General features: G+C 44.6%; 5 protein-coding genes, 2 long non-coding RNA genes and 1 pseudogene across 32 annotated transcripts; 3 read left to right on the forward strand and 5 right to left on the reverse strand.

The window, feature by feature from the left end:
* The first annotated feature begins 47851 nt into the window (after window positions 1–47851).
* On the forward strand, window positions 47852–263714 carry Dnah14 (dynein axonemal heavy chain 14). The gene is made up of 86 exons (NM_001447370.1): window positions 47852–48059; window positions 50690–50800; window positions 54110–54231; window positions 56430–56573; window positions 59089–59216; window positions 61345–61497; window positions 64214–64329; window positions 65548–65610; window positions 68292–68430; window positions 71830–71961; window positions 72663–72913; window positions 81898–82003; window positions 82335–82599; window positions 83125–83170; window positions 83257–83354; window positions 86237–86403; window positions 87134–87478; window positions 91394–91735; window positions 92535–92904; window positions 93032–93222; window positions 96306–96551; window positions 98170–98291; window positions 101171–101342; window positions 103089–103193; window positions 103289–103407; window positions 104017–104091; window positions 105672–105759; window positions 110170–110423; window positions 117435–117666; window positions 118098–118151; window positions 120610–120755; window positions 122437–122505; window positions 126638–126824; window positions 127871–127947; window positions 128237–128408; window positions 135004–135093; window positions 138116–138250; window positions 141777–141989; window positions 143274–143367; window positions 145607–145815; window positions 147599–147851; window positions 151773–151845; window positions 153983–154221; window positions 161394–161516; window positions 164298–164456; window positions 166570–166702; window positions 168617–168678; window positions 169422–169606; window positions 170887–171015; window positions 173607–173744; window positions 176328–176495; window positions 177805–177975; window positions 183164–183331; window positions 190818–190910; window positions 194207–194404; window positions 195415–195576; window positions 196576–196764; window positions 199021–199202; window positions 201756–201864; window positions 203173–203298; window positions 204545–204639; window positions 207475–207634; window positions 208687–208818; window positions 209171–209266; window positions 211975–212115; window positions 214296–214511; window positions 219627–219857; window positions 220382–220503; window positions 222660–222904; window positions 225938–226359; window positions 226446–226644; window positions 230314–230550; window positions 232496–232581; window positions 234927–235083; window positions 236530–236740; window positions 240238–240340; window positions 243802–244029; window positions 247077–247274; window positions 248706–248905; window positions 251741–251907; window positions 253171–253367; window positions 255431–255543; window positions 256279–256406; window positions 258694–258857; window positions 263022–263171; window positions 263499–263714. The coding sequence occupies exons 2-86, from the start codon at window positions 50724–50726 to the stop codon at window positions 263694–263696; spliced, it is 13770 nt and encodes a 4589-aa protein (NP_001434299.1). The 5' UTR covers window positions 47852–48059; window positions 50690–50723; the 3' UTR covers window positions 263697–263714.
* On the reverse strand, window positions 133091–134472 carry Mrps11-ps1 (mitochondrial ribosomal protein S11, pseudogene 1; annotated as a pseudogene).
* A 730-nt stretch (window positions 263715–264444) lies between the features above and the next one.
* Window positions 264445–289098, reverse strand: Lbr (lamin B receptor). 8 transcript variants are annotated; one of them, XM_087581812.1, is made up of 14 exons: window positions 288991–289066; window positions 285235–285413; window positions 283066–283281; window positions 280264–280347; window positions 279728–279874; window positions 277085–277195; window positions 273786–273840; window positions 270912–271103; window positions 270164–270267; window positions 268968–269093; window positions 267888–268056; window positions 266636–266716; window positions 266411–266533; window positions 264445–266191 (listed from the first exon to the last, which is right to left on the reverse strand). In XM_087581812.1, exons 2-14 carry the CDS (start codon window positions 285397–285399, stop codon window positions 266031–266033), a joined length of 1734 nt encoding a protein of 577 aa, XP_087437938.1. In that variant the 5' UTR covers window positions 285400–285413; window positions 288991–289066; the 3' UTR covers window positions 264445–266030. The 8 variants fall into 8 exon arrangements, with proteins under 8 accessions (XP_087437938.1, XP_087437940.1, XP_087437935.1 ...); XM_087581814.1 differs by having other exon boundaries at window positions 288720–289066; XM_087581809.1 differs by having other exon boundaries at window positions 277085–277281; window positions 279682–279874; window positions 288720–289066.
* Window positions 289099–291921: 2823 nt separating this feature from the next.
* Window positions 291922–298971, reverse strand: LOC103693700 (60S ribosomal protein L36a-like). The gene is made up of 2 exons (XM_087581931.1): window positions 298841–298971; window positions 291922–292258 (listed from the first exon to the last, which is right to left on the reverse strand). The coding sequence occupies exons 1-2, from the start codon at window positions 298969–298971 to the stop codon at window positions 291934–291936; spliced, it is 456 nt and encodes a 151-aa protein (XP_087438057.1). The 3' UTR covers window positions 291922–291933.
* Window positions 298972–325361: 26390 nt separating this feature from the next.
* On the reverse strand, window positions 325362–336354 carry LOC148001847 (uncharacterized). Its single transcript, XR_015636230.1, has 2 exons — window positions 336178–336354; window positions 325362–325906 (listed from the first exon to the last, which is right to left on the reverse strand). It is a non-coding gene; the product is annotated as an uncharacterized LOC148001847 (long non-coding RNA).
* A 6334-nt stretch (window positions 336355–342688) lies between these two features.
* Enah (ENAH, actin regulator) lies at window positions 342689–463084 on the reverse strand. Of its 19 annotated transcripts, XM_087581286.1 has the most exons (16): window positions 457154–457319; window positions 404715–404880; window positions 399246–399423; window positions 380849–380905; window positions 376294–376378; window positions 369578–369864; window positions 367697–368530; window positions 365796–366100; window positions 364941–365086; window positions 364738–364795; window positions 363838–363886; window positions 359966–360032; window positions 358180–358242; window positions 354682–354760; window positions 352729–352786; window positions 349270–352267 (listed from the first exon to the last, which is right to left on the reverse strand). In XM_087581286.1, exons 1-16 carry the CDS (start codon window positions 457216–457218, stop codon window positions 352230–352232), a joined length of 2535 nt encoding a protein of 844 aa, XP_087437412.1. In that variant the 5' UTR covers window positions 457219–457319; the 3' UTR covers window positions 349270–352229.
* A 36645-nt stretch (window positions 463085–499729) lies between these two features.
* LOC148001848 (uncharacterized) lies at window positions 499730–507849 on the forward strand. The gene is made up of 4 exons (XR_015636231.1): window positions 499730–499801; window positions 501404–501684; window positions 506161–506216; window positions 506929–507849. It is a non-coding gene; the product is annotated as an uncharacterized LOC148001848 (long non-coding RNA).
* Window positions 507850–557488: 49639 nt separating this feature from the next.
* On the forward strand, window positions 557489–565629 carry Srp9 (signal recognition particle 9). Its single transcript, NM_001126095.1, has 3 exons — window positions 557489–557713; window positions 562028–562096; window positions 564596–565629. Exons 1-3 carry the CDS (start codon window positions 557642–557644, stop codon window positions 564713–564715), a joined length of 261 nt encoding a protein of 86 aa, NP_001119567.1. The 5' UTR covers window positions 557489–557641; the 3' UTR covers window positions 564716–565629.
* The last annotated feature ends 11087 nt before the right edge of the window (window positions 565630–576716 follow it).

Here is a 576716-nt window from a genome sequence, read left to right on the forward strand (position 1 = left end):
ATGTAGACAAATAATATTAATACTGGGAACGTTGTGATTTCTAAGTAGTTAATATTTATCCAGTGCTATCTGTGTGTGAGATGCTTTTTAATGGGGTAGGATTTTCAACCTGTTTGTCTAAAGGTTTTATTTTAATTTTTTAACTAAATTGAATGTACGGGTCTGGGCATGGGTTTGTTCATGTGAGCGCAGGTGTGTGTGGAGGCCAAGAGCATTGTATCACCCCGGAGCTGAACTGACAGGGGTTTGTGAGCTGCCCGACATGGGTGCTGGGAACTGAATTCTGGTCCTCTTCGAGAGCAGTGAGCACACATTCTTAACCACTGAGCCTTCTCTCTAGCCCTCAACCCACTTTTAACCCTCTGGAAAACCTTCTGAGTTGGGTTTTTGTATGGGTCGTTTCAGGAGGGGAAAGTGGGCGCAGAGCCTAAGTCATTTGCCTGTGGTTAGATAGCTACTAAATGCTGGAGCTGATATTTGAACTCTGGCCAGCTCCAGATTCGTGCACAGTTTGGGTGTGGGTGCAGGTGTGAAACTGGGAGTAGAATCCAGTCTAGGACATGCTTGCTGCAGTAAGCCATTTTCCATCTGGTACCTCCAGAATAGTGAAGCTTTATACTTCCTCTGGTGGGCGTGGCCTTTCCCTGATAGGCGTGGCATTTCCCTTGATGGACTTGGCCATTCCCCGATGGGCGTGGCCTTTCATCAGAGGTAGCAAAATGTTAAGAAACTCGAGGAACTCGGTCTGGCTGGCTGCAACAGATCTGCATTTGTGGGAGAAAAGCCCCATCTCTAACCCACAGGGCTAGCAGATGGCTTCTTCCAGCTCCAGTTCAAAGGCCTCAAACAGGGTGTTTGCCTTCTCTGGGATAAAGTATGTGGGGGAACGTCCTTCAAACTGGAACGGGCAGGGTAGAGGGGTGGAGGAGAGAAAGCCGCCTTGTCCCCACAGACAGAAGGGCAGGGAGGGAGACCTTTTTCGGAGCCTGACCTGCATCCCACAGGTACAGCAGGGGCTTGCGGTTGAGGGACCAAGGTTGAAGCTTTGTAAAAATTCATCTTTAGGGCTGGAGAAATGGCTCAGCGGTTAAGAGCACTGACTGCTCTTCCAGAGGTCCTGAGTTCAATTCCCAGCAACCACATGGTGGCTCACAACCATCTATAATCAGGTCTGGTGCCCTCTTCTGGCCTGCAGGCACATATAGGCAGGCAGAAAGCTGTATGATATATATATATATATATATATATATATATATATATATATATATAATAAAAAATAAATGTTTAAAAAAAACAAGTTTAAAAAAATTCATCTTTAGGGGAGAGACACTCTAGGCAGGAAGCTGGAATAGAGAGCCAGTCTAGGTTATGCGCCAAATGTGAAAGACGAAGAAGGTGGGATGTCCAGTAGAATTCCCCCATGGGAGAGTGCCAAGGAAAAGAGAGTGGCTGTTCGTCAAAGAGACTCCTCAGCAGGTTGGCCAGTGTAGCAAATGTACCGTGGCGAGCGAAAATAAGGTTTATGAGAAAGGACCAAATACATATCTAGAAATGGTTTATTAAAATCTTATATTTTAATAACCTTATTCATAAAAGTTGAACTTGTTAGTCACCGACTATAATAAAAAATAATAAAGACTGCCTTCCTACAAACTCATTTTGAAATCCTGAACACAGGAAAGAGTGGGCCCGAGAACACTTAGAACGGATTGCACCGGCCCATCCAGAGGTGAGCTCTGGTGAGTGGACCCAAGGCCTACTTGGGATACAGAATGTGGCCCAGGACTAAAGAGGGTTGAGACCCCTTAGGGCAAAGGTGGAAGTTGGGAGGCAACGTGGTTGACATGGCAGGAATGAAACCAAGATGGAAGGCTTGGGACTTGGAAGGCTCTCCAGTGTCCAGTCAGGCTGTGCAGGCAAGGAGAGGACCACCACGGGAGGACCACCACGGAAGGATCACCACGGGAGGACCACCATGGGAGGATCACCACCGGAGGACCAATATGAGAGGACCACCACGGGAGGACCACCACGGGAGGATCACCACAGGAGGATCACCACGGGAGGACCACCACAGGAGGATCACCACGGGAGGATCACCACGGGAGGACCAATATGGGAGGATCACCATGGAAGGATCACCACAGGAGGATCACCATGGGAGGACCACCACGGAAGGATCACCACGGGAGGACCACCACAGGAGGATCACCACGGGAGGACCAATATGAGAGGACCACCACGGGAGGATCACCATGAGAGGATCACCAGAGTATCACCAGAGTCATCCACAGCTCCTGAGAAGGGAGGGAGCTCACATGGGGGTTCTGCTGTGACTCTGAGCTGCTGCTTTTTTGGTTAGGTGAATTTGATGGGGGTGGGGGAGAAGAGAGAGGTTGAAGTGCCTCACAAAAGCTCAGGTCATAATAAGATGAAGCCAGGAAGTGGCTCTGGGGTGGGGAATGGATGTAACTTTAAGTAGGTACAGAGATCTGCTCAAGAAAAGTGAACAGGAAGGAGTCTGGGTTTGGGGGAGCAGGAGGGAGGTGGTACTCTGACCTGGTTTCATGAATAGAATGCAGAAGTCAAATGGACCGAGCTGGAGGGATGCAGATAAATATGCATGGGAAATATCTTGAATTTGAGCCCCAGATGTCAAATGCTTGCTAGATACTTTGTCAATTTCAAAGACAAATCAGCCAAGCCTGGTGACGCACACCTTTGATCCCATCACTCAAGGGGCAGGGGCGGGGACAGGGGCAGGCCCATTTCTGTGAGTTGAAAGCCATCCTGGTCTACATAGTGACTTCTAGGATAGCCAGAGCTATATAGTGAGACCATGGGGAGGGTAGGGGAGAGAGAGAGAAGGAGAAGGAGAGAGAACATGCCCATATCCTGTGTACTGGCTGGTTTTGTGTGTCAACTTGACACAAGCTGGAGTTATCACTGAGAAAAGAACCTCCCTTGAGGAAATGCCTTCATGAGATCCAGCTGTAAGGCATTTTCTCAACTAGTGATCAAGGGGGGAGGACCCAGCCCATTGTGAGTGGTGCTGTCCCTGGGCTGGTGGTCTTGGGTTCTAATAAGAAAGCAAGCTGAGCAAGCCAGGGGAAGCAAGCCAGTAAGTAACATCCCTCCATGGCCTCTGCATCAGCTCCTGCTTCCTGACCTGCTTGAGTTCCAGTCCTGACTTCCTTTGGTGATGAACAGCAATGTGGAAGTGTAAGCTGAATAAACCCTTTCCTCCCCAACTTGCTTCTGGTCATGATGTTTGTGCAAGAATAGAAACCCTGGCTAAGACACCCTATATCCTTGGGAAACTCCTGGTCTGAGGAGAAAGTTAGGGCAGTCTTAAGTAACCGTGATCCAAGGCAGAAAGGGAAGCTGGAGTAACAAGCCGGGTGGCGGTAACGTGTTCTGAGAGTGCAGAGCACAGATAAATCTCCATCAGGCACAGGGATTAGAGGAGGCTGCATGGAGCAATTGAGTTAGATCCTGAGAAATAGGTAGGATTTAGACAGGCTGGCAGAGGGCACTCGGGGACTCTGTCAGAAGATCTCATTGGCTCATCCTGAAGGGACGTTCTCATGAAGGAATTTAACAGGATGAGGATGTTGAGCCAGGCCGGGGTGGGATGGAAAAATATAAAGTTAACCCACAGTCACTGAAGGCTCTTGAACTAGACACCATTATTGGCGCAGGCAGGTCGGGAGGAGGGGACAGAGAGCCCAATCCTTGACTTCCTGGTGGAGGAGGAGCTGAAGTAGGAGTGATCGGTCGCTAAGATGAGTTAGTGAGCCGAGGACATCCTCCGTGTGAGCCGGATGGCCCTCTTCCAATTTCACACTGAACCTTCGAGGCAGAGAAAAGTCTTCGATTTATTTTTTAAGGCGAATTCTTCGGTCCTGGCTGATGGTTAATCTGTTGCTTGCGTTAATTAGCTTGGGTTCCCTTGCTGTCCAAAGTGTTCCTTCTGTACTGGGGCTGGAGCTCATGGCCACTGGGTTCTGAGGTCACTGAGTCCTGAGCTCTCCTTTCCCCCAGGGCAGCTATGAGCCGTGACAGAGTGCTGCTCCTTTACCAGATGAAGAACACGAGAACCTTCCATCTGGTTACTCTGCCTACAGACTGCAATTTAAGCATGAAATCTTATCTGTTCCCATTCTCGCTCCCAATTAATTGACACAAAGACCTGTTAAGTTTATTGGCAAGCTGCGAGCATAGGCTGAGCATAGGCTGCGAGCATAGGTTCTGAGCTACTCTAAGGCTCTGGTTCTGAGCTACTCTAAGCCTCTAAAGTTGCTGATACCCAGACGAATGTTCCGTGATAGGCCAGTCTGGCCTTGCCCTAGCTCGCTCTGAGCCCTCTTGTCTGCTCTCTCATCGGGACCTCATGGCAAATCATCCCGATCTCCCCATGTGGTGGGCCTACCTTGCTTCCTCCTAGTCCTTTTCTCTCTCTTGGGACCCCTGGCTGGGATTGGAAGTTCAGCCTTCTCATCTCCTAGGCCCAGTCATAGGCTGATCAGCTCTCTATAACCAATCAGAGATAATTGGGGTACATTCCTTACACAACATTGATCCAGGAGACGGTTCAACAACCATAGCAGTGTTAGCGTCTGAACTGAAACCAGATCCCTCAACACAGAAGTCAGCAACTGAATATACAGTGCACAAGAGGAACCCCCAACATCCGCCATTTTATCCAGTGAGAGCCTTTACCATGGTACAACAAACTCTACCTTCCAGTGACCTACAAACGGATGTGTGTACAGGTGGCGTGAGAAGGATTTATTTTCAAGGGTTTGAAAACCCTTGAAAGAATATCCTACCAGCCTAAGATTCTGTTCACCTGTGTACAAATAAGAAGCTAATTTTATCCCCATCAAATAATAATTTTGTGGAACTATAAAATTTTCTCTCTTTTCTGCATACATTGCGAGCTTCTGTTTTGATTTTCAACATATAGGTCAAAGAGCAAGAAAAGTGAGGTTTGGGACTAGAGCTTCTCTTGTGTATTATCCTGACAGTGAGAGAGAAAAAGAAGAAAATCTCCATTGAGAGAGGTCACAACATTGCAAGTATCCCTGTGGCTGGATATATTGTTCCCTGGTCCCAGAAAAATACATACACACACACACACACACACACACACACACACACACACACACACACAAACGTGCGCGCGCATGAATGCACACACACGTGCACATAAACGAACACCTATTGAAGCACATGCACATGCACACATGCACACACATGCATACACACGCACACACAGGTACACATACACACATACACAAACACATGTATATGCACACACACACACACACACACACACACACACGTTTCTAGCCACGACCACGCCCTAATTACCTAACCAAGAGATGGCCGGAGTTTCCTCCCGTTGCCGCTGGAGATTGGGTCGCAGTACGGCTGCCCGGTTATCGATCATTGTAGGCAGACGAAGGAACTTCCAAGGCTGAGGAGGTTTGCACTCAGCCCTGTCGTGATGTTGGCAGGTGGAGAGTGCATGAAACAGACAGGAGACACCTCTGCAGGACTGGTCTCCAGAGCCTCTGGGGAGGGACTCAGGCTGCACTGTCCCTTGAGAGATGGCAGCATATGCTAAGAGCGCATGAGAGAGAGAGAGGGAGAGAGACAGGAAGAGAATGGGGAGAAGGAGAGAGGGGGGAGAGAGAGGGGAGAGAGGGAGGGAGAAGGGGGGAGAGGGAGGGAGAAAGAGACAGAGAGATGGGGAGAGGGAGACAGAGAATGAGATGGAGAGAGACAGAGAGACAGAGACAGAAATGGAAAGAGACAGAGAGGGAGAGACAGAGAGGGAGAGACAGAGAGAGAGAGAGAGACAAAGAGATGGAGAGAGACAGAGACAGAGATAGAGACACAGAGGGAGACCACAAGGTAAGAAAGAAAACCAGAGATCATGAGGCAAAGAAGCCAGACTTACCTCGTAATAGCCATAAGTAACCAATTCAGCCTTAGAGACCTAACCTACCCATTCAGGACTCACACTAGTCTCTTTCAAGGGTGACACTCCTAATAACCTCATTTCCTCTCACTAGGACCCACTTCTCTAAAGGTTCCATCACCTCTTTTTTTTTTTTTTTCCGGAGCTGGGGACCGAACCCAGGGCCTTGCGCTTCCTAGGTAAGCACTCTACCACTGAGCTAAATCCCCAGCCCCTGCATCACCTCTTAATACCCATAAACAGGGGACCAAGCTTCTAGTACATAAACCTCAAGGTCACAAACCTATCCAAGCTGTAAGCAGGATTAAAAGCAGAACACCTGCTTAGACTCGAAACACGCACGCATGCACGCACACATACACCCACGCACCCACGCACCCACAAGCCACTGTATCAGTAACAGCCCTTCTGGGAAAGAACACTTGGGAAGGAGTTGATGAAAAAAGAAACTGAGTCTGAGGTGGGGGCCAGGTAACCTCCGTCAAGCAATTTCTCCTCTCTCTGGGCCTCAGCTTCCTCATGGGTGGATGGAGAATGCTGGGCTTGCAGTTCGCTGAGCTCCACATCTCATGCGGTCCTCATTATCATTAGCTGGTCATCACTAGACTGGCTCGCCTGAAGGCAGACTGAGTCTTTATCCCTAACACTGAGTGTCGGTTGGCTTGCTGCAAATGTATACGTTCTCTCTTCTTCCTGTTTGCATACCTACCGCATGACCTAAGGTCCATTATGCCATCCAACGTCGGCCCTGGCACTGGCAACCAAACTTCATGTTTGCCCGCTTGTCACCTCACCTCCACAGGATCCCATTTGACTAAAAAGCTGTGAAGCCTGAACTTTGGGGACTTGGTAGCTACTGGGTCTTTTACAGCTAAAAGGCTTCCCAGCCTCTCCCAATGCCCTCAGAAGAGGCCTTCCCTCTGTATGGATGAGGATGGTGTGCCTCTGAGAGTCATTCCAACTTATATCTTAATTTAAAAAGCATTGATCATTGATCCTGAAGCCCGGGCCTCCTTCCCTTTGCTTGCCAACAACCCCACTTACACACTCAAGGTTTGAAGTAATAAAACCAAGGCCATCATGGGGCTGAACCGAAGATCATTTGCAGTGTCTAGACGGTTCGCCTGTTCGTATACATGGCCCTTCCTCACAGAAGTAGAATCCACAGACAGAATATGTAAGAACAGAAGAGTAAAGGACATGTTCTTGTATTGTGGACAGCCATGATTTCAGTGAGGCTGGTTTACCTAGGAGAGAACTTGTGTTGTCCTTTGGCAAGAATCAGGGCCCCACATCCTGGTCTTTGGGCTCTTGATGTTTTCCTCTTTCCTGGATCAAAACGCAATACTACTTCAAACTGAAAGTCGTTGAAGCTAACGTTTATTTCCCAGATGGAGAACTGACTGATGATGGAGGAGAACAACTTAGGACTACTGACAACTTTCTTCCCCAGTTCTTATCCAAAACAGTATTGATACGCACTGAGTCAACTGGCAGGGTTAGCAGTATTTCCTGCTCCCACGTGCTTCTTACCCGTGACTGCTACAGGATGTGACTGCTACAAGATGCCATCACATGGATCTAGTACTCGTCACTGCAATGTCTCCTCTCGTGTATCCCCTCTCCCTGCTTCCCCACCCCACCCTCGTCTTTCATTTCACATAGGAAACAGGAAGTCTGATCATTAGGCAAAGCCGTGAGTGGGGACATAACATTCGCTACTACATAATTCATGCAGATGGCAAGGTCAACGGGGCTTTGAGAGTTTATTTTGGGAGAGTGGTTTTTCTGCAAGGCAAGTGCAGGAGTAAATGTCAACTCTAATAAAATAAAAATTCTTACAGCAGAGACTGTTTCTAACTACAAACCAGGTGGAGGGGTGGGCTGGCTTCTCCGTGCTCACCGCGTCCTACTTCCTGCCTAATGAATGGCTCAGTTCCTTCTGAAAAGCAAACACACACGGAGATAAGAAGAGCAAACCGGTGAGCCAGCGGGAAAAGTAATTTAAACCAGATCGGCGTCTCTCTCGGTAAAATGAGTAGGTTTCTGATATGTCTCATAACAAAAACTAGCCATACTGAGGGTCACATAACCACAGCATGTTGATCAGGGATTACACAATGCATCCCACTGTTCTGATGTCACCATGAGGCTGGCACAGAGTATGGAGGGAGTTTCAGGAAGGCCACAGCGTTCTGCAGTTTAGTGATGATGTCTGAATTATATCCAGCACGGGGCAATATATATATATATATGTATATATATATATGTATATATATATATATATATATATGTGTGTGTGTGTATGTGAGTGTATATATGTGTGTATATATACATATACATATGTGTATATATCCAGTCTCCCCTGTCTTTCTTGCCATATGGCTTCATAATTCATTGTTCCATGATTGGCCTGGCTAAACTCAGGCCTGCTAAGTTTGCTCTGTGGCCTGATGCCAAACAACTGGACGGTTCAGGGAATAAGGAACTTATCATGAGTTTTCACATTAACTGTCAGCCGAGTATGTCAAGTCCCGGCTGGAAACGCCACAACGCCCATGGCCAGAGATCAGTTGTGGTGCGCTCATCCAGGAGACTTCTGCACTGGTGAGAATGAGTCCTCGCTCCATAGTCGGTGTGAGGAGTGCTCCATGGATGCTGCTGAGCCGAGGCGGCTGGACCCCAAGAGAAGATAGCACATGGGTCTATTTATACACGCAGAACAGGAAGCCACACAACTGTGTCTTAGCATTTCACTGCTGAGAACACACACCAGGACCAAGGACAACATTTAATGGGGCTGGCTCACAAGTTCAGAGGTTCAGTCCATTATCATCAAAGCCGGATCGTGGCAATGCCCAGGCAGGCATGGTGCAGGAGGAGCTCAGAGTTCTACATCTTGTTATAAGGCAAACAGGAGAAGACTGGTTAGGAGGAGGGTCTTAAAGCCCACACCCACAGTGCCACACCTCCTCTAACAAGGCCACACCTCCTCTAACAAGGCCACACCTCCTCTAACAAGGCCACACCTCCTCTAACAAGGCCACACCTCCTCTAACAAGGCCACACCTCCTCTAACAAGGCCACACCTCCTCTAACAAGGCCACACCTCCTCTAACAAGGCCACACCTCCTCTAACAAGGCCACACCTCCTCTAACAAGGCCACACCTCCTCTAACAAGGCCACACCTCCAAGTAGTGCCATTCCCTGGGCCACTCCCTGGACCAGTATATTCAGACTACTGTGAGTTGATTCCCCTTGTTAGAAACGAGGCCATTGTGAAGGGAGCATCCTGGGTGCTCTGAACATTTCATTCCTGGATTTGGGTGCTAATTACCCAGCTTGTAAAAGTCCACTGCACATGTATATATGTATGCAATATGCATATGTATACATGTATGTTTGCTTGTGCATGTGTGTGTGCGTGTAAATAGGCATGTGTTTGACAAAGTCCACATCTGTGTCTTCCTTAATTGCTCATCACTTAATCTATTGAGGCAGGATCACTCAGCTGAACTGAGCTTGTCGATTCTGGCTAGGGTAGCCAGTCAACTTGTCCAAGGGATCCCCAGTGTCTGTTTCTTCAGGGTTGGGATTACAGGTGAACACTGACTGCATCTGACAACCTTTCATTTGCGGGGAGCTCAAACTCGATCTTCCTGACTCTGTTGCAAGTGCTTTAGCCACGGAGCCATCTCTCCAGCCTATAATATTATCACTATCATTAATTACTATTATTGATGATACTCTATCTCATGTAGAACAAGCTGGCCTCAAACTATGTAGCTGAAGCTGGCCTTGAGCTCCTGATCTTCCTGCCTCTACCTACAAACACTGGGATTACAAGCATGTGATCAGAAGCCTGGCTCTGAAAATTACTTAATATTCTTTGGCGTTGTGTGTGTGTGTATACATATATATGTGTGTATGTCTGTGTATATCTATGTATGTGCATGTGTATATGTGTCATATGTGTATATGTATGTATATATGTGTGTGTTGTATGTATATATGTGTGTCTATGTGTGTGTCTATGTATGTGCATGTGTATATGTGTTTTATGTATATATGTATATATACACATGTGTGTTATATATATGTGTGTATGGTGTATGTGTTGTGCATGTATGTGTATGTGTATATGTCTGTGTGTTGTGTGTATGTATGTATATGTATGTGTGTATGTGTGTATGGTGTGTGTTTGTGTGTGTATGTGCATGGATTCCACTTTAGTCACTTTGATACTCATTTCTTTATATTATAAGCAAAAATCCAAAGTTCCCCTGAGTGGTTCTTTTTAAACAGTAACTTCTGTCATCGGACTTAGCAAACTATAACCTACGTACATCTGGAGCCCCACGAGATCAGTCAGGGGCAAATACAATCCAACAGCAAACAACCAAGAGAAACAAAGACACCCTCGTCCTAGAGCCCCTTCTCTTTCCCGCTCTTCTCCAGAGCCTCTCCCTGTCTGTCTTGGCCTCCTCTTCCCTCCACTTAACCCTGGGCCCTGGAGCCACTCCTGCCTCTCTCCAGTCCTACTCCAATCCTTTCCACTCTTGCAGTTTGACACTCCTGCCACTGTGAAAAGCTGCTTCTTTATTAAAGCAGTAAGATGTGCTAACGGCAGTGCGCTGAGCTGCTAGAAGCAAACATCTTGAAGGTTGGAGTCGGGAAGCAAAGGCAGCAGTGAGACCCCACGTCGCTAAGGGAGGTGGCACCAAGGGTTTAAAGGCCTCTTGTGAATGTGAACATGGAGATTGTGTCGTGTAGCCTTGGGTGGAGGACACTTACCAGTAGTACACTGAGCATTTGCAAAGTAACCAGGGAAGGAAAGGGAATAAAGGGACAGGATGGAGTCCGTCACTAGAAAGGTAGGGAAGCCAGTTCAGCACTCTGAGAATGGGGTTAAGATGAGATGAATTCCCCTGTGGCTGGATGGGAGCAAATACCTGCCAATCATTGCTGTTGAACCAAGGATGCTTGTTACATCTGTGCTCGGCCCCAATAACAGAGCCACAGCACCCACAACAGAGATGTGATCTTGGCATCCTCCCCAGTGGGCCCCCGGGCTGAGTTATCCACTGGGCCCAGCTCACACCACCCACCTGCCATCTTCTCCAGGTTGACACCTATTGCCTTTCTGCCCGGGACTTTGTTTCCTCTGGGAAGGTCATCCTTTTCCCTGACATACCAGTGTCAACTATAAGCTTTAGTATTCAGGATGGTTACTTGACAAATGAAGGTATAGTAGTCCATTTTCTGAATCACACCTCCCACCATGGGGCTGGCCCATCATACCTCCCACCATGGGGCTGACCCATCACACCACCCACCATGGGGCTGGCCCATTAAATCTCCCACTGTGGGGCTGGCCCATTAAATCTCCCACTATGGGGCTGGCCCATCCAGAAAGGAGCACTAGGCCAGGGGGAGAGAATGGTAGTCCTCCAGGACTAGAAAAGGGAAGTGAGTTTTCAGGAGTTAGAGCTGCCCTAAAATGGGAGGGGTTAGCAGCAATGTTTCCAGATGACTGTCACAGAGATGCTGTTGACAGAGAAAGAGGAGATGGGGGGAAGAGGACAAAACAAAAGAAAACACAAACAAAAAAATTGATGTAGAGCCAGAGCCTGAGGTCAGAAGAAAGCAGAACTGGAAACCTGCAGTCATCTGGATGGTGTCCAAGTCCATGGCTGCGTCCCTTCCTGAAGGCCTGATCCATTCACCGGGAGAGCCTAGCCACCTCAGCACAAAGTCCTGGGACTTGTGACCAAGGGCCCATTTCCTCTGGAATCAACAAGCTGATTTTGCTGTGCAAGTCAACTGGTCCTCCATTAAGTTCAAAACCCCAGTGTGTAACATTAGCCAGTTCCTGGCATAAATCATAACTGGAATACATACTCCTAAATAGCCCAGTCTCAAGTGATCAAAGATTTAAGAGCTAGAAATTTCCAAGAACTTGGCAATCACCATAGCAAAGAGCCAGCAGGAGCAAACCACTGCCCTGCCCCCACCCCGGCTTCTCAGACCCTGGCCCTGTCTTAGCCCATTCTTCTCCTAGTGCCTAGTGTAATTTACATTGCAAATGTCCCCCAAAAGGCCATGACCAGACGTTTGGTCACTAGCTTTGTCGCTATTAAGTCTAAGTTCCTGTCATGATGATGAAACAGGCCACTGAAGGAAACCAAGGCAGGAACTCAGACAGGGCAGGAACCTGGAGGCAGGAGCTGATGCAGAGGCCACAGAGGGGAGCTGCTTACTGGCTTGGTCATCATGGCTTGTTTGGCCTGCTTTCTTACAGAACCCAGGACCACCAGCCCGGGGTGGCCCACCCTCTCACATCAACCACTAAGAACATGCACAACAGATGTGTCGATAGCCAGATCTTATGGAAGCCTCTTCTCAATTAAGGCTTCTTGCCGTCTGATGATTAGAGCTTGTCTTGAGTTCATACAGAAACCAGTCATCACAGTAACCCTCGCGATTACCGCTGGGAGGGGGGATCTAGTGGGAAGAAGGAGACGGGAGATGTGTCCATGAAGGGAATATTGGGACACCTGCCCCTTCCTACCTTCTTTTGCTTCTGACCATGAGATGATCAGGTCTGTGCCACATGTGCTGTGCCCCCATGGACCCACAGACACAGGACCAAGGATCTTGGTCTGAATCTTCCAAAACTGAGCCAGAGAGAAACGTTTCTTTTTTTTCAATGGAAGACCCCAACTAGCTGTCACAGTGATGGGAAACTGAGTAGAATTCCTGTGCATTTCCCCCTTCGTCTGCTTCTCAAGGCCTACTTCCACCACTACCTCATCCTAGAAGCCATCCCCACCCCTCCTCATCCTCCCTGGTTCCTTCTGTCCGCTCCTATTCTCATACTCACTACACAGAGCTGGACTTAGGTGACATCTGGGCGCCCCTCCAGGACACTGAGTTCTATCTTAGTCACCTCAAAGACAATCGACACACTTCTGCCCAGGGCTGAATGAGAAGTTTGGTAATGGAGTCTGAATGGCCTTAGGAGATGGCCAGGTAGATTAGAGGCTCAGGTAACCATAGCCCTGTACCACCCTTCGGGTCCAGGCAGCTCTACTGAAGGTGATACGGCAGGGAAGATTCCAGAAAATGTTGTCAGAGTGAGCATGGTTCCTGATGATAATTCTGGCCAGGATCACACTTGAAGCAGCAGAGAACTGTCGAGCAGTCAGCTTCCAGGTACCAAGGCAGCCTTTAGGAGTAAGCAGAAGAAGCAGCAGTGCCTGTCAGGCCGGCCAACAGAGGTGCCCATCACTCATCTCTGGTCTGTGAGCCAAGCCAGCTCCTTCCACGGCTCTACTTCTTAAAGTCTTCAGGCTCCTATCTGCAGCATCTCGTTGCTAATCAATCATTCGCTGATTATTACTATTTAGGAAACTTGTTTGTGCATATTTAATAATTGTTTTTACAAACATAATTTCATCTCAGGAACTCCTTTTAAGTGGGGCGTCCCACCTTGCTGCAGATCCTTTTCAAAGATGGGAACGAATGTTGGGCACACTTCTTGAGGTCCTATCTGAGGTGACATAGAAGGGCTTGCTGTCCATGTGGGGTGGACAGCTGGGGTTCTGGCTGCCACAGCTAAAAGCCACTCAGGTTCATTTGTACTTCAGTGTGACTGAAGTCTTTGAAATCTGAGTTTGTTCTTTACCAGTACCTGAGCCGAATGTTATAGGGGAGTTCTAAGCTGTGCACTCTGTTGGACGACGGATCATTAATTCTCTGTGGGAGTGCAATTCCCTTTTGGCTCTGTACCAAGACCACATTATGAGGAAGTAGTTTAACCTCTGGCTTCCGGGACTGCAGTGTGTCTCAGGAGGAAAGGCATGAGGCTCTCCAGTCATGTGGAGGTTGAAAGGCATCTGTGTTAGGTGAGGGCACCTGGCACAGCTGGGCTTCTGGGAGAACCTGCTTAGTTGGCCTGGGAGATGGACATGGAACGGGGAAAGAAGAGGCAGGAGAATGTAGTCACCATGTGGGGCACTACTGAGGCTCTCCACAGATCTAAAGTGGAACTACAGGGTGAGCCAGCAACCCCATTGCTGAGTACAGATTAAAGAACAGACATCAGTACACCGGAGACACCTCGCACTCATTGCAGCCAAGCTCCAGAGTCAACCTCAGGGTGCACCTACAGGAGAATGGGCCAGTGGAAGTGCGCTTCGTATGTACGAGGGCATGCTAGTCACTCTTAAGGTAGAGACTCTGGTTTTCATGACAACATGGATGAATCTGAAAGACAAGCTCAGAGAATCTAGCTAGACACACAGACGATAAAGTCTTACTTCACAGAATCGTAAATGCCTTAGTTGGAAATGGCAGTTTGCTGATGGCTTTGGGACCTGGTGACTGAAGAGACAAACTTTCAATCAGTGTGAGTAAGGATAGGGCACCTGTTGTACACCATGGTGACAACAGACACCAAAGGGTTTAATACCTGAAAAAATTTTAAGAGCAGATTTTTTTTTAAGTGTTACTACCCCCAACACACATGAAAGTACATAGGGGTATTTAACACACAGGCCTGGTTTTAGGTATCCCACGATGTATGCACATGGCAAGGCATCATGCTGCACACAACCTTTTTGAATTAAAAAATAAATCAGGATTAATGGTCACTGTCTGAAGAAATTTTCTGTGCGTGTTTTCTGCAGCGAGTGACAGTGAGGGCTGCACAGGCCAGCCCAACAAAGCTACACCTTGTCAGTGTGTGTGAGGCGAGAGGTCAGTCCTGAAGCATTTATCTGGCTTTTCTGTCATCTTTCTGTCTTCCCTCCCCCCCCTTTTATTCTCTTTTATTTGGGGGAGGGGCAGCAATGACAAATTCACCTAACATTGTTTTGCATGACACAAGTCTTCATACTTAAAGCCCAGAGATCTATAAACTAATTTTTATCATTGGTTTTGGTGAAGATACACGACTGAAGAAAAAGAATGTAATCTAACAGTAATCGGCTGAGGTGGGGTAGCCCAGGGTGGTTATCTATCCGGGCCGTCCATGACCTCTCTGGACCATGCTCCTTCCTTTGGAGTGGGACACAAGACTATTCTAGAATGGGAGGTCTCGGAACCTACAGTCAAGCACGGTATGTCAGAGAGTTATATTACAGTATTACAGATGACTCAAAGCCAGAGAAAATGAGGGTAGTATCCTCTTGGTTTAATTTTTCACAGTATATATATATATATATATATATATATATATATATATATATATGTGTGTGTGTGTGTGTGTGTGTGTGTGTGTGTGTGTGTGTGTGTGTAGTATGTGCATGTGTGTGCATGTTCACGCATGTACATGTGTGCACTTGAATGAGTCATGTCTCTCCTTTAACCCTGTAGGTCCCAGAGACTGAACTCAAGTGATCAGACCAGGCAACAGTTTTCACCTTCTAGGACTTCCCACTCAATAGTCTTAGTTTTATAATTGGTGTTGGAAGAAAAAAAAGTTTTCTTTCTATGCCCTGAGTTGGGATCTGTGGGCCTTTCTGACCATGGCCTTCCCAGAGCTTGTGTGTGGTAGCTGGGGAAGGGCCACTGCATTATTCTGTCTGCACGCAACTGAGGGGGCTGTGCTCCTGAAGGTCACACCTGTGGAGTTTCTGACTTATATGTGAGCCACTTTGAGCCGCAGTGTGAATATAAGGGGTGAGGGCTTCCTCTTTTGTCTGCATGCACCTTTCTTCGCTTGGGCAATGTTTATTGTGAGGCTTGCTGGGTAGGTGTCTCAGGGAGCCAACGTGAGTTCAACACAAAGCAGATGGGAAACAGGGCAGTGTCCCTGGCTGTAAGTGACACTGTCACAGAGACACTGCTCACTGTCTGTTACCCCTTCCACCTTGGATTGATCTCCAGGGGAACCTTATCATGCACTCCAGAGGCTGATGTGTGCTATAATGACAACCAAGAAGTTCATGAAGCAAACTGACAGTTCTGCAATCTAATGTCAGGGTCTATAAGAAGCCTCCTGCCCCACACAAGGCTTGGCGTCACTGCAGCTATCCACCAGGTTCAGCTCTTGGAAATGGCTGCTACAGATGCTTACTAAGACGTTAAGATCAGCATTAGCTGCCCCCCCCCCCCCCCGAGTGACATCCCCTTCCTCCTGGCTACCGAGGAGGGGACACTGGGTGGTAGTGGTTACTTAAGTGACCCACAGTACCAGGCAGGCAGCCTGTCCTTGTGCTGGAGGTTGTTGCAAAGTGGTATCTGTCAGAGCATTTGCTCCCGGGCTGGCTGAGGGGGTTAGAAAGGCTGACACAGAGAGTTCTGAGCGCCGATGTGCAGGTCGGCCACAAGCAGGTTACACGCAAGGGGTCAGTGACCCGGAAGATGCCAGCCTACAGCTTAATTGAATTTGAATGTTCCAGAGCAAGTCACTGACAAAAGTCTTAAGTCCAGAATTTTCCAAAGGGCGTGAGGATACGTGTAAACTTTAAGAGTTTCCTGGCAAAGTGGATGCCTAGTGAGCTCCAGCCTCAGCAGCGCCGCCTGCTGCTGGGGGGAAGAAAAGCCTGTTAAGATTGTTTCCGTTCCTTCTCAGGCCACTGCAGGGTATTTAATTATTTTGGTTTTTAAAACAAGAAGAATGATCTTTGGCCATCACTTGGGATCCCAGTAAAGAAGGGGAACTGGGAGACATCGTGGTGCTGGAATTGTCTCCTGGGCACCTGCCTCATGGGCTTTCTCTGCTTAGTCACAGGAGCTCAGAGGACAGCACAATAGTTACTCCTCTCTGCATTTGGGGTGTAAACATTTGAGGAATAGCTCATGAGCTGGTGCAAATGCCACTGTCTCCATGATCTGGTGCTCAGAGGACAGTCCTGAAGATGAGGTATTGGGCTGAGTGTAGGAGTCCCTCTTGTTCTGGGCTGGACACAGAGGATCAGGGGGTAGAGATCTGTGGATTCAGCTAGGGTGCCTGCAAGAGGGAAGCTGAGTACCCTTGGGGTCCCAGGACCTCCCAGGTCAGCTTTCATGAGCAGTCCTGGTACAGCATGGTGGGGATGACAGGGAACAGCCAACTTCCTGAGTCCCTCAGATGCCCTGTCTCGGACTCTGTACATCTGAGGGTAGAATGTGAGAAAACGGGGCTTTCCTAAGGATTGCAGGAGTTTTGGGTCCAAAGCATTACTTACACATAGTAGGCACTTAAAACTGTTTGCTGATGTTGGCCATACGGCCACACCTACGCCCTTCCTAGAAATGTGGGCAATTCAGTCAACTCAGAAACACGCGTTCCGGCATAGCACCGCCTGTAGTCTTTTTGTTTTTAGTTCTTTAAGTTTTACTCTCCTGTTTTATTATTTTTTTAACTCACAAATAATTATGGATATTGATTGTGTGCAACACAATGTTTTGGTGTATGTCTACATTACAAAATGACCAGATCAAGCCAGTTAAATATATGTACCCCGTAGTCATTTTTCTGATGAGAATACCTGAGGCCTATTTTCCCAGAAGTTTACAAGAGACAGCGTGCCAGCATTAATCCTGGTCACAGAGCTGGATAGGCCTATTGTCTTAGAGTTAATATCTTCAACATGTCACTTCTCATCCTTGTATTTGGTCTCTCCCTGGGAAAACTGATGGTGACAGGATTGCTCTATGAAGGGAGATAACATAACGATCAAATACAGGCAGCTACCCCCTAATATGCACCTCATGCGCTCACTCACTTCAGCATCAGCATGCATTCCAGCCGCTGGGCTTGTTATCCTGGTGTCTGACCCAATCTCTTCATTAGTGTTGGTTTCTCATAGGAACGCAGCAATGTTTCATCTTCTCATTGCAATATCGCCACCTAGTGTTCGTAAGCACCAACTGCAAGACCATGACCCCCCTTTTTTACACTTTTGGGACCCTGTGGATGACTTCTGAGGTAATGGATGGAGTTCAAAGTTTGGGGTGTAAGTTGGGTCTTGACCAGAGGTAGAAAACACTGAAGGGGAGTGATTGGGTGAGGGTTGTCCCTCCTTCCACGAACTGCCCTGAGGAGACAAGGTTGGCGCATGGGCCAAGAAAGCTGTTGTTTGGGGGAGCGGCAGGTCCCTACTCAGAAGTTTGTGGGTGATTCAACTCCTCGTAGGGCCCTAGGATGGGAACAGAAGAGTATAGAGTTTAGTATTAGCAGGACGTTTTCTAGGACACCGAGTAGGGGTGGGGTAAAGCACTCTGAAGAGGTTCGCAATTACATTCCTAAATGCACCATGGACCCCACTTTGTCTGTGGGCCTCCTGGGTGATCTTTCTCTCTCATCTTTGTCTCTGTATTATGGGTCCCTCTACAGCCTGGCAACCCCACAAGCCACTTTGTGTTCTCATAGATGATTAAAATCATTTTTCTGGTGTGTAAGAAGACCAGGGTGCCCAGTGTTAGCAGGGGGGGCACACTTCTGCACAGGGCCCGTGGGAGCCTCTGATGGCCCACCTGATGGACAGCAGCGCTGTCAGCACCTGCCCTCCCAGGGGTCACTTACTTTCCCTCTCTTGTGGATCTGTGAATTGCTTGATCTAACAAGAGTCTCCTTTGGGTCACGTAGGTGACTCAGATGCTGAATTTGCCTCATCCCATGTCCTCAGACTTTCACGGAAGCTCTAGGGTTCAAGAGCAGTGCACTCAGTTCTAAGCGTCAAAGTCAGGAAGCAGATGTGACTTGGGCACACCAAACGCTTACCAGTTTCTAAGGAAAGGCCAGTCAGGGCAGGGGGGTTAAGGCTCAGCACAGGGATACAGATGTGTGCTTGGGTACGTGCAGGGCCCTGGGTTTGAGCCCCAATACTGCTGCACAAAGAAGGAAGTGGAGAGCTACCAGGATGCTGAGTTTCACCTCTGCCCAACCCAGAGAGTGGTGGGAGGGGTTTTCCTATAGTGGAGGAGGGAGAAGGAGGGGGGAGAGAGAGAGAGAGAGAGAGAGAGAGAGAGAGAGAGAGACAGAGAGAGAGACAGAGAGAGAGACAGAGAGAGACAGAGAGAGACAGAGAGAGACAGAGAGAGACAGAGAGAGACAGAGAGAGACAGAGAGGCAGAGACAGAGAGATAGACAGACAGACTGATTGAGATTGAAAGTGCCAAGCCTGTGTGGTGAGCTTGATGCTGGCCCAAGGAGGTCCCTCGTGGCAGGAACAAGCTGAGACATCGAGCTGGAGGCAGTCGAGTGGAGTGAGAGGCAAGTCACCAATATATGATTAGTTAGCTGGGGACTCACAGCATCCAGAAAACAAAATAGTGAAAAGCTCATAAAAGCAGACACACCTGGAGGATGCCCTTTGCCTCTGCTCCAGATCCTGTAAGTGCCCCCAAAACGGCCCTGCTGGGGTAAAGAATGAACAAACGGAAGTCTGCTGCTGAGGGGGAGGCTCAGGCTGGAGAAATGGGAATGGGAGTCTGGTTTGTCGATGCTAGATTGAACATCTCAGTCCCAGAAAGTAAGGATGCAGTCCTCAACAGAGGTCCCATTGTATGAGGAAAGACTGGAGAAGCCATGATTCCAGCTCAAGTGATGGGGTGGGGTGACCCTTAGAGAGGGCGTTTAAAGGGAGCCCAGCTTGTTTAGTGAACCAGTGCTACAATGTTGCTCTGAATTTTCCCAAAGCTCTTTAAGAGAGAAGAACGAGGAGGAGGAAGCTGGGCATTATGTCACAGCTATAGCTGGACTTTCTCCGACCCATCAGCACTATAAACAATGGCATGGAGTCCTCTATACATCGAAGCTTGGGCCTTTCACTGGGCTGTTTCCCAGCTATTCTACACCTAACTGGACGACCTAGCTGCTGGCCGGCCACGTGGCTGGCTATGTCCCTTTCTTTGCTCATCTGCGGTCCTTGTCTGTTGCCTCAGTGTCTGCTCTCCCTTGCAACAATCTCCTTGCCCCAAACTTCCACCCTTCATTTCCTGCTCCAACTATTGGCCACCACATCTTTATTTACAACCAATCAGCAGTGAGACAATCTCTGAGACAATTCTAGAGTGCCTCTGGGTAGAGAGGGATGTCTGACCTTCATGTATCTGAGCAGGTGTGGAGGGACAAGTATTTACAAACATAAGGCTGGCCACGGGCCATAGATATGACAATACCACTATCCCGCCAGCATTTAGCTCTCTGTCTGTGGAGAATCGACAATTGAAAATACAGAGACATACCTTTACACAAAGTTATCCCAACACGGTGTGATGGTTTGCATATGCTTGGCCCAGGGAGTGGCATTATTAAAGGGTGTGGCCCTGTTGGAGTAGGTGTGTCAGTGTGGGTGTGGGCTTTAAGACCCTCATCCTAGCTGCCTAGAAGCCAGTATTCTGCTAGCAGCCTTCAGATGTTCCTCCAGAAATAAAAGTCAACTGCTAACCTCAGCAGAACTCTCAGCTCCTCCTGCACCATGCCTGCCTGGATGCTGCCATGTTCCCGCCTTCATGATAATGGGCTGAACCTCGGAACCTGTAAGTCAGCCCCAATTAAATATTGTCCTTTATAAGACTTGCCTTGGTCATGGTGTCTGTTCACAGCAGTAAAACCCTAACTAAGACACGGGAAGGCATGGTTGAGTTAGAAAGCAGCCCTCTTCTCCTCTTCCCTTGCTTCCAGTACTGTGAGGTGAGCATGTTCTTCTACCAGGTGCTCCCACCATGATGTGATTGCTGCCTTTTCACAGCCCAAAAGGCAGCACATGAGCTAGCCAAAACTGTGAACCCCTCCCTCTCCCCCTCCTCCCTCCCCCTCTCCCTCCCTCTCCACCTTTCCCTCCCTCTCCCTCTCACCAGTTGACTGTTTCCGACAGTTTATGACAGTAGCAGAAAGCTGACTGGCAGAGCCAGTGACAGCCGTAGAAGCCCATTGCTGTGAGCTTCGCCCCGAGGTTAGCAGTTGACTTTTATTTCTGGAGGAACATGTTAGTATGACTCTATTATAAAATAAGTCTTCGTGTATCAAGGCTATGCACACACGATCCTGGCAGCAAACGCTAGGATTAAGTAGACATTTATTCATTGACATTTACTGTGAACTTGCACTGTGATAAGACTGTTACTGTAACAGAAGGGTTTGGGGTAAGAAAGAGAAGTCAGCTCAAACTAGCTTGTCATTCCCGCTGTGTCCTTGTGCGCTCGATGCTTAGCTTCCCTGACTTTGGCTCTTACCCATGCGGAGGCTGTTATCAATGGGCTACCCTTGAAGAGTTGACAGAGTTCAGGGAAAAGCCAGACAAACAACAGCACCACAGTGAGTTACTTGCACCGTTCAACAGCTGCTCCTGTAAGGGCAGAGGTCAACTGAGAGGGCAGTGGTACCATCCCTGGGTTAGAAGGGCTTATGTTCTGGGATGATGGAGGATAAGATGTAGACATGGGTTTTGATAAGGGTTATATATTTTGATAGATGATCATTAGGTAGATCATTAGGGTTATTCTTTTTTATTTTGTTTTTTTAGGCAGGGTGTCTCATTGAGACCAGGATGGACTCAAAACCACAGAGACCTCCCTCTGCCTCTGCCTCTGCCTCTGCCTCTGCCTCTGCCCTCTGCCCTCTGCCCTCTGGCCTCTGGCCTCTGGCCTCTGCCTCTGCCTCTGCCTCTGCCTCTGCCTCTGCCTCTGCCTCTGCCTCTGCCTCTGCCTCTGCCTCTGCCTCTCAAATGCTGGGCTTAAAGACATGCTCTACCTGGATGTCAGTGCTCTTAAGTGGACTTTTAAATGGATCATTAGTAACCCCAAGGAATTCTTATGTAGATGTGATATAAGGGGCAGATCAGATGGTCAGCTTTAATTTTCAGCTTGATATAGTTTAAAACAACTCAATGGGAGTTGTCTACTTCAGTTTGGCCCATAAGCAAGTCTGTGGAGATTGTCTTAGATAATTAATGTGGGAAGACCCAGCCCATTGTTGGTGGCACTATTCCTTAGGCAGGAGGTTCGGAATTGTCTAAGAGGAGGAGAAATTGAGCTGAACACAAACGCACGTGCATGTGCACGCACGCATGCACACGCACATGAGTGCGCATGTAAGAGGTAACCGTGTGTACCATCATTTCTCTATGCTCTTGACTGTGAATGTGAGGTGAGGAGCCCTTTGAAGTCCCGGCCTTGACTCCCCCACAATAGTGGACTATAACCTAGAATTGTAAGCTGAAACAAAAACTCCTTTCTCCCCTAAGTTCCCCTCCAAGTTATCTGGACAGCACTGTAGTTGAGTTTGGAAGATCTCTTTGCTTGGCAGTTAGCATGTGTCCATGACATCCTCTCTGGAGCAAAAGTATGACCTAGAGGGTAAAGCCAGGCTGTGCAAAAAGGATCAGGAGGATGCAAAGAACGTATATGTGTGACAGTGGAGCTGCTGGTTGGTGTGCACCTTGGCTGCTTCCTGTGGGTAGTGTTAAGCAGCCTCTCACCTCATCGACTTTATGACAGTGAGGGCATGAACGAGGACTGCTGAACTGAAGGGATTCTGTGGTAGGCGGTATTCATCAGTATGAAATGACATCCCCTGATGTTGTATGAGGAGTGGCCCTAGTGGAAGGTGGTTTCCCTTGTACTACTCCAGTGGCTGTTTGGACAGGAACATTGATTTTTAAGGATGGCATGATACTTCCCAGCATTCCTCAAAGACTCAGATCAAGCGTGTTTTACCAAGTCTGCTTTCCTAAGCATCTCCTCACCATGTCTGGGGCTGGGGGTGTTAGGAGAGAGACAGGAGGAGAACCAGAGGAAAGAAGATGCTAGAAAATAGGCATGAGGGAAATGATGTAGCAGGAGAAAAAGGAAGACGTCCGTCCTTCCGGGGGGAGCCGAGGACTAGCAAGCAAGAAGCCGTGCACAGTGACCATCAGTGACCTTCAAGGTGTAAGCGCAGAGCCTCTCGGCTAAGAGCCTCTTAAACATGTGCCCTTTCCTTCCTTCCTTTCCTCCCGGGTTTACAAAACTCCTTCATTTTCATATGTATATCATGGAGATTTATGTTAAAAATAGATTCCGGCAGCTGTTGAGTGGTATAATTATCCCCATGACATCAGTAGTACCGACTTCTTTTGTTGCCACTCACCAAATGCCACCAAGAATCACACACTGCTCTGCGATGACAGCCGCTTTGTGGGCATTCAGGTAGAGAACTGTGGTCTTCACAGGCCGATTCTTCAGTCCCGCCCTGTGAAGCTGACGGGTGACACTGTCAGGGACACCCAGAGACATGCACAGTCACATTTATTTTGTGAGAGGTAGATTTTTTTTGTTCCTAAAAAAAGAATGTTTTTCCTCAAATTTGTTATTAAAACTTGGAGGAAAAACTATTCTTCTGATTATCAAGGCTCTGTGGCAACTGATCAACAGTCCGTGAGACCCATGTTTTGAGGGGTAGTTGTTTTTAAACGGATAGAGTTTGGGAGCTGAAACAGAAGGAGGAACATCCCAGAGAATTCCCGATGGCATTTCTTTTCCATTGTCTCTGTCCATTTTCTGTGTTGGGAGAGATTACCTGAGACTGACAGGTTTATAGAGAACAGGGCTTCATTTTGATTCGTGATTCTAGAGGTCAGGAAGTCTTAAGAACCCATCTCTGGCAAGGGCCTAGCGGTGTTTCAACATGGCTGACAGTAGAAAGACAAGTTGGCGTGTGTGTGGCGTGCAAGGCAAGCCGGGCAGGAAGTGTGATCTCAGGTTGCAATAGTCCATGCTCGAAAGAGCAAACCCACTCCCAAGAGGAAACATTTCTATCGCTTATATTTTAAATATAAATATAACAGGGGTGACTCGTGTGCTAAGCCCTGGTTATCAGCTGTGTGGCTATTGGAGGCAGTTGAACCTTCAGGAGAAGAAGCCTAGTGAGAAGAAGTTAGGTCACCAGGGCCATGTCCCTGAAAGGAATATGGAGACCACCGTCCTGCTGTTTCAGTCCACTTCCTCCTGCCGTAGGGTGAACAGTTTAACATGCCCGTGTTCCCAGCATGATGTGTTATCCCACCCCAGACCCCAAACTAATGGAAACAAGTGATCCCAGAGTAAGAGCCCAAACTTTGCTGCTCAAGAATAAGTTGTTTACACTGTGGGGAAGCTGACCACCACCGGCATTCGTCCCTCCTACTTCTCTCAGCCTGGCTGGAGCTGGGCCTCCAGAGAGCTACCAAGATGGTAAACAAATCCCAGCCGGGGATTTAGAGAAAACAAACCACACTGAACCTTGCCTTCCTCTATCCCCGCTCCCCACCTCACCCCTGCATGGCCACTCTGTCCAGCAACTTTGCTTCCTTTTGCCCTTGGGAAGCGGAGCTTCGAGACAGGAGGAGTAAACCCTCATGGTTCTTCTTAGAAGACAAACCCAAAGGAGCTGTGGGTTTGATGGACAGGGAGCAGGGGAGCGTCAACACTGGAAGATTGTACATGGGTAACTGTAGAGGCCTCTTGCGTTCTCCCTGCAAGGCTGGTGAAAGAGCTCGGTCTATCCGTGGCCGGAGGGAGGATGGATCTGGTTTCTGGCTGCAAGTTTCACAGCAACGCTGAGGCGGTGGTGGCTGCTCTGACCTGGAGCCACAAGGAGTCAAAAGCACTTTTGGATTTTGAGATGAAGTGTTTCCTCCCTCCCTTACTTCCTTATTTGCTTGCTTGCTTTTAAAAGTTTATTTTCTTTTTTCCACTTAAGCCGGCAGGTTTCTCTCTTATGCTAGCACGGACGAAATGAGCTAGCGAAGCCCTTGCTGGCTGATGCCCCACTTGCTGTGCAGGGCAATGGAGACCTTCACCAGGGAGGCAGCTTTAGGGAAAGGAAGACAAGGGATTGTCCTGTGGCCTCTGCAGCTTGACTTTAGTACCTGACCTGCTGTTGCCACCTCTCTGAAGTAAGTAGAATGGGGCCTGGGAGTCAGGCGTAGGATGTCCTGCCGAGTCACTGCTACTGGGGGTGAGCCACAAGGTAAGTAAGTGTAGCTTGCTTTTCCCCCTGGTGTTTGACATGTTCTTTTGTGGGACCAGTTCTTGTACTGCCATGGTAGAAGGGAGGCAAGTAATGGGGGAGGCCTTCCAGGTGACACGCAAAGCCAGAAATCTGAGTAACTTTATCTGTGCATTAGAAACCTCCAACCCCCGTGGAAACCCTGTGTAGCCACAATCTGGCATTCTATCTAGCAGGGCACTGATGGAATCGAGGGACCAGAACAGAGACAGCAGGACGAAGCCTAGGAGCTGTGTAAGGAGAGGCGGGAAGAGTCACAGCCTAGTTAGCTGCGGAGCAGCAAGGAGGAGACAGCCAGAGAACTGGGCTGACAAATGAGGACACTCCAGACTTTGGCAGATGGCAGAAAAGCCACCCCAGCTGCTTTTTCCTGGAGCTGCCCGGTCCATTTGGCAGCCATGTCGCGTTTACCCTTAGGACATAAAAGGGAGGTTCATTGGAAGAGGGTGACTTCAAGGCTTCTCACTCCTCCTTGGAGAACTCTGTCCAGTTGAGCAGCCCTGACACATGTGCGGCTGCTGTGCTGCCCCTGGCGGAGCAGTCCCCTGACAGTCGTCAACATCCCCACTTAAGCAAGTCAACCCTGGCTTTGATATAACTTCTTATGCACTGTGGCCCAGGGTTGAGGGACTCCTTGGTAATGTCTCTCAGTTCAGTGATTCCTTAATCATTCCATCCTTTTAAGCCCTTAGTCATCCTGGGAGATCTGGCTGATGAATCCTGAGTTTTTCACTCCTTGCTCCCCGGTGAGCACTTAGTTATATCTGTGGGGGACACCGGCTCTCAAAGCCCTTGAAGAAAATGGGCTTTCAGCCACCCCCACCCCCACCGGAAAGAAAAGCAGAGGGCGTGGTTTGAGGATGCCTGACACCCGAGCCTCTATGTTCTTGCATAAATGACAACTTACACTGCTGGTTGGAGAACTGGGAAAGTCCAGAACGGCCTTCACCAATGTGAAGGTCAAGTCTAAGAAAAGGAGGGTGCAGCTAGAGACAGGGTTTCTCTGACCTAGCATGGCCATCTTTCTTGGCTAAATCTCTAATATCTGCTCCCCTGTGAGGGACTTTGGGACACACACACACACACACACATACACACACACATACACTCATTTATTTCTGCATTAGGGGTGGAGGAGTTTGCATGTTGGCTGAATTGTGTCTTTGAAATGACACTGCAAGCCAGGCATGGGAGCACGTACCTATTTGCAGTTCCCAGCACTCAGAAAGCTGAGGCAGGAGGACAGACAACTGAGTCAAGATAGGCAACTCAGGGAGACTGTCTCAAAACAAAACAAAAATACCTTGAGAAATTGCTTTAATTCCCCCCTCTCTTTCCCTCCCTCCTCTTTTTCCTTCCTCTCCCCTCCTCCCCTCCCCATCTGTAGGTTACTGAAATGTTACAGTAACCAATAAGAGCGATTTGATTTCTCCTCTCAACAGTATAGTTGCAAGTTTCCAGTTGAGGGGGCAGCAGCCCAGTCAGTTGAGTGTGGATGAAGTCCATCCCCTTTCTAGCAATTGATCACACATAGTTCCCTGTATGAATACAGTATTTTTTTTTAACGCACTTCACCCGCTGAACATTTAGATTTGTTTCTAGATTTTTCTGCCCATACCATATGGTAATCCATCTCCCTGCATGGATTCTTGAGGATGTTTGCATCATGAGGTGGCCATTACGCCCTGATTTATTGCTGAACTACATCCTGAATGATGCTGTGCATGGCCATGTGGCCTTCTGTGGCCAGTGGATTGTTTGCTGCACCAGAGCGAATGGTTCCTGTGTGTTGTAGAAACATTTAATCCTAATCCAGGGTTCTACCCTGCCTCTGACCCTTTAGTCTCCAGATAAAAGACACGCACACACACATACACACACACACACTCACACATACACATATACTCACACACTCACACACACACGTACACTCACACATACTCACACACACACATATACTCATACACTCACACACACACATACACTCACACACACACATACCACACATACGCTCACACATAACACACACCACACACACACTACACACACACCCCACACACACAGATACACATATAGACACATATACACATGCATCACACACACCACACACACACATACACACCACACACACACATACACACACAACACACACCATACACACACACATATACACCCATACACACCCATATACACACACATACACACAGACACCACACACACATACATACACACACCACACACACACATATGCACACACCACACACACACACACACACACACACACACACAACCTTTATATTTATAATAAGCCTTAACACAAGAGCTGGGCAGATATCTATCTTCTATGCTACCATATCTATTTCCCAGTCAATAATCCCATTATATAACTTGCCATGTTTCATCTGAGCTGCTCTTAACTCCAGTTAGCCACCCCACATGGGCATTATTTTAAGATTCTTACTCCATGACGACTTCCTCTTCTATTCACCTTTGTCTCCCTCTCCCTCGTGATCTCCTCAGACTCCAAGCCCAGGACCCTAAGCCCCACCTATGTCTCTTCTGCTCAGCTATTGGCTCACGCCATCTATAATCAGAAATAACTCGGGGGCAGGTCACTTAGTGTCACTTGGGTCTACTGTGGACTCTCTCATCTCTGGGACAACCAGGTCTTGGCTGCCTGCACTTACAAGGCATAGCAAAAGGGCAAACCTCAACTCTGTGTTTCTGGGTGTTTTGGTTTCTGTTGAGGTTTTTTGTACTTGGACATTAGGGCTATACTATGTCTCAGACATGGCGGCTCCTTTGCCCTAGGAGATGAATGAGAAAATACAGGGAGCCAAGCCAGTTCTAGATGAGCCCACCAATCAGCTGAGCCATAGGCAAGGGCAGCAGAAGGGCAGCAGAGGCCCATCGAGGGCAGCCCCAGCCAGACTACTGCCCTGGGCTTATGTAGAAAGAGAAATGTCTGAGTGGGGAGGCTCCAACTCTGAGGCATCTCAGCGGCCTCTTCATCAGTTTCCTTTGGTTTGTTTGGCTTTGAGTCTGTGTGGGAAGATAGCCTCTAGGTCCTGACATGCTAGGAAAGCACTCTCTCATCTCTGAGCCACATCTCAGCAGAACACCTTTGAGACCAGGCAGGCACCTTGGAGTGACTGATGCTTCTCCTCTGAGCACGTGGTTCAACTTCAGCCTCTTGGCTTCCACATGGGGATGAGGCTCGCGTGAAAATGCCAAGTAATAGTGACAGGGAAGTACTTAGGTATCCACGCCCATCAAAGAGAGGGAGAAGGAAAGGCATACGGGTGAGCTGAGACACTGGAGGGGAAAAACACTTAGTTTCTGTGAAACAAGTTACCCTGATACAGTTTAAAACACCCAGCATTCCCCAGCTTCCGTAGCCTGTGACCCCCTCAGCTGGGCTGCAGTCAGCAGTGTTTCACGGGACTCAGGAACCACTTCAAGCTCTAAGTGTGACTAGCACAGGGCTTGGAAGACTGGCCTCTAAGCTCTAAGTGAGGCTGTTGTGGGCCTCATGGCTTCCAAGGCTGTTCTTTCCTTGCTTCCTCTTTTTATTGAGAATATATTTTTTTCAAACAATATGTTCTTATGATTTCGCCTCCCCTAACTCCTTCCAGACCCTTCCTACCCACAAAAAATTCACACTCTTTCTCTCTTGTTAGAAGACAAAAAGACAACTAAAAAAAATAAAGTAAGATTGAAAACAAACAGAAAAGCAAAATAGGATAAAACAAACAGAAGATACAGCCAAAAAAAAAGCACAAGAAATATAGACACAGAGGCACACACATTTGCGCACACAGAAATCCCACAAAAATATAAAATAGGAAACCATAATCTAGCAAGAGACCTGTAAAGGTTAAAAAAAAATGTCCAAAGCATCATGAAATAAAACATATAAAACCAACCAAACAAAAACCCAAAATCACTTCCAAAATTAGCACAGAGTTTATTTTGTATTAGCCATCTACTGCTGCACGTGGGCTGCCCTTCAGAGTGGCGTGTATACCAGTGAGACTCTAGTGGAAAAAAACTAATTTTTCCCTTTTTGAGCAGTTTTCACTGGAGATAGTTTCTGGGTTAGAGATCGGGGACCGTGTCCCCTTTCCTTCTCAGTGCGAGGGCCTCATTTAGCTTGAGACCTTGCAGGCCTTATGCCTGCTCTACTGCGCGTGCGCCACTGCACTGCTCTACTGCGCATGCTCCACTGCTGCTGTGACTTCGCCTACATGTCAGTTCTGCTCTATCTAGGAGGCCATTGTCCTTGGTGTCTTCCAACCCCACTGGCTCTTAACAATCTTTTTACCCCCTCTTCGGAGTGGTTTCCTAAGTTGTGCTGGAAGAGATTTGATGGAGAAAACCCACTCAGAATTGAGTGTTTTGGTTTTCGTAATGGCCGAATAATCCATTGTATAAATATGTCGTATTTTCATTATTCATTTTCGGCTGATGAACATCAAGGCTGTTTCCACGTCCTATCTGTTAGGAGCAGAGCAGCTATGGGTATATGAGTAAGTGTCTGTACAGCAGGAACAGTCTTTTGAGTATATGCTCAGAGAAGCATAGCTGGATCGTATGACAGATCTGCCTCTTCTGGCTTGCACAACTGCCACACTGGTTTCCATAGTGGTAGAGCGCGGGGCTTGGGTTCCATCCCGAATACTAAATACATCGTATACATGTGTAAAATTCGCAGTGAGCAAATTAAAACTATCACTATGAAATGACACCTATGCCTAGCATTTGGAGGATTTGAGGATTTTAACATGACAACATTTAGCAAAATTTAAAGTACGAATTGAGTAACTAGGAGCGACTCCCACTGTTTAGTTCACATTAGAAATGATACAGATGAGCCCAGTGAGTAAGGTACCTGCAGCCCCAGCTACTTAGCAGACAGACAGGAGAATAGCTTGCTCCAAAGAGTTCAACACCAGCAATACAGAGAGACCCTCATCAGAACACAACTACAACCAAACAAAATGTTCTAAGGGACCAGCGAATGATGCCAAATGATGCCGCTGCATGTGCACAGCGATCTGTTTACTAATGTTAAAAATACAAAGTGACTCAAGCCATGGTGAGTGGTTATCTTACCCTTTGCAACAGTTTTTCTTTCTGTTGGAGCGAGTAGCAAATGGCCCCTCCCCCAGGCTGACTAACTGGGAGTAAGGTGGATGAACGGTGGTTCCCTCCTGCTGCCTTGGCTGGGCTGCTGCATTAACAGCCCAACTGTAACCCCCAGAAAGGCAGACACTGGCTCTGGTCCAGGCCTGTTAAACTGGTTAATCTGCCTGTTCACGGCAGAGACAGGTTTTTGTTTGTTTTGTTTTCGGAGCTGGGGACCGAACCCAGGGCCTTGTGCTTGCTAGGCAAGCGCTCTACCACTGAGCTAAATCCCCAGCCCGAGACAGGTTTTGTTGTTAAAGATTCCCTACCTGCTACAGGAAGACATCGACTTTCTGGGTGGGTCAGTCTGGCTTCTCTCGTGGACTAGAAAGACAGACCTGAACGGGGTCCACAGCAAGCATAGACTTGGGCAGGTAGGACAGGACACTGGAACCCCATCCACTGGTCATTCACAAAGGCACAAGCTGGAAGCGTTTGTTCTAGGTTTATGAAAATGGTGCTTACTTTTGTAAGTGATTCATTTTTTGACCCCATAAAGGCAGCTGCGAATGGACTGGGGACAAATGATGGCTCATAACTCATTAAGAACGAGGATATGGGAACATTTTTAAGGAAAACCTTCAGAATTCTAGATGTGTCGTAGAGGAACAGATATCTTAATTTCCTCAACCTTCCCGGAATTGACTTTTTTAAAAAATTTACTGTCAGCCTAGGAGCCACGTATGCAAGGTTTCAATAATTCCTTAAAACTATCCATTAAAAAAATTCCACCAGGCATTTGGAAGGCAGAGTCAGGAGACTGGAAAGTGTGAGGCCCCTCAGGCTATGTGACAAGAGCCTGTCTCAACAGACAAATAAATACATTTCGTTAGAAGCCTCGCTTATATACCCAGCATTTGTATCATGTCCTGTTATAGAGAACATGTTTTATTGACGATATGCAAATAATTATATTGCCATATTTTAAAAAATACCTGTCTATGATAATCAGAGGCTGCCTGGAGAAGGATGCCAGGGAACTGAGAAGGCCATACCGTGGTCAGACACAGGGTGGACAGGCAGCCACAGGGTGTGGAGGTCAGACACAGGGTGCACAGGCAGCCATGCAGCAGAAGGAGCACTTTGAAGAAAGAGCAAAACTCAAGATATTAGGGAAAGGATGCTTAGAAACGGGAACAAAGAAGACAGCTAGATCCACTTATGCTTTCGGTGGTTTGAAATTTTAGGTCTTTAACCTGGGCCTCCACAGAGCTCCCATCAAGGCTATTTGGATACCATGTGATCAATTCCTCGATGCTTCCTCCTGGTTAGTGTTAGAATCCAGAGCAAACTGGGGCTCGCAATGCCCACAGCAGCCCCTCCCCTTTCACGGAGGCCGACAGGCACCCCATGAACACTGACCGAATGTCTGGCTACCAGACTTCCAGGTGCCCCGATTTCTTACGAGGGAGGTTGTTCTTACAGGCTTGGTTTGTGGTGGCTTGTCAACTTGATAGTTGTCAACTTGACTGTGTCTGGAATCAACTAAAACCCAAGCAGCTGGGATTAGAACCCAGTTCTGGATTCCGATGTAGACTAAAGACGAGCAACTCTCCAGAATCCTCCCAGCCCCGGCCCCAGCCCCAGCCCCAGCCCCAGCCCCAGCCCCAGCCTCAGACTGGACTTCCGGGGTATCCAGCATCACAAACTGAGCATCACTAGATTCTCAATCTTTCCGTTGTGACAGCAATTGTTGGCCACCGTATGATTTATATATAAGCTCTGTTCCTTATAGACCCTGACTAATATAGGCATATCAAAGGGCTATTGGTGGCCACCCCCACCCCTATTCCCTTTCCCTGCTGCCTGCCAGGGAATCAAAGAGCCCAGTATAGACACTGAAACTTTCTCCCTTCCTCAAAGGGACCTTGTCTCTGCCACGTTGACCTGGTTCTTCAGATGCCCCACCAGGCAACCTCTGGTACTGAGGTCTGAATTTTCCTCAGAGACCCTGTCATGATGTTGTCTGTCAAGAAGGCTCAGTTTGCTGTAGTAATCAAATGACCTATAAGAGACAGTATAAAACACAGGGAATTGTCTTACTAAAACACAAAATCAAAACAAGATGCCTTTTGGTTATTTTCTTCTTTTTTCGTTTTTGGTCTCTCTAGCAAGTCCCTTAAAGGGCAACAGAAGCCTGGCGCTATGTGCTGTCAGCGCTTCTGGGGAAATCTGGGCTTTACTTTTCATCTTCTGAAACAGGTACTTGAGATGTACCCCGGGCTGGCTTTGATCTTTCTCTTCCTCAAAGTGCTGGGATCAAAGGTGGGCAATGCTATGTCTGTCTGGCTCAAGATTTCTTTCTAATGTATCGGGAGCCCTAGGAGCTGGGGGTCCCTGCAAGAAATGCCAGCATGACACAGGAGAGAGACTGTCTCCCAGTTGGGGAACAAGGATACGGCTAAACCCACACACGCAGGCTTCCTGCCTTTCCAGCAGCTTTTAATAGGTTGCTAACACTGCTATAGGCAAGGCAGAGGCAGGCTGAGAATGTCTCTCTCCCTAGTTTTTGATCAAATCTGTAAATAAATTAATTTTTTTCATTTATATAGCTTGTTACTGGTTTTTGTTTGTTTTTCGCTTAGGTGGCAAGCATTTGGTGACCCAGAAATAGGCTTTTATGACCTGGGGTTTAGTTACAATACATGTTTTCTGTTTTATTTTCCCTCTTTACAGTAATTGGTATAAGCAGCTAGATTTAATTCAAGTAATTAAATCTATGTGCTTCTTGGGAATCACTTCAGATTTCGAAAGTGCTATTCGGTTTTCAGAAACCACGCAGATGAGATTTACAGCTGTCTCTAGGTTTCTAGTCTTCTCGGTTTAGAGCTCTGCTGCTGGCATGTTTTACTGAGCCGGCACTCTCTCCAGAGGACCTCATTTTATCTTCTACAAACAAAGGCAATCATAACCGTTACTATTGTAACTTCTTGACACAATGGGCCCCTGAACATAGATGCTGGGTGTACAGGGGAGGGGGCAGGATTCCAGCTGCCTTGTCTACACTGAGCCTCACCTCTGGGAAGTCCGCCTCAGAGGAGCCCTGTGCGTGGCCAGAGCCCTGACAGCGGATCTCCCACTAGAAACCCATACAAGGTCGTTTTCTCTGAGATTCCCAACTCTGTGGCTGTGTTTGAACCCTGCCGTGTGTTAAAATCGCCCAGAGAGTTCTGAAATTTTCCGGTGCCCAAGCTGTACCAGAGAGAGTAGTTCCGCACATGGCTCTCAAAGCCGATGTTAGAGGGAGACTTATTTAATGACCCTTGGTAAGCACAGTGCTAAAAATCTCAAGCCGGATCGCCAGATACATATAGGGGCCATGGCAATGGGGTTTTGCAGTAAAACTGGGTTCGACTCTGATCAGAACAGTGACGCAGAGCACGTCAGAGTCCTCTCTTAGGGTTCTTGGACTCATTAATAAAATAATTGAAGAATGGACTCAAATGTAGTTTAAAAGGGAAAAAATTAAAAAGACCACAGGGAGGGAAAGCTGTAAATCTCAGCAGCCACCCAAAAGAAGAGAACAGGGGAGAGTAGAGGAAAAACCATGCCATGTAAACCAGCAAGATAGGTAGGTAGGTAGCAGACACACAGTGGGCAAGCATCTGCCTGGGACCGGGATGGGGGTGTGGGGGGAGGGAGGTATGGGGTGAAGGCGCTCGGGTGCGTGGGGTGGGGGGGGGTGCTTGAGAGAAAGATATGGAAGCCCCAGGGTATCAGAAATTACATACTTAGGTTCTGGCTAGCATCTGAAGAAAAAACATAGAAGAAAGAAAACAAAGAAAAAAGAAAGGAAGGAAGGGAGGGAGGGAGGGAGGGAGGGAGGGAGGGAGGGAGGGAGGGAGGGAGGGAAAGCTATACCTTTCTAACTCTGACCTCAGAAAAGTCAGCAGATCCTTCAGACCCCCACAAGGTGTCTCGTGGAGATTGTTCTGGGTGCTGGGAGATCTGGGAAGGAAAAGCACAGTATCTCATTAAAGGAACAATTATTCTGCCCATCTCTTTGGTGTGGCTTAAGGTGAACCTCTCTTACCAGATGATTGACAGGCCCAACTGTAACAGTACATCTCCACCCAGCCAGACATTCTACTCTCTTGACCACAAGGAGGTTTTCTTTTCTTTTTTCTTTCTCCAGTAATTTATTCTTTCACTTCACATACCTATCACTGCCCCCCTCCTTCTGGTCTCTCCCCCCCCCCCGCCACATAGACACAGTTCCTTTCCCCCATCTCCCCTCCCCTTCTCCTCAAAGAGTGGAGACTCCTCCCTGGTATTCCCCAACCCTGGCACATCAAGACTCTGCAGGGCTAATGGGACTTTACTGCTACTCTAACAGCAGGGCTGGTGGGGACCGTGTATCCAGAGAGTGGGGCAGGGTTGCTACTGAAGCCCCAAATCAGATCCGGCTGCCATATTTGCAGCATTCATCAGTTACTGGATACCAGTGCTTAGAGTTGTGAGAGTTAAATCAAGAAGGTTCCAACCCAGAAGACGGGGTGTGTCTTACTTATACCCCTCACCCAGCAAGAGTGGTTAGGAGTTTTGTCAAAGATACAAAAGGTCTGAGTGAAACTGGTATTTTCCCGAAGTTTAATAAAAACCACAGTTTTCAGACTTCTTGGGACTAGGCAGATCTGACAGGCCACTGGGAAAGCCACACCCTGCCCAGCCAGTGCACCAAAGTCTGCCAGGTCAGTAGCTGGTGGTCACAAAAATGGCAACCGGTACTCCGAAGAGGCAGGGAACCTGTGCTCCAGCAACCGTCCTGGGTGTGACTAGATAGCCTGGAATGACTATGTTCTAAGAGGTGTTGTGCCTCTCTCTTTGGCTCCTAGACTGTTGCGCAATGGTCCCCAAGGAACTAGAATTTCCCCAGAAGTCTCATGCTGGGAGAAGGAACAGGCTGAAGCCTTGTGCCAGCCAGAGGCTTGCAGCTTCCCAGACAGCCTTGCGGGAGGGACTGCAGTGAGGCCTGATGGATGGAGCCACACCTCTGCGGGCACTTGTTCTCAAAGCGACCTTGGTTTTCTTGTTGCTAAGTTATCTTTTTCTTAAGTAGTGAAAAATAGTGAGTTTCAGGCTGATATTTCACACACAGACACACACACACACAGAGGGCAGGGGAGGGAAAGAGGGAGAAGAGGGAGGTAAGGAGGGAAAGGGAGAGGTGGAAAGAGAGACAGAGATAGAGACAGAAATAGAGAGAGTGACAGAGGGGGATGGAGAGGGAGAGTGGGAAGGAGATTTGAGGGGGAGAGAGAGTTGAGGGGGAGAGGAAGGGGGAGAGAGACAGAGACAAAGAGAGAGATAGAGACAGGGGAGGGAGAGAAGGAGAGAGGGAGGGAGAGGGAAAGGGAGAGAAGGGAGGGGGAGAGAGAGAGAGAGAGAGAGAGAGAGAGAGAAGAGCGCAAGAGAGCTCATGAGAGCGAGTGCTAAATCTAAAACCTGAATGTCTGGCTCCCTTTCCTCCTCTCCTGCCTCACTCTTCCTGTCACGTCTACGTTTAAATCTAGATCCACAGATGAAGACATGTATGTTACCTTTATATTTCTGAGTTTGGCTTTTTTCAGTTAACACGATAATCTCCAGTTCCATCCATTTTTTTAATGACACAATTTCATTGTTTCCTTTTTTTTTTCTTTTTTTTTCAGAAAATTTCACTGTTTCTTAATTAAATGTCCTTTATTAGTGGTGCCTTGTTGCAGATCCTCCTTACCTGTTTCTCTGGAGTCTTAGCAATGGGTCGCAGGGTGAATTGAGACATTCTTAGAGGTGCTTCAGAAGGACCTGCTATGGGATTTCCTATCTGCTCTGCTCCAATCTCAGTGTCAAATTTTTCTAGCAAGCCAGTACCATACACAGGGACCAGCATAATAGATTCTTTCTCCTTTTCCTCTCCCTCTTCCCTCCTCCCTCTTCCCTTTCTGAGATGATTTGTATATGCTTGGCCCAGGGAGTGGCACTATTTGGAGGTGTGGCCTTGTTGGAGTGGGTGTGTCACTGTGGGTGTAGGCTTTGAGACCCTCCTCCTAGCTGCCTGGAAGCCAGGATTCTGTTAGCAGCCGCAGATGAGGATGTAGACCTCTCAGCTCCTCCTACACCATGCCTGCCTAGAGGCTGCCATGTTCCCACATTGATGATAATGGACTGAACTTCTGAACCTGTAAGCCAGCCTCAATCAAATGTTGTCCTTATAAGACTTGCCTTGGTCATGGCATCTGCTCACAGCAGTAAAACCCTAACTAAGACACTCTCTGTCACATGTGATCCAACAAGAAGGCCCATGCTGAACATATGCCCAAGTCCACGTACATGCCAGCTCTTGGACACCTAGAACCATGATTTAAATTCTTTAACATAGCTGTTTTATGTGTATGAATGTTTTATCTGTATGTATGTCTGTGTACCAGGTATGTGCCTGGTACCCATGGAGACTAAAAGAGGGTACCAGATTCCCCAGAACTGGGGTTACAAATGAGTGTAAGCTGAAATGTAGGTGCTGGGAATTAAACCTGGGTCCTCTGGATTAGATCCCAGTACTCTTAATCACCAAGCCATCCCTTTAGCCTAATTATTTTCAAAAGAAAAAAAAAGAGAAAAGTATACATATTTGGAAGTTTGGGGTATTCCTCAAAGTGTGACGCAAGTGCACAAAATCCTATTTACCAATTTCATGAAATCTTTTCATTTTGTTGAGCCAGTGTGGTGAAGGCTATCTCAAATTTGCTACGTAGTTAAGGCTAGCCTTAAAACTCCTGATCTTCCTGCCTTCACCTCCCAGGTGCCAAGACTGCAGGTGCATGTCACCGTGACCATCAAGAAAAGATGTCTCTGTCATCTGTTTTGTAGACACACTGCTTCTGAGGATGTCTTTGGTCGGTTTGGTGTCTGCTGCTTGATGTGTAAAAAATGCCTCAGGAGAGCCCTCCTTGAACTTGAAGAGGAATTGCAGGAGCCTCCCTATTTCTTGGCTCCAGTATCAAGTTAGGACAACCTCAGCCTTGTAATTATGTGCTGCCTGGCTCCAGGGCCATCAATTCCTTAAATCCATTAATCATCCTGTCTTTCTCTTCTCTCACCTCAAGGTTGCATTTACATAACAGGTATCCAAGGGCAGGGCAGCGTTTTATGGTCAAAATGGCCTCTGCCCTTCCTATTACAATCATGAGCTGTGCTGAAAGGGGATGAATCTGCGGGCTCTCGGTGGCTGGATGTGAACTTATGGGAGATCCTGACAGCTTTGCCCATGAAGTGCTTGCTATGCAAGCATTAGGGCCTGAGTTGAGTCCGCAGAACCTACATAGTAAGAGTTGGGCACAGTGGCATACTTGTAACCCCGATGCAGGGAGGAGACAGGTGGACCCCTGCGGTTTGCTGAGCTAAAATAGCCCAATTGGTGAGCCTCAGACGGCCCTGAGAGGCCATTTTGGAAAAAAAAAAAAAGGCAGATGGTGCTTAAGATACCCCAGGTTGTCCCTTTGCCCCCACATCTGCATTCACATGAACACACAAAGACCCCAATTTCACAATCCCCATGCACCGACAGCTTTCAGACTTCCTGTGGACACAAACTTTTGTGTCATTACCAGACTGAAATGTGACCAGAATCACCTAAGGGCTCTCTCTCTGCCTTCTCCTTTCTTCCCTCTTCCCCTCTCCTTCCTTCTCCTCCAGCGCAAATCATTCTACAGACCTTACTTTGATCCTAAGAATTTGTATTCGTGTGTGTGTGTGTGTGTGTGTGTGTGTGTGTGTGTGTGTGTGTGTGTGTGTGTTCTAAGTGATCCAGCCTAAGGCTTTCCACATTCTAGACACTACTGCGGAGCCAACATTTTTATTTTAGAAAGTGTCCAAGGTACTTTGTTTTCTCTCCTTTGCTTTCTTCCCACCCCCTTCTTTCCTCTCTTCCTCCCTCCTTCCCTCTGTTTCTCCCTCCTTTCTTCCCTCTCCCCCTCCCTCCCCTCCCTCTCTTCCTTTCTCTTCTCTCTCCCCCCCTTTCCCCCCTCCTTCCCCCCTCTCATATTTCCTTTTTTGGCAAGGGTATTGCTATATATTTCAAGCTGACCCCAAGTTGCTATGAAGTTCAGGTTGGTCTGGAATCCCATCTGTCTCTCCACCTTAACCTTGAGTGTTGGGATTCATGTGTGTACCGCCATATTAGCTTTCCCCAGTGATTTTTTTCCCACCCAGCCGTGGTGTGCAGACTCTGCTGGATCTTTATCAATGGAAGGGACTCATGATGATGTGCTCACAGATAGGACAAGGACTTCCAAACATAAGCAGCCCCTCCTCCCTTCTTCCCTTCCTCCCCTCCTCCCTCTTCTTCCTTCTCTCCCTCCTCCTCTTCTATCTTCCCATCTTCCTTCTCTCTGCCTCCTTCTCTTGTTTTTATTTTTTACCCTCAGTTAGATTCCAACACTTCAGCAATTTTTTTGTGTGAGTTTTTATTTCCCTTAGTCTCCAGAAACTTGGGTCTTAAGACAAAGGATTGGTAGAGAGCGACAGAAGACAGGGTTAGATGTGTCACTGAGCACGTCATCTATGCGGGCAGCTGGGATCGGTCTCCCCAAGCCTTTAAAGAGCAATGCATACACACAAGTTCCTACTGTTGGACTGGGAGGTAAGAGCGTTGCCTCACCAGCAGCAGCGGAATACTACCAAAGGAGCATCCGGGGCCTGCTGGAAGGATGCAGATATTACGAGAGCCAGTCTCCAGGTAGAAGGCTTTATGTGAGTTCCAGCTCAACCCCTCCAAGTCCTGTGTGTGAAGTGTATGGAGTCTTCAGCAGTACGGTCTTACCTTCAAGTTCTGGGAGGTAACCAAGGGCAACGGAGGAAGCCTATATGGTCTGGGGAGTCTCTTCGACACCCCTGACCACCAACCCATAGGAAGGTTTTCCTTACCCAGCATTGGAGCTTTGTTGATAGTCTATGGCTCTCGAGGAGGAGGAGGAGCATACTGTCCTCTTCTCTCCTCACTTAAAGGCCCCTCCATTTTCCCCTTGTGTCCTTTGTAGGATCCCTGTCCATGTATCCTCCTCAATAGTTTCTTCTCTTGCTCCTCTCAAGTCTCTCTGCGCCCCTGGCTTCTGAGTTTACTTCCGGTTACAAACTCACATCTAAAGATTGGGAACTAGGATCCACAGAGGGAGAACAAGTGGAGTTTGGTTTTCTGGTCTGGGTTAAACTCATTCAGTATAATTCTTTCTAGTTCCAGCCATTCACCTGCAGATTTTCTTTACAGCCTAACAGAGCTTCCCTATATAGCTTTTCACTGTGGGACTTCAATTCAATTCAATTCAAGCATAGAAACTGCTTCTCAATACATCCAGATCTGGGGCCGTTCTTTTGTGACCCTGCCCACAGTACTTCTGAGATAAAACATCGCTGTACATTTTAATCTATCCCAGAGTGGGTGTGCAGGGACATGCAAAGAGGTCATCAACTTGTCTGAAGCAGAAAATTATTCTGGCCCAGGATTTGAATAATTGCATGACTTCCTAGACAAGCTGCCCTGCAGAACAAGCCTCTCTCTGACTTTGGGCGTTGTATTTCCTCTTTGGTTTTAGAGGGTGGAATGGTTTTAGAGGTGTGGTGCTGGGGGGGTGGGGAATGTATTTCAGCCCCAACTCACATTCCATTGTCAGTAAAAGAGTGCAAGAGATGCTGGTTTCTATAGTTGTAGCCAGCATTTTCTGATTATATATATATATATGCATATGTATATGTATATATATGTATGTGTATATGTACATATTTATATGTGTATATTTGTATTATTATATGTATACGGTGTATTGTATATATGTATGTGTGTATATGTATATATATGTATATGTATATATATGTGTATATGTGTATATGTGTATGTATATGTATATATATGTATATATGTATATATATGTATATGTGTGTATATATGTATATGTGTGTATATGTACATATTTATATGTGTATATTTGTATTATTATATGTATACTGTGTATTGTATATATGTATGTGTGTATATGTATATATATATGTATATGTATATATATGTATATATGTGTATATGTGTATGTGTATATATGTGTATGTGTATATGTATATATATATGTATATGTGGAGATATGTGTATATGTGTATTGTATATATGTATATTATGTATTGTATATGTGTATGTGTGTATATGTGTATATGTATGTATATGTATATGTGTAATGTATATATGTATATGTGTATATATGTATTGTGTATATGTATAATGTGTATATGTGCATTGTGAATATATGTATATGTGTATTATGTATATTATGTATTGTATATATGTATATGTGTATTGTGTATATGTATATGTATATATATGTATTGTATATATGTGTATATATAGTATAATATTGAATATGTTAAATATAATATTAAATATAATATTGAAAAATTGAGAAATAATTTTTTTAACAAAAGGCACTGGTCCTTATATTCTTTGAGACCAAAGACAGAGCCAGGATGACCAAGAGCAAATATGGAGGACCCCCCGACAAAGCACCAAGCAAGAGCAGGTAAATCCACGGTTTAAGTAGAGTACTTACAAAGTGGTGTGGCAGCAGCTTCTTCTCAGCTAAAGTGCACCTGGCTTATGTTAGGGTTGCACTAAAGGCCTCAAGCATGTTCCCCATGTGGGTTTGTTTGTCTACAGAACGCTGGAAAACCATGTGGAGGAAACCGACTGAGTGGAGGGTCACTCAGGGACAATCTGTGCTCAAGATGGCTGTAACAAAACTGCGTCTTCAAACCCTAACAGTTAGAGAGCCCTCAATGTGTTTGAGTTCTCATGAGACAGAGGCAGAGAAACTTGACAGGAAGGGAGGGTGTGGTGTGACCACAGAGACAGAGACTGGAGTGATGTAGCCACAAGCTGCGAGAGATGTGAGGGAGGGATGTGAGCAGACACCAGAAGCTGGGAGAGACAAAGGAGGGCCCCAGCTCTGCAGGAGCTTTGATTGCAGCTCAGGGACATTCAGCCCCCTAAGCCTGGCATTCGCCATTTTATGCACAGAATAGAATGAGAGCCTTTATCCAACCTCTCCTTCAAAACTCAGGCAATGCTGTGCCTATGCTACTCTTTCTGTGCGTTTACACCCAAACGTGCTATCAGCTAGACTTCTTAGATATCAGACTGCCGTTCAATTTTTTTTGAGTTTCTGCAGCTACTTCTTCAAGATATTCAGTATGAGCGAGCCTGTCAGAAGAAAGCAAAGAGGAAAGGAAGGAAACAAACAAATGCCCGGTGCTCGCTTTTGGTCACAGGATTCAAAACCATGAAGTAGTTTTCTGGAAGTTGCTGAAGTTTCTCTTTGGGTGATACTTTTCAGTCGGGTGATGGTACTGACTGAGGAGGACTGTGCTCAGGGTGCTTGAAGTTCATCCCCATCAGCCTGAAGCACAGGCTAGAAAGGCAGCCGGCCCTGGAGCACAGCCTCCTGTTAACTTGAGATGCCAGACTTCAGGTCTGAGTGGGCAGGACAGCCTGAAGTCTGTCTGGCATCTCAAGAATGCTGTCAGTGGACTCATTCTGAATTTGCATTTAAGCAATTAAGATTAAAAAACATATTCCAGGTTCAGACATCACTCACATTTTTGAAATTCAAATTAGAATTAACCACGAATAGATTAGTCAATTAAAAATAGACTTCTGGGCACCTGTCAGGGTTTAGGCAATGTGTGCTTTGTGATAACCTAAAATACCTGAATTGTACTTCATAACGCCTTTTTAAGGTGGCAAGGAGCCAGCAGCGAAAGTGCAAAGGTGCAGATCAATAATTTCTAAGCTCATGTTTTGAAGATTATTTCCTTTGGAAAAATAATTTTTTATATATTTATGTATCTATTCCTCTCTCTCTCTCTCTCTCTCTCTCTCTCTCTCTCTCTCTCTCTCTGTGTATGTGTGTGTGTGTGTGTGCGTATGCTAGGCACATGCTAAGTGAGTCCCATCCCATTGAGCTCTATACCCCAAGCTCCAAAGAAATAATTTTTAACAGTGATTAATTTTATTTTAGGATAATTTCATTATTTTGTTGGAGGGTAGGAATTATGCTTGCAACAATGTAAATATTCTATCAGGCTGAAAATGGAAGGGACCCCTGGATTTTTCAGATTTTGTTCAACTAAAAAAACAGTGAAAGTATTAGAACAGATGGCTAGGGTTGCAGAGTGTGATCTGGGCTTTTGTACTGAGCATTTAAGAGCACTTCTCTTTTGTGGGTTAACTAGAATGCTGACTGGGAGAGAGGTACTCACCTTAAAAGAGCTAACACACACACACACACACACACACACACATACACACAGAGACAGAGACAGACAGACAGACAGACAGACAGACAGACAGACAGACAGACGGAGGGGGAGAGAGAGAGAGAGAGAGAGAGAGAGAGAGAGAGAGAGAGAGAGAGAGAGAGAGAGATTAATTGATTTTGATTGATTTAGTTCCCAGCACCACACTGGGTGCTCACAACTGACCATAACTCCATCTCCCATCTCCAGGGAGGATGTCTCCCTCTTCTTCTTGTCCCCATGGGCACCTGTATGTTCACATGCGTGTATGCGCACAGTGCATATGCACACATACAAGCACATCATTCAGCTAAAGACAAATAAAAATCCAGACTGAACATGGTGGCCCATGCCTCAGAGCTTAGGATAGGATGATCATGAGTTCAAGACTACCCTAGACTGCAAATTAAGTCCTGACAGACTGGACTGGAACCGAAACTCTGCCTTTAAAACCCAAGCACACCACTCCCCCAAACGCAAACAGACAAACAAAAGATATGGTAATATCTGCAGGGAAGGAGATGAGTGGAAGACACCATGACAGGCAGAACAAGCGGACTCAGAAAGACAGTTGTTACACATCTTCCCCTCGTGTGAACAAAAAGGTGGCTGAAAGTAGACTTATTAGAGGAGGGGAACATGATTGTGCAAGAGGGTAACGGAAGGTTTGCATGAACCACGCCCCTCCTTCCATTTGTGGCACCCAACCCGGGATGCTTGCTTTACCTGAAATGTCCGTAAGGTTGTGTGCCTCCTTTGTTCCCAGACCTGTGACATGCTTATATGAAAACACCACACAAAACACGTTCAGTTACTAAGTACTAGTGAGAATAATAATAAAATGATACTGTTTCTGTTTCACACGGGAGGAGAAGGGGGAAGATTCACCACAAAAATATGCGAAAGAGTTAGCAGACTGATAAACCAGTTCAGTGAGGGCCGCAAAGGCTAAATCGATGGGATCGTTGGGCTCAGGCGTTCAAGACCAGCCTGAATAGCACAGGGATCCCACCTTCCTTTAAAAAAAAAGTCATGTGCTGAAACCCTGCCCCCCAACACCATGGTATTAGGAATTGAGGACCTTGGGGAACCTTAGGCTTGAATGATACTAAAGGTTGAGCTCCCATGATGAGATCAGTAGCCTGTAAGAAGAGAAAGGTGCAGATATATCTTAGCTTGGGGAGTTCTTGCCTAGTCTGTGTGAAGCCGTGTGTTGAATCCCAAGTACTGTTTAAATAGCAGATACCCAGCACCACGCTGGGAGAGAGGTGGGAGCAGGAGCGGCTCAAGGTCAAGGTTGTCTTTGGCTAGATGAGCCGAAGAGGTCAAGGTCAGCTTTTTCTATCAAAACTTCAGCAGCAGACAAAACAGAGAGGAGAGATTAGAGCTTTATTTTGATGCTCAGGGAAGAAAGGCCATCTAAGTCCAGCCACAAAGGTGACCATCTGTACGCAGTGAAGTGACCCTTACCAGACACAAAAGTCGCTAGCACCTTGATCTAGGACTTCCAAGCCTAAAGAGCTGTGAGAAATAAATGCCTGTTGTTTAACACCCCCCATTGCTTGTCACAGTAGCCCAAGCAGACCGAGACTCTGTGTTAGAAGTGTGTAGTGTTCACAGGTGCGTGTGTGTTTGTGTGTGTGTGTGTGTTTGTGCGCATGCGTGTGTGTGCGCACGCACGCGTGTATGGTGTGCTTGGCTGAAATGACTGAAGGGACCACAAGCCATTCCTAAGACCACGGGTCTCTACTTCCGTTAGATACACGTATGATACGCTATTGGCATTTCCTGTAGAGTAAGCCTCCTAGGGTCATGGGTGGCACAAACAGAAGGGAGGCCAAGCTGGCTGCACAAGAACAAGTCACGATTGCTTGATGCCATTGCTAAAGCCTGAGAAATAAAGGAACCAACAATTTTTCAGCTTTAAGCATTTATAAATAGTCAGAAAACTTTTTTACCCCTTAATACATTTTTAAACATTATTTATTTATTTAATTAATTTATTTTATATCTGGTTTTTCAAGACAGGGTATCTCTATGTAACCCTGGCTGTCCTGAAACTCACCCTGCAGACCAGGCTGTCCTCGAACTCCCAGAGGTCTGCCTGCCTCTACCTCCTGAGTGCTGGGTTTAAAGGTGTGTGCCACCATGGCCTAACTTACTTATCATTTTAAATATTTATTCAACATATTTTTTTCTGCACATAAGCACTAATGCCTGTAGAAGCCAGGAGGGGGCATCTGGAGTTAAAGATGGTCGCCAGCTGCCAATGTGGTTGCTGGGACCTGAACCCAGGTCCTCTGCAAGAGCAGTGTGTGCTCTTAACCACTGAGCCATCTTTTCTACACTGTGCAGCTTCTAGTTAACGCTTGTCACTTCTGCACTCTACAGTTAATGAGTTCAGACACTGAGTTGGGGACTCCCGCGTTTTAAATGAGTTTAATAGGAATCTGAGCACCATATATTGTAATACGGCCACCATACTATTGATTTTAAAATGTTGAGGACAAGCCTTTCTTCAACTATGGGGAGTTTATATCATTTCTTTCTCTTCCATGCCAGAGTCTCTAAGAGTTTCATCTTAATCTATTGTCTTATCATGCATTTATTGGTTGACCTAATATCTCTCTTATCAAAGAAAGCATGCACAAATTACCCAAGAGATCGGAATCCAACACGACTAGAGTTGGTTGCCATCACACTTATTATTAGTATATAGCGGATCAAAATGACACAAATCTAATAGAGCATTTTTAATATTAGTAAAATAAAACAATATTGATTTACGATGTCAGCTTTGCTAAGTAAATAGTGTGCTTTGTCAAGTGATCTCTGTCTCTGGAACCACTAACAGATTTTTCACTTTATAAGTGATTTTCTGGATCACTTATAGGCCTTATAGACTGAGGAAGGGTTCATCAGTGATTTTCCTAGTTCTCATTTTATAGATAAAAAGGATGAAAACTACGTTCGCATAGACACAACAGGAAAAAACAAAAAGGGTTGTTGTACTGATTGTTTAAGCCTCTGAGCCGTATGAAAAACCCAAGTCATGTTTTATCATAAAATATTTTGTCAGCCGGCCACCTGATAATTCTGCTAGGTCTCCCTGCAATGTTTTAAGAGTGAAGAACTGGGAAAGGCTGACTTATGACCCTTCAGGTCCTAATATTCGCAGAGAACAGAGGAAACTCCATCCCACAGGTTTGACTCTGTAGATAGTTGGTTCTTGCTATTTTTGGACAGGAAGTTATCAAGTCAGAGCACACACTGGATCAGGGATGGTGAATACATGTGATTAGGTTCCCACGGGCTTTGGCTTTACACATTTGAATGACCTGATCAATACATACTTGCTTTATGCATGTTTCTGCTTAAATACACTTTTCCTATCTGTTTGACTTATTATCCTTGAACTCACTGCCACTAGTGCTGGAACGCATGCTTGGACAAAGCGTGCCCAACACCACATTTCCCCCTAAGCACATCATCGCGTTCTTGAACTTCGGAATCCTCTTAAGTACTTTAGCACTAGGATCCCAGGCCACTCAAGACCAAGAAACTGCCCCCTTCCAAGGCTATAAATTTAAGGAAAATTGTTCTACCTATACCACAAGCAGGTTACTTATTGGTCACTATCTAAGAGCCGAAATGAGAGGCCCCAGCTCTGTCTCGTTTGACCTTAACTGGAACCATGTGCGGTGAGCAACTGAACATTTTTACCAGGCTGTGTCCTGGTTAGTTTTCGCTGGCCTGCTTGCCTAGGGATAGTGCCACCCACAGTGGGCTGGGCCCTCCCACATCAATTATCAATCAGAACAATGTCTCACAGACATTGTCACAGGTCAGTCTGATGGAGACCATTCTTCTTGAGCTTCTGTCTTTCCAGATGACTTTTGGTTTTATCAAGTTGACAGTCACTAAGGCAGCATCTGTATAGATTTTAGCCCTTGTGTACAACTCTAGACTGGAGGTTTAGAAAACTGAGGGCGTGTCTTTCCCCCGTAAAGTGGATACAGAGATATTTAGTAGTGAGGCTTAGTAACAGTAAATCTTCACGCCATTAGTAAGGGCGTATAGGAAGATACAAATCCATGATAGGAACCTTCAAAAGCTTCAGTACTCATACGGGCTGAGGCTACACCTCACACTCAGAAGTTCTGTGTCTAAGTTCAAAACCCACCGCTCTGCCGACCACCGCAGAGATTGAAGACAGAGAGAAGTGGCAGACTAAACACAGACTGTGCACAGATCCGCAGAGTTGTACCAGTTGGAACTGGGACAGGAAGTGAGGGAGAGGGGAGGGTGGAGATTGAATTCCATGACTGTGGCAAACAAAAGTATGATTTGCTCAGGCAATGATGGCTGGAAGGAAACCTGGCCTCAGGAACTCTTCTTAAGCCATCTTTGTTGTTGTTGTTGCTGTTGTTGTGCTGTCTATCTTTCCTCTTCTGCTAAAACATAATCTGTTATTTTATTAAACCAGATTTCTTTCAGCTTCCTGGCTAGCTCTATTAAACTCAATATGATTATTTACGCATAACATTTTAATTTTTTTCCCTTTGAAAGTAATGTTCTCTTACCTCCCACTTCGAAACCCTCTTACCAAATAGCTTTTCAAAAAACAAGTCAAATTTTATTGTGACATATTGGAATGATCATGTCCTCAGCCCTATGAATATTAAAAATTGAAAGCTTATTATCTACACACACATACACACACACACACACACACACACACACACACACACACACACACACACAATTAGTCCCAACACACATCTCTGTTGTTTCTCTGCCTTTGTCCTGACCAACAAACAAGAGAGGTCCCCAGCTCCGAAAAAAAGAACCAAAAAAAAAAAAAAAAAAAGGAACCCATGCATTTCGAGTGACCAGAGCCACCTCTGGCATGCATCGTAAGTCCTCAGTAGTTGAATGGGTAAAATATAGGACATCAATAAAATTGTGTAAGACTTGAAGATGAGTATTCCCGTGTATGTGTAATTTCTTTGGAATTTCCATACCTCTTGGATCCACTTAATCTTTTAATGTCGTTCTGTTTTCTTTGAGATAGGGTCTCACTAATGTAGCCCAGGCTGACGTTCACATATGTAACCCTCTTAGCCAATCGGGATTTATACATGTGGACACGAGGCTTGACAATAACACTGCATCATATGCTCAGTCTGTGGAAACCATAAATGAAACGAGCCCTCTTTCAAACTCTCAGATCCCACTCTACACACCCATAGGTATTTCTCCCTTGGGCCCTGCCCTGGCAGGTTGCAGGCGGGGCTGCTGGGGGGCGGTCTGATCTGCGCCGAGCAGTACAGTGGAGTAGACTTGGGAACTTCCGGTACCCACTCCGTCCCACGTTTGCCCCCAGCTCCTGCCCTTAGCAACCGCTGCATGAGCAGCCTCCAGGCCTACGGCTGCTTAAACCCAGGCTCCCTGAGGCACGAGGCGCTTGACCGTTACTAAGATGGGGCTGGAGCTGTAGTCTCTAAACCCTGTGCCTGTGGATGCTCCTGGAGTATGCAGTGCTGAGGCAGGAAGAGGAAGAGGGGGAGGAGGAGACCTTGACCGCCACAGCATACCAGATAAACGAGGTAAACAGCATCTGACCTGGGCCTCTGCTGTGCCCGGGTCCTTGGGACCTCTCTCGCAGGTGTCCCAGAGCCCTGTCTTCCTCAGTGCAGAAGTTTCCTAGATGCTTCTGATCAACCAGGCCGCGGCGAACCATTCCCAGACGATGAGACTTTAAAGCTTGCTTTTTTTTCCCCAGTCATAAGTAAGTGATGTTTGTCGCCCTTAGCAAAACCTTGCTGCTGTTTGATGTGATCACGCCTCTGCTTCTTTGTTTTAGTTGGCCTCTCTGTTGCTGTAATTCAACACCTACCGAAAGTAACTTGGGGAAGGAAAGCGTTTGTTGGGCTTACACAATATAGTCCCTAATGGAGAGACACCAAGGCAGGAACTTCAGGCAGGAACGGAACAGGGACCATGGAGAAACCCTGCCTTGCCCCTCGGGACTTGTTCATCTTCCTGTCTTATACAGCGCTGGTCCATCTGCCCAGCAATGGCTCTGCTAACAGTGGTCACTGTTCTCCTACATCCCCTTGGAGCCCGATTGCATCAATTAGCCGTCAAGAAAACATCCAACATGTAGGTCTACAGGACATTCCAATAGGACCATACACACATAGTCATATTTTTTACAAGAAAGACTCATGGGTGAAAAACCTTTCTTGAGCTTTACTTGTTTGAAAATGTTATAATATTGCTTAAATGAAAATTTGGCTTTGTATAAAATTCTTAAGCTGTTTTTCCCAGAGGAAATGTTCTGACATTTAAATGATGTAAATGTTGCCATGGAGATGTGTGAGGTTTCCTTGATAAGGTTTATACTTGTCTGATCAAAAGGCAAGGGAAAATATCGCTTTACACTTTAATTAATGCTAAGACTAAGTAACACTTAGTCCTTTGCTTATTAAATATTTAGTAATTCTAATTAGAGCATAAATAGATGTCACTCCAAAGTCAAAGCCGTTGGGAGGGGCACACTAGTCTCTTAAAGGGGTTGGCAAATGATAGCCCACAGGGGTTTGGCCGGTGATAGCTCACAGGCAGGCTCTCCCTTACACCTGTGTTTGTATGGCACTCTACAGAGTGACAGTGAATATTTTGCAGCTCATCTGGTGACTGATGTCACTAGTTTGAATCCCAGTGAAGTGAAATGCTACCCCCTTTAGATTAGCAGAGTAGTGTAAAACATACTGTAAAATAATAAAAGAAGTTAGGAATGTTGTTGCATGCTATTAACCCGGCAGAGGCAAGCAGATTTCTGTGAGTTCGAGGCCAGCCAGGACTATATAGTGAAGCCCCATCTCAAACAAACAAACAAAACAAAACAAAAACAAAACCAAAAACACCAACAATAAAAACCAAACAAGTCCCCAGCTCCGAAAAAAAAGAAAAAGAAGAAAAAACAAAGCCCTCAATCCTTATCACTTATTATATTTTTATCAGTAAGACATTTACAGAAATGTCTTCTTATTTGAGTATCTAAACAACTTACTCACTTTTGTCTTTTTGCCCACAAAATGGAACATGTTTCCTTTGGCTTGTTTCTGGAAAGCATAGTGACTTCTGCTCTGTCGCAGACGAAGAGGGCTTAGGTTCGGGGTGATTTTGACCCAGTCTCTTTGTCATTTTGGTTTTCTTTGTCTGTTTCTCTATCTGTTTTGTCTCTTTGCCTGTTTCCAGGTATGGCCCCAACATTGCCTCCTTCAGCTCTTGGCTGCAGAGAATGGCCCTTCGGTGGTGAATTCTGATACTTACTTCTTAGGTCTCAACTGAACGTTTTGTGTGTCACCACACCGACTGTGGGGTCTTGCCACCATCGATGTCAGCCTCATGCTCGGCGTTGGCATCTCCAGAATTTCCATTCCGGCTTGGACTTCCCTTGGGTTTTCTTGACTCATCAGAAGCATAGCTTCATGTTAACTAAGGCCTCTTCTACCTTACAGTGATTTCTAGGCTTAAATTCCTGACTTTAGCTACTAGATGTTTTCTATGCATCATCCCTTTCTGTGATGTATCAGGCTTCCCTCTCTGGTCCTTCCCTTCATCGTGTGTGTGTGTACATGTACATGTGTGTACATGTGTGTATGTATGTGTGTGCACTTGTGTGTGTGCACGTGTGTGTGTGCATGACACAAGCTAAGCACATGGGTTTTTTTTTTTCTGAACTCTGCACACTGAGCACAAGATTCATATTCCCCACACAGCCTTTTTGTTTTTGTGCTATCTTTGGGTGGATGGTAGTATCTGGAAGTGGCCTTTTGGTCTTTCATATATTCTGAAGTTGTTTCTATAGTCACCGTTGTGTTGATTTTCCTAAGTTCTCTTCGATGGTCTTCAGAAAGGAAGCAAGTGTTACAGTACATAACATGCTATATATTGTATAGCACAAATGCGTTCAAAACTAAAGCTTGGGTGTAAATAAACCCATCAGTGTAAGAAAGGAGGTGTGGCCTCAGATGTATGCACTGAATCTGGAGATTTTTCACCGAGGGTCGCCGTTTAGTGTGCGTCTGGACACGGGGCTGTATTGGAGAAATGTTGCTATTATGTTACGCTTCCTGGAAGTGGGCAACTATATCACAGCCTTGAGTGTAAACACTAACAGTTATCAATGTGTCTTCCATCAGTAACACAGCCTAATTCTGTGTTTTAGAGTCCGTCACTTCAGAGTCTCACACGGAAACTAGATGGAGTCGTTTATACCCGTTGACCTGCCAGTTCAGAAGCCAGATGTGAACGAGAAGGAACGCAACTCAAGAAGAAGGTAAAAAATCAATAACATTGAGGGGTTTTCCCGCCTAATAAAATTTCAATAATATATAATAATATATAGCTTCAATAATATAAATTTCAATAATATAAATCCATGGTGGGGTTGTAGCTCAGGTCATCGAGCGCTTGCATACTGTGCATGAAACCCTGGGCCCGGCATCCAGCACTGCGTTAACTTCACATGGTGGCACGTGATGCCCATTCGTTCGAATGCTCTGGAAATAGAGGCAGAAGGATCAGAACTTCAAGACTCTTTTAGGTTGTTTGTTGAGCTCAAGTCCAGTCTCAGCTACATGAATCTCCACCTTAAACAAACAAAGAAACAAACAAACAACCTTAAAGGTCATGAGTGGGGTGGACAGTGGGGAAGCGAGACCAAGGTATGATGATGTATGTATGTATGTATGTATGTATGTATGTATGTATGATACACAAATGTATGAAAACAGCACAATGAAATCCATTAGCTCGTACCCTAACCTCAAAGCTAACTGTGAAATGTCGTGAAGACTTATGGAGGGATCTGGACTTGGTAACCTTGGTCTCTCAGGGCGTGGTTCTGGAGTGAGCCATCTTGTGCTGACCTTGCCCTCATCCCGTCTGCTCAGTCCACTCCCAAGTCATTACGTCACTAAAGATAAGCAGCATGTGGCTTCATAACACGAGGGAAATGGAAACAAATCCAAGAAGCACAGGAGAAACAGACACCGTGAACATCAAAGACCAGCAACAACCTCAGAGCTCTCGTGAGACAGCCAGAGAAGTGGAAAAGAGGAATTTAGAAATTAACAATTCAGAGCAGTTACAGAAGAAGAAGCGGCTCTTGGGAATTAAAAGCATGACATCAAACTGGGCACGGCGTTGCATAGCTTTAACCTCAGCCCTCAGGAGGCAGAGCCATGGGGATCTAAATAACCAAATAAAATAAAAACACACTATCAGAAGGACAGCCAAGATAGATGGAAAATGAGAGGGAATGGGGCAGTGCATAGTTAACAAAATAAAATGACATACATACGCCTGAAGTATGTTTCTAATAACTAAAGAAAAAATAACTAAATTCTTAGTAAAAGGCAAAGATGTGTGAAATCTGAAGGGAAAATAGTTTAAAATAACTTTTGAAAATGTCTAACTGGATACCGGTGAAATGCATCCTAAGAAGTGTCAGGGAAAACCAATAGATGAGGAAGAGAAGGATGGAAAAATGTAAGGCAAAGGCATTATTGTATTCTCAAAGGAAAATACAATCTGCCCAGACAAGTTCTTAAAGGAAAAGCATGCAGATGAAGACGCTGTAACTTTACAGTTAAAATGTTCACTTGGAAGCTAGGCACAGTGGTGCATGTTGGGAAATGGTTCTATTGCTTTATCTTAATCTTTCAGATGCTGAGAGTCCCTAACCACTGCTGGCTTTGACTGTTAATAAAGAATTGCCATATAGCCAATGGCTGGGCAGGGAGACGAGGCGAGACTTTTAGATTGCAAGGGTTAGGGACGGAAGGGGAAGAACAGACAGTATTGCTGTGAAGGGGAAGCAAAGAGAACAGACTGAGAGGCCCACCAACATGTAAGAATCCAGGAAAGTGCCCTAGGGCAGCAGGGAGCCAGCCTGGCTTGTATAGCAATACTCTATATCAACCCCCCAGTCCCAGCCTCAGTCTCATTGTGGGCAAGAACAGTTCCAAGTTTAAATAGGTCAATTTGAAGCAAAAATGACAAAGTAAGGGGACAATCAACCATTTTAATAAGTCACTCTCATTACTTGACAGATCAGGCATCAAAGTTAATGATAATGCCAAATTATCACCCTGATTTTTTTTTTTTTTTTGGTTCTTTTTTTCGTAGCTGGGGACCGAACCCAGGGCCTTGCGCTTCCTAGGCAAGCGCTCTACCACTGAGCTAAATCCCCAACCCCTATCACCCTGATTTTAAAGCAGACACAGAAACAGTCAGCTGTTGCCCCCAGCAACTGCAGGATACAAATTCTCTACCACATTATGGGGAACAATTAACAGATGAGCGTAGAAAGTCATGGAATCATTTTAACACAGCTTTAAAACGTTAATACACATGCTATTTACATGCTGTTTCCATTGTAAGTCAGTAACAAGTTAACTAGGAAGACCCTCAATTAGAAAGTAACCATTTCAAGACACTCCTCTGAAAGTAAAACCCAAAAATCATCTCAGGAGGGAAGGGTGGAGGTGTTAGCTACCTGTGTTGTGACAGTTGTAGTTTCCTGTGGCAGGGGGTAGGTGGGTAGGATTTGGGTCTGCCCCTTAAACTACCCTTTCAAACTAAAGATTTAAGAACTAAGGCATGAATTAAAAGCCCGAAAGGCAACACTTTGTGTTAGGAAAACATATAAGAATTCAGATAAAGACAGATTTCTTAAAAATTTGTAACACAAACCATAAAGGCCAAGATAGGTCAATACTATTAAAGCTAAGAACTTTTATTAAAACATTTAAAATGTGAAAGGTCAAGTTAACATATAAAGTGACTAAGGATTACTGTCTAAAGTTCAGAAGTCACAAGAACAAAGGTTACAGATAGACACTCCCACAAACAGGAAACATTTAAAGATGCTTGTAACAAAATGACACCCACAAAGTGCTCTGAGGGAAGAGCTGTAAAAACGCCTAATGATGTCTCCAGAAAGAAGTCCATAGAGGTGAGCTTGTGGTTTGTTTTTCTTTCTTATGATATTGTTTTTGGTTAATGTAGCAGTATCCTCCCCTCCCCTGACTCGAGAAATACATTTAAAGCTTTACAAAACTTCTGCCTTATGAGTTCGTGTCTATGGAATCACATCAGTTGTAGTCACTGGGTTTTGATTCTGTGTGGCTATGAAGTCTTTCCCAACATTTATAACCAATACAGAGGGACTGTTTGCTGTTCTCTTCATGAAGGAAGGCTAGATAGGAGTCTAGAATTTCAGGTAACTTCTTCTGCCTGTTACTAACGTGATGGCAGGAGTTGACAAACTTAATTCCTTCATCTTGAGAAATGAAGTCAGGCTTTAAACTTTCAAAATGTTTACTGTTTTAGGCTAAAACCTGTCAGGTTCATTTCGCATACTATTATTATTATTTCTATGTAAGTGTTTCCGTTTTGCTTTACAGAGAGCAAGCAAAACTCTGTGTGTGCAAGGATTACTGGGAGGAAGAGGAGAGACTAACTTTTATAGTGTTAGCCACGCCCTGCAGTAAGCAAGTCTGCATTAGTTATAGCCGTGAAGCTTGAGGTCCTGAGTGTAGCTGTTGGTTTTCTTACAATTACTTTTCTCTTGTCACCTTAGACATTTACTATATAAAGACCGTTGGAAAGATTGCGGCTCATCTCAGAACAGACTAGCTAAGGCGAAGACATCCTCCGAGTCCCTGATATCAGAAGGAGCAGATGACCAAGATTACTACCCAGGCATGGTGTTTCTGTTGTTTAGCTGTAGTGCTTTCTTTCAAAATGGCAGCTTTGATGTCCAACCAATTCCACAAGTTGCAGCAGGTGGAAATGCCTCCAACCAATGCTTCTTTAAGGCGGGCATGATCTAATACTGATACAGATCATGATAAAATTACAGGCATGCCACCGGTACCACCAAGATGCTTGATGCCTCTACCGTCTTTATAGTGCAATTACCACGAGCTTACAGTGCATCCATGGTTTCTTAAGTCTTCACTGCTTTCTGGCTGTCTTATCACACAAATGCACACGCACACGCTACACACTACACACACACACACACACACACACACACACAGACAAACACACAGACATAACACACACACACAGAGACACACACAGACAAACACACAGACATAACACACACACACAGAGACACACACAGACATAACACACACAGACATAACACACACAGACAAACACACACAGACAAACACACACAGACAAACACACACAGACAAACACACACAGACACACACAAACACACAGAGAAACACACAGACATAACACACAAACACACACAGACAAACACACAGACATAACACACACACACAAACACACACAAACACACAGACATAACACACACACACACACAAACACACAGACATAACACACACACACACACAGACAAACACACACAGACACACACACACACACATAACACACACACACACACACACATCCATAACTACTGGTGTCCTAATTGCTCCTCCACACACCTCCCTTTCTAAGTTTTCCTTTGTCTTCGTTCAAATGCCACCCTATCCACTACATCAGGTTTTAACCACCAGGTTCTCTCTGTGTAGCCCTTTTATGTCCCCACTTTATAATCTCAGGTGTCTGCAGCATTGACTCCAGATCGGGACAGTGTAGAGCTCCTCCTTGCTGTGTCCCCAGAACTAGGCAGTCCATCAGGCCCCTTCTCCCACGCCTCTTCCCCCCTCGCAGTCCTCTAAGTACATGGATGTGCTACGTGCCTTCTTTAAAAACCGAAACAGCAGCACCCGGAGGCCCGGGCGCCCTTCCAGCAGTCACCACTACAGGGTCATTACCCTTGGCAGAGTAAGCTGGATTTTCTGCCTCTCCTTGCCTGTGATACACTCCTCACCTGCTCCGTCCTCCTCCACTCTACTGGCAAGAATCTTCCAAGGTCACAGGGTGCTTCCTTCTGGCTAAATCCTCAGAAATTATTGAAAAATAGAACTATCCGTTTCACTCCACCATTCTACAGAATTTTTTTCTTCTGATAGCTTCATTGTGTGTGTGTGTGTGTGTGTGTGTGTGTGTGTTTGTGTGTGTGTGCGCCCTTGTCCCCATTCCCACGTGTGGGGTCTATGTGCAATGAGAACACATACATAAAAGACCAAAAGGCCACATTCGGCGTCATCCCTCAGATGCTACTTACCTTGATGTGTGAGACAGGGTCTCTTTGACCTGGCTCTGGCTAAGTAGGCGTGGCCGAGTGGGCAGTCCCCAGGGATCCTCCTGTCTCCTCTTCCTCAAAGGATTACAAGTGTTAACACACACACCACTCTTCTCTCAGGGGTCCTGGAGAATGAGCTCAGCTCCTCACATTTCAACAGCAAGCGCCCCGCCAGCTGATCTGTTTCCCTAGCCCTCCCCAGCCCTCTTTAGTTTCTTAGATGATATTTTTCTCTGCTTTCTACATCATTTCTCGGGTGTTTTCAGTCTCAGAATTTGTGGTCCCTTCCTGTCTGACCTAGACCAGACTCTGAACATTGCTATTCTTGTCTGTCACTTCAACAAGCCAATCAATACTTAGGCCATTCTTCTAACGGATGCTGCCTCTGCTCGAGGATCCGTAGGTGATCCCCTGAAGGGATCTGAGTGCCAGAGTTCCGGCCATTCTCTGGGCAGACTGTCTGGATTTGATCTTTTTTGCTCTTCTCCTCAAGAGAAAGAAGGCAGGAAAGCGAGCTGTGTAGGAACGTAAGGGTTGGAAAACTGAAGGCATGTAACTTGCGAAGGAAAGCAGCCAGAAGACTAGCACTCATTTCTGTGAGCCCGGACCGTTGGCTCAGCACGAGCTCCTAGCACCTGGTCTGATGGCTGACACTATTGTTTGGTGTGTGAAGTCGCTATGGTGTTACCACAACTCACAGTAGATACTCAGTTCATAATGCTTTCCCTCGCAGATTACCTTGAACAAAAGTTCAGTCGGCAATGCGTAGTGGGTTCAAAACCGTTTCTCCCTGATATAAAGAAGGCAAAAGAAAAGCCGGAGAAGACCGCCCGTGTAAGAAGGAAATGGCCCCAAGTCACGCTGTACGACAGCACAGGTATGCTGCAGTCCTGATTCAGCTTGTAGGAGACAGCGCACAGTGCCACGGTTTCCATGGTTTTGCTGCTTGCGTTGGACAGACTTTATGTAAAAGAAAAAGTCTTACTGAGTTTTGCAGGTTTCGTGCCATAAAAAAAATTGCTACATTTTCAATTATTTTTGAAACTTACAATATCGCTAAAATTGACAAAGTATTTAGGGATTATGTTCTTACTAAAGATATTCTCTGACTATAATTTTAAAACTCCATGTAAGACAAATTATAGCTTTGTTTTATGCTTCTAGTAAAACATGTGTGGGGTGTGTATGTGTGGCGGGAGTCTGTGCGGGGTGGGGGGCAGGGTTGGGGAGAGGTGGAGTTTCATGGCGGTATGGGGATGGGGATATAGGTGTATGTGTTTATGTGTGGTGTATGTGTGGTTGTGTGTATGTGTGGTTGTGTGTGTGTGTGTATGTGTGTGTGTGTGTATGTGTGTGTGTGTGTGTGTGTATGGTGTATGTGTTCTTGTATGTGTGTATCTCAGGGCCATGCACATGCTAGGCAAGTGCTCTACCACCTAGCCATATTGTCAGCCTCTAGTTGTCTTAAACAGAGACTCACTGTGTCACTCAGGCTGGCTTTGAAATTGAGATTCCCTTGCCTCAGTCTCTGGAATTCTAGGTCTTCACTCCCACACCTGGCCCAAAGATTAAATACAAAGATTAAATGTCCAAATAGTTAAGCACGTTTTTTTTTTCCCGCTAGCATTTTTGATACTTTCTTTTTATTTGAAATCATTATTTTAATATCATAAACTTTATAAAGGAAACTTTCCTGTTTCTTACTAGAATGCCAGAGTCCAGAGATGGATTTGTCATCTAATTGTTATCAGAACCCCTTATCCACACAGGGACATTCAGGTTTTCCATATCTCAGCAGAACACCCTCATCTGTGGAGTATTCAGCCTCCCTTGAGTGCCCTGGGGACCCTGTGACTTCTGCTGTTCAGTAGAATGTGTTACAGCTCATAGCATCAGAGGCCATCTTGCGAGCAGACTTGTTCTAGCCACCCCCCCCCCTTTGCTGGTTTTGAGGAAACAGAGAAGATTTCTGGGGCTCTTTTATAAAATAGCACAGATTTCACTTCTCCACAACGAGATGGGTTTGTTCAGCTGACATGCATGACTTCTGGAGGACCTGGGATGCAGAATGATATATTAGGATCACTGTTGCCATTGGCATGCCTCGTGTGCTTCTCAAAAGCTCCAGTGACCTGTTCTATTGCTTAGTAAGAAACGTCTGCATGGCAGTCACTGGAGAGAAGAGACAGTTCACAGCATGGGAGAAACAAGTTTCAAACCATTGACCAGACAGAGGACCAATTTCCAGAATGCATCAGAAACAAAACCCCTCAAGTTAACCCCGAGGTGGTAAACGGGAAGGGTGTCTGAAAGTCACAAGATAAGGTCTAAAATGCAAACATGTGTGTGGAAACTCTTCCACGTGTGTGGGAATTATCAGGGAAATTTAAATAAGAAACACAGTGAGAGACATCACACCAGTGAAAACTGTGGGAAACGTTACAAAACTGGTAAGGATGGACGGGAAGGCCCTGTTCTGCTGATGAGCGTGTAAACCCCCACAGCCGTGGTGAAGAAACACAGAGGAGTGACCACTGATGGAGCGTGGTCTGGCCATGGTAATGACATACCTGATACACCACACACATGTACTGAATAATCACATTTGCCCCTCTGGATACATAACATACACTTTGAAACTTAATTTTAAAATGGGGGGGCGGTAATAAAATGAGGCTTAAGGTACTGTCTGCATAGCAGGGAAATAGAAGCATGAAATCAAGATCAAGAAATATGGCTTTTGCAAGAATACACAGAGCAAGCGGCCGTCCTTGCGAAGGGTGTCTCCAACCCATGATACTTCCTCTTTTCATACGATGCTATTGTTTCCAGTCCTGTTAGGCCTTAAAAAAGAAAAGGCTTTTGACTGGGTCCTGATCCAATGCTTCCGATGGCTTATGATCCGTGATTATGTAACTAAACCTTTTGTGCTGCCTTGTCTGTCCGCCTGCCTGCCTGCCTGCCTGCCTTTCTTGATATTACCCATATCTTACAATTATTATCCACAAATTTCAGTTTTGGAATACATTTCAAACAAAATAAGTGATAAGTACGTGCAGATATTCGTATACATTGTTCCTAAAGATCCAGGATATCTGCCACTAGCAAGAATTTCATGTTTACATACGGTTATTTACCACCGTCCTTGTTGTCTGTGTTTGTGGTGTATGCATGTATGTGCTTGTGTGGGTGTGTGCGTGTGTGTGCGTGTGTGTAAACAGGTGCATGTGCACATGTGTGTGCAAGTTGTGATGTCTTAAGTAAAATAATTGTTTCCTCTTTTATTGCTGCGTTGACTTTTATTACTATTTAATTTTTCTATATATGGAAATATTTGTAAATGATGGCTATACTTGCACTTACACTGAACTCTAAAACCTTTTTCCTACCAGAACCAAAAGAGACTGATGCTGTAAAACACATTATTAGGCTGAGAGAAAAGCTGGAGTGGGAAAACCCCTCATTTCCACGTTCTTTGAAGTACAGCCCTAAGATCACGGCTCCAAAGCACACCCTAAAGGTACAATTCTATTCTGTGCCATTTCAACTATTCAAAATTAAATTTGAAACGATATTAACCTTTATGCAACTCATGCAGATATCACACCCAAGCTCATTAACCACATGTTACGATAAACACTGGCAAATATAAAAGAACCCCAATATAGTTCATTTCACATAAGTGATTATCATAATTATTTCATGACAGTTTTAAGTCTCCAATACGTCCTTCATCTGTCCCTCTCATCTTTCCCTCTTATTCATTGGGGTCACAGGAAAATGCACCATGTGCTTTAAATTAGAATCTACTTCTAGTCATCTGTGTATATCACTTTGTTATTTAAAAACAAATAAAAGGGGCTTGGTTAAGAAACTTACTAGAAACTCATGTTCTCAGCTGCACTCTAGACCAACTGAACCAATAACTGAAAGTGTGACTAGTGATCTGTTTACTCAGGAGACTGCTACGTAATTAAGAAGCATTGCTCCAAACCCTGAGTCTTCACACATCAAATACTCTCCGTTGCAAGGAAGCCCTCACCCTGTTCCTCTAACACAAGATTATCGGTACACAGTATACAACAAACAGACAGGACTGTATGCCAATAAAACTTTATTTATAAAAACAGACACCTGGTCCAGGTTTGGTTTGTCGATCCCTGCTCCAGATGGTTATTCTAATGACAAAAGGTCTTTTGATTGTTGTTCATAGCCAGAGAAGGTGACAGGAAGTACATTCATAAATCAGATTTATGTGGGTTTGCATCTCTGTACACTCACTGTGCTGTCTTGACCAAGTGTCTCTCCTCTCTGAGCTTCATAGTCTCTTGGACCTTGGACTTGAGATAACAGGAATCTCACTAGAGAGTCGTGAAAATTAAATGGAAAAAGAAGGTGATACAGTATCAGGCAGAGGGTGGACATAGTATCTGAAAGTACAAAACGAAGTTCTAACTCTCCATGGCTGCTTTGGGTCCTTAAGTAAATTATACTTAATCTGTATGCAAAAAAGACTGTGGATTCTATGTACACCAAGTTCCTAGTAACCTTCGGAAAGAGAATCCGAACAAAACTGACGTAGTCGGGCAGACAAGTAGATTAAGGCTCATCACTCTGCCCACGTGGGCATTAGTTATCTCATCGCCCGTTGCCACCTACTCTCGGGATTGAAATTTATTTTTGAAGGTTTCTTAGTACAGGTTATAATTGGACCCAAAATAAGAAAACAAACAGCTACAACAATGGAAATACTCTTCAAGACAGAAAAACAACGTGAAGACCATAAAACCGAGCCCAAAGTTAAATGCCACAGTAACTGGAAACAGTTCAGTGCCCTTGTTCCAGCAGTTTCTAAGAGTATCAGCAACTATTAAATCGTGCTTTCCACAAAACTGCTCAGATGATTAAGTTCAATTTTATAGGATTTAAAAAAAATTGTTGATAAAAGTGCATGTTTCAGGACTAAAAAAAAAAGCCTTAGAATTTACACTTTACCTTTTCTCAATGAGCAATTGACAATTTCTCAATAGAACGGAGTGAATGAAACTGACACTGTATCACTTGTTAGAGAAGCTTTGAGGATAAATTTAAAGTCACTCTTGGCTTCTCGTTCCTACTTTGTTACTTCATGAGTCTACGACCTTTCTTAGGTTAGGTGATCTACAGAAACATTAACTCCTGCCCCTGCTTAATTATATTGAAAAGCATCAAGGCTCAGTCTCTAAGTTTAAAGTTGCCAGACGCATCATTGTTCAGACAATAGAGGTAAGGCACTCACCTCTTCCTGCGTGTTACCTGCTTAGCAATGTGCCGACAGCCGTTAGAGTACCTACCCCCTCAGGATGAGTGCAAATGACAAGCCAGATATATGCAGAGTGGGAGAGGGCGCCTCTTCAAGGTCTAACATCAAGTTCGTAGCAAGAATGTGGATAAATATTTCTAAATGTCTTATCACTGTGTATGTCTAGGATAGAAACGAACTGCTTTAACCCTTTCATAAGATTGGCCCTCGCGAATTGAATTAGACATGATCTGAGGTTAATTTTCCCCACTGATACTACTGCTATTTTTAATTCTTTGCTTTCACTGGGTCTGTTTAGTCATTTAATTAGTCAATTGTGTCAGAGTAAGCTTCTTCTCATTCCAAGGCATGCTTGAAAGATGACGGCGAGTTCATATACTGCCTTCCTCTGGAGAACACCAGAGGCATGTTCAATGAGTATGATCTTCAAGCGGTCTCTGCCCACAAAGCGAAAAACTGCAAAGTGTTTTGGATGGTTAGTGCTTCATTTGTCTCAAAGGTAATGTGAAATCCGTGGGCTCTGCTTTAGGAGTTACACCTGGAAGTGTTACCAGGCCCAGCCATGTGTGAGGCTGCACACCTCTGAGCCCAACAGTGGGGAGACAAGTGGGAGGGTAGTGAGTGTGAGGCCAACCGGGGGTACACATGGAGACCCTGACAACAAAAGGAGAGGAACGGAACAGAAAAGTAACCAATTAAGAGACATTTTAATAATGTAGCATTTTTTAAACTTCTTTAAAATTAAAACGTAGTTTTATAATTTCCTCCTTCTGCCCCTCCACCCCCTTCCATGGTCCTTCCCTCCAGCTCTCCAATGTTTCCTCTTACTTCCCTCTCAAATTCATGACCTCTTTTTCTTTGTTATTCCACAACTCTCCCTCACTCCGTGGTTGTTAGGTGTCTGGAGGTGGCTAGGGGGAAGGCCTGATGAGAAGTCCCCTTCCATGGTCATTTGTCTGTCGGTGATGTCCTTGTTCAGGTCCTGCTTAGCAGCCATATTTTTGCACTGTCGTGCCTGTAGCTTCCCTGTCCTTCCCAGGACTCACGTTCTCTCAGCAGACTCCTGTCTTCTGTCTCTCATAGTCTTCCCAGCCCCTCTTCTGCCCTGTTCCCTGAGCCTTAGGTTAGGTGCAGGCATTGTGTTGTAGATGTATTTTATCCACTGGGGCTGGATACCCTACGGTCTGTCAGTCTCTGCATCTTATTCAGTTGTGGTTTTCTGTAACCCTCTCTATCTGCTGCACAGAGAAACATCTTAGATGTGGTGTGAGAGCTATGCTTGCCTATGGATATAAGGAGAAGTATTTAGAATGCAGCTGGGGACTGTGCTGACCTAACCAAGTGGCTATAGCAGCTTCTCTTGTACGATTCGTGCCCTCACTAGCCCTAGACAGTTGGCTAGACAGTACCCGGCATGTAGCCTCTCCTCTTGAACAGGCCCTGTGTGGTATTGGAGAGCTGTTGGATGATGTCACCAAGATATGAATGCCACTAGTTCAGCCTTAGGGATATTGTGCCATGCTGGTCATGGCTGTGGTTCCTAGGCACCGCAGCCGAGCAAGACTGGTCAATGGTTTTCTCCTTTTACAGCTTGTATAGCACCTTCCAGCACTGTGAGCCAGTCCTCAGGGTTCCAAGTCAGACCCAGCTCCAGCCGTCTGAGTCCTGCGTCCTCAGCAAGGGGGACACATCTCCCACTTTTGGGAGGCAACCAGGGGCAACAGCCAATTTATTCTGAGAGTCTTTTGACCAACAGCTGGAAAGGAGGTGGTTTCTTGTGTCTAAGCTGGAGGATTTCTTAGATGCTCTAGGTCTCATGGAGAGAGCATTGCCAGTCCAAGTGGCGTAAAGTTCTGTATGTATGTATGTATGTATGTATGTATGTATGTATGTATGTATACACATACAGTTGTATGTAATTTATCTAATTTTATGTAAATGAAACAATATGATTTCTCTCCTTGTGGTTTAGATAAACTCAGTCTACTTAGGAAATCAATGTTTAAGAAACAGCTTGGGAGAAAATTACTTAATAATAATGTTTTCTTCTTCTTCTTCTTCTTCTTCTTCTTCTTGTTCTTCTTGTTCTTCTTGTTCTTGTTCTTGTTCTTCTTCTTCTTCTTCTTCTTCTTCTTCTTCTTCTTCTTCTTCTTCTTCTTCTTCTTCTTCTTCTTCGGTACAGATTAAAGTTTAAGAATTCAATTGAAAGTTTTTACTTATTAAATACTTTATTATTTTACATGGTTTTCTTTAAAGTGAAAACTAGAAAGCAGGCATTTGTTAGCATAATAGAAATAATGAATATTTATTTTACATGTAGGTGTGTATGTATGAGAGAGTGTATGTGTGTATGCATGTGTGTGTATGCCTGTATGTATGTGTACATGCGTGTGTGTGTGTGTGTGTGTGTGTGTGTGTGCATGTGTATAGAGGAGAGGACAACCTTGTGTGTTCTTCAGGAGTCATCCAGCTTGTTTTTGTGATGGAGAGCTAGGGTTTTTCCCTGCCCTGGAGCTCACCAACTAAGTAGTCTGGCTAGCCAGCAAGCCCCAGGGATCCTCCCATCTCCAGCTCCCCAGGGGTTCCACTGCGTCCAGCTTGTTTAGGTGGGTTCTAGGGATTGAACTCAGGTCCTCATGATTGTGTGCCAAGCACTTTACCAGTGAGTTGATCTTTCCAGTTCCACGAGGAATACTTCCACTGGTGTATTGGTCAGAAGCTTCCCCAGATGTAGAAACCCTCCCATTATGTACTTAACACTGTGACCATAGATTGTAGTTAGCCAAATGTGAGCCTTTGTTGACTAGCCACCTGTTTCCTTCTGCCCTCCCACTGTCAAACTAAAGTCAACTCAACAGTATATCGGAACAGGGCACAAACCTGGGACTTGATGTGTGCTAGACAGGCAATCTGGCTTCGAGCTACATCTGCAACCATGTCTGAATTTATACAAAACATGACAATTGGGAGGCAGATAACGTATCAGGTTTTTTGTAAAAATATCTCTGGCTAGAGAGGAAGTTTTGCCCATTCTTTCTGTAGAAGCACAAGAAAACAAGGTGGCGAAAATGCCACGGCTAGCAGCTGTGTGGAAGGAAGACAGATTCGGGTACAGATGAAGTGGCTGAGCAGTCGGGCTTTACAGGGCGAATACAGACCTTTTCAGCCATCTGGAAACTAGAAGTCAAGTCACCTTTTGTGCTTTGTAATTATAGATCACTAAAACAGGAGTCAACACGGAGGAAGTGGAACTTATACCCACTGTGGAGTGGCTCTCAGAACGACACTACTTCTATTTACTACTGCAGTTTAAGATCTTTTACAACTTCCGGTGAGAGGAACACAAAGGAAACTCGCTCTTGGTAGTTTGTGTAGTAAGAGCAATTGCACCACAGCTTCTGATCCCTCCAGAATGGCGCGCACGCGCACGTGTGCATGCGTGCGTGCGTGCGTGCATGCAGCATTACAGAGGGCTGGGGTGTTCCGTAAATGTATTTTAAAGTAAGGAACTTTATTCACTTAAGGTCAATTTTTTTAACTTTTAGTCTTTTCTGGATAAATGTTACAAAAAAAATGATCCTGTGTTGTCAAACATTAGTGAATAACCACTAATGATTTTACCTTTTCTTCACGTCCTTCTTATTGAAATCCTAAAATCCCGCCACTGTCTGTCCTTTCCAGCTATTGGCTGCTGGCATCTTTATTTACCAATCAGAACCAACTGGGGGCAGGGTCCCAGAAGCTAGTCGCAGACCCTCTCCTGCAAACAGCTGTTTTGGCAACATAATTAGCATTTGTAATACAAGCAGCCACGTCTATCAATCTACTATCTGTGTATATCTATAGATAATATATGTAATCTAATATGGATAGATCTATAATCCAACCCCTTCCTAGTTGGATCCCTCTCTCCATTGTTTCCCTTCCTGCCTCAGGTCACAAGCTAATTAATGTATAAGATGCACTTCATAGTTTATGATTATATACACACATAAATGTATTGTGTAGAATTTTAGATAAGCGCAAAACAGTAAGACTCCTTGAGGCTTTGTCCAGCAGTGTGATGTTATTTCTCCTCCTCCCTCTTCCTCCTGTATTGACCCCTCCCCTCCCTAGCTGGATTCCCCTCCCCGTGTTTCCACATCACAACGTATAAATTGTGTGTATGTAGACTTGTATATACATTTATAACATGTAGTATATGTGTGTATATATATTATTATAGTATGTAATATATGTATGATATATACAGATACATAATATATGTATAATTAATGTATAAAGACACATTTCATTTTAAAAATATCTACTGGGATGTTGCAGCCAGGCAAGCTCTGCATCTGTAGGAAGTGTAATGAACTTACATTGCCTTTTGCTTTATGCTTTGTTGTTGGTTTTGGAGAAAAATTGGATGGCTTAGCATTTGTTTTTGGTGATGCAAGACAAAACATAGTCTAAGGGATTTCCTAACATTACTTAGCTGTTAACGAATGTGTTCCATGTAATTATATGACTTGGAAGACTTCAAGAAGTATCTTTCTCTTTTCAGGATAAATAAAGCCTTTGTTACTTGGAAACTAAATGTTAAAAGACAGAAGACAGAGTCCAGCAGGTAAATCATAATATACAATGCACTCAAGGTAAATCTTAATATACAATGCATACAAATTCCAAAAGCAAAGCAATGTCAAGTATAGCATGAATTGGAGACACTTGAATTTTAATTAAGATTGGGAAGTCACATTATACCAATATTCTAAATACATTTAATCTCTCTCTCTCTCTCTCTCTCTCTCTCTCTCTCGCTCACTCTGTTCTGTCTCTCTTTCTGTGACTGTCTCTCTGTCTCGGTCTGTCTGTCTGTGTCTGTCTGTCTGTCTGTCTGTCTGTCTCTCTGTGTGTGTGTGTGTGTGTGTGTGTGTGTGTGTGTGTTATACAGGAAGAATGTTGAGCCCTGTACATGCTAGGCAATCAAGTGCTCTGCCACTCAGGTCTATCCCTAGGTCTGCAGTTTTAGCTATCTGTCTTCTTTGAAGACAGTTAAATGCTTCTGACATGTCACAGGCTGCCATTCTGTGACCATACTTCTGTGAGTTCCTGCTGAGTTTCTGTGGCCCCTTCTTTTTTGTTTATATGTTTGTTTTTTGTTTTTCTTACATTGATCCTCTTTGGTGCAATTTCAAGCATCTGAGCATTTTTCTTGACTTTGGTAAACATTTTGTTTTGCCCTAATTATGACTTGAAATGCAGTTGTAAGAAACAATACAGGGAAATCCTCTGTGCCCTTTACCCAGCCCCTCCCTCCCCCGGGTTCCACAGCTCACAAGATTGTGGAACATCATGACTGCCAGAATGTTAATGAGTATATGGAATATTACAGCATCTGTCATGGTTGTCCTAATGGCTGCCATCACTTCTCTGCCCAGTGCCTCTCTTACTCTGTGGTAACTACTGATCCATGCTCCAGTTCTATAGTCTTGTCTTTGAAGGAGTGTTTTTATCAGAAATAGTAATAAAAATGTAAGGCAAGTTCAGAGACTCAAAACATGTATTGTGATGGTGGTTCTCAGGTGTACACGCCACTCCAAATGGGTCAGATTATTTTTATATCATCTCCCTATCTATCTATCTATCTATCTATCTATCTATCTATCTATCTATCTATATCTATATCTATATCTATATCTATATCTATCTGTCTACCCATCCATCAATCCATCAATCTATCAATCCACTTATATCTATCTATCTATCTATCTATCTATCTATCTATCTATATCTATATCTATATCTATATCTATCTGTCTACCCATCCATCAATCCATCAATCTATCAATCCACTTATATCTATCTATCTATCTATCTATCTATCTATCTATCTATCTATCTCTGTCTACCCATCCATCCATCAATCCACTTTATATCTATCTATCTATCTATCTATCTATCTATCTATCTATCTATCTATCAATCAACTATCTAATCAGTTTTTACCCTGTTCATCACACTTCAGTAAAGAGGTTTCCAAAACCCCAAATATTATGTAGAGAGAATCCTATATCAATAGTGGATTGGCGAGCGCTCTGTGGCGTTCTTAGATTCGGGTGAGCAGGACTTTGTTCAACGTGTTTCTCTATTGATGCACACTTGCATATTCTCTAGAGTTTTGTCTGCCGTAGAAAGCTCCCATAAATAATTGTGTATGTTTCCATTTCTTCGGGGTAAACACCAAGGTTAAAAGTCTGAATCATATGGTCACTGGATGTGAGTGGTTTTATGGTTTGTTGATTCGTTCGTTTGAGACGGGGACTTACTGTATATCCGGGCTGACCTGGCACCTTCCTGCCTCAGCCCCTGGGGCACTGGGATTATAAGCGTGGGCAATTCTGCCAGCCTGTGTTTAGTTTTTGAAATAGCTGACAAATTAATTTCCAGAGCGGCTGTGCTATCTGTCATTCTCACCATCAGTTCAGTTTCTTTGCATCCCCAATACTATCTGTGTTGTTGCTAGTTTTTATTTCAGACATCTGATGGGTGTTGTAGCATCTCAGCATGTTCTAATTAGTATTTTTTTAGTGCTGTGACTCTATCTTTCACTCCTCTCATGGCGACTGTCTCTTCAGGTACATATTTGTCATCTGTCTATCCTTGTTAGGGAAGTGTGTCTTTGTGTCACCACACGAGGACTGTGGACGGCAGAAGGGCCCACTCTCCACAGAAGCAAGCTTTGCTCTGACTGGTTCAGTTTTTACAGAACCTTCTCTAGTCCATTCTGCCTTTCCTCCTGCTCCCACTCTGCACTTGCTATTTCTAAGGTTGTTGACTGTGGTTTGTCCTGCCTTTGCGATCAAGATACATAAAAAAAGAGGATCCAGAAGAAGGAAAAAGCCCTTCCTTACTGTAGGATACAGATCGGAGTTTTCAAGAATTATTATCCAAGTTGTACCTTATCCAGTCAACATTCCTCTTGTTTCTTGGAGAAAATTATTTAGATTTGACCCAGATTAAGTGCCCAGTAGCCTCATGGTGGCTCACAATTTTTCTGTAACTCCAGTTCCAGGGGATCCAACACCCTCACGAAGACATACATGCAGGCAAAACACCAAATGCACATAAAATAAAAGAAAACAAATAAAAACACATCTTAAGATTTTACCAAGTTAGTGGTACATATAATTAATCTTCCACATCACCGCTCGATACATCAAACTTCCCGGGACCCGGTGGCGTGATGCCACCTGCCCTAATCGTTTGGAATGAGACCTAAGTCTGGACACCTTCGCACACTTTCAGATCATACCTGTACAGCCACCTGTTCTCTGCTGATGAGTTATTCCAAACTTCTTTGCTTTATGTGAGAGGACTCTGTGAAGATGCCCTGACTCTCAAAAAGAACAAGAAAGACAACCCATCCGCCATCTGCCTCATCAAGGTGAGTAGACACAGTCCCTGTCTGTTCAGGGATACAGAGTCTGGAAAGGCCATGCCCACACGCGTCGCTGCCTGCTCTGACACGCACGCAATTTTGGATAAACAACTGTAGATCCATAAGTGAGTCACTGTGGATGGCGTGATAAGTGGCAGTGAAGAAGATGGTGAACGATGGCGGTCGGTTGTAGGAGTTAACATTTCTTAGAAATTCTGGCTGATCTTTTAACAGAAGTGACTGAAGCCACTGTCACATGTTTCTCTGAAACATCACTTGTAATTAATAGTGGCTAACACATGGTGGTTAGTATCTCCCATCCCTTGGTATTCCATGCCGAGGATCCGTCACAAGATGCAGTTTACTGGTCTTGGCTTAATAAATGAACTTTCCTGTTTCAGGATTGTAGGGAAAATGAGCTTACCAGTGATGCAACTTAATTAGCTCATTGTCAGCTTTTTTGAAAAAGGTTAAACACATAGAACTATGAGTCTTAAGTGCTTCATATAAAGTTAAACAGGATTCTAGCAGATTTTACTCCACTGTCCCCTATGTAGGGAGATGCTGTCAGGTAACATAGTCCTCTACATCAAGGAGAAATGTAAAGGGATTGGACAAGTTATGAATTTAGTAATCTCAAAAATGTTTTTGTATTGAATGTACACATGTAATAATATCAACACCTAACATAATACTTAGGTTGATGTAAGTTTAGAATCAAGGTTGTATAGTAATTATTCAATATTCTTTGAGCAAAATGAAAATTCAGGAGGGTGAATTAATCCCTATATATAGAACATACTTTGTTTTTGTTTGGTTTAGTTTACTTTTTGGTTTTTTTGATACAGGGTTTCTCAGTGTAGCCCTGGCTGTCTTGGAATATAGCCTGTAGATCAGACTGACCTAGAACTCAAGAGATCCGCCCCCGCCTCCGCCCCCGCACCCGCACCCGCACCCGCACCCGCCCCCGCACCCGCCCCCACCCCCGCTCCCGCCTCCGCCCCCACTCCCCGCCCTTCGCCTCCGCCCCGCCTCCGCCTCACCACCACTGGGCTACATTTTATATATCTACATCGAGGATATTATTAGTATCAAGTTTCCCTCTTCTTTTTTTCTCCTAGTTTTATGAGACAGGATCTTTCTATGTACATCAGCTGGCCTAAAACTTGCAGTGCAGTCCAGACTGGCCTCCGATTTATAATCTTGCCTTAGCTTTTCCAATGCTAAGATTATGAGACTGTTCTACCACAGCTGGCTGAGTATATTTCAAAAGTATGAAGTTCAGTTCACCTTAGAGACAGAAGAGGGAGAAACGTCTTTACATGGTTTTCGTGTAGGAGGAAATGCCCGTTTTAGGTTGTCGTATGAATAATCTGAATAACAAAATTTTTAAATGATGAATAGGGGGCCAGGTATGGTAGCCCATCTCTTTAATCCCAGTACCTGGGAGGCAGAAGCAGATAGGTCTCTGAGTTCAAGACCAGCCAGAGCTACATAGTGAGACCTGTCTCAAAAACAAACAAAAAAAGAAGGAGGAGGAGGAGGAGGAGGAGGAGGAGGAGGAGGAGGAGGAGGAGGAGGAGGAGGAGGAGGAAAAAGGAGGAAAATAAGAGAAAACGAAGGGAGGAAGAACAGAAAGAAAGAAGAAAGGGTAAATTAATGAGCGGAACAGCTAAGCAGTCTGGGAAACCCATATGTCTGTGCCAAGATGCCAGTGGGTATCAGTGCTCTCAGTGACCAAGAAAGGACGTTAGGGTTTCCTGGAGACTTTGGGTCCTATGAGCTTTCCTCAGCGCATCAAGAACCTTCCAAAATTTTACTTTCAAGTGGCAGAACTGAAAGAGATCATGGTTTGTCCATGTTCACAGATTTCAGATGATGTTTCGAATTTAGGAGTAGACCTCTTAGTCAGGGTCTCTATTCCTGCACAAACATCAGGACCAAGAAGCAAGTTGGGGAGGAAAGGGTTGATTCAGCTTACACCTCCACATTGTTGTTCATCACCAAAGGAAGTCAGGACTGGAACTCACACAGGGCAGGAACTTGGAGGCAGGAGCTGATGCAGAGGCCATGGAGGGATGCTGCTTCCTGGCTTGCTTCCCCTGGCTTGCTCAGCTTGCTCTCTTCTAGAACCCAGGACCACCAGCCCAGGGATGGCACCACCTATCACTAATTGAGAAAATGCCTTACAGCTGGATCTCATGGAGGCATTTCCTCAAGGGAGGCTCCTCTCTCTGTGATAACTCTAGCTTGTGTCAAGTTGACACACAAAACCAGTACGTAGACCTTTGAAAAAACTAACATTACGGTCTTACCTATCTATTGATGAAACATGTTATGGCAAGGGAATTAACACACTGTAGAAAAATAAAAAAATATTGAAAGAAGGGTGGTTTATACTATGTCCTTGAATGGAGTACCAACAAAATTAGTTGTGTAGTTACTGGAGATTTCTCCCTGGGAGAGCCTCAGTAATGTATTACAGCTGTTTAATTTTTAGCTTGTGTGTGTTTGTGCTATTCTGTGACATCCGAGAGCAGGGCGGGAATGTGTGCATGTGTGTGTGGATCAAAGACAGATGTCAGATGTCCTCTTTTGATCCCCTTAGTTTTTGAGGCAACGTCTTTCACTGAAGTTGACATACACTAATTGGCTAGACTGGCTGGCAAGTTCTAGGGCCTGACTTTCTCATGCTTCTCCAACACTAGAGTTACTGATATGCAGCACCACACTGGCTTTGTGTGTGTGTCTGTGTGTGTGTGTGTGCTGGGACCCCTACCCTGGTTCCTCATGCTTTGTTGAAGCAAACTGTCTTCCAAACCCAGGTTTATCCTGTATAACATGTTCGCGTTTTAAGTTAACAAGTAACTGAGATCTGAAAAGCAAAGGTAATTTTTGGAATTAGTGTGATCCCAGGTTTCATAGATGATACATTAACTTTCTTAATTTTAAGAAAATATAATTTAACAATCTGCTCCACATTAATTTTAGTTGTTTTAGCTTAAGCTGTAGCTTTAAATAATATGTATTTGTTTCCTTTTACTAAGATTTAGTTATGGTGTGGTGCATGGCTTTCCTCCTGGCCCTTGGGAGGCAGAAGCAGGCAGATGTCTATGAGTCTGAGGCCAGCCTGGTCACCAGAGTGAGTCCTAGGCCAGCTAAGAAGGGATAGTTGAGATCCTGACTCAAAAAACATAAAGATTCAGTTGCATTTATCTATGAGGATTTAAACTTGAGTCCATTAAAACCATAGTATGGAAAACATAAACAATATAAAGAATATAAAGAAGAATTTATGAGCTGTGTTCTTCGGCTTGCCGTGAGAAGCGATCATGGCCTCATCTCTTGCTCTTTGTAACTGAGTTTTCATTTTCAAACACGTGACATCTGTTGCCATCTAACTAGGTGGACACTTCCCGAACGTACAGTCTGGAAAAGTTTTGTGAGGAGCAGTTACAGCAGGCCACCCAGGCAGTGGTGCAGCTTGAGGAGATGAGGAGTAAAGCAATTGTGGAGATAAAGAGCACAGCCTTGAAGGTAATTCTGCACTTGTATCTGTCCCGTTACTGAGCACTGAGTGAGCATTCCAGGTCGCATTCCTGAGAAACGGGAAGGATTGGAAATCGGCAGCTGGGTCAAAGGTGTTTAAGTGACCGACCAACTGGTATTACATTTACTATAAACTTTTCCAGGCATGATGCAAAATGCAAAAAAAAAAATCTGTATGTACGTATTTGTAGATGCGTATCTGTGAGGGCATAGGTTATAAATCTCTGTAACTTCAAGGTGCTTCCTCTGTAACCTGAGCTGACATATAAAAGGTAACCTGATTAGTTACAAACGTCTGCATGTTTATGAGATTAAGAGCTCGGGAGAAACAGCTAGATGAAGTGCAGCTTCACACGGATCTTAGAAAGGGAATTCGAGAATACAGTGAGCCATGTCTGCAGGAACAGTGTGCCACCTCTGTGAGTACATGGAGCCACATGCTTGCCCGCGCATTCCTGTCTGACTTCTAAACTGATCTGCTTCTGAGATTCCGAACCCCAAATTGGCTTCAGGACATGGAACGGGCTCTTTTTGTCAGATGTCCAAACACAGGGGTAGATATCGATGAGAGCCAATGATAAAACGTAGTTTCTAATGTACCGCCCAGGCTAACTGTGATACCTTAGACCGCAGATCGTCTGCATGAACGTAGGGCCACGCCATGCTTCCCAACTGCTTGTGAATCACAGGTCGCAGAAAAGAAAGACGTTAAGGAATACTTTGAGTCAAAACCGGCTGAAATCGACACAACTCACTTCAAGCTGCCCCAGTATCGATGTTTATTAGAAACAAACATGAAGTTTTTAAAGCTGATTGACTACCTGTTTCAAGAACTCATTCGCCAGCTCATGAACTCTGCACTCAACCAGCTCCTGGACCTTTTCACCCACTCTGCCAGGACACCATTTTCCAAGGAAAGAAGGAATGAAAGTCTCATGAGGTAAGTGACAGTTTGTGACAAACGACGGGAAGTTGTATTCTTGTAATATATCACTGTTTATGGAGAAAACACCCAAGAATTAAAGTCAGGCTTTGAAAATCTTCCACTTAGCCAATAACGTGTACTTGTTTTTGCAATTCTTATTATCAATAATGTCTTTAAAATGTCATGAATTGAAGAAAGGCTTCTATTTCCTTCTCATTAAATTCTGAGCAGATTGTCTTCCTGTATAAAACGCAAACTGCTCAATGAAATTTGAATTTCAGAGAAATAAATAATAATCTTTGCATATAAGTATGTCCTAAGTACCTATACTAAATTTTATTCGGTGCTGATCTGAGATTCAAATTTTCATTTGTTAATCTGACAGGGCAGGTTTACTGCGTCTTTCAAGAGGTGTGAGAACAGTTCTGGAAGAGGCCACAGTTTCTGTTTGAATTTGAATCAATTCCAAGAAGTATCTACTGGATGTTTTCTCCACCTGAAAAAAACACTTGGAAAATATCCAATATGTTATTAAAAACAATTAAGTTGTGAAACAAGGAATATAAATTGGAATTGTGTCTAAACAATCAACATTTAGCAAAGTTTCATTGAGTATAACTAGAAACCTGAAAATACCAATTCATAAAATTTTGAAGACTATGAAGGAAAGGATGGACTATTTTACTTCTCTACATTACTGAATCCAAAATTTAAAAAAAAATCTCATAGCTGGGTTTAGTCAGTGTTAGGACTTAAGGACAAGCTACTTGGTGATCATTTTATAATTTTATATTTTTTTCTAAATCTTTCTGTGTCTCTGTTTGACCCTTCTTTCCTCTCTCTTTTCTTCTTCTTCCTCCCTCCTTTTCCCTCCCTCCATCCCTGTCTCTCTCTTTCCCCCTCTCTATATATGCAAAAGCATAGTTTTTAATTAGAGAAATTGCTAAAGCTAATTCATCTTATAAAAATTAAAAACCACCCTTTTATTTCTTAAATGAATGCCTTATTATTCTGTTATTTCTATATAGGCATTTTTTCATCATTGTAATTTTACCATATTGTTTTATAGTGCATTTTAAAACACATGGATCTTGTGTGCACTTTCATGGTCTGAGAGGAATGCATAGGTAGCAGTTCAGGTGAATCTACCTTCTGTGGATCCGACCAATAGGGGCTAATATGTTTGTCTCCAGATAGTTGTGTGACTTAGCCTTACAAAGTTAGTGGATAAAGTGCCTCTGACATCATGTTAAGAAGAAACACAGAATGGGGCTGGAGAGATGGCTTAGTGGTTAAGAGCACTGACTGCTCTTCCAAAGGTCCTGAGTTCAAATCCCAGCAACCACATGGTGGCTCACAACCATCTGTAATGAGATCTGATGCCCTCTTCTGGTGTGTCTGAACAGCTACAGTGTACTCATATATAATAAATAAATAAATCTTAAAAAAAAAAAGAAGAAACACAGAATAAATGCTAACACATGGTAGCCACATGGTAGCTACCATCATTGAATCTATATCCATCTGTATTCACACAGTATTGGTTTCTATTTCTGTAATAATTAGTGACGTTGTGTGTGTGTGTGTGTGTGTGTGTGTGTGTGTGTGTATGTGTGTGTGTACGTGGGTGTGTGCTTGTTGGCCAATTGTTTCCCATGGGGAAATGTCTGTTCAAACTTACCTTTCACTTTTAAAACCAGGTCATCTGCCTTCTCACACTGGGCTGTACGCGTGTGAAAGCTTCTTACGTGAGGATTCTGGCTTCCAGGCCTCCTCCTCTCACTTTGTTCACACCGCTCTTCACAGGGCAAGCGCTTTACATCTTAACCTGGCTGTGGTGGTGCACCCTGTGTTCTCAGCACTCCAAAGGCTAATGCAGGAGGCAGGTCACAAAGCCATAGCGGACCAAGGCTGCAGAGTGAGTTCTTTTCTGCAAGGGAGTGAGAGCCTAGGAGAAAGAGAAAGGAGAGAAGGGAGGAAGGAAGGGAAGAGAAAGAAGGAAGGTGGAAGAACTTTAAATGTTATGAAATCTACTGTCTTCCCCTTCAATTGTGCTTTAGGTATAACTCAGAAATGACTGCCTAATCCAAGGTCAACTACTTAATAATGTAGCTTTAGAGCCAAGTCCTTGATATATTGTGAATTAGTTTTATAGAGAGTATGACAGGGCTCCAAGGTCATTTGCATATACTATCATTCAATTGTCCCAGCATTATCGTTGAAAAGAAAAACGTTTGTTTCTTTATTGAATTCTTTTGACAATCCAGCCCGCTGTAAGTGTGTGGATTTATTTCTCCGCTTCATTCGTTTCGTTAATTATGTGCCTACCTTTATGTAGGTACCATACTGTCTTAATGACTCTGCCTCGTATGGGGAAATTGTCAGTCTTCCAACACTGCTCTTTTTTTCCCCAACGTGGTTTTGACCATTCCATATTGTAACCATTGGCTTTTCCACCCATGCCCCAGTTGCTGAATAATGACTCGGAGGTCACTATTTATTATTAAACAACCCTTAAGCTAGGGTTGTTCTCCAACTAGTTTGTAATCCAATTAAACTGTTTATACCGTTCTATGTCTGCTGCGTGGCTGGTTACCTCTCCTCAGTATCATGCATCCAACCTCCTCCAAGTCCAGGTAGAGAATCCTCCCACCTGACTAGTTCCCAGAGCGCGCCTCCCCCGCCCCCTCTTTCTGCAGGGCTTTCCACTTTCTAATCCTACCCTAGCTTATTGGCTATCAGATCTTTATTGACAGGTGACACTTTACACAGTACACAAGGGATTCTTCCCTATGCTGTATGAACTTGCCAGTTTCTGAAAAGAAAAATAAACTGGGATTTTACAGGTATTGCATTGAATCCATTAGAAATATTTTTGCAATTTTTTTTACTTTTAAAAATCATAATTCCATCATTTCCTCCTCCTCTTCCCTCCCTTCAGCCTCTCTGATGTGTCCACTTTCTCTCTCCCAAACTCCTGACCTCCTTTCCCTTACTTGTTGTGTGTGGGGGGTATGTGTGTGTAACAAAATACATAAAAACCTGCTCAGTTCATAGAATTATTACTTGTGTATATTGGCTGGACACTTGGTATTGGACAACTAACTGGGAAAGACCTGGGAAAGAGAAGGCTATTTCTCTAACTCAGTGTTCCCCAGAGCCCTTCGTTCTTTGTCGAGGGTTGAGACCCTAAGAGCTTCCCTCCTTCCCATGCTAACACATCCGTTGATGTTTTCACTCTGGTTGTTTACGAAGCCACGCAGCTGAGACTTCACGCCCTGAGCCTTAGGTGCCAGAATTGTGTTGGCGATGTATCGGCTGGGACCGGGCGCTACATATTCTCTTATTCTCTGAGTTTGAATGGACTGTGGTTTTTGGTAATGGTCTCTTTCTGTTGCAAGAGAATTTTCTTTGATGATGGATGAAAATTACACTTCTGTGAGTATAAGGATAAATATTTAGACTGCAGTAAGGGATTGAATTAGCAAAGAAAAGTAGTAGATGTCCGTCTACCTCCAAGATCCATGACTTAACTAACCCCAGGCAGTTGGCTAGATGTCCTGTACGGAGCATGGTTTCCTGGTGAGCAGGACTTAGGTCCAGTTAATGAGCTGTTGGTCACCACCAACATGTGTATGCTACTGCGGCACTTGAAGGGTTAGTGTGCCATGCTGGTTACTGTGCTTCCTAGGCGTCACAGGTGGTTGCTTCCCTCTCTTGAAAGCTTGCCTGGTACCCTCTGGTACCATGAAAGAAAGTCCTGAGAGAGGAGGCTTGAAAATCAGTTCCAACTCAGGTCCTCTGGGTTCTGTGTCCAAAGTGTGTTTATCTTCCTCAACAGGGACTTACCTTTAGTTTCTGTCTGTGGGAAGCAACTGAGGGCAACAGTCTGTTGTTTTAAAAGTCTCTTGGACAACCATGACCCACAACTCAAAAGGGAGCCTCTTGTGCCTGATGGTGGAGTTTTTGTCACATGCTCAGTGACTCTTAGAGGGAGGTCTGTCAGAAAAGATGGGAAATCTTCATGTGAACTATGTGTATACATGTATGCAGACATATGTACTCTCGGTAGAGAGATGATGCTATGATGCCTTATGACTCTCCCAGATGTCCTTACTGTCTTTTACCCTCCTCCTTACATGTTTATCTTCCACACTCTAATTAGTCACCACATCTTCCCCATTCCACCTTTCCCATCAGTTCTGCCCTGTGGTTGTCCTCTCTGTCGCTCTCCCACACCTTGACTCCCCTTGGCTGTCCTGGTGTCTGCACTTACTCTGAGCTATGTACTCCCGTCTAGAGACTCGGAGATAGAAGCAACACTTGTTTTTGTTTCTGGATCTAAGTTACCTCATTCAATATATTTTCTAGTCCATCTAGTTGCCTGAAAATTTCCTGATTTTATTTTTCCTTACAGCTAAATAATATTCCACAGTGGGTATGAACTTACATTGTGCTGAAGGACATTTCGGTTGTTTCCATGCCTCGGCTGGAGCAACCGTGAATGCGGTGGAGCAAACATCTGGGGAGTAGAATGTTGAACCCCTGGGGCGTATGTGGAAGAATGGTATAGCTGGGCCACATATCTGGTAGATTTATTTTTAGCTTTCTGAGAAATTTCCACACTGCTTTTCAGAGCGGCTGGACCGTTTTACCATCCCATCAAGAGGTAATGAAGGGTTCCCTTCCCCCACATCACCTCCAGCATCTGTTGCCAGTCGTTTTGTTGATCTTTGCCAGTCTGACTGGGGTAAGATGAAATCTCAGAGTTGTTTTGACTTATTTTCCTAGCTGCTAGGGGTGATAAACATTTTTAAAAAATGTTTCTCGGCTGTTTTTCTGTCTTCTGAGAATTCTCTCTTCAGATCCCAAGGTCATTTTGTAAATGGGTCATTTTATTTGTCCTTGTATGTTTTGCTTTTGAGATTAAAAAAAAATAATCCAGACGGATGTAAAAGAGCAGTCATGAAAGATACAGGTGCCAGGCGTGGGTGAGCCAGAGGCTAGCTTTAAAGTGTGTCTTTGGCTCATGAGGGTCTTACCACTCTCCCACTTCACTTTAGGCTATGGCCAACACAGCTGATGACCACTGGCCTCACTTCTGCATCCACAAAGCAGATGGCTTAGTCTTGCAAGGACCAACCCATGTACACATAGATCATTCTTTGTAGCAGTTACCATTGGCCAACAAGGAGCAACATGTGACCTCCATTCAAGGTCCATGGCAAACTTCCTTCCCTGTGTGTGCAATGAGTTTCACACCTTGGAAACATGGCTACTGCAATACAAACCAGTTGTCCTTTGACAATGATTGGTACACAGACGCATCCCACCCCTTTACATGAGCTGAGAATATCAGGCTGGTGACAGAGGAGTGGAGATCTGCCACTACGGGTTTATGGTCCCTCAAATGAGGTAGCTAATTTTCCCTGTGTTTACATACTAAGGAAATTATGTATAGACTACTGCAAGAACACAGCAAAAAGAGTGAGGCTGGCCCTTTTCTGTTTCAGTCTCTCTGTTATGAGTCTCTTCAGTTTGCTGGCTTCCTTTTCATCTAATTTTGGCGGCTTGGCTAAACTTAGAAATTCATCCATTGCCTTTAGGTTTTGTTGGTTTAATGGAGCACAGGGTTTTGGTGTGTTTGGTTTTTTTTTAATAAAATTTCTCTTATAATATTTTAGATTTTATTTGTGTCTGTTGTTGTATTTCCATGTTTATTTCTGATTCTGTTCTTTTGCCTTGTCCCCTCTTTGTTTTGGCTAGTTGGGCTAAGAGTCTGTCGATCTCGTTTTTCTTCTCAAAGAATTCGCTCTTAGATTGGTTGACTCTGTGCTGTTTTCTTCGTTTCTATTCCTTTTGGCTCTACTTCTTATCATTTATTACTATCTAGTCGGTTTGGGCTTGGTTTGTTCTTGTTTTTCCAAAGCTTTGAGTTACATCATTAAGCAACTCATTCCGTGTGCTTTCTGATTGTTTTTAAGGTAGGCACTTAAAGCTATAAATTTCCCCTAATGGGGGATATTTTCACTTAATACAGAGTCTAGATAATTAAATGTGGAACTCCAGTGTTGTATTTTTCCAATATCGTTGTTCCGAGGGGCCACACTAGTTATTATTTTAGGATTCGATAATATTCTTTTTCTGTTTAGTCATTCTTTTTTAAAAAATACTTTGAGAAAAAGTCCCACTATGTGCTACAGGTTTACTTTGAACTCATGGTATAACCTAACCTGACCTCAAATTTGTTGTCCCCCTGCATCATTGCCCTGAATCCCTGCTGCAGTTGTTGGCATGAGCTATCAGGGCCACTCCTTTTCTCTTTGAGCAGCAAGGCTTCCTGGAGCTTCTCTCTGTGCTTTCTGCATTCCCTCAGGCCTGCAATATTGAATAGTTTCTGGGGTCTGCCTCCTCCTTCCTTCCTCCCATCCATCCTCAGTATCTGAGTCAATCAGTCAATCAATCTCTCTCTCTCTCTCTCTCTCTCTCTCTCTCTCTCTCTCGCCCTCTCTCCCTTCTTCCCTCCCTCCCTCCTCTTTCTCCCTCTCCTCCTCCTCGTCTTCCTCATCTTCCTCCTCCTCCTCTTCTTCCTCCTCCTCTCTTTTATGTAGATACTTGGAGCTACAAAATTCCCTCATAGGGCTGGTTTTAATGTGTCTCAGATTCTATTTGTGTGTGGGTGTATGTGTGTGTGCTGTACATGTGTGTGTGTGGTGTGGGTGCATGTATATGTGGTGTGTGTAGTGTGTGTGGTGTGGGTGCATGCATATGTGTGTGTAGTATGTGTGATATGTGTAGTGTGTGTGGTATGTGTGGTGTGTGTGGTATGTATAGTGTGTGTGGTGTGTATGTGTATGTGTCATGTGTGTGGTGTGTGCATGTATGTGTGGTGTGTGCATGTATATGTGGTGTGTGCATGTATGTGTGGTGGTCTCAATTTCATTTACTTTTATCCCTACCTGTTGATTCTCAGACTTCACAACACAGATCTCCTCACCTGTGATATTTCTGTGGTTGATGTTATTGTCCAGTCACAGATAATTTGTTGGAAATATTTGAGATCTCTTAACAGGTCCTGAATTCTCCTGTTTTCCAATTCCTTGTTCTTTCTCTACACCAAAAATTGTGAGTGCGAGGGCCTGGGCCAGTCTCTAAGATCCCACAGCTCCTCTGGGCTTCCACTAACTCATGCCTTTTCAAGGGAGAGCATCTGTTGGCCTCGTCTAATCTCCTGCAGGTCCTGTGACTGTTGGATGATTTGAATCTTCCAATTGGCTCTTCTGTTAGTTTTGTTCTGAGGGAATTTAAAATCATGATTTGATTTTGATTTTTAAGCCAACCAGGGTTTCTGTCTCTTGAGACAGCAATAAAGGTGGTTTATATACTTGGTTTCATGCCTTAAATTATGTTTATACTTATGTTAATTTTATTTTGTCCGGTTCTCTAACGTGTTGCCTCTTTGGAGTGTATCAAACATGTCTGGACGTTCTCATCTGTTTCCCATCAACCTCCACAGGCTGGAATTACCTTTTGGGTTTGTTTATGTTCAAGTCATTTGGTCCAGAGGCAGAGAGTGTAGTTTGTCATGGGCAGAGGTGAGGGTGAATGAGCTCTGGATTCAGTCCTCAGCCCCGTGTTGACAGGCGTTCCCTGTAACATACTCAGTGTTGCTCTGGGTCAGACGTAATGCCCCGAGGTTACCGGTTCTCTTCCTGCTGAAGAAGAGATTTCATGAGGTTGAAATCTGTGTAACAAGAGAGATGACACCCGCAGTGTGCCATTCAGTGGCATCACCTACATCCACAGTGGTGTGCAGCCACCCTATCCACTTCCAGAACCTTCCCCCAGACGATGAGGCTTCGTGCTTCATATCCACTGACCAGACCTCCACATTACCCTCGCCTTCCAGCCATGGCAACCTTTCTAAGAATTTATCCATTCCAGGTACCATGCATACCTGGAATCATAAATAGTGCTCTTTCCTTTTTGGTCTGGCGTATTTAACTTATGATATATTTAAGGACCATCTATGTTGAAGCATGTATCCAAATTTCATTTTCTCTCAAGGCTAAATAATGCTCTGTTGTCTGTTGGCAACCACAGAGTATATTGTACCTCTGTGGGGTTTCTCCCCGGCGGATTATAATTAAAGCCCAGCTGTGCTCACCAGATTGGAGCTTCTGCTTTGCTACCTCCTTTCGGATCTTCCAGGTGTATACTCGGAATTTCTGGATCATAAAATTCAATATTTAACATTTTAAGGAACTTCTCTACAGTTTCCCACAACAATGGCTATATTCGTTTAGTCTGTAGCAAGGACGTACCAGGTTCTAATATTGTCACCAAGACAAATCCAGTGAAGTGAGCACAAGGTAACCCCTTGTGATTTTGATTGGGTTTCCTAATTGTCAGTGATTTTAAGCATCTTTTCGTATACTTAACATCCATTTGTATGTCTTTGGAGAAAGGGCCAGTCAAATTGTTTTCTTTCCCTATTTGTATGTGTGTGTTTGGGTGTGGCTGTGGATGTGAGTCAGAGTACATGGCACCTACTTGTGGAGGTTAGAGGTCAGAGGTCAGAGGACAACCTTGTCCTGATTGTCCTCAGGTACCTTGCACCTTTTTATGTGGGACAAAGTCTTTTATCGGCCAGAAATCTGAGCATGTAGGCCAAGTTAGCTGGCCTGCGAGCGTCCAGGGGTCTGTTTCTCCTTCCCATTTTGTCATCGTTGAAAGTACAGATGTGCTGCAGCCATGTCTGGCTGCTTGTATGCATCCTGGTGGCACAAACTCAGGTCTTTACACTTACAAGACAAACACTGACTCACTGAGCCTCATGCCAGCCCTCTCCCCACTTTTACCTTCCTTGTTCTTCCCTCCTTTCTTTCCTTTCTTTCATCTCTTTCTTACTAAGTTATATGAACTCTTTATATATTTTCATGTTAAATAGTAAAATAAGTGATTCCAAAAATAAATTTCCCTCCCATTTCTTATTCTAGAGACAGGAAGATCTTTTCTAGGAAGATATCAGATGATGGTGAATTCGTTCATTCAAGGTTAACTGCTCAAGACTCAGAACTAAAACAAGACACTAATGTTAATGAGGTAAGATGTACCTTAAAACCATTAACATAAATTTTGATAAAAGATGAATAGCAGGTTTCAGGATTAAACATTCAGTTAACAATTGCTTGTCACCCCCCCCCACACACACACACATGCACACACGTGCACACATACGTGTCACCTTCTCCTGTTGTAAAAAGCGGTGATAATGCCTTCCAAATTGCCCATTAATACTAATTTTATACTTCGTTTATTTGCTTTTTGCATGTAAATATGGTTACAGTTTATAATACTATCTAAACTTTATCACTACCAGTTAATTGTTCTATTATATTTTGTTCTTGTCTTGCGGGCACATTTGCTCCATTAGACTTCAAACAGACATACTGCAAAGACAGATTTGAAGAAAGCATATGCAGCGATATTTGAGATCAGCTTCTGTCTGAGAACTCCCACTGTTAGCGACTCTCCAGAGGACCTTGAAGAGAATACTCAGAAGACGAAGCAGAGCCGTGAAGAGTCTCTGATGTATGAGGAAGAACAGGAGAACCGAGTGAGAACAGTGAGCGAAGACCTGCTCAGCCAGTACTACCAGCCGAGCAAGTTTGGCGTCCTCCTCAAACGCATCCTTTCAGGTGAGGCAAAAGGCAACGGGTGGCAGCCAGCAGTGAAGAAAGAAATCGAGGTTTCCACCGTGTTAGTTATGTCACATTAGCATACATGCTAAGGGGAGCAAAGACAGACCACAAACCACCTTGTGGTACATGCAAGTGATATCGTTCACTCTGAACCACCTACAATGCCACTCTCCACTTCCCGGCCCTCTTTTTTCAGGATGAGCGGCACCTGGAACAGCTGCTAAAAGCACAGGAGCGCCACTCGGTGTAGAACATTTGCCTAGCATATCCGAGGCACTGAGCCCAGACCCACAGGAAAGGAACAGAACACAGTCTGGGACTCTCCTCCAGATCTCTTTCTTGATATCAGAGTCTGGGATATGCTGCTGAAATACCCCTTTCAGCCAGACCCTGCAACTGATTCTCAGGGCATTTAGAACATACTGATATATCTATATATATATATATATATAAAGTTGCTGTCTAGCATTTTAAACCGTTAATAAATTTTTACTTTGTCTTTGTTTCAATACATTCGAATAGACACAGGACTCCTGCTTGAGTCTGAGCAAGAGCGCTTCTATAATAAGTACGTATGGGCCACTTTACAGGCATCTGTATTCTGGTGGGTCCTGCAGTCCCTTGAATATGCTCTTACATACTGTTTTCTCCCAGATTGTCTGAATTCCCAACAAACCTCTTCATGGAACCCAACAGACTGGACTTTTCAACACAATTCCAAAATATGATAGCAGCAATAGAAAAGTATATAAGTGAGTATCTGAAAGGCTCGGTGCCTTCTTTGGCAATCTTTTTTAAATCGGTGTATTTAAATCTTGGACAGTGATGCCTATGGCAGACATAAATAAGAGATCACAAGCCCCAGGGTTTGATCAAGCAATTTTTATTTAGAATCATTTGAAAATGATGTGTGTTAGATTTTTCTCAAGGAACAGAACTGATAGAATAAGTTGCATGTATGTACATATAACATCTATGAATAAACCCCCTATATATGTGTATATATATATATATGGGGATTCACATATGCATATATATATATATATATATATATATATACACGCACACACACGCACACCCTCATGCACACAGGCATTTATCCAAGTGGCTTACAGTCTGTTGTTTGACCAGTCCAACACTGACTGGCTCCTGGTGGAAAGGCCTGAAATCCAGTAGTAGTTCAGTCCAAGAGATTGGATGTCCTAGCAGTCTCAGCAGGTCGCTAGAGTCCCAGGAGAGTCCTAGAGAGTTGCCGGTCTTCAGTCTATGTTGGGATCCCAAAGGAGAAGTTCTAATACCAGTGAAGGAGTATCTTAGCAACAGGATGGCTGAACTCGCTAGCCAGAGTGAGGGCAAGCAGGCAGGAAGTGAAAGCCTCCTCCTTCCTTGTCCTTTGCTGTGCACTGCCACCAGGAGATGCGGCCCAGACTTAGGGTGCGTCTTGCCAGCTCAAGTGATCTAATCAAGCCAACCCCTCACAGGATTGTCTAGCTGCTTGTCTTTCCATGACTTATCAATGTAGTTAAGTTGGCATCCAAAACTAGCCTTTGTGCACATGAAGAGAACGCACAAAACGTTAGCACTGGGAGAGCAGCTCAGGTGGCCTGACTGGTTTGAATTTTATGTCATAGCATTCATTACAAAGACCTTGTTTCCGCCCTGAATAAATTTCAAATGATTATTTTCAGCTATATGAATATAATCTACGATTATGTGACAAGTGACTATCTTGGCCAAAGGATTTATTCACCCCTCACAATACGTTTTAGACAAAAAGTTCAGGCTAGGAGGACCCTTAGCAGCTCAGCTGTCATGTGCCAGTGCTAAATTCGTTCGCTGTGCTTTATCGTGGTGCACTTGCCTCTGCCCGGGAACGTATCCCCTGGAATTAACCCCTTCCTATAGATGTAAATAATGGACAGGCCTCATCCTCCACATGTTTGGGGTACAGATGGATTTTGAAGTAGGCCCCCTGCACTCTTCCCATAGAGATTCTTTCTGCCACTTAGATTTTCTCCTTTTATGTTTAGGTTTAAGTTTCTTGAGTTAAAACATCTGATTGCTCCTACGTCTCCCCTCAACCTCCCAGTCTAAAATAGTGACTTTTGAAATTTTCATAATAAAATAACGAGAGGCTTCTGCTCAAGTCACAGGCACAGCAGCTCGCCTGTGCTCGTCACATGTTCTAGCTACCCATGCTGTGGTCCTCAAAACCACGCTTTATATATTCCAGGGTCTGGAGTCCAGTCTCACACATCACACGCAGTTCACTGGACCCTCAAGCCTTCCCATCCATCTGTGACAGCTCCTTTTCTCATCTTTTATGACCTCAAGGGATTAAAAAAAATACTAGTCATCCCATAGTGAGCACATTGGTTTAGCTCCTCTGCTGTGGTCACATGATGAGCGTGAGGTGCTCTGCTTGGGGCATGGATGCTGTAGCACTCAGGCATCCTCTCATGGCCTTTGGTCAGGGGCAGGTGAAGCTGCACATCTTGTTACTCACAATGCTAACCACATGACTTGGCTGAGGCAGTCCTGCAGAAAGCTTAAAAGAAATGCAAATATTATGTTTCTGCTGGAAAAAAAAACAAACCCAGCCCTCACCTGTAAATTTCAGCATCCGTCAGTGGAAAATCCCGCACTATGGACTGTGGGGGGTGGGAGTTTCTGTTCCTCTAACTCCCTACACATTTGTCACCTGGGATTCATCTGCTTTTACGTTATTATTTATATGAATACATGTACACAGATGTACATGTCTGTGCTATTTGTTTAATGTATTGAATTCTTAGACTATATTTTCAATATAGCAGGATTACTGTTTAGTCTTACCTGCAGTGTGTGACTGTCTGGGTTTTCCCCGAGTCTGTGGGAAATGCTGTATTGTCAACTTTTAAAAGTTCCTTTACCCATTGCAAGGGGGAAGCACATTCTGGAAGTCTCTGTCCCACTAGGAATTGATAGACGGTTCGTATTTCCTTACTTGGGTTCTCCATCTGTAAGTCAGATGTTTAAAGTGCTTTGACGAGGGTCCACTTGCTGCTGAGAGCGGTCTTTCGAGTGCAAGCCTCCTCCTCCTTCACCTTAGCTTCTCATTCTCTTCATCAGCAGTAAGTCACCTGAATGTAAAAACACAATTGACTTCTACCACACCTTATGCTTTTGGCTTTGGATCTAGGACTTTCCTAGGTAATAGGATTTCATGCATTTGTATTCTGTGCTTGGATGCGTTCTCCATCTTGAGTTTATTTGTGTAAGCTACAAAGTATATGTCGGTTCCTTCTCTTGATTGGGGGCGAAGGGATGCGACCACAGAGTTCTGACCTGCACCTCCTTCCCAGTAGCAGCCCACGATGGAACAATGCTGTCCACCCAAAAGACAGGACTCCCTGGCTCTATCTTTCAGCATGGCTTCTACCACAACTATTATCTGCGATGGTTCTTTCTGTTTACAATGTTAAATGCAAGCCTTTGTACATGCCTATAAATGCTCACATCGATTGAGACTCGTGTCTGCTCATTAAGTCACTCGGCCTCAGTGGTCAACAGGCCTAGATGCTATGGCTGATTTTAAAGTGTTGCTTCTGAGAGGCATCTGGAAATCCTACCTGTTCAATGTCCTGTGTTCCAGCCACACTCGTCCCTCTTCAACGAGATCCTCGCCTGTCCACCCTTGTTGATTTGGTTTCAGTTCCGGATTTATCTAATCAGACAAAAGGTAGAGTCAAATATAAGAAGCATGCGCAATGGCCAGATTACTATATCCTGTTTGACACGGATGCTGATTACCAGAACAAAGTAAGTTTCAATAGGACTTCTTGGAGGTGATGGGAGTAAGGGAGCAGAACCCCACTGAAATTATTACATGAACATGGTGTGTAGAAAACTTCAGAGCAACCTCGTTCACGGCCATGGGAGAATCATCCCAGTGTGTCTTCCCTTACCACAGTTCTTCAAATTTCCACTGCAGAAATGAGTCTTCTTCCCTGTGGTTCTCTTGTGACATTGGTTTGCCAATACTTGGGTTTGCCATTTGCCAGCCTGTCCCTAACCACTTACATGCATACTTCTGTCCACATTCACGGCAGAATAGAATTATCTCAGCTTGTGTCTGAGTTCTGTCCTAGCCAGATAAACTGCGTCTTAAGAATTAAGTGAAATCAGAAATACGCAGGAGTGGCTCTGGGACTGTGAGAGGCTCAGATGCTTTAAAGTTGGGTGACAGACCGTGAACTAGCTGCTTGGTCTCCTTAGGACATATTCAAAATAATACCTTGATTACAAATTAAGTATCTGAGCAACCTCTGCATGAAAGTCGTGTCAGTTATCTCTATGTCTTAGTCTTGCTCCCAGCAAATGGCAATATTTAATTCCAACTCTAGTCAGAGTGAATTGCTCAGACTGTTGTCTCACAGAAACAGTTGGCCAGACAATGCGGCCCTGCCCTTCTGATGTTCTGATGGAAGTTTGAGTAAGGCCTCCATTTCCAAATGGACTGTGCTAGCCTTCGTGACGTTTCCATCCACAGATTGTGAGTCTGCTGGCCCTCATTGGTAATTCAGTGGGCCTGGTTAGCGGCTACAGCTACAGGTTTCTGAAATACTGTTACATGGTAGAAAAGGCCAAAGTCATGTGTACGAAACTGCCACTCATGATGAACTTAACGTCCATCGAGTTTAAAAATATAATACATAAGTTCAGAAGCTACCTAAAGCAGATCGTCACCATGGCTGTCGAGATGCGCCTTGGAATCTTCTGTGTGAAGACTCTGGATTATCAACTAGCATGTTTGCCGTATGTTGATAGCATCATACAAATGAGCTACAACCTGTTACGATGCACCATCGAGGACAGAAGTGCAAATCTATTAGAAGTAAGTCTTGTAGAATTATCAATTAATACCAGTGTGGGGTTGCTTCCCAACTCAATGGCTTATGCTCCCAAACGGAAGACACACACCACACACATACACCACACATATACCACACATACATACACACACACCACACATACACCACACACATACACACATATACACACACACCACAACATACACACACACATATACACACACCACACATACATACATATACACACACCACACACATATATATACACACACACCACACACACATACACACCACACATACACCACACACATACACACACATATACACACACATCACAACATACACACACACCACAACATACACACACACATATACACACACCACACATACATACATATACACACACCACACACATATATATATACACACACACCACACACACATACACACACACCACACATACACCACACACATACACACACATATACACACACATCACAACATACACACACACATATACACACACCACACACACATACACCACACATACATACATATATACACACCACACACATATATATACACACACACACCACACACACATACACACACACCACACACACCTACACCACACACACCTACACCACACACACACACACCACACACACACACCACACATACACCACACACACACATACACATATACCACACATACACACATATACACACCACACACACATACACCACACACACCTACACCACACACACACACACCACACACACACACACACACACACACACACACACACACGGCCTTTATATTTTAACATGCCTTAAGCAACAGCATAACCTACCCTCCATGCTGTTAGAATCTACCTCTGCCGATAATTCCTAGCTACTACTTATTAATCCATCTTGGCTGCTCTCACTCCAGTTGGTCAGCTGTCTGAGCCATGTTTTCTTGGCCCAGAGCCCTAGGTGCACTCCTTGCTTCTCTACCCCATAGTAGACTCTGTCTCTCCTCCCTCCACACTCTCCTAAACCAAGCCAGATCTCCCCTTCCTCTCTTCCCATCGCAAGCCCAGGAAATCCCCAAACCCCCTCCATCTGTCCTCCCCAGCTATTGACTTCTGCCTTCTTTATTTACCAATCAAAACCAACTGTGGGCAGGGTCCCAGAAGCTACAGTCAGATCTGTGGGGGGGGGGGGGCATAGTTAGCAGTCGCAGTACAAGCAGCTCCAGTTTTTAATGAGAAAATTTTACATTAGCTCATAACCTGAAGGAGCACAATCAAAACTACACACAAGTACTATCCTTAGAAACCCCAAATCCCTATGATGACTTTGCTTTTGTTCTTACTCTTTATCTGTATATATATGCAGTCCTGTATGTGAATGTGACACATACATGTGCCATGACATGTATGTGTCCTGTGCCACATGTGTGGAGGGCAAAAGACAACTTCAGGAGTTGTTTGGCATAGTCTCTCGTTTGTGTCACATAAACCAGGCTAGAGGAGGTCCTTGATCTGGCCCTAGACCCCTGGGCTTACAGACATGCATGCTCCTTTGCCTGGGTTTTGTGTCATTTATGGAGAACCACACTTTGGTCCTCAGACTTGTATGACAAGTACGTTTTCCCAACTCCGCCCCCTCCTCAGCCCTCAAGGTGTTTTATTAAATATCACTTTCTTTAGAACTTTCTGTGACCACATGAAAGACTGTGCCCCGTGTCACCAGCCCATCTTTATGACGTGCTTCACTGCCTGACATCATTGTTCGCCAACCCCCAGCTAGAACATAAGACTCACCATACTGTGGAGTGTCTGCTTTCTAGGACAAATAAGGATCCTAGTGTCCTCCCACAGTGCCCTAGACGGGCTTCAAGACTGGAATTTGTGATAACAGCTATCTTTTTTTTTTTATTCAGCCAGACTACCAATACTTTTTAAACCAAAATTTCAAGGTAGCCATGGTGCCTCTGCAGTACAACCATGAGAGGATAGCATCACTCTTGCACACACGGAGTCTAATGTAGCGTAAAACCTTATCAGAAGTAGCGAACAGAGCTTGGGTGGGCCAGAACTAATTTTCAAGAAAGATGTTAATTACTATAGGAGACGTGCCAATGGTGTGGAAGCACTGAGTTGACAGGCTGGTTATTGCAAGTGTTAATGTAGTTAGATTCAGTTACATATGACTGCCACCACCACCACCACCACCACCACCACCACCACCACCACCACCACCACCACCACCACAACAACAACAGCAGCAGCAACAGCAGCAGAACTGTAGCCTACACAGGTTAGAACTAATTTCTCTGGTGGGCAGTAGTAGCGTCCACATAGTCACTTGTAGCAGGAACAGCAGGGCCACCTCTATGCAAAGGCCAGGGACCACACAGCTGAAAAAGCATCTCCTGCAGGAGGACCTAGTTGAGGACTGCCTGAGAGACAAGGACTGCTGGTGCAGACAATGCCAGCCAATGGAGAACTACTGTTTAGAAGGGACGCTTTCTTGGGACCAATGGGGCGCTGGTGGAGGGTATTAAAGGAGCTTGCAGCCCTGTTCAGATGAGCTTATTGCTAAGTTTCTCACCTGCTCCCAGAGTCTGTGTTCTTGACTCTGTGCCACCTCACCTCTAACCTCCAAGGACAGGTAGGGTCGGGCATCAGGTAGTCCTGGGCACAGACAGCAGTCACTGGTAATGCCAGCTGCTTTGAGCTCACTGTGTGCCTTCCCCTAAGCATTTCTGATATCACAGCTTTTAGGCATCGGGGCAGAAGAAGGCAGCATGCCCATTATGGTCTAGGAAGCAGGCAATACAATGTATCAATAGAGTTCTCTTTCTAAGAGTTTCCTCATACCATCTCTTAAGTTATATATACATTCAGTCATCACAATGTTTTTATTATTTCCTTTAGAATTTCATATAATGTGTTTGATCCTTTTCACCTCCTTCCCCAATTCCTCCCAGATACACCCTACATCCCTACTCCACAAATTTATGTCCTCTTCCCTCCCACCCCACTCTCTCAAATCCATCAAGTCCAGTCTGCTTTGCCCAACTACTCCTGGGGGTAGGGCCTACTCTGGAGTGTAGTTACCAGGGGTCAAACCATTAAAAAAATCTGACTCTCTCTCTTCCAGAAGTTGTCGAATGCTAGTAGCTCCCTAGCTAGGGTTTGGGACTTCCTGCTTGCCCACCTCCCCCCTCCATTCTGGTGTGTCCTTAGGCTTGGCCTTGCACAGGTCCATGTATTCTGTTACAACCCCTGAGTGATTTTAAGTGTACCGGCCCTGTTGCATCCAGAAAATACTCTTCCTCTGAAGTTACCCACCAACCCTGCCCCCTCTTCTCTAAAAATCCAAGCTTTAAAGGAAATAATTGTGATGGGTGTCCCACGTAGGGGTCAGCATACCATGGTGCCTTATTCTTTTCACCGTGACCACTTGTGGATCTCGGTGTTAACTGCCATCTATTGCAAGAAGAGGTTTCTCTGATGCTCGTTGAATCGTAATTCTCTATTACACATACCTGATCTTGGACTAACTTGAGACTGGGTTCCCTGTCTAAAAAGTAGGATTATAAAATGGAACCCTGGCCTGGAGAATCCAGTATATAAATGTCAGGATGACCAGTCCAGCCTTACTCTTGTGCTCCATCACACGTGTTTCATAAGTATTGTGGCATGCCTTATAACATGTATGCTACATATGAAATCTACTCAAGCACTTCCTGCTCATGGGAGAGGGACTGGATCACGCCAGTCCTCTAGCATTTAACAAATACTTAGAATTAGGCCCAGTTATGGCATTACACACACGAGTGGATGAAATTACACTTGCAGAAGTCAGAATTCCAAAATAAAGACAGTGGTTCCCTAAAATGGTGAGATTGTTGCACAAAATCATCAATGTGTTAATCCCTGCAGATTTTAGAATCCTCGCTGCGCCAGCTGGACGCAGAGCCCATAGAGGTAGAGCAGTTTGTGGAACACTTCAATTTCTTGGATGAAATTTCCTCGAGCGTAACTCAAATAGAAAAGGACTTCTGCACGATTACTGAGCTGTATTCCGTTGTGAGGCATTACCACGTCGACATTTCAGAGGAGCAGATTGCCATATACAAAATCATCTTCATGAAGTTTAACTATCTGAAAACGTCCGTGAAGCTGGTAGCCACCAGTAAAGAAGCCAACCTGACCAAATTCAGGGACAGTTTGGAGGCATATATTGTCAGCCTGCGAGTGGACGTCAGTAATTTAAAAGATAAAGTAAGTGCTTTTTAAATTTTCCACTATTTTTATAGTCTTACATTTTATGTTTTTAAATTGTTATCTTAGTCCCGTGTAATACTGTGTGTTTATATGTTCATTTTCTATGGACTCATAGCTAAATAATGTAATCCAAACAAACTTACCCAGTGCCATGCTTTGAATGAAAAATGTCCTCCGTTAGAACACTTGGTCCCCAGTTGGTGGCACTGTTCGGTTACTAAGGTGTGGCCTTACTGGAGGAGGTGCATTACTGGGGGTGGGCTGTTGGAGTAAAATGCCTTGCAGACATCGTTTTGCCCTCTCTGCCTCCTGCTTGAGCTTGAGGGAGGGAGTGGACTGCCTTCTCGAACTCTGATGGCCCAGCCTGACACTTCCTCAGCTGTCACTCCCTGCTGTAGCAGGTTCTTATCACCCTGGAACCATAGAACAAAATAAACTCTTCCTTCTGTAAGCTGCCCTGGCCACAGCACCAGAAAAGTAGCCCAGATACCATGAGATTCACACATAGAATTTTTATGGTTTGTGAAGTCGAACGGGACGTAAGATCACGTATGTCCTTTTGAGTAGTTCTCCCAGGAATATAGTGTTTTCTTCGTCTGAGTGTGATGAACAAGGCAGCAGAGGCCATCAACAACGCCATAAAGGGCAGATGTGCACACATACACTTTCCCTAAAATAGTTCTAGGCGTTTGAGTCAAATAGTAATATTCTAATTTCATTCGCTTTGCCGTGTGAAAAGGTGGGTCTTCACTAAAGATGTGGCCAGAAAGACATGTTTGTGTTCTGCTGGTTTTAGATAAGAAGCCCCATCCTGCTGTCCACCAGTACTCCAGTACAACAAGCCAAGGACATCATACAGTCCCTCTCAGCGGAAACTGAAAGCTTGACTCTAAAGGTGAAAACATACTCAACCTACCAAGACTATTATGATTACGCCCATTTCCACATGAACGCTCTCAATGTGGACGAGTTCACCCAGCTAGTGATGACGGAAATCTCCGACATCGAGTGTGACCTGATGCTGAGGAAATTATTATGGGAAGCGCAAGAGGAATGGGGGACATATTTCTGGGAGTGGAGGAACTGCACTCTCCAAGGCATTGACATTGATGTAGTGAAGAACAACGTCTCCAAGTGGCTGCACATAATCATTGTACTGGAAAAAGGTAATGTGTGCTTCTCCAAGATTCCCACCCCCCCCCCCAAGGCAAAACCTTCTCGCTCTCCCGGATTGTTTGGTTAAAAAAAAAAAACACGAATATATTATAAGTCTACACATCCTGGTGTTTACAGGCTTGCCTAAGAATGATATGGTAGCGCTGCTGAAGCAGTCGGTGTTAGACTTCAAACAAGAGCTGCCGATCATCACAGCACTGGGAAACCCCTATCTCAAGGCCCGGCACTGGGAGGCTCTGCAAGAGATCACTGGAAAGTCGATCTCTCTTGATAAAAGCCTCTCAGTAGAGAAACTTCTGGCTCTCAAGGTAAATATAAATAGTTGACAAGAACACCCTGAATCATGGGTGTTTAGTTTTCATCATAGGCAAGGAAACTACAAAGAGCATGAACTAGAAAGCAGGGAGGTTGGCCGCGTGCCTGGGCCAGTGGGGAGACTGGGTGTCACCGGGAGTGGGAGAGGGGGCAAGCTCTCACTTTTACCTTCATCCCTGAAGTGGTTGGAGAACAAGGGCACCTTCTTACGTGACACACATCATTCTTCAGCACGCTAGTTCTTCTTATAGAAATTATATTTTATAGGAATTGAAATATCCGACTCCTGTAGTTCATTTTACACACAGTGAAAATGTATTCTGAACATATTAGGATATCCTCACCAATAATGATATTTTGCCTGAAACACCAAATTAGTTACCATTTGATTCCCCACAAAACTCTATTATCTAGAGCTGGTCTAGCATTCTGGATCCCTGAGTTCTAGAACTGCGTAAGCCAACCTGGCATATGGTTCCTGACTGTAATCTCACTCTGGAGGTAGAGGCAGGAGGATCAGAAGTTTGAGTTTGTAGTCCTTGACTACATAGCCTACTTGAGGACAGCCTAGTTCATATGAAGTCCTGTCTCAAAAAGATTACAGAGCAAATGGGAAGCTATACTACACTAAAAAAATGTCAGTTTTCATAGTTTAAAAAGTTTCTATTTTCTTTGCTAGCCTAGAAGAACTTCCATCTATGTTAAATTTTTGGGTATAGCTAATGTAATCAAAGCCAGTGTATTGTAACCATAATTCTGTGTAAGGAGGAATATGGGGAAAACTTGGAATCTTAGAAGAGCGAGTTTTTAAAGCCAGACTGTTTAAAGTCTCTAGACCTCACCTCAGTCCCTCTCCTGAACTCCGGATGCATATACAGCCATATTCCTGTTCATGTTTCCATCCATGTGCTCGAGCTTGGTTCAGAAGATTAGCCTGCCTTTTATTATCCATGTCTAAAATTCTTCTCTTCTTCTGCCTGCCCTCCCTTGGCTCAGTAATTGTTAGCTCCATTCTTCCAGCTCCTTATGTGAAATGACGTTTGCATTCTCCCGGTCACCCAGTCTGCATACGATTTAATCTCTCATCATTTTCTGGCTTACTCCAGCACCTCCTAAGCGATCTCTGTACCACAGAGCACTTCAGCAAGACAAGGGTCGGTGATAAGAGCTGAGCTCACGCGAACTAGCATGCTGAGAACCTAGGACACCTCCAGTGTTTGAATTGCGGTGTCTTGGATAATTTTAACTGTTCAAGCATGAGTCAGGTTAAAGCATTGCAGGCAGTCAGCTGGTGGCCTGCATGAAACCGTGTCCTGTGGTACCCCAATATATTTCCTCAGAGCCATCCTTGACTTAGTAATATGATGGGTGGTTTAAAAAGAAAGTCTGGGGGTTGGGGATTTAGCTCAGTGGTAGAGCACTTGCCTAGCAAGCGCAAGGCCCTGGGTTTGGTCCCCAGCTCAGAAAAAAAAAAAAATTAAAAAGAAAGTCTGGTACAGAATTTAGAGGGTCCAAGTGAACATGAAGAGAAGTGAGTAGAGTTTACACATGATGCAGGGGACAATATCCCAGGGCCAGAGCATCCCATTTCTCCCCAAGTTGCAGTGGCAGAGCCAAGGAGAAGACAACCTTGTGGTAGACCCCAGTGAACTTCTGAGAGGTTCTAGTAAGGGAGGAATGGTCAACCTATATAAGTTTACAAAAACCTACATTTCTTAGGCTTGACCAGGAGACGAGAGTCATGCCGAAAGATTTTGTGGAATGTCTTTGCCCTAATGACTGCCATCCTTCCGTCTGTAAGGTTATTACTAATGTTGAACATTTATAGGGTAAGGTTCTGTCGAAGGAGTTCAGGCTCTTGGGAACCTATCCTGTGCAAAGCATACCATAGAGTAACTTAGGAGAGAAAAAGGACCCTCCTGCCATCGCTGGTCATTCGCACTTGAGGCTTTGTGCTCTACGATAGCGAGAGAGATAAGTCATTAAAGGCATTTACATCCTTCCCCAAACCGCCACAGTAGCCCTGAAGACCCACCTCTTTGTCCATTAAGCTTCAATCATAAAGACTTGAAGGACTAGATTCACGTGGCTCAAGTCTTGTCTTACACATGTCTATGTCTGGATTTTATTTTCAACCATCTTGAGTATATTGGGCAAGAAAGTCTGTTTTTAGCATAAAGCTTTTAGATAGCTCCGTGGCTTTTTCATCTATTTATCTGAATAATAGATGTTGAAAGCAAGCCTCTTTCTCGGTGCTGTTGCTGAACCAATCCATACACACACCAAGTCAGCCCCTGCCCTTAGTGCCATCTTTGGTAACTTAGATGGTGAACGTTAGACATTTTCTGGTTCGTGGTCCCCACCAGGACACATTAGCAAAACACAGAGATTAAACCTCATTCTCAGCCCTGTAGAGATTATGTATAGGAGTAGGGGTAGAGTCAGCTTTCTCTAAGACATAAAAACCGTAATCCCAGACAGTTCATTCAAAGGCAGAGACTGAGAAGTCGTCTGAGTCCCTGCTAGTCCAGTGAGTGAATCTAAAGATGTTCTGTCAAGAGCTTCAGGGAACTTGAAGTCACTATGCATGGAAGGCCTGTCTATGTCACTAATGCATTGAAAAACACAGCAAAAACGAACCACCCTTAATCCTAGGGCAGGCAAAAGAAGCTGTGGGACTCTGAGCCCTTCAGGTTGCTCTCTTGGGTCAATACTCTAATGCTATAAGATACATTGTAGAAAGAAAAGGCTCTCTTCAAAGTAGCAAAGACCGGGGATTAGTGCAGAGGAACAGAAATCAAAGGAAACGGCACTTTCTGCACATACACGAGGCACACACGAACTCTTCACCCTGCCTAGGACAAGAGGAAGAGAACACTCTGGTTGAGCACAAAGCACCTGAAGTGGCTGGAGTGGCTCAACAGAACTCTGTCACCACCTGGACCCTGGCGTTAACCTCGCCAGCACCAAATCTTCAGTTCCTCGCGCCTTTCAACAAACGTGTTTAAGTGTTCCACTTTTAGATGCCCAGGGATTTAGTCGCTCCTTTGGATAGGAAGTCATTTCTTCATTTCAGATGTTTCCGTATGAAAAGAAAATCATTGAAATATCAGTATCAGCAACTAACGAAGCCTCTCTGGAGAGGATGCTGTTCAAGGTCATCGAGCTCTGGAACACGTCTCCCTTGCACCTGGTCCCACACATCACCGACGGCCGCTCCATTCTCATCATCTCATCCACTGACGACCTGATAGCTCAGCTGGAGGACTCCCAGGCCATCCTTTCAACCATCAAAGGATCTTCGTATCTCAGGCCAATTAAGGTAACCGCTGTGGGCAGTGCACCGGGAATGTTTTCCTTTCCTTCAGCCCGTCAGTTCAGCTTGGCTTTCTGCAAACTCAGATCTGACCCTCAATTATATGACTCTTTCATATGTTTACAGAGAAGATAGAATATTTAATAGTGTGAGCACTAAAAATCATTTTATAGAAGTACTTATTATTTATGAGGAAATATCAAACTTTAATTTGGATGAGCAAGATAAATTTAGATGAGATTAAAAAATGCTCCCACAAGATATCTTGTAACCCATAACCAGGAGCCCTGTACCTAATAACTTACATAAAATTCATTTTTAAACTTAATGAACTTAGTCAGGTGTGCACTGATACACTATTCAATGACAAAATTAATATAGTTGGAATACAGATATGTACCGCTCTAGGAATAGATTAGAGAGAGTCATCGAAAGGTATGTGTTCAACAAATGGAATTCAAATTATTTGTACATAGGTAAGCATTTAAGGAAAAGTGTCATTTATGTTGGCCTCAAAGAGAAAACAATGTACTACAAGAAGGGAATGGGTTATATTGTCAAACAACACAAAATACAAACCATAGTCAACGGAAGAAAAACAAGATTCACCTAAAGTGAGATACAGAAATATAGTTTAATTTTTTTTTAATTTAGAAATTAGCAGCAAGAACGCAGTTACTCATTTGACCTGGTTGCAGTTAGATAGAGCCTTGTGAGAATGCATGGTGCACTAAAATGCCTTTATTAAAATAAAGTTAATTGGAAGTTGTAAATTAGGCCTTTAATTCTGGCACTTGGGGAAATAGAAGCAGTTGGATCTCTGTGAGTTCGAAGCCAGCCCTGCCTACCAAGGGCTGCACAGTAAGACCCTGTCTTTAAAAACAGCCAGCCAATCAGTCAATCGATGGCATTTATATTTTATCAGTTATACCTTCATGCAATATGGAAGCAAGTACAGAACAATAAAGGAGGCCGGGGAATTCCAAAAGGCAAGATGAGTGAGTTAAAAGTGGGTCTTTCTGAGGGATCAGTAGGGAGGGGCTAACCCACAGGTTTGTAGATAAGCAATGTGTTTATTGTCGCTTTTAGCTGCTTTCTGACTATTTTTAAAAATGTAATAGTTAGAAAAAAGATCTAGACTCTGGAATTTTCCAAATAAAGCCTACTAGGCAGGATGGTGGTACACTCCTTCGATCCCAGTCTTCTGAAGCAGAGGTAGGCAGACTCAGAGAGAGATTATCTTCATCCATACACACGTACAGACAGACTCAATGTAGAGATTGGAATAGCACGTCACCAAACACCCGCTCATCGTCCCATGACAGAAATTGTTCAATGGATCGTCCATGTTAATTTTATAATCAGTGCATGTTACATACATTAATTTAAGGTATGTGTGCAAGTCTTGCCTAAAGACTTGTCTGTCGTGTGACCTAGGGGAAAACTGGATGAACGGGACATCTGAAAACTTTGCAAAGCCAGCTTTGTCCTCATTCCATTGATTCCTTACCAGGAGTTTTGTGTCAATGGTTACTGATTGCCTCACCTCAATTTCTATTATGTGATTGTCATGGAGTAATTGCTTGTGTTTTAATTGTTATTGTGGATTTCCCCTCTTTTGTAGCATCTTGTGAATGAATGGAATCAAAACTTGACCCTCTTCTCTCAGACCATTGACGAATGGATGACCTGTCAAAGAAATTGGCTTTCTCTTGAACCAGTCTTTCAGTCTTTAGAAATACAGAAGTAAGAAAAATAAACCATGTACATATGGGTAAAAAAAATACATGGGGAATTAACTCCTATAATCATCTAGAAATGATATCTTCAACGAATGAGCGTGAGCTGTGGTTTGAATGTGAAATGTCCCCTATGGGTCATGGTTTTGAATATTTGACCTTAAGCTATTTGTGTTACATAGGAAGACTGGGGAACCTAGGGAGATATAAAGCCTCACAGGAGGAAACGGATCATTGAGTGTGAGCCTTGGGGTTTCATAGCCTGTGGAACATTCTCTTTTCTGCTTCCTGACTGTGGATGCAATCTGCCATGCCTTCCTATCCTGGTGCAATACAGCACACCAACACACACACACACACACACACACACACACACACACACATACACACACACACACACATACAGACACACACACACACACACACACACACACACACACACACACACACACACACAGACTCTAGGTCAAAGAAACCCTTTCTTCCTTACTTGCTTTTAGTCACACATTTTGTCCCAGCAATAGGAAAGTGGCCAGAGCACTATAGACACCCACAAGGATGGCTCTGTTAGACCTCCATTGCCAGGGCAATGACTTCCTTGTCAGTACTTCTTAAGGTGCTTAGTCTTGAGAGGACTCAGTGGAGACAAATGAGCTATCCAGGCAGAATGTAATAGACTGAGAGTAAATCCTAGACGCCATTCTGACATGAGTTGGGACGGCATATGCAGTTGTAAGGCCTGGTGAGTTGTAGGAAACCACGGCCATCAGGTTAATTACTCTGAACCTTATGTTAGGGACAAAGGTGAGCTGCCGGAAGTTACGGGTGAGAACTGTTTATGTGGATATATTGCTTTATAGGGACCGAGACTTACTTTTGTTACACATGCACAGTTCTTATTGGGTGAATGCTTGGTACTTGTCTGTTAACTCACAGTTACACTTCTGAACTGTACAGTCCAGTTGTTCTGAAACCCCTCCAGGGTAAACCCACACACCTAAAGAACGTACCCTTTATGGTTACCACAACTTTAACCTTTAAATTCAGACTATAAAACTACTTTTTACTAAAGTTTTTTATTAGTAAAGAGACCAGATAGTTATTCTTTTACCAAATTTGCTAACTTAGGAAAGGAGTCTTTAGTTAGGAGATGTTGAGGAGTCTTTACAGTATGTAGAAAGAAAGAAAGAAATGGACTCAGTAACAAACCTGTAACAAATGAAGGGTGAGATCCAATACCATTGGAAGAGAAGCAGAGGTTCATCAAAGAGGGGGAGTTCCAAAGGGAATCAGTGAGAGTCCCGAATCCTGGGTGGGCTGCTTTAGAACCTTCCAGAGAGACAGGAAGGGTACTTATCATAACATAGGTATAGGGATTCAAGTGTCTTCCATGATATTTCCACTGAGTAACAGGAACACTTAACGCCGTCACCCAAAGTGAAGAGCAGGAAAATGGCGGAAGGTTGTCTGGAGAGTTTGACGTATCACCTTGAAGTAGGGGGATAGGAAAAAATGAAGTTCTCCTCCCCGGAGACGTCTGAAGACAAAAATACCAAGTCAGACAATGGCGACAGGTGTTTCCAAACTGGGGCAATCTGCAAATATCCTTAACCCATATATCAGTTAGCAAAACCAAACAAACAAACAAAAAAACCCTAGAGAGTGCCACTTTTAATTGCAGATTGAAAATTGGTTGTGTGAGGTCAGCTGGAAAGAGCCAGGTAGAGTACGCTCCTGCTGAGGGGACGCCCTGACTTTTGTCCATAGACACCTCCCATTCCAGAGGGCAACAAGAGACAAAAGGACTCCAGGTGATAGTAGCTGAGTGGAAGGAAGACTTGGACTTCCTCTGACTTCTCCACCTCAATTTCCAAGCCAGGGAAAGATGGGAAGTCCAAGTGAGCAGAAAGTAAATACAATACAACTCTTGAAAATATCCCCTCATCCAACTCCAACAGCAATGGGAATAGACTCAGATATTAGTGGTTCGTGCCTTTGTCTGGGTTTGGATTCTTTTATCCAATGGGTAAAATAGTTATTCCATAAAGAAAAAACTCTATAAGGTGGGTGGCATTTGCCTTCATTTCCTTAGCATCTAAGCTTGGGTAGCCATCTTCAGAGCTTGGATTTTACTGTATGCACTGGGATATATGGATAATCCTGCTTTTAAGCTGAATGTCTCCTGCCTTCACATCAAAGCGTGTCCCCTAAAAACCCAAATGCTAGAGTGACCCCAGAGTTTTCCCCGACTTCCATTGCAGCTCCTTTTATAGGCTAGCTTTCAATTGTGACTTAATACCCGATTTAATCAATATGTAAACTAGAAAAGTTTGTTTGGGCTGCAGTTTGGATGGTTTCAACTCATGTTTGCTTGACTGGTTGCCTTGGACACGTGGCAGGGCCAGAATATCACAGTAAGAGCAGATGACAGCCCTTTTTCCTCATGGTACTATGGCTAGGAGCAGAGATGTGGGAGGAAAGGGCTAGAGTTTCCATATCTCCTCCAGGTCACACCCCAGTGCCCTAAGTTCATCCTAGTAAGGCCCATCTCCGAAATGTTCTACCTCCTCCCTAGTCTCAGGGGCTGGGGACACACAGGCTTTTAGGAGATGTTCACGATCCAGACTGTAACATCTTTAAGGTGCAGACAGCTTTTATTTAATTTATACCAAATTTTTATCCATGTATTTTCTGTTCAGTTAGATCTTTATAAATGATAATTATATGTTTAATCCACCCTTGTTTTCTTAGAATATATGCTGCCTATACATAATAGAGATAAATGCCCAGCCAAGTCAAGTAAAGCATACAAGAATTGTCTTTTAAACTCAACAATATTGTAGATATTAATCGTAACCTTTACTCACATTAATTTTATTTTTAAAGACAGCTGGCGGCAGAGACAAAAATTTTCTCCCAGGTGCTTCTCACATGGAGAGAAATAATGTCTCGCGTACTGAACAAACTAAATGCCCTGCATATAACCATCACCACGGGAATCCTGGACAGTCTGAAAAGTTGCAACGGACATCTTGAGAGCATCAAGAAAAGTCTCGAGGTGAACAATGGCACTCGAGGACAGCAGGACTCTGATAACAGCAGCAACTTCCAGGAGGGTAGACGTCCCTCGCTGCTGTCCCAGTCGGCAGTTGTTCTAACTGTCACGGCCATTTATTTATTTATTTATTTATTTATTTATTTATTTATTTATTTGGTTTGATGGAAGTGCTACCAAATGGGGGAAAAATGGTCTGCTTAATCCAATAGCTTTCAAGCAAAGGACCGAGCCCTCACGTAGACCCACATAAGTCCTTTGAGTTTAAGCAAGTGTCACGCTGAATGAGGTGGTGGGTTTGCTGTGCTAGAACTGGCACAGAGGGAGCACTTCATACCTAACGAAGAGCGAGGACGCTATCATCCCTGTTAAGTTGCTAAGTGCAGCTGGAGTGGATGCCTCGAGATTTGTGAGTCAGAGGGCATCTGACCTGGGGTACAATCCCGTATCCGTGGTTTTCCCTCTCGGGTTTTCCATCACTCGTGGTCAATTCTGATTTAAAGACATTAAATAGAGAATTCTAGAAATGATTGACAAGTCTTAGACTTAGGACCTATCTAGGAAGTGACAGACGCTCACCCCATCCTGTCCAGGACGTGACTCATCCTCTGGGCAGGTGGGCCTGCCTCATGCATGCATCCCGCATAGTAAACAGTTCGTCGCTCCTCACCACATCAGCACCACAGTCCCACAGTGCCGGTCTCCCAGAAAGATAAAAGTCCCCAGGCTCGCAGAAGAGCCTTTTCTAGAGATGACTGCCGCTTCTGTATGTGGGTCTTGGTGGAGAGTTGTCCCCACTAAAGAGCAAGTGGTTGTATATCAAACAGCCCCAAAGCATGGTGGGTAAAGAGGAGCGCCGAGCTGGAACTTCAGAGGTTTCGATATTAAGGACAGGATGCGGACTGAAAGGGGAAAATACAAGGCCGCTTAGGAATGGAAGAAAAGTGAAATCACCAAAGGCTTTGGAAGTGCCCTGTAACATAAAAACCGACTGCCCCCAAAAGATTCAGTGGGGATCAAATGGCAGCATGAGAGGAGACTGAGAGATACGTAGAAACCTTGTCTAGGAGCTAGGAGCTAGCAAAAGATGAAGAGGGTGTCCCGGGCTCTTATACTGAGAGAAATTTCACCGAAAGAGGAGACCTGCCCTAACAGAGACTGAGGAAGGATGGGGAAGGATGAAGAAAAGGATACCTTAGGCCGGCCTACAATGACAGCCCTGCCCGTCACTAACAAAGGATGAGACTGAAAAGACAAGCTTGGTCCATCCTGGATAAGAGATGCGAGGAACCGGGTAGAGCTGAGTATAGTCCAGAATGATGTGCTCTCCGTGGGGTGACTTCTCAGACAGGGAACAGAGAGGAAAGAAAGCGGCAAGCATGGGAGGGAGTCCTGGTAGGCAGTGTCTGTGCCCTGTCAGGGTGCCGGAGGCCCGGTGGGTGATGCCTGTGCCCCTCCAGGGTGCCAGAGGCCCTGTCAGGGTGCTGGCACACGTGTGACAGGACATGTGGCACACGTGTAGCTAAGCAGAACTCTGGCTAGGTTATTCCTTTGTTGTTAGGTCACTTCTGTGTTCAGTTCCCTTTATTTCACCTTTGCCTTACCTAGAAGTACTTTGGCTTTTGTGGAGCATGGATTGTAATTTTGGCCGGATTGCGTGTGCACTTTAGTACTGTAGGTCAGGTAAGGATGTGGTCCTAAGGTGGTTGGGCATGTGTTCTCAGCTGTCTGTCTTTTGGCTTTGGACAGGAATACCTTGAACTTAAAAGAATGAATTTCCCGAGATTTTACTTCCTCAGCAACGATGAACTTCTTGATATTCTAGCTAACAGCAGAGATCCTGAATCCGTACAGGTAACAACAGCCCTTGTCCTCTCGAGCGGCATTGTCCCCATACTCTGTCAGGGCGTACTGTTCTGTTCAACCAACACGAGCCTTCTGCTTTGCAGCCTCACCTTGTGAAATGTTTTGAAAATGTAAGACACGTGCTACTGTGGAAACAGGGCATCGGCCCTCCCTCTGTGAAGATGCTCATCTCTGCTGAAGGGGAAGGCCTGGTGCTGCCCAAGTAGGAGGAACGCTCTGCGACCAAACGCTTACCCTGGGCACTAATTCACACTGGCTTTTGTCCCACATGAATCTAACTTTTCAGAGAGAATGGACGTTCCCTGTCTTGGGGATATTGGCATTGTTCTGGCCTGGGTTTCACTATGGTGGCTTCTTAGGCAAATGCAACAAGCACAGGCCTTCTGTCACAGGGATCCTGTTTAGTGGCCTCAGAAGGGGTCCTCCAGTACTTGGCTCCTGATACAAGTTTTGTTGAGAAAAAGCACCCTGTGCCCAAGCCTTCTACCCAACAAAGTCCCAGCCCAATTTAGGTATTTAAAACAATCATGAAAAAAAAAACAAAAATACCTTATAATTCAATTCATCTCTCATGCATTCAGCTTTATGTAGAAGATTTTATGCTGATTTTTGACAGAATTCCCTAAAGCTATGTGGTTATTTTCCTATGGTTTTTCCAAGTTAAAAATCAGTAAAAACCAGAAGATGCGTTCTGTATGTACCCATAAGTACATATGTGTGTTGAGAACTTAATTTACAAGTTTCACAAATAAATGAAATGTTACTATCTGTAATATTACAGTAATTTTTATAACTTTCTAACAAATTACAGGAAAATCCGTGTAAGAGCCGCTATAGAACAGTGGATGGTAAATGTAGAAAAAAGCATGTTCGATGTGCTAAAGAAGTAAGTCCAGGGTTTACACCCAAGTGTACATGTGTGTGCAAGCATGTGTGTATGTGAGACAGAGAGGGGGGGTGTATATCCCGAGTGTGTGCATGTGTGTGTGTGTGCGAGCATGTGTGTGTGAGAGACACAGGGGGGGATATGCATCCCAAGTGTGTGCGTGTGTGTGTGTGTGTGTGTATACATGTGTATGTGTGTGTGTGTGTGTGTGTGTGTGTGTACGGGGGGGCAAATGAAGTATTCAGAGAAGCATGCAGAGTGGACTTTAATAGAGCATAACATATGACGTGAGTGATAGAGAATCTCACTGTTTCTGAAGTGCAAATACCCACAAACACTGCTCTGGTCAGGTGTGGGGGAGGGGCACAATGCCAGCCAATACCGGAACTCAGGAAGACCTCAGGCTCACTCCTCTGTCTTTCTGTACCACACTTACTCAGGTTGCTGACTCAGTTTAGACCTGGAGGTGAGAGGTATCCTGAAGACAGACCGGCCTTGTACATGTTAGGCAGCTGTGGGCAGAGTGACAGTCCTCACTTAGTGTATGCAATATTTTCCTTTTTGTACTTAGTCTGTTACTGCCATCCACTTACAGGGAGGAAAGTAGCCCAGAATATAAACTTTTAGAAGGAACTCGACTGGAAAAATTCAGCCACATTTCTAATTTTTATTAAAAGCTTCTTTGACACAATATATTTTATCAGCTCTTTCCCTCCCGGCCCCTCCCAGCTCTCCTCCACCTCCCTCCCTCCCTCCCAGCTTCCCTCCACCTCCCTCCCTCCATCCCTCCCTCCCAGCTCCCCTCCACCTCCCTCCCTCCCAGCTCCCCTCCACCTCCCTCCACCTCCCTCCCTCCATCCCTCCCTCCCAGCTTCCCTCCACCTCCCTCCCTCCATCCCTCCCTCCCAGCTTCCCTCCACCTCCCTCTCTCCATCCCTCCCTCCCAGCTTCCCTCCACCTCCCTCCCTCCCAGCTTCCCTCCACCTCCCTCCCTCCATCCCTCCCTCCCAGCTCCCCTCCACCTCCCTCCCTCCCAGCTCCCCTCCACCTCCCTCCCTCCCAGCTTCCCTCCACCTCCCTCCTTACCTCCCTCCCTCCCAGCTCTCCCTCCTTACCTCCCTCCCTTCCAGCTCCCCTCCACCTCCCTCCCTCCCAATGCCATCTTCCTTCCCAGCCCAAGCTTTCTAGAACACAGCTGATTGTTAGCATTTTCATGACACGATTATGAAGGTATGACTCTCCCTTGCCTCTGCTTCTGTCTTGGGGTGACAGATGAGCCAGAAAGATGCCCCCTGTAAACTTATGTGGACTAAGCATTTTTAGTGATAACATTGTATTCAAATCTAATAGACATCTCCTCTTAATGTAATATATATTATATTATATTATATTATATTATATTATATTATATTTCTACTAAGCCAGGTGGAAGGTTTGCTGACAGGAAAAGAGCAGCTTAAAACCATGTATTATTCATAACCCATGTTCAGATTAAAATACGAATGGTATTATTGCTTCATCATTAAATGGCATCATCACTGAGCCTGTATGGATAATATAAATGTATTTTTGGTTTATAGATTTATAACTCAAGGTATTGAAGACTGGAAATTTCATACTTTTTCTGACTGGGTCATGTCACATCCAGGGCAAGTGGTCCTCACTGTGGTGAGTTCATGTCACCTTGAGTCACAAAGAGAAGATTTAGTGTGTGGTTGCAGTGCTCAGGAAAAAAATAAGGAAAATGAATTACTATGATGGGTACTGATATAACCTGGTTATTTTGAAGTATATTAAGATGGATATATTTATAGATACACAAATGATATCATAAATACAGTAAAATTATTACAGAAATATGCTGGTATTCCAGAATTCCTTCACTTTTTTAGAGTTTAAAAATCTTCAGATTATAATATGAAATTAAGATAACCTATAAATCATTTTTCTTAAAGGTATCAACTATATTACATTATAACACTTTTTTTTATTGTTACCGTTAAAAAGTTACTCCAGACTTGGTGGCTTAAAACTATTAAATTTGCCATTCTAAAGACATGTGTGTTGGGCGCCCTGCCGAGATCAAGGTGTCAGCAGGATCCAGTGGAGGCCTGCAGCAGCCCCTAGAGAGCAGGTCACCAGCTTACCTCAGCCTGCTGGCTCCTCCTTAAGGACCTCCTTAAGGCTGGTCATGGTGCATCTTCCCGACTTCCTTCTCCAGTCCTCACTCCTGCTCAGAGGCAGAAGCAAGTCTGCAGTTGTAAGGATTCACGTGACAGATAACCCAGAGTAACCCCTCCATCTCAAGACTCCTAGTCACATCCCCCATCTTTCCAGGCGCCGGGGTTAGGACAGGAATGGATAAGTGGGAAGCCATTATTCTGTAAACCTGTTAGTGTGACTATGATTGCTTTTCTTGAGGATAAAAGAGAGGAAGGCTGCAGCGGAGGGCTCAGTGGCTAAGAGCACTCCCTGCCTTGCAGAGGACCCAGGTTCAGTTCCCAAGCACCCACGTAATGGCTCACCACCTCCTATAACTGCGGTTCCATAAGAAACCTCTCATAATGGCTCCTGCACACATGTGGTGTGCCTGTGCTCACACAGGCACATGTCATATGCGCAAAGAAAACCAAAATTGTCAGTTGGTCTGAGAAATTGTTGAACTCTCCCTTAGCAAAATGTATGAAATAAGGCAAAAAAGGGGTACCAAGGGGGGCGGCATTGAGTGGGGAGGGTGCTGGAGGGGGAGGCAGGACAGGAAGCAAGAGAGTAGCCACCGAAACTGAGGAGGTCTTTCCATGTGTGTCTCTGATCTTTCAAATGCTCACAAGAAAAGTGGGTGATCTTAGTTTCTCAGGCGCCTAGAGATCTGTGTCATGCTTTGTGACATGAAATGTACCCCATATCTGTGTTTGAACACTTGGACCCAGCTAGAAGTGCTGGGCACCTGCCTAGAGGAAGCTGGTCTCCAGGGGTTCAGGGTGAGGCAGACCTTAAGGTTTTGTAGCCCTGGCTGGCTCTGGTTCTTTGTTCTTTGTGTGAGAGCAAACAGCTTCATGTTCCTGATCCCAAAGCTGAGAGCTGCTACCCTTCCCACACCTGACACAGCAAACCACGAGCCAAGATAAATCCTTAGGAAGTTACTTCTTGATAGGTATTTTATCCCAACAGTGAGCAGTGTCACTAATGCAGTCTGAAACTGGATTGCTTGTCAAGTCATTTGGGTCAGTGTGAACACCGGAGGCTGCTTAACTGGGGAGATCTAGGTAGCAAGCCTGTGCCATAAGCAACTGTTATTAAATATTGTAGAAACTATGTTTGACTTACAGCTCTCTTAGTTAAAAAGAAGTCCCCAGTTTTAAGTTGTCTAACCCATCCAATTCTCAAGTCTTCATTAAGGTCACCTAGGGCGGTAGACAGAAAGTTTGCTCTCCACGTAACTAAGTAAATGCCAGGTCTTAAAAGCTGGTATAGAGTGAGTCTATGAAGGAGACAGAATTACAGGAGGCTCTGTACACTTCTGTGGTTTGACAAATTCAAATAGTCCAGTGTGATGCAAGAGTAGCCCTTTGCCAGCTTAGTGGTCCAAGGGGGCTTAACCATAAGTAGCAGCTGCCTTCTGCTCTCACAGTCCACTCTAGAGTTTTACTCACTGAACGCACTCCTGCCCGAGCTTCCCGACCTCCATCACCCGTTGCCTGTTTCCCACCCCAGGATGTAATTTATAGAATTGACCTCCGCATAGAGTTGTCTCTGAATAAAAAGATATTTTTGAAAGATGGGATAATGAGACACCACCAGGTACTGTCCACAAAGAGATTTTTTTCTGTGTAGATTTGTCCATGCTATAACAATTAGTAATGTGTGTTAAATATATAGTAAATACAGCTAATTCCTCTATCAGTAAATGTATCATCATCCTAGAGTTGGTGGGGCCGTGGGAAATGGAGCCGACTGAAGGGGTGGGCTACAGTCTCTCACAACAGCCAGCTTTAGTCAGAGTTCCTCCTGTCCGCTATCCAGGAGGAGCATGAAAACACATTCCAAGGACAATCCAGTGATTTTGAAGAAACAGGTTTCAAGACTCCTGTCCTGTTTTCTTGGAGTGTTCTCACAAGCACTTAGAGTTCTCACACAACTGTATTCCTGGACCATGTTCCAAACTAAGTGTATCATTAGAACTTTTTAAAACTACGATTCACAGAGTTCCCTTCCTCAACACAGATCTTCTCACTTGAGGCTGTAACTCATGCACCACCGTCATCTCACGCTGCGCACAGTGGAATTCCTCGCCGCGTAGTCATTTTGCCTACAAGCTTCCCAAGCCTCAGTCTCTAGTCACTCACTGATCCCTGGATTATGAGCCTAGAACATCTTATTAGAGTTGGTTGTCAAGTAGCGTTCCCCAGGGAAGAGAAAAGCATTTGGTTGTCCAACATCAAATGGTCAGCCCTGAAAACATACAAGTACTAGTATAGAGATTGAGCAGATCTGACTTGTGTGTGTGTGTGTGTGTGTGTGTGTGTGTGTGTTCCTAATGTGTATGTATATTCCTAGTGTGTGTATATATAGATATATTCTTAATGTTTATATATATTCTTAATTGTATATATTACTAATATGTGTATGTATGTATATGTTCCTAATGTGTGTGTGTATATATATATATATATATATATATATACATATATATATATATATTCCTAATGTGTACAGATGTCCCTGGGTTGTGTGTGTGTGTGTGTGTGTGTGTGTGTGTGTGTGTGTGTATTTAAGTATTAACAATTAATGAAAATAGAAGAGACCATGAATTTGAAACAGAGCAAGGAGAAGTCTCTGGGAGGGTTTTGAGGGGGATAAGGAGGGTAATTACGTGATTGTATTATAAGCTCACAGAATTAAACAAATGTACTTTTAAAAGTTCACTTCTGCTACCTGCAGAAGAAGAATGTTGATTAATGCCCCAGATTTCTACCATCTATCTCCTTAACCTTTCCCTGGAAAAAATATCACCACACTATGTATTTCCTCTGTGCAAATGATCCCCATTTACATAACTGTACAGCTCTATTTCTGCTTTTGAAATAAGTGCTTCAAATTCAGCACAGCTCAAAGTAAATCCATGAGGACCCTTTATCCAAACATGACCTTCTTCCAGAAGATGCTATCTAGACAAGGGGCTGATTTACAAACTTGGAGCTTTGCTGATGATTTCCTTCCTTTAATGTCTACAGTCAGCCTGATTTTAACCTAGCTGGTCCACACAGCTCTCATCTGCCTGGGAAGAATGAATCTGACAGATGAATCAGATGTTAGAAGTTACATAATTTTATTAACCATTTTGTGCTAGGAGTATTACACTAGTGTCTCACCGAGAAGACAACACTGATTTAATATGGTTTTTTTCCTACCATTGTGAATGTGCTCAGGTTTTCATTTAATGACCATGTGTTAAGAATGTAAGATTAACTGTGAGGACTCCCTTGAAAAAGGATGAGCCCTCAGTTGCCCTTCCCCTCATATGATGGAATGTTTCTGAGCATTCTTGGGGCGTGGGGGCGTGGCCTTGGGGCGTGGGGCGTGGCCTTGGGGCGTGGTCTTATACAGATAAGCATGGCTGGGCGCGAGGGCCATGTCATATTCAGAGGACGTTTTACGCGCAGCACGCCTCCCCGTCCTCTGGTTCTTGCATCATCCCCAACCCTTGGAGGGGGTGAGCACTCCACCATTTCTCCTGCACACGACCCTGATTGAATCCACTGGAACACACAGGCACACAAGGAAGAGGAGGGGCTTCAATAGGAAAGGAGTGGGTGCCGGGAAGTCAAATGACTTTAACTCATTCTGCATGCATATGAAGCCATCAAAACTAAAACAGATTTTAAAAACCTAAGATTTAGAAAACGTAAGTAGTAAGCATCAATCGAAACGCAGCCTTCGGCTTTTGAATGTACATGTGCCTTGTTTCCCACACTGGTCACCCTCCACACCTACAACACTTAATTCATGGAGAAGAATACTAACTAAAATAAAATTATATGCCTCTATTGACGTGCACCTCCCTCCCCTTTCTTTCAGAGCCAGATTATGTTTTATAATGACTGTTTGAAAGGCTTCATGAGTTATAATCCAAGAGAAAAACTAGAGGCAGTCCACGCCCGTGTGCTGCATCAACTGGATGACATTGCGATGCTGGTCACGCAGAATACCAGCAACCTGCGCACAAAAACCATGCTGGCAGCAACGCTGATCATCTACGTCCACTGCAGAGACATCCTGACCGATCTGCTAGTTAAGAACATCTTCAACATGCAGGACTTTGAGTGGTGCAGGTAAGTGGCCAATTATGACTATCTTACACATTCTTTTTTTTTTTTTCTATTCTTTTTTTTTCGGAGCTGGGGACCGAACCCAGGGCCTTACGCTTGCTAGGCAAGCGCTCTACCACTGAGCCAAATCCCCAACCCCTACTTTACACATTCTTATATAGAGACCATTACGTTCTCTGCTTCAAACATCATCTTGCAATCTGGTTTGCACTTCAAGAATTCATTGTTCCTCTAAACATGTGGTCATCTGCCTGCTTCCTTGGCCCTTCCTCTCCTCAGTTCTGCTTCTCTGTGCCCTGTCTTTCTGCACTTATGACGCTATGTGTGTCCTGTCTGCTGTCACTGACCATGGAAACAGGTTTCAGCAGTAGTAATGAGAGGTCTCCCGGGTGCCTCTTTTTCTACCAATGAGCTACCAATGTGGAACAGACAAGGTAGAAGAAACTCACAGAAGAACATTTCTAGACAACTTGCCAACTCAGAACGGAGTGATGAGGAAGGATTACATACAGAAAGCTGCTATCTCTGCTGGGTGAGACCGAGCACAGGTCTCATGCACGAAATGAAGGTTTCCTGTGTCTGCCCATGGTTGTGTCCTCTCATGTAAGAGGTTGCAAGATGGAAATGTACACATAGTTTTACGTTGCTTTTATCTTAAATTTTATTTTGACAACTGACTCGGGTTTTTTAATTTCTTCATAATCTTTTCAGCTATTCCAGAAGGGAATTAGAGGTGCAAATAAACATGTATAAGCAGACAATTACATCACACTATCAACTGCAAGTGTAGGGAGGGAAGAAACCACTCAAAGGTAGGGCCGAGAGGCTGTGCAAGGATGCTAGGAATTCTGGGATGTTTGGCCTTCCGTCTGGGGTTCAAAAGCAAAACAGCTCCAAACTGTTAAAGATGTGCACGGATTATTAGATTATTATAAGTTTGTACCTTATGGTTTCTAATATCAAATACAGTCCAGAGTAAATGTTACATTCCCTTTAATTTAATACTTTGATTTGTTTGCTTTACTATTTTCATACAATATCTATTTTAATTATATTCTTTCCCTTCCCCCAGATCCTCCCCAACTTCCCTACCCACCTAACTTTATGTTCTTTCCCTCACAAAAAAAGCAAACGGCAAAACAAAAACAATAAGACAATAATAAGCAAAACAAAAAGCACAGAAAAGTACAGATTTCACTTCGTGTTGACCCCTCCTCCTGTGCACATGGGCGCCCTGGGGTGTGGTTGATAAATACCCAGTGTGATTCCATTGGAGAAAGCTGGCTTTTCCCTTTCTAAGAGGTATCAGTCACAATCAGTTTCTTGGTTAGGGCTGGGACTTTGTGTCCACCTCCCCTTCTCGGTGCTGGGGTTTGGTCTGGTTTGAACCTGTGCAGGTCTCGTGCATGCTGTCCCAGCCTCTGTGAGTTCATGTGTGCATCAGTCCTGCAGTGTCTGGAAGGCACTGTTTCTCTAGAGTCATCCACCACCTCTGGTTCTTACTATCTTTCTACTTCCTCTCGTGCCTAGACCCCGAGCCTTGATGGGTGGGGGTGGGATAAAGAGATCCCACGTAGGGCTGAGTGATACCTAGTCTCTCGCTCTTCCGGTATACACTGTCCAGTTGCAAGCCTCTCTGTGAATCACCGTATACCCCAAGTAGAAACTTCTCCGGTGTGGTGAGCAGTATCTCTGTAGTTAGATGTAGCACCGGGGCTATGCCCAAGTGTGGTGTAGCTGGATCCTGTTGTAGATCACTTTTCTGCCTTTTGATGAAACTTCACCCTGATTTCCATATTGGCTGTACCAGTTCAAACTCCCATCAGCCATGAATGTGTGTCCGCTTTCCCACAGCCTGACCAGCATGTGCTGTCATTTATCGTCCATTCTGGTAGAGGTAAGATGAAGTCTCAGAGTAGTTTGAATTTTATCCCCTCCCCCCGCCCTTGGCTAGGGGTTTTGAACATCTTTAGGTGTCTCTCAGCTATTTGGACATCGTCTTTTCACAACTCACTATTGGCTCTATATCTCATTTTTAAATGAGCTGTTTGGTCCCTTGATGTTAGGTTTTGTTCTTTGCACATTCTAGATACCCACTCTCAGTCAGAGAGATAATTAGTAAAGTTCTTCCCATCCTGTTGGCTACCGCTTTGCTCAGATAACAGCATCCTCTGCCGCATAGAAGCTGTGTAGCTTCGTGAGGTCTTATTTATTAACCATTGGCCTCATGTCTGTGTTGCCGGGGTCCTGTTCAGAAAGTCCTGTGCCCACGAGCTCAGGTGAGGAGTGCCTGGCAGCCAGCTCCATCAGATTCCGAGTATCTGGCCCTGGTCCGCTGTGCAGGGTGACAGATAAGGATCCGTGTGGTTGTAATTCCACATCCAGCCGCACAGTGTGACCAGCGCCATTTATTCAGAATGCTATCTTTTTCTCCAGTCGTAATTTTGGCTTCTTTGTCTGTAGGTATGGGGGCTTACGCTGGGTCTTCCAATTCTATTGTATTGATTAGTGTCTCTATGCCAGTATCTCCCTATTTTATTATGATAGCTCTGAAGCACAACGTGAAATCTGGAATGGTGATGCTCTAGGAGGTCTGTAATTTCTCAGGATGGCTTCAGCCATGCTGGATTTTGGATTTCCAGATGAAGTCGAAGCTTATCTTGTTGTTGTCGTTGTAGTCGTCATCGTCGTCGTCGTCACCGTCGTTGTTGTCATCATCGTTGTTGTTGACAATGTTTGTTTTAAGTTTCTTTTAAGAATTGTGTTGGGATTTTTATGATGATTGCAGTGAGCCTATAGATTTCTTTTATGATTCTATGCATAAAAATCTCTAAAGACTGCACTGGGAAACCTCTACAGCCAATAAAGCACTTTCGGCAGAGTAGCAGGATACAAAACTAACTCACAAAATCAGGATAATAGTAGCTTCAAAAGGAGGGATTTGGAAATGTCCCTTCAGTTTTTATTTTGCAGAATAATTTGAGGGGTATCTGAGGGCTGCCTTTGGTAGGATAGCCATTTCACAATATTAATCCTGCTGATCGAGCTACGAGTACGGAAGGTCTAACTGATAACTGCTTCCATGTCTTAAGGTTCTTATTATACAAGTCTTTCACTTGCTTGGTGCAGTTATCTGGAGATATTGAGACTGTCATGAACAGTGTTGTCCTCGTTGTTGTAGTTGAGACTGTTGTGAACGGCGTTGTCCTCGTTGTTGTAGTTGAGACTGTTGTGAACGGCGTTGTCCTCGTTGTTGTAGTTGAGACTGTTGTGAACGGCGTTGTCCTCGTTGTTGTAGTTGAGACTGTTGTGAACGCATTGTGTTTGTTTTTGTAGTTGTTCAGTGTTCTTTGCATCGTGTATTTATTACCTGTGCTCTCTCATTTATTTCATAGTAAGAACTTACTTTCAGCGATTTTGAAATGGAATGATATTTATCATGTTCTTCAATGAAACTAAAAAAGAATTTTAAACCCTCTTATTTCTATTTAGATTTTGCATTCTTTCCTCATCGTTTCTCTATTTCTACACTCTTCTATTTTTTTCATTAATTTATTTACTTTACATACTGATTGGAGCTTGCCCTTCCTTCTCTCCTCCCAGTCCCTCCCTCTCACCTACTGTCTCCCTAATGTGCCCTCCCTTTCTCCTCAGAGAAGGAAGACCTCCCATGGATAACAACCTGCTATGGCATATTAAGTTGAAGTGGGACTGGTTGCATCTCCTTCTATTGAGGTTTGACAAAGCCGTCCAGTTAAGGAAAGGGGGTCCAAAGGCAGGCAACAGAGTCAGACACAGTCCCTGCTCATACTGTTAGAGGTCCCACATGAAGACCAAGCTATACATCTGTTACATATGTGTAGGGGGACTAGGTCCATCCCTTAGGTCTCTGGTTGGTGGTTTACTCTCTGAGGCCCTGTATGCCCAGGTTGGTTGATTCTGTAGGTTTTCTTGTGGTGTCCTTGACCACTCTCACTCTTTCAATCCCCACCACAAACACTACCACAAGATTACCCAAGCTCAGCCTATGGTTTTGCTGTGGGTCTCTGTATCTGTTCTCATCAGCTGCCAAGTGAAGCCACTCAGAGGACTGTTATGCTAGCCTGTCTACAAATATAGGAGCAGGGGTTGGGGATTTAGCTCAGTGGTAGAGCGCTTGCCTAGAAAGCACAAGGCCCTGGGTTCGGTCCCCAGCTCCGAAAAAAAGAACCAAAAAAAAAAAACAAAAACAAAAACAAAAACAAATATAGGAGCATACTATTGACAGTGATGGGGTGGGCTCTCTCCCTTTCTCTCTCCATCTCCCTCTCCCTCTCCCCTCTCCGTCTCCCTTTCCATCTCTCTCTCCCTCTTCCTTTCCCTCCCTCCCTCTCTCTCTCTCTCTCTCTCTCTCTCTCTCTCTCTCTCTCTCTCTCTCTCTCCCTCTCCTTCTCTCTGTCTGTCTGTCTGTCTGTCTGTCTGTCTGTCTGTCATTGCATGGGACTTAAGTTGGGCCAATCATCTGTAAATATATTCTTTAAAGTGGCAGTTTCTCTTTATCCCTAGCTAGCTCCCAAATGAATGAGACAAAGACTATAAGATTTATTTGATAAACTTAACAACACAATAACTGGGCAGTTAATAGTCTATTCTAAACTAATCTGGCTACCTCCTAGCCAAAATCTCTGAGACACTTGGAATTTAATATTGGTCTGGCTCTCTTGGCCTCAGGTATTCTTCCATACTGTCTCTCCCAGATTCCCTTCCTTGTGGAGAATCCTCTCTTCCTCCCTCCCTCCCTCTCTCTCTCTCTCTCTCTCTCTCTCTCTCTCTCTCTCTCTCTCTCTCTCTCCCTCTCTCCCCTCTCACTTTCTCTGGCTGGTGGAAGTCCAGTCCTATTATTTTCTTCTGCCCAGACATTGGCTGGGCCTTTTTTATTGACAAGTCAGAGAATAGGTGGGAAGAAATGTTTACACAAATTTAAGACAGGAGATCCTTGGAATAAGCATTACGATGCCACATCGTCCTGCAACAAGACTTGGGGGCAAAGAAATCGGCATTTGAATGATAAAAGAATAATCTTTACACAGTGCATGATAGCATTGTGCCTACAGTGGTTGGTTGGCCATTTCCTCACTGCTCTGCCCCTCAGTAACCCTACACTTCTTACTGGCAGGAAAAATTGTGGGTCGAAGGTTTTGTGGCTGGGTTGGTGTCCCCATCGCTCCATCAGAAGTCTTGCCTGGTTGCAGGAGTTGATTGTTACATGTTCCATATCCCCTACTCCAAGGGTCACCCTCATAGATTCCTGGGAGTCTCACCATTGTCTAGATTTCTAGCTTGACCCAGAGATTACTGCCCCCCCCCACACACACCAGCACTCTCTCCCAGTTCCCTCCTTCCATACACCCCAGATGTCGATTTTACTTACTTCTCAGTTAGACTCAAGCATCCTCCCTTGGGCCCTACTTGTTAGCTTCTTTGGGTCAGTAGGTTGTAGCATGGGTAGCCTGTACTTTACAGCTAATATCCACTTATAAGTGAGTGCATACCATGAATGTCCTGTTGGGTCTGGGTTATATTTTCTAGTTCTATCCATATGCCTGCAAATTTAATGGTATCTTGGTTTTTATTAGCCGAATAGTGTTCCATTGTATAGATGTACCACATTCTCTTTCTCCATTCTTCAGTTGAGGGACATCTAGGTTGTTTCCAGTCTCTGGCTATTACAGATAAAGCTGCTATGAACATAGCTGGGCAAGTGTCTTTGTGGGATGGTGGAGCATCTTTTGGGTATTTGCCCAGGAGTGGATAGCTGTGCCTTGAGGTAGAACTATTTCCAATTTTCTGAGAAACTGCCAAATTGATTTCCAAAGTGGTTGTACAAATGTGAAAGGGATTGTTTTCCTGATTTCTTTCTTAGTCCACTTGTCATTTATAGATAGGAAACTACTGGTTTTCACGTGTTATTTTTGTATCCTGATACTTTGCTGAAGGTATGTATCAGGTGTAGACGTTTCCTGGTGGGATCTTTAGGATCTTTGATGTACACAATCATTTGTAAATAAGGACTTCTTTTTTATGTCTTCCTTTCCTGTTTGCAACCCTGTGATCTCCTTCCAGGTCTTATCGCTCTAGCTAAGACCTCAAGCTCTGAGCTGAAAAGGTGAGGAAAGATTGGACAACCTTCCCTTGTTCCTGATTTTGGTGGAAATGCTTTGAATTTTTCTCCCTTTAGGACAGTGGTGGCTGTGGGCTTGATATAAATTTGCCTCATTAAGTTTAAGTGTGCTCTTTGTATTCTTAGCCTTTCTAGGACTTTTATCATGAAGAAGTGTTGGATTTTCACAAAGACTCTTCTGTAGCTAATGAGATGATGGTGATAGTGATGATGATGGTGATGATGATGGTGGTGGTGGTGATGATGGTGGTGATGATGATGGTGGTGGTGATGATGATGGTGGTGGTGGTTATGGTGGTGGTGGTGATGATGGTGGTGGTGGTGGTGATGGTGATGATGATGATGATGATGATGATGATGATGGTGATGGTGGTGATGTAGTCCCCTTATTTGATGGACTACATTTACTGATTTAGACATGCCACACTGTCCCTGTGTCTTCAGAACGAAGCCAACTTGATCATAGAGATGACACGTTCTGATGTGTTCTTGACTTTGGCTTGCAAGCATTTTTTTTTGAGAATTTTTGCATCTATGTTTATATAAGGGGTTATCAGTCTACAGTTTTCTTTATTGTTTAATCCAGGTATGGTTTTGCTATCAGAGTAATGGCAGCTTCATAAAAAGAATTTAGAAAAATGTCCCTTCAGTTTATCTTGTGTAATAACTTGAAAAGTATTGACATTAGTTCTTTGAATGTCTGGTAGTATTCTGCACCGAATCTTTCTGGGCCTGAGCTTTCTTTTTGGTTGGGAGATTTTTAATTACTGCTTCTTAGTATGAGGGTGTTAAAATGATGGTTTCCCTGTGGGAAAAACACTTTTGCTCAAATACTGCACGGGCATTGCTTCCAGGCATCTGCAGTACAAATGGAACGAAAAGCAGAAGCTGTGTTACGTCCTCCAGGCAAACACCAGTTTTGTTTATGGCTATGAGTACTTGGGCTGTGCCCCGAGACTGGTCATCACCCCCCTCACAGAACGGTGCTGGCTTTCCCTCTCTGAGGCGCTGTACTTCAACCTGGGAGGCTGCACCGCTGGGCGCGCAGGTACCGGAAAAACTGAGACTGTGAAGGACCTGGCGAAAGTAAGTAGCTACTGTACCCAGAATTTCCGTCATACAGACTTTAAATCGTATCTGAAGTTTACACTATTCCTGCTGTTAAGATGTTCTTTCCTAATCCAGTTGATTAATGTTCATTAAGTGATACACCCCAACAACTAAACTTCAAATGCCTAATGTGGGAGAGGACTTGGGATCTCACTAAGCCAATTGTCTTTGAATTTACCCAGAATACTACTGTACGAGCTAACTGATTGGTAGTGTGGGAGGAGGGGAGAAACAGTTTCTCACGATGGTCCGTTTTCCTTCCTAGACCTGGTATATAAATCACTTTTATACTATATTTTTTTCTCAAAAGATACTAATAGAAACACTGTCTTACCCTGGCAGTCTAACTTTTCATGGAGTCTTTATTTTGTGGAGAACTATGCTAAAACAGTATTTTTGCTTCCCAGAGCTTTGGTAAACACTGCGTGGTCTTCAACTGTTTTGAAGATTTGGATTATAAGGTAATGTTTAAGCATATATACAAACAATGTGCATGTAAAGTAATTCATCGAGAAATGAAAAAACTAAGAAAAATATAAAATATGCATTGATAAGAGTATACATACTATTAGTTCTTTTAATGAGTAGAAAATAGAAGCCTAGAACCTAGTTGAAAATTAAAACATGTTAATTTGGGGTTGGGGATTTAGCTCAGTGGTAGAGCACTTGCCTACCAAGCGCAAGGCCCTGGGTTCGGTCCCCAGCTCTGAAAAAAAAGAAAAAGAAAAAAAAAGTGTTAATTTTCTTTAAATGGCTCAACTGAATTCCTTAAGTAATAATTCTTCATTTTTATGACAATGGGATTCTTTTTAAACAAAATCTTACATACCAAAGCATGAATGTGTGTGTGTGTGTGTGTGTGTGTGTGTGTGTGTGTGTGTGTGTAAAATTGAGGATATGTCTTTCTTACAAATTTAAGTTCTTACCCTGAACATTTATTTATTGAGAAGATAATTATTAAAGTCAAAGACGTTACAATGATTAATACCAAAACAATTATAAAAATAATAATGATAATTGTCTAAGACAGGTCTAATAAATCTTGAAAGATTTTTATTGCTTGATGTCCCCTATGCACCTGTTATAAATTTAACTCAAAGTTTCCAAGGGATATAGTCTGGGGCTTTTGTTTCCTGGAGCTGAACTAAGCCCCCTCATGGTAAGCAAGTGCTGTAAAATGGGGCCACATCCCTGCATCCCCAACTCTGTGGCCTTTTTTTTTGTTGTTGTTGGAAAAGACATTTTTCTTTTTTTATTTTTTTATTTTATTCATTTATTTATTTATTTATTTTATTAACTTGAGTATTTCTTATTTACATTTCGAGTGTTATTCCCTTTCCCAGTTTCCGGGCAAACATCCCCCTAATCCCTCCCCCTCCCCTTCCTTATGGGTGTTCCCCTCCCAACCCTCCCCCCATTGCCGCCCTCCCCCCAACAGTCTAGTTCACTGGGGGTTCAGTCTTAGCAGGACCCAGGGCTTCCCCTTCCACTGGTGCTCTTACTAGGATATTCATTGCTACCTATGAGGTCAGAGTCCAGGGTCAGTCCATGTATAGTCTTTAGGTAGTGGCTTAGTCCCTGGAAGCTCTGGTTGCTTGGCATTGTTGTACATATGGGGTCTCGAGCCCCTTCAAGCTCTTCCAGTTCTTTCTCTGATTCCTTCAACGGGGGTCCTATTCTCAGTTCAGTGGTTTGCTGCTGGCATTCGCCTCTGTATTTGCTGTATTCTGGCTGTGTCTCTCAGGAGCAATCTACATCCGGCTCCTGTCGGCCTGCACTTCTTTGCTTCATCCATCTTGTCTAATTGGGTGGCTGTCTATGTATGGGCCACATGTGGGGCAGGCTCTGAATGGGTGTTCCTTCTGTCTCTGTTTTAATCTTTGCTCTGTGGCCTCTTTTACGTGTTGATTAGAGCTCCGAACTTCCTGAGATGAAATCTGATTTTCTGTGTGCGCGCACACATACACACACACACACACACACACACACACACAGCCCCCTGGAGGGGTTGTGGTCCTTTAGCATCAGTCACAGCCATAGAGATTTCTGTGTGGACCAATCACAAAGTCACCTTTTCAGTATCAGTCAGAGCAGTTCCTCTGCCAGTCTGTCAGGGTAAGCGCTCCCCTCTGGCCTCAGTGGACATTGTTACAGATAGGGGTCACAATGACTTGTGATGATAGAAAAAATCTGGCCCAAACTTCTAAACGTGGCCCCGTGCAATCAGGAGCTGGGGCAATCAGCTGCGGCTGTGTTGTAGTTTTCTCAAAGGTCCCATGCAGTCCTCAAGACATCTGGGGTGGGGCGAACTGAAGAGTCCTTTTACTGCAGGCAGAGCTGGGATAGCAAAAGAGAGCTCAACAGGTGCCAACAGAGTCAAAGTGTCCAGGAAAATGAATATCAGAGGAGTGCTTACAATAAGATCTTTAAAATGTTATCTTTCACACCAATAGGGTTTTTAACAGACTGCAACTGTTTCAGTAACCCCGCTAACAAGCTCCTGGGAACCACGGGTTACCCCTTCTTCCCCCACCTCCCTATCCCTTAAAACCCCGCCACTGGCCTCACCTGTAGCCCAAGGTAAGCCACAAGGAACCTGCCTGGTCCTGCTTCTGACACTTGACTCCCATCTGCTGCAAAAGTGGTCATAAAGACCTCAGCCCGGTGCCGCTCTAAGTCCTAAACAACTTTGCGAAGTTAGCAGTCAGCTGCACCTGCTGTGATCCTGGAAAACAGGAGTTCGCTATTCAGTGTAAGCTTTCAAAAGAAACCGCTGTGAACTGAGTCTGAGCAACTACGAAACTGTATGGAGCAAGAAATGCAAGGGACGTCTCCTTGGTTTGGGTAAGATGAGAAGAACAGGCAGTTTAGTATGCAGTTCCCCTGTAGTTTCTCTAATCAGCCCTTCTTCTTTTTAAGATAATTGGGAAATTATTCTTCGGGTTGGTGCAGTCAGGAGCTTGGTGCTGTTTTGATGAATTCAACCGAATCGATATAGAAGTCCTCTCCGTCATTGCCTCCCAGATCCTGATGATCAAGGATGCCAAAGACAGCTATTCTGTCAGGTATTCATTTACTGGTTTAATTTTCAGGCTTACTTAGTGTTCCGTGCTTTTCTTAAGTAAGTGCTGGGCTCTGGTGGTGGTTTTGTTTAGCACATAGCGAAATGAATGACACCTGCCTTCTCTGTATGTTCCTCCTGAAAGGGGGAAAATATATGTTTCCAGGATGAAAAATATATTTCCTCTGGCAAACTGTGTGTGTGTGTGTGTGTGTGTGTGTGTGTGTGTGTGTGTGTGTGTGTGATCTCAATGCCTATAAAAGAATCCGCCCTGCGTTCACACTTTGGAGCTGTCAGGAGCCACCAGAAGTGGATGCAGATAAATTCTAGTTAGCATTTTTTCTATCTTAGAATCTTTTGTCATAGGATATTACACTTAAATAGAATAAAAGTTAAGGATATATATTTTTTCTTTAATTCTTCATGGATTTTTTTAAAATTCCAAACCCATTTAAAAACAAAAGTACTGTCTACATTCCCGGAGCCTCCTGTCTCACCATTCTAGATTGAGGTGCTTTTTGAAAAACCACAATAGGGGTTGGGGATTTAGCTCAGTGGTAGAGCGCTTGCCTAGCAAGCACAAGGCCCTAGGTTCGGTCCCCAGCTCTGAGAAAAAAAAAAGAAAAACCACAATAAAATATATGTTATGGTTACTGGTGTTTTTTATTAACAATAATCAAGTTTTCTCTTCAGATGCATTCATTCAGGAGCTTGCACGCCTTGATTGGGGGGTACATATGGATCTTTAGTAATGTAGTATGTCTGACCCCTACTGACGGTGCTAACTTGTAGCTTTACTTGGATGGATTTCGTCGATAGGTTCCAGGGCTTATGGATCTGTGGTTAGAGATGGAGCACAGAAAGGCACGTTTTACCGCCCTTACCTCTGCAAAGTGTTAGGCCCAGGGACTGTCCTGGTTTTATCCTGGTCCCTCTGCCTCACATGCCTTAACTACCCTCTTCAGTAGGAAATGACTCCAGAGAGTCTTGCCACTGTCTTTGCGAGTATTGCCAATGACGGGAGACTGGTGTCTTTGGCAGAGCATCTGCCTCTCGGTTGCCCAAATATTATTTTTTTAATTTTTGAGATTGTATCCACTATTGCTTTCTGTCTGTTTTGCCTATTTATGTGTCTGTGCGCCACAGTCATTGACTACCCTCAAACTGAAGTTCCAGACTATTGTGAGCCACCATGTGGGGGCTGGGAACCAACCCGGGTCTTCAGGAAGCAGCCTGTGCTGAGCCATCTCCCCAGTGTTAGGCCCAGGGACCTAACATCTCCCCAGTGTGTTTTAACTGGAGAAAGGGAGGCTGAAGGTGGGCAGTGTTCCCAGCAGGAACTCCATGCTATGCTCGAAGTTCTGGTGAGTCTCCGAGGCCCAGCTCAGTGAGTGAGGTCTTCCCAGGGTCTCTTCCCTGTGTGAATCCATTCATCTGCAGATGCCTTCCAGCACCAGTTCCAAAACCTTCTCAGACATCTTTAGACACAATCCACTATACCTGCAGAGCTCAACTGTGGCTCCAATAAGCAGCCGCCTCCTCCTGTCTGGGCGTTGTTGTTTTAAGTATGTTTTGTTTGGATTTAAATGCAATGCAGCCCTAAGAACATCCCCTGATTCGTTAGAGTTTGGATGTCCTTGGGCCTAGAGGAGTGACCTTAGTGATGGATGCCTCACTGCCTTTAGGTTCCTGCTGGATGGTAGAGAAGTACGGATCAATATGTCATGCGCGGTGCTGATCACCTTAAATCCTGGGTAAGTATTGGATGCCTCATGGGGGAGACATAGATCAAATCCCTTTCTCAAGTCCTACCTGTGGGTGTGGCTGTTTTATTCACCCTCCAGAATCTTCTTTTTAAATGTGAGTATAGAATGAGGAGAGGATCTGGGAGAGGTTAGGGTAAAGGGAGGGAGTGTGATCAGAAACAATGTATGGAATTCTCAAAGAATGAGAGTTTTAAAACTTCAGTTCAGACTGCCACTCATTCCATGGCCATCTCTCCTGTCCCTCCCCAAACCTGACCCTGACTCCCCTTTCCCTCCCCATATACTCTTCCCGCCCGGCTCCCTCCCTCCATCTGCCTCCTGTAACTATTTTATTCCCCCTTCTAACTGCTATCCAAGCATCCTTGTTTGGGCCTCCCTTCTTGCTTAGCTTCTTTGGGTGTGTGGCTTGTACCATGAATATCTTGAACTTCACGGCTAATATCCACTTACAAGTGAATCCATACCATGCGTATCCTTTTTGATGACCTCATTCCTTTGGGTTACCTCACTCAGGATGATGTTCTCAAGTTCCATCCATTTCCCTGCAAAATTTATGATGCCTTCGTCTTTAATAGACGAATAGTGGGTACTTCATGGTATAGGTGTGTGCCCCATTTTCTTTATCCATTCTTCAGCTGACGGACATCTAGGTTGTTTCCAGTTTCTGGCTATTATGAATAAAGCTGCTGTGAACATAGTTGAGCAGGTGTCCCTGTGGTATGGTGGGGCATCTTTGGGGAACATCCCCAGAGTGGTATAATACCCAGTCGATGGTTTTAGAGCAAGTTTATGCCCAGCCATCTTGGGATACCTCACCCAGCGAGTGCTGTCTCCAGCAGCCGACTTTGGACATTTCTTTAAGTGCTTCTCAATGTTTAGCTCTGTGCCCTGTTTTTAAATTAGGTCATTTGGATTGCTGGCTTCTAATTTCTTGAGTTCTTTATATATTTTGAATATTAGCCCTCTGTTGGATGTAGGGTCGGTGACAATCCTTTCCCAATCTGTAGGCTGCCCTTTTGTCCCATTGACAGTCTCCTGTACCTTACAGAAGCTTTTTGATTTCATGAGGACCTATTTATCAATTGTTGACCTTAGAGCCTGAGCCATTGGTGTTCTGTTCTGAAAGCTGTCTCCTGTACCAGTGAGTTCAAGGCTATTCCCCACTTTCTGTTCTATTAGGATTAATGTATCCAGTTTTATGTTGAAGTCTTCAATCCACTTGGACTTCAGTACAGGGTGAGAGACGTGAATCTCTTTGCATTCTTCTACATGCAGACATCCAGTTAGACCAGCACCATTTGTTGAAGATGCTTTCTTTTTTCCGTTGTATATTTTGATTATTTCCTGCCTTCCATTCCTCTTTGGTTTGCTTGCCTGCTTCTTTTTTTTTCTAGAGCTTTCAGGTATACTTTTAAATTGCTGGTGTGAGAACTTTCTAATCTCTTTATGGAGGCACATATTGCTGTGAACTTTCCTCTTAGCACTGCTTTCATTGTGTATGTTGTGCCTTTTGGGTATGTTGTGCCTTCATTTTCACTGAATTCTAGAACATCTTTCATTTCTTTATTTCCTCTCTGGTCCAGAAATCATTGAGGAAAGAGTTGTTCAATTTCCAAGAGTGCATAGGCTTTCTGGTGTTTTTGTTGTCATGAAGTCAGCTTTTTAAAAATCTATTAGTGGTCTAAGACACAAGGCATTATTTCAATTTTTTTGTATCTGTTGAGGCTTGCTTTGTGACTGATTATATCATCAATTTTGGACAAGGATCCATGAAGTGCTGAGAAGAAGGTGCAATCTTTTGAGTTTGGGTGAAATATTCTACAGATGTCTGTTAGGTCCATTTGGCTCATAGTGTCTGTTAGTTTCATTATTTCTCTGTTCAGTGTTTGTCAATTGGTGAGCGTGGGGTGTTCAAGTCTCCTATTCTTAATGTGTGAGGTTTGATGTGTAATTTAAGTGTTAGCAATGTTTGTTTTACAAATGTGGGTGCTCTTATGTCTGAGGCATAAATGTTCAGAACTGAGATATCATCTTGGTAGATTTTTCCTTTGAGTATAAAGTGTCCTTCCCTTCTCTCTTGATTAATTTTGGTTGAAAATCTATTTTATTGGGTATTAAAATGACTACTCCAGCTTGCTTCTTGGAGTCCGTTTACTTGGAAAACTTTTTTCCAGCCCTTTACTCTGAGGTAATGTCTATCTTTATTGCTGAGGTGTGTTTCTTGTATGCAGCAGCAGGATGGATCCTGATTTCACATCCACTCTATTAGCCTGTGTTTTTTTTACTGGGGAATCAAGTCCATTTGTTTTGAGAGAGATTGTTAACTCCTGTTATTTGGATGTTGATGATGTTTGTGTGTGTGTGTGTGTGTGTGTGTGTGTGTGTGTCCGTCCCTTGATTTTACTAGCATTATTTATTTCTTGTGTTTTCTTGGATATACTTGCCTTCCTTGGGTTGGAGTTTTCCTTCTTGTATTTTTCAGTAGGGCTGGATGTTTGGATAGACATTGTTTAAATTTGGGTTTGTCTTGAAATATCTTGTTTTCTCCATCTATGGTGATTGAGAGTTTTGTTGGGTATAGTAGTCTAGGTTGGCATCTGTTGTTTTTTCAGAGGTTGCAAGACAACTGTCAGGCCCCTCTAGAGAGTCTCTGTTGGCAAGTCAGGTATAACTCGTGCATTCTTTAGGAAAGTTTTCTTCTATGATTTTCTTGACAATATCTTCTGGGCCTTGGAGCTGGGACTCTTCACCTTCTTCTATTCTTATTACTCTCAGGTGAGGTCTTTTCATGGTATCCCAGATTTCCTGGATGTTTTGTGTCAGGGATTTCTTTTTAGATTTAACATTTCCTTGGATGTATCCATTTCTCCTATTGTATCTTCTATGCCTGAGATTCTCTCTGCCATCTCCTGGGTTCTGTTGCTGATGCTTGCATCTGTTGTTCCTGTTCTTCCCCGGGTTTTCCATCTCAGGATTCCCTTAGTTTGTGTTTCCTTTCTGGCTTCTGATTTCATTTTTGTGTTGTAAATAGTTTTATTTATTTCTTTCACCTGGTTTTCCTGTACTTCTTTAAGGGATTTTAAAGCCTCTATCATCGTTATAAGATTGAATTTAAGGTCATTTTCCTGTACTCTGATTGTGACAAGTCAGTTGCTGCAGTGGGGTAGGTAGCTTCGCTCTGAAGGTGTCATGTTGCTATGGCTCTTGTCTGTTGTGCTCTTTCGAGGGCCTTTAGCCATCTGCATGGTTTTGGACCCTGGATGTTTCTATTGTAGTAGGTATTGAGAGGGGGCCTAACCTTGATGGTCCTGGTGTGGCAGGCCTCTGGTGGGTATTCTTTGGCTGTATGATTCCAGATCAGCAGGTCTGAGGTAGGGAGAGAGGTGGTGGGAGAATGGAGAGCCCCCGGGCACAGCAGACTGCTCAGGGGACCTGGGGGTACCCCAGAGTTGTTCTACCAATCTTGTCATCTGCTCTTCCATTGTAATCCCTAAGCCTCCAGGTATGGAATGTGGTACTCATGTCTACTTACAACTGAGTGCTCTTCAGTCTCTCACTCTGTGCAGCTAGACCAGCTGTGAGTCTCTGTGTCCATCACCATGTTCTCTTAAGACGTTTCTCTGATGAGGGTGGAAATGTACTGTGTACAAGGCTAAGTCACGAGGAGTCAGTTTAACAGTGTGCAGAGTAATTCCGAGAGGCTGTCCCGGATCTGTCCTCTATCCCGCCACAGGTTCTTGGCTCTCACAGTGGTGCCAAGCATGAGTTCCATCTCATGGAGCTGCACAGACTCCGCCTCTTGTGAAGAGATACAACGTCTCTGCCCTGTGCACATGGCTCATGGCTCATGGCACCTGACTGAAGGCCAGGTTCATCAGACGCATGAATAAGTGCCACGGAGACCAAGGAATCAGCAAGCTGAGAGGAGGGAGCCATATAATGAGATGCCGGAAGTATTTTAGACCAGCATGCTCATGGGATGAAAGGTTAAAAACCACCCTGTGAGGGTCTCACAAAGAGCCAATAGAATTCTTTGGAGGCAACACAGTTTCAAATTTGAAAACCTGCCGAGCAAGGGAGGGTTTTTATTGTTTGTTGTTGTTTCCCTTTTCCTCTTTAGGTATAGAGGTCGGGTTGAGCTCCCAAGCAACTTAAAATCCCTGTTTCGCTCAGTGGCCATGATGGTGCCCCACTACAAAATGATCACTGAAGTAACTCTGTTTTCATTTGGCTTCAAATCTTCAAAATCTCTGTCTGGAAAGATAGTTAGCCTTTATGATTTAGCTGACAAGCAGCTCTCAAAACAGGTGAGGAACTGCCTCTCTCCAAAGACTTACATGAGACTCAAAGACATTTCTGCTATTGGCCAGGAATGAGCAAGACCAGGCCCACCATGAAATGGGAATTACTGTGTTCAAAGTAGCCAGGTGTCCATGGTCCCAGGCCTTTCCTCCAAGGTCTAGAGAAAGTGATGACATTCGTGTTATTTCAGACCACATGTGCTCCCCCTGCTCGTGGATGTCAGCCCCTATCTACACCAGTGTTCCCCAGCTCTCCTTACGTCTCAGTCATTTGTAGGACTTGTGAAAACACAGTACCTTATCTTGGATGGCAGTCTGTCTGTCAGTGCACCACCGAGCTCTGTTTCTGGTACTGCTGGCTTGAGTCCCGCACCTTTTTGAGAATGGTTCTAGGATTTGAGTATTTGTTTCTAACCCGCAATGGTTTGGACAGCTAAGCGCATTTTCTCCAAGGTCATCCTCCCCTAGTACTCTTCTCACAATTCCTCTTCCCAGTTCTCAGTCTAACGTAGATGCTGTAACTTTAACCCTTAACACCCTTCCTCTTAAAAGAGACGTCTCCTGAGTGCAGGGATGCAGCTTGTAGTCCTCAGAACTGCAGAGAGAGGCTGAGACAATGGGAAGGTCTGAGCCCAAGAGTTCAAGGCCAGGCTGGGTCACATAGCAGAATTCTGGGGAGAGAGGGAGGGATGGAGGGAAGACAAGAACATAGGGCAAAGTTGGTTTCTTGGCACCAACTTAGAAGAGAAATAAGAGCACTAGAGGCAGAATTGAGGTCTCTGGATTTGTGTGGATATCTCCTTTTCTAGGATAGATGGCTGTAAGCCCAGCAGTGGGGGTGCACACCTTTAATCCCTCAGGCTCTCTGTCAGTGTGAGGCCAGCCTGGGCTACAGAGTGAGTTCCAGGACATCCAGGGCCCCATACAGAAACACTGTCTCAAAAAAGCAGGAAAAAAAGAATATATGAGTATTAATTATGCGTGTAGTTGTTGCGTGTTCTATTTTCCCTTGAAAACTGTTAGTAACTCAAATATTGACTACGGCATTTTAGGAGCACTATGATTTTGGCATGAGGACCTTGAAGACAGTTTTAATAATGACAGAAAAGAAGAAACTGGAGCATAAATGGTCAGTTGAATTTTGAATTTAGTGTTGGGTTCAGAGAGCTACATACCAGTCAGTGGGTTGGTAATCTGTGGGATTTTAATTAAAGGAGACAAGCTAAATCAGGAAGCTGCCGGAGCACCTCAGGAAGGTGGACTGATGGGCTCTTGTGGTCTCAAAAGGACAAAACTGAGCCAAGAGCAGCGTTTTAGAAAGCATAATAAACAGGAAGGGGAAATGCCTAAAACTGGGTGTTAGCGCTTGAGGAACAGCCTTCTGACCCGGCCATGCTTGCTCTCTTCAACCGCAACAGTACTGTCGGGGAGCATCTCTCCGAGCTAGAGGAGTCGCTGATCATCATCGAGGCCATCCAGGAAGCCAGTATGTCAAAGTTCCTTCCTGAAGATGTCCTACCTTTCGAAAGGATCATAGAAGATGTTTTCCCTGGAATAACAGTTTCAAAAACGCAACACCTTGCCTTGGAGGTAATGAGGCCCCGTAAGCAGTACCAGGTCCCTTGGAGGTGGAATCTGTGTGGGTTTAAATACAATGGCTCTGTCTGAAATACGCTACTCATGGGGAGTAGATCACAAGACTTGGGGACAAAAGCACTTTGCAGGCATGTTGTGTCCCCCCCCCCCCCCGGGAGTAGAAGGAGCTTTAAGCACTCGGTGACTGATAGAAAGAACAAATGATAGGAGGGTGCTGTGTGCTGAGTTCTCCTTCATAAGTGATGATGCTGGGTTTCCCTGTAATAGCACAGAGATGACTCCCCATTCTTAGAGTTTAACCGTTTTGCCCGTGCGTGTTTACTGCATTCTGTGTGTTTCCACAAGGCTTCTCAAGTTGCTCACCTAAGACGTGTGCGATTGCCCAAGCAAAGCCAGTGTTCAACTGGCATTGCCTTAAGAACAAAATCGAAATTATTTTGACAAAAGCTGGCTCCTCCATCTGGTAGCCGGGACACCCTCCGCCACACCCTGCCCTTCCTGCTTCCCCCTGCTCCCGTTGTCCCCACGGGCTCTTTCTGCCTCTGCTGCTTCCCCCCCCCCCCAGCTTTATAATGGCTGCTTTTAATCCATCAATTGGAGATGTAATTAACTTGACAAGACAGCCACAGGTCACATACCGTCTCCTAGGACACATGAAGCATGTGGCCAACGTGCCCACAGACAGTGCAGGAAGGAACACAAGAAGGTCTCTGGAAAACCATCAAAGTAGATAGATGGTTAGAACTGTTCCGTTATGGATGGGCAGTAAGCTTGTGTCTGTCACCGTGAGTCTCCTTGGAGCAGCCTTGTTCAACGCAGCAAACGCCTGCGTCTCACTCCTGTTTTAGAATGGATTAGTACAAAGTTGATTCTTTCGAGTTCATGCTTCTGAGACTGTTTCCGTTACATGTTTTCCTAAGGTAGGCTTTTTTTTTTTCCTCAGACCACCTAGCTGTCCAATCTAAGCACTATTCTTTTTCAACGAACCAGCCTTTGATTTAATGCAACTTCTGCTTGATTTAACGCCTTGCTTCTCTTTTAATGTTTGAAATACGTTTCTGTCTTTTTCCTGTGGCTTCCATCTTTTGTAGTAAGTCTCTCCCTTTTTAGTTCATTGGGTTTTCTTTTGTACAGATGAAAGTTTGTAAGACTAGAATTCCCTCCACACAGATGCTTTCCCTGTGTTTGTAGGGGTGACACATGGCTCTGGCCCCTCGTTGTATTCATGTGAGGACACTCACTGCACGGGAAGCATCCTACTTGCCCAGAGTGAATCACAACAGGTCCCAGTGGGACATCTTTTGAATGTGCTGTCGGGGTCTCATTTGCTAGTATTTTATTCAGGGTTTGTCTCAAGTGTAGCGATCTCTATCTTTTCCCTTATTGAAATGGTTTAAATATCAATATATTGCTGGCCCCAAACAAGGAATTTGGAAGAGTTCTTCTTCTTCACAATTTTAAAAGAAGCATTTGAAAAGGATTAGTGTTGATTCTTTAAATGCTTGATAGACTTCAGCAGTGGACCATCTGGTCCCAGACTTTTCTTTAATAAAGAACATTTTAGTATTGATTCATTCTCATCCTTTATTTTTATGGGTTTCCTTGGGCATCTAATTTTTCCTTACTCAGTCTTGCTAAGTTGTATATGTTTAGAAATTTGTTGACTTCTTCTGTTTTTCTCATTTGTTGTCATGCAGTCACTTATAACTCTATCTAACGATCTTTTTTATGGGAGTATCTATCCTAATGTCTCCATTTTGGTCTCTAGTTTTATTTATATGCGTTTTCTCCTTTCTCAGTCGAGCCAAAGCAGTGGCGGCTGCTGTTTTACTCGATAGCTCAATTGATAGAGTGCTTCCCTCGCAAGTCTGAAGACCCGGGTTGTTCCTTCGCAGTCACACAGAAATCTGGGCACACACTCAATGCCCATTGCCAGAAAGTTAGAAACAGGAGGCCTCGAGACTCCCTGGCCAGGCAGCAGAGCCTACTTAGTGAGCCCCAGCCAATGACAGATCTCTTCTGCCTTCCATAGGAGTGTGCACACGTGAGAACAGGCACCACGATCACACACGTACTCATGTACGTGTACTCACCTAAAACTCGTGTCATCCGTCATTTGTATTTGTAGCCTTCATTTTTACTTATTTCCACATCTCCTTAATACCTTTTCATACTGCTAACTTGGAATTTCAGTTACTCTTGGTTTTTTTTTTGTTTTTCTTTAATTCCTGAAGGAAGAATATTAAGTTATTTATTTAAAATCCTCTCTTTAAAATATTTTTTTTATTTTAATGTGCTTGGGTATTTTGCCTACGAATATTTCTATGAACCAGAAGAGTGTGTAAAGTCCCCTGGAACTGGAGTTACACACCATTGTGAGCCACCATGTAGGTGCTAGGAATCGAACCCAGGTCCTCTGCAAGAGCAGTGCTCTTAACCACTGAGCCACTCCTCCAGCTCCCGAGGTCTCCGTTTTCTGGTGGTGCGTGATTATCCCTACAAACCTCTCTACATTGTACTTTTGCTCTAATTGTATAGAATTGGGCGTACTGTGTTGCTGTCTTCATTTGTCTAAATAAATTTTATAATTTCCGGGCTAGCGAGATGCATCAGCAGATGAGGTGATTGCAGTCGAGCCTAACCGCTTGAGTTTAGTCCCCTGATCCTACCTGTGAGAGGAGAGCGCTGACTCCTGAAAGTTACTGTCTGACTTACACACGTGCACATACATGTGCACATGCATGTACATGTTGATGCTTGCCTTGTGGCCAGCTATCAGACATGTATGGATAGTTTTCTGTGTGCCGTGAGGCAGGACATGCACCCACAGCTGTTGGTGTGGCCTTTGAACATGTGCTGGCATTTTTGGTCCACGGTGTGGTTTAGCTCTGACATTTCTTTTGTATCTGGGTGTTTCTGCTGATTTCTGAGAGTGGCATGTGTTTAGAGTGCCCTGCTGCTGCTGTTGGAGTGGAGCTCTCTCTTGAAACCAATCAATATTTACCCTACAGCTTGACTGGGTACAAATATCTCTATGCCCATTGTACAACCTTGCAGAATTGGCCTTTTATCATACATGGCTACTCTTGGATGGCTCTTCTAGCTTTTGATTTAAAGTCTGTTTTATCCGGTGCAAATCAAACTATTCCTCTTAACTTTTGAACTCCACTTTTAAAATTTCTTCTGTCTCTCTTCCCCTCTTCCCCTATTTCTTTCTTAAAAAAAAAAAAAAAAAAAAAGATTTATTTCATGTTCATGAGCACTCTATCTGCAGGCCAGAAGAGGGCACCAGATCCCATTACAGATGGTTGTGAGCCACCCTGTGGGTGCTGGGAATTGAACTCAGGACCTCTGGAAGAGTAATCGGGTGCTCTTAACTGCTGAGCCATCTCTCCAGCCCCCACCCCCTATTTCTTTTTAACTCCCTGCTAGGAATATCACATAATAGTCCTAAATAACTTAAAGCAAGATTATAGATTTATTCCAAAGCAATCTAAAGTAAGAACTCTGTTAAGATACTGTCTTCTTGTACCCAGAAGAGATGAGTTATCGAGACTTCTCTCGACAGTTGTGATTGGGTGACTCGTGCACCCATTGAGTCTGATTCTTTCCGGGACCCACATCACCGTCATAAAGACTGAACTGCTCGAGGTGGGGGTCTTAGCTGAGCCTTCTCGTCCAGCCCTGTTTGTGAGGTTCTTTCAAGCACGCCATGGTTGCCTGTCTTGGTCTTGCCTAGAAGCTGCCTTTACCTGCTGTGCAGTGTCTCCCTTGTCTGCTTTGTTCATTCTAGAGATGCAAGAAGTGTGAGGAGAGTCTGGGGACAAAATTACCGATTGTCTCCGCCTGCAGGTAACCGGCCTTCGGAAGAAGCATGGTTTCCTCCCATTTTTTGCTTTGGTGGTGTGGTCGTTGTGGTTGTCATTGTTGTTTGGTTTGGGTTGGTTTTTTTTTTTTCAGTTTTGGATATTTTAAAGCAGTACATCATACTTAGAATCTTATCAGTTTTATTTATTATCTTAGAGCATTCTCATTGAAACATTAAACTAATCATTACAAAATCAAAAACTGTTTTAGTGGTGATTGGAACCACAAAGAGATACAAAGCCCTTTTATGTTTTATTTTAATGTAGGGTAAATGAATATTTGTAGCTACTTTTTAAGATATCTTTTAATTAAAATATAGCTATGTCAGCACTTTCCACATCCCTCCTCCCTCCTCAGCACCTCCTCTGTCCCACCCACTCCTCTTAGGCTGACGGCCTCTGTGATTATTCTTGTTTCAGATATACACACCGACATGTAGACACAACATGCCGGGCCCGGTTTTGTTTTGTGCATAAGATTTTGTATATTAATAAATATGAATTGAGGATTCTTAGTTTGAGGGGAGAGTTTATGAATTTGCTATCAAAGGTAACTGTGAAGATAAAATTTTCTTTGTGTTGCACATTTCTGGTAAGAAAAATGGTGGTTTTCTTTTTTTCTTTTTCTTTTTCTTTTTTTCTTTTTTCTTTTTTTATACAGAGAACAGTCCTTTATTTTCAGAGCAGAGTCTGGAGCTGGCCACAGTGCCTGGCACTTCCCACTCCCTCATGCCTCGGCACCTCCAGCTTCTGTGCAAGGAGAGGAATGTTCTCCCAGGGAAGGCTCGAGAACAGCCCGCTCCAGCAGCCTCCACAGTGGGCTCTCTGTAGGATCCACCTGAGTCAAGACTTTAGGTCAGGTTCAGGTCCTGGTTTCCTTCCTATCACAGTCTTCGAGCCTTCCGGGGTCGGCAGCCATTGTGAGGGACGGGGGGGGGGGGGGGGTTGTCTGTGATCGAGATCACTTCCAGACCACCCATGGTCAGTCCTTTGATGGCAGACCAGCGTCCTGGTCCCATGCCTTTCACTAGGACTCTGATGTGGGTCACTCCTTTTCCTGTGGCTTTTGCGGCTGCAGCTATGCCTGCTGTCTGTGCTGCGATGCCAGTGCCCTTCTTGGCATTGCGAAAGCCTTCCGTGCCCCACAGGAGGCACAGGCCAGGGACGTGCTAGTGGCAGAGACTACCTGGATCTGTGTGTTGTTGTAGGTTGCTTTAATGTGTGCAATTAGGACTTCCTCAAATTTCATCCCTGCCCACTGCAGAGAGCTTTCCTGGCCTGGAACCGGAGGTAAATGCTTTGCCTGCAATGATCACACTGATCTTGTCCAGCCGAGTTCCCAGTCACTATCACACTCTACGGTACTTTAAGTCTTGTGTGACTTCCTCAAGGTTGCCTTGCTCTCTTAAATGTCCAGCCAGTTCTCACCTCTATTATCCAGCTGATCAGATTATGCTTAACACATTCGCATGTGTCTTCCTTGCAAGTTTCTATACTACTTCTGGGGAGAAATAGCTTCCAATTCCAGGACTTCTCATGGTACCCAACAGGTAGTTGGTTTTTGTAACCGTTAAACAGATGTGAAGGCACGTGAACGTATACACAGCCTGCATAGGAAGGATTAATACTAGTGGGACATTGCAAGATGCCGGTTCCCAGGGTTAGGCACAAAATTAAGGTCCAATCTAAGATGTGCAGTTAGTGTAGTCCTTCAAGACACTTGGGTTGGAGGCAGAGAAAGTTGCTAGTCAGACCTAAAGTCTATCTCACAAGGTGTATTTATATACACCGGACTCTTCGCTAGCTAACAGTCGTTAATTGAACACCTACTTTATGCCACAGCTCTATCTTCACCAACAACCCCTCTAAGCATTATCTCCACTTTTAGAATGCTGATTTGCACAGGCATAGATGGCATATTGACAGCCAGGAATCCACTGCTTTCTATGATTCTGGAGGGTAACGGGCAGAAGTCACAGGTTGCGAGTTTCCAGAGGACTGGATCCACTTAACCCTCACCTGAAGCGACTCGGAGCCGCTTCCTTTTCAGTGTTCTGCCGGGCATCTGAGTCTTCTAACCTCAGGGCTCCGGTGTGGATATTCTTAGCTGGGGCAACGGCCACAAGCCTGGTCATCCCAGATCCAGTCCAGGACCGCAGGAGCCATGACCCGGAGTTTCTTACAACCTGCATGACTGAAATTGACCCTCGTCAGCTCCCGTCCACAGTAGCTTGGTTTAGCTGGAACCAGCACCATGAGCATCTGTGGGGGCACTCACATAAGGGAAATCACCTGATTGCTCTTAAATAGTCATGTATTTCTGTTCAAATTAAAATGCTCTTTAAAGCCATTTATATGGGAATCTTTCCCCTTTCTGGTGATCTAACAGTAGAATTTCACCTACCTTTCCCAAAGGCAGTGGCTCATTCTGCTGGGTAAACCTGCCCCTCCAAAATGGTGGTTTTCAAGACAGAAGTTGATGAACTTAAAAAAAAAATACTCTTGTAAACTACAATAATTAACAAGTAGCTAAGAGGTTCTAAAGAATTACAACTTAAAGGGTTGGGCTAGGTGACTGGCCCAGTGGTAGACCATTAGGCTCATTTGTGCAAGGCTGGGGTTCTATCCCCAAGACTTTGGTAAGTAAATAAGTGGATGGCTATGTAGATGACAGCCACTAGGATTGTAATGCCCTTTAAATTAATATATTTATATCCTTTCAGAAAGCAATACACAGTGCGACAGAACAACTAGGCCTTCAGCAGTGGCCGCCTCAGAAAGCAAAGATCATACAATTTTATAAGCAGCTTCAGGTGAGTGCAGGCTGGCAAGGCAGCAGGTCCTCTGTGTGGGTTTCAGTCTCTGAGAGCAAATTCGAGAACACGGGAAGAACAGGAGAGAGCAGCTCTGATACGGCGACATAGCAAGTGTTTTCCCAGACTCCGAGTCTCACCTTAATTAGACATTGAATTGATATTTTTACATTTATTTGATAGTTTATACTTGTCAAAGCCCTACAAGTGTAGTCTGAAAGAGCCTGTAACCCATTGCTACCCCATCTTGAAACTTCCCGCATTGCCTGGCTATCAGTGCCTGCTGTGTATTTGCTGTGCAAACCCTTGTTCCTTGCAAGATGCTGTGTCTCTTTAAATTCTCTTAGCCATGTGAGTTTTATGTGAATTGTCAGATCATAGAATGTACTCATTTTTTATGTGGTTGTTTATCTTTCTCTTAGAAAATGTGTTTCTTACTATGTATTTTACATCATAATGATTTAGCAGCTGTGTGTGCATTATGGGTAAAGTCTCTAAGCCTCAGAGTTTTGGAAATGTGGCACTGTTGAAGCTGTATTAAAGATAATTTTAATTCCGTAAGCTCTATTCCTTTACAGTTTGAGTGCTTTGTACCCTAGCTTTAAAAACACCGTCTCAGCTATCTTTATAAAGACATTTTCTAAGACTCTTTCTCAAAAAAATTTAAATATTTTAGATAGTGCATTTTTCATTTTTTGGTTGTCTGGAGTTTCTATTTTAAGATACCATCCATATATATATATTTTTTCCCCAAAAGGAAAGTCCGTTTTCCCATGGCTTTCCTTCACCGGCCTCCCACCTACACTGCACATCAAGTCTGCACATCAGTTGACAAGATCGACTTAGCAGTTTGTCGGAGCCTCATTCTCCTTCTCTACGTCTGTACCATGCAGTTTTAAACATGAAGTTAACCTGTGCCAAGTTGATACTGGCAGAGGAACTATATTCCTAGGTCAGAGACCAAGAACCATTTGTTGGAACAGTGTTGGAAGCCAAACTAATGTCCTTCCTTCCTCCCTAAGACAAAATCCCAGAGCTACATGAGGACTAAGTAACCGCATGACATGGGTGATGTGTGTGTGACAAGCGCCTTGAGTTTGGTGCAGCCAGCCCCTGGTCTTAGAATACTGGCATCAAAAATAGCCAGCCTTTGTTTCTGAAGGAGACTTTTTAAATACACATTCCGGGTACCAAAGTTGTACTAAACTGGGGTGCAGCTCAATGGCAGTGAGTGAGTGTTTAGCATACATGAGACCCTACAGTCAATTCCCAGAATTTTTACCCCCCAAGTCTGTCTTAGAATCCTTGAAAACATAAGCTAGCATTGGCTCTGCTCTATCAGCATGCAGGAATATCAATAACCCATAAAGAACTTTGCACAAGAGCACCCACCCCTCATTTACACACTGTCTTAGCTTCTGGTGAATGTCCCCAAGAGTACAACACTATATTGACCAGTAATTAATCTTGCTGGCAGGACCCATAACCCAAATAGACTCACTTTACCTTGTATGGGACTTAAGAGTTCCATCATGAGAACACTGAACAGCAGGCCAAGGCTGACCTGAGCATCAGCCCCAGCCATGAACCTGATGTTCTAGGTCCAAACAGCTACACAAATCCCATAGCCCACCCAAGTCCACCTTAGAGCAGCAGGTGGGATCCCTCCAAGTGTCTGAATTGACCCCTTTACTTGATCTTTGAAGCGTCCATCCAGGTGTGCACAGGTTTTTACACCACCCCATAAGGAGGGGCTGAGACAGGTCAGTGAGCCACTCTGAAAGGTAGGTGTTTTTAGGGGTCAGACCATTCCTGGGCCTGGTTTCTATTTACAAGAAATATAGACCTAAAGGGGCACAAGGTTTGCTTACTCAGAAAATGAGGTCTTTTGCTGTTGTTGTTTGTTTATTTGTTTTAGGGCGAGGGTTGCTTGTTTGATTGATTTTTGTAGTTGTAATCTTTCTTAAATGTGAACTGTGTCAAGTTCACGGTGAGGACTGGGGAAGGTGGCAGCGCTCTAGTGTTGGTCCCAGTCAGCTCTAACTCTCTCACTTCTGCTCTTTGGGACAACCAGTATGGATGGTTGGTCCAGCTTCAGCTTTTCACTGTGAATCGGAAGATGTCAGTCGATTGGTCATGAAAATGGAGAATGAGTGCTAAAGTTCATGGACACATGAGCAACCTTGTCCTGTGTTCTTCCTCATCCCCATTCTCCTCCTCCTCCTCCTCCTCCTCCTCCTCCTCCTCCTCCTCCTCCTCCTCCTCTTCCTGCCCTTCCTTCACTTCTCTCTCCTTGTCCTTCTCTTCCTTCTCCTCTTCTGTTTTTTTTCTGTGTTTGTGTGGTACTGAGGATTGAGCTGAGGATTCTAGGCAAGCATTTTACCACAGACTACCCGTCCCAGGTCATTTCCTCTGCTTGTAAGACCATTAAGTACATCATATGAGCCCCTCCCCCACATATCAGAGCTAAAACCAAGAAAATGTCTTGTAAGCTATGAATGAAAAAGGATCAGTATTCTGCTTTGAGCAATTGGTGCATACAAAAGCATTAAGTTTGGACAGAAAGAAAGTTAAGGTTATTCTGAGTTGAGCAGCTTATGAGCCATTGGGTTGGGAGCAGTCAGTGAAGGCAGAGACAGAATGCAGGCATTCGAGAGCCGTGAGAAGCTGGGTCACACAACCAAATTGACAAACAAAGGAGAGGTAGCAACAATAATGACCGAGGGAAGTCGTGCATGGAAAGAAAAAGAAAAATAGGAAGAGGAAAAGCATTGTTATACGGACCAGTCATTCAGAAAGCCGTTAGGGGGGCGGTGGGACAGCTACAGGAAGTGCTCAGCACCAAGAATTAGAAGGGTTCCTTTGGTAAGATTTCCTCGGTTCAGCCTTAGGCTAACAGCAAAGGCAGAGACTGGACCACAGTGGCTTGAACAGTCATGAAGAGTGGGTGGGCACAAGCACAGGTGTCTGTGTAGAGAGCGTAACAGTTGCTCAGTACGCTAATCCTTGCATTTTGTTGAAGGCATGTGTTGGCGTGATTCTAGTGGGCCCAACAGGCGGAGGGAAGACAACAGTCAGGAAAATCTTAGAGAAAGCATTGATAACATTGCCCGTTACTTCTGCCTTACCCATTAAAGAAAGGCAATCTGACTCTAAGGTAAGTGTCTACTAAGTAAGACATTTTCCGTCTATGCAGATTCAATACTTCAGCATACACCTACACACACACATGCACACACACACATGCACACTCACACACATACTCACACACACACATACACACACACATAGACACACACATGCACACTCACACACATACTCACACACACACATAGACACACACATACTCACACACATAGACACACACATACACACACATACACACACATGCACACTCACACACATACACACACATACACACACATACACATACACATAGACACACACATAGACACACACATACACATACACACACACACATACACACACATACACACACACATACACACACACATACAAACACACATACACACACACATACAAACACACATACATACACATACAAACACACATACACACATACACACACATACACACACATACACACACATACACACACATACACACACACATACACACACACATACACACACACATACACACACATACACACACATACTCACACACACATAGACACACACATAGACACACACATACACACACACATACACACACATACACACACACATACACACACACATACACACACACATACACACACACATACACACACACATACACACACACATACACACACACATACACACACACATACACACACACATACACCTACACAATACACCTACACACACATGCACACACATACACACACACATACACACACACATACACACACACATACACACACATACACACACATACACACACACATACACACACACATACACACACATACACATACACACACACATACACACACACATACACACACACATACACACACATACAAACACACATACAAACACACATACATACACATACAAACACACATACACATACACACACATACACATACACACACACATACACACACACATACACACACACATACACACACATACAAACACACATACAAACACACATACATACACATACAAACACACATACACATACACACACACATAATCTTATGTATGTATTTTAACTACTTATCTAAGTTATTGCTAAAAGTTTTATAGTAAGTCTTTGTAGTAAGTGAGAATTTTGAAATTTAGATATCAAACCATTATAAAATACAATAGTTGACTTGTATATTTTAATTTTGGCTACTTTATTGACTTGATTTACTAAGTTCCAATTTGCTTCCCAAGTATTAATTCAATCACTTCAAGTGAAAATAATTATATTTCTCTTCCAATATTTATATGATTTTTATTCTGTTTATTAAATTAATTTAAACCCTCCAAGACCATGTCAACTATAGTTCTTGTTCCTTATTTTATCTGAGATGCATTTCATATTTCAATGTGTTATCTTTATCCCTGATAATTTTTCTTTCTGTAAAAATTTTTTTATTAAAATTTTTATCACTTTTTTAAGTTTCTATTCCCCAAAACTGCATTTTTTTTTTTTGATGATTGGAACTTATATAATGATTGTTAGAGATCGGAAAGGGATTGGAGAGATGGCTCAGCAGGTAAGAGTACTGGCTGTTCTTCCAAAGGACCTGTGCTCCATTCCCAGCACCCACCTGGCAACTCACAACCGTCTGAAACTACTGTTCCACAGGATCTGATGCCCCCTTCTGGCTTCTATAGCACAAGCATGCATACACACCCATGCACATAAAACAAAATTAAAATTTAAAACTAAAAATTGTCAGTCTTTGTCTTTTAGCTGGTTGGTATAATATGCTGTGTTTTGACAAATTTATTACTATTAAGTAAATATTAACTGTCTATGGATTCCCAGGAAGTCCCCATGCACATATTTTAATGCAGTAAAAAATAAAATACTCTACTAAATCATGTGAGCTTCAGCTATTTGAAGATACCATTGTTGGTAGTGTACTCTGACATCTTAGAAAGTTAGCTTCATAGTTACATGAATTTTATTTCTGTGGGTATAAAATTTCATCTTCAGAATGTTCATGTTGTACTTTCTAATTCTTATCATTGTCTATAAATTCCTTTTCTAAACAGACCCCAATGAGTTCTTAAGCAGTAACTGTCATTGATAAGAAGTAAACTATTATATACAGTAAGACCAGGTGGGAGTCACGCCAGGAACCACATCCCACATTACATGAGTGTAATACATACCACCATAGAACAAGAGAAAGAAGCCACACGATCATATCGGTTACACAAAAGGGATGTGATAGTGTTTCATTCTCCTTTGTGATTAAAAAAAGTCAGAAAACCAGGATAGCAGAGTTTTTGGGAAAGCCACAACTTACTCGAACTCACATGGGGACAGAGAAGCTTCCCTACAACCAGGACTGGGATAAGTCTGTCTGCAACACTGTTAAACATGGTGCTAGATGTGTTTGAAGTCCTATACAGAAGTAAAATGCAAATTGTGTGTGCAGGGTGGCTCTGAGAGTGAAGGTGCTGCCACCAGCCTGATGATCTTAGTTCAGTCCCAGGATCCTCGGGGTGAAAAGAGGAGTGGTTCACACAAGCTTCTCTGACCTTGTTTGTGTAAACGCATACATGCATGCACACGCACATGCACACACACAGATAAACACGCAAAATAAGTGTAGTAAAAAGACACTAAACATATACCATATTAGGGTTATTAGACTGGTATTTCTGAACGTTTTAAAGGTATGGGATTAATTTGGGGTACACAATTCTAGGTGAAAATGTAAGCATAAAAGTTATTTTTACAGCACTATAACAAGTATTTGAAAATGTGTGTGGTCTATCACTGAAAGTGAATTGCTATCTCAAGTTCTAGTATAAAACTGTCCTGCCGTTGTCCACATATTCTGAATCTCTGATAATCAGCTTGTATATTTAAGTTAAAGAAGCCCTAACAAGTCAACACAGCATACTAAGTCCCAGACCTATGGATTGAGACTGTCTTAGCTCCAATGGCATGTTAGTTCTGGTCTTAGCCACTGAACCACACCCAGCTGTGTACATGTGTCTTATATGTGATTCCCACAGTCTCTCTGAATACACAGCTGGGTTTTTGTTATCTTAACTTCCCAAAGAGTCCCGCCACTTGTTCCCATAACTTCTTACGTCGTTTATGTGAAATCTGTGAAATTATGTGAATTATGTGAAATCTGTGTGTTTCTGGCAATATGTCTGCCCCTTGCCCTACTTAAAACTGAATGAGATGATGTAGAGAATAGCTCAGGTGGATCCCAAGCCTTACCATTTTGTGGATAGGATCTAAATGGACTAAAAGTCCACCACCTCTCTACAGCCCAACCCCGGCTCCCAGGATGCCATATCCCAGTCAGAGCCATGTTCTGTAGTGGAGCTCAGGGAGACGTCTTGTTAATTACTACCTTTTCAGAGATGTCTGTGTTTGATGAGAAAGATTTTCCCCAAAACTCATTGGCAACAACGGTGTAAAACATTAAGTAATCACGCTATAACTAATTCCTTTTACAACAACATTGGATTTCTCATCCCTTCCCCCAGTCTACAGGGAAGAAAGGAAAAGTTGATGTTTGTGTTTTGAATCCAAAATGTATCACTCTTGGTGAACTGTACGGACAGCTGAACATCAATACCATGGAGTGGAATGACGGGCTATTGTCAGCAGCAATTCGAAACTATGTCCATATTAACACTACAGATTACTCCAAGAAAGGCAGTGATCTTGGAATGTCGGGAGTCACAGATTTGTCTAACGTAAGTTTAGTATGGGCTTCAGTATTTTCCTTTGACTAAGAGAGGCACTTGCATGGCTCAAACTATTTATTAAGACATAATTAGCCACCTATTGATATAAAAGAAAGAAGCATTGCAATCAGTTTTGAAGTATAAGTTATATTTTAGGAATTTCACTATTGAGTTTTTAAGTGGTCAGTAAACCATAGGATGAAGTCGAAGATGATTGGATCGAAAGGACTGCAGAGAGAATTAGGCCTATGGTAAGAGAACAAGCCGATAATTAAGTATCACTAATGGACCTTACAAATGAAAGAAATGAGGATGGTTTTGTAAAAATAAATAAATTAAATTAAGTAAATAAATAAATTGATACAAAAATGTGTTAAACAGTGAATACAAGTGCCAAAAAAGAAACTTGGTGTTCTCATAACTAGTAGGTAAGCTATAAGCAAAAGGTGATATTTGAAACCAAAGGGTTAGCAAAGATAGAAAGTATCAGTCTACATTTGCTAGCTCATAAACTAATATACAAACTGATTTTGAGAATATAATCATATCTCAGTATTCATGAGTTTCAGCTCTGTAGATTCACCCCCAAAATATATCCAAGCCATCTGAAAATGAAGTCACGTCTGTACTGTGTACAGACTTTTTCTTATCACTGTTTCCCAAGTCTAACAGCACCATATCTAGCCTTTAAGCTGTGTTATGTTGAGTGATGCAGATATGAAGTTATGTAGGTTGTATATAATGTACTCTTTTACCTAGGGTACGGAAGCATTCTTATGATTGGCATTTTCTGGGGCTTCTTAGAAACAGTTTTCCCTAGATAACAAGGAATGACTGAACGTGTTGAGATTTCTACAGGATACAATGTATTCCTTTGCTTTAAAAATCAATCGCTGTGTTCTTCTTGCCAGTGTGAGTGTGAGCTCTGGTAGCCGTGGGGCAGGCAGGCTGTAGCATGTGTTGTAGGCCAACTGGTGCAGTCCCTCTGTGCTGTTTCTTTGCTCACTTTGATCAGATACTGGTGAAAACAGGGTGCTAACGTCCGCTGCTATTAGTGTTCAAAACTCCTCAGCCTTTAAGTCTATTAGTATTTGTTCTGTTTACCTGATGCTCTAATACTGGGTTTTTATAATGTTTAGATTGTTTACCTTTTTGCTTTGCCTTTACTCATGGTAAAGGCAATAGTTTTAAATTATAAAAGCCTATGTTAAAATGATAGTTACTTAATAATGACAATAAAGACAGAAAATGCTAGCACAATGCTACATCTCGATTCTTCATTATATAACCTAGATTTTCCAAGTTAGTTTCTCTACAATAGCAGATATGGATAACAACATTTTTATGAACAAACTAGAGAAAAGTTTCAAGACTCCAGAAACTTATGGTGAGTATTATCATCAAATTTAGTATACTGAATTTTTGTATTTGAACTTGAAGAAAATTTTGAGCCAGCATGAACTGTATTTGTCCATATATTTTGACTAGTAATAGTTTCATTCTTGCACGATTTACTTCTTCCTCTGTGTTTGCTTAAAATTTCGAGTCTTAACACAACTTTCTTACAGTGCATATATATCTTAGTATGATGTATAGCCACTGGAGCTTAAGTAGCCTTTCTGTTTATAAATAACTGGGACTAAAATGGTATTAATGGTAGAAATAATAATCCGAGGGTCAGCAGGGGCAGCCTCCTGCCTCCGGGTGGCAATGCCAAACCATCTGTGCATTGCCAGCTAAATCACGCAATCACAGCAGATTCCTCTCTAATGCACAGAGTGGGTGTATGACATAGGTTCTGCTCCATGGGAACTGCCACGCTACTGAAAGCGCCTCAGCCTCCCTCTCCAACCCCAGACTGAGCTCAACAGCAGTACATTTGTGACCCACACTCTAAAAAGGGACTTTGACTGTTCTATCTACTTTCCCGGAGTTCAGGGTAACATTTTAAGGGAAAGTACAATGGTTGGGTATAGTATACTTAGTTACAATTTATAGTATAGCTAGATATATGAGGTTGTAGCATAATGGGTAGGTTAGATATTTCAAGCCCATCTTCTCAGCAGAGGCTTCCTGGATCCTACCTCTGCTCTCTGGTTCATCGGGAACACTTGAAATGTCTTGTGGGTGTTTAGCTGTTTGTAGTGGCCCCCCTGCTCCTGCTTCTGGCTGGAAGGCAGGTCTAAAATTGTCGAGCGTGATAGAAGTCTGTAGCATGCACTGCTGTGTTCTCAGCATTTACATCCTGTTCCGCAAGGCATGGATATTAAAATCCTAGCCCTCATTGGGGAAGCCAGACAGCCAGGAGGGATGTGCTCTAGTGAGTAGATCAATACCCTACTTGAGATGCACTCTGCCCCGACTGATGGAATTAGATTCCTCGTAAAAGAAGTTCAAGGCAAAATCTTCCATCATGTGACCACACAGCAAGAGGAAGGCTCCCTCTTTGAACCAAGAAGCTGTCTCTAACCAAACAATCCGCCAGCACCTAACCTTCAGAGCTGTGAAGAATCCATGTTTATAAGCGACCTGGACAAACACCTTGTGTTACAGTAGCATGAAGACTGCAGTGATGTGGGCATGAATGGATTCTGAGTATGATAGACCTTAAACTGTCTACTTAGTTCTTTGATTTTCCTTTGATATTTTCTAGGAACAGCATGCCTAAAAACTATTCCCCAGCAGAAGATGCAAATTCACAAACTGTATCATTGAAAAAATATGAAACTGTCTCTCTCCTATCCAGATTTTAACAATTATGCATTTTACATCTAAGAATGTCCATCTAGAAAGTGCTTAAAGTGATTTCAAGTATATAGTGTATTGATTGACAGCTAATGAATACTGGAGAATACACACACACACACACACACATATATATATATATATGTAACATATGTGTGTAACGTGTGTGTGACGTGTGTGTGACGTGTGTGTGTGACGTGTGTGTGTGACGTGTGTGTGACGTGTGTGTGTGACGTGTGTGTAACATGTGTATAACATGTGTAATATATGTTATATATGTAATATATGTGTAATATATATATACTATATATATAGCCTCTTTTATATGGGTGTTAATCCATATAAGTAAAGTTGAGCACGTCCAGCATAGGCTCCAGTGTAACATGAGCACTCACTGTAATGTTTCCTGAGACAGTGTTCTCATCTTAGACAATACTTTCCAGAGGCCGAGGGATGGATCAGTAGGTTAAGTACTTGCCTCACACGTATGGGACTGGAATCTAGACCCCTAGAATCTAATCAAGAAGCCAGGTGTGTATGAATCTATAATCTCAATCCCCCGGGGGCAGAGATAGACCTGCGGGGCAATCTGGCTAACTAGAGCAGCCAGACTTACCAAGTGAGAGACCCTGACTCTGTGAAAAAAGGGAGAGAGGATTATCAAGGGAGGCACCTGACACCAACTTAGACCCTCCGTGCACACAGACCCTCACACGTGTATGTACAGGTAAATGTGTATACATACATGTGCATATGTGTATCACACATACAAATATACACGAAAAGTAACTATTTTCTAACAAAAATAGAAAGTTTTCACGATTGTCATAAGAGAAGTCTGAGCTCAGTCTGAGCTGCATTAAACCTCTTCATCTTCCTAGATTTTGACTGGCAGTGGATCGTTTTGGACGGCCCAGTCGACATCTTATGGATAGAGAATCTAAACACTGTGCTTGATGAAACAAGAACGCTGTGCCTGGCAAACAGTGAGAGGATTAGCCTGACTAACAAGATCAGACTGGTGTTTGAGGTGGACACTCTCTTTAACGCCACCCCCTCTATTGTCACCCGGTGCGCGGTGGTGTACATGGTAAGTTTGCAAACCTGGTCCTTGACAGGAATGTGGAGGATGGCGGCTACTCCTGCCAATTGTGTTTTAGTTTCACTCTAGTCCTTTTAACTGCATGGCTCTCTTTTACTTCCCCAGATGAGGAGATGTGATGAGCACCATAGCCAAGCTGTAGGAATGCACGGCTTGGGCTGAGCTCAGAATTCCTATCTTTGTACTGACTATCCCTAGGCCTAGGCCTGGAAGCTCCTACCCTCTGTACAGCGTAATCCAGGCCTAGAATGTTGCAGCTTCTGAGACCGGCTGCTGAATAAGCTCACCCTTTCTGGTTCTTTCTGAACTCTGGCTAGCTGGTTCAACTCAGCTGTTGTGGCTCAAACTCCTCTCCAAGCTGACCGATTCCATCTGGCTTCTCTCGGCTTCTCACTAAATTGCTCTGCTTGGCCTCAAACTAACTCTGGCAATCTGTTCTAATCTCCTGGCTCCTTCTTATTCAATCTGGCTCCTCTGCTAACCTACACTGCAAAAACTGTACAAACTGAACGAAACTCACAACTGAGCTCAACCGCACTGCGTGAACTACATTGATGGAACTGATTTGTAACCATGGGCTTTTCTCCCCATACCCCAGTTCTCAAAATAATGACTCTGAGATGTAATTATATTTGAATAAATGCCTAAGCTATAAGCTAGGTCTTGTTCTCTGACTGCTTAACTTAAATAACCCATTTATTCTATTCTATTCTATTCTATTCTATTCTATTCTATTCTATTCTATTCTATTCTATTCTATTCTATTCGTGTCACATGACTGGTTACCACTCCTCAGTTTCATGCATCTGTTTCCTCAGAGTTTGGGATAAATCTTGCCCATGCCTGACCCTATCCCAGAGTTCCTCTCTCCCTATTGGAACTCCCACCTCTCATTTCCTGCCTCGGCATATTGGTCAAATCTGCTTTGTATTAACAGGTGATGACCCTACAGTACACAAAAGATTCTGTCCATACTGATTCCACTCAAGTCCAGTGCATTCCCTGAACTCAACTTCATTCCCTGAACTTCCCTCCTTTCCTGACTCGATTTGAGCTGATTTTAAGTCGCCTCTCTTTCCTATCCGTTCTCCTGAGAGTTGGGCATATCCTAGTTCCAAATCATTCTGTCAGATCTTTCTCTGATTCATCACTTCGTCTGCCCCTCAATTAGATGTCACTTTCAAACATGACTTTATCCTTTCACAAACCAACTCTGCCTTCATTGCTTGGGATTAAAGGATATGCCCTATTGAGAGCATATCTGTATTCCAGCCAGATCATACTGTAATCCAGAGTATGTCCGCATTCCAGATTGCATAGACCTAGAAGATCCTTGGATGTGATCCCTTGCCAGAGCAGCCATGTTGCTAGATTTATATTCCACTACACCAAGACAGTGGTATGGAGGTAGAAAACATAACCCCAAAAATTCTATACATGAAATTCCTTAGCAGGTATAATTGGCTCACTGATCCACCTAATTTGGGGTGTGTCAATTAGGGCGAGAGCTGGGGCTGCCTCAGATGACCTTTCCCTTACTGCTAAGACACCACTCAACACACCTCCTTGCTCAGATTTCCAGTGCTGTTTTCTTTTCAAACCATGGTTAAAACGCCCAAATCATTGCAAAAATTGTGGTTTCTTTAGCTTGTTGTTGTTTTAGCTTTAAACTAAATCTAACCACAGGTAGGTGATGAAGTAAAAAAAAAAAATTAATGCTGGGGTTTTTTTTTTTGTTTACGTAAGATTTTCTTGTGCTTTTTCTTACTAGGACCCTGTTGATCTGGGATGGGAGCCTTACATTAAGTCATGGCTTCTGAGAACTTCGAAAAGCCTAAATCAGCAGGGAATGCAGTGTCTCGAAATTATGATTAATAAAAGTGTTGATGAAGGGATGAAATTCCTGAAAAAGCATAAAAAGTTCCTACCCTGCCCCATACAAGAAGTGACGGTCGTTATGACTCTATGCAGGATTCTAGATGCTTTTTTTGAATTCATGCATATAAAAAGAGAAACTCCAAAAAGTGAGTTTTCCCTGGGTCTCATTGATGAAGTATGTCTTCAGTCTTCTGTGGCAGCTTGTCTCCTCCTAGTAGGGTCTGTGAAAGAAAAGGGGAAGCAGGAATTGTATCATCTCTCTGTCTGCTTGAGGGGACAGCCAGCCTGAACACAGAAGAAGCTAAAACTCTTTAAGAGAGGTGTACTTCAACAGGGGTAAATTAATTTGCTGAGATTCACATAAATGAGTAGAAAGAGGTTTAGAAGACCCTGATGAAGCAAGAATGCTTTGTTGTATTTTAAGGATTAGCAAGTGTCTAACTCTATACTATGATCATGCAGGGGCAAAAGCCAGAAAAAGTGGCAAAGCAGAAAGAGATGTCATGTGTCCTTTTCTTTTCAGACTGAGTAATTTCTATTGACTTAGGTTTTAGCTCATTATGCCTTTATTCCATAAAGTTCACTGTGAGACCATAAAGACAATCTCTGCTGCTATCACTGCTTATATTTCTGTCTACTAGATTTACATATATATTATATATATAATATATGTATATATTATATATATGTATATATATTATATATGCTGAAATTTAGCATTTTTGAGACTATAATGTACTGTGCTCTGTTTGTGAAGGGTTGCATTCAGATAAATCCACCATGACTTAAGAATATTTTAAGTTAAATATTTAACATGCTCAGCTATTATTATGGCTCACATGTGTGGGGTTTTGTTCCAAGTTAGCTGGACAGAGTAAGTCACTAGGTGCCGGAACTTGTGGCACTTTGCTCTTAGCTCCGTCCTCTCTCGTTCTCTCTCCTTCCTGTTCACAGTGAGGTGAGCCTTCCCCACATTCCTACCTCCATGATGATCTAGCTCACCAATGTCCAGAAGCAGTTGAATCACCTACCTTGGGCTGAAATGTCTGAAGCTACAAGCCAAAAATGAGTCCTTCCTCACAATGTTATCCATGCTAGGAATTTTGTCACAGAGACAGGAAAAGTGACTAACAGAAAATTGGTACCAGAAGTGGGAACTCATTACTGTCACGAAACCTGACTGTGTGGTTCCAAAGCCTTATAGAACTGTTTTGGCAGAACGTGAAAATATTTGGAGACATTAGACTACAGAAACCCTAAAATGTAAACAGAGCCTAATGAATAGTTCATGTGAGAGCTAAGACCAGAATGCCTACAGGATGTGAACAGTGAAGGCCAACCTCATACAGTTTCAAGTTTAAATGAGGCCTCAACTGAGAATTGAACGAGAGTCCATTCATGTTACATTCAAGCAAAATATCTGTCTTCAAACATTTACCATTTAATTCAGCTTGGAAAGGCCTGAGGTAGCCTAGCATTTGCTCTCTGGCACTGTTACCACTAGCTGCTTCTAGCCAGGTTTACAGTAAGAATCTGGAATGAAAGCAGAGTGTAAAAGCTTGGGGCTTGGGGGTTATGCAGGTTTATCAAAAAGCCAGTTTAAAGCTGGGACTCCCACAGGCCTGGTTTCTGAAGGAATTCGTTCGATTAAAAGGAAGCCAGCCACTTTGCGTTTGGACAATAGAGAAGGTGCTTTGAGGACATCAAAGTGTTGGCTGAGCCCTGACAAATTTTAGGGTCAGGAGTCTGAAAGAGTTTATTCATTTTAAAGACTCCCTTGAGACGACAATACCTCCAGGGTACCATACTTATGCAGGCCTGCCTAGAAAGTCATTTCCCTTGGATTTTTTTCACTGTGCTCAACTACACAGGTACTCAGAAGCAACTGCAACTAAGTCCAAAAGACCTAGTAGCAGATCCTATTGTTGCATATGTGATTCTGGTTTTGCAGGAATATAGAATGCAAAATTATGAGATCAAGGACAATTCCACACAGATTTTTTTAAAGGAATGCCTGGGAGGCCAGGTGGTCTGTGTCAGGCCAGGATTTGTGTAGGCAGCTCCTGAGAGGGTCTGTGCATAGAGCTATGAAGTAAAACCTAATTCTGAGTGGAAGCCCCAAGAATGGAGGAATTCCAGGAGTAGGAAATCTACTGGGGGAGCTGCAAACTATGAGTATAAGAGGTCTGAGAGAGAGGCCATGTAGGCTTCAAGATAACAAGAGGACAGGGATAAGCCTGCCCAAGACCACCGAAGCCCACATTAAAACAGCAGTGTCCTGAACACTGACATGGTTCCACAGAGTTTATGATGCATGCCACTGGATTCTGGTCTTGCGTGTATATGTGGGCTTTCTGTTGTTTTTGTTGTTATTGAAGACCAGCCTTAGTCCGTGATGATCTGATTAGGTGTTATTTCAATCTTTTATCTATTGAGGCCTGTTTTGTGACCAATTATATGGTCAGTTATTGAGAAGGGACCATGAGGTGCTGAGAAGAAGGTATATTCTTCTGTTTTAGGATGAAATGTTCTATAGATATCTGTTAAATCCATTTGGTTCATAATTTTTTAGTTTCACTGTGTCTCTGTTTCTTTTTCCATGATCTGTCATTGATGAGAGTAGGGTGTTGAAGTCTCCCACTATTATTGTGTGAGATACAATGTGAGCTTTGAACTTTAGCCAAGTTTCTTTTATGAATTTGCGTGCCCTTGCATTTGGAGCATAGATTTTTTAGGATTGAGAGTTCATCTTGGTGGATTTTTCCTTTGATGAATATGAAGTATCCTTCCTTATCTTTTTTTTTATAACTTTTGGTTGAAAGATGATTTTATTCAATATTAGAATGGCAGGCTACTCCAGCTTGTTTCTTCAGACCGTTTGCTTAGAATGTTTTTTTCCAGCATTTTACTCTGAGTTAGTGTCTGTCTTTGTCACTGAGGTGTGTTTCCTGTATGCAGCAAAATACTGGGTCTTCTTTACGAATCCAGTCAGTTAGTCTATGTCTTTTTATTGGGGCATTGAGTCCATCGATGTTAAGAGATATTAAGGAAAAGTGATTGTTGCTTCCTGTTATTTTTGTTGTTGAAGGTGGAATTATGTTTCTGTGACTCTCTTCTTTTAGGTTAGTTGCAAGAAGATTACTTTCTTGCTTTTTCTACGGTGTAGTTTCCCTCCTTGTGTTGGAGATTTTTTTTATCTATTATCCTTTGTTGGGCTGGATTTGTTTGAAGATACCCTTAACATCTGGTAGTTCCTCAGAAAAAGGTGGGGTCTGTGGGCAGTTTCTCAGCCTTGATAGACACTGATGGCCAGCGCATGTACCAGACTATAAGCCTTAAAAGAAGGTCATTGAAGTAATAATGAAGTAAGTCTTTTTAAAGCTATTTGGCATATGTGCTGAAAATACTGGTAAATTTTCCTTGGTGGTGTTAGTCTCGGAACTTCCATAGCATTTGAATTGGAGAAGTATGCAAAGGTTTATGCACAAAGAGTTTTATATACAGCTGAACTATTTACAGTCATAAAGACAATCTGAATTCCTGACTGGTAATAAATTATGCTGCAGTAAAATCATATTTCACATGATATGGAGTAACATAAAAACAGCCTTAGAAATCAAAATGCAGGATAAGTACACAATCCTTCTCACTTTTATCTAAGTTTAAATGAACTGTGTGCTTTGTTATTCTGCAAGTAATACAACAATATTTTTTAATGGCTGTGGAGGAGAGTGAAACTCTGCATGATCATTTTTTCCTGTATATTTTTCTGCGTTTTAAGATAGTCCAAAAGGGGTACATTTTATCTTAATGTTAAGACCACAAATATTAGAAAATGTTCTGTAAATAATGAGTCATGCTTGATTGTGCATTTCTCTGTCACACGAATGCCTTGTACAAGGGAGTGAGGAGGAGAGACAAGGACAGTCTCCCCAGGGGCTGCAGTGTGTGGCTCCTTGTGGCAGTTCACACACAGCTACACAGTGTTACAAGTTGAATGTTGTAAATTAGCCTATGGAATGTTAGGTCAGTTGTCAATTGCAACAAAAAATCCTGTTGTTTCTAAGGTCATGAAGCAACGGACAACGGGTCCCCTACCGAGACAAAGGCTTTAAGAGTCAAGTTCAAGGAGGAAAAGAGGTCAGTGTCACCCTAACAGTGAATGTGTGAAAGACCTACTAAGTGTGAGACACCCAAGGGCACATGGGCTCACTGTCAGGAAACCATATTTTGTGGTCTTATAAGTGTACATTATTTTAACCCAACTGAATAACTAATACAAGATAAGCATGATTTTATGATATTTTAAAACAAGACTGTTATAAAAAAGCATCCATCTTTCCTTTACACATTTGGAAAGGAATAAGATTCATGTGACTTTATCTCCCATATCAGCCATTTATAAGCTATGAAACCCTGAACCAGTTACAGTTTTAAAGCTTCATCTCACTGAGGAAACTAGAATGGCAACACACCATGCTGGCTGTCTAGATTAGAACTTGATACATAATTAGGTGCGTGACACATCAGAGCTGTGAAACTCTTCCTCCTGTGCTTTTGCTAGAGGCCCTTGCTGAGCCCACAGTCTAAATCTGTTAACTTGCCAGGACCTCTGCAACCTCTGGGGCCAGCAAGGAGGCAAAGACACAGTTCAGTTCACCACGACCACAGAGCCAGTGTCAGCTCAAACCCGAGGAGTCTGAAGCCAAGTGATTTATTTTAGACATATTTGAGCACAGCACAGTTTGGCGAAAGCTTTCGTGGTAATAACCCAGCCTTGTGTGCACAAGAGAGCAACCACAAATCCCTTTAAGGAACAAAATAAGGTAAACAAAGATCAGACAGACATGATGACTGTATCGGAACTCTCCGTAAAGTACATGTGACACCTTCCACAAAGATAGGTTCTGGAGCTTGACGACATGTGACATCTCCCATAAAGATGGGTTTTATAAACTGAGAAAAACAAGCTTTGGTAGGTCTTAGGAAAAGTCTGGTGTGTTCTCTACCACACGCTGAGCACAAAGGCTGAAGTACATGCCCGCTCCTAGCTTTCTGGGTGACGTGTATTGCAGTCCCTTCCTTGAAAAGCACAACCCTGTGTGTTATCCCAGGTTCCCCTGGTGCTTATCCATGAGGCTCCCACATTATTAGTCCAGGGTTCCTCCTCAAGTTGTACTCAATGCCTCATGCTTTTGGAATTCTTTCCTGTCCTGGGAAAAAAGTATCACGTCTGCTTCATTCGGAGTGACTGGCAAAGAGTAAGCACTTGATAAACATTTGCTAAATGAAACGTAGCAGGATGCTCCAGGTAGAATCATGCAAATGCTCTTTATGCTGAGAGTTGCTAATGAATTTCCATCTGATATATTTCAGTTCTTTATATAATTTTAGGATAATTCTAAAACAATACAAGACATTAGAAATTGGGCCCAAACCTCCTGTTTAACCCTATCATCACCAACCCTGTCTCCACAAAACTCATGGTTCTTTAACCGGGAGGAGTCTAACAGTCGTCTCAGATTCTGACTGACATTAGCCATGCTGAACTAAGCCAACCCTTCAGACCTGCTAAGAGAAATACAAAGTGAATTACATTTACTGATGCCCTTCGTCAAATGCAGAACTGTCACATCCCCTCCCCCTCAACAGGTAAACTTTCAACTAGAATCTGACCTAAAATTAAAAAGGGTTACACATAGACACCAAATAAAACAATGTGCATTTGTAAAGCATGTATACTTACCAAATAAAATACTAACCACGTACCAGGAATGTATCACGATAAAAAATATGTGTACATATGTCAAATGCAATTATGTGTTAAAGTTATATTTCAAATTTGTCAGCATGTTACCAGAAACAGATAATGAAGCAAGGGTAGGTAGGAATGTCTTGTACATAAGCTACTTTAAAAATAAACACAGACTAGAGAGATGGCTCGGTGGTTAAGAGCACTGACTGCTCTTCCAGAGGTCCTGAGTTCAAATCCCAGCAACCACATGGTGGCTCACAACCATCTGTAATGGGATCTGATGCCCTCTTCTGGTGTGCATGAAGACAGTGACAGTGTACTCATATGTAATAAATAAATCTTTAAAAAATAAAAATAAACACAGAAACTATGTGACTGTTACCAGAGGGAATACTATATATATTATATCAAAAATTTTATATCAATACTGCATTTCAATCTTGAATAATAAAATTCTGGTATGATGCTGAGATCAACTATCCAACTGCTTTAAAGCTTTTGATGGCTGCCTCTCTATCACAGCTACAACAAGGATGAGAGGACGTGGTTCCTGGAGAGAAACCCCGAGAAGCTCCCACTGATGATTCAGAAGATATTCGTGTTCGCATTCACGTGGGCATTTGGAGGGATTTTAAAGCGTGAAGACCAGCATGAAGAAGACCTGCTGTTCCGTTCAGACTTTGAGCATGACTCCCCAGCAGAAGTAACCTATAATTTTGACAACTTTGCCCGTGAAGTATTTGAAGACGACTCTGATAAAGGTCAGTGAGTTGATTGGCTTATCTACCAACTCTGAACCAATTTTTGCTAAAAGCCTAAAATCTAAATTATATGCAGAATCTCAAAATGATGGGAGGTGTGTTCAGTGGGTGAAGAATGTTGAATTCTTTGTGGCTAGGAGTATCAAAGGGCTTCAGGTTAACCAGGGAAACATATAAATCAGATGATTTGAAACAAGGCAGAGGAGAGCAGCAAAGTACCTGAGTTCGAATCCCCAGCACCCAGTAAAAAGCCAGGCAAGGCAGCACCTGTCCATGACCCCAGTATTGGGGGTGACCCCAGTATTGGGGTATGGAGATGAACCACCCTGAGACCAACGGGCCTAACCGAATGGTGAGTGAATGGTGGAGGGAGAGCCACACTGTCTCAAGGAGTATGATGGGATGTGACAGAAGACGCTTGACATCCTGCTGTGGCCTCCCACATGTGTGCCCAAGGTGCATGTGTGCATGCACATGTATGTACCACACACACAAGGACTCACAAACCAATTTTATGAAATTAACATCATAGTTTTATCAGCAAAACCTATAATGATTCTGATACAAAACTAACAACACTAAAATCAGCAAGGTGTGAGGTGTTGTGACTTGTGTCTATAACCCTGTGCTTGGAAGGTGGAAGCAGGAAGCTCAGGAGTTCAACGTCATCCTCCTTTGGAGATAGCCAGTTTGACCCAAGCCTGGGCTACATAAGACCTTGTCTCAAACAAAAAAGAAAGCAAGAAAGAAAAGAAAAGGAAACTTCTGGATATTGGTTTGACCACAGCCAGTATGTTACTGGAATTTACTAGTATCCAAACACACAACACTGTGGGATTGTAGCCAGCACTTTGGAATAAGATCTTCTTAGGACGTTTTATCACAGGCTGTCGTCTTCTGCATGTAAAAAGTGATTAAAAATTAACGAACATCAGAGCGGAAGAGACTACCAACACCGCCCACCCCTGCTCACATCCCTGGCCCAAGAGGAAACTGTATACGGCCTCTGGGTTCCCGTAGAGGAGGGCCCAGGAGCAGCAGATCCGCTGCGTCTGAGACATCGCCAGAACCTGAAGGGACCTACCGGATAAACAGTTCTCTGCACCCAAATCCCGTGGGAGGGAGAGCTGAACCTTCAGAGAGGCAGACACGCCTGGGAAACCGGAAGAGACTGTACTCTGCACACACATCTCTGACGCCAGAGGAAAACACCAAACGCCATCTGGAACCCTGGTGCACGGAGGCTCCTGGAAAGGGCGGCGCAGATCTTCCTGGTTGCTGCCGCCACGGAGAGCTCATAAGCAACACCCCACGAGCAAACTTGAGCCTCAGAACCACAGGTAAGACCAACTTTTCTGCTGCAAGAAAGCTGCCTGGTGAACTCAAGACACAGGCCCACAGGAACAGCTGAAGACCTGTCGAGAGGAAAAACTACACGCCCGAAAGCAGAACACTCTGTCCGCATAACTGGCTGAAAGAAAACAGGAAAACAGGTCTACAGCACTCCTGACACACAGGCTTATAGGACAGTCTAGCCATAGTCAGAAATAGCAGAACAAAGTAACACTAGAGATAATCTGATGGCGAGAGGTAAGCTCAGGAACCCAAGCAACAGAAACCAAGACTACATGGCATCATCGGAGCCCAATTCTCCCACCAAAGCAAACACTGAATATCCAAACACACCAGAAAAGCAAGATCTAGTTTTAAAATCACATTTGATCATGATGATGCTAGAGGACTTCAAGAAACACATGAAGAAATCCCTTAGAAAAGCACAGGAAAACATAAATAAACAAGTAGAAGCCTATAGAGAGGAATCACAAAAATCCCTGAAAGAATTCCAGGAAAACACAATCAAACAGTTGAAGGAATTAAAAATGGAAATAGAAGCAATCAAGAAAGAACACATGGAAACAACCCTGGATATAGAAAACTAAAAGAAGAGACAAGGAGCTGTAGATACGAGCTTCAACAACAGAATACAAGAGATGGAAGAGAGAATCTCAGGAGCAGAAGATTCCATAGAAATCATCGACTCAACTGTCAAAGATAATGTAAAGCAGAAAAAGCTACTGGTCCAAAACATACAGGAAATCCAGGACTCAATGAGAAGATCAAACCTAAGAATAATAGGTATAGAAGAGAATGAAGACTCCCAGCTCAAAGGACCAGTAAATATCTTCAACAAAATCATAGAAGAAAACTTCCCTAACCTAAAAAAAGAGATACCCATAGGCATACAAGAAGCCTACAGAACTCCAAATAGATTGGACCAGAAAAGAAACACCTCCCATCACATAATAGTCAAAACACCAAATGCACAAAATAAAGAAAGAATATTAAAAGCAGTAAGGGAAAATGTCAAGTAACATATAAAGGCAGACCTATCAGAATCACACCAGACTTTTCGCCAGAGACTATGAAAGCCAGAAGATCCTGGACAGATGTCATACAGACCCTAAGAGAACACAAATGCCAGCCCAGGTTACTGTATCCTGCAAAACTCTCAATTAACATAGATGGAGAAACCAAGATATTCCATGCCAAAACCAAATTTACACAATATCTTTCTACAAATCCAGCACTACAAAGGATAATAAATGGTAAAGCCCAACATAAGGAGGCAAGCTATAACCTAGAAGAAGCAAGAAACTAATGGTCTTGGCAACAAAACAAAGAGAAGAAAAGCACACAAACAACATCACCTCCAAATATGAATATAACAGGAAGCAATAATCACTATTCCTTAATATCTCTCAACATCAATGGCCTCAACTCCCCAATAAAAAGACATAGATTAACAAACTGGATGTGCAACGAGGACCCTGCATTATGCTGCCTACAGGAAACACACCTCAAAGACAAAGACAAGACACTACCTCAGAGTGAAAGGCTGGAAAACACCTTGCCAAGCAAATGGTCTGAAGAAGCAAGCTGGAGTAGCCATTCTGATATCGAATAAAATCGATTTTCAACCAAAAGTCATCAAAAAAGATAAGGAACGACACTTCATATTCATCAAAGGAAAAATCCACCAAGATGAACTCTCAATCCTAAATATCTATGCTCCACATACAAGGGCACCTACATACATAAAAGAAACCTTACTAAAGCTCAAAACACACATTGCACCTCACACAATAGTAGTAGGTGATTTCAACACCCCACTCTCATCAATGGACAGATCATGGAAACAGAAATTAAACAGAGACGTACACAGACTAAGAGAAGTCATGAACCAAATGGACTTAACAGATATTTATAGAACATTCTAACCTAAAGCAAAAGGATATACCTTCTTCTCAGTTCCTCATGGTACTTTCTCCAAAACTGACCATATAATTGGTCAAAAAACGGGCCTCAACAAGTACAGAAAGATAGAAATAATCCCATGCGTGCTATCAGACCACCACGGCCTAAAACTGGTCTTCAATAACAATAAGGGAAGAATGCCCACATATATGTGGAAATTGAACAATGCTCTACTCAACGATAACCTGGTCAAGGACGAAATAAAGAAAGAAATTAAAGACTTTTTAGAATTTAATGAAAATGAAGGTACAACATACCCAAACTGATGGGACACAATGAAAGCTGTGCTAAGAGGAAAACTCATAGCTCTGAGTGCCTGCAGAAAGAAACAGGAGAGAGCATATGTCAGCAGCTTGACAGCACACCTAAAAGCTCTAGAACAAAAAGAAGCAAATATACCCAGGAGGAGTAGAAGGCAGGAAATAATCAAACTCAGAGCTGAAATCAACCAGGTAGAAACAAAAAGGACCATAAAAAGAATCAACAGAACCAAAAGTTGGTTCTTTGAGAAAATCAACAAGATAGATAAACCCTTAGCCAGACTAACGAGAGGACACAGAGAGTGTGTCCAAATTAACAAAATCAGAAATGAAAAGGGAGATATAACTACAGAATCAGAGGAAATTCAAAAAATCATCAAATCTTACTATAAAAGCCTATATTCAATAAAACTTGAAAATCTGCAGGAAATGGACAATTTCCTAGACAGATACCAGGTACTGACGTTAAATCAGGAACAGATAAACCAGTTAAACAACCCCATAACTCCTAAGGAAATAGAAGCAGTCATTAAAGGTCTCCCAACCAAAAAGAGCCCAGGTCCAGACAGGTTTAGTGCAGAATTCTATCAGACCTTCATAGAAGACCTCATACCAATATTATCCAAACTATTCCACAAAATTGAAACAGATGGAGCACTACCGAATTCCTTCTATGAAGCTACAATTACTCTTATACCTAAACCACACAAAGACCCAACAAAGAAAGAGAACTTCAGACCAATTTCCCTTATGAATATCGACGCAAATATACTCAATAAAATTCTGGCAAACCGAATCCAAGAGCACATCAAAACAATCATCCACCATGATCAAGTAGGCTTCATCCCAGGCATGCAGGGATGGTTTAATATACGGAAAACCATCAACGTGATCCATTATATAAACAAACTGAAAGAACAAAACCACATGATCATTTCATTAGATGCTGAGAAAGCATTTGACAAAATTCAACACCCCTTCATGATAAAAGTCCTGGAAAGAATAGGAATTCAAGGCCCATACCTAAACATAGTAAAAGCCATATACAGCAAACCAGTTGCTAACATTAAACTAAATGGAGAGAAACTTGAAGCAATCCCACTAAAATCAGGGACTAGACAAGGCTGCCCACTCTCTCCCTACTTATTCAATATAGTTCTTGAAGTTCTAGCCAGAGCAATCAGACAACAAAAGGAGGTCAAGGGGATACAGATCAGAAAAGAAGAAGTCAAAATATCACTATTTGCAGATGATATGATAGTATATTTAAGTGATCCCAAAAGTTCCACCAGAGAACTACTAAAGCTGATAAACAACTTCAGCAAAGTGGCTGGGTATAAAATTAACTCAAATAAATCAGTAGCCTTCCTCTACACAAAAGAGAAACAAGCCGAGAAAGAAATTAGGGAAACGACACCCTTCATAATAGACCCAAATAATATAAAGTACCTCCGTGTGACTTTAACCAAGCAAGTAAAAAGATTTGTACAATAAGAACTTCAAGCCTCTGAAGAAAGAAATTGAAGAAGACCTCAAAAGATGGAAAGATCTCCCATGCTCATGGATTGGCAGGATTAATATAGTAAAAATGGCCATTTTACCAAAAGCGATCTACAGATTCAATGCAATCCCCATCAAAATACCAATCCAATTCTTCAAAGAGTTAGACAGAACAATTTGCAAATTCATCTGGAATAACAAAAAGCCCAGGACAGCAACCAACAGATTGAGAAAAGATCTTTACCAATCCTACAACAGATAGAGGCCTTATATCCAAAATATACAAAGAACTCAAGAAGTTAGACCGCAGGGAGACAAATAACCCTATTTAAAAAATGGGGTTCAGGGGCTGGGGATTTAGCTCAGTGGTAGAGCGCTTACCTAGGAAGCACAAGGCCCTGGGTTCGGTCCCCAGCTCTGAAAAAAAGAACCAAAAAAAAAAAAAATGGGTTTCAGAGCTAAACAAAGAATTCACAGCTGAGGAATGCCGAATGGCTGAGAAACACCTAAAGAAAATGTTCAACATCTTTAGTCATAAGGGAAATGCAAATCAAAACAACCCTGAGATTTCACCTCACACCAGTGAGAATGGCTAAGATCAAAAACTCAGGGGACAGCAGATGCTGGCGAGGATGTGGAGAAAGAGGAACACTCCTCCATTGTTGGTGGGATTGCAGACTGGTACAACCGTTCTGGAAATCAGTCTGGAGGTTCCTCAGAAAATTGGACATTGAACTGCCTGAGGACCCAGCTATACCTCTCTTGGGCATATACCCAAAAGATGCCCCAACATATAAAAAAGACACGTGCTCCACTATGTTCATCGCATCCTTATTTATAATAGCCAGAAGCTGGAAAGAACCCAGATGCCCTTCAACAGAGGAATGGATACAGAAAATGTGGTACATCTACACAATGGAATATTACTCAGCTATCAAAAACAATGACTTTATGAAATTCGTAGGCAAATGGATGGAACTGGAAAATATCATCCTGAGTGAGGTAACCCAATCACAGAAAAACACACATGGTATGCACTCATTGATAAGTGGCTATTAGCCCAAATGCTTGAATTACCCTAGATGCCTAGAACAAATGAAACTCAAGATGGATGATCAAAATGTGAATGCTTCACTCCTTCTTTAAAATTGGAACAAGAATACCCTTGGCAGGGAAGAGAGAGGCAAAGATTAAAACAGACACAGAAGGAACACCCATTCAGAGCCTGCCCCACATGTGGCCCATACACCCAATTAGACAAGATGGATGAAGGAAAGAAGTGCAAGCCGACAGGAGCCGGATGTAGATCTCTCCCGAGAGACACAGCCAGAATACAGCAAACACAGAGGCGTATGCCAGCAGCAAACCACTGAATTGAGAACAGGACCCCCGTTGAAGGAATCAGAGAAATAACTGGAAGAGCTTGAAGGGGCTCGAGACCCCATATGTTCAACAATGCCAAGCAACCAGAGCTTCCAGGGACTAAGCCACTACCTAAAGACTATACATGGACTGACCCTGGACTCTGACCTCATAGGTAGCAATGAATATCCTAGTAAGAGCACCAGTGGAAGGGGAAGCCCTGGGTCCTGTTAAGGCTGAACCCCCAGTGAACTAGATTGTTGCGGGGAGGGAGGCAATGGGGGGAGGGTTGGGAGGGGAACACCCATAAAGAAGGGGAGGGGGAGGGATTAGGGGGATGTTTGCCCGGAAACCGGGAAAGGGAACAACACTTGAAATGTATATAAGAAATACTCAAGTTAATAAAAATAAATAAATAAATAAATAAATAAATAAATAAATAAATAAATAAATAAATAAATAAATTTAACGAACTTTTGCTTTTGTAGAAGCTGGTACTAGGAGGAAGCGGCCTGCCTGTTTTCATAGTTGTGTGAGCTTCCACAGACAGCTGTGTTATAAAACCTTACCTCCCAGGCAGCGCTCATGCCGCTGTGCCAGTTTCTTTTTTTCTTGGTTCTTTTTTTCGGAGCTGGGGACCGAACCTAGGGCCTAGGTAAGCGCTCTTCCACTGAGCTAAATCCCCAGCCCCACTGTGCCAGTTTCTTACTAGATTCTTGGGTTTGTTGTTTGCAGGCATTGGTATTCGCTTACCAGGAAGTGAGCAGTCTATATTTGGGTATTTTGTGGACTTACAGCAATGTGAGTTTATGCCTTGGTCAGATTTAGTTCCTAACGCTCAGACCCTAATTCAAAAAGGTAAGTGAAATTACTTTTTTTAAGAAAGGTTTTTAACTTCTCTAAAATCCTGGAAGTATATTAATCATAAAAATAGATATGTCCGTGACATTGAGAATTTTCTAATAAATATCTGTGTAGACGCAGTTTTATTCATGTCTATAGAACATGCCTTTAAGTCATCAATGAACATTACTTTAAAGTAAATGTGTAGTCGGGGCTGGAGAGATGCCTCTGAGATTAAGAGCACTGGCTGCTCTTCCAGAGGACCCCGCTTCTTTTCCCAGCACCCACATGGCAGCTCACAACTATCTGTAGATCAGGATTCAGGGGCTATGAAGCCTCCTGCCCTGAGCACCAGGCATGCACCATGCAGGCAAAACACCCATAGGTATGAAATCAAATTTATAAAAGGAAAACGTGTGACGCGTATTTAGATACATTGTAAAACTACAGTGTATGGAGTCTTGGTAACCGTGGTGTCTACCAGTTTAACTAGCTGTGGTCACTAAACAATAACAGGAAATACCTCTTCAAAAGTAAGAAATGCACACACACACACACACACACACACACACACACACACGAGTGTGTACTTTGTTGTAAATGAAAACATTTGATTTAAAAAAATAAGGTGGACACGGCAGTTCAGCATCTGAAATCCAAGCCCCAGAGGCTGAAGCTGGGTAGCCATCTGAGTCTAGTCCGGGACACACAGTGAGTACCAGCCCGGCCAATAGCCCCTGTCTCAAAAGAGCAACAACAACAACAAAATCGAAAATGGTGGTTTAGTTTTTATGTCCTAAGTATCTGTCTACTCTAAGTTGTTATGGTTTGTGACCTGCTTCTGTGTGTCACAAAAGACCCTTAAACTTGTTGGACTGTGAGAGCCTAGTAGAAGATGAATAAAGGCCTTAATGACAAAAGTCAAAGTTCTTTCAGCTTCCAGCATTTCAACTCTCTAGTGGTGCGAACTCAGCACATGCTGAACAGAAATCATGTCTTGCTCTCTTTTTCCAATGGGGGTCTTCTCCCAAGCTGGTCAGGAGCCATATGGTTCTTGCATCACTAGACGGTGGAGAGTGGCTGCAGCTCTCAGCCAGCCCCGTGACCTCGAGATCAAGAGCCCATGTGCCCAATCCCAGTGTTCTGTGTTGCTAAACCAGGATATGCTAGGGGTCAGCCGCGTAAATGCATCTCAGATAGCAATATTTTCAACTTACTTAGGTCTGTTGGGTGTAACCCCATCAAAAGTTGAATTAATGATTGGGGTACAGGAGAAGAACAGAGGCAATGGAAGCCAGGCTGACAAGGCAGCTCCCTCCAGCAGTCTATAGCAGAAGTGGCCTGCCAGCCAGAAGTCCTTGCAGAGGCACGGCCTCAGTCACCACTGCTGCCACAGCCCTGGCATCTCCAAGCACAGCCTCCTTAGCTGTGGCTGACAGTAAAGATAAGGAAAAGAAATTCTCCACCACCAGAGTCATATGCACCATCAAAAGGTCCAGCATCAAAAAACGGGACACAGGGGTTGGGGATTTAGCTCAGCAAGCGCAAGGCCCTGGGTTCAGTCCCCAGCTCCAAAAAATAGAAAAAAAAAAAAGAAAAAGAAAAAAAATGGGACACAGACTTGCGAATCAAAATGATATCAAACAGATTGTATTTGTAGTGCCGTTAAGAAGAATCATGTAGACCTGTGAGGTAATGGATAAAGGCCACCAAACCTGGTGACCCGAGTTTGATCCCTGGATCCACAAGGTAGAGAGAACCCACTCCCACTCTCTACATGCTCACTGTGACATGTATATGACCACACACTAATGCATAGTTTTTAATGTTTTTAAACATTAGACCATGGTGATCTCTGTCCAACACAGAAGACCAGAAAAACTGTAGAGTTTAATGTGGTTGTAGGAGAAAAGGACTTGGGAGTGACCTTCGAGGAGTTCTGATAGAAGTTTAGCACCACCAGGCTCAGTTATAGCTGAGGCTACTGTGGGGGATACCACAGGCCTCCAGGTAACACTGCCGAGACAGAAAGATGAGGGCGTTCACTGAAATCCACCTTACCGCCCAAGGCGATCTGTGCTTAGTCTTCAAACAAAAAGTCAGGTTGAAAATACTTGGAAAGAGATACAAAGTGTAAACCATGGCAATATCAGAGCTAGAGAGGTGGTTGGAGATTAAGAACACCAGCTGCTCTTGCAGAAGACCCAGCTTCATTTCCCAGAATTTACATGACAACTGACAGCTATCTGTAACTCCAGTCCAGGGTATCCAGTTCCTCCTCCTGTCCTCTGTGTGCACAGTGCAGACAAACCTTCAGGCAAAACACTTGATATGCAGGAAATAAAAATGGTTACATGACACAGTCAATTTAAGAAAGAATAGAATAGATCTTTTAAAGGTTTTGGGGTGTGTGTGGGGGGGGGGTCAGTTTCCTGTGGCTCAGATAAGAAGGTTGAAGGTTCATAAACACTTGTATGATCACAACTCCCAGCACAAAGGTGTCTGGAAGACAAGGAGGGCAGCCAGAGAGGTGGGTTCTTAGGAAGGTGTCAGGCAGCTTGGGACTAGCAGCAGGGCTGAGGCAGGAGAGTCAAGGAGTTTTCTTCTAGGAATACCAGCAGTGCCTTGGCCAGCTGAGGGTGCCGGAGAGAGCAATCTGATCAACAAAGACCTAGGCACATACAACAATGTCATGTACCATGCTGCAGCAATGCCTGTCATTTCCAGTGCTGACTTGTCCAGAGAGGATTCTGTAACAGTCTCATCTGAAACCTCAGGACTGTCTTCTGACCACAGGGACATCGGTACTTACCGACTTCCAGCGATCTGGTGAGAACGTGCTGAGGATGAAGGAGTACGGAGAGTACGTGAACTACACTGCTACCAGAGACACCGTCTGCCTCTCTTTCCTCATGAGCCTTCTCCTGAGGAACTCCTGCCCTGTACTTCTCACAGGTATGAAAAATAAGTAACAGAAAGGGGATTTCCAGGTTAGGAACAAGTTTAACAACTACTGAGTCTAAACATTGTTAAGTGCACTTAATTAACAGGCCCTGAAAATTCAGAGAGAATAATTTTCACAGGCCCTCAAACAGCCTATCAATGTCCATTGTGATAAAGGATGTTATAAACCTGTCTATGTATCTTCCTTCTTTCTCTCCCACAGTGGCTTTATTTGTTTGATTGACTGATTGATTGATTGTTTTGATGGACCCTTGCTGAACATCCCAGCCTCCATTGAACATGTGATCCTCCTGCCTCAACCTCTTAAGTATGGGTTCTCCTACAACTCCAGACTTGGACATTATACTTGTTATCTTTTCACTACATTAAAGACAAAGTCTAGAGATAAACATTTGGATGAGTGTGTGATTGACCTTCATAACTCATAGGTCCTGGTCTTCAGAGGGAGACCACCTGATCTAAGGGCCACCTCTGGACACCAATTGTCTGATTAAACTTAAATGTGCAATTTGTAAATATGATGTAAAAGTTTTCAAATCTTTTTCTATTACCAAAGAAGTGACTCAAGACACTTGTTGTTTATTCTAGATATCCAAACCATTAGTTACCATTTTCTTGTCCCTGACCTGTGTCGTAGATTACCACAGGCAAATAGAGCACCCTAGAAACGTACTCAAAGAACTTGAGCTGCACGACACCCAGATGACACATAGTTGCCTCTAATTTCCTCTAAGAAAACTCTTCAATTTTTCTGTTTTATAAATTTGGAGTCATGGACATGTTCTGCTTCAGTAAGTTTATTATTAAATGCATTAGTAAAAAAAAAAATGTAAGGGAACTAGGTGTTGTGGCGTGTGGCTGCAATTCCAGCACTCAGGAGGCTAAGGCTGGAAGACTGTTTAGCTCGGGGTCACCCTAGGCTACATAGACGTTCCCTCAAAATAAAAAAGCCCTCTCTGCTCTCGAAAAGGGCTCAGGTTTTTCCTAACACCCACATCATAGTTCATAACCACCTGTAACTCCAATTCCAGGAGAGTCTACAACCTTCCTGTGTAAGAGTCATGTAGATGTTGCACACACATGCAGATGTTGCACTCGTGCACATAAAATGTCTTCTTTTACAATGGGTTTCGTTTTGTTTTTCAAAGAGTCTTATTTAATGTAGCTCTAGTGTGCTATAAGCAAGAAAGAGTTGGATGCACTTAAAAGAACATTAAATAAAAACTATATCTCCTATCTTTTGTAAGAAACAAACAATTCAAACTAATTGAAAGTCCACATTACATTCCCAATTGACTTTTCTCAATTTTAAAACAGAAAAGCAGAAAGCATGCTTTCCAAGCAAACTTCAAAGGGATAACGGTGATGCCGGTTTGTCTTCACACACATACACACACACACACACACAAACACACCTCACACATACCACACACACACACCTCACACATACCACACACACACACACACCTCACACATACCACACACACACACACACACACCTCACACATACCACACACACACACACCTCACACATACCACGCACACACCTCACACACACCACACACACACACACACCTCACACATACCACACACACACACACCTCACACATACCACACACACACCTCACACACACCACACACATACACCTCACACATACCACACACACACACACACCTCACACACACACACCACATACACAAACCATACACACATGTCATTTCCACATACACGACACACACACCACACACACCACACATCAACATCACACACACACACACCTCACACATACCACACACACACACACACCTCACACATACCACACACACACCTCACACATACCACACACACACACCTCACACACACCACACACACACCTCACACACACACACACCACACACACATCACACACCACACACACACACACACACACACACCACATACACAAACCACACACACATGTCATTTCCACATACACGACACACACACCACACACACCACACACCACACACCACACATCACACACACACACACACACACACACACACACACACACACACACGTCATTTTCTGGTGTGTGGTCCTAAGATAATGTTCTCTCCTTAGGAGACTGTGGTGTTGGGAAGACTACTGCCATCAACAGGATGCTTGAGAAGCTAGAGGGCCAAGGAACATTCGATATCAAATACGGGTCAATCTTAGGAAAAGTCCTGTTGCATAATGAAATTAAAAGATCAAGGTTGTATATATTAAACTTTAACTTGGGCTTATCTAGTCAAACTGTGACTTTGACACATGCTTGCTGAGTTTGTTCTTGTTTTACATAATGATGGGGATTATTCAGATGAGGCAATAAGAGAAAAATATTCTCTCAATTTCTCCTTAATTTTATGTCCATGTTTAGTTGGCACTCGATAATTGTGTATATGTGAGACACAATGGGTTGTTTAACAGTATGCATGCGCCGTAAAGTTCAGCTAGCTGGTTAGCGTGCCCACCACTTGATGTCACGTACTTACATCTTGTGGTGAGAACACTTAAAATCTGTGCTTCCGGCAGGTTTGCTGCACCCTCCACACCCATGTGATAGACCTTGAAATCCGACTCCTCAATTTTCATCCTTGGGCAGACACCCCATTCACTCACCCTCCGCCCCGACACCTCCCCCTTCTGCTTCAGATCCTTAGTACTGCGGCACCTGCAGAATGTAACCTCCTCACCTGATTCAGTTCACACTCTTTACAGCACCGTCCTGCTGTGTTGATGATTATGCACCTGTCTTATGTACTTTTTTATTTTAATTTTTGTGAATTGTGTTATCTGTGGGGGCTATGTGCATATGACTGTGTGTGGATGCCTGCAGGGGGCAGAAGAGGGCATCAGATACCCTGAAGCTGGACTTAGGGGTTTCTGAGCTCCCGGACATGAACACTAGGAGCCAAATTCCAGTCCTCTGCAGGAGTGGTAGGGCTTTTAACCTTTGCAACATCTCTCTAGCCCTTTGATGACTTCCACTGCCTCCCTTTCTGTTCAGGATTGCTGTATCGGTCTTGAGTAACATTTTAACAGAATTACTTTTCCTAAGCCATGAAGTCAGGCCATAGCTCCAGATATTTGTGTGACCTTTTGACTTCCTTATAGTGTTCAGTATAGAGATTCCTTATTGAGGTGATTGTTCTGCTGTCGTCCTTTATTCTATTACTGTGATGGATCACTTTAATTCATTTCTGCGCGTTGGATCATCTTTGCACGCCAAGGACAGATCGCACTCGATCATGAAGAGTGGTCTCTTTAATGCACTGTTGTTGAGTTTGTTAGCTTTCTGTTGAAGTTTTTGTTTTTATCTCTGTTCCTAACGATACTGTCCTGAAATTTTCTTTACCTGTAGCTTTTTTCTGGCTTTCTTACCAGAGCCAGGTGAAATGAGTTTGGAAATGTTCCACCTACCTCCATGTTTGTTAGTGGATGAGCCTTAGAATTTAGTGTGAAACTGTAGGGCTCTGAGATGTTTGTCTTTGATGAAGGACTTTTTTTGTTACTGATTTCATCTCCATCCTTATTAGTATACATTAATTTTTTAGAAGAAAATCTTTACTTTTTCCAAGGTGTTAACGTCTAGATTCATTCCTCTAAATCAGAGAAACTGCATTTATTGTAAATTTAAGTTTAGAACCACATATTTTCACATAACATAAAATATAACTATAAACTATTTTCCTCCCAGAAAAAAAAAAGATGCGCCTTGAATATACTCACAAGGTTTTGTTTAGTGTCCGTGTGTTGTACTAGAGATAAATCATCTATTTAGAAAGCATAGACTTCACAAGGGGCTCTTGCCTGTCATTGTGTATTCTGTCTGTCTCTTCCTAAAAGAAAAAAATATAAACCTAAATTTTTCACATAAAATTTTCTAAAGTACAGCTTTCTAAAATTAAGTCTCACATTGAAACATTAGAAAAGCCCTTTTTTTTTTCAGCTGAATTACAAAATGGAATGCAGAGAAGCCTAAGATTATAAACATGTGAATAGAAAAGTAAATGTTTTCTTGTGGGATATCTAAGCACCAATCAATAGTTTGCTCTTACGTTGGTTAGACTTTAATACTACAGCTAAAATGATAAACTAACTTTATCAAAACTTTTGATTCCAACAGCCTCAGACAGAATATCAACGTCTTGATTGGTGAAACCGGCAAAGTAGTTGGCGTAGGTCTTGGTAAGTTTGAAGTCTTGGGATCAAGTCTCTTCTGTTGTAACCGCAGGCCAGCCATTCTTCGCTGTGTGAGGTCACAGGGTGAAGTCTGAAATTGTTTGTTTCAAATGCAGTCTGTGGGAAGTTGCCAGGACTCAGTCGAACCACTGAACGGTATGAGTGGCTCTGGTGGAGGGGCTGCACGTGGCCCAGTCCGCTGTGAGTCATGCGGTCCTGGGGGAAATGCATGAAATCCAGAGGTGTCCTCTGTCTGTAGTTGTCCCTGCTTCTCAGCACTGCACAGGAAAAGCTGTGGTTCGATAGCTCTCCTGTCAGGGCACACAACAGAAACGAAGGTGTCAGTGGTGGCTTGGGGTCTTACACCACCACAGCATTGCCCACACATCCCCCTGGATGGTTCTTACCCGGGGAATGAGCACTAACAGTAAAACATGCTGCTTGCTGCTTTCCCGTCATGCGTTTAGAAATATGTAACATCCACAATGGAGGGCTCACACCATCACATGTGCTATGGTTTCCCACATGCAGATCACAGTGGGAAAATATAGAGCCATTCAAAGCTTCAGCTTCCCTCTCAGAGCACTGTCCTTTAAAAGTCAACAGCAAAATAAAATCCCTTAATTTTACACTTCCAGATACCCTAAAACAAAGCAAACATCGCTTAAACTGTTCTAAATTTATTTATTTATTTATTCATTTATTTATTCATTTATTTATTTATTTATTTATTTATTTTGGCACCATAGATCAGGGTGCAAAGACAGAAGAGGATAAAGGTGATGATGACAGCACCGTTAAAAATGATAAAGGGATTATAGTCTCCACAGTAAACTTCACCACCACCATGACGGCCGCCAAAACCAAGGAGCTGATTCTGCAGAAGTTAGTGAGAAAAACCAAAGACATTCTGGGAGCACCAAAGAACAACCGGGTAACATGGCCCTCTAAGCAGCCAGTGGATGAGCGAGTTGGTTGGTTTTAGTTAATGAGAAGGGGAATGTGCATTCCCGGGCATTGCCCAAAGATTCACTTACAATAGGGGCTTTGACCTTCAAACCATCGCTCTTCCAGTCTGATGCATTGTCCGGGACGGGACTTACAAGAACAGAAGAATAAGCCAAAATCTGGATAAAGATTGGCTGGAAACTGAATCAGCCACTAGGGTTGTGTTGCTGTAGCTTCTAGCTCATTTTCTTCCACTACATGAAGCTCTGAGAGAGAGAGAGACTTCTAGAACCCACATAACTCAGAGACTTGGAGCACTGAATGTTCTTATCCTCACCCTCAGTCTGCTTGGCATGGAATCAGCTGTCCATTTATTGTCTGGATCACAATTGGAATTTATGATCACTGACTCCCATTCAAGACGATGAAGTTAGCCCAGGTTCAAGAGGTTCCCACGATTCATAAAAAAGCCTGCACGAGACCCCTAGGAGTCCCTGTCCACAGTGCTGCCCCACCGTTAGCAGACCTTAACGGGTTGCTTCAGAGTCCCCTGTCTTCAACTGAAGATTCGGGTAGAACTGACAGATGTTTGTTTACATAAAGGGGTTTTGAAAGGGTTTCAGCAACCTATAATCACACCATTAGAAAATACAGGCAGGACACATGGCTGCTAGTCTGTATTAGAGGAGGGGAAACAGTGTTCTCAAATAGTAACAAACAGCAGCAGCAAAGACAACAGTTAACAATTCAGAAATTAAAGCAGCTATCTGTATTTTTTTTGTTTCAAACACTCAGAGTTCATTACACAGAGCTTATAGTCATTACACCGGGCTGGGTAATATTCTCGGCAAAAAGTAATATAGATTTAAAACCTGGATTGTGTTTCTAAACTTCCTGTCCAACCCAGAGTGCATATGAAATAGAAAAAGCCAAAAGCAAGCCCATGATGAGAAAACGCTTAGTAAGTTGGCACACCCAGAGGTAAGCGCCACAGTTGAGCCGCATTGTCAGCATCAAGCCTTTCCTGAGAGCACTGTGCAGTCGTTCAAGGGACCAAGTGTGGACAGAGTTCCTGCTATGTTGAATGCTCATTGTCCTGCACGACCACATTTCCAAAATAGATTTGATCTTCTGTTTTTGGTCTTTAAAAATAGGTTATTGCCTACAGTTAGGGTCTTGAGCAGTATCATAATATCCATAAATCATAATTTTCTAAATAATTTTCTGATGCCAATTAATATACTTAAACCTTGTGTCTCCCTTAAGATTGTAGTATTTATTGATGACTTGAATATGCCACTACCAGACGAATGCGGAGCGCAGCCACCCCTGGAATTGATCAGACAGTTATTAGACATGGGAGGCATTTATGACACGGAAAGAAACGTGTGGAAGGTACAGTATGCGCTAAGATTTTTCTCCTCACTAAATGTCGTTCCTGAACACTTACTGCACACTGAAGAAGAAAAAAAAAAACATAGGAAGTCTTCTTATGTGAACTTGCTAATGGTGAGGCCCCTTTTTGATTCCTTCTCTGGAAATCAAAAGCCCTTTTTTTCCAAACTGAGTTGGCCAGCGTCAGCTGTCTGGTCCTCAGATCTCTTCCCTGATGAGATGACCATCCTGCAAATAGTTTCGTGTCTCAGGCACACTTAAGTCAGGATCCCAGATGAAGTACGCTCACTAGGGCGTTGGCTCAGACACCAGCCAAACTGTCTGAATTACAGTCCACCTAGTCAGAGAGAAGGCACCCCAGTGCAGTCCTCCAGAGACAACTTGAGAATGGTGAAAAACAGAGAGAGAAGAAAAAAACCAGGAAGTGGGTCCTGGGTCAAACAGCCTGAGCAAAATCTCTGAAGTGACCAGAAAATCGTCAAAAGTGGGTCTTCAGTGAGATTTCTGCAGGCCTGTCATGGACATGAGAAGGAGCAGGGGTGTCAGCAATGCCCCATCAAGAGAGATTGGGTCCTTTTCTGGCTCTACGGAGCCCAGCACTGTGGTTTTGTGGTGTATCAGGGTCGTAACAATGTTATCTCCAGTATCTGCTAACCCAGGCCGTCACAGAGTCACAGATACATTGCTAGGATCGCTCAACTCACCAACAGTATCCTCTCTGCCAGCCTCAGTTACATAGTATTTATTTTCCAAGGATCCTCGTTTAAAATTCTTTTTTAATTTACATAGAACAATTGGATACACCTATGGGTACAGGGTGGCATTTTGCTATATTTCTACAAGATGTAACCACGAAATTTGAGCATTTAGCTCATGAATCACCTCAAACATTTGTCATTCCCTTTAAAGAACGACATCCAGAAATCCTCTCAACTAGTGGTTTGTTACTCTACTGCAAAGTAGGAACCTATAATTTTTCCTGCTGTCTGCTTTTCTGCTTGATGTCTGTTGTCAAGCCTGTCCCTGTGTCCGTCCCTACTACCCTTCACAGTCCTCTGTCTTTAGTGGGGTATACAGGATCCTGCTCTGTCTTTGTTTTTTAATTGATGTTTTATTAGCTTATAACACAATGGGCCTCATTTGGATATTTTCATGCATGCATATCATTGTACTGCTCCGACTTGTCTCCCTCCCTCCTCACTCTCCCTCATCCTCCACCTTGATCCCCCTCCCTCCCTGCTCTCTTCTCTCCACCCCCCAAATAGCTCTCTTCTGATAGCTCTCAGCTGAACTATACTTCACTCACTCGATAGCAAAACGGTTATGCCAGAATGGTCTTGGCTTTCATTTGTTGGTGGATTAATTTCTGTCCTTTCTCTCAGCATTTCTTTTTGAGTCATCTGTATTTTTACAGGACAATATCCAACTGACAAGTCTACATTACTTAATTAGGGAAATAAAACATTTATAGTTGGAATTATTAGTGGGAAATGTCTGGTATTACATATTTTAGATCCCCCAAATTATTGAGACCATGCAGTGCTTGTCTCTCTGTGTCTGGCTTATTTTGCTTAACATAAGTCTTCTGGGATCATTTAAGTTGATATAAATGACAGGACTTCATTTTCTTAAGATTTAGTGGAATTTTGTCACATACATACACCATGTTTCTTTATCCATTAGTGGGCCCTTAAATTGATTCTGATGCTTTTTTTTTTCTGTTGTTAAAGTGCAGCAGATGTAGATATATTTTATATGCTGACTTGATCTCTGTTGATTATGTGTGTGAATGTATATTCAATAGTAGGATAATTGGAACGTGTGGTAATTCTATTTTATAAGGAGCCTATGCCCTATTTCTCCTAACACCTGTGCTAATTACAGTCCCTCTAGTAGTTTGAGAATTCCTTTCTCCTCAGAGACCTCAGCCTTGCCAGAATTCCCCATTTCTTGTCTTTTGCTAATAGCTTTTCTAACTGGAGTAAAATGATATCTCATAATTGTTTTTATTTTAATTTCCCTGGTGGTCAATGATGAGCATGACATTTATTTTCATTTGCCTGCTGTTTATTTAATTTTTCTTTTGTTAAAATGTTCGCCAAACTCTAGTTGGATTGTTCATGGCAGGTGAGCTGTTGCGCTGTTTGAGTTCCTTGTGTACCCTAGATGGTAGCCTCTTGTCAGCATCTCTTTACTGTCAACCACTGTGCTGTGCTGGAACTTCCTGCTTGGGATAATCCCACCTGACTATGTTAGCTTTGTCACTTGTGCTTGTGAGCATCTTTGCCCGGGCCAGTGTCATGATGTATTTCCCTGTATTTTCTTCTAATGGTTTCACATTTGGAAGTGATTGTCATTTTTTAAAATGGGCTAATTCCTGATGACATGTAGAAAGGCTCCTAGAAGTAGCTTAAAGTTACATTTTATGACAGGTTATCAGTAAGAGTACAGGTTTCTATTACCATTGTAATTTTCGTTTCATAGTAAATAGTAATCTAGGTGTCTGCCTGCATCTGTCCACTTGGGGCTGGGATATGGGTATATATTTCACTTCTTACAGATGCATTCCCCTTTTAAAACTCTTCCCACAGAGTATTCAAGATCTTTCTCTAATTGCTGCTTGTACACCTTCTGCCGGTGGGAAGGACATCAGCCCCCGTCTCCTCAAGCACTTCTCCGTGCTGGTGTTGCCTCACCCTCCACAGAGTGTCTTGTGCACTGTTTTTCAGGTAATGTATGTAGCTCCCTCGCTCCCTCCACTGGGCTAGAACCAGGTTCTCAAAAGTGCTGTATACTCTACTGGTTGGTTTTTGTCAACAGAACACAAGCCTTGACATACCTGGGAATAGAGGATCTTCTTTTTTTTATGTGTATGGGTTGAAAAAGAGTTTTACTACATGGCCCCAGCTGTCCTGGAACTCACTCTGTAGAGCAGACTTGCCTGGAACTCAGAGATCCACCTGCCTCTGGCTCCCAAATGCTGGGATTAAAAAGTAGGGTATGATCTAGAATGGTATTGGTGTGGGTAATGCCACTGTGGGTAATGCCACCCCTGAACAAATGGCCCTAGGGTGAATAAGCCAGGAGGAGTAAATCAATAAGCAGAACCCCCTCCATGGCCTCTGTATCAGTTCTGTTTCCAGATACCTGTGCTGAGTCCGTGCCCTAGCCTTCCTTAGATGATGGACTATGAACTATACGATGAAGTAAACCCCATCTTCCTGAAGCCCGTCTAGGAGAGGCTATGCCAAGTCAGTGGACTTTCGGGACATGGCACACTGTTTTGCAGGGCTTTGTTGAGCTCTGAGAAGCAAAGACAGCAGAGACTTTGTTCCAGAATTGCTTCTCACTGCTGATGTGCCTTTCTGGACACTATTGCAGAGCTTAATGACTTCCTAGGTGTTTATCCACCCTATTGGGCAAATTTCCTACAGAATCAATATGAAGATATTCTTTCATGCAGTTGGTAATGCTGTTTAGACAAACGGATGATTTCATAATTACTAATAATGACTTTAGAGAACTCCTAAATTGATACAAGTATTCTCAAGCCCCTTATAGAATATAAGCTGCAAATAGAGTGCTGTAAACCTTCATGTGTCATAGACTAATTACACTAGGAAAAGAAAACAGGATTGGGACACACATTAATGATCAAGAAAAACATTCATTCTAAATCAGGTCTAAGGATGAAGCCACAGGTGTGTACTATGATAAAGCAAGGCCGTATAAAACTATTGCTTTGAACTTCTAATGAGCTTATAGGATGAAACGCTGCTTTTAATTTATAATCTACATTCTGCTGTAACTCCTGTTTGTGTAACATTTTATCTATGAGGTAATTTTTTCTTGCATATAAGACTTTTGCGTAAAAAGAAAAAAAAACTATAAAAAGCCGAAAGCAAAAATAAAGGCTTAGTGTAGCCCTTTCTCTGCCTCCTCCAGAGTATGTATGTCTGTGTGTGCCTTTCTTTCTTTTTCTTTGTCTCTGTCTTTGTCTTTGATTCTTTGTTACTGAACTCAGAGCCTCTTGCCTGGCCAGTGAGAGGCTTTATGTCTTGTCTGAGTCAAGACATAAAGAGCCCAAGAAACTAAGTTTCAATCCCCTGCTGCTATTGGCAGAAGTCAACTGGCTTGGCCCCAGAAGAGTAAGAGAGGGTTAAATCACCAGAACAGGAAGAGAGCATTAATAACAAGAGAGCATCAGCCTCTGGCCCTCCTGCTTGCCTCCCACCTCAGTACCTGACTGTCAGGGCAGGACCCTGACACATCTTCACATTGCTGTTGGTCATGTTGTTTTTTCACAGCAATAAAGAAACCTAACTATGGTAACTACCACTGAGATACATGGGTTTCCACCCAGCTCATCTACTGGGGGTGGGGAGTGGGAGAAGTATGTGACTCAAGGCCACTAGCACGGAGAAATTATCCTTATCTTATAAGTATTATTTCTCCTGTATTTTCTGGACTATTATGACTTGTCTCAATATTGAAGTCGCATTTAATGTTCATAAGAAATGTATGTGGTATTTATCTAATGCAGTCCCAAGAGGTGACGTTCCTGACAGAGGTGACAGAGGTGAGAGAGATCTCACACACCTGGCATGGAACTCTGTAACTCCCTTTAAAGCATGAGCACTGTGCTCCCATCTTTGCCTCTTCTCATCAGGGGCAGAATCCCCTCGGCCAGCCTAGCTTGGCACACACACTTACTTTCTTCTAAAGCAGTTTTTCCTTTTAGGTGTAGCCTGTGGTCACCTGTATCAGAATCATAAGGGGTTTGAGGGAAATTGGTTTTATCTACCTTTAAAACTTCTAAAGAAAGGAGGTGCGAGATTGATTTTGAAGACAGTTACTACTTCTATGCAACCTCACACGTCAGATGTATAACGTGCTCTGTGCTTCAGTTTAAGCCATTTTTCCAATAAGGACTTTCTGGCTTCTGTAAAGACAGGCCTTGTGTACAGCCATCCAGATGAGGTAACATTCTATCACTTGCCTCTCTGGCAAGGAAGGTGATGTTGGAGTACCACAGCTGATGTGCCCAGAGGTGGGCCACCAAATTGTCCCCAAAGAACACAAGTCACATCTTTCTAGGCCATGTGACAAACTATGATCTCTGGTATGGCCTCTGTTTCCCACACCCAGGGCACCTTTGCACTTTTGCCACCATCCTGATCTAAGAAATTTTAACTAACAATAATTCTTAGTGAAATTAACACTGTGTGCACAGTCCACAAGTCCGCTTCGCGGTAAGTGTTTGCCGTAGCCTACATTTACATGTTTAATTAAACAAAGTTTTCTCTTTAAAGGCTCACTTGGGGTTGTATTTCTCCCTCCATAACTTCGTAACTGAGGTGCAGAAATGCAGAGATCAGATTGTCTTCTGCTCCCTGGCGATATATTATGAAGTCTGTAAGAAAATGTTGCCAACACCAACCAAATGCCACTATATATTCAATCCCCGAGACATGTTTAAGGTTTGTTATGACGTTAGTTCTCTGGCTTGTTTATTTTTTTTTTTAAGATTTATTTATTTTATGTACGTGAGTATACTGTTGCTGTCTTCAGACACACCAGAAGAGGGCATTAGATCCATTACAGATGGTTGTGAGCCACCATGTGGTTGCTGGGACTTGAACTCAGGACCTCTGGAAGAGCAGTCTGTGCTATTAACCATCGAGCCATCTCTCCAGCCCAGCTCTAGCTTGATTTTAACCTTTAAATCGGGGTATAATTTTTCTGTCTCCCTCCCTTCCTCCCGCTCTGTTGGTTCTGCCCACATCAAATTGTCAGAAGGTACAACAGAAGGGAAAGCCACAGTGGCAGTTTGTACCACGTGTCCACCGAAGAGAACTGTTCAAATAATGTGAAGTAGACGGTCCAGTGACAAGACCAGTAAGGCCGTTAGTACAAGCTGGGGTTCTGGGCAAAAGAAATGACAAGGTCACAGTGTGGGTTTGGGCTTGTCTGGGGGACTCCTCTGTTGCTGCAAGGGAGTGGACCTATTTAAGTACTTGATGCACATTCGTGAATTAACTGCTTACCCAGGAGCACTGGCTTAGTCAGCAGTGCAATTAAATAATGTGCAGAATTCAATGTTAAGGAAAAAGTTAGCAATGCACAGTGGGACATGCCTTTAATCCCAGCTCTCGGGAAGGAGAGGGAGGGAAATCATCTGAGTTCCAGAACAGCGAAGACTACACAGAGAAATCTTGTCTTAAAGAGACAAAAGAGGAGGAGGAGGAAGAAGAAGAAGAGAAGGAGGAAGAAGAAGAGGGAGGGAGGGAAGGAGAGAGAGAATATTGAATACATTATCTTTCTTCCCTTGCTGTAGAAGGTCAGCCCTGATTTAAACGTAAAATGTCAAATACATCAATATTAGAAAGCACCTCACAGCCAGGTGTGGTGATGCTGTTAATTCAGTAGTCAGGAGGCAGAGGCAGGAAGATCTCTGAGTTCGAGGTCAGCCTGGTCTACAGGGACACCAAGGCCACAGAGCGAGATCCTGTCTCAAAGAAAACACAAAAGCTTTTAATAAAAACTGCTTCCCTGTCACCTGTGCTGGCAACATCTGCCCAGCTACGGTTTCTGCTCCTCGGAGTCTCCTCAGATCCTGAGACACTTTCAAGTCATCCCATAGGCATCTTCTGTGGCTTTAGCTCACCCATCCCATGAAAACATTCAGATTGTCACTTTCAGAAATTGATGAATCTTACCTTGGAAAGTTTGTGTTTATGTAACATACACCTGTGAATGTTGGTCATGTGTTGCCTTTTGATCTGTCAGCTTCTGCTAGGATTGATGCAGGCAGACAAGAGCGTAATTAACTCCAAAGAGACGGTTGCTCTGCTCCTAGTTCACGAAGCCAGCCGTGTGTTTCATGATCGTTTGATTGAACCCAAAGAAAAAAGCCTTTTCTATCAGATCCTGTCAACAGAACTCCAGAATCATATGCAGGTATGTTGGAAAATGTATCCCAAGTGGAATCGCACGCATGTGCACATGTACACACACACACACACACACACAGTGTTGTTTTATGAAAGTCCTCAAGTATATCTCTAATGCTAATGAAAGCAACTTGGTTTTAAGAATTCCATTCCTTACTTAAAGATGTCTGAGATCGAAGCTTGAGCTGTGAGGGAAACGATCAAGTCTTGCTTCTTCCGTCCACGACTCTGGCCTCTCAGAGCCTCAGCACCGTTCTGGTCTCTCCAGGGCCTGCAGAATTGCCCACTGAAGATGCCCAGATGCCTCTCTGTCCACCCCTTTGACCTTTAGCTTCCTTGGTGTCTCTTTTAATGACGTCACAGAGAACAACACAACCAATGGCTTGAACTGAGTCTTGTAGCTCAACAGGCATTGAGTCGCTCTTTACTACTTAATCTTGAGCCCCCTGAAGAGGACAGTAAGGGCAGAGCTAAACACTATTGAAACAGAATTGTACAATACAGGCTTTATCCACAGAGCTCTGCTTATATAAACATGCACGTAAACAGACATTTAAATGTACGTCTGCATGTGAATATTTTACCAGTGTGTGTGCATATTCACGGTTCTGAGACTATAACAAACGCATGGATTTTTAAAATTTTTTTGTTTTATTTATTTTTTTATTCATTATTTTACTTATTTACTTTATGTCCCGCTCACTGCTCCCTCCTGGTCACCTCCTCTCACAATCCTTCCCCCCAGCCTCCCTCCCCTCCTCCTGTCCCCTAACCCAGTATCCCCCCACCCCCCACCCCACCTTTGCACTTCAAGTCTCTGTAAGACTAGGTGCGTCCTCTCCCACTGATGCCAGACAAGGCAGCCCAGCTGATAGAACACATTCCCACATGCAGACAACAGCTTTTGGGATAGCCCCTGTTCCAGTTATTTAGGACCCACATGAAAGCCAAGCTGCCACATCTTCTACACATGTGTGGGGAAACCTAGATCCTGCCTGTGCATGTTCTTTGGTTGGTGCTTCAGTCTCTGAGAGAGCCCCGAGGGTCCAGATTAGTTGACTCTGTTGGTCTTCCTGTAGAATCCTTATCCCCTTAGAGGCTGAAATCCTCCTTCCTGTTCTTCCACAAGAGTCCCTAAGCTCCATCCACTGTCGAGCTGTGGGCATCTATATCTAAGTCAGATGCTGGGTGGAGACTCTCGGAGAACAATGTGCTCCTGTCTGCAAGCATAACAGAGCATCATTAACAGTGTTAGGGATTAGTACTTGCCCATGGGATGGGTCTCAAGTTGGGCCTGTTATTGGCTGGCCATTCCCTCAGTCTCTGCTCCGTCTCCCATCACTGCATTTCTTATAGACGGGATATATTTGAGATTGAAAGTTTTGAGTGTGGGTTGGTGTCCCTACTGCTCCACTGGAATTCCTGACTACAGGAGGTGACTAAAGTCTGTGACTATCTCCAGTGCTGTGAGTCACAGCTAAATACACCCCCATTGATTCTTGGGTGCCTCCCTCACCCCAGGCCTCTTGTCTCATTCTGGAGATGCCCCTCCCCACCTCACTACCCCTGTCAGTTACAGATTCCCATTCATTCTCATGGTCATCTGGTCATCCCTCCTGCCTCTCCCCACACCTGATCCTGAAACCTCCCATTCCCCTCCCCCATCCTCTCCCCTACCCAGTTCCCTTCCTCCATCTTCCTCTTATGGCTAATTTATTCCCCCTTCTAAGTGAGATTCAGGCATCCTCGCTGGGGCCTTCTAGTTTAGCTTCTTTGGGTCTGCGGAGTGTAGCATGGGTATCCTGTATTTTATGGCTAATATCCACTTATAAGTGAGTTCGTACCATGGGTGTCCTTCTGGGACTGAGTTTCCTCAGTAGGAAAGAAATTCTCAAAATCCATCCATTTGCCTGCAAAATTCGTGATGTCTTTATTTTTAATAGCTAAGCAATATTCCATTGTGTAGATGTACCACATTTTCAGCATGTGCTGTCGCTTGAGTTTTTGATTATAGCCATTCTGACCAATGTAAGAAGGAATCTCAGAGTTGTTTTGATTTGCATTTCCCTGATGACTAAGGACACTGAATATTTCTTTAAGTGCTTCTCAGTCATTTGAGATTCCTCTGTTGAAAATTCTCTGTTTAGCTCTGTGCCCCCATTTTTTAATTGGGTTATTTGGGTTAAGTTCTTGAGGTTTTTATAAATGTTGGCTATCAGCCCTCTGTCGGATGTGGGGTTGATGAAGATCATTTAGAATTGTTGCTAATACACAGTGATGTAGCTAAGCTACTGTGATTCTGAAAAACACTCTTACACCTACATTTTAAAGATTTATTATTTATTTGATATATATGGGTGTCTGTATGTATGTCTGCACACCAGAAGAGGGCATCAGATCCTATAAAACTATAGTTATAGGCGGATTTGAGCCCCCATGTAAGTGCTGGGATTGAACCCAGGATCTCAGAAGAGCTGCCAGTGTTCTTAACCGCTGAGCCGTCTTACATTTTAAATACAGGTAAGGAATTCAGTGAAAATAATGTGAACCTTAAGAGTACGATCTGAATCTATAGGTTTAGACTTCTAACCCTGCATCGTGCTGCTCTGGGACTGTGAAATATTGAACATGCTGGAAACCATTCCTCCTTGGCCTTCACCACACCCTCTCTACCCCCACGAGGCCCGAGTGCTGGCCTTGGTGTCCATGCCTGCGTGTGCACACACCCCTGCATTTCACCACAGCCTCCGCCTCCACGGCCGCAGGTCCCCTCCCGTGGCTCACCCTGGTCATGGCCATTGTTCAAGACTCAGCTCGTGGACATGACGATAAGTGAGAAACCGCAGGCTCAGCCCATTCCCACCATGTGCAAAGTCTAAAGAGTCCACCGCTCAGAAGCAGGGACGAGGGTAGAGCAGGACGATGGTGCCTCTTACGCAGGATGAAGAAGTCCGTGAGAACTGTTGGGCACAATGGTGCTATTTGAGGTGGCAAATAGGGTTTTTTATGCTGTAAAAACACATTATAAAGACATGTAGTCCCTACACATATGACACTATAATTTGTCAATATACAGTGTGGATCATTTTTCAAATTCAGTGCATACTTTTGACATTTTGGTAACCTTTTCTGGCCAGTGCCAGCCTCCTTCTAGATTTTTTTTTGTATGTTTTAATACTGTTGGACTTTCATATCACAGACCTGTCCTATCTCTTTCCAATTTACATGCTTCATGAAGACAGAATCATTGATTTTTTTCTTGATAAATCTTTGGAATTCAGCTTAATATAACCATTCAACAACTAAATCTAGGTTGAATGAGTAGAGAAGGAATGAAGGTACTGGGCTGACCAGCCATATTAGCAGGGCCATGGAGTTGACCAGCCGGCTCAGGAGGGGCATGGGGTTGACCAGCCAGCTCAGGAGGGGCATGGGGCTGACCAGCCAGCTCAGCAGGGGCATGGGGCTGACCAGCCAGCTCAGCAGGGGCATGGGGCTGACCAGCCAGCTCAGCAGGGGCATGGGGCTGACCAGCCAGCTCAGCAGGGGCATGGGGCTGACCAGCCAGCTCAGCAGGGGCATGGGGCTGACCAGCCAGCTCAGCAGGGCATGGGGCTGACCAGCCAGCTCAGCAGGGGCATGGGGCTGACCAGCCAGCTCAGCAGGGCCATGGGGCTGACCAGCCAGCTCAGCAGGGGCGTGGGACTGACCAGACAGCTCAGGAGGGGCATGGGGCTGACCAGACAGCTCAGGAGGGGCATGGGGCTTGCCAGCTGGCTTAGCGGGTGAGGTTTTTGTCCTGTAAACCTGACAACCAGAGTTCTAACCCCCAGACCCACATAAAGGTAGAAGGAAAGAAACCCACCTGGACAAACCGTGCTCTGAGGTCCACATGTGCCCACGCACACATATAATGAGTTTTGTTTTTAAAAGAATGAGTGAAGGGATAGACTAAGAAAATGAAAATCAGAAGAGAGCTCATTACACCTCCCCCAGGAAGACTCCTGGGAGAACTCCCGGCCGTCCTCTAAGCATCCTATAAGATCGAAAGCACACAAGTCTGCCTTCACATCTCACCACAGAGAGGAGCAGATACAAAGGCAGTGCACGGTGAGGGAGCAAGTTCATGGGAACCAGGTTTCCCTTAGCAGCCGTCAACCCTATGAGTGGCAGAGGCAGCTACAATTCCCCAAATTAAAGACCACATCAACCAAACTGTCCTTATAAGCACAAGGACATGAATTATTAACAGGAGGGTTACTCAGTTGTCTTTCTGAGAGAGTGAAATACGACTAAACAGGGAGCTCAATGCATGAGGCGCTGACTCAGACCTTGATACGTCTTCATTTATGACACCTCTGTGATGGAGGCCCTGTCATTGTCCTCACTTGACCAATGGTGTGCAGCATAGTAAGGTTATACACAGTTAACCCAGCTGGTCAAGTGACACAAGACGTCTGATGTCATATAGTCTCTAAGCAAATGACCTCTGAATGTCCATCAGGAACTTCCGGGTCTAGACAGCAAGTGAGGTGTATGCCAAGGACTACCAGAACGGGTGGAGACTGCCCACGGCCACCTTAAACCAGAAGCTGCAGGAGAGCATGCTGGTGTTCTGCCAGCCAGTGCACAGTCCTGCAGTGAGTGAGACAGGAAAGAGCCTTCCATCCTGACTGGTTTTAGAGGAAACAAGGCTCAAGCAGGAGAGAGTCTGTGGCCATGGCATGACAGAGAACCAAAAGCATGCAAAGAAGAAGGCAACTAACTATGCAAAGCTACAACCTGGGGTGGTAACTGACAGCTGACGAGGGACAGTCCTTCTCCCGGATTGTCCGTAGACCTGCAGGGCACCCGGCTCTAACCAGAGAGCTCTCAGCCCAAGTCCAGAACCCTGAGGCGAGGTCATGGGCACAACTGTATTTCAGTATCCTTGGCTTTCTCTGTAACAGGGTATTTGGTTAGAAGCATTTTTTTAAAATGCTATTTTGAAGAGGGGACTACAAGTATCACTGCTCAAAGGAACACACACAAGCACACACACACGCACATATGTGTGTACACACACGGGAACCTGAGTCTAAGGTTCCTCTGTCAGAAGCTTCTATGACAGGCAGATTGCGGTCTTAGGAAAAGATAGGATTTCAATGTAAAGACAATGGAATCTGAATAGCGATTGAATTCTTATTTTACAATAGGTTTCCTGGAGCCAGGAGAGCCTGATGAACAACCCAGTTTTATTTGTGGACTTCATGGATGTAAATAAGCCTCACCGAAAAAGGATCTACCAGAACACTGATAACTATGACAAACTTCTCAACATCCTCACCGAATTCCAACAGAAGTTGGGGTCCACATCCCTGGAGGTAAAGACACATTACAGGAAAGCCTGAAGAGCATTAAACATGACTATGTCCACGTGTGTGCATATGGATATGTATCTGTACATATATAGATCAAGCATTTTAAAGTGTGGGAGGTGGGAAGGGGAAGCATTTCCTCTGGTTCCAAGGGCGGGGGACATTAGATGTTCAGTTCTTTGCACTTCTGTCTATGCTTTGTCTCTGTGGCATCTAACCCCAAGGGCAGGGTGTACAGTTGAGGATAATAGTTAAGAATGCCAAGGTGGTAGAGTGAGGGAACATCCTCATAGAAGCAAGGGGAAGGGGATGGGCAAGGGGAAACTGGGAAAGGGGATAACATTTGAAATGTAAATACTTAAACTATCCAATAAAAAAGAAAAGAATACAAGAGTTTAACAACACAGGAGAGCTCAAAAGCAACACCCCACGAGCAAACTTGAGCCAAGGGACCACAGGTAAGACCAACTTTTCTGCTCCAAGCGACTTGACTGCTAGTCTCAGGACACACAGAGGCAAAAATTCCTCTGAGACCGGACACTTCTGGTTTTTAGCTGGATTCCCAACCTCGCTGATCCCCACCCGCAGCTCACTGCTCCCAAATCCCGTGGGAGGGAGAGCTCACCGCCCAGACAGGTGGGCACTCCTGAGACTGCAGAGCAGAAGAGACCACCAACACTGCCTACATCCCTGGTCCAAGAGGAAACTGTATACGGCCTCTGGGAACCAGAAGATAGGGGCGCTGGAGCTGCAGGTCCCCTGCGCTCCAGACACCGCCGGGACCTGAAGGGACCGACTGGATAAACAGTTCTCTGCACTCAAATCCCTTGGGAGGGAGAGCTAAACCTTCAGAGAGGCAGACACGCCTGGGAAGCCAGAAGAGACTACACTCTGCCCACATTTCTGACTCCAGAGGAAAACACCTAACGCCATCTGGGATCCCAGTGCATGGAGGCTCCCGAAAAGGCAGAGCAGGCCCTCCTGGTTACTTCCCTCACAGAGAGCTCAAAAGCAACACCCCATGAGCAAACTTGAGCTGCAAGACCACAGGTAAGACCAACTTTTCTGCTCCAAGCGACCTGCCTGGTGAACTCAGGACACAGGCCCACAGGAACAGCTGAAGACCAGTAGACAGGAAAAACTACACGCCCGAAAGCAGAACACTCTGTTCCCATAACTGGCTGAAAGAAAACAGCAAAACAGGTCTAGTCTACAGCACTCCTGACACACAGGCCTATAGGACAGTCTAGCCACTGTCAGAAATAGCAGAAAAAAGTAACACCAGAGATAATCTGATGGCGAGAGGCAAGCTCAGGAACCCAAGAACAGAAACCAAGACTACATGGCATCATCGGAGCCCAATTCTCCCACCAAAGCAAACACTGAATATCCAAACACACCAGAAAAGCAAGATCTAGATTTAAAATCACATTTGATCATGATGATGCTAGAGGACTTCAAGAAACACATGAAGAACTCCCTTAGGGAAACACAGGAAAACATAAATAAACAAGTAGAAGCCTACAGAGAGGAATCACAAAAATCCCTGAAAGAATTCCAGGAAAACACAATCAAACAGTTGAAGGAATTAAAAATGGAATAGAAGCAGTGAAGAAAGAACACAGGGAAATAACCCAGAATATATAGAAAACCCAAGGAAGAGACAAGGAGCTGTAGATACACACATCACCAACAGAATACAAGAGATGGAAGAGAGAATCTCGGGAGCAGAAGATTCCATAGAAATCATTGACACGACTGTCAAAGATAATGTAAAATGGAAAATCTACTGGTCCAAAACATACAGGAAATCCAGGACTCAATGAGAAGATCAAACCTAAGGATAATAGGTATAGAAGAGAGTGAAGACTCCCAGCTCAAAGGACCAGTAAATATCTTCAACAAAATCATAGAAGAAAACTTCCCTAACCTAAAGAAAGAGATGCCCATAAACATACAAGAACCCTACAGATTGGATCAGAAAAGAAAATCTTCCCGTCACATAATAGTCAAAACACCAAATGCACAAAATAAAGAATATTAAAAGCAGTAAGGGAAAAAGGTCAAGTAACATATAAAGGCAGACCTATCAGAATCACACCAGACTTTTCGCCAGAGACTATGAAAGCCAGAAGATCCTGGACAGATGTCATACAGACCCTAAGAGAACACAAATGCCAGCCCAGGTTACTGTATCCTGCAAAACTCTCAATTAACATAGATGGAGAAACCAAGATATTCCATGCCAAAACCAAATTTACACAATATCTTTCTACAAATCCAGCACTACAAAGGATAATAAAGGGTAAAGCCCAACATAAGGAAACAAGCTACACCCTAGAACAAGCAAGAAACTAATGGTCTTGGCAAAAAAACAAAGAGAAGAAAAGCACACAAACATAATCTCACATCCAAATATGAATATAACAGGAAGCAATAATCACTATTCCTTAATATCTCTCAATATCAATGGTCTCAACTCCCCAATAAAAAGACATAGATTAACAAACTGGATATGCAAGGAGGACCCTGCATTCTGGTGCCTACAGGAAACACACCTCAGAGACAAAGACAGACACTAACTCAGAGTGAAAGGCTGGAAAACAACTTGCCAAGCAAATGGTCTGAAGAAGCAAAACTGGAGTAGCTATTCTAATATCGAATAAAATTGACTTTCAACTAAAAGTCATCAAAAAAGATAAGGAACGACACTTCATATTCATCAAAGGAAAAATCCACCAAGATGAACTCTCAATCCTAAATATCTATGCTCCACATACAAGGGCACCTACATACATAAAAGAAACCTTACTAAAGCTCAAAACACACATTGCACCTCACACAATAGTAGTAGGTGATTTCAACACCCCACTCTCATCAATGGACAGATCATGGAAACAGAAATTAAACAGAGACATACACAGACTAAGAGAAGTCATGAACCAAATGGACTTAACAGATATTTATAGAACATTCTATCCTAAAGCAAAAGGATATACATTCTTCTCAGCACCTCATGGTACTTTCTCCAAAATTGACCATATAATCGGTCAAAAAACGGGCCTCAACAGGTACACAAAGATAGAAATAATCCCATGCGTGCTATCAGACCACCACGGGCTAAAGCTGGTCTTCAATAACAATAAAGGAAGAACGCCCACATATACGTGGAAATTGAAGAATGCTCTACTCAATGATAACCTGGTCAAGGAAGAAATAAAGAAAGAAATTAAAGACTTCTTAGAATTTAATGAAAATGAAGGTACAACATACCCAAACTGATGGGACACGATGAAAGCTGTGCTAAGAGGAAAACTCATAGCTCTGAGTGCCTGCAGAAAGAAACAGGAGAGAGCATATGTCAGCAGCTTGACAGCACACCTAAAAGCTCTAGAACAAAAAGAAGCAAATACACCCAGGAGGAGTAGAAGGCAGGAAATAATCAAACTCAGAGCTGAAATCAACCAAGTAGAAACAAAAAGGACCATAGAAAGAATCAACAGAACCAAAAGGTGGTTCTTTGAGAAAACCTACAAGATAGATAAACCCTTAGCCAGACTAACGAGAGGACACAGAGAGTGTGTACAAATTAACAAAATCAGAAATAAAAAGGAAGACATAACTACAGAATCAGAGGAAATTCAAAAAATCATCAGATCTTACTATAAAAACCTATATTCAACAAAACTTGAAAATCTGCAGGAAATGGACAATTTCCTAGACAGATACCAGGTACCGAAGTTAAATCAGGAACAGATAAACCAGTTAAACAACCCCATAACTCCTAACGAAATAGAAACAATCATTAAATCTCCCAACCAAAAAGAGCCCAGGTCCAGATGGGTTTAGTGCAGAATTCTATCAGACCTTCATAGAAGACCTCATACCAATATTATGCAAACTATTCCACAAAATTGAAACAGATGGAGCACTACCCAATTCCTTCTATGAAGCCACAATTACTCTTATACCTAAACCACACAAAGACACAACAAAGAAAGAGAACTTCAGACCAATTTCCCTTATGAATATCGACGCAAAAATACTCAATAAAATTCTGGCAAGCAGAATCCAACAGCACATCAAAACAATCATCCACCATGATCAAGTAGGCTTCATTCCAGACATGCAGGGATGGTTTAATATTTGGAAAACCATCAATGTGATCCATTATATAAACAAACTGAAAGAACAAAACCACATGATCATTTCATTAGATGCTGAGAAAGCATTTGACAAAATTCAACACCCCTTCATGATAAAAGTCCTGGAAAGAATAGGAATTCAAGGCCCATACCTAAACATAGTAAAAGCCATATACAACAAACCAGTTGCTAACATTAAACTAAATGGAGAGAAACTTGAAGCAATCCCACTAAAATCAGGGACTAGACAAGGCTGCCCACTCTCTCCCTACTTATTCAATATAGTTCTTGAAGTTCTAGCCAGAGCAATCAGACAACAAAAGGAGGTCAAGGGGATACAGATTGGAAAAGAAGTCAGAATATCACTATTTGCAGATGATATGATAGTATATTTAAGTGATCCCAAAAGTTCCACCAGAGAACTACTAAAGCTGATAAACAACTTCAGCAAAGTGGCTGGGTATAAAATTAACTCAAATAAATCAGTAGCCTTCCTCTACACAAAAGAGAAACAAACCGAGAAAGAAATTAGGGAAACGACACCCTTCATAATAGACCCAAATAACATAAAGTAACTCGGTGTGACTTTAACCAAGCAAATAAAAGATCTGTACAATAAGAACTTCAAGCCTCTGAAGAAAGAAATTGAAGAAGACCTCAGAAGATGGAAAGATCTCCCATGCTCATGGATCAGCAGGATTAATATAGTAATAATGGCCATTTTACCAAAAGCAATCTACAGATTCAATGCAATCCCCATCAAAATACCAATCCAATTCTTCAAAGAGTTAGAACAATTTGCAAATTCATCTGGAATAACAAAAAACCCAGGATAGCTAAAGCTATCCTCAACAATAAGAGGACTTCAGGTGGAATCACTATCCCTGAACTCAAGCAGTATTACAGAGCAATAGTGATAAAAACTGCATGGTATTGGTACAGAGACAGACAGATAGACCAATGGAATAGAATTGAAGACCCAGAAATGAACCCACTTGATTTTTGACAAAGGAGCCAAAACCATCCAATGGAAAAAAGATAGCATTTTCAGCAAATGGTGCTGGTTCAACTGGAGGTCAGCATGTAGAAGAATGCAGATCGATCCATGCTTATCACCCTGTACAAAGCTTAAGTCCAAGTGGATCAAGGACCTCCGTATCAAACCAGATACACTCAAACTAATAGAAGAAAAAGTGGGGAAGCATCTCAAACACATGGGCACTGGAGAAAATTTCCTGAACAAAACACCAATGGCTTATGCTCTAAAATCAAGAATCAACAAATGGGATCTCATAAAACTGCAAAGCTTCTGTAAGGCAAAGGACACTGTGGTTAGGACAAAACGGCAACCAACAGATTGGGAAAAGATCATTACCAATCCTACAACAGATAGAGGGCTTATATCCAAAATATACAAAGAACTCAAGAAGTTAGACCACAGGGAGACAAATAACCCTATTAAAAAATGGGGTCCAGAGCTAAACAAAGAATTCACAGCTGAGGAATGCCGAATGGCTGAGAAACACCTAAAGAAATGTTCAACATCTTTACTCATAAGGGAAATGCAAATCAAAACAACCCTGAGATTTCACCTCACACCAGTGAGAATGGCTAAGATCAAAAACTCAGGGGCTGGGGATTTAGCTCAGTGGTAGAGCGCTTACCTAGGAAGCGCAAGGCCCGGGGTCGGTCCCCAGCTCCGAAAAAAAGAACCAAAAAAAAAAAAAAAAAAAAACTCAGGTGACAGCAGATGCTGGCGAGGATGTGGAGAAAGAGGAACACTCCTCCATTGTTGGTGGGATTGCAGACTGGTACAACCATTCTGGAAATCAGTCTGGAGGTTCCTCAGAAAATTGGACATTGAACTACCTGAGGACCCAGCTATACCTCTCTTGGGCATATACCCAAAAGATGCCCCAACATATAAAAAAGACACGTGCTCCACTATGTTCATCGCAGCCTTATTTATAATAGCCAGAAGCTGGAAAGAACCCAGATGCCCTTCAGTAGAGTAATGGATACAGAAAATGTTGTACATCTACACAATGGAATATTACTCAGCTTTCAAAAACACTGACTTTTTGAAATTCATAGACAAATGGAGGGAACTGGAAAATATCATCCTGAGTAAGGTAACCCAATCACAGAAAAACACACATGGTATGCACTCATTGATAAGTGGCTATTAGCCCAAATGCTTGAATTACCCTAGATGCACAGAACAAATGAAACTCAAGACGGATGATCAAAATGTGAATGCTTCACTCCTCCTTTAAAGGAGGAACAAGAATACCTTGGCAGGGAATAGGGAGGCAAAGATTAAAACAGACACAGAAGGAACACCCATTCAGAGCCTGCCCAAAATGTGGCCCATACATATACAGCCACCAAACTAGATAAGATGGATGAAGCAAAGAAGTGCAGACCAACAGGAGCCGGATGTAGATCGCTCCTGAGAGACACAGCCAGAATACAACAAATACAGAGGCGAATGCCAGCAGCAAACCACTGAACTGAGAATAGGTCCCCCGTTGAAGGAATCAGAGAAAGAACTGGAAGAGCTTGAAGGGGCTCGAGACCCCATATGAACAACAATGCCAAGCAACCAGAGCTTCCAGGGACTAAGCCACTACCTAAAGACTATACATGGACTGACCCTGGACTCTGACCTCATAGGTAGCAATGAATAGCCTAGTAAGAGCACCAGTGGAAGGGGAAGCCCTGGGTCCTGCTAAGACTGAACCCCCAGTGAACTAGACTGTTGGGGGGAGGGTGGCAATGGGGGGAGGATGGGGAGGGGAACACCCATATAGAAGGGGAGGGTGAGGGGCTAGGGGGATGTTGGCCCAGAAACCGGAAAAGGGAGTAACAATTGAAATGTAAATAAGAAATACCCAAGTTAATAAAGAAAAAAAAGAGTTTAACAACAGGGCCCAGAGTGACACACCACGGCTGTGGCTCTTCTCCCACTGCTGTAACGAGCAGAGACACTCGGACACAGAGGTGCCAGTCAAATCCACAGATACCCCTAGCAGTTTCCTGAGTTTCATCTCTCCATCCACTGCCAACTCAGAGCAATAGAGAAGCAACCTGGAACCCACTCCCCTGCTGTTCGTCCTGTTCCCTCAACCCCACGTTAACCCACTAGAATACTAGCCACGGAGTGAGCGATGTCTTGTGAAGAACCTGTTTTCTCTAAGTGTCAGTAGAAACTGTTAGCTGGCTCTAGGTCACCATGCTACTAAAAAGAGTTGCTCTCATTCCTCTGTCCTTGCACATAAAACCTTAGCTCACGCCTGACTTTTCTACACCTGCAATGTGTTTATTTGCTACATTACTTCTTCCAGATGTCTCATTCGGTCGTATTCTTCAAGGAAGCTATAGAACATATCACAAGAACTACCAGGGTCCTTCGACAGCCAGGAAGTCACATGTTAATGGTAGGAATTTAAGTTCTTTAAATGTTTTTAACATTGCAAACTGGTAACTCAAAGTCCAGTAAAATCAACATGCAGAAGCTGTATTCATCTGTAAATTATGAAAATTTCCAATAATTGAGTGGTAGAGCAGAACCTTAGTCTTCATTGTTTGCAAAAAAAAAAAAATTGTTGTCCCGTAGACGTGTTATTTGTTTGGGGAAGGTCCTGGATATGACTAAATCAGGTGTGCTTGGCACCACATGTAATGTATCCTAGCATGAATCTGGCATCTACACAGGTGGATCCTGACTTCAAAAGTAGTACCCCAACCTGGATGTTGATTTAGAAATGAGAACCATTGCACAGAGATCTGTCTCTTAAGAGGATACATGACAGCTAACTTAAACTTCCAAAAACTTAGAAGAAAGAAAAGGTTTTGGAGAGCCAAATAAAATTCACAGTATTAGGCCAGGAAACTGGGTCAGTGTGTGAAAGTGCTGGCTGCTAAGCCTGGTAACCTGAGTTTGATCTGGGGACTCATGTGGTGGGAAGAAAACTGACTCCTACAAGCTTATCCCTGACCTCTATACTTCTGTTTGTACGTGCACACACGCACACACACACACACGCACACACACCCAATAAATGTAATAAAACAATAAATCCATAATATTTAGCCAATTCTATAGGCATCATTTAATTTGTTACTTATGGGTACCATTTATTTATATTTTATTTATAACTATGTTTTCAAAAGCAGGACTTAATCTTGCATGCAGAACAACTAGTGTTTTACTTAAACATTCTTTCTTATAAAGACATTTATGACAGAATTAAAAGGAAGCTTTAGAATGAGAAGGTAGAATCAAGAAACACGGTACAAAATAAAGCTGGCCGCCCTCGGCTGTTCTCTCACTAGTCTTCCCATCTGCGCATGGCAGCACGTGAGTCTTTCTGTCACTTCAGTGTGGGACTCCAGCCTGCGGGACGGTGCTCCCCACCAGGGTTGGCCTTCTAAGATCAATTAGCCTAATCTAGACATCCTCACACACATGCCCTGATGCCCTGACATCTTTCTCCAAGGGAAGTATAGATTGACAAATTAGAAAATCGGAAAATTAGAAAATACCTTGAAAAGACAGAAGGCAATTACAACAGGTTGCCTAAAGGGAGATCTGTGGGAAATCTACAGGTGTAAAGGCTGATACGTAAAGAGAAGGAACTTCTGATCAATAGCCTAGACTACAAAAGGGTAATCAAACCCAAGGCAAGCAATAATAATAATGATGATGATGATGATAATGGAGTCTTCTTACACCCTGGAGGTTGTGACTCAAATAAAACACCAGAGATCTCCCTTATGAGGCTCTGAGTCCAAAAAACTCTTGACATATCTGCCCCTGTACTTACTCAGAAACAAGATAATCAGAACAGAGTAAACTTTAAAAGGTAAACAAGATTTGCTGGGCTTGACAAGTCAGCAGCAGATCTTCTTACTAGACACTTGGGCAATTTCATGGCATATGAGACTGGGGACGTCATGTGGCATGCTCCTCGACGGAAAGGTTCAGCAACCAAGGCAGACTGACTGGAGTTCTCTCTCCTACACAAGAACTTACACTAACAAAGAATGCTGTGGGAAAAGAACAAAAGAACAAAGACCTCCCTTTTCTAGAGAAGTTAGCTCATGTGGGACCACTGTGGTGTATGATCGAGGAGCAAAAGAATACCAACATTGGACACAAATAAATTCTTCAAAGATATAAAATATAAACACTGTATTATGGTAGAAGTTGGATATTAACTACAGTAGCTTTGGCCTGGAGCTTTTTCTTAGGCCTAATGACAAGTAGCCCTCTGACCAGTAAAAGCTGATAATACACCGCTTAGGACGTGAAATCTGCTCAGGCTTGACGATTTTCTGTCTACTGCCCTCGAAACCGCAGGATTCTTAAATATTGGGCTACAGAGCTGATGCAGGAAAATGATGTAAAAGATAACCCTGTTCTGTTATGTTTATCAATGATGACTAAACGTATGACCAAGAGGAAGTTAAAGCATGTGCCCAGAAAACCATATGATCTGGGCTGGCGAGGTGGCTCAGCAGTTAAGAGCACCGACTGCTCTTCTAGAGGTCCTGAGTCCAAATCCCAGCAACCACATGGTGGCTCACAACCATCTGTAATGGGATCTGATGCCCTCTTCTGGTGTGTCTGACGACAGCTACAGTGTACTTATATATAATATATAAATCTTAAAAAAAATGAAAATTATATGATGTATGTTTTAGAATATGAATCTATCCCTGCTTACTGAGTTTCTGTATAAATAAAGAAGCAGTCTGGCTGCCAGTCAGTCAGCACACAAGGCTCCCTGACCCCTATTCCTGGCTCATTCCTCCATCACTGACTCCTTATCTCCTCTGCGGGGGCGGGGGGGTGGGGGGGGCCCGGGGGCCTGGGGAGACAGATCCATAAGGATTAAAGTTAGGAATCAGCAGTTGGTTGCCAAGGGCTTGCTCAAGAGGGAAGGAATGGAATTCTGTGTGAATCAGGAACTCACTGTACTACAAATTTGTCTAAACCACAGAGCTTCACCACTGAAGACCAAACCTTAGTGTTTGTAATTTCGATCTTTTTAAGACACGGTCGTTCTTACATAGCCCAGGCCAGCCTTGAACACCCTGTGTAGCCTCGGTTGATGCTGAACTTATGATCCTCCTTCCTCCGCCTCCCAAGTTCTGGGGTTACTGGAGTACGCCTGCTCATCCTGTTTTGTGTGCTGTGGGGGATCAGCCCAGGGCTTGGTGCATGTCAGGAGGTAAGCAGTTGACACATTACAACCTCAGCTCAGTGTCCGCAAATGTGAGTGTAAGGTAACTTCATCATTGCCGAAGAACACTATTGCCTAAAAGAAATACCTGTCTAGTTTCTTACAGATGAAGCATCAGCCATGGACGATGACACAGTATTGGTTTATCGGTCAATTTGTGGTATTCTCCAGGTTATCAGTACAATAAAATTTCATACATTTTAAAAGAAGATACTGAATGTAGATAATTGTCTCATAGCATGAGATATGCTGGATGTGAATATTTCTATCAAAAATAGATACTCTATATTTTATTATATTATTATTTATAATAAGTACTTATTAATCAATTCCCATAAAGTACATAGGAATAGCCTCCTTTGTTCTTGTGGGTGTTTATTTGTGTGTATTGGGATTGGAACTCGGAGCCTTGTCCTTGTTAAAAGAGTAGTATTCCACTGACCCACGTCAGGTGAATAAGATGTTTATTTCTTTCTCTTGCAAAGATTGGAATGGATGGCTGCGGGAAGGAAACTTACGGAACCATAGCCTGCTACGTGGCAGAATACAAAATATGCAAAGTGCCTATCTCTCACAACTACGCCATCTCAGAGTTCAAAGAAATGTTAAAAAAGGTGTTTATCCAGGCCGGCTTGGAAGAGACCCCCACGGTTGTCATGGTTGCCAACTTACTGGAAGAACACGTATGTGCTCCAGGTCTCCATTACTTGCTAAAAATTGATGCCGGTGCCCCCTAGAAGGTTGACATTGGTGTGTGTCTTCCCACTCACTCACCGCTGTACTCTCTCTGCTCATCCAGTCACAGCCCACGGGCAGTGTCCACAGTCACGCTGCAGTTCCAAGTAGACAAACAGCAGAAGTATTTCCCATCTTTGTCATTTCTATTTTAATCAACAGATTAGAAGTAATTACTCCTCATAGCAAAACCAATCACCTCGTCGTACCAGAGCTAGTTCTGTCCTCTGCTCTGCAGATGTTTGCAGATGTGCATATGCTCTACCTTGCTGGGGCAGCTCCGGTACCTGCCATTCTCTCCTTTATCCATCACCGTCAGGGTTTTCCTTGCATGATTTCGTGCAAGCAAAGACTTCCCCACTACTTTGCACAAATTGTGTCCAGGGATGTTGTATGTGACTTGTATCCTGACAAAATACTTTAAAATATTATTTAAAACCCTATCCTGCTTTTTCTCCTAATTCTGGGTCTCTGTCTATTAGAAAAAAAAAATCTAAATTCTCTGCCTTTTCTGGGTTTTCTTCCTTCCCCAAATCTGAGCATTCTGCCCTACTGATCTGTTGAGGCTTGTCAACAGCCTTTCTTTCTGGTTGCAAAAGACGCTATTTCTGCCATGTGCGGTGCCTACCGTCCTAATTCCATCGATGGCAGAAAACCATCTCAGGCCAGAGGCTGAGACGAACATTCATGGGTGGGGAAATGGAGAGAAAGAGACTTCTTTCCCTCTGTTCAGAAGCAGATGTGGGCGCGTCAAGGTTGCCTTTAACTGCTCGAAACAAGGTCCCTGCCTGGTCTGCTGCCATGTTTGAATTGACGAGTGGGCAGATGAAGCTCATGCTGGTGACTTTGGGTTAAGATATCAGCTTTTTAATCATAAGTAGTCTCAGTTACTTTCTCGATCCGTTTAGCAAAGAGTGTATGGTTTATTCACTCCTGGTCAATGTGTGTTTCCCTTAAGGTGTCATTTCTGGAAGATTTGAACTACATTATCAATGCTGGAAAGATTTCTAACATGTTTGAAAACGAGGAACTAGATTCTATCGTTATGAGAGTCAGGACATTTGCTGAGCAGTCTAGTTGCATGGATGATAGAAAATATTTACTCTCTTTATTCCAAAAGGTACTGTTTTGTGTCTTGGTAGATTTAAAGCAGGCCATATTTGCAACTCTGTACATGATCTTCAGGTCATGTGTAATTCCTTTCCTTCATCAAATGAGTTTAAGAAGAGCATCCATTTTTAAATCCCCGAGCAGAATCCAGCAGATAGAGAACAAACAGGTGAATAGACGCGTGAAAGCCCTGCAGCCTTCCCAGTTTCAGCTTTTACCACACTTCCGTGGCACATAGTTACTTGTTACCTAGAGATGTTGGTGGTTTCTTCCTGCTGGACTCTGAGTGATCGGAAGTGTGCTGACTATTGAGGCCACTCCAGCTCTGTGGATTGTAAAGTGGCTCCCAGAAACAAAGGGAAAAGCGTCTGTGCCCTGTGGCCCAGTCCGGCCAAAAACTTGGCTAAGCAGCAGAGGGGATCCAGGCAAATCTCTACACCGGTCTAGTATCCGGACTCTCACACCAGGACATTTGATTGCATGTGGCACAAAGGGACTTGCCTAACATGCCAAGTGGCATGCTGCCGGATGTCGTTTTGAATGAAATTAATAGTTATCTTAATCACAGAAAGGAAAAGAAGCAGGTGGTTAGCCCGAGACCTGCATGTTAGCTTACGTTGCCTCACCATAACCCGCTAACTCTGATACTCTTTGACTACCATTTCTCTCCTTCAGTTCTAATTAGTCTGGCTGCTCTTACACATTGAGTTTCTGTAAGTTACTAAAGGCATGCCACCCCAGAGAAAGTTAAGCAGTAGACTCGTTACTATCTGACACAAGTGTCCCCCTCCCCGTAAGAGTTGGTGTTGGACCCACCATCTGGACATAGCGGGCACAGTTAAATGGGGCAGAAGGGCTCTATGGGTTCCCGCTTCCCTGTCAGCTAGTCTCTTAAGAGTCTACCCAGTTAGGAAACTGCTGAGACAAGTTTTAAATGGAATTTTCAATATAGTATCATTTTCAACGCAGGGAGTTATATTTTAACAGCACGTATGTTCCTCCATTTCAGAGAGTATCTAAAAATCTGCACGTTTGTATGATGTGTACGACTGGACCTAACTTCCGCCATAGCTGCCGAGTTTACCCCTCTATGATTAGCTCCTGCACCATCGACTGGTTCCAGAGGTGGCCCGATGAGGCTTTCCTTATTGTGGCCAACTCCTACCTAGAAGAAAAGCTGAACGTGGAGAACAAAGAGGTGAGCAGCTAAACTGAGAGAAGGTTGGGACTTAAGCTTACACATGGCCAAGCTGGGCCTGAGCAGCAGTGGCCAGGGCGGGGGAGGGGGCATTCGGGGTGGGGGAGGGAGCACTCGGGGCAGGGGAGGGGATAGGGCAGAGGTGGATCTGAGCTAGGCTGTGTGATGCTCGCTTTTCGTCCTAACTCTTCACAAGCTCCATGTTTGTTCTGCCTCCTACCTGACCTTGCTCAAGGCTGCCTGGGTTGTACACTGCCTAGGTCGCCTCTGTTACCATTTTGTACAGTAGCTCCTTTCATGAGAATTCTGGAATCCTCAAGAGTATTTCTCTTTAAAATTTTTCTTCGCAACTAGTGCCGGTGAGATGCCTCAGTGGTTAAGAGCACTGGCTGCTCTTGTAGAATACCTGGGTTTGATTCCTGGCAACCACGTAGACACTCACAACCATCTGTAACTCCAGTTCCAGAGAATCCAGTGTCGTCTTCTGGCTTCTGTGGACAATGCACACACATGGTACATAGACGTACATAGACATACATGTAGGCAAAATACCCATACACACAAAAAATAAGTAACTTGCCAGACAGTGATGGCACATGACTTTAATCCCAGCATGCAGAGGGCAGGGGGCAGGGGGCAGGAGGAAGGGAGCAGGGGGCAGGGGCAGGGGCAGGGGGCAGGGGCAGGGGCAGAGGCAGGTGGATCTCTGAGTTTGAAGCCAGCCTGGTCTACAGAGGGAATCCCAGGACAGCCAGGGCTACACAGAGAAACCCTGTCTCAAATAAACAAAAACAAAATTTCTTGACAATTACACACACACACACACACACACACACACACACACACACACACACAGAGCTCTCACCCACTGCCCGCTTTCCCTTCTCCCACCTCAGATTACTCCCCTCTTTCTCATTCTCATGTCGTGTCATGTCTTATGAGCACAGATGTGGTATCTTCTGCAGTATTTCTGGTGGGCAACCAAGAGGGGTGACAAAGTTTGCATTATTTAGGGGCCCTTAGGAGTCTCCCTAACAACCCCTTCTGCACAACAAACCCTTTGGTAAGAAGTCTGCAGCCTTCCTCGTGTTTCATTTGGTGATCTTAGTAATTAAACCTGTTCTTTGACAATGTCACAGAGAGAGAATGGGTGTAAAATGTGTAGACTTCTCTCAGCCTAGCCTCATTCTCACACCCTGTCTGTTCTAAGGGCGTTAAACTAAAGATACCATAGGCCTAGCTGAAAGGGGTTAAAGATGCTGACAAAGGGTTGTAAAGGCCTAAATGCCAGAGACTCAGTGCAGGCCTTTGAAAGCACTGAAATCTTTACAGGGTCAAGCTCCAAAGAAATGAGAAACAGAGAAGGGCGGGGCAGAGGCAGAAACCCTCCAAGAGTCTGCAACATTCTTAAAGGTGACCAGAAGCTGTGGGGTTTGTGTCTAGAGACTGCCTGAGTGCTCCACATTCTAAGCTCAGTGGGGGTTCTTTCTTCTCTGGGCCAGTGAATCCAGAAGCTTTATAGACTCAAACTTGCTAGAGTGCCACCCTTTTATTATCCACTCTCTGAAAGAAAAGGAAGCTAGTGTCCCAAGGGCCCTGTGCCAGCTAGTTTCATGTCAACTCAACACAAGCTAGCTTTATCTGAAAGAAAGAAACCTCAACCTGAGAAAACGCCTCCATAAGATCCAGCTGTAAGCAAACCTGTGGAGCGTTTTTTCTTAATTAGTGATTGATGGGGGAGGGCCCAGTCCGTTGTGGGTGGGGCCATCCCTGGGTTGGTGCTCCTGGCTTCTACAAGAAAGCAGGCTGAGCAAGTCAGTAAGCAGCTCCCTCCATGGCCTCTGCCTCAGCTCCTGCCTCCAGGGTCCTGCCCAGTTCTGAGTTCCTGTCCTGGCTTCCTTCAGTGATGAACTCTTTCCTCACGAAGTTGCTTCCTTTGGTCATGGTGTTTTGTTGCAGCAATGGTGACCTTGACTGAGACAAGCTCAGAGTGTTATGCTGGATCCCTAAGTCCTTGGGTGACTCTAGCAGGAATGAGCACACAGGCGGAGGAATGAGTCTGCTGTGTCACTAGTCACTCACAGTTGCGTCCTCTGTCTCAGCTTCTTCCATCGTTAAAACTCTCGGAGACTGTGGTGCCTGCCCAGAACCGGCCTCTGTAACTTTGAATCTCAGAAATGCTGGAGTATTTCAAGTCACTTCTCATTCTTCCCCAGTGATGTTCTCATGTGATTCTTAAACATTGTTGTTCTTCAGAATAAGATAAGGCAGTTTGCCCCAACGTGTGTCGAAATCCACAAAAGTATGAAAGACTTGAGCATAAAATACTTTGAAGAAACGGGAAGACACTATTACATCACTCCCAGTTGCTACTTTAAGTTCCTGGAGACATTTACCCACAGTCTGCGGGTGAGACAAGAAGAAATGCAGACAAAGAGGTAAGGCTTTGACGGACACAGAAGCATGTGTTTTCTACATCAGTGCTTCTGTGTCTACAAAATGTAGATACAGGGGCTGGGGATTTAGCTCAGTGGTAGAGCGCTTACCTAGGAAGCGCAAGGCCCTGGGTTCGATCCCCAGCTCCGAAAAAAAGAACCAAAAAAAAAAAATGTTATCTACAAAATATACAGACAAATATAAAATAATGAATTCAAATCTACCTTTCTTGTGGAGGCCTTGGGGCCAACAACTACCGCGGATCACAAGGAGAAAGTCCACACCTCTCCTGCCTGAATCCTGGGGTCACCCCACAGTGGGGAGACTGGCGGATCTACCAGGGAGAAATCAGTTCTTGTTAGATTATTTCTCACTCACACAGACAGTGGAAGCAAGGGGATGGCTAGAGGTGCCATCTCCTGTGGCTTTAGGGATAACACCAAAAGACAAGTGGATGGTTGGTTGACTGTAGAACAGAAGGCCAAGAGCACGTACCACACTACCTCAAAGCACAGTATGGGTCGCAACTCTGACTGAGAATATGGGAAGAAAACACAAGGCAGGAAGCCTTGGGAGTAATTAGATCAGTTGCTGCAGTCATCATAATTGATGACGATGATGTTATTGTTGTTAGAATATCTTTTACTTGTTCTTTGACAATTTCATACATAGATACAATGTATCCTGATTATACTCCATCTCCCTCACCCTCCAGCCTCTCTCCTCACATCTTCCCACAGACGTTCAGGTCCTCCTCTTTTTTTCTCGTTCTGAGTCCAGTTGGCCCTGCTTGCTGGGACGTTGACATGAGCTCATCCGGGTGACCATAGCTGCAATGGAGCCTGAGTGTCATGCATGTCACATCTGGAAGACAGCCTTTCACAATGCTTCTCCCCCAGCCTCCAACTCTTAGATGTTTTCCTCCCTCTTTGTAACTTTTTTTTATGGTGCTAGGGATAGTGGCACTTTGCCACTAACTTACTCCCACAGCCCCTCACATGTAACCACAACCCAGGAGACAATGAGAATCTATCTTGTGACAACCCCCTGGAGAGAAAGTAAACTGATAGAAAGCAGCCTTGTAGCCATATTGCTCACAAATATCCGGAACTCTCACATGCCAGGAGAATCAAGAGAGCTCCTGCTGAGAGGCAAAACCACTGCAGGTGAGCCTTACCTGGATGGGCCTCAGGCACCACAGGACAGACGCTCTACTACGTAACCCATTGCAGGCCTGTTATGTGTAAACTAACAAGTCCTTAAAATAAAATTTAAAAAGCCACTTTTTCAGATACCTTTGGACAGAATCCATTCAGACTGTCTTATAATACGTTGAATGAAGGTAGCCCTAGTGATGTCTCCCACTGAGAAGCCAAACCCCACTCAGAAGTTCTGTACGTACTCTGCCTCAGCTGGGCACCAGGAATTATGGGTAATCTGTATGATGAGCACATCCCAGCCTGGCGTTTACATAAGAAGTTAGCGCAGCCTCAGTCGCACTCTACTAACACAGGTTCAGGGTCAGATTTCATTGCGTTTTGTGAACAGCATCAGTGGGCATGAAAGACTGTACCAGTTAAATGCAGGGCAGCAGGATCGTCGGAACCCAGGCTAACGAAGCCACACGGTGTTCACAAGTGATCTTGCTCTCCTGCTCAAGTGGAGGTGTCTACCTATCAGGAGGTTTCCATGAGATTAAGATTTCTATTGTTCTGGGGCTAAAGAGATGGCTCAGCGGTTATGAGCACGAACTGCTCTTCCAGAGGTCCTGAGCTCAATTCCCAGCAACCACATGGTGGCTCACAACCATCTGCAATGGGATCTGGTGCCCTCTTCTGGTGTCTGAAGACTTCAACACAGTACTCATATACATAAAATAAATAAATCTTTTTTTAAAAAAAAAGATTTCTATTCTTCAAAAGTTAAATGGAGGAAGGAATGGGTAAATTGCCCAACTTCCCTCCAGACCAGAGTCGAAAGAGATTCCTACCTTCAGCTCCTACATCTAGGATCTATGATATCTCCTTTTCCTCCAGAAGACTGTGGCCATCCACTCATGGCTGTGTACCTGAGTCACTTTGGGCTCATGCCCAAAGTGAGTCCATCATCTTCCTGTATTCTGCCCTTAACAAGTTGACATAATTCCTCTTGGCCCTACTTCTCTTTTTGTCGTGTATTTTCTCAAGTGTGTTTTTACATTTTTAGTTGATAGGGACGTCTGATTTTCCTACTTTAAACTCCCAATATGCGATAGGTTATATGTCAATTGACTTTCAAATCCTGAATTTGTCTTAAATCCCTAAAATATAAACGCTCCTGGCGTGTAATTCTTTCCATGGTAGTAAATTTTATTTCCTAAGAGTCGGTTGTATTTCCATGCAGGGCGAGCACCCCTCGTCTGGCACCCAGGAACGCTGACCTGGAGAGCTGAGAGAATTTGAGATGTTGGAGATTTCAGAGTGGGGATGCTCAGCCAGGACACCCCACATCTGAAACACTTGTGGTCTTCAGCATTTCAGATATGGGAAGCTCAGCCTACTCTGTTTCCCCTTCAGGAATCGCTTCTACATGGGACTTTCCAAGATCCTGGAGGCGACTGCACTGGTTACGGACATGCAGGAGGAACTCTTGGTTATCGGTCCTCAGATAGAACAAAAGGCAAAGGTATCTTCAGTCTTAAACCTCTCCTAAGAGCTGTATTGTCTGACACAGAGCCGTGTTTGAAAGCAGAGCCTCTGTCTGCCACCAAAGGTGAAGCCTAACTTCCGCTTTACCGAAGTGCGCCTGTGTGAAGACTGTGAAGAAACTACATTTTAACAATTAAATATGATCCTCGTGGGTAACTGTCTTAATTAAGCTTACTGTTGCTGTGATAAAACACCAGAGCCTCAAGCAAGCTGGGGAGGAAAAGGGTTCATTTCATCTCCCAGATTGTAGCCCGTCATCGAAAGAAGTCAGGACAGGAACTCGAGGCAGGAACTGAAGCAGAGGCCATTGGGGGGCAGGGTGGTCACTGCTTTCTGGCTTGCTCCTCACGGCTTGCTCAATACAACCAAAGACCACCGGTTCACCGGTGACACTGCCCACAGTGGACTGGGCCTTCCCATTCAGACCTGCCTCCAGGCCAGGCCTATGGAAGCATTTTCTCAATTCAAATTCGTTCTTCCCAGATGACCCTAGTTCCTATCAAGTTGACATAAAAACCACCCAGTGCCATAACTAAGTATAGAGACTTACAGGAAAACAGTGAAAAGAGATGAGGTCATTAGCTAATTTCATCGGAAATCTGCTATGGTAATTTGCAGAGACTGTCAATTATTTTAAAAGCTACTGCTCGTCTCGTGTGTGTGTGTGTGTGTGTGTGTGTGTGTGTGTGTGCGCGCGCGCGCGCGCGCGCGCGCGCACGCGTGTTGCTAGAAATTAAAAGATCTGACCACAAGCAAGAACTCTACCACTGAGGTACAACCTCAACTCTTGCCATTGTCCATTGTTTTATACACACACACACACACACACACACACACACACACACACACACACACACGTATATATTCCCCTTGTAGGACCCCAGTTACACCTATATGAGACCATTTACATAAAGTTCTTTCCATCCGTATGGGTGAATTGCCCGCATGTATACATGTGTGCCCAGTGCCTGTCCAGGTCAGAAGAGAGCATCTGATCCCTGCACCTGGAGTTCGGATGGTGAGCTACCATGTAGGTTCTGAGGATCGAACCTGGGTCCCCTGGAAGAGCATCCAGTGCCCTGAGCCACGAAACCATTTCCCTAGCCCCTGGTCATCTTCCTTGATGTGTAGGAAATCATCTTCATGGAAGCCATCCTAATTACACATAGTTCAGGCTAAATTCCTATGAATCGCATCGTTATTAAATCAACTACTTTGATCTCTGCTCTGAAGAAATTCCGTGTCAAAGTCCATTCGTTGTAAGCAGAACCGTTTGATTTATCAGGAAAAAGAGATCTTGATGGAAAAGCTGCGGAAAGACTCTCAAATCGTGGAAAAGGTGCAGGTGCTTGTGAAGCAGGATGAGGAGATTGTGGCTGAACAAGTGAAAATTGTGGAAGACTATGCTCAGGTGAGCTGAAGTTTAGACTGCAAGCTGCCTGGGGCTCCGAACCCCACAGGTGGCCCTCGGTGGTTTCCCCTCCTTTTATCCCAGCAAATACCCTTTAGCCCCCAACTCCATACAGGACGCTAAAGACCTCAGCCTCGACCAGCCCCGGTCCCAGGAGGCTCTGCAGGCTGCATTAGAACTCCCGTGAGCTTTGCCTCCGGGAGCAGCATCCGCTAGGAGCCAAGCAGCTCTTGGGGACAGCTGTTGTTGAACAATGTGTGTCACTTCCGATGTTTATTTTCAAAAGCCTCTGTTCACTTCTGTCCCTGCAGTTACAATCCCAGCATGGTATGCTGGGTTAAGTTTGCTCAACTCCAGGCTGAGTACTAGCCAACCCTTCTCAAAGAAGCAACATGATTTATTTACCCATGATACCCACAAGCTATGGTCACTGGCTAATCTGACAAGGCATAAGTCAGTCCTAGCACAGACTTATTATGAAGCGAATGTGAATGCAGATTCAAGTTGTTCTCTGGTTACTTAAAAATGTTCCTTTTTCTTTTCCAGACAGGGCCTCACTATGTGGGCCCTGCGAGCACAGAACTTGACATATAGAACTAACTGGCCTTGAACTCACAGAGATCCATCTGCCTCTACCTCTTCAGGGTTTGAATTAAAGTGATGTGCCCCTGTGCCTGGCTTGGCTGTCTTCTTATCGGAACTGAAGAGCTCTCTATTGCACCACTACTCCTCTTCCTCCTCCTCCTCCTTCTACTCCTTCTCCTTCTTCCTTCTCCTTCTTCTTCTTCCCCTTCTCCTCGTTCTCCTCCTCCTCCTCCTCCTCCTCCTCCTCCTCATCTGAGAGAGGATCTCACTATGTAGCCCGAGCTAGCCTGAATCTTGCTGTGTAGGCCATGCTGGTCTCAAACTCATGAGATCAACCAGTCTCTGCCCTTCAAGTGCCAGGACTGAAGGAGCCAGCCACCGTGTTCAGCCCTTTGTCAGCATGACCAATCCCACCGCTAACAGAACAGGTGCCCTCACACTGTTTGACAAGGCAGTCACTCGGTGTCTCTGCTTCCCACGCATGGATGGGAATCACCAGGGATTGGATAACACATTGCACTTCATTTATAAAATATGGCCCACAACAGAAGCCTGTGTGCACTTGGCTAATTTGTACTATAAAAATTTCCCATCCACCTTCCAACCTCAGACATGCAACTGTATCTGTCCGTGTGTGATTAGGACTGTGCCTTCATTGCAGAAAACTGCCAACGAGCTGAAAAGCGTGCTGCCTTCTTTAGACAAGGCAATCGTGGCCCTCAACGCCCTGGATAAAAGCGATATTTCCGAATTGAGGTAAGTAATTTTCTGTCTCTTTTGAGTTAAAAGGCCCCTAAATAGAATGTGTGGCAAAATCCGCATTCCAATATTCCATTTGGTTCCTGTGCATTTTTCCTTATCAGTGGTATTTACTGTATGTTACTGGTTTTATGACATGCCAGTGTTTTGGGGATCCTTAAGAAAGGAGAACTACTTCACCCAGCCAAAAGTGTGAGACATTTGCAATAAACTAAATTGCCATCACTGATGTGTAAAACTTTACACCCCAGAACAGGTCAAGTAAGACATTATCTGTGGAGTTCCAGCGTTAGAACCTAATATTCATGCACCGGCACTCATTCCAGAGTGCGTGTGGGGAGTGGCTAGCAGCCGGCCATGGAACACAGTAGACTGAAGTGCTCACACACACCTCAGGGGACACTATGGGAGCTCTTCTCCCTGGCATGTCTTTCAAATAGTATCCTAATATGAAGGATGGGACTGAAGAGAAATATCCAAGAAAGCCCTGGAAGAACTGAAATATGATAGGGTACAAACCTTTTGATCCTGATTCGGGTCTTTGGGAAGGATATTTTTAACTTGAGGTTTCCTTCTTAATAATGGAAATCTCAAAATACCCTATTTCCGAACATGGCATGTATTCCATCAGTCTTACAAGGTAGCATTTGAAGGGGCAGCAGAGACGATGGTTCGGAGGTTAAGGGCACTGGCTGCTCTTCTAGGGGATGCAGGTTCAATTCCCAGCATTCACATGGAGGCTCATAAGTCTCTGTAACTCCAGTTACAGAGGATTTGACACCCTCTTCTGGCTTCCATGGGCACTAAACCACCACGTAGGAAAAACACCCAAACACACAAAATAAATGTTTACATTTCTTTTAAAGACAGTAGTGTTCCGACAAAGGATATGGGGGAACTGGGCAAACCCACCATCATCTCCATGTGCTGAACGTGTGCTGGGTCACGGGCGTGCTGGGTCACGGGCGTGCTAGATCACAGGCGTGCTGGGTCACAGGCGTGCTGGGTCACAGGCGTGCTGGGTCACAGGTGTGCGCTGGGATGCTCAGCCTCTTACAAGGTTGTTGGGAACCTAGACTCAAGTCCTCATGCTCACACAGCGAGCCCTTTACCAACTGAGCCATCTCCCTGGCCCCAAACTCACCACATGTATAACACGTTAACTCTTAGTTTCACAACAGCAAACCAGAGCACATCACAGTTCTCAAGTTAACCCACCTAAGACGAGCGGATCAAATGCACAGAGGATGGACAGCTGTGGGGTGAGACCAGGGCAAAGGAGTGGATGACACAAACGCCCCGGAAGCGTGCTCAGCGATTTTTAGGGACTGCAAAAGACCAACGTGGCTAGAGCTGGGAGCTAAGCAGGGGTGGTCGGGTGAGGGGAATGGAGTCAGAGTGTTCACAGAGGCCCAGCCATCCCTACCTAGCATAGCCCCTCCCACAAGAAAGCCCTCACCTTGTGACTTTCTTCCAGAAGGTCCCATTCAATTAACTAGTGTTCTAAAAGATATTCCTAAAAGAGTAGCTCAAATACCTATAATTTCTCTTGACTATTAATTTAAAATCTGTATTTGTTGAGGGGGCAGGCTATGTGCGCCTGAGTGTGGATGCCTGTGGAGACCAGAACATCAGATCCTGTGAGGTTACAGGTTACCCGTGAGACACCCAGTGTGGGTTCTGGGAACCAAACCTAAATGCTCTGCAGGAGCAGTCCATGCTTTTAATCACCAAGCCGTGTCTGTAGCTCCCCACCCTCCCAGGCGCCACCGGCAAGCAGTGAAGCATGCGGCTGGAGTCCTGGCACTGCCACTTTGTCCCCACCTGCACCTGAGCTTCCTGCTAGGCAGCGGGATGGCAGATGAGGGTCCCAGTCAGCTAACACAGAGCGGCCTCACTGAAGGCACCACACTGAAGGCATCACTCTCGTGTTGGGAAGTCCCTCTCCTCTATCTTGGAACCATACACACCATGTTGTCCTTGCATTCTTTGCCCATGCTATGTTGTTTGTAAAGATTCTCCCATGTGATGTTAGCACTGTAGATAGCACTGGTTGGGACACAACAAACAGCGATTTGCACAGTAACAATCCTCTTCTCCAAACTTTAGAGCAGTACTTTTTGTGCAGGGATGAGGATAAAGTACAACCATGAGATCCTTGTAAGGGTAGTCAGGGATGATCCTTAAATCACAAGGACAGTGAGCACACGCACACACAATGCCTCTGTGGCATGGTCATCAGTAAGTCAACTAGAATGGCACAGGAAGTCCCTAACTTAAATGAGTCTGCAATGGGTACTTTCATAACAAAAAGAATTAGTTCTAACTCAGATGGTTCTCAGTGTTAAATTTTATGCATTTGACCTTCCTAAGGCAAAGATATCCATGTACTAAAAACACTAAATTTTTAAAAAATAAATAGTAAACTGTCTCTATGTTGACTGGTACTCCTTATCAAAATGGTTGTTAAAATATGTATATACGCATGGTGCATGGTCTCTCCTGTACGTGGAAGAGAGAGAGGGGGGGGGGAGAGAGAGAGAGAGAGAGAGAGAGAGAGAGAAGAGAGAATGAAAGCAGAAGGGGGTTGCTTAGAGAAAAGAGAGGAGGGAAGGGAGAGAGAGGACATAAAAGTATGTTGGAAGTGAGTAAGAGAAAATTGCAAACTACACATAGGAAAATTTTATAATGAAACCCATTGGTTTGTAGGCTGCATTAAATGTTTAATATAAATAAAGTCGAAACATCTATGTATGTAATCTTCCAGAATTGCTTCCAGGTGGTGGATGGTTTTCATCCTGAAGCTGATTAGATGATCACCCTGTCTTACAGGGTCTACACACGCCCTCCCTACCTTGTTCTGACCGTCATGAACGCCGTGTGCATCCTTCTAGAGAAGAAGCCCAACTGGACAACAGCAAAGCTGCTGCTCTCGGACACCAGCTTCCTAAAGCGACTAATTAACCTGGACAAGGACAGCATCCCCGATAAGGTACAGCGCTGACAGCTAGGGCGTGCGCACTTGCCGTGTCCATGTCCACAGACTGCAGAGTCAAGTGGAAGTGCTAAAACAGGTTCTGAACGACTAGTGAGCATTAAAAGTGGATTTAAGAACGAAATGCATTGCACAGGGAAGACAGTGGTAGGTGTTAAAGGGGGGGCTGGCAAGACGATAAGGGGGTGAAGGCATACCCCATCAGACCTGACAGCATGAGCTCCATCCCCAGAGTCCTCACAATAGAAGGAAGGAATTGCATGAAATGAATACATAAATGAAATCCTAAAGCAAGAGCAAGAGAGCCAAGTTAATGGTTTCCCCCTGGAAGTTTTCTTCTACACTCTTTATATTAAAACAGAGACAACATCGAGCAGCCAGTCAGTCAACAGCGAATCATGGTAGTCCGTGCCCCTGGGAAGCAGAGTCCCACACAAGGGAGAGGAAGTGTTTGGCAGAATGTTAGCGGTGATATTCCTGAATTTAATGTGACAATTCACTCTCTAAAGAATAATTAACAAATATAGTCCCCTGTGGTTTTGTTTAAATACATCTGAAGAAAAAAAAAACTGGTCTTCTAAAGAAGCGATTAAAGGTCTCGCAGTACTCAAAGTGGTCAGAACATATTACTAGTGGCAGGTTGAGAGAGCCACACACATCTGAATTATTAGGAACATGGAGCTGTTCCAGGGCAAGAGAGGAGATGCCGAGGCAGAAGGTGAGAAGGAATCCAGGCCTAAGGACGACTCTCTACCATTTATGTGGCTCACAAAATCCATACACTTAGCCGTAGATCAGCCAACAGGCCACTGATGGGCATCGTCTCCTCACAGTAAAGCACACTGCGGGTTTCAGACCTTCTACACACGACGTTTGCCTAAGCTGAAGTTCCTTTGAAATCTTAACAAGGTCACAGCAACAATGGCAAATGTTCGATAGAAAGGTTCCCTCACCCAGGGCCACTCCGAACCCGAAATGAAGCTGTGTGCCTTTAATGGCAGCCGTGAAACTCGTCCTAACGTACGTCTCATGTAACATGTTCTCCCCAGGTGTTCTTGAGGCTCAAGAAGATTTTAAATCTGCCTGACTTCAACCCCAGCAAGATTGCTATGGTTTCTGTGGCTTGTTGCTCCATGTGTCAGTGGGTGATCGCCTTGAACAACTACCATGAAGTACAGAAGGTACTCGATGCTTCCGATTCTCTGTCGTGATGCTCAAGGGGCCCAGCGTAGTTCCGAAAGTAATCGGTACTTAGCAGTGCTCAAGTGAACCTCGGTGGGAAGATGGCCTCTGAAGTCCATATGCCTTTCAAATCTTACTCGCCGAGACTGGATGCTTCTTTTAAACTTTCTGTGAAAACCCTTCTATGTGTTGTATTTAGTATTTTATCCATTACAAACTGCATCCCTTCAGTGCTATATAAACTTCCAGGAAAGTTTGTTTTAAAGACTGATACCTATGTCTCTCAAGTATAAGACATCTTAAACCACAACCCTAACTGTTTAAACTCTTGGGTGTTTTACTCTCACGAAGGTGGTGCGTCCTAAGCAGGCACAAGTGGCGGAGGCACAGAACGTTCTCCAAATTGCAAAGCAAAGGCTGTTTGAAAAGCAAAGAGGTTTACAACTGGTAAGGTTGGGGGCGGGGGTTAGCTTTTCTTTTTATGATTTTATTACTTGTTAAATTCACAATACCTTTGAGAACTGCATAACATTTCCAAGTAACAGTCAATAAACACCTCAGGGCTTCGGGTATTGCCCATGATAGTGCACTTGTCTAGAAGCGTCTGGGCCTGAGATTCCATTCCTAACACAACAAGGCTGTGAAGGGAAGAAGCCATTGTTTCAGGAGCGCTTACTCACCAAAAGTAAAATGGGGAAAATGGTATAGTTAGGGATGTAATTGGGAGGACTAAATAAATACTATAGGTAAAATGTGCGAAGCTCTCCCTCCCCGCTACATACATAATCATTAACAGTAGTATTAATGATCATCATCCCATAACTCCATTTCACCAAATTTCTCCAACTTTGGTCTATAAAAATGTGAACCTGGACTTATGTACTCCTCATTCCGCTGCCTCCAGTCATGACTCTGTTAACTCACTCAGTCACACTTACTCCTCAGATAGCTGGAGTGGTGCTGAGTGGTGATCCTTACCTGACATTTAACACATTCTGTGCAGATGCCAAACTGTATGATTGACGTGGCAGACCCTGTTGAAGTGTTGTGCCTCATTCTGAGCAGAGAGGGTTGTGTGGAGGGCGGGTGTTCACTCTCAGAGCTGCAAGGTTGGCATTAAGTCAGCTTTTATTTCAGTACACTGTTTATCCATCCATCCATCCATCCATACACATACACACACTCACACACACATGCACACACACACACACACACACACACACACGCACACACACACGCACACGCACACGCACACACGTATAGACACATATAATATCTGTCCACACTCCCACCTGTCCAGGAGTCAGAAGCTAAGCAGTCTGACGCTGCCCAGAGGCAGCCAGGACACCTTAGCTGCTCTCAGAGGAAGATTTACAGCGTCCAGTAGGAACTCAGTGGGCTGCCAACGTGTTTCTCAAATGCAAGCCCCACACCACTGGCTTTGCACCTTCTATGGAAATTGTCCTCATACTTTCTTCCATTTCAAATCTCTCTCTCTGTCCATCTGGACTTTGGTGTTGAAAATACTTCTGAAGATTCTAGAGAACTCTGGGAAATAAGTTGAGAGCTTACTAGTCACCCACACCCTCATCAAAACACCCTTTAGGACGTGTAGTGCCCACCATATAACCGAATGTTTAATTTCACAGATATGCCTTGTACTTCAAATAACTGGTCATGAGCAGCAAGGGAAGTCAGGAGAAATGAGCAAGAAAGACAACAGCTACAAGTGCAGATGAGGGGCTGAAGAGGGACTAAGGGTGCCCTTACAGAGAACCTGAGCTCTGTTCCCAGATCCTGCATGAGTCAGCTCTAGGGGATCTGAGGCCCTCTTCTGGCCTCCACAACAGCTGCACGGGTGTGCACATACCTACACACAACACACACACAACACACACAACACACAACACACATACAATACACACAACACACACAAACACACACATACAACACAGACACCGCACACAACACACACAACATACAATACACACAAACACACACATACAACACACACAACACACACAACACACACAACATACAATACACACAAATACACACAAACACACACATACAACACACACACAACACACACAACACAAAATTAAAGCTTAATCCTACCACAGACAGTCCATAATGGATACATTTTTACAAAATATACTTTTGTAAAGTTTGGTTTCATACTTTTATAAGAATAATATCTAAAAAGAAGGAAAAAATGTACAGATCATAGTCAATACAATTCTGTATATATCATCTTACATATGTAACATATACTTACATGTTACACGATGATATATAGATTACACACGATATCTGCAAAATCATATATGTGTATACTTAACCTTTATACACACACCACATTCAGGACTCTGTGTCACACCCTCTGTGCCAGCTCTTTATTCATTTGAGTATGCCAGGTTTCTGAAATAAAGTCAAGACAAGAAAAGGTTGGTTTTTACCCTGATTTAGTCCACGCCCACTAGACCCCGTCTGTGTGGCGCAGTACACCATGCGGGAACGGAGAGACCTGGTCACTTCACGGTGACTAGAAAGCAGCTCGGGGTGAAAAGAAGGGTTTGGATAACTCCTCAGGAAGGCATGCTGCCAGGTAACTAATGTCCGTCCCTCCACAGGCCTCACCTGCCAAAGCTCCTCAGCTCCTAGCAGTAGCACAGGTCGGGAGCTGCCTTCCCTGCACAAGCCTGTGGGCACCGTCCCACGCTTAGACCACAACACCAGCAAAGCCTGTTCTTCACGGGTTTCTGTGGGGAGCCGACAGGCTGTCTCGAGCTCAGTTCATCCCTCTGTCCTAACCCATTTATTCCTCAGGTCTGCCCAGCACATCTGGAGTGGGGAGCTCGGCTGTTCTAGTTCTTCATTTGAAACAGTAACCCAGGGTGTACTCTCTTGTCCTTGACAAGGGCCTTGAATTTATGATGTCCCTCTCCTAGCTCCTGAGCACAGGTTTGAGTGATGAATCCTCGGATGCTTAGGACGGCAGAGGGGCTCTCTTAGAGAGCAGGCAGCTCTCCGGAGCAGAGCCTTTCATGCAATCCACGTGGGGAGATTTTCTAGGGAAGTGCTACATTCTAAGGCAAGAGAGGTGACAGACAAGACACTGAGTGAGACTCAGTGGTAACTGGACTGTCTTTCAGATCGAAGAGCATCTGCAGTTCTTGCACACATCCTACAGAGACATTGTTACTGAGAAACATCAACTGGCAAATCGAAAAAAGCTGGCCACCAAGCGCCTCCAGTGCGCATCCGTCTTGCTGACTGTTCTGGAGGACGAGAAGGCATGGCTTCCCTTGGCTTTTTACCCCCTCTCCTAATTCTCATGGGATTCCACAGACCCCAGGCAGCGCTTCACCGGGGGTTCTATCCCATTCCTCTTGGCACTGCCTCAGTACCCAACTTCCTATAAAGATCTGGAGAGCATCTTACTCCAATAAAACAAAGGCTCGCCTCTCCCCTCTCCCGTCGCCAAGACAACAGCACATTCTTGTGGGCTGAGGCCCAGGGGAGAACACTCAGTGACCGAGTCATGAGTTTTTCTTTCCCAGCCCTGGAAGAATGCAGGCTAAGTGTATGGACACAGACAGAAGAGAGAAGCTACCATTAGAACGGAACGGGGAAACTCTTTCGTTCTGTTGGTCTTCTAGACCCTTTCCTCTGAGTTTCAAATGTTTCTAATTCACTCCTACTAAGCTGGCTAAAATCTTGACTTAGTTACACCCTATCCATCCCAAAGGATATTACAAAATTCTCAAGGTAACTGTTGTAATTATTTAAATGCATATATCATAGAAGACTCTCTAAGTACAGGGATGGGTTCTGATATAAATATATTGTGGAGGGAAGCTGCCATCCTCAAAACCCGACTGGTGTCCCTAAGGGTCCGGTGGCTGCTGGGTGCTGGGGAGCACCAGTGTTTTTCCTGGTCTTAGGCTCCTACGGGAGTTGCTTCTGTTAACCATGCTTGTTTTAGCCAATGACCAAGCAAGCACATGCAGGACGTTCTCTGCACTCCTACTTCCTCTCCTACTTCCTCTCCTGAGCAGGAAGTCAGTGGCATTCTTTGAAATTTTAAAAGTGTGTGTGTGTGTGTGTGTGTGTGTGTGTGTGTGTGTGTGTGTGTGTGTGTGTTTTGAGATAGGGTCTCACTATGTAGCTCTGGCTGGCCTGGAATTAACTATAGAAGTAGATGCTGGTCTTGAACTTACAAAGACCCACCTGCCTCTATGCATCACCATGCCTGGCTCAGGGGCACTCAGGGTGCTGGCAGGGGGAGGTGAAGTGTCAAGCAAGAATGTCAAGATACAGTATCTGTGGGCAGTGAGTGCGCACCAGAGGGTTGGGAGGAACAATGGAGCACCAGTAATAATATAATATGATTCTGTTGCCTGCTGGTTTTGTGAGACAACTTCTCTTGATGTAGCTTGACCTCGTTATCAGGACTAGTTTTCCTCTCAGAGTTCTAACAGTTCTTTGGCAGAAGGCAGAGTAAGATTTTTGTAGTCTGTTTACTTCTGTTTCAAAGCTAACAGAATTGTTTTATCCAAAGGAAATTTTTCTCCTGGTCTCAACAAAAAATTGGCTTGCCTGGTAGTTTCAAACAGCATACAACAGAGCCCTAGTGAAAGCCGTCTTCCGGCTCCGTCACCCTTGCTAGTCTAGACGTGAGGGCAGTGTGCCCTCTTGAGAGCTGAGTTTGCAGATGTGCGCCACCGCACCCACCCTGGCCATTTTTAAATGCTATTCCCTTGAGAATGGTAATAGCAATGACAGATCCAGCGTACAGACCATTTGTTTTTAAAGGGTCTCATAGCATCGAGCTAGGGAGATGCCCAGTGAGGCAAGTCCCTGCACAAGGATAAGGAACTGAGTTTAGATCCTCAATCGGCACTGGTGTAACAGTACACCTGAACTCCAGGGCTGGAGGAAAAGACACAGGTGGGTCCTAGGGGGGTGCCGGTCGGCTGGTCTGCCCAAGCCGGCGAGCTCCAGGTTCCGTGAGAGACCTGTCTCAATCATAATGACAGTGATGATGATAAGTGGATTAGGATAGGGCATGTGCCTAGTAGGTAAGAGCACTGCTGTGCAAGCCTGAGAATCTTCAGTTCAGATCCCGAACAACCGTGTAAAACCTGGCTGTCCTGCCTGTAGCCCCAGCACCATGGGGGTGGGGTGGGGAGGGAGAGGATCACTGATGGCTTTCGGCTGCCAAATAACCAGGTTCAATGAGAGATAGTGTCACAAGGGAATGAGACAGAGAGTGATGGAGCAGGACATCCGAGGGTCTCATCTGGCTTTCAGTGCACACCTGTACACACGTGTGCACATGTACCCACACACATACACACATGGGGGAGTGCATACACACATACACATACATATATACTGCACATACACATAACAACTCATAAATTATTTCATAGTACCAACTCAATAACCTGTATTTTATCTTGATATTCAGATTCGATGGCAAGAAACAATCAATGAGATAGACAACAAGTTGAAAGGCATCTGTGGCGACATATTTCTCTCATCCGCATGCCTTGCCTACAGTGGAGTCTTGACGCCAGAATTCCGGCAGCTGGTGATGCAGAAATGGAAAGACTTCTGCACTCAGGCCGAAATCATCTTGTCACCCAATTTTTCCTTAATTGATGTGATGGCAGAAAAAAATGAGGTAGTGACATAATTACATTACCCAATTAAGCAGCTGCTGGTGGTGGTTGGGTTTGAGGGGTGTGTGTAGTCCTTTTTAGCATGAATATTTTCCCTAAATTATTATGACAAGTGAAGATATTGAAGTTTTTCAGCCTTTTTTTCCCCTTTTTTACTCACAGATCTAACACCTCAATTTTCTCTCTTATCCTGTTTCGCATTCTCTAATAAGATTCAGATAATCTTCTTCCTCCTATCGTGCTCCTACCAGCCTGTTGAAATTAATCTAGCCAGTTCCTTTCTCTAAAACTCCACATATTAATAAATTCAGTGCCATTACTGAATGGGTGCATTCTTAGCCATAGCCAAAAGCACAGACCTACATTTACCTATGGGTATCATCTGTTTATATAAGTCCTTTGTTGCTATTTAACAACAAAGGACTTTAACTTTAGATTGAAAAAGAGAAATGGCTGCTACCATTTAATCCTCAGCATTTTAGATTGGCTTCTTCAGTAAGAACTCTATTTGTATGGGCCTTTTAACCCATGAGGTCTTAGGAAGAAACAGCAGCTTCGTCCTTTCATAATGAATAACCGTCTAACCCAAACCCACCATGATCACATTAGATATACATGAACTAAATGCTCCAGTTAAAAGTCCAAAACTGCAAGAGCATATCATAGTTAATATCAGGGCACAAAACAAAAGCCACGTGTTATTTAGAAAGGACACATCTAAAATGTTAGGATTGAAAACTTTTTTTTAACAAGGGGAAAACGTTCCACAGATTACAAATAAAAGTGTCTGTGGCCCAGAAAGAAGGACTGGAGTTAGAAAGCGTCTTACTTTGAACTAAGGATAGGTTTGATTCTCCAGAACTCTATTAAACAATTCTAAACTCGTATACTGATAATAGGACTTGAATATTAAGCAAGCATTTCTTGAAAAACTATAGAGGAAAACGATAAACTACTGAGGTGGTTTGAGTGATGCCTCCTGCATAGACTCAGGTGGTGGCACTCTTTGGAGACTCTCACTGAGTGCTGCTGGAGGAAGTCATCCCTGGAGGTGTGCTGGAGAGTAAACAGACTTACCTACTTCCCATTTGCTTTCTCTGCTTGAAGCCCGTATATGCAGAGATGAGCACGGCTCCACTGCCGTACCTGATGCTTCATGGCTCCTGTCTTAGTTAGGGTTTTAGCTGTGAGCAGACACCATGATCAAGGCAGCTCTTATCAGGACAACATTTAACTGGGGCTGGCTTATAGGTTCAGAGGTTCAGTCCATGATCATCAAGGCGGGAACATGGCAGCAACCAGACAGGCATGGTGCAGGAGGAGCCGGAAGTTCCACATCTCTATTTGAAAGCCGATGAGAGAAGACTGACTTCCAGGCAGCTAGGGTGAGGATTCTAAAGCCCATGCCCACAATGACACACTTCCTCCAACAAGGCCACACCTCCTAATAGTGCCACTCCCTGGGCCAAGCATATTCAAACCACCATGGCTTCCCCAGGCCTGACCTCCTATAAGTCACACTGTCATGTGTTCTGTCAGAGCAGCAGAACAATAACTAAAGCAGACATTGGTATCGGGGGTCCCATGTTTCTGTGAAGAACCAGGAACCGTTATTTTTTAGAGGAATGTAGGAGACTCTGAACTCTGAGAAAAGCAGTTGAGTGCTGTAAGCAGAGCATGGCCCATGCCAACAGGGACCACCAGACAGACAGTAATGCTGACAGCAAAGAGGACTGTAGAGACTCCACAGGCTTCAGAGGGGAGCGAGGACTTTCGCAGAAGTGAGGATGGAAGCCAGCCCAGTGATAGTTGAGCAAAGAATCAGGCTGCCTTCTGCCCAGATCCTGAGAACTTGTCCAACACAGAGCTGGAAAGCAGTGGAGAGAAAAGGAGACCTGGGAGCTTAGTGTTGCTGTAATTGTTAAGGAAACTTAACACGGGTAAGGAGAGGCCCAACTGCACTGGAACAAAGAGAAGGGTGCCCGAGGGCAAGACCCCACAAACGGAGGGTGATCCTAGAAAGCAGCTACTGATGTGCTTCATGGGGACCAGAGTCCACGCCGAGGCAGCCAATCTGACACCCCATAGGGTGCTGGCTTTAGAGGCATGAGGGCTACGAGAGTGAACGGGTTGTGGACTCTTCCTTCATGCTTTCATTCAGCCACTGAGGCCACTTATCAGAGAAACAAAATGAACCTATCAGAATATACCCAAAGATTGAAAAAGGAAACCAAACCGTTCCTGAGATAAATTTTAAGAAACAAAAGTTAGATCAAACTCAAAATTTGGAAAACTCAATACTCAAGCTCTTCGGTTCTTCCCAAACTCCTCTACATCCTAACCAACATACAAGCACAGTGAGCGTCCCGATCCCTGACTTCAGAGATGTAAGAGGATAAAAACCCAAAATGTTCAAGACCATGCTGGAAATAGCTACTGTCAAGTTATGAAGGATCGAGAGTCACATTATGGCTGCACAGTCGTGACGGCGGGGTTTTTAAGGCCAATTCAGAGCATACCTAGAACTGAGCACAGAAACAGCCCCACACTACCAAAGACATTTGCATCACGGCAAAGGCCACGGCGCAGTGCTCAGCGGCTGAATCTCTATTTCCTAATAAAACTATTTCATATCACATACAAAAATTTGGTTGCACTTAAGTTCAGTTGCCTAAATGTGAAACACAAATTAAGCATAATTTAGGACATATGCTTGACCCTGAGTTAAGAAATAAGATCTCTTAAACAGAAGCTCAGGACTTAAGAGCACTGGCTGCTCCTCCAGAGGACCAGGGTTCAACTCCCAGCACCCACATGGCAACTTACAACTGTCTGAAACTCCTGTTCCAAGGGATCCGACACCCTCATACAGATATGTGTGTGTGTGTGTGTGTGTGTAAACACCAATATACATAAAATAAAAATAAATTACTTTTTAAATCTCTCAAATAAATTGAGCCATAATAGAAAAAAAAATCTGATCAGTTACCTTAAAATTTAGACCTTTATTCATCAAAAGACAAAGTTAATGTGCTGGAGAACTTGCTCAGAAGTTAAGAGCATTGACTGCTCTGTAGAGAACCTACGTTTGGTTCCCAGCACCCAAATGGCAACTTACAAGCATCTGTAAGTCCAGTCCAGGGGATCCAGTGCTCTCTTTTAGCCTCTGAGAGCACTGTGTTCACATGGCGCGCACACACACACACACACACACACACACACACACACACCCACACACACACCACATCTATAAAATAAAAGTGTTTTATTTATACTTAATAATTGAATAGAAGATGACAGATCTTGAAAACAAGACACAATTAATATGGTATAAAGTAGCCATGTGTGGTGGCACACACCTTTAATCCCAGCACTTGAGAGGCAGAGGCATGCGGATCTCTGTGAGTTTGAGCCAGTCTGATACACAGTGAGTTCTGAAGCAGCCAGATATGTCTCAAAACAAAATTTATAAAGATAAGCCAGAGTCTGGCAATCACTTTATCTGTGGTATGTGTTTTAAAGAGCTCTATCCAGAGTACAGGAAGAACTGCTACATATCCGTGTACACAGGCATAAAACTCAGCCAATGAACGGGCTACAGTATTGAATGTGCAGCTCACAGGACAGGATCCACGTAGCCAGTAAGCACATGGAGCTGCTGGGCTTCACTGTGGGGCTCACTGTGGGACTATAAATCCTGTCCCAAATGAGATTCCACCTGGCAGCACCACAGGACAGACAGGAAATCCTCACAACTGTTGCTGAGACTATAAAATGGTACAATTATCTTTAAACTGATACTACTCTTCATATATATATACACATATGTGTATATATATGAATATATTTTTATATATGTGTGTGTATATATATACATATATATATGTATATCCTGTATTCCAACATTCATATTTTAACTAAACGACATGTATACAAGCCCAGAATGGTGACAACACACTTCTAACCCCAGCACTTGGGCAGAGACAGGAAGCCTGTGGGTTCATGCCTGGGCTACAGAATAACACTTTCTCAAAGGAAAAAGAGAAATGGATACATAACTGGGCATGCTCTTCTTCTGATCGGTCCAACTACCTTCGGATAAAGAAATCTTAATACACCCATAAAATGTAATGAGAAGGAGTGAGCCTAGCATGTAATGTGGATGAAGCCAGATATTTATAAAATCATCAAGTTTCTGTTTACCTAAAGCCCAAAGGTTACGTAAACAAATAATACCACTTACAAATACACAAGTAAAACGAGAACCGTGTTGACTGGGTATTAGCTTCGGAAGGAAAAAAACTAGTCTGGAGAATCCATCTGCCGTCACCCCTGTGACGTTTACTCCTGTCTTGTGGGCAGGTTGAGTAGCCATCTTACTCTCTTCAGATTCCTCATGGTTCCTCCTATCTCCTTCACGCAGAACTCAACAGCATGCAGTTCTTCATAGGCTGGCGGCCACACAGGAGAAAGACCCTTCCTTCCATCTAAAACCGAATGGCCCCTTGCCTTTCCCAGGGAAACCCCGTTCCTGTAGCCAGCCGCGTCCCTGGTATCTGATCCTTCTCTCACCTCCTCCGGCTCCACTGACTTTTTCCTCTTAACACACTAAGACCTCAGGGAAACAGGAGTGAGGGGGGAAAGGAGCCCGTGTGCGAGCTCGAAACAGAGGTGGCCTGGTCCTAGCTGCTTCTCATTCTGGCAGTGTTGCCATAGGCTCGTCTCTGGACTTTCAGCCTCAGTTTCTCCACCTGAGAAATTAGAGTGTTCGCAGAAATTTAATGAGACTCAATACATGTGCGTGGTAGGTGATGGCAGTAAAATAGAGTCCCTACTGTCAGTTTTCATAGCTCAGGGTGATTGTGCGTTTCCTACACGTGTAGAGCCTGAGAGGGCCTGAAAGGGGCCCCCCTCTTTATGTCTCTTTTCTGTTTCCACCACGTCTTAAATTACTCATCATAACAAAAATCCAACTTGCTTAAATTCTTCCCTCGATCCTTTTAAGAAGTATTTGTCTAAAAGTAATGATTGTGTGGGATCGTTCATGACTCCTTTACCAGACTTAAGGTTGGGCTGGGGCTTCTGAAATGGTAAAAATACTAGTGTTTCCATTTCAGATCCGCCGGTGGCATAACCAAGGGCTGCCTCTCGGCCAGCACTCAGCAGAAAATGCCATCTTGATGAAAAGTACGAAGCAGTGGCCACTGTTGATCGACCCACACAAACAAGCGCTCTGCTGGATCCGCCAGATGGAAGGATCCAGGCTGCAAGAGATTTCTGCTCAAGATAGCAATTACACCAAGAAACTTGTGTTCGCTATGCAATCAGGAGACTCGGTCCTCCTGCAGGTATGTGGCCTGTGTAGCCTGACTCCCCCTTTCTATAGCAGGCTGTGTTGTTATACACAGTGAGCCCAAAGACCAGCGGTTATAAGTGTCTGGGTCCAGGGGCTGGGGATTTAGCTCAGTGGTAGAGCGCTTACCTAGAAAGCGCAAGGCCCTGGGTTCGGTCCCCAGCTCTGAAAAAAAGAACCAAAAAAAAAAAAAAAGTGTCTGGGTCCTTGTTAAATAAATAGATACAGAATTGCATTTACATGGATGTACTGTATACATGAAATATATGTGCCCACATGTGCATATATGCACACACTTCAGTACTTTTATGCATTGTATATGTGTTGTATATGTGCACACATATGCAACTACGCATATAGTTTAGTTCTCTTATGTCTGTCTTTCTCTGCTGGCATCAGCAATGTGCCTTTTCAACTATTTAAGATGAGTGTGTGTGTGTGTCTGTGTGTGTGTGTCTGTGTGTGTGTGTGTGTGTGTGTGTGTGTGTGTGTGTGTGTGTGTGTATTGGTTTTTTTCAGAACATCCCTGAAATGTTCCCTCCCACCCTGAGGGCAATGCTGAAGAAGGACATTTGCCAGACAAGAGGGCAGTCCTACATCAGAATTGACGATACTGAAATTGAATACAACGAAAAGTTCAGGTAGTGCCTCTCAGAGTCAAATCTAGACGTACGTCTGTTTTCGTTTGTTTTGTTTTGTTTTGTTTTGTTTTAAGGTAAGGAACATTGAAAACTGTGTGCTTCAGTCCTGGTAAGCATGATACTAAAGGAGGAGAACAATTGCACCATGAACACCCCTTTGGTTTTGTGAGTTGTGGCTGCCACCCACATTCAGAAAGAGAGTAGGTTTTATCCATGCTGTCAGACTGTACTTGAAGGGAACTATAGCCCTGAACTGAGCTGAGCAGGAAGTCAAGAGGCCTGAAAGCCTGACCCACTTAGCAAAGAGGTCTGATTTGATCCCCACGAACAGCACAATAAAGCCTTGGCCACTTTAAGAAACAAAACTCCAGGGCTGACACGGTGGCTCAGTCACTGAAGTACTTGCTATGAACGCATGAGCATTTGGGTTCAGAACACACATGCGTAAAGGGTGACATATCCTTGTAACCTCAACAAGGGAGGGCAGAGATGACAATTCCAGAGTCCCAATGGCCAACCATCCTTACCTTCTGAGAGATCCCACCTCAGAAAATAAGGTGGTGAGCATTTGAGGAAAATAATTTGAAGTTAGCCTTTAGCTTAGACAGACAGACAGACAGACAGACAGACAGACAGACACACACACACACACACACACACTCCCCTACACAATGCATATAAGCAAACATACATAAATTCATAATAATATTTGGAACAAGAAGAGATTTCGCCTGAGGAGGTAGGAAAATGGAGATCTTAGCAGCAACAGAGACCTCACCTCAGATGATCAGTAATTAGAGTATTGGGCTTCTAGACGGTCAACCACCACCAAAGCCACTGCAGCTGGTGGACTTAAGGGTCCTTTGGCTCTCAAACTCAAACACTGAGTTCCAGGGGAAACAGCAAGGGTGATTTTGGGAAAGAAATGCATTCCAAGCTCGTAGGCGAGACATAAGTGTGGAAGCAAACAGAGCTCCTGTGCAGCAAGAAAGAGCAGGTCACAAGGCTGTGTCGTCATCAAGGGTCCTTATCTAGGGGCTCATCTGGGACACCACTCATCCCACCCACAGGGGCTTCGTATGCCTCACTAGCTTTAAGAGAGGTAACAAGAAGACAGAACCGTGGCCAGTGCCCCTAAACACATTTGATGTTTTGATCTCTGGCCAGGCCTGAAGTGTGGTCAGAACCAGGGCTATTTCTGGTCTCCATTCAAGGACAAGAATGAAGCAACTTCACAAAGAGCTGTTGGGGGTGACAGTCAACAGCCACAGAAACACCGTTCCCAGGGAAGAAGCCTTTTGGGTCATGTGAGACCATTGCTTCTGTGTGGGCAGAAGTAGGACAGTCATAGCAACTGTGGCCAACTGACACCAAGAATGGATGCCTTCCAGAGGGTGGGAAGAGGGTGCTGATTTAAAAGACAAGACTTGGGAACAGAACTCTACACACACACACACACACACACACACACTCTCTCTCTCTCTCTCTCTCTCTCTCTCTCTCTTTCTCTCTCTCTCTCTCTCCCCTCTCTCCTCGCTCTCTCTCTCACATACACACACACATTCTCTCTCTCTCTCTCTCTCTCTCTCTCTCTCTCTCTCTCTCTCTCTCTCTCTCTCTCTCTCTCTCTCTCTCTCTCTGCCTCAGTCTTACCTTTTAAAAATAGAGCATTGCCCTGCTCCAGTAAGTTGCTACATAAACAAGATAAGACCTAGAATCTCAGTCTTCACAGCTTCTCTAAGCCAACACCCTCCGCCCTCCCCTGCCCTCTGCCCAGGTCCTCTTCAGCCAGAGTCCAGAAAGTCCCAAGGAGCTGATACCTCTTGACCCAAATCCCCCACTGTCTTATGCTCTGAGCCTAGAAGCCATTCTTTACAATGAGGTAGTGGTATCAAAACTCCTATGACCATTTGTCTTCCTCCTTGCCTTAGATTAAATAAATCTAGTATGGATTTAATTCGTATCCATTTTTAAACTCTTAAATACAGGCTTGCTCTCATAGCATAAAGCAAAACATACACTGAGCTCAAAGATGAGCAACACTGCAAATGGATCTTTTCACTTCCAGGAAAATACCGTTCATATTTTTTAAACATTTGGTTCCATTGTTTTCTCTGTAAGCCCTTTGAATAACTAGCGTCTTTCTCGTTTTTTAGGTTGTACTTATCTACAGAACTAGAAAACCCCCATTTTTTCCCATCCGTTTATAACTTCGTTACTATCATCAACTTCACGGTGACATTCCAAGGCTTGCAAGATGAACTCCTGTCTACAGTAGTAAGTCACGAAGTTCCGCACTTAGAAAATCAACGGGCCCAGTTATTGGAGAGCATTTCTCTTGATGCCATAACTCTGGAGGAACTGGAGGATAAAACATTGACCTTGCTCCAGAAAACAGAAGGTAAGGAAGGAAACTTAGCACAATCAAGAGACTTTAAAGTCAAGGAAAAGCCGTGAGTTTATCTTCTGATTGGTAACAAAAATGCCGAGTCTCTGCTAGTACCAGATATCCAGTCAGAATGGGTGAGCCCTGCCCGTCAGCCCTGAGTCAGCCGTGAATGTTAACTCCGTTTGGTGCTCACATCTGACCACCAAACACTTGACCTAAAGTTTTAAGCAAATCTTAGCAAGGCTGATTGACTCCCTCCCAGTGCTGTGCTCACCCCAAGCACCTCCTGCTACCTCACGCCTCAGGGCTGGCTGCAGACACCAAAAGGTTAGGGCCACCAAGTGTTAACCCTAAAGGACCTTTCGTAGAGAACAATCAGGTTAAAATATGGCATTTATGAGCAAAGGAGTCACAATTGTTTTCCTTTTGCTGGGAGAATATCTAAGAATATCTTTTGTAGCAGTAAAAAGTTTGTGCTAACTTCCCAGCTCACACGGACATAACTCTGCCGAAGCCAACCGGGACAAAGTGCCGTCTACCTCACCCTGAACTGTCTCTGCATTTTAATCTGTGTCCCATGAGGAGACGCCGTATGTTTCTCACATAAAGCAGCTCTCGAGGTTACATGTAGAACTTGTCTATAAGCTTAGTGCACTTGTTTCCCTTGGTTTTTAATACAAATGTCCAGAGAGGCACCTGACCGACCTTGAGTGTCACAGACAGGTTCTGCCTTCTATTCCTTTTTATGGTTTGGTTTTTTAAAGAAGAATCTGAGAAGTCCAGGCTATCCTCAAGGTGGCATTCTTCTGCCTTAGCCTCCAGTGCTGGGATTGGAGCCCGGCACACCCCACCCCTGTAGATTTACTTTTTATATTCACTGTGGTTAACCAATTACTGTTGGCCAAATCTAAAGGGGCCTGGCTTGGAGTAAAGCCTGGTGTTACCAGATTCTTTACCAAAGTAAGCTGAAAACTAGGAGGCTGGAGCGGTGTCTCTGCAGTGAAGGTGGCTGCGCTTCCCGGGGCCCGGGTTTGGTTCCCAGCTCCCACTTGGCAGCTCGCAAGCATCTGTAAATTCAGTTCCAGGGGCTCTGACGCCCCCTTGTGATCTCGATGGGTCCTGCACTCACATGGTACACACACATGCAGGCAAAACATTCATATGCATAGAATAAAAATAAATCTTTAAAATAAAAATAAAAAAAACAAGACTCATCTATAGCCCTAAGTATGGCTACAATCTTTTGTTCCATAACATCATGGCGGGGCAGTTTATTGATTTGTTTGTTAATTTTTTTACTCTGCAGAGCCTTTGCAAGTATATTATGGCTTCTGGTTTCGTGTTTCTGTGGGACTCCTGAGTGTACAATCGAGTGTTTCTCTGTGTCTTCCTCTGTGTCCTGTGCCTTCTCTGGGGCTCTCTTCCTTCTCTTTTGTTTTATCCTGTAATGATATGTTTGTTTTTGTCTTATCTTATTACACTTTATTTTATTATCATCCCTTAGAAGCCAGTTTGTTTTCTAATGAGAGACAGGAAGGGGTGTGCCCAGGTGGGAGGGGAAGGGGGCAGGATCTTGGAAGAGAAGAAGAGGAGAAACCATAACCACAATAAAATCTATTTTCAATAAAAGAAAAAACAAACCTTGATGGGGTTTGGTGTTCGTCTGAGTGCTCTGCAGTGCATACACAGGGCACCAGTTGGGCCAGCGAGGTGCAGAGGCACGGGCGCTGACGTTCTGTGACCCACTCATAGGAAGCAACTGAAAATAGTTTAACGCCCATCAGAGAGGCGCGTGCATCTTTTGTGCCTTCATATTTTTATATTCATGCCCTGCTAGGTGTTGGCTCTATTAGAGCATTGAGATAATTCTAGCTGCTAGCACCGACCAAAATTGAGTTTTAATTAAAAATCCTTTTTAAATGTTTTACTTTGTAATTAGGTGCACCCAAGAGGAGTGTACAGGTGCCTGCAGAGCCCAGAAGAGGTAGAGATTTGAGCCACCCAACGAGGTGCTAGGAATTTGACATGAGTGCTGAGAAGAGAACGTTGGTCCTCTGCAAGAGCAGTGTATACCCTTAATCCATGAGCCATCTCTCCAGCACCCATAATTGTTCTTTAAAAATGTAACTAAAAAGCCAGGTGTGGTGGCACATGCCTTTAATCCCCGCACTTGGAACACAGAGGCAATTTGGGACTTCGTGAGTTCAAGACCAGCCTAGTCTATATTGCAAGATTGGTCTCAAAGAAAGGGAGGCAGGAAGGGAGGAAGGGAGGGAGGGAAGAAGAAAAGAAGGAAGGAAGGAAGGAAAGTTTGTAATGAAAATCCAAGGGGCCCTTTGAAATAAAGAAGTGGGAAGAATTTCTTGGTCTAATGTTCTGCTTATTCAAAAGTTGCAAACTGATAACAGTTGAGGAATGACCCTCGCTAGTCAAATGAAAATAGCAGAATATATTACATAATGGTATGCTTGTTGCGGTCTAGATTGGGGGATGGGCTAGTGATCAAACCCCAGGGTCTTGTACATGCAGGTAAATTCTCCAACCACTGAGCTACACTCCCACCATCTGTGCTTTGTGTGTGTGTGTGTGTGTGTGTGTGTGTGTGTGTGTATGTGTGTGTGCGTGTGTGTGCATGCGTATAAGGTCAAATGTATTGTTTATGATGAAATTGTTACTATGTTGCTGTAATAAAATAGAATTCAGAAAGAGTTTTTTAAAGAAGACAGGAGTGGAACCTGCACACTGAGAATCATATTTCTTATAAGTATGACATACTCATTTCAAATCTTTCAGAGTAACTCTCCCCTGAAGTCCACGCCCACCCTTGGCTCTGTCTTTTCTTTTTCTGAGCTCCTCTTTCTCTCCTAAGCCTCATGTTTTAGCCTAAATTAAACTTCCTTTGATGAAACTTCCAACTCTGCTTTACTAGGAAAAGAAGAACAAACCCGACAAAAAGCCTATGGTGAAAGCTGTCACGATGCCCAGAGCAGGGAAGTTGCCATTTCAAGAGGTTTTCACTTAAATTCCTGATTTGTTCATTTTTAGGAAGTGTGTTAGATGATGAAGAGATTGTAGAAACCCTGAGAAAATCCAAAATTACTTCCAATGAGATTTCCAAACGCATCAAAAAAACAGAAAAAGCAGAGAGTGAAATTCAAGCAACTCGCAAGAACTACCTTCCCATCGCCACGCGGGGCGCCCTGCTTTACTTCGTGGTGGCCAGCCTCAGGCAGGTGGGGTATATGTACCAGTTCTCCCTGGAGTGGCTCCGGAAGGTTTTTGTTTCCTCTACAGTTTCCAAAACCAAAGACGAAAAGCCTGATTGGAAGACAGATGACACTTCTCAGGAAAAAGTCGATGAGGTTTCCCTAAGTCCCTCAGACCAAGAGAACCTGGAGAGTGAGAGGACTCCCTTAGCTGAGAATATCAAAAATGTGATAGACACGCTGACAAGAAATGTGTTTAAGGTGGGTTTCCCAGCACTGCCTCTCAGGCTCGCATGACAGACGCGGTCTCTGAAGGTGCCCTCGTGTGACAGATGTGGTCTCTGTAGGTGGTCTCTTCGGCTCTATTTAATGAGCATAAACTCTGCTTCTCCTTCCGACTTTGCACGACCATCATGAGGGATCATTCCAGTGACACTCTGACAGCAGACGACATAGGATTCCTACCAGAAGAGGAATGGAACATCTTTTTATATACTGGCATTTTGATAAATATTAAAAATATATTCTCCAAGCCTAGACTAAATAGTAAGTACAAGTAATGTCTCTGAATGTATTTAAAAAACACTAAAATATGTTTCCTTGTAAAATATTAAAAGGTTTTGAGGGTTTCTACTCTGTAATTGAGCTAAGTTCTATATCAGGTTCACCAGTGTGTGAGCATGCAGTTACACGCAGCCACACGCAGCCACACGTAGCCACACACAGTCACACACAGTGCTTTATTTGCTTGTGAGAAACAAGCAAGCCTAGAACTCATGAACCCCCTGACTCATTTTTGAGTGAATAGATAGTAAATAAATAAATCATAACTGGCAAGATCATGGTGGTCGGAACGTAAAGCAGAAGGCCTAGTTGTAGTGAATAGGGACACACATTGATTACCATGCCATCAGGCCCCTTCCTGAATAATGATATTTTGTTTACTATTGAAATCTTGAGCCATCAAGCATACCTATCTGTGGTAGTTTGAGTAAGAGTGGCCCCCAGAGGCCTGTGTGTTTGAGTATTTGGTCCCCAGTTAATGGAACTGTTTAAAAAGGATTGGGGGTGTGGCCTTGTTGGAGGAGCTGGATCATTGAGGGTGGGGTTTAAGGTTTCAAAAGTCCATGCCAGGCCCAAAGTCTCCCTGTCCCTGTCCCTCTTCCTGTCCCTCTCCCTGTCCCCTCTCCCACTCTCCCTGTCCCCTCTCCCCCGTCTCCTTCTCCCTGTCCCTGTCCCTGTCCCTTGCCCTCTCCCTCTCCCTCTCCCTCTCCCTCTTCCCCTCTCCCTCTCCCTCCCCCTCCCCCTCTCCCTCCTGCTTGTAGATCAGGATGTAAAGCTCTCAGCTACTGCTCCAGCCCCATGCCTGCCTGTCTGCTTCCTGCCATGATGATCATGGACTGACCCTCTGAAACTGTGAACAGGACCCTAATTAAATGCTTTATTTTAAAAGAGCTGCCTTGATCATGGTGTCTCTTCAAAGCAATAGAACAATAAGTAAGACGCTGTACTTAATTAATGACTGAATTTTTTTTCTTTTCTTTTTGTTTGTTTTATTTTGTTTTGTTAGGGTAGACTTAGCTGTATTGGAACTCATTCTGAGACCAGGCTGGCATCAAATTCAGAACTCAGAGATCAGCCCGCCTCTGCCTCCCAATTGCTGGAATTAAAGGCGTGCGCCACCACTGACGTCATGACTCAACCTTTTAAGCTCTGTTATAGCAAAAGCAATGCTGAGAGGGAAATGTATGATGTAAATATATAAAAGTAGATCTCAGGATTGGAAAATGGCTCAACAGTAAGAGCATATACTTCCTACAAAAGACTCAAATTTAGATCTAGTATTCACATCAGGCAGGCCACAGCTGCATACGACTCCAGTTCCGTGAGGATCTGATGCCTGCCAATACCTGGACACGCACGCACATACCCTCATACAGGCAGACACACATACCAACAATTTAAAAACTAAAATGTTTAAAAAAGTGTGAATGTCTCACACTTTCTCGTTTAAAACTTGTTATAAGAGTGCATTTCTATTGAATAAGTAGGTTATGTTCACATAAAAGCAGATAAATAAGGGGCTGGGCAGAGCTCAGTGTTTAAGAGCTCATTCTTCTTAGAGAGGGCCCAGGTTTGGCTACCAGCACCCACCCTGGGTGGCTCACAATTGCCTGTAACTCCAGCTCAGGGAGACCTAGTGCCCTCTTCTGGCGTCTTTGGGCAACTGCACTCACACGCATGTTCACCCACACAGACATGCACGTGTATACATATATTTAAAATAAAATTTTAAATAATTTAAAATAAAATAGTTTAGAATAAAAATAAGTCTTTAAAAAGAGAAGTCAATGTCATAGAATAAAGAGCCCAGAAATTAACTTATATATTTGCGTTCAATTATTGGGAAAATTGAATGGGCACATGTAAAAGACTGAACTTGGACCTTTATTTATACCAAATACAAGCATTAAGTCTAAAGGGATTAGAGATTCAAATGTAAGGTCTGAAGCTATAAAAGATTGAGCAGAGGGAGACGATGGCTCAGTTGGCAAAGTGCCTTCTGTACAAACATGAGTGAGTAAGTTCAGATTCCCAGCACCCACATCAAAAGCCAGGCACAACTACGTGTGCCTGTAGCCAAGCTCACTGGCCAACCAGTGGCACTGACTCTGTGAGCTTCAGGGTCACTGAGAGATGATATTTCAAAATCTGAGCAAAATCACCAGCCATTGATCTCTGGCCACTGCATGTGTACACATGTGCCAGCACACACACATGAACACACCACACACACAGACACACCACACACACACACACACACACACACACACATACTACACATACTCCAACATACACTCACACCACACATACATATACACACACAACATACACATACCACCACACACATACACATACCATACACACACATATACACACCACACACACAACACACACCACTCACACTACACATACTCCAACACACACACACATTCACACCACACATACACCACACACATACATACATAGCACACACACTACCACACACACAACATACACGTACTCACACATACTTTTTTAAAAGTCCTATCAGGTAACAAAGAAAAAGGTCTATGTTATTGGTATTAGTCACTAGTACAAAACACCTAAAAGAAATAATTTCAGGAAAGAAGGAATTATTTAGGTTCACACTTTCAAGAGTGTTAGACTCTCGGGACATTGATCTGAGGAATGAGATCAGGGGCTTTCCAGCACAGCTCAGCCACACCTCAGTGGATCAGGAATAGCAAGCCTGGGCTAGAACCAGAAGCAGAAGTGGATTTTCACTGTTAAAACCCACCCTACTAGCAGGCCCTTCCTTATAAGTCCCAGAGGTTCTAAACATCCCAGACATAGCTGCTGGCCAAGGACCACCCTTCCGCCCGTGTGCCTGTGAGGAGCACTGGCTGTGGCAGTGGCCTCTAACCTTTATGTACCCCTGGTGGAATTGAGACTATGAAGACTAGAATGACATTTCCCCAAAACATTAAAGACAGAAAAGTCGGTTAACTCAACAATCCCACTCTAGCTGTATGTCCAAAGGATCGTAGCAGAATCTGGAAGGCATACTGGAGGTTGTATTCATAGTGGTGCATTTATGATAGTGGACAGGTGTATGTAGCCACGTGTCTGCCAACGGATGGAGGGGTCAGCAAACTTTGACCTTATAGCAGTTGGAATAGGATTAAAAAGAAACGCGATCCCGTCACACACTGGAGGATGACTGGGCCTTGATAATGTTTGTTGAATGGGGTAAGACAGTCACAAAAATAGAAACACCATCCTATGAGGTATCTGAGGACGTCACTTTACATAAACAGAATAGGCTGTTGGCCATCAGAGCGTGGAGGAGGAGAGGGGAGGGGAGTTGTATGTGACTGCAGAACAGATTATGCAGTACAGAGGTCCATGCTGAAAGGGTTAAAATGGTCAGTGCTGGCTGTCATTTCTTCCATAACAAAACGTATCCAGTCAGTACGTCTGGCTGTTGCAGTGCTGGAAACAGAACTCGTGGCTTCATGCACGCTGGACAAGCGTCCTGCCTTTGAGCTGCAGCCCCAGCCCCTCTAGATTTTTGCATGTTATGTGGTTCTTTGCTCAACCATCTCCTCTGTATCGAGTCACTGGAAGGTGCAGGGTCTCTCCCTCCTGTGACTGGTTGCCCCTCTCTAATAGGTATCTTTGAAATACGGAGAAAGGAGCATCTCCAGTGGGTGCTGGACCTCAGGTGGAGACAGTGCCAGTACATCAGCAACCAAATGGAGTCCTTCTCCCTCCTGTGCAAGTCACTCCTGTCAAATGAGCAGCAGTGGAACGCCTTCAGGGACTCGAAGGCCGTGTACTCCCTACTAAGCCTGCCTTTCTTCTCAGATGAACCCTCACTTCAGAAAACACCCAGATCGGCGAAGGAGGGTAGGGACCCTTAGCTCTTTAACCTAACCTTACTAAATGTGTGCGGGCATGCGCCGATTTTCAGTGTGTGAAGGTAGCCTCGTGCCGTGGTGCCCACCTCTAATCCCAGCACTCCGGAGGCAGAGGCAGGTGCATCTCTGAGCTTGAGGCCAGCCTGGTCTACAGAGTGAGAGCCAGGACAGCCAGGGCTACACAGGGAAATTCTGTCTCAGACAAACAAACCAAAATGGTAGATCTCACCAAACAGTAGTGAGGACGTCTCTGTGTTCTACATGGCACGTTTGAAACTGGGCAAGCCTCACGATAACCTTAGCAAGGAATTTTTATGAACGACGCTGTTTAGGTGAGAGGCCGGTAGGATTCTGGCCTCTGGGAACATTCGACATGGCAGCATGTCATTACGGCACACAGGTTGGTCCTGAGCCTTGCATGGATGGACTCCTCATTTGATGGAGCACACATGTGTTCTATAAAAGTTACGCAGGAGCTGGACACACAGCCCAGTAGGACAGCATTCGCCCCACATAGCAGATGGGTTCAGTCCCCAGGGCATGAAAAGAAAGAAAAAGTTACCCATGAAAAGCCCGGTAAGCCCCGGGGAAGAGCTGCCCAGAAAGTGGGTCTTTACGGGTTGCCATTTTGTCATAGCACCTACTCTTCTTTCTTCATTGAACTCTGCTCTCTGTTTTTCTTGCCACCTTTCCCTACGGTACCCCACCCCACCCCACCCCCACCGTGGGATGCAGCCTGGCTTCTTTCCTGCCACCTATTTCTCCATTTTTTTGTTTACTTGCAGAGTTTTGCTACAATGCACAGTAACTTGGTATAATAGCATCGGCATTCGCACGCCGATGAGGGTAACTCTCTCTGTCTGAAATTCCAGAAGTAGAAATGCTGGCTGGTAGCCCCTGCCAAGTTGACTTCTTTAAAAATCCAGGTTATATATTTTCGCCAGTGGTGTGCTCACCCCTTATCTTTTCTCTAACTTTTTTATTCTTGATTAAGTGTGTGTGGCGGGGGGGGGGGGGTGTCCACGTGAATGCAGGTGCCCACAGAGGCCAGAGGTCTCGGACTCCCCTGCAGCTGGAATTAACAAATGTTGGTGAGTCACCTGACATGGGCGCTGGGATTCTAACCTGCGTCCCCAGGAAGAGCACCGTGTGATCTTAACGGCCGAGCCATCTCTCCAGCCCAGGTGCCCGTTTTTTGATTAGAAGTTTGCCCTTTTTTGAGTTGTACCCACTTGAAAAGTTAACACTTCAATTTTAACACACCCTGTTGGCAAGTACTTCCCAAAGGGGTATTGGCGATGTAATTTGCCTAGTCGCACATGGACTTTAACCATTTTCACAGTGAATCACTTACCTCTTTTTTGGTGACTACTGATGTCGATCGTTTCTTTTGTATACGGGTATTGTTCGTTGGCTGAAAGGACCTGTAATAGGCGACGTGTATGTCATCAGTTTATTTTTATTTTTCCCTCCTCCCTGCTTTTCCACTTCTAATGAAGAAGCCCTGCCCCCACACACTATTACTTCATTTTGTGTGTGGGTCACTGTTGTTATTTTGTTTTGTCGCATTTGTCACTAATCTTTCTGCGATCCATAAGATGTTCTAATATAAGACAAAAAGAGTCAGTAACTTTTATGTGAAAAGAACAAACTCAGTTAACTCTTCTTGTAAAGTGAGGATCTTTTTATTTTGTAAAGAACTCGGAGTTTACCTACTCATGGTTGAACTCACACATAAGTAGGCAGGTTAGACCTGCGTCTACTCCCTGATGAAAGGGTGGTTAGTGTTGCCCAGGTCCTAGGACTAACGCTCACTTGTTTAACACGCCATGTTTCCTTTGGTGACTTTAAAACGTAAGTGTGTATCATAACGTATTGTAGTAGCACACCTGTCCTGTTGCTAATTTCATTCTCTTTCTCTTGGTGATATGTAGCCGAACTTCTGGATGAAAATGACGAAATGCTTCACCCTATAACTTTTCCTTGGGAAAAACTCACTCAATTTCAAAGGCTTATCTTGGTAAGATATGCTAAGTCAAAAGATTAAGATACTAAATACCCCAAGTAAATTTATCGGTAGTTTGAACCCCTCAAAATTAATTTATAAACAAAATATACTTGACTTTGAAAGCTTAAGTTTACCAAGCCTTACTGGAGGAGGGCACCAGCATTCCACTCTGATGTTCTGTCCTGCAGTGATCATGTCCCTAATTCATCCTCCGTGGACGAGATGAAGCCCTGAGGGACGAACTGGGTTGCTCACTGCCACCACTGTCTCCCTGTACTTTTGAGACTCATCCCCCCTACAGCACTTAGTTTCTGCCCTCCTCCTCTATGCTGTAATTACAGGAACAGAACCAGTCCTTTAGGGAGAAGGCAGCAGCTGCCCAATCTGGTTATGACTGGTAATGTGTCTGATTCCTGGGTTTAATGTCCAGAAGCATATGGTTGACTCACAGCTAAATCACATTCACCAAACTGGCACTTAAGAAGGCACCATCTCATATAGCTGAAGTAGAGAAGAGAGGGGGAAAGGGAGGAGGACGGGGAGGGAGAGGTGAAGAGGGAGGGGAAGGGGAAGGGAAGGAGGGAAAGGAAGGGAGGGAGAGAGACGGAGAGGAAGGGGGAAGGGGAGAGGGGAAGGGAGGGAGGGAGAGAGGGAGGGAAAGGGGGAGGAAGGGAAAGTGGGGAGGGAGAGAGATGGAGCCGGAAGGGGAGGGGGAGGAAGGGGAGGGAGGGAGAAAAAAGGGGAGGGAGGGAAAGGGGAGAGGGAGAGAGATGGAGCGGGGAGGGGGGAGTGGGAGGAAGGGGATGAAAGGAAAGAGAAGGAGGGAAAGGGAGAGGGCTTTCTTTTTTCATGTTTTTTTTATTTAGGCTGCAAGCAGAAGGTATGGCCCAGATTAGATGTGGGTCTTCCCACCTCAAAGATCCAGATTAGGAGTGGGTCTTCCCACTTCAAACTAAACAAAAATCCTGCCCCCAGATGTGTCTCACTTTGAGGTTTTAGTTATTTCCAAATGTAGTCAAGTTGACAACCAAGAATAGCCATCTGGGGAGGGGGGCTTGGGGGGGCGGTGACAATGATGAACAGATAGGCTCATCCGGAAAATTTCCACAAGTATCTGTGGTTCCTTGTGAAAAATAATTTAGAAAGGGGGAGAATGAAATATAATTCACCATAATGTTCTTTCTTCTGTCTTCCTCTCCCTTCTACCCCTCAAAAACAAAGTTTTTGTGATTAAAACTCCCCCAAGTGCCCAAAAGGTCATTAAAGACGGGAGGCTCAGCAGCTTGATGGTGGCCACAGATCAGGATCCCACTTCAGAGCCTGGCTTCTCAGCAAGGAAGCTGTCAGTCCAGTCTGATCATTGTGGTGGTTTGAATAAGAAAGCCTCCCTCCAGTAGGCTCATCCTTCTGAATGCTGAGTCATCAGGGAGTGGCACTGCTTGAGAAGGATTAGGAGGTGTGGCCATGCTGGAGTGGGCATGACCTAGTTGGAAGAAGTTGTATCAAAGGAGGTTGCCTTTGGTGTTTCAAAAGTCCATGCCAATCCAGTCTCTGCCTCTCTCTCTCCCTCTCCCTTTCTCCCCTCTCCCCAGACCACCCCCCACCCACCCCCACCCTGTCTCTCTGCTTATTGATCAGGGCGTAGCTCTCAGCTACTTCTCCAACACCATGCTTGCCTACCACCATGCTTTCTGGCATAGTGGATTAAGCCTCTGAAAATGGAAATAAGCCCCCAATTAAAGGATTTATTTTTATAAGAGTTACCTTGGTCATGGGATCTTTTCACAGAAACAGAACAAAGACTAAAGACACTGACTGATGAGAACACTGTCTCATTAACTCTGTGGGAATCTGTTGTGGTTTGTGTATGAGGCAGTCTTCACCGGGGAGTTCTGCACTCACCACTCATGTACTATATGTGCACCCAGCATGGGTCACACGTCCACAGCTCTCTGCAGACCTCTATTCTGTCCCACTTAAACTTACGGACTAGGCCATTGATTTTTGTCTATGAATGGAAGGATAATGTATCTTCCAGTTGGATTATCCTGGGTCTTCCAACTCCAAACAATACGGGTTCTTCTTGCTCTAGACAAGAACAGTGGAACAGGAAAAATATCCTTTTGCAGGGCAAGAGGGCACAACACTGACCTGTGGAAGGGCTGCGCAGGGGCCACAAGGTAGCTGGGGGTGGGAATGAGGAGGTAGGGGTGAGAAGACCCACCAGTGGTCAGGAACCCCCTTCCCCAACAGCATGCCAGGAAACTCTGGCTAGAGCTCTGATTTCACTTTCACCTCGGGGGAGAGCCCCCTGAGTAGATTTTTAAATTCACCTTGTCTTCTTTTTTCTTTTTCAGATTAAAATTCTTCGGCCAGACCGTTTAGAAAGTTCAATAAAAAAATTTATAACTGAAAAAATGGGAAGTGAATATATCCCCGATACTACAATTAATCTGAAAGAGTCATTTAGCGAGTCTACTGCTCAAACACCACTGATCCTCACCTGCTCCTACGGTGAGGGAAGCTACCTCCCAGTCCTGGCACCTGCTCTGAGGACTGCTGCTCCCTCAGATAATCCCAGCACTCAGGAAGTGGGGGACAAAAGGATCCTAAATTCAAAGTCATCCTCAGCTTTGAATTTTTTTAGGCTAGCCAGTGCATGACCGTACCTGGAAAAACAGCACCCCCTTCCCCCAAAAAGGGGGTTGTGGAGAAGTAAACTTGGTGACCAGTTCTTCTATGTTTAAAGCCTCATGTCTTCCTCACATATCTGAAAAGGGATTTAAATTTTAAGCTATATTAAGGATAAGTCTTTATATATATATATATATATATATATATATATATGTATATATATATGTGTGTGTGTATGTGTGTGTGTATATATGTATATATGTGTATATATATGTGTGTGTATGTATATATGTGTGTATATATATATGTGTGTGTATGTGTGTGTGTATATATATATATATATATATATATATATATAAAGAACCAAGATTATAAAATGTATCAGAGCTAATTAATTCTCTTGTAGACAATATCTGCAAGCACATGGTATTCTTCTGAGAGTTGGGATCACCCCTTAAATATCTTAACTGTTTCCATTCACAGTGATCTCTAACCCTTAACTCTATGAAGCAATGTGTTTGTTAGGGTCACATCAGTCTGTTCCCGAGACATGGTCCTTGTATTTGGCTCACAATGAACTGGTTTTCTGGCTCCTGTCTTAAAAGAAGCCGGGAAGTAGGTTGTGTGTCCCTCTAACTCCCACCTTGGATGTCTGCTCTGCTCTGCAGGCCTTCAGAGAGCCTTCCTTTCCCTCAAGTCTTCACACACTGCAAACCAGGGCACTCTGGAGTGCCCCCTCGCCCTAGAAGCTTCCCCACTTGATCATGGGGCACCAGGCTGTGACCAGCCCCTGTAAAGATACCCTCTGCTTATTAGAAACTTCCCTCACCATGGCCCACTCGCCATCCCCAACCCCATTCAACAGCAGGAGATAGACTCCTCTCTTTAGGAGCTAGCTAAGGTTTTACAACGCACTGTTCCTAAGACACTTTGGCTGCCCAAACCTGTGCACACAGTTTGCCTGCTCAAATCTAGCCTCAAGAATGGTGTTTAAAAAAAAAAAAAATGATGTTGCAGCTGGGTTAGCGGTCATTGTGAGCATTTGTGGTGCTCATCACCAGACAGCAAAGGGACAAGCAGATCCAGGCATGACAACCAGCCACACGTCCCTCCACTCATAAGCTGCTACCTTTCCCAGACATTGGGAAACTTGCACCATAGGCCAGCAAGCAGCAGAGACAAACTTTGAACTGTAGGCTTTAATTTCAAAACCCGAGCCATTCTCCTGCAAGGACACCTCCTCTCACCAGCCCACAGCAAGGGCAGGATTGTTGCTTATTGAGGGAATTAAGTGAGCTTTATGAGGCTCTCCATGTTGTTGTGCAGGGATTGACCTCAACAATCTTCTTCTGAGATTTGCACAAGAGTTCAAAGGAACGACACCGCAGGTGACCATGATTTCCCTGGGCCGAGACCAGGCGACCAAAGCGGAGCAACTCATTTTTAAGGCAGTGAAAAAAAAGCACCAGTGGGTCTTCCTCCAGAACTGCCACCTCGCAGCGTCCTTCATGCCAAGACTCACTGCCATCATAGACTCGTGAGTTCCATGTTTGTCTGTCTGGGAGACGGTGACGTCACACTGCAAAGAGCAATTCATGCGTGGCAGTGCTGAGGCAGTGTAGTGGGCCACGAGAGAACACACAGCCACCCTGAAAAGCTGCCGAGAGAGAGAGAGAGAGAGAGAGAGAGAGAGAGAGAGAGAGAGAGAGCTTTGCTTGTCTTCTTGTAAATGCCTGCTCAGATTGAATTTTCCATCTCATTTAGCGTCTGCCCATCCACGTTCAGATCGATGACGTGGTTTTTCATATTTTACATGACTGCAAGCAGCAAAGTCCAGGACCTAGTGTCCAGCTCTCAGCAGTATTTTCTGAATGGCCTGTCTTTAAGCTGCTCCAATCTTCCTCAGCTGCCGTCACCCAGAAGTTGTATCCCCAGAGCACCAGCTCACTCGGTTTCCGTAGGCTCAGCCTTCTTGCTTGCAACGTCTGGAAACTTGACTGCTAGAATTATGAGGGAAGAGTCATCAGCATGTGAAATTAGAAATGTTTTAGCCAATTATGTCCTACAGCTTTTTTCTCCCGCCTTTTACCGTCCGCCTCGTCTGTGTAGCCAGGAGAGTAGAGCAAGGGCATTGGGTCATTCACATGCTTTGAGTTTGTAAAAGGAGATTTCGCTTAAATTGTAACTGCTCGACTGATTTCTGAAGTCTCTCCCAAGACACTGGTGCTAGCCTCAGACTGTCACTCATTTAGCAGCTTAAACACTCATGGGAGGAGGTGGGAGATCACACTTAAATCACCCAAGAGAGAGTCAAAGCTGACTGCTTAGTTATTGACATCCCTAGATGCAGACTCTGGGAGAAGAGTTATTTATGCCATGGCATTAAATGCTTAAAACACTTGCAGGCGTGTGCTCTTTGCCACTTCCAGGACAGGCACGGGGGACTTAGCATGGCCAGATAAACACTGTACGGGTTCAGAGCGCCATAATCATAAGCTACTGAGGTAAGCCAAGAGCGAGAAGAGCATTCTCTAGAGTAGTTGGCCAACACAAGTCAGACACTATGCTGGGTTTGGTTTGGTTTGGTTTTCTTTTTCTGTTGTTTTGTTGGGTTGGTTGGTTGGTTGGTTGGTTGGTTGGTTGGTTGGTTGGTTGTTTGGTTGGTTGGTTAGTTGGTTGTTTGTTTGTTTGGTTGGTTGGTTAGTTGGTTGGTTGGTTGGTTTGGTTGGTTGGTTGGTTGGTTGGTTGGTTTGGTTGGTTCGTTGGTTGTTTGGTTGGTTGGTTTGGTTGGTTTGGTTGGTTGGTGGGTTGGTTGGTTGGTTGGTTTGGTTGGTTGGTTGGTTTGGTTGGTTAGTTGGCTTGGTTGGTTTGGTTGGTTCATTGGTTGTTTGGTTGTTTGGTTGGTTGGTTTGGTTGGTTTGGTTGGTTGGTGGGTTGGTTCATTGGTTGGTTTGGTTGGTTTGGTTGGTTGGTTGGTTTGGTTTGTTGGTTGGTTGGTTGGTGGGTTGGTTGGTTGGTTGGTTTGGTTGGTTTGGTTGGTTGGTTGGTTGGTGGGTTGGTTGGTTGGTGGGTTGGTGGGTTGGTGGGTTGGTGGGTTGGTTGGTTTGGTTGGTTGGTTGGTGGGTGGGTTGGTTGGTTGGTTTGGTTGGTTGGTTTGGTTGGGGGATTTTTGTTATTTGTTTTTTGAGAGAGAGGGAAAGAATATGGGTTAGAGAAATTCAGAGGATCTGGGAAGAGTTGGAAAAGAGGAGAGAATGTGGTCAAAATATATTGTAAGAAATTCTCAAAAAATAAAATCTTTAATTGGCTACTCCTGAATTTAGGAACAAAGTAAATATGTTCATGGTATGTTGCTAAGAAGGAAAAATACCAAGCTAAAAATAATGGGTACACTGTGATATATTTATTTAAGAGTAAGAAGAGAGTCCATGGAGGGAAAAGAAAACATTGAGTGGAGTTACAGGGTATTCAGGGTGTTCTTGTTTTTCTGTTTTGTTTGGTTTGGGTTTTTGTTGTTATTGTTGTTGTTGTTGTTGTTGTTTATTTCAATGGTAGGTTTGCTGTTATTATTTTGGCTTATTCTGTAAAGAGAGAATGAGAGAGCGAGAGCGAGAATATGAACATGTAAGCATCCCATAACACACATGTGGCAGACAAACAACTTTTTAAATCCTCTGCTTCCAGTGTGTGCACTGTGAGGCTTGGTGGCCAGGGCCTGCCTCTACCTGGACATCCTGGCCCCCTTTCACCTTCTTTTCTAGTTCTTATTCTTATGATTCGCTCACCACTCTTCCGACATTGATGCATGTGTTTTTTTCTCTGAGCTGTCTGTTTGAGAGCTAACAGCAGTCCCTTTCTCAAGGTATCTTCTGTGGTAAATAAGAACTCTCTCCCTCTTGGTCCAAAAACAGTGGTTTCTGCTGCCTGGTTGTCTGCCTCTTTAATCTCCACTAAAATGGTGGAGCTCTTCAGTCTGTCTTTGTCTTCCCATCTCTGACGGTTTTCAAAGGACAGCCAGGTAGCTGTCCTGCAGTCCACAGGCTACATGCACCCAGGATGGTGTGAGTTCTGACACAAGACAGTAAACTTTACCTGAAATATTATGGTGGATTTGGGATTTTGTTTATTTGGTTGGTTGGTTGGTTGATTGATTGGTTGGTTGTTTTGGCCATGTTTTGAGTGACTAACTCAACCTTGAGCATGAACCTCTTAGATAACAAAGTCATGCCACAGTGTCAACACTTGGATATTCTCAAGAGCTCCCACCTTGAGCTTGCCTGCAGGAACGTGGCAGATGTGCTAGACCTCAGCAGTGAGGCTCACCAGTGTCACTCTGCATTACTCCCACTGATGCTAGCTTTGATCACATGACTACGGTTTCTGCCACTCATAGAAACTCTCAGACCTTTTTTATATATAAAACTATCCCCATAGTTTTGTGTCCCTTGATAATTTGTGACTGAATCATTACTGCCTAATTTGCCAAATAGTGGCTTTCTGACACCTTTTCTATTCGGTCTCTCCCCAGCATGTCATACAGAAAGAATCCCGGTAATGACTGGCTACCAAACAAGAAGTATTTCTCCTCTGCCTATCGATTAGTTTATACATTCATATCAATGTGGAAGTTGTCTTGTTGTATTCTGTTAATTAACCAGGTCCTGCAGTCTTTTCCTCTGCTGTTCAGCTGCCCTGGGTTTAACCAGTGGAACTCTCCTTGTCCCCATTCTGGCTAACCTTGAACTCATGTCCCCAACTTCCCTCTCGAGTAGAAGCGTGTGCTGCCACACCTAGCTTTCACTTTGGGTCATGTTTTATAAGGTTTCCTACATCACTGTAATAAGTTTATGATTTTTTTCTTAACAGAAGGAAAAATAGAAACTGATGAATCTCATACAATTCTTTGTACATCATCAAAGCCCTTAAAACGAGATGTATCTTTGCCATTAAAGTAAGGCACAGAAACCTTAAAATGCTCTGTCTCTAGGACGATATTGCACAATGTTTTTAATATTAACATTTTTTAATTTGCAGATTTAGTAGTCCAGATATGGTGCTAGATCCTGACTTTAGGCTCTGGCTGAGCTCAAGAGCCTATGGCTTTTTCCCAATTACGATTCTTCAGAAGGGCGTGAAGGTAAGAACAAACTGGCAGGACTTCAGTGTTGACTGGCATGCTTGACGATGAAGCACTGACACTCATTCCTGTGAGTCAAGTCAAGAACTCATGCCGTATTCGTTGTCAGCGCTGGGTAGGTCGGGAAGAGCTACCACAGAGGAGACCTGCTTTCCTCTCCCAGCTCTGACACCTGCTTCTCAGAGAGGCTGCTCTGCTTCCAGCTGTAAACCGCAATGCAAATGTTTGTAAATGTTTCCATCTCGCTTGCTATGGTGCCCAGGCTGGCCTTGAACTCCTGAGAGTAAATGATCCCCTATCTCAGTTTCCTGAGTATCAGTATGAGACTATACTATGTGGCATTTTCTTATTTCTATTCCTCTTGGCCATTTTATGGTTTGTTAACTCTCTGGAAAATTCTAGCAGAAAGCAAACAGATTATCTGCTAAAAATAACCTTAATTGTGGATTATGTCTGACTTCTGATAGCCCACTATGAAGACTTGGTCAATCTTGGTAAAGGCCCAGTTGGCCTAAAGGTAAATGTCAAACAGCAGAGAAACTGATGAAGACACGGGTAAGACATCATATGCAGCTCATGCCTGGCCAGACTAGAAACACCTTCCTGAGACACTGTTCCCTAATTCCGCCACCTCTGCTGTGTACTTTTACCCAGAGCCACATCCACAGTCCTGCCCTGGAGCAGACAGAGAAATTTGAGCCTTTCAGCCTGTGACTTTTTTTTTTTTCCGGAGCTGGGGACCAAACCGCTTCCTTGCGCTTCCTAGGCAAGCGCTCTACCACTGAGCTAAATCTCCAACCCCTCAGCCTGTGACTTATGATGCCCTGTTTACTTCCCAAGATCTAGCTGACTATGACTTCAAGTGGCCTTCTCCCTTTGGCTGGTAGTAACGAGGGACAAAAGGTTTCAAGGGACACTTATTTTGATTGGGTCTATTGCTCTAATTCCACTTTAAGAACCTATCAATAAAGCTGTGTGTGGTAGTACCTTTGAATCCTAGCACTCAAGAGATAAGGCAGGAAGTGGATCTCTATAAATTAGAGGCCAGCTTAGTGTACATGGAGAGCTCCAAACCCGTCTCAAAACAAAACAATGGTTAGAGAACCCCATTCTGCCCAAAATGATGCACTTACATTTCAGAGCAAAAGTCCCTCTTTTTCTGTAACTCTGGAGTGGGGGAGGGGCTACTGTGCCAGCCATCTCTAAGTGCCCTTGTGACATCTTAGAGACCCATCGCACACTGGGGCATGTACTTCACACTGCATCCCCCTTGAGAAACATAGAATACACAAAGGAACTGACGTGAACCACACATAAGCAATAAGTCTGATCCTGAATATAGAAATCACATGTTCATACACACACTCGTTCATAAGATGCATCTGCATAGCCATACAGTATTCATGTACTATACATTATAGCACTGCACGAAATGCTCTATTGGCCAGCTTGTATGGGTGTGTGTGTGTGTGTGTGTGTGTGTGTGTGTGTGTGTGTGTGTGTGCGCGCGCGCGCGTGCGCACACACACGCAGCCACCAAGACCCCCTACCAGCCACACATTCATAAAACCCTCACGGTCATCTCAGCTACTCCAGTGAAGGAATTGGCAAGCACATGGGTCCCCCAGGCAATCAGAATTCAGTAACACCAAGTCCCCACTCTCCTGTCTAATATGAGTTGACTCAGTCAATGTCCTGCCTCCTGTGGCTTGGCCCCCTATGCATGCTCCCTTGCTGAGGTCCACACCTCAGCTACCACTGATATAGCACAGTGACAAACCCTGCCAGGGGCCTACTCAGCTAGGGAATGAGCTGAAGTGAAATATAGAGTTGGGCAGAGACCAAAGACTGAAGATCTGTGGCCTCCTAACTCTCTCTCTCTCTCTCACTGTTCTGGGGGCCAAAGGCCAAGGAAACTTACCTCTTTCTTACCATTCTGTGCTTTAATAAGAGCTGGTTTTCTTGCTCTGTAACTCTCTGTGCTTTAATAAGTATTGGTCTCTAGTGATTAACACATGCTGTTTAGCATCAGGGAATTAAGTAAAAGATCTATTGTTAGAGTTCCTTTTTCTCTTGCCCTGGAGCCTCTCACTTGGACTCATTAACTCATTAACCAGGAAGAAAAGAAAGAAAATCTTTTATAGAGGCAATATGCACAGACACACATGTATACACACATTCTGGTTGGGCCCGACCACCTGTCTCATAAACTCCACACGTGTTCTTGCATACTTACATACATACACCTGCACACCTATGTAAATCCAAGCAGACATACACATACATACATTTGGTGGGTGGATGGGGCAGAGCCCCAGATGCCACACTTTATTCCTTTCCTCTGGCCTTTTTATACTTTCTTAGACAATGGTTCTTTTTAAAAATGACCTCATAGATAAGATGTTACATAACAGGAGTTACAGGAGGAGGTCAATAGTTCAAGGCAGTCTTTCATTCTATATGCTCATTATAAGTTCAAAGCAACAGTTTCATATGGCCTTGCTTTATCATAGGGCACACTTACAGCCTTATCCTTGGACCTGACCTAGAGTGAATGTTTTTCCTTGACCACAAATATTTCCCAAGATTATTTCTCTTTTTAGTGTAACTGTGAAAGCTCATTGTATTTCTTACTATGTAGCCTTTACTTACTGTTTTATGAGTGGGCACAATCTATTCTTGATTCTAACTCTATTATCTTTCTGACATAACAACTAAAACCATCTCTTAGAACCTTTTTCCTAAAATTATTTGAATCAAATCAGGAACTCTATAAAGTCATTAATTCATCTAGATAGCATTAATTCATGAGAGGTCATCTTCAGGAAATCTGCCCAATAGGGTGGGCTGCTGCTCAGGAATCATCAGACTATGTAATAGTGTCAGGAAAAGTCATATCAGTGCAAGAAGCAATCCTGAGATGAAGTCTCTTGGGACCTTGGTGTTCAGAGCTCACCTATCTAAAGCCAAGCAGAAATGGTGGGCTGCCTCCAGGAAAGTCCCCTGCTAGCCTCAGTCTCTCCTAGACGGCTCCTGACAGACTGAATTTCTATCCTTCCCAAGCACTACGCTTGTGGCCGCTGTCACAACAACACAGTGCTACAGTTTGTCTTTATGAATTATGAATGAGACAGACCTCTGTGAGCTCAAGGCCAACCTTATCTACATAGTAAGTTCCACGGGCTAGCCAGGGCTACAAAGTGAGACCTTCTCTCAAAAATAAAATATGAATTAGAATGTGGAACAAAATCTAAAGTGATGCTGTGCCAGAAGTGTTCAGGAGGCAGAAGAATAGCCCAGATTTGGACTTGACAGAGGTTCTCGGGAACAGCTGTCAGCCATGTATGTCACCAGGTGCTGTGAGGAGTGGTCCCTCCGGGCCCATTCCCCTCTCCAGGGCTGGTTCCCACATAGTCACTTGACATCATTACTGGATCTTTTTTTTTTTTCTTTTTTTAAAGATTGCTGTGGAACCTCCCCAGGGATTGAAAAGCAATTTACTTCAAATGTTTGGCTATGGTGGAAGTGGAGAGGTGACAGAAGAGGTGTTTGATAAGCCTGATTGTGGACCATGGTGGAAAAAAATTCTCTTCAGCCTCTGTCTTTTCAGTGCTGTGCTCAATGAAAGGAAAGCGTATGGAACACTGGGCTGGAACATCCCTTACCAATTCAGTTCCTCAGACCTGGAGGTGAGTGTGGGCTCTGGAAGGAAGGCAGACCGTAGCACACGCTGTGTCTGCTGTAAGCTGAGCTGAGGTAGCTCGCATCTCCACAGCACTTGGTGCTTACCCAGTGAGGGGAAATAGCATTGTGTGACTCAGAAAGGAGGACTGACCTCCAGAGACTACAGTCAGCTTCTCAGCGTGCTGCCGAGGCCCCACCCCTGAGGCTATACAAGGATTCCACCTTTGGAGCAGTTTCCTAGTTTCTTGAGTGAAATTAAGCCATGTGGGAGGGGGACAAACCTTATTCCGCACACCACAGAGTCATTATCCTTATGAGACTTAACTCAGTGGCCTGGAGAGGTGGTTCAATAGTGAAGAGCACTGGCTGTACTTCCAGAGGTCCTGGGTTCAATTCCCAGCACCCACATGGGTGGGTGGATCTGATGCCCTCTTCTGGCTTCTGTGCACATCAGGCAACACGTACACAGATAATATATTCAGGCAAAACACCCAATACAGATAAAATAAAAATTTTCAAAAGAAAGTTTCAGCTTAGTGAGTGTAAGTGAAACATTTTGATTAGTTCCTGAGTCATAAATCACTATTAAAATATCTCTCAGTGTTCTCACTTAAAACAAGAGGGACAACACCAAGCCACTGTCCTGACCTTTTTGATTTTTCAAGACAGGGTCTCTCTGTGTATCCCATGTTGTCCCTGAACTCGCTCTGTAGAACAGGCTTGCCTTGAATTCACAGAGATCTGCCACCTTCTGCCTCCCGAATGCTGGGATTAAAGACATGTGCCGCCACCACCTGAGGGCTGGGCTTTTAAAATTTGTTATCTTTTGGGTTGGGGATTTAGCTCAGTGGTAGAGTGCTTGCCTAGCAAGCACAAGGCCCTGAGTTCAGTCCCCAGCTCCGAAAAAAAAAAAAATGTTATCTTTTTAATAGTACCTTATATTGTGCTTTTGGGCAGGATGTTTTCTCTATTGCTAGTAAAAGAAGTGGACAGTAATGTCCCCTTGCACTTTTTCTAAGTCACTGGGCAGTAGTGTCCATGCCTTTGATCTCAGGAGGCAGAGGCAGACAGATCTTTGAGTTCGGGGTTAGTCTGGTTAGATCGAGGTACAGAACAGCTAGGGCCACACAGAGAAACCCTGTCTCTTAAGAAAAAACCCTGAGGGGGCTGGGGATTTAGCTCAGTGGTAGAGCGCTTACCTAGGAAGCGCAAGGCCCTGGGTTCGGTCCCCAGCTCCGAAAAAAAGAACCAAAAAAAAAAAAAAATAATAAAAAAAATAAAAATAAAAATAAAAAAAAGAAAAAACCCTGAGTTAATCTTGCAATTCTGCTTCTAGTGTAGAACACTGTACCTCTAATTACCCTTCCGTTTCTGTGTCAGAACAATTTTTTTTTGTAGTTTTCTAAGGAAAAAATCTTGATTCTGCCTATATTGACTCCCACCTGGGGAAGCAGGTCTTCCTTTCTTCTGTGTCTTCTCCCTGTGTCCATGAGACATTTCTACCTGCACTAGAAGTTACACACACTAGCTCAGTGGTAGAGCACTTGCCTAGCAAGCGCAAGGCCCTGGGTTCGGTCCCCAGCTCCGAAAAAAAAGAAAAGAAAAAAAAAAAAAAAAGAAGTTACACACACATAGCAAGCCCATTGTTCCTGGGATTGGCCAACGATATGAAGTACAACAGCCGCACATTGGAGATCGGCCCAGGAATGCAAGCACACAGTGATCCCCTCCAGGCCCAGTCAAAATGCAAACAACACACTATGGAAAAGTGCAGGCAACAATCCTTGGGTTTCCTCAGAGGCTTAATCACATGATTCCCTTAGATGGAGAAGTCTGATGATGATCGCGTCGCTGATACTGTAAAATGGTGTAGCGTTTGCAGACAGTCTATAAGCAGCATCCTGTGTACTTTCAGTCACGGACATCCAAACACAACGCAGGTGCTGCGTGAACCACTGCGCTGTCTGCTTTAGAGTAATGATCTGGAAAACGTCTGCATGCCTCAGTGCAGACACTTTGTTTCGATCCGGGCCCTCAGTGGGATGTGCAGGTGTGGCATCCACAGAGTGCCTACAGTGGAGTCAGGTCTCCACGGATCTCAGGCTGAGAGCACAGTGGAGGCATGAACAGCAGTGGCCTCTGAACAAAAACTGCTGAGGGCCAGTGTGTGTACCCGCAGCTCCGTGAGAGTTGGAAAGTCAGGAAGCCAGAAGGAGGCAGAGGGAGAGGCCAAGAGAGCTGAGGACACTAAAAGAAGCAGCTAGGGAGGAGAGGAGCCTGGGATCCCATTTGTGTGTATGCAAGGTCACATCAAGGTCATTTTCAGGACACCAAGAGCCTGCAGTTGTAAGCCTTGGAGGAGAAAGGAGGAGGATGAGAGTAGGCACTTCCCTTCTGCATCCTTCTATGCTTTGACATCCAGTGCCCTGTGCATCTGTTAAAGCAGCAACCATCATTACAGAGGATATAGGTCAAGAGCAATGCAGTCACTGAGGGAGAAAACACACCCTGATACTCTACTCCCCTCTGTTCCTGGTTGGTTGGTTGGTTGGTTGGTTGGTTGGTTGGTTGACCAGGACTGGTTTCCCAGACCCTAGGGCCTCACACATACTAGGTAAGTGTCCTAACACTAAGCTATAGACCCAGAACCTTTGTTATTATTATAATTTTATGAGTAGAGTGCATGCCCATGGCTGTGCCTGTGGATAAGATCCCCCCAGAACTAGAGTTACAGAGAGCTATGGGCCACCGTGTAGGTGCTGAGAATGGAACCCAGCAGCAGCCAGCGCTCTCCATCACTGAGCCATCTCTTCAGCTCCTCCAGCCCTCTTCTACTGAGTCAGAGTCTTACTAAGTTGCTTAAATTGGTCTTGAACTTGTAAACCTCCTGCCTCAGTCCCCTAAGTAACTGAGACTAGAGGACTACTCTCCCTCGCCTGGTTCTCTATGTCTCAGAGAGAAACTAACCATGTGAGAGTTGGTGGTGCTGTGTGAAATACCAGCTGAAAACACACGCAGAAGTAACACAGCGTGGGTGGGGGGCTTTCCACAGGTGTCCATAAAGGTGCTCGCAAATGTCCTCTCCGGTCAGTCAGAAGTCCCATGGAAGGAAGTGAACTACCTGATCTCGGAAGTGACCTACGGTGGCCGGGTGACTGATGAATGGGACAAGCGATGCCTGAAGGCTCTTTTCTACAAATTCTGCAATCCTGAAATACTAAAGGATAACTTCAGTTTCTCTAGCAATGTGGTAAGAAGTGAGCTATCTCTTCCTAATTATTTCTAACCGGGTTTTGTTGCATTCTCTATGTCTCCAAGCAAATTTCAGTGATTAGTGGTTTTCATCAACTTTCAGAACGGTATTACAAAACCAACTTCCCACTATTTTTTTTTAAATATTATTTATCTAGTGTATATGAGTACACTGTAGCTGTCTTCAGACACACCAGAAGAGGCCATCGGATCCCATTACAGATGGTTGTGAGCCACCATGTGGTTGCTGGGAATTGAACTCAGGACCTCTGGAAGAACAGTCAGTGCTCTTAACCACTGAGCCATCTCTCCAGCCCTGCACACTTCTTAGGCACTCAGAGCTTCTGTTCGCTTTTAAATGTTTAAAGGAACGTTTAAGTCTAGGTTCTCACGTCGGTCCCTAAGCTAACGTTAGCCTTGAACATGCTTTTAAGTTGCTCAGTAAACGTAGTGTGTCCATGTTCTGTATGTAGACTGTCGCACTGAATGTCTGCAGATGGGCAGGAGATGCAGTGACACAGATGTAGCTTGTACTTTACTGCAACATACCACTTTAACAAAAAGTATATTCTGAAATCTATCATTTCAATTAATTACTTTAAAACTCTGAAATTTTTATGACCATTGCAGCTCACTAGTCGATCCTTCTTGCTGTACTAATCTTAGTCTATTTCCCTGATAACGCCTTCATCAGTGACTTTGTTCTAGGTCATCAGTGAAAGCCACCAGCAGCAGCCTCATGTGCACATAAACAGTGCATTTCTCTTCCTGGTCACCGCTCATTCGTCATTAATATTTGTACTAGGCAGATGTCCAGCATTTTTTGACAGACGCTTAAAACACACAATCCTGGGGAGGAAAGATGTGTTTTTAGCTTATATTTCCAGATGTTTCAGTCTATAGTAAACCATGCTGCTCTGAGGCCTGTTTCAGCACAGGACCTCACAGGGGGACTGTGTGACAAGGAGGTTGCTCACTAATGGCCGCAATAAACAAAGTTGGACACGGTCAGCGTCTAAACATCTCGTGACACACCTCGATCCTCTAACGTCCTCTCTACTTAATAGTCTCGTCTCCTCCCAGTGACACGAGACTAGTCACCACACTTCTAACACATGAGGCCTTGGCCTCCCTCACATGGCTTCTACAGGTTGTACTAAAGGCCTCTTACTTCCATTACCAAGGTGTATATTTCATCAAGGTAAGGTCAGAGTCCCCTAGCCTTTAAATGTCCCCCCCTCCCAGCCAGAAAGTTACATGTGTGTGTCATACAGTTTGCAATAGAGTGGTCCCAAGTGTGGAGTGTCTGTATCATATCAAACTAAGAAGAGTCTCTTGCGTAAATGGTCATGGGGAGTTGCTAGCTCTATGTGTTACCAAGAGTAGATGTCTTACTCATGCAAAGCTAACAGAGCAATTAAACTTTCAGATGTACCAAGCAGTGCCCAGCTCCGCAAGCTTAAAGGACTGCATCAGCATTATCCAGTCCTTTCCAGATGATGACTCTCCCGAAATATTAGGAATCCATCCCGAAGCCACATACACCTGCAATGAGATCAAGGCCCAGAAATACATTGAAAATCTCATCTGTATGCAACCAAAAGATGCCCCAGGCACCCCCATGATCAAGTAAGAGTATACTAGGACTATTACTGGGTGGGAACTACCAGGTACAATCTGGAGAGAAAAGTATAACTTGCATGATAGAAAAACTAAACTTGGGGCTGGAGAGATGGCTCAGTGGTTAAGAGCACTGACTGCTCTTCCAGAGGTCCTGAGTTCAATTCCCAGCAACCACATGATGGCTCACAACCATCTGTAATAGGATCTGATGCCCTCTTCTGGTGTGTCTGAGGACAGCTACAGTGTACTCACATACATAAATAAATAACTTTTAAAAAAGAAAGAAAAACTAAATTCTCCACATCACAGAAGCAAGGACATGATACACCTGTACATGCACACACCTGCAGTCACGTGTGCACATGTGCATACACAGCACACTTGCCAAGCATGTAGTAGTTAAATATTGTTGGCTAGGTGACTGAGCTGTCCTTTATGTGGATTTGGTTTTTCTGTTTTAAGTTTTTCAAGGCAGGGTTTCTCTGTACAATAGCCCTGGCTGTCCTGGAACTTGCTTTGTAGACCAAGCCAGCCCCAAACTCAAACTCACAGAGATAAGCCTGCCCCTACCTCCCTGTGCTGGGATTAAAGGTGTGCGCCACCACACCTGGCTTCAAATGGATTTGTTTAAACATTACACTTGCACATATGCTTTTCAGGAGGAACAGTCCACCATCACCAGGACAGAAAGGGCTATGAGCTCACGAGAGACTTGCCAATAGGGGGCCCATGTAATGCCAGCAGTTGGCTCTGTGGTTGGTATCACTCTGCCTCAGCAGCCTTATCTAAAAGGGGGTGGAAATTCCCGTGTGCACCCAGGTCTGTTTTAAGGTCCAAATGGTATAATTCATGTGCCCCAAATTCAAGCCTCCTCCCCCTGAGACTGTAAAATGAAGCCAAGTGTGTCCACACCAGAGGTACATAACTAGAGCCCTCAAGGCTTTGGCTGCCTTTAAAGGCTCCCCAACTCTCCACTTCATAGACATTGCCTGGAGAGCCCAAACATCAGGGCTGAGGAGCTGGACCACAGTGGGCTCATGCTCTCCTCCCTATCTGCCTCACAGACCTGTCAAATCCTAGCTCAGCCGAGTCAGTTTGGGATGGGGAAGCAGCACTGGCTACTTTACCAGGGCTCCCTGAGAACCCAGTGACTTCCTGTCTCATTTTTAATGTTTCAACATCTAGGTTTAGAAAATCTTTACAAACACCTCATCAGGCCTTCCAGTTATGGTGCATCCCCTTTGTAGACCTGATCAAACATTTGCAAATAGATTAATTTTGTTATAAAGCTGGCACCCTTCTGTTGTCTGTTGGCCAGACCTTTTCACATTTCTCAACCATTTTTATAGATCTTATACTCAGACGTATACAGTGAGTCTCCAACTCCTTCGCTCTCTCATTCATACTGGTTTAGCAAGATTTCTGGTTAAGTAATCTTCCCAGTCATCTCCTTTTATAACGGAAGCATAAGCTTCACCTCTCGAGTTTATGACACCAGTTCTCTTGACTATCACAAGTGTTTCTGGGTGGGGAGATTGGCTCAGTTTACCAAGGTTTCCTGGGCAAGCATGAGGCTGTGCTCAGACCCCCAGCACCTACCTCAAAGCCAGGTGCACAGCTACAGTCAGGGCTGGAAGGTGGGGACCAGTGGATCCAGGGGCTCCCTGATCAGCCAACCTGGCCAAGACAGTGAGATTCAGGCATACTGAGAGGCCTCGTTTCAATAGATAGGTTAATAAATAAGATTGAGAGACAATTAAGACAAAAACCATCCAACATCACCCTCTGACCTCCACATATGCCAGCATAGGTAAGGGCACCTGCAAATCTGAGTACCACACCACATACACACACACAAGACAAACACACATACACACACACACACACACACATACATACACAAGACAAACACACATACACACACACATACACACACAAGACAAACACACATACACACAAGACAAACATACACACAAATACACACAAGACAAACACACACATACACATATACACACATACACAGAAGACAAACATACACACACACACACACACACACACACACACACACACACACCATATTCTGGATAATAACATTACTTAGCAGAAAAAAATGACTTTTCCATCATTTTTTCCTTGCTTGAATTCCTTCTTGTTGGGAACATGAGTAGCATACTCAGAACTCTGTAGCTGACAGGATAATTGCTCCATACATCTATGCAAGGTGGCCACATTATCCACATCCCTAGACACCAACTACATAATTCTCTAATACCTATAGACTGAGTTTACATTTCTTTGGCTGTTAAAATATGTATATTTTCCCCTGTGCACTTCTAAGCCAATCAGAACTCTGGATCCTGACTCTTTGGGTAACAACCAGAATGCTCTCTGGCTTTGGCACATGGGGTTTGCTATTTGATCTGTCATCCAGCGTTGTTTACAGTTCAAATGTCACTTCACTAGAAGTGAGTATATACTACCTGGTTCATAGGGGGAAATTGCACAAATGGAGAAAGGCGGATGCCCAGGAGGAAACACCCAGCATGTTTCCAGAGATCAGCCAGTGAAACATTGTGTAGACTCTGATGACAGACACCCTTCATGCTATTAGCATTCCTCAACACACCAGGGAAAGATAGTATGATTTAATGAAATTGTGTCACTTTTCCTGGGGAGATGTAAACAAATGTCTATTCACCTCAGATAACAGAAACAGTTCCTCCCAAATCTAGCTTAAAGAACTGGTGGAGTTACTGCTGCCCACCTTCCCTGGGGCCAAAGCAGAGGGCATCCCCAGAAAAAGAGTGGGTCTGTGCCTCAGCCCTCCCGATTCCTTTGCAGCCCGGAACAGAGCAATGATGACCTAGTGATGGAGATCCTATCTGACATAATGATGCAGTTGCCCCTGACGGTGGAGAATGAGGAAGTTTCCGGACTTGAAAACCAATGCACTTTCAAATTCATTATGTCAAGTCCAATGTGGGAGAAGCTTCATGAAAATATTCAAGGTGAGCAGCAGCTCTGGGCTCCTCCCACGTGGCAGCCGGGAGCCTCTCCAGGTAAGATGCTGACACTGGAGGGAGATAAAGTAGCCATCACCTGGAAAAGTCAAGTATCTCACTAGGTGGCAGCAGAAAGAAAAAAAAAAAATGAGGCTGTGGTGTGGGAAGGACGGGGGTTGGGGGTGAGGGAGGCAGAGGTACCAAGACCAAAGGGGAAGCAGCAGTCACCACAGCAGCCCACGGGGCTCCGCTGGTGTCCACTTGGATCCTAGTGCCACCCCAACCCCCATCCTCTGGCCTCAGAGCAATATGATTTAGGAAGGAGGCCTCTTGATGGAGCAGGGAGGCCAAGCCTAGTTCTAGCTCTTGGGGAGATAAATACCTGTATTGGCAGAAGTTTCCAAGTTAAATTTTAACGTCCACGATTCCTTTTTCTAAATTTCACTTTCCTTTTTTAACTGTATTTTTTTAGTTTTCGTCTGTATGCTGACGGGGTGGGGTATACACTTGAGTACACATGCCCAAGAGATAGCAGATGCCTTCAAGCTAGAGTTACAGTTTGTTAAACCATGACGCGGGGGCTGAAGGCAAACTCGGGTCCTCTGCAAGAGCAAAAACGAGTACGTGCTCCTAAACACTGAACCATCTCTCCAAAATGCAGAGTGACGCACAGTCGGTGACAGCACATAACGGACAGTGGTCCCGTGAGATCACCTAGTCACCACCGTGGTCTCAGTGTAAGTGTGTGCTGGCACTGGTACAAGAGGGTCTCTGACGGTGCGTCTCTCAGAATGCTAAATCTAGCCCTCAGTTCTGTCTCCAAGTATAAAAACATGAAAGAGGGTTTCACTAAGGAGCCCTGGCTGATCCACCTGCCTCCGCCTCTCCCCCCGCCTCTCCCCCAGCCTCTCCCCCCCCCCCCTCTCTCCCTGCCTCTCCCCCGCCTCTCCCCCTGCCTCTCCCCCCCGCCTCTCCCCGCTTCTGCCTCCCAGGTACTGGGATTAAAAGCTTGCGCCACCATCGTTGGCTAAAGCTGTCTCAAGACACACACCCCCGCTTACTCATCTGCATATTAGGTAAGGTGACACTAAAAACCCTAAAATATCTGCTATCTAGATTTCTCTAGAAAATGTCTACCGACCATGGTCAAATACATAAACTTCTCTCAGCTTGGAAGCCTGCATACCTCAGGCAAACACCCTTTCCCCTGTAAACATCACATTGTAAACATCACATTTTCTCTCTCTCTCTTTCTCTTTTTTAATTCAGGATATGATCCCCTTATCCACTCTGTCTTGATCCCCTTCCTGAAAAATGAAATAGAACGTTTCAACAAGTTATTGTCTGTCATACATAAATCCTTAAAGGACCTTCAGCTCTCTATAAAGGGAGAGAGCATCCTCACTCCGGACCTGGAGGAGACCTATGACTCCTTCCTTCGGGCCAGAGTGCCCATGCTGTGGCAGGTAAGCAGCCTTGTTTGTTGGCTTCTTGCCTGGGATGAATGTCAGTGCTCCACACCGACCAAGCTGACTGTCCCACATGAGGAGATGGTGGCAACCATTCTGTTGACCTACCCTAGGTACAAATGTGAGCAAAAACAACCAATTAGATGGTGGTGTGGCAATCCTGCCCAAATTTATCTTTTGGGTTGTTTACCACAAAGCTGTAACAGTATCGATCTGAAAACAGCCCGGAGATCCGCAAAGAGAAATCTGGTTATGTGAACCAAGGTCCAGCCACCACATGTGTGTTCTGATCAAAGACCCCCACAAGGTCTTGATAAAGTTCTGAAAGCTTCAAAAGAGTATGGAGGAGGCATGTGTTCTAACTGTAAGAAACACAGATGTCGTAGCAGGAAAAGCAGTCGGTCGTTACCTTAAGTGGCGTCCTAATGGTTCACGTGTAGAGAAAGGCATTGGTTTGCATGCTATGTTCTGTAGTAATTCCGTCCGCTCTTCTGTTCTATCTCACTCATATTTTTAGTTAGTATAAAACTTTAAATGTCTACAAATGCCGTAAGCTACATATTCTTAGGAAACGGGAAATTATTAGATATGGCAGCCACCAAAATAAAAAGTACTGGCAACTGATACCTGGGCAAACCCTGAAAACCACAGTCCACTGCAGAACGCAGGAAGGTAATCACGAAAGGCCATCACTTAAACGAGACGTCCATAACACGCAAACCCATACAGTAGTGGCTGCCTCCGGTGGTAGGTGACAGACAACACAGCAGCGACAGAGAAAGGACCAGGGGGGGTTTGCTTTGGTTTGTCTTTGTGTGTGTGTGTGTGTGTGTGTGTGTGTGTGTGTGTGTGTGTGTGAGAGAGAGAGAGAGAGAGAGAGAGAGAGAAAATGTACTGAAAGTGGCTGTAGTATTATTGGTTGTCCAACTCAGTAAATACATCTAACGACTACTGAATAGATACCTCAGATGAACAATTGTGCCGTTATGTGAACTGCAGGTCAATACAGTACTTTAAACAAACAAGCAAACAAAAACCCTGTGTAGAAAACACAGAGGTTAAAGATATCAATGATAACTAATTCTTTAACACCCGAATACGAATGAGTGAAAAACTGAAATGTAACATCTGTAGATTTCACACGTGGAGCAGGCTTGAGGCTGACCAGATTTCTGGTTCTTCGCACCACTGCATCGGGAGGCCGAGACACAGTGGCAGAAGGCTGAGTGGCTGCATGTCTGCCTGACAGATCTGAGCTGAGCTAACTGGATGAGGGTCAAGATGGTTATAGGAAGTGTGTAGAGCTAGGGGGACTTGCAAGTGAAGCTACTGAAAACCATTAGTTAAGAGAATTCCAGGCAAGACTTCATGCTGTCAGCCTCATTACTCCTGAGGAACAGCCAGGACCATCGGGAGTGAGGGAGTGTGGAGAGAAGAAAAGGGTTGGAAGGAGTCAGGCAGCAAATTCACCTCTAAGAGAGACGCCTGTGGACTAGATCTGAAAGGAAATAGAATCCAGAAGAAAGATGGGTGCCCTGGAGTGGAGTGGGACCAATGAGGACCGATGAGGGGACCAGAGGCCAGGATGTCCTCACAAGACACCTATTGTAAACAGAAGACAGAGGCAGCTGTGGCCTGCAAACCCCACTCCCTCCATCCCTTGACATCTGGGGGCCTGTTATAAGCAGGATTACACAATGAACAATGGAGACTGCACACAGAAGGGAACAACCCAGAAGGTCAAGAGGTCATGCCAGCTCTGCTGGGCTGGAAGGAAAAGGATGGTAACCAGGAAGGCTAGGGAGTTCACGTGGCTAAAACCGAGGGTCCCCAGAAAGAAGAGGGAGGTGAGAGGGAAGGTTTATGAGTGACAAAAGCCTATAGCTGCCGGGACAGGTTTGGGTGGCATGATTTCCTTGGTACTAATTTTCAGGCTTATCACTGTTTTTACAGCTAAAAAATGGCATCTCCTGCCAAGGTGTTTATCCCTGGCAGAAATGTGCCTAGAGACCTCTAGACAGATTTACAGAAACAGTGTACCTCTCTTTGTCAATCTACAGAAGAATGCCTACAAATCCTGCAGGCCCCTGAGCTTTTGGGTGAGCAACCTCATCCAACGAGTGAACTTCTTCAACACCTGGGCCAAAGTGGCCTACACCACCATACACCATCGGTAAGAGCAGGGCCACTGCAGCCTCTCGCTCCTTCCCTGCTTCCACTGGAGCTTGCCAGTTTCCCCACTCACCCCGCCATACCACCCACTCTCACGGGTTTATTTTTTTTATTTTTTCCCACCCCTTCCTTTTGGGATGAGAAAACCAGGACCTCAAAGTTGGGGTCCCATGCTGAGAGCTGGAAAAAACCTAGTGTGTGTTTCTTCCTGCTGTCCCGCACTCTGCCTGGAAAAGTGACCAGGGGGAAGGTGGGCTAGTGTGGGAAAACCCTAGTTGTGCCTCCCTGACTCAGTTTCCACAGTAGTCCCTGGGTAGGGAGTGGGTAACCGACACTGTCATCCTGTTTCAGGAAGGAGTAGGCCACAGCACAGGAAAACACTTGCCCAAGGTGTCAGAATACAGAAGTATCGCAATGCAAGCCCAGAGCTTCTGCGTCCAGCCTGTGCGCAGAAGCCTCCTGGGCCTGACTACATGAGTGTCCGCTGTGGGCAAAGCCTGCAAATCAGAAACAAATGCTCAGAGCTCAGATGCCGCCCAGTCCAACCAGGTGTTCCCAAATCCACGGCTTCCACAGTCCACCCTCAAACTATGCCCCGTGTCCATGAAAGTATAAAAGAGACTGAGGTAGGGCAGGGGTGCGTAGGAAAGGCTGCTGTCCGACGAGGACCAGTGGAGGCTGCCAAGGCCACTTGAGAGGGAGCAGCCGCCCCACCCTGCCCCTGGCTTCTCACTAGGTACATGATGTTCATCACAACCTGGAAACGGCTTGGCCAGAAATCCAAACACTACCCTGACTCTGGGAGCGAAGTCACTGAGGGTTTTCCTGCACGATACTGGCTGTCTGCTTTCTTCTCTCCACAAGGTGAGTGAGCATGAGCACGCAGGGCAGACCCACATCTGCCTCTGGTGCATTTGCAGTCAGCCACTCCACTGGCCCAGAAGACCTGTAGGCCCGTGGGCCCTGAGCCTGTCCTCCCCCACCTCCTCTCCCCATCTCAAGGATAACTTAAGAAACCCAAGGCCCCACTAGGCCTTGGCAAGGTTCTTTCTCATCCCCAAGCCACTGGTTCCATATCAAAGACCCGAACTGAGGCCCTCCTTAGTGCCTACAAGAGGAAATTCCATACCTCAGACACTTATTAACAAGAATGAATGGTCGAGTGTCTGCTGTGCCCTACCTACTCAGCACAGACACCAAGTGGACTATGTCACAGCAGCAGGGAGCCAAGGCCCACAGGGACCTGGGAGAAAGCCATAGTGGATTGAGCTCCACTGTGGCAGGAACAGGTATAGGCTGGTTTTACTTTATTTCTGTTGCATCCCTTGTACCTACTTTGTCCAATACCAACAATGCTCACAGTCAGTACTTAAGGATGGTGACTTCCCATGAGCCCGTGCTCGAACAAATCACTACTCAGTCCATAAAGCAGGGAGATCATAACTGATGGCCACAGCAGGCCACTAAGGAAGGGACTTGAGGATGACACGTGACACTTGTCACCAAGCATTGCCCAGGCAAGGCAGAAGAGGAAAATAAACAGTACCACATATAAAGTAAGAAACTAACAAAGCATTGCCCAGGCAAGGCAGAAGAGGAAAATAAACAGTACCACATATAAAATAAGAAACTAACAGAAAAGGGTATCTTTAAAAGGGGTTGTGGGAAAAGGAAACTTGCCCAAAGTCCTACAACTACCTAGTAACTTGGAGGACTTTGAGGGAACTCACCCAAGTGACTATGTTTTTAATTCAGCCTGACTTAAAAGTCAAGTGTTTAACCAAGGAAGGGCACAAAATCCACAGACAGCAAGTGTGGCCTGAAGCTAAAAAGATGGCTGTGGGAGAGACAGCAGGTAGGTGTTACAATGGAAAGAGAGGGAAGGAGGGAGGCAGGAAGCGGGGGAGGTCATAGACACTGATATGACAGAGGAGGCTTTGGTAGGCTGAAGAAGTTCAGGTTTGGTCTTGGCCTTGGCAAGAGAGAAGTCTACTTTGCCTCTGGTCATAAGCTGGCTGTGGTTGTAGTCAGGGGTCATGGGACAGGAGAGGAGGCAGCAGACAGGAGAAGTTGGGGGGCAGAACCATCTAGCCTCCTGTTTGAGATGATATGACAGAGGGCAGGCAAAGCTCGACAGGACTCAAGGACACCTCTGAGGGACCACAGTATCTGGCAACCAGATGAAGGAATCATCCTCATGAAGGTCTCACTTCGTCCTTCTCTGTACCTTCCCTCCATGAAACCCTAGGGTGAAATACAGGCAGCTTAGCAATCCCAGAACTAAAGGAACTTTCCTCATTTGTCCATATGACGTTGCCTGGCTCACAAGCTCACTTGCCTCTGACCTATCTCTGTGACAAGAGTACTGTTAGGCACAATGATAAGCCAAAATAAAATCAGAAAAGGCCCGGTTACCAGCACTGTGACCCCCCACCCCTGCACAAAGGGAGTGGGGAGCTGGACCTAAAGAATAGCCTGTGTACACAGACCTGAGAGTATAGTTGGCTGTCTCCACTGCTCCCCCCAGTCTCCCCCCATGGGGTGAGACTCCACTCCCAGGTGTCAACAAGCATCTATTCACAACAGATAGGAAACCAGCCAAGATAAGGACACCACCTGAGCCCAAACACACTGAACCAATATAAATTAGGGTTACTTACAGAAGCAAATGACTCAGACAGCTGCATACCAAAGCCACCCCAGCATGAGTGGTGGCTCATCAAAGCTATGGTCCTGGAGCTCACTGCACAACCTGCAGGCAACAACAAGCTGGAGTGCCTGGCCCAGGGTGTCCAGCATGCCTAAAAGTATCTCTCAGCAATCCTTACTGTTTATTGACACTTGGGGAAGGAGGGGCCTGGTGAAACTAGTCAGTTTTAGAAACTTCCTGAAGCTTCTGAATTGCTTACTTCCTGAGTTTTAAGGAGGTTCACTGCAGGGTGGAATGTTTCACCTCCCTTTAGGACATTCTACTTCTTACCAAGCTTCCCTCTAAAATGGACTATTTTATCTAGGAGTAAACTGATACAGAAACCCCATTACCCTTCCTACCTGGCTTTTCCCTTCATTTCAGCGGGGGAGCCATAGTGCCTTCCCCCTCAGGAAACCTGAGGCTTACCAGAACTTTGGCATTGTTTGTTTTTCTTCAAAGCTTTTCTTACTGCCGTGCTTCAAGACTATGGAAGGGCCCAAGGAATCTCCATGGATGCCCTCACTTTCACTCACAAAGTAATTTATAATAGTGATGGCAGCCAAGAGGATGACCTCTCCAAATTTCTCCAGAAGAGGCTCAACATAGTCAAGAGAGCTTTCCAGGTACTGGGTGCTGAGGAGACAGGAAAGGGTCGAACCTCCATCTTATGACTAAAGGCATGGCTATTTAGTCGTCAGATGGAATGTAAGTGCCCACAGTTCTGGGAGCGTCTCAGAGGCTTCATGTCTCCGTGTGCTTCTGTGCCTACAGTGCAGCCCACACCATTACATCTAGGTCGCGCAGTCTGAGGGCAGGTGTCGTTCCATCTCTAACTGTATTCTCTCTTAGAGTCGCTTTAGCTATTGTCATTTCATATTTGAGTTTTCATACAAACTCCAGGGTTTTTCTCCTCGTTTTATGAGGACGACCACTGGCATTTTGGTAGATGTTGTATTGAATCTGTAGATTGCACAGCCACTTTGACAGTCTATCAATTCAGGAGCATAGGAAGTCTTTCCATCATCTGATGTCTTCAATTTCTTTTTTCAGTATCTTAAAACTTTTCAGGAGATATTTACATCCATGGTTAGGTTTATTCCCAGACTTTTTTTTTTAACTTTTAAGTTACTGTAAAAAAAAAATATTTCCCTGATATCTCTATTAGCAAGTTCAGTTTTGAAATATAAGAGCTACTAATTTTTTGTTGTTCTTTAAGACAGGGTCCCAGTACGTAACTCCGGCTGTCCTGGAACTCACTATGTGGATTCATGCTAGCCTAGAACTCACTGTGCAAGCCAGACTGGCCTAGAACTCAGAATCCCAAGTCCTGGGATTAAAGGGATGTGCCACCTCATCCACTAAAATGGACTTACTTTTGAATGCTGACTTTGTTTCCTGCTACTCTTCTGAAAGCTTTTTAGTGCTGCTTTTTGGTGGAGTCCATTGAATGTAGGAAGTCTATAGGGCTTTTTCTTGACTTATCAGTGATGGGAGGGCCCAGCTCACTGGGGGAAGGAAGTGCTACTCCTGGCAGATGACCCTGGTTGTCTAAGAAAAAGAAGTGAGCAGGCCACAGGGAGCAGGCCAGTAAGCAGCATCCCTCCATGGTCTGTCTCTACCTCAGTTCCTGCCGACAGTTCCTCCCCTGCTTGAATTGCTGCCTTGGCTGCGCAGTGGACTGACTCAGCTAAGCTGAATAAACCCTTTCCTCCCTAAATTGCTTTTGGTCATGGTCTTTAACACAGAAGGAAGAAAAAAAAAAAAAACGGAAAACAGTTTTTCTTCCTTCATGATTTCACTTATACCTTTCTCTTCCTATAGGACACTTATTCAGTATGAATAAAGACAGTAGACACCCTTGTCTTGTGCCAAGAAAAAGTGCTATTTTCCATCTTGAGCACAATGTTGGCTAAAAGTTTGTATTATCCCATTACAATGAGGAAAATTCTCTTTTCCTACTTTGCTCAGGACTTTTATCATGAAGGTATGTGGGATACTCAAATACTTTTTCTGACTACCTTTGAGCTGATCATGTGATTTGTCTTTACATTATGAACTACATTCTTTTAAAATGTTTTTTTTTTTTGCTTTGACAATTTCTTAAATTCTTTAAGATGAATTTCTTCTAATTATATGAGCACACTGTAGCAGACATCAGATCCCAGATGGTTGTGAGCCATCATGTGGTTGCTGGGAACTGAACTCAGAAACACTGGAAAAGCAGTCAGCGCTCTTAACCACCGAGCCATCTCTCAAGCCCATGAATTACATTTTTATTGACTCGTATGTCAAACCAACTTTGCACCCCTGGGATGAAACCAGTTTGGCTGTGATGTATGATCATAATATGATCTCGAAATCAGCTTACAAATACTTTGTGAGGCTTTCTGCACGTGTGTTCATCAGGGAGTATGGCTTGTAGTCTTCTTTGTCTGTATCTGAGTTCAAGACAAATCTTGTGCTGGCTCCACAGAAAGAGCTTGGTGCTGTCCCTCCCTTTCTACTTGATGCAATGAGTACTGGTATCAGGCCTTCCTTAAAAGCTGGGTGAATTTAGCAGCACACTTCTCCAGCCCTGCTTCTTTGTACTGAGACGTTTAAGCAAAGCTTTTTGTATCTTAGTTTGCTATAGGTGTGTTTAGACTTCTATATTCTGGCCTTAATTTCTTTAACTCATATACACTTAAAATTTTACTTATTTTGTCTAGATTTTCTAGTTTGTTGGAATCTTAAGTTTTCAAGGCATTCCTAATGATCTAGCTTCCATTAGTCTGCCATAGCAACTCCATCATTTGATTTTTACTAATTTGCATCTTGTGTTTCTTTTGTTTACCTTGGCTACTGTTTGGTCCATCTTGTTCACCTTTTGTCTGGTTAATGTAGCATGCTGTTCTTTTCCTCATTCACCCCATTTTGCTTTGTATTACTTGTTGCAGTCTGTGGACTTGGGTGCAGCTGCTTCTTGATTTTCCAGAGTTTGGAGCTATACATTGGTTATTGACTTTGAATGTTTTGTTTTTAATGTAAACACACGGAGCTAGGACAGCAGTCTACACTGCACTCTAAAGGTTCTGGTAGGTCATGCACTCCATTTCATTTGATTCTAAGGATTTAATTTCTTGATCTCTTCAATGATCCAGTTTGGTGACTCTCCTGGCTGTATCTTGAGGTGATTTTGTAATATTCTTATACATGTTTTGAATTCCTTTTGTTTCTTAGGGAACTCTGCAATTTCTCACGTGTTTTCCAGTATTGAGAGGCCTGTGGAGTGTTGGGTGGAGTAGCTGTCACTCTGTGGGGAGATGGGATGGAATGTCACTGAGTTTTTTGTGCTGTGCCCATCCGTTGGAGAGTACATGCCCTCTGGTTCACAATGATTTTTCCTATTCTTCTGGTTCAATTTATATCAATCTCCATGATGGGCTGTCTTCACTTGGGTTTATGTTCAGGACGGGGCTTGGGGGGAACCCAACTACAGAAACAATTATGATGGTTTAATAGAAGTTAGCTACAGAAGACAATACTGAATTTAACCTGTGTCCCTATAAGGTTTGAAAACAGGAGTCCTAGAGTCTTGGCTAGGGAGTGAAGACTGAATGAGGTGAGGTTTAGAGATAGGACTAGGAACGAAGTCAGACTATGGGTTACACGTCTGAAGAGCAGTAGAGAAAGCACTGCAAATAAACTTTGAGAGTGGAAGGACAGACGTGAGCGTAAAGTATACGTAAGCAGGTTATGTAAGAGGATCAGCAGTTCAAGGTTATCCTCAATCACTTAAAAGTTCAAGGCAAGCCTGGGCTACATGAGACCCTTTCTCAAAAGAATGCCATGGCAAATCATGGAATTATAAGTGGAAATCATATTATCAAATGTGCTAACTATACAAAATGAACATGATTTATAGGAAAAAGCAACATTAGAACCAGTGCATTGGGTGAAACTCATTTACCTAAATGGTAAGAGGAAATGCATTATACAAAATAATCCCCAAAAACTTTAGTAGAATTAAGTGAAGATACAAATTATTTCTAGGCTTGCACCTCCAGAAGCTCACATTCCAGAATACACAGGCTAAAGACCGTCCCTGAGGACACTGTGGCCTGTCTACCCAGGAACTCCATGTCAGTGATGGGACCTGGACATCTGTGCCCATTTTCCCTCAAGGACTCACCAGAAGCCCCAGAGGAGCACAGGCTCCTGAGCAGGGCTTGCCTCACCTGTCCTGCCTGAGCCCCCGAAACCCAATCAGCAGCACCGCTGCTGCCCAGGACACGGGAGCTGCCAGTATTTCCGACCTAAGAGTTGAGAAATCCAAGCTCTGTGTGAGCATGCACGTGTGGTTTTTTTGAGACAGAGTTTCTCTGAGTAAGAACAGTCCTGGCTGTCTTGGAACTCACTTTGTAGACCAGGCTGGCCTCGAACTGGTGATCCTCCTGCCTCTGCCTCCAGAGTGCTAGGATTAAAAAGGTGTGTGCCACCATGCCCAGCCAGAAATCCAAATTCTTATTCCAAGTTAAAGACTTACTTTTCCTGTACCAGTGATGCCTGCTTTCAATTTCCAAATCTTTCCCAAGTGTTGACCCCTGGGAGAAGCAGGCAGGTTTGAGCACAACTTGCGGGCTCGCTCACAGATGCTTTCCCTCTAAGAAGCCTTAGAGATAGAGTCTGGTTCCCCAGGAACTGAGGGCAGCATGAGCTGGGACGTACCACACAGGACAGTATGGGTGGGGGAGGCAGTCTCAGCGAGCCTCATGACTTCTCTACCCTGACCCTCCCCCTCTCATCAGCAACACCAAGAGCACCATCACGAAGGAGTCTACATTTTTGGTTTGTACATTGAGGGAGCACGATGGGATCCGCAACAGGAAGTGCTGGAAGACGCACTGCCCGCTCAGCTGTGCTGCGAATTCCCTGACATCCACTTCTTGCCAACAAAGGTAATCCCAGACTTGAGAGGGAAAACCAAACCTGTGAATTCTCATTACCGTGACCTTGTGAGGGAATTGCAGGTTAGGCAGAACAGGACGATACTGTTAAAAGAGCTCAGAATAGGGTAACACTGATGTCTGGTGTTACCTCTCAGAACAGTACACCAAAAGTTATCAAGTTAGCTCTATTTTAACTTCTCTAGACACAATTTCAACGTGCAACTACTCTATCATTAAATATGTTCAGTGCAAAGACATAAATACCCTCAAACCTACTCACAGAAAATGTGATCTATTGGTTTTAACTGTGAATTGACTAGGAATCTTTATTTTTAGATTACTGAAATACCTGAGGATTCCGACCAGTCAGAACTGCAAACTTTTGAATGTCCAGTTTACTACACACCTGAGAGGACAAGAAACGCTACTGGTTTACCGACAAGTCTTTTGACATCAGTGCATTTACCGACGAAGAAGCCTCCGAGCCACTGGATCACCATGCAGGTCGCACTGCTATGTGAGAAGAATGAATGAATAAATATGCATACCAAACTGCTTAAGGTTGCGCTCTACCTCCACGGCCTGCGTCAGGGCAGCATGCACATATGGGGAATAGCACGTGCCTAGCCAGACTTGGCAGGTGTGTGGGAGACTTCGCCAGGTGAGCAGTGTCTGTGGTAAAGGAACACAGATGCTTCAACTATTAATACACATTTGCTGTAAATGCGTTACAGAACTTGGTAGGTTTTGTTTTGCTTTTTAAGATGTATTTATTATGAGTACACTGTCGCTCTCTTCACACACACCAGAAGAGAGCATCAAATCTCCTTACAGATGGTTGTGAGCCACCATGTGGTTGCTGGGAATTGAACTCAGGACCTCTGGAAGAGCAGTCAGTGCTCTTAACCACTGAGCCATCTCTCCAGCCCTCCGCACTTGGTGTTCTTAAATACCAAATAGTAAACACAGTCAGTTTTTAGGAGTTGGGAGTTCTACCCCTAACCCCTCAGATTCCACTGTTGGGATTTTGTTTTGTTAAGACTAAGATTCACTCTCCAGCCCAGGATGACCTCAAATCCATGAAGAGCCTCCTGACCCAACCTCTTTGGACGGTCACAAGAGTTGGCTCAGGATCTAGAATCTTTGCTTGCTATAAACCTGCTGGTCAAGTCTCTGGGTACCTACAGTTCAGAAAGACTCAAAAAAGAAAACAAAACAAAAACAAAAAAATCCAGTGATCCCAAAGCTGTGGCAAAGAGAAATGAGGCTCTAACAGCAGCTCTTTATTTTCAACTTTTTGTTTCTGACCAAAATTTTATTATAAAACTTGCCAAAGATCATATTAAAAACAACTTGCACCTGATATCCAGATATGGTGGCACTGCCCTGGCCCGCCCTATCACTACCAGGCAAAGAGCCCAAAGTCTTACCCAAAGTTTCCTTCTAAGCTGCTGGGCACACACCATGTTGATACCAGAAGAGAGAGCACGATAGCAAACCCCCATGAACACCTTAGTACTATTGAACAATGACACTGTCATAAACAGTAAAGAGTTACAGAATGCAGAGTGACACGTCGCAATTACATGAGCACAGCTTCTTTGCGTATACTCTAAGCTACAGGACAGGATGAACACTGCATCTGGCTCATATGTGATATGTGCAGGAGAAACAAACCCACACGTATACACTGTATGTGTATGCATCCTTAGGTTCTGAGGACAATGTAGCGTTGAATAAAAGTCTAGTGAATTTGCCACTTGTCCTGCTCCAGGACAGTTACCGTCAAACTCAACCTCACTAGACTTGAATGGCTACAACCAGCTTATGCTCGCACATCTACCAAACAGAGAGAAAACTTAAAAAGTTGTATCAGGTAGAACTCCTTTCTAGAGAGTTCTAAAAACATAAAGGATACAAAATAGTATAAATTGTATTAGCTAACAGTAGCAAAAACACTGTTGAATTGCAAGTCAAAAAATATATAAAAATAGTGGCCTAAAATGGCAATTTTCCAACACCGATGTGTGTAAAAATGTTTAAATATTGCTCTTACTCAAAAATATATTTTTTCCATTTGCAACAGTTTATAAAGGCAAACACACACCTGCAAATTGAGGTAGCAAAGCCAAATTCACAAACTTTGGATAAAGAAAAATAACTTTCCTATATTTTAACTTTAAATGAATTGTAATTCCTTTATACTTTTAAATTCACATTACTTTACAAAACTTAATTTAAAACACTGAAAATATTTTGTTAAAAAACTACTTAGTTTCTGACAATTATCTCACATTCAAAAACTGTACAGAAAAACCAAAAGTCACCTTATATTACATAAAACTAGTCTGTGTTTACATTTCCAAATGCACTTTTAAAGGCTGACGTGGAGTCACTGCTATGACTGGTCTCCCTTCAACAGGTCCTGCAATATCTGCCCTTATTCTTCAGACAGACCACCAATAAATACTGGGCAGGTTTTTGCTTGATTTATAGACTAATAAACTGACTTAAAAAGAATTTGTTCTAAACACAATGAAACATAGATGTACTTTAAGAGATCTCAATTAAGAAAAATCAAATGCAAAAAGGGAAAAAAACTGAAAAAAAAAAAACTACAAAAATAAAACTTCAGATTTTTAGGGATTAAAATGTTCCTATTAATAAGCAAATTATAGCATTCTTGTATTTCACCTTACATTAACTGCCACTTTAATAAGAATAAATCCAGCTACATTAAAAGATGTACTATTTGGCTCTAGAGTCCTGACTCAGAAACAACCTGGAGATCCTGTCAGTGCATCGTGTTAGTTCATTTGGACTTTCCCTTGTTTCTGGGAGTCTGAGCTGCGGGGCAAGCGGCACAGGTCAGTAAATGTAGGGGAATATGCGGTAGGGCACGCGCTGACAGTACTTCTCCCAGGCCAGGCCGTACTTCCTCCTGCACTGGTGTTCATCACGGGCTTCTCGATGGATAAGCAATGCGGTGAAGTAGATGACATAGAAGTAAGGCAGGATGTGGTTGAAGCCTGTAAAGAACAACAGAGGCTAAACGACTTCTGATTTCCCTCAAATGCACCATGAGCCAAGGTCCACTGCAGTCTTCCTAGCAAAACTACCTCACAACAGTCCCAACCCCTCAGAAGGTAGCAACACCCGAGAGAGTAGAGCCCAGAGCTGCACTGAACTCCTACCAGTGATGACATACTCTGTTCAGAGGAAGTCACATTAAACTCTGAGATGCTTACCACATGGGAGGGACCACGCCAGAGCCATGATGAGATCACCCAAGTAATTGGGATGGCGAACAAAGCCCCACCATCCAGACACAAGCAGACTCTTCCCCGTCGAAGTAGGGATGGTCTTCAAATCTATATAAAAACAAAAGCTATTTTAATGACTTCTAATAAAGAGGGGCATAAAAAAATCTACATGTAATAAATATAAATCAACAAATTAAAGTCAGTCCTTACGTGCAAGCTTTGGATCAGTGGGATTCTTCCGAAAAGCATTTTTCTGAGAGTTTGCACAACGGAATATTACATATCCACACACTGAAATTTTAAAATATTTTTCTGTTAGATGCTAGATTACATCTAAATTACTAAAATCTCACTCATCATCCATCTTTTTCTTTTCTTTTTTTCGGAGCTGGGGATCGAACCCAGGGCCTTGCGCTTGCTAGGCAAGCGCTCTACCACTGAGTTAAATCCCCAACCCCTCTCATCATCCATCTTAAAGGCAAAACTAATACTGCCAACCATGCCCACAAAGAACAGTGTCTGAGACAGCAACAAGTGACATGACTACAGGCACCTTATCTGCTGGTGTGAGACCTACAGCCGTAGCACGGTATTTCCTTAGCTGAGTCAGAAAACAGTGAAACACCCCCACCCGCGGCTTGGGAGATTTATTCAGACTTCAACAGGCCCTAACATGGTACTACTACGATAAGATCTAAGTAACAAGAAATAAGAAATCTCCATTTCAGACAGACACAGACTAGATTGTTCTGGATAACTCCGGTGCCAGTGACATGAATAATCAAACCAACGGAGAAACGAAATCTTCATCTTAACAAGGTGCTTAGATTTCCTCTTCCATTACAGGTAACTCATCAGTGTCATAACTAGCTCTATTCTAGTTCAATGGTCCTTTTCCTATCCAGGAGGTTTTGAATGATTAGATGACAACGAAATAAAGGAAAACCATCTGAACTGAAAACCACTGGGTCTGGCAGAACTCACAGCAGTCAACTGGACCTGTCTCTGCCCTCCCCACCCTACACGAGCTGCTAGCTCATTCAGCCAGTCTCTCAGGCTGTGTGAGTCCACTGAGCTTCCAAAAAAGCTCACCCCAGAGGCCCTGCCCCTCCCCTGCCGTATAGGCCTTCAGTACACAGCCTGGGCAACTCAGGCAACAGTTGCTGGCACTGTTACTACAGTGAGACCAAAAGTTGCATAAACATCAATTTCATTTATAAAATCTCTTTTTAAAATGCAGGCATTAGACAGAAATTATTCCTAAAGCAATTCAATTTAAGTTAAATTGCTTAAAAAGTAAGCTGTTCTGTTTTGAGAACTCGTGGAGGGCCAGCATGTGTTCCTTCTCTTTGCAAACTTGAGAATTTTTCAGTACTTATCCATTATACATTACTCCAAGCCTGTGATCAAGATGGCACGTGACAGACACCAACAGCAAACAGAGGCTGGGACGAACACTCACGCTTCAGAGCGATGATGACAGAAGCCAATGGCCAGGACAAGTCCTGGGGATGGTTGACCAGGTAGAAGGCCTGGAGACTGTAGGTAAATGGAACCCACACTAAATCCCCAAAGGCCAGCATGAAGCCAAAGCCATCGTGGATGATGTCCATGGTGGTCAGCAATGCTTCCTAAAATGACGGATGAGAAGAAATAAAAACCATTTTATGTTTAAAGTACTAATCTATGGCCAAGTATATTAAGTGAAGGCACACCAAAATATTGAAAGGCAGGTTCAGTTGCTCTGGCCTAGGTCACTGGATCCCACCCATCTGTCTTCTCCCACAAAAGTCCTGCTGTAACAGACCTCTAAAGCCCTCTGAGGCCTTTGCCCAGGACCTCCCTGCCCTCACCACCTTCCTCTCCCCTCAGTCCCTTCCCTGAACAGCCACTCTCAGATGCTAGCTTCCTTCGATCCCCCACCCGCCCCGGCATTGTAAGCCTCATTTCTCAGATACATGCATGCCATAGTGCCTAGCAAGAAGTCATGGATTCAAAATATATCTGTGCAAAGAACAGCCAGCTCTCAGAGGTCTACTGAAAACTAGTTCTAGGTTAAAGAAAAAAGTAGTCCCTCTGAGCGCACCTTGCCCAGATCATACTAGGCACGGTAAGAGTCAGAGCTCACATACCCAGGCCCCTCAGGGGTCACACCCTAGATGTCAGAATGATATTAAATGCTTAGAAAGTCATTTCTGATTAGAGCTGTCGACACACCCAGCAGTGTTCATGTGCAGACCCCTTGAACCCCCCGCAGCAGCATCAACACAAGCTACAGGAGAAGCAAGCTACAGTGCCCTAAATTCTGCACATAAGCAGCTCGAGAGCTCCCCCCAGAGGAAAACCTCATCACTCAACTCTCAAAGCTGTTTGACTTCATGGCCTCCAAGACTTCAGCTCTTTTTAAAACTAACTTGTGCAGGTACAGAAATGCACTCCTATAATCCCAATTTGGGAGACTGAGGTGGGAAGATCACAAGTTCGAACTAGCATGGACTACTAGGACCTCAAAATAAATATTTTTAACAATCCAACCTATTACCTCAAACCAGAGGGCGTCCACCACATACAGGAGCTGGAAGCTGTTGACCAGGGTCATCGCCAAGGACGGAGCACTACGCTCCTGGACTTTCATTTCAGCCAAAAGCATCACCAAGTTAATAACCACCTGGAAAGAGAGGCGAGAGGACAACAGCCTCAAAGGCACACGCAAGACAAGCAGAGCTGAGATGCCCGCCCTGTGCACACCATCCATGGCCACACCAAGATGCCTCAACCCTGACGTGTCACTTCTGCTATTCTTGACAACACATGGGGTCTCTGATCAAGAGAACACAGTGGAATGACCGTCTTACAAATAGTGTTTTTCAAAACAGTGACATGGTCACACGAGCCTGGGAAGCAGTATAGCTGAGAGGAGACCAAGAAGAAAAACTGGAGCAATAGTTAACCACCAATGAACCCCAATAAGAGTTACGGATCTCCTTAGTAACACTGTCCTTGACTGGAGCGAGCTATTAGTACAGGAATTCAGCTAAAGAAATGGGATTCTTGTTTTGTTTTTTTTTTTTTCTGTAATTCTCCAAGTCTGAAACTCGGTCAAATAAAATAAGGCTTTACTGAAAAGAGAAAAGAAACTAATTTTGACATTATTCCATCTACACTATCACTTCCTAGATATATGTAATAAAAATTAGAAAAAATGTGATGTCTAACAATCTGTAACAAGTTATCTTAAACCAGTAAAAAAAAAAAAAAAGAGAGAATTTTGTGTTAAGACACAATTAGGGAGGGGCTGGAGAGATGGCTCAGTAGTTAAGGGCACCAACTGTTCTTCCAAAGGTCCTGAGTTCAAATCCCAGCAGCAACCACATGGTGGCTCACAACCATCTGTAAAGAGATCCAATGCCCTCTTCTGGTGTATCTGAAGATAGCTACAGTGTACTTACATATAATAAATAAATAAATCTCTTTAAAAAAAAAAAAAAAAAAAAAAAAAGAGCATGGACTGCTCTTCCAGAGGTCCTGAGTTTAATTCCCAGCAACCACATGGTGGCTCACAACCATCTGTAATGGGATCAGATGCTGTTTTCTGGGGTGTCAGAAGACAGCTATGGAACTCATATACATTAAATAAATCTTTTTAAAAAAGACAATTAGGGAAAACTATAATCTTTACATTTCCTTCTAAATACAAGATGAAATCATACCATTGAAATTATTTAAAAAAAGACATACCCATCCGATCAATCCAGGGCGCAATTCACAGAAGAACTTGAGATCGAAAGCACCAATTCGAGGGTTTAACTCACGGCCAATGAAGAAGTCATAGACAGCATTTCCTAGGAAGGAGAAAGTGTTTATTTACCTCAACAAGTGCTGACCTTAGTCCAACTGCTCCCTGAGCAAAGGACAGGACTAGGAAGCCAGGGCTGCCACTTCAGAGAGCTCATGTGATCAGATCTCCTCTGAGGAAACAAACTGCAGGTTTATTTTTAAACATCTTTTTTTGGTTTTTTGGGTTTTGTTTTGTTTTGAAGACGAAGTCTCACTAGGTAGTCCTGGCTGTCCTGGAACTTTATTTAAAACAGGTAGCCCTCAAACTCACAGAAATCCTCCTGCTTCTGCCTGCCAAGTGCTCAGACTAAAGAAAGGTGTGTGCCTCCACAGCCAGTCCATTGGAAACTTTAATCTTAGGTCAGAACCAAATCATCTGCAGCCTGTTTGTTTTTAAGGAATTTACTACTTGACAAAAGTGACAGCCAGAGCTGCTAAAGGTTTTTAGTCATATACTAACTTAAAGTTAATGAGAAATAAATAGGAAAGCATGAGAATAAAATTAAATTTTGCCTTTAATTTTTTTCTTCGCTTGTTTTCTATGTCTCTTTATTTCCCATAATTAAACTAGACAAAAAACATTCTACTCAAGTGTAGCCATGGCTGCCAGGGCTCTGGACACACCCATGTAACACATGTAACTGCTCACCAGAACTGGCAGGTGACAGCTCATCCCTGGGGACTTTCAAAGAGCGGGCATAGAGGTAAACACTCAGGACCACTGAAAACACAATGGCTGCCAGTGCAAACTGCAGGAAGTGAGTGTACAGGTAATATAGTTCTATGTCCCAGAAGACAGCTGTCCCCACGGCTGCTGATGTCAGGATGAAGGCATACAGTCCTTTAAAGAGAGAGAAAGAGAGCTAGTTAACATCATTCATCCAGGGGCTACATTTGGGGGTTTTCTGACACAAGTCACACTAGGTTTTCAAACTGGCCTTAAATTTCTGGGCTCAAAGAGCCACCACCACCCCAAACACACCGGTGCTACCAGCCAATGCAGTGTTCCCTGCTTTTAAATCTTAATTTCATTATCCAGGTTATTGTCATAAATCCAAACATAAGCAATGTCCTAACGATGCAGGCCTCACTGTAAGACCACAGTGCTTGGGTCTTTCAAGGATGCTCACACTCTTCTGCTAACTCGAGCAAAGCTGAACTTTACTGATGATGCACTACTCCCACACTCAGAGCCCAGAGTCACATGAGCAGCTCCCAAGAGATGGGCAGGAACTCATGTTCAAGTCTAACACCACTAATAGCAGAATGACCTTAGTAGGTATAAATATGTTGGAATTCACTAGTTGATGATTCTAGTCATATTCTGCCATGTAGAAAATGGATATTGAGATACCCTCACAGTAGAGGCTATAATAAAACCTGGGGGAAACCAAGTATGGTCACTCATACTTGTAATCCCGGCACATGGCCACACTGGGCTACACTCTGATGCATAGGCAGCCAACAGACTTAAAACCCCCTAGAGGACCCACATGCCAGTCTACTGGTGCTGTCTGCCCAATCTGGGGTCAGGGAGTGGATAATTTCCCCTTTTGGCTAAAGAAATCATTCTTCTTTCAAGAGCTTAAGTGGTTAGGTATGTTTCACATGAAGTCATCAAACTGTATTTCAAATCATAGTCCAACACAGGAAAGTCAGTCAATTATGAGAGGACTTCTAAGCTCTGATAAATTAAGAGGACTGTCACAAATTTGCTTTCTAAGGCATGTTTTTCACATACCAAGTTTACTTCAAAGAATAATTTAACCCTTGTTTTCCCTCTATAGTCTATGCAGATTAACCACTCAAAACATCTTAGAAACTTCCTTACTGGTAAAACCCCATAAAGAGAAATCAAGTAATACTAGAAGACAGACAGAGGAGGAGGGAAGGAGAAAGGAGCCAAAGCTTTCCCTGCTTTGGCAGTTACAGCGAAGTTGCACGCCCTTCCTTGCAACTTCCCCTTCATTAAGAAGCAATACTGACTACAGCTTCCTGATGTAAAGAAGCACAGGGAAAGATGCAGCTTCCAGGCAACAGACCACTCCCAGAGGCCAGTCAGCTAGAGGCAGGCACACAAGGACAGGAATGGCTGGCTCCTAGGTGGGAGTGACTGGGATGTGTACAACAGTGGAGCCTTCCTAGAGCCACAAGAATGCCTGGTATGGTAAAACCTTAAGACATGGGCTGGAGAGATGGCTCAGTGGTTTAGAGCACTGGTGTGTCTGAAGACAGCGACAGTGTACTCATATACATAAAAAAAAAATCTTAAGAAAAAAAAAAGACCTTAATGCATATGTTGAATGATTGTGTACTGGCTGGTTTTATGTGTACACAAGCTGGAGTTATCACAGAGAAAGGAGCCTCCCTTGAGGAACTGCCTCCATGAGATCCAGCTGTCAGCATTTTCTCAATTAGTGATCAAGGGTGGAGGACCCAGCCCATTGTGAGTGGTGCTGTCCCTGGGCTGGTGGTCCTGAGTTCTATAAGAGAGCAAGCTGAGCAAGCCAGGGGGAGCAAGTCAGTAAGTAACATTCCTCCATAGCCTCTGCATCAGCTCCTGCTTCCTGCCCTGTGTGAGTTCCTGTCCTGACTTCCTTTGGTGATGAACAGCAATGTGGAAGTGTTAGCTGAATAAACCCTTTCCTCCCCAACTTGCTTCTTGGTCATGATGTTTGTGCAGGAATAGAAACCCTGACAGAAGGCAAATGCTATTAAGAAAACAAAAGCATGCTGGACAGATCACTCTAGTTAAAAGTATACACTAGGCACTAGAGGGATGGCTCGGCATTTAAGAGCACACACTGTGCTTTCAGGGGACCCAGGTTCATTTCCCAGTACCACATAGTGGCTGACAATGACAACCACCTATAACTCCAGTTCCAGGAGTCCAACACTTCTAACCTCTGCTATCTCCCACTGCACACACATGATGCACTCAACACACACACTCAGGTACACACAACACACAAAATATTTTTTAAAATATGTAATCAAAAAAAAAAAAGGATGGGGGCAACAGGGCAACATCTGCATCTGCTCTTCTCAGCCTAGGAACACAGACTGGGTCGCCAGGATGCTCAACATGGTCAGTAACTCCAGGTACTGACTTCCATGGGCACAAGGCACACATGTGATATGTACACACACAGGCAGGCAGGCAGGCACTCATACACATAAAAGTAAATCTTTAAAAGGAAAAAAAAACCTAACCAGACTAGCATCATACACTCGTAATGCCAGAGCTCAGGAGGCTGAAGCAGAAGGGCTATCCTGTACTACAAAGTGAACTCCAGGCTAGCCTGGGTGATAGTGAGGCCCCATCTCAAAATAGAAGGAAAAGAGAACTAGATGCTAAGAGTACTATTCTACTGTACACACATTTTTCATAAGATGGAATAAGCTAATTTATGTATGAGGTCTCCAAAGTATTAAAAGATAATCTACTATTCAATATCCCAGTGAATTAACCCCAACAACTTAAAAACTTTAGCAGTTGTCATTAAGTAGTTAAGAAAATCACCATTCAGTCTGTACTTGAGTCTTCTTCCATCAACAAGAGGTGTTCCTTCTACAACCTTAAAAGAAAAAAATATTACATTTTTATTTAAAAATTAAAGTACATTATCATCTTTGTCTTTTTCAAGACAGATTTTCTGTGCAACAGCCCTGGCTGTTCTGGAGCTCACTCTGTAGACAAGGCTGTCCTCCAACTCAGAGAGATCCACCTGCCTCTGCATCCAGAATGATGGGATTAAAGGTGTGTGGCACTACACCCAGCTCATCTTTCTTACATAATGTATGTGTGTGTGTGTGTGTGTGTGTGTGTGTGTATACACAATCTTCTCAAACTCTTGAACTTCATTATACCCAAGAAAGTTAAGTAGGAAATACAGTAGTATTCTAGTAGTTGATGACGCGACACCACTGTAAGGATTTACCTTCAACATTATGTAGTTAGTTTTTCTTCAATGCACCAAGACTATTGCAATAACCCACCCTCACCAAACCATTCCACACACAGTACAAGATTAGTGTGCTCAAAACTCCACTGCCCATCAATGACAGAATAGTCTAACCCCACAATCTCTCATTTGTGAGTGTCTCTTTAAAATTTTACCCGCGCGCACACACACACACACACACACACACACACACACACACACTCCAGAAAACCCATGACAGGATTAGCACCAGAAAAACAATTAGCTTACTCTCCTAACTGTATAGCTGTATATCACTTGCCTTGAGTCCTTCCTCATCTCCTTGTATTTAGTCTTTATTTATGTGAGGGGGGAGAGCGGAGTAGGAAGGAAGGAAAGAGAGGGGAGAGAAGGAAGGAAGGAGAGAAGGAGGGAGGGAGGGAGGGAGGGAGAAAGGAAGACCACAGGAAAACGAATGGATTTAAAATGTATGAAGTGGGGGTTGGGGATTTAGCTCAGAGGTAGAGCGCTTGCCTAGCAAGCGCAAGGCCCTGGGTTCGGTCCCCAGCTCCGAAAAAAAAGAAAAAGAAAAAGAAAAAGAATAAATAAATAAATAAATAAATAAATAAAATGTATGAAGTGAAGTCACACAGTCTCAAAGAGAAAATGTGTGTGTTGTTTCTCATACGGGGAATCTAGCCAATAGCGTGTGTATGCATGTCAACAAGTTTAACACAAGAACAGATTCTTCCCAACTGGGCTGTGTGCTGTCCACACCCTGTATACACTGACTTGCTCACTATTTACACACTCCTGTACAGTGATGAGCATGCTCCCCAAGTGGGAACCACTGTGGCACACCCAGTGCACAGTGATGCCCAAGAGGGTGCAAATACTGCCTGAGGAAAGGGGCAGTCGCATCTATCCTCTAGGAGCTACTCAAAAATGTAGCCACTCACTGTAAGCTGTCCAGTAAGATATTATCAATGCCCAAGTTCCTCTGCATTGGAAGGGAACCCAGGACAGAACATAAAACCCGAGGTCACAGGACTGGAGAGGCCCTAAGTGGCCCTTCTCAATTGCAGGTGTCGTCTTGGGCCTCAGTCTGACAATATAGATACAGCACTCTACACCTGTCTGTCTCTCACTTCAGTGTGCGCACGAGCTTAGACAAGCCTCACGACAAACTCACCTGAGTCTGAACAGAGCCCTACAGTAAGAACGGACAGCACTTACAGCCAGAGCCCACAGCACCAAGTGTGCAGCCCCGGCCTCCTAACAGGGCTTCCGGCTGGCAAAGGTGCAGTCTCCGAAGACTAAGACCTGAAATAAATTATGTACTACGGAGGGCAGCTCATGTTCTGTGAAGACATCTCTAAGGAAAAGTACAAGACGACGACTACACTTAGCAATGGAGTCTGAAAAGGACACGAGCTGACTAGGTGAGTCCAAAAAAGGACACCGTGTTCTTGACAACAATTCCTCAGAATCAAAACTGGAAACTCTTAATCTGTGTTTTAGGGTTTGTTTTGTTTTTAAATCCACTGAACTCGGAAGACTGATTTAAGATGCTGCACCTGCAAGTAAACACACTGAGGGGTGCTCTTTAGCTGCCTCTACTGAGAGTGAGGACGACAGCAAGTCACTTTCCTGTCATTCTTATTCTTATCCTGTTAGAACTGGAAATAAGTATGATTTAAAAAAAAAAGACTGGGGCTGGAGAGATGGCTCAGAGGTTAAGAGCACTGACTGCTCTTCCAGAGGTCCTGAGTTCAATTCCCAGCCCACATGGTGGCTCACAGCCATCTGTAATGGGATCTGACGCCCCCTTCTGGTGTGTCAGCAATAGCATACTCATACATAAAATAACTCAAAAAAAAAAAAAAATACTGAATATCAACTTGGTAAGACCAAGAAGCTCTAGGCCCAGCTGTGACAAAGTTCCTAGGTGGTATTGAGGTGTAAAGACCCACCCTAAATGTGAGAGACCCCATTTCATGGGCTGGGTTTCCAGACCGAAGAAAAGGGAGAAGAGCTGGAGTAATGGCTCAACAAGAACACAGGCTGCTCTTCCCGAGGACCCAGAGATAGTCCTCACCTCACACAGGATGGTTCACAACCAAATCTACCTCCAGTCGTCTTGTGGCCTCAGAGCTCTGAGCACACACAGTGCACAGACATCTACTTAGGCAAAAACACGCACACCCACACAGTTAGAAAAGGACCAGTCATTGTCTCTCTGCTTCCGCCCTGACATGGATGCAAAGTGACCATCCATCTTGCTCTCTCCACAGCGCCATCTCTCTGCTACCATGATGTGACCCTCAAAGCTTAAGCCAAAGTACATCCTTTTGTTGTTGTTGTTGTTCCCCCACCAACCCCATGGCTTTAGTCAGGTATTTTATTGAAAAAGAAAGAGAAGTAATACAGGAAATCAGATCAATGCAAATCTGATAGTTAAAGTTACTAAGTAAGTGAAAGGTTACAGGGCACAGAGGGAGGGCTGACAGCTTCTAACCTTCAAACTGGTGTAAACTTAAGCAATGACAAAGAAGTCATACTTAAGTCTTGGTTTTGTTTTTTCTTTTCCTTTTTGCTCAACCTTACCTTCAACCAGGATGGTAAATGTTTTTATCCAAGCACGGCAGAGGCAGAGGCAGAGGCACAGAGGCGCAGAGAGGCGCAGAGAGGCGCAGAGAGGCGCAGAGAGGCAGAGAGGCAGAGAGGCAGAGAGGCAGAGGCAGAGGCAGAGGCAGGCAGATCTCTGGGAACTGAAGACCAACCTGGTCTATAGAGTGAGTTCCAAGTCAGCCAGGGCTACATACCATGTGTCTCAACAAAACAACAAAATATAAAAAACTAAAACCATACAAACAAACAACAAACCCAAAAACCTTACCTTCCCAACTGGTAGAAGGGAGAAGAGAGCTTGAAGGAAGAACCAGAGGAGGTAAACGCCACACACTCTGGCTTCCCACAGCTCACGGAGAGCTGGCAGAGGTGGAGGGAACTGGAGCAGCCCGGGGTCCTTCTGCGCACACTGCAGCAGCAGCAGGAAGACACAGGCAGGCAGGCCAAGCATAATGAGGAGCGCACCTGCAAGCAACCAGGCCAGTCAGACTCAACTTCAGTCAGGTTGGCTTAGTTTGTCAAAATCATGTGGGCCTTTTATTTATATTTATTGCACTTTTAGGGAAAAACTAGATGTGGTTAGCTGTCTGAAACCAATCTGTACTGTCCCATCAAAGGTCTTCATGTAGGGGCTGAAGCATCAGCGTGAGAGCATTTGCTCTCAGAGGACCTGCACTCCATTCCTAGCACCCACACCACATGTGGATCACAACCATCTCTAACTCCAGCTCCAGGGAAGCTGACGTCCTCTTCTGACCTCCCTGGGCAACAGGCACACATGTGGCACGCATAACAAGCACACAGGCAAACATCCACACATATAAAATGCAATAAATAAATCTTAACAAAGCAAAACTCTCCCTGCCGTGGCTGGGAAAACGTGCCAGCAGTGAAGGTGTCTCACCTAACACCTGGAGTTCAAGCCCAGCATTTCCGTGAGCTCCAGAGAATTAGGTGGCTTGCTTGCTCCCTCCCTCCCTCCCCCACCAAAGTAATAAAATTTAGTAACTTCTTTAAAGATTTATTTATAAGATTTATATATAGGGGCTGGGGATTTAGCTCAGTGGTAGAGCGCTTACCTAGGAAGCGCAAGGCCCTGGGTTCGGTCCCCAGCTCCGAAAAAAAAGAACCAAAAAAAAAAAAGATTTATATATAATACACTGTGGCTGTCTCCAGACACACCAGAAGAGGGCATCAGATCCCATTACAGATGGTTGTGAGCCACCACGTGGTTGCTGGGAATTGAACTCAGGACTTTTGGAAGAGCAGTGTGCACTTAACCGCTGAGCCCTCTCTCCAGCCCAATTTAGTAACTTTTGAACTCTATCTACCAGTGAGCACACAAAGTAAGACAGTGTGACAAAAGTAAAAATCCACCTCAGAGAACAAGCTGTGAGACTTTCAACTCCAGGCACAAAAAGAGCAAGTGTGGAGACCCAGGCCCCAAACAGCTACCCTGCTAACCTAGCTGCCCCGCAGCCTGCAGCAGCCTTGGCCTGGACCGCAATAGTCTCCTCAGCCTCCCGGCTCTGGCTTACAGGCTGAGCCCTTACACTCAAGCCTGAAAACGAGCCCACTGGTCTCCACAGCAGGCTTTCTACCCATAAACTTCTAACACTAACATGCTGCCACACGTGTGGATTTGCATGATGACAGCAAGCAGAGCAGGTGGCCCACACCAGACTGTGGTCACATGGTCCCTCACCACAGGCTCTGCACAGGGCACTCTGTCCTGGGCTTTTCTCCATTTATTTATTCCCTTTATATCCCAATCACAACCCACCTCCCACAGCCCCTCCCCCATCCTCTGAAAATGGGGAGGCCCTCCCTGGGTACCAACTACCCTGGAACATCAAGGGTCACTGCGGGACTAGGAGCATTCTCTCCCACTGAGGCCAGACAAGGCAGCCCAGCTAGGGGAACAGGATCCAAAGACAGGCAACAGAGTCACCCACCCACTTAACTTTCTGATCCAAAATTTGTCCTGCCTACAAGAAGCACAAGGACAAAAATGGAGCAGAGACTAAGGGAATGACCAAGTAAAGATTGGCCCAACTTGCCACCCACCCCATGGGTAAGAATCAATCCCTGCCTGCCATTATTACTGATTCTGTTATGCTTGCAGACAGGAGCCTAGCATGACCGTTCTCTGAGAAGCTCCACACATGCGCTCTTTGAGCAGCTCATGTGCCCTGCCTAGAGGGCAGGGAAGGCAGCAGGATGCTATATGCTACGGCCTGCTCCTGCAGTGAATGCCAGCCAGGGCCTGCCTTCTCTACTCTTCGCTAGCAAGCAAGCTCCCTGTCCCTACAGGACCACCACTGCTGTCCTGTACCCTTCCTCAGGGTAAACCCCCCTTATTGTGGCTTGTCCCATCATCCCACCTGTCCCTCCATGTGTCCCATGTACCACTCCCAGTCACATCCTGTACACACACACACATACATACACACACATATACATACACACACACACACACACATTCATACACACACACACATACACACACACATACATACACACATATATATATACATACACACACATATACACACACACATATACACACATACACACATACATACACACACATACACACATACATACACATACAGATATACACATATACACATACACATATACATACACACATATACATACACACATATACACACACACACACACACACACACACACACACATCCCGCCATAGCTCCCAGCTCAGGCCTTCATACCACTGTTCCTTCTGGAAAGTTCTCCCCTAGTCCTCCACCTCCTCAACCCCTTCCTGTTGCAGAAAGGCCTTTCCCGGGCACCTAAGAGCTTCTGCCACCCTCCTCCTCCCTAACGAGCCTTCACACCTACCAGGTACTCCTCCGAACTCCAAGTCCCTCCTCTGTGGAGTGGTCACTTGAAAGGTTCCCAAAGGTACAGGTCCTCTGGTGACAAGGTTTTGTTCCTCGGACTCTATGTTTTTGGTTTTGACCTCTTCTCTTCTGGGGCGAAGGCTGTACTGTGTAGCTATATAACTGTCTTCTGTTGACAAAATGACTCTTTCCTAGTTTAAAAAAAAAAACAGTATTCAATATCTATATTTAGTGCAAAGGCTACTAACTCAACATCTCTACAGAGCTGAGAATGTATAAGAATAAATGTTAAAGGCTGGGGAGATGGCTCAGTGGTCAAGAGCACTGACTGCTCTTCCAGAGGTCCTGAGTTTGCCCAGCAACCACATGGTGGCTCACAACTATCTGTAATGGGATCTGATGCCCTCTTCTGTGTGTCTGAAGACAGCGACAGTGTACTTATATATAATAAATCTTAGGAAGTTTAAAAAAGAATAGATGTTAAATCACATACGGTCTTAAAGACAGAAGATGAACAAGTAAAATACAACAAATTCCAGTGGAGTCTGACGGAAGGACACAAAGCAAAGGGTACGGGTACCTGCTTGTTTTTAGGAGGTGTGGCGCTCTTTTCCATGTGTTCGGGCTCCCCGTTGTACACACTGACGCTGTTTGCAAACGGCTTCTAAATGGAATGTGAACCGACATAATCAGACCTGACCCAGCAAGGCATCGCAACGATAACAAGGTACGACTGGGAAAGCAGCAGACACAAGCTAAAAACCAAGAGACAAAGTCACCTAGACCTCCCTGGTCCTCAAAAGGTCAGTGCCTCAAACTTGTGGCAATCCTCCAGTCTCAACCCCTGTCTGAGCACTGGGATTACAGCTATGCAACACTATGTTTTGGAACAGGCTTCTATATTAACTGTCCTTCTTTCAAACACTTTCACACTTAATGTTTCCATAATTTCACTGTCATACTGTAACATTTCTATGAAAGGCAGGTGAGTAAAACTTGGCAAATTCGTTCACTAGCTACAAATTAAAATGAAGAAAAGACTTTCAGCGACCCTAACCAGCCCACGGTGGGAAGACTGGCTGTTTGCATTTCATGCTACATGTTGTTTACCCTTAATTATTTTCCTCCCTAGCTGTCCCTCTCGGCTCAGCCTCATAGTTTCTTACTGAGAAAAGAGAATCAATTTAGCTTGCTAGAGCTTGTTAAGGCGATGGCTGCAACAGTCTCTTCTCTCCTCTGTAGAGACTGTCAACCAACTAAAGCACTACTGAGTCAAGAAGCAAACAAAAGTCCAGCTTCAGCTTCCAGAAGTCCATCCTTCAGACCAGCCGACAATGGCAGCATTAGCTCACACTGGGTTCAAGGTCAGGCGAGCAGCAGAGCGCCCGCTATACGCCGGAGTGTACCCAGTGTCAGGGAGTGAGCCAGCAGTCAGCTCACTCTAACCCACGCTGACTACGTGCCAATGCTTCCCGAGTGGACAGAGGAGGAGGAGAGAGCACTCAACACTGTGAGGTGCATTACTGAGCTCACACGTGATGTCCACAGCTGAGGCAGCCTAAATGTGAACTGGACACACCATGCAGGTTAGACTCTGACGACAGGGGCAAGGCCACCCGAAGCTCTTCTATCAATAAAAGGGCAGTGTGAAGATGGAAGCTGAAACGGAAAGCAGTGAGCAGCATCTGCCCCTCCCCCACGTGGTAGAGAGCCACTCAAAGAAACAGCAAGTCCATCATATAAGGAAGCACAAAGTCTGAAAAAGAAGGTGACAATCTCTGACAACCGGTGGGGGGGGGGGGGGGGGGCTGTTACAGTCCTCAGATGGAAAGCAAGCATTCCACACGGTACTGATGGTGGCACAAGCATGCTCACCCAGTCCAGCACACGTATTACAAGCCTCTGTTGTGCACTGTCCACCTTGACCAAGCTAAGTCTAAGGAGATGACGAGATGCTGCAGAAAGCGTTTAGAACAGTGAACACCGAGAGGGAAAAACACAAGGTTGCACCACAGAACTAACTTTAATACTAAGGTATGTATGTGTCTTGAGGTTTACTGTGTAACAACAGAAAGAGGAAACTACCACATGGCACGTTATTCTCACTATTTTAACATTTCAAAGTCTAAGTGCATTACTCACCGTTTAGTTTTTAAGATTATTAGAAGCCCGGGTGCTCTGTCTCCAGAAGAGATGGCATTAAATGAGTAGAATACAAAAGCATTCTTTTTGGGGTTGGGGATTTAGCTCAGTGGTAGAGCGCTTGCCTAGGAAGCGCAAGGCCCTGGGTTCGGTCCCCAGCTCCGGAAAAAAAAGAACCAAAAAAAAAAAAAAAAAGCATTCTTTTTACTTCGCTCTAGCTAGTGTCTAAAACAGGGGCTCTCAACTTGTGGGTCACAACACCTTTGGCAAACTTCTATCCCCCAAAATACTTACATTAAGAATCATAATAGCAAAATCAGAGTTATGAAGTAGCAACAAAATAATTTTATGGTGGGGTCACCACAACATGAGGAGTTACTGTAAAGGGGCACAGCATTAGGAAGGTTGAGAACAAATGATTAAAATATTTATCCAGGGGTTGGGGATTTAGCTCAGCGGTAGAGCGCTTGCCTAGCAAGCGCAAGGCCCTGGGTTCGGTCCCCAGCTCCGAAAAAAAGAAAAAAAAAAAAATTTATCCATCAACTGTGGTAGCTTACCCTATGATCTCAGAACTGAACAAATGGAGACAGGGGGATTTTTATCAAGTTCTTGGCCAGCCTAGGCTACCCAGTCTTAGAAAAGAAAAAAGAAAGAAAAAGAAAGTAAAAAAACTATAATACTACATAAGATGAAATACTTTTTGGCTAGGTCCCCTGGCTCCACCCACGTCTGCATGGACCACCAAAGTCATTCCACGGGAAAGATTTTTAAAGAGTGAACGTGACCAAGCAGAAGGCTGCCAACTGAGAGAGCAAGAATGTCTAACAGAGTAGGTGTCTCCTCACTTCATAGCCTACAAGCTACATCTGTTTCAATGTAAGCATCTTTTAAAGACCACACACACTATCAGGGCTCCTGGTCACATCACTGAAGCAGCTAAGGTAGCTTCAGGTCGAAATGCTTGCCTTCAAGCCTAATGATCTGAGTTCAATCCCTTGAACGCACATGAGTGGAAAGAGAGAACACACTCCATAAAACTGTCCTCTCACCTGCACAGGTGTGGCTACACACATACCAAACGTATACACACTAAAAATAAAAATTAAAGATAAACAATTTTTCTTGGATATTCAAAGAAACTATACTTTGTATTTCAAATACTTGCTAACAAAAGTGCAAATAATACGAATAAATGTGTATAAAGGGAAGCCAGTGCGGGGCGGACAGATGGAACAAGTACCAGCACGAGCGGAGTCAATTTAACTTGCAAAATCTCCCTCCTCATTTCCTTTTCCTTAGCGTCAGCCTGGTAGGAAGCAGAGACTGATCTTCTGGAACCTTTGGGTGCCCGGCCCGGGGATCGGGAGCGTGATCGGGAGCGGCTGCGGCTGCTGCGGCGTCTTGAAGGAGAGCTGGAAGTTGAGCCACTCTTTCTCTGCTTAAAGGACTTTAAAGGCTAGAAAGGGAAAAGGCCACAGAGATGTTATCAGAACACTAATGTCCAGCGGCAGCGCTGAGCTGTCAGTCAGGGCCACTATCTGTTGCCATGCACTCTAAACTGAGAACGGAGCACACAGGACCAGTGGAATGCTACAGCAGCCGGGCTCCTAGGAAAGACAGCGCTTCCTTCCCCTGCTCTGCCAACTTCAAAGGTACTTCCCTGGAATCAGTGACTACATCACACACATTATCAGAACACCAGCAACACCAGAAAGGCTTGGAACTGATACTGTCCAAAACTGACATGGTGAGACAAGATAGTTAGCACCCAACCAATTTTTCAAAAAGCAGCCCTACAGAGTCACTCTGAAACAAACTGGAGCTCTTAAAAACAGACAAGTTAAGAGGTTGGGGATTTAACTCAGTGGTAGAGCGCTTGCCTAGGAAGCGCAAGGCCCTGGGTTCGGTCCCCAGCTCTGGAAAAAAAATAAATAAATAAAATAAAAAATAAATTCCTTGGTCAGTGGCTACTCTGCCCTAATCCACTGCAAACCATTCCTTCCTTGTTTCCAGGGGCAGAGACCTGAGTCAGGTAAACCCCTGGACCTCTGTCCAGGCACTGTTTTGTGTATGTGGCCCTCAGCTAAGGATGGCATTGACACTCTCAAGTGACCGCTAAAAACATCAAGAGAGAAGTCATATTCCATATGGCTGGAGCTGCCCCCTCAACTACAGAACCCCATGAGCCACAAAGTCTAAAGCTAAAACTAGAACACAGAGTGCTCATCCGCAGACCATGCATGGGTCCAAACTATTGGTTGATGATGGGCTGCAAGGTCCAAAACTGCTAAGCTCTAAGTAGACGGTTTTAGAGCATTCTGACTAAGCAATTTTATACCTAGAGAATCTAACAAACATTGCAGCTTTGCTTATCCTTTATCATAGAAACTAATTTTTATGCATTTTATGTATTTGTATACCATAGGTCAATCTTCTAAAACCCATGCCATCAACAGACAGGCTGGGAAGGAGAAGCTGTGAGCTGGCCTCAGACCTAGTGTCACTCCCTCTGATTCCATCACCAGTGTTAAGTAGAAACCCATGTCCTGCCAGGCGATGGCGCTCGCCTTTGATCCCAGCACTGGGGAGGCAGAGGCAGGCTGATCTCTTGAGTGTGAGGCCAGCCTGGTCTACAGAGTGAGCTCCAGGACACCAGAGCTACACACAGGAAACTTGTCTTGAAAAAGGGGAGGGGAGACAGAAGGAGGGGGGAGAGGAAGAGGAAGGGGAGGAGGAAGAGGAAGAGGAAGAGGAAGAGGAGGAGGAAGAGGAAGAGGAGGAGGAGGAGGAAGAGGAAGAGGAGGAAGAAACTCAAGCCTATTAACCCTACACCACCCCCCAGCTTGTCTCCAGCTGGTACTTCGCCCTGCCAGCATCACCCCACAGCCTTTGGTATGGTGCCAGCCCTATGGTTTGCCATCTGTCCTAGCACTCAGCCCAGAGAAAACAGGGCTAAAAACCATCCCTAAAAGGGCTGGAGAGATGGCTCAGCGGTTAAGAGCACTGACTGCTCTTCCAGAGATCCTGAGTTCAATTCCCAGCAACCACATGGTAGCTCACAACCATCTATAATGACATCTGATGGCCTCTTCTGGTGTGTCTGAAGACAGTGACAGTGTACTCACATAGCTTAAAATAGCTTAAATAAATAGCTTAAAATAAATAAAAAATCTTTAAAAAAAAAACAAAAGTCCATAAAAACCAGGGTCCTTCCGGGTCTAACACACCCACAGCAAACACCTCACAGGATGATCAGACCCAATGGCATGAGCTTTGGGGATCTGTGCCCACACACATTCGCATAATCCCAGAACCAAGAACAGCATGTGCCCCAGAGCCTCAAGGCAGGAATCTAGCATGGGCCTCCAGTTCTTCCCACTCACTGCAAGACCAAGGCAGACACACTCACCTTGATGTCACTCTCCTTCAGCTCCAGCTCGGTGCCATCTTTGTATTTTACGGTGTAGACCTGGGACTTGTTGTCATGGCTCAGAATCTCTACCTCATAATACAGGGAGCTCCCAGGCCACCGGCCTCTGACCACTTCGCCCTCAGCAAACTTCCGACTTGGCATTTTTCAAAATCAGTCTGAACGATTTTAAAGAAAAAAATTCAGTCAATAATTATTACTTACTTTTCTGGACTAGATTGTTCACTGCTGGTCACTGAAACAACTTTCTAGTTGGTTTTACTTTGAGGGCCAGGAAGCCAAGGAAGAAGCGCGGCACCTTAGTTTATAGCTGGCAGAACCTGAGCTTGAGGTAATGCTTGTCAAAGCTCACAAGCACACGTGAGGGAGTAACAGAGCAACACAAATCCCACGTGAGCTCCGTTTCACTCCATTCGGAACCACTTTGGAGGAGACACTGGAGCACAGAAAATGGCACTGAGGATTAACTCTGACAAGGTCACAAGCATCAAACCTTACGACTTAGAATGCTACCCACCTACGATAACCAAAACTCAGGGCACATCTCAAAAAGGACACATTTTGTTTTTGGTTCTTTTTCTCGGAGCTGGGGACCAAACCCAGGGCCTTGTGCTTCCTAGGCAAGCGCTCTACCACTGAGCTAAATCCCCAACCCCAAAAGGACACATTTTTATTTGTAGATCTACATGTTATTTCACCAAAAGCTTTAAAAATCATTAGATTATATTTTTAGCAAGCTACCTTACTGGAAAATAATAAAACTATGAAACAAACTGGAAAAATTAAAAATGCACATTAGCATTACTATAACCCACCAACAGGAAGAGCTTCAAATCTATAAAGAATAACATATTTGAGGTTTACCTCATACAGTTTGCACTCTGAGTCAACTCCCAAGTGCATACCAGTTAAGGCTGCCAGCTACCCACCTAAGCTCTGAGCTAACCTGTGCACCTCTCAAGCCTACAGCTGACACCTACCCCAACTGCAACATTCTTTGCCACTGTTTGAAAACATGAAACCTTCAACACCTCAAGAAACCACTATTTTCAAGAATGATCATCTACATGAGGTAATACAAAATGATGGCTGTGCTAAGAGCTCCCAGGTGATTAGCAGATTCACAGGATAGATAAAGCCAGTGGACTGACACCAGTGATAAGCAAGCAGCAGACAGAAAGACTCCTTCAGCTAAAGATGCCACCTGCCAAGCAGGTCTCTATACATCACCCATGCACGCAAGACACACTCCTGCCAAGACCTGGTTATGCAACCCAACAGGAACACGAAAGACTCTTGCAGACTGGAATTAAAGAGAAAGTTGCATTACCTACCCCTCCCAAGCCAAGTCTTTCTAAACGCGTTTCTTCACTGTTAATCGCCTGAGACTTCACAAGCTTCACTTGTTTAGACAGACAACAGATGAAAGAAAGTGTTTATCTGGTGATGAGAGGTCCATTACAGAGCCTGCCTCAGTCTCCCTAACTTGTGAGATAGCATCTCTTGGGTAATGAGTATGTTTGGAAGCTTTAGGAATGAAGTTAGACTGGCAGAGGTGTACATGAGGACCTTGGGCAGCAGAAGGGCAGTGGCCCACATCTGTACGAGGAGGGGCGCAAAAAAGGAAGGTGACAACAGAAAGCTCTGTCTATTTCAACACTTAGTTCCAAGTTGCCCAGGACAAAGAGGAAGGAAACGTGCTGGGCTTCCTTCTCTGATTCCCCGCCCCTCTTCCGCCCCAGACCACCCCAAATCAATTAGGTTCTCCTACCCAGGTCTTCCAAAGTTGGAGAAAAGACCACAATGTCTTTCTATATGAAGATGCCAGCAGGATCTCAAACAAAGCCTCGAAACTTGAAATATGAGCACTTTGGGGTTTGGGGACCACCTGCATCTTTAAAAGGCCCTGGAACAGACTTATTCTGAACCATCTGAAGCATCCAATCACTGTCATTCATCCCATCCAGTACGGTCCAGGCCCTCTCCTGTTTAGCTTCAGAGATATGATGCAATCTAGAAGATTAAGATGGTATGGCCCTAGTCTCACTTATCTATTGCATCTCGAAGACACCACATTAACTACTGAGTCCAACAAGGATCACACACACACACACACACACACACACACACACACACAAAACCTATTACCTATTTACCTATTAAATACTTGGGAATACATAAATCGAGGCACCCAGTAGATATTTGAGCCTCAACTTTTCAAAAATGTGTGTATAATGTGTAAGATATGAAATTTGATCCCCAGAAAAAAAAAAGGGAAGGAATAATTAAGAACCGGGACTTGGCTGGGCCTGGCGGCTTTAATCCCACTATTCACAAGGCAGAGGAAGAGATCTCTTTGAGTTGAAGGTCTGCATAGTCTACTGTGTTCCAGGACAATAAGTGCTGTGCAGAGATCTTGTCTCAAAACAAAAAAAAAAAAAACAAGAACTGACACTTGATGGTAATATTTTACATGGCAGGTGGAGAATGCCACTTTGCACAAGATCCACATAGTCAGTGGAAGCTATGGAAGTAACAGCATCCCAAAATACAGCACAGCAGGAAATAATTATACTGGATAAGACAAGGGGGCTCCAGACGTGCGCATGTGTTCTTACGCACCCAAGTAACAAGCCAAGAGGCGCACACAGGCTTCCCTAAACAGGTGTTTGCAAAGAAAAGTTGCTTACTAAACACTGTACCCTCAACCACACATAGCAGGAATTCAAGGATTCCCCGGCTTTTTTTTTTTTTTTTTTTTTTTTTCTGTTAAGCCAGATTCTTGCTAACCCGAATGTCACTTGGCACTGGACTCCAAATAGTATGGTACAATATATCGCTATGTATCAATATGAAGATTTCTTTCTACTACTTTGCTCACGAGCCATGCAAGGGTCTGTAATCGCTTCCCCAAACTCAATGTGGCAGAAAGAGAAAGCTCAAATGATATCTAAGAGCTACCCTTAAACACCTGAGCCGGCACAGGCCTGCTAGGCAAAATGCAAAGAGGAAGGCGTTCCCCTGGGTCTGTGTCCCTTCAGAGCCATGCAAGAGAAAGCTGGCTATACAGGCAGAATGGTCTTTTCCCTTAATTCCCAAAGGCACGCTTACCGTTACAGTCCTAACTCGCGCCCCAACTCCCCCAGTCAATGCTCCGAAACTAAGCAAACCGTACTCATCATCACCCTCTCTGTCCGTTCTAGGTCCTCCATCCCCGCTTCTCTACAGCCCCACCTTCTCCCTCCGAGCAGCTGCTATTTTGTAGCCCCAGACCTACTCCTACTTGTGCACCTGAGCCCCGGCCCTAGCACACCAAGTGCGCTACACACACCGGGCGTACCGCCAGGCCAGCCCACCGTCGCCGAAGTGCCCCGGAGCAGGCCCTCCACACCCCAGTGCGCAGCGAGTGGCCCTCGAAGCCGCTGGAGGCGCGAGGCCCGATGTCACCGCGCAGAAGCACTCACGAGGCCGGGACAGGTGGGACGGTGCTTCGGCAGGGGCCAGAGGCAGTTAACTCTTCCCCTGAAGGCCGCCGGCTCTCCGGAGGCCCGGACACCACAGCGGGCACAGCCCAGGCCGTCCGGGGCTCCCAAAGCGCGCGTCCGAGACGGGGAAGGGGGGGGTGTCCGTCATCCGAACCCCACGCTCGGCTTCCGGCCCGCGCGGCCCCAGCCTCACCGGCCGTCCCGGGAAACCCACCCTCCACACGCGGCGGGGACCTGTGCCGACGCTCACCTGGCCGCGCTCCGGCGGGAACTCCAGCCACTCCGGGACAGTCACCAGCAGCCCGCGGCGATCCAGCGCGCGACACAGCCGGCCGCGCTCTCGCGCCCCCGAGGTCCCGCCCCTAGCGAGGATTCCCATTGGTCCCTCGACCTTTTGAATCATCGCCGGCGCTGGCGATTGGTCGGGGGCCCGTGGCGCGTCCCGCCCGCCCGCTCGTGAGCGTCCGGCGTCCCCACCCGGTTTATCTCGGCGGCCCAGGCACCGAGCTGGGCTTTGGCTCGCGCCCTTCCGCGGAGCGGCCTGGGCCAGCAATCTGTGAGGAAGGCGACGACCTTTCATCGTGCGACGCTAGGCGAAGGGTCCGGTGCTGTCACCCCGCGCTCCGTCCATGTGTAACCACAGCCAAAGCCCGCGGTCTCTGCGTCCCGCCTGAACCCCACCCCAGCAGGCCCAGGCTGGAGCCCCAAACTTTCCCCCCTCCCCTTGCTCTTGCCACCGTTGGTTGTCTGTTCCCTTCCTCTCGGGTTGAAGAGTTCAAAGCTGTACGTTAAAGCCTCCTGCTTCGCAATGATGTTTTTAAAGGTTATTCTCAACACCCCTTATTAAATACATCTGAGTGGATTCCTGCTTCGGAAGCACTCTGGGGTTCAGATGCAAGACTGAATAGGTCTTTTCATCCGCCGCGTCCCTTCACGTGCACAGCGCTGTCATCTTCTCAGTTACAAACGGGAGTGAGTTCCTCAGAGCCCTTCCTGAGAACAAGTGCTCACATCGAATTGTCATAGCCTTCGGGTTTGCCCTGGGTGGAAATCTAAACCACAGATGTACGCATCTGTAAATTTTGGCAAATCCCTTAAGCTTCAGCTCTTAAAGATGAATCCTACTCCAAGTTCTGCAGCAGATGACACAGAAAGGAAAACACTATGGGGAGGGTCTAAGATAAATACTACTCTTGATACCAAAGACATTCTTCACTCATATTTTTAACCCAGAGCCAAGGTTTCATTGGCTTTCCTCTCCAGCACGTACAAGCATTTTCACTTACAAAATAAAAAGACCGGAGGGGGAAACCTTATTGTAGACATCGGTTTATAGTTTTCTTCAAAAGAAAAAGGTCGGTGAGGCTGGGGAGACAGCTCAGATGATATTGCGCCTTGCCTTGCAAGAATAAGAACTTTCTGAGCAGTTCAGACCCTCAACACCCGAACTAAAACAAGAGGCAGGTGCTCTCAAACAGCTGTAACCCTAGTGCCAGGGACGTGACTGGGGACAAACAGATCTCCCTGGACTCAGTTGGTGACTGCTAGTGAGACGAAGTGTCTCAAAAAGCAAGATGGTCAGGGGAAGACAACTGATATTAGCCTTTGGCCTCCAAATATACATGTATACACACACACACACACACACACACACACACACACACACACACACACAATGTCTATAAATGAATTCCACATCAGACCTTATATTCACTAAAGATGTTCGTGTATGCAGAGGCACGGTTACGTACAAGTATCCTGCTTTTCCTTAACACTTAACTTTTAATTTTATTCATTAATAAATTAGGAGAGGAGAGGACATGAATCTGGGCCTACCAGTTAATTGTGAACATTAAATGCAATTATCCCTGGGAAACGCAGCTGGCAATAATTCCTTACAAAACTGTTTTATTTCAAATTCACTAAGTTGCCACCTGTAATCAGTACATCCAGACAAAAGAAATGGTGTTTTTCAACCACGCGTATAGCAATAAATTCTTAATGGGTTTTGAATTTTTCTCTAAATCTTTTGGTTCCTCCCATAATTCGCAATTAGATGCAAGTTGTATCCTCACTGTTTGCAGCCTGTTTAAACTACCAAGTTCGTCTTTTTTTCTTTAAAAGCTTGCTGTAGAGCATAAACCCTTCACCCCTGAGCCAACCACACTCTAACCCCTTGAAAATCAATCCTAAAGATCCTTTTCGCTATTTTTGGCTAAGCCTAAAAATATGTTTGGGTGCGCTCAGAGTCAAGAAATACTTCTCTGCAGAAAAAAGGTCCCAACTTCAGCAGGACACAGGAGAGCCATTCGGAAACCCTGGCCTGCTGGATTTTGAACAGGTGTGTCAGTCTCTGGGCCTTCCCAGGCTTGCTCTGTATCTGCCCCACCCCCACCTCCACTCCCCACCTCACCCCACCAACTCTCCAGAAGTCTGCAGAGACTGGTCCTTCCTTCTACACTCTAGAATGTCCCCTCTCTCCCAGAGTGCAGCATCCCCCCAGGAAGACTTCACAAAGTACTTGCCACGCACATGACTCTGAGCCATCCATGCTCATAGAACACAGGAAATACATTTTATGTTCTTTGTGTCTGTGCCCATTAAGCTCCTGAGTGGGTTGGCTAACTGTGAAACTGTGTCCTGGGTGTCCTCCAGAAAGCCAGGTCCTGTCTCCTCGAGCTTCCTCCAGCGTGGATTAAGCCTACACAGAGAAATCCTGTCTGAAGGGAAGGAAGAAAGGGGAGCTGGTGGGGAAAGCAATGGAGCTCTCCTGCAGGGAAGCTTTCCCACCAGCAGAGTGGGTGTGGAAACCTCAGGTGTCTCTTGTTGACTGCTCTGACCCTGCTGGCCCTTTTTGGCTCGCCATCTTCAGCTGTGCTAAATGGCCTTTGGGTTTTTTTTTGTTTCGTACCCTCTTTATGTAGAGCCTTTCTGTAGGCCTTGAACTCTCGGAGATCTGCTTGCCTGCCGTCATTAAAACCATACGCTGCCATACTGGGCTGCTATCGATCTTTCTTCTCTTCGCTCCACCTTGGTCTTGTCCTCTGCACCACCATTTCTCTTAATCCAGAACATGTGATTACATGGTTTGGTTTGTTTGTTTGTTTGTTTTGGGGGGGGGTGAAAGGTCAAGATTTTATTGTCTTCATAACAAAATCAGCTTAGATTGTATTGTCTTCATAACAAAATCAGCTTAGAACTGGATCACTTGGCCCTTTCTCTTCTTGTCACCTCCTAGTTCAAAATGTTTGCATCTCTTAATAGCCAGCATCCTCTTAGATCTGCAGTTGGGCTCAACGCACTCCAGTCTCAGCACAACCTTCTTTGTAGTTTTAGCCTTTTTGCAGAAAATGGGCTTAGTCTGCCCGCCGTAGCCATTCTGTTTCCTGTCACAACGCCGCTTTCCCTGGGCATACAAAGAATCCTTGCCCTTCTTGTACTGCGTCACCTTGTGGGGTTGGTGCTTCCCACATTTCTTGCAGAATGTCCGGCGGGTCTTAGGAACGTTTGCAGGAGCGCTATCAGCTCAGAAAGAGTACATGTTTCTTTTTAAACCTACTGTGCATCTCGAGAGGAGGTCAGCATTCGGAATAACCCGTTTTTGTCAGCAGGGTCATACACTGCTCCTCCTCCCACCCACCCACCATGTGTGGAGGGAGAAGAGCTATGGCGTGGAATACACACGTGTGTGTAAAGCGCCATTACGATGCTACCACGCTGGGGTGGGAGAGTGGAGCACATCCGTACAGTGCTGCCCCTAGTGAAGCTCTGGCTCCACAGCCACCCTGACTAAATAGTTCCAAAATGGCTACCGTATTAGCCCTTCACTTCTGAAGGAAGACCACTTAGATCTATCTCCCATGATTTCTACAACCCCAGCACTATACTATGCCCCATTCTTTGGCCCACTGGGAGCCGTGCGGAGCACCACAGCAGGAGTCGGGGTAGAGAAAGAGGAGAGCTGGTGGGTGGGGCTGGTGTCTGGTGAAGCCCTTCTCCGTGTCATTTGCACTCCTTATCTCAGTGAATACATACCATCTCCATTCCTAGTGTGATGAAAGTGAGACTCAGAGAAGTTAATAAAACTGGCCCAGGATCACGTTGGGCATATAAATACTGTGACAGAAACTCTGACCGGGGATCCGAGGAAGCCCAGGACCCAGAACATCCCCTTTAACCACCCTGGGGCCAGCTGGCTCCTAACTCTTGCCAACTATCACGGCTAGTACAAGATGCCTCTGTTGTGCTGGGTGGGTGCTCCCAGGTCATCAGAAAATAGCTGTGAACACTTGTCCACATTTAGGAGCAGCAGACGTATTACTGCTTTCCTCCGAGAAACGGCATTGACTTCACCTGGCTTCCCGTCCCTGGGTCCCTTCCTCCCTGACTCTCACCACAGTTCTTCTCAATTCCCCACTGTGGATCCTGGAGAACCAAGCATGCGCCTTCGCTTCCAGGCACTGCCTCAGCATACTCACATTTATCACAAGATCACTGTAATCTTCACACAATACTCAGTGTGATTCAATCTATTTTAAAAATGTTTGAGGGCGATGATAAAATATTTGAGATGAATATTTAAAGTCATGGTTGCATAATGAATCTTCATTCATCTCTCTTCATTAACTTGAACAAAATCATCCATTAACTGATAGTTAAACTGTATCAAGAGTGAATTCCTGGGGCTGGGGATTTAGCTCAGTGGTAGAGCGCTTGCCTAGGAAGCACAAGGCCCTGGGTTCGGTCCCCAGCTCCGAAAAAAAGAACCAGAAAAAAAAAAAAAAAAGAGTGAATTCCTAAATAAGAAACAAGAAAAAAGGTTGGGGATTTAGCTCAGTGGTAGAGCGCTTGCCTAGGAAGCGCAAGGCCCTGGGTTCGGTCCCCAGCTCCGAAAAACAGAGCCAAAAAAAAAAAAAAAGAAACAAGAAAAAAAAATTGCTGGGTGGTGGTGATGGAATGAATGCCTTTAGTCCTGGCACCTGGGAGGCTCAGGCAGGTGGATCTCTGTGAGTTTAGGCCATTCTGGTCTATAGAGAGAATTTCAGGACAGCCACGACTACACAGAGAAACCCTATCTTGGAAAGAAGGAAGGAAGGAAGGAAGGAAGAAGGAAGGAAGGAAGGAAGGAAAGAAGGAAAGAAGGAAAGAAGGAAAGAAAGAAAGAAAGAAAGAAAGAAAGAAAGAAAGAAAGAAAGAAAGAAAGAATTCCTGTCTTAAAAAACCCTTTTGGGGGCATAATAATATATTGAACTTTGTTATTATAATGACGATGGGGGTGTGTGTGTGCATGCGTGTGTATGGGTCTCGTGTGTGTGTGTGTGTGTGTGTGTGTGTGTAATAGGCAAGAACAAGAGTACCAGCTCATCCTTGTGACTAAAAGGACAACCTTGTGGGATTAGTTCTCCTTCCACCTGCATGTAAGCTTTAGGAGTTGAACAGATCGCTACACTTAGGTGGAAGTGCTATCTGAGGGCCCTGAGCTGTTTTACCCATAACAGACATTCTGTGCTTTGGGGACCTGTATGTGTCCCCAAAGGTCCAGGTGCTAGAAATTTCCCCGTTTGTGATGCTGCTGGGAGGTGGTAGAACCTTTCAGAGATAGAGTCTAGGAGATTTTCATTGTTTTTTTTGTTTTTGTTTTTGTTTTTGAGTTGTTTGGACTTGTCATTTGTTTGTTTTTTAATGATTTATTTATGTATATGAGTGCACTGTTGCTGTCTTCAGGCACACCAGAAGAGGGCATCTAATCCCGTTACAGATGGTCGTGAGCCACCATGTGGTTGCTGGGAATTGAACTCAGGACCTCTGGAAGAGCAGTCAGTGTTCTCTTAACCTGCTGAGCCAGGTTGGTTATTTTTGTTGTTGGTTTTGTTTGTTTTTGAGACGGGGCTTCCCTGTGGAGCCCTGACTCTCCTGAGACTCACTCTGTAAACCAGGCTGGCCTCACACTCACAGAGATCCATCTGCCTCTGCCTCCCGAGTGCTAGGATTAAAGACATTCAGGACAACACCTGGCAAGTCTAGGCGGGTTTAAGCTGTAGAAGTGTTTAAGGGAAGTGAGGGACCACATGTGGAACCACACTCTCCTCCTCCTCCTCTTCTTCTTCTTTTTTTTTCTTTCTCTTTTTTCTTTTTTCCGGAGCTGGGGACCGAACCCAGGGCCTTGCGCTTGCTAGGCAAGCGCTCTGCCACTGAGCTAAATCCCCAACCCCTCCTCCTCCTCTTCTTTAGTTTCTTCTTTTTGGGTGTTTGGTTTGGTTGGTTGGTTAGTTTGGTTTGGTTTGTGAGACAGGGTTCTAAAGGTCAGCACCCCCATGACCGCCTCTGTTTTAGTTTTTTCACTTCCTCACCATAGGACGCAAGGTGAGTAACCGCCCCACCCACGCACTGCGCACCATGGTTCACTGCCTTGCACAGACTCAAGAGCCACTGGCCAGGAACTAAAACCATAAACCACAGCGAACCTTTCTTCTCAGCAAGATGACTTAGCTCAGGTGTTTGTTACAGTAACCAAAAGCTGACTAAGACAACACACATAAATGACTGGATTCTGTGAGTGTCTTTTTAAGTCGTATTTATATTTAGAATACATCTGAAATACAATTACAACATAGATTCACGTGAAAGTTAAATGGCTGGATTAACAGCACTAAATATTTCAGCAGGGAAAAAAAAATGTGCATTTGCCTATTTTCCCTCAGTCTCCTTCTACTTCTCACTCGGTAATAACGGGGATAGATTGCATTTAAGACCTTGGGTTTGCTAGACAAACAATTTATCACTAAGCTATGTACTCAGGCTCTTATTTTTAAAAGTTTCCCAAATTAGCCTTGAACTCACTCTGTAGCCGGGAGTGAGTTCTGGCCTTGGACATGAGAACCTCCTGTCTCCTGGGTAGCCATGACTACAGGCCGTGTTCAGTTCTCTGTCTTTGCTTGCTTTCCACACAGCAGGCTAGATTCCGTGATCCTGACGCCGTGCTGATCCTGACGCTGTGCTGCAGACGGCCACATGAATTCCTGCTTGCCGCTTTGACAGTCCTAACTCACTGACACCAACCCTAACTACCCAAAGCACTACTCACAAAAATTCTCTGGTTGGCTCCACTCCAGCCAGGCGCTTTCCAGCTTCCTTCCTCTTCCTCTTCCTCTTCCTCTTTTTCTTCCTAGTTCTCTTCTTTCCTCCTCTTTCTTTCTACTCCCTTCTTTTGTTTTTGAATTTTGCTGTTGTTTGGTTTGCTCTGGGGGGTTTTGATTGAGCCTCCTTCTCTACTAGTTAGTCCTTAGCATTGGCTTATAGTCTTGGGCAAGCGGTTCCAGACCACATCCATAGAATCACCTGGTCCTCCTTTAAAGTGTCAAGCTGAGAAAATTCAAGGCTCCTGGGAAAACTTGCTCTTTGTGCCAGAAACATCAGTAAACGGAGACCCCAGCTCCCTGCCCTCATTGGAGGGGCAGCCCACCCCTTCTCCTAGTTTTTGATAATGTCGCTTATCTGATATTTCCAGGTCCCTATTTACCCCTTTCCACTCCCTCAGTCTCTCTTTTGTGTGTATCATTCATTCTTTCACTTGTTTGTTGAGATTGGGACTCCCTCTCTCTATAACCCAGGTTACTTTTGAATTCACCATTCTCTGTCCTCAGTCTCCTGAGTGCTGGGGTAGGGGCACTGGCCACCACACCTCACCACACCCAGAAAGAAAAACATTTCGTCTCTGGTAGCGAATGTGTTAACAAAATGTCAGTGAAGCATTCATGTGGGTTCTGAGGAGGAAAGAGAGGCCACAAACCATGGTTACCAGACACAGTTCGTCAGGGCAGGTGTTTTAGACACATAAACCTTCAGAGGACAATGTTACATCTTTTGAAATAGGCATAGAAGTGACTGGAGCATGACCTTAGAGTGTTTGCCTAGCCAATACATACATGTACAGGCAAGCGGGGGACAGGGGGTGTGGGGAGCATGAACATGAGTGTGCACATGCACAAACACACACACACACACACACACACACACACACACACACACAGCAGGACAAAGAGAAAATTTCAAAGCCATGGGAAGGGAGAGTTCCTCACCCCTCACTTGCTAAGAATCAAGAATCCTGCACAAGTGACAACTTTTGCTTAAACCCTTTCTCCTTTCCCAGCTGTAAACCTGCAATTTCTAAGAATCTTATCAGAAATTCCCTTTAAATGAGTAAACACATCCTAACTCCTCAGGGCAGTCTCAGTGGCTCCCGGTTTTATCTTATCAGATTGAAATTCCATTCACAGAACCTCCAGAGCCACCCTATAATCAAAAAAGTTCTTATCAACCCTTGAAGAAGTACCTGGAGAGACACTAAACTGTTAGAAATTGGGACGTCTAAGTGTGATTCTCCCTGGAGATATTTATTTTATCTATAGATGAGTGTGCTGTCTGCATGTTTCTATGTGCACCAGAAGGGGTCTGCATGCTTCTATGTGCACCAGAAGGGGTCAGATCCCTGGAACAGAAGATTGTGAGCCACCACATCAGTTCAGGGAACTGAATGTGAGTCCTCTAGAAGACCAAGAGCTCTTAACCATCTCTCTAGCCTTCAACTATTATTAAATTGTGTTAGCCAGGGGATGAGAGAGCTGGCTTAGTGGTTAAGAGCAATGGCTGCTCTTCTGGAGGACCCAAGTTCAATTCCCAGTACCTATGTGGTAACTTACAACTGTCTGTAAGTCAGATTCCAGTGGATCTGACTCCTTCACACAAATACACATGCAGGCCAAATACCACAATAATAATAATAATAATAATAATAATAATAATAATAATAATAGTAGTAGTAGTAGTAGTAGTAGTAGTAGTAGTAATGTGCTTCTCAGAGAGGCAACACACATGAAGAAGTGGTTCACTTCCAGGAGTGTGATACAGTTCACCCAGACTTCATCGGATCAGGGGCCATATATGACTTACTCCCAGTGACCCACTTCATCCAGCAAGGACTTGCTGCCTAAGGTTCTGGAGGTTTCCTGTGTAGAGCAAGCCAGGCCACTATTTGGGTACCAAGTATTCTAGTGCACAAGCCTATGGGGACATTTCATACTCAGGTTTTTGGTTCACAGTTTCAAAGAGAGAGGCAAGGGTGGGAGGAAGGGACTGAGGATAAGAAATACCCTTCAGGGCCCAGCAAGGTGGCTTAGCAGGTAAAGGCACTTGCCACCAAGCCAGAGGATCTGAGTTCCATCCACCAGACAATAGAAGGAAAGAACCAACTCCTGAAGGTTGTCCCTTGAACTCCAAAAGTGCCTCCTTGTATATGAATGCACATGTGCACACACTAAATATAAATGTAATTTTTTTTTTCTGAGACAGGATCTCCCTAAGTAGCCCTGACTTTCCTGGAATTCTCTATGTAGACTAGGCTGGCCTTGAACCCACAGAGAGCTACCTGCCTCTGCTTCCTGAATGCTGGGATTAGAGTTAAATAATGTAATTTTTTTTTAATGTAAACAGATAACGACGGGCTCTTCAAAAGGATACCCCAGTGACCTACTTCCTCCAGCCAGCCTCAGCAGGCTAATAGCCCAGAAAGTTCTGAGCTCACTAAGGCAGCATTCACTCAGATATAGAGGGATGGGTTAGTAGCAGCGGTCACTTCATCCCCTCCCAATAGTTCCACCAACCGGGAGTCAAAACTACAGCACACAGGACTCCAGGGTGTCGGACCCTCCTGGGTCCCCTACACTGTTTGACCCCTGCTGAAGCCCTGCTGATGCTCATAGAAGCCTTTTGTTCCTAAAAAGGAACGCCCTGGCCCTGTAGCGACACACCTGGGCAATATGATAATTGGTTCCTGTCTTTTGTTCCAGAAAACGTAAGCCGGTTTTCCCACTGTGCTTCCTGGAATTTTCCACCGGGTGAGCTTGGGGTATATATTCGGTGAATAAAGCAAAAGAATTGGGATTCTTGTGACACCAATGACCCGAGTATGTGTTTCTTCTTAAACCGGCAGGCTTACGCCCGGCTCTTGGTACCACATCGGTGCGGGACCGACACCAGGGGGAAACACTCTATTGCCAAACCACAGCAAAGAGAAACGATGACTGAAAGTAATTTCCTCTCACTTCTCGGGCCCTATGACTGCAGAGTTGGAGGGACTGTGATTGATAAAGCCTCGGGATGAAAAGAAGGTGAACTCGGGAGGCAGGGACACCTGCACTCGGGAGGCAGGGACACTTGAACCCTCTGCTACCATCGGGTACCTTGAGCAAGATACTTCCAACATATTTTAGAGTATGTCCTTATCTGCTAGATAGGAAATGTTAAGCCTCGCTGATAAATTATCAACTAATAGTTCTGACTAAAGGATCATTAGTGCATTCGTTTTATAAACACAAATGTAATAGTGAAAAAAAACTCTGAAAACACATTTCAAAAAAATGCTAAGCAAATAAGCGGTGATGGTTGTGCCTTTTATTATTATTATTATTATTATTATTATTATTATTATTATTATTATTATTATTTTGGTTCTTTTTTTCGGAGCTGGGGACCGAACCCAGGGCCTTGCGCCTCCTAGGCAAGCGCCCTACTACTGAGCTAAATCCCCAACCCCGGTTGTGCCTTTTAAATGGGTTGTAGGCTAATGAGGGGGAATGAGCGAGGGCTGGTGCGGACGTGGGCTGGTGCGTACAGGTGATTAAACACGCCCTTGAAGGTGGAAGCATGGGAAAGCCAGAGGTTGCTGTCCGGTGACTTTCTGCTTTGTTTTTTCGAGGCAGGGTCTCTCATGGAGTTCATCCATTCCGCCATACTGATCAGAACTTGGGGTCCTCACACCTATGACGCAAGCAATTTGGAGACTGAACAATCCTCCCCACCCCCACACCCCAGGGTCACAGCAAGCACACTGCTTTTGAGGAAATTTTAGGCTGTTTAGGTTTGGTTGGTTTTTGTTGTTTCGTTTTGCTTGAGAAATTTCAGGCTTTTCAGTAAGGATCCACATGGCTGCAGTACAAGCAGATGACTGGAAACATTGGAGCCAGCTGGCTGGTGACAGGAGGCTGTGTTCCAGGTCCCTGGCAATTACTTCTGTCTGGTGTAATGGCCCCGCCCTGGTAATGGTCCTAGTGCCTTTGGATGGACTGCTTATGAGCTGTTTAACATGCCCAAGTTAGAAAAATACCCTTCCTGGTGTTTGGAACACCTTAAGACACTAAAAATACTCCCCTAAAAGTGCTTGTAGTGCTTGGGCTGCGTATGACTATAAAAGGGTACAATTGACATAAGGGTTTTTGAATCACTTGAGCAAGCTCTCTTTCTCAACCACGGGCACCACACCTCCCCTCACCTTGCTTTTAGGTACACGAGGTAGAAGGTCATAGACGTCGTACCTGTCCTATTACCATAATACCTAGCCATACCTAAGTCAGTATCCTCCGACTAAAATCTGAGGCTATGATATTGAGGACTGTGGATACCAGACTCAGATCTAGAGGGGTCCGAGACGAGCATGGTGTAGCCATGGGACCGACAACTCCTCTGGGTCATATCACCACCCTCGCCCATGTTGAAATAAATGTGCTGTATCTAGCGACAGTCTTCAAGCTCAGTGGGAGTCTTATGACACTTTGCACTGCCCGTAACTAAGATTTGAGTCATTTTTAAAGGCTCAATGTTCGATGTTAGCTCTGTCAAAGTGTTACTGGTGACACCCCAGGGACCCCTCCAGGATATGCCTCAACCAGCTACCGGGCAGGGTAGTTGCTTAAATTGCTTTAAAGAAAGAGCAATGTAGAGTCTACAATCTGAGAAGATTAAAGAGAGAATCTTTTCCAATAGCCGAAAGCCAGCGGACATGCCTGCTAAGTGGAAGTCTAACCGGCTGCAGAAGCATCGCTGCTCAGGCCTTCTCAAATGCTGGCTGGAAGCAGGTGAAACTGAAAGTCTTAAAGGGCTGGGCTCTTTCTGGGCTCTTCCTTTCTTTGTGTACCTGAAAGAGCTCAGAGAGATGAAACCCCACCCCCATCCTCACCCCGTTTCAAGTTCCTAAATAGGAAGGAAGAAGGAAACAACAAGCTTGATCGCGGTCAGTCCCCTGGAGCAGGACTAGGAGACCCCATTCTTAACTTGAGAGGGCGGAGCCCAGATCCAACAAGATGCAGAGTTACAGGGTTAATGACCACACAGCTGAGACCTAGTGACCAGTGCTAGGACATCTGTCTAGGGAGGACTTAGATTGTCACATCCTTGTGATGTCTATTTTAGACTCCCACTTCGAGCTGACTGCAGGTAGGCGGCGGTTCCTAGGGTTGTGTATCTTCCCAATAGAGATCCACACCGTAAGTCCTAGACTAGTGAGGGCTTCACAACAGAAGGGAAGAAGATGGGGGAGAGGGGGAAGGGACGAGGAAGAGGAAGAGGGGGAGGGGAAGAGGAAGAGGGGGAGGAGGAGAGGGAGAGGGAGAGGGAGAGGGAGAGGGAGAGGGAGGGAGAGGGAGAGGGAGAGGGAGAGGGAGAGGGAGAGGGAGAGGGAGAGGGAGAGGGAGAGAGAGAGAGAGAGAGAGAGAGAGAGAGAGAGAGAGAGAGAGAGAGAGATTACTCTGAGGGGTGACTGCTGTGGAGACAAGTCAGCCTGCTAGGTATGTGCATGTGGTGCTGCCTCTGCAGCTGGCTCCAGCCTTCCCTGAGGCAAAGTAACAGAGTAGCTGAGCACAGGATACACCTGTGAAGCCAGTCACCCCCCAGTTTTCCCAAGAGGGTACAGCTGTGGGCGGCCCTTTGTGCCTTGGCAGTTGAGTACAATGCAGCAAGAGGAAGTCCATCCAACCCCTGTCCCCTGCACTGGCTGCAGAGAGGGACTGGAGGTCACTCCAGGGCCCCATCTGGCAGACAGGTGCGACTGTCATGCCCAGGTTCCTTAAATCACTTGAAAAGGCCGGTGACCCAAGACAAGGTTCTAGCTGCAAGGAAAGTCAGTAAACCAAAGAAGGGAGGCCGCCAATGTTAAAGCAGCAATAAGGGCCCATCAAGGAAAAGCTCCTTCGAACTAAGAGACCAGAGTACCAGACTGGAGAGAGACTTAACATTCCAGTTGGCAATCACAGTACTAAGGGACCATCCTTGGGAAGGCGAGTTCACCTTAAGGCATGCAAAGGAGATAGGCAGAAGTGTTTCCTTCAAAGAAATAATGACAAGCTGTATTTTTTTCTTCCCCGTATTCTAACGCACGCACACACATGCACATACTCACACATACACGCACTCACACACACACATACATACACACACATGCACACACTCACATACACACTCTCACACATACACACACCCATGAGCTTGCCAAGCAGTTCAACTGAGTCTTTATTCTGTCTGTCTCTGTGTGTCTGCCTGTCTGTCTGTCTCAGTCTCTCTCTGCCTCCCCACAACCTTTATTTTTTGGACACTGTCCAGATTCTAAACATGTTTCTATGGGTCCTTTGGAATTTTTTCCCCTTTCTCCATGTGTCTGGACTCCATGCTGGCTCAGACAGTCTTTCTCCTTACCTAATCTTCAGATCATCTGCTGAGATTTACAGTTTCTCTTCCCCAGAGGTTTCTTCCTTTCTGTCTTTTATTTTATTTTATTTTATTTTATTTTATTTTATTTTGACTTTTCAGGGTTTTTAATAGTCACATGCAGAGGTCTGGTTCATTTCAGCTCCTTCACTGCCAAACCTGGGGGCAGGGACTGCTTCAGCTTCTCTGCCTTCTCCTTGTCTGTGATAACCAGTTTGTAAAGGTACCTGCTACAGTGGGCCTTGAACTTTACATTATCCTTGTTTTTCTTGATCTTGACAGATTTGGCATCCTTCCGCCAGGCTCTGTCTTTTTTTTTTTTTTTTTTTTCCTTTTTCTTTTTTTCGGAGCTGGGGACCGAACCCAGGGCCTTGTGCTTGCTAGGCAAGCGCAGGCTCTGTCTTTTAAATGTTAATAATCTGTCCTCAAAACTCCATGTGAAGACTCAGCAGTTAAGAGCACTGACTGCTCTTCCAGAGGACCGGAGTTCAATTCTCAGCAACCACATGGTGGCTCACAACCATCTGTCATGGGATCCAATGCCCTCTTCTGGTGTGTCTGAAGACAGCTGCAGTGTACTTATATAGAATAAATAAATAAACAAACAAACAAACAAATCTTTGAAAAAGAAATGCTTTTTTGATGGCTTAGTGCTTAAGAGCACCAACTGCTCCCCAAAATGACCTGGGTTCAATTCCCAGCACTCACATGGCAAGTCATAGTAAGTCCAGTTCTAGGGGATCAGAAGCCTTCTTCTGTATCAGACACATGTACATGCAGGCAAGCTATCCATACACATAGAAGAATTTTTTTTAAAAAGTTAGAAATGGTTGCCTGAAGCTGAAATATAGGTTAATCTCTCTTCCATTTTAAGGGTGAGGATGGTAAGGTAAGGTATAACTAAAACAGTGTCCCCTCCAGGCCAGTGGAGCCTCCTACAAACTGAGTGGGCTCCAGTTCAAGTCACCCAACAGTGTGGGGCAAGAGCTGGTCTGACTTCCCCATTTCCATAGTCATTCCTGCTCACCACTGTCTGCCCCCTTCCCACTCCTGAGTCCTTGAAGACGATCCTCCACAGGGTGACGTAGGGGGAATTGGGGCTCCCTTCTTGGGTGTCTTAGTCCTATTAATAAAAGACTTTAAAAATGAACTCAGATCTCATTACAGATGGTTGTGAGTCACCAAGTGGTTGCTGGGAATTGAACTCGGGACCTCTGGAAAAGCAGTCAGTTCTCTTAACCACTGAGCCATCTCTCCAGCCCAAGTAAGCATTTCTTAAGTGATTAACATAGTGATTGCCACGTGCAGAGCTGAGCAGAAGTCTGACCCCAAGGTGAAGGTGGTAAAGGGGACAGACTCTGCAGGAAGACAGAGATCCAGACGTCTCTGCCTTGCTTCTGTCATCCATTGAAGGTCTGCCCACATGACCTGAGACACACTACTCTCATCAAAAGTGTCCTTAGTGACCCCAAGGAACAATTTATGCAGCTTGCTACTGTAACCCACAAGCCAGTGTCAGAGTATCAGTAAAGGCTCATTGAAGAAAAACTCCTCTGAGACTTGACACGGTGATGCCTTTAACCCCAGCACTGGAGAGGTATGAACAGGTAGATCTCTGAGATTTCCAGGTCAGCCTGGTCTACACAGGGATCAACCAAGGCTACATACCTACATAGAGACCCTGTCTCTAAACAAAACAAAAGAAAAGAAAAAGGGAAATTCCTTTAGGTGAGGAGAATAGAGTCTCTGTCCTGAGTGGAAACCTAACACACCTTCAGGTGAGCTTGGTCAGTGGTTTCACACGTGGACAGCGACCAAGGTGAGTTCTCCTAAAGCCATGCTAAAAGCAGTAGGAGGAATCGTTATTCCTGTAATGAGATATTATATACTTAGAATTCTCACTCCTCAGTGCAGTCTTTTTTTTTTCTTTTTTCTTTCTTTTTTCTTTTTTTTTTTTTCGGAGCTGGAGACCGAACTCAGGGCCTTGCACTTGCTAGGCAAGCGCTCTACCACTGAGCTAAATCCCCAACCCCTCCTCAGTGCAGTCTTTTATGGAATGCAGCCATGTGACCCCATACCCTTTTCTGTATTATTCAGAAAAAAAATGTAACTTTTCCTTTTCTACTACCTCTTTGGTGGGCACACTTTCCCAAAACTTTTGGCTTCTCTGCTGTTTTGGACTTCTTTCTCTAATGCTCCTGTCCTAGGCATGCAGATGCCCTTCTGCCTATGTCTGCTCCTCCTCTGGGAAGCCACTGAGGTTTACAGCTCAGCTTTTCTGGAGTGTTTTCTTTTAAACCAAAAATTGGCCTTGAGCTTATGAGGCCATTCTTTGTAGCATGAAGTTTTACAGGTTTGTTTCTCTTTCTCTGCTGCTGGCGGCTTCTTCTTCTTCTTCTTCTTCTTCTTCTTCTTCTTCTTCTTCTTCTTCTTCTTCTTCTTCTTCTTCTTCTTCCTCTTCTTCTTCTCCGCCTCCTCCTCCTCTTCTTCCTCCTCTTCCTCCTCCTCCCCTTTTTCCTCTCCTCCTCCTTCTTCTTCAAAACAAAGATTTATTTATTTATTTTATGTATATGAGTACACTGTCGCTGTCCTCAGACACACCAGAAGAGGGCATCAGATCCCATTACGGATGGTTGGGAGCCTCCATGTAGTTGCTGGGAATTGAACTCAGGTCTTCTGGAAGAGCAGTCAGTGCTCTTAACTTCTGAATCACCTCTCCAGTCCAAGATTGTTCCTTTTCAATTTACCTTAGGACACAATTGTGACCCTAACTCTAATTCTAATGCTAACCTTAACTCTAAACCCCAACCCTAACCCGAACCTGAACCCGAACCCGAACGAGAACCAGAACCAGAACCCGAACGAGAACCAGAACCAGAACCAGAACCAGAACCAGAACCAAAACAATTGCTGGGGATTACTATCTCCAGCCTGGAATAGCACGCCCTTAATAACATTTTATCTCTGCTCCTCCCACCTCCCCTAAACTTCAGTGGCTAGTCCCATCTAGCCCCTGCCAAATATCCCTGACCACCTGCTTATATTTAGTGACCACAGGCCCCAACTCTGCCTGAGACCTCACATGGCTGCTGGCTTCTTCTCCTTCCAAAGCATGGCAAAACTTTCTCTCTCCTTCCTTGTGTCTGCTTTTTCCTCCTGGGACCCAGAAGTCCCGCCTTCTTTCTCCCAGTAATTAACCCATGGCTTTCATTACTGACAGATCAAAAACCAGTGGGGGAACAGGACCTTAACATCAAAACCATCCTCTATACCTCACCTTTTTTGTCCAGTTTAAAAAAAAAATTCTTCTCCCAGACATAAATTGAATAAAGCCGTAACAATCATATATATTACACAGTGTGAGATACAGATGACATCCAGCCCATCACATTTGTCAGTTATATAAAGTACCCTGCCATCATGCCTAACTTAAAGAGTTATAATTCTATCCCTAGATTATGCTTAGATTTTAGCCTGTAATGCCATCTGAAAACCATGTCTTCTGCTCTAAAACCTCTCTCCCAATGTTAAACAGCTTGAGTTTGATTATGAGACTAAAATCAGTCTTCAACCCCATCGGAAATCTAAGAATGACTTAAACATGACCTGGGGGGGTTGGGGATTTAGCTCAGTGGTAGAGCGCTTGCCTAGCAAGCACAAGGCCCTGGGTTCAGTCCCCAGCTCCGAAAAAGTAAAAGAAAAAAAAGAAAAAAAGAAGAAAAAAAGAAACATGACCTGGGTATATAGGAAGCACCAAACATAGCTTCTCAAACTTAAACAGTTGCAGAGACAGTTGACTACCTGGACAGCCCCCTAATTTCTCAAAATCTTGAAACATTAATCTTCAGGACTCTGGCCTAGGATCATCTGACAGACCCCTGCAAAATAGTATTATTAAGGACTGCTTACCCTGTCTTGGCAGAGGCAACAGTCGACTATTCTGCATAATGTGTTCTTTTCCTAGATACTATTTGTCTGTAGATGAAGTAGACAGTTTCTGTCCAGTGGCTACCTTGCCACAATAACCACAAAAACCAACCTTGCCTGGAGGTGAAGATGCTCAGTATCTTCTTTGAGCCAAGAATGGGACGCTGTCAGGAGCAGTGTGTGTGTGTGTGTGTGTGTGTGTGTGTGTGTGTGTGCGTGTGTGTGTGTGTATGATAATCTGAACTGCTAAACCTTGACTGTTCTTAATGATTTCTAATTGAAAAATATCAAAAACACGCTTTTATAATTAAATCAGAATCTAGCATAACCATGAGTTTTCTATCTGCCCGTTCTCCTTTGCTGTCAACACAAAAAATGCCAGGACAATTTCTTGGGATCTGTTTGTATTCTGATGTTAATTCTGCTTCCTCAAGATGGGCTGCCCCAATGAAGAGTGGATTGTGTACTCAGGTGATTTCATGTGAACCTTCTCCCCATTCTAACAGGCTAGAGCCTGGGATTGAGCAGTGGAAGGGAAAGGTGGGGCTGGAGGTCTTAGAGAGTGGAAGAAGGGAGGGAAGGAGAGGAAGAAGACAAAGGAAGAGGAGGTGGAAGGAAGATGGAGCAGAACCACATGACCCAAAGAAGCCATAAGTAGCAAGGGATCTCATAGCTGGGGATAGAGTGGTGCAGTGGTGAATCTGCCCAATCTAAGTGCTCAGTTTATAAATATTGTAACCGAGTTGTACAGTTTTTGCACGGGCTTATTCAGATTGGAGATTTACTGCAACAATTCTCAAATCCTCTTCTTTTATTGTATTTTAAAGTTTATTTTATATGAGTGTGTGTATATATATGTGTGTGTTTGTGTGTGTATGTGTGTGCGCACATGAACATATGCATGCCATAGCATACATGTGGCAGTCAGAAGACAGCTTTTAAAGTCAATTTTCAGCTTACAGCATGTGGGTCCAGGGGAGTAAATCCAAACACACACACACATATATACATACATACATACATACACATACACATACACACATATATACACATATACACACACATATATACATACACACACATATATACATACACACACATATATACATACATACATACATACACACATACACACACATATATACATGCATACACACATACACACACATATATACATACATACACACATACATACACACAAAGACACATACATATATACATATATACATACACACATACACACACATACACACATACATAGACACACATACATACACATATATACATACACACACATATATACATATATACACACATACATACATACACATACATACATACACACATACACACACATACATACATACACACACATACACATATATACACACATATACACGCATATATATGCATACACATATATACATACACACATATACATATATACATACACACATACACACATATACATACATACACACACATATATATATACATACATACACACACATACACATACACACATACATACACACATACATACACACATACACACATATATACATACATACACACATACATACATAGACACACATACATACACATATATACATACATACACATATATACATATGTATACACATACATACATACACATTATACATACATACATACACACACATACACAAATACACACACATACACATACATACACACATACACACACATATATACATACATACACACATACATATACTTTTTCTTTTAAACTATTAATATGGAGATTATACAGCATCTGTGTAGATGCTACTGGAAAAATGGGTTCCTTTCTCGAGGCTCTTAGTGTCATTACTAAGAGATTTTAAGGCTGGAGAAATGGTTCAGAGAGTAAGAGCACCTTCTGTTCTTGCTGAGGACCTAGTTCAATTCCTAGCACCCACTTGATGGCTCACAGCCATCTGCAACTCCAGCTCAGGGGATTTGATGCCTTCCTCCGACCTCTGCAGCGACCAGGTATGCAAGTGCTACACATGCACACATGTGGGTGAAACACCCCTTCACATAAAGTAAATCAAGTCCTCCCCAACCATGGTCCACTTTATTTCCTTAAGAAATGTCTCTCACTGAACCTGTAGCCCAGAGTCAGTGAGACTGGCTGGCCAGGAAGATCCAGTAATGCTCCTGTCTCTGCCTCCACAGTGCTGGGATCACAACGCTGCATCGTTCTGCTTGTCAAATCTATTTGGGGTAATAATGCATAGTTTAGGAAGCTGTGATTTAAATCATCAAAGAAACAAAATACACACAATAAATGACTGTAAGCTTGAAATTTTCAAAACCTATTCTTTTTTCTTTAAAGATTTATTTATTTCATGTATGTGGGTGCACTGTCACTGTCTTCAGTCGCACCAGAAGAGGGCATTGGGTGCCCATTACAGATGGTTGTGAGCCACCATGTGGCTGCTGGGATTTGAACTCAGAACCTCTGGAAGAGCAGTGCGTGCTCTTTAACTGCTGAGCCATCTCTCCAGCCCCTCAAAACCTGCTCTTTTGTTTTTGGGGGTTTTTTTTTTTGTTTTTTTTTTTTTGTTTTTTTTTTCAGAACTGGGGACCGAACCCAGGGCCTTGTGCTCGCTAGGCAAGCGCTCTACCGCTGAGCTAAATCCCCAACCCCAAAACCTACTCTTAAGGATGGTTGTTAAGGGCTGGAGAGATGGCTCAGCGGTTAAGAGCACCCGACTGCTCTTCCAGAGGTCATGAGTTCAATTCCCAGCAACCACATGGTGGCTCACAACCATCTGTAAAGAGATCTGATGCCCTCTTCTGGTGTATCTGAAGACAGCTACAGTGTACTTACATATAATAAATGAATAAATTAAAAAAAAAAAAAGGATGGTTGTTAAACACTTTAACCTCCCTAGCCCACCACCCACCAGAGGTAATAGAAAAGAAAGGTTATTAGGATATAGAGGAAGTAGACCAAGAGGCCAAATCTTTTAAATTTAGACTTCATTTTCAAGAACCTGACTTAAGTTTGAACTCAGGTAAACTAACAAGCCGGTACCTAGCAGTAGTTTCCAAGTTACCCCCCAATAAAACCCCAACCTAGCTCCAGTCTCTAGGCTTGCATCTCCAGGTTATTACCCCAACAGAGCTGCACCCCCAGGTTACAAGCCCACCCCCTACCTAATGACCACCAGTGCAGAGGGAAGCAGAAATTAAGTTTATGATATGATTCTCAGGACCAGCCAGCCAGTTATGTTAAACGCCGGGTAGCTCTCCAGTTAGATGCTTAAACACAAATGCCCCACTTGTAGCTTTCTATAAGGTCTTGCCCCATAGACATTCGGGGCTCCTTTCTCCACCAAAAACTGTCCTGTGTGTCTGTGGTGAGCTGAGGGGCCGAGTTAGCTCAGATAGCATAAAGACCCTGCTGTGAGTTGCATTACAAATGCTCTTGTCTGTTTTGGGAGGAACTCTAACACTTCCCTGTCACTACAGGACCTGTTTAGAAAATTTTCTTTGGAGCAAATCCCATCTGCATTGTCAGGAAACCAGCAGTTCAGTTTACAGGAGTCAGCAGCAGCAGCAGCAGCAGTAGCTCGATCCACTCACAAATACTTCACAAATACACCTACAGCCCAGCTTGGTAGTGTCAGGATGGCAAACAGGAATCAGCAGTGGTGGCACGACCTAGCAGAGACAGCCAGGCCTCCGCTGAATCCACATGAGTTAGACGGAGGAACCAGGACTAACAGGGACACCAGTTCTTTGCGTGCCTCTCCCAACAAAGCGAAATCAGTGAAGACTCCAGGCCAAGAAGGGTTACGAAGCTGGCTGTGCCATCAGCAAGCTTCTCATGGTCCGTTGAACCCTTTTATACTCCCTTCGAACATCACAGGTCCGCCTCAGGTCTTGCCTCACCATTTGCCTTGCCTTGAGTCTGTCTCAGCTTACATCACTCTGCCCATCAGCCCGAGTCTGAGGAAGTGACAAGAAGCTACCAGCACACCAATAGAAGCTTTTGGTGCGTTTCTCTCTATGGAGACATGACAAATGAGTTCAACCATGCAAGGAAAGGTGGACCAATACATGTGTGTCCTTAGCGAAGAATTCTTCATCTCCTGTCCTCGCTTTAGCAAAACGTCTTTTCACCTGTGTCCATTTCAGAAAATCGCTCCTTCACCTGTGCCCCAGCAAAACACCATCCAACACAACTGACTTTCCAAAGAACCCTTAAGTTTCCAATTCAGATGACAAATTGACATTGTCATGCACAAACATAGATTGTATCACATTTGTCTGTTTCGTGTGTGTGTGTGTGTGTGTGTGTGTGTGTGTGTTTGCACGTGTGCACATGTCTTTCCACACAGGGACCACACCCAAGGCCTATGCTCCAACACTAGGGCTATGCTAATGAATGGATCCATTTCAAAGGTCTGAAGTAGAAGTTCTCAACCTGTGGGTTGTGACCCTTTGGTGGGAGAGGTCGAATGACCCTTTTAAAGGGGTTGCCTACGACCATTGGAACACACAGATACTTATACTACTGTTTGACTAGAGAGACCCTGCCAGCTCTTTATCCCTCAACCCTCCCCACACAGAGAACACCCCAATCCCCCTGCTCGGAGAAAACACTGTTCTCGGTGTTCAGACAACTCGCCCAAGAGTGTCTGCACCCAGGGGCTCAATTTTTGACCATATATGGGCCCATTCCCAGCTCCTAACTGACAGGCCATCACGCCTCACCTCAGCTCTATAAAACCCCTTGCTTTAGCTCAGATATATGGCCCCATTGCCCATCTGTGAAATCAGTGAATCCTCCCTCCTGAGAGCAGAGCTGCCTCCTAATAAACCTGCCTTTATCTACCGTTAACCTGGTCTAATCTACCTATATCTGCATCACTGAGGGACGGAGAAAGGCGATCAATAATGATTCATTAACAGTAGCAAAGTTACAGCTATGAAGTAGCAACAAAATAATAATTTTATGAGCCAGAGAGATGGCTCAGTGGTTAAGAGCACTGACTGCTCTTCGGAAAGTCCTGAGTTCAATTCCCAGCAACCACATGGGGGCTCACAAACATCTGTAATGGAATCTGATTCCCTCTTCTGGTGGGCATGAAGACATAGTGCGTACACACACACACACACACACACACACACACACACACAATGCTATGGTTGGGAGTCACCACAAACATGAAAAGAAATCACAGCATTGGAAGGTTGAGATCCACAGCTCTAGAGGGTATGAAACCAGCTGGCCCGGCTGTCTTTGCAGCAATTCCTTGTAATGCTGAGCGGTTTGGCAGAAAACAGGGCTGGGGTGTGGCCTTAGTATTGTTTGGACTTGAGTTTGACCTCATATCCTGAAGTGGCAGTTGCTGCCCTGCACGGGAGCAGGAAGTGGGTGGGGTTTGCCCCACATGGTGCTTCTTGAGCGAAGAAACAGAGAAGTCATAACCTCTGCGGTTTGGTTTGTGTTGCAATATGAGCATCAGGAAGCCACTCTTACAGAGCCTGGTGTGTAAAGTTAAGGGCAGACAGAGCCCTGACTGGTGCAGGGGGTGCCCTTCATCCTCCACAGGAACCCAAGCCCTGGTAGGGAGCGAAACATTTCCCCCACACATAACTCAGTCATTAAAATGGAAGTCAGAGAGTATATACAACAATACAATTTGATCACTCAGGCCTGATCCCAGCTCTTGAGAGGCTGCCGCGGGAGGATTGCTGTGAGTTTGAGGCCAACCTGCCTTCAACGTGAAATCCTGTCTCAAAAACAAACGACAACAAAAAAAAAAAAAAAAAAAAAAAAAAAAACCAAAACTGCAAAAAACAAAAGAATGACACTTGCCACCTGCGTCAGGGTCTCACATAATCCAGGCCAACATTAAATGATTTTAGGTTTCCAATCCCCCAGGCTCTACTCCAGAGAGTTGAGATCACAGGCATGACCTGTCACACCCAGCTGATTCTGTGCTGAGGATCTGAACCCCGGGTTTTGTGATTTTGAGATAAGGACTCGACCAACGCAATGCAGCTATGTCCCCAACTCTAGTGTGCCTTACTCTTAAAGAGAAGCTGGGCGTGGTGGTGCAAGCCTTAAATCCCAGTACTTGGGAGGAGGAGGCAGGAGGATCTCTGAGTTTCAGGCCAGCCTGGTCTACAGAACAAGTCCAAGACATCCAGGGCTGCATAAAGAAACCCTGTCTAAAAAAAAAAAAAAAAAAAAAAGCAGCCCTTCTCCCCCCCACCCCCCAGTGGTTTACCTTGACTGAAAAGCTTGATTAGTCAGCCATGTTACCCAATTTGGGGTTCACAGCTTGTGCACCAACAAACCAGGCTCAGCCAGCCACTCCCCGTAAGACAAATAAAAGAGTAGTTAAAAAGTAGAAGAAAGAGATACAACCACTTTGGGAAGAAAGACAAAGATATTCCCTCTCCCAGTTGGCAAACAGGGAGCCCTGCCTCTTGTGCACACTCCTAACCCCCTTGTCTGCATCTACGGACCGACTGAAAATCCGTCCAGCAATCTGGGGGAGATGGGAGTTGCCATCTGATGTAGTTAGCCAGACTGTTTACACGATAGCCAGAAAAAAAAAATTTTTTTTTTTTGAGCAAAAACCTAAGAGTCTCTGGTAGGGATGGATATATGCAGACTATGGACAGAAACCCTTAGTGTTTAGTGGGATGGAGCCTTCCTTCTGCAACCCCGTGATGGTCGCCTCAGAGGTGCCCTAAGCATCCAGGTAGGGCGAAGATTGTTAAGATCATCAAGGGTCCTCCCTTCCTAAAGCTCCCTCAGATCCTGCCCCTGGTACACGTCTGGCTTAGCCAGAGAACATGACTGGAGCTAGGGCAGGAAAAGATCTTCCACAGGGACCTGAAGATCTGCCCTTAGAGGTGGTTAACCATTAACAAAATTCCCTGGCATGGCACCTCCCCAGGGTGCAGCGTGGTGTGGGCGAGCCTTCTGAGAAGCTCGGGAAGCCCGCTGTAAACTGGCGCCACAGAACAGGCAAAGACTGACTCTAAAGGCCCTTTCAGGCCGCAGGCTTCCCTAGGGTGAACTTCTCAGTCGCTTTGATCTTAATTAGCATTCCAGAATACTAAAATCTATAGCCGCACTCTTCTAAAGGGCTAACCCAGGGCCCAGAGACAGACGGTGCCAAGAGGTGGAGTTTCCAGGGGTTGGGACAGGCCAGCCATAACACTGAATCTGGCAAGTGACAATAAATACAAAGCCAGCCTTATTTCTAGGTTCGTACTAGTAGACGAGCATGGTGTTTTGGGGTCAGTGAATATGACCATGGAGACTCCTCATTCCTTAACTTGCTGTGAGATGGAATTTTTTTTAATTGAGTTATCTTTTTTAAAAGATTTGCTTGTTTGTTTGTTTACTTAAAGTACTGTAGCTGTCTTCTGACACATCAGAAGAGGGCATCAGATCTCATTACAGGTGGTTGTAAGCCACCATGTGGTTGCCGGGATTTGAACTCAGGACCTCTGGAAGAACAGTCAGCGTTCTTAACCGCTGAGCCATCTCACCGGCCTGCGAGAGGGAATTAATTCCTAGGAGAAATGTGCGGGTGCTGTGAGCTTGTCCCAGCCTAGCCTGAAGAGTCACTACTCTTTGCCATGGGATCACCTTCCCAGATTCCTGTGTTAATATATTTGCTCATCTGTTGATGAGGGGTAAAGGTGGGATATTGGCCACAGCCTGCGAGTGGAGACCAAAGGACAAGTTGCAGGAACCAGTTCTCTTTTTCCAGTATGCGGGTCTTAGGGATCAAACTCCGGTTGGCAGGTATGGTAGCGCGTGCCTTTGCTTAGTATCTGGCCAGCCTGATTCTTGTTTGGCTAGACACCTGGGCGCATGCTCCCTGGAAGTAGCGCACCCTGCTGGAGCGCCTGAGAAAACCCTACTTCCCAGGCAGGATGCTACAACGGACATCCATCACCACTGAGAGATTAAAGGAATATGGCAGCCTCGTGCCCACCCTCTGCAGAACGCTAGAGCAGGAAAAGCAAGAGCTCCTGATGCTTTTTCATCCGCTCGGGAGCCTCTCCCTATGCCAGACCCCGGTGGGAGAATGAACTGGGGCACAATGGAGCTGTATTCTGACCGGAAGCCAGGGATCTCAGAGAAGGACAAGAAGAGACATAGCTGCTATTCCTAGGAGAAGTCCCTGAAAAAGGGCCCAGAATCAGAGTCAAGGAGCTCCATCTACGGTATTAGAGAGCAAACAACCTCTTTCTCCCCTCTTTACCCTGTCGGTAGCAATGCCTCTCCTCCTCCATCCCTACCCACAGTCTTAGGCTGGCTTCAAGCCCCTCCTCTCTGGATTCATTGTTTCCCTGGGAATCTCAAACCCGAATTAGTGACTGATTCAGAGTTGAACCCGGGACTCAGTGAAGCAGGGGTGGTCACACCTGGTCAGTCTGACCCTCTTCTTCTAACGCAATGATTCTGAACCCCAATAATTGTGCTTTGTTCCCAGAAAAAATTGGCATTTGAAACATCGTGGATGGTGACCCTAGTGCCAGCACGGTTAGGCCCCAGCTCTGGAACATAATAGAGTTCATGCAAGTGTCTCTAGAGCAAAGTTCTTCAGCCACTCGTGTTCAATGGGAACATTCATCCTTCCCAGACACCCATGTCTAGGCTTCTTGTCAAATTGATAGGGACAGGATTTGTCCATCATTTTGTTTTTCTTGTTGGTTTTTGGGTGTGTTTGTTTGCTTGCTTGCTTTTCGAGACAGGGGTTCTCTATCTAGTCCTGGCTGCCCTAGAACTCAATCTGTAGACCAGGCTGGCCTCGAAGTCACAGAGATCCACTGTCCTTCACTTCTCACTCAAGCAACAAGGTTTAGGTTGTGATCTGAAGTTCCTCAGGCAAGGTTCAGTCTGAGGGACCTTTGTAAAGTGGCCATTATACAGCAGCCTGTGAATCCCCCAGAGGTTTGTCAGCCCAGTGTAAACCCAGCCTGGAGATTCCCCATCACCGTGAGGGTCCCAAACCTTCCTGTTCTGGTATTCTGACCAAAACATTGGCTATGATCTAGCAGTATATAGGACCCTGCAGCCTAACAATATGGAGGCCCTTTTCCCTCCTGACCCTCCTGACTCTCAGGGGCTGACTTGCTGATACTGTGTCTCAGAACCTTGAACGTCTTCCCCACTGCTGCTCTACCTGCCTCTCTCTTTCTGAGATTTTAGGATACTCAATACTCCACTTGACCCATGCAGAAAAGAAAAGGCATCAGAGATAGGGGTGGAGACACGGGCAGCCCTCTCAGGTCTGAGCTTGAGATGGCAGCATGGATGACAGCTGCTGTCTCCATAGAGCTGTCCCCTCTGGTGCCTTGGGCTCCCCCATGAGTCGTCATATAACACTTTCCTTTGAGATAGAGTCTGCCCTGCAGGGAAACTTCTTAAACAGAAAGGCAAGCAATTCAAAGGCCACCTGCTTTTAGCACCCAGCCCCACACCTGCTGGGCTCACAAGGTGACCAGAGTCCATCCTTCCTCCCAGAATCTGCACTTTGGAGCTGGGCTACTCTGCCAGGACCCCGCCATAGTGTGGGTGCTCTTGCTGCTCTGAGGTAAGAGCCGTCAGTCTCAGAGTTGGTTCATACTGCAGAGCCAGGCCTCAGTCAGCATTCTCCTCACAGTTTACCCGACTCCCCACCCTCCACCCCCCACCCCTCACCTCCCACCCCCCACCCCGCTTGTGCATCTCAGAGCTCAAAGGCCATGGTCCGAGAGTGAGATGTACTAGGGCAGTCAGCAGAACAGCTGACTGCTGATGGAGTCAGAGGGCGGACATAGACCACACCACAGGAGTCAGGGACAGGCAAAACCAAGCAGCCACCAGGACTGTGAGGATCAAAAATGCCAGGATCTGTACAAGTAAAGTGAGGACTAGGTGGAAATAGTTTCCCTATACCCTTGGCATCCTCCTGGTGTGCCTCCAGAGGCGGTACTGTCTCTAAGGTTGCCTGCCGGGGCCCTTGGCAGCATGCTTTAGTTCCTCTCCTGGAGTATTACCACAGCTGCCCAGTCACCCTTTCTCGTCCGTGTATGACAAACAACATTTTTTGGAAGTTTCATTGTACATGGCAGGAAGGCTTGGTGTTCACCATGGGGCAACTCACGGAGGATAGGAAACAGAGAAAGAGAACATACCGGAAGAGATTGACACAAGGTGTGGCCTCCCAGGACACACACAGTGGCCCACTTCCTCCAACTGGGCCCCACTCCTGCTTCTCACCCTTCCTGGTAACGGTAACGGTACCATATTATGGACCAAGAGATTATAGTCTCCTGATAGCCCAGAGCCCCTAGGATCTGACCATCCTGCAGTTACCTCTCAGACACACCCAGGGGGTGCTTTATTAATCCCGGTGTCTTAATCCAATCCGGTTGACAAGATTCATCACTACGGCCTCCTAACTAGCCCTGGGCTCCTGCCCTCACCTCACAAAGCTGCCTTCCATGCAGCCAAAGAGCAGTTCTCTCGTTTTAAAACCTCAGTAAGGTCTTGTCATTTGTCTGCTTAGAATCCTCCCGTACGTAGCTCCTCACCTTTCACAGTATACACACACACACACACACACACACACACATCCTGCAGTGTCTAGACGCTCACCTTCCTACTCAACAGAGCCTACCCTCCACTACTGTGCTCTCTGTTCACCTACTGCCCACACCACTGCGTCCTGGTGGCTGGCTTCCACCTGAGGACCTTTGCCCTTGCTGCTTTCCCTAGTGAACTATTTCCCAAACACTTTCCCAGTCCCTCCCGTTCTCAGGTGACACTCAATTAACACTCTGTTAAGAATTTTATTTTGGGCTGGGAAGAAGGCTTAGAAAGAGTTGACCCAAACCCCTGCTGTTTGTGCTGGTTTGAATAAGAATGGTCCCCAGAGGCTCATAGATTTGCTTAGTCATCAGGCCCATTGAGGAGGATTGGGTGTGGCTTGTTAGAGTGGGTGTGGCTTTGTTAGAAGAGGTGTGTCACTGGGGGCTGGGCTTTGAGGCTTCCACAGTCCCTGCTAGGCCCAGTTCTCTCTCAGCCTATGGATCATTAGGTAGCTCTCAGCTACTGCTCCACCACCATGCCTGCCAGCGTGCTGCCGTGCTCCCTGCCATGATGATAGTGGACTAGACCTTTGAAACTGTGAGCCAGCCCCAATTAAATGCTTCCTTTTATAAGGTCTGCTTTGGTCATGGTGTCTCTTCACAGCAGTAGAAAACACTGACTTAGACACTGCTCTAGCTGGGAACCCACATCAGGGGTCTCACAGCTGCCTGCAACTCCAGCTCCAGAGGGATCTGACGCCCTCTTCTGGTCTCCAAGGGAACTTACACTCAAAGTGCACATACCCATGCACAGACATACACATCTTTAATAAAATAAAATCTTTAAAGAATTTCAATTCAATGCCAATCCTACTTCCTTTCCTGTCCCTCGTAGCACTTTCCAGCAGGCAAGAAGGTGGACAGGATTCACAGACAGACAGACAGACATGTACTATCTCTTACATGCTGTTCAGTCTTTCCAGGTAAGAACATAGCTACTGGAATCTGCCTTATTCTGTCTTTCATCCCTATCTCTACAGCGATGCTCGAAGGGCACAAGGAATCAACACATTCAGACTCTGGATTGCATGGTAAGGTGCCTCTGAGTGGCTTGCTGCCCTTTCTTCATAAGACTGTGGTTTTGGTGACACCCTTTGAACAGCAAGTACAGATGTGAATCTCCCCAGTGAGGAAGCAGCCATTCGAAGTCCCTTGTAGTTCTTCCCCCTACTGGGGACAGCTGAACCTGGTCATCTTTTCTCCGTTCTAGTTTAGGTCTTTTAAAATAGGGTTTCCCTATGTGACCCTAGCTGGCTTCCATTCACAGCCCTCCTATCTCTAGCCCCCTGAGTGCTGGGATACCTGACAAACTTGGCCATCATTTGGAGACCCATACTTGAGACTCCTCTGATAGGACAGGCCGCTCCTCCTAGAACCTTTAAGTTAAACAATGTTTTCTAGGAATTATAGCTGTCAGGAATCTCTAGCCTCCCCACCCCTTTGTCCCCCAATGCTGTAGAGGGTTTGGGGAGAGCAGAAGACAAAGCAGGATACCCAGAAAGGAAACAGAGGTAAGTTTCCGAGAGCCACATCGACCTGAAATTAGATACACCTGACCCAGCAACATTGTGGTCCAAGAGAAGCTATGGCCCCTAAATGGCCTGGGACTCAAGCTGTCAATATAGACTGTGACCACTTCTGAGAGGAATTCTCTGGGAATCTCATTCTGGACACATAGACCTTCTCTGGCCTCCTAGGCAACAGGGCTCCCACAGGGGTTTGTTATAATGGAGCCAGAGCTTCCAGGGGCAGAGGACAACCTTCCGGTGACCTCAAGGTCTGGTGACAGAGGCATATTCACAGAGTGACAGTTAGGGGTGAAGGTGGGTGCCGGAGGCACAAGGCACATCCAGAGTTTGGACCAGAGCCCAAAGCTTCAATACCAAACTTCACAACTGGAGACAGGGCCAGGGAGCATAGGTTAGCCCTTGGGATGATGGCTGGCCTGGCTCAACCTCCAGAGAGTGGGAGAAGCCTGACCAAAATGCCAGAGACCATTACTGAGTCATCCTTCATCCGTACAAAGACGTCTCATTTTACCACATACTTATGGGAGTTTTAGTCACAAAACATAAAGGCGGCCCAAGTGCCCACTGAGATGAATGGACAAGCACAAGGTGCCATTCCACAATGGAATATCACTCCAAGTTTGAGAGAAAGAACATCTAGTGAGGCATGGTATCATTCACCTGGGTATCATACTCCTGTCATCCCACTCCTGTCATCCCAGTGCTTGGGAGTCTGAGGCAGGAGGACTTTAAGTTTGAGGACATCTTGGGCAACATAGCCAGATCTAGTCTCAAACAAAGAGGAAAGAATTCTGACATATGCTGTCACATGTGAACCGTGAGGATAATGTTAAATGAAACAAGCCGGACACAAAAGAATAAGGAACATTATTTCACTTGCCTCAGATACGTAGAATTGCTGGGCGGGTCTGTAAAGGAAGACAACAGAATGAATGGTCGCCGGTCTGCAGGACAAAAGGAAGGGTCTCATCTAGTGAATGTTGTCTGGCAGACGTGAGTTTCCACATGGAAAGGAGGTCTGGAGGCTGTGAAGATGGCTGCACAGTGGTCTGGACATGCTTAATGACAGGATGTGGTCATGAAACCTGAGATGTCTGGGTACCAAGCTTCCCAGCCTGAGTTTGGTCCCCAGAACCCTCATAGCGATTCTCTCTGGACTGGTGCTACTGCCTGTCTGGCCTGTATGGAATGTATGGAACCCTTAGGCTTACTCCACAGCAACACACACACTCACACACACACACACACACACACACACACACACTCACACTCACACTCACATGTACACACACATACACACACACTCACACACACTCACACACTCACACTCATATGGACACTCACACACACATACACACTCTCACACAGTCACACATACACACACGTGCACTCACACACACTCTCACACACTCACATGTACACTCACACACACATACATACACACACTCACACACACTCACACTCACATGTACACTCACACACATACACACACTCGCACACATACACACATACTCACACTCATGTATACTCACACACACATACACATACACACTCACATGTACACATGTACACTCACACACACATACACACACCCTCACATACACACTCACATGTGTGCACACACACACACACTCAGCCAAGAGTACACATTTGGGTGTGTTAGTGGCAGAACCTATCAGAAGAGGTTCCAATAGTTTTCTCTCTCTTTCTGTCTCTCTCTGTGTCTGTCTCTGTGTGTGTGTGTGTGTGTGTGTGTGTGTGTGTGTGTGTGTACTTGCTCAGTAGATGAAGCTGGCCTCAAACTCACAAAGGGATTCCTGTTAGCCAAGAGCATCACTTTGGACTCATAGTTCTGACAGTCTCAGGTCCTTCACATCAGCCATGTGACTGGGGGGTGAGGCAGTGCTCCCAGGGACATCAGCAGAGAGAGAGAGAGAGAGAGAGAGAGAGAGAGAGAGAGAGAGAGAGAGAATGTGTGTGTATGGGTGTGTGTGTGTGGGGTGTGTGTGTGTGTGTGGGATGGTAGCACTTACCTAGTCAAGCTTGATCCTGACACAGATAAGGGGGAAGAAGTCACATACCTGGCATACTATCTGTCACACAGTAAGCCCTCAGAGCACGGGCCAATCAATACTGAAGAGCTGTAATCTCTGCAGAGAAGAAAAAGCCGCCTGGAGGAGCAGGCGCCACACCTGCGTTCTGGGGAATATCTCTGTGGGAACTGTTTTGCTGCTGCACCCGGCATCTCTGAGCCACCGGTGCCATCCACAAACACCACCGTTGATCAGGAATCAGCGTCAGTAGCTGTGTGCTAGGGCTGGAGTGTCCCCCAAGGCCCCCGTGCTGCGGGCACCCAGCTATGTGCTGTTGGAAGGTGATGGAACCTTTAAGAGGCATCTTAAGTTCACTTGAGGTGCATCCTTAAAAGGGATCCTGAGACCCCGGCCCCCCTCCACTCTCTTTAGCTTCCCAGCCACCAGCTGAGCAATTTTACTCCACACATAATTCTGCCATGATGTCTTGCTAAACTCAAAGCAGGGGAGCCAACTTAGTCATGGACCAGAGAGCCTGAAATCGTGGGCAAAGACGAGGTTTTCTCTTTGTAAGTTGACTTGTTGTTTGTTACAGTAATAAGGAGCTAGTGAACACACATTGTTGGTTAACCATCATTAGCTGGTTCGGTCTATTTGTTGAGAACACATCCCAATCTCTAAGCACACGGGAGCGAGAACGAGCTTCCGGGGGTCCAGGAAGGTGTGTTCTGGAAGACAGTACTGACCAAATTCATCAAACTAGCGGGTTTTAATTATATTCTCACAGCCTGGATATTCTCCCACATCTGAATGTGACCCTGCCCATCCCCTTCAAAGGTCACCTTCTCCATCTGTCCTAGGTCAATAATGGTTAGATGGATGGATGAATGACCCGGCTCCCTCCAGCAATTTCTTTCACCTATCATGATGAGCTTGAGCTATTCCCCACACACAGATTTAGAACAGAAAGCCAAACCTGGGGCAGCAGTGCAGCTCGGCTGTGGGAGCATGGGCTCAGCACATACAAGTTCCTGGCTTGGATCTCCAGCACCCCAAAGCAAAACACGCCTTCCAAACCACACTGCCAGTTAGTGACTAATGGCTAGAAGGTAGAAGAGGGTAGGGTTCTTCCCAACGCAGGTGCTTTCCCAAGCCTTTGGCAAATACCTTTATAATTGAGGCAGCCTACAGTTGCTTACTTCCGTCTCCAGCTGCCTCTGAATGTGTGGCAGGAGACCTTATCTGCCCTTGCCTGCGGATGACCTGGAGGGATGGAGACCTGACTCACTCTTATCTTTACTTGTCCTGTCCACAGAGACCACGAGGCGATGCTGTCGTCAGCAGTCTGAGGAGCTCCTTTCTTCCCTCCGTGATGTCACCCAGATAAAGCTGGGTCCTTGACTAAATCACACAAAATAATTTCAGGATGAGCCCGAGTGAAATCAAGTCAGTAGAAAGTCAACACTGAAGGGCTCTAGCAGGCCCAAGCATGGCGAACTGGACTCCGGCATGTCTGGTCCTCTTGCCATCCCTTGCTAGACTGTTAGATTCCATTCCTAAAGCCAGCCACCAAGGCCTAGTCCCTTCCTTGGCCACCTCCTCCTCCTCCTGAGGCTGACCACTAAGGTCCAGCTATCAACGTACTGAAGTCCAGCCATCAAAATCCCTGTTTTGGTTCACCTCATTAACACGGCCAACGAAAACAACCCAACTCATTCTAGCACACGGCCTCCCCCTTTCCTTTATAAACCATTATTTTCCTGTGGGCCACGCCTGTCTCTTCTCTATCCAGAGGCAGTCCTTCGCCCCTCGGGACAGATCCTTCCTCCACTCTCCCTCGATCCCTTCCCCTTCTCCCTGTCCTCTGTCTCCTGTCTTTGTCTCTTAGTCCCTGCTCTTTGTCTCTCTGGGGCAAATAAATCTCTGTGCTGAGCTCGGTCTTGGGGTGACCTGTGCTGACTCTGGTCCCTTCAAATACTCTGCTGAGTATTTATAGAGAGTAAGTCTTTTGTGAAAAGAACATATATCCCCCAGACAATTGTAGAGAATTCTGGAGAATCATATTGACATCTGTGTGTGTGTGTGTGTGTGTGTGTGTGTGTGTGAGAGAGAGAGAGAGAGAGAGAGAGAGAGAGAGATTCAAGTCCTAGGTGGCCAGAGTACTAGAATTAATTTGTTTTTGAGACAAGGTTTCTCTGTATAGCTTTGGATGTCCTGGAACTCACTCTGTAGACTAGGCTGGCCTTGAACTCACTAAGATCTGTCTGCTTCTGGCTCCCTAGCCCTGGGATTAAAGTTGTGAACCCCCATCCCCCTCCTTTACCCCCAATCCCACCAATACCTCTCAGGGCTGTAATCACCAAGTTTTGTTTTTTAATATTTATTTATTTATTTGTTTGTTTGTTTGTTTATTTAATGTATATTAGTGCTCTATCTGCATGTACACCTTTGTACCAGGAGAGGGCATCACATCATGTTATAGCCACCACGTGGTTGCTGGGAATTGAACTCAGGACCTCTGGAAGAGCAGTCAGTGCTCTGAACTGTTAAGCTGTCTCTCCAGTCCCTAATCTCCAAGTTTTAAAGCATAAATAAATCTTAAAAGCTAGGTAAAGTTTTTGTAATTAGGTTTGCTCGGTGTCCTTTGTTCAGTGGTTTTATAAGGTGTATTGTTTAGAGTTAAGGATGAGAGGGGAGCTCAAGGCAGTAAAACTCAAGGTTGTTGTTAGGACCCAAAGAGAAGGACAAATGGCAGAAGGAGGACCTATTAGCGTGTCAAAACAGACACCTACCCGCTCCCCAGCGAAGCGCAAAGAGAGCCAGCCGTGTTGGTACTGTGCTTACATCAGTCAGGGGCAGAGCAGACAACAGTCCTTTACTCATCTTAGCTGGATGCCTGGCTTCGTGGCCAAAGCTGCCTTATACCCAGGACTCATCAAATCAAATCCAGGCCGCGCAGCACCGGAGGGAAGACGGAGACTTAGAGACTGCCCGTGCATGGCGCCTACAGACCTTCCCTCCGGTACCCAGAACAGGTGGGCCGGAGACACCTGCTTTCCACCACATCTCACAGATGGAAGATGTCCCCCAGGGGCCCTCCAGCCACATGACCAGCCTGAAGCCGGAGCTACCACACTATACAAGTATGTGGTGGTCAGACGGGAGAGATAGAGAAGCGGAGCAGCATAAGCGTTACGAAGAGAAGGGTGGAGAGGAGGAGCCTGCTGTGAGTGGCAAGCCACACCACCTGAGGTCTTGGTGACATCCCAGCCCTCAGGGACCTCAGCTGTCACTGTGGGTCACTCTGGGTCTGTGGTCGTGCAGTAGCAGGGAACAGTGTCAATGCCTGTGGCTCATATTACCACTAGAGAATGTGGGGATGTCCCTGGTTGGGGCAGCCGGCAGGGACCACGTGGATGCCCAGGGGCCGAGCAGATCTGGCTCCGCCCCTCACTGGATGCAGCAATTTGGAGGGCTTGCCCCATCTCTCATTGGCAGCAGCACTCGGGAAAAGTGGGCTCCGTGCCTTGCTCAGACAGCACAGCGAAACTGACCTTGTTGGCTAGGGTGGGGAGAGCTGGCCCCCACTACTCTTCTTCTACAGCAAGGTGACAGGGCACAGAGGTAATGATCCCCTCACCCATCACCACCTCTGGCAGTCAAGAAAGCTGCCCACTGGGGTTGGGGATTTAGCTCAGCGGTAAAGTGCTTACCTAGCAAGCTCAAGGCCCTGGGTTCGGTCCTCAGCTCCAAAAAAACAAACAAAACAAAACAAACAAACAAACAAAAAAACTAGTAAGAAAGCTGCCCATGGGTTCATGAGCTCAGAAGAGCAAGCCCTGCCCCTCACCAGCTGCAGCATTCGGGAGAGTGAACCCTTAACCTTACCTAACAGCACAGCAGAGTGGACCCTGGTGGAAGGGTCCAGCCCCAAGAGCAAGAGCCTAGGTGAGCTGTACCCGCCATTTATCTGCTGTTGAGGTGCCGTGGGGTGCAGAGGTGATGCCTTACCCGACTTGGGGGTCAGGAGAGCTGGTGAGCTGGCCCTGCCCCTCACCTGGGCAAAACAATGGAGCTGGCCCTTGTGCCAAAGGCACTTGTGAGCCAGCCCCAAGGGTGTGAGAGCCGAGAGCTAGCCCCGCCCCTCACGGGCTGCAGCCCTTGAGAGAGTGGCGACTGCACCTTGACTGGGCAGCACAGTGGAGCTGGCTTTGGAGGCACGGGGTGTGGGTGAGCCATCGGGAGGTTGTGAGAGCAGGAGAGTTGACCCTGCCGAAGGCAGCATTGAATGGCCTAGCCAGGACAACGCTGTAGAACTTGCCCTGGTGGTGTGAATAAGCGATTGCTGATGGGCTCACCAACTTACCTACCACCCTGGCCCAGATCCCGGGCTCTGAATTGCCCCGCCCCCAAATCTCCATCACCTGCAAACAGTTGGGGAAACTGTGAAAGGGCTGGTCCTGCTGATCCAAAGCTGCAGGGTCTCCAGGACACAGGGCAACAACAGGATAAGAGGAGTCCCGGTGAGCATCCAGTACTGATGGTGCCACAGAAGCCAGAGATCTCAAACATTTGCAAATGAAATAGTGTGGACAGAGGGATACACTGTGGGACACACTGTGACACACTATGGCTTCCACGATGAGATGTTTTCTGTTTTGTTGTTGTTGTTGTGTATGTGTTTTATTTTTGGGGGGGGGGGCAGTTTGCAGGGGCCAAAGGCAGATATGAGGGGATGGTTTAATGAGCAGAACTGAAATGCATGAGGTGACACAAAGAATCAATTACAAAAAAAAAAAAAGCAACCGCTGACCACCAGGCTCCTCCAGTGGTACAAGTACCTGGTAAGGAGCCCTGCTCCTCCTACCCCTGCCCACTATCCTAAACCTCTCCTTCTCTTTCCTAGAAAACCCAGCTATTTTGGCCATGCGCTCTCTTGGTTCTTCTCTTGGTCTGTTTGCCCACTCTCCCTTTCTCTCTATCTCCTCTCCCTCTCCTTCTCCCTCTCCCTCTCCCTCTCCCCTCCCCCTCCTCTCATGGCCCCCGTGCCACATCTCATCTACTGCCTCTTCTCCCTTTATTGGAACCACCAGAGCTTCCAGGTGTCTCAGACTGTACTCTTCCTCATATCCACAATAAAAACTTCTCAGGCATACCTAAGAGCAGGGATGTCCCCATTCTCACTCAGTTGTAAACGTGCTGGGTCTCAGAGAGCATTCATCTGTCCCTGGGATGCTTTGGTTTGAGTTGTCTGTGGGGAAAGACACGGAGTCTCTGTGGGGACTTTGGCTTCTCAGTGTGTTGAGTTTCTTGGCTCTCAGCAGGAAAGGTACATCAGATTTGAGGGGGAGGGGCCGCTTCTCCTCATTTCCCTTTAGTTTTCTCCTTTTCTTCTTCTTCCTTTCAGGTCTGATCTGTGCTTGGGATCTGGAGGGCAGGAAGTGGGCAGGAGAAAGCCATTTGAGGCCCATGTGGTCCATTAGGATTTCGAGGTCACCTGGAAGATGGTGAGCTTTACTGACAGCACAAAACACTGAGAGCCCAAATGTGGATTAAAAAAAGTACACACACACACACACACAAACACAAACACACAACACAAACACATATACACACAACACACCAAAACACACACACATAACACACACACCACATCCACATCCACATCCACACACATCCATACACATAACACACACCACACACACATACACTCTCACACACACACATCCACATACCCACACATACATACATCCACACACACATCCACATACATCCATATAAGTAACACATACCACCCACATAAGACACACCATACACACCACACACACACACACACACACACACACACACACACACACACACAGCCCACCTTCTCCAATTGTGATTACAACTTTATGGGACAGAGCAAATGCTACATCAGAATTAAAGATGCAGTGACTTGGGGTTGGGGATTTAGCTCAGTGGTAGAGCGCTTGCCTAGCAATCGCAAGGCCCTGGGTTCGGTCCCCAGCTCCGGGGGGCGGGGGGAGAAAAAAAAAGATGCAGTGACTCCCCAGCACTTCTGTCCGTGATCAACTGTGTTGCAGAGTATGACTTCCCTGCAGACTTGATTCCGAACACATGTGTGTGCTGTGCACTGTGCATGACCTGGTGCCACACATCACCAGCGAATGCTGCCTGAGCCCCTCAGCTCAGATCTGAGACAGTGTTTTTACTGTACATACAAAGTCCTCTGTTCTTACCAAAACATCGAGGTTTAATTATGGAAAACAAATGCCTTCAACATTTCCCTGATGACAGCCCTTGACACGTCACATGAATGTGTCTTTGGGTTGTATGATGTAAGCATATTTGATTTTAAAACGTGCTGTTTGAGCTGCTGACTTGAATTTCATTTTTAAAAAGATCATTAAATCGTGGTTTTGAGACTAACACAGAATTCCCAACAATTTCTGAAATGGCTCTAAACACATTTCTGCTATTTTGAATTTACACCGCCTGTGAAAAATACTGAAGATATTCCATGTTCTATGGTATGAAATACGTAGCTAATGTCGTATTCCCTATGTAAATATAATCAATCATACCCATCTCATCTCTACAAATTTGCTCTCATCTTTAATAAATGCTGTAATTATATGTATGTGTAAGAACTGCTTTTAAATTTTCTTTGTGAGCTATTACCTCTAAATGTAATTGCTTCTCTGTTTTTGTCTCCATATAGCTAGGGTCGCATACAGGAGGCGGCGAAAAGAAAAAATGTAAGCCCTGCCCTAAAGAATAGCTCCCATCCTCCTCTCTGGGAGAAGATGCCCTGGTAAATTCTGGCAGGCACCTGGGTTACTCTGTGCTCTCCCTGTACCCACAGCCAGTTCAGGTCACCGTGCGGGCGCCCTGCGGCTCCCAGAACAGGTAACAAGCATCCCAAAGCCTGGAATAGACGCAATCTACGTCCCTCACCCAGCCCTCACTGCCTGGAGGACTCTGCGAAAGAACTCCCCAGCCACCAGGCCACTGAGCACCCTAGGACCTCAGCCAAGGGAATGGGGACAAAGCGGAAGGTGCTAAGAGCTGCCACAGCCACAGATGGGATGAGGCCTGCATGCAGAAGCTCTGTCACAGCGCCACCATGTGGTCAGCTGCAGAATAGGCATGGCACCAGTGGGGTAGGGGTGGGGCCTGAAAGGGATCTACCCTTTCTTGCAGAGGCCCCTGGGGGATTTGGAACCCGGCCCTACTGGCTGACCTCACTAGGACACTCTCTTAGGACCCAAAGTTGGCGGGAAACTTCTGTCTCATAACTCTTACTCTGTTAGGAAAGGCCTAAAGCCTCTGAGGAAGAGACCAGAGGCACAGATGGACTTTTGCTCCCTGAGTGAAGGCTCCTAGTGTTCAGTGCAGAGATGGATGGGGAAAGAGAAAAGTGGGTCAGCTTCTTGGTGGGGGAGGGTGATCCCAGAGGATGCACCATCTAGGGTCATCTCAGGTGCTGGTTCTGCAAGGGAATTCCGGAAGAACCGCCATGCTGTACCGGCCAGTCTGCAAGGGGTTGGCATGAAGCCCTGGCTTTGACTTTGAGAAATAAGTCGCAGACCAACATACACCCGGCACTACGCCAGCCTGCCAGCCAGCCCTGGGTACGCTGGGTATTTGACAGCACTCTGACTGAGAGCCCAAGTGGGAGGGAAGTGAGACGCAATTTGAGTGGGACAGGAAACAGGATGTGGCAGTGTTCCTCTGGCCTAGGCCTGAAAGAGCTATGGCAGGTTCCAGGGTGGGCCTTGAGTGCCACCTGGTTTTGGACTGCAAATCATCAGGCAAACACCATTTTCCTGACCCATGCACCTTCTTTGACACTAGTCCGTTATGTGCCTGGAGGCCAGAGCACGAGAGAGCAGAGAGCGAAGTAACCTCTTCCCCAAACCCTGAGGATAAAAAGCTCATCTTTGCCTTTCTAAGCCAAGTTGTGTGGTGGGGAGGGGGAGCGGGAGTAGGAAGGGGAGCGGGAGGGAGAGGGGGGATGAGAAGATGAAGGGATCCTTTGTGCTTTGAGAGCCTCCAGGCAGGAAAGAACAGCCTCTTCGAAGGATGTAAAAACCATCCGTGGGGTTGCCTGTGGCCCAACAAGAGAAAGCTTTCTCTGCTGGGTTGTTTAAGTAATGCCTGCTTCTGGATGCAGTGTCACACGGCCCTCTGGACAATGACCTGGGCTCTGCCGAGGCCCACAGATCCCCAGGGCTGGAGAACAGTGAGGGAATCATTGGGCATAGCCTGAGGTCAATGTGGCAGCCCGTGTTCCTCTGAGCTCAGGAGTTCCTAAGTAAGCTCTGAGTGGGAGGGATCCCTGAGAAGAAACAGAACAGTAGGTGGACGGTCCTCCCCAGGGAAGTGCAGGCTGCTGTTAGGTTTAACCTGATGTGGGAAACAATGTCCAACTGGTGTTCCCAGTTCAGTGTTACACAGCTGCTCCTCCTGCAAGAGACCCTCTTGACTGACAGGAGAGGGAGAGGAGTCCCCCAAGAGGGGCTATAGCTCGATGGTAGACTGCTCATTTAGCACTCGTCAGACCCTGACAGAAGAGCCTCAAGACAGGGGGTCTTACTCCAAGCCCTACCCAGGTCCCGCATGGAGGTCCTAAATCCACCATGGTGGCACACACCTTTAATCCCAGCCCTTGGGAGGCAGAGGCAGGTGGATCTCTGTGAGTTCCAGGCCAGTCCAGTCTAAGTTGCAGGACAGCCAGAGCTACACAGCGAGAGCCTATCTCAGAACAACCAAAACGGAGGAGGAGGAAGAAGAGAAGGATGAGGAGGAAGAAGAGGAAGAGAAGGAAGATGACGAGGAGGAAGAGGAAGAGGTGGTCCTGGGGTCTTGGGCATGTCACAATTTACATGACACCTTTTTTTTTTTTTTAATTTCTTCATTTCAACTCCACGGCAGCCTTGAGGAAACAGGCTGGCCTAGGGGTCTGCCACTGTGTTCTGCCAATGTGGGGAAGCCTGGTCCCAGGCCCTGGGGAGATCACTCACTGTCTCCATGGTGGCTCCTACTTAGGCCTGCCCAAGGCAGTCTGACATTCACTGCTGCCTGCACAGAAGCCGCAGACAGTAGACAAACACCTCAGCATGCAGGGCTCAAATCTGGTGTCTGTTCCCCAGAGCTGGAGAGCTGCGGTCATTTCCATCTGTCATTGGCTTCAGAAACACCCCAGGCACACAGGCACACCTGCCGCTCCCTCAACAGAAAGTCCTCACCCAAGCTGCTTGGCCGCTTCTCAACAAATGCACAAGTCATTTTTTGGGCATAGGTGTATGTCACACGATATTTGCGATAAAATCATTTTTACTCTAAAATTATTTTCTGTCAACCTGAAATTTCAATGTAATTGAGCGTCTGGGTAATGGGTTTTTTTTTTTTCTCTTGGTTTTAATTTTTGGTGGCAGGAAGTGGACTCAGGACTTCACACACACTAGACACCTACAGGGTTTCCTATTGATCTACACCCACAGTCCAAATGGAATTTCTAATTAACCACTTACTTGTTTTTAAAGATTTATTTATTTTATGTATGTGAGTACACTGTAGCTGTCTCCAGACACACCAGAAGAGGGCATCAGATCTCATTACAGATGGTTGTGAGCCACCATGTGGTTGCTGGGAATTGAGCTCAGGACCTCTAAAAGAGCAGTCAGTGCCCTTAACCACTGGGCCATCTCTCCAGCACAAACCACTAACTTTTTAATAGGCTAAATAAGATATACTTATTCTTACTTTATGTGCATGGATGCTTTGCTTAGATGTAGGTCTGTCCACTACATGTGTGCCTGGTACCTGTGGAAAACAGGAGAAAGCAAGGGAAACCCCGGAGCTGGAGTTACGGGCTTTTGCAAGCTACTGTGGGAGTGCTGGGAACCAAACCTGGGTCCCCATGCATGGGTACAGGAGCTCTGTTCTGCAGAGTCATCTTCTAGCCCACGTACATTTGCTTTGACGAAGTCTTGTCATCTTGCCTAGGCTAGCCTCAAATCCTGGGCTCAGATGACCCTCTCAAGCCTCAGCTTCCTGGATAGTTGGAATTACACATGCCCCACCCATCCAGCTTCTTCTGCATCGTTAGTTGCTATTTCTGGCAACCCTATGCTAGTGGGACTTTTGGCACCGTGACCCTTAAAAGCAGGCAGATTTTAACTGGAGTCTACAAGGCCGTAAACAGGGCTTCAGCAGCACCTCCTGTCCTAACTCTGTAGCAGGGAGAAAGAAAATAGCAATCAGCTACAGAAATTAAAAAAAGCATTTGCTTCCTTGAGAACCTCCAGAGGGAAAGAGTATTTCCAACTCTAGTTTCTATCACTCGTCTCATGAAAATGGCCACATTGGGAACACAGAGCCCGAAGCTCATCCAGGAACTGCCAATCAGGGACCGCCGATTAGGAACTGCCAATCAGGGACTGCCAATCGGGAACTGTCAATCAGGGACTGCCAATCAGGAACTGCCAACCGGAACTACCAATCGGGGACTGCAAATCGAATCCGGAACTCTAACACGACTATTTCAGCAGGACGTCCCCGGGCACCTTTGCTAGATGGCGTAAGTGCCCAGTTTGATCGGGTTTTAACTCCTACCACTTGCTAGGTTTTTGTTGTTGTTGTCGTTGTTGCACTTTTGCTTCCTTTCTACTTAGAAATTAACTCATTTGAAATTACAGCTATTCTAGACTGTTCTTATGGAATACCCCAGTGACCACAGCAATCTGGACTTGGGACGTACTCAAGGTTGAACTGTTTCCCATCAGTTCCTATGCAGAAGTCCTAATCACAGGACCTGAGACGTGCGGTAATCAGTGGATTGGGTTTGTCTAGACCAGCGGTTCTCACTCTTCCCAATGCGGTTAAAAAGGGTCACACTTTTTTCAGTTCCTCGTTTGTAGTGACCCCACCCATAAAATTATCCTCGCCGCTTCTTTCTAACTGTAAATTTGCTACTTCCATTGTAAGTATATGTTTTTGGAGATAGGGGTTTGCCAAAGGGGGCGGGGGGGGGGGGGCTACAGCCCACAGGTTGAGAACCGCCCTTTTAGATAGACTGAAGGAGACACCAATATGAGTTGTGCTTTGTAAAGAGCAATTCGTGAGGCTGGAGAGGCGGCTCAGTGGTTCAGAGCTCCTTCTGCTCTTACAGAGGACTCTGGTTCAGTTCCCAGCACCCACATGAGAGTTCACAACTATCTGTAACTTCAGTTCCAGGAAATCTGATGGCTTCTTTAGCCCTCTTTGGGCCCTGCACGCACATGCTACACAGACATACATACAAGCAAACACTCACTGTGGTGGTTTGAGCAAGAAATACCTGTAAGTCTCGGGCACTTGAACACTGGAGAAGGTAGGTTGCTTGATTTCAAAAGACTCAAAACCATTTCAAGTGCTCTCTGTGCTTTCTCTGTTTATAGTTCAAGATTATGGGCCCTCAGCTGCAGCAACCGCTGTCTGCCACTTCTCCCTCCCCTCTGCTGTCATGGGCTCTGATCCCCTGAAGCTGCAGGCCCTAAATAAACCCTTCCTTCTATAAGTTGCCCTGTAATAGGAAATAGGAAAGTAACTAATATACTCATATACATAAAATAAAGATAAATAAAATAAATAATATATTATTTATAATTAAATAGAATAATAAATGATAATAAATATAAAATATATTTCAAAAGGAAATAACTTTTCTTTTAAAAAGGAGCAGTTTGGATGCACACATACAGAGGGAAGGCCGTACGGAAGTGTGGCAAGAAGATAGACAGATATAAGCCAAGGAGGTGCCTCAGAGGGAAACAACCCCGTTGATCCCATGGACTCTGGGACCATGTCCTCTTCCTCCAGCCAGTGGTACTGTGTCATAGCAGTCCTAGGAACCTCACAGCGATACTTGGGCTTGGAGCCTGGAGCTGGCTCTGCCTTCTCCTTCCTGGTTTCCTCTGCTTACCCAGTGATGATGGCTACACATTCCCAACCGAGAAGGACTCTGGGACAAAGCGTCCAGTTACTCTGTACTTCATGGACCCTTTGACTCTTCTAAGCAACAGACTATGGGGGACCCCAGCCACATAGGATAGACTACAGAGGCTGTTTTCCTAACAGCTGTGTGGGGACATTTGGCCCCTGGATGTAAACGTTCCGTGGTAGCCATGGGATTGTCAGATAGTCTGGCTGAAGACAAGGAACACAGAGCAGGCAGTGGAGAGAGGACTCGCAGACACATAATGAGTGGGAAGGGGGCTCTCTGGCTTCCAGTGTCTGTCTGTGCTCTCAGGTCAACTAGGCTATGCGTCACCGTAGAAGGAGCATCGGGAGCTGAAGGTGGTTAAGAACACGCTGTTCTCGCAGAGGACCAGGGTTCTGTTCTCGGTACCCACACTGAGCAGCTTGTAACTCTAGCTCCAGGGGAGTCTGACGCCCTTTTCTGACCTCGGATGCTCTCTTTCTCTTTCCCTCTCCCCTTCCCTCTCATACACATACCCCAAATAAAAGAAGGGGCAGATGTGGTGGTGTACACCTGTAATTCCAGCACTCAGGAGGCAGAGGCAGGCGGCTATCTATGAGTTTGAAGATAGCCTGGGCTACAAAGTGAGTTCCAGTCCAGCCAGCCAAGGCTACATAGTGAACCCCTGTCTCCAAAATACCCAAACCCAAACCAAAAAAACAACAACAAAACAAAACAAAATAACCAAAGCAAAGCAAACAAAGTAGAAGACCACTCTGTCTCTCTCCCTGGCCCAGCAATCAGCACACAACAGATCACCAGACACCCAGGCCTCCTAAGATCAAAGAAAGGATCCTAGTTCCAGCAAAAGATCATCCCGCAGGCTTGGAATTAATTTACTCAGGGGAGGTGGGGGACACTTTGATCTGCCATTCTCAACACCCAGGCTAGACATCAGGAGCTCTGGGCACTGGAGCAGAGAGGCTCTGCTGAACGCCCTTGGGTGACCCACTTGGATGCTCTTGATCCTGTGAGATATGTGAGAAGGGAGAGGTCTTCACTGGAGGAGAACCCTTCTCAGTATTAGGCAGGGTGGAAGGCACCCGTGTGAACAGGAAACAGCTGCTGCCACCTGCCCCAGGCTCCTAGGCTCCCCCACACTCCTCAGTCCTACCCAGAGGTCAGTGCTCCCAGAAGCTGGAGCAAACTTGCACGGACCCCAGTCAGGTCCATAGCAAGAGTCACGTGGCAGGCTTGGTCTGCTTACACCTTATTATTTATTATCTATAGACAGTCTGCCTTAAACTCACTGAAGTCAAAGACGAACTTCTGGTCTTCCTTCGTCCACTTCCAGAGGGCTAGGTTTAAAGGCGTGCTTCACCTCGTCCTGTCTTCTTGTAACTTGGGATCAAACCCAGAGTTTCTTTTTTTTTTTTTTTTTTTTTCTTTTTTTTCGGGGCTGGGGACTGAACCTAGGACCTTGCGCTTCCTAGGCAAGCGCTCTACCACTGAGCCAAATCCCCAACCCCGAACCCAGAGTTTCTAATGTGCTAGGAAAACGCTCTATTAGTGGGACTATAGGTATACCCAGCTGGTTTTTGGACAGATCGTCCAATGTGTCCTGGTGTCAAAACAAAAGACAAGAAGGCTGGAGCCGACAGCACTCTTGTGTGGACTCCACTCAGATCCATAGCAGACTGACAGGGAGGTGATACGTGACCAGGTCAACCCTGAACAAGCAGGATACTTGGAGGGCAAAAAAGTCTCCATCACAGTCCTGTGACTGAGCTCTTTCTGGGCAAGGTGGACACTAGAGCCAGAGGAAGCAGAACAAATGTCTCCTGCCTCCTGTCCCAGCCCTTTGCTAAGTCTGGGGTCAGCGTTTACTGTTGAATTCCTCTGGTGTCTAGGGGAATGGGCAAAGCCGGACAGTGACAGAAGGGTCTGATAGCCCTTAAGTAAGCGACTTGTTGGGCCCAAGGCGGAGCTGGAGGCCCAGGGCTGACAGTGGCATCTGGGGAAGTCAATGGCTCTTCTGCCTGGTCACTTTCACTCTAAGCGTTGCCCGGGAGTCCACCCAAGTTGCATGTAGCTCCCTGAGCATGGAAGCCTCCACTTAAGCCATCCACAGCCATGAGCCACAAGAGCTGGGACTACACATAAACCAACTTGTCAACTAGGGATACAGGTCCCCTCCGTCCTCAACGGTTACTGGGAGAGCCAATCTAGAGGACATGGACATGTCCTTCTCCCTCAGAGCCCACCGTGTTAGGCTATTGCTAGCTGGTGGACCGGAAGAGGAAGCTCTGAGCAGTGGGCTGTGAGATGGTCTCTGGGCCCAGCTCCACCATGAACCTGCCAGAGGGGAGATACCTGTCCAGGTGCAAAGATAATGCATGGTCCATGGTCCTCTGGCTGCTGGCTCCCTTTGGTCTTCGTGAATGCTGTAGGCAGACAGACTTTGGCAATTCAGCATATTCCACTACGCGGTGTATGCTGGGAAGGACCAAAGGCGCCTGCGCGGCTAGTGGCCAGTGAGGGCACCTCCATCTTGATTGGTTCCTCTGAAGGCTACCATGGTGGGTTACAGATCCACACTTCAGTTCTGCAGTGCCCTTGACACACTACTGTGTCTCCCTAGCCTCCACGGGTGTTGCTCACTAATGCTCAGGATCCGCCCTTGGCTGTCTTCTGCTCCCAGATGCCTGTTTCCACCTCTCAGGGAATCTTCCTACTTTCTGTTTCTGGCGTGCCTCTCCCAGTGCTCAGTGGCTAGCCACGCTCCTGGCCCTGAGACCTCTCTTCTACCCCAAACCACAGGCATATACAGAGGACTTCTGCCTGGACCCTACCGGCCGCTCTAGCCTTTACATTCCCAGCATAGTCTTGACCAGTAGAACATTCTGGACTGTAGAAGTTGGCCTGCCTGGAGGGTCCATCTAGAATCCGGAGCACTAAGGGACCCTTTCATCACAGCGACAACAGTGTATGCAATCCTCCTTCATATTCCCCGCATACTTTTTCCAGCTTTAAATTCTCATTCTCTCCCTAGCAGTCCTTGGGTTCGGAGCCCATGTCCACCCATCAACATACAAGGCTATGTGCTGGTTGCTCTTCCAAAAGCCGGATCCTAGGGGTGCTCACACATGACTGGAGCAGCAGTCAGGGCATCTCTGCATAGGTCATTTGTAATTCCCAACCTTAACGCAGATGCAGCAGCCCAAGTGTCTTATTTGTCTGCCTTGTAGGTCAGACCTTGATTCAGCTCCTCATGACTCGGGTCCCAAGTGTGAGAAGAGTAGGGACAGACGGCAGCCAGCAGAGGGCGCTGCCTAGCCGCCAGGAGACGCGCTGCCTAGCGCTACCGCCGGGAGGCTCCCGAGCACTGTAGCTTGGATAGACCGGGCCAGCAGGATGACGCCAATCTTAGAGACAATGAGAGGGACAAGCAGAGGAACAGTGGTTTCTCCCTATCACTTTCGCTGCCTGCCTTGGTCCATCCTAGCACTGTGTCCTGACTCCCAAGCTAGCCTAGCCCAGACCCGACAATTGCTCTTAGTGCAGCTCACCAAGCACGAAAGTCAGAACAGATGGGGAAGGTGGGAATGGCTTCCTGGGGTGCTAAACAAACAGGATATCTCTGCTTTCCTCCAGGAATGAGATGGGGACAAGCCTCGTTCTGGTTAGAAAGAGGCAGAAGAAAACTGAGACTCAGCATTTAATCCAGCTGTAGGTACTGAAAAAGCCTCGTTCAAAGGAGCTCTCAAGGTCCTTGGAAGCTAGCGGGGAAAATCACGTACCTGTGATGGTTAATTGAGAGTCAGGTTGACTGGATTATGGAGTGACCAAACCATTTGAGCAAGTGTGTCCCTGGGGATGAAGAGCCTTGTCAAAGTGGCTGCGGCAGAACAGAACTTGGCCCCCAAGTCTCACCACAGGAGACTGGCCCTTTTTCTGGTTGCGCCACGCCCTCCAGGAGCACTTCCGGGAATGCACTGCACCTGGACCCACAGGTGCCTCTATAAAATCCACTTTTTCTTGCCTCCCACTCTCCCTTCGTTAGGGATTCCTACAGGAGTCCTTTGCCTAGGGGTGGCCTAAACAATAGTACTTTGGTTGTCTTTAAGTGCCGAGGAAGCCGGTTGCTAGCCAGTCTGGTAATGTCAAGTCGGGGTCTCTAACTTTCACCTCCTATTGCAAGCTGCAGCGGCTCTGAGCATTAAATACATCTCATTGAAGGAAGAGGAATGAAGAGGGATGGGCAAAGTGCTTTTCCGCATTGATCTTCCTCTTATGTTGGAGGAAAAAGTCTTTGTCAAACGTTCCCAAAACATGTCCCTTTTCATTGCATTGTCCAGAAAGAGCCACGAGTGCCCCTAGAGCAAGTCTGGACCTACATTTTTGAGATCAGAGAGGTATTCACTTGAGACCTGAGCAAATCAGGATCATGGCAGCAGAGGAAGGGGTGGAGGTGAGGAGGGAACAGGTAGTCCAGGCATCATGGGGTCTTTATCTCCTGCAGCTGCTAGGATGATGAGCGAGTGAGGAGTTCAGACTTGCATCTGAGCCTCCCGGAGCCTCAAAAGGCTTTCAACAGACAGGGACGTTTTGATCATACAGTGCTTTGGCTACTGTAAGAGGAGGGAAGGAGACTGTGGGACTTGGGGGTAAGAGGACAGGATAGGGTGGGCTCATCATGAGAATCCTTTAGACACAGAGCCATAGCTTGCTTAACTCTGGGCAGGCGAGGAAAACCCAAGAGATGCCAAGAAATGGAGCCTGAGGGTGACAGTGAAGAAGGTGGCGGGGCCGTATTGAACTTGAGACACCTTGGGTATATGTGGAAGGCAGTGAAGGCAGATCTTAAGAAGGAGGAATGAGGGGCTTAAACTTGGGCCTGCAGTCTCAGGGAAAAAGGCCTTCACAGGATGTAAGAAGACAGCCACCCCACCCTACCCCTGGCTCTCAGCACTAATTTCACAGTAGCCTGTTCTCTCATACTCGTCCCCCCACCTCCCCGACCATACGCTGTTACTCCCTGTAGAACAACCCTGGCTTCTTAACGTTTACCTGCCCATTCTTGGAACTCAGCTCACCCAGATTCCTGTGATGGACCTGGACCTGTTTGTTGTTTCTAGGATATCCACGTTTCCCCATCTGCTTCTGGATGGATCGCACCAGGCCCTTTACAGACACTGGCACTATGGCTTACTTGGTAGGTTTTACAGTTTGAGTACAGACTGTGCCCAGAGGCTCATGGGTCTCGACCCTTGGCCCCCAGTTAGTACTGGTTGTTTTTGAGAAGTTGTGGAACCTTCGGGAGGTGGAGCCTTACCAGAAGAAGTGGATCACGGTAAGGTAGGCCTCAAGGGTTATAATTCTGGTGGGGCATTTCAATGTTAATGTATTGTATGTATTGTTCTCTAGAGTAACAACTTACAGAATGAATCTCTACACACACACACACACACACACACAGAGGGTTTTATTAGAATGGCTTACAGACTGTGTTCCAGCTAATCCATCAATGACTGCCTGTGAGACGACGGCCCAAGAATACCATAGTTTAGTTCATGAGGGTGGGTGTCTTGTGATCTTCAGCAGTCACCAGAATTCCAAAATAGGCTCTAATGCCAGTGAAGGAATGAACTTGCTAGCAAGATTGAGAGCAAGCAGGCGGGCGGGGGTGGGCATCTTTCTTCTACGTCTGTTATCTAGGCTGCCAGCAGGTGTGTTTCAGATTAAAGGTGGATCTTCCCACCTCAAAGATCTGGACTAGAAGTAGGTCTTCCCACTTCAAATGAATTAAGACAAAAGTCTCTCAGAGGTGTGCCCAGGCATTTGGGTTTTAGTTAATTCCAGATGCAGTCAAGTTGACAACCAGGAATGTCCGTCATGGTGCGAATGCCTTACCTGCGTGTTTGTTGTGCCTATTCGTAACTCCCTGGAACTGGAGTTATAGATGGGCGTGGGTGGCTAATGTTGACTCTCTGATCCCTGACAAGAACGAAAAATGTTCTTAAACCCCGAGCCATCACTCCTGCCCAGGGACTACTTTCCCAAGGCAACCATAAAGGCTCTGGTTTCCCACTCAATATTTTACAACTTTAGGCAAAGAGATGAAAAATGACAAGGAGCCCTTGACCCATGAACATAATTCTTTCCTCAGAGTGTTAAGGTTCTTGTGTGTAACCAGGTCTCTTAGTCAGGGATCCTGCTCCTGCACAAACATGACCAAGAAGCAAGTTGGGGAGGAAAGGGTTTATTCAGCTTACACTTCCACACTGCTGTTCATCACCAAAGGAAGTCAGGACTGGAACTCACACAGGGCAGGAAGCAGGAGCTGATGCAGAAGCCATGGAGGGATGTTACTTACTGACTTGCTCCCCCTGGCTTGCTCAGCTTGCTTTCTTTAGAACCCAAGACCACCAGCCCAGGGATGGCACCACCCACAATGGGCTGGGTCCTCCTCCTTGATCACTAATTGAGAAAATGCCTTACAGCTGGGTCTCATGGAGGCATTTCCTCCACTGAGACTCCCTTCTCCAGCTTGTGTCAGGTTGACACAGAGAACCAGCAGTGCACCGGGTTTAACACGGAAGAGGCCATCCATGGGGCTCTCTTCAGGCTTGTTCGATTGTTTACCAATGTAGCGGGCCCAGCTCCACCTTAGATCTTCCTTTGCCCAACGTGCTGGGGGGTGGGGCCCAGGTGAAGGCTGGACCCTGCTGAGGCCTCCTCAGTGTTACGGCTACAGCAGATGATTCTCTTGACTCTTGAGCCCGTAGTGTGGCTCCCACACTCACCTCACCTTAGCCAATGCACAGTCCAAAGGTGATTCCACTGCATTTGCCCCCTCCTGGCCTCTTCCTAACACGGAGGTGAGTCAAGTGGCTAATTTTTAGCCTTTGTGCCCAGTGTCAAGCTGCACGAAGGATGGTGGGATGGTACTCAGTAAGGACAAAGGTTTCAAGGGGGCAGGCATCTCCCTTTCAGTCCCTTAGCTGCTCAAATCCACGTCAGATGTCAAAATACAACACTGGAGGGTGGACTGGGGATTTTTTCTCATTTGTGTGTGATGTATGTATGTATGTATGTATGTATGTATGTATGTATGTATGTATGTATAATTTCCATTCTGTCAAAACCTGTCACTCCACACCACCACAGATTAATCTTCCCCTTTGTGCTTCCTTGGACTATTATGAAGGGTGGAATCACCTCCCTGAACCAAGAACTTCTAGAATAGTGGCTCTTTTAGAATTGTGACCTCTCTGAGGTAGAATGACCCTTTCACAGGGATCACCTAAGACCATCAGAAAACACAGATGATGCTACATTACGATTCGTAATCGTAGCAAAATTACAGTTAAGTAGCAATGAGCAGCCGGAGAGATGGCTCAGTGGTTAAGAGCACTGATTGCTCTTCCAGAGGTCCTGAGTTCAATTCCCAGCAACCACAAGGTGGCTCACAACCATCTGTAATGGGATCTGATGCCCTCTTCTGGTGTCTCTGGAGACAGCTACAGTGTACTCATATACATTAAAAAAAAAGAAAGGGGTGGGGGTGGGGATTTAGCTCAGTGGTAGAGTGCTTGCCTAGCAAGCGCAAGGCCCTGAGTTCGGTCCCCAGCTCCAAAAAAAAAAAAAAAAAAAGAAAAGAAAAAAAAAAGGAGCAATGAAAATAACGTTATGGCTGGGGGTCACCACAACATGAAGGCTTGTATTAAAAGCTTCTAGCTTAGGAAGGTTGAGGATCACTGTCACAGAATACCTTTCCGTATTGAGTAAATACCTCATCTCTTTGCTGGGTGGGAACTTCATGGAGTCTACCCATCAGAAAGGAGAAACTACTCCATAGTCTTGCATGCTGTTAAGTGACAACTTAAAATTCGAAATCCATTTAAAAATGAATCCAATATAAACATCTTCACAGGGGGCAGGGAGTCCTCTCTTGTAAGGTATTCCTTCCAATACATGCAGTCATGAGTGAAAGTCTTGGTAAGTGGGGGAAGGAGGCTCTCATTTTACACTCTGGGAAAACAAAGGATTCGGCAGTTAGTGGTACGTTCAGGTTTGGATCTCTGGATGATTGCTGGACTGATGCCAGGCACACAACGGGAGGCTCACCGTCCCCTCTGATATCTCTCCAGGTGGCTACTGCCACAGTGTGTACACAGAAGAGGTGCCTGCTGAACCGACACGGCAACTGTAGTGGCCCACCACGGCTATTCCTAGATACAAACCCAGAAGAAAGGCACCCATCTGTTCCACACACATGCTGGAAGATTCATAGTGGCACTGCTCGTAATAGCCCCAAGCTGGGAACTACGGTATCACACTGAGAACGGACTACCCACCACTATGCGATATGGATGAGTCTCATGTACAAGCCTGAGAGAAAGATGCCAAACACAAGAAGGCACGGTTCCATTTATGCCGAGCGTGAGAGACAGCTAAGTGTGGTGGGGAAGCCAGGAGGGGCTGTGCTGGCTGTGAACTATAGAATATGAGGGGGCTCACAGAGAGTCCCATAAGGATGCTTCTTGACCTTGGTGCTAGTCACACGTGCATTTAGTGAGCTGTGGGTAGCCTGTTTTCTCTTTTATTCCAACTGATAAGAGGGTCAAAAAACGATGGTAAGAAACCTCACCCACTTGTCGGGGTTCTGGCTGAAAACTCCTCTCAAGTCTCCTTACAGGATTTAGGTGGCCTGTCTGTGGGGACACACCTGTCTCAGCAGGTTGAAACTTACCTTCAAAGTTAGGTTCCAAAGGTTCTAGGCTCAGCGGTAGAACTACAGAAAATTAAAGACTCAGGTTACAACCGAGCTCCCTGGCTTCACAAATTCAAATGTGTATGAATCTTACAGCAACAACCATCCAGTCACCACAGTGTCAGTGTCTCATCTGGAGTGATGATGTTCATTTCTTTGTGTTGCCTGCATGTATGTGTACCTACCACGTGTGTGCATGATGACTGCGGAGGTCCGCTCCTCTGGAACTGGAGTTACAGACACCTGTAAGCCACTACATAGATGTTGGGAACCGACCCCGGGTTAAAGAGCAGCAAGCGCTCTTAATTTGAGGCCCATCTCTCCAGACTCCAGGATGATTTTAAAACCTAGCTCTGAAGAAGAGATCTTCGAGCTGGTTCTGCACACACCTGTTAGCATTTGGGACGCTGACCTAGGAGATCACAGTCTGAGCACTAACATTCGCACCAAGACCGAGGATAGCGCGTGAGGCTGTCTCAAGAACTGTGGTACTGATGGACGGCTTGGGCTGTCTGCAGCAGGCACCCCCAGGCAGCTGCCCCTTAGCACGCTGCAATCACAGAAACCATGACAGGATGACTCCTAGAAACCACAACCCATCACAATACGGGCAGCAGCCCCATGGCTTGGGGCAATCGCCCACAATCACCAGACTGCCTTCCCTTGGCTTATTACGGAGCAGCCATGGGACAGCAAGTGTATTATCTTGGAATATTCACTCTTAAAGATAGTGGGCTTTAAGAGGAGTATCTTCCTGTGAACTGAGTCATCTCACACATATTTTATACCGTATACACTTTTGTCCTTTTGTGATAGACGATGGATATTTCAGAGAGAGAAAGTATAAAATCTGAGGGTCAACCCTTAGTCCCCCATGCTGTGCCCTGCAGGAGGTGCTCCCCAGTGCCGGTTGGCTCTGGCGTGCTCCAGGGCTTGGTTATAGGCCTGTGGAAGTATGAGGCTGAACTTTTGGGAGTCAGGATCTAGTGAGGGTTAGGTTGTGTGGTCTGTGTCGTCAAAGGTGTTGGCGGTCCCCCTCTTTGGCTCTTACTGCTGCCTGGCCACTGTGACATGACCAGGCTTCCCTCTGCTGTGATGCACAGGGCTCTCATGATTATGGTCTGAAGCCGCAGTCCACATAAACCTCTCCTCCTAAGTTGACTTAAGTATTCGGTCTCCTCAGCGTTGGAAGACTGACTAGCACATTCTGCTACTTAGAAATGAGACTTGCAAATAAGCGGAGGCTTAGTTACTCAACAGAAGGGGCGTGGGCCTTCTCCACTGAGCCCATTTAATGACCCCACCATCACTGAGTTTCCATCAACGCTGTTAGTTAAAGGGGTCCCAGGAGCATTCTGGGAAACAGAAACAGGTTGCTTGCTCCCCTATGGATGGGAACACAGAAGAGTGGGCAATCTTCAAGTTGAAGACCAAGTGTCTTCAAGAGTCACCATTATGGAAACAGGGCGCAAACCTTCTTCATGTGATAGACTAGGTAGCTGGAGAGGAACTGGCAAAATAAACACAAACCTCTCTGGGTTAGGTATTGTGTCTTTTTATTTCAAAAGAAAGATACCAAGAAGCAGAAGAATGAAGCAGTTAAAATCAGCAAAGCTGCAAAGTAGGAAAGGAGCTAAAAGGGAGACAGATCTGATTGGGTGACAAAATCATTTTAGTGCAAACCCCAGGATCCAAGGCTAAAAGCCTAAGTCACAAGTTCAACTCCAGCAGCTTGCTGACCCATCAGCAACAGGGCTCAGCCCTTTCTGCTGAATCCTAGCTTTGCACATTCTGGACAGATCATGCACATACATGTTATATTCCAGGGTTACATGAGATTGCATGCAATTCACACATAACATCATTGGAAGGCACTGTATTGTGTAGCAGAAACCGCTACGTTCTGGCAAGTCTTCCTAGGGTGGATCACAAGTGGTCCTCCACGTGAAATCATTAGAAACTTTGGTGCCAAGCTCTGGCGCTACCTGATCCTACTAAGCCACCCATCTTGCCTTCTCGCCCTCTCTTCTGTTTCCCCCTCTTAAAGCATGTGCCAAGCTTGGATGACGGTGTTACTTGATGACGAAATCGTATTTTATACAGACTTTCAAAATTATTTCAGTCAATCAGGCAAAAACTTACAATAAGTTATGAAATCTACAGTAAGTTGTGGCCAGTTTCCTCTCTCCTGGATTCTAGCAAGGCCTATAATCCGTAAGATTCACTGAGATAAGGTACACAAGGCTGTAGCTAGCAAGTGATGTAGAATAAAACTTGACTTCTAGAAGTCTGACCTCAGTGAAGCTGCCGCCACACCTGACTTTAGAGTATCTAAGTCCCAGTTGGCAGACTGCAAATATTTATCATCCTTTACCAAGGAGAGCAGATCTGGGCATGTCTAAAGGACGTAAGTGCGTATTTCCAGTATCTGCCACAAAGGAAGAGGACATGAGACGAAAAGTTCAGAGTGTTCTGTAAGAAAAGGGCTCCGATGATACATCTGATCTCTAAGACGGACTGTTCTAATCCCACCCACTGTGCTATTCTAGTGTGTTTTTTGGTAATATCAAGTTGAGGTCTGAGAAGGAAAATCTATTTAAGGACCTAAATCTGGTTCTTTAGCCAGAAAGGGTCATCACTGAATTCCTAAGGGCTCAAAAAAACAAAAAACCCCACCAAAACCAACCTACCAAAACTCAAAACCAAAACAAAGAAAAACCTCTCAAAAGAAAAACAGACAAACCAATCAATGTTAAAAACAGCTTTCAAGTCACACACTGGCCTATTCATTCTGACTGCCAGAGCCTTTCCGGAAAGCACAAAGGAAGCAGCTGGCTCGCATCGGGTTGGACCTTCTCTCATGGGTCAGGCCCTGAAGTGCTTCTAGCTGGAATCCTTAGTCAACTGTCTGAAGTTCTGTTCTGGATGAACCACAGATGCAGCGGCCTTTTATCTTCCAATGGGGACCCCGGAGGTTCAGTGGGTGGCTACAGATTACAGGTTGCCTCAAAAGTACCCCAGGCCTCTGTTATAAACATGTATTATATAAATATTTTGTATCGACTACAGACACCTGTAGAAATGGAAAAGCAAGTCTTGTCAACAAGAAATGGATGTCCACACACAAACCAAGAAAGATTCTGAGAAAAAGTACACTAGTAGGTCAAAATGCCCAAACGTATCATCTAGGCACCTATCTTAAAAAGCAAGCAACGGGGCAGGTGGTTGTGGCGCACACGCCTTTAATCCCGGTGCTCAGGAGTCAGAGGCAGGTGGACCTCTGACTTCCAGGCTAGCCTGGTCTACAGAGTTCTAAGATACCCAAGGCTATACGGAGAAATCCTGCCTTTTAAAAAAAAAAAAAAAAAAAAAGACAGTAAATGAGGGATCAGAACACTTAAACAGTATCAGAGGGGGGCCTGTCAATTAATTGCAGTAAAGCTGGAGTTTAAAACGGAGGCAAGGAAGGATCGTACTTTGTATAATAAAAAGGGTAGAGGGGGGCGTGTACTGTCACCTTTTGTCAGTTTCAAGCTGCTAGTGACACAGTACACAGCTGGCTCACAGGAAACAAGCATTCACAAACGCCGCTGAGGTGCATTCTCCCTAGGCAAAGAGGAGGGTAAGATAGCGCTCACAGCAGCTCAGCAATCAGCTAGCCTAGAAACGGCTCACAAAGCATGAGAATACATGGGACTTTCTACCTAGCTCACTGGAGCACAGGTCTGAAAAACAACCCCCGGAGAACACGGGTCTTTCTGACCGCACATGCTTGTACTGAAGCCACCAAGTTGTCCCCAGTGTTTCAGCTTATGAAAGCACACAGCTAACGACCAATGCCTGATCTCAGAATGACAGACCATCTGCTCTTACCTCTTTATTCATAAATAGAAGAATTTCACCAATCATGATCTAGCAACTTTAAACATTGAAAAGCTGCTCTTTAAGATCAGAGAGAAGGGGGCTGGAGAAATGGCTCAGCCACTAACAGCACTTTTTATTTATTTGCAGAGGCTCCAGCATACAAAGGGCAGCTCACTACTGTCTATGACTCCAGTTCCAGGGGATCTGATGCTCTTCTTCAACCTCCAAAGGCAGCAGGCACATGTGTGGTGTAAAGATATGCAGGTAAAACACCCATATGCATAAAAAAAATAATTCTGTTTCTTGGGTGAAATACACACTGATCATAGCTAGAGGATAGGGGGTGAAGAAACAACTAGATGTCAGAAGCAGAGGGGACCTGATATACGAGTAACCTGGCACAGGGCCCCAAGTCAACGGCTGGCTGCCTCAGGACTCACATTTAGAGTAAAGCAGGAGCACAGAGAACAGATACACATCTGAGATGTCTCGCAGGAACCATAGATGCCCAAGTTCACTGTTAGGAACTTGGTGTCCTGAGTAAGTAGACAAACTCCTGAAACTGTTCTCTGCCCCTGCAGTAAACAGAAATCGTATCTAGATTTTAACCTGCTTTCCCCCCCAATTACCTTCCTCTGAGATATAGTTCTCCCAGGCAAAGTGCAAAGCTGGTACCAGGTTGGTCCCCAAAGGGCTAAGCCAGCTTGGTTGTTTTTCTCCTGATACACAAGAGAGGCCTGGTGGCTTCGGCATCAGGTAGGACTTGTGGTTTTAAGATTGTTAGACAATCCCCCAGAACAGACAGACCTCAGAATTTGAGAATCAAAAAATATTCGGGGAAATCCCACAAGTTAAAATATCAAATGTCAAAACTTGCCTGTTAATCTAGGTGAAACTTGGTGGTGGGATGACAGTCTTGTATGTCTCTCCTAAAACAAGTTTAAAAATCTTAAAACAACAAACAAACAACAGAAAAACTTTAAAGGAAGGCTGTGTAGACAGAACTGACTAACGATTGAATTTTGTTTTCTTAGGTACTTGAAAACGGTCCATGTGTTACATTCACCTCCTGGTAAAAACTGCATTTTGATTTTTCAGTGGTAGGGACCAATCCCCATACATACTATGCAATCCCACCGCAACTGAGATGCCCCCAGAGCTAGAAAATATGTACACCATATTAGCCATATCTACTGACAACACCATTTACTGCCTGTATTAGACACCTGTCTTTTTTTCTTTTTCTTTTGAAGGAGTCTGTTATCTATTGCTAAGGAAATCTTCCTGGAATCAAAAGGGGACAGGTAAAACAGACTGAGAGAAATGAAGCACACAGACATTTCTGATTTTATCAGCACAGACAGCCCTGTTCTCTCTTAGCTTAGTACATGTTTTAGAAAAGGCCTAGTTTGGTGAACTTGGCAATACTCTTGAGTTCCCTAATTCAAGTGAGTCATGGACTCTGCTACCTCTCAGTTCTTGCCTAGGTCCCTAATCAAGTTCCTCCTATATCCAGGAATCCTAGGATTCTAGGCCAGAAAATTCTAGAAGTTCTCTATTGGAATACCCAGTAAGCTTCAGAAACTAGGGAACGGTGACTGATCTCTGGTTCAAACATTTAACCCAAGCTTCAGTTTTCACTTATTCTACACGTTTAATGAGCAAGCACTGGAAACCTACCAGGGTTTATACAACAGAGCATCTCTAGCAGAAGGGAAAACCATTTCCCAAACGTCTCCTCCTCACATGATCCAGACTTTTAGCTTTCAACAGATACAACCAACGACTGTAGAACGTTCTATTTAATCAAGTCACAATGACCAAGTCACTTTCTACCCTTTCATTCAGTGACTGCTGCTTTACAAATGAACACAGTTCACGCTTGGAAAGACTTTCAAGCTCACATTTTTACCCCAAAGCCCAGTTTCCCTTCTGCAAGGTGACTATTCATTAGTAGAATACTGACAGAAGGCACCTGTCCCATAACCCTGTGAACTCACTGTTTCACTTTACTTTCTCTTCTAATTAACTCATCAATCTTACAGTTCGAACGTGCAATGTTTCACTGTTCCAACATTAAGATATTAAGACAAAATGGGGGGCAGGCCTAGAAAGCCAGCTAAATTGGAAGCACGCTTCCATTGCAAGCACAAGGTCACCAGTTAGATCCCAGAACCCATGCAAAAATGCTGGGTGTGGTGGTACAAGCCAGTACACCCAGCAGCAGGCAACAGAGACAGGAGGATCCCGGAGACTCACTGGCTGAATTTGTGGCCCTGTCTCAAAGGACATGGGCGTCAAGGTTGAACACTGGTTTCTACAGGGATATACTCATCTTATTCATCCACAAAGAGGTTTTAAAAAGAATCTTGGTACTTCAAAAAACCATTACGAGAAACCTAAGAGAACAAGATTTAGTCCACAGCCTATTTTGATGTTAGGAACAGAAAGATTGTATCCTATCCCCACCCTCAACCCCAAGAATATTTGGCATAAATAAATGGCTTCTCTTGAGAGATTGCTAATTTTAGCTTCTTAGTCAAACAGTTGTATGCTTAACAAAAAACAATTCCTCTAAGTACATGTTCTCTGCGATCTTCACATAAGTTACTGACCAGAGTAACTGCGGTTCTTTAAAATACAGCAAGTTTTGACTTAAAGAAAAAACAAAACAAAACAAAACTGAACTTATGAAGGAGTAAATGGCTCTAACCAGAAAGTCAGAGGTATCAACTCCAGTAAATTCTTAGGATCCTTTTCTATTTCTCAGAGCTCTGGGGAGATGATCAGATACCAATTGTATTGAAAACAAAAAATGGCGCACTCAGGAACAGGTTTGAGTTTGGAAGTGAAAACTAGACTGTCTTTAGGAACAGTGGGTTTTCTAGCATGACAAAGGGACAGGTGCCCCCTTTACGATCTGCATTTGTGTCCCTCTATACTCGAGTTCCTTTACACTCTGAGACATGGTGTCAGTATTATGTGTATGACCTGCAGCACTTTACTGGTTTGCTTTAGACAAAGTTTCTCTATGCATCCCAGCCTGACCTCAGATCCACAATCCTCCTGTTTCTGTCTCTAGGATGCCGGCTTACAGGTACATCCACAGGACAAGAGACCATCGTAAAGGGCTTAACAATTCTTATGGCAACGAGAAGAAATGCCAACACGTTCTGAAGTTCACCTTTGCAAGACCTGAACCATAAAAGCACGAGTTCTCAGCATCACTAAAAAGATGGATAAAAGTTAAGAGATAGTAATTTTAGCCAGGCAAATGAAAAGAAAAACCAGCTGTTGTTTTCACATCAGTGGGCAATAGAGTGGTTACAAACGCCAATCAGTACCAGGAACAGGAAGTACACAGAGGATGCAGAGGCCCGAGATAGAGACTGGGGTCTGCTTAAGGGGGCGGGGGGCACACAAACACACACTACACACACACACACACACACACACACTCACATATATACACATACATACACACATGTACATACACACAGACATACATACACATGCATACAGAGATATACACACATACATATATACACACAAACATACATACACATGCACAGAAACATACACACAGACATATACACACATATGCAGAGATGTACACACATAAACACACAAACACACATATACACAATTATATACATACATACATACACACACACACACACACAACATACACAGAGAAACACACCCACACCCCACACGATTGTTGTACTTCTAATGACATTACAGTTTGAAAATAAACTCAAAAACGACACTTTATAATATAGACAAACGTGCTGAGGCATATACACATAAAGCCAATTTAAAAAGATCACTGTAGATGGTACAGACTGCTACATTTAAAGTCAATTACTTGGCAATATTCTTTAATATGAAAATCACACAAAGAAAAATGAACTGTGTAAATGAGGTGAACTATATGTGATCCGTGTTATGGAACAAAAAATGGAGTAAGCCATTTCCCACCATCTTGACTTAAAAGACACTGTCAGGCTGAACTGAGACAGAAGGAATGTAAGACAGAAGGAACGCATGGCACTTCCTGCAGTCAGAAGGCAGAGATCACCATGCATCCCCGTTGTGTCATTCACTATTCCTGACTTGGATGAAATCTTTAAAGAACAGTGACGTGATGTGTAAACTGTAAACAGTGACGCCTTGGGCTTTATAAGGTGCTTGTTTCATGGTTTAGAATTAACACATTCTTTCAGAAGACCATGTAGTGTCACAAACCGGAAACAGTATACACTGCAATTTTATTTTAACCGCACAGATGAAGTCGCCGTGTAGGAGATTTAAATGGAACAGTTACGGTGGTAACAGCAGAGAACTGAAAAGCTAAACAGGAACCACACCTGCAGCATGAGGATTGAACATTCATCAGTGTTTCATCTTTAGTTCCGATTGACACATGATGCTCGTAGATTTTAAACAGACTTTGAGATCACGGTTACTACTCTGAAGGGATTTCAGCACCACGCTAAGGCTTGTACATTCAGTTTGTTTGCTATGGACTTGCTAGCCATTCACAGAGTGTATTGTAGAATTGTCGCAGGTCAGATCACAGTGTTGAGGAGAGCAGTGCCTTCCTGTCATTAGAGAGAATCCCTAAACTGTCCTCAGCTGAAGACATTCAGCACACAGAAGCAAGAACCCATCGTCACAGTATGGTTCCAGGGGGACAGTTCTGGGAAAGTAACTCGAGCTTGTGTTTCCCATTTGAGTCACTGAAATCTCTAACAATGACACGCAGGACTCTCCTGCTGTGTGACAGTGAATGTACAGAAGAGTCCACGTAAGCCTCCAGGGCAGAGCACGTGTAGTCATGTGGGACAACGCAATACGATGGAGGGTACGGATACAGCATGAGTCAACAGCGGTTCTTTTTCGTTTTTCTTTTTTTTTTCTTTTTTTGTCATTTTACAGACATTGTGTTAAATATTAGACCAAGGCACAAAACGTTTAGTGCATAAACCAGCTTCTTTTAGGACTTAGCATTTGACCTTAGCTTTCTGTCTCACTTTGGACCATTTATAACCAGTACTCTACCTACTACAGACTACTTAACCTTAGCAACAAAAAGAAAAGTGACTTTTGATCAGATCTGTAAGGGATATGACACATTTACACTATCAAAGTAGTTGCATAATCAAAAGTTCGGCAGCAAATGAGATGCCTACCTCTTTTCGAGAACAACTGACAAGCTTGCTGCATCTTTAATGCCTTTACTATGTCTGCAAGACAATGTAGAAGGGGCAGAAAAACAGCCAGAGTTGGATTACAACAGCTCGTCCCTCACACTTTAATCTAAAAATGAAGTAAGTTTCTACAGAAACAGAAACTCTTAACAACAATAAAAAACCAGTAAAAACTCCTCTTTCAAACATCTCTGCAGCGGTGTCAACTGCAGACTGCAGGATGTAGAAAACTACTCTCATCAAGGTTCGCTTTACAGCTGAGACACATGAAATCTAGAAAGCAAATCAAAGTGGATTCTATGTTTTAGTAAAAGTTGATAACCAAAGATTCCAAAGCAAATATGGCACATTAATAACTCAAGCATAGACCATGATGGAGAGCCAGGAGAATCTTTGATTTCCTAGATTTTCTAAAAAGCTAACACTACAACACAGAATCCCTCCCTTATTTTAATCTTGCCAATTATAAATTTCAATAAAGGGGTGGAACATATCTATCACATGTGCGCTCTCTCTCTCTCTCTCTCTCTCTCTCACACACACACACACACACACACACACACACACACACACACACACGTGCTCAGGGTGTAACAGCATCGGACACTTCCTACCACTTAAGCCTCACTTTAGTTTTATTAAAAGGAAACTGCCAAACCCTCACAGGTTCCCTCTCCCTAGTGACTTCTGTGACCCTGGTTGCGGCCACCACTGACATTTCTTGTACTTCAGCACAACAAAGGTCAGGAGTGCTTCAAAGCCAGGAGCAGGCACCCAGACACCGCAGCACTGTGGGAACCTAGTGACAATATCTGCCAAATTCAGGGATCAGACGTTGGAGTTCCACAGTGAGACGTAATTCATGTGAAATCAGAATCATGTTTCAGGGCGTTGAAATTGTTGGTTAAAATACAAATAGTTGAAGACATGATGTAAAAGATGTAAGTGCTTGGTCTTGTTAACATGTTTACTGATTAAAGTCACAAAGTATCTCTCTTATAATTCATGCAGATAATTGAAGAAAAAAGGATAGTGCAGAAATTAACTTTAAATAAAAAAATGATTCCTTCCCTTCCTCCCACTTCCCTATATTCTACAAAATGTTTTCCCTGGGACTAGGCCTTGAAAGGGCCACTACATATTAGTGTGACGTGCATTATTGTCTGTAATTAAAAAAGCTAACTGTGTGGTGATTGTAATTACATTATAAAAATGTCCACATGCATATGTCTAAAAAAGGTTGAAAACCTACAGTAAATCTATAATAGAATGTTTTACATTTGACCACTGTTGGTTATATAGAAGTCATAGATTTGGTAAAGCATTGTAACAATTTAGGAAGGCATCTAAATCTTTAATTTCTGGACGGACTTTATGTTTTAAACTACAAAATTGCATGAAGGCTAACCCGAGAGGCTTCCTATCATTCTAAAATTCCTCCAGTGGGCTAAACATTTTAGGACCTTCCTTACAGACACCACCCTTTGAAAGCACATACAATCCCATTTGTTCCATACTTATGGTCTTAACTATGCACGGAATATCGAATATGATAGGAAGACAAACCTGAGAGAAACGTTTACAATGCAACAGCAGAACTTACTAAATTAAATTCTTCATCAGCGCCCTCTGAAAAAAACCTCTTAAGCCTTTTTCGTCTTTATTTTAGCAATGGATTATGGAAAACGTGCAGATTCATCTAGACATGAAAATATTTCAGTGCACGGTGATCTTGCCTGACGGGTTTAGTACTGCTAAGGGAACTCAAATATAATTCTCCATCCTGTGGTAAAGGTCAGAATAAAAGCAGCACACTGAGGGAACAGCTGATCGCCAGAGTCACTGTGTCTGAAGGCTTCCAGAGGTTGGCGGTTTTCCCTCCTGACTGTGTATCCATTTTCTTCTTACAGCTTAAAAATTTTGGGGGTTGTTAACAGTTGTTTGTAGGAATTTTTGTTTTTCTCCAGATTCAAGTCCTGTCCCTCCTTAGTTTGCTTCTTTATGCAGTATTCGACTTGCTCAGTTCCTGCCTGATTGCTATAACAGGGAAGAAATGGTTTTCAAAGTCAATATACCAGAAAGGAAATACAGAGGAATGACTTATTCCTGAGAAATCTTCAGGGTTGTGTTCAAACTCCCTCATAAAAAGATACAGAATTTAAATCTTCATTCATTCTTTAAAGATACTAATCACACATGACTATATCCACCTACCCCCTCCCTGTAGATTCAAGACAAAAACACTGGTTCTGTGGGCTCCTAAACAAGGGGAGTGCAATGGAATGGACAAGAGATTTATCCTAGAAAAAAATCTGCCTGTTTGGTATTCCACCAAATTCTACATTTGGCACTTAGAAATCTGTTTATTTTCATTTTCACAAATAACTCCAACTGCAAGAAAACAGCAGCTTTCCGACAACCTAAGCAAAGGCTAGACCCCAGGAGTGAGTGTGACGTCACTTGTGCAGCCGTCTAAGGGCCACATGCCAGGTACTTACCATCAATGAGCTCCTCCTTCAGCTTTGCAAGTTCTTTTCTCATTTCATCTAAAATGTCCTGATGTATCAAGAGAAAACACCAGGAAACAAAATGAACAAAAATCAGGTGATGTCTAAGCAGTTTCTTGTTCAGATAAAAGTTAGTCAACATCACAACATACAGTTCTTTCATGTGCATGCACCCAGAGGACAGTCTTGGGTAGTATTCTCCAAGTGCAGGGCCCCAAGTCCCTTTTGTAAGGCAATCTCTTACTGGTGGAACTCAGGCTAGCTGGCCGGGGAGCAGAGGGCACTACATGCCAACACGCCTGGCTAGCTGGGCTTCAGAGGTCAAGCTCAGATCCTTATGATCACCCGTAAGTGAGCACACTGCTGCTCATCTCCTCAGGGTCCCTACACCTGACACTGGATCCCACAGTTCCAATTCTGTTTGTAGAACAGAACTGGCCCTGGTGAATTCTGTTTGCATTATTCTGGCCTAGAAGATATGAGACAGAAAGACTAGAACAGTCAACCCTGTCTACCATTCAGATGGCTGTGATGCACAGTCCTCTGGCAGCTTCCTGAGAGGTGATACATACAACAGTTTCAATAGCTCTTGGCAAATTTGCCACCACATTTGAAGTATGGTAGTTTCTTGGTACCACAGCTGCCGAGGCCTACTTCAAGTACCTAACAGAGCAGGCACCGGCCACATAGCTGCTGAGCTCTTAAAATGAAGTTAGTCTGAAATGAGACGGACTGTGAGTGTGAACCATGCAGATTTCAGATTTAATATTAAAAACGTGTTGGGGCTGGTTCTTACAGAGGACCCAGGTTTGGTTCCAAAAGCTGCCTGCAATCCTTTGAACTTAGTTCTAGGGAATCTGATGCTCCCTTCTGGCCTCTGAGAGCAGAAATAATTCACTAAATGAAACAATTCAGTAAAATGTCAGACCACTGAGCATGTATTTAACTTATTTATATCACACATGTACCTGGTGCCTGAACAGACCAGACCAAAAGAGGGCATTAGATCCTCTGAAATGGTGGCTTGTAAGAGATGGTACTGGGAGATGATCTGGGTCCTCTGCCACAGGACCAGATGCTCTTAACTACTGGGCCAGCTCCAGCCTCACCTGGTTGTTTTTTTTTTTTTTTTTTTTTTCTTTTCTTTTTTTCAGAGCTGGGGACTGAACCCAGGGCCTAAGCGCTCTACCACTGAGCTAAATCCTCAACGCCCCCCCCCCTTTTTTTTTGAAGTGAGACTATCATTGTGAGTGAGAGAGAATGACACTGTGTCTTCTATCAAGATTTGTAGATTCAACTGTAGACAAATTTAAAAGGACAATGACTGGTGACAAACAACAGCTACTTTTGGAAGCATTACTCTCAAATTATGAGTGCTACACTGCTCACTTCAGGAAGAATTTAAATTCTCTTTTAGAATTCATTAAAGAAAAAGCTTTTCATGTACAAGTGAGGTTGATCAATGACTACTGATCTATTAAAATTCCTTTACTTTTGCACTAATCTTATTTTTATAAGTGACTTCAAATACAATCGCCGGTCAGAAGTTAAAGTGTTGCTTCCCAAACTGCTCCTTAGAAATCCTAAGTGTGTGAGAGTGCCAGTTTCCTTGCATCCTTGCCAGAATCAGATCTGTTCAGATTTGTCTGGCCTATTTTTGCCAGGATGCTCAGGGGAAGGTAGGAGCCCACTGATATCACAGCAAGCCTTGCCCTTACATTTAAGCTGAGCCTTGATGCTGGAACTCAAAGGGAGCTCAATGACCCAGAAAGGAGCTGAGATGTACCATATGGGACAACTATGGCCATTGACTAACTTGTCTAAAGTATTTGTATCTGTGTGAGCTTTCAGAGTAGTTCCAGGACCCGGGTGGAATTATAGGGGTACGGTTCCCCACTGCCCCCCTAAAAAACAAGTGTAAAGGAAGCTACCCTGAGTACCTACCTGCTTCAGCCTGTCATAGTCAAGCCCTTCTGTCTGGACCCCATTGGCACTTGGCTGTGAGGAAGGTGTGGATTTGGGTCTGTACAAAAGAAATTCCCAGGACAGATAAATTATATTTACAACATCTAATGAGTTTATAAGTAAATATAATTTGCCATCCCAAAGCCAGATTTAAATTCATTAAAAAGTTAATAGTCAAAATTTCAGGACTGATTAGAACAGGCAGCAGGAAACATCTTTACTTTCTCAATTTAATCATTTATATTACAAGAGAAAGGAGACAAGGGAGACAATACAGTGATACTCCTTTATGTAGAGTAGAAGACAGCACCCCCTGGCACCAGAGGAACCCAGCATGCTGGCCCTGGACACAACAAGGCGGCCAGCTGAAACCCTCAAGGCCCATACAACAGTCATGTTTGGTGCTTTTGAAATACTATATTATGTATTAAATATCAAGCAAATCAATAAAGGGAAAGCTCTACTGTCTTAAATGTTTAACAGATCAGTTTGTAAGTTCTGAGCCTCAGTTTGTAGGAAGAAATAATTTCATAAGCCTAATGTCTTAGCCTGTTTGCTCCATTTTAAGTATTAAACAAAAAAGCTGAAAACTGACTGGCTATTGGGTTAGAAGCATACTCTCTCTCAACCGACTCTAACCTACTCTAAGTCCATAAACGCACTCTGCTTTGAAGAAAAAGAAAGAAAATAGAATAAATAAAAACAAAAAATGGGAAATTCTAAGACAGAAGCTGTATGTCAGTTACAATTGAACTTTCAAAAATTTAGCTCTTATTAAAAATTTTACACAATAAAGTAAGTGTTAGGGATTAGGCATATTTGATAAATTCCAACACCAAATAAATCAGTCATGGCTTCCTCTCCAATCCTGGAAATAAGAGAAAATCCTCAGTAGGAAACCCAGAGCTTCAGTCGTTCACCTCTCCAGCTTCAGGTTTAGAACAGCAACCATTCTATAAGCCATTAGTCAATCACATTTCAATTTTGCAGAGCACCAATGTAAAGAAATGTATCTGAATCAAGACCCAACACGTATAACTTGCTATAAAGCTGTATTTCGTAATTCACATAAGATGTAATACTCCAAACCCCAAGGCATTGTTCATGAAGATGAAATACATAATTTGCTTTAATATCAAAACATATTTCTGTGTAAAAAGCTTATTATGAAACAAGGATAAGCCGCTAGTTTTAACGTAGTAGGCATCTGCTTATACAGCAACCTACAGAAACAGGACTTACTGTTTAGTAAGTCCTGAGGAGTTACACAAAGAACTGCCCTCCTGTGAGGACACACCTTTCTTTGCTGAGGTGCTTACTTAATTCTAGTCATTTAAGATTCAAAACCCAGTGTACCGTGTATGGCTGGGTGCAGTAAATATTTTTGAGGGGTGGCTCACTGCATTTTATACTTATTATTTCTGCTTTCCAGAATTAAAATTATTAATAGTCTGCTTTTATTTTTCCCACCTGAGGTCAATTAGTGATTATTCTCCCTAAGATATATAGTATGTATTTCTGACATTCAAACAATCAGGTATAATCCTCTACTTAATGAAGAAATATGTATTTGTATATAAACATAAGCTATTGTATATAAACATATCTGGATTTATCAAACAATCTAAAATGTTAATAAACAATTGTCCAAACATGCAATTTAAAAAAAAAATTAACTCATGCTACCATGCAATCATCCACCACCACCACCACCACCACCACCACCACCACGACCACCACCATCACCATGAGAACTGACTCAAGGGGGGAACTTTTCATACTGAAGGAAAGAAGCAATCACCACTTTTTTCTTTCTTTTTTTAAAAAGGAACATTATCCTGGCACCAAGTGTGGGTAGCAGTAACGTGATAGAAGGTTTTGTTGTAAGGTACTGTTTTTCCTCTCTATATTCAAGCAGGTTTTCCTAATAAACCTTTTGTTCAGAATAATTAGCCTACCTCAAAGAAACAAATAAAAAGGCAGGATATTTATGGAAAATTAACTAGTCAGCAAAAATAAATCTGCCAAATATTTTGGTTGCCAGTGGCATTAAAGAAATCTTAGCAAATAAGAATTTGATCAGAGTCCGTTACAGAACTACTTCCTGACAGATCTCTACAGACTACTTAATTCATATTTTCAGTAAATGTGCATAAAAAAGGATGTGTGTTACCTGATGTGCATTAAAAACTATAACATTAATTTCTTTCTTTTCCTTTTTTGAACACATCTCTCTATGTAGCCCTGGATGCCTTAAGACTCTATGTAGATCAGGCTGGCCTCAAACCCACAGAGATCCTGGTTCTGACTCCAGAGCACTAAGATTAAAGGAAGGTACCACTGTGCCTGGCATACATTAATTAATATATGTCTAATAAAATACACGTAGGTCAGTGGTTTATGTGTTAAATCATTTACCTGAGACGAGGTCTCCCTATGTAGTCCAGGCTACCCTTACATCATAACCCTGCTTAGTACCCTGAGGGTACTAAGGGTTTTAACTTAAGGGTTTTCACTTGAACTGAGAATAAAACCTGAGTTTATTAGATGTTAAAATATATGTGTTTTTTTTCTTCCCCCACCCTTGGTTTTTCAATACAGAGTTTCTTGCTGTCCTGGAACTCATTCTGTAGACCAGGCTGGCCTCAAACTCAGAGATCCACCTGCCTCTGCCTCTGCCTCTGCCTCCTGAGTGCTGGGATTAAAGGCCTGCACTGCTATCACCTGGCTACACATTTTTTGTTTTGTTTTGTTTTTTGTTTTTAGCTTTAGGCGAGCATTACCTAGACATCTGCCGATAAAATAACGATACCACAATATTTAACTTCCTATCCTTTCAAATTAATTCTGCAAATAGCTGGAAAGCATGTGCAGTTTTTAAAAAAAGAAGTAGCCGACTGATATTGTGCACCAGCCCTTTAGAGGTGCGGAGCAAAGCTAATGATCGAACTTAAGCCGTCCGTCCGTGTGCTGAGAACAGGACCTACCACTGAGCCCCACGCCATACCTACATGTTTAATATCTCGAGGTTTGAGCTGATCTAGAAACAATGTGCTCAGGATGGCAGATACCAAACTGTTAAAGACACTCATTTACTCATCAAGGAAACAGATTGTACTCTAAACAGCTTCACCTGTGGGTACAATTCTAGCCTGTGATCTAGCAAAACCAGCCAGGACATTAAATTCCATTTTTTAAAAGCCTTGCCACACAATCATGATGAGAACAGCCTTAAAGGAAAAGGCTAGAGCTTCAACTAGATGATGTAAGATGATTTTACTGTTCATTTCACTTCTGAATCCAATATCAAACGACAGCAGGGTTCTATTTTAACTGTTAAACTACAGCTAAAACAGAATGAACCTCAATCCTCCTGTCTCCCTTGTGGTGATTACCAATCCAGGTAGAAAAAGCTCAGCCCTATCCTGGACATGTTATTGAAAAGTCTGAAATCACAAAGTCACAGCAGGATGATACCTGTGTAATGAATCATAGGACCTGTTGTCAAAAACAATCTGATTTTTCCTTGGAGAATCCCGTCTATGAAGGGGAAAAACCATTTAAAGGGTATACAGTAGAACTTGAAAAATAATTCCCATAATGCTACTGATTTACAGTTATATAGCAAGCAAAACAAAAGTTGTTAATTATCCTTAAAATATCTATTTGCCAACTTTAATAGGGTATCTAAAACTAATTTACATGAGGACCCAATGGCTACTTCTGTAGGCTGCGGCTACCTACTTACCAGGGATCAAAGCGCAAAGACATTCCGATCTGATAAACACCAAAGCAACAGACTGACTATGCACAGTAAAGGACATTTTCTCCTCCGTGAATAAAAACTAGAGAATTGTACTGAAGACCACAGAGCTCCCCAACGTGACCTATCACTCATCTTATCACAATGTTCTTGCCCTACAGAACTCAAACATGAGTTCTTTCCTTCTTTCATGCAGCCCAGGCAGGTTCAAATCCAGTGTAGCTGAGGATGAGCCAGACCCTTCTCCTGTCTCCCCCCACCCTGCCCCTCAGCACTGGGGTTACGGGCTCATGACACCATGCCCAGTTCATGCAGAGCTGGACACTGCTCAGGGCTTTGTGCATGGTAGGTAAGCGTTCGACCAACTGAGCTGCATCTCCAAAGTACCTTTCCTGTCCCATGTGCTGTGTGTGGATGTGTGCACATGTACGTGGAGGCCAGAGGCTGAAGACTGCTCTGCACTTTTCTGAGACACAGTCTTTTGACTACCTAGTCAGAAAGCCTAGCATTTCTAACTTGACTGTGATTGGAAATGTTGGTTTTAAGTAATTTTGGGTATGTTATTATTTCTTGATTGATTTAATTTTTTTGAAACAGGACCTCACTAAGCAGTCTAGGTTGGCCTCGAACTCGTAGAGATCTACTTGCCTCCACTTGGTGAGTACTAGGAGTAAAGAGTGAGCCCTGTTACAGCTAGACTAAAGTACATGCAAATGTATGTTTTACCTGCGTGGGTCTATGTAGACAGCATCTGATGCTCTAGGAACTGGAGTTAACACAATGGTCGTTAGCTGCCAAATGGGTGCTAGGAATTGAACCTGGGTCTGCCAGAACAATAAGCCATTTCTCCAGTCCATACTTAGAGGATTTGACTACGATACAGCAAATTTATTTTTGCTCTCTGGCATTCTCTATAATATCTAGCTGACTCTCAATATAAAGCATAAAGATTTCTTCTAAAATTCGATTTTTAAAACTATGTAGGGTCTATTAGGGTATTATTGTTCAGTACTATATCAGATTTTCATTATTGTTCAATATAAATTACTGTGGGGGCAGTGATTCTACTCTGGTTATGTTGGAGATGTCCTTGGTTCTTTGGGGAATTGTCAGTCAAAGTATTTAAGGTGAAACACCATTTACTCGCAAGTTTCTTCCAAACTAGTAAGACAGAAAACTACAGACGCAGAGTTATAAGACGTATAACTACTTGCTAAGTTTCCGTGACAGCTGTATTTTAATATTTGCTGCACTGTTTTTCCTTTTAGTTTGAATTTTAAAAAATAAATTAAAAAGGATGAAACTATCCTAAACTATCAATGGGTTTAACAAATGCATCCGTAGAATTTAACAGAAAGTCAGGAATGGCAGAAATACCCTGAGTTTGGTAGCTGCTCAATATCCATGTATAATAAGGTGCTCCTGGTTTCCTCTGCGCACCTTGTATTAATTCCTTTTTACACACGCACATAACATAAAACAGAGAAAGGAAGTCAGTACCTGGAGATGACAGGTGACTTACTGCCGTTCATTGTGTTTGTTCTTTCCCAAGGTTTTCTGGTTGGTTCTTCAAAAATAAGAAACAAGTGTGATTAAACATATCTGAGATCCTTCCAGAACCATTACAAAACAAGACATTAAACTACTATCACTCTATGTACACAGTGGTAATACAAATTAAAAAACCCAAAAACCTCTGAACAGTAAGGATTCTAAACTGAATTACAGAACTTAGAGCAGAAATGTGGGAGGTAGAGCTCTATGAACTTGAGACTATCCTGGTCTTCATAGTGAGTTTCAGGCAGCCAAAACTCCACAGTGAGACTAAAATAAAACGATCAAAACAAAGCTAGGTGGTGCACACCTTCATTCCCAGCACTCAGGAGGCAGAGGCAGGTGGATCTGAGTTCAAAACTAGCCTAGTCTACAAAGTGAGCTCTAGGACAGCCAAGGCCACACAAAAACAAAACCCCCAAAGAACAACACACACACACACACACAGGGGGAGGAGGGGAGAGGGAGAGGGAGAGGGACGGAGGGGGGGGGGGGAGAGAGAGAGAGAGAGAGAGAGAGACTAGCAAAAAGAAATTAGTTCCCTTAAAAACCAGTATACTATAACATCTGAATGTTACCGTTCTATATTCCAAATGATAATGCTAACAAGCACGATGAAGAAATTAGTAGAGTTTATACTAGAATCTAATAAATTCAAATGTACTGAACTTTTTTTGTGCCAACAGTAAATTTAAAAAATAAAACCTGTGACAGGCTTCTGTTGCAGTCCGAACAGCTCTCTTGGTGAAACCAGTCCTAGCACTGAGGAAGCTGCTGTCTACTGATGGGCTAGCTAGGGTGCTTTGAACTGTCATTTTCTAACTTGGTTGACTCACTGATGCTATCTATCATTGACCTGACTGGATAACTTGAGAAAATCAAAACTGAATCCTGTCACAGAGGAATACCATTTGAATCACAGTGAAATCAAGTCTATCTATGGGTCACGACCTCACTGTATAGTTTTATATAACAAACTCTGTTTCATCTTCCAATGTCTCCCCTCATGTGGCTTCTACACAATCTCACTCAAGAGGAGGCTTTATAGTCTCTCCAAAATGTATGCAAAACTAAGTTTAAACTTCTCTGAAGCCCTGCTTTGGGCTCTAAATTGCTGTTGCCGGGCATCTAAGAGAAGAACCATAGAGTTGCCATTGATCTTCCCGTTCTTTATCAGGATTCCATTTTCCTTTATGTGTGGGAATAGCCAAGGCACTGTGTCAGCGAACGCTGGAATGGCAGGTTCCAGAGCTAGCAACATAAAAAACAGCAGGGACAAGATGGATGGAAGAAAAAACACTCAGCCTCATGGAAGCAGGGGGTTGGGTGTCTCTTCTCTGAGGAGCACAGTTATATTATAGGAACAGGGTGGAGGCTTGGTTACCTGTAAGCAGTCTGAAAACACCGGCTCAAGCAGGTTTCCCAAGTGCTTTCCCTCTCAGTCTTCCACAGTTCCACAGTACAAAGCCAACAAGGGCTATTTTAAAGTTCTCCCAAAGAGTTTCAGCTGACTCACATGTCAAGGAGAATGTTTGAAGATAAAGCCTACATCTACTACTGATCACTTCCTAACAGTCTCCTAACATTCGTTTCAAACTCATTTTCCCAAGAATCCTCAAAAATAAGTTCTAGACAGGTAAGTCAACTTGTTATTCCTTAGTTTCTTCTTACTCCGCTATGACACCACACCTCTGCTCATGACATTGCTCACTTTCTAGCTTCAGCCAGGCCATGTTCTCCAAAGACAGCCCAGACCGACAGGTCACCCCCAGTTAACATCCCATGAGTTGTTGTGCTTAAGAATTTTTAATCTTAAAAACTTAAAAAAACTCACCGTTTGGCTCATTAAATGCTTTACACAACGTCAATTTGAAGAATTGAATGAAATAAATGAAAAAGAACCTTTTTGAATGAGGTCCTGATTTTATATGCAGATTACAAACCACTGAATTTTTTTTATTAAGATAATGTACCAAGCCTTATTTTAGAGCAAAACCAAGGTGGACTTGGAAAACAGGTCTTAATGACAAGAATAAATCTATCAACAGCTAACTTCAAAAGAAAAATATTTGAGTGGGGAAAATGACCTGAGAGGAAAACCTACTACTGTCATTTTCCTAAGCTAACATAATTTCTAACTTTATTAAATACTTATCTTTATATCCTCAGATAAATATAGTTTTCACCTTTTTTTTTTTTTTTTGGGCAACAGATGGAGACTATTGTAAGATCCACAACTATGCAGCCTAAATGACTGACAGTGTGCCAACTCCAATTAGTATATCTAAACTCTTACATCTCAAGTTCAGGAACATCACAGATGGGAGGGTGGGAAGCTTCTAAGAGCCAAAGGACCAGGCCTAATGCTAGACAGTGTAGAAGAATCTTTTTTTTTTTTTTTTTTTTTTTTTTTTGGAGCTGAGGACTGAACCCAGGGCCTTGAGCTTGCTAGGCAAGAGCTCTACCACTGAGCTAAATCCTCAACCCCCAAGTGTAGAAGAATCTTAATCCAGGAACATGACTTCTCTGGTAAGGGATCACATCCAAAGAATCTGTAGGTCTGTGTGATCTGGCTGGAATGATACACCTTTAATCCATCTGGCTGGAATATAGACACACCCTTAGTACCCACCTTTAATCCCAAACAATAAAAGTAAAGTTAGTTTGAAGAAGGAAGTAGCTATGTCTGAAAGTGGTGTCTAACGAGGCAGACAAAGGGATGAATCAGAGAAAGATTTGACAAAAGAGTCAGAGATAAGATTCACCCAACCCTCAGAAGAACAGCAGAGGAGAGAAAGGAGACTTAGGAGAGCAGCACACATAGGTAGATTAGATTGGATTGGATTGGATGGATGTATGTATGGATGTATGTATGGATGGATGGATGGACGGACGGACGGACGGACGGACGGACGGACAGACAGACAGACAGACAGACAAGGGGTCAGTTTTATCAGGACAGTTTTGTAGAGAGAGGTTGTAGGTGCAGACAGAATGAGCCAGAGAACGAGAAGGAGCCAGAAAAGAACAAATTGCCAGAGTTAGTTTGAGGCCAAGCAGAGCGATTCAAGTGAGAAGCCAAAAGCAGCCAGCCTGAATCAGTCAGCTTGGACACAAGTTTTGAGTCAGACCAGCTGAGTTGAACCAGCCAGCCAGAGTTCAGAAAGAACACGGAAGGAGAGCTTCCTCAGTAGTAAGCCTCAGTAGTAAGCCTCGGAGACAACAATTACATCTGGCAAATAAACATCACATTTACAAGATAGTGTCCCCTAGACATGACATGGAAGCTGTACCCAAGAAATCATCGTAACACAGTTGCATAGCGACACCAACTAATGTGCCAACACAGACACAGTGAATTCCATGTAGCCCAACCCTAGACAAAGAGCTACTAAGAGTCAATGGCTGCACAGAAAGTGAGGGTTAGTTTCTTCAGTTGAGAGGGGTTTGAAATACACTGTAAGCTACCTAACATGCTCATTTCGTCTTCTACTTTTAAGAACTGTTTAAAATAGTTCCCTGTAATGAATACTCTCAAGTCCATAACACAAAGAAAACACATACACATACACACATACATTATGCTATTTGCCTAGACAGCACTAACAAAAAAATGTTAGGTTTTAACAGATTTCAGTATTAGGAAGAAAAGCATTGTGATTTATGAGATCACAAAAGGCAGAAGAAAGGTTGGTGCTTTCAAATATATACAAAGCACTTTTAACATTTTAGTGAGCAGTCACTTGCACCAAACACAGGAAAGGGGACTTTTAGTTAGCAGAATTAGCACTTAATGGATTGTTTCCTCCTGAACTTACCAGGTGTACTTGTTGATGCTGCCTTAGAAGTTACAGGCTCTGCATCTTCCTAAATAAATAGAAAGAGTCACTCTAACAACACATTCACTAGAAAGCACGGCTCTCTGCAGCTAGGTTTCCGGGCTCCCTTCCACGTCCTCTCTGCCCCTCCCGTCCCACCATCTGTCTTGTCCTGCTTACACTCTGGCCCATCCCCTTCTTGGCTCCCCCTCAGGTTTCTCCCCACTGCCTTCCCAAGGAGCTTTCTCTGTAAGTTCTAAGTACCCGGACTAGTCACCCTCAGGAACCTGATGGGACAGGTTTGAATAATGCTCTAAGAGGAGGCCAGATGGCACAGAGAACCACTATAGCCTGTGTTCAATGGTAACATAGAGAACAGATAAAAGAAGTTTACCCAGCTGAAATGTGGAGCACACATGAAGGGTATACTCTTAAGGGGCATAGCTAATGAACTAAGAGTCCATAAGGGTAATGTACAAACTGTTGATTTAACACAGTTCTTTAATCTTACATAGCACAAAGAATTCATTCACTCACTTAAAGGTGAGTATAAGAACAAATTAACTTTACAGGTTTGAACTTCAAAACTTTCCCCACAACTCCCCATATTCAACTCAATTCACGAAGAATGAGATTACAATTTTTTTTTCTTTTTTTTTCAGAGCTGGGGACCGAACCCAGGGCCTAGCAAGTGCTCCACCACTGAGCTAAATCCCCAACCCCGAGATTACAACTTGATATATAATACTCAAACCATTTGTAATGGTTCTGTAGTTAGAAATGAAATGAGGAAACATAAGCGCAAACATTAAGTTCAGATTAAGTAATCCCCACGCGAGTTTCTGAAGGAGCTGGGCTTGAGCTCCACATCTTAAGGGAGAGATTTTTACATTCACTTACACTTCTGTCTTCTTTTTGTTCTGTTTCTATTGTTGATCCCTTCTCAGCAATTCTTCTCCTGGAAAGGCAAATTAATTAAAAAATTTTATATCACCTACCTACCTTTGGCTATCATCTATCTACTCTTGTTCTAAAAGAGAAGAGGGCAAAATTATCAAAATCTTTCTTGTTCTGGATATACCCATTACAATAAAATGTCTTACCTCCTGGCCAGCAGGGCACTCATTTCTTCCATTAAGCCACTGCCCCCTAGAGGAAGGGGTCCATTGCCACGACCAGAATCTGTTTTGGATGAGGCCAAGTTCACACTCACAGTATTTCCTCCACTTGGGAAAGAGCCATCCTCCACCTTAATGAGAACACACAACACATAATAATTTCCGATGTAGATAATAATGTTTACCAAAATATTCAACACAGAAGAACACATCCTCATTGATCCTAAAACAGTTCTATTTTTTACAATTGGAGAACCAATAGAGTGAATACATGGACTTAAAATATCAGGGAGAATTCTATCAAAGTTAAGATCGCCAATAATGGGATGGAACAATTTATCTCTCCATACGATACACTGAGAAAGATAAAGTCCTTGTCACTTTTTTTTATCCCAAACATATAATTTAAATCCAATATTCAGGGAAAAATATCATAAACCAAACTGAAAGTTAATTTTAAAAAACAACTGTGTTTGTAAAGGTGATAGAAACGGAGCAACTGTCACTGATTAAGGGACAATTCAGCTAAATTTAACAAATGCTCCTGAACTAGAAAAAAACTTGGTGCGAAAATCATTAGCTACTCCCTCCAAATTTACACTGAAGTGTAGTAAAGGACATATGCACAGAGAAAACATAGGCAAATGTCAGTCAAATGTTAACTAGTAAACCTCCAGCCAAAACTCCTCCCACTCCACCTTTTTTAAAATTTTAAATTGTTGGTTTTTAATCAGTCGAGTTAAAGCCAGTTCACACCAACATAATACTGTAATTCCACTATTTTAGACACTGAGACACAGTCAGACACACATTTAAAAGGTCAGTAACTTGGTAATTTACCCGAGACACTTTCCTAAGTTTTGCTCCCGCGATTGCAGCTGCAAGTCCAGTTAAAGGGCGATTGTCTTCTGACATGGATCCAGAGAAAATTCCAGATGCGGGGAGGGGAGGGGCAGGAGGTGGTGGAGGAGGGGGAGGAACTTGATTAGGAAGAGGGGGTGGTGGAGGCGGTGGAGGAGGAGGTCCAGCGGATGGCAGTGGAGGTGGTGGAGGGGGTCCAGGAGGAGGGGGAAGTGCTGAAGCATAGGCAGGGCCTGATGGTAGGGGGGGTGGTGGTGGAGGTGCAGGTGGTCCCAAGACATGGCCTGAGAGACAGAAGAGTAACACAGTCGTCAACAACAGAGCTAAGTCATTGTATTTTACATGGGCAGATCATAGAATGCTATCCTCAAGTAAGTGGCTCAGACACAGCATCCAAGAAAATAATTTACCATAATACTTAAGACATAATGCTAGTTTTTAACTAAAGATACTAGAATTGAAAGCCCAAGTGCACATACAACCATTTAATATTAAACTTTTTGTAATAAAACTAATCCCACCCACCAGGGATTTGAAGACAAATATTTGTACAAATTTAGTGTTACACACACACACACACACACACACACACACACACACACACACGGAGGTGGTTAGCACTGCCTGAGGTAACAGACCTAAGATAAACTAAACCTTATGTGCTGAGAGAACACACTTGACCATGATGACAAAGGTGTCTGATTACAGACAGACAGGATGAAATCCTTAGAGAAGGGCCTCAGGTTTAAGTCTCTTAAAATGATTCTACATGTAGCCTGGGTTCAGAATTACCAAAGAAATAAACTGAACTAATATCAGGTAAAACCTCACACTAACTGAGAATTAAGAATTTAAATATAAAGTTATTTTAGCCCTCAAGGTTGGTATACAGAAAGTATTTAAATATATATCACAGAGTAAAAAACTTACTTAAAAATAAAAAAAAACCAAATTAATAAATATTTATTTAAGGCTTAACAGGGCTAATTTTTGTTCTTGTAAAGCTAGTGAGTTTGTACGCTGTTCCCCTGAGGCTTGACCAGGCAACAGCAGAGCAATGAAGGGCTAAAAGTGAGCTGTCCCATTCTGAAGACTGAGTTCTGCACACCAGGAGGAGGACATTTAGCCTTTTCAGTCTAGCGGTACCTCTTGTTCAGAAGTCAATCAGTGAGATATTACATTACACAATTACACATCCTAGAATTTTATTTACCCTTTCCAAAAATCCACCAAAAAACTCATTTTTAACAAAAGGTCTTATTAAATCTGGGTTATAACAATCATCACGGCCTGCATTTGTGAAAAACCTTCAAGGATCTTGGGTCTGTATACCAACACTTGCAACAGAATCCTCTGGGGGTCACACCAAGCCTGCCAACGCCCTGCCATCTTCTGCAAAGGGCCTGAGGCTACCCATCCTGAAGGTCTAATACAGAGAGCTCAATACAGGATAGGCCAAAATGAGAAAGTCTCTTAGAGCTGAAGTGCTCTGGAGGAAACTCAGGGGTGATGTCTCTATTAAACAGATCTCCATGTCTCTAGGAAAGCATCTCATATCTACCCCAGGGAAGATGAGACGGTCACGTTTTCTAGTGAAGTTTAAAAAATAAATGTATTAGTTAGTATTGGGGCCCCTAAATATTAGCAAGCACCTTCTATAACACAATACGACATCTCCCATACTATATCCTTCTATACAATTAAGGCCCAGGATTTAAAAAAAATCATTCATTTTAATTTTCTACATTTAAAAAACCACACAGTACTTTGCATAGAGATGCTCAACTACTAAACCACTGGACCCACTCTTCTAGGCAGAAAGGTTGTTGCTGTGCACTACACTGAGGGACCAGTGGTCAGCAGCAGTGGTGAAGCCTTACCCTGTGGGGCTGGCGTCTCGGCCGGCTGAGAGGCTGCCTGCAAGCCTGGCTCGGAAGCAGAGGAGTCTCCCAGCTCAGGATTTAGAGGGGTCTCCACAGAGGCAGGGGCAGCTGCAGAGGGAGAAGGGAGAACACTGGGCTTGGATGAGGGAGTTGAGGCAAGAGGGGTGCCTGGAGGAGGAGAAGCCTGTGATCCACAGTGTGAGAGTGAGGCGAGGGGAGGCAGCGGCGGCGGTGGCGGTGGTGGTGGTGGTGGCGGCGGTGGCGGTGGCGGCGGAGGTGGCGCTGCTGGCCCTGAGGTAGGCGGTGGAGACACTGGGTATGTTACAGAGTCTAGCGACCCATTGGGTGCTGTTGGTGACGGAGGCATTTGGGGCACAGGAGAGGAGACACAAACGGGAAGGACAGGCCGTGGGCCAGTAGCTTTGCCAGGGGGGCTGCTAATCATTATTGGAGGAGATGGAGGGAGGGGCGAGAAATTGGAAGTAGGCCAGGCACAGGACTTCGCAGCTGGAGGCTGAGAAGAGGGTGTGTTCACAGGAGAAGAAGGTCGAGAGTTTCTGTTCAGAGGACGAGGAACTGTGGCGTAATGGGGAAGAACAGGGTGGAAGGCTGAACCTAGAGATGTTGCAAAACGTGTCGCTGAGTGTCGCAGTGGTGGTGTAGGGGGTGTGGAAGTAGGTGGCAAAGCAGTCACTACAGCATAATCAGGAGCGGCGTCTGACACCGGAGCTGAGATGACTTTAGCGTATGATGGAGGAGGTGCTGAAGGAGGCTGGCAACTGGAATACTCAGGAAGTGGAGCGCTATACAGGGAGCTGTCTGAAGATGGAGCTGGACATAGGCGGAAAGCAGCCGCAAAAGACAGGATAAAAAAGGAGAGAGAAAAAGGGAGCTAGTGAAGCCACAAAACCAGCAATCAGACACAACGTATAAACGTGGATTACAGTTAGAACTAGGCAGATAACTGTCTCCACTGGAGAAAACGTAACTTGTAAGCACATTTTGAAACCCGAAAGAGGATGAAGTAAGTTTTTCTAAATATGCGGATTAATAATTTATCCTCTATAAGAAAAGGATAGTAACAGTCTTAACTTTATGACTTATCCCACTAAAAACGGCATCAAAACGATTAAACAGCAGAATAAGCGGAGTTGTTTCAAACCTTGCAAATGTTTACTACAACAGGAAAGGAACACCCAACCCAGGGCTTATTTGTGGACATTTCTATCTTCCTAGCCCTAACTCCAGACAGTTATGCAGTTAAAAACAATGAACTAACCAACTAAGCAATACGGAACCCACACTGGCTTCCGATGTATGGCTCACAAATAAAATCCTTTGATAAACACTAACCCCCTTAGAGGTTTACTCTATCATAACCCTCTATGACACTACAAATCCCATCAGACTGTGACTTTCACAACGCCAGAAAATGTTCAGATACCCAGTTATTTTTGAGAGAATATTTTCATCTATTTTAATGTTTCCTCTAGAAATCTAACTATAACCAAGCTAACTCCTTGCTGTACGTAGCATAATATATACAGTAGGTGATAATTTTAAGTAACTGCACAAGGGAAATATCTTCCAAGATCATTATAAAAAAATCTTTGCATAAAAACACATTCACTCTTTATAGCTGAATTTTAGGGCGGTGAGAAAAATTAAACCGACAGACTAAAACTTCCCAAGAGCTTTCTTTTAGTTTCTAAGCAATAAAAGAAACACGGAAGCAATAATTGTTGAGCACTTATCCTAACTGGAAACTGTACCGCTTGTTCCCAAGCGCTGCACATGTGAAATATCACCCTTGACAACTGCGCAGGGCCCTGCCCTGCTCGGAGGTAGGAGGCGCACGCGCATCCGCAGACTCCTTACCAGCATTGGACATTCTGCGCTCTCTCTCCCACTCCACTTGCTCTCGCTCCAGCTGTTCCAGGCGCTCGCGCTCTCGCTCTCGGTCTTGCCTCTCTCTCTCCAGCCGCTCCAGGCGCTCCCTTTCCAGGCGCTCCACGTGCTCCCTCTCCTGCCTCTGCCGCTCCAGCTGCTCCTGTTCCAGGCGCTCCCTCTCTAGCCTCTCTCGTTCTAGTCGTTCTCTCTCCAACCTTTCCCTCTCCATTCGCTCCCTCTCCAGCTCCTTCTGTCGCTGCTGCTCTTGCAGTTGCCTGAAATTACACATTGGACGAATGAAAATATGCGTGTATGGCTCTACGGCACTTAAGTAAGTGGATGTTCACTTCGCGTCCGACTCAGATGCAGAACCCATTGTCACTACTTCCCCACGAAGGAAGGCTTCCTTACAGCCGTATAAAATCTATATATACAGAAGTAAAAAAATGTGTATCTTATCCCAAGGGGCTAATAAGCTCTTAACATGGGCTCAATCAACACAATTTGTGAAAATAGAGTTACAAATAAGCCTGCCACTTTAATGACCACCTCATTATGTTAATCAGATGATGAAATAATCATAAAATGACATAATCTCCTCTTCTTAAAAAACGAAACATTTTGGGTTGGGAATTTAGCTCAGTGGTAGAGCGCTTGTCTGGTAAGCGCAAGGCCCTGGGTTCGGTCCCCAGCTCCGAAAAAAAGAAAAAAAGGAAAAAACAAAAAAAGAAAAGAAACATTTTAAGCTGCATAAGTTATTTCAGAAAACACAATGATCATAGCTACAGCTAAATAAACATTTGCTGAATTGAAAATAAACCCAGTTAAGTGAGAAATAAACAATAAATCACTAAGACTTTGTATAGGTAACTATAGTTACTTGGTACAATGTACCTACACATACACATAAACTTTAAAATTCAAATAAATCAGTACCATTTCACTTCAACTCTGAAATCTGCTTTTTCTGATATAGTCAGTGGGAAAATTACCTTAAACCTTTAATTCCCGCAAACAGGTCAACACCAGTGCTTAGCTCTTGAGTTTAAGCACTCTCCAGTGTAGGATATAGTTTACCCTACATTATTACTACATGAAAGAAAAAGTCTGCTTCCTTTTTTTTCCCAGAATTAACAAAAAAACAAACAAAAACAAACAAACAAAAAAAAAAAACCAACACACAAAAAACAAAAACCCAAAAAAACAGTAAAATATTGGAAAAAGAACTTTCCCCCATCTAAGTTGGCTATAAAACAAGGGAAAAGCCTGTCCTTCAAGTCAATTGTCTCCTTATCTCACTCACAATACAGCCTTTCTCCACACAATGTCCCAGGTGCAGTCGCTGGCTCTCAGGAGGGAACCTACTGCAGAACTTCTGCTGAGTAGTTAAGAAACTGACTAAAGAAATCAGACTTTCAGGGTACATTTACTATATGATATTTGATAATTCACAAGCTACCACAATTGAGGGATAGCTATCAGAATGGTAATGCTGGAAAGACATCAGATTCAGTAAGAAATTTTACATTAAAAAAAAAAAGACAGAGACCTCCCCCACCCCCAATAATATACATTTAGTGCAGAAACTCAACTGAGGTTGAAATGTCAAGTCTGTAAGTGCCAGGGCTATGGCTCAGTGGTGAATACGGGCTGCCTGATGTGACGGTAGTGCCTGGTCTTATTGTAGCTACTTATGCTGTTTGAGGTCCTTCTGACGGGAATTGGGGAGTAACTCTTGGGGAGATGGGAGGTGGGAAATTACTTAGTATAAATAATTTAAAATGAGCTGGGCAGTGGTGGCGCACACTTTTGGTCACAGTATTTGGGAGACAAAGGCAGGCATATGTCTGAGTTTGAGGCCAACTTGGTCTACAGAGTGAGTTTGAGGACAACCAAGGTTACACAGAGAAACCCGACTAGAAAAACAATACAACCCCCCCCCAAAAAAAAACCCAAAAAATAAAAAACAAAAAACCAAAAGACCCCAAACAAACAAACAAAAACAAAACAAACCCAAATAGCCCAAAAGAGTACTGGCTGCTCTACAGAGGACCTGGCTTTGACTGATTCCCAGCACCTCCAGTGGTTCACAATAATCTGTAACTCCAGCTTTGGACGATCTAACACCCTCTTCTGGCCTTCAGGCAAAACACCTAACATAGATGAAAAAGAAAAGGGCCCACTACTAATTTGGCGGGGGGGGGGGGGGGGTGTGTGTTTAAGTTTTAGGATATTTACACTTTGTTCTCTGTCTCTCTTCATTCAAATCAAAACAATATATGGAATACATATAGATTACAACACAACAAACATTAGCTTTCTGTCCTAACGTTTCCCTACCCGTTTCCTATCTTAGCTGACTCCTGTGTCTTAACTTTGCATAGCCACTGTCTAATGGCAGAAGCCTAGCCATGCTCACCACACACACACTAACACAGCCATAGGAGAACCAAGAGTCAGGGTTACACTAAAATTACGTAACCCCTGTCTCCGGCTGAGCTACATGGTGTTCTGACTGAGTTTCACTCCATTCTAACTGCTGAGCATTGTGAAAAAGCAATGCTGTTGACATCTGTCTCTCAAAGCGACATAATGCCCTGACACAAGAGGAAGGAACTTTTGGTAGTCATTGTAGCTAAGATAGGTATGGATGAGGCTGGGAGCAGTATTGAAGTAATGACATTTATAACTGGAATGTACTGACTTTAGAAGACTCTTCTGCATGCAAAATAATCTTAAAGGCTCCCAATCAATAAAAGATAGAATGTGTATGAGGAAAAAAAGCACAATGCCAAAGACTATTTCCAGGTTTGCTGATAGATAATTCAAGTATGCAGTGATACACTTAAGAGACTGATGTCTGAGTAAAGTAATGAACGCTTTTAGCCTGCTCATTGAAAAGATGTCTATGTATATGTCACTGAAAACACTATCAAGCAGAAATTTTCTGACTTACAAATTTGTGGTGGCATGAATAATTCCTACTTAAATTGAAAGGCTTACAAATCTGACTATAACCCTTCCTCCAAGAAGTTGTTTACGTCTGGTTGCTATCTGCCCATTATCTCCAGATTTTACTAAAGCACATGTGTCTGAATCCTGAGTTGTGGAAAAAATTCCAATAGTCTTGTTTACTTTATAAACTATACATTTTCAGTAATTTGAATGCTTTTCAGAGAAAACAATTACATACCTTTTCCAGTCACAAACATAAGTGAATACTATTATGGCCATTAAAGTATTTTAAATATATTAAGTAAAAACAGAAGAGATAGAGTTCTCTTCTATCATTGAAGTATTTTTCTCCAAAACATCAGTTCCCAAATGGAAACAGATGAGAAAAAAGAAAAAAACCAAAACCACAGCAACAAAAAACTGGCTCACAACATATTCAATACACACACACACAGTTAGTTTATGTTTTTATGAAGACAGTCTGGTGAAACATGTACAATATAAACAGAATGTCAGGACACATTTTATTCACCTTTACCTAGGACAGTTTGGGGGTAAATATAGATTTCAATTTCATAAAATGAAGTGGGAGAACAAACAAAAACATTCTGGTTGCTAATACTGAGTAATGCCAGAAAGTAAAAATGTGTATTTTTTAAAATTAACTTTTTTTCTGAGACAGGGTCTCACTATAAAGCCCCAGCTGGCTTTGAACTCACACAGACTCTCTAGTTTCTGTCTCCCAAGCTCTGGGGTAAAAGGTGTGCACCACTACAGCTGGTGTAGACATATCCTTTTTATTACACTATGTGGGCATTTCTTCGCTCTACTAGTTTAAAAAAAAAGATAGTTGAATTTTAAAATCACAAAGCACCTAAGACAAGAGCCAATACTTACACCAGAACTCGATCAACCCTTGGTCCATGCTGCCTCTGGAGGGTAATGGGAGTGCTGTACACTTTCATGACTCCAGGTCCTCAGTTCTGGGCTGGGGTTCTTATGCCCCCTTTATAACTTGCAGGTAGTGGTGATGATGTGAAAGCTATTTATAGATGTTAACTAAACTACCTTCTATGTTGAGATGAATGCAGGACTGACTCATGTTTCTTAGAATATATTTTCCCATCACAGCCAAAGAAGTCAAACATTAATAATACAAGTAGGAACCAGAAAGATTTGATGAAGGACACACACGTGTAGAAAATTGTATTATGGTATAAGAAAAGTATTAGATCAACAAAGTTTAATATTTAAAATGCCAAACAACTTTATACAGACTAAAATAAAACCGTGTAAGAGCCATGCCTAGTTTAAAAGTAGCATAAAGCATCTTACCAACGCTCACTACTCCTGACCTCTTCCTACAGAAGCAACCAAGTTTTAACATTCTTGTATTTATCTCGTGGTTTACAAGTATCTATTCCTGACTTGTCATACTTAGATGTTACTCTTTTCCTACTTGTCAAATGACTTAATTACCATGATCTGGGGGTTGGCAATGGGAACTGAACCTAGGGCCTCTGTGAGCTCTATCCCTGGCTCTCTATACTCCAGCCCTGACGTCTCCTACTCTACTTCCCAGTTTTTCCTTCTCCTTCCTCCAGCAATACTGACCCAACGCTTCATTACTTCCCATCTGTCAGCTATTTTCCAGGGAAATCCTTAGCCCCATGCTAAGCACTAATACCTTCTTCCCTCCTTACCTCCATGTCTGCAGTATGTATGTACCCATATGTATGTACCCACAAAAGAACTGCACACAGCCCCCTCACTCACCCCTCCTGCTTCCTTCACGCAAACCCACCATGGGCTTCCTGACCCAGGCAAACAGGCTGCTCCCAAGCTACGCACAACCTTCTCTTTCAGGCTCAGTTCCACTTTTCTTGGATCCCAACAATTATGTTATACAGTTCTTGATTTCTTCCCTCATTTTAACAGAGTGCAACATTTTTTTTTAAATATAAGATTTATTCATTTATTATATATAAGTACACTGTAGCTGTCTTCAGATACACCAGAAGAGGGCATCGGATCTCTTCACAGATGGCTGTGAACCACCATGTGGTTGCTGGGATTTGAACTCAGGACCTCAGGAAGAGCAGTCGGTGCTCTTAACCACTGAGCCACCTCTCCAGCCCCTATGTTCTTTTTTTAAATTTAATTTTATTTACATTGGTTTTCTGCCTCCACGTAGGCACGTTAAGCAGAGGGTGATCTATCCCCTGGAACTTGAATCACAGGCTGTTATGAGCTGCTATGTGGATGCTGGGATTTGAACCTGGGTCCTTTGGAAGAGCAGCCAGTGTTCTTAACCACTGAGCCATTTCTCCAGGCCCTAATTATGGCTTTTCTCTTCTTTTAATGAGGGTGTCAAATTCTGGGGTTACCAACAGTTTTGAGTTGCCATGTGGGTGCTGGGATTCGAACCTGGCTCCTCTAGAAGAATAGTCAGTACTCTTAACTGCTGAGCCATCTCTCCAGCCCCCTATTTATAGTTTTTCAAGACAGGGTAACTCTGTAGCCCTGGCTGTCCTAGAATTCATTCTGTAGACCAGGCTGGCCTTGAACTCAAGAGATCTGTCTGCCTCTGCCTCTGCCTCTGCCTCCCAAGTGCTGAGATTAAAGGCTTGAGCGATCGTTGTCCAGGGCAAACTCTTTCTAAAAAAGAACTATTTATTTTTACTTTATGTGTATGGATGGGTGTTTTGCCTGCATGTATGTCTGTGCATTGTATGTGTATAGTGCCTGCAGGGAGCATAAAAGAGTACTGAACCCCAAGAACTGAAGTTACACACAGCTTTCAGATGCTGTGTGGTATGTGGGTGCTAGAAGGGCAACCACTGCTCTTAACCACTAAGTCATCTCTCCAACCCCACGTAAACTGTCTTAATGATTTCATAGTCATACTGAAATGGTAAGTGATATATAGGTTTGTGTGTGTGTGGTTGTATGTATTCTGAGAAAATCCAGCCCTAAATAAGGTATTATGCACTTGATTTTGGCCAAAGGGCAGAGAAAGGATGAAGCTGTTATAATTTCAAGTCTACCTCTTGATTGTACTCAATGAAATGAATGAGATAATGCTGCAAATTTGTTCAACCAACATTAGCCATAAACAGATTCTCTCAAATTCTACTAAAACCTGTAACCCCTTGAGATCAGACAAGCCTTAAAAATTTATTTAGCTAACAGTTTGACTTTCTAGTTAAACTGGTCATGTGAAAGCCACTCTGGTCACAGATGTTAAGTATAAAAATAAGGCTTAATGGGGCTGGGAGATGGCTCAGTTGATGAGTGCTTGCTGTGCAAGCAAGTAGGGCTTAAATTCAATCCTCAGCACACATGAAAAAAAAAAAAAATCTAGGAACGGCAGGTGCCCACAACCCCAGTGACAGGGCTGAGGATCCCTGGAGCTCGCCAGTCATCGGTCTAGCAGAATCAGTAAGCCCCAGATTCATTGAATGACTGCTTTAAAAAATAGCGTGGGAAGCAAATGCAGACAGCTGATGCTGGCCTCTAACGTACACACAGGTGCACGTGGGACACGCACTCACATTGAAAAAAAAGGCTTACACTAGGGAACAGATCCTAAGTCTTTGTAATACAGTTTTAGATGTATCACAAGTACGCTTTTTACAAAAAAAGCAGATAGAATGAAACTCACAATTTCAAAGAACTAAAGGACATAATGTGTTGTTAGGTCCTTTAGGTGTGCTGCAAAACAAGAAAGTGTAAACGTATGGAGTTACCTTCTCTGGATTTCCATCTCTTCTTGGGATGGGCCATTTTGAACTTGAGCAGGTAGCTGTGAATTCTGTCTAGGCAATGTTGGCCCTATAAAGGGAGGAAACATTACAGATGAGTATTACCACTCTACCAAGCTGGGCTGAGGAAATTAAACCATGAGAACAACAAAAAACCATCACATATTAAAAGAATGCATCTTCTTTTCATCTAGCAAAGTAAAATACAAGCTTTTCATAACACACAGCAAATGAAAGGCTGCAGCATAAGCCATCGTCTCCAGAAGACTCACTTCAGACAGATGGGAACACCAACAATAAAGGGAAATAAACATTTACATATGAAGAGCTTGAGTAAAACAAGGGTTCAATGAGCGTCTGAATAGGCACCTGAGCTTGACATTTTCTAAGACAATGAGACATTTTGTTTGGGGTAATTATTTATGAGGTGGAGAAGAAAAAACTTAAATGAAAAATCAGAATTTAAAAACTCACCTAAATAGAACACTGGAAATGAAAAACAGGAGAGAGAGAGCATGAGAACCTCATTACTAGACTGAAGAATGCTAATGCATTTATCAAACTTGCCCACTTGAGCTGCCATTTTTGTTTAATGACATGGCATTTCCAGTACTGGTGAATCAAACATTTGCTAAACTTCCATATACTGTATTAACCTACTTAGCTGAATTTTTAATGTTATATAGGTAATCTTAACTTTTCATTTGAGGTAAGAAAGGCAGAGGGTTGGGGGAGACCCTATGTTTACACAAACACGGAACTCATAAGAAACCACTGACCATCCACTCCCAACATCCATATATAATGCAGACCCATCTTTAGCATCTTAGACTGTCGCTAAATTATGGGAAGTCTTATTGTCATCAGATATAAAAATTAAGTGAGATACAAGTTGCACCTGGGATAATATACAATGAGATGACCAATCTAAGGTTAAGCTAGAACAACCTTGAAATCTACAACAGTAAAAGCAAGAAAGTCAAATCGGTTTCCCTCCGCCCTCTGAGAAGTGTACCTGACTTCTCAGAGTTTCGCAGAGCACTACTATAAAAAGTGAGTAAATCAGTGCTGTGTTCTAGAACATGCTACTGTGCTGAGCGAAGACCATGAAAGCGGCCATTTCCACCCAGTGGAGCAGACCCACAGCGAGGCAAAGGTTCATCAGGATGTAACTGCACTGGCCCTTCCCAGTGTGGAAAAGCAGGAAAATGATCTGAACTTACCTACTAACCTTTTCATCTCTACATGATTTTAGGTTAGTCATTTAATTTGCCCTCTAATGACAAATTAGATGACATCTGCAGCAATGTATTTCATTAGAATATAAGCCTGATACTTTGAGAACCAAATAAAGAAAATAGAAAATCAACTCCATGTAATTAATAAGAAAAAAAAAAAACCACCCACGTTTTAAAAGCAAACAAACATATAAATGTTTACATAAATGAAAATATAGCTGTTGCCTAACACAATGTTTGGAAAATTAACACAATGATGTTTTGAAAAAAATTGGGGAGTATAATTTATATATCCATACCTGTATTTATTATATTTTAAACTATAAAATGAAAGCATTTGTAAAACCAACTTAAAGATCATTATGGCTTAGTTTAGAAAATAATGCCTGAGTGTTTAAATGAAAACCTCAATGGCACAAACAATGGGACAGCTGGATGTCAGTAATCTGTTGTGCTCACATCTAGAGAAGGCGTTGTACCTCAATGATCCTATTAATGAACTAAATCTATGTTTTTAGCTGAAATCTATATATTCAAGTTAAAAATATTAAAAATTTCAATTTAATATTATTGATCTTATTAAACAATTTTGTTTGTTTTTAATCTATCTCTGGGCCCAACGTGGTACTGTATGCCTGCAATCTCAGCATTTAACAGGCAACCGAGAGAATGAGGTCAGAGTTACCGTGGGTTACACATACTTAACACACTCTCAGCAGAACAAAACTACCAAAAGCCCCTAAGAATCCTGATGTGACTCATAAAACAAACTGAATGTGGAAATTCACCATAGTTTTTATTCCTACCACATAAAAAGAAAAACTTCAAGGGATCCTTTAAACCAAGGATTTTGGTCAGAATTAACTCTCACAGTTCTTTACTCATAGCTGTATGGTAGCAAGCCATTTGTCTATCTGGGCATTAACACCCCCCTTTGGCATTCTGTGGTATCTACATTTAATCTGCTTGTTTTGTTTTTCTTCTTCATCATCAATATTGCCAATTGTAAAAATCCTGCATACTGAAATATATATGTAATTAAGAACAATTATGAAATACTATAATTATTAGGTAAAAATTCTGGGTAAGTTATAAACTAGAGGCACACAATTACATTTTCCTTCTTGTCAAACATTTTGATGGGATATAAAATTGGTGGGTTGTATCAAAGGCATTACAAAACAACAGAAAGCAGAAACTAAGGCTAGGCAAGGTCATCAGTAGCTGTATTTTCTGGAATGTATACTATTTTTTTTTCAAATGGGTCATATTCCAAATTGAGTATCTGTCTTCCCATAAAATACAGAATAGGTATTTTCATAGCCATCCCAATGGGTAAAGGACAGTATGTTAACACGCATGGTTTATAGGTTATCAGTTATCTTTGTGAAGAAAGAATTAAGAAAAAAGGAAAAGGAGACACGACCAAGGTGCAGAAATGAGTGGCACCGCTCTAGTCCTCTGCCTGACGGATAACCAGGCCACGGCTGGTTCTAACCTGCCCAGGCTAGACATGCAAAGTTTGGGAATTACTGCTCCTAATGCTGTTGATAAGCATTCTATAAATGATGGAAATCTAATATGAACTTCTCTCCAGTAAGAATGGCATTTTAGCCTTGCCTTCAATACTGAGTTTGGGTTAAAGCACATTTCACTTACTCTCCTCATTTTAATTCTCATGAATCTAGGTAACAACTGGCCACAGACTTTTTAAAACCACAGAACTAAAAGACAAGTAGGTGCTATTATATACAATAGTTAAAACTTAAATTTAGCAATCAGACTGAAGATTGTTTATATACAAATAAAAGGTTGTTATAAAGGAAATCTGTGTTTTTAATCTGTTATTTTATGATTTAAAAATCCCTTTTATTAATATGGTCAAATTACCCTTTCCCCTTTAAAACTGGGTAAGCTATCATTCTACACATGGATTTCAACCTTAAAAGCACAAAGTCAAATATCAAGTACATTTTCAAAGTGAGCTGAAGAGCGGTCTAATCACACGAGTATCAATGTTTAATAATAGAGGCCCAGGAGAACTCCAGGACAAGACAAGACCAGAGATAAAGTTACTGACACTAAGCAATCTGCAGTGCTGACTTGGGAGTCTGGGGGAGAGGAGGAAAGACTTATAACAAGTCATGAAATAGGTGCTCACTGCTGTAAGTATCAGCTGGAGCAGATCAAAATGTAACTTGGGAAACCATGAAATATATTAAAATTTTCTTTTTTTTCCCCTTCTTATTATAACATGCTTCTCTAATCCAGTAAGCATATCAACTTAAGAACCAGAAACTGTATCAACAATATTGAGAGACCATACTAAAAATTCCAAGTTTACATGGAAAAAGTACACACACTAGCTGAACTATTAATTCAAAAATTTTTGTAGCATACCACTTTATAATTGTCTCTCACAAAATAGTCTAGTCAAGGTATGAGTCAAAAAGGCATATGTGAACTAAAAAAAAAAAAAATTAAAATAATTAAGAAAGACTTTATTTTGAAATTTGAATTTCCAAAATAGGAGGTTTCAGAATTAAATTGGAATAAGGAGAATTCAGACAGTATGTATTTACTTACTAATCTCTCTATATAAAAGAAAATTTCCCTGTGTAAAAATTTATATATATAAGAAATTTATATATATAAATGATTGATCAGCTCTAACATGGAGTGGCTATGTGATATGCCTAACTTATCCATGCAAATAATACATGCATATACACACATGTATATCTAGTGGAGTGACCGTGACAATCTAAAGGCACAGAAGCCTAGGCTACCAAATACAGCGTGCTGTCCTCTGAAATCCACGCACTGAGAGTGAGCTTCCGTCTGCCTCACGATATGCACATCTAGAACTAAGTCAGTAAAAGAGCGCCTTCCCAACAAGGCACATTTACATTACTCAAGTCATATGAAAAATGTATACCTTTTTCTTTTAAATTAGATCAGATGTCTGTTCCCAAAGAAAATCATAATTAAAAAAAAAAAAAAACTGGAAGAGGTGGGGACCAAACCCAGGGCCTTAAGTGCTCTACCACTGAGCTAAATCCCCAACCCCCAAAAAGAATATTTTCAGGTTCTATTTCTAGTTAAAGCCTCGCGAATGAGCCAACTGAGGAGCCAGGCCAACGTGACCTACGTGAACACAACTATCACAACACAGAGCAGAAGCTGCTTCAGATCTCAAACACCACAAGCCAGACTATGGCCTAGAGAAACAAAAGTTATGGATATGGGCAAGTACTATGTACCACAGCTTGAAAAAGTAATGTAAACATAATGTTGCTTACCACAGAAAATACATCGCAAATTAGTGCTGTCCTGGGTAGCAGTAACCTTGCTCTGGGCTGCAACAGACACCTTGGTGTTAGAAGCTTCGAAGGACAACAGAGCCATCTGAAGAACTTCACACGTACTAAAAGGTGCTTTGAAATGTTCAGAATGCACTTACACATGCGTCCTATCTAGACCCTCATTTGGGAAAATTTATAATTTTACAGCTTAAATATTTCCTGAGTTATACAATCGAAGAATGCAGTCTGCATTGTAAGACTGTATTTTTTTAAAACATTAGTGAGAACGAAGTACAGAAAGATAAGATACATGGCCAACAGAATTAATTTCATGAGGTCTACCCTCCCACTAAGGAGAACTATATTAGAAAAAAAGTTCAGGGGAAATACTTAAGATTCATTTAGTTAATTAAGATTGTTCATTTTATACCAGCTGGAAAACCCCCAAAAGCTATAAATAAAAAGCCATATATATATATATGTGTGTGTGTGTATATATATCCACTGATATGAGATAGTTCTGTACTTAACATAACAATGATCAGCAAGGTTTACAGCGACACATTTTACTATTTTCCCCTATATACGACAACATATTCGACAAAATGAATTAGTAAAAATTTTATGTGGCCAACGACAACCAGCCATTTAACCTACATGGTTTATATTAAAATTTAGTTTATCAATGAAATAAATTAAAAGTTTTTAAGAAGAAAAACTCAAAGAGAAAGTGGCAATTTCTGGAAAGAAAAATGCTTTATCCAAAATTAAGGTAATAGTTAAAACTGGGATTAAAAAAATTTCTTTTGCTTAGTATTAATAACATGCAAACGGTACACCAACAGTTTTTCAGAAAACCCTTTCAGCAAGGGGAAGATTTTCTTTTCTTATGGGTACTAAGAAAACAGTTCACGGCTCAAATACATGTTGGTTTAAGGAAGACCATATTAAAGCAAACAGGACAGTATTTTAGATTTACCTAAAAGTATATTCTTTAAGATAACTTCTACTAAGTAAAAAGTTTTAATAAAATCAGAACCAAACCAATTTATATTCAAAGGCTTACTTAACAAGATAGATCATGAATAACAAATTTTCACCATTTTTAGTAATTGACAACATAATCCAATTAAATCTTACTTTAAAGTATTGATACAGTAGGTATTTTAAACACCAGTGAAACAAATTGCTAAGGCCACCTTTGCTAAGTATTTTCACCCACCTCTCTATCCCCAAAGATGCATGCACAACACTTAGGGCAGTGATAAACTACAGGCACTCAAGGGCGAGCTCAACAAGCCGGTGAGATCATGCGAAAGGAGACAAACATCGCAGAACCACGACCACAGTTAGATTTTAAATTTAAACTCCTTCATAAAAATGTCTTACCAGTGTTTATACATGCTACTCCCACAAAACCTTTAATAGTGAACACACCTCGTTATCAGGTTTCACCCTTTAGTTCCCTTAATCCATATCAAACAGGAAAACATACAAGGACAGTTAAAAGAAAAAAAAAACTTACATGAAAAACCTGAGAAAGCACCTTGCTTCTGACAGCAAAAAAGCTGCCCCATCCCAGGAGAAATCATTTCAGCATAGTCACCTGACAACCGTCAGACTGCAGGCACTGTTACCACTGCAAGGAGACTAACCCTTTCCAACCAAGAACTCAGGATCTTTCTCACAACTGAACCACTAAGCAATGTCCTGCATTGGTCAACCTTAAGCATCTTCTTTCCGCTGATTTTTATTTCTGTTACCAAGCTAAACACTGATTTACTTTTTGATAGGGTGGCCTGAATTATACTGCAGTTTGCATCCCCCCCCCCCAAGATGGTAAATTATTCATTCCGTTGTATGAATAGGGCCAGCTTCCTGCTTACTGTTGATGCTGTTAACTCTTTCTTTACTCAACTTGAGAAGACTGATTATATGAGTAAGTTCAGTATTAATTAGTAATACTAGCATTGTTTAATACTAGCACTTCTCTCTAAAAACCACTACTTTTTACAAAAGCTATACTACAGAGGCTGAGTTAGGGCTAAGGGAACCGAGAGTGTAAATCTAACATCTTTATTACGTCTCTAGAAGGAATCGAACATTCTTGATAACTACTTTGACCTCTGATCTAGTTGCGGATGTTTGTCTCTTGCTGTAAAACTGTCACCCTCAAGGTTTTCCCCACTGCTGTTACTCTTTACCACTTGGCTAAAAAAAAAAGGAAGTGAAGTCTGTTTAAGTGAGGTTATCAGTGGAAAATGACAGACTTTTTAGCTTTGATCCATGTCACTTCATTTTATTATTATATATAATTACTATAACAGACTTCTAGAGCATTTGTACTTCCAAAAAAATAGTGGTATTTATTATTAATAGAATTATTATTAGTGGTATTTATTATTAGTCATTTCCAGGTAATCTGTAACAGAAACATTGCCCACCTCTGCATTTCTTATTTCTAAGGGTTAAATGAGATAACGTTTACTTAAAGACTGGTTTGAATTTGATTTGCCTTTCTGGGAAGCTGGTCACTGAGTGACAGAAAAAGCCCAATGTTAGCATTCAGAGGAAGGGTACTCAACTCCTGCCTCTTGCAATAAAGCCCTTCCTAGGCAAGCAGTCAAAGCAACTAGGTTGTGTTTGCTCTAAGGCTAAGGCATTGAAAGAGAAGAGAGGCCTGCAAACAACCCGGAGGCAAGTGCTGCAATGGAATCTGTCTGCATTAAAAATAAGTTCATAAAAGACCCAACAGGCTGTATTTATATATTTATGTGGTGGTGCACACCTTTAATCCCAGCACTCAGGAGGCAGAGGCAGGAGGATCTCTTGTGTGTTGGAGGCCAGACTGTTCTACATAGCAAGTTCTAGGACAGCCAAAGCTAAAAAAAAGGGGGACCATGAATTTGAGAGGGAGGGTGTTGGAGCATGGGGATTGGAGGACATGGAGGGTCTGAAGGGAGAAAAGAGAAGAGGAAATGATGCAATTTACATTTTAAGTATAAAAACATTTAAACCCTAAAAGCAACAACCACTACATTCCAAATTGCATGGTTCTGTAGAGAGACTTGAGAATTACAAACAATAAACTTATTCAAAGCAATGGGCACTGTAAAGTTGCATTAAAAAAAAAAAAAAGATTTCATTTATTTACTTTTTGAGTCCACACACTGTCGCTGTCCTCAGACACACCAGAAGAGGGCATCAGTCTCATTACAGATGGCTGTGAGTGAGCCATCATGTGGTTGCTGGGAATTGAACTCAGGACCTCTGGAAGAGCAGTCAGTGCTCTTAGCCACTGAGCCATCTCTCCAGCCCAAGGCTACATTTTTAAAACACTATTATTTCAAATTTTATTTTGAAACAAATGTTTAATGAAAGAAAGTCTTCGTTTATCTCAAGAAATGGAGCACTGTGTAGCTATAAGTGCATATGAAAAAATAAGACCCAACGTCCTCTAGATCTCCCACTTCTTTGTTTAATCTAGGGCAGTCATGTGTGTATCTGGCATCTCACTCCTTTGCTACCAAAACATAGTCTTCCATGTACGGCTTCAAATGAACTTTCTCACTTAAGAAAGAGGAGGAATGACTGCGAAAAATGGATAAGCTGCAGATCATTTACTACACGGGACAGGCCCCTCAGTCCACCATGATCTGTTAGTCCTTTATTTTTAGCCAAGGGACTGCAGACTGTTTCTGCCTGAGTCAAACCAACTCAAAGCTCAAGGGTGTCTCTCTAATTTACCAATCCTGTCGTATCCTACACCGTTCTAAGGCAGCGGCCCTGAGCCCATTTCCTGGTTCTTTCTAAGCACAGATCAAGACCTGTCCATCACATCACCCTGCATGCCTTCCTGCCATCTATCGTTTAAAGATGCCGAGTAACTACTCTGGGAGAACAAGACAGTGGTGTTGAGTTGTTGACTAGAGTGTCATTTAACTTTCAACCAGCATTATCTATTCAGTTTCACAACTGAATGGCTGTGAACACAGAACGCTGACACCCCTTCCTTTTTACTCTCATTTCTTAACCAGTTCTACAGCCTGCCCATGAACCCTTCCAATGTCCCCTGTCTGTCCCCACTGGCGTGGTTCTTGTTTGATGACCTCCTGCTCAAGAATGTGCAGTACTGAGAAGCTCAGCACAGACTCAGGGAAGGAAGGAACAGTAACACTTCTGTTTACTTTCCCTTTTTTTAAAAAAAAATCTCTCCTTGCTTTATAATGTATACATTATGCCAACATCAATGTGTGTATGTCTAACAAATGCATGAGTAAAGTCCCAGGCAGCTCCACAACGTGGCTACTTTTCACAAACACTGAAACAACCAACCACAAAATAAACCTTTTGGGCTTGAGACAGGGTCTTATTGTATTGCATATCTTCCAAAGATATTAAGTCAAAACTCTGAATATATCTGATCCGGACAGCTCATCAAAAACCAGGACTGTCCCCTTATACAGGTCAGTGACTCCTCCATGGGAACCTCAGACTGTTTGTGCTGGTCTTTCTCTCTGCACGAAATTCATTCTATTTCAAATAAGGTGTCTCTATCTAAAGGAAGTATCTACGTAACATAACTTGTTTTTGAGATTCGATACAACAATATATTATAACAAGGCTTTAGCGTGCACTATTTGAAATGACATGGAAGAGTGTTGACAAAGGGCTAAGCAAGATGGCTCAGAGGTAAAGCTATATGGTGTTAGAATGCAGTGCCCACTGAGAATGGTACCATTAGAAGGTGTGACCTTGTGGGAATAAGTTTGGCTTTGCTAGAGGAAGTGTTATATCGTCAGGTGCAATCTGAGGTCTAGGAAGCTGCCCTGCTGCCTGCTGATCAAGATGTAGAACTCTCAGCTCCTCTCCAGCACCATGTCTGCCTGCATGCTGCCATGCTTCCACCATGACAATTTAAACCTCTGAACTGTAAGCCAGCTTCAATGAAATAGTTTCCTTTTTAAGAGTTGCTGTGGTCATGGTGTCTTTTCACAGCAACAGAAACCCTAACCGAGGGCTGCAGAGATGACTGAGTGCTCTTCCAGAGGTCTTGAGTTCAATTCCCAGCAACCACATGGGGGCTCACAACCATCTGTAATGAGATCTGATGCCCTCTTCTGGTGTGTCTGAAGACAGCTACAGTGTACTTATCTATAATAAATAAACCCTAACCAAGACAGGATGCCTGCCATCCAACCGTGCAAGGATGCCTGACAACCAGAGTTCAATTTCTCGAAGTAAAGAGCCAATCCCACAAGGTCCTCTGATCGTCACATTACAGACTAGCATGCTTGCAAACACATCCAAACCCAGATGCTGACAAACTGAACATCACCATCTCTGTGTATAACGCACCTTTCTTCTATTATGCACTTAAAGATATGTTGTACTAGGGCTGAGGAGACGGCTCAGTGGTACTGCCTCCTACCTGGATCCCCACAATCGAGATAATGTCAGGTGGGCTTGCTGACCGCCTGTAATTCCCACTCAGAACTCAGCAACACGGTATCTGAGGAAGGTCTGAACTATCTGTACTCTGGAGTCTGATGCAGTAAGACTGAGAAGACCATGCAGTCGGAACCAGTCTACACAAACAAAACCACGTCCTGTTTTATGTTCAAGCTGTTTTTGACGCCATGTCATTCCAAACACACAGTTTGCTGTTCAGATGAAAGTTTTTTTTAATAGTAAAAAAGAAAGTGACAAACAAAAACCCTATCATTAGTTGCCAAACATAAAAATTAAGAAATTTAAACAAGTGTCAAGTTCCTGCTGTTAAAAACCCATAAATGAGGGGCTAGGGAGATTGTCCAGTGATTACGAACACTGGTTGCTCTTCCAGAGGACCTAGAATTTCTAGCACCCACATGGCAGCTCAGAGGATGCAGCACCCTCACACAAACACACACGCAGGCAAATCAGAAATAAACACGAATTTAAAAAAATCCGTAAGCACGAATCAACTGTTTCGGCTTAAGAAAGCTGTCCAGTGAACCTGGTAAAGTATTTTAAATACTGCTGATATCCAGGTTCTCCATCACTTCACTCACTGACAATTTCTATGTTAGATTTAGCCTTCCACTATTCAACCTCAAAAAATAAAAAATAAAAAAACCAAAAACAAACAAACAAACAAACAAACAAAAAACCCAGACAAACAAACACCCAAAGCAGCAGAAGCAGTCTTTATTTATCAACAATCCATTAGAAATGCCCGAATACCCACAGGCAGGGCCTGAGGCTTCTCTAATTTGTCAAGCAATCGCTGGATTATTACTGTACACTGTCTGCTTAGAATAAGCTGGCTGCTGTACTAGACTTAAAGATGCTCGAAGAGAAATAACATCTATGCCGCTGAATGAAAAAAATAAATAAATAGAAGGCTGGAGAGATGGCTCAGCAGTTAAGATCACTAACTGCTTTTCTAGAGGTCCTGAGTTCAAATCCCAGCAACCACATGGTGGCTCACAGCCATCTGTAACAAGAGCTGATGCCCTCTTCTGGTGTGTCTGAAGACAGCATCAGTGTACAACCAACCAACCACTCAATCAATCAATCAATCAATCAATCAATCAATCAATCTATCTATCTTTAAAAAAGAAAAAAAAAACAGAAAAGGAAGGACATGACTGCTCCTCCATGGTTGAGGAGCTTAGATGTCCCATTGGCTGGGACATCTGGGAGAGTTCAGAGTGAACATGACCCTGAGCTGGGCCATGTGAGGAGATGAGAGGGAAGAAGGGAGAGCCAGGAAAGTAAAGAGTAGACAAAAGGGCCAGGGAACCAAAAGGCTGGATTATATAGGGTAGGGCAGCCCAGACCCTGGACTGGAGAAGTGTAGGGTAAGGGCCTGTATGACAGCCATACAGGTTAGGACTGAGGAATGCTGGGAGAAGCCAGCAGCCAAGTCTGTTCTATGTGTTAACAGGGTCCTCAGTTTACCCAGGTTTGAGACTTAACCATACTGACCTTCCTCCTGCTACCAACTGTTCTGTACTTTGGTACATAGATGAGTAATACAATTTAAAAAATTTTACAACATTTTTTTCAACTTTTATTTTTTTTTTATTTTTTTTTTTTTATTAACTTGAGTATTTCTTATATACATTTCGAGTGTTATTCCCTTTCCCGGTTTCCGGGCAAACATCCCCCTCCCCCCTCCCCTTCCTTATGGGTGTTCCCCTCCCAACCCTCCCTTTTTTCAACTTTTAAACAAGAGGTCTCCATGCTAGCTGCAGTATGTACATACATCTAGATGATCCATAATACACCTAAATGAGAGGAAGAAGGATGAACACGAGAAGTAACGGAATCTGTGTGTGTTCTTACAATAAAGGAGTAAGAGAAAGATACAGGATCAGACAGAAATACTTAAAAATCTAGTACATTTTTTCCCTAAAATGACCTTTATGTACATACTAGCTGTGGTGACACAGCCTTTGATCCCACCACTCAGAAGGCAGGGGCAGGCAGGTCTCTGTGAGGTAGCAGCTGGCCTGTGAGCTCTGAGCCAAGCAAGGTTATAAAGATCTTGTCTCAAAAACAAAAGAAAAGAAAACTACAGAGTTCTATATAACCCAATTTAATAATTATATAAACAGTCCAAAAAAATCTGACTTTGAAGCTCTTCATGGACTGTAAGGTTGTCATAAACAGCCAGCCAATTCCTAACTAAAAAAGCAAGGATACGCCCCTGTCCACAGTTGTCCCCAAGAGCAAAGAAAGCTGGGTGGAAGCAAGTTTAACTCTTCTTTTACAAGAAATGTGACTCTCAAAGGTAACACCTTACTGTTCAGACGGATGAGAAAGCACGTGAGATGGGAGGGCTTCTGGGAACTTCCAAAGGCTCCGTGAAGAGCGGTGAAACGACTCTGGCTTCCTGAGACTGAAATCCAACACCTATTTATGCAATACTACATTACTGCACTAAATACCCTCGAAAGCGACCTTTAGTCTAGCCTAATGGGGCTATAAGTTCCATTTGAAAAATCTGCGCTTTATGACCCGATATCAAAGAGACACATTGGAGATTTGCTTTTTACAAGCAAGTAAGTGCTATATTAATGCTATATTAATACTATATTAATACTATAGCTAACTCTGGGTTTGCTAAATTTGTTTCTATAACCCAGAAATTAACTATTAAAAATGCTCTGAAGAAGTATGGGAGAGAAAGATGTACCACAAATCTCATGGGGTGTGGGTGGAGTGTTCATGGGTCTGGGTATAAGGGACCCAAAGAGAGACATGTACCAATCTAACAGAAAGCCGCTTCAGGGCCATCTGGTAAAGGTGAAAAGGTCCAGCCCACCTTCTTCCTAGTGATGCACTCTCAGTCGGTACAGCCTGCAGAAGACTGGGAGGCCCACTGGTGCGTGTCCATCACTCATCTAGTCAATACTTTAAACTCTGGTGTATGAATCCAAGGTTTGAGGGAAAGATTAGGAAAATGTTTCTAAACAAATCCCTCAGTAAAAATTTCTTTCTTTTTATATGAACAGCACTGGCATAAAATACTTCAGCTGGGCATGGTGGCATTCACCTTTAATCCCAGCGCTCAGGAGACAAAGGCAGGTAGGTTTCTGTGAGTTCAAGGACATCCTGGTCTACATAGTGAGTTACAGGACAGCCAGGGGTTTGTTCGGAAAACCTGTCCTGGCTAGTTTTATGTCAACTTGACACAAGCTAAAGTATCTGAAAGGAAGGAACCTCAATTGAAAAAATGCCTCTGTAATACACAGCTATAAGGCATTTTCTTAATGAGCTGTTATTTGGGAATGGGTCAGGCCCATTGTGGGTGGTGCCAATCCTGGGAGGGTCCTGGGGGCTATAAGAAATCAGTTAACAGACCATGTGGAACAAGTCAGTAAACAGCACCCCTCCATGGCTGCTGCTTCAGCTCCTGCCTCCAGGTTCCTGGCCCACTTGTGTTCCTGTCCTGACTTCCTTCAGTGATGAACAGTGATATGGAAGTATAAATCAAATAAACCCTTTCCTCCCCAAGTTGCTTTGGTTATGACTTTCACAGTAACCCTGAGACCTTGCCTTAAAAAAAGCAAAAGCAAAAACAAAAGACCTGAACACTTTCAGAAAACACAACTGCTTTGTTTTCTCTTGTGAATCATCTTAGAAATTAGACTTACAGAAATAGCAAGTCTACCTCAGAAGAACCATTTTAGTAACTTTACACAAATAGCATGCTACATTTGCTAAATCTATTTCCAATCACCACTCTGTGCAGCATTTACACTACCTAGCAGGTATTTCCAGCCAACTATTACCATCTTTGCATAAGGAAAAGCCATGAGACCGACGGCTTTCAGTCATTCATTGTTCCTTTATTTCTCTACTATCCTGTAATGCGGTATCTAAGTTCAAATACAAAAAAATTCTGTCCATTGAGGCCTTTATTCTTTTAGATTATAAGACTATCAAATTTCTATGAATATTCTGTGAATGAATAAAACAATCTATATATGAAATACTAACTTCAAAGATACTACCATTTGATATTAAAATACTGATTTCTATTTTTGCCTCGCTTATGAAAACAGAAATGCATGCTGCTAACTCAGAAGCAATGCATTAATGTGAACGTGGACACGGGCAAGCTGGCGCTGCTACACCTATTGGGATGTGTGAAACTTTGTTCAAATTACAAGGTAAATCCTATAGCAAAGGGCAGGAGAGGTCCTGAGTTCAATTCCCAGCACCCACATGGTGGCTCACAGTCATCCGTAATGAGATCTGATGCCCTCTTCTGGTCTGCAGATACACATGCAGGCAGAATGGTGTATAGACAATAAATAAGTCTTTTTTTCTTCTTTTTTTCTTTTTTCTTTTTTTTCGGAGCTAGGGACCGAACCCAGGGCCTTCCGCTTGCTAGGCAAGTGCTCTACCACTGAGCTAAATCCCCAACCCCTAAATAAATCTTTTTTAAAAAAAAAAAAACTCTATGGGAAAGGTTTAGCTGCTCTTCTGCACTGCAATTCCATCAAGGTAGAAATGGTTCCTGATTATTCCCTAAATCAGTGTGAAGACAGAGGCATCCAACTTAAGTCTGCTTAACATTTTTTATCCCACAGATAGATATCAGACTAAATGACATTCAGTAAAATGCTTCTCTAACTCCTAAGAAAAAAACTAATAAATGACACAAATGTGTGCAAATTTTTACACGTCTGCAAGAAAAGCATCCAAATGATCGATGACCTCTGTAGGTCAACAGCACTGCTACTGAAAATCGGTGTACGGCGAGCCTGGAGACAGTGTAGCGTCTTGCCAGGTATGCAGACACACAGGGTGTGAAGCAGACTGCATGACACCAGGCTTCAGAGTCTAGAGACTGTGAACTCCAGACTTACCACAAAATTAATACCTGCCCTTAGTTTTTATAACTCCACTCTGAGAAGGACAAGTTCTGCAACCAAAGAAGAACATGGTGCTCCCTAAAAAAAATCAGACATGAATTCAGGAGCCTTCATAAAAGAGGGCAGGGACTGAGAGGAGCACAGGGAGGAGCGCTATGAAATGCTACCGTGGAGACCTGACACGCCCACTGCTCATGAACTCACTGCAGCCATGGCTGCCTATACTAGGTAAAGGCAACGAGTTCAGACCATGTCCCAGCTGGAAGCACTAGCAGGACTCAATTATCAAACTAAACAAACAAACAAGTGCGTGTGAGTTCAAGAACACAGTGTTAGTTTCTGTAAGCCCTGCTGTGGCTTATCTCCGATGCTGGATGTGCTGCAGCAATCACATCGGTGAGGATAGCCTGGGAGTGCTGCCCTCAGAAGGGAGCTAGGTTCATCATAGGAGGGCTTTTCTAAGACAACAGGCCCATCCCTGCTGTCTTCTAGCCTGGCAAAGTGATCTCCCAATGGCATGCACCATGATGTCATCCTCTAGGAGGCCTTCACCAGAGTTCAGCAGAAGTCTGTCCTGTATGCTCCCAAATGTGTCTAACTGTTGGCTAACAAGCTTTTCTTTATACTGCAGTTGCTCTTTGGTATTTGGTGGGTTAAAATGAAGCCCTTTGATGTTTGGCTTCACAGAAGACAACTGGATCATTTCTTCTCTTTGCATTCAGCCTGGTGTCTTTGGCTATGTATCATAAAGAAGGGGACTTTTTTTACGGAGCACTTTGTAGAGGTACGAACAGGAATTCTCCTCAAATATCCTTGAGCCACATTTGCTGAATCCCTAAGTAAGGGTTTTAACCTCAAAATTCCTGAATCTAACTCTGGTTCAGCAAAGAAGGAAATCATAGACAAGAGGCAAAAGTGCAAAGCGATCTGTACACTGTGAGATGGGTTTGTACACTGTGAGATGGCTTAGCTGGTACTACGTTCCCACTCAAATCTCTCTTTTAATGACCAAGAAGAGCTACACAGGAAATTATTTCAAATATGTCAATGTAAAAGCTAAAAGCTTAAGCTGAACTGCACAATTGAGAGCATTGGCATTTAAGTGGTTCCAGAAAAGCAGTCACCTTCTTGCCCCAACTCTAGCCTATAACTCAACTAGTGCCTGTGGGTAAACAGGAGGGCCAAGAAAACAGAGGACAGAAGTGGGGCTAAGGAGAACACAGGAAAGCAGTATTCTTGGGATAATTTAGGCCTGGTGCATCCAGTGCAGGTGAAAACACCTAATCATTCTCTTTTAGAATGAGAAATTAGCCACCCAAATCATTTTCGGATTGAAAATATTGGTCACACTGAACTAAAAATTGAAGCTTTGAGGTATAAGAGGGGAACACAGAAAATGAAAGTTTGATTCAGTAGTTCCTGTTCTCTTTTAAAAGCTAGAAATTATCTCTCCTCTCTCTCCTCCCCCTCTCTCTGATTCATTTTTCTTTACTGAATGGGTACTGTTTTGTTTGTGCACATGTCGTGTAGTGCCTCTGGAAACCAGAAGAGGGCACCGGATCATTCGAAACTGGACTTAAAGGATTGTGAGCTGCCACAGGTGCTGGGAACTGAAACCCGGTCCTCTACAAGAGGGACAACTGCTCTTAACTGCTGGGCTATCTCTTATTATTTGAAGAAAATCTATTAAACTTTGGTATTCCAAAGAAGTTGTATGTATAATTAATCTTTGTTCTTCCACAAATCACTGAAAATCAATGTTCAGTTCAGGCACGTGACTATAATATCCTTATCAGTGTCTGGTGCTGCCATAAAACCCAGACATTTTTATACTGCCCTCAGTCATTAATTAGAACTTCTCAATAGTTTCAGGGAAGATTATCTCTACAAAGAACTCGTGATTTAAGACTCAAAGCAGCTTGTAGTTTGGTCATCATTGACATCTCTAAAATTCCTGATGTTTCCAAGTTTGAAAACCATTTTAGATTCACTTCAGTAGTTTTCAAGTTGACTTCTACTCTGAGAACAGGATAATGCATCTCAAACAAAATGGACACTCATAGATGTTATGTAAAATGTTAATAAACAGCTAAATTGTAGTTCTAACATTGGTCTGCCAAGTTTATCTTCTTTTATGTTTTCCTGTGTATACGTGTTGGGTATGTGTAGGCCCAATGTAGTGACAGAGTTGTATCTGTCCTCGCATGACGTTCTCTCCTGTATTACAGTGTTTGTTCGCTCTCGCTCTCTCCCTCCCCCCTTCTTTCTTTCCCTGTCCTGGAACAGTTTGTCTTGTTTTAATAGTAGAATACTGAGTAGAAGAGAGGAATACTTCCGTTTAATTCCTCTCTTTTTGTATATATAGATGCACTCAAACAACAGTTGGCTTAGTTTTCTATGGAGAATAATTTCCTTTATGGGCAAGGGGTAGAAGTAAAGAAAGGAGGAAAATACAATAAAGTCTGCACTTTTTATTCTTAAACTAAGTTATTCCACATGAAAGTTTGATGTTTTTTAGACTTCACCAGCCTCCTTCCAACCTTGCTAGCCGTGTCTGTTTGGATTTCCCTATGCCCAGACCATAGATGTTCTCATGCTCTAAACATAACATGGTGTGTTTCCAGTTGTCACACACACTTCTACAAAAGCTCACTTAGAAATATTCTATTATTGAGGACTTCAAACGCCTTCTTGTTTGCAACATTTGCTCTGACCCTAGAATTTTCTTTGGCATTCCAAAGACTTTACTTCAAACTTTATTAATAAACTGTCTAATGTTCCTGTTTTGTTTCTACTTAGCTCCAGACCAGGAATGAAATCCAAGAAGGATATCATACTGGTGTTAGTATCAGTGGCTACCAGCACAGCACATATGCCAAAGGGCACTGTAGATAGAACTGTGAGATTTTAAGCTTAGTACTGTTCTTACTGGTAACACCAGCAGCTAGAAGACTACAAAGTAAAACTGCCACTGGCAACAAACAGTCTAGGGCTGGCACAGTGGAGCATGGCTTTAACCCCAGCACTCAGAAGGAACAGGCAGAAGGATCTCTGCGAGTTCATGGCCAGGGCACTTTTCATAGGGAGTTCCAGGACAGCCAGGGTTACACAGAGATCTGCTTCAAAGTCAAACAAAAAACAAATTTGACAAGGGGGCAGGGTGAGTTGGGGGGAGATGGGGAACAAAAACAAAGAAAAACACTCAAGAATTTCTGAGCTATTTTGAGATGCTGAAAATCCCATCAAGTCCAAGTATAACATACAGATAACACACAATGAACACCCAGTGCTGAGAATAACGCCTATGCTCATCTGGAAGTAACATTTGGCCAAGTTTATGTTAAAGAATTAACAGGACCAACATTTATCATAAATCTGGTGAAAACTTTAACCATATCAAGTTTATCTCTGGCCATGCTCTGATTCACAGTAGAAAAAGCAAACCAGCAAACTCAGACTTTTAGTTAATGGCTAAAAAAAGTATTTTGAGGTTTTTGTTTTGGTAAGTTATGCTTAATCATGGTTGAACAAAACCAGAATAATCTAACTGGCATGCCATTTTCTTTTTTTAAATGAATTTAAAGACATATTTCCTATTTTCAAATGATTTTAACGATTTATAAAAATGCAATAAGGCTGTGCAAATTTACCTCAACCAGCCATCAACAGGACTACATTGTAGATTATGTAATTCATTGCTATTATCTACAAAAGCCTATAAATATATGTGATAAGTAAATACAGAAATATGAATCCTTGGTTGGTCTGTATAATACATTCATTTAAATTGAGACAATTTCCATTGGTGAAAAGTTACACTGTAGCATTTGGTATAAAAGCAGGAGCACTAATTCAGCTCCTTTTAAAAAAAAGTTAGAACATGTGATTCCTGTTTTTTTTTAAATTCCAAATATAACACACTGTATTTAGCACCTCCTGTACTTTCCAGTATATTAGATAATTGCATACCATGTTAAAAACAAAATAAAGGAAAACATTCCTGCCACCCACCTTTTCATAAAAAACTGAAAATATGAAACACACACATATATGCAAGGGTAGCTTGCAAAGGTTAGAGTGACTAGTCCACAGAACACTGCTTTTTTTTCTCTCTCTTTAAAAAAAAAGAGGGTTTGAAGAATGACAGCAAAAAAAAAAAAAAAAAAAGGAAATGTAGAATCATTGGCTTGGACAAGAAGAGAGCACACAGCTAAACCATACTCTGGAGAGACTCACATTAATCAGAGAGCATCCCCTCCCCACTCTCTTCCCCTGACTTCTGGTCCCTTTGTACTGAGCTTCAGAAAGATTCTGTTTGAACAAAGATGTCCATGACCTTTATATGAGAATCACTAAGAAGGATTTACTGGTAATGGCAATGGCTGGTTCTCATGGTAACAGTTTAACATGAGAAAAATAAGAGTAATGGCCAGGAAGCCTGAGTATGGGGTGTGGCTTTATAAAGTGCTAACCAGGCTGAGGGGGTAGCCTAGTGGTAGAGTGGTAATGTACAAGGCCCTGGATTCAGTGCAATTCCTAGCACTGTGGAAGGAAGGAAGGAAGGAAGGAAGGAAGGAAGGAAGGAAGGAAGGAAGGATGGAAGGAAGGAAGGAAGGAAGGAAGGAAGGAAGGAAGGAAGGCAGGCAGGCAGGCAGGCAGGCAGGCAGGCAGGCAGGCAGGCAGGCAGGCAGGCAGGCAGGCAGGGAGGGAAGCAGGGAGGGAGGGAGGGAGGGAGGGAGGGAGGCAGGCAGGCAGGCAGGCAGGCAGGGAGGGAGGGAGGGAGGGAGGGAGGGAGGGAGGGAGGGAGGGAGGGAAGGAGTGTGGGGGAGATGGAGAGAAAGAGAAGGAAGGAAGAACGAGAAGGAAGAAGGGAAGGGAAAAGAAGGAAGGAAAATGGCAACACGACAGTAAAACATAAGAGTAATAAAGATTAGTGTGGTCAAAATGCATTATGTGTATGTACAGAAATATCAACATCATGCAATCCATTATTCTATACAGTTAATATATACCAATAAAAACTTTAGAGACAGAATTTTATGAATCAGGCACACCGATGCATACATAGTTCTACCTTCACGAATGCATTTGTCCTTTGCTTCTGCTGAATGGTGTTGGGCTACTACCTGTAAAAGGTCTGAACTCAAGCTTCCCAATAGCTTGGGTTAGCAGACAGACAGAAAATGATTTCAAAAGTTACACACACACACACACACACACACACACACACACACACACACACACACACACACACACACACTGGCTGTGACCCCAAAGCAAATTGCTTTGGCAAGGGAACTTAAGACCATGCGGGTACTCAGGATTATTGGGTGTTTGTTTAGGTGGATGGGAGAGGCCAGCACAACAAAGCTAGGCAGAGCACATTCCTACCCTACAGTGAGAATCTGCACAAGAAAAAGCATCCCCTCGGTAGCCATGGCTGACCTTGAATCCACAGAGACCCACCTTCTTCTGCCAAGCAAGTGCTAGAATTAAAGGCATGTACCACCAGGTGACACTTAAGGTTTTTTTTTTTTAAAGATTTATTTATTTTATGTATATGAGTGCTCTCTCAGTATATATGCCTGCATGCCAGATGAGAGCATCAGATCCCAGTACAGGAACTACCATGTGGTTGTTGGAAGCTGAACTCAGGGCCTCTGGAAGAAGAGACAGTGCTCTTAACCACTGCGCTAACTCTCAGGCCAAGCTCCAGATTCTTAACACTTTTCCCCCATGCTTCTGCTTCAAAGACAATGAATGTCATCAAAATTCAGAAAATGGTATTTATAATGGTAAGTGATTCCCTAAATAAATAAGTCATGCTACCTACAAATGAACCATTGTAATGCTTTGTTTTCTCTAAGAATGAACAAAATAGAACCAAAAAGTCCACTGCCGGTAACTTGGTCCATGACAGAGATAACTTCAACCAGGTTATACTACTACAATTGAAGACACGAAAGAGAGGACACAGTGTATTGTCCATAACAATAATCCTACACACTCTACACACCAAAAATGCTTCTATAGCAAATAAAACCATGAATTTCCATACTTGTAAAACTTTACATGATTCAAAACTATTTCTTAATGTTTATTATTCTGTAAGAGGATATAATGAGTTTCTTCATAAAAAAAGACTGAATTTCAAATAATCAGGATCAGAATAAAACAGGTAATTAGCCATTGGCATTTGGAAAACAAACTGTAATATTATTCATTGATAAGAACAATATTGTCCATTTGGTAATAACAAGACAAAATGACCATCAACAAGAATCTGAACTGTGCAAAGTGACATTTGTTCTTAGCTGGATCCCCATTTGAAGGCTGAGAGACAAGAATGGCCACTGGTTCCAAACACAGGAATGCAGAAGCTGCTATGCACACTCTTCAAATTATGTAACTGGCCTATTTAAGATATAGGAATCATGATTCTAGCTTGTTTCCCGATTATTACAGTGTAAAAATATAAGCTAATAAAGTCCTATGCTGACAAAAACAGTACAGTGCCCAGGAGAAATGATTTACATGAGATCAGGCTTTGCCATCTTGTAGAGGCAAACCAAAGAAAGTTCCAATGGCTTATTTCCTTAAAACAGATCCAATGAGAGCAAAAATATGTTCCTTATAGATGCTAATTTCCCCAAAAGAAAACTTTATATAAAACAGATACAGGTACAATGGCATTGAACCTTTTGCAAGATCTCAAAATGCCTATTCCTCTAAAATTCATTTTTAAAACAGGCAAAGGAGTTAGATATATTAGATTAAAGTTATCACTTATAATGGATTTTAGAATTCTATATCAACAAAATATCAATTTTGTTTGGCTATAATACTCCTCAATAAACTATATGTATTTTACTCAGAACATTTATATCATTAAAATCACTACCAAACATACAACACAGGAAGGAGTAACTATTTGTATTTTTTTTATATATAACATTTTCTGATAAAATTTATTGCTCTAATGAGAACCATACATTTGTGTATTTCTTTTTCTGTTTATTAAACAAAATTTAGTGTATCTCTGACACAAGGTTTTGAATACTTGAGCTTTTCAAAGTGAATTATTTCTATTCTTCCTTCTTAGCAACATATAGTGTAAGAATCCAATTACGGCTTGGATCATGAGGGTGTGCGTCAAATCTTCAAACAGCCCTTAGCAGTTTCTCAACCTGTAAGTTACAACCACTTTGAGGGTTAGGGGGTCAACAAAGACCATCAGAAAACACAGATGTTTACAGTATAATTTATAACAGTAGCAAAATTACAGTTATGAAGCAGCAACAAAAATAATTTCATGGTTGGGGGGGTCACGGCAACATGAGGAACTGTACTGAAGAGTTGCAGCACTGGGAAGGTTGAGAACCGCTGCTCTAGAGCCAAGTATTGGGAGATTATACTCTAAATATAAGTCCCTACGCTCAGAGGTGGCTTAAAATTATGTTTTAAAAACCTACCTACGCTTGATCAAAGGCAAATAAAAACAGACATGAGGGAATGATTGAAGTTCCAGCTACTCTGGAAGCAGAAGGCAGGAGGATTGCCTGAAATGAAGAATTTAAGGCTAGCTTGGGCAACACAGAGACCTTGTATTTCTGGTGGCTCTTGTGTTCTAGAATTAAAAGTTAGATAATTTTTCAAATGAGGTTTAAAATCTAATTAAACTCACAGCATTATGCTTCTAGACTATGTTATCTTTTTTTTTTTTTTCTTTTCTTCTTTTTTTTTTCTGGCTTTTTAAGGCAGGGTTTCTCTGTGTAGCCCTGGCTGGCCTCAAACTCATAGACCCACCTGCCTCTGCCTCACAAATGCTTGGATTAAAGATGTACATCACGAAGCTAGACTATACTTTTACAGAAACAAATAAGAGTTCACATTTTTCTAGAAAATAACTTAGGAATTACTTTAAATACACATATATGACTTAAAAGCTGACAAGAAAGTTTTGCTTTAACATATACATAGCATTTCCGTTGAAGAATACTGGGAAAGCACAGACACTTTACCTGCTTCCTGTGAATTTAACACTTCTAAGGCATGCATCATGGCACTTGCGAAGACATTGGCATCCTCTTTGCTGCCAAAGTTGAGACCATACACCTGTCTAGCATCCCGCCATTGGTGGAAAGTCTGTGTAGCTTGATTGTACTTCAGTCCTTTAGGAATGGCACAGTTTATCACAACCTACAAGACAATTAATTCATTATAAAGCCAGCTAATAACTGGTAAAATAATAAAATCCAGATTTTAGGTATTTATTTAAAGTTATTCCTGGCAGACTTTATCACAGTTAGTTGGAACAACTAGTTACCTAGAATAAAGGCAAGTCTATAGAGGTTGAGTCTGAAGAATGTAAACTATCTTATGTTTACAAAAGGCCTGCTTTAAAATAATAAAACAAATCAACGTACTTCATTAAAAATGTTTTAACTTGTTATAAATTCAAAACCAGAATATTAACTGTAAAGGACCATTCACCTCCTCCCATCCAGAGAGAATACCTCCATACTACAAATTAAGTTTCACAGGATTTTGGACAGAATCCATGTTGGGAAATGTACCTGCCCTCTTTCCTCGAATTCACACTTAAGAATCATCCACTGATCTATGCAACTATGGTTTGTTCATTTTCATTGTTTATTGGTATAAACTACTAATCCACCCATTCATTCACTAACATTTTTATTGCCCAGAACTTGTGGCTTCTACAAATAAGGACATGAACATCCTGTGGAACAGCTGCTGGTATGCACAGTGCATGTTTTTACTGAACAGGAACCCGTTTGGACTAGTGTAAGACATAAGTATATTTAACTTTAGTAGAAAACTCCACACAGTTTCCTAAATGTGTCCTATCGTTTACCATTGCACAGCAGTATATAACGGTTTGTATGGCTCCATATATGGGAAGGCACAGCCTCTGATAGCATTGGTCTTTCTGTATATTTAAAGTACTTCCCAAGTTACCATATTAGAAGAGGCCTGGTCCATGTGTGGAAGTCAAATGACACTCTGTGGCACTAACATCTTTATGCAGGCTCTAGGGGGAAAGCTCAGGTAGCCGATCTGCACAGCAGGTGCCTTCACACTCCAAGTCATCTCACAGGTCCCCTCTTGGTGTTTTGTTTCAAGATAAATCTTTTGTGAACTCCCGATTATATCCATTAATAAATCTCTGGTCTATTTCTCTCCTAATTGACCCATTTTTCTCTTTACATAGGATCCCAAAGGAAAAATATTTGTGACAAATATCTTGTCCCATTCTGTAACTTGCCTATTCATTGTTACTGATATTGTAAGAAGTTCATTTTCTTTTACTTCAAATTAAAAATCCTTTTCTCTTTTAATGTTTTTGTGTTCTAAGAAATATTTCTCCATGTTAAGTTATGAAAGCACGACTTCATTCTGTCTTCTAGAAGTCTTATTACTGTTATCCATTAACGCTCGCATCTCCAGTAAAACTGAAACTGATTTAAGCCTATGGTGTGAAATAGGTTCAAGCTTCATGATGTTTATTTTCTTTTTTTTTTTTTTGTTAAATTTTTTTATTTATTCATTTATTATATATAAGTACACTGTAGCTGTCTTCAGACACACCAGAAGAGGGCATCAGATCTCTTTACAGATGGTTGTGAGCCACCATGTGGTTGCTGGGAATTGAACTCATGACCTCTGGAAGAGCAGTCGGGTGCTCTTAACCGCTGAGCCATCTCTCCAGCCCATGATGTTTATTTTCTTTGGGTGTCCAAATGATTCACTTATTTTAGCTAAGTTGCAGGTTTACTTTTGTTACAAATTGGTCAATATATCTGATGTCTGTCCAACTATAGTATCTTCACTTGAAGCTGTGCACTAGGTCTCAGCTTTAGGTTCTGTCCTCATGACTGCTCTAGACTGTCCTACTCTGTCCTCATGACTGCTCTAGACTGTCCTACTCTGTCCTCATGACTGCTCTAGACTGTCCTACTCTGTCCTCATGACTGCTCTAGACTGTCCTACTCTGTCCTCATGACTGCTCTAGCTGTTTTTGGTCCTTTGTGGAAAGCTGCCATTTATACTTTAGAATATTGTCAATTTCCAAATTTAAACCTGTACTAAAGCCAAAAGTCAATTCGATAACTGATGTCATAAAGCTATATGGTACGTCATGAGTATCACAGAGTCCTTTCTTGACTGACATTAACATTCAGTGGTTCTCTCTATATTGGTATCTTGAGCACCTATTAAATCGGTGAGGTACCTAATGGAGTAGTTCTTGGTTGTGGTCCTCCATAGGCTCATATTTGAACACCTGGTTCTCGGCACGGAACACTGCTTGGCAAGGGTGTGAACCTTTAGGAGGCTGAGCATTTCTAGTCAGAGTGGGTCCCTGGAGACAAGCCTTGAAGACCTACAGCCTGGCCTCACTTCACATTCACTCTCTGTGTCCGAGGCAGAGATGCGATGTGAACAGTCAGATTACTGTTGCTTCTCCCTCAAGCTGCTTTACAGCATATTCCATCAGAATAAGCCAAGTAACTAAGACACTACTGCAAACAGCTTAACCTCTACACGTCCTAACTCAGATGAAAACCACAGGTAGAGACAACATATCTAGAACCATATTAAACTTACTTCTTAATTCTAACCTATTACTAATCCAAGGTTTATTAATTCTAACATTCTGCTAATCCTCATGATTTATGATCTGAGTTTCTTCCCTCTAAATACATAATCACATCACCTACAATGGCTTCATTTCATACATTTTTTTTACCCCCTCCCCAGCCATTCCATACATTTTAATCCCTGTATGTTTTATTTCCTTTTCCTTGCATTTATCTACTGGATAGGCATAAAATAATATTAAAAAGATGTGGTTAATACCAAGTATCTTTTGTCTTTTGCATGATGCTAGCTTCTGAAGAGTGTGGATCTTAGGCTTGTAAGTAAAGATGCACTGTGAAATGTTTACATTGTGATAAATTTCAGCAAGGACATAAGAGAAACACATTTTTTGAGAAGACGGGGAAAGTCATAGCTGACTTCAGACAAGGCTCATGCTGTGCACTGTACAGGTCACGGGAAAATAAGTATTCGTGTACTTCTCACTCTGCTGTGGTCAGGCTGAAAATGAACAGGGCTATGTTAATGGAACATACCATCTATGTAGAGTCAGGGTTTGAGACAGGGTTTCTCTATTATGAAGCCCTGGCTGTCTTGGAATTTGCTATATAGGCCAGGCTGGTCTTGAACTCACAGAGATCCACCTGCCTCCAAAGTGTTGGGATTAACGGCACACACTACCACACCAGGCTATATTTCTTATTTTTAAAGATCAATGTTATTTTTCTCAAAGGTTGGATGATTGAAAGAATCGGTTCCTGTTTTGGTTTTTTGGGGTTTTTTTTTTTTTTTGGTTTTTTAAAAAGATTTATTTATTATATATAAGTATACTATCGCTGTCTTCAGACACACCAGAAGAGAGTATCAGATCCCATTACAGATGGTTGTGAGCCACCATGTGGTTGCTGGGAATTGAATTCAGGACCTCAGGAAGAGCAGTCAGTGCTCTTAACCTCTGAGTCATCTCTCCAGCCCTCCTGTTTTGTTTTGAAGACAGAATCTCGATTTGTGTCTGTCTCTGTCTCTCTGACACACACACACACACACACACACACACACACACACACACACACACACACACACACACACGGGGGTGGGGGGGACTGTATCACCATTCCCAGATTTTAAAAGTTTTATATTTTAAAAATGAATTAATCATTTACCTACTGTAATTTCAATTCTATTAATGTCTTTCCTAGCCTTCTCTTACAGCTCTTAGCTTGAAATGTTTGTTAAGAAGGTTCATCAGGGGGCTGGAGACAGTAAAAACAAATATTGACTGCTCTTCTAGACAACTGGGATTCAGTTCCCAGCATCCACATAGTGGCTCACAACCATCCAGTACCGGGGAATCCAATGTCATTTTCTGGCCTCCCTATTTGATTCAGACATGCACATAGGCAAAATTCATACATGTGAAAACAAAGGGGAAAAGTGTCAGCAATTTTTATGGTTTTGCCATCTAATTTTTATTTTGTTCTCCATAGCAGTTGGGCAGCATGTGACAGGTCTCTAATCTAAGGGATGACTCTGCAGGAGAACAGATAAAAGGAAAGCAGACGCCATAGCTCAACGACTGAGAGGCAGCCATAAGTGGAGGTTTTTGGTAGAGAAATAGGAGACGAGAGGCTGTGTAACACAGTGAGGAAGCTAGAGCACAGGAGAAAAGGAGAGGCTGGGGGAGGAGGGGACACACAACAAAGATAAGAGGTGAACCAATTTCTGTAGACTAACCCAGAACTATGACAATTTCTCATCAGAGAAGCACTGCATTTTTAACCAGGTGTCTTGAGAACTCCATTGCCCTGCTATCAGTATTAGTCAATACGTTATGTAAGGGAGACTGCCATTTCTACTTCCCAGGGAAACGGTCTCCTCAGGGGAAAAAAAAAAAAAAAAGAGGATTTTTCTCTTTGTCCTCTTTTTGAGACGGAGCCTCTTAGAGCCCCAGTTTTTGCAGAAGGACCAGGTTCAGTGCCCACCCCTTCCGAGCACGCATGACGGTTATAAACCCCTGGCTGTTACCTGCTGACAACCAAACTTAACAATCAGGGTCACTGCAGCCCCTGTTTACACCACGGCTCACCGGGAAGATACAGGTGACTTTCTTTGAGCGAGAACTCACAAGACACCAAAGAGAATCTAGCTCCATTTTCCCTGCACTTTGTAGCAAGACGGTTTTAAACATTAAGCTACATCTTTGAAAACACACTTTTACAAGGGAACTAAGTCTACAATCCGTAAAAGTTCCCGCTATTAGTACACAGCAGTAAGGCCTGATCTCCCTTTTCCTCTGCGTGCAGATGCTGATCTGGATCTGTCAGGGGACAAGGCATCAAGACAACCCAGTTACTGTCTTGAAAATATGGAATAGGGAATCACCAACAGCTCAGCTGTCACCTTAGATATGAACTGGGAAGGAAAGCCTAACTGTTCCAGCAACACTAGTGCCTGCCACCTCACTAGTCACTTACGAACTTAACAATACTTTCTGAAACCATTTATACTTTCAAATCCCTTCTCTACCTTTGACCATAAGTAGCTAGATACAGATGTTCCATAAGCATTCAATGTGTTCCTTACACTGTATTTCCTACAGTCCATTCTGAATTTAGATGATAAAAAGGGGCCAGTAGGATGGCCTGATATGACAATGTAATGAAGATAAAAACCCTTCCTGCTCAGCGAGGTTTGATGGACAGTATTTAGATCTCCAGATCCTACAAAGTGCCAAGAGAAAAGGCACTCTCAAGAACCGTCCTCTGCCCCCACATGCTTGATATCTACCACATGTGCAAGTCTGCACCCACACATATAGGCATGCATGCATGCATAATCACAAACTATAAAGAATTTTAGCAGACCCTTACCTGATGGTCTTGAATCTTTCTGCCCACCACTCTGAATGTGTTGTTGCCTGTATGGTGATATATATGTACTCTGCTGAACCCGGTTGAGCCACCAGCTGGCACCCATTTCTTATTGGCATCATCATAAACCATCACAGCAGCTCTTGCCTGACAGATACTCTGTTCACTGTAAAAAACAAAATTCAGATGAGACATTTAAAACGTGGTAGGTATGCCAGAGAACCATGAGCCAGGGTTAGCCAACCTGGTAGTCAGTTAACAATCAATTCCTGTGGGGGGAGTCTAATGGGAAAGACAAAAGCAAAGTAGAATACAGGTAGAGTGTGGGATCCATAAAAACAGAGAACACCAGAAGGATTTCATTCTAAATGTATCTATTATCACCTTGAATATATCTATTAATACTAGGTTAATCACCTCTTGTTTAAGTAGACATGGTGACCTGACATTTCTTAAACAAAATTACTTTTATCATTAAGATCACTTCAAGGTCTCAAGCAAATTCAGGCCACACAGTATCTGTTCTTCAAACAGGAGTTGTAACTAACAGTCAATGACTGACAACATGACCAACTCCTTTCAATTCTTCTTGCAAAGAACACAACTTTGAGACCCGGCATCTGGACTGGACAGCTCTGGCTTCCATGGACATCTGCTCACACATGTGTGTGCGCACGTACGCACGCATGCACACCCCCCCCACACACATACACCACTAAAATAAACGTTTAAGACTAAAAGATGATTTCTACGGATCTTACTAGATTTAAAACGCTCTCCCCCACATATAAATACTAAAAAAGGAAAAGACCAGAATTTATGGTTTCCATTTTTCCCAATTACAAGTTACTAAGTGATACTGAGACAGACAAATAAAACAGAGACAAGCTGCTGACTTCAAACCAGTTAAACTCAGCTTCCAGACTAGTGGTTCTAAACCTGTGGGTCACAACCCCATATCAGATATCCTTCTTATATCAGAGACTTATGATATGATTCACAACAGTAGTTAACTTAGGAAGTAGCACTGACAAAGTTTTGTGGTTGGGGGTCACTAAACATGAAGAAGGTTGAGACTCGCCAGTCTGGAAGGCTAAGCCTATGTGTGAGTGGTTCATACAGATGTGTCTCAAGAGTTCATGCACCCCCATTTCACCTGTACAGAAGCCTCTTGTTCAGGCTGCCAGTTTCTGCCTCAAGAGATCTCGGACAACACTTGATGTGCTTTTCCCAAACACCCTCAGAAATAGGTACCCCCACACTCCTGCCTTACTCATGCCTCTCTCACCCATGTAAGGACAATGAACACAGCTCTGTAGGAGCGGGTCGTCTTGCCTTGAGACAAGATCATGGGAGACCTAAAGAATTCACTGCAGTGAACAATAAACCAGAAAAATTAGAAATGTTAGAACTTTCCATTACGGAAATTCTACAGAACCTAAACTTTTACAGTTTAGGACAATGGAGCAGTAAGCCCTTTGGTGCTGTCTCAAATTACTTTTGTTGCCTAGAAATTTCCTGAGACTAGAAACAAGTCAATGACTAAAGCTTGAACTATTTTTTAGAGAGCATTATTTAAAGGTATTTGTCAGTACAGCAGCTGAAGACTCATTACTTACAATAGAAACATACTAAATGACAACTTTTATATAACAAAGATAACTGAAATAAGCAAAAGGTCAGTGCCTCCTACAGCTTAGAGTGGCAGATACTAATTTAATATGAAATGAAATATGAAAAATAAACTTTCAGATTAATGGATAACTTTTATTGTCCAGTGTTCAAGAACTAGTATTGGTCAGGCACAGTGGCACATGCCTTAATCCTGGCACTCAAGAGGCAAATGTAGATGGATCTCTGTGAGTCCAAGGCCAGTTAGGGCTATAAAAGACCACATCTTGAAAGAAAGAAAGAGAAAGGGGGGGAGGGGTGGGGGGAGACAGACAGACAGACAGGAGGCCTTGAAAGCCTGGTGATTTTTTTTTAAAGTATTTATTATATATAAGTACACTCTCCGTAGCTGTCTTCAGACACACCAGAAGAGGGCATCAGATCTCATTACAGATGGTTGTGAGCCACCATGTGGTTGCTGGGATTTGAACTCAGGACCTCTGGCAAAGCAATCAGTGCTCTTAACCTCTGAGCCATCTCTCCAGCCCCAAGCCTGGTGATTTTTAATTAAATGCAACACCTGTAATTCCAGCAATCTCATGGGAGACATAAAACTAAGGAGATTCACACAGGCTTATAGACCAGCTAGCACTCATCTACCAACTCTGACCACAGATGTGACACACAATTGAGCCATTCAATGATGTTGCCACTGCCATTTTTTAATGGCAATCAAGTTTTTTTTTATTTCACAGACCTACCTACAAATTAAAAAAAAAAAGTTTGGATGAATCAATATAGAACACAACGTCAATATTTTGGTCTAATAGCAATTGGGGTAGATTCAAAAAATACTGTAGGGGGAAGACCATCCAACACAAGCTGTTAAAATGAGGATTTTGTTTTGTTTTTAGAAAGCCCTGGCGGACCTGTGGACCATGCTAAAGATCTGCCCACATCTGCCTCTTGAGTGTTGGGATTAAAACTGTGCACCAAGGCTTGGCTGAGGACTTTTTTAAACAGAAAAATAGGTATAAAAGAGCTGGAGATGGCTCAGCAAGAAAGAGCACTGGCTGCTTTTCCAGAGGTCCTGATTCAATTCCCAGCATCCACATGGTGGCTCACCACTGTCTGTAACTCCAGTCTCAGGCAATCTGATGCCCTCTTCTGGCCTCTGAAAGTACCAGGCACACATGTGGTACACTCATATATACACAGGCAAAACACCATATACATAAGCAAAGTATTGGTTTTCCAGACATTGCACTGTCCATGTGAAGCTGTCACAGATCTGCTCTAAGTAAGAGCGCTGTCAGCTATGGAAGGACACACCTGTCATGCTAACACTCAGGAGGCCGAGGATCCAAAATTCAGAGCCAGTCTGGTTACAGAGAAAAACTTAGCTAACTGTGGCTGTTCTCAGCCACACAAACAGTGCTGCTGGTAAATATCCGAGAACAGAGCAAGTCATCCTTAAATGCAACCATGGCCAGCCTCAAAATAAAAACTTGTCAAAATTTTCCTATTACAAATCTGCGAAACAATTATGAAAAAAGATAAAATGAGCAAACTACTTCACTGTGGTTTTGTGAAGACTGGATACTTAACAGTCATAAACAAAAACCTCATCTTTATGTGCCATGAACTAGTGTGCAGACCTCATTGTACTTCATGTTCCTAATGTGAATTCTGGTGTTTACCAGTGAAGTGCAGCACTAAAATGCTTACCGCCCCCGACACACACACACACACACACACACACACACACACACACACACACACACACAGTGTAAGGAAACGCGATACTACTTTGCGTATAACTTTATATCCTGGTCGGTAAATTCACTTCTGAATATAGTTAAATTCCCCACAAGTAGTTATATATTAAGGTAAAGAATGCTCACCAAAAATAGGTACCAGTAAATGAAATGCTCCTTCTATTTAAGGAGAAAAGGACTTCGTGTAGATGCTATATGGTGACACTGCAGAAAGCAGACTAACAAACAGCAAGTCCCTGTCAGAGATGCCAGCTACCGATCACTTCTCAAGGGGAGTGAGAAACCCCCCAGCGCCTCATGCACAGGAGGCAACCTTAGATGCTTTTCAATAAATAAGTGCATCTAACGAAACCTAAATTATCAAAAATCCAGAATCAAACGCTTTTCCTTCTGTTAGGTCTTCCCAGGGTCCCCAAAGCCATCATTAACTGCTTCCTTTTGCATTCCCCTAGTGAGAGTCTCCGGAGAGGTAGCATTTGAGCCATAGGAAGGAGACAGGATAAAAACTGACGGGCTGAAGTAGAACATGACTTGCGCTTTTTTAAAAACATGACTCTGGCTACTGTGAACTAAAAAAGACTGGGGAATGTGACAAGGAAATGAGGGACAGAAGCAAGGATACCAGACTAGAAAACAGGAGAGGAAAGTCCACGGTGGGATGCTGGAAGTGTAACACAAAGGATACAGAATATCATGTTACAATGTTCCTGCAAGAAAACGTTTTGTTCTGAGCTCCTTTACTAGGTCCAAAAGGCCAGTTTACAACAAAATGGAGTCATTAATGCTAAATGTCACACAATAAACTGAAGCTTTAAGTAAATAGATCCTCAAACAACGGTTAAGTTTCTCTGTGCCCCCCCCCCAGCTCCCCACACACACAGAAGAAGGGGTCCACAGGCTCCCTGGCTTACCCATACGTCTTCTGTTATGTGTTCCTATCTTACAAAACCCATTTTCTTCTACTGTTCAGGAACCCACTCATGAACTGTATAAAAGGCAATTAGATATATGAGGTGAAGTTCTGGGTAATTTCTTATAGCTCCTCCCCAAAAAGACACCACTATTCACCAGACTCCTGAATAGAATGCACAAGAGGTACTCGGTCCCCGCTGTGGTCTCCTACCTTCCTCATGACATACCAAGGAAGGACTAGTCAAAATTCTTCTCACTGGAGTTTCTCCTGTTTCCTCAAGTCACTTTCCCCCTCAAGTTCACAGGTTTCCAAACCCATGGCTGGTTTGTACTACGGGAGTGTAAGGGACCTTTGGGGCTTTGCAATGACTGAAAAGTCACTGTCAGTAACTGTAGCTTTAAAATTAACTGTCAGCAGATGCAGTAAGTGGTATGACAGCTGAGAGCCTAAACTCTGGCTGAATTTTTTATTTGATTATCTATTTATGTATGTTTTAAGTGCATTGGTGTTTTGACTGCATGTATGTTTGTGTGAGGGTGTCCGATCTTGAATTTACAGACAGTTGTCGGCTGCCATGTAGGGGCTGCTCAGAAAGAGCACCCCCATGCCCTTAACTGCTGAGGTCTCTATCTCTCCAGCCCCTAGACTAGCCTTCTTTCTTTTTTCTTTTTTCTTCCCCCTCACCCCACTCTGTCTTTTCAAGTAAGGAAGAACTTGGGTTTTGAACTCCCACCAACCCCTAGCTCTCTGAAATAGAAATCACTAGCTAGCTATCTGATCAAGGGAATTTCATAACTGATCAAGGGCCAAAGTCATAACTTAACTGGGAGGCTGCACTCAGAAACAAGAGCCACTTGATGACTTACCTATATAGAAAAAGTGACTGTCAGGATACCAACCCTGTACCTGATTGCCTCTAACAGATTCAAGAGGCAACATAAAAGTGGGATCCTTAATTTTCCCCTAAGATAGGACCTCTGGTTGTCCTGGAACTCACTACATAGACCATACTGGCCTTGAACTCACAGAAATCCACCTGTCTCTAGGATTAAAGGTGTGTACTACTCTTCCTGGCTCTTAATTTCTGAAGAACAGAATATGACAGCTTCTGCCTACCCATACTTTTTACACACTAAAGGAGAGGAACCACTCAAAGGATGAAAACCACCACACATACAAAGGGCATACTAAGAGGGGGTAAGAGGACGGTTAGCACAAGTGCATGGGGAGAGGGGGTGCCCTCAGGACACCAATCCTATTATTCTTGATCATGGACTTCCTGTCTCTAGAACTGAGGAAGTAATTTTCTGTCCAAGCCAAGTAATAATAAAAGAAAATAAAATTTAAACTTGAAGGATTTTAAGTATACCAAAATCTATTTTCACTAAATTCAAATATCAGCAGATTCATAAGGCAGCCTCTCTTTTAAATAACATTTCCCCTTTGCTATTCCAGTTTTTTAAAAGATGGGAGGAATTCTACTCACTGATAACAGGTTCTCCTATCACGGTTCCCTGAAGAAAACACCAACAGCACTGTGAATGCCACTGACAAACAGCAGACACAAACAATAGCAGCAAACAAACATTTCCTTTTTTCTTTTTCTTTTTGCAAAGCAAGCAAACCATCTGGGACGCAGACACTTCAAATATGTAGAAAGGCAAGCTGCATCATTCATCACTTTCACAAAGGCAGCAGTATTATTAATTTTTAAGAGGTAAAACATCAATGTCACTATTAAGCTGTTTATCCCACAGTATCCAAATTCATACACGAACTGCAAATGCAAGTGGGTGAGGTGATCCACTCACAGTCAGGAAGTGTCAGGTCATCTAACGTGGGATAGCATGTCTTTGAAAATATTTTGGTAAATCAGTTTGGACCACCTTTCAGGATGAAAAAATCCCTTAATTGTTATTCTTTCTGGACCACACAATCATGTGCTTAGGAAAGCTGGAAGTTAAGCTTTAAAGTAAAGGATATAGCTTAGCTGGTGAAGTGCTGACTTGACTGCGAGCGCGGTAGCAGGCATGGTGGCACACACCTCTGATACCACTACTGGGAAGACAGGGGCAATCGGGCCAAGCTCAGTACGCAGAGCTGGAGGCCAGCCTAGGGTACACGAAAATCTAACAGCAGCAGTAATCTAACACCTATCACAGTATCAGTCTGAGAGGGATGTTCCCCTCCCACCTCTGCCTTCCAACGTCCTGGATGAGCAGCCTGTAGCACACACAGTACCTACCTGAAATCACTCTTAGTGGCACTCACAACTAAGTACAGGATCCATAAAGTTCGGTAACTATGAGTCAATCAAAAAGCCTGCTACTGTCAACAACATGTCCAGAGGGACAATATAAAGCTAATGAACATACAGTGTTCTATTCTTAGAACCACAACTGAGAAGGAACTGGGATGGGATTTATAAGAGTGCATGGAGAGAAAATGAAAGCCTATCGGGAGGAGGCAACAGCAGTAAGGTAGCTAGTGAGACCGAAAATGATCAGGATAGGTGACAGCCTCTGGCGTGTGACTGCATCGGGGCACATCCTGAGGAAGACCTGACCTGCTGGAGAACAAGTCCCTCAGAGAATGAAGACTGACAGAAACACAGCAGATTTTTTCCTGAAATCTTTCAAGTCTTAAAAAAAACGGACCTATTTTTATTGCTGGGGCAAAATACATGACCAATGCAGCTCGAAAAGACTATTTTTCTTCATAGTTTGCCATGCCCATTACAGAGGAAGAAGCATAGAAGGTAGGACCACAGCTGTCTGAGGGAGTGGGAGCCAATGCCACGCCCACTTCACGTCTCAGTGGATCAGGAAGCAAGGGAACATGAATGAAAATACTCAATTTAGTTCTCCTGTCTTTCTCCACTCTAGAACCACAGAAGACTCTCTGACTGTGACAACATCCATTACCGGCTAAAGATCTACACATTACTGAACATTTGTATTGACTGGGAGTTTAGCCGTAGCTGGTGGAAGTCACACCATTAGAATACAGACTGTTTTCCTTGGTATGGCTTTCCTACAGCTGCACCACACTACAACCTGAGTCCAAAATGGATGTAGGCAATGAGAAAGGTCAACACACAGTCAACTCCAATATGGCCATTTATCTTGTTTTATAAACACCATAAACAAGCCAGCTTGGTGGTGCACACTTACTCCTATGAGGTTGAAGCCAGCCTGGTTTACAAAGTGAGTTCCAGGACAGGCAGAGTTACAATGAGACCCTGTCTTGAGGGAGATAACAAACAAAACAATAAATGATAATGCCACCAAATGCTATACTTAAATCAACTGTTAGGACAAGAGTCTTTATAAATTCATTATCTCACAAAAAGGCTGAATTAGAATATATACGTAATGAGTCAAGTATCTTTTATTTGTACTTTTAAAGCATCTCCTCAGCTGTTTTTCATGAAAAAAAAAAAATCAAACAAGTTCTCTATGTTCATTTATATGAGACAGATGATGGGTCCCAAAAGAGGGACCCAAGTAGATATTTATATAGCCGATTCATAGTTTTGTTCAAAAACAAATACCTCAAATATCACTGAGATAAGCAGAGAAACAAAAGGTGATGTATACATACAAAGGTTTATTCAAGCCTTTAAAAGAAAATAAATTCTGTTGTATGCTATATCTTGGATAAACCTTGAGGACATTATACTGTGAAACAAGCCAGCATCAAAGGGACAGATACTATTATGATTCCATTGACAATAGGTTTCCAAAGACACAAAGTCAGAGGCAAAAGCAGTGGTTGCCAGGGGCTGAGGAAGGCAGGTGGGGGAGGCACATCACAGATGTCTTGTAGGAGGTCAGAGGACCACTTTCCACCATCGGCTCCCTCCATTACATGGGGCCTAGGCCTTACTGGCTGGGCCATCTGAATGGCAGGGATACTTGCTCTCCGTGGACAGAGTTTGGTCAGAGGCGGAAGGTTCTGTGCTGAATGCAGATGCTCCTTGTACAATAATGTGATCCAAGCAATGCCACCAAATTCTACACTTGAGAGTGGTTAAGATGGTGAACTTTGTGTTGTCTATAATTTACTACATGCACATTAGCTTTAAATAGGGGGAAAATATAATACATTTTATAGGATGAATAAATTAATCCAAACTGCATTTGTTTAAAACTTGTATAACACTATTTTTTTTTTTTTTCTGGAGCTGGGGACCGAACCCAGGGCCTTGTGCTTGCTAGACAAGCACTCTACCACTGAGCTAAATCCCCAACCCCATATTACACTATTTTTACGTTCATTTTCCTTTTTAAAACTCTGTACTACAAGGGCTGGAAAGATGACTCAGCGATTAGAAGCACTGTCTGCTGCTCTTCCAGTGGCACTGTGGTCAATCCCCAGCAATAATACAGTGGCTCACAACCATCTATCGAAGGATCTAATGCCCTCTTCTGGCACCCAGGAGTATACACAGACACAGCACGCATGTACACTGAATAAAAAAAAAAAAAGGAAAAAATTTTGTACTACATTCTCTCTCCTCCCACTGCCCCCAGCCTTACTCCATACTGGGTAGCTCATAACTTCGCTTCCAAGGGATCCTACCTTCTCTTCTAGCCTCAGAGGCAACTAAATGTCTGTAGATGTAAAAATAAAAGTGAAAGAACCAATCTTTAAAAATGTTGAAGACAGGGCCGGAGAGATGGCTCAGCGGTTAAGAGCACTCACTGCTCTTCCAGAGGTCCTGAGTTCAAATCCCAGCAACCACATGGTGGCTCACGACCATCTGTAATGGGATCTGATGCCCTCCTCTGGTGTGACTGAAGACTGCACTACAGTGTACTTATATAATAAATAAACCTTTAAAAACAACATTGAAGATAAAGGTGTCCATGACTAAAAGCAACTTGGGAAGGAGAGGGCTCACTTCATTCTACAGGTCAAACTCATGACGGAAGGAAATCAGGGCAGGGAGCTAGCACAAGACCGGTGGAGCAATACTCCTTCTTTGGCCTGCTTACTTGCTAGCTCAGCTTTCTCCCTTTCTCCCTCTCCCCACCCTCGCTCTGTTCTCTTTCTTTAAAATTTTATCGTGTATGGACATTTTGCCCGGATATCTCTATGTGTATTATATGTGTGTCTGGTGCCCACAAAGGCCAGAAGAGGACATCAGGTCCCCTATAAGAGGAATTGTGAGCCACCTGATGAAGATGCTGGCGACTGAATCCAGACCTTCTGCAAGAGCAGCAAATGCCTCCCAGACCCCACAGCTAGCTTTTTTTATGCTGCTCAGATCTACCTACAGAGAGGTGGCTCCTCCCACATCCATCAGCAATCAAGACAATCTCTCACAGACATGCCCACAAGCCATTGTCAAAACAATTCTTCAGCTGAGGTTCTACAACTCGAATAGATCACCCAATAATAAAGGAACTATCACATAGAGTGATATAAATTATACCCACACTTTAGCGCAAAGGTTGTAACATCTAATAGGGGTTTAAAGTATTCTGACAAGCAAATAGTAAAAAGACAAAACTGCATATTGTTACTATTGCTGGATAGTTACAAAAGGGTACAGCTCCAAAAACAACAGACTAAATGGAATTCTAAAATTTCGCCCCCAACTAAAGACAGAAAGTAGTAACAGAGAAAAATGTTCAGGACTAAGCACACACCCACCCTCTGACTATCCAAATCTGGGAATCTCCAGGTAACAACAGCAAAGTGGATAAACTGGCACATTTGTATGCTCCTTTATTACCAAACGAGAAGAGCAAATTGACGACTGCAAAGATGAACAAACAGGAAAAGCATGCTGTGAAGGAGGCCTTACAGGGGCATGTACTTTAAGAGCTTCTATCCGGTTCTCACACAGATAATAAACTAAATCTAGAGTGGAAACTACTCCACACAGCAACTTTTTTTTAAATACAGGATCTCACTATGCATCCCTAGCTGACCTGAACTTGCTATGTAGGTCATGTTGGCCTTTAACTCAAGAGAGCTACTTGCCTCTGCCTCCCTCCCCAATGCTAGGACTAAAGGCGTGCACCACCACACTGAACAGCAACTATCAGTAGAAGTGAGGGGAAATTAAGCCAAAGAATAATGAACACAGTTTGCTATCACCCCAAAATGTTCTTCTGCCTCAATAGAAATGAGTCACACATGTACGTTGTTGAGTGTTCACTCAATACCCAGAATCCCGCACTGCTTGTGAATGTGTCCTCATGCATGCATGTGCCACAAAAGTTAATGTAGGCACTGAGACTCAGTAAATGACATATATATTGACATACATAAGAAACCATATTGGTAATTATATTTTGAAATACAAATAGAAAAAAGAAAAAAAAGAAAAGAATGAAAAGACAGATATGTAATAAATATAAAAGAATATTTCACTCTTTAGAATTCTAACTGTATGGAGGTTCATTAAGATATACAGACTTTAGGTCTGGTAAGTTTTGTTCTGTGGTGCTTATTTTGTTTGCAGACTTTTTTAGTAATAAAAACCATTAAAAATAAAATGTTTGTTACCGTTTCCTAAAAATAAAAAGATAAAATATTTATCGTATACTCTAGAATGTGGTTATGACACCAAACAATTTCCTCAACTGTGCTATGCACTGAAAATTTTCATGATAAAATGTTGGGGAGAAATTCAGCAGGTGTTACTACTGTGCGGCTTTCGCTATAAAGCACCTAAGACTTCATGGCTACAGTGATGGTTAGTTCTGAATGTCAACTTGACACAACTACAGTCATGCGGGGAGAGTTTCAACTTTTGGAGGTGCGTAGATCAGGTTGCATGTTGGGGGGCCGGGGTGTCTTGCTTGTTAACTGATGTGGGAGGACCCACTTTCTAAGTGGACACACCATTTCACAGGCTAGGCTCTGAGCAGTATAAGAGGAAAGAAAGCTAGGTGTGCAGTGAGCAGGCAGCCTGGGTGCATCTGCCTATGTGGTACTCACACAACCTGGGTGCGTCTGCCTATGTGGTATGTGGCTAATGTGCTGAGTGAGCTGCTTCAGTTCCTACCTTGGCTTCCCCTAATGATGCACTGAAATTTACAAGTGTAAATAAACCCTTTCCTTCCCTATGTTGCTTCTCGTCCGGATGTTTGTCAAACAGAAATGAAGCTGGAACAGTTATAATAAAAATGTGTTTCATTTTCATAAAAGACTAAGGAGAGGCATGTTTCATTTCTAATATTCACTCAATTTTAAATTGAGGGACAGTGTAAAGGCACCTGACATATGAATATGGAGAATGGAATCTGATCCCTTAAACCTGTATTGAAGGGAAGGAAATGTCCAACCCAGAAAGCATTCTTCAGCCAGCACAAGCACGCTATGGTATATGGGCCCACGTTTACATGTGAGCCCACACACAAACACAATTAAAATTTTTAATTGTTGGAGAAACAATAAAGACAAAAGTGATCAAGATTGGTAGGCAGTGCGCTGATTAAGGCTTCACATTAAAGCCCAGAGACATATACCACGAAGGCTTAAAGCCAGCCAGCCAAGGTTTCAACTAACCCCTGTAGCAAACAGTATTTCCAGTCTACATTTTCTGCTGTGCTCAAAAGCTGTGTAGACGGCTACTTGCAAGTATATACACAAGTAATTTTGAGGCATTAGGCATTTTCCTACCCAATTGGCTTCCGTAGCCTGACTGCTCCTTTCTCCCTATTCCCTTTACAGATGGGATATACTTACAGCTCTTCCCCAGTTAGAAATCTAAGTCCCCCACACTGCTGCCGTGCAGCTATCGTCCCCCAGTCACCAGCATCGCAGATTCTTCCATGCTGCCTCTGTATGGTTCCACTGCCACCATATTAGTGTACTATTTCTTCCTTGGATCATTATTAAAGCTCACAAAACAGCCTTCTAACCTCCAGCAGAAGGCCCATAGTCAGCACTTTCCAAACAAGGATGTGGTTGTTTTTTTTTAAATGAGTTTTTATTGTTGTTGTTCCTGTATATCTGCCATGTTTATGTATAAGCTGGTGTCTACACAGGCTAAAGGGTATCAGATCTCCTAGAAATGGGCTGTAGTGGCTCATGTATGTAACCCAGCACTTGGGAGGTAGGAGCAGGTCGTCCAGGAGATTAAGATATGTTCAGCTACACTACAAATGAGGTCCGCCTCAGGTAAATGAGACCCTGTCTCAAACAGACAAAACCAGGAAAAAAAACAATTATGATGCTATTCATAAATGTATGCATAAACATACAAATGATACATCGAAATATATGTGTATGTGTGCATGTGTCTATACATGCATGTGTGTATATTACAAACACCCAAATCACTTTTAGGGTTATCTGTAGGAGCCAGAATAATGAATGGCTTTAATTCTGTTTGGAAAGGGAAGAACTGATACCTATATTCCCAATATTTTTGCAGTTAATATACTGAATTTATAATAAAAATATAGAAATAAAACAATTGCTTTTCACGCCATTAAATTTTAAAGGTGAGCTGTCTACTTGTTTTAAAGTTTTGCTCTTTACTGACTCACATTCCTACTGTTTCAGAGTCCCAAGTAATGAGGACACAGGCATGGCCACCACACTAAGTTTTCAAGCCGAAAGGTTAAATTTTGTTTTACAGCAGATCTTATACAGACGGTTCACAGTGAGTCCTTTAGCACAGGACTCATCTAAACTAGACATTAAAGAAATATTAAATGAACTTCAGTGGTCCACAGGAATATGAACTTAAGCCTAAGTTAGTTTCAGGGTCAAATGTTATTTTCTGGTTGAATTAAGTGATTTATAAAACCTCTATAAACTTCAATTTCTTGATTTCTGAAGTAGAGTAACAGTAACACAGCATACAACTAGTTTGAGAATAAAACTATGTACATAGAGCCTTTCAGGTACTTGGAATGCTCTGGACACTCAAGCTTGTACACCCTGACCACGATTAGCGGACATCACTCTGGCAAACTGAGATAATAGTCATGAGCTTCAGAACCGCAGTAAGCACACTGCAACACTAACACTGCTACACTGTAACACTAACACTGCTACACTGCAACACCAACACTGCTACATTGCAACACCAACACTGCTACACTGCAACACTAACACTGCTACACTGCAACACCAACACTGCTACACTGCAACACTAACACTGCTCGGCATGCTGTGAATTACATCAATCCTTTAGACAGTTTAAGATCCCAGACCTCCTACTTCTTCATTTCTAATGAGTGGGGAATGAGTCTACTTACCTCTGACAGAGTCTGTCAAACTCTACTCCCTACAGACCAGCAGCCTGGTTTCTTCTATCCACCCATCTTGTGTGAAGGCTATGATAAGCTACAGTGATTATTGCCAAACCTGAGAATTCACAATGGCCTTGAAATTTCCCAGCGAGCTATAAATGGCTGCTGCTTAGCACATGTCTGCAACACTGGAATACAGTTCTAATTTCTGGTTTCAATGACTGTAACGATGCAGATTATGGGGCCAGGTGTAGTGGGAAATGCGTGTGATCCTGGCAGGAAGGAGGCTGAAACAGGAAAATCCTAAGTTTGAGGCCAGCCGTAACTACATATACCAAGATTCTGCCTTTTGTTTGTTGGTTTGGGTTTAAAAGAAAAAAAGAAAGATAAACTATAAAGTCTTCAAACACAATAGAACTGCTGTTAGGTACTAGTGTGAATAAGGTACAAGTATGTATGATATTTAGTAGCACTGAATGCTTCCTTAGTCCAACTAAATCAAAACCTGAACTTCCCATTGTTAAGCACAACTACTAGAAGAACGCCTGGTTTTCCTGTTATCCCAAGGAAACAATGTTCCAAGAGTGTTTCTTGGACACTGGTGATTCCAGAGCAGATATTTATAGTCTGGCAAGTCCCTTTACATTTACCAGCTGCCAGCTTCTGCTTGGAAACTACTTTATAAATTGGGCAATTCTGTCCTAAAAAGCAAGCTATCTACTACAGCTGGGGAATACTCTTCCCACTTTCTTCCACCAAGATGAGGAGCCTGGCCCTTCAGATGAGGTTCCACATACTTTAGTTCTAAGAACTAGACGAGCCATGATAGTTACCATCCAACACCAATTCCAGGAAAGATGATCTGAAGATGAAAAAAGTGGGACAGCGCATACTCGACCAGGCCTAGACCACATGTGTCAGCTCATTCCAGGAGCTGTGAAGAGCCAGCTCAAAGCAAATGAATTTCCTAGAAGTTACTCATTGAACATTAAAATCTCATTATTCCTTTGCAATTTACTCCATTATACAACCTGCTTTATTTAATATGAAGGTCTCCCCCAAAAAGCATGCAGTGGAACTGAACACTCCATGTGGATAGCCCACATAGTCAACCCTGAGGCAGGGACAAGTACCCCAGTATGAAAACAAAAGAACACCACAAACAACAAGCATGGCGGCATGGCGGCATGGCAGGGGAATGCTGGGTAGCAGAAGTATCAAATGTTAATACACTGCTCGTGGGTCTGTCTCTGACTACGGAAAAGGACAGTGAAGCAGGACTTAGGAGCCAGCAGCCTGCGATGTCCTGTCCACACACAGGCAGTAGAGCACTAGCCATACATAAACCGTTCAGCCAGATCTAAACTGCTTGATGCTCCAGAGGCTTTCACTTCCTTGCCCTGTGCTCCGAGAAAACGTTCAAACAAGATACAATGGCCATTAGTACACCTTTGCCTTTTAAGCTAACTTGTAAACACGAGCTTAGTACTGGGATTTTCTGGTAACATCACCAGAGGGGTTTATGGAGAGGAGTTGCTTTCAGAGCAGACTACCTGCTGCAATCTGCTGAAAGCGATCAACTTGATGTGCTTCAAAGACATGCTAGCTTGTGTTCTTACACGCTATGAAATACAAAGTTCTCCTTTAAGTGTATCTTAGAAGCTGAAGTCAGGGTATGCAGTAGTGTTAAAGCTAAAAACTCAGAGACGATCACAAAAATACACACATGCAAGCACACACACACACACACACACACACACACACACACACACACACACACACACACATGCATACACACGCTTTCACACTGTAGCTCAAGCCAGCCTGACACTTACTATGTCCCCAAGGATGGTCTTAAACTCACAGTAGTAATCCTCCTGCTTCAGACTCCTGAATGCTAGAATTATAGACATGTATGACCCAGTAACATTGTTTCTCAAGCATATTGCTAGAGTCAAAGTTTGAGGACAAACTGTTCTTGAATTTCAGTTGGGAAGTGGCAAACACATGCATTTTGGTTTTTTTTTTAATCTGTGATGTGAGAATATCTTTAAGCAGGGCCCAAACTCTGTTTCTGGGACTCAAAAAATTAAATCATTAAAACCTACTGGGGCTGGAGAGATGGACCAGTTAGAAAGAACATTTGCTGCCTTTGAAGGACGTGAACTTGGTTCCCAGCACCCATATGGTGGCTTAAAACCATGTGTAACTTCAGTTCCAAGGAATTCAAAACCCTCTTCTGATCGCCAAAGGTTCCAAGCACACACATAATACACAGACAGACAGACACACACACAAGACACACACACACACACACAACCACACACCCACACCACTTATACACAAAAAATAAAACTGAATCAACCTTAAAAAGGGAACATACTAAATTCTATTTTTTGCACCGGGTAACGAGCTTTCTTCATCCCTTCCAGCTTGCTGTTTCTAAATTAGCATTTCCTTTTCCAAATAGAGCCTCACACTTCACTCACTGTTTTCTTAACTATCACTGCTCCGTTGTATCTTCAGTTCATATCCAAGTAGTTTTCTTAGACTGCCTTCCCTATACTGCACACCTCAAGTAGGATCTCCAAGCACCGCAAACACCCAGAACACTCCCATCACAGCATCAGGCTCACTAATATATTAGATATGGAATTCCCAGTGCAGAAGTGCATCACCTCTTATCTACACAATTAATATCTGAAGCACATTCAGATACTTGTTGAAATGTCAAGCAAGCAAACGGATCATAAGGCCCAAGAAAAGTAACACAACCATTATTTTAGTCAGTTAAAGTGTTTAAGATTAGAAATATTCTCCCGAGAGTGCTAGTTTTGATATGCTCCTCAAAGTGCACTTAATCTCAAACAGAACTGTCAGAAGTGAGGCCTTTAAGAGTCATAAAGGCACTGTCCTCATGAATGGATTTATGCCGGTATCTTAGGAGTATACTGAGTTGTGATTGTGGTAGCTTCATGACAAAAGAAATCTATTCCCTTTAATCACAGCAGAGGCAGGCAAATCTCTGAGTTCTAGGCCAGCCTGGTTTACAAAGTGAGTTCCAGGACAGCCAGGCTACATAAAGAAACCCTCTCTCAAAATAAGAAAAAGAAAAGCTCTTTTGCAAAAAAGACACGGCAAGAAGTCCTTCACTGGCTAGACATTGGTCTCTTAATTCTTGTCTTCTCAGCCTTCAGAACTACAAGAAACTGTTCTGTGTAAATTATCCAACATCAAGTACTCTATTACAGGAGCACAAAATAATTGAAACAAAAATAAGCAATTTTATAATTAAATGTCAATGGAAAAATTTTTATTAATACAGACCTTTTGCCATAGGTATAGAATATAGAGTACTTTACTAAAAGTTTAATTAATAGAGCTTTAAAAGACCATACAGTAGAAAAAAGAAAGCATCTTCAACAAATCATGCTGGTCTTAAGTGGTAGTCTGCATGCAAAAGAATGCAAATTGATCCTTATTTATTTCCTTGTGCAAAGCTCAAGTCCAAATGGATCAAGACCTCCACATAAATCCAGATACAATGACTGTAACAAGAAAAAGTGAAAAAAAGTCTTGAACACACTGGCACAGGGAAAATTTTCCCGAACAGAACACCAATGGCTCAGGCTCTAAGATCAACAATTGACAAACGGGACATCATGAAACTGAAAAGCTTTGTAAGGCAAAGGAGACTATCAATAGGACAAAACAGCAACCTACAGATTGGGAAAAGATCTTCACTAACCCTTCATTTGATAAAGGGCTAATATCCAAAATATCCAAAAAACTCAAAAAGTTAAGACTAAACAAACAAAATAACCCAATTTAAAAATGGGGTATAGAGCTAAACAGAGAATTTCCAACAGAGCAATCTTAAATGGATGAGAAGCAGATAAAGAAATGTTTCAACACCCTTAATCATCTGGGAAACGCAAATCAAAATAACCCTGAGACTCCACCTTACACCAATCAGAATGGCTAAGATCAAAAACTCAAAGGACAGTACATGCTGGCAAGGTGTGGAGAAGGAGGAACACTCCTCCACTGTTGGTAGGACTGCAAGCTAGTACAAATACTCTGGAAATCAGTCTGGCAGTTCCTCAGAAAACTGGAAATAGCTCTACCTTAAGACGCAGCTATGCCACTCTTGGGAATATATACAAAAGATGCCCCGCCATGCCACAGGGGCACGTGTTCTACTATGTTCATAGCAGCTTTATTCATAACAGAAGCTGGGAAAACCCAGATGTCCTTCAACCAAAGAATGGATACAGAAAATGTGGTACATTTACACAATGGAATACTACTATGCTATTAATAGTGAGGACATCATGAGTTTTGCAGGCAAATGGATGGAACTATAAAATATCATCCTGAGTAAGTTAACTCAGACCCAAAAGGATATGCATGGCATGTACTCACAGGTAAGGGGATATTAGCCAAAAAGTTCAGAATACCCATGATATACAATTCACTGACTGTAGGAAAGTTAACAAGGCCTGCCCACGTGTAGGTACCAGAAACCCACTTAGATGGGAACAAAATAATCATGGGAGGCAAGAAACTGAGTGGCAGAGAGAAAGGAGTAAGGGAAAAGGAGGGGCATGTAGAGAGATGGAGGGACACCCAGAGGCTAGGAGAATGAATCAAAATATTCAGCAGTAGGGGTTAGAGGGCAGGGGCAACGTCTAGAAAGTCCCAGAGACCTGGGATGTGAGAGGCTACCAAGACTCAATGGGGATGTCATTAGCTAAAATGTCCAACAAAGGTGCAATGGAACCAGAGGCGACCACTTCCAATAGATAGAGGCGACCCCATGATGAGGCAGGGGGGACACCCACCCATCTTCAAGGTTTTTAACCCAGAATCGTTCCTGTCTAAAGGAAATGCAGGGACAAAAATGGAGCAGAGACTGAAAGAAAGGCCACCCAGTGACCAGCCCAACTTGGGATCCATCCCATGGGCACACGATGAATCCTGTTACTGAGGCCATATTGTATGTGCAGACAGGAGCCTGGCATAGCTGTCCTCTGAGGGGCTCACCAGCAACCAACTGAGCCAAATGCAGACACTCACAGCCAACCACTGGACAGAGGTCAGGGACCAATATGGAAGGGATAGAGCAAAGACTGAAGGAGCCTGCAACACCAACGGAAGAGCAACAATGTCAACGAACCGAGACCCTCAGAGCTCCTAGACATGAAGCCAAAAACCATGGAGATAGATACAGGGCAGCTTCATGCCCCTCCCCGCCTCTCATGTGCAGCAGGGGACTAACTGCCTTGCACAGCCTCAGTTGGAGAGGATGTGCTTACTTAATCCTGTGGAAACTTGATACCCCAGGGAAGAGGGATGCAGGTGGGGTGAGGGAGGGAGGGAGTACCCTCTCAGAGGCAGGGGGTAGGTAAAGAACTCAGGGATGGGGGGATGGGGGAACGGGAAGAGGAGCAACTTCTGGAATGTAAATAAATAAAATAAAGTAATTATTTTACAAAAAACAAAAAAAAAAAAACCAAACTATGTATCTAGGGGCTGGACAGATGGCTCATCAATTAAGCACACTTACTCTTCTTCCAGGAGACTCCGGTTCAGTTGCCACATGGTGGCTCACAACTGCCTAGAACTACATTTAAAGGGATCCAATGCTTTCTTCTGCCCTCTGAAGGCACCAGGCATGCCCATGGTGCATATACACACACACACACACACACACACACACACACACACACACACACACACAAACAAACACGTATGTATGTATGTATGTATGTATGTATCTATGTGCAAGCAAAACACATAAAAAATATTAAATAAACCCACATATTTAACAGGCATACAGAACTGACCCAGCTAGAGAGGTGATGGTGGTGGGGAATTATGTGTACTAAAAATTGACTATGTAACGGTGTCTGAAATTTACTTGCTGCTTGAGAGCAACTCAATCTATGTGCAATTAGGCATGCCACACTAAATATTTCAACAGTGATAAAACTTATCAAATAATGTGTGGAAATTGAATTGATTTAATGAAACATATCTTGACATGAATAGCTGGTCACACTTATTCTGATTCCCAATAGAAGGAGGGAATATACTCCCAACTTTGTAACCAACAACATCAAGCCATTCTCCTAACTGCACTTGGCCATTGCACATTGACGTCTACAGCAAGACAGGCACTACCCCCGACACACTCAAGTATGGTGTTCACACCCTTTGAGAATTTTATCCTCACGCTGGCTTCTTCCCGTTTGTAGCAGCGATCAGCTGGCATAGTATCCAAGTGCTCAAAGCATTTCACATGCATCTCTAAGCAACAGCTGTGTAATCTTTATAGTATGTCTAAAAATACCGTCTAAAACATTAAATGAGTTCCATCTAACATTTAGAAAAATATGACTGAACGAAATACAGTCAACTCGATTCATGTTAACAGAGTCATTTAGCAGAAGGCAGCATTCAAAATGACGAGTAATCCAATTCATAAAAAGTAAAAACGTTTATAAGCTGTACTTTAATTTCAGGCGTGTCCTCTTCTCCTGAGGATACACAATACCTGTGACTATGAGGGACAGGGTGTCTGGCTGGTCTGCTTGCTTGCTTGCTTGTTCCCTGATGCTGGGAACTGAACTTAAGGCACCTTGCATGCACACTAAGCTCCCACCTTACTACTGAGTCTCACCCCAGCTTTAAGCCTTCTTATTGTTTCCTTACTAACAGAGAAGTTACCTTTTGTGTAAAAGTTTAGAATGTAGACTATCCTGGTTTAATTATACGCCCTCCCACAACTCCTGTTGCTGAAAAACTCCTCTGAAGCTCATTTGTCCTTCCTTGGCTGACCTCATTAGCCATGAAAGCCGAAAAAGCCCATATCCTTTAATATCTCACCACTACTGAGTTAGACAGCTGTGCCAAACACAATGTACATCTCATTAAAAACCCAATTTTCAGATGCCCCATCCACCAAGAGATGGGCTAACAGCCTGCAAGGCAATCTCACAGGACTGATTCTTCTATCAACTGTACCTGAAGCTTGCTTGGCAATAAGGCTCATACTGAGTTTGGCCCTCTCTGGTCTTTAAGTTCATTTCTAAAGCAAAATGGTTCTGCATACACAATGTTCCTTACTGGACCGAGAAGGCCACATGCAGCTCTAAGAAGCAGCAAGACTTACAAGGTGAGTGTGTAAATGTATCACACGTGCCAAGCATGCATTTCCCCCTAGTTTAATTCCCTCAAACAAAACTCAAATTATGTAATGAAAAATATGTGAATATTTACAAGACACCCAGAGTAAGGTAGCTAGCTATATATAAAGTATGTAGGGGAGGGTTCATTTTGCTTATATGTAGGAAAAGATGTTATATGGGCCTAATTTTCAGGGCTGTAATACACACAGACAAACACAGAAAAATCCTTGGTGGTGTTTGCCAAGCATTCCCAAGCCCTGGATCAATCACCTTAGCATGGGAGCAAACGCCTATAACCTCAACACACAGGAGATAAAGGCAGAAAGATCGTAAATTCAGAGTCACCCTTGGCAGAGGATTCATAACCACACATAATTCCAGTTACAGGGGATCTCTCTTCTGACTACTTTGGATCCCAGGCATGCACATGGTGTGTACACAAAGAAATTAATGTTTTGGCCATCCCAAATGTGAACGTCTCTCCTAAAGTCATTTTTCCTAAGTTGAAATGAGCAATTAAACAAACATCAGAATTGGATATAGAAGTTCTTAAAACTATTATTAACACACACACACACACAGGGTTTTTTTAATAGTTCAAACTCCATATTTACAGGATTCTAAATTATTAAGCCCTGAAATGAGTTGAGATCAGTCCCTATAAAAATATTTAATAATATAGTAACATTTGAAATTCAAATCAAAGTTAGGAAAGGGGCAGTGTGTCTACAAATATACCTGGCTTTTCACTTCCTCTCAGATCTGTTCATCTCCAAATTTAACACAAGTACTGAATTCAGTTTCAAAACGTAAAGGAACTGCTGTGTTTGTTTATTCTGCCATGGCCTCAAAATGGACAGAGAAGCATTCATTAAATGGTATGCTTGGGTTCTGGCTACCTAAGGGCTGTGAGTCATGTTTATTTTGAAAAACAACACTTAAGGAACATCTATCAGGAGGGCACAAAGTACATTAAAACACAAGTGGGCCAATGAGACAGCTCAGCGGCTGAGCGAGGAGAAGTCCTTGCTATGCAAGCTTGATGATCTGAGTTCCATCACAGGTGCTCAGTAAAGGTCGAAGGAAAAACCTGACCTCTACACACATGAATCACGGCATGCATTCTCCCCTCATGAGTAAGTAAGTAAAGAAATAAATATAGCAAGCGGTTTTCACCAAATATAAGTCTCTAAAATTATACCAACCAACATTCAAATGTTTAGAACTAAAACTACTCTGCATAAAATTCTGCAAATTTAACACCCATAAAGCTCTGGGTTTAAATAATCAAGATTAAAGCCCTCGTTCACTCAGGATCCTAAAGATTAGGGGACAGCAGACATGCAGTCAACTTTTTAAATGAGTCATGCATTGTAACATGCACTTGTAACAGCAGGACTACAGAGGCTTAGCAGGAGAACGAGAAACCTGAGGCTAGTCCTGGGCTACTCAATAAAATCATCTTAAAATAAAAAAGCAAATGAAAACACTGTTCAATAACATTCTCTACAGACATGGTAGATCCATCAAGGGATCCATCTTTTATTTAACTATATAATATAAAACTGCTTCTGAGTATTGTAATCTGATGGACAATGTACACTATGACTATGAATAAAGTAATTACAAAATGTCTGTTAAATAAACCCAGAAACTTAAAGCAAACTTGTTGGCATATATAAAAAGGAATTCCTTGACATCTTTTATTTATTTAAAAAATGTATTTTTGTCTTAGTGTTTTGTTGCTATAAAAAGACACCATGACCCAAGGCAGCTCTTATGAAAAAGTTTAACTGGGGACTTACTTATAGTTTAAGAGGTTTAGTCCAGGGCTGGAGAGATGGCTCAGCGGTTAAGAGCACCCGACTACTCTTCCAGAGGTCCTGAGTTCAATTCCCAGCAACCACATGGTGGCTCACAACCATCTGTAAAGAGATCTGATGCCCTCTTCTGGTGTCTCTGAAGACAGCTACAGTGTACTTATATTTAATAAATGAATAAATCTTAAAAAAAAAAAAAGAGGTTTAGTCTAGTATCATTATGGTGGGGAGCATGGTGGCACACAGGCAGAATCTGGATCAGGAACTGAGAGCTACACCCTGATCCACAGGGAGAGAGAGAGAAAACCTTGGGCCTGGTGTGGGTTTTTGAAACCTCAAAGCCCACCCGCAGTGACTCACTGCCTCCAACAAGGCCACACCAACTCCAACAAAACCACACCCCCTAGTCCTTCTAATCCTTCCAAATAGAGCCACTCTCTTGACTAAGCATTCCTATGTAAGAGCCAATAGTGGCCACTCCTATCAAACCACCAGGGTTATTCAAAGTATTAAGTCCATAGTCATTTTGTTTCTTGCGGTCAGGTCTCACTGGGAAGCCCAAGCAGCCCTCAAGCTTACAGCAATCCTCTTGCCTAAGCCTCCATAGATACTGGGATGACAGGAACACGTCACCACACTGCATTTTCTGTTTTGTTTTCCTGTAACTGGAAATGCCAATGGCTTTTACTAATAATGTAATAATGATCAAAGATTAAACTGTAAAATAAAGACAATACAAAAAGGTGGAAAAATATGTTAGATACTATCAAGAGAGCCATATGACTGACATAGAGTAACAAATATGGTTACGTACAAATATTGATCTAAAACAATGGAACATTTTATAAAATAACAAATTTTAAAAAATATCCTCTTCTATTCAGCTAAACGTCACACACACACACACACACACACACACACACACACACGCAACAAATATTTATATTTTCAAGTAGTAAAGAGCAAAGATATAATTTAAGCTGTTTAAGCCCCAAGATAAAAGATTATAAAATGGCTATAGTCATACTTTGGTCAACAATCAGACCTTAAATAATGGTTGTGAAGGGTTAAGCATTTTACACACAATAGGGACTATGTCCAGGCTATAGAGCTGATTCCCACTGGGCTTGAGAGAAAACAAGAGGAATCAAGTTACTTGTTAATCTCTGGAATACATTACCTCAAGGGAGTATTGGGGGGTAGGGGACACTTAACCACTATGACCTAGTATGTAAAAATATACTCCAAAATTCAAAACAGGTGTAAAAGTGCTGTGTCAGTTCATTCAGACCCCCAATTATACCGTACCACAAACTATGCCAATGGAGCAGAAAGGGTATTATAATCTAATTTTAAAACAGACTGAACTCGAAACAATCTCACCTTTAAATCCTGTTGCAAAATAGGTAATTTTTTTTATTGTTCAGTCTAGAAATACCTAACAAGTACAACTAGCCTTTGCAATTGCACTCTCCCAACAGCTGTGGTTACTCATACAAAACCTGACCATTGTTAGTCTAGTCAATATTTCACCAATGGGAAAGAGGGGACTCACAAGGCCACACTCCTAGTTGGGAAGCTGCAGAAAATCATGGCTGCTATGGAAAGACAGTTTCTACAGGTTGTCTGTCCCATGCAAATAGTGACAGCCAGAATAAAGGTACAGTGAGGGGGAGGAAGGAGAAGGGGGAGGAACAGAAGGAGGAGGGGGAGGGAAGAGGATGGGGGAAGACAAGGGAGGGGGGAGATAACACAACCAAGTATGAAGCCAGGGCAGGAGCTGTCACTAATCCTGAAAACCAAAGCTCATTTACACAGAGGCCCTTCTTAAATATGGCACATTATATCCTGGGATATTTTTAAACACAATTAGAAAATCAAAAGCAAGTAAATAGACGTATTCAAGAGATCATTTTTAAGACTAATTGCAATTAGCTAGGAACAAATGCCTTGCCTTGAAATAAAATTACTATTTAAAATAAGCTCTATTGCATGAAGCTACAGTGAAAAGGTCGTGAATGACAACAACCAAGGATACAAAGAGTCACAAGTTCTACCTCCACCACTAATTACTTAGACCGAATGATCAGAATGATCACTTAGCACGGAGCTAGTCACTTTACAACCCCTGTTTCATTTAATTCTAGCAACAATCAAATGAATTAAGTATTGTTATTCTCACTTGCAGATGAAGAAGCTGCAGCCTAGAGGCTGAAGTGCTTGTCTGGATTTTAAAAGTACTAAGCCACAGAAGGATTCAATCTCAGCATCTAGGGCCAAGAATCTCTGTGTGAGCACATCTGATCTCTTAAAAACTGGTCTCGGGTTGGGGATTTAGCTCAGCGGTAGAGTGCTTGCCTAGGAAGCGCAAGGCCCTGGGTTCGGTCCCCAGCTCTGGAAAAAAAAAAAAAAAAAAAAAAAAAAAAACTGGTCTCAACTTCGACAATCCACGAAAAACCTCATTCCCATTAGTTTAACAAGGAGAAAAATGAACAGCTGAATTTTCAATTTCTGAACAAAGTACAGTAAAAACCAGTCAATTCCTTGGTTTCATTCCCCGCTCTGAAAACAAAGTGGACAATTCATAAAAGACTTAGGGAGGGGTGATACAATTATGAAAAACACTGAAACTCACTGGTGAGCAAAGAATGTACATTAAAACAAGGTATCCTTTTCCACTGTGGGAGGAAAACTGCAACAAGAGAGTCAGAAAAGGCAATCTCTTGCTGACACAAGTGAAACAAGCTCGCTGCAGAGGTGTTGGCTCATAAGGATCAAGAAAATGGAAGCACTTCCTGACTCAGCAGACTACAATTCTGTAGGTTTTACTTAAAAGTCCATTATGCAGAACTTAAGATGCTAAACAGAACTCCTTATGATGATAGGAATTCCAACAAGGGACTGGGTAAGCACATTTTTAAGTTAAATCTTATGCAGCAGCCAGACAGTCAAGTACTGCGGTGGGGAAAAGACGACGTAACTTAAAATGAGATCTGTCTGCATGGTAGTAGTATTAACTGGGAATGAAAAGACCACTAAGAAGGGACTATTTAGGGGTTGGGGATTTAGCTCAGTGGCAGAGCGCTTGCCTAGGAAGCACAAGGCCCTGGGTTCAGTACCCAGCTCCGAAAAAAAAAAGGGACTATTTAATAAAGTATGGTGTACTATACAACTCCAATTTACACAACTGGAAGCCAAAATCTTAAAAGGGAAATTAGGAGCTTCTTTTTTTTTTTCCCCCCAGAGCTGGGGACCGAACGGAAATTAGGAAAATATTAAAAATACACATCTGAATATAAAGTCCATGCTGCTTCCATTAAGTCACACCTACCTACTGAAATGCAACAGAAATAATTAGTAGCCCTTTGGGCTGAAGAGATGGCTCAGGGGTTAAGAGCACTGACTGTCTTCCAGAAGTCCTGAATTCAAATCCCACAATCATAGGGTAGCTCGCAACCATCTGTAATGGGATCTGATGCCCTCTTCTGGTGTGTCTTAAGACAGCAGCCCTTTGTCATATGGACACCTGTCACCCAGCACTCAGGAGGCTAAGGGAAAGGACTGTGTGGGCTGGAGACCACCCTGAGCTACTAACCTTACCAAACCAACCAAACAAATGAGAAAGAAATAGCACTGCTGGACTAAGAGTGTTTGCTGCTGTTACAGGAGACCTACATTTTGTTCCCAGAAAGCGTTTCAAAAGGCTTCCCAGCTAATTTCAAATTTCAAGACTCTATTTGGTCTGCACATAAATGTTTAAGAAAAAAAAATAAACATTAGAATGTCCATAACATTAATAATATATAAAACTGCAACCCATTCAAATGTTCCTCCACCTAAGAATGAGTAATTCACACAATGAAATGAGATAATCTTAGATGAACAAAAAAAATGTGGAAAAACTGCACACACTTAATATGCCAAACAAGCCAGGCGTGCAATACATGCAGCATGGCTCTACTCAATTAAGTACAAAGCCAAACAAAGCTCCAAGATACTCTTTACTGACACTGGGACTAGAAGAGAGTGTGAAGAAAACTGGTTCTGTGTCGTCATGCTATTTACATGTGTGTACTAAGAGTTTGAACTTAGAAAATATAATACACAAATAACCGGTAAGCACAGTAAAAAATACTCAACACCCTGAGTCTTTAGGAGAAAACAAAAACAAAAACAAAAAAAACAACCAAAAACAACCGGAATAAGGAGGCTAAAGAGAAGACATCAGTAAACATCTTAACTGCTCTTGCAGAAACACTAAGTTAGATTCCCCAGAACTACAAGTTGGCTCACAACCATCCATAAATCCAGTTCCAGGGGATTTGACCTTTTTTAGTCTCCACAGATATGCATGTTGGTATACATACATGCATGCAAAACAAAATACAGACAACACACACACACACACACACACACACACACACACACTATGAGGGGCGAGAGGTATAGATCAGACAGAACACCTGCAGAGGTTAGGTTCAATCTCCAGTTAAGAAGGGAGAGGAAAGGAAGGAGAAAGGGGACATGGAGAAGGAGGGAGGAAAGGCAAAGGAGAAAGGAGGGAAGGAGAGGATACTGTGCTACAGATACCATTTTCAGTCTCTTGAACAAAGCAAGCTCTCTCATCTTTGGACTTCTGAATCCTCTACGTGGGAGTAGCTTTTTCCTGCTCACCATGTCCTCATTGGCTAGGTTATCTCAATGTTACCCCTTAAGAAGACTTCTCTAATCATTCAAGCTGAGTATGCTCTGTTCTATGTCCACCCTTTCCCTGCTATATATTTTATCTTCATTGCACTTACTGAGAATAACAGCTTTATGAGAATAACAGCTTTATTGATATATCTTCCTCCCACCTCTACTACTAGAAAAAACTCTGTGAATGCACAGGCATGGGCATGTTTACCTCCACGATCCCAGGCCGAAGAACAGTGCTTATCAGTAATAACACTCATGCAGTTAACCAATAAATCCTTTTGCTTTTTTAGTTTGCCAATTTTCTATAATAAACACATGATTTTTTTTTTCATCCTGTTTTTAAATATATTACAAGGGCACATATTGAGTTAAACAAAATAGAGCAAACCAACAGCATTGTTTTCCGTCATAACAGGGCCAAAAGCTAATCAGAACTCCTTCCTAATAAATAACATGTACCCTTATAGCACACCTTACAGATAGAGAAGAAGAAAAAAACCAAAAAACCCAGCTTGCCCTATTCTTACACAGCACTCAGAACAGCACTTCTGGGCAGAAGAACACTTACTTACCATGGCCCTAAGTTTAATTCCCAGCACGCTGAGAGAGCTCCACTTGACATTAGACTCTTCAGGAGACAACTGGGAGTCAGTCCTACATGTATCTGAACCTTGGGTGACAATCACAAGTTGTGATGCCACCCATGCTCCTGCAGATTAGATAAAATTATTAACAATCCCTTTCTGGGTTTTGATTTGTTATATCTGGTTCAAAGAACTAAGAAAAACATTTATGCTCACCTATTAAATATAAGGTTATTTTAAAGGGCACAAGTGAGCAGGAAAATAAAGAGATCTACATAAGGTGGGGTCTGGAAGGGTCCTGAGTGGGAAAGCTCCCATATGTTCAGAGAAGAGGCATTTCAATCTCTGAGCACTTGTGCTCTTCTTACAGCTCCTCTGGATCCCTTCAAATGTGGGTTTTTAAAAGAGGCTTCATGATGTCAAATTGACTACCCAGATCACTAGCCACTCCTAATCGACTCAACCTTCAGCCTCTCCTCTCCAGAGATGTGAAGTGAGGCTGAAACTTCCAATACCCAAATTATAAATGGACTCCTCTATAAAACAACTCCCACAGCTCAGTGTCTTTTGCAAAAACACAGTGAACACTTCAGCCATCCCAGAGCTTTAAGAATTGTATGTCAGGCAGAAAGAACAGAAACCAAACAAGGCTCTGAGGATATTGCAATATCACAATGATCTATTCAGAAAATGATGTCTCGAATTTTAACATCCTCATAACATGCCAACACCAACACCAATCCTATCTTGATCTTGCAATCCTGATGTGCTTTCCAAGCACAGATAAAAAGCATCCACGAAAAGAATTTCAGAACTCATAAGAATACAATAAAGTTGAAAATTCGTCAAGTAAATAGCTTGATTTACTTTTACAAATAAATTTTAATTATACAAGAAAAGCAACTTAATCACATTTACTCTTCTAACTGTTCTCTGGTGATCAACTTTGGGTGTGCATTTTGTATTGTACTTTAACAATGCTCTAAAGTTTCCAAGAATTCCAGATGCTCAGCTGGTAAAGTCTAGGCCAATATTCTGATTTATAAGGGCCCCTCAAGGGGCTGGAGAGATGGCTCAGTGGTTAAGAGCACTGGCTGCTCTTCCAGAGGTCCTGAGTTCAATTCCCAGCAACCTCATGGTGGCTCACAACCATCTGTAACGGGGTCCAATGCCCTCTTCTGGTGTGTCTGAACACAGCGACAATGTACTTATATATAATAAATATAAAAAAAATCTTTTCAAACACAAAGTACTCTGATCCCAAGCATCTCAGGTCAGGACATGTAATCTGTATCTATAACTATATATTACATCTGCATATAAAAACAGAAGAGACACACCACTGGGAATGTAGTTCAGTGGCAGAGCATTTATTTAGTATGCTTAAGACCCTGAGTCCAAATTCCAGCACTAAAAAGAAAACAAAAACAGTTAAAGAGGAAAAATACTTGTTTCTGAAGAGACAAGCTAGATAAGATGTCTGAAAAATCAAAACTGATACTAGCAACCAGAACTTCAAAGTGAACCTTGATAAACATGTTGGGAGGAGACAGATCCCAACTTCAATATAAGCAGTCCCAATCTACAGGCAGTAAATCTGTAGTCACTGAAAAGCTGAGCCCACCTTTAAGGTCTTCAAACCACAAACTAAGGTTTCGAAGACTCCCAACATGCGCCCAACAGACAACTGAGGCTCAGCCACAACCTGGCACCCTACAACCCTAAAGTGTATCCATTCACTGATTGCTGCACCTTCAAAAGTGAGTTTATACCCAAAGACGTCAAACTAAAGGAGCGTAGGGAAATTCTTGTTGTAATTCTTGCGCATTAATCTTTAACCCAAAGCTTCTCGTACCTTAGCCACTCTTTGGGGCTCGCAATGTGTCATCTAGATACGACAGAAGACCAAAAAGGCCAAATCTAAAAAAACTACTTACTACTCATTGTATGAGCCTGGTTCAGGATGTGGATACAGAGAACTCAGCACACACCCACCCACATTAACAGCATCTGCGGCAAGTTCAGATACATAGAGCGTTTAAACACGTCTTCACCTAGACAACCAAAGGCTTTCAGTCGCACAGTGCTAAGCTGACAATAAGCTGCTCAACATAATTAGTATCATCACGACTGGTCACATGTATGACCCATGTATGCAACCCCAGCTGAGGATGCTTAAAAACCCCAGCTAAGTTTAAAAGCTTCTAAAGGTTGCGAGAGTGGACATTCCTATACCCAATACTGACTGGCTAAGTATTACTTGAGGCTTTCATCAACACAATGAGAAGGATTACAACGCTACCGTTACAAAAAAGATCATAGTTCATTTTAAAGTCAAACATTCTGTCACCGATAACTGTTCAGTTCCAAGAAAAACTCAAGAGAAAGCACAAGTAACATTTTCAATTTGCTCCCTGTAGCTGCCAACCACTCTTAAAGAAAACTTCTTGGGGGGTTGGGGATTTAGCTCAGTGGTAGAGCGCTTGCCTAGCAAGCACAAGGCCCTGGGTTCGGTCTCCAGCTCCGAGAAAAAAAAAAAAAAAAAAAAAAAAAAAGAAAACTTCTTGGGGCTGGGGATTTAGCTCAGTGGTAGAGCGCTTACCTAGGAAGCGCAAGGCCCTGGGTTCGGTCCCCAGCTCCGAAAAAAAGAACCAAAAAAAGAAAACTTCTTTACAGAGAAAGATAATCAGTTAGAAGCAATACCAGCCAGAGCTAAGTAAATGTAACCAGAGTGAGCAGCAAAGCCTTTATCCTCGAGGCAAAAAAAAAAAAAAAAAAAAAAAAAAAAAAAAAACAACCATAATTCAGCAGCCAGGAGGCAGATTTCAACTGCAGGCCAACTTGCACCTAATCCCCAAACAGACTGCTCACAGCTGTCGCTCCGGTCAAAGTCGTCTCCATTCCCTCCACATGTGCCCCTAGAGGAAACTGACAACTCCCTAAAAGCAATCAGCCTTACTAACAATCAACTTTTCCAATAACTAGGGATAAAAAAAGAAGTGAACCATGGACCAATGCCCCTAAAATTAATCAAATAATACCTCACCAGCAACTCTTTGTATGAATGACTTATCCCCTCCCCTGCCCCTCAAAAAAGGGCCATCCAGATGCAAAATGGATCCTAGACAAGCACCTACTATGCTAGGGATTCTTCTCTCATTTTTCTGATACACTAAGGGACCTTCAGTGGCTTCTCTAAAAACTCGACTTGTGAAATTTGTAGGTGGACACTGTGTAAAAGAATGAAATGATAAGGTGTTACTTCTGTACCCTAAATTTTCTCTTATCTTCCTTCTGAACAAGTATCTTTAAAATTAAAACCTCCTAAATTCTGCTAACTACACTTACTACCTGGCAGGTATAGGAAGAGCATTATTCTCTTTAAAAAGAAACTGATGGGGTTGGGGATTTAGCTCAGTGGTAGAGCGCTTGCCTAGGAAGTGCAAGGCCCTGGGTTCGGTCCCCAGCTCCGAAAAAAAAGAACCCCCCCCCCCAAAAAAAAAAAGAAAAAAGAAAAAAGAAACTGATGGGATCACCGGAACAAAGAGAAGGTCCTCAGTGGCAAAATGCTACACCCTCAAACTCACCCTGAGAGCCACCCCACATCACGTCATCTCTCCCAGCAGTGTATCTCAAATTGTTAGGGACAGTAGTATAAAGACACTGAATATCCAATTCAATATGCACACAAAGACAAAGACACAAAGACACAAAGACAAACTGCCTTCACAACACTTGCCACCACTGTGTGCAATTAGATACTCCTATTTAGTCCATTTCTGATGTTAGACCAGTTTTTAAAACAATGTCTCCCCCAACCCCTGCCTCTCCTTATTTAGATTATATTAAAGACAGCTTCACTGGGAAGCTGCTCTCAGGCAAGTTCACTGGCCCCAAGGATTGAGGAAGGGAACAGAGGGGGAAAGAAAGGGAGAAAAGGTTGAGGGGAGGGAGGGATAGATAGAGGAAGGAGGGAGGGAGAAAGCAAGCAAGCAAGCAAGCAAGCAATGTCATCTCTTAACCCCTTTTCCCACTTATTCCACAGTTTTTTTTTTTTTTTGTTTTTGTTTTTTTTTTTTGGTTCTTTTTTTTCCCGGAGCTGGGGACCGAACCCAGGGCCTTGCGCTTCCTAGGTAAGCGCTCTACCACTGAGCTAAATCCCCAGCCCCTATTCCACAGTTTTTACGTGATGTTTGTGGAAGAGAGAATGACAGAGAGAAAAACCTACCAGAATCCCGAGATTTGGGGAACTTTACCCCCTCAGAAGCTAAGTGAGCAAACAGGTATGACATAAAAGGAAAAGGAAAAGAGAACAAACATCCCATCTCGAGCATTCTTGTTTGAAATCCGGACAGTCCCAGATAAAAGGTTCATTGAGTAAAGGGAACAGATGCCAAGCTGGATGGACTGAAATGAATTTCTACATCTCACAAACAGAAGAAGAGAACCAACTCAGTGAGTTGTCCTAGAGTCTCCACATCTACACCAAGGTCTACACATATACATAATCACGTGTACACACATACATACACACACAGAATAATGATAAAAAGGACCAGTCAAGTCAATGTTTTATTCATTGTGCTTTGTCAAATAAATTGCAACCATTTAAAATGTTCATAGCTGGGGACTAGAGAGATGGCTCAGCGGTTAAGAGCACTGGCTGCTCTTCCAGAGGTCCTGAGTTCAATTCCCAGCAACCACATGGTGGCTCACAACCATCTGTAATGGGGTCCAATGCCCTCTTCTGGTGTGTCTGAAGACAGCAACTGTGTGCTAACATACATAAAATAAATAAATTTAAAAAAATGTTCATAGCTGGCACACATGTCTTTAATCCCAGCACTTCAGGGGTTAGAGGAAGTGATTCTAGGTCAACCACAGCTACATAGTGAGGCTCTGTCTTAAAAAGGAGGGAGAGGCGAGATGTTGGTGAGGGCTCAGTCATCAAGAACACTGACTGTTTCTCTGGAAAATCAGGATTCACTTCCAGCACCCACACAGCAGCACACAACTGTGTATACCCCCAGTCCCAAGGGAGTCAGTGTCCTCTTCCGGCCTCTAGATACCAGGCACCCGTGTGGCACACAGACATAAAAGCAGGTAAAACACTCAAACACAACAAACAGGGAAAGAACTGTGTAAGTTTAAAAGAAAATGGGGGAAAAAAAACCTTCAGGGTTGAACCATTTAAAAATTAACGTTGCCAATACCTAGTTTCTTAACCCTCCCCCCAAACTGGTAATTTTGCACAGCTAAACCTAATAGTGTAACACATACTTCAGAGGAACAATGGTTCAAGGAGCAGGGCCAGCACTGGCTTAAGAACTTAACCTTCATTATAACAGTTTTCACAGCAAGCTGGGTGCTAATCTCCTACCAAACTGGCTGCCTAAAGATTCAGTCACATTTCAACCTCACTGTGACTGGTTTCTCCCTCTAACCAATTCACTCAAAATCAGGCTCCTAACACGAGCCTAGTACTTTTCCATGCCCCTTGTTTTTCTCACAGAAAAACCACTACTTATGGCAACAGCCTTATCTTGTTTTATGGAGCTCTGTTCATGTCAAATAAACAAATCACAGGCTCCTTAATAGTAGAGATAACCCTTTCCGGTCTTTGAAAACCTGCAATAAAATGTGTACTCAATGTAGGACAAGTTGGATGACTCTGCCCTACCCAATGAAAGGAATGGCTAATTCCCTCAGCAACTGAACCTCAAAGGGGATGAAGACCAAGATGAAGGTCTCAGAAATACTCCAAATTTTTGAACACTTTCGGTAGCTGTCATTGGGTGGATTCTTTTGGACATGGTCTCTATGTAGTGGGAAGACTAGAAAATGCCTACCTAACCTAATCTGGCAGAGTTAAACGGGCCCTTCCTTCACTTGACAGTTGCCGGTGAAGCACTGTACTCGGAAATGTAAATGTGGAACACAGGAAATTCCTCTTTTCTTTATACAAAACTCATTCTTGAAAAGCATGTGAATAGAAACATCTAAGAGCTGAGCAAGTAGCTTTAAAAAAAAAAAGGTTTTAAGCTTTCATGTGAATGGGTGTCTGCCCACACGTGAGGCTATACACCACATGTATGTTGGACTCCTAGGACCAGTTGTGAACTACTGTGTGGATGCTCGGAATTAAACCCAGGTCCTTTGGAAGAGCAGCCAGTGCTCTTAACCTCTGAGCCATCTCTCCAGCCCCGCAAGGAGCTAATTTTAAAGTGGATTTTCTGTCCAAGAGTGAAAATATCTTACGGAACAAATGTTCAATTTTTAAAACCAAGGCACAATCACTTGATGTAGGACAAATGCAAAGCAGGAAATTAATGTTCTTAAATTGATTCCTGTCTCAGCCTCTAATTTTCTTCACATACCCAAAACAGTATTCATTATACTAAATTGCAAACAAATAAATAAAGAGGTGAGCAGAGATCTTGGAAGGAAAGAGATAGTCTCTTAACAAATGTTCTATTTTAAAAAATGTCTTAAAATACAGGCATGGCAAGGCATACCTATAAGTTGGGGAAGAAGAACCAGCATTTAGAAGCCAACCTGGTCTATGTTTAGCTTCAGGCCAGCCTTGGATACACAGCATGATCCTGTCCCCTAAAATAACAACCAAAACAACCCCATACTCATACACACATCCTGTCATTTCTTCTTTTAAAAAGGAATGTTTGTGACCAGCATTTCTGACCAATCGCTAGCAGTGGTGCACACCTACAATGCCAATACTTGTGGGGCTGAAACAGCAGGGCTGCTTCACGACTGAAAGCACATAGGCTGCTTTTTGAGTTTCAAGGCAGCCTATGCAATGGAGTAAGACCCTGTGTCAAGCAACCAACAAAACCACACAAATCTGAACTGTGAATCGGCAGGACACAGGCTCTACCGACCCAGAGCTGAGTATCACTGAGAAGAGAAAAGCCGTATTGAGGAGGAACACCAAGACATCAGCTAATGAGATGAAGAGAGAACCAAACAAACCTAAAAGTCACTTAAGTCAAAGTGATCTGGGCCCAAGCGGAATGCTGTTATTAGCCAATGAAAACTTGAGTCACTATTATGACCAACTTTTGGTAGGAACGCTTTCTAATGTCTCTCCTTACATCCTCGGGGAGAATCTATCTATACTTCACTCAGGGAGCAAATGAATCAATCCCAGATGCTATGACACATCTGGAGGGCAAGTCCTGTTTGTCTGTTATCACTCAAGTTACCAAAATGCTTGGGATTCTACAGCGGAAAATCACTTCGTGCGTTCAATAGATGCCTTAATGAACGATGCACCACAGTAAAACCTCAACGGTTTAAAGAGCAGAGACAAGCTAAGCCGTCCTTCTCACTAACCTGACCACAACCAAACCTAGAGTCTAAGTATAATTTAGGAGGAACGCTCAGAAGAACCCAAAGTTAATTATTCTTCAATTTAAAGGTCAACATCAAAACATTCCCTGCTGCTGCAGGCTGTGAAGCCGTGGACACTGTATTTGCTGGCTAGCATAGAACCTGGCACGACACTTTTAGAAAGCATTTTGGCAATACGATTCAAGAGCTTTTAAAACTGTCTCTATTTCTTAAGGGATCTAATACTATTTCTGGAATTCTATCTTAAGGACATAGTCTACAATTAAGAAAAAAGCCCTTTGGGTTCAGGAAAGCATTATTCATTATACAAAACCACTCTACACAATGTAAATAGTCACTTAGGAGAAAATAGGTAATCTACAATAGAGCGTTCATCTAATAAAATTCTGAGCGTCCTCCTAAAAGCATTAAAAAAAAAAAAGGACAACATACCAAATACCAAATGATCAAAAGCAAAATGCATGCGTGCATAATCACCTGTAAACAAATCACAACATAAGAGCTGTCTTTAATTGGATCTCTGTTAGTTCGAGGCCAGCCTGGTCTATAGAGCAACTTGCAGGACACCCAAGACTACACAGAGAAACCCTCAGGGGAGAGGGGTTTAAGCAACATGTATGACATATAAAATGCAGACGATCAACATTCTTGAGTTCTGTTGAGTAGTGGTGCATGCCTTTACTCCTACCACCAGGGAGGCAGAGACGGGCAGATCTCTGTGAGTCCGAGGCTAACCTGGTCTACACAGAGAGTTACAGGACACTTAGAGCTAGGGAGAGAGAGGGAAAGAGAGAAACAAATATGTTCGAATGAATGGATGGATGGATAGATAGATAGATAGATAGATAGATAGATAGATAGATAGATAGTTTGTTTCTGGGTTTTCAGGTAGAAAATCTACCATAATACTGAAAGCAGGGTGGGAATCAAAGAGAAAGGTAAATTCCTTAAGGTAGAGGAACAGCAGCAGGACCCAGGGGCTCACACCTACCCCAGGAGCCAGGAGAAGGCTGCTGCACAAGGACTGCAAATTCAACAGCAGACTGTGTTACACAAAGGGACCTTGTCTCAAGGGGGAAAAAACATAAGGGAGTGGAAATGGAACTATAGTGTTCATATAATACAAGGCTGAAGGAAAGAGGAATCTGCAAGGGTCCAATTTTCAAGGTGACAGTCTGTCTTGCTTTGGACAGCACTGTATTAGAAGTCACGATACCTGGTACGCCTGAGACAGGAGAACTGTGAGGTCAATGACAGCCTGGGCTGCAGAGAGTTTGGGGCTGGTCACAGTTTTGAGATCCTGACTGGAAAAAAAACAAAACAAAACAAAAAACCCAAAAAACAAAAACCAAAGAACCAAAAAACACAAAAAACATAAAACTATCTAGAAAAATATATATATTGCAGTGATTTACATCCAAACTAAACAGCAAAGTACAGTAAATATTAACTTTAAAAAGCTACAAAAAGCATTGTTTTAAAAAACAAAATCAGGGGTTGGGGATTTAGCTCAGTGGTGGAGCGCTCGCCTAGGAAGCACAAGGCCCTGGGTTCGGTCCCCAGCTCCGAAAAAAAAGAACAACAAAAAAATAATAATAAATGAAATAAAATAAAAAAACAAAATCGGGGGCTGGGGATTTAGCTCAGTGGTAGAGCGCTTGCCTAGCAAGCGCAAGGCCCTGGGTTCAGTCCCCAGCTCCGAAAAAAAAAAGAGAAAAAAAAAAAAAAACAAAAACAAAATCATTGCTCTCACCAAGAAACAAAAAACAATGTAATTTCAAAAGAAGGAAGCACAGCACACAGCACAGTGGTGGAGAGCACAATCCGGAGACTTTATATCACTCTGTGTCTCGGTCTTTCGATGCCACAGAGGACACACATTACATTCTATTAGCTCTATTCTACCATATGTGCAGTTTCGTAAAGGCTTAACATTATACAAGTTAACTAGAAGGACCAAGAAGACAGCCTGAGCAGTGCCAGTTCCGGAAACCATAAAGTTGATGAATGGTGTGCACCCCGTATGTGCATCTTCTTAATGCCAGTGAATTATACATATTAAAAGTGGTTTAAATGATAAATGTTATCGTTATGTTATTTTACCACAACGTAAAACACTTTTACCCATCAACCAAGAAATTATATTTTAACTTTTCCTACTAAAAAATAAATCATTATATTCTACGTAAGATTTAAGCTCAAGATTCCCACTTTAAAAAAATCATTTACAATTAAGAATGTTGAGAAATTCTTAATTTTCAAGAGAAAATTTCAAAACATGTTGCACTACCATAAAGTTCTGATGCTCAAAATATTTAACTTGAATTCTCAAATAAAAATCTACTCTGGAAGTTGGTGCTATCTTTTCAGCAACAAGCCCAAAATACACTGTTCTAACCTGAAACAATTTAGAAACAGATCTACAAACTCTTCCAGGCACAAGCATTTTTAATGTCTTCTACATGCAGAAAAACTCCATGCACCTTAAATACAACCAATTATGAATAGCAACAAAAATCTTTAAATGTCCATTTTAAAATAAAAACTTACAAAATGGCCCCAAACCACTCACAAAATGAGCATGTGGTAAAAAGGGACAGAGAATACCAATTTACTATACCCAATACTGACTGACAATGCCTGTTGCATAGCAACAAGATTCTGCAGTCTGCAAACAGTACAAGACTCCCTTTCTTGATTTGCCAAGCCACAATAACTCCATCTAGGTTAAGAAAGCATGCAAAAAAATATTTGCATATGCTATCAATATAAGTCTAATTGTATAATTTATACTTCTGAAACTACAAAATGTAAATATAAATCTAGATTACCTAGAACTCTGAAGTATTGTTATACCTTTACTCTCAATGTTTCTCTGTTCTCATTGTTTCTTATTTAGCACACGCATGCACGCACACACACACGCGCGCGCACACGCGCACACACACACACACACACACACACACACACACACACACCCCTACTTAAGCTCATTTTGGAGCCATACTTCCATTTGAAAACATTATCTAGGGGCTGGGGATTTAGCTCAGTGGTAGAGCGCTTGCCTAGGAAGCGCAAGGCCCTGGGTTCAGTCCCCAGCTCTGGGGGGGGGGGGGGGCATTATCTATAAGGCAGTTCTGGTTTTATTTTATTTTGTGTGCACTGGTGTTTTTACCTGAATGTATATCTGTACACCAGCTGTGATAGAGTAGGATCCTCTGAAACTGACGTTGTAGAAGGTGTGCACTGCCTTGTGGGTAATGGGTTTCTTGGCTCCCCTCTGCAAGAGCAACAAGTCCTCTTTTTTTTTTTTTTTTTGGTTCTTTTTTTTCGGAGCTGGGGACCGAACCCAGGGCCTTGCGCTTCCTAGGCAAGCGCTCTACCACTGAGCTAAATCCCCAGCCCCGCAACAAGTCCTCTTAACTGCTTAGCCACCTGCCCATTTCTTAGGTGAGCGGTAATAAAGCTTGGGTGTGCATATATACCTCTTGTTCCATAACTTAATATAACAGATACTTTCAGCTGACTTAAAAAGTTGTAATTACCAGAAAGAACTATAAGCATTTTAATTCTCTTGGGATCTGAATCACTTCAATGAACAGTGTATATAGGTAAACTGATTATCATTTCAGAGAACTTCTCAAATAAAAACTCTCCACCTAAAAAACCAAGGTTAAATAAAATTTGTAGTTATTCCAATCGTATCTTTAAATACCTTCACTGTGTTGTGCTTTTATTTGTGAGAATATTAAGTGCCTCAATGTGTGACAGATTTAACACACACAAAAAACATTTTTTAAAATGTTTTTCCACACTTTCAAAGAAACCCCTTAACTTCATAAACATAGCTATTCCACTTACAACGTATTGTCTAAGAATATTATTTAGGAGCACCTGGAATTTATTAGCTTATAAATCAATCTATACATCACAAAAACCTCCACATATTCTTGATGTTTATTACAAATGAAGGCTGTTATATAGAATAGAGACACAGCTTTGTATATACGGACTCAGTCTCTGAAATAACCCTGTGCCTTACCCCATCCCCACCCTCTAAACCCTAAGTATCAAGTTATTAATCCAGCAGGAAAGAATATTCTTAGAGAGACTTCAAGAAAAAAATATGTTAAGCTTGGAAATGAGACAAACTTGTGTTTCAAACAAGGTTCTATCATATACTATGTGCTCCAACGCAAGGGCACCCTATATACCGGCTTAAGAAATAACTAATAGGAAGTCCATGGCAATTCGCGTCTTTTGTGAGATTTTGGTTGTGGTTTTTCAAGGCAGAGTTTCTGTGTAGTTCTAGCTGGCCTGTAGATCAGGCTGGCCTTGAACTTGAGAGATCTGCCTGCTGGGGCCAAAGGCGTGCACCACCGCCACCTGGCATGCCTTCCTTCACTACCCTCACCTTAAAGCTTTGTAAGGTCTTGTCCAGTCTGCCATGAAAGAGGTTTTAACAGGAAGGACTTTGATTTGAATCACAGCTGTCTTTACCAATTACATGACCTTAGCCAAGGCACCTAACCACTGTAAGCCTCAGTTTCTCCACTGTAAAACAATAGTGAGAACATTTGTGAGGCTGCCTTTCAATGATCAGCAGCAATTACATATCATGTTTACTTTACGTAAGGAATAGCAAACACTGTCATAAGAGAATCTAGCCACTTGGCTTACACCTACAGGAGCAAATATCCAAAAGAAGCCTAGGCCCTGTTTCAGATGCTCCATTTGAAAATGAGTTAAGTTTAAATATTTGCTCTATACAATGAAACACACATTGTTTGGGAAAGTTTTTTGTTTATATTTCACTAATATTTAAATTCAAAAACATTTTTCCCTCAGATAACTCTTAACATACTAATAGGCTTATGTCAATAATTTTTGTTTGGTCCTATTTTCAGAGTTCTCATGTAGCCCAGATAACTAGGGTCAAGGTTCAGAAACGTGTGCGAGCACGAGTGTGTGCATGCGGACACAACTGTGGGGAAGGCACTAAAATACCTTTCAGAAGACCTGGGAATAATTCCTTGGCATCACTTGTTAAATAGAAGAGAACCTTCAATAATAAATGATCTTATCACTGCTCCTTCCTTTTGAGGGTGAAGGTGTTGGGGGGTGGGGGGATAGGAATAGGACAGTCTCCCTCTGTATCTCAAGTTGGCCTTAAACCAACAGCAAACCCGCTGCCTCATCCTCCCCAGTGCTGAAATTTACACGTCCAAGTCAACACACCCAAGAGGCTTTTTACTTTTGTTGAAAACAGACTTCCTTTGTACTTGAGAGTTTATTTTTGAACTCTTCTACTCATTAGTCTACATGCGTTTTATTACTACAGCATTTTAGTAAGATTTTTAAAAATACTAGTTAGTAGGTAGGTGCGTGTGAATGTGTGTGCACGTGTGTACCCAGGGTGCATGTGTGGACATCAGAACTTGCAAGGGGTTATCAACTCTCTTCTACCACATGGATCCTGGGGACTGACCTCATGTTCAGCCTTGGTAATCAGTGTCTCACCCGCTGAGCAATCTCAGCAGTCGACTTCAGCAGTTTGGAAACTGAGCATAAGGACCTTCTACTTCTGCCTTAGTTTGGGTCCCTTGAAATTCCACCAACTTTGGATGGGTTTTTTCCTTTACAAAGAATGTCACTGGGGGCTAGGGATTTAGCTCAGTGGTAGAGCGCTTACCTAGGAAGCGCAAGGCCCTGGGTTCGGTCCCCAGCTCCGAAAAAAAGAACCAAAAAAAAAAAAAAAAAAAAAGAATGTCATACAGTATCCACGTGTATCATTTGGGGTAGCACTGCCCTCTTAACAGTAACTGTTTTCATTCATTTAGATCTTTGACTTTTTATCCAGGAAAATTCTGTTTTCAGGATATATATTTTAACTCCCTGATTAAATGTACCCCTTGGTATTTTATTCTTTTAGATTCTATTGCAAATGAAACCGCTTTTCTGGATTTCTTTTTTGGACGGTTCATTTCTAATGCATAGAAACAAAACTGCATCTTGTGTGATCTCAGACCCCACAGCTCTGCATTTATTAGCACTAGTGGCTTTATCCTGATTCCTGCATCTATTTTTTTTTTAGACACATATACAAGTTTCCTTCTATATCTGTCACTGAGGCAGCTTGTCTAACCAAAGTGAGATGAATGAGATCAAAGTTGTGATACCTACTCAAATGGGAAACTCAGGCTGGGCCTTAATGAAGTATCTCAGAATAAAACCTTATGTACAAACATGGTCACTGCGGAAGGGACACCAGGTCAGACCCTTAATCCAGTATGGCTGGGATTCTTATAGAAGAAGAGCTTCTCACTGAGCATAGTAGCACACACTTCAACACTAGTGCTTTGGAAGCTAAAGCAAGGGCTGCGTATATACAGTGAGACCCTGCTTCCAACAAATGTCGTGTTAATAGAGAGGCATATAAAAAAGACAAGTTCGATGACTAAAGAAGCAGAAAGTAAAAAGGTGTCTATTGAAAAGTCAAGGAATCCGAGCAAAGACCAAAAGCTTGATACGAAAAACCCAGGAATGCTATCTAACTTAAAACGTACCAGGTCTATCCACAAATTTCAGACTCAGGCTCCAAAATCAACTTTTTCCTTTTTCTAATACCATCTCTGACGCTTGGACTGAACGCATTTTGCATGTACTAAACACGTATTCTATTACTGAGCAACACCCTACCAGCTCTTGTGTACCCAGCCTACTGTTTTGCCTTGCACATGCCAGACTTAGACAACCATTCATTCATACATACATACATACTACATGCATGAGAATTCTAAATACACAAATCAGCTAAGCTTATTATGCTAAATCTCGAAAATATGGCAATTAACTAATAATCCTAATTTATGGGGAAAACAAACCTGAAATTTGGGATAGACAATGTCTCATGGACAATTTTCTTACTTTAAAAAAATGTATATTTGTGTGTGAGTGCCTGCCTACCAGTACCAGGACATTCATGTAAAGAGGTCAGAGGACCACCTGAAGTTCTATTCTGTTGCAAGATAGTTGATCACACTGTGAACTCCACGATTGTGTTACTTAGTGAAAAACAAAACAAAAGTTGTGGTGTGGCTCAGTCCTTAGTACATACATTTAATCCCTAACAATGAAGGGTAAGGTTACTTTGTAGAAGGAAGCGCCTGTGTTTTGAAATGGATGTCTACTTGAGTGGCAGACAAAGTGACAAATCAGAGAAAGATTTGACAGAATAGACTGTGCCCAAATCTCACAAGGACGGAGAGGAAAGGGGCAGCCAGGAGGGAACAGCAGAGGAAGAGAAGAAAGAAGCAGTTTTATCAGCAGAATTTTACAGAGACAGGTTGAAGAGAGAACAAGCTAGACACAGGTGAAGACGGAATGAGCCAGAGAGTGAGAAGGAGCCAGCAGATTAGAACAGAATGACAGGAAGTTTGAGGCCAAGCAGAAAAGCTCAGTCAGAAGCAGAAAGAAGCCAGATTAAGTCAGTCAGCTTAGAGAAGGGAGTGAGTCAGAGCTGGGTCAGAGTTTGAGCTGAGTTGAGTCAGCAAGCTAGAGGTCAGGGAAAACTAGGAGGGGTGAGCTTACTCAGCAGTAAGTCTCAGAAGCTGAAACACCTCAGGCCAGGTTAACACGCACGTTACTGAGGCAATACAAAAGTACTCACAAAAACACATCAAGCAAACCAACTGTGATGGTTTTAATCATGCCACATCCTACACTATGTGTATTAGACATCCCACTGCCCTCTACGAATGTAATATAACTGATTTGACAATTAAAAATACCAAGGACATGCTCAGCAAGACACTGAGCTCAATCCTCAGCTCCAAAACTCAAGACTTCTTAAATGAAGACAAAGTAACAGTGCCAATCCATTACACCTAAGCGAATTTAAATGCCATGTGTTACTATCACTATTTAGAAGGAAATCAACCACAAATATGTTCAGCATCCTCATGGTATCAGTTGTTTTTGTTTTTTTTTTTTTTAAATAGCTCTTGAAGTCAGACAGATAGCTCATCCCTCACTAAGCTAAGTACAAGGGAATGGGTAATGTCTAAGCACGTCTTTATTTATAAGTCCTTCTGGGGGTTATCTTATTGGGCCACTCTGTTAACTCTGGAATCACAGCATGAGAATAGTCATGGAGGATTTGAGCCATGATAAAGAAGAGTTGGTCTTTAATTCTAAGAGAAAGAAACAGAAGACCTAGAGGGTTGCAAAGACTGAGGCTAAGCTAGTAAAATCCGAATCAAGGAAGTTCTTCTGACTACTGTAGAAGAGAACAGACTACATAGGAGTAAGAGCAATGGGAGAAATGAATCCCAAGCAATGCATTCGTGAAAATGTGAGAGGACAAAACAGATAAAAGGTCCTAGTACACCTTCCAAGGCAGCATATCTCTGCAGACTCCACCATTGCATCTCTGCCCAGTCAATCTCTCCACCACAGTAGGTGTGTCTACTGCAAGCCACGCCAGGAAATCATCAACACAGTAAAAGTAGACCTGCCAAAGACACGATCCTTTATGAAGTCACTGAAAATGACAGAAGACTTTCTAATTAATGCAAAGCCACTGATAACACTGAAACTAAGGAGGATAGACTGAGAATAGGCACCAGGGAACTCAAGGTAAGCTCTACATGCCAACATAGCTGACAGCTTCCTGGGTGGTGGATATACTGACTTAATTTTATCACTTCAGCAGTCAGCTTTATACCTTAAGACAGTGGCTCTCAGGGCTGGAGAGATGGCTCAGTGGTTAAGAGCACTGACTGCTCTTCCAGAGGTCCTGAGTTCAATTCCCAGCAACCATCTGTAGTGAGATCTGATGCCCCCTTCTGGTGTGTCTGAAGACAACTACAGTGTCTTCACTGCATAAAATAAATAAATCTTTTTAAAAAAACAAACAAAGACAGTGGCTCTCAACCTTTCTCATGTGGCGGTGACCCCCAACCATAAAATGACTTTGTTGCTACACCATAACTGTACTTTTACTAGTTATGAATCATAATGTAAATACCTGATACATAGGATTATCTAATATGTACTCCCCAAAAGGAACCATGACCCACACAAGTTGAGAACCCCTGCTTTAAGGGGTTTAAATAGGAACAAATTAAAAAACTATCTACTTCCTCTAAGACTTACCTCATCTGAATGTGAGGCAGGGAAATCCCATGACCTACACGCTACCAGGTATATATGAAACAAAGTAGACACCACAAATGACCAGAGGCCCAGGTCCTCAGAAGTCAGTGAGCACCGCAATGTATGCTGAGTATACCTTACCTCGGGACTTCAGTGACATGAGATAAACTTTCTCTTTTTTAATTGGCTTGTTTGAGGTTTTGTTTTCTTCTGAACAGACAAGGCCTATCTACGTACCTTGGGCTGGCTTGAAACCCACTATAGAACCCAGGCCTTGAACTTTTATCCTCCTGACTTGGCCTTTCAAGTGTGTCAAAAAAGATTCTCTTAATGTTTAATTAGCACTCTAGGTTACGTGACATGCTCAGTTTATAACTGGAGACAATGAACGCAGATTTGGTTATGAGGAGATTAAAAACAAAATAATCTGGGAAAAAAAAGAATGTTTTTAGGAAAACTAAGTCTCAATCATTTTAGCAAAAATGGGTTTATCATATTAGAAAGGCTCACTATAGCATGAAAACTATGGTTTGCAAGTTTGTCTGAAAAGTTATGCAAAAATATTAAAGCAACCAACACTTGATTCCCTGTTCTTGCATCCTAACAATATAACATAGCTGCAACCATACCAAAGCTTTTATACTTTTGTTTCATTTTTCAAGATTAAATCCAAATGAAGCCATTTCTCCACAGCTGTGCTATGCCCTGCTATCTATGAAATGTTCTAGGCCAATTCATTCTACGTGGCCTTGTTCTTAATACCAATTATTTAAAGAAAATAAAGACTCCTTATATGTGAAATAGCAAGAGAAAAATTAGTCACCCAAACATCAAATTACAGATCAGTAAACATTAACAATTACAGAGAAACCCAAGAGCTTACTATTAAAAAACAAGGCTCTAGACAGAGAAAAAAAAATAGCAGTTCCACTGTGTACTGGTTAAGTGGCCTTGAGAAAAACTTAGCTGTCTCGGCCTCCAGTTCCTCACCCACAAGAGGGATGTAAAGTCCCTAGCTTTTGGCTGCTAAGGCAGTGTCAGCTGAGCTCACATGGTGAAGTTGCTGGGCGGCGAGCACTTCACAACGTTTTCAAACGTTATTTTTTAAAACTCTAAGAAAGTGAGAATATAAATGCTAACACTGGAATTCATTAGCAAAGAATTTTTTTTTCCAAACACAAGATGTATGCTTTAAAATATAAATACAAAAAAAAAAAGATAAAATTAAGCAAAACACATGCTACTAATCCCAGCACTCTAGAGGCCAAGGGAGAATGGTCCCAACTTCAAAGCCAATCTGAGCTTCATCAGCCTAGGCTATTTAAATAAATAACAAAATATTTATAAATATTAAATAAATAAATTGACAAGTATTGTACACTTATAAACACACTCCTGTAATCCCAGCATTGGGGAAGCAGCCCAGGTGTAGGGAGGTGTTACAAATCTGAGGCCAACCTGGTGACAAGGTCTTAAGTTCCACACCAGCCTTATGCTTTACAGCAAGAGCCTGTCTCAAAAAGTAACTTTTTTATATGGTATGTGAAACTTAAAATAGAATGTATATTGCTACATTTTCTAGACATGACATATAAAGTCTAAATATAAGGGCAGAACTGGAAAACATGGAATTACAAAGCGTCAATACACTCCCCTAACCACATCCATCTACCAGTTTCATGTAATTTTAATTACCATCGCAACAGATTTTGAGGGTCGAAGGGTTATTTCATTTTTACTAGTTTTGACAAAATTATTCTAAAGCTAATTTGAAAACAGAAAACAGAGAGGCAAATCAAAACTTGAAACTAAAGAGCATCTTCCCTTTCTCTGATTAACAGTACTGTGAGGTTGGAATGGCTCAACAGTGAGAGGTTCACCACAGCAGAACACTTGACACATGCCCGAGACAGTGTCACCACAGCAGAACAAAAACAAAATGGCAAAGAGTTAGCCAGTGAATACAGAAGCAGATTTTATGGAAATTCAGTATACAATATGAATATGGTATTTCAAGTCTACAGAAAAGGATGGATTGTTCAACGAACGCTCTAAGTCATTACACAGTCGATGGTTGATATGATCCTTTCACTTCAAAATTTCAGATGTTTAAGCAAACAGAAGAAAATACAGGCAACTATGAATCTAACTTTAGGTTACGGAAAGCAGGATAACAAAGACACGATAGAGATGGTCTACTAATAAATTTGAGAGGAAACTTAAAAATTTCTGAAACCAAACAAAATTAAAAGACAGGTGACAAACTCAGAAGACACACATGTCAGATTTCACATGAAGGGCCCGACAAGTAATACCTCATATAATCTGGTGTGGTCTCCTTCTGTACTGATAGACTCTAGGTGTGAACACATGACTTGCCATTGCTAAGGAAATACAAGCAAACAGGCTGCAAGGAGAAATCACACACACACACACACACCCCTATCTATATATAGACATATATGCATGTATATGCATACTAGAATTAAGGATGTTGTTGCTATCGCAGAGATGGAATGCCAGGTCAGAGAAAGAGAAGCAGGTAGACAGGCATGTCCCGTGAAACACGCTGTCCTGGTTAGCTTCAACTGTCAACCTGGCACAGCCTAGTCGTGTGATAAGACCTCCACTGAGGTTAGGTCAAACTGGCAAAGACGGAGAATACTGATTATGCTGAGCTGGCCAGAGTATAAGGAAACTGGAACTCTAGATAAAGTACTATTATATAATGTATATCAAAACTTGGTAAATCCCTTTTAGTCTGATAATTGCTTCATTTAATACTCTCTCAAATGTTCACTGCACCCTTGCAGAGGCCTGTACTGGGAAGTGGAACTACAAAGTCAAATCACAAATGACTTTCATAATTTTGATTATCGAGTTTTATTCTACAGTGCTGCTGAAGGCATTGGGAGAACGATATCTAGTGTCCACTTTAAGATCTGATTGATGAATGGAGAATGAGAGTCAAGAGTAGAAATGAGGAAACAATTGTTCAGGTGAGCTAACAGGTTTGCATGGGGTAAAACAACCAGAAATGATGTCAACTGGAAACACTAAAGAATACAGAAGCACATGGTGGCGTATGTCTGTAATCCCAGCACTTCAGAGATAGAGGATTTAGAGTTCCAGGCCGGCCTGAGCCATATGAGACCCTAAGTCAAAAAACAAAAAAGAGGAAAGTAAATACTGTTTCTTGATTTTTTTATTTCTAGAACTTTATCCTAAAATATAATCATATATAAACAGACATACTTACATGGATGTTCATTGCGGTGTTTGTATGTTTGGACACAGAAGCTCATGTAACTCATGGTCTCAACCTCCTGTTCCATCCCCTAAGTACTAGAATTAGAGGCATGTTGCTACCTCACATAACAGAGTTGGGAATTTAGCTCAGGGAAAAGTGCTTGTCTAGCAAGCACAAAAGCAACAACAAGACGCTAGGTTTGGTTCCCAGAACCAAAAAGGGTGAGCACGGGCTTGGGAAAAAAATATTAGAACAAACCTTAAAGTCATCTTTAAATGATTAAGCAGACATGATCCATGCAAGGTAATGGACTACTAGGTAGTCATTTAAAAATTATAAAGATTTGTATTTAATGCCAACAATTACATGCAAAAGAATAATCTTGTGGGGGGGAGGGGAAGGGACTTGGGGGGGGAAGAGGGGGAGAAAAGGAAAAGGAGAGAGGGGGAATGGAAGGGGCAGAGAGGGAGGTGGGGGGGAGGGAGGGAGAGAGAGAGTGTGAGAGTGTGTGTGTGTGTGTGTGTGTGTGTGTGTGTGTGTGTGTGTATGCCACAGCAGATATGCAGAGATTAGGAAAACTTTTAGTGATTAGCATTCTCCTTTAAGGTTTCTTTAAACTTTTTTTATGGTTGAATTTTATTCAGGCTTATGTGCTTGCGTTTATGTGTGCATGTGATCAAGTAAGTGCAAGTGGTCACAGAGGCCAGAAGAGGGCATCAGATTTCCCCTGAAGCTGGTTATTCTTTTTTTTTTTAAATTGGGTATTTTATGTATTTACATTTCAAATGTTATCCCCTTTCCCGGTGGTTCCTCCTTCCCCCACCTCCCCTTCCCCTGCTTCTATGAGGATGCTCTCCCACCACAAGGGTTCCAGGAATTGAACTCAGGTCACCAGGCTTGGCAGTAAGCGCCTTTTACTTGCTGAGCCATCTCTCCACATCTCCATTTTTAAGAAGCAGAGTCTTTACTTACACACACATGCATTTACAACTGCGTATGGATTATGAGAAGCCTAGAAAGCTGCCCGTGAAAGTACTATTGTAACTCAAGCTATCTGGAGAGAGGGCTCGGTAATTACAAGGCCTACTATGCATGAACCTGGATCCTCAGCACCCACTTAAAAGACAACTGATTGCACTGCACCTACACCGGTAGGCTGGGGAAGTAAGTGTATTCCTGAAGCTTGTTAGCTAGACAGATGGACTCCTGGCTCCGAGAGCGGTCCAGTCCCAAGGAGAAAAAAAAAAAAAAGGCAGGATAATGACAACAGAAGCTGACTTCTGGCCTCCACATGCAAACACACGCAAGTGTGTACAGACACATATGAGCACATCACACAGAAACATACGCCTATTTAGTTTGGGTCTGAGTGTTTAACATTTATACTTTGAGAGATATGTGCAAAATCTGTTACCATTTTTATAATGGAGGGGGAAAAAGCAACTCAGAAAAATCACCAGATATTTATCTGAACAACAGTAATTTGTTCACTTCCTAAAAGTAATTGAGTAGATTTTAAAGAACTGTTTTAAACGAATATTTAAGATGCATACATCTTAAAGCATTAAAAACACTAAAGCTGGGTGTGGCGGTGCACACCTTTAACTCTAGCGTTCAGGAGGCAGAGGCAGGCATCTCTTGAGTTTGAGGCCAGCCTGGTTTATAGAGCAAGAAAAACCAGGGATAGAGAAACCCTGTCTTGGAAATACAAAAATAGGGTTGGGGATTTAGCTCAGTGGTAGAGCGCTTGCCTAGGAAGCGCAAGGCCCTGGGTTCGGTCCCCAGCTCCGGGGGGGGGGGGTGGGGGGGAGCAGTGGGGGAAATAAATAAATAAATAAATAAATAAATAAATAAATAAATGGAAGGAAGGAAGGAAAAAGTTCAATGTTACCAATTTTGCTTATAGCTAACAGGAGGTGAAAATATGGGAGGGGGAACAATGACATCACAGGATTGCATAACAAAACAAACATTTATAAAAACTTCACAGAGGAGCCCCAGCCCTCCACTGAACTGCAAAATGAGCAATTTGGACTCCGTTGAGATTTGACCTAAAAGGCTATTTGTTTTACTTACATTCTAGAGTTTTAGGGTTTTTTTCCCTGAAGTTTCTCCCCTATCGTATTGACAATATGACAGAGACCAAAAAGGACAGCACCCTGTAAAGAAGAGTAGTCATTTGAATTCACATCATCGGTATCAAGGTCGGGTACTCCAGCAAGCCTTTACCACTGGAAAAGTACTCAGTTCATTTAAAATGTCATCGTGGCTATCTTACTCCCCAAAGACAAAACTCTCACTGGTATCTGAGATTGCTGTAAACAGACTCAGGGAAAACACTCCTCAGACTGAACGGTTTTCTAAGGAGCCTATAGATGAGATGCTTCAGCACATTTTATTGGTGGCCTTAGTCACTGTTGTTTTAGAACTTTTTTTTTTTAATTTACTTTTGGAATGGGGTGTGTGCCACAGATACAAATAGAGGTCAGAGCACACCCTGCAGCCATTTCCACCACGAAGGTCCCAGGATCACTTGGGTCATCAGGCTGGGCACCTATAGGCCTGCTGAGCCATCTCGCCAGACGGTCATTTTTATTTATAACAAGGAAACTAACTGCTGTTAATTTAGCAGTAATATAAAACTCTAAAATGCGCCCAGGTTTCTCAAAGGCACCACGGTCAAGGTTTCGATCTCAGTACTTGCAACGAAGATGTGTCCCAATCCGTCCTCTTCAGGAAAACACAAAAAGAGGTCAATGTTAATTCAAAGTAATAAAAGGGTGGGGGGGGGGGGGGAATGTAAGAAACAGATGAGATTCTCTTTCCGTATTGTCTATTCTAGTAAAGGAAGGAAGGAAGGAAGGAAGGAAGGAAGGAAGGAAGGAAGGAAGGAAGGAAGGGAGAGAAAGAAAGAATAATCTACTGCCTGGGGATAGGAGCTGTAACTCAGATACTAGAAAATTCACCTTTGGGGGTTGGGGATTTAGCTCAGTGGTAGAGCGCTTGCCTAGGAAGTGCAAGGCCCTGGGTTCGGTCCCCAGCTCCGAAAAAAAAAAGAAAAAGAAAAAAAAAAAAACGAAAATTCACCTTTTAATATATAGACAAGGAAGGATGCACGACTAAATCAACATTCTCACTGTGTCAAAAAGAAGGCACATGCATAGTCAAACATTTGCCAGACTTCCCATCCCTCCCTCACTCCTGGCAACCGCCGATACACTAACAGAATCATTCAGTATGTCGCCTTTTGAATTTAGCCTTCACCTCCTACCATGTTTCCGTCCACACAGTGGAATATACCAATACTTCATTATTTTTGATGGCTAAATATTTCATTTTAAGGGTATGCCACATTTTGACCATTCAAACTACGGGCAACCAGGTTCTTCCTTCCACTCTGAATAGTGAGGCTGTGAACATCTGTGGGCAAGCTTTCCGGTAGATGAGTTTTCACCTCCATGTGTACCAGTGAAATTACCGATCATATAACTCTGAACTTAAGACTCTGCGGAATTGTCTAAACTCTTCTAAAGCAGCTTAACACTCGTATGGCTTTTCAAACTCTTAACATAAACTCATACGATGTTAGACTTTTCCTAGAAATAGAGGAATTATTCTTCCTTATCAAGCCCATCTTGTGCGCCAAGTGTTACGCCAGACAGGGCCTTATTTAATTTTCCTAACAAATCTGCAAGGCAAAAATTACTACAATTTTACGGAAGAAATTCAGGTCTAAATAGTTTACAGTTCTTACAAATCAGTTAAGGTCAAATCTAGAATTTGAATCCAAGGTCAATTTCAAAATCTGTATTCTTTATACCATGCTGTGGTATAAACCGTATCATTTACTCAGCCCTTAGACACATATACCTTTGTTTCACATGAAAAGGATTCTTTTTTTTTTTTTTTTTTTGGTTCTTTTTTTTCTGGAGCTGGGGACCGAACCCAGGGCCTTGCGCTTCCTAGGCAAGCGCTCTACCGCTGAGCTAAATCCCCAACCCCATGAAAAGGATTCTTTAGGCAAGCTGTATGTTGTGTTAAAATTCTGGTGTGGAAGCTTCCCAATATGAACATATTACTAAAACTCCTAAGTGACTTAGGTATATTACCTCCCCCATACATACTTTTCTTTAGTAAATTATTTCTGTAGTTACATTTGAAAAGTTCTATCTAGGATTAGTTCAAGCATTACAACAGATCACCTTTTTTCCAACAACGTGCAAATATGTTCTGCTATGTAGACTGAATTGTGTCCTCACAATTTATATTGCTGATGTCCCAAACTTCGGGAAAGCGGCTTAACATTTACATCGCTTTTCAACATAAACTTGTAAGGTGTTAGCCTTTCCTGGAAGTGGAGTTCACATTCTTTCTTACCAAGCCCATTTTGTGTGCCAAGTGTAACTCATTTGGAGACAGAGCTTTTAGGAATTAACTACAGTTGAGTGACCTCTAAGACAATGAGATTGATGGCTTCGTCAGGAGAAAGAAAAACCTCTAGCCACCCTCCTAGCCCTATTACCATGCCCCAACTGACAACAAAGAGCCCTCACCAGACCCCGCCAGCCCTAAACTCCCCTCTCCCGCTTTGAGAAAACAATAATTCTGTCGTGAACATCATGAAACGGGTATCTCAAATGCTGAGAAATGAAGAGAGCAGTAGTTACAGAAGAAACAAGCTAAACCAAGAGATTCCTAAGTCTGTGGCTCAAATTTGAGTCTCCGATCAGACAGTAAAAAAAAAAAAAAAAAAAACAGAAATATTCTTCTATCTAGTAATTTAGTGTTTTACAATAAAGTCAAGGAAATACGGCCCAAAGAGCTCTGGAGTTAAAACAAACCTGATTCTGAGGCTCTGGCTACTTCTGAGCTTTGGTATCGAGTAAGATACAAATTCTACATCCATTCTTGTAGTAGTGATGCTGCTGGTTTTTGTTCAAGTGACTTTATTAATCCCTGTACCTAAGAATACTATACTATACATCCCACCAGAGCTGTGCCCAGTACAGTTCTAGAATGTTACAGGCACTCCAAAGCTGTGACTGTGACTGTTAGCCCGTAGGATTCCAAAAGAATGCCCGTCAAAGGCAAACGCATTGGCGTACAGACAGTACTGGTCAAGTATTTTACTGGTAACATGAATATGAAAATACAGAACCTTGGGCTAGTGGTATGACTTGAGAGTGGAGTATTAGATCCCTTAGAACTTAAAAAAAAAAAATTGGGGTTACTCAGGTATAACAAGGAAGGCTCTTTGCTCCGTGTCTTCCCACAATGCAAAGTTCTCAGGCTTTTATTATACAGTGCCACTTCCCGTGATAACTCAGACATCTCTCTAACCTTTACTTCTCAACGCCATCGATCTCAAAGAGGAGGTTGGGGGACGGAGGGGAACATAAGGGCTTAAGGATTCACTACCCAGCAACTACATAAAACTGACATCTCCTTTTCTAAACACCTCCTTACTCTCAAAATAAAGACTAGGTATTCTTAAAGTTACACAATGACCCCTGCTCTAAAGTTGTACGTAAGATAAAATATTGAAGCGACTAATGTAACTTCTTCCTTACATTCCAAACAGTGACTGCCTAATTACTTTGCTTATTCCAAAACCCTGAATATTAAAGGTGAAGTAAATCATATCTACTTATCCATACATATATCAATTATAAAATTGACGTTCAAAACAAAAACAAAAACAAAAACAAAAAAAAAAACACCCTGGGGCTGGAGAGATGGCTCAGCAGTTAAGAGCACTGACTGCTCTTTCAGAGGTCCTGAGTTCAATTCCCAGCAACCACATGGTGGCTCACAACCATCTGTAATAGGATCTGATGCCCTCTTCTGGTGTGTCTGACAGCTACATTTTACTCATATATAATAAATAAATCTTTAAAAACAAAAACACTCAAAATGTAAATAAGAAATACTCAAGTTAATAAAAAATGAAAATGAGGGCTGGAGAGGTGGCTCAACAGTTAAGAGCACCGAATGCTCTTCCAGAGGTCCTGAGTTCAATTCCCAGCAGCCACATGGTGGCTCACAACCATCTGTAATGAGATCTGATGCCCTCTTCTGATGTGTCTGAAGGCAGCTACAGTGTACTCATATATAATAAATAAATAAATCTTTAAAAAAAATGAAAATGAAAATAAAAAAAATATAAAATAAAAACAAAAACAAAAACAAAAAAAACCCAAAAAAATCCTGAAGACGGCCTGGTGGTGGTGCATTCCTTTAATCCAAGCATTCAGGAGGCAGAGGCAGGTGGATCTCTGAGTCTGAAGCCAGCCTGGTCTACACAGTGAGTTTGCAGGACAGCCAAGGTTATTAAAAAAAAAAAAAAAACAAATTCGGTCCCCAGATCTGGGAAAAAAAAAAAAAAAGAACCAAAAAAAAAAACAAAAAAACAAACAAACAAACAAAAAAAAAACCCTGCCTTGAAAAAACAAACAAACACCCCGAATATGTAGCTCCCACTTCTAAAATAAACCTCTGTGGAAGAGTCACAGCTGCAAGCACATCCCTTCCTGGATATGTATCTTAACATTACAATGCCCTGAAATAATGGGATTACCTTCTACCAATACGTTCAATTAACAAGACGGAATCCTCTGTCCCTTCATTGCACCTCTATATGCATATTAAATTTATCATTGGTGTTAGTTGAGGGAGCAAAGCCATAGAGTTTCAAAGACTTATCATATACACAAAAAGAAAACTAAAAAAAAAAAAAGGTTCCTCACCTACCCAATAAGGCTGGGCACAAAACGGTTAGATAAGTAGCATTCCTGGAACCACTCTCTGGACCCATGTGTCAAGCAAACTTTACCAATGAATGCCTGGCATTCTTCCCCTCAATCCCTGGAAATGTAACACTGCCCTCATCTGCATGTTATCCCCTACCCATTGGACTACATTAGCAAAATGCAACCTAGTTGACAACCTTAAATAAGGTCAACAGTTAAGCAAACTGTCCAAAAGTTTTGTACAACTAGTCTAATGTAACTTTGTATCTCAAAACAAGGGAAGCACACAAAGCACCTTCTGAATTCGATCCTCACAACCCAGGAAAAGAATCACCCAGCTTTGAATCGGGGTACAGATGTGTTCAGTTGGCAGAATGTTTGTCTTGCGAGCCCTGGGTAGACATCCCAGCACAGCATAAAGCCTGTAATCCTAGCATTCTAGTGGTGGAGGTGGGAGAATCAGAATTAAGGTCATCCTCAGTTATACAATTGAGTCTCAGGCCAGCATAGAATACATGAGACCTGTCTCAAAAAGCAAATGAGTAAACTATATACAGCTTTACACATATATACCTTTTTATCATTGATTTGTATATGTAATATGTAATACTGGGTGTGTGTGTGTCCATGAAATTATATGCTTAGCTCATAGTCACTCTAAGTACCTTTGGTCAAATCCTCATAACCACATTATGCTTTTTTAATATGAGAAAGTCTGAGTATCTAGTGCTACAGTAACCAAGACCATACAATATGGCACAAAAATGTCAATCCAAAATTTTCTGAGCTCTTCCTAGAAATCAGACCTATAGGAAACTATTTTAATTATAATAGGTTCTTCTGTTTAACAAAAGAGAAAGAGAAAAATTTGAGTGGTCAACTAGTTTTTAGAAGATATAATCCCATACACACTTTTCAGTCACAAAGAATCTTACATGCTTTTGAAACATTACAAATGAAAAAAACAGTACAGAACCAAAACTCAACAGGCTACTACAAATCTCTGTTATTTTTTTGGTTTGTGGCCTTTTCCACCCTCAACTCATTCCCTGTCCTTGTAAATCAAAACCTAATAAATCTATACATAGCACTTTACATGTGGAGCGTATCTCAAGACTTTCAGGAATGCACAGTTCCCTTCTGTATAAGAAGGGTACACTATGTGACAAAAACACGCTGTTCCTAAAACTAAAACATCTGAGAGAACCTACCACAAATACTCAATTCTGTAAGACACTTATTACTTCAGAGTTCTGACCAACTTAATGGAAATTCCTACACAATATTCCTATTTCTGGGTGGCCTTTGAAACACCAGAACTATTCTTCATATAACCTGGGGGACGGGGAATCCATTCCATTAAAAGGTTAACTTTCTCCTACAGCATCAGAGATTACCTCATACCAAGCCACACTACCCTCACAGCTATCTAAGCAACTGCTCACACCCAGGCTGCACACACTAGCTGCTGAACAACCCAAAGCCTTTCAAAGTGAAAACCTAGCCGATCCTCTTCTCTGCTCCTAAATTATTCAAAACCAGCCTACAAAGAATTACTGCAGACTGCTCAAACTTCTCAGACCTGAAGAGGACCTTCTATACTAACACTGCTGGAAGAACCTCAGTGTGATTTCTCTCTCTACAACTAATATGATATACACAAGAAAGCAGCCTTATAAACAGACGTTATATTTTACTAGAAACTAGAATTTCTAAGTCCGGACGTGATTTGACTGACAGCGTATGGTATTTAAGTTTTACCAAATACTTCAAACTTTAATATGCTTTTTTTTTCCCCCATAAGCTTTCAAATGGCTTTAATCAAATGCTAAAATACCCTGCTTCATTTTGTCCTTTTATTGTTTTAAGGAAAATTACTGCAAGTCTGGAAAAAAAAAAACTATAAGCTACTATAGCATTAAGTCACCGAAGTCCAAATCAACAGTATGTAATGTTGCCAGCCAGAACAGTCATGTATTTAACAGTTTCTGAATTTTCAAGGCCATCAATAGCTTAGGGGAAAAAAATGCACAGAAATATAACTGAAATGTCTCAACCTGCATTTTACAAAGATTAATCTTGGTTTCTATGCCATAATTACTTTTTAAACGTTTGAAATGAGTTGTGTGGAATCACCCCGGAAAAGGGGTCACTTGGCAAAAATTTAACACTAACATAAAGATCTGTCACTTGGAATCCGGAAAATTCATAGTAAGCCTAAGTGAACCCAGCACATAAAATATACTGAAAAGTGAAGTGGGACTGTGTTCAACCCTGATTTTTTTTTTTTTTTGGAGGGGGGTTAATAAAAGCTAAAGTTTCAAACAGAACTTACTTAAAATAAGGGGGAAAAAAAAATCCAAAGACAACATTTTTCAGGCCAAAGAAAAGGAATTTGTAGATATTATTCAAATCTCATTTCATTACATTATAAAGGTCTTGGCAACCGTCGGCCATTAATCTTTAACACAAAGGAGATTCAAATCCAAATGGACTGAAAGACTATCTCGGGAGGAAGAAACAGTAATTTACTTCATCCACAATTGTTTAACCTGAAAGGGAGGCCTTTAAGGATGATAACGCAAAATGCATCACCCTCCAGTCTACGAAGTCCCCTTTCCCACTAAGTCTTGCGCCAATCCAAAAGCAGGAGGTTATGGACACAAAACAAGCTTAGGAAAGGCTTGGGGTGGGTGGTGGGTGGTCTCCAATGAATGACACACCACATCATGGTTTATTCTCCTACACAACTGGAGAAACAAAAATGAAAAAAAAAAAAACCCACCACACCATATGTTTCACCGTATCAATCAAAAAGCATTTCACCACGGTACATCCAAGCCCTTCCTTTGGGGCTGAAGAGAAAAATAATTGTATTGATTACAGAGGAAGGGAAAACGCTGCTGCTTCTGCTGCAATGCAACACTGCCTGCTAGGAACCGGAGAGAAGGGCTTTCCAAACAAAACCCTCCCCCGCCCGGGCTTACAAACCTCAAACAACTTATCCCAGCCTTACACTGTCCCCCGCCACTGGAAACCTAGTAAATTCTCTCCCTTCCCCCACCATCGAGAAATTTCACCTTTCCCCGCTCCTCTGCTTTACCCCTACCAGAGGCACTTTATTCCCCGCAGAGATTTCAAACCTTTCAAACTTTCCTCCCCACCCCCCCTTTAATTAAACACTAGAGCTTTGTACTAAAAGTGCAGGGGATTTTTACATATACACGGAAAATACCTGTTTCTCGGCAACAAGCACGCTACGACTATCGGGCCCCTCCCCATCTCCTGGGTTTCGTTAGCCCAGGCTGGGGGAGGGAGGGAGGGAGGGAGCTGGCATATTAGATTGAGGAAGGGAAATCCTGGGTGAAAGAAGAGCATCTGAGGGAACACGGGAGGAGCCCCCTCCCCCAAATCAGAGAGGCTGGGCTGGGCGGCTGGAGAGGAGAAACCAGAAAGGGACAAAAGGGAGCGGGGAAGAGCCAGGAGAGCCGAGCCGGCGCCGCGGGCCGGGGCAGGCGGGTCCGCGCAGAGCGGTCGCGGCGCCGCGGCACAATGGCTGGCGGCCCGCGCGCCCCTCACCTCATGGTGCCGGCGGCGCCGAGGCTTCTCCGGCGCGGGAGACGCCGAGCGGAGGGTCTCTTCTCAGGCGGGGAGGCGGACGCCGCGGGGACGCACGAGCAGAGGCGGCTCCGGCTCCGGCGGCCGGGCTACACCATCTCCGCGCGCAGAGGCGAGGCGCCGGCCCGCCGAGCGCGAGCGACCACGGGCTGAGGAGGGAGCGCGGGGCCGAGGCGCCGAGCGGGTCCCCGGCGGCCGCCGCCTCCTCCGCCTGCGTCGCCGCCTCCTACCCGCCGAGCTTCGTCCGCTGCCTCAGACGGGAGCCACCGGGGCCGCGCGCCCGTCCGTTCGCCCGCCCGCCGCTCCAGAGGCCGCTCCAAGTGCGCCGCCGCCGCCGCCGCCGCCGCCGAAGCCCTGAGGAACCGGCAGCTGCTGCAGCCGCGGGAGGAGAGCCGGGCTCGCCGCGGGGCGCCGGGGGCGGGGCGGCGGAGGAGCACGCAGGCGCCGCCCTCCTCCCGCCGCCCCCGCCGCTCCCGCTTCGCCCGCTCCCCTCCCCCTCCCTCCCGGGGCGAGGGGCGGTGCGCACGAAGGGGCTGCGGGGCGGCGGCTGAGGCGGCGCGGCGGCCGCGGCCCTTTGTTGCCGCCCACCCCGCTTCGCGCCCCCTGCGGTCCGAGGGGGCTCAACGCCCGCTCTGCCCTTGACCTCGCTCCCCTGCCGCGGCCCTCCCGCAGCCCGGAGGCCGAGGTGAGGAGCGGACCGCGGGGGGGCGTGACTAGCCGAGCCCGATCGCGGAGAGGACCCGGGGGCGCGGGCCGGCATCCCCCACTGCGCGCCCCCGCCGCGGTGCGACTCCCCCCTCCCCGGGTGAGAGGCGGGGTGTGGGAGAGTCCCGAACACGCAAAACGTGGCCATCGTCGTCCCCCGGATTCCCGAGGACCCCGGAGCGTGCAGGACCTGGGGACCCGGCCGACGCGCGCACGGTACTGGGATGACTGCACAAACACACGCGCGCGCACAAACACACAAACGCACACGCACACAGCTAACGCATCGGTGTCGGAAAACGCGGTGGCCCGAGGCACGCGGAACCCTGTGCAGCCGCGAGAGACGCAGCCCGTGGAATCCTTTCTGTCGTCACCAGCTGAAAGGGAATCCCGGCCGGGGGCGGGGAGGGATGGGAACTCAGGATAATTTTAAATGTTCTGTCTTTCACCTAGTCTGGAGCTCACCTCCTAAAGGTAGATAGAAAATACTAACGCAGCAAATGGTTTACAGTCAGACGGTGCAGGGGGCCCCCTGAGAAGCCCGAATATGTGCGTGGGGGTCGGGGAGTGGGGTGTCGAATAAAAACAACAAATCCAATGACTTAATAAAAATTTAAGACTGAGAGATAGCCTGCTTGCGTGTGCAGGCTACAGATGACTAGGGTAGAAAGGATTTTGCTGCTGCACAGTTCCTAGCACATCCAAAATGGAGGACCTACCAATACTGCAGGAATCCATTCAAAAGTTTGATGTTCCATAAAAAATGGGCTGCGGTTCTAAAGACACTTAGGAAGGCTAGCCATGTGTCCACTTTCAAATGACAAGCGAACAAATCCTAGTCATCCCCGGTCAGTGCCTGAATTGTCTGGAGAAACAGTTTAACCTGTTTTAACTATGAAAAACCTCCTGGTTTCAGAGCTCAACAAAGACAACTGGCTGTTTGGAAGGAAGCCCGGCAAGAAGCAGTGACCTAGAGCTGTGGCACAGGACCAGGGTGGCCTCGGGTAGTAAAAAGCACGGTGCCTCTGCCCTAAACATGGTGTACTTGAAGAACACTAATTTCCACCCACATAGCTAATTACAGCTTGCCATCACAGAGCATTTTATTCAAGGATCTCCAAGGACTGAAGAGAAAACAGTCTTGTCAGTCAGATGTCCTTGTTGCCCATATTACAAGAAGAGACAGAAATATACATCTCAAGCAACCTCAGCCTCGTGCCTTATCAGTACAATAGCCATGATTAGGAAACATCGCAGCTATGAGGTGCACTGTCTGTATAAATTACTGTAGTTTAAAGCGCTTGTACCCCAAGTGCTCAACAAGTTAGCAAATGTTTGCTGTGGAAGCCTTTATTCTTGGGGAAGAAAAGTATGAATGCCTGTTGAAATCATCTTGGGGAAAGAATTAAGACACATTCAGCCATAAGCCACACCAGCTTTCCTCAGTTCTTCCACACCGATGTAGTAAGTGTGGCCAAACTGATGTTTCGGATAAAAGTCTTACCACCCCCACAGGAGGTGGAGATACTGCTGAAATCACTCAGACTGTCTCTTCTCAGTGACAAGACATGCTGATAAAAATTCCTTGCAAATGACGTCGTAACCTGCTTCTCATTTTTGCCAGTCAGCCAATCCTTTTCTAGAGAAGTCGTGTTATCACCATCCTCTTTATCCTACCGGCTAATATCCCGGTGGTATGAGTACCAAATTAAGTGACCCAAGAGGAAAATGCTATTCTTGTTTTCTGTGTTTATTAAAAATGTACCAGCCAAGAACGTTGGCCGCCTACACCCATTTCCATCCTTTCTCATGGCAGCCTGCCAGTTCTCGAGCTGGTCACACCATTGCCTTTGGATTTAGATCTTGCATTGGCCGCCTGACCTCCGAAGGTCATTTTGTGGAAAGGCGGTTTGTCAGCTCTGACACAACGTTACTTCTTGTTCATATTCGGTCTAACATCGAAAGGAGAAAACAGGAGCTAGAAACAAACTAGTCCTGGTTGAGGGGGGAATGTTGTGGAATGAGTTACTGTATAGAATGGAAGAATTTTAGGGATGGGAGGAATCTTAAGACAGTCAGTCATTTTTAAGAAGAGGAGTGTGACGTCGGATAGGTTAAGTAGCTTGCCCGTTGCCACGTAGTGCCTTGTGGTAGAGCTGAAGCTCAAACCCAGGATTCCCATCTCTCAGTCCCTTGTTCCTCCTCCCCCCACATCATACAGACATCCTGTTGTATAAATAAGAGTTCCCTTAGAAAAGAAGTACAGCTAATTTTGTCTCCTTATAAACCTAAACTCTCCCTTAAAGATTAAAGTTGGCTTGACCGAGTCATTAAAGTCTTCGAAATGATTTCAACTCTGTGATCTTAGAGCTGCCGGTCTCAAACACAATGCCTGGACCAACATTGAGGGACCTGATGCTTGAAAGATGAATGAAAAAAATTAATCAGTGAGTGAATAAACAGTTGCCCTAAGATATGGAAGACACTGTTCAGAAGAAACACACGTGTGTGCTTGTGCACATGCATAAGCTAGGGATCTAACCTTGCTTCACATGCTAAGCTGGGCATACTCAACCACTAGTTGCATCCCCAGCTCAAACTTTCTTCCTGACACGAGTACATAGATCTCTGCTTCCCCTCACCGAGGCTTTTCACCCCAGTTAGGTCGAGCAGAGTGACCCACGCTGCTGGAAATGAGAGAGGGCATGCTTCTGCGGCTGATAGACTGGTTAAGGGAGTCTGAGGGCTTCCCCGCAGCCGGCCTTGTTTAAATTCATCTGATAGCATCAGTAGGCTTGGCCTCCATTTATGGACATGAAGAGGAAGCATGACTAATGCTTCTCTGCCATCAGAAAAATCACTGTTGAGAGCTGCAGACCTTCCCCTTCCTCAGCCCTTGAAAGTTTTCCCCGGAGTCACCTGGGATGGCTGAAATGGAAAAGGAACGTGGGGTGAGCTTTACTGCATACATGAGGATTGTATGCAGATCCCTGGCAATTCACAGTAAATTGTCTCCCCTAGCCACCCAAAAAAATGATGGGAAAATGATGTAGAGTGTGACACTCAGCAGGATTCAAGGGTTGGTTTGTTTTTTGTTTTTGTTTTTTTTTCTTAAATACCTTTTACTGCTCCTCTTTCAGCCTTAGTTGCCAGTATATAATCAAAGTTCAGAATCACTACCAGAAGATATTAGAAGAAACCATTGGCCTTGCCAACACTTACATTCCTTCCCATATCCCGTTTCTCCTCCCTCCCCCTTCTGAAGTGGGGTCTACCTCGTCAACTTCACTTCTTTCTTTGCAGAGTCTCGTTCTTTGTTTTCGCTCGCTAGTGCTTGGCCTTGAGGTCACGTTCTAGATAGTACAGTGCGTTATTTCTACAAAGTTCAGTCAAGACTGCATTCATGAACGTGGGCCCCGTTTCTAGACAATGATCCAGCCACGTGCTTTGGAAAATGGTTACCAGCAGGTATGGTCCTAATCCAATTCAGAACCTTTCTCTTTATTTTCCAAAGTCTAGCAGGTAGCCTGGGGGTGAGCGTGGGGAGTGGGGACAAAGGGATTTCATTCTTTCTCACATTGAATTGACTTCTATTTACTGTCACCAAGTTTGCTAGACCATGCAGAAGGTTTTCGAGGACATTATGATCAGGTGACAAGTGACCTTGGAGTGTTTCCTCAAGATGTGATCAAAAGAACTGTCAATGACGATTATTTTCTGGCGGTTCACAACTAGGTGTATCCTGAACAAATTTCCCCCAAATTGACACACACTGCTTAACCCTTCCTCCTTCATAGCTTTTTAATCTGTCTTTCAGGTAGGGTTCACAGCTCATTAAAAAAAATCCCAATTTTAATTCTCTTTGGAAAAAAAAATATGGTTGCCACCAAGATAACCTGACCAAGTTCTAGTTTGAAAATTACCTGTGAATTGCTGTGGTGTAGGCCTGATAGCTCCACACACAGGAGGTAGAAGAGGGAAGATCAGGAGTTCAATGTCATCTGCAATAACAGAGAAGTCCAAGATGGGGCTAGCCTGGGCTGTTACCTTTAAGTAGTCTTTAGCACCACTTCAAGATGAAGTAAATATTGGTACTGTATGAGGAGCTGGAACCCTTTCCTGGCTGAATATTGTAGTTGGGAAATAAACTGAGCAGAGAATGAAAGGAAGGAAGGGAGGGGGGGAGAGAGAGAGAGAGAGAGAGAGAGAGAGAGAGAAGAGAGAAAGCCTTTGCACGGTCAGCCTGCACATGACCCTGGGTTTGACTGACTAGCATTGGGGGCGGAAAAAAAAGCCCAAAGGGGAAGAACTTTGTTCTCATTTCTGTCCTCTATACAAATACTGCTTTAATGGGATTGGACAGAGACATGCTTCAGATGTGAGAAGAATTTGTTAGTAGGAAATGAGAAAGACCAGTACCGCAGCCCACAGTAGAAGAGCTCTTTTAGTTCTCTACTTCCGCTGATTAAATGCATGGGGGGTGGGGTGGGGTGGGGGTGTTCAAGCATGCCTGTAATCCCATCCCGTGCAGAATAGAGACAGGAGGAGCAGTTCAAAGTCAACTTCAGCGACAGGAGCAAGATTGAGGTAACCTGGCCTGTATGAGATCCCACCTAAAGTAGAAAAGGAAGGAGGAGAAACAGACAGAGGGCTGGGATCTGGGAGTTGGGAGTTGGGAGGGAGTTGACTATGGCCTATCATGCTCAAGGTCCCAGGTTTTGTCTCCAACAGTAAGAAAGAAAAAGGAGACAAAGAGCTTGAAGATCTCTTAGGAAATGTAACTGGCACAGTTAAAAATGAAACAAGATTCAGTCATGTACCTCTTGCTACAAGAAACCAAAGTGGCATGCTCCCAAATCAAAGTGTCCCATTAGCAACCCCCATCCTGGGCAGTCATCTGATCTCTAGGATCTACCTTGTGTTTTTTGGTGACAAGGACTCAATAAACGAGTTCATCGAATCTCTAAACTGATGCTAGGACTGTATCTGTGTGGGTTTATACTTGTGAGTGCACACACACTCTGAGGTCAGGCCAGTCAGATCTTCCTGAAACTGGATCTCAGTGCTGGGAATGGAATTTGGGTTCCCTGCAAGAGCGACACTCGCTCTCAACCCACCCAGCCGTCTCTCCAGTCCCACGTGTACGTTTTGAAAGGTCTTTTGAGAAATGTCTCCATTCTTTTTACTACCATTCTGATTCATATCACATAAAGTAGGGAGGGAATACATAACCCCATGGTGACCCTGTGCTGTCTTTAGCTTTGGTTGTTTGCAAAGCAAACATGCACATCTTAGTCTACAATGAGAACCACCAAACTCTGCAAAGAACATGGATCCCTCATTTGCATTCTTGTGAAAGATTTGGGATTTAAATCCTCATTCAAAACTTTATCATAGATGAATATGGTTTTAATATTTCAGTAAAGGGCCCTTAATAGAGCCTAGCTTCCCATTCAGGTTTTCCTGTCTAGGTTGCCATTTCATCTCTGTCAAACACCTCATAATTTGCTTTCTGTAAATGGTTTCTGTTTTGCCTGCTTTCTCTAATGTCGGCTTCACTGAGCATTTCATTGTACTTGATTTTATTCAGTGTCTCTCACTTGCAAACAGTGTTTCCCTTCAAAAGTTCACAGTCTGGTCTTTTCCTTCCAGTTTTTCCACTTTGTTTTCTCTCCTATTACTAATGAGATGGTGATTCTTAACTTGCTTTATTTGAGTTATTTATATCTTCAGGCCTCCGTCTAATAGCGAGTCTGACTTGGCATTCTTTTTCTGCTGCACAATGACCAAATTAAGTTAAGAAGCAATTCCTAAGAATGCTGGCCTGGGATTCTTCATGCTCCTCTGGTATCCTAAGCACTAGACAGTGTGTTTAAATTTGAGAGCTGAGGTCACTAGCTAAGTTCATACTTGATGTCAGGTGTGACTCAGTAGTGCTTTCCAGAATAACTCCCCTAGGCAGGAAGACAGTGAGCCACGAATAAAGAATGGAAACAGCCTAGATGGTCATTACAAATGCATAAAAGGTTTTGAGATGGAGTAATTTGATTCTAGACCGTGCCCTGTTTGCTTGCCATCGATCCGTCAAATGAAAGGCGTCTAGCTGGCTTTTAATGATGGGGCATCTCCTGAGAGGCTCTGCAACAGAACCAGAAGGTTATGTATCATCTCCAACTAAGCTCCTTCTACCGTTAACACTTCCCTTACCAAAAGAGCTTTTCAGCTTTCATCTGTGGAAGATGCAGAGGGCGGGAGCTGGTTTTGTTTGGTTTTGTGTTAAGATTCTGGAAACATCATCAGAACCCATTCCCAAAAGCAGTTTACTGATAGTGTCTATCCGAGTATGACCTTCAGGCTCCTTAGTTTTGAGGGCTCAAACAGAGTCACCACATCTCTCTCTTAGCTTTGCCTACCAATGCCTTTTTTGTTTTGCCTTATCCTTCCCACTGTATAGCGTTCCAACCTCACATTGTCCCAGCACTGTAACCCAAAGCAAGACAGGCTAACTAGCAAGGATTCTGACTGGCCCAGCTTGGGTCAGTAGTGGTCAGCCATCTTGAACCAGAGTGAAGAAGTTCTCCAGCTGATCAGAATGGAGTCGTGTCCTGGCTTTGAGATCAGGAAGACAACTTTATTACTGGAGGGCACCAGGGTGACAGCACTGAGACTGCTGGCAACCAAGTTAGAGAGCAGGTAGAGCCTCTGGTTAGGGAGAGTGGCCGCAGATAAACAAGGACAAAGCCTCTGAGGGAGAGGTAAGGGAATGGCTTTTCGTCAGTGATGGAGTTCACACAGAACAGAAAGCAGAAACCTTTGAGTAATGTTTCAACAGACCCAAATATAGCCGTAGGTGCTTCCACAGATGCCTGGCGCTGCTAGAAGCTGAGTTTGTGCCAGCTTGCCAGCTCTCCTCAGCAGGGTAAAAGCCCAGGGTGATGGAGGCCACAGTCCCCAACAGCATTTGGATCACCTTCCTTTTTATTTCTTCTTACCCGTCTCTCCTTCCCAACTGGTCCCAATGATGCCCCCCCCCCCCATCCATCCCTGTGGCTACTCTCACACTGCTTGCTGCTAGACTTTCCCCATAGGACTTATTTGGGCCACTGGTACAATAGCAAATGTCACAGAAGCGAAATGTTGTAGAGGTTTTATGCTCTGGGATCTGTCCTTTTACTGCTCTTTGGAAAATGAGATGACTGAGTGAGGACGCCTGAGCTTCTCTACTAATTAACTCATGTCTATATAGAGGAGAATGGGGTTATTCAAGCTGAGCTTCTGAGCCAATAGTCTGCCAACCCTCAGACCGTGAATAAAGCCATTCTATACTAACCAACCCCAGCTGACCTAGGCCAAAATAACCGCCCAATTAATCCACAGAGTAATGAGAAATAATCATTTTTGTTCATTTTTGCTAGGTATTGAACCTGGGGCCTCATACATGCTAAGGCATTCTGCCACTGAGCTGCACCCCCACCTGATGATTGCTATTTTAAGGTCACTAAACTTATGGGATAATTTGTTACGTTACAAAAGTTAACCAATATGCCAGTGTTTTCCAAGTGTTTCCCATAAGGCTTTGAGTAGAGCGGTGACTAGTCCACCAAGAAGTGTTCACTAAAGATGTCATTCTGATCACAAGATTTTTATCCAGATTCTCACGTCAGCCAGTGTTCTGATGGCCTCTCAAAGCCTAAGTCTTGGCATCCCACAGCTCCTCCCAAATCAAAGGTGAGGGAGCACGAGCAGAATGATAGGAGGACAGGCTCTCCAGGCACAAAGTTATATCACATAGGATAGCAGTTCTTGGAGCTCTGAGCAGGAGCTGGAAACTGTATGCTGCAAGCCGAGTTTCTCATTTCCTTGTCCGCTGATTTTTCTTTTGTTGTCCAGAGATACTTAGTAAAGTTTTGTTTGAATGTTTCAAACTGCTCTCCGCTGGTTCAAAAGGTACTAAAAAGCACAGGTTTATGTTTCCAGGGGGACACTATTCAGGTCAGACTGTTGGGTTGGTGTAGAACTGTCAGGAAGAGGCTCTTCCTCACCTACCTAATGAATTCTGGAGGAATGAGAGCCTGGGAGCAGCCGTGGCTCAGCCCCACTCGGCCAAGTTCTCCATGAGGCTGTGGTTTGTGTGTCATGGCTGAGGAGGCAAACATGAGTAGGCGAGGAGCGGTGCTCTTTTCCCATTTGAAAGACACTGATGTCATCCCTCAGAAGAGTTCAAGGAATCCAGTTCACTCAGACTTGGGAAGAAGGAAGGAAGCAGATATTCCTGGAGATCTCTGAGCAGTGCTTCAGATCTTGGCCTCCACATGGACTAGGCTGCAGTCCAGTGGAGTGACTGCACTGAAGCTAGATTACACGAGCTCCAAGAAGGCTGGGTTAAGGAAACCGAGAGCCGTGGATGTCAATAGAAACAGACATCTAGGTGGGGAAGAAGGAAGAATCGGTGCTGATGGGACAGGAAAGCAGTCTATGAGGAGGAGTCCTGGGAGTCAATTACATGGTGTATCCAAATAAATCTGGCTTCCAAAGGAAGGAGCCTTGGATTTTCTTCCCTGGAGGAGCCCCAAGCTCTGCTGCTCTGGAAATGTTGACCGTATTGTGATTTTGGCAGACAATAAGAAACCTATATGAATCACTCATTTCAAAAAGAAGTTTCAGTGGAAAAGGCCAGCTTGAACTAAGGGGATTCTTTCTCTTGTGAGGAGACCTCAGGAGACGCAGGAATGAGTAGTATCATATGGTTGGGGCTCTCTGGTTTGTTCGTTTTTAATTAATTAATCAGTTTGTATTAGACTCTTTCAGTGAGATTAGCAGAGCTGTAACCACAGCTGCCAGCAAGCAGCTCCTGGCTCACCTCTTCGCTGGCTCTCAGAGAAGAGCTGGGCTCTCCCCCCAGTGGACCAGGCAATGGGAAACCTAAGAAAAGCACGAAGTGACCTGCCTGGGTCATGACCATGACTGATTCTAACAGTGGACAGCAGGATAAAGTACTCTTTGACTGCTTCAACCCACCAGGCTTGGGTCATGTACCCAGCTTGAGAACCCTCTCAGAATCATAGTCATGGAGGGAAGAAAGAAAAATCTGAAGGGGGATCCTCACAGCACTTTAATCTCAGCACTCAGAAGGCAGAGGCTGACCACTGAGTTTGAAGCAAGCCTGGTTACATAGGGAATTCCAGGCCAGCCAAAGTTACATGGTAAGAACTTGTCGTAAAAATAAATACAATTTTTGGGGCTGGGGATTTAGCTCGGTGGTAGAGCACTTACCTAGGAAGCACAAGGCCCTGGGTTCGGTCCCCAGCTCCGAAAAAAAAGAACCCAAAAAAAAATAAATAAATAAATACAATTTTTAACAGGAGGCATCATTTCCTGAAGTAGAAATAGAACAGGTCTAAGTACTTATTTTTTTTTCTTACCAAGTTCTATTGCCTTCCAGTGTGTCACTCATTCAAGAAGTTGGAAAATGATAGAGAAGGGTTTAAATATTGACAGGGAATGAGTTCTGGCTAATGTCATGACCTTTACAAAAATATTTAATTGTTATATATTTTATGTTTGTGTGTGCCCAAATGTACGTACACCAAGTGGGGACAGATACTCTCAGAGGTCAGAAGATGGCACTGGGTCCCCTGGAACTGCAGTTACAGGCAGTGGTGAGGTGCCCTGAGTGGGAGCTGGAAACCTTGGCTCTGCCTGACTCTCGAGCCCTGCCGCCCTGCCGCTGTTCTCACTCCCATCCTGTCACCCTTGGCCTTACACTCCCCTTCAGGTATGCAGTGAAATTTGTGAAAAAGGGAACGACAACAGAAAGACTAAGAAAAATTTAAAGCAGCGACATCAGAGATAACTATCATTTTGTTAAGCTTTAGAATGTTGAGCAGAAAGCCGGGCGAGGCAGCCCACACCTTTAATCCTCGAGGAGGCAAGTGGAGCACTAAGCGGGAGGCCAGCCTGGTCTGCAGAGTGAGCTCCAGGACTCCCAGGAAGGACTACACAGAGAACCCCATATCTCGAAAAAAGAAAACAAACAAAACCCCGTAGAGCAGAAATGCATTTAAAATGTCGAGAAATATCTTCAAACTTTTCAGATGAGTCAACTTCATTGCAGGAGGCCTATAAAGTCAATGATTTCCAGTCACAGTAGGGTTTCTGTTTCTTCTCTTCAAGCATACCATTAGGCCACAGCCTAGCCCTAACCTTCCTTTTCCTAGTTTTTTTTTTTTAATTTTGTCTATTTTTCAAGATTTATTTATTTTATGTGTATGGTTACACTGTAGCAGTCTTCACACACACCAGAAGAGGGCTTGGGATCCTATTACAGATGGTTGTGAGCCACCATGTGGTTGCTGGGAACCAAACTCAGGACCTCTGGAAGAGCAGTTAGTATTCTTAACCACTGAGCCATCTCTCCTGCCCTTAATTACTTTAAAAAAATTATAAATTACATGTATTTGTGTGCGCCATGGCACATGTGTGGAAGAGGACAACTCATGGGAGTTGGTTTTCTCTTCTGCCGTGTAGGTCACAGGGGTTGAACACGGGTTGCCAGGTTTAGTTACAAACACCCTTACCTTCTGGTGAAAGAGCTCAGCAGGTGGAGAGAACTGCACCAAGTTTGATCCCCAGAACTGATGTGGTGGAAGCAGAGAACCTATGTCTGAAACTTGTTCTATATATACATCCATACACACACACACACACACACACACACACACACACACACATACACACATACACACACATACACACACATATACACATACATCCATATACACACACACACACACATACACACACACACATATACACACATACATACACACATACACACACATACACACATACACACACATACACACACATACACACATACACACACATATACACATACATCCATATACACACATACACACACATACACACATACACACACACATATACACATACATCCATATACACACATACACACACACATACACACACACACACACACTGAATAAATCAAATATTACAAAACACAACTCCAGTGGTGTCCTCAGGGGCTTGTTTTCATTTGCTTGTTTGTTTCTCGTGACAGATCTCACTATGTAGATCCTGGAACTGACTGTGCAGATCAGGCTGGCTTTGAACTGTCAGAGATTTGCCTGCCTCCGCCTGCCGAGTAGTGTGACTAAAGGTGTGTGCCACTGCACACCCACCTGCACACACACATACACACACACACACACACACACAAATAAAAACAGGGCTTTTATAACCATTGCTGTGCAAAGGGACACAAAAGCTAACCTCCTGCTTCGAGTTGGAAACCACCAATAGGATGACAGCTGTGAGTTATTAAGAACCAGAAAGTCAGCAGAGGCATTTGACAGGGAATGACAAGTGATGGGCTTCTGGAAAACTCAGAGCCCTGTGCAACGTAAAATGACCCCATGGTCCCAACTGTGGGTCTATCCTCCAAAAACCTGAAAGCAGGGACTCTGGGCATTATTGTTGGTCCCGTTCATAACAGTAAAAATGTTTAAGTGACACGTGTCCGGTGGCAAATGAATAGATGAAGAAAGTGCGCTGTCACCACACAGTGGACTGCTCTTCAGCCTTAAGAAGGAATGGCATTTGGACACATGGTGCAGTCAATGGACCTTGAGAGTATCATAGGAAATACCGCCTGAGTCTGCTTCTGTGATGGACTTTCAGCCACTGAGCTCCGGGAAGCTGCAAGGTCTTCAAGGGAGGGAGGAATGGAGCACACATGAGTTTAGGGGATTCAGAGTTTCAGTTTTGCAAGATGAGAAAGGTGGTGGAATGGTTGGAGGTGGTAATTGCATGGTCCTGTGAGTGTACCTAGTACCACCCAATTGTATACTTAAAACTGGGCCACTGAGACAGCTCAGGGGTAAAGCTGCTTGTCACCAAAAGCTTGCCACCAGCCTGATGACCTGAACTCAACCCCTAGGACCCACACGGTGGAAGGACAGAACTGCCTCCCAAAACTTGTCCTCTTCCCCATGTACACTCTGACAAGTATGGGTCCCTGCACATGGGCACAGGCACACAAATACATGATTTAAAATTACCTGGTAAAAATGATTTTGTGCCTGTTTTGAAATTTAAAAAAAAAAAACCAAAACACTAAAAAGACACTTTAAGTCTTTCATAAAAATCAAAGGTAGGCATAGCCTCAACTACTCTGGAAGCTGAGGCAGGAGGATCACTTGAGCCCAGGAGTTGTAGGCCAGCCTGGGCAGACTTGGCTCTTAAAAAGAAAAAAAAGTACAAAAACTCAGGCACTTAATTCACATGAGGCCTCCCCGGCCATTTGCTAGTCTTATTTCTGAGAAGTCTTATTTGTAGTCTTATTCTGGGAAGGTTGCCATTCTTGTTCCCTACCCTTCACAAACTGAAACTAGCACATGAGAAAGAGAACAAGCCAGGGACAGCTGCGGGTGCACCAGCCTGGCCAGTAAGCAGGGTTGAAGGCGGCGCGGGCGATGGAACTGCAAAGGAGCCCTATCATGGGACCCCGAGCCCGGCCGAGGCAAAGGAGTACATTTGGAAAGGCTCCTAAATCGCAAACACATAGAATAGGGAGCCTGAGTTCTTAAAAGAACTCGGTGTTGTCTGTACAGAGCTCCAGGATGCACCAGGTTGTATATGAGGGAGTGGAGACGGGCAGAGAGAGGCGGGCAGAGAGAGGGAGGGTGGGAGGGAAAGAGAGAACAGAGTGGGAGAGGGAGGGGAGATGTGAGGGAAAGAGAGAAAAGAGGAAAAGAAAGCAAAGAGACAAGAGAATGGAGAGGAGCACGTGGTCTAGAAAGACGGGGTGGGGGTGGGGGTGGGGTGCGGTGGAGGAGTTGGGGGGGCAAGGGAGCTGTAGAGGGTGACCAGCTTGGCTTTGATCTTATCAGACAGAAGGCAGTTGCTCTCTTAGGGCAGATCCCTCCTGAGAGGACCCTTGTGGAACCCTGCACATCTCTGCCTTTATCAATTTTAAAGTCTAAATGTACTTTTCTTGGGAAGCCATAAAGAAACAAAACCATACCTCTGTCTCAAGAGTGGAGATCAGAGTGGCAGACTCTCCATCAGGGACAGCCTATCTTAAATCCTCAACTGACTCTCCCAAGCCTGGGCCAAGTCACTGCTTAAGTCACACTACAGGGTACGGTGATACAATTCATCTCACGTGAGACACAGTCTGGTAGCAAAAGTTTTCAAGTTACTAATGTCACACGCAATCCACAGTGCAGCAAACTCTACCCCTGCCTCTGCTTCTAGAAGTAAAAACCCCTGACCTAAAGAAAGACTATGGTGCAGATGAGCACCTGCCCCCAAGCCTGATGATCCGAGTTCAATTCCCATATGGTAGAAACTTACCCGACAAGTTGTCCTCAGACCTCCACACATGTACCCTCCGAAAAAATAAATAAGATTTTTTTTAAAGCATAAACATAAAATTCCAAAGACCTGACTTTCAACTCCATGCGACCACTTCTTAGACATGTAGCCTTGAGTAGGTCATAGAGAGAGAGCTTCTGAATTTCCTTCTGCACATGTGAAACGTTTGCTAGTGTCTGCATGAACCTCCCCACAGGTTAAGATGAAAATCTAGCTTTTCTGCTTGAACTAAACTCAAGTAAAGATGTTGATGTTGAGGTGGTTAGTACACTTGAGATTATCAGTATTTTTACTTCTGGTTTATGCCTAATCCGTCCAGGAGACGAGTGTTTCCATTTCTTTTTTTTTTTTTTTTTTTTTTTTTTTTTTGAGCTGGGGACCGAACCCAGGGCTTTGCGCTTCCTAGGTAAGTGCTCTACCACTGAGCCAAATCCCCAGCCCCGAGTGTTTCCATTTCTAAGAGCACAGAGAACATGTAACAGAAACGCAGTCATACTGAGAGCTCTGGGGTCGGACATTGCCATTCAGAGGAGGTGAGGCTAGAGATGACATCGTAACTGGGTCGCTGGGGCAGGTCAAAATGGTTGCACTGTCTTCAGTGAAAACCTGTGCAAAAATGCCAATGTCATCTAGGGTCTCCCTCCCATAGGGCACGGCACCAGAATCCCTTTAAACCAAAAGTTCTGAAACCCGGTGGCCGTCATGTGACACTGGCTGCTGACGCTGATAGGGCTTCCTACCTGGCCTTTCAGTAGCATAGGGCCTCAGCAGTCAGGCCCATTTCTGCCTCACTCTTCTGCCTGTGTGCCCGCCTGCTCTTTTCACCTCCAACCTTCTACCTCTTCTCAACCATGTCTCATTGTCTCTGGTGATGCAGAGACGAGACATCAAAAAGGAAAACATTTGAAGAAGGAGTCTATTGACAGATCTTTGCTTTTCGATTAGGTTAAATGTGATGTACGGGGGGGGGGGGGGGGGGGCGGAGAAATGGCTCAGTTGTTTGGAGAATTTGATGCTCTTGCCAAGGACCAGAGCTTGGGTCTCAACATCCACATGGCGTTTCACAACCACCTATACCACCTATAACTAGGGATCCAACAGTCCAGGGCATCCAAGATTTTCTTCTGACATAATTTGGCTGCTGCGTGTACATAGTGCGCAACATACACGCAGGTACATTCACACACATATACAATATGTTTTAGAAAATATGGCACACACACATGATATTACGAGCCAGCCCTAAAAAAAAAAAAACAAAAAAAAAAAAAAAACAAGGAAACAGTTGGGACGTAGCTCGACACCACATAAAGCCAGGTGTGATGGCCCATACCTATAATCTTAGCACTGTGAAGGTATAAGCAGAGAGATCAATTAACTTGGTCATGTTCTGCTACAGAGTGAGTTTGAGGATAGCCCTTGGGTATGTGAGACCCAAGAAGAAGAGGAGAAGCTACCCTGACACCTGCAGTCCAACATTGATGAACTCTGGTACTTTTCTCAGTGAGATAAGCCAGACACAAAAAGACAAATACAGCATGCTTCCACCAGTGTAAGCTATCTGAAGAATCGAATCAATAGACAGACAGAGTGTAAGTGCCCACCAGGAACTGGAGCTGAGGAGAATGGGGGATTGTGGGTTACTGGGTACCAAGGTACAATTTGTGCAAAGTGCTGGAGGTGGGGCAGAGGTACAGCTCAGCAGCAGAGTCCTTGCTTCCCATGCACGTCAGCCTACTCTCCATCCACCAGTACTTCAAAACAAAACCAACCCTATTCAGGCACTGGCTGGTGGTAACTGTAGCACAACAATGTGAACATACTTAAAGCCAATGAAGTGTCACACGCTTAACAATGGTTTCCATAGTATACTGCTAGGTTTATGTCACTTTGACACAGACTAGAGTCCTCAGAGAGGAGGGAGCCCCAACTGAGAAAATGCCTCCATCAGATGGGTCAATAGGCAAGCCTGTGGGGCATTTTCTTTTTCTTTTTTTCTTTTTTTTTTTTTTTGGTTCTTTTTTTCGGAGCTGGGGACCGAACCCAGGGCCTTGCGCTTCCTAGGTAAGCGCTCTACCACTGAGCTAAATCCCCAGCCCCCTGTGGGGCATTTTCTTAATTAGTGATCAGTGAGGAAGGGCCCAGCCCATTGTGGGTGGTGCCATCCCTGGACTGGTGGTCTTGGGTTCTATAAGAATGCAGGCTGAGCAGACCTCGAGCAGTAAGTCAGTAAGCAACACCCCTCGATGGCTTCTGCAGCAGCTCCTGCCTCTAGTTTCCTGTCCTGCTTGCCTTCTTGTCCTGACTTCCTTTAAGGATGAACTGTAGAAGTGTAAGCTGAATGACCCTTTCCTTCCCGAGTTTTGATCATGGTGTTTCATAAAAGTAATAATAACTCTAATCAAGACACCATAGTAAATTTTTTTTTTCCGGAGCTGGGGACCGAACACAGGGCCTTGCGCTTGCTAGGCAAGCGCTCTACCACTGAGCTAAATCCCCAACCCCCCACCATAGTAAATTTTATGTTACCTGTGCACACACACAAATATAAACTGCTAATATATACATATATATGTGTATATATTCATACACACATATATATATATATAAATTGCTAATATATACATGCATGTATATACATACATATGATACATATAATATACATATGCATATACACATACACACATACATATACACATAAACACATACATATACGTATACATATACATATACATATGGCACTCCCCCAAAATGAACCCAGGATCTCATGAAAAACAAGTGTCCTACCACTAAGCTATATTCCCAGCCCACCATATATAGATTTTTAGTTGACATCTAGTAGGAGATAATTTAGAAACCCCACATCTCACATATTTTTTCCTCCAAAAGTACAAACCTAGAGCCAATGTACACATACACACATACATATACACATACCCTTCCCCAGAGTCCTAGGAACCACAGACAAGTGCTTTGTGCCCCTGGAATCTTTCTGCTTCGCTCCATCTTAGCCAGTTACATCTTTAGTCCTCACAAATCCACAGGGATTTTGTGTGATATAAGAGGTTTAGGCATAAAAGTATCTTTGCACGTGTAACCTCCAGACTAGCAAATGCCCTTAAGCAATTCAAGAGACTGCTTGTAGTGACATCTTTGAGAAGTCTGCCATCTCGGTTCCTTTAAAAACACAGAAATGTTATAAGAATGCATTTTTATTTTAATCTCAGGTGTGGGAATATGAGGCTTCTTCGGACGTCCATAGCAGCTGACTATGATTTGCCTCGTGCTCTGGCAGAGGCAGCTGCCGATAGTTTCTGCAATTGTGTGATGTTTAGAATTCTGGGAACTTCAAAGCTTACCTAATTTCGAGGGTCCCAAGTGACAAAGATGGGTGGCTGTTGATCATTTAGGGAGGTTGGTTGTGGTTTGTTAGTTGTTCTCAAATCAGAAACAAAAGGAAAGAAATGGGAGTCAGAGATTTTCCTAGCTGCTCTCTCCCCTCTGTCCTTGTTTCCTATGTAGTTTTTGGGGGTGAAACCAAAGGGAAGTAAAAGAAGAACCCACTAAGTGGCAAAGACAGGCTACGACTGCTAGCCGCTTTCCCCACATCTCAGTTTCCAACATATCAGGTGTCTTTGAACTCTTTCAGAAAAGTAGTCGTACTATTGGACCTTGACCTGTATCTATCTACAAATCCATTCCTATTAGTGACAAATGATAATGGCAGGGCCACCAAAAGTCAGCACTTTGTTACGTCGATGTGTGCACAAGAAAGGAGGACAAATATTTGACTTACTTATAATGTTTGGTCCAACACTCCTAACTCAAACTTGAAAGAGACATTGTTCTGGGATCCTGGATTGACCTAACTAACAAACCATTCATTCACTTAAATCTGCTTAAGGGTTGGCCCAGCTGGCCTCAACTTACCACACAGCAGCAATCCTCCTGCCTCAGCTTTTTGAGTGCTGGGTTTAAAAGCATGTACCATGCTTTCCAGCAATGTTTCCAAAAATAACTTCTGAAAGCAAGAACTTGGTCCTTTGGGAGGTAAGAAATCTAGAATCAGGGGTCTTAGATTCACTGGATCTGAGCCACTTAGGCCTTGATAGCCAGCCTCAGTCTTTTACCTGAGTTCTAAATCGGCGGTTCTACGATCAATCTTTGTCTTTAACTTTTAAATTAGATGCCCAAAAGTACATACACAAAGCATGTGTGTGCATGGTGCTCACAGAGGCCATAGGAGGCCATCAGAACCCCAGGAACCGGAATCACAAGTGGTTGTAAATCACCATGTGTAGGAACTCAGAATCGAAAGAGCGACAAGCTCTTAAGGACAAACTTGTCTCTTCAGCACCACCTTAGCCCCACCCCACCCACACCTTTAATGTAAAGAAATCCTTCTTTGAGATGATACAGATAGAAATGCCATTCAGTCAATGCCTCCGAAGGAACAAAAGTCAAGGGAGGAAGTGACGACAAGGGCCTTTGGGGAGCATTCTAGATCCAGGTTATAATAGTGCGGTGCTACCCATGAACCCAGGTCCCAAACCAGCATTCTATACTTGACAACAGAACTCATATAGTGTTTGATGACAAGGACCAAAATCACACACTGTCTACACGACCCTGACTTATTACTGCATTCTGTCTACCAGAGTAGCTTTTCCTTGTCAGGAGCCTGTCTCGGGGCAGATAGTTAACTTTGTTATTCATTGAAGAAACTTTCTGCTCTTTCTACAGAAAGTGGTAACATTTTATGCCCTTGGACTCTTTGAAACTCTAAAATCTCTCCTTGCTGTATCCACTTCAGACCAAACCAATGCACTACAGTCCTTATTCAGCCCTAGGCAAGCTCCCACTTAGAAAGAACTGCCTCAAATCACACTTCACAGCCCCAGGAATTCCTCATCGTTCCTGGTGTCTTCTTCGCTAAGACTCCGACATTGTCTGCTGGTGTGTGGACTCTTACAACAGACATCAACTGTTACTACAGTAGCCAATAAGTGCAGCTTTGTTTTACAGACATGCTCTGCAGGCAGTATTTGGGGACCTGGCTTTCAATATTTCTGTGTTTTATTATTTTAAAACATTTTTATTGATGTATGTGTCCATTAGTCTGCCATGTGGATTCAGGTGACCATGGAGGCAAAGAAGAAGGCATCAGATCCCTCTGGAGATGAAGTGACAGAAAAAAATGTAATAGATATTTTAACAGTTCCGGTGATTTATAATTATCAAACACTCTGTCGTGTGTCATTTCACTGGGCTCGTTTGCCACTGTGAGTGATAAACAGGGCAGATATTAGCATCATGAGTATTACTGATGAGAACATAGCCTGAAGAGAGGGAAGTGACTGGTTTCGTCCAAACAGTCAACTAAGACAGGAGAGGAGATCTGGGGTGACAGAGATTCGTACTCAGAGATACAGTATGTACTTGGCATGTGAGGCCCTGCTCAACCCCCTAGTGCCAAACCCTAAAAGAAAAAGCAGACACAAAAAGCAGAGCCAAGCATGGCTCGAAAACTTGGGCTAAGCTGGGTCATATAGCAAGAGTTCATTTAAAAGGTTGGGGGTGAGGGAACAACTACTTTAAATCTTTTGAGCCCAGCAGAAGAACATACCCAGCAGCCCCATGAGGCAGGACAATCACTTGAGCACAGGACTTTGAAGATAGTCTGGGCAATCTAGTAAGACAGTATCTCTCAAAAATTAAATAAAATGAAAGAGAGCATCGAGTACGAGGCAGTGGTCGGCAGATCCGTGAGTTCGAGGCCAGCCTGGTCTACAAAGCAAAGTCCAAGATAGCCAGGGATACACAGAGAAACCCTGTCTTGAAGAACAAAGAAACAAATGAACAATACAATTAATTCGTAAGCACAAAATCCTCATACTGTTTTAAATAAGTTTATGGGTGTGTGTGTGTGTGTGTGTGTGTGTGTGTGTGTGTGTGTGTTGGGCCATAATCCAAAAATATCTTGGGGTATACGTGGCCCACAAGCCATGGTTGGAGCACAACCAGATGCTTATTCGGGGGCCTCTTATTTCAGATGTTGACTAAAAACCCAGAGATCATAATTATAATGGTTAAATGAAAGATGAGACATTTTCCTAAGCCTTAAAGAGCAAGAAGACATGAGCTCGTGAGGACTGTGACAGAGTCCTCGCACACTGAGGAACTTAGAGACCCTGTGTCTCACACTCTGGAGCCTACAAGTCCAAGATCACAGTCAGCAGAACTGGTTCCTGAGCAAGCACCAGGCCAGGCCTGTTTTGTTGGTAGTGATTGGTGCTTTAGGGTTTTTGAGGGCGGGGTCTTCTGGTAATCCATAGGCTCCCCTGGCTTCTGCAGCCTGTTCTGTCTTCCACTATACATGGACCTTTCTCTCCCTGTGCATGTCTGTGTGCCTGTCTGAATCTCCCCCTCTTATGAGGACAGTGTTCCTGCTGGATTAGGGTCCCACCCTAATCACCCCACTTCAAACTAAGGAGCTCCGAGACCCCGGGGTCAGGTCCCCAGCATGGAAATCTGGCAGTAGACTATACAACTGACAACACAATGATACAAAAGTTGGCTCCGGCTTTGTAAACCAACAGTCAGAACTGATACTTGTTTTCCACCGTGTCCTTGGGACCAGGGAGGGTTTTCAAGACAGCAAAGCATTCCCTAGGGGAGCCATACCTAGTATCTTAGAGCAGATGCGGCCCCTAAACTGTGTGGCCAGTTTCTCTTTAAGATCAGTAATAAGTAATTCATGAAGACGTCATGAATTACTATTGTTAAGATTTATTATTTAAATTGTGTGTGTGTTTACTCTTTACGGGATTTATAAAAACAACAGACTATAGGTTACCCTGTGTACTGACTCAATTCCCTCACTCTTAGGTTACTGAGACTCTCCCATGCTCTTGGTGCTGTTACAGTTCGTTCTTCTTGTAACAACAGTCTACACGTTAACGCCATGTAATTTCTTTATCCACCTTACTGGCGCTAAAAGCAATATGTATGCAGTCTTTTTTTTTAAGATTTATTTATTTTATTATATGTAAATATACTATTGCTATCTTCAGACACACCAGAAGACAGCATCAGATCTCCTTACAGATGGTTGTGAGCCACCATGTGGTTGCTGGGATTTGAACTCAGGACCTCTGGAAGAGCAATCAGTGCTCTTAACCTCAGCCATTTCTCCAGCCCCAGTCTTTTCTTCTAAAGGGATTTTGTGTTATTTGTTGTTTGAGACAGGATCTAACTCAGTAGGACAGGCTAGCCTGAAAGTTACCATGTAGCCCAGGCTGTCCTCATACTCACAATGATCTGCCTAAGTCGTCTGGAGTTACACAGCTGTACCACCCCCAAATGTCTTTTGCTCTTGTAAATATGAAAGATTCTATAGACTTCCGGGTACATATAGTAAGAGCATACTCAAGGACATTGTTTTTCAAATTCTTAAAAACTATATGTTTTATATTCACATAATGTCTTTTATGATCATGATAAAAAAAATTTACACCACAATCTGTATGCACACACAATGTGTACATCTTGGAAATTGACAGTTTGGGAAACAAAAATTACCCTTATCACATATCCTTGAGTTTTACTACTTTGTTGAATTTTTGTGAAAAATGGTGGCTATGCCACAGGCATAATGGCCATGTCCAAAATCCTACCATTTGGGAAGCTAAGGCAGGGTGATTGCCCCAAGTGCAAGGCCAACATAGTCTACACAGCAAGTTCCAAGCAGGCCAGGGCTGAAAGTATTCCAAAACAAGCAAGCTCTTGTCTGTGATGTAGGCGTGGGGGTGCCCCCTTGACCTCTAGCTACTTGGAAGGCTGTTGCAGAAGAAATGTTTGACCAGGAACCAAGGTCAAGGTCAACATCAAACTCCTTCTTCCCCTTTCAAAAAAAAAAAAGGCTAATTATTGTTGATTTTTATAACCTGCTTACCAGACAACACGGGTTTTGGTTTGGGTTTTTATTCACTTAAAATCTATATCTACAACTGGTGAGATAGCTCAGGTAAAGGGCCTGATGACCTGAGTTCAATCCCTGGAACCTACATGGTCAAAGCAGAGCAGGAACTCCTGCAAGTTGTCCTCTGACCCGCTCGCTCATGCACGGCACGCACAGGCCCACACACACAATAAACAAGTAACAGTATTAATCCATACATCCATCTCTGGAAATGAGATATCTAAGTCTTAACGACCTAAACCTTCTGATTTATAACAAAATGAATTGCTTTCTGAAGTGGCTATACCAGTTTACGTTCTCCCTAGTATCACGAAGAAAAACGCTAGAGTTTTTAGATCCACACGTGCCATTGCCAGAGCTCTGACTTTTCCAAGTGTGAAATAGTCGATCTTCTCAGTCTGTCGCTCTATCAGATCTTGACTCAGGTATCATTTCAATTATCTGCCTTCTTGTCCATTTTTTCCCTTCTTTCTTTCCCTTTCTTCCTTTCTTCTTCTTCTTCCTTTCTTCTTCTTCTTCTTCTTCTTCTTCTTCTTCTTCTTCTTCTTCTTCTTCTTCTTCTTCTTCTTCTTCTTCTTCTTCTCCTTCTCCTTCTCCTTCTCCTTCTCCTTCTCCTTCTCCTTCTCCTTCTCCTTCTCCTTCTCCTTCTCCTTCTTCTTCTTCTTCTCTCTCCTTTTGTTTTTTTGCTTTTTGTTTGTTTTTGTTTTTGTTTTTTGTTTTTTTGTTTTGAAACAGGACTTCACTGTAGTTCAGGCTGGCCTGTAGCTAAGGATAACCTTGAACTCTTGATCTTCCTGACTTAGCCTCACAAGTGCTGGGATTCCCAGCATAGGCCACCATGCTCATGTATTTGCCCATTTGTGTTGGGACGGGGCAGCAGTTGAAGAATTAGCATCACATTTAACCCAGGATCTGGTGGGAAGATTATTTCTTTGAGGGATGGATTGAGAGTCAGGAGACTTGATCTGATCTTAAAGGTGGAGGAGAAAAACTATGGCCTTGGTTTTTTCCTGTCTTGTGTGGTTTTAGTTTTTCCACAGAGGCCTTCATTTGCCCTTGCCCAGAGTAAATCAGCTCCCCTCCTCATTCTCTATCTCTCTGTGACCGGAACTGAGCCCCACATTCATCTGCACCCTAGTCTTCTTCTAATTCCGTCCAAAATTGATTTTGAGCCACAGTTTGCAGTCTTCCTCCATCCTTTACACCAAAAGGAGGGAAGACCACTGGCCTGGGGATGCTAGACATAACAGTGGCCTTGCCAAGAGATGCCTTTTGCTCAGCTCAGTGCAATGAGATCCCAAAGCCCTCTCTGGGCCAGGAGGGGCCTCGTCCTTCCAGGGCTTTGTGTGAGTACAGTCTACAAAACTCTGTCTGGAAGATGATAGTTTTCTGTAGCAACCATGTTACAATTGAGGTGTGTGCTATTTGTTCCTTGGAGGCAGCCCACGCCCCAGGCTGGCCTAGAACACACTTAAGTACCCCAAGCTGATCACGAACAGAGGTCATTCTTTTGTCTCCTGAGTGCTGGGATAGCAGGATTCAGCCACCGCGATCAGCTGGTGGTTCTATTACTTAAATAAAGTATGGTCTGCCGACGCTGGGAGCATGCATGGATCCTGTAGGCTGGTTGTACAGCCTGGAGCAAGGTTCACTGTTGCCTGGGTTAAGCTTGGGTGGCATCGTTGTCGATAACCACTAAAGCCCTCTTCTCAGTAGTCGGGCTCCTTGGAGCCCTGTTGTTCGAGGGGGAAGAGAGGAGTTTCAATTCCCATCAAGCCTCAGTGTCAGCCTCTGGGCTTCCATGGCAACGAGAGAAGGGAGCGTGAGTAGGTGGCCAGGGCTCTGGGCCCTCTCGGTCTCAGCCAGAGCGTTTCTTTTGTTTTCTTTTAACAGAATCCCATGTAAAACTCATGTAAATACATTTTTCCCCCTACACGTGCCTACCACTGGGATAGCTCACTGTGTAACAGAGGTCCTTAAAACAGTCAGGGCCGTAGCGAGGGAGGAAAGGCAGAGTGATGTTTGACGATGGTTTACTTCCTTCCTGATAGACACCATACAGCTCCTGACGATTTTAGTCCTCTTTTCTTTTCTTTTCTTTTCTTTTCTTTTCTTTTCTTTTCTTTTCTTTTCTTTTCTTTCCTTTTCTTTTCTTTTCTTTTCTTTCCTTTTCCCTTTCCCCTTCCCTTCCCTTTCTTTTCTTTTCTCTTCTTTTCTGTTTCCGTTGTCGATACCTAATTCAAAGGCCCATGATTCCGCTGGGCAAGCTAGTGTGGTGATCTAGTTCTTTAGGGTGGCAGACTGAAGGCTGCTCCCCAGACTGGCGCCCGATTCTTCCATAGTAATGGACTTTAGCCAGCATATCACCACCCAGCAGGAGACCTCACTGCCAGCCCAAGTCACAGTTGCATGTGGCTGTGTGGCACAGTGTCCCTATGTACCATGGGTACGAGTGATGGGTGACATTTCCACACCATTTGCTTGAGAAGAAATTGCAAAATTGCAGGAATCTTTTCTCGAGCTTCCATCTGCCTGCAAGCTGAGAACTTACATGGTGACCCTGGATCTCTTCCTTCAGACAGGATAAGGCACAGGAGGTGGAGGAACCAATCCGCAAAGGCCTAGGTCCCTGCAGTGAAGCACAGGTGCCCCTCTGGTGGGACCAGTTAGACTTCCAGACTGTGACATGGGTCTCTAGTCAATGGCCACCTCAATGGCCTGCAACTCTGTACTTCAACAAAAGCAGTAAACCCAAGAATTTTAGACCTGGGAATGGGGCTCACTGGGAATTAGTTCTGAGAATCGCATCCTTTGGGGACAGAGAAGATACTTTTGAATAGTGGGGTCAGGGTTGGGGGCATGTTTTCCACAGAAAGGATACACGTGTGAGAGTTCTTCCTACAGACACTTGCAACTGGCTGTGTTTGGTACAAGAAGGGCAGCAGAAGGGCCCATGGAAGGCTTGATTCATTCTCCCTCTCCCTGTCCCTCTCTCTCTCCCTCTCTTTCTCCCTCTCTCCCTTCCTTCCCCTCCCCCTCCCCTTTCCCCTCTCTCTCCCTTTCAAAAGATTATTGTCATTTTATGTGTACTGGTGTTTTGTCTGCATGTCTGTCTGTGTAAGGGCATTGAATCCCCCACAGCTGGAGTTACACAGACAGTTGTGAGCTGCCAGGTCCTCTGGAAGAGCGGCCAGTGCTCCTAACTGTTGAGCCATCTCTCCTGCCTCCTAGGCTTGGCTTTCTTAAAGCAGTCAGCTTAGGTCCCCTGATAAACTTCAGGGCCTCTTCTTCGAAGCACGTGGTAAATGACACGGTCGGTCCTCGGTTTACAGAAAAGGAAACAGCTTGTGTGATCTATTGATGGTAGTTAGCAAAGCTGGGTTCTAGGGTCCAGGGCTCCCCCTTATTCTGCACTCTGACTCTACACTGTCTTTACGATTTGTCCTGATTTTTCTCCGGATATTCCCCATTGCTCTCAAGTCGGGGGCTGATTTCTAGAACTACTCTGGGGTACAAGCTTTATCCATGAGCCATGATGAACTGTTTGATCACATTTGACAGTATAGTGTAGGTCAACTGAGAGCAAGTAGCTGTGAGTATTTCTGTCTGTTGACCTCGGGCCCCCCCATCCACTCTTTTTTTTTTTTTTTTTTGGTTCTTTTTTTCGGAGCTGGGGACCGAACCCAGGGCCTTGCGCTTCCTAGGTAAGCGCTCTAACCACTGAGCTAAATCCCCAGCCCCGCCCCCATCCACTCTTGAGCCAGAGACCCATTTTCCTCGCCTGGTTTCTTCTCAGAGCATCCCTTCCTGGTTTTCTGGCTCTCTCAGCTCCCCTCTCTTTTCAGAGCAGGCACAGCCTTCTAACTGATCCCAATCTGAGGCATCTCTTTATTTTTTTGCCCTGACTTGGCATAGCATGGAAACAGTTGGCACGAACCCCTTTGGATGTCAGCCCGTACAATGGCAAGACATACAGAGCCGACAGCTTGGAATTTATGATCTTGTGAAGTCCAGAGACACATAACCAGCATGTCCAACCAAGGCTTGATGTCTTAGTCAGGGTTTCTGTTGTTGCGATAAATGCCAGGACCAAAAACAAAGTTGGGGAGGAAAGGGTTTATTCAGCTTACACTTCCACATCACTTGTTCAGCACTGAAGGCAATCAGGGCAGGAACCCAGAGACAGGAGCTGATGCAGAGGCCATGGAGGGGTGCTGCTTACTGGCTTGTTCCCCATAGCTTGCTCAGCCTGCTTTGTTATAGAACCCAGGACCACCAACCTAAGGATGGTACCACCTACAGTGGGTTAGACCCTCCTCCATCGATCACTAATTTTAAAAAAGTGCCTTACAGCTGGGTCTTACAGAGGAATTTTCTCAACTAAGGTTCTCCTCTTTCAGTTAACTCTAGCTAGTGTCGATTTAACGTAAGACTAGCCAGCATACTCAATCTCTGAAAGGCCCATTACCTCTGCAATGGACCCCTGAAACAATGTTCTTTAAGCACATTACTGTAAGGAAGGACCAGAACCTGTCCTTAAGAAGCCTGCCTTTGGGCTGGAGAGATGGCTCAGCGGTTAAGAGCACTGACTGTTCTTCCAGAGGTCCTGAGTTCAAATCCCAGAAACCACATGGTGGCTCACAACCATCTGTAATGAGATCTGATGCCCTCTTCTGGTGTGTCTGAGGACAGCTACAGTGTACCTATATACATAAAATAAATAAATTTAAAAAAAAAAAAAAGCCTGCCTTTATCCTTCATACCAGTCTTTGGTCAACACCATTCTGGTTCAAGAGATACAAGAAGGTTGTAGTTGGTTTTCTTTCTGGTGCTTTTTATGGTCAAGCAGGGACCCAACATTCCTTCATTGCCAACCATCTTTCTTTTCCTTCTTCCCTCTTTATAATTTAAATAAAGATCAGTGCTAAAAATAAATCCTCATTTTCCTGAGTCTCCCTTACTTACTATATTCTTAACGTTGCCAGAGTCAACACTCTGGGTATGTAGACACACACTTGCAAAATAAAACCTTGTTTTCCAGAAGCTTCTGGAAGGCCTGGACTTTGCTGGGAGAAATGGATTTAGATTGCTATTATCCTTGACTATTTTCTTTTTCTTCTTTTGAGACAAGGTCTCATGTAGCCCAGGCTGCCTTCGAACTTGCAGGTAGCTGAAGATGATCCTGCCTCCGTCTCTCGGGTGCTGGAATGACAGGTTTATGCACTACTGGAGATCAAATTCGGGGCTCCATGAATGCCAGACAAGTACTCTGCCAACCAAGCTGCCTCCCCAGGCCCCCTTCCGGACATCTCTGTGTGCATTTGCTTTTATTATTATTTTTTTAAATTGTGACATCTTATTTTGCAACCCAGGCTGGCCTTGAACTCAGGATCATTAAACCTTTACCTCCCAAGTCATGTTATCTTTTAATCAGAGGTCTTCCTTCTGCAGACAAGGGTTGATGCTAGCACCAAGGAGGTATTAGTAACGCTTTGTATGGGGCTTGGGTGGGAGGTTGAACCCAAGGCCTCATGCCTTTTCTACAAAAATATCAGCCAGCTATACCAGTCGCCTTTAATGTGCTTTTGTTTTGTAACAGACATTGGTCAGGATTCATCACTGCAGCAGAAAACCTAACAGAAAGCTGTTTAAAGAGAGGAAAGGTTTATTTTGTCTCCTAGTTTCTGAATTTTGACTTCTGGTTCATCGGCTCTTTGCTTTTGGCCCTGTCGCATACAATAGCAGGGGAAAACGACAGAGGGGGGCCTTCAGTTTTTAGTGTCAGGGAACTGAAGGAGACAGAGGAAGGGGCCAGGGGCTCACTGTCCCCTCCAAGGACACACGTACACTGACCTAATGTAGCTCCTCCTCCTACAGGTCCCACCGCCTTCCAACAGCAACACAGAAACACCTTATGAATGGGCCTTGGGGGCTTTATAAACCAGCAGCTGGTTTTGTTCTATCGTGTGTGCATGAGTGTTTTGCCTGCACGTGCACCGCCTGGATGCTGGTGTCTGCAGAAGTCAGAAGAGGACATCAGATCCCTTGGAAATAAAGTTACAGATGGTTGGAGTCATCTTGTGGATGCTGGGAGCCGAACCCTGGTCTTCCACAAGAGCAACAGCCCCTAACATCTGAGCTTTTCCTCAGCCTTGAAGCAGCCCTGTTTAGACCTGAAGAATATCTAGGCCTCAAAAAAAATGCAGCAGCTACAAAGAGCAAGAGCAACCAGGAGAGGTTCCAGTCCAGCTAGAGATTTAAAACACACACACACACACACACACACACACACACACACACACACACACACACCCTTTTGTCCATCTGACTGTTTGGTTGTCTCATTTGCTTATTTTGGGGGGATCTGTCAATAAGTGATCGCCATGCAGAGGGTTAAACTTGTGGGAGAAATAAGTGTGGTGGGTCGGCTCAGGACAGAACAGAACAGAAAAACAGCGTTCTCGCTGAGCGTCGAAGCTCCAGCTGATTTGTGGATTTGGGTTAACCAAGACTAGAATTCCAGGACTCAAGTTACCCATGTATAGCAGGCCAGGGGAATTTTGTTGGCTGGATGGGAAATCTTCAGTGTCAGCACTTGTTTTCATCTCTGTTCAAAATTTTAGCTCAGTACATGATCGGCTTTCTTTCTCCTTATGCAGATGAGGAGCCTGAAGTCTGAAGGAGAAGAGAGATCTGTCTGTCCGTTTAGGTCTATATGTGGCCACACGCCACACGGAATGTGGTGTCTATTCCCAGGTCGCTCTGCTACCTGACTCTGAAAGTCATTGGACACCTCCGTCCCTTTACCACAAGGGACCTTGACCTCAGCTGGCTCTGTTAAATGCTCTACTGCTCGGGCGAGCTGGAAGTCCCGTGCGCTCGAGTACTCCCCTGCATAGCATACCAGTTATCTCGTCAGGGCTGAACTGAGGAACAGCGTGTGTGTGAACATCACACCACCAAGTCACTGTGGGAAGAAGGGAAGCAAGGGGCAAGGGAGAATCTGTTTCTAAGCAGCCTCCTGAGCACTAAGGTGAAGGGAACTGGAGTGGGTGGCCATTGAGTGGCCAGGACAGCCAGTTGCTAGTTTCTGACCGTGAAAGTCTAGCTGGTAGAGAAAGATGTGGGAATATTTCAAATTCTTGGCACCGGGTGGTGGGCTTGCAGTCTCCGCTGATTATAGGAAATATTGTTGGGTCAGGACTGAAGAACAAGAATAAACCGGAACCCACCACTGTGTCTTCTGTATCTGAGCAATCTCCACTTAGAACTGAGTCTCCTGGGCTTGAAACTCAGAAATGTGGGCCCAGCAAATAAAGGGACATGCCACCAAGCCTGACGACCTGAGTTCAACTCGGAGGACCGACGTGCTAGGAGAGAGCCAACACCCACAGTTTGTCCTCTGACCCGTACATTGGCACCACAGCACACATCCCCTCTACCACTCCCCTAATAAAGAAATAATCTTAATTTTTTATAAAAGGAATGTCAGAAATCTCAGCCATCTCCTTGATGAGCATGTTAGAAAATGTGGAGTAAGTCATCCATCCGCTACTGTTCAATATTTATTTGCGCACAGACTGGGGATATGAGCATTCTAACGAAAACAGCAGGTAACAGTCAACCTGTATCACTGGTCTCCAACACAGGGGCCTGCTTTACTGTAGCCTCTGGCTGTGGTAGCAGGGAGCTAAGGAAATGTGGAAAAAGTAAATCCAGGCCAGGATCAAGGAAGGGAGCAGGAAAGACCTCCAAACAGCTGTCTTTTCTCGGACCAACCACTGTCAATAATTGAGTGGAGCCTTATGCCAGGTACCTTCTCCCAACATCAAGGTTGTGTCTAGCCTTTGTAAGTAGAAAATGAGGACCCTGGTATCTCTGTAGAACACAGACTTCATGTGTGCACACCCAGGCTTCACCCCTTACACGGAGAAGATGAACTTTGTCGCCAACCGAGGAGTTAAGGAAGAGACAAACGGCCAGGAGTGCAGCTCAGGGGTAGAACTCTTATCTGTCACCCACAAGGCCTCGGTTCCATCCCCAGTACCGGCAAAATGAAGCAAACAAACCAAAGTGGGCAACATTGTTTCCTACCATGCTTTTCACTAATGTGTGTTCCAGTCTGAGTACTTGGGCATTTATCTTTACTAACTAATGTCTGGTGGGGGAGGGGTGTAGCTCCCTTGTCCACTGGCTGCCTGGCATTCACGAAAACCTGGATTTGATTTCCAGTTGCACATAATCCAGTTATAGAGATGTGGCTGTAGTCTGAATGCTCTAAGGGTGGACACATGAGGATCGGAAGTTCAAGGTCACCCTTGGCTACATAGTGAAAATGAGACCAGACTGGACTACAGAAGGCCCTGCGGATGATGGTGATGACGACGATGATGATGGTGATGGTGATGGTGATGGTGATGGTGATGGTGATGATGATGATGATGACGACAATGATGATAACAACAATAATAATAATATCGAAGGCACTACACCTTTTAGCTCTTGAACACCCAGCATCTATGTCAACTAGAACCTATTAACAAATGAAAAGCTTTGGCATTCGGATACGAAGGGATATCTGTCACCTTCAGAGGTGACAGATCTCACAACAGTGGTAGGTATTTTATCCGAGGCTTCCAGCTGTTGGCCTGAGAGTATTTATAAAGGTGCAGCCGTGTGCTGTGCCATTCCCATTCCTGCAACCCGGGGACATGCTTAAACAAGTTGGCAGGTGGACAGTGAGTGAGGTCTGAATAGCTATATACAGTCAAGGACAAATATATTTTGGTATTTTAAAAGCCTGGTATAAAAATAGCCATGGAAATATTCCATGATAAAAATAATTGGCTCCAAGGGTTTCTATTGGTTTCCCCCCTTTCTGGATTGGAAGGACACTTATGAGGCTTACAGTACTGGGGGCCAGTGTCATATTTGTTATGTTTATGTAGTAACCAACGTCTCCGGATAAATATTTATGTGGTTACAGAACTTTTAACAGGCCCCCAAACTTGGAATAATCCAAAAGAAAACAAAGTTCTCCATTTCAGGCTGTTGCAAATCCCCTGCCATCAACGTGCCTCGGACACTGGGAGGGAAGAAGTCCCCGAATGGCTCCCATATGTTTGCCGAGAACAGGTTTTTGGGGGTGGGGGGGAGGGGGACGGAGGAAAGGGCTGCTGCCCTGGTCTGGCCTGCATAGAATGTCCCAACAGTCTGCTAACAGGCAGGGCATCATCTGCACGAGTCAGCTGTTGCCCGGGGCCCGCTGCATGATAAATGACTAATGAGCCCATGTGGGGTTCTTCTTACACTAAAAAATTCAGTGCATATGCTTCTGGCCTGTTCTCCATCTCATCCTATGTTTTCGTCACTCTGGAAGGACCTCTGCTTGCAGCTTGCAGAGGCGGGTGGAGGCCAACAGCCCGTCAGTCTTTAGGGATGAGGCAAAAAAAAAGAATCATATATGAAAGCTGGACTCAGAATCACCCGGACAAGCTTGTAGGGTTAGTGGGTTGGGAGAGTAGAAACAAGGGAAGTCAGGAAGGGGGTTCCTCTGGCCAGTCTGGGAAGACTCACAGGTCTGCCTTTCCACCAGCAATCGCTGAGGGATTTTGCTCGGGAGAAAGGGAGGGTACTTCTGGGGCTATGTGCATGATGAGGTAGCTGGGACGCAGCACGACTTTGGGGACAGTACACTGTGGTGATAGCAACCCTGTACACATGAAGTTGTAGAACAGAAACGCGGGAGCCTAGAAGTTGACAGCACAATGTTAGACCCAGCCGACCATCACTGCTAGCTACTGCTGTGTTCCACATCCCTGATTTGAAAATCTGAGATTCAAAATGCATCTGGGCAGTGATGGTGCACACCTTTAGTCCCAGCACTCGGGAGGCAGAGGCACACGGCTCTCTGAGTTCTAGGTCAGCTCTGTAGAGAGAGTTCCAGAACAGCCAGGGTTACACAAAGAAACTCCAAAATGAAGTCTCATCTTTCTTTTCTTTTTTCTGTCTGTCTGCCTTCCTTCCTTCCTTCCTCTCTTCCTTCCTTCCTTCCTTTCTCCCTTCTTTCCTCCTTCAGTCTTTCTGTCCTTCCTAGCTTATTCTTCTCCAACCCCTTCATGCTTGTTTGTTTTAAGGCAAGTTCTCACTATGTAGCTCTGTCTGCCTTCGCTTTGTAGACCAGGCTGGCCTGAACTGACAGAGATCTGCCTGCCTTAGCTCCTTAGTGCTGGGATTAAGGGTGTGCACCATCACATCTGGCTGTTCTTTCTTTCTTCCTTCCTTCCTTCCTTTCTTTCATTCTAAACCATTTTTTATTTGTGTGTTCTTCTGTGTATCACAGCATTTTCATGGAGATTAAAGGACAACTTGTGGGAACTGGTTCTTTTCTATCACGTATGCCCTGGGGATCAAACTGAGGTCATCAGACCTGGTGGTGGGCACCTTTACCTAAGGAAACATCTGATCTGCCTCTTTTGTTGTTGTTATTGTTGTTGTTGATATATTTAGACAGGGTCGTGTAACCCAGGATAGCCTTGAACTCTCAAAGTAGCCAAGTCAAGGTTGACCTTGAACTACAGATCTCTTTTTTTCTACATCCCTAATGGTGAGATCACAGACATGCATCTATCTATCTATCTATCTATCTATCTATCTATCTATCTATCTATCATCTATCTATCTATCTATCTATCTATCTATCTATCTATCTATGTCTTTCAAGATAGGGTTTCTCAGTGTAGCCCTGGCTATCCTGGAATTTGCTCTGTAGACCAGGCTGGCCTTGGACTCAGAGAGATCAGCCTGCCTCTGCCTCCCAAGTGCAGGAATCAAAGGCAGGTGCAGCCACGCCCCCCACCCCACCCCACCCCCCACCCCAGGGCTATTTTATTTCTAAATAGGATCTCATTATGTTACCCAGGCTGGTCCCAACTTTGAAGGTCAAAGTGATCCTCTAGTTAGAGGACACAAGCAAGACCCGGTCTAAACAGGAAAGCCAAAAGAATTCAAATACTTCCAGCTCCAAGTATTTCAGAAAAGGGAAAGTCAACCTGTAGAGCCGTTCCTCAACACATGAGATACCGCTGTTTCCGCCGCGGGAGAAGGGCTAATATTAGACATTTAGCTCTGGTTACCAGAAGAAGAAAAGGGCAGAAATCTTTTCAAAGGGTTTGGCCTTGAAGGAATGATGGTTATGCATCAGTTCTCCCACAACTACAGCCTGCAGACACCGGAAGCCTTACCCACCAGGAACAAATCTACCCTGGGCAAGCAAGCAGAAGGCTGACTGCCTAGGAACCGAGGCTGTTAAGGGCCTTTTCGTCCTTGAATAGTTCAAAGCATTTCTTGAAGCTTCGCTGGCAAGGCTAGGAACGCTCGGTAGACCTGAAATAGCGCTGCCAGGGCTCATGGCCAGCAGCTGTGTTAATGGCAGCTGCTGTGACCCACGTCACTGCCCCTGACCTCGGGCCCGGGAATCCCGAACAAATGGTCACAAGAGCTTCACATTCTTTATCTGTCTGGAAGCCAGCCGAGGTGCAGGGCAACTGGATTGGATCGGAAAGTACCCTGTTTAGGGGATAGTTTACTGTCTTTAAAATTCAAGTAAATCTCTCGTCCGGATAGATTCCTGCACCTGGGGCTCTTCGAGCATGGAGCATGGTTCAAGCTATTAATGATATCAGCTCTTATTGAGATCCCTCTAGTGCATCTACACATGATTTCATCCATCATATAAAAGCATTGCTTCGGTGCCAAGGTCACCGAGCCAGCTCATGGCAGAGCAGAGTCTGATTTATCCTTTTCCTCTGCAGAAGGCTACCTAGTCTTTTAATGAATCTCTTGAAATATTTCTTCTCTTAAAAGCATTCTCGAGGCTGGGCTGCAGTTCAGTGGCAGAGAAGTTTCACAGCATAAATGAGGTTCTGGGTTCAATCCCAGCACCATAAAAGAAAGCATGGTATTATTAGTATTTTATTTCAAGTTTTTAATTTATTATTATCATGGAGGGGGTACCGCAGCACCTGTGAGGAGAAAAAGGACAACTTTATAGAGTTGGTTCTCTCCTTCCACCTTTATGTCGGGTCACCAGGCCTGATAGTACCTGTCTTAGTTATTTCTCTATGGCCGTGATCAAGCATTACTGGCTAGATATAGTGGCCCACGCCTTTAATCCCAGCACTCAGGAGGCAGAGGTAGGAGGATCTTAGTGAGTTTGAGGCCAGCCTGGTCTACATAGCAAGTTTCAGGACAGCCAGAACCACATTGTGAGACACTTTCAAAAACAAAACAAAACAAAAAACAAAAACAACCAAAAAAAAAATCCTAAAACAATAAAACCCCAAAACATCAAATAACTTATAAAATGTAGGATTTGTTTGGGTTCTGGGTTCCAGGGTCTGTCATCATGCCATCCTGAAAGGAGGCATCTGAGATCTCTCACATCCTGGACCATGGTAGGAAACAGTGGGCAGGGTACATGGCTTTGGGACTCAGAGCCAGTCCCTAGTGACACAGTTCCTCCAGCAAGGCCACACCTAAACCTACCCAAACATTGCCACCTCTGGGGACCAGGTATTCAAAACCTGAGAATATGGGGGCATTTCTCATTCAAACCATCACAGAGCCTTTCCCTGTTGACCCAAAGTCAGTGTGATCAAGTTTCCTGAATATATAGAAAATATAGACTATAAATTCAGAGAGTATGAAATGAATAAAGACATAGTAATTATACTACTCTATACATAATCGAGGCTAACTTTAAATTGTTTCCTTAGTAGGGTTGACTTAATAGGGTTTGTATTTATAATATTCTCCTTTTGTCCAAATTGTATTTTAAATTTGTTAAGACTTTCCAAAGATGTCTTAAAAATTTTTTGGGGGGCTGGGGATTTAGCTCAGTGGTAGAGCGCTTACCTAGGAAGCGCAAGGCCCTGGGTTCGGTCCCCAGCTCCGAAAAAAAGAACCAAAAAAAAAAATTTTTTTTTTAAATACCAAGAAAGCTGTTTTAGCCAGTGAAGCAGTACTGACTTCCAAAGTTCAACTACAGTATGGAAAATTGACCACAGTTTCCAAGAGGGGACTAAATTTGGCCACAAGCTCATTTCCGCCTGGAGAGAGGCTCTAAGTGGCTAGCCATTTGTTCCTTTGGCAGCAGGACTGCTTTTCAGTGGCACCGGATAGCTATTAGTGTCATTAGAAATTCTTAAACCTCTTTGGGTATTAATCACACTCCAGATGCTACAAAAATTTACTGACCAAAAATGAACATATACATTAAACTCTTCAGCTGCCACTTCAAGGTCATGGGGATCTTAATACACTCTCTTCTTCCAGAGCTCTCGACCACCCGGATCAGGGAAGCCCCACCCTCATCACAAACCTAGAAGGATTCCTTACGTGTTATTTTCTGTTTCTCATTGGCAACCCCAAGAGTGTACATGTGCCTTTAAGACATCTTTCCTTTTGGTAGCCCTTTGCAGGGCCCTTTTGTAGGCATGAGAGATTATTCTATTTTGATTCTTTGTCCCCAAAATACCATCCAGGCATATTCTCTCTGCTTCCTCTGATCAAATGAAATTATTTTTAGTAGAGGCTCTTTGTTTGCGAGACAAGCTTATAATCTTAGAAAGCCCTTTGGCATGTAGACATGTGGACTTGGTGACGGCACTCGTCAGATGTCGAGTTGGCCCTCACAGAACATGACCTTTGATCCCACCCGTTCCGTTTATGTTGTTGAGTATGGAATCTGTAACTTGCATAATTTCTGATGTCTCCCTCCTGAACTGCACCCCTGAAGGCTAGCCTTTGTGGTTATAGCCCCATGAGACGTCAGGCAGCAGTGGCTATAAGCACATTCCCAGAGGCACACACACACACACACACACACACACACACACACACACACTTTACACAACTCAGCCAGGTACTTTTACACACTCCCTTAGCACACGGGAAGCACAGTCCCTCTCACTGAAGCCCCACAGGCTAAGCGTGGAAAAATGTGAGCGCTGCGTCATGAACCACGGTGGGTTTTGCATTCCGTGTAATTTGAAGACAAGATTCCTTTGCTGTGTGTCACCTCCTATATAACCACCGTTGTCCAATATTTCGTAACCAGCATTTCTTTGCCAGCGCCCACATGCAAAAATGGGTTTGTATTAAAAAATAAATGAGAACAGCACATTCTGATGTGGTGTAGTGTATCAGCAGTTTCCACCAGAAGCCTCTCTGCTTGCCCTTCCTCTTCTAGGAGACAAAGGACAGAGGCCGAGCTTACTTAGCCCATTACAGCGCCTGGTGAGAAGGGCGAAGGGATGTCAGAGTCAAAGAAAAGCTCTTTTTTTCCCCTTTGAAATATCTAAACGTTCAAAGATAGGAACAGCCACAGCAGGAGAATGCTGTTCTATGCATGTTGAGCTAGTTTTGTGGGCCATCCCTTTCCAGTTGGGCAGCTCCATCGTTTTCAAGTTGAAAATCCAGACAATCGGACTTGCAGTGGCTTATTATTGTCACATAATAAGATCGGAAGTGGGGGTGGGGTGGGGTGTCTGCTTCCGATCCTCCAGACCTCAGGGTCTCTCGCCCCACCACCTTTACCTTGTAGTTATTGTCCTCATGCGTGCTGCCTTCTGTGTACCTCCAGGGCACACAAATGATTCTTCACATCGGAGGAAAAGACAATGGGGGCTATCAGTTACATGGTGTCTTTTCATGTGGACTGCAAATGTTTTCCCGGAAGCTGACCATGGTAGCGTCCAATAGACTCCAGCTACTTAGGTCGGTGAGGCAGGAAGGCCACAGGTGGGTGCTTAGGAGTTTGTGCCAGCCTGGAGTAACGCCAGGGAAAAAGGACGTGGGGAGGGGGAAGGAAAGGAAAAGAAAGATTCTATCTTCTTATTGGCCAGAACGGTGTCACGTGACCACTTTCAAAAGGCATGAAAAGTCATTTTTAGGGTTACAGGCTCAGTGGAGAGGTGCCCCTTTGAATCCACAAAGCCCCAGGTTTCATCCCCAACGCCACAAAAGCTATCAGGGTAAGAGCAATAAAGAAAAGTAAGTTTTATTTGGGAATACTGCTAGCTTGACCCAAATAGAAGCCTTGTTGCGCTGTTCTGCTAGTGACCGCCCACAGCAGCAGGTACAGGTGAGAGCCGAGAAAGGAAAGGAGACAGAGGCGGAAACATACTGCCCACCTAGGGGAAGTGATTTTTGCCACGATGGTTTCTAGATGCGCTGGAATCACAACCCTAACTGGGACTAGAGAATGGTCCCCGACCTTTTTGTTCATCTGTGAGCACTTTATAATGAACAGTTAATTCTCCATTAAAGCCATTATAGAAATTGTTTGTTTAGATTAGTGGGAAAGTAAAAGGACACGGGCATTTCACTCATTTGATTAAAGTCCTTCCAGAACTTTCCATAGCTTTCCTCTTAGTCCATTGTCTGACAGTCGGTGTAATAGAAGTCCACGGACGACTAAATGCTAAACTACGCAGGTTTGTCTGACTCATGGTTTTAGTTGCTGGGAAGTTGGAGAACGAGGTGCTGGCATTTAGTGAGGGCCTGTGTACTGACTCAACCGGGTGGAAGGACAGCGGTGCAGGCATGAGGTGAGTGAAGGGAGGAAAAGAGAAAGAGAAGAAAAGGTACGAACCAAAGTTATAAATACACAACTCCTGGGGACCATTCACCCCCTCGTAACCTCCTTTCCCTAAGTGGTCAGTTATTGGTTCATTGGGGGTGCACACATGCCACCATGTGTCTGTGGCAGTCAGAGGTCCACTTGTAGAAGTCGCTTCCCCCCTTCCATCACGTGAGTCTCGGAGACCAGTCTCAGTCAAGCTCCTGCTGAGCCATCATGCCATCCCATTAATCACCAGCCGATCCTGTATCTTTTCCAGGAATTATGTGTAGGGATGTACGTCCATATGTATGTACATGAGCATGTCTAGGAAGCAAAAAGAGGGTATCAGATCCTATGGAACTGAGTTTTATAGATGGTTGTGAGCCATCAGTCATGAGTGCTGGGAACTAGACACAGGTTTTCTTTAAGAACAAGTGCTCTTAACCACCAAGCCGTCTCTCAGCCCCAAGGCTCTATAGTACAATGCTGTTGTACTAGGAATTACATTTGCTTATGAGTTTGGAAAGGGGCTTTCAGAGCATAACAGTAGTAAAATAACATGCAAAGTCTTTGACTAGGCCTTTACATAGCCTCAGAGGACTGGGGGCACTGTCCCTTTAATCTTAGCTGTCTGCCTGTCTGCCTGTCTGTCTGTCTCTGGGCCCTTGCACAGGTCCTATTTCCTCACCCTCCCCTTTTCTGACCCCTGCCCTTTCTGTTCATTCTTCAGCATAAAGCAGACATTTCTCTGACCTCTCAAGTTAGTTTAGACCCTAAATATGTTCACCTTTTCTTTAGCATTTACCTAAAAAATGAATGTGTTATGTGTTGCCCAAGTCTGCTTGGCCTTCTAGAATGTTCGTGAAGGTGTAAATGTTCCACTTGAACCGTAGCCCCGAGCTCGGCACCTGCTGTGTAGTAACCGCTAACACATATTTACTAAATAAATGAAAACTTACAGGCATGCAGGGTTTTTTGCTGATAATATTTGTTAATGCCTCTCAAAATACAGCCCTCAAGTTGTGCTGGTCAGCAACAACTCGTCTTTAGTCCGCAACAAGATGGGCACAGGGGTTGAGAGTGTTTGGAAGTCTTCTAGCAATCACCAAAGTGTTGGTTTGCAGCAATTTGGAAGTCGTTGGAGCTGAAAATGGAGTTAGTCCTGCAAGTGTGGAGAGCTTCTGTGGATTATACTTTGCAAACCATCATTGTACTAATATACACTCTGGTCCTTCTCTTCCCTGCTCTCGCCTTTTGCCTTGTTAAGCACAGTCTGGCTCCAGTAAACACCAGGTAAATATCTGTTATTGTTACTACTTACACAACACACTTGGAGAACAAGTTCATACAAAGTAAGGCAGGAAAAGGAGGAGCGGGAGGAGAAGGAAAGGAGGAAGATGATGAGGAAGAGAAGGAGAAAGAATGGGAAATAGACCTGTAAGATGGCTTCATGGGTTAAGGGCTTGCCACCAAGTTTGATAACCTGAGTTCTAGCCCCAGGACCCACCTGGTAGCTGGAGAGAACTGACTTCCACAAGTTGTCCTCTGACCTCTGAGTTATTCTGTGGTATGTGGGAGCTGCAGGCCGGTGCCCCCAACCCCCTACATACACATGCACATGATTAAAATACGATGCAGAATTCATTAATGGAAACAGTGGTGCACCTTAGTGGTAGAGTGAGAGCTTCTCTGTATGTAATCCTCAACATTTAAAAGAACCAACAACAAAAAGATAGAGAAGAGATGGTTGTGAGAACAGAAATAGCTTGGGCAGGACATCAAGCCTGCTCTGAGAGGCCACAGAGGACAGTCGGCCATATTTTCACACCAGAGCTTGGATGTTTGTGCCTGGTTCTTCCCTGGAAAATTTGCAAGTTGGACAATCAGAGAAGGAGGGGTAAACTTTTGATTTTTGTTTTTTAAAACAATATTCTTTTCCAACTCTAGTTAAAGGCTTAAGTTTTTCCCATGAGCTGAAGCCTTTTATGTACAGTGTAAATACAACTTTAAATCAGAACTGAATTTTCCCACCCATTTACACCTTAGCATGAGGAAAGCATCAGGAGGCAGATTTGGATGGTAGATTCCTGTTCTCTGTCTGGGCCTGGCCGGACAGGTGCTTCCAACTCCATCCCTAACCCACAATCCCTGCTCATTACAGAGCAGTAACCTTGGGAACACCTTGAACTCGGAGACTCCCTGGAGACCTCAGGCACAGTGGTACAGCACCTACCTGCTCTTCCTTCATATACCTTGCGCCTGATCTCCAGTAGGACAAATGAGAAAAGAATGGAGGACCTCTGTCTTAGTCAGGGTCTCTATTCCTGCACAAACATCAGGACCAAGAAGCAAGTTGGGGAGGAAAGGGTTGATTCAGCTTACACTTCCATATTGCTGTTATCACCAAAGGAAGTCAGGACAGGAACTCTCACAGGGTAGGAATGTGGAGACAGAGCTGACGCAGAAGCCATGGAGGGATGTTACTTACTGGCTTGCTTCCCCTGGCTTGCTCAGCTTGCTTTCTTATTGAACCCAGGACCACCAGCCCAGGGGATGGCACCACCCACAATGGGCCCACCCACCCATGATCACTAATTGAGAAAACGCCTTACAGCTGGATCTCCTGGAGGCATTTCCTCATGGGAGGCTCCTTTCTCTGTGATAACTCCAGCTTGTGTCAAGTTGACACACAGAACCGGCCAGTACAGCATCTCTGAAGGCTCAGCCTTGCTCTTCCCCCATTCTCTGATAGGAAGTCCAGTCAGCCATGTAATTTAGGATTCACATTTCACCTTCGCCAGTCAGCATTATTTGGTGTGTGCTCACCCTAGCCACACCTCCAAATTGAGGGGCAAGTTCTTGGTAACTGCTTCCCCAGAACAGGGCAGCACACAAGACAGGGCTATAATAAACCCTGTCAGTGGTGAGGACCATAACTCTGGGACATTGATAGAGCTCGGGACTCATTGATAGAGTCTTGGGCTCAGGACTGGGCTCGATCCCTTGTGACCTTGGAGCATTTTCAATAACGTGGGATAGAGCAAGCAGAGAAGATCGGTGAGAGGCAGAACAGTAAGCAGCCGAGTGTCCTGGAGAATCTTGTTAAGGGCTTCTCAGCCAAAACAAGGCAGGTACAGGAGGCAAGAAGAGGGGGTGGGAAGGGCTGGAGAGGGGTCTCAGTGATTAAGAGTATTTGCTGCTCTTCCAGAGGTCCTGAGTTCAATTCCCAGCAGCCACATGGTGTCTCACAACCATCTGTAACTCCAGTTTTAAAGGAACTGATGTCCTCTCCTGGCCTCTGAAGGCAGCAGGCACGTGCATGATGCACACACATGCATGCGGCTAAAACACATGTGTAAAGTAGAAATAAAGAAGGAGGTGATGTGAAGATGAGTTCGAGAATGTGGAGGGCTGGGGACGTGGGGGAGGTCCTTGTTCAATGTCCTGCACCAAAAACACACTCAGAAGGGGAGAAGGGCTGAGGCTGTAGCTCGTGGCAGTCTTGCCTAGCGGACCTAAGACTTAGGGCCTACCTATTGCAAATGGGGGAAAAACTGAGGAAAAAAAAGAAGAAAAGAAAAAAAATGTAGAGGTAGACTGAGCTTGTGTGCCTGCATCCCAGAACTGAGGAAGCTCTGAGGGTGGGAGGGGAGAGTTGGAGAATTAGAGTCCCCCAAAGGCAAAGGATCAAGGGGCTCAATGGTAGGACTAACCTTGGCTCCATCCACGGTGAGATCCCTTGGGTCTTGGTCCATTTGGTGCTGCTGCAACAGAACATACCCAGACTGGGCAACTGAATGGGGAAGAAATTTATTTCTCGTGATTTTGGAGGCTGAGAAGTACAGTCTCGGCTGTATCATTCCTTGGCAAAAGAGAAGAGAAAGAGAAAAGGACAAGGAAGGTGAAGAAGGAAGAGAGGGAGGGAGGGGGAGAGGAAGAATAAGAAGAAAGGGGGAAGAGAGGAGGAGGAGGGGAAGGGGAGGAGAGGGGGAGGGGAGGAGAAAGAGGAGTTGGGAGGGGAAGGAGAGGAGGAAAGGAAGGAGGAGAGCATGCAGAGCCCCCTTCCTACAGCAACTAGTGACTCGCTCATAAGTTCTTAGGAATAAACAGGTAGAAAAGTGCTCCCCTCAAGGTTGTATTGCTCCATTGGAAAACTTCAGGGGGAAGCATTCAAACAACTACTTTTCTGGCAGGTGAAGAAGGAAATGCTTCAAAGAGACTGAGCAGGTGGTAGAGGGAGGGGGTAGACTTGATAGCAGGCTCTTCCCCAAGCGCCCAGCTCCCCTCACTGTCAAGGCTTTGCTATCAGGGGAAGAACTTTGGGGGTCGATACTGAGAGGCCAGGATGAAGGGCACTGGAGCCAGTGTCCCAGAATCAGCCCAGCACGTACATACCCAACATGTTCCGGATGCAAAAACCTTAAAGATACCAGTGACCGAGGGCCTGAGTCCCCTCCGGAGCGCAGACTGGAGGAGCGGCCAGCACAGGCAGTGTTGCGATGGTGTTGAGTGTGGCCTGTGCCCTTGTGGGAAATGAGTGGAGCACAAAGGCCAGAAAGACTACTCCAGGCAGGGAAAGCCGCGCAGTGTAGCTGGAGTGAGGGGAAGTGGTGTAGGTGACAAAACCTTGGATCAGGCTCCTCTGGAGACTCAGGTGTAGCCTGCAGGAAGGAAAGGTTTCCGGCAGGGCAGCGGGGAGGAAGGCCTCTGAGGAGAGAGAGAGGTGAGGAGAGGAGACCTGATGGATGGAAAGGAGCAAATGCTTAGAGATGGAACCGGAACCGGAACCGGGCTGGCTGGCGGCGGACTCAGTGACTGGCCAGATGAGGCATGGTTAAGAAGTTCCTCTTGGGCAACTGAGGCGAGAATGAAGGAGTCACTCAGAGGAGAACCGGTTTCTAGAGGAAGATGACAAGCTTATTCTTGAACCTGTGGACTGAGAGGCATTTGGGGATGTAAATGGAGAAGAGCGGAACTGTATTCATGGGTCTGGAGTCCAGATGAGCAGCCGCAGTGTGAGGCTCCGAGAGACTGCTCTTCAGCACTCGACGTTGGGGAGACACTGAGTGTTTGGGAGAATCATGTGAAGAGGCAAGAATAAGGCAAGGAGAACCAGGCAGGAGTTAGACCAGGCTAGACAGGGAGGCAGAGCACTCTCATAGGAATGGGAAGACACCCAGGAGGAAGTCACACAGGCATCTAAGATGGAAATGGGGACGGGGAGATCGAAAGAACACAGGCTGGAGGGCAGAAAAGCAATGGCTGGGGAAGGGTCAAGAAGAAAGACTCCATTACTATTGGAGTAAGCCTGGGGAGGCGGGATTTGCTAGGACCAGCTGTGGAGTAGTGGGAGGACAGACAGGGTGGGAGGGAGAGACTGGAACATGCCTAGGGGCTTGGGATGTAGCTTAGTTGGTAGAATGTTTGCCCTGTTCAGTCCCCAGCACCCCAAATAATGCCAGCACTTAGGAAGTATAAATAGGAAGATCAGAAATTCATGGTCATCTAAAGTGACCGTGGGATTAAAGCCATCCCAGGACATATGAGCTCTTGTCTAAAATAAAACAGATTATAGAGTTAGGGTGGGAGCACAAACTGGTCTCCCCAGGACTTGAGAAGAACAGGAGTATAAAGCCAGTTCCTGCTGCAGGAGGTTGCCTTGATTTCTAAAACCAGCTCAGACTACGACATAAGACCTGGCTGAAGAGAGGGGGACAGGTGGGGGGAGGGAGGACACAAAGATGTTCGTAATTGTGTTTCTCTTTAAAGGAAAGAAAGTACACTGGATCCAGTTGGGTGAAGAGGGGCCAGAGCTGTAAATAAAGGTGAGAAGCAGACACGGGGAGGCCACGGACAATGAGTGGAATTGCAAAGCTGAGAGGAAGTAACTCACTCAGCCTCGGAGGAGGGAACAGTAGGCTGACTGTTAGAGAACCTTTCGTGAGCCAGACACTGGGCTAAGCCCCTTACTGGGGGGAGGGGTGAACTGAGGTTTGCAGGTAGATCTGCAGGTTTGCTGACTGAGTGTGATCTGAAGCCTCAGTCTCCGTGTGAAGTAGGAGTGACTGGTGCCAGGGGAGAGCCCACCAGAGAACTTGGCTGCCATTCTCGGCAGGGCAAGGGAGCAGAATGATAGGTGAGGACCGGGACCAGGCAGCCAGTGCTTCCAGCAGCCGGAGTGGCCAGGGATGCTGAAGGCTCTGTGGGGCTGGGCCAGTTCTCACTAGTGTTTGCCTTCCACCCCTGAGCATGGCCCGCATGGGAGAAGGGCTTCTGCTTTGCTCAAGGAGTTCCAGAATGGAGGGAAACCTCAGCTTCCCTGCCGATGGTAACATTCATCCAAACAGCGGTCCAACTGGGTCCTGGGACAGTGTGGTGCCACGCCCAGGAAAAGAGCATTCTTGCAGGTTGCCCCCAGCACCGGTCACCCCAAAGACTTTTGTAGCAACTTTGTAATTTGTGTTTTCCTTTTTGACCCACCAAGTCTCTGTGGTAAGACCGGTTTAGGTTCTGCAATGTTTCATTTATCCATTTCAGAAATATCCACCAAGAATCCACACAGCAAGTGCCCATGAGCTCTTGGGCTTCGGTGGTGTTGCCGAGTTCTGCATCCCTGGAGCCCAGCATATAATAGATGCTCAGTAAACGGGTGTTGGAGGCTGATGTGCATTTACCGAGGAAGGACTTGCTCTGCCCTCTCCACGGCTGAGGGGAGCTTATTGTGTGCTTTCACGGTTACAGGGCTCTGTAAGCTTTCAAAAGTAAAGTATTTTTACTAGCTGAGACCTCTTTCTTTAAGCCAAGTGACATAGAGGCAGCCTTGGGAGCTTTGGGGATCCAGCCGATGCAAGGGACACATACATGTGGTATGGGGACAGTTAAGAAATGTAGAAAAGTTATTCTTGGCTATCCCAGCATGTGAATGACTACCAGGGATATTCCTGTCATGTGCCCTTAGACTCACTGGACAAGTCACAAACCTGTAAGGTCAGATACTGTGTCACAAACAGGCGTGCCTGAGGCTGCCGGCACTGGCTGCTCCTGAGTGGCATTGAAACAGCAGCACAGGCCTGTAGGATGGGGACAAACTGTAATCCTTCACCCTCAGCTTGATGACTGGATGAACCCAGAGTTGAGAAACAGTTGGCCTGGACTTCACTTTTCTCTCATGCATACCTACAACAGAGCTTCAAAGCTTGTTCCTATTCCAGAGAATGCGTGGAAACTTTCCAGGAAATGATACATCTTCCTAAAAGATGCCTTTGTGAGAAAGGTTTGACCAGCCTTTCCAAAGGACAGACTGATCTTCAGAGCTCGCACATCTATCCAATTTGAGTTCCTTTCTTTCAAAGGCCAGCCGGAGGAGCCAGGTGTAGTGTGGGGTTGCGCCTGGTCCTAGCTGCTTGTGACACTAAGGCGGGAGGATTGTGAGCCCAGGGGTTCAAGACTTCTTGAAAATATTAGTAACCATGGTAATACTAATAGCAAATTTAAAATCAAGTAAGGGGCTAGAGAGACGGCCCAGTGGTTACGAGCGCCGATCCTCTAGAAGACTGGGTTTAGTTCCCAGCGCCCACATGGTAGCTTGCAACTGGAACTCCAGTTGCAGAGGATGTGACACTCTCCTCTGGCCTCCTTAGACACCAGGCACGCGTGTGGTGCGCAGACATACATGAAGGCAAAAACACCCATCACGTATAACATGTTTTCTAAATGAAAATCTAAATAAATATCGCCTACGTCAAAATCTTTGTACCAAATGCTGTTCTGGTACTATCATGCCACCTTGGCTGTGAGCGAATCACAGCTCTGATGGCGTTCGATACCCAGACACCAGACGTGCAGGGTCCTCAGCATGAAACTCACATCGAGAGCAAAACGTTACTCACAAGGCAATAGGTACCCTTCTTCAGAGACCTCTTATCAGTTCAGCTCCGGTGGGGAGGTCGCAAAGAGGAACTGACGATTCCTGACAGGAACATAGGCAGAGGGGGTGGTGAACAAGCAGAGGCACTTGGGTGGAGTACCTTCCTCCTGAGGGATGAGGTGAGTCTGAGAACGCTTGGAAAGGTTGAGTCAACCTCTTGGCCCCGAGGGTAGGAGGCTGAACTGGAACAAAGGTTCCCAAATCTGGCTGATCATCAGAATCTCCTGAGGAGCCCAAGACTCCCAGACCCACCCTGACCTACTGACCCCGAGTTACCCCAGGAGTCTGTTTTACTCCGTGTTTGGTGATGAGGACCCTTCCTTGTGAGTCGGGGGTCTCACGTAACTCGGGATGGCCCAGAAGTTGCTATGTTGTTAACACTGGCCTTGAACTCCTGATTCTCCTACTTCCAGCTGCCAAGTGCTGGGATCGCAGAGATGAGGAACTGCTGTTGGCTAGCTTGCTCCAGGGATCGATTTCCCACTCCTGGGCTTAAATGTAGCTGACACTGGACATGGGGGAGTGGACAATGACTCGGCACAAAACCTCTGACAGTGGATGCCTGGGGAACCCCCAAAATAAACAGTGGTGTAACGTGATTTAATTATTTTTGTCAGAATGACACTTCCTGTCTAAATGACCTTGAGGTTGGAGGCCTTGAGCCCTTTGTGCCTGTCTTCGTCAGCCTGCCCACATTGCTTGTCTGTAGGCCCTTGTGCTGGCCTGTGTGTGTGCCTGGACCTGCCTGTGCACAGCCTGCATGTGTCAGTATATGCAGAAGTGCCTAACTGTGCCTGCCTGCCTAGCAGTCCATTCCGTGGATAAAAATGTATCACCTGACTGTGTCCCTCACCGTCTCCTCAACCTCCTATCCTCCCAGAGTCCTCTTCCTTTCCTGGCATCTGACCATGGACCTCACAGCCTCCCATACCTAGCCCGTGAGTGTTTCAGTGAGTTTGCCTAAAGATCCTGTATCCCTAGGTTACTTTGAGCCTGTGGGAGCTACCTACCTCTCTCCAGTAAGGACCAGAACTCTCCTCTTGCTTAAAAATGGCTCCACTACATAACACTGTGCACTGTTACAGAATAACCACGAGACCAACATCTTGGACAAAGTACCAGCATACCCCAACCAGAGGCAACCCTGGGCCTGACAAGAGAGGAAAGAGCACCTGTCAGCTGAGGAGCGACAGAGCTGAGCTCTACATACCTGGAGCTGTTGGGAGAGCATGCACAGGACAATGTTCTGAAGGCCTGGGATCAACAGGGACCAAGGCAAAAGTGGGAAAGAGAAGTGTTGTCCAATTGTGTCCTATCTCAGGACAGCAGCAGAACTTGCTAAGAAGGTTCGTAGAAGCCTGAAGGAAGGTATGGCCCACAGCAGAGGTAGAAATGCCAGAATTTCCATGGGGACAATGGAAGAAGAGACCAAAAGTCTCAGAGAAGTGGGTCTGTTAGAATCAATGCAGTACACACACACAGCAAAGCCCGCCAGATGATGCTGTCCCATGGCAGATCCGGAGCTTACCCCAGGCAATAAGAGATGCTCTGAGGGTAGAGGGAGACGGTACCAGCATCACCTGAAGTCTGTAACCAGGACTATGAGTGGAGGTGCCACTGCTGGACAAGGTTCACAGATAACAGTGGGGCGTGATAGGGACCAGAAACTGTAGGTTATAGAGGAGACGCTAAACTCTCGGAAACCAGGTGGATGCGATTATCATAACAAGCAAGGAGGATGAAGAGGCGGCCAGGGGACCCTGCTCCTCAGAGAGCCCTGAGCAGTTAACAGAACATGGACAGGATAATTGGACAAAGAGGTCCTGCTCAGTCAGAGTAGACGCTCGGGAAGCCAAAAGCTGACATCACAATGAGCAGTTAAGCTCTCTTCCCGAGTTAAGCTCTGCCAGGTTTCGTAATAAGAACGAGTCTTTTCAGACCTGGAACCTGTGGGTAAAGAGGTCTGGGCCCCATCCGAAAGTACCCAGTGACACCATGGTGATGGCAGGGGACAGTTCCCAAGTCATCCCTGAGGGAAACTATGGCCCTTTGTTTGGTAATGAGAGAGAGAGAGAGAGAGAGAGAGAGAGAGAGAGAGAGAGAGAGAGAGAGAGAGAGATCCTCCAAGGATTCTTCTTAGATGTGGGGATCTTTGCTGAAACCCAAGACTAAAATCACCATCATGACCCCCTTCCAAAGCGGGTGCACCTGGGCGCCAGTTAAAAGATGTAGCTTGGTCCAGGTCTGACCCACAGTTACCCACTCTGAACTCAGCACTTAATCATTTTCCCAATGTTAAATATATAATTAAAATAGATATGGGGCCAATGAGATGGTTCAGTGGGTAAAGGCATTTGCCACCAATATGGACAGCCTGGGTTCCATTCCAGGACTGTGAGGCAGAAAGTGAATGGGGAAAACCAACTCCCACAAATTATCATCTGCTCCACCCACGACACATGCGCACCAGCATGTGAGCGCACGCACCCATGCACATGCGCATGCGCGCATGCGTACACCTTCTCCTGCTCCCCTCTATGCCTTGCTTTCTTAGCTATGATAATGAGGAGTCCTAGTGGAGGAGTCCGAAGCACTCCTTCTCACAGGTGCTGAGGTAGCAAATCAAAAGCCGTAGGGCACTCCTGGGAAGGACGGCAATTCATAACATGTGATTATAAAAGTAATTGAGAAAGACCTCTCCGATGCAGGTTGATGGTCCTCATCGCACCTCATTTAATCACCAATCTGAACCCTTCGAAAGTCAGACCCAGAGACTGACAACAGGGTACCGTGGTCAAACACGAAGTAGCACCACGAAGGCGCTGGGCCTGGTGTGCTATCTTGGCCATAGCAAATACAGTTATCCTCGGGAGTGGCCTCAAGCCGATGCTGCGCGCTCATCCATCAGAACAGCTGATCCACTGGGGACACAGCATCACACATTTACGATCTTGGCCCAGGCTTATGCTAATGCTCTTGGCATGATACAGCCCCAGGAGACTTGGACTGGCTGCATACTGATGACATCATGCTCATTGGACCATCTGAACAAGAAGAGACTAGTGATTTTGAGGCTTTTGGAACGCGTGCACTCTGGAGAGTGGAAGAAATATCTCCATGAAGAATTAGAGGTTAGGGGTGAAGTGATGGCTCCGCAGTAAAGAGCATACGCTGCTCTTACCGAGGGCCTGAGTTCAGTTCCTGGCACCCACGTCAGCTCTCTGAAAAATGTGCTTACCTGAACACAGCCACAAAATTAACAATAAATCAGTTGTTGAGGCCAGAGAAATGACTCCGTGGAGAGAGAACACTGGCTGCTCTGGCAGAGAACCTGGGTTTGGTCCTTCTGTAACTCAGTTAGTGGGGATCTGAGTCTTCTTCTGGCTTCCTTAGACACTGAATGCACAAGGTGCACAAGCATGCATACGTGTAGGCAAAACACCGGTACACGTCAAATGGAAACAAACCTTTAAAAAGCATTGGAGATCTGCCACATAGCCAGGTGGTAAGGCAAACATCTCTGATGGCTGGGCCGGGTGATCTGGTGATCTGTATGTATGGTAATAGAGACATCAGTGTTCGGAAAAGATCTCGTGTGAGAATTGTAACAATTTCCAAAGAGAGAATCACAGCGCAGAGTCCTAGCATTCCGAAGCGAGGCCAAGACAGGTGTGGAACTACATATCTTTCCAGAAAATCTTGGGATGCTACTGGAGCCTGATAGAGACAGAGCCTGAGAGACGGAGCCTGTAATCGACGGTCAAGTAATCCACCAGGCAGAATAGCTCACCATCAGCTGGTTCTGTCAGGCCTCTGGAGTGATGAGGTCGTGTGGGCCCCATAGCAAGAGCACTGTAGGATAGAAGTAGCTCATCTGGGACCAACCACAGGCCAGGGTGAAGGACACCAGAGATCTGCACGGCCCAGTGTGCCACCGTGCATCCTCACTGCCTCAGGTTCTTCCTTGGCTTCCGTGAATGCTCCTTGCAAACTCCTGGGTAATTGGTTTCTCCTAGAATGTACATTTGGTTGCTGGATAGCTTAATAAGTGAGTGAAAACTGGAAATGGATTGTCGCTCTACTACGATGTCCTGCAAAGGTGACTTGGAAAGATGAGGTTGAGCCACGTATCCTACTGGTGTGAATTCAGACCTTCAGGCAGAGAACACTTGCCTTCCAATTCGTGTTGGTGGGAAAAGTGGCTTTGGCTAATTTTGTGGTGTTGAATGTCCTGGTCAGTAACTGCCTTGAACGAGAACAATCTTGGAGAACAAGACAAAAATGTACAATAGAGGTCCTTGGATGGACATAGGGAGCGGGAATGCAGTACAGTGGCTTTTAACACCCACAAGATAGCACCAACAACCAGGTTGCAAAGAGTCACCTAGAACACTTCCAACACTGGCTGCTTCACTGCTGGCTGCAGGGGCAACTGTCCTATGGCAGGAAAGATGGAGGCAGTGCGTGGGCTGGCACTGTGGGTTCCCACTCACTGAGGCCAGCCTTGCCATGGCTGCTCTGTATCCTACCTGCCAGCCACAGAGGCTAACACTGAGTGCCTCCTCTAGCACCATGCCTTGAGAAGACCAACCAGCAACCCTGCTAATTTTCACAGGAGACAGGCATTCTGGGGTGACTTTAGCTTTGTTCCAGATAGATCTCAAAACTATCTAATGATTAGAGCATTCCACTCACCAGCAGCAGATCCCATAAAACACCACCGCTCTGGTCTGTCTTCTTTTATTTTCTTTTTAGACAAGGTCTCTTTATGTATTCCTGTTTATCCTGGAACTCTCTAGTCTGGCCCAGAACTCACAGAGATCTTCCTGCCTCTGCTGTTAATAAAGGCATGTGCCACCATGCCCAGCCTCCTGGTGTACTTTTTGTTGCTGTGATAAAAACACTGACTAAAAACAACTCAGGAGGAAAGGATGTCCTTGTGTATATACACCCCAATCACAGTTCATTAGGACAGGAACTCAAGCAAGAACAGAGGCAGGAACCACAGAGGAAAGCCACTTACCGGCTTGTTCTTCACAGCTTGCCCAGCTTGCTATGGTTGTTTTATTTTTGTTTTGTTTTGTTTTCCTTTTTGAGACAGCATCTCACTATGGAATGCTTGCTGGCTTGGAACTCACTGTGTAGACCAGACTTGCCTGAAACTCACAAAGATCCACTTGCTCCTGCCTCCCCTGTGCTGGGATTAAAGGCATGAGCCACCTACATCTAGCACAGCTTGCTTTCTTTTTTTTTTTTTTTTTTTTTTGGTTCTTTTTTTCGGAGCTGGGGACCGAACCCCGGGCCTTGCGCTTCCTAGGTAAGCGCACAGCTTGCTTTCTTAAATATAACCCAAGCTACCTACCCAGTATTGGCACTGCACACAGTAGGTTGGGCCCTTACACATCAGTCATTAATCAAAAAAAAAAATTGACCCTGATTGGAGGCATTGTCTCAATTAAGGTTCACTCCTTTTAGATGATTCTAGCTGGTGTGAAGTTCACAAACAAATAAACAAACAAACCAACACAATTTCATTAATCCCCCAAAAATCCACAATATAGCAAAGGTGGCACGAATGTAGGTCTGGGGCCATGACATCATATCCTCCTGTCCACAGAAGACAGTGAGGGGGTAGCCTGATGACACAGCAAGTGGGAGGCCTTCTGAGGATGGTAGTGGTTTTCTCAGTCTAGAAACCAAGAGGCAACAACTAGAAGGACTTTCTTAGCATCACCTTCACTCATCCACTTGGGGGAATGTGTGTTTTGTGCCTGCAACTCTGGGCTCTACAAGGTTAAAGTCGTGCTCATAAAAGGAAAAACCTCCACCAGAGATCACAGGAGGAGTCTCATTGAGCAGGAAGGCACAGATACTCCGTGGGCACTCCAGGGTATTTTATCAGGCAGGAACAGAGAACAGGAGAGTCATTATTTTGCCAGGCAGGTCAAACATTTCGCTACGGTAACGAACACCTTAGAACTCACTGTAAAAGCAGGAACAATTTACTTTGGCTCACAGTTTCGGATGTCTCAGTCTGTGGTCACTAGGTGTCTTAGTCACTGTTCTGTTGCTGTGAAGAGACACCACAATCAGAGAAACTATTGTAAGAGAAAGCATTTTATTGGGGACTTGCCTATAGTTTCCAAGGTTTAGTTTCCATGTGTCATCATGGGCGGAAGCATGGCAGCATGCAGGCAGGTGCCGGAACTGAGGGCTGAGTAGTTATGAGCTGCATCCTGATTCAGAGAGAGACTCTGGGCTTGCCATGGGCTTCTGAAAACTCAAAGCCCACCCCCAGTGACACACATCCTCCAACAAGGCCAACCTCTGAATCCTTCCAATCCTTCCAGATAGCGCTACTCCCCGTGACTAAGCACTCAAATACAAGAGCCTACAGGAGCCACACATTAGTCTAAGTGCCACACATGTCTGGTTCTGTGCTGAGGTGGAGCATTATGGTGGAGATGGACCAGTGGAGGGCAGATTGGAGCAGAGATGCTCATCTCACAGTAGCTAGAGAACAAAGTGCTAGCTATGGGCCAGGAACGAGATATGGCTTTCTTTTTTCTTTTTTTTTTTTTTTTTTTTTGGAGCTGGGGACCAAACCCAGGGCCTTGCGCTTGCTAGGTGAGATACGGCTTTCTAAGCCTTGTCCCGGCAACCTACTTCTTCCAAACAGACCTTACCCTCCACAGTTCTACCACCTCCCATAGTCTCTTCATATGGCTCAGTCTGTTCAACTTCCCCCAAAGTACCACCTTGGTACTCCACTTGTCTCTGGGAGCAAGCTTTCAACTTATCAGTCTTTGGTGATATTTTAAACCAAACTGTAACAGTCGAAGTCATGGACCAATCAGCAAGAGAAGGGAGTACAGCTGTTACGCTCGGGACAGGGGACAACGTGTTTGACAATTGGGTTATCTACTTGGGTGACTCTCGATGCTCCCCCACTCAAGTTTGAGAGCTAATGAGTAAGTGCAGGGGCTGTGACCCAAGAAGGAGGTGGTGACCAGGGGACAGGCCTTCAGAGGTGTCAGTCCATCCAGGGTTCACCAGGTAAGCATCTAGAGCACCAAGTTGCTTTGTAAGTGAGGGGAATGTAGACTTCTTAGTAGGGAAAGACAAACGAGTGTTAAGAGACTGGCAGCGGTGTCAGTGACTGTAGTTTCCCCTCCTAACCTTCATGATAGATGTTTCTCCTAGGGAAAGAAGTCACTGAAGTCTGAAGGAGCTGCTCTCTGAACAACCGAGGAGTGCATCTAAAGCAGCACCGTGGGTAGACTACAGTAGATCCTGTGAGGAACCACACAGGCTTCGACAGCTGCTGAGGAGTCTGCCAATCCACAGTAGAGTTGTGCGGTCTCCGAAGGCTGCTCTCAGCTCCCCAACCCCCAACTGAATCAGAGGCAAGGTAGTCAGACCTGCCCGACCTAACTCAGGCTGTCCCTGCCGGTGTCAGATATATGTGTGGCATTGTTCGACAACTTCATTGAGATGGTTTCACAGTCTAGTCCTGCCTTTTCTTCCCCGGAACTGACCTTGACCCTGGGAACATTCTGGGTTGAACACCCTCTATGTGAGAGCCTCGTCTAGGAGTTCTACCCTCACGGTGGTGGAAAAGTCGCAGGAAAAGGACATTCCTGAGGCAGGAATGTCACCCTGCTCGAGGAAAACCAGAGTGACTGTGGCGAAAGGAATGGGACAGAGCTGGCCAGTCAGATCAGAGCGATGACAGGGAACAGGCATGGAGAGCCTTGGGGGCCATTGTTGGGAGGTGGCTTTCCCCTCTCCGTGGGCAAAGATAAGACAATTGAACTGAGAACACCACAGAAGCATACTGGGGAGAGAGATGGTTCAGTGGGAAAAGCATTGGTGCACAAACATGATACGGCAGTGATCCCCTGAAATTCAGCAATCCTACAGTATGATGGGAAGCAGAAGCAGGAGGATACCCAGAAGCTTGAGTGTACGCAGGAGAGGACAAGAGAGCCTGTCTCAAACACAGTAGAAGGCAAGAGCGGACATCTGAGGTTAATGTCTGATCTCCGGATGTACCCTGTGGTACGAGTACCTCCACACAGACGCACAAGCGCACACACAGCAACCAAACTTATGCACACGAATATCATAGGTATCATAGACTCATTCTTGCTGCCATTTTGAGAAACACCCAACACTAAAATGAATAAAAGTGGTCGTGGGTAGAACAAGGTTGTTCATAAAGGTGGTCGGTTGGTTCAATGGTCGGAGTGGCGTGAGACAGCGGCTCAGCCCGGGTGATGGGATGAAGATGATAAAGGACATTCTGGTTCTGGGTATGTTTACAGGTAAAGCTGGTGGTTCTCTGATAGACTAAGAATAGGATGTAGTGGGATGCAGGGAGTTGAGCAATTTTGTTTATTTTGTTTTGACTCTAAGGTTTTTGTTCAGATGGGAATTCTGAGGGCAGGATAAATGCCAGCCGTGGACATTGATGCCATTGGGGTGGCCATAGTGTTTTGGTTGCTGTGAACTGAGCCCAGGCTCTTGGGCACACTGAGCATGTGCTCTACCACTGATCTAAATCTCCAGCTCCTGGGGGTTGGTTTTCAGATGTTTATTGAGACTCCTCCCACATATGAGCATTTGAAGGCACATACTGTTATTACTTAGGACTTAAATTCGGTTCCCAGCAACCACACTCATTATTCCTATGAACCCATTCCCGGGGGCATCCTATGCCTCTTCTCTCTGAGGGCACCCACGCTCTAACATGCTAATCATCGAGATAGCAACATTGAGTTTTGAGACGAGACGAGACAGGCTCTGAAGTACGGGGGGGGGGGGGGGTGGTGTGTGACCAAATTTGAGTCCCAGGTGGATTCTTAAGAAGGCAGACAGAGGGGACAGCCTAGCAAAACAAAAAGGTGGGGGAGGGGGAACAGAGTAACACAAGAGACACAGGAAAGGTCAGGGCCCTGGAAGCCAAGAGTGTAAAGTGTGCCAAAGAGAAAGGCGCTGGGTGTGGCATTGGTGAAGCACGCCTATGAACCCAGCACTCAGGCAGCAGAGGCAGGCAGAGCTCTGTCCTGGGTCTACATGTTGAGTTCCAGGACAACCAGGGCTATGTGGAGACCTTATCTCAAAAATAAATAGGTAGATAAATAAATAAAATAAAATAAAATAAAAAACCTCCCAGGATCAGTCTCAGACAACATGAGCTTCACCAGAGCCTAGCCAGAGAGAGTTTCAAAGAGCGTACTGATCACTCTTTTTAGATGTTCTGATGTGAAGACGATAGAGGACTGGAGGGGAGTGTGGAGGGAGTGGTTAGGAGGGGTCTGTTTTTCGGAGGAGATAAAAATGAGGCATAAGGAATTCACCCGGGGCCTACTAGCTGGGAAACTGACTGAACACAGGTCACACTGATTAGCTTCTCTGTTCCGTGCCTGCTGCCCCTCAGCCGCGGGTGAGAACAGAATGTTATTCTGCAAATGCAGTTAGCAACCTGATCTGGCCATGCTCTTGGCGTCTGTTTCCCAGCAACCTCTTTGTCTTCTGTTGCTCTTCGTCACTCCCAGAACCCGTGGCCCTCACATGACCCCTGTCATCGTGAAGGCTACTTATCTCTTGCAGCAATGCTTCTGGGTTAGGAGGGAAACTGCACAGAGCGAGGTAGAATTCCAAAAATCACAGTAATTTCAGGGTAAGAAATGAGGCCGTAGGCGATTTTTTTTTTCTTCTTTTTTTTTTCCTGAGAGAGGGAGGAAGATCTGAGGCTTTCAGACCTAAGGCTGCAGGAAAAGCTGGGAACGCAGCGAACCCTGCTATCAGACTCCCTGTGAGATTATCTGTTTCAAAGAGCCCTCCCCCCCAGAGGATGGCTTCGTAATTGAAAAAAAAAATATAATTTATGAGCTACATTTCCAATTTAGCTACTGTTGCAGGGTTTCCCTGTTCTTCAGTCTAGCTCTGGCTGAGAGAATGGCTGACCCTTGGATACTGCCTGCCCATTACACAGGACTGCTGGAGAAATCAGAGTGGCAGAAAAAGATGGCTTGAAGCACAGAGTCCCACTGTCATCTTGGATACTCAACACACTTTAGTTTTCTGATCTTTCCAAAATTACACGTAATACTTTACACAATTTATTTTTTTTCAATCAACAAACATTGGGTTGATGTTGATCTATGCTGCCCTTGGTCTTATTCTTTTCCTAGTTTTGTTTTTGTTTTGAGGCAAGGTCTTGTTATATAAATCTGGCTGGCCCAGAACTAACCGCGGATACCAGACTAGCCTCGAACTCACAGAGATCCACCTGCCTCTGACTCTTATCTTCGTTGCATTAAATCCCAATTTATGGCTCACTTAAATTCATTTGGTTAGTCCATCGCTTTGGAGTTTTTCGTTAATTGTTTCATTTTTCACTATCATAATATTGAGGTACGCAGTTGTATGATTGTGGGGAGTTACATGGGAGAGAGCATGAATGTTTTTTAGGGTTTCTGAGATGAACTCCTAGTTATGCAAATGATACAAGAAATTCTTGACGTACTTCGCCCTGGCGGAGTGGCAGGGTTCTAGTCTGTTGGCTTTCACTTAGCCAATGATCCCGGTTTTCACTAGACAATGGTCATGAGGAAGTGAACAAGGCACCATGACCCCAGTTTTCTTTCAAAGAAATGTTAGTTTCCGAAGAAAGCTACTCCCTGAGAAGAACAAGTTAAAAACAAGGAATGAGTGAGAGGGGCAGGTGTGCTGGGAAGCCTGATAAAGCACTTGAGTTTGAGGCAGGGGAGTGGTAAGTTGCAGGCCAGCTGGGCTACATAGGAGACAGAGAGGAAAGAGAGAGGACAGTGGGCGGGGCTAGAATCGAGCTGCACAGCTGTTTAATGATTTTCACAGTACTGAGGATGGACCCAACCCTTCACGTAAATCAGGTAAGCATCCTCCCAGCGATGCTACCCCAGCCCCAACCTTTAGAAAAATGAAGACGTATGTTTCTATGTAGAGGGTCGACCAGAGCCCCTGGAAGCCTTTGCTTGCCTCTGGTTAATGGCAGTTACACCCCAGATCTCAGTCTACATCTGCACTCTGTTGTCTGCTGGGAACATGATGGTACCAGAGAACGAGTCAGAGCGGAGAGAGAGACCAGCCGCCGCCAGACAGTCTCTTAGGACCAAACCCATAAACACTGGGCAAAGGTATTGCACGCAGCACCACCACCAAACCTTCACCCTGCACCCTGGTCTCTTAACCAGCAGGCCCCAAATCCTGTCATTTCCTGTGGCCCTTGCTCCGTAATTTTTATCTTCATTTAATGCCGTCATCACATCGCATGACCGGGTGAACTGTCATCTGTCACTTGTGACTTCTCTTTTCACCTCACTATCAAAGCAGCTAATTATCTGCACACATTTTATCCCTGTGCTTTCTCTCTTCTATCCTTCTTGCTGCCCTGGACGAAGCTTGATCTGTCTCTTCCCTGGGAGAAGGCAGGAGCCTCCCAAATCGAGGTCAGAAAAACCAGTTCCATGGAGACTTTTGTCCCCTAGTATGCCCTGTCACCATGACAAAAAAAACAGAGAGATCTCTATGAGTTTGAAGCTAGACTGGTCTATGTAGAGAGATCTATAATTATAAATATTTAAAATTTAAAAATATAGACAACGGGCGGTGGAAGCGATGTGCACCTTTAATCCCAGCACTTGGAAGGCAGAGTCAAGCAGATCTGTGAGTTCAAGGCCAGCCTGGTCTACAAAGTGAGTTCCAGGACAGCCAGGTCCACATAGAGAAATCCTGTCTTGAAACAAACAACAGCAACAACAACAAAAACCAAAAGGCAAGGTTTAGTTATAATTCACAGTTGCAGAGGCTACAGGCCACGGCTGGCCGGACTCACAGCTGTTTTGCAATCTCTGTGGGGTGCCAGATTTTGATGTCTGAGTATATAATGAACAGAACCATTCACCTCATGGTAGGAAGAGTTAGAAAGAAAGAGGAAGGGGCACAGAACCCATAGCTTCCTTCAAAGGCATCATTTGCCAATGACCTAAAGGCCTCCCACCAGGCTCCATCTAACAAAGTCTCATTTTCCTTACCTTTACAGGAGATTCAAGATCCGCCCGCAGCCCAGCCTCAGCCTCATTTTTACACCTGTCCTTGCCACCTTCCCTCCCACGTTTCAGACTCTTGGGTTTCCCCAGAAATTACCTCTGTGGTTTTTCATTGTTTCCTTCTTGGGCTTCCCTATCGTTCTCAGCCTGGTGAACGGCTCATCTGTAAGGGCCAGGGCAAGCCTAATGCATGGCGGCACACAACTGGGATCTCAGCTACTTGGGAGGCTGACACAGGAGGACCGAGAGTTTGAAGACAGCTTGGTGACTGTGTCTCAAGTAAGCTAAGGTCCTGAGTTCAAATCCCAACAACCGCATGGTGGCTCACAACCATCTGTGATAAGATCTGATGTCCTCTTCTGGTGTGTCTGAAGGCAGCTACAGTGTACTCATATATAATAAATAAATCTTGAAGGGGTTGTGGATTTGGCTCAGTGGTAGAGCGCTTGCCTAGGAAGCGCAAGGTCCTGGGTTCGATCCCCAGCCCCGGAAAAAAAAAAGAAAAAAAAATAAATCTTGAAAAAAAAATACAGGGCAAATATTAACCCTATGTAGCTTTCTCCAGGCAGAATCTGCCTCCTCTCATCTGTGTTCCTGAAGTGTTTACCTGGGTTGCTCAGGAAGTATTTATTGTACCTGGGAGCACAGAGTCGCATCCATTTTTGGACTCCTAAGGCTAGGCATATAGTAGGTGTTTAGTAAATGATGGGTTAAGTGAAAAGAGACCCCTCAATATCTTTTGCATTGTCCCGAGCTGAGATTTGCATACCTAGTGTAGACATTATCATACAGACCCAGCTACCTTCCCTCTTCCCTCCCCCCCCCACCCCCCCCCCCCCCCCCCCCGTTCAGTCTACCATCGGTTGACATTTCACTGGAAACTCTCTTTGGAGGGGAATGGTATCATCTCTAGTTAACTTACAAATATCCCTGGGAAGGATTGAGTCTTTGAAATGTTAGTATCACCCTAAACACCCCCCAAAATTCTGCGCTAGAAGGGACCTCAGCATTTCCAAAAGAAATATTTCTGGGAGCACCGAGGGAGAAGCACCCAGGTTGAAGGGTCACAGGGGAGCGGAGAGGAAGCAGGTCCAGAGCAAGGGCTGAAGCAGGGGCGAGGGTGACAGCCATGGAGAGAGGTAGCAGGCAGTCTTCGAAGGCAGTGACTGAGGAGAGGGTGGGGGTGGGCCACAACATCAAAGACAACTTCCTCCTGCTTCACAGTTTGGTCAGATGCCTTCCCGGGGTAGAGTACTGATTTCCAAACCGTTCTGAGCAGTGCCAGACAATCCTCCAGTAATTTTCCAACTTTAATTCACCTTTAACTTAAACATAAATACATGCCTGGTGGCATTTTTAAGAGGGGTGGGTGTTTGACAAGAGCAGATGAGTGACATTAGGGTGTCACAACTCCAGACAGGTTTCACATGGCAGGGTTAGCTTCCCAGTGAGTAGGAGTGTGATGAGCTGAGAAATGGCTTCCCCATCGCTGTGCCCTACTATGCTGATTTGCAAACACACAGCCTTCCCACAGCGCTGAGAAGCTCCCCGCTCGTTCGTTCGCTCTGGGGTGAATGAGCCCAGCAAAGCTGCTGTTTGGCCCTCACCCAGCTAGAAAAGGCTGAAAGGAAATGTTAACAGTCATTTGATGCAACAGGAGGCAGAGCCCTGGGATGGGACTGGCCAGGGCACTTGCGATGGGGCATCCAGGGCACAGCACAAAAGCCTCCCTGGGAACTCTCCAGACAATGGTGGCATGGAGCCCCGGCCTCACGTTTCACTTTAAAAGAGGCCACCATCTAAACAGGTTGAGATACTCCTTTTGGTCTATCTATAGCCAAAGGGTCACCTGTCCACAGATGAGCTGAGTGAACTGGCCTCACGAGCCCCCGTTCCTTCCTGGGCTTGACTCTAGCCAGCATGTGTGGAAGGAAGATGACTCTTTCATGTTGGAAGGCAACCTATGCCCTAATTTCATGTGATGTTAACTCTGAACTATGTTAGAGACCTGTACGTGCTTACTACTTTGGATTAATATTCCAAATTCCGATCTCCCTTTGTCGCAAAGACAGACAAGAGCTGGGGAAGATCATGAGGGCATGGATCTTCTGTCAGGGTCAGACAGACGGAGCTGCAACTGAGACTCAAGGACTTCAGGGTATTTCTTCATACTTGACTTCTTAGTGTTGGGAATGTGGCTCTGTGACAGAGCGCTCGCCTCGCCTGTCTGAGACCCTGGGTCCCATCCCCAGGACCAACAACACAGCAACAACGTACTACTTCTTCCTTCCTCTTGCTGTTCCTTCTCTTCCTCCTCCTCCTCCCCTTCCTCCTTTTTTTGGAGTCAGAGTTTCTCTGTGTAGCCCTGGCTGTCCTGCAACTTGCTCTGTGGACCAGGCTGTCCTTGAACTCAGAGATCTGCCTGCCTCTGCCTCCCGAGTGCAGAAATTAAAGGCCACCACTGCCTGGCTTGATGTTTCTTCTTTTAAGAAGCTGTATGACAGGAAGGGGGAGGATAATAGGCAGCGGAACTCTTACTCAAATGAACTCTGTACCTGACCTCAGTATACAAAACAACAGAGACTCTGGGCTGCTTCCAGTGAACTGGGATGGGAGTTTGACCTCCTTCTTTCTCTTGGCCTCTGGGAAGCCATCCATCCTGAGTTCCAGAAATGTGCCATCATCCCAATCATAATTTCCCAATCTCCGAGGGAAATTCTGTCATCTGGTGCTTTCGATGACTGTTTTCAAACGTTACAAAAGATCTAGCAGAGTCCCAGCGGCAGAGTCAAGCTTGGAAGCCACTGGGTGTAATATTAAGGTGTCTAAGTGGCTAGCTCTATCCTAGGGGTTCCTAGCCTCTCATCCTTATAAGCCCCCCTCTATTCTAGGGGTTCCTAGTCTCTCGTCTAAGCCCCACATAGGCAGGAGACGGCCATGAGAAGGGCCAAGTGCTGGAGAACAGAAAGTATGACACACTCATCCCTGAGGTCAGGTGGCATGACAGCTTTACTTTCAGAGCTGACTAAGGGGGCCTCCCACCAAGCTGCTTGCCTGCTGAGGCCTGTCCTGAAAGCTGACAGTAGATAGTTGTGTCTACACTGAGGGTTTTGCCCAGCAGCTAGAGAACATGTAACCGACGCCTGCATGTAAATCCCAAAAGGCTCCAGATCGGCTTCCTTTCCTGAACGCCCTAGGAGAGCCAGGCCCGCAGGTGGTCTTCACGCTGGGACAGTTGAGTTATTCCAGATAACTGACCCCCTTGGGTTTATCTCAAAAGGAGAGAGGGAAGGCCTTGCCTCAGGATACAGAGGGGACATCATAAAGAGAACTGTGCTCTTAAGAATCAGATAAGGCTTCTTCCTGGGACAAGGAAGCCATGAGGTCAGGCCTGAGGGCTGGGGTTATTTCAGGTGTCTGTTTCACCAACTGAGAGGCCACAGCCTGTCTTAGTTTCCCTCCTGCAATCAGGCCTACTGGGTTCACCATGTTCTCCGTGTGGTGCGAGAACCAGTCACTAAACACCATTCTCAACAAACTGGTCCGTCTTGGAGGGCCACGTGACAAGAAAGCTTCTCTTGGTCACAGGACAGACTGTCATGCTGCTTTGATCAAAGGCCTAGGTCCCCAAGTCTGGGGCAGCACGGCCCTGACTTGGGCACTGAACTATCTGGAAGCTGGCCAGGCCTCCTCCGTGAAGAGCCTGGACCCAGGATCATTTTTGAAAAACTCAACACATTCCACACCGTCCCAAGAGGGAGCACAGGGGAGACTGGTGAAGACTCAGAGTTATTCAGACTCTGGAGCTGGGCTCTCTGTACCTAAGTCCCAGCTTCTGTGAAAATGGGACAGTGCTCACACCCAATCCTCCCGGGGTCATTGCCAAGAGCTCCTGTGTGAAAGGTGCTGGAGCAGTTGTGCCGCACGCGCGTAGATGAGGTGTGGTGATTTTCCTAGACCAGGGCTTTGTTTCCAGTTTAAATCTCAACCTCCCCCTCAAATCCATAAGGTCACATACGGAGGAAACGCACGGCCAGTTCGCTGTTCCCCACATACCCCAAGTCCTGTGTCCAGAGCTCCGCATTGTGATACAGGTTCTGGAAAAGTCTTAACACCCTACTTGAGGACTGGCTGGCAACAGAATCTCTCAAGGTTTGGTTGGGAAGTTGCAGTCCACCTCTGGTCTTAAGCTGGGAGGAAACAGGGCCAGGTAGCCTAGCGCTGGTAACTGTTGGTGACTTATGTGTGAGTACACAGCAGGAGAGGCCCCTGCAGGCCCTCAGGGAAGCGGACTGGTGAAGCAATCTGCAGAACTTGAGGGCTATGATCTCTAACTTCTGCTATTTGACCATGTGCTCTTGAGCCACCTCTTTCTGCCTTTATAAAGTGGGGGATGTGACTGTTTCCAGAAGAGACAGTAATGAAAACGATTGCCGGGCGCCTCTTTAAATAGAGCGGATGGGGAGCTTAAATGCTTTAGGTAATGAAATTCAGTCCTTCTTCCTCCTTTGCAGCCTGACCCACAGAATCAATAATGTTTTTGCAAGTGCAGTGTTCCCAGGACTAAATGTGAATCAGCTCCCTGAGCCGGGCCTGGAACCTTCCAATGGGGAGTGGCCTGGGTCCTCTGGGGCCTGGCTGTCTCTGCCTAGGGCTGGCTTGAGGCAGCAAGTGCCCATCCCTTCCTGGGACACCATCCAAGATGCCAGAGTTGCAGATTTCTCTAATGTCAGGAAGGTTTTGTTCCGGGGTCTAGTGTGCACAATGGGAGCTGCTATCTGTCTTCATTTTGTTTTCTCAGATGTAGACCTAACTGTCTTTTAGTGAGGACCTATTGTGCTGAGGCTCCGAGGTAAGTGCTGTCTCCTACTGTATCTAGTGTAATCCTCCGAGCCACCCACTTTGGGAGGCAGCTGTGATTACCATTCCTATTTTACCTAAGGAAATAGACCAGGGGGAGAGTTAAATAAGTCAGCCAGGTAAGAGAAAACAAAGGGCAGGCCCCTTGTCACTCCCCCACCCCTCCTTATCACTCTTGGCCTACATTTACAGACCTCCAATGGAACAGAAAAGCACTCTGCAGTGTGGGAAGGCACTGACCAGGGAATCCAAGGCAGTAAGGGTTCCCACAGCCACAGGAAAAATGCTGCAGTGTGGCTATGGGGGCCTCTCAGCCTTGGGGGACGAAGGATGAAGGGAGTGGGGTCTCTCTTCTCTCACCTGACTCTAATAACTGGCACACAAATCTGCAGGTCACCCAGAGGGTTCTTAGCTGACAGGGACTGATCAGAAGTGCACTACACCCAGGCTGTGGCTGCCACTGCAGGGCCCTCAACAAGGAGGTCAGCACCAATGCACCATTTCAGTGAAAAGCACCCAGCCTCATGACAAACACCCTCTCGCTAACTGTCTGCAGTTTGTCTAGGCTGAAGTCTATCTGGTCCCATCTTGTGAATACAAATGAGAAATGGAGGAAGGGAGAGAGGACCTTCCCATAACTTCTTGTCACTCGCCATGGAGAAGAATGCTCTGGCCACTACCCCTGCATACAGGAGAACTGAGATGTAGAGCAAAAAGGAGTCGCCTGTACAGAGCTGTTGATTTTTAACTTAGAAAAGACACAAGTGCGTTCTTGTATGTATGTGTGAGTGTGTGTGTGTGAGTGTGTGTGTGCATGTGTGTAAGTGTGTCTGTGTGTGTGCATGTGTATGTGTGTCTGTGTGTGCGAGTGTGTGAATGTGTATCTCAGTGTGTGAGCGTGTGTCTCTGTGTGTGTATGTGTGTGAGTATGTGTGTATGTGAATGCATGTGTGTTTATATGTGTGAGTGTGTGTGTGTGTGAGTATGCATCTGTATGTGTGCATGTGGGTGCAAGTGTGTGTGAATGTGTGTATGTGTGTCTCTGTGTATGCACATGTGTGTGTGAGCGTGTGGGTATGTGTGAGCATGTGTGTGTGAATGCATGTGTGTGTGAGTGTGTGGGTATGTGTGAGTACGTGTGTTTGAATGCATGTTTGTGTGAGTGTGTGTGCATTCTCAAGCGCGCGTGAGAACACACACACTCACACACACGCACACACACATGCACACACACAGACACACACTCACACACACTCACACACACGCACACTCACACACACACACACACACTCACACACACACTTCCTGTCGGTTTAGCTTAGGCACTGGGACAGAGCCCGCAGGTTACTGAGTGGCATCTGGTTCTGCTCCTCCGTTTAACTCTGAAGCTCAAGTTCATCAAAAGCATCGTGCCCAGCTAAAGACTCCACTTCCACACCTTCTGGCTGCTGAGATATAAAGGGTTATGATCCGTGGAATCTTCAAGACATTTACTTAGTCGAGCTGATTCAGACGTGAGGATCACCCTTTATTGCCGGTGGGTCCCTCCCCCTCATCCTGCTGTTTGGAATGCAGACTTGAGGACTGGTGATCCTCAGCCCTCCTGGATCTGAGGTAATGGCTGGGGGTGGGGAGGAATCAAGAGCTGAGGATGGTGCTGGGGAAAAGCAGAGGCGACTTTCTGGCTCTAGAATTCTTATTCATGAGAGAACAAATCCTTGCTTTCTCTTGTATAACTTTTATTTTTGCTTTATTCTTGGTGTTTTGAGACAGGGTCTCTCTATGTAGCCCTGGTTGTCCTGGAATTCACTACATAGACCAAGCTGGCCTCAAATTCAGATCCATCTGCCCCTGCCTCCCATGTTGGGATTAAAGGTGTGCACCACCATGCCCAGCCTTGTATAAAGTTTAATTTACTCCTAAATGGGTCCTATTCAATAGCGGAACCTGGAATTACTAGCTAGTCAGGGTCACCTGAGCCCTGTTTGTTCCGTGTCCTGAACACGCATTCCTAAGTGCTTTGTAACATGCTGAAGCATGAGTTACGGGATCTTCTGGAGAAGCCTACGTCGGAAGACTGGCAGACAGTACTGAATTAAAGCTTGGCTCCACTTTGCTAACGAGTGGGTACTGAGCCGCTTTGTGAGTCTGGGAGGTGCTGGATACATGGTGCTTTCCGAGCAATCTGTAAGATGTGTGCTGTAAGGGAGGGCCCTAGCAGACATTTTTGCAGGAAGCTACCCTGCAGATGGGAACCTGTAGGACCAGCTGAGACTGTAGTCAAGAAAGCCAGAGGACCTTTCTGCAGCCAACACAAGATCCCTTTTAGTGGACCAAGGTATCTGCAGAATGTGCCCCAGAAGCTGACTGCTGCTGAGCTTGCAGTGATCAATACCCTCAGGTTAGAAGCTAGTTCGTCTGTTTCCTTCTTTGCTGTTTGCCAGAGTAAACCTCTATGCTCACATCTAAAGCAAGAGACAGAGCATGGATGGACTGGAAAGTCTGCTCCTGTACAAAGAAGAGGATGGGGGTGGGGGTGGGAGGATGTCACACTACGCTGCTATTCAGATAGATTCACACATTCAGTGTGTAGTCCTAGGCCTTGACCTTGGAAGAGATATGTGCTGGGCAGAGGAGCGTCCCTGGCAACTGTCTCTAGGGAACCAGTCTGACTTTGTCCCTCCCTGATTGGGTCATATCCAGGCAACCGGAAGCCTGCTGCTTCTGCTCCTTTTAAGACTCTGTTTTTGTTTATATGGGAGACTGGTTAGAAGGAACAGAAAGACTCAAACCAGCTTAGCACAAAAGGTTCCTCGGGGGAATGAGTGAGGGTTTCCTTTATGTATACAGTGGCAAAGTGGACCTGTGTCTGCAAAAAGGTAGTCAAGACCAGGGACAAGAAGGTCTCAGCATGGCCTTGAACTCAATCTTTCAGCCTTAGCTTCCCAAATAGTTGGAATTATAGGCAGCCCCACACCCACCACCAGGCATGGCTAAATTACAAACAAATTTTAAAAACCAAAGCTTCATTCTTGCTTGGAGGGTTGGTTGGTTGTTTTTCTTTTTTCCTTTTTCCTATTTGGGAGATCTTGGTCTCAATGACAGATCTTTTGGCAAAGGCATGAAAACTACAGCTGAAGAAAAGGCACAGCTGCCAAGTCATGACAGCAGCCAGGGCCAGGGGAGGTCAGCTCTGGTGACGGCAAATCTGGTGGTGGTACAGTCAGTCTGCTTGCCACAGCCCACAGCCTAGGAGGCTTAGCTATGCTTGCATTCCCATGTTCTCTGATCCACACGCTGACTACCCAGGTCAGTCATAACTGGTGTCACACCAACTGGAATTTGAGTTCCTTTGGGTGGGGAGTCTAACCTATGTTCTTCTTATAGCCGCAGGGTCTATGTCAGTCAGCATCAAAGAATGACAATTTCTTGGAGGAAGGTTCTAGCACACAGAAGATGACACGGCAAGGCTTAGACGATGCGCTTGACTACATCTATAGGATTTAGATGGACTGTAGGCCCCGGATCTGTAGCAAATGGAGGATTAGGCAATCTCTGACCTTGCAACCTAGAGGACTCATTTATCCTTTCAAGAATATGTCCAGCCCAAACTGGATGCCATGCCTTGCTATTGCCTTAGCCCAGACAACGCTGGTTTTCTTAGCCCTCTGGTCCTTAATCCTCTACCCTCTTGAACTCTCATCACTCACTGGTAAACAGATCATGGGGTTACTGAAGCATTAAATGGCATACAGGCATGTGTGATGTAACAGTATTTTGGTCAGTAAACAGTGTCCCTTTGAGATTCTATGTCCCCCTGGGGTGGTTAGGATCTCAGTTTGTTTAGGGGCAGTTTGTGTGACAGTATCACTTAAGGACGCCTTTCCTAGAACTCCTCATTAAGCAGTCATGATTACAATGTATAAAATACTTCCTTCTGTGTAGTGGTTATTCTAGTATTTGTGGTCGCCTACAAGCCAAAATTGTGTTGTTTGTGGTGGGCTGGGGAGTATTCAGGTGGAATTGCAACTATGTAATTTACAGCAAGTCTCTTGTCTACAGGCGATGGAACCACTAGTCTAATTAGCATATAAAATCCCAGTCCCCACCTGGGCCTCTTTGCATTCATAGCGCTCTTCTTTCAGTGTGAAGGTAAAGCTTGTTCCCCGGCAGCAGGAAGCCAGGTACACTGTGCAGGTCAGCTGGGCATGGGGGGCAGTGAGGGGGGGCAGCAAGAAGACTACTGAGCTTTCTCTATGCCTAACACCTTACTTAGGGTCAGAGGGAAGACTTGGTTAGAGGGAAGACTGAAGCTAATGGATGCCCTGGTCACTAGTCTGCTCCTGCCTTGGCTCCGCTTTTCTATCTTGATTGGCTTCTGGTTGCCATGCCCTACTTTCCTGTTTGCAGCCCCGCCCACCCGACGGTCCCGCCCACCCCAGCTGCCCACTCTCCCTGGCTTACCAAGCCCAGCCCACCCTGGGGAAGACTTGAGTCTCAGCCTCCAGGCCTCAAAGCCTTACTTGCTTCTTCCTTCCTTCCTTCCTTCCCACTGCCCATGGTTGACCTCAGAGCAGCAGCTTTTGTATCTCTCCTCTGATGTCCTATTGTCCATGGCCAGCAGTTAGGAACACAGTGACAACGGACCACAAATGCAGAAAACAGGAGACATTTTTGAAAGCTTAAAAAAAAAAAAAAAAGAGAGAGCAGATAATTTCCAAAGGACATTAAGCTCTATTCAGGGATACAATCTCCAATCAACGAAATGAACGGCCAGGACGGCTGGCCCCACAGGGACAGGCTGAAAGGCGGCCTGGTGGTGAGAGTGATCTGGAGCTGGCTTCTCACACATCCCGTGGGAGGCAACGACTCCCTCAACTCCTTCCTGGCAACCGGCCCAGCCCTTGGGGGGTCCAGACTGGACCCCACCCCAAAGCCACAGGCTTGTGAGCTTCCCTTCCGTCGCCCCTCCTCCTCTTCCATGACAGGACTTGCTGAGGTTCCCTCACCAGGAATCACGGAGGAACGGCTCTGTGGTGCACTTTAGCTAACAAAATTCTTTGGCAAGCAAAACGTTGTCTGAGTCAGCTCGGAGAAATAATTAACCCTCCTGACGCTTCCTACAGGAGGAAGGGGCTGAAGGCCCAAGGTGCCAGAAAAGCAGAGGTTGCCAGGCTGCCAGAGGCCCGGCTGACGGAAGCAACGTGGGGGACCTCCATCTGGCTCATGCCTGCTCTCTGGGCCTTAAGACTGTATTGTTGAAGGATGAAGAGAAGCCTCTTTGTGTGTGTGTGTGTGTGTGTGTGTGTGTGTGTGTGTGTGTGTGTGTGTGTGTGCCTATGTGGGTATCTGCAGAGGCCAGAGGCATCACCCAATATGGGTGCTAAGACCCAAACTACTGCCCTTTGCAAGAGCAGAATATCTCTCTTCTCCCCGTGCATCTGGAGAGATTAGCTGGTGAGCCATCCCTGAGCCATCTCTCCAGCCCCTCTTCTGCCTTCCTCTACCTCCTCCTCATCCTCCTCTTCCTCCTCCTCCTCCTCTTCTTCCTCCTCCTCTTCCTCCTCCTCCTCCTTCTATTGAGACCTCCTTCTTTTCTGGACCTGGAACTTGCTTATTCTGCTAGACTGGGGATCTACCTGCCTCCACCTCCCCGAGCACGGGGACTACAGGTGTGCATCACCACGCCTTGCTTTTTTTTTTTTTTTTTTTTTTTTTTTTTTTTTTGGTTCTTTTTTTCGGAGCTGGGGACCGAACCCATGGCCTTGTGCTTCCTAGGCAAGCGCTCTACCACTGAGCTAAGTCCCCAACCCCGCACGCCTTGCTTTTTAACATGGGTTCTGGAAGATCAAACTCAGGTCCCTCGACTTCCAAGACAGTCATTTACCCACCAAGCCAGATCACCCCATAATTCTTTCCTGGATACTTGTTTCTGACTAGGGCTTTTTCATAGCAGTCGGATAAGCCAAGCAGGAAAGCCATGTCGAACTGTTGGCTGAGGATGACTGAGTTTGTCTTATCAAGTACTGAAGAGATGACACAGGGAAAACATGAAGTCTGGACCAGTCCTCCAGGCATCCACCACCCTGGTCACATGTCTGGTGTGAAAGGTCAAAGGGTGTTTCCTTAAGCCGCAGCGGATGCTTTGCACCTTTGCGTTGCTCAGGCAATAATGTGGCCTGTGTCGCGAGGCGTGCTCCTTCTAAGAACCCTCCAGTTGCCTGCCAAGGTCTCTGGGAGCCGTGGGCAGACTCCTTTCTTTCATTCCCTCTGTTCCAAGGCCAGATTTTCTCATTCTTACACAACCAGTAGAGTCTTGACACAGCCTTCGGCCTGGCCTGCCAGGCAATTAGCCTGAGGTTTGCACAGACTCAGGTACTGGTACAGCCAGCAGTCGGAGATCTCTAGATCTCTACTGGCTTAGCTGGGCGTGGTGTGCACACCCTTCACTGAAGCACTGGGAGGTAGAAGCAGGTGCGGCTCTGTGAGGCCAGCATGGTCTACAGTGTGAGTTCCAGGTAAAGAATTACAAGGCAAGGCCCTATCTCAGAAGAGGGGGAGGAGGAGGAGTGAGGGGAGGAGGAGGAGGAGGAGGAGGAGGAGGAGGAGGAGGAGGAGGAGGAGGAGGAGAAGAAGAAGAAGAAGAAGAAGAAGAAGAAGAAGAAGAAGAAGAAGAAGAAGAAGAAGAAGAAGAAGAAGAAGAAATTTCCACTGTCACCTGCACTCCATCTTCAAACACAGAACAATTTTTAATGCGGGGGGTGGGGGTGGGGGAGGAGGAAGAAGAGGAGGGAAGGGGGAAGGAGGAGAAGGAGGAAGAGGAGGAGGAGGGGGAGGAGGAGGAGGAATCTTCACTGTCAACTGCCCCTCCATCTTCAAACATAGAACAATTTTACTGAGTTTTGTTTTGTTTCTGATGTTGGTGATCTAACCCAAGGCCTCACAGTGTACTCGGCACATTTTCTAACACAGAGTGATATTAGAAAAGTCCTCAGTGATGTTTTAACTGTGCAGAGCACTCCTGGGAGAGGGAGACCAAAGACGGTAGGAGGAGAGTTGACGTGATACTGGAGCTCCTGAGCTTTGCGTTGATGTTGATGGTGATGATTTATATGACCTGTCCTTCTGTCTCCTTCTCTGGGGTATATGTGGTGTGCATGTGCGCACGTGTGTGTGCTTGTCCATTTATTTTCTTTAGTCACTTCTCCACCATTCATTCATTCATTCATTCATTCATTCATTCATTCATTCATTCATAGGTCTTTCACTGAACCTGGAGTTCATCGGTTTGGTTAAGCTGGCCGGCTGAGCTCCAGGAATCCACCAATCTCTACTTCCCCTGAGTGCTGGGATGTAGGTTCTACTATGCCCAGTTTTTAACTTGGGCGCTGGGGATCCAAACCTGGGTCTTTAGGCTTTATAGCAAGTATGTTAACCTGCTGAACCATCTTCCCAGAGTCCTTGGTATATTTTCTTTAAAAGAACAAAAATAGGGCTGGGGATTTAGCTCAGTGGTAGAGCGCTTACCTAGGAAGCGCAAGGCCCTGGGTTCGGTCCCCAGCTCCGAAAAAAAGAACCAAAAAAAAAAAAAAAAAAAAAAAAAAAAAGAACAAAAATATCCTACTGGGAGTTGTGAGAAACCATTCTTAATGTGTAAGCCTTACTAAAACAGACCACAGCTAGATTTGACCCATAGGCATAGCTACACCAGACGACTGCACAAGACCCAAATTTAGCAAAACAAAAGCTTCAATCACAGACAAAGTAAGAAGAAGAAGAAGAAGAAGAAGAAGAAGAAGAAGAAGAAGAAGAAGAAGAAGAAGAAGAAGAAGAAGAAGAAGAAGTCATCCCCACCAGGTTGCCAGCGCCTCCAGCAGGTTCCTAGCTCTGCCGTATCCCAGCTCTGCGAGCCGAGGCTTCGTAGCCTCCTCAGCCTGTCATCAAAGCTGGAAGCTCTCGGAGCCTTTACAGAGTCCTTGTGAGCTAAGTGTGGCAGGGCATGGAGATCTGTGCAGTGCAAACTCGCAGGAGAGCCACAACACATGCCAGGCTGTTATGTGTCAGGACAAAAGAAACTCTGGGGTAACAGCAGCAAGTTTCAGGCTATTGTATGTCCGAGACAATGAAACCCTTCAATGCAGCTGGGAGAGCCTCTAGAGGTCTGTATCCTGTAACACCCAATGCATGTGAGGGCTATCAAGTGGGAGGCAGCCATCCCAGTGTGGTGCTCGCTCTGCTGGGTGAGCTCTGTCAGCCATCCCAGTGTGGTGCTCGCTCTGCTGGGTGATCTCTGTCTGGGTGGCTCACTACTTTCCCTTCCTTCCCCTGGAGTTTGAGGAGAGGTTGTGCCCACTCTTTCAGACAGGGGGACCTCCTGGTGACCAGAGGTCAGGGGAAGCCACAGAGAGCTGGTCCTCAGGTGGGCATGGTTGAAGATACATCGGCGTAAAGCTCCCCTTTGGTTCGGGGTGTGTGTGTGTGTGTGTGTGTGTGTGTGAGAGAGAGAGAGAGAGAGAGAGAGAGAGAGAGAGAGAGAGAGAGAGAGAGAGAATAGTCAGTGTGGCTCTGTTGGGCTCATACTGACCAAAAACAGAAGGCTGAGTGCGTACCCAGAAGAGGAGGAGGTAGGATGTGCTCGTCCTGTTCTGCCTTTTCAGCTGCACAGGGTCACCCTGTCCGGACTTAAGGCCATGAGTGGGTGGAGCTCCATTTGGATTTAGAGAAATGCAACCTTGGATCAGATTTCACAACTGAGCCTCACCAACCTACTTCTTCCAATCTCTTCTCAATAGACGTCTAAACAGGAACCTCCCAGAATCCTCTGGGAGGTAAACATCCAGCAGGACTCTGCAGAGACCACCTGAGCTAACACCCGGTTCCTGTCACCTGCCTGTGCACAGGGCAGGGAAGCTGTAGTCTGCTAGTATCTCCAGAACAAGCCTGGGTGACTCTGACACCGGAAACAGAGAGAACCCCATCAGAGCTCCACCAAGAAGAAAAAGGATCAATATTTCCCCCACACAGGCAGAATCTCCCTAAGCCAGACCTGAGAACACTGCGAATTTGTAGACTGCGTGGGGATTCTATGCTGCTTACAGGGTGCCTGCTTTTCCCCCCTTAGCTGAACAACCCCTGCTCCATCCTGTGGAGTCCCCTCTGGCTTGTCAAAGCCTTCATGGGTTGTGTCTTAGGGTTTCCATTGCCGTGAAGAGATACCATGGCAACTCTTATAAAGGATGACATTTAGTTGGGCTGGCTTACAGTTTCAGAGGTTCAGTCCATTATCATCGTGGTGGGAAACATGTCAGAGCGCAGGTGGGTGCTGGAAAAGGAGCTGAGAGTTTATGTCTTGATCAGCAGACGGCAGAAAACTGTGTCACCAGGTGTATCTTGAGCATAGGAGACCTCAAAGCCCATCCCCCGAGTGACACACTTCCTCCAGCAAAGCCACGCCTCCTAGTAGTGCCCCTCCCTATGAGCTAAACATTCATTTTTAAAAATATTTACTTATTTTATGTATTCAAATACATTGTAGCTGTCTTCAGACACACCAGAAGATGGTATTGGATCCCATTACAGATGGTTGTGAGCCACTATGTGGTTGCTGGGAATTGAACTCAGGACCTCTGAAAAAACAGTCATTGTTCTTAACCACTGAGCCATCTCTCCAGCCTGGGCTAAACATTCAACACAGGAGTCTATGGGAGCCATTGGGAAGTCTATGGGAGTCTATGGGAAGAGTGGGTGGAAGTGTGGCTCAGTGGCAAAGCATTTGTTTTGTCCTGAGCACAGCAAACAAAAAACAGAACAAAACAAAAGCACCGGGAATGGGCCAGGGAGGACTTTCCAAAGTCGTGACATCAGGGCATCAGAGTCACAAGCCTCTCAGGGAATGTCCTATGCCAGCCTGGGCGCCAGAGAGTGTTTGTGTGTGTGTGTGTGTGTGTGTGTGTGTGTGTGTGTGTGTGTGTGTAAGGCACAGAGGAGTGGGGGAGGGAGCCATCCTCCTTGATCCCCTATCACAGGCTCCTCCTCCCTCCCTGGGCTGCCATTCAGTTAGCATCTGCAGTCTCAGCCCTTATCAGACAGATCCCTCTCTTTACTTCTGGCTCTGTCAGCCTGGCTCATACCAGGTACCCCTCTTGTAAAAGTCTCCAGGTTCTTAAAGGAAGACATATTTTAGTGACTGTGCTCTGAAGCCGGACACCTCCTGCTCCAGTTTCGGCTCTGACCAATGCCAGCACACCGTCGCCATGATTTTGCATTTTAAACATCGCACCGATCTTTCAAAGAGCGCTGCTGATTGACGAGCTGTAATTATCAGCCAAGCAATCGGTTGCAGATTACTAATGATTGCTGTTGTTTCCAGTGCGTGTGTGTCGGGGGGGTGTCTCTCCATTCTCCATCTGTTTTGAAGCTAATATTCTGTTGGCTGACCTCCTTTTAGCATGGGTAGACCCTGATAAAAAGATACACCACCCAAGTATTTATCCTTAACGTGTCTGTCCTATGGGGCCAGTGAGGTAAGGACTGTTTTGCCACCAAGCCTGAGTTCCATTCCTGAGACCCACATGTTAGGAGGAGAGGACTGACTCATGAAACTTCTCATCTGGTCTACACGTGTATACTCTGATATGCATACATGCACACATGCTAAATTAAAGTCCGACAAAGGTGCTGGAGAGATGGCTCAGTGATTCAGAGTACCTGTAGCTCTTGTATTCCCGGATGCAGTTCCCAGCATTCAAATGGCAGTTCATAACCATCTGTAATGTGTGTGTGTGTGTTTGTGTGTGTATAACAATTTTTTAAACTTTTTTTTTAAATAGAAGCATTTATTTATGTTATGTATGTGAGTACACTGTGGCTGTCTTCAGACACACCAGAAGAGGGCATCAGATCCCATCACAGATGGTTGTGAGCCACCATGTGGTTGCTGGGAATTGAACTCAGGACCTCTGGAAGAGCAGTCAGTGCTCTTAACTGCTGAGCCATCTCTCCAGAACTGTATAACAACTTTTAAGAAGATATTTGTATTTGTATTCCGGCTGGTGTAGTGGTATGGTACACCCCCCAAAGGGGAGGAAAGCCTTTAGTCGCCAAGCAGTGATATCTTACAAATGCCAGCTCTGAGAAGATGAAACTCACACACGATGTGTGGGGAGCTTGGCACAAGTTGCCTCAGGTTGCACAGTACTTCCGTTGTCTGTGGGTGTCGTGTGGTGTTTCAGGGGTGGCCCATGTGAAACTTCATGTAGGACACACTGATGTTGGTTCAGAGGGTGAAACACATCAGAAAAGTACTTAGCACATTCGAGACCCTATGTCCTTTCCATTCCCAGCACCGTGGGGCAGGAGCAATGTCGGACACATCAACAGCAGCTCTCCGAATCATTATCTAAAGCCACGATTCAGGAAACATGCAGGGTTTTTACAGGCAGAATGCACTGGGCTTCAAGAGCAGAGATACACCATAAGTTGGTTCTGGATTTATAGTCCCTCTCCCTCATCCTTTTCCCACAACCAATGTGAATTAGCATCTTTCTAGACGGAAGGATCCCAGAGAGTCTAAATGTTCTGATTGTTTAGGAGGCAAAAACCCAAGTGTGCTCAAGCTTCATTTTCTCCGTTAAGTTTCCCCATGGATTTCCAAAACCACTTTGTGCCTCCCCGTTACCACCCGGTTTGCCTCGAGCTCCTGTCTGTTTCAGACGCCCTGTGCCTTGGCCCACCCAGCTCAGGGCAGGGTGACAAATCACCTGGCCGTTTAACACATGCCAACAGCCCGGATAAGAGCAAATTACCTATTCATCCCTGGCACAGTCACTTAACCTCTCTGGACCTGTTCTGTCAGCTGTGTCTTCACAACGTTGCTGTGAACTTTAACTCCCGTGCCCGGCACTTCATAAGCACGTACTGGGTGTAGTGTTATTTACCACCATTCCCGAGTAAGCTGTAAGCCTGGACACCAAGCCAAGGTCAGAGCACGACTATGGGCAGAGAGCCAGACTTCAAGGACATCCTGTGACACGGGGCCACACGCAGGGATGCTCTTTATCGTTTATCTCTCGCAAGATCTCAAGGTACTCGGAATTATCCGTGACAATTTTCTCAGGGATTCTATGACACTGGTTGGGACCCACTGTTGTCAGGGTAGGGTGGGACTCAAGGATCTGATCCAGGCTACTTAGCGGGCCAACCACAGGCCAGGAACGGAGGTTGGCTCCCGCAGTCCCCCTTTGTCTCAGCAGCTTCCTCCCGGTGTGGCTCTGGCAAAGATAAAAGTACTCAAGACTGACAGCAACTGGAGGGAAGGTCAAAGAACAACTTCTGGGGCTCACACCACCTCAACTACCTTTCAAGTTCATCCTCCCACAAGAAGGTGTATGCAGGAGCTGGGGCTGGGGCTCAGTGATCTGTCGATAGATAGTGAGGCTGCTCCCACTCTAGCCTTCCATCTGAACACCACAAACAAGCAAGAGGCTTGGCTGAGTCCCCAAAGCATACATTCCCCTCTGACGAGGATCCTCTGACCTGACCTCCTTCATTCAGGTATGCCAAGGAAACAGAGTCCAGTGTGTTTGGGATGCCAAAGAAAGGTTCCGCCACACAAGGCCATGTCTGCATTCACATCCCCCACCCCACCACTGTCTCCATCTCTGGGGTCACACCAGCTCCTTGGCTAGGACTTAGAGGGAACCCACAATTGTCCCTGCTGCTTCCAGAGCAGGAAAATGTTCTCTGTAGCCAGGCCCCTGCCCAAGCAACAGTTCTGTTTACAGCTGCAAAAGCAGTCAAGTAACAGAAAACACTGACCAGAAAAACACCTAAGGAAGCCACCAGGCCACACATCCTGGTGCACACACATGTGTGCTTCCAGACCCCTCTCCGCCCTGACTCTCAGGTTACTCTCCTCTCCTTGCTTTTACAATCAGAAGTGTGAATTATTCATGGCACGACATACTGCTTCCAGAGTCTTCCCATGAGCACGCAGACTGCTCCCCAGGAGTCTGCTGCCAAGTAATTGGGACAATGGGTGAGGGAGGCAGAAGCAAGCAGTGACCTAAGTTGGGGCTCCCAGCTTTGCCACTGGGTAGTATTAAGACAGAAGACAACAGAGAGTCTAAATTGTCTGAATCCCCAGAGGCAGGGACTCAGAACTACAGGAAGCCTGTGAGGACACAAATCAACAATGGAGCTGACAATGGATTTCATTACATGTAGGAAACCATCAGAGGGACATGGCCCCTAGTGGAACACGTGCCTTACATGTATGCAGCCTAAAGTCCATGCCCTGGGGCCTCACAAAAAGTGGGTGTAGGAAGAAAGGAGCCTTTAATAGTAGATGTACTTTTCGGGTTTTTTTTTTGAGACAGGATCTCAGATATTTATTCTAGGCTGACTCACACCTACTGTGTAGCCAAGAAAGACCTAGCAGACCCGACCCTCTTGCTTCCATGAGGTTATGGTGAGTGCCACCATTTCTACTGTTTGGGGATCAACTCTGGGACTCTGTGCATGCTGGGTTAAGTGCTCCACTGAGTTACTCCCCAAGCCCTCTTGTTCTTGCATAATGTCAAGAAAACAGATTCTATTGCTGGTAAGATACATCCTGATCTCATAGATATTAAAACGTGCATTTTATAATAGATGACATAGCTGTGTAGTGGTGGCGCACACTTTTAATTCCAGCCCTCAGGAGTCAGAGGCAGGTGGGTCTCTCTGAGTTCCAGGACAGCCAGAGCTACATAGAGTAACCCTCTCTTGAAACAAACCATGTATTACTAAAGGAGTCTCGTGTTTATCAGGTTCTTGCTCTGTTTTAAGACAGCTTCCTCCATCCCTGCCGACCTTGTCAACGATAATGGGGAAGACTAGAAAGGGTTACGTGGATTCAGCGCACATGGGTATGATTTTTGGTTTTGTTTGGAATTCTGACACGAAGTCTTGCTATGCATCTCAGGGTAGCTTCGAACTCTTGATCCTCCTGCCTCTGACTCCTGAGCGCTGGGACTGCATAGTGCTCACATCACACCTGGATCCATGTAGTGTATATATGACATACTTTAGGGTGACCAGCCAGTCTCCCTCTCCCCTGCCCTGGGTCTGCCCAGCAATTTAGAATGCTGTTTTTGTTTTTGTTTTTGTTTTTAAAAGCTAGGTATCAAACTCAGGTGCTGTCTGCTAACAGGTGCTATACTTTTGAATTCATTATTAATGGAAGGAGAAAGGGAGGTACCTTCCAGACATCTTACAAAATGAACCCTGTCCTGTGCCTGAGGCTGTAGCAGGCTGGGCTATGGGAATGGTTCTAGCTGTGGTCTGGGCGTAGGCGCTAAAAACACCCCAGGACTGAACAAATGCTGGAAGACAGGAAGACGTACCTGCCTGGCTTTCTAGTGACAGTGACTAGAAGACCACAAGGGGGGAAGGATGTCACCGTGAGACCTGTAGGCCGCAGACACAGGGTTAGGGATTTGGGGCTGTTTTATGCTGGCACTGCTCCACCGCCATGTTTTTGAGTTTGGAAATAGTTGATGCGAAGTGTATTTTAGGGGAAAACAGAGGCATTTCAGGATGAGGGGAGCCCAGAATCTCCAGAGATAAACCAGCAGCTTTATGTGGGGTGAATTCAGCGGGAAGAGGCAAAGCGGAAAGGATCAGTGAGTTAAAACGAACAGCACTGATCAAGTTCTGTGAACTGAAACGGGAATTACAGGAAGGGGCCGTTCTGGGTCCAACGTTGGTATCAGTGATTGATTTGGATGACGAACGACTCAGTAGAAGATGTGGACAGAAGGGATGCTGTGGAGAGATGACAGACAGGTGACTGGGACTCATTTTTGTTGTTGTTTTAAGTATTATTTATTTATATATATAAGTACACTGTAGCTGTCTTCAGACACACCAGAAGAGGGCATCAGATCCCATTACAGATGGTTGTGAGCCACCCTGTGGGTGCTGGGATTTGAACTCAGGACCTCTGGAAGAGCAGTCAGTGCTCCTAACCACTGAGCCATCTCTCCAGCCTGACTCACTTTTAAAGAGGTAAAGTTGGGTTAAGGGGTTCTGATGTCATGGAGGGAAAGTGTGATTTAAAACCGGAAGAGCTTTAGGGATCCTAATTAATTAAACTTTTAATTACATCAATTACTTGAGCGCATGTGTGCCCACAAGTGGAGGCAGAGGACAACCCTGGGACCATCTTCCTTTCCATCACTCCCGATTTGAGGTTGCGCGGAGCTTGATGGCAGGTGGCCCTTCACCTACTGGGCCAACTTATTTTTGAGACTAAGTAGCTCAGGCTGGGCTGGAACTGGAGCTCTCCTATTTCAGACCCCACCCCCCACCCTGACTCCCAGGTTTAGGATTATTCTATTTCTGGACAGCTGCCAATTTGCAGGTCACATAGAGGTCAAAGGCAGCAAGCCTCAGAATTCAGCACCTCTGTGGGTCAACTGTTTTCCTGATCCACTGAACTAAGACAGTTTCCTAACTCACGTTTTCCTGACAAGCAGCATGGACATTGCTATTCTGTTTTCTTCTAATTTTTACTGTTTTGAACTATGGAACTGACTTTTTTTTTAATAAAAAATCAATTTTCAGGCATCCTTCTCCAATTGTTCTAAATATTTCCCCAGGCTAGCAGTGCAGCTCAGAGGTAGAGCGCTCCCCTAACAGGAGTGAGGTCCCAGGCTACATCCCCAAACAGAGCCAGCTCTGTTTTCCCAGCCTTGAAGTCTGTGGTTTGCCTTCCATTCTTGCCACTCAGCCTTTTTCTTTGTGGGTACAGGGGGTGGAAACCCTGCTGGGCCAAGACTTTACCACTGGGCTACACCTCCTTTTCTGATTGCTTTGTAAATTATGGAAATGCCCAATCACCCACAAAAGTTGGGAGAACACAGCCAGGCATCATGGTTCTTGCCTGTAATCTGTAAGCTCAGTGGAGGCTGAGGACGCAGGATTAGGAGTTTGAGGCCACCACGAGCTCTGTTGGACGACGCCCCACCACACTCAACAGTTGAGAGGGCAGTATATTCAAGTAACGTTTTCTGTTAGATTGGCATGGCTCAATCTTGCTTGCCACACCTATTTTCCCCTTCCGTGCTCCTGCTGACGTGTTGTAAAGACAGCCCCACACAGCACGTCATGCTAAGCATTGATTCAGCTGTGGACGTCTTCTGAAATCATCACTTCATGATGCTTCTAATCAAAACTGATTTTTTTTTTCATGTCACCCAATAGATGATGTTGGGCATGAGGAAGTTCGAATGGTTTTGATAGCACAAATGCACCATTGTCTGGCCTGGGACGATACTATCACGTCTTCCTATGTGAGGTGGCCCAAGTATGATCTCATTGCTGTCCAGGGAGCAGGCCCTTCTTCAGAAATCAGTGAGCCCTTTTCCATATCTGGGAGAGACATGAGACCCACTTTATTCTGTAGCTCAGGCCGCTGCTTACAAAGCATGTGACTTCTGTTCCAGTCACCATCTCTCTGACACCTTCCTTGGAGAGCGGCCATCCTTCTAGAGAAGTTTGTCTGTGGCTGATATCCCCAGCAACTAACTCCACCAGCACTTCCTCGGAGTTGGTGGGAGTTCACACAGGAAGCTCCTCTTGCCCCTCAGGGAAGAGGGAACAGAGAAATCAGGTTAGGCCTGATAAAATTCCAGATGACTTGGGGCATGGGCTGAGGTTTTAACTCCTGTTTTATTCTTAAAATGAAGAAAATATTCATTCCCTCATTTTCGAGGAAGTGTGTGTGTGTGTGTGTGTGTGTGTGTGTGTGTGTGTGTGTGTGTGTGTATGCTGTGACTCTCTTTACCCAGAGCAAAAGTGTTTTTGGGTATCTCCTGATACTGCTTAACATGGCAAAAGACCCCAAATCACTGGAATTAATGGGAAGACTGGAGCAGCCCTGGATAAGACACCAGTGAGGTAATGTCTGCTTTTTATTAAATATCCCAAACAGATTACTCACTCCTGCTAGATAAGGAGTAAAGACCCTGCCACGTTTTAAACACAAATCCGGCTACGAACAGGGTCCCTGTGCTGGGGAGTCACCTTGATGTCTAAACCAGTGGTGGCTTGGTTGGGCAAATGCTGGCCAGAGAGGAAGAACAGTTAGTTCTGTGATCATTGCAAACTCCTTTTCGTTAGGAATCCAGAGCATGATGTGAGTCTGTGATGGTTCAATGACATAAGGTCCCTAAGAAGACCCACGGAAAGGTTCCTTTTCTGTGTCCCCAGGAGAAGAGCCAGTTGGAAAAGCCAGTGAGCCAAGCCCACAGAGCTCTGCTTGGCAACTCTTGTCCTCTGGGCCTGGAGCAAGTTCTCCTATTAAAGGCATCTTACAAGTTGCACGGAGTTCCTTTGATGTTGGATCCTCACAAAAGCCTGGTAAAATAAACTGAGAACATGGAGCTCCATTGGCTCAGGCTCAGGCTAGGACTCAGGCAGCATGCAGATCAGAAGCTCAGGGACCGTTTTACAACCACTGAGAGGACTGAAGGAAGGATATCAAAGATTTGGAGGAGCTGGAAAAACAAGGAAGAGCAGCAGAACCTTCCCTAGCGAGGTGTAGAGCATCAGGAGCTTCGCTGCTGTGAGACATCATCCCTTATACTCTGTGGTAGGGCTCCGGAAGCTACATTTCACAACTTCCTGGCAGATCTCCTGGTGTCTGCCTCTCTCCTAGTCATCAGTCCTTGGAACACCCCCAGTGCCTCCTGCTTGCCCTTGGTAGACTCCTCCTTCGCTACTTTGTTGCTTGCTGGCCTTGATCTTGGTTGCAAGCTTTTCGCCCCAAGCTCCTCCCCCCTTTTCAAAGTCTTTAGGAGCCCTGAAAGCGGCTTGGGCAAATGCACAAACATCAAGGCGGTTCACCCTTGCTTACCCAGCTCAGCTAGAAGCTCTGACTGTGTTCTGGGTTGGCCTTGCAGAGGAGGGCTAATAGTCTGCTGTAGCCCTGGGTCATGGTTCTTTCTCAGAAATGCCCACGTTCCTCATGTCTGACGGTATCATCTACCGGCCAGGAGCTCAGCAGATTTCACTGTACTTTTTTCTGGTTTTGGTTTTCCCTTCTAAAGAGGTCTCGAGGCTTTAGTAGAGGAAGAGACAGGGACACAGGGACAATTGCAGGAGTTGCCTTTGCAGTCCCAGCACCTATTATTAGTCAGACCAAAGTGCTTTTCCCCCCTGCTCATGTCTCAGTCATCAGCATGGTGCACCCAAGGGATGCAGAAGTCCAGATGTGATCATGAATACCTGAAAAGGCTATGACTTATAGTTTACAATGTCTTTAAAATTTTCAAACAATTTCATGTTACTTCTTTCAGTTCTCACAGTAATACTGTGTCTGGCACAAAGGAGATGTAAATACCCATTCTTTTTCCTTTCTCCCAGTGAGATTGGAGTGGGGAAATACTACCATCCCTACAGAGGAGCAGAGCAGGTCACTAGTATTCAAAACCCAAGTAAATACACTGTATCCGACCAGACATGCAAATACAGCGTTCCTGACTATCTTCAGAATCCTGTAGTCCTGGGATGCCTATGACACCTCTTCCTTTTCTGTCCTTTACCCAGTTTGTCCTGCCGTGCCTCAGCTTTTCAAACCTCTCAAGTGTACTCATCCTTATTTTTGAATCCCTTACCTACTGTGTTCCTCATAAAACACCAAGGTAGGTATCAGCATTATTCCATGAGGAAACTGACGTGGGTAGTGCTTAGGAGCTTGGTCAGAGGGAAGGCCACCTGCACACAGCAGAGGAAGTGAGCTCTGCTGGTGTGGCTGCTGGGCCATGACTCTTGTCACTATACCTCCTCTTAGGCTTCCGTGCAAGCATTGCTCCTCAGGCTTCAGCGAGTTCCTTGGAGGCAAAAAAACAAAAACAAAAACAAACAAAAGCAAAAACAAACAAAAAACCCGCTTTTGTTTTTTGTTTTGATCCTTCTTCGGCCCTAAGCATGACATCTGGTACAAGGTATGTGATCGGTAACTAACTGCTGACAAAATGCACTGGTGGCTAAGTTAGGGAGGAAGTTAGAAGAAAGAATCCCAGAGCCGAGCTCAGGTTGGAATTCAGTGATAGAGCACTTGCTTGGCAAGGGGGCCATAGGTCCAAGCTGCAGGACTGAACATGAAAACCAGCAAATTGAACAACAACAACAAAAAAATCCCAGTCCCACAGATGTAGCCCTGGTAGATGGTGTGGCCCTGGCAGCTGGTAGAATATTTGCTAAGCATGCACTAAGTGCTGGGTTCTGTTTTCAGCGCCACCTAACCGGAGCAGAAGCGGAACACTACAAAAGCCAGTAGGTAGAAGCAGGGAGATCAGACATCCAAGGCCAGCTTAGGACGCGTGGGGCCCTTTCTAACAAAGAAGGAACGATCTCGGAGATAAACTGATGAAGTCTTCTGATTCTATGTGAGACATTAAATAACTACAAAACCAGATTCTTGATTCGGGTTGCTGTGATTGGCTCTCCCGCTGAGCTAGGATCTGGGTGGGGCAGGAAGCCCACTTGAGTCCTGCCTTCAGGCTCTGGGGCTAGGATTCTGGGTCAGAGTTTGGAACAGTTAGTGCCCCACAGATACTGGAACTGCAACCCATTCTCCGGCGCTCAGCTAGATTCAATGCTGAGGGCTTCCCAGATCCCCTGAGGGACCAGCTGCTCAGGCTGGGACAAACCCAAAGCACATGCCCACAAAGGCTTGCACACTGCAAATTGAGATCTAATGTGAACCATCTGGTCTGCTGAAATGGCCAACGGGAGGGCCAGAGACCTGGAACCTCCCCAGAAGTGGACTTATCTCGGGGAAGTGGTGACTCAGCTCACCCAGAACAAAAGCCTCTAAGGAAAGCCTTTGAAATAGGCCTCACCGAGCCTTCCTGAGTAGCCAGATCGGAGGGCTCTATCTACCTGAGATACAGAGCTGTAAAACTCATGGTCCGTGAGCACAGTCGTGGTTAGGTAAATCAACACTGCTCTGGAGAAGGAAGCACGAGGAGTAAAGAAACACTGCAGCAGGCCAGTGGGGCTGGCTAACAACCTGCGTTTGCTCCCCGGGACCCACATGGAAGGAGGGACAAATGAGCCAATGCCAGCAAGTTGTTCTCTGACCTGCATGTGGGGCACGACACCTGTGTGCGTGTACACACACATAAGTAACTTAGAAAGTTATCTCTTCAATTGTAATGAATCATTCTGGGCCACCCGAGCAGCAGTAAGAAGTGTGTCAAAGTGGCTAGGGGCTAACAGCCTCTCCTCGGAGGTGGGAAACTTTAGCCTTGGTTTTGGAGCATAGCTTTCTGGTGTCTTCTTCTGGACATAGTCACTATTGCATGGGGGCTGGGGGGAGCAACCAATTACAGGCCTAATTATCTTCCTTCTGCCGCTTTCCTGGCAGCAGTTGCCAAGGCTCTTGCCAAATCTCTGCTTCACCAATACCTGGATTCTGGGAGTCCCCACATCTCAAGGGGAAGCTTCCCCATCCCAGAGCAGCCAAGAAGCTTCCCAACACCGAGGCAGGGCACCAGAGGTCAACTCTGTGAACTTTAAAGCAGCTCTCCCCTTGAGCTCCTCTAGTCCCAGCAACTGGATAGAGGGGAGGTGGTGGTGCCAGCCACTTGGAATGGCACCAGAAGATGACACATGGGTAATCAACACATTTGCCCTGGCCCCCATCACTGCACCCAAGGAAGTTGAAGGCATCTGCAAGGCCTGTTTGTGCTTGTAGTAAGAGCTCCTCGGGCAGGGCTTGCTTGGAGCACAGGCTGTGTGGGCCTCACAGCTGAGCACAGCTGGAGATGAGCCAAGAGCTGGCAGGGGCAAGCCAGTGTTCTCAAAAGGTGACCCCTACACCTTTCGCCTTTCAAAGTAGTCCTTCTACTTCTGCCCACAGCCTAGCCTGAGACTTGTTTAAGGTCTGCTGCTGGGACAGGAGAGCTCACTCTTGGAGGGCGCTAGAGCTGCCGAGGCTTTTTTGACTGGTAAAAAAATGACTCAGCTCTAAAAACCCGGGTGCCTCAGGGGCCTGAACTTGCCGAGCAGGGTTGTGGGTGGAAACCAAGGGGCCATCAGTTAGAGCTCCAAGCTTGCATCCCCAAGGGAAGTATGCTGAGACGTTATGAAAACAGCAGAAACTGGCTGGTTTTAGGCTCAGCAAGGTTACAGGATACATTGACCCACTACTTACTCCATCCCCATTTTATGTGGAAGGGAGGGGGGTCTTCTAGCAGCCCGGGTTTCAGCTGAGGTAGAGAAGGGAGGCTGTACCATGAGGAGCAAAACTAGCCGTGTTCCACAAGCCTTGTCCGTGCATTCGGACGGCTCCAGAGAGCCCAGTGCATATATTCAAGTCAACAGCTGGACGACTGCAGAATCTGTCAGTGACTACGAGGAATACTGCCCTTAACACTTGGCATGTGAGGTGCTTATTCGGTGCACTGTCATCTTGGGCACTAGTGAGGACTTACAGACCCCAGGACTGTCTGTTTGCATGGCCCTGTCTGACATACCGAGCCACAGGGCCAGTGCCAGCCCTCTCAGCTTCTGCACTCAGAAGGTATTTGAAGAGTAGCGAGGCTTCCAACATTAAGGGAACGGACATCCCATTTGTGCTTGGCCCTGGTCGCACACGAGGGACATAGAACACCGAGTCTTAGCTCGGAGCTTTGCACATCACATGCTATTCTCCTCTCCCACGGGGATGCTGGAAGGCTGCGCAGTGTTTGGAAGGGGGAGTGCCAAGGAGAGCAGTAAGTTGGCAAGGAAGGATGAGGGCTGGGGAACTGAGTGCAGGGCTCCCGGGGCGGAGTGGGGAAGCTGACACAGGAGCCTGCCCCTTATCCTCTCCATCTGCTCCTCCACAGTCACGCAGCACTCAGTGGCCAGAGGCTCCAATCCTTCTCTGTATCTCCTGCTCTGAAAGCTGGAGCCCTCTTGTGTGCTGCTTGCTGCAGCCCCAGGAACCGTGCTGCAGTCCGACACCAGGCCATTCCCAGGCTTCAAAGCAGGAGGGTGGGAGGATCTTCCTCAGCTCAGCTCCAGCCCGCACTGCCCTCTCTAAGGCCTCTTCACCAAGGGGTTCACTAAGCCAGTGAGGTCATCATGGTATTCCCAGGACCCCCCACTCTTCTTGACCCCGTTAATAGCACGGTTGCTGTGTCCTTGCTCGCACGTCCCTGGAGGTGCCCTTCATATGATGTACTTTGCCCTTCCCTCTAAATTCCAGCTCCTTGGCACAGCCTGCATAAAATGACTCTGAAGAACCAAACAGTACCACCTACGGTCTCATTCCATGCCCTGACCCCCTTCCCCAAACCCAAGAAGGCTCTTGCACCAGGAGGATGCTGGGTTAGGGTCCCCTGACCTTTTGGACTGGATGACCAATGAGCGGACAGCTGTGAGCTATCAGTATTCCACAGTCTCTGTTCTCCAGGCCACCCAGAGGGTTTCCGCAGCTGAGCGGAGCCCTCTGCTGAGTAGAGATGACATCTGATTCATTAATTAAAGCAAACACTGTTCATCCAATGCTCTGGGGCATGGTTTAAAAAAAGAATCCAGAACATTTAACATTTGATAAAAATAGCATTTGTCAGCATAGAGGTAACTTAAGTTTCACTCCAAGCCCCTTCATTCCAAGAGCACCCCGACCCTGTCCCGGTTCCCACCCTACCATGCTTCTTTGTTGACAAGGGAAACCCTGCCAGAGTTTGCTAATTGGGTTAATGGAGTGACTATATAATTGTTCTCTCTCCCACAGCCCAGCCCACCCCACTGGCTGCTTTCCGACTACCTGCCTCTCTCTCTCTCTCTCTCTCTCTCTCTCTCTCTCTCTCTCTCTCTCTCTCTCTCTCTCCACTTTCAGGATAGTTAATTCGCAACAACAACTTCCATTGTCGTCCACATCTGGGACTTTGGGGTTTTAAGTGAAGCTCCCTGAGGCAGAGGGCAGAAAGTGCTGCTATTTTGATTTGTGTGGCCTACAATGGGACCATTCTGTGGGGTTTCTGGGCAGTGTAGAGCTACCCAGGGCGAAGGGAAATCGGAGCCTAGAAGGGGTGGGACCTGGGCCAGAGAAGAAGAGGGAGGGACTGGGGAGAGGTCTCTGGCAGGGTCAAATCCCGACCTTTTCTTCCAGCTACTGAGATTTGAATTTCATTTTAATCAGATGCAGGTGAAACCTACAGGGCTGAGCCTCAGGAATCTCACTCAGTGCCTTGCCTTTGACCTCTTGTCTCTAGAACTGGCAGCCTGTACCAAGGGAGGTAGCCCTGAGGGTGGCTTCACTGGTCTCTGAGGTTCAGTCAGAACCTCTTTGTGCTCAACACCCTTGGGAAAGCACCAACTCCTACCCCCCCCCACAAGACAAACCAAAACACCCCCAGGCGTTTTGTCCTGTTGCTTTTGGGGGTGTGTTTTGTTCTGTTTGGAATCTGTTTCACTTAAAGGGATTATTACTTGTTCCAATCTTAAAGGCATCAGCCTTCTTGAGGTGGGGCACAAGATGCAGGCAGACAGCCTCCAGGACCTCTGAGGTGCACTCGGTGTCGGTGTCGCAGAGGTGGGGGGAGTTTGCTCCCAGGCTGCTTCCTACACCTGGATGCCCTGAAGGCTCTTGTGCTGGCCACCCTTGTTGCCCTTCTGTGACACCCCTTTCTGCCCCAGTCTCAATACAACCCTGAGGCAGTGCAGGGATTCTGCACGATGGACCTGGCTGGCAGCATAGTCCAGGAGTCGAGCAATTACCTGTTCATGTACTAGCGTCAGTACTAGAAGGTAAAAATAAGTAAAATCATGCTAGGTATATCATCCTAGCACTCAGCGGGCAGACACAGGAGGATTGCCACAAGTTTCAGACCTTTTCTCAAAAAAAAAAAAAAAAAACCAACCAAACAAACAAACAAAAAAACCCAAACCCCCCAACAAGGAAAAAAAAAACAAAACCAGAAACAAAACCCAAAAAACTTAAACACTCAAGTAGCCCACCACTACCACAACAGAAAACAACCAATAAAGAAATTCCGGGGACTATTGAATTTGGGGAGCTGGCGATCCGACTTGGGTGGCCTCTCCCCACCCTTCGAACATATGTTGTATGTACACTGACAGTTTATGTTGTCTTGGACTCAAGACCGAGTTACCCAAACACCTGGGCAGGCGAGGGCTGGTAAGACTTCTGTGGAACCCTAAGAATTGTGCGCCCTCTTGTGGACGTGCTCCAACAACGCACATTTCGCCCTCCAGGTAACTCTGACTGACCTCATCTACCTCTCTTATTAGCTTCTAAGCATCTGCTGTGCCTCTGGGTTCTCTGAAGCCCGTCTACTTGGCTGGCAGACGCAGGAATAGGTGCTCAATAAGTAATCAATTAACACTGGATTGGAAATTCCTGACTAAGCCTTTTTGGTGAAAAGAAGTATCAGGATTGTTTGGGTGACTAAGAAGGGAAACTGAGGAGACAGGAGAGCATCTGAGTGTCAGTGTGCGCAAAGGCTCTTGGGAAGCAGCTCAAGGCTGATCTCCATGGACCCACATTCAAGAGTCCCTGGATTCTGAGCAAAAGGCTAAGCTGTGTTCCTGCTGCTCGGAGCCTGGTCTCCTCAGGAAGGGCTGAATCGCGGCCGGTACTTGGCTTAGATCTTCTGCACAGCACTGCCCTCCTCCGGTCACAGAGCCAAGGCTACCGAAGCCCTTCTGCTGTGAGGGCCTCCTCAGGTTTCCCTCCCTCCTTTCCTGTTCTGGACAAACAGGTTTTTAAGTTAGCAGGTGTGTCTTACCAGGCCTGCCTGGCTTTGAGTCCATGAAACCTGGGAAGGTACAAGAACAAAGTCTTCCTTGACTGCTGCTGGCACACAGTGGGTTCTATAAATATTTAATTCGGGAAAATAAACATAGCCACACACATGCTTGGCATGCCAGCTGCACTCGGGACATTTGGGACTATTGTGATGCCCCTTAGAGGAAGAATTCGTTTAAGGATCCACACCTGTTCTAGAACAGTTGCAGCCCTGTGTGCAGAAGACAAACCATGGAAAACAGAGAGGGACAAAAGTTCAAGCAGGAGAAACAAGCCCAGAGACAGTCATTCCACTCAAAAAAACAACTTGAGATTTCCCCCCCTTCTTTTGCAGAACTTGAGTGAAACTCAGGATCTCATGTATATTGGCCAAGGTGCCAGGTCAACACTTTACAGAGAAGAGCCCCTTCCTTCCCTGTCTTACCAGCTACTGTCCCCATTCGTTACTGTCCCTGTGGCTGAGATAAAATAGCATGACAAAAGCCACTTAAGGAAGGAAGGACACTGGTTGGCTCACAGTTGAAAGTGTCAGCCCCATCAAGGCCGGTAAGTCAACGAGGCAGGAGTCTGAGGCGTCTGGTCAGGTCACGTCCTCAGTCAGAACGCAGAAAACAATGACTCTGCGCTGCTCCCTTCGTTGCTGTTGCTTCTTGTGAGTCAGAGTTTCTCTCTACAGTCGGGCTGTCCTAGAACTCACTATAGAGACCATGCTGGCCTCCATCTCGCAGAGATCTGCCTGCCTCTGTCTCTGGGGTGCTGCCATCATGCCTGGTTTATTTTATCTTTTTTATACTGTCTGGGAGTCCAGCCAGGAGAATGGTGCTGCCCACAGCACTTCCACCTCAGTTAACCTGATCAATAGAATCCCCCCACAGGCATCCTCATGGCCTGTCTCCCAAGTAATTATGGATCCCATCAAGTTGACGATTGAGACTAATCATCATGCTGGCCACCGAACCTTTTGGGTAAAAGATATAGAACAAAAGATAAATAGCAGACGAAACAGGGTCTACCAGTTCTCCGGACTCAGAATGCTCTGGCCCTCGCTGGGGCAAGCTTATGCTCTCTTCAGTGCACAGGTGTTTGCATACTTGCCTTCTTGCCTCTGCTCCTGACCTTGTTAGCCTTAAAACATTCTGCGTAGCACAATGACCAGCCTGTAAGAAGAATGGGGCTTGAAGTTACAGAAGTCCTGGCTGTTACATACAGCACATGAGTGACGACAGGCTGCCAATGCGAAGTCTTAAGGAGACAGGTATTACAGCTATCGCTTAGGCAGTGTTATGATTTGCTGAAAAACTGTCTTAATCTTTCAAATTCAACTCTGGGCTTAGCCCAGGACCTGGCAGTTCAGAGAAGTGGTCTAGACTCAGTATTAATCCAGGCATCCTACAGCATAGTAGCTAAAACTAATGACTGGTACCTTGGAATTCCAATGCCCAAGGGAGGCAGGGAAGGCTGTCATGAAGCTGGGGCAATTTTCCATAAGTGCAAAACAAAACTCTGGAGCAGAAATGACCATCTTATCGTGACCAAGCCAGCTCAGTCAGTCAATGTGTTCATGGGGAGGGGGGGGGAGGATTAAAAAGAGGAAAGACAGGGGCTGGGGATTTAGCTCAGTGGTAGAGCGCTTACCTAGGAAGCGCAAGGCCCTGGGTTCGGTCCCCAGCTCCGAAAAAAAAAGAACAAAAAAAAAAAAAAGAGGAAAGACAATTAGACAACACTGTAGCATGACCCCAGCCTGTTCTGAGGCTGAGGTGGGTTTATTTTTTTTCCCAGTCTGCTTTTATACCATTTTAGTTGCATGCAAGTAATAAGGTCAGTTCTCGGTTAAGGGAACAAGCAAGGCAATAAACACAGATAGTCAAGGCACAAGCAGGGCAATAAACAAAGTCCTGTGATTGCTTTTCTAAGGGATTTATCGGGATGACCAAGATAAAAGAAATGCCACATTCCTCGGCTGAGTTCGCTTTGAGCTTTGAGCCCAAATGTAAATATTCTTATCAGAGCCTACTTCCCTGTCCTGGCACAATGTCAAATTTCTGTCAGGTTTCTGGAAGCAGCCCCCAAAACTCTCCACATTATAGAAACACCATAAGGTGATTTCAGGATGCAGGTAAAATTTATGACAATATTAATGAGCCCCATGCTCAGTATAAGAGCTAGATTAAGTGGAAAAAGAGGGGCCGTAACTACAGGTAAATGGTGACTTCAGTCTAGAAATAGTCTAGACATCTAAAGCGAATGAATTTCCTAGACTGGGTTGGATCATGTAGAATGTGGATGGAACAGAAGAGAGCTACAAAATTACAAAACTGAGGGGGAGGGAGACCTTGGCTGGCTGTTAGGGTCTATAGGAGCTCAAGATGGTAAATCTTCATTTTCAACTGGATGGGGTTTAGAATCACACAGAAACACAGTCCTGATTATGACTAGGAGGGTGTTTTCAGGGTACAGACTCCCTGAATGTGGGTGAGCCTTGGGTGAGGAAGAAGGAAGAAGTCAGCCAAACACCAGCATCCACCCTCCTTTGCTTCCTGATTATGGACATAGTATGAGCAGCTGCCTCACTCTCCCATTGCCATAACTTTCTGATAATGATGGGCTGTATTCTCAAATTCTGAGCCACAATACGTTTCCTTCCTTAAGTTGTTTTTCTCTGGTTTCTCTTCACAGCAAAGTGGAAAATGAATAGTGTTTGAAAGTGGGTTCCTCCTGGGTCTCCATGGAAGAGGAGATTAGGGATCTATCTCCAAGGGGCTGGAAGGAATAGGCTCCTGGAGCTTTTAGGAATGGAGCTATCTTTCAACTGTAGCTCGACTACAATTAGAGACATGGACTTGGTAAGGTTTATGTTGGGCATTGGATGGAGGTGGACCTTTTAGAATCACCATGACTCAAGGGAAGAAGGATCTGATGTAAGAACTGCGGGGAAAGAAGCAACCAGTCGTGTAAGGATTTAGGGGAAAGGACCTAGTGGCCACTCCCCTGTTTGCGTCTGGGATAGCAGAGATGAAATGTCGATTTAGCAAGTTGACTGAGGAAAGTTAGAGGAGAGAATAGATACTAGCCACGGGGAGGACTAGAAATGCCCAGACATTGAGCTAGTCAAGGCATATCAAAATTACCTGGTGTATCACTCATGAATTTGGAGAGCTTTTGGGCAGTGTGAGAGTGCGGCCAGCAGGAGGCCGAAGAGGTTTAACTAATTCACTGCTTCTGGTAGTCTTTTATTCTGTGGGCGGGTTTTTAAGTAAACCCCGATTTACTGGATTAAACAAAGGTAAAATCTGGAAAAACTAAGGTCAAGCTAGAGGCTGCATATACTCTTGTAGTCAGAGATGGCTTTGATTGCCTGTACCCAGAATATAATATACTGAGATCGACAAGGAGCCTCAGAATTAGTAAGGAAGTGGTCAACATGGAGAAAAGTTGTACCATAAAGGACTCTGAAAGAGTCAAGATGAGGGGTAGTCTTGGGGTAATTTGGGATCTTAAGGAAGAGATTAGAAGGAGACAATTGAGTTGTCAAGTTGCCAAAACTACTGTCATCGTGAAGCTTGGCGAGAAATTGATTAAGAGTTACATTAACTCTTTTTACCTTTGCAGAATATTAAAGGTGCCAGGTGATATGAACATATTGGAAATGAAATCTGAGCCATTATCAGACTGTGGGGACTGGACCACCTCTGAGACAGTTCTTGGTGGAAAATGCCTTTGTCTATCCAGAGAGGATACTCAGTAGCTATCTGCTTCCTTTGCAAGGGTGCGTGTAAATAAAATCCATTTACCAACTTATCGTTGTAGACAGGCAGCATGGTTCCTCTAGGCTACACAGAAGTAGAAGGGGAGCAGGTGTAAGGCTCCCCTCTGGATTGGTTTCACAAGTAGGGGAGGCTTTAGAAAGGCATCACAATATCTAAGGAGCACTGTGTCTGTGAAGACAGACTCTATTAGAATTTGGAGGGATTGAGCCCTCAAAAGCCCTCATACATACCTCAAATATATGGCGTAATAAGAATTGTTTGGGCTTCTCACTGGGAAGGAACAGAGAGCATAGCCCGTTTTCTGGGCTTTGTAACCATGTCTCTGGAGTGGGTGTGAAACCGTGGTCTTTGAGACCGAGGAGGATGGGATTGGGAATTAGACGGCCTTGGGTAGAGGCTTAGCTGCCAGTTTAGCCGCTCGGTCTGCTGTTCCCACGAGAAATGTCCGAGTGGTCATTTTAGTGGGCTTTGTAATGTATGATGCCATCTGAATTGGCTTCTAGAGGTCCAATCCTCAGGAGCATGTTTAACCAAGAAATAGGCAGTGGAGGGGTTGGGGATTTAGCTCAGTGGTAGAGCGCTTGCCTAGCAAGCACAAGGCCCTGGGTTCGGTCCCCGGCTCCAAAAAAAAAAAAAAAAAAAAAAAAAAAAAAAAAAAAAAAAAAAAAAAGAAATAGGCAGTGGAGAGACCTCCTTTCTCTCCAGATGGCTACACGGGTTTGGGTTACATAGAATCACAGGATGACTCTGTGTGACTGTCTCATTCTTGCCCCAAGCTAGAGGGCCCTGGTGAGAGTAATCAGTCCTGCTCTTGGGGCTGATGTGGAATTACTTGGAATGATCCAGATTCTATGCCCTCTGTGAAGTTCACTATTGCATACTCTGAGTGTCCCTGTCTTATGTCCATAAAACTACTACTATCCGTGAACCAGGCAGCCCTGGCTTGGGAGAGTGGAGAGAGAATGTGGAGATCTGGGCTAGTGTAGTGGGAAGGTTGATCGTCTCTCACAGGAATGTTATAGACAGATTAGTGTACTAGATGCTCTTCTCACTGCTCTGACACAATGGCAGACAAAAGCCACCTAAGGAAGGAAAAGCAAATGTCTCAGTGTGGGATACAGGAGTGTGGGTGGCTGGTCACACTGCTTCCAGTCAGGAATCGGAGGGATGCTGGTGCTCAGCTCACGCTCTCCTCCTATGGTCCAGGACCCCAGCCCACGGGATGCAGCCACTCACATTCAGGACGGATCTTCCCACCCCAATTAACCTAGAAACTCCCTCACAAGTACGCCCAGCTGTCTGTCTACTAAGTGATTTAGGAGGCTGGAGAGGTGGCTCAGCGGTTAAGAGCACCAACTGCTCTTCCAGAGGTCCTGAGTTCAAATCCCAGCAACCACGTGGTGGCTCACAACCATCTGTAATGTGATCCAATGTCCTCTGCTGGTGTGTCTGAAGATGGCTACACTGATTTAAATACTGTTATATTGAAAATCAATATTATAGTAAGGTTTGACAGTAGGGTTGTAAGATTTAAGGTTTTGTAGTAAGTTCTGAAGCCTGGTTTTGTTGATTCTGCCTTGGAGAGATAAGCAAGTGGGCATAGAGGGCTCCAAAGTTTGAATTAAACCCCAACACTGTGGCCTGTCACTTGTACAGGTGCGAAAGAGGATTTTTTTTTTTTTTTTGGTTCTTTTTTTCGGAGCTGGGGACCGAACCCAGGGCCTTGCGCTTCCTAGGCAAGCGCTCTACCACTGAGCTAAATCCCCAGCCCCGCGAAAGAGGATTTTTAAAATTTGCTGAGACTGGTCTAAGAGAGGTAGGGTTGGGGGTGTTTACAAACTCCTCTTCCAATAGGTCACTCTGCTGGACTGTCATGTCTCTTTTGCTTCTGTTCTTTAGTGTTCTCACAGCAGCAGCACATGTGTCCCTTATGCTAAGGGTGTAGGTTCTACCTCAGCGCCTTCTTCTGAATCTAATCTTATTCATGAGTGATTTAACCTTTGTAGTGATGACTCCACTCACCACCCAGCCTCCTGGGAACCTGAGTTACAAAGCCCTAACATTTATCTTCAAACAACCTCCAGGTGGACTGACCTCAGATCGCCTTCATTTCATCCCCCCCCCCCCCCGCTTTTCTTTTCTTTCTTTTTTTTTTTTTTTTTTTTTTTGATTCTTTTTTTCAGAGCTGGGGACCGAACCCAGGGCCTTGCGCTTCCTAGGTAAGCGCTCTACCACTGAGCTAAATCCCCAGCCCCTCCCCCCGCTTTTCTAAAAACCTAAATAATTACTATTTATTTAGCCCAGCTATCATGATGTTCTCTTTCTAGGACCACCATCATTCTTCTTATTAATTTTTGCTTATTTATTTAAAAACAATGTCTTTCTAAGTAGCTAAGTTTGGCCTTGGTCTAAATAGCAGGGGCTTCCCTCAAACTCATGACACTAAAGAAAAAGAAAGAATAAAAGAAAGGAAGGAAGAAAAGAGAAATAAAATGAATGAAAGGAAAGAAAGAAGAGAAAAATGAAAGAAAAAGAAAGGAGGAAAGAGGGGTTGGGGATTTAGCTCAGTGGTAGAGCGCTTGCCTAGCGAGCGCAAGGCCCTGGGTTCGGTCCCCAGCTCCGGGGGGGGGGGGGGGGAAAGGAGGAAAGATAAAATTAAAAAAGAAAAGGAAGAGCTCAGGAAGAGGGAAGGTAAGATGGGGAGGAGAGAGCGTGGTTCAGCTCCATGGCAGAGACCTTGCCTAGAATGCATACTTCCCAGCACTGTAAACCCCCAAACAAGACAAAACAAAACAAAACAAAAAACCGTTTATAGCTGCCCAATGGACAGGGAAATGTAATTTATAGTAAGAGAAAGCATATTTGTGGGACCAGGAGTGAGGGCAGAGAGAACGAATTATCAGGAAGCACGAAGAGATTTCTAGATGTGAAAAACGTCCCCATACGTTGCTTATGACATTAGGCAAGTAGGTATATGCTCTGTGGGTGTGTGATGTGTGTATATGTATTTTTTTCAGAACTCTTGATCATTTATTCTTAAAGCCGATATTTACTGCACACATAAAAAAATAGCCCAGTAAAATTTATTTTAAAAGCTATCCTGTGCCACACACTGCCTGAAGAGAAGACTCAAATTTCTTATACTAGCAGACACCACAGTGTGGCTTCCTTCTCTCCTTGCTTCTCCTCTTACTCCATTCCCTTAAACACTGTCCATTTTAAGTACACTGCAGATCTAAAATGTGCCTAGAGGTCTCGCCCTTCTCTACTCCCAGTTCAGTTTGTCTCACCTCTGTGACCTCTTTTTTGTTCCCCTGACCCGATACAAAAGTCTATCACAGAAAGCTTTTGGTGGGGCTCCTGTTATGTCTTCCCAACTCCGTGATTAGGCTTTGAGTGTGACAGCTGTTCCTTGTCATTACCACGACTGCAACTAGGGTACCGGGTCACAGAGCTGCTGAGTCTTTGGAAAACCAGAGCCTGACTTTATAATCAATCATAGCCTGGAAAGGCAGCACCGACACCACCCCTCCAGTCCTGCAGGCGGCGCTGTGGCAGCCGCCCGCCCATCTCCCGACCGCTCTGAGCGGAGGCCCCACCCCCTAACAGCATGCCTCCTGCCCATTGGACCGGCGCGGCCGGGGCTGACCAATGGCGCAAGCGCTAGTGCGCCTCCATCTTTGGGCCGCCAGAGTCCAGCGCTGTGGGCGGTTGCGGGAGAGCGGTGGGCTGTCAGTGCGACAGCGCGTTTCTTGCTTCGCGGCCTCGTTTCGCGCTGCCCGAAGCCGCGATGCCTCAGTTCCAGACCTGGGAGGAGTTCAGCCGCGCGGCTGAGAAGCTCTACTTGGCGGACCCCATGAAGGTGAGTCGCTGCAGGGACGGCCCCGGGACTGGGGTCTTCTCTAACCTTGGCGCGACCTGTGCACATCCAGGAAGCTGAATCGGTCTACCGGTGTCACTGCCCTCTCTCGTCTCCTTCCATCTGACACGGAGACCCATGGAAGCTCCGCCAGCAACCACAGGCAGAGCCTTTTCCGCAGCGGCGGGCTCCAGAGCAGGCTGCACCCGGTGGAACGCCTGACTTCCGCTATGGATTTGGTTGGTTTACGTGTCGCCGGCTCTTTCCTGTCCGTCACGTATTTTAGTGCCCCTTTCCCTTCCCACCAAGACGCAAGAGTACCTACTTACAAAGTGGTGATAATTCCGGTCCCAGTTGGGAAGAACCTACTCCACTTTTTTTTGGATAGTGGGGATTTTTAGTTTTTTTTTTCCCCGTGGGTCAGTTGAAACCTTGTGAATGCTTGCACTTATACGTTAGACATAAATGTTTGCAAACGGTTCATTCCCCAAAGCAGAACTACCCATTCCCATTTACCAGTCCAGAATAGGTTCCGGGAGAGACACAAAGGTACATTTCACCGTTCCTTAAAGGGTTGTTGAAGGTAAGGTAGATGCATTCGTGTGTGTGTGTGTGTGTGTGTGTGTGTGTGTTTGCGTGTGTGCGTGTGTGTGTGTGTGTGTGTGTGTGTACTGAATAGATGCTCAGCATGCAGAACTCACTTAAGAACGGGAAGAGGGAACCGACTCCTCAGAGTTGCCCTCTGATCACACATCACACATGCACGCGTATACATACACACACACAGTAATAAGTAAAAATGTAAAAATACATTGGAGCTGGCAACTTGTAGTGGCAGTACTTACCTCAGACTTTTTACAGGGAGCCATCTCTCCAGCCCACAGGAAGCATCTTTTAAAAAGGTTAATTCATGGGACTGGAGAGATGGCTCAGTGGTTAAGAGCACCGATTGCTCTTCCAGAGGTCCTGAGTTCAATTCCCAGCAACCACATGGTGGCTCACAACCATCTGTAATGAGATCTGATGTCCTTTTCTGGTGTGTCTGAAGACAGCTACAGTGTACTTATATATAATAAATAAACCTTTTAAAAAACAGCAAAAAAGGTTAATCCATTAAGTCTTATGTGTACCAGTGTTTTACCTGTGCGTTTATGGTGTCTGATGGGAAAAGAGGGCATTGAATCCCCTAGAACTGGAGTTAGGAATGGTTGTGAGCCACCACGTGGGTGCTGAGAACCAAACCTTTGTCCACCTGCAGCAAGACGAGTTGCTATTATGAATGGTCTTAGACCCAGGAGGGGACTGGTGGTGCACACCTGTAATCCCAGCATTCAGGATGCTAAAGAGAGGAGAGTAGAGAATTTGAGGTCAGTTTAGGCCACACAGTGAGGCCCTGTCTAGGGTGGGGTTGGGGAGAAATGTATTGGTGGGGGGCATTAGAACTATAGGAAGACCAGGATAGACAGTAGAACATTTTGAGCCATTCTTGTTATTTTTTTAAGATACTCTCATCTCACGTGTCCCAGATTGGCCTCATTAATTTCCTGTGTAGTTGAGAATGATCTTGAACTCTGGATACTAGTTCCCCCCTCCCTTCTAAGTCTTTTGAGGTGGCCATGTTAAGCCCAAACTGCCCTTGAACTGAAGGTCCTCTCCAGCAGCCCAAATGCTGGGATAACAGGCGTGTAACACCCTTCCTGGCTTTATGTGGTGCCATTTGTTCTAGTTTCCTTTCTGTTACTAGGAAACACCCTGGCAAAAGAAGCATGGGGCAGAAAGTATGTATTTGTGTTATCATTCCAGGTTATAGTCTGAGGGAAGTCAAGGCAGAAACCCGGAACTGCTACAACCATACTCAGAAGCAGAGAGACGGTGCAGCCGTGCAGCCTGCTGGCTTCTGCTTGACTTAGTCTTAGCTGTCTCCACTCATACAGTTCAGGGCCCAGCACTAAGTTGGTTGTCTTCCTACCTCAATTGACAGTTACGACAGCCGGCTCATACCCATAGGCCAACCTGATAACTGCAGGCTCCCTTCTAAGGTGACACTTCAAACTAATTATCCTATTGCTCTTAACATTGACACGATAGTTCATTGGTTTCATGTGCAAAGTGATAATAAATGGCAAGGTAAACTAGGTATCTATGAGGTTGTGTAGTTTGTGACAGTGGTGGCTTCTTGTACTTTCATATGGCTCTTCTCTCTGTCCTTTGCTTTGACATCATTTCCTCAGTTGAGCAGTGTGCTGTACCGTGTATAAGATTTGTCCAGAAGGGCCTGATACTGACCATAGTATCCATTGTCTGAATTTAGTAAGAAGACAGCAACACACATGGAGTGACTCTTTGATGATGTAGCTGCAGGGAGTTGTGGTGATGGAAAGGAGACAGCAGAGGAGAAGCTGCCCAGGGAGAAAACCCTAGTGGCCTCCAAACTTAAGTAGAAACCCTGGGTCTGAACCCCAGTCCATTTGATCCTTGGAGAGCTAACGAAGACAGTTTGTCTGGTCTCTAGAATTTATGTGAGGGAATTCTGCCTTTGGTACCCAACATGTTTAGTATCTTTTCACCCTTTACTCTAACCTCCATGGCTTGAACTGAGATGCTATTTCTTGTGGACTGAGAGAGCCTGTGGTTGGTCTATCTTCCTTTTAGTCCCTTCCCTTCCTGCCACCCATGGTCTGAAAATACAGACACTGTCCTGTCCTTTGCTTAAAACCAGTTCTTCGACTGGAGAGATGGCTCAGTGGTTAAGAGCACTGGCTGCTCTTCCAGAGGTCCTGAGTTCAGTTCCCAGCAACATGGTGGCTCACAACCATCTGTAAAGAGATCCGATGCCCTCTTCTGGTGTATCTGAAGACAGCTACAATGTATTCATATAAATAGAAAAATAATAAATCTTAAAAAAAAAAAAAAGAAGCAACAAAACCAGTTCTTCATCGTTTACTGAGTGATGTCCTCATTCCCACCCACACTGTCTTGATTCAGTCGTTCTGGCATTAGACTTGGTGAAGCCACAGAATATTGATATATTTTGTTTTACCAGTTTACCAGTATTTTTCTTTGTAGGACTTTTTAAAAACAGACTTAATTCACTATATTTTTCTTATAAAAACCCTTCTGTGGTAGCCAAAGATGGAGCCTGGGTCCTCTGAACAGACACTCCGGCGTGGGTTTTCACAAAGCAGTCAGCGAATTCCTGATAAGGAGACTTGACTAATACAGTCTCTTTCCAGAGGACTGGGGTCAGGTAACTGTAGGTCTTGGAGGTGGCATCAAAGGTGGCCTCGGCAGAGTTGCCCAGGGTGGCAGTGCAGCCCCGGGCTGATGTATGGCAGTCATCTATACCGGCCATCATGAGTAGCTTCTTGGGCAAAGGAGCAGGGACAATGCCAGTGCCTCTGGGGGCAGGGATGAGACGCACCAGCACAGAGCCACGTGGCCTGTCACTGTGCATGGAACACTGTGGGACCTGCTAGTCTCTCAAAGGGACAATGGAGCACTTGGCCAAGATGATGGTTCCTCGGCTGGCAGTGGCTACCTCCTTGGAGCATGTAATACCAAAACTGACATGACCATTGTAGTCCCCAATAGCAACAGAAGTCTTGAACCTGTCCACTGGCCGGCATGACTCTGTGATGGGCAGGAAGATCAGGTAGATCTGCTCCACGACTTGATCTTCATGTCCTTAACTTGGTGATGGGTAACGAGGATCCACTCCTTACCTCCCTGAGCTCATGGTCTCCTCTGTGTCCACAGCCCCCAACTCGGCTGCTGAGTCACTGCCATGGCCTCCCTAACTCCCGCTGAACCAGGATCATCTGCCGTTTAGTGTTTCCCCCCCAAAAAGAAGAAGCCTGTCTAGGAATTTAATTTTAATTTATTCTGTTTTGTATCTGATTATTTTGGTTGGCTGAATTCAAAGTTCTTAACTAGACAGGAACCTTGACTTTTTGTCTCTGTGCCTATTGAAAATGGAAGCCTATTTTGAACTGTAACAGTGTTTTTTATCTAACAGTTAAAATCCTTCAGGTTGCCACACTGAAATCATTTTAAGTTTGTGCGGGGGCTTTGGGAGCAGGATAAGGCTGTGGTTCTTGATGTTTCATGTTTTGTTGGGGGGGGGGTGTTGGTTTTGTTTTTGTTTGTTTTTTTCTGAGACAGAGAGTCTCTGTGTAGCCCTGGCTGTCCTGCAACTTGCTCTGTAGACCAGGCTGGCCTCAAATTCAGAGATCCACCTGCCTTTGCCTCCAGAGTGCTGGGATTAAAGGTCTGCCACCAGTGCCATCTGTTGTTTTTAAATAAGTATTTTTATTGCAGGTACGTGTGGTTCTCAAGTACAGGCATGTTGATGGGAATTTGTGTATCAAAGTGACGGACGATCTAGTCGTAAGTACACACTGGTTTGTTGGGTTGGGTTGAGTTGACTGCTTGTTTGAAGTTGTTCTTGTAGACAGTGCAGATGACCTGCTAGGTGCACGCATTCCACATGAAAGAACTTCATTCTTGAGTTCTTCTCTTAGACCAACAAATAACAGACTTGCTGCATGAAGGCAGTGCGCCAGCTATGGCTTCTTCAGACCTCACCAGAGAAACGGACACTAAAACTGAGTGGTTTCCTTTCTCATGGTGAGAAGCAAGTGATTATATAGCCTTTGCTTTTGTCTTTGAGACAGGTTCTGACTGTCCGTGAACTCAGTGTGTAGACCAGGCTGGTCTCTAACTCACAGAAAGTTTGTATCAAAGGCATGTGCTACCATGCTGTAAATGGTGATCAACCAAGCCAGGGGCTTGTTACTGTCTCTCCATCCCTCTCTTCCTCCCCTCTGTCAGTTGATCTGTTCATGCAGCTCTCCACCTACCGGAACTGCTCCTAGGGTGAGCTCCTCGGTGCTGTGAGGAGATCTCTAGCCCAGTGCTTCCTTCACCTCAAGTTCCAGCTGGTCTCCTCCACTTGCGTGTGAAGGCCGTTCTCTGGTTGGGAGTTCTAGCCCTGGTAGCTCTATTTTATGTTGGCTTTGCTTTTCTGTGTTCCCCTCTGCTAATTATTAGATGTTTCTGTTGTGTTTTATAAAAGAAGAGCCAAGGATATGTTTGATAGAGGCAAAGTATGGTGAGGTGGGAGGGAGGGGTGCCTCGGCAGGCCCATGCTGAGGCATCCCTTCCCCCTGAGGTATCAGCCATATGACAGGTGTAGTGTAGAATAGAGTTTATTTAGGACATGGGAAGGAGAGTTGGGAAGGGAGTAGAAATGAGAGTGGAGGTTTGGGGGGTAGGAGAGAAAGGAGAGGCTGGCCAGGAACATGTGGGGAGGGGAGAGAGGGAGAAAGAGGTCAGGGAGAAAAGAGAGGCAGAGAGAAGGGCAGAGAGCAAGGAGTGGGCAAACAGCCCCTTCTATAGTGAGTCAGGCACACCTGGCCTTTGCAGGGTGACTGTGGGGCGGAGCCTAGAAGAAATGCTAACAGTCTCCCCATAAATACTGCATTTTACCAGTACTGAGGCCTCGGTTGTCTTTTGTGGCACTTCTGGAGCAGTTCATTTGATTCCTGCAGTCTGGTCCTCCTGTATTCCTGCCTGCTCGCACATTTATGTATTTGGTCCCTATCTTCCTTCTGAGTCTCTTTGACTAATTCTGAAGTGATGACATTTTCCTTCATGCAGCTGTCAAAGTTAGCCTTTCCAGAGTGGGTCTTTTCAGCTCTTTCTGCCATTAGGCGTGTTGTCACCCACCTGCCAGAAACCTGGAGTCTTAGGGTTTACTGCTGTCAACAGACACCATGACCAAGGCAACTCTTAAAAGGACATTTAATTGGAGCTGACTCAGAGGTTCAGTCCATTATGGGAACATGGCAGTGTCCAGGCAGGCACAGTGCAGGAGGAGCTGAGAGTTCTACATCTTGTTCTGAAGGCTGCTAGCAGAATGCTAATTTGTAGTCAGCTAGGATGAGGGCCTTAAAGCCCAGGCCCACAGTGACATGCCTACTAATACTGCCACTCCCTGGACAAAGCCATTCAAACCATGACACCTGGCGTGGCATTTCCCCTTCTTTTCTCTTGTTATGGTATATATGAAAAAGTGCCATTTTCATCCCTTACCATATGTATATAACATACACACACACAGAGACCCTCTCTCTCTCCCCCTCACTCCCTCCCTCCCTCCCTCTCCCTCTCCCTCTCCCTCTCCCTCTCCCTCTCTGTCTTTCTCCCCCATTCAAGGGCCTTTCACACACTACATATGCTCTATTATCTCTAGCTCTGATGGAATGATTTTTTAAAGTGCAAACTTGATTAACTCCCTTTAAAAAGTCCCTTTAAACTTCATCCTCATGTTCCCTCTGACTTTTTTCTTCATTAGTTAAGAGACTATTTTCTCAAGTAGGAAATATATAAATATATAAATTCACCTTAATAGTAAAGATTGTCTTTTGTTTCCTGATACAGGGTCTCATGAGCCCACACTAGCTTCAACTTGCTGGGTAGCTGAGAATGATCTTGAACATTTTAAACTTTATTTATTTTCGGTGTTTGGGCATTTTGCTGCATGTATGTCTGTGTGCACACACATGGCCAGTGCCTTAGCAAGTCTGAAGAGGGCATCAGTTCCCCTGGGGCTGAGTTACAGGTGGTTTTGACAGTGGGACTTAACTTGCAATGTTTGAGCGTTTTCTAGAAGATTTTCTTTACATTTCATCTAAGGCAGTGGCACTTAACAGTTAAAGTAAAATTGAAGGGAAAGCCCGGAGCTGCAGGCCGCTCGTGTGACACCTGAGAGTAGAGCAGAATGAGGCAGACAGGGCTCTGGGTGTTTGCCCGCTCACTTGCTCCCGTCACCTCTAGTAACGAGTTTTGCTCAGTTTGTATGTCTTTCTGTTCATTCTCTGACAGTGTTTGGTGTACAGAACAGACCAAGCTCAAGATGTAAAGAAGATTGAGAAATTCCACAGTCAGTTAATGCGACTTATGGTGGCCAAGGAATCCCGCAGTGTCGCTATGGAAACAGAATGAATGGTTTGAAATGAAGACTGTTATGTTCTTGGGAAGTAAACAGCTTTTGAAACTGAGAAAGTGTTGGGACGGAAATATTTATATAACGGAGCTGTGGAAAGCTGGGAGACCAGCCTGTGTCCTAAGGTTTGTTTAGAGAGTAGGAATGTCAGGGTTTTCAGTTAGAAAACCTTTATTTTTGGAAACTGAATAAGGGATATCTTAAAACTTTTTGCTGATAATTTGATGTTGGACAAATATATAGTTATTTTTTTCTGGTAAATTCATATCAGTAACTTGTTGAAGAATTGACAAGAAAAGTTCTTTCTAGATTGTGTTTAAGAGGAAATAAAATGTAACTTTTGCTGTGTTGGTATGTGTCTTTTGAAGTGTGACATATATCCGTTTCTAATAAACACGGGATAACTGGGATCACCCGCTCTGCGGTGCCGATCCGTCTGGTGTGTGAAGAGCAAGTCTCTACCTTTCTTGCCAGGTTCAAACCGTTTCCAATGGATGCTTGCTGAGCCATGAGTGACTTGAAGTCTGGCTTTTAGTGACCCGAGCCAGATGCCAGTTCTGAGTGCACAGGCAGGGTGACGACGCCGATGACTGGGCGGCATGTGTGCAGAGCACTGGCAGTGTAGCTCCCACTCAGACTGAGTGAAGTATTAGCACAGCATGCCTCTCAGAACCCTTAGGTTCCTAATGAACCAGAAGCCCACCGTTCATGTGTAGCTGGTGTTTGTGAAACGCTTTACCATCTAAAGGTGATGTTCCGTGCTGTCTGCTCAGGACTGAAGGGAAGGGGCCACATTAAAGTAGTCTTTGTAAAAGTTGTCATGTTGAATAACTTGAAATTTTTATTAGTTATAAGAACTCTAGTCTGCTTTAGAGAGGTCAGTAAATAAAATATAAGCATACTATTTTTGTTGAAGTTTTGAATTTTTCACATAGGTTTCTTTCCTTTCCTTCTCTTTGTTTAGCTAGGGTCTCACTAGCCCTGGCTGGCCTGGAACTCACTATGTAGGTCAGGCTGGCCTGGAACTCACTATGTAGGCCAGGCTGGCCTAGAACTCCTCACCATGTAGGTCAGGCTGGCCTGGAACTCAGAGATCCACCTGCCTCTCCCAAGTGTTGGGACTGCAGGCTCGAGCCACCTCACCTGGTTTGTATGGATTTCTTGACTGGGTATCTGGTACCAACTTAATCTGAAGTGAATTTCAAGATGCTGCAAGTGAATGAATGCCTTTGTTCTTTTTCTCACCTTTTTATTGTGTTAGTCCCTGAGCTACTTGGTGATGGTAAAATTGTTTTCTTGAATTGGGAAAGTACAATCAAACATTACTTTGTTAGTGACAAGTTTTTTGGCTTTAGGTTTTCTCCCTAGAGCTAATGGGAGGAAGGGAACATGACCTTTTGCTTATTCACACTTATTTTTTACTACAACTGGAGCAGTCACTTGGAAGGGAGGGAGGGGCTTCTGTTTGTCCGAGTCCTTAGAACCCATAGTAAGACTCCAGCGGCCATATGTCCACAGTGGCGCAGTATTGTGCCCCAGTGTTGATCTTTCCTCAGTGTTTTGGGATCTTGGAATTAACTTGTTTGAATGTATTTCAGACATCTGTTTCATGACATTTGATCAAAATACAGGGCAGGAACTTAAGCAAGGCAGGAACCTGGAATATCTTTATATGTAAGTTAATTTTAAAAAAATAAAATGAGGGGTTGGGGATTTAGCTCAGTGGTAGAGCGCTTACCTAGGAAGCGCAAGGCCCTGGGTTCGGTCCCCAGCTCCGAAAAAAAAAAAAAAAAAAAAAGAAAAAAGAAAAAAAAAAAGAAAATGAGTACTGGGGAGACTGAAGCTGGAGGGTCGAGAGTTCAAGGCCAGCCTTGACTACTTGTTTGCCATTGAAATTGTACATTCTAGGGGCTGGGGATTTAGCTCAGTGGTAGAGCGCTTACCTAGGAAGCGCAAGGCGCTGGGTTCGGTCCCCAGCTCCGAAAAAAAGAACCAAAAAAAAAAAAAAAAAGAAATTGTACATTCTAAATATCTTCAGTTTATGGTTATACCTAAGTAAGGCGTTTCTGGCAGGAAAGAAAGACGCTGCAGTGAGTGTCACCTGCAGCTAATGGCCTGACTCACTGTAGTGGTCACACTGCCCCAGCTGCCCCAGTTCCCCAGTGTGACAGATGCTGGTCCCAGCAGCCAGCCCTCCTGCAATGCTTTCTGGTCCTCCTTCCTTCCTGTCTTCTCCCCTCTGTTCCCAGGCATCGGGCCACACTTGTCTTCACCAGTTGCTGCCAATGAGTCTCAGACTTTCTGTCCCAGCCTTGTGCTCTGCCTGGGAGACCCGAGTTAATGTCCATTTGAATTGCAAAGTTTTAGCATTGTTCTGTTGAGTATGAAGTTAGTTGAATTTAAGTGTCTCAGTTTCAGGTGTAAACTGGCATCATAATAATATTTATCTCAATTACAAGTGAATTAATACCGGTGTCTGGCATGTAGCAACTCTGCTTATTAAAATTACTGAATTAGAATGCACTCCATATTTAGAATACTCTTGATTTAATACGTTGCAAATGCCTTCCTCATTCTGTTATAGGTTTTTTTTGTTGTTGTTGGGGCTTTTTGGGGTTTTTTTTGGCCTAGGAATACTGTTTTGTGTTTCTAGAAATTGATTTGTTTTCTATTTGTATTTTCACACATTGCCATAAATTAAGTTACTTAAAATGACACGTTCAATTCTTCAGTGTACGAAATGAGCCTTAAATGCCTAAAAATCAAGGTGTTGGCACAGCTGGTCTTCCCTGGAGGCTGAGAAACGTTCTTAGCTTTATTCCTATGTGCCACCTGCCTTCCCACCTTCCTTCCCCCTCCCCCTTCTCTCTCCTCCTTCCCTTTCCCCTCCCCCTCCCCAGCTGTGTATGCATGTGTGTGTGTGTGTGTGTGTGTGTGTGTGTGTGTGTTGGTGTGTGTGTATTGGTATGTGTATATGTATATGTGTGTGTATTGGTATGTGTATATGTATGTGTGTGTGTTGGTGTGTGTGTATGTATGTGTGTATGTGTGTGTTGGTATGTGTGTATGTATGTATGTGTGTGTTGGTATGTGTGTATGTATGTGTATGTGTGTTGGTATGTGTGTATGTATGTGTGTGTTGGTATGTGTGTATTTATGTGTGTGTTGGTATGTGTGTATGTATGTGTGTTGGTGTGTGTGTGTGTGTTGGTATGTGTGTATGTATGTGTGTGTGTGTTGGTATGTGTGTATGTATGTGTGTGTTGGTATGTGTGTGTGTGTGTTGGTATGTGTGTATGTTATGTGTATGTGTGTTGGTATGTGTGTATGTATGTGTGTGTTGGTATGTGTGTATGTTATGTGTATGTGTGTTGGTATGTGTGTATGTATGTGTGTGTTGGTATGTGTGTATTTATGTGTGTGTTGGTATGTGTGTATGTATGTGTGTGTTGGTATGTGTGTATGTATATGTGTGTGTGTTGGTATGTGTGTATGTATATGTGTGTGTGTTGGTATGTGTGTATGTATGTATATGTGTGTGTGTTGTTATGTGTGTATGTATGTGTGTAGGTATGTATATGTGTGTGTGTGTGTTGGTTTATGTGAGTGGGCATCCCACATCTGGTTGCAGAGTTAATTTTTTTTTTCCTTTCATCATGCGGATACTGGGGATTGAACTCAGGTCTTCAGGTTTGGTGGCAAGCATCTTTACCCACAGCCTTCTCTCCCAGCCCTGTGACACTGTCACAGGCTCATGATGTCACAATGCTGACACCTTTTTTGACCTGTTCCCATATTGATCTCCTTTTGTCTCATCTCCTTAGAAGGACTCTTGTGATACACTAGTGCCAACCCGGGAGAGCCCCAGGAGTTTGTCATCTATAAAGATGTGGTCATAGGTTCTAGAGATTAGGATGATGTTAATCTTCTGGGCTGTCAGACCACCATGGCTATCCTTTGTTATAGAGAAACTTTCAAGTTTTGAATCACAGTTGTCCTTTGGACCTTGTGGGACTTCACTTTCAGATACCAAAATCCACACACACTCAAGTCTTATCTGAGATGGTAAAATGTGGTAAAAAATAATATGGCACAACCGGTTCCCACCTGGGCTCTCTCTGACCTGGGAGGTCACTCTCTCGATAGTTCTGGCTCTGGTGGAATATAGGAACTATCCTAATTTATCTCAGAGGCTCCATGCTGCCCCCAGGGTACTCTCTAACCCGGGCGGTCCGTGAGCCGTTCCAGTGTGGCACCTTGCCACAATGCTTTGCTTTCACACACAGTTCCCTTGGGTTGTCACCACACCTGGCTCACACATCCCAATTCCGTGGTGGGCCTGGTGCGTCCCACCACCACTACACCTTCTCTTGAACTCAATGAAGTCGCCACATGAAAGAACACATCACACAATAACCTCTGATCCAATTGATAAGGTGTAATTTGCCCATCTAGACAGCACAAAATCCTGTACACACCCATCCCTTAAAAATATTTATAGTAGGGACTGGAGAGGTGGCTCAGTGGTTAAGAGCACTGACTGCTCTTCCAGAGGTCCTGAGTTCAAATCCCAGCAACCACATGGTGGCTCACAACCATCTGTAATGGGATCCAAAGCCCTTTCTGGTGTGTCTGAAGAGAGCAACAGTGTGCTCACATACATAAAAATAAAGACTTTAAAAAAATATTTATAGTAACCTGTCTATTCATAGAAAAGATTCTTAACATCTGCCACCATGTTCTCCCAGCTCGCTCTCTCCTGCTTCTCCCTCTCCTAAAACCTCTGTTCCTACCTCCCTTCCTTCTCGTCCAATGACAGGCCTCGTTCACCTGCATAATGACATCAACCTACAGTAAAATATTTGTATACAAGAAAGCTGGGCAATGGTTCCCCAAAGACCCACTGATTACCCACTTCTGACAGTGCCTCAGTACCCTGTCCCTCAGGAAGTCACCTGGGCAGTAGGGGAGTTCGACACGAAGTGCTGCTTGCCTGGACTTTGGAAGGCCAGACATCAGATAGGACACAAACAGAATGCAGAGTGGCAGTTCTAGAACCCACGCGGTGGGCACAGGCTCTTGAGCAGCATAGCCAGGCTTTGAACTCCAGGAACACCAATCCCAGGCTCAGGGAGCCTGACTGATGACAGTCTCTGTAGTGCCATAGAACGCTTCAGACCTCGTGCTTGGTTTACGACACTTGCCTGACAGCAGCCCCACTCATGTGACCATCATTACTATAATAATGTTTTTGTTGCATTTAATTGTGGCTGTGATTGCGTCGCTGTGCCCACACCACCATATGCGTGTGGAAGCCACACGAGTTGGAAGAGTTGGTGGTCTACACCATGTAGGTCCCAGGGATTAAACTCAAGTTAGGTTTGGCAGCAGACACATTTACCCACTGAGCTGTGTCATGAACCCCAGTGTTACCTGCCATTGTAGATAACTGTCTCCTCCCCTCTTTGTGGCCCCCATGATAGACCGTCAGTACTCCCGGTGCTGGGCAGGGAGGTGCAGGAGACAGAGCCCTGGGTGGGGATAAAATATGCTGTTGCCCCTTTGTCTTTTAGCAAAGTGGGCTGCAGTCTCTCCCTTGCAAGAGAAGTATTTGCATTGCAGGGAGAATGTGGGCCGGGACCTGGATGGGAGTCCTGCATGTGAGCACTTAATGGACCTTAGCTGTTCTAGCCAGGCCTGGAGGAAGGGACATAAGAGCAGGGCATATGAGGGCTGGAGAGATGGCTCAGCGGTTAAGAGCACCTGACTGCTCTTCCAGAGGTCATGAGTTCAATTCCCAGCAACCACATGGTGGCTCACAACCATCTGTAAAGAGATCCGATGCCCTCTTCTGGTGTATCTAAAGACAGCTACAGTGTACTTATATATAATAAATGAATAAATCTTTAAAAAAATTTAAAAAAAAAAGAGCAGGGCATATGGTGGGGCAGAGCCGGAGAGTTTCTGGGTCTGGGATAGAAGTGGCATGGGGCTGCAGAGGAGGCGGGAGGTGGATAAGAACCTTATCACATGTCCTGGGGCCCTGTGTTGCTCATCCATACCCTCATCTGGCTCTTCCTCCAGACCACTCAGCTGCCTCAGACCTGCCTATGTTGCTTTCTCACCTGCTGGACTGGTCCTGTCTGTATACCAGGACATGCTTTGCTCTGACGTTCATGATGTCTATAGCATCTGCTACGCAGGGGCTCTGAATGTCTGCATCACCGCCCAGATCTGCTTGCTGGCAGTGTTGTGAGGCACCTGCTTCCTCTAGAGCCCCAGGGTCCTCATCTGTGGAGGGCAAGCAATGGTGCCTCTGGTGCCTAACCAGCAGAGGCTGCTGGGAAGAGAGACAGGAGCCTGGGAACTGCTTAGCCGTGTGCTTGTCTCAATAGACATCCCTAGACTGGGCCCTCAGTGACTGGAGCTCAACTGGAGCTCAAAAGAGATCTTTCTAATTAAGGTCTCAGGGACGGAAATAGGCCTTGAGTCCCAAGGAGGGAGGATGTGGGGGAAGAGAAAGCATTTGAGGCAGATATCCCAGGGAAAGGACACACAGGAAGAACACGCAGCAGAGCCAGCCCAGCCGAGCAGGCTGGACAACTGATAAGCAGGTGTAAACGTGAGAAGGGAAGAAAGTCGAGGCCAAGAGGCTGTGACCTCCTGGGAACTGGTGGCCGTATTTCCTGCCTACACAGATTGGATCTTGAAGGTATCAAGACAAGTAAGACCAGGCCACTGTCTCCTCTAAGTCCCTAAGGACAGAAAGGAAGCCTCCCAGCTCACCCTAGGCACCAGCTCATGGTACCATAGAACAGGTCCTGACCCAGGCTAGACCCCCAAGTACTAACAACAGGCTACATAATGGAGAGAAGGCAATTGATCCAGAGCTGGCTATAAAAATCTCTCCCGCCAATTTCTAGCCATGACCTCTGGTGTGTCAGATGTGCTCTGGTTCTCCAACTGGGAAATGGGATGAGAACAGTACACACTTTACAGTGGTAAAGAGTAGAAAGAATTACCAGTGGAAGGTATGGAGCTTGGCATGTCCCCAAACACGAATTGTTAAGATATTAATGGAAAGCAACTTCTACACGGGAGAGCTGGAGGTTAGAAGTGCTTTCATTCACTTTCATTCAGTTGAAGAGACCGGAGCCAGGGGACAGATCTGGCTTGTTCAGAGAATCGTGCTGTCCCCAGTGACTACAAGACTTATCACGGGGCTGAGCGGGCACTGCTGGCTGGCTCCGGCAGCTGGGAGGATGAAGAGTTATGGGCATTTGACCAAGCTTAGAGTAAGCAAGCTGGGACCCTCAGTAACTCCAGCCTGACCCTTCTCCAAGTTCCTCCCTGGTGTGGGGTCAGGGTAGAGCGTGGCACTGCCACCTTAGCTCTTTGTGGTAACTCTGTATACCACCTTGTCTGCTTGCCACCCAGCAGGTAACCATCTGGGTTTCTTGGTGTCCCCTGAGCATCTTGTGATGACATAGATGAGGGACAGTCAGCACTGTAATCTCAGTCTGGGCACAGCCTTTGCCTCTGCTTTGATAGCCCAGGAATGGGGAGGAAAAAGTATTCCATGTCAGAGATCTCAGGGGCTCAGTTCTGGTCTGCTCCCCTAGCCTGTTGGGATGCAGAAGTCACCGTGGTCCCTGCCATTGGCTTTGTCTGCCAACCTTAGACTAAGATTGTTGGTCCTGCTTTCCCAGTGAGCACTGAGGAAAAAAATACCCCTTGTTTCTGCTTGCTGTTCAGTTGCGTTCTTTGTGTGTGCACTTATGCATGGGTGTGTATGCTGTTGGTGCATGTGTGTATGTGTACTCTAATCTGTGTGGTATGCATGCATGCCTGTGTGCTTATGCAGAGGTCAAAAGTTGACGCTGGATATCTTCCTTGATTGTCTCAGTTTTATTCACTAGAGTGGAGCCTCTGTCTGAACCCAGAGTTCCCGATTTGCTAGTCTAGCCAGTCAGTGTGCCCTTGGGGGTCTCTTGCCCTGCCTCCTGGGAGCTGGGGTCACAGAGGGCTGCCACAGCCACCTAGCATGTATGTAGGTGCTGTGGGTCCAGACGCCTCGTGCTTGCACGGTAAATGCTTTGTCCCCTGAGCTGTTCCCCAGCCTCAGCCAACGTGTCCTTGAGTTAGCACGATGACATCTCACATCACAAGGGACAGCGTGGGGCAAAGCACAGTGATAGGGAGATGCTTGCAGTGCCCGGCAGTCAGTGTTCAGCAAATGCCAGCTGCAGGAGCGGGTGTTACTGTCACCTTGGAGGAGTTCTATTTCAGACTCATAACATCCATGATGTCACCAGGACAACCTCAGGCAGAGGCGAGTGTTAGGACGAAGTAGGGTCTGCTGAGTCGGTCAGTCACCAGGCCCCCAGGACTGTGTCTGCCGAGCTCACACTCCTCCACTGCCTATGAAGGATGAATGGGGGAACCCGAGGTCTGTTTCAACCTCCAGGGACCGTGGCCTTGGACAAGTCACTTGTGAAGCTTCCATTTCCTCTCCAGAGAATAAATATATGGCATTACCTGGGACACAGCAGCTGCTTAAGCGGTGGCAGCAGACACGCTGTCATTGATGGAGTCCTGGACCGTTGGGGAGAGCAGGGAGCAGATGTCCAGGCCTCGGTTTCCCTCCAGTCCGATCTTGTTAAATTTGTCTACCCTGGCCACCCACCCCCACCATCCGTCCACAGATGAAGGCAAGCACTTCTTCATCCTGTCCTGTCCTCAGGACAGGACTTGTCGTGGGCTAGGCAAATGTTTGCCCATCGAAGGGGTGGGTACATGTGACCAGTAGCCAGTGTCTCACTTGGTCTTTCTCCTTTGAAGCACTTCCTTGATGCTCTGGGGCTGATCAGAGGCTGTGGCACAAAAAGGTGAAGTCTGATGTTCTCAGTTCAGTCCCCGGAACCAATGTGGTGGAAGAAAGGAACCAATCAACCACCACAAGCTGTGCAGCGGCGCCCACACACCAATAAAGAAAATGTTTATTCAAGAGAGAATATGCTTGCCCGCCAGGACTTAATACAGCACACCCACTTTGTAGACGAGGAAACTGAGGTTCCAGGAGGGCTTAACTTGTCATGGGCCAGGCATATCAACCCTCCAGTCTGCCTCGGACACCGCTCTTAGGGTGCTGTCAAAGTCCGTGCAGAATGGGGGAAGTGGAAGGGTGGTGTGTGTGTGCGTGCATGAGTGTGTGTGCATGTGCGTGTGCGTGTGCGTGTGTGTGTGTGTGTGTGTGTGTGCAAGTGCGCTCGACCGTGTCCTCTAGTAAGTCCTTACAAAGTGTTCTTCCCTGTGCTGTCTTTTTCAGCTTCAATAGCAGACACCATCTCCTACAATGACACGATTAAGGGTGCTGAGGCTTTCAGAAGAAAAGCCATTGGCTGAGAGGTCCCACTTAGAATCCCAGGATTTGAGGGCAGCACCAGACTGTCTTTCCAGCCCACCTCATCTCCCTTTCTAGCAGGCCACTGCCTCTGAAGCCCACAGTTAATGTGCACTTATTTCTGCCAAGAGATGGTACTCAGTAGTAATCAATCAAAATGTCACTCTGACAGCCTGGTGGATGAAGCTGGGAATCAGCAGTGATGGCTGACTGAGCAAAGACTCCTGAAACCCTAAAACCCAAGCTGTACTAGATGCCACCTGCTCAGGCTGTCTACACAAGCCAGATGGTGGTGGTGATGGTGGAGGTGGTGGTGAAGCTCAGAGGAATGAGGCAACCTCCTAGGCAGCTCTCAGAAGAAACTAGGCCTCAGCTCACTGCCCCATCTGCACTGCAGGCTCTCCCTAAGTAGCCGTTCCCTGGGAACAGTCTTCCTCGCACCCCATCAGCTCCTGTGGGATGTTTACAAGGCGACCTCAGAAGAATGGATGGTGTTTTCAGACCGTTGGCTTGCGGAGGATGATGGTCATTCCGAACTTGCCTCAGGAAGCCAGGACTCTGGCCAGGCTCCGACTTCACCATGTAACTGGGAATGAACTTCTTGAGTTCCCGTGTGAAAGGCAGGCAGATGCTGGCAGCACCTGTTCATGGATGTAAACCTTGAACCTGAGATGTGCAGCCTTACAGACTCTGACCCTTTCCTTCTTCAGCTGGAGACCCTAAGGGAGTCCCCCATCTGTTAACCAGCAGCCCCTAGAAGCGACTGCCAGGTCGCCCCTGAAGATGATTATGGCACTTAAGAGCCCCCAGATGGACTCCATAAAGGGCAGTGTTGTCACTGAGGGGAAAATGGAAGCGCTTGCATTCAGTTCCATAATGCCCTGGGGATATCCGAAATGAACCCAAAGATTCCATCCATCAGCCTGTGTGGCCTCTGCCTCCGGGTTGCACACAATTATCATCTGGGTGTATTTATGTCACCTTTTTAGAGACCACAGCGTGTATTGTATTTTTTTAAATTTGCTCTTTAAAAGCTAATGGGTCAGAGAATGAGTCATCTGTAGCAATAAAGCAGAAATATATGATGACTCGGAGAGCAGGCAGATGGTGAGAGACTGCTCTTGCCAGTCCCGCGTGGCAGCAGACTGAAGCCACCTGGGCTCAGAAGGCCCCATGGGGCTGCCCCTGACCAGAGGGGTTGGGAAATCTCTCAGTACACAACTGGAAGATTTGGGGATTGGGAGCGTGTATCTGGGTGAGGTGACAGGACACTGAAACCGGAGGAGGATATGTGCCAGTCCTCCCCTGGCTCTCCTGCTTGGGCTTAGCCTCTGTCCTGACCACAGAGCACACTGCTGAGCACCTATGTGCATGCGTCTGCTTCTGCCAACTTCATGAGTTTCACAAGCTTCTCCTGAAGCCTGGAAACATCTCTCTTGCCCCTCAGCTTGGTAAGGGGCTGGGAATGACCTTGGAGACCTGTGAACCCGGATTCAACTTCTCAGCGTGGCCAGACCTTGGATTCATTAACTCTCAAGGCTTGGGTTTCCTCATGTGGGACTGTCGGGTGAGCTTTTTGGGAGATGCCGCAAACTCATCCCTACAGCGGCTCCTCCCACCTCAGTGAGGGGTCAGAAGACAGGAACTGTGAGCTGAGTTCTTGCTAGCTAACACCATATTCAAGAGGTTGGAGGCTTGGCAAGGCGTGTATACCGCCACTGAAGAGCACCAGAGCGTGGCTCCCAGCGTCCACCGCAGGTTGCTCACTGTTAGCTTAAACTCCAGCTTCAGGGTTCCAGCGCCCTCTTCTGACCTCTTTGGGCACTGCACCCACAGACACAAACACACAAACCCCCACATATAAATTAAATTAAAAATAAACTATAACCTTTAAACAGATGTGATTGTGGGGCTAGAGAGAAGGCTTAGCAGTAAGAGCACTTGCTGCTATTTCCGAGGACCTGGGTTCGATTCCCAGCACCCACATGGCAGCTCGCAACTTCAGTTCCAGGGGACTCTCAGTCCCTCTTCTGGCCTCTGAGGGCAGCAGTCATACATACAATGCATTTACCTATATATAGGTAAAAAAAACTCATATACACACACGCCTGCGCGCACACATGCCTGTGCTCAAGGGTGTGCACTTGCTTTTTCATGTTGGAGCCAGAATTAGGAAAATAAAAGATGGTGGGAAGGGGGACCGGCTCCCATCTCTCATCTCTGGGAGGGTTGGGCTCATTGCAAATCAAACCGGACAAAGGGCAGCACTGGGGAGCTGCAGTATCTGAACTGCCACCATGGTCCCTTAGTGCCAGCATTTCCATTCATGGCAGAAGCACTCCACACTCAATCACCCAGCACAAAGGAAGACTGGCCATGCCAACACATGCAAGTTGCTTCTTGGAGCCATGGGCTCCCACCTTCCATCAGCCTTGAAGCTCCAGTGCTGCCTCTAATACTGAAGGGTTGGGGGTGTCTGAGGGTTGCGCCAAACCTCCTCCAGCAGCCTCTGCTACCCAGTTCCAGTGTTGGGGTGTCTTCAAAGAAGCTTGTATCTCTCACTATTCTGACAGTTAGCGTGTGGACAGGCTCACTCC

The sequence above is a fragment of the Rattus norvegicus genome, chromosome 13 (genome assembly GCF_021556685.1).
Source record: "Rattus norvegicus strain SHRSP/BbbUtx chromosome 13, alternate assembly SHRSP_T2T, whole genome shotgun sequence".
In the NCBI taxonomy this organism is placed as follows: domain Eukaryota; kingdom Metazoa; phylum Chordata; class Mammalia; order Rodentia; family Muridae; genus Rattus; species Rattus norvegicus.

Bases quoted from the DNA above. Each gene is read 5' to 3' on its own strand.
- Lbr (XM_087581809.1), bottom strand. From the start codon at position 285,399: ATGCCAAGTCGGAAGTTTGCTGAGGGCGAAGTGGTCAGAGGCCGGTGG. The intron at 280,348-283,065 runs GTACTTGTTCCA...CATTCCATTTAG, and splicing joins AATTGACTCCGCTCGTGCTG to AAGCCGTTTGCAAACAGCGT. The intron at 273,841-277,084 runs GTAAGGTTTTTG...TTTTCTTTTAAG, and splicing joins CCCTTCTACCAGTTGGGAAG to GTTGTAGAAGGAACACCTCT.
- Srp9 (NM_001126095.1), top strand. From the start codon at position 557,642: ATGCCTCAGTTCCAGACCTGGGAGGAGTTCAGCCGCGCGGCTGAGAAG. The intron at 557,714-562,027 runs GTGAGTCGCTGC...TTTTTATTGCAG, and splicing joins ACTTGGCGGACCCCATGAAG to GTACGTGTGGTTCTCAAGTA. The intron at 562,097-564,595 runs GTAAGTACACAC...ATTCTCTGACAG, and splicing joins AAGTGACGGACGATCTAGTC to TGTTTGGTGTACAGAACAGA.
- Dnah14 (NM_001447370.1), top strand. From the start codon at position 50,724: ATGGAGTCGTTTATACCCGTTGACCTGCCAGTTCAGAAGCCAGATGTG. The intron at 83,171-83,256 runs GTACGTATGGGC...GTTTTCTCCCAG, and splicing joins CAAGAGCGCTTCTATAATAA to ATTGTCTGAATTCCCAACAA. The intron at 166,703-168,616 runs GTTGTATATATT...TGATTCCAACAG, and splicing joins AATGAAATTAAAAGATCAAG to CCTCAGACAGAATATCAACG.
- Enah (XM_087581286.1), bottom strand. From the start codon at position 457,218: ATGGATGTAGAATTTGTATCTTACTCGATACCAAAGCTCAGAAGTAGC. The intron at 376,379-380,848 runs GTAAGCAACATT...CTCCCTTTATAG, and splicing joins TTTGCGATGTATTTTCTGTG to GGCCAACATTGCCTAGACAG. The intron at 366,101-367,696 runs GTAAGGCTTCAC...TCTGTCTCTCAG, and splicing joins CGAGACGCCAGCCCCACAGG to GCCATGTCTTGGGACCACCT.
- LOC103693700 (XM_087581931.1), bottom strand. From the start codon at position 298,971: ATGGTAGCAGAGGGTTCAAGTGTCCCTGCCTCCCGAGTGCAGGTGTCC. The intron at 292,259-298,840 runs GTGAGAGGAAAT...CTGAGCTGATAG, and splicing joins GCAGTCATAGGGCCCGAGAA to CGCTCCTGCAAACGTTCCTA.